The sequence below is a fragment of the Nyctereutes procyonoides genome, unplaced genomic scaffold (genome assembly GCF_905146905.1).
Source record: "Nyctereutes procyonoides isolate TBG_1078 unplaced genomic scaffold, NYPRO_anot_genome, whole genome shotgun sequence".
Lineage (NCBI taxonomy): Eukaryota > Metazoa > Chordata > Mammalia > Carnivora > Canidae > Nyctereutes > Nyctereutes procyonoides.
The window spans coordinates 20,935,346-21,454,908 of record NW_026575051.1 but is presented as its reverse complement, the minus strand read 5'-3'; the positions used below and the strand labels follow the sequence as shown (position 1 = coordinate 21,454,908).

The window sequence follows — 519,563 nt, the reverse complement described above, 5'->3', positions numbered from 1 at the left end:
CAGTCTTATTTCTATTCTTAGATTTAATAATATTCTCTCTCAGGCTTTCTCTATGGTATATAGTATATTTTAGTTGTCACAATGATATATAAATTTTAGATCTTAATAAAAGAATTATATTACTATAAAATTTTGAAAAACATTTTATATCAGCAAATAGAGCTCCAGCTAATGAATATGTCACATTTCACTAACCATCACCATGTTGTTGGGAACTTAGGTTGTTTCAAACAAATCTAAGAAAAGCATCTTGGTACACAGAAAGTTATCTCTCTATTTTGAATTATTTTATTCAAACTGCCTTCCAGATAATAGACTTTTCCAGACTAAGAAAAAAGTAAATACAAAACACTACAAATTCTTGACAGATAGTGGTAAATTTCTTTCCTAAAAGGTTATAGAAGTATGCCCTTCACATATCCTCACCAGCACAAAGTATATTTTAAAATTTGCCACACTGGGCACTTGATATAGATATAACATTTATTATTCTTTTTTTAAAAAGATTTTTTTTTGTTTGTCTTTGAAACAGAGAGAGAGAGTGCACAGGGGATGGTGGCAGAGAAGGAGAGAGAAGTAGAGGGAAAGGGAAAGAATCTCAAGCAGACTCTACACTGAGCCCAGAGCCCAGAAGCAGGGCTCAATCTCAGGACCCCAAGGTCATGACCTGAGTCTAAACCGAATTGGGCATTAACCAACTGAGCCATCCAGGTGTGCCACATTTACTGTTATTCTTAAGGCAATGTGAGTGCTAATATGATTTCTTCTATATGATTATTGATATACAATCACCACACATTGACCAATTAGCTAACCTCAAGCCTCCTTTGGTAGCAAGGATAAAAAATGCATTTCTTCCTTTATACCATCCTCCATCCATCCAGCAAACATTGACTGAGCACCTATTAACTTCTAAGCATTATACAAAACTTAGGAGATAAAAAAGATGGTGATATATAGTCCCTGTCTCTAAGGGGATTGTTAGGCAAAGGATGAGAGCAGGTATTTGACACAGACAAGTACCACCACATTCCACTCAGAATGGAGTGTCCTGCTTAGCTCTGGAACTTGTTCAGTGATACCACACCTAATAGGTCCTCTGGCCAGCTCAGGTCCAAACCTCCATTCCAGAAAAGCCCAAGGGATGGGAGTGAGTGGCTCTGAACACATTCCAGCTCCAAAGCCCAGGCCTATCTAGCACATTCTGGCTTAACTGAAAGAAGAATGCTCAAATATGAGCGCATGAGATGTCCCTGTGGCCCTTATCAAGACACATCAAAGTTGCAAGCCCAAGTATAACATGTGAAGCAGACAAAATCTACACCCAATAGTACATGCTCATGGTAGCATTCTCTCTCTCTCACTGACAATTTACTAATGTAAATATTGCTCCCAATGTAAGAAGCTCATCAAGTCATCATTTAGAATTAAGAAACTGAGGCAACAGTACACAGTTAACGCACTTCCCAAGTTAGGATGTTAATATCACCACATAAAACCCAGTCTTTGTGATTATCTGAGTACCAGCTGTGTGCTGATCAGAAACAGGAGAGGAATTTTGTTAATTATCATTACCCAGAGGAAAATAATTAGTTGCTTTGTAGGGAGAACAAAAAACAAATGTTGCTATTTCCATTTTAATTTCAACCATTGAGGTTGATAAAACTCAAAATTGTTCTATGTATTTTATGAAAATCATAAACTCGTTAACGCAGCATTAGCAGATTGCATGTTAATCTTCATGTCCATAAATTAATTGGCACACTATTCATTGGATGATTGATACATTGTTTTTAGGGGGCATGAGATAACTAACAAACCAGGAAGTGAAAAGAGTAAATCAAACCCCCTTGAAGAAGATAATGCAATCCAGCTTTCTCAAGATTTCAAAACATATAAGTCTCTTTTATCCCATTTCTCTTTCTTCAAACATGAGAAGTCGACTCTCATTCTCCTCCACACCTTGCAAATGAATTTCAAAACCATCACATCAGACTGCCATGGAGTATTTATTAGTCTAACTTAAGAATTCAAATCAATCATAACCTCCTCTTTTCAAGAGCCATCAAGCATAGGGACCCACCTTTCCACCTGGAAATCATACTGTGATAGGGATCCCTATTGTTTGGAACAGATCATAGTATCTGTGAAAAATTAAAGACAGATGGAGACTATTTGAGTAGGTCAAAGATGCTAGAACATATGAGGGAGACCAAGAAATTATTTTAAAACATTTTAAGAAGTCTATAGATTCCAAAGTGCAGGGAGACATAAATGACAAAAAAAAAAATTCATCTGAGGAACTTGGACCCTGAGGGGCAAATAAGCAGTCATGCCCTTGCCCCAGGATCTAGAACTCAGGCCTAGACTCGTAAATCCTGAATGATGCAAATCCATCTCTCTTCACATTTTCCTGCCACTAATTAAGATATTCATGTATGTCACCAAATGTCTCCCAACATATCACCTTTGCCACATATGTCAAATAAGAGCTTGGAACAGAGTGTTATTTGAGTCCAATTTATGTCTTTATAGCTTTAGTCATTTATTCATAATCCCAAACCTTAGTTTCTTATCAGAAAAATGGGAATAGCAACTCTCCCATAGTACTCTCTGAGGGATAAAATGTAAAAAAAAAAGGGGGGGGGATCACTACATATTAGTATTATCTTTGTGGAAACCACTTTTCCCCTAATTTTTCTAGGTTGTTAAAATATGAACATGCTACCTGAATAATTAATTTTAATGGGCAAGCATCCATGGATAGAACTTATTGCAAATGGATGACATATGTTTGTGGTGTAATATATTTAATGACTTGTGCCAGTGCCATTGTGCTACATTCTAATTATTAGGCATAAATAAGCTATGAATATAAGCATAATTAGTATTGCTTTTATAGTCAATCCCCTTTTTAAAATTTGTCTCCCCATTTTGTCTATTCTTCTATTTGAAATCAGCCTCAATGTCAACAATTTGTTTTAAGGTGGTTTCACTACCATCACTCACAAGAACAACCATCCATATTGAAAAACAGAGTGTTCCCAGGATGCTTGGGTGGCTCAGTCCATTGAACGTCTGACTCTTGATTTCAGCTCAGGTCATGATCTCAGGGTTGTGAGATCAAGACCCACATCAAGCTTATGTGCTTACGTGGAGCCTGCTTAGGATTGTCTCTCTTCCTCTCCCTCTGCACCCTAACCTTAAAAAAAAAAAAAAGGAGTGTTCCCTTATCCCTGATTCAGGCTGTCCCTACCCTAGTGCTCAGTGCTTCAATCCACACACTGGCCTTTCTGCTAATGTCATAGAGTTAGAGGCAGTGAAATACCTGGACAAGGAGGCCATCCCTTTCTTTTCCCAGAGGGCAGTAGAGGGCAGTAGAGGGCAGGTGGCAGAATGAAGAAGAAAGTCAATATTTGTGGACAACTTTGTGTTGACATCTCACACCAATTCCATAAGGCAGCTCTGACTATTATCTCCCTTCTATGAATTAGGAAGTTTTAGCTAATAAATGTAAAATAACTTGCCCAGAGCCTCAGCTCAAAAGGGGCAGGACAAGATATTGAATCAAGATCTGTTCCACCCCGACCCTAGCATTCTGTGTTAGAGTGGATCAGAGCAGAGGCCTCACACTGTGAAATATGCAGCTATGGATGAAGTATGCCCAGGATAGAAGGACGCAGAGGGATGAAGTTCTAAAATCCAAGAAGTGGGAGTTTTAAAAGAGAGAGGATGAGAATCAGGATTAATGAAGAAAGGGAGGGCTAGGTCAGTACATGATCATTTTCACTATAACAATTTTGTTGTGGGAAAGACAGCAGATGAACCCAGGAATGTATCAGTCCAGCTTTAGTTGAAGAAGTAGAGCCACTGTGAGGGTTACAGGGATAAGGAATTTACTATAAGAATTATAACTTACACAACTGTCAAAGGGGCAGAAAAAAAGGTCTAGAAGAGAGAGTTTGAAGACAGAAGAGTCATTAACCATCTCTCAGGCAGCACCGACCCTGGGAACAAGACAAAGCTTGCAGGAAGATCTGAGAAGCCAAGCTGTGCTAGCCTCTCAAGTAGGGCTGTGGAAAGACCTCATGGGGGTGTGAAAAGCAGTGTCCCGTGGGAATCATGGCCCCTATGGGTCCAGAGTCAGGCCTCTAATGGTAGGCCTGAGGCCATAGTTTGTCAACAAACACAGTAGTCAGGAAGTAAGAGGGCCACCAAGTGAAGTACTGTGAGGACAATCTGGGACAGCCAGGCACTTCTTTATCTATTTATCTCTGAAGCTGGTGGACTTCCATTTCTATATTTCCACCCAAATTTCTCTCTTGGTCAACCCTAAGGGAAACACAAGCAGAAGAAGATTCAGGAAATTTAGTTCCAAGCTTAACCAGGTTGCCAATTGGCAAAATCTAACACAAAGAGCAAATGCAGGAAAATCAGGAAACTATATTATAGAAGTCCATGGACGATATGACCACTGGAGGCAGAAAAAAAAAAATGATTGCAAAGACAGAAAATAAAATGAAGAGGACTTAACGATTCATTAAACAAATATAAAGAATTCATTTTTAGGAGTACCTGGGTGGCTCAGTTGGTTAAGTGTCAGCCTTCACCTCAGGTCATGATCCCAGAGTTCTGGGTTGGAGCTCCATGTCGGGCTCCCTGCTAAGTGCAGAGTCTGCTTCTTTCTCACCCTCTGCCTGCTGCTTCCCCTGCTTGTACTCTCTCTCTGTATCAAATATATAACTAAAATATTTGAAAAAAAGAATTCATTTTTAGAGTTAGCATTAGCTAATATTAAAATATAATCATTTATAAATATGTCATAATTTACAATAATAATCTATAAAAGCATAATTATAGTTTAATTCTAGCATTACCAAAGCCTACATATTGAGGGAGCCCTTTACCACTTATAGCAAAGTTTACTGTTTCTAACAAGAATACATTAAACTAACAATGTCACGTTGAATTATTTTAAAATTTTCAAATATGAAAATATTTTTCACTTGAAATGCTCCCACAACTTTTTAAAAGGAAAACAATACTTAGAGGGGATACACATCTTGAGCACTTCTAATAGGTTTCCTTGTCAGTGTGAAAATCATGCCAGATTTTTAATTGTAAAGATTATTTTTGTATTTGGAGGATGGAAGACCTATTACTTCAGCAGCCAGGAGTAAGACCTACCTGGAATTTTTGCTTTCCAGAAAATGTAAGGCAATTGAAAAATCCTACCCCTCTTTCCTCCAAACACTGAAAATCAAATCTCATCAGAATTCCTACTGATCCCCTAGTGCATCCAAGATGCACAACAACTTATTGAGGTTTCTCTATTTGACTCACAAGAAAAATGAGCCATAAAGGGCACAGAAAAGAAGGATCTACCTAGCTTCATCTAAAAATAGCAAAACCAACAGCTTTAAAGGGAAGCCCATGTAAGCATCAAGCACTTTCTCTTAAATGATACCTCAGGCCTAATGGAGGTGTCACTGGATTTGAGAGTCTAGGTGTCCAAAGCTTTTTGTCCTGTTTTGATACTAGTTACTTTATCCCACTGAAAACCAACTTGTTCACTAATAAAAGGAGGGAACTAGGCCAGATAATCTCCATCTCTTCTTTTTGTTGGGGAAGTCTAACACTGCTCACTGATAATAGGATCAATAAGTTCCATCTGCCCTCTGAGAAAAATATAATGCACAAAGTCTCCAAACCTTTGTTTACTGCCTATCTTCTATGGCCACAGCCCCTAAAGTCTCCATACATATAGAGTCTTACACTGTGGCATCCTGTTTTTCTTATTAGAAGTCACAGAGATGGGGATCCCAGGATGGCTCAGTGGTTTAACGCCTGCCTTTGGCCCAAGGCCTGATCCTGGAGACCCAAGATCGAGTCCCATGTCGGGCTCCCACATGGAGCCTGCTTCTCCCTCTGCCTGTGTCTCTGTCTGTGCCTCTGCCTCTCTCTCTCTCTCTCTCTCTCTCTCTCTCTCTCTGTCTTTCATAAATGAATAAAAAAAAGTCACAGAGGTTTAAAGTTTGTTTCTGATAGGATATTTTCTCAAGACCCCAAGACTAATAATGATGATAAACAATAGCCCCTTTCATCTGCAGGTCCTCAGTAGTTACCGACAATGTCCATGACATTGACACAGACTGTTTCACTTGAATATAGTGGTAACCTGTAGGTAATCAGCAGACAGAGCTGGTAGCATTATAGATATTTTCTAAAAGAAAATACTACAGGCCAAGGAGATGAAATAGGTTAGCAAAAGCCAACTAGACATCATGCCTCAAGACTCATGGCTTGGGATGCCTGGGTGGCTCAGTGGTTGAGCGTCTGCCTTCGGCTCAGGGCTTGATTCCGGGGTCTGGGATCAAGTCCTATCCCGCTCCCTGCATGGAACCTGCTTCTCCCTCTGCGTATGTCTCTGCCTCTCTTTCTCTGTATCTCTCATGAATAAATAAATAAAATCTTTTTTTAAAAAAGACTCATGGCTTTATTATATTCCTCCATAATACTTGTTGAGGGTTTTTTTTTTGGGGGGGGGGATTTTAATGTCTATCAGCAATAATTTTGCAAGGCAAAAAAATTGCATAGGATAATTAGAAACAAGATTCGTAATAACATCTTGGTATACCAAGATGTTTCATTGTTGTTCATTCAAGCAGGCCGGTGGCCAATGTAATCTCATTGACCAAGATGTTAGTGTCAGTGGAAACAGAATTATGTCCCTGTACCATGATAAGAATTGCTAGTGTAAAAGTTTACCAATACATGATATATGCACTATACTAGAGGTAGCAAAAATAAATGCCTTCAGGAACCAACCAACCTTAAATTACCCAAGTGGACATGTTGTAAAACAACAGGGAATGAGGACTCTGGTGAACTAGATGCTGCCAACCCTTACTTGACTGCAGGCTATTGTTGCTGTATGAGATCTTAGATCCACCATTTCCAGATCTTCTGAGTTTCCAGGGGAACTAGAGTCCTCTGTGAAATCTCCTGACTTTCAAATGTTGGGAACTAATTCAATTTTTTACACCATACAGGAAAAGAAAAAACATACAAACACACCACTAACCACATGTACACATCAGATTAAGCCAGCAGATCACCAATATGCAGGCTCTGTTGAATAGCAGTGTTAATATAAGAAAATATTTGACTTGCTGGCCCATAGGTTTCAGGATAGTAGAACCAAAACTGAGTTCTGTCAAAGCAAAGGACTATCACATAATTACCAAGCATAGGATGAAGACTGAAGTTCTGATGGAAGCATTTGCCTAAATTTCCATCCCTCATGCCTATGACTCACCCACAGAGAATTACTTGTAGTTCATGAGTAACAGATGTGCTCTGTCACTTCCAGGATTTTGCCCATGCTGGTCCTGATGCCTGGATACCCTCCATATGGTCCCCTCACTTTTATTGATTTCTTATCTTCACGCTCCATATCTCAAGCCAAATCCATCTGTTCCAGGTATCAGTAACTCCACACCAATCTAAGACTTTGCAGTGTTCCGCTCTATGGTTTGTACTGTATGGTTGTTTTCTTGCATTTCTTATGCAAGGTACTCAAAGACAAAAATCGTTTTATTAGAGTTTGTGGTCTCAACTTAAAAATACTATCTGGTTCATAGTTGGTGCATAGTATTTCTTAAATGAATTTATGCTAAATATAATAAAGATATATTTTATAGACTTTCAGATAACCAGTTTGAAAGACAAAATATTATCCAAATAGAAAAGTTACATTTCTAATTTTAGGTTACAGGTCCTTCTGAGAATAGTTTTACATCTATTCTTTAAATTACAAGCTAAAGGCACTACTTTCCTTTTCTTCCTACCTTGAAGGTAGATATGATGGCTGGATTGATGGCAGTCATCTTCTGACTGTGACGATAAGGCTAAGAGAATTGCAGAAGTATCAGACCTGACATCATTGAGTCATTGAACCAACTCTGCCATCCAATAATGTCTGGACTTCTTATCTGAAAAAAAATGCAGTTTTGTTTTGTTTTGTTTTAATTCTAAGCTAACACACTTTAAAGAATGGCAGCATTCACTGAAGGAAAGAACATTATTCTAAGAAGGGAGGGCTATTCTGGTCAAGGTGAATAAATGATTCCATATATAAATTCATAAATAACCTTAGAGGGGAAAACTACACATGATGAATTAAATTATTTTTACTTGTTTTCCTAATAAATGCATATTCACCCAAAGTTAGTCAATAAATTGAAAAGGGGGAACCCTGGGTGGCGCAGCGGTTTGGTGCCTGCCTTTGGCCCGGGGCGCAATCCTGGAGACCCGGGATCGAATCCCACGTCGGGCTCCCGGTGCATGGAGCCTGCCTCTCCCTCTGCCTGTGTCTCTGCCTCTCTCTCTCTCTCTCTCTGTGACTATCATAAAAAAAAATTAAAAAATAAATTGAAAAGGTATTTTATTCCAGGAGTATCTGAACAGACTTTAAGAAGCAGGCATTTGTATATAAAGCAAAGAATTAGCTACATGGGACTAAAAAATGAATAAATGATAAATCAAAAAAACAGTGGGGCAAAAGAGTAAAGTAAAAATCCATACAATAACTTTAACCACCTTTTTTCCAGTAGAACATAATGAATGAAAACACCTCCACTGTTAGCTTTAGAGTCACTGAACATGGAGTTTTTATAAAAGATACTTTCACTTGAATAAAATATACTCAAAAAGCAGGAAATTTTTATTATGCCAACTTTTTTATTTTATCAAGACTTTCTAAGTTATACAATTTTTAACTCAAATTTCAAATAATATTTGCAAAAGAAAGCTAATCCAAATGGAGTTGGATTTTCTTTGTTTTGTTTAAGACAGTTTCCAACAACTTGTTAAACTATGACTAAGGCAGTGTGACTCATGGATAAGATTAGAAAAATATAAGTGGCAAAAATATTAAATAGTTTTTCTAGGAGAGTAAAAAGCATTATATAAGCAGTGTGAAATGGGGAGGGCATCACCACTGTCTCCATCTTCCGTCTTGAAGTCACCTGCATCTTGAAATAACAGGATCCTCATCTGAAGTCAGAAGATGAGTCAAGGGATCCCTGGGTGGCGCAGTGGTTTAGCACCTGCCTTTGGCCCAGGGCGCGATCCTGGAGACCCGGGATCGAATCCCACGTCGGGCTCCCGGTGCATGGAGCCTGCTTCTCCCTCTGCCTATGTCTCTGCCTCTCTCTGTCTCTCTCTCTCTCTCTCTCTCTCTCTCACTGTGTGCCTATCATAAATAAATAAAAATTAAAAAAATAAAGATGAGTCAAGATGGGATGGCTGGGTGGCTCAGTGGTTGAGCGTCTGCCTTCTGTTTAGGTCATGATCCCGGGGTGCCAGGATCGAATCCCACATTGGGCTCCCTACATGGAGCCTGCTTCTCCCTCTGCCTGTGTCTCTGCCTCCCCACCCCCTTCTTTCTCTCTGTGTCTCTCATGAATATATAAATAAAATCTTAAAAAAAAAGAAAGAAAGATGAGTCAAGATAATCTGAGGTACCTTTGAGATAATCAGAAGTTGTTAATAAATGAAATGCAGAGATTTCAAAAGTAAGGAGGCTAAATGAAGAAAAATGAATCAAATGCCAGGAATCCCCATAGAAGATGAGTAATCAAATAAATGTAATCATCAATAGGATATGACTAAAGCATGAATAAAACAATAGGGGAAATATCTTAAGCAATGGAATGGAGAAAAAGGAGACAATGTATCCAACTAGGGTTAAAAATCCAATAAAAGGGTAGACTTCAAGATTGTCAGCCTAATTTTGAGATCTTATTAGTAATGTTTGACATGTGCCTTATTTTGTGTATCCTATGGTAGTAAGTGCTGATATCAAAAGGGTTCATTTGTGCATTAAAAGGCCACATTACAATTTGCATAAATTCTGATAAATTTAAGAGGGACCTCAAAATACTCAATGCAAAACATATTTTCCCTTTCAAAATATATTCTTTAACAGCCACTAACGTGGAATCACTTGCAAAGTGGCTTAATCAAAATCCCAAATGCAAAAAAAAAAAACCCAAATGCTAATTGATAAATGTGTTATCTGCAAGCATCATTTAGAAGGTATATTTTGCTTTGGTGAAATTAGTTTTTTGTTACAAAATACAGATGAGGATCAGGAAAGACCAGAGGGCAGATATTCACATCTTTGACAACAAGCTTATCTAATTTAGAGATCCTAGTCTGTTATATACTGCTATGACTCATAATAAAGAAGAAAACCCCCCATCCAGAATGCCACATTAACACAAAATTTTAAAACAGCATAGAATGAGGACCATAGCATCATATTGGGAATGAGGTCCCTGCACATTGAAATTTCACAATCTCACAGTAAAACATGCACATGTATACTCTGGTGCCTGAAATTTTATTCATAAAGAACATGTGTGACAGAGATTAGAACCACAACGGACTCTATTCTGTAAGACAAAGGAATGGAGGGATGAAAACAAATCTGGATGAGGAGATTTGGTGAACCAGCCTCAGAAAATGGAAGCAAGTGTTTCTTATACTTTCTAACAGGCAAATGGACAAACACACAAAATCAAAGCTTAGTAGAAAATTGTATCAATTATCATTTCCAGGCTCAACCATTTAGGTCCCTTGAAAGAACTACTAATTTTCCAGATGGTAGGAAGCAGTGTATGAAGCAATGTTAATGTTTCCATCATAAAATACATAATGTTAAACTATAACAAGTTTACTCATTTATTTAATCTCATTTCTAACCTCACAAAATCAGAGCAACCTTCCTATCATTGTAGCCCAAATAAAGCTTCACAAAAACAAGTCATGTGGAGAGTTCTGATTTTCCTAAATAATATGTATAACTAAAAAGGTCTGAAAATCATAGACCAAAGCTCATGGCCAGGCAAATGGGAATAAAACCTAAAGGATGAGAAGATAATAAAACATAGATTTACTTCACATTTACCACATTTACAACCTCAGTGGTAAACTTCTAGCTTTTTGAACAGCTCTCATGTAGTATGTAGTGGAAAGCCTGAATATCCTTTTGTCATTATCAGAATAATTTCATTATCACCTTCCACACATGTCACTACATTGGATACATGTCCCATGTAGGCTGTCCCTTTCCTCACAGCCTGTGCTTCTGAATGAAAGTGATTCAATGACCTCCTACCCTATCCACCCATGTATTAGGCAGTTGCTATATCAAGGCCCTAACCTCAACTTGCGTATAAGAATGTTAAGAGAAGAGCTCAGAAATGGCATTTTAACAAAGCTTGAGAACTGATATTCGGAACAAATAACCACTCTACTGCTTTAATTGTGGCACCTAATTCACTCTCCTACGGGTAATATCAAAATCTTTAAGTTGCCATTTTAATTTTAAAACTCCTCCTTACAGAGTATCCACTAACATAATTCTGAGGGCTTACTTAACCCAAATTGTTATTGCCATAGATATATAGAGCCTTTAAAAAAACGAAAGGATAGGGTTTAACCACACGTAGAAGCTAGTGCATGATACAGGCGGTATTGCAAATTATTGGAGCAGAGATGGCCTTTTTATAAATGATGCTGGACAACTGATTAGCCATTTGGAAAGAGAAAATTACATCCATTTCTCACACCATACACAAGAATAAACCCCAAATGAATCAGTGAATAGGAAAAAATGCCTCTTACTTACTGCCATCTACTCTCACACAACTACCACACTCACATCACTTCTGACACCAGATGTATGGGTTTTCCACACCAAGCAATTCTGACTCTAACTGCCTGGAGTTAATGCAGACTCCAGGGGTTAAGGACTCAGTCACACAGGACTGCCATCTGCTACTTCAGCTGCCAGCTATAAGCTGTAAGTAGTGGGTTGTCAGGTTACCCACAACTTCTGTCCGATTTGGCTGCAAATTAAGAGGTTCCCACACTCCCTCCTCAAGGCTCAGTCATTTGTTAGGGTGGCTCACAAAACTCAAGAAACAGTTTACTTACTGTTGTTGATTTTATCACAAAGGATATTTTAAAAGATACAGAAGAGCAACCAGATGAGGAGACACATAGAGCAAAGTGTGGGAGAGTCCTGAGCACAGGAGCTTCTGTTCCTGTGGAACTGGCAACACCTTCCCAAAATGTAGATGTGCTCACCAACCCAGAAGCTCTCCAAACCCAGTACTTTAGGGATTCTTCTGGTGGCCTCATCATAGAGGCATGATCATTTATTAATTCATTTTCCAGCCCTTTCTGGAGAATGGAGGTGTGGTGGGTTGAAAGCTCCAGGTTTCTAACCACGGCTTTGTCTTTCTAGTGACCAGCCCAATTTAGGAGCCCACGGAGAATCACCTCATTAGAATGAAAATGCTCCTATCACACAGGAAATTACAGGGGATTAAGAAGCTCTGTGTTAGGAACCAGAGTCAAAAACCAAATATTAGCAAGAACCAGAAAAGATATATGAGATATAATAGATATCTCATTATTTCACAATCAGAGATTTAATACAAGTACCAGGGGATATAAAAAAATGAGTAAATTCCTCTATAGTCCAGGTGTAGGAAAAGTCTTTTGAACTTTGATTAAAAATTCAGGGGCAATTAAACAGTAATAAAATTAATAAAATAAAAATTAATAAAAATTATGCAAGATACCCCAAAATAATACAGTTAAATAACCAAGTATAAACTAGGAGAAAATATGTGCAACATAAAAAAAACTTTTAAATATTGGGTGGCGGGAATGACAAAAATAGTGTAGATAAATGAGCAAAAAATATGAACAGGCAACTTACAAAAAAAGATCAAAATGTTTCTTAGCATACAAAAAGATGTTCAACTTCATTCATAATAAGATACAAACTAAAACCACAATGGTATCACTTCTTACACATCAGACTAGAAAAAATTTAAAAGCTGCACAATACAGTTACTGCTGAGGCCATGAGGAAATAGGCACTTTCACACATTGCTGTTAGAAACACAAAGTGGTACAAATCATATGGAAGAGAACTCGACAATATCTAACAAAACTGCATCCACATCTGCCCTTTAGCCCAGCAATCTCACCACAAATTCACTGTAGCATTACTTGTAATTGCAAAATATTGGAAACTTCCCAAATGTCCAAGCATAGGATATTGTTGAATAAACTCTAGCACAAACATACAATAAATACTACCTCTTTGTGGTATAAGAAGGAAGACATGCTCTACAAACTGATGTCCAAGAGATCTTGTGAACTGAAAAAACAACAACAAAAACAACAAAGCACAAAAATTATATCCAGTACTATTACCTTTGTGTAAGAAAAAAAAGAGGAAATAAGAGAACACATATATCTGCTTATCTTTTAAATCACAGGAGGGGAAAAAACAGAAACAATTTAGTTGATTAACCTGCAGGGAATGAAGGAGAAGGAAATGCAAAGGATGTGGGAGAGAGGAGCTCTTCTCTGAGTACACTTTTTCATGAGCTTTGACTTCTGGAAACATGTTAATATTTGACATTCATAAGAATTAAATCAGCTAGGACAGGAGGAGAGGAAAACTGAAACTGAAGGAAACTGAAGTAAATGAACCCAAGTGTATTTCAAACGAATACCACAACCACAACGCAGGGGAAACAAAACTTATTTGAATGATTGATCAGATCAGTGATGCTGACTACAAGCCCTGCATGCCCTCCATCACAGGCAGGGTGGGGAGATGGGAGAACTGGAAACTGGAGATTCTGAACTCTTTCTAGTAGCTTCTTTTGTAGTAGAAATGGGTGAAGGTATTTGAAACTATTTTAGATGTGCTGTGAGATTGAGCAAATGTGTTGATGTTTTTGGAAGCCAGGATCCCCACTGTGAAAGAAAGGACATATAAATACAGAAGAGAGGATATAGATATTATGATGTAGATTCATGATATATAATGTTTATATATGTATATACATGTGTATGTGTGCTTGTGTGTGTGCATGTGCACTTATGTGTGTCTGTATATACATATGTTTCCTGGCTCTGTCCACTAAAAAGGCTGAGAAATAGAGATATCCCTGGAGCAATGGGCACAGAAAGTACATGGATCTTGACTTCTTTTTTTTCTTTTTAAAGATTTATTTATAATAGACATAGAGAGAGAAAGAAAGAGAGAGAGAGAGAGGCAGAGACACAGGAGGAGGGAGAAGCAGGCTCCATGCCAGGAGCCTGACGCAGGACTCAATCCCGGGACTCCAGGATGGCGCCCTGGACCAAAGGCAGGCGCCAAATCGCTGAGCCACCCAGGGATCCCCCTGGATCTTGACTTCTAATACCATTCCCCACCAATAGGAACCAGAGGTCCTTGGAGAAATTGCTGAAAGCAATACTGGAGAAAAGTGAGCCTGGGTTTACAAGATGGGCCTGGAACATTTTGTTACATCAGCAGATAAGGATGTGCTGCAAAGAATAATGGAAATAGGACCTAGGCACAGTGAACCAGCTTGATGGGACTCTGGCCAAATCTGGAATACTCTGAGCTTGAAACTAAATAAGGCTGTTAATTATAGACCATTTGGGAAAGGGGGAAGTGAGGAACCAGGAATCCATGTATCTATACAAATGACATATGCATACATATACATACATGCAGGAGAAGGGGGGGTTCTTTTTTTAATATTTTATTTATTTATTCATGAGAGACCAGAGAGAGAGAGGCAGAGAAGAGAAGCAGGCTCCATGCAGGGAGCCCTATGTGGGACTCGATCCCTGGACCCCAGGATCACGCCCTGGGCCGAAGGCAGGCACTCACCCACTGAGCCACGCAGGCGTCCCACAGGAGCCTTCTTGGTTACAGTAGAATATCACATGCGGACTGGTAAACGTGCAGAGAGTGCTAAAGTGGATCACCATCAGTGTGTAACTATTGTAATAAAGTTCAGGCAAGAATCCTTCATAGATGTTCAAATCTCAAGGGAAATTCTAATGATGAGGAGGATATTTTCATGATCTTCAAGTGTCCACAAACTGTTTACTAGTCACAAGGGTAAAACAACAGCTGCAGAGAAGAGAAGCTGGATGGCACTTTCACCGTGTGATGAGAGTGGACATCCCTGATGAGGAGCAGATGGACATCACGTGCTCCAGACATGCCAGTGAGAAACACACAGCATCAAATGTGTTGTATTCTAGTAGGGAATGCATAACCAAGTCTAATCAAGAGGAAACATCACACAAACTCAAAATAAGGAGACTCCTGTGTTTAAAAAGTGGGAGGGCTCTATCCATCTTCAAAATTGCCAATGTCAAAAAAAAATTGCCAATGTCCTAAAAGACAAAGAAAGCATATGGAAATGTCTCAGAGATTAAAAAAGACTTAACATCTAAATGCAATACCTATACCTGACAGATTCTTGTATTAGGAGGGAAAGAAGCTATAAAGAACATTTCTGGGGCACTGGGAAAATTAAAATCCAAATTAGACAAAAGTATTAATATTACCAAAGTTGACAACTGCTCTGCGGTTATGTAAGAGAATATTTTTATTCTAAAACATACTGACCTATTTAGGGATAAAGGTCATGATGTGTGAAATGGATTCTTACATGCTTTAGGTAAAATAAACGAGCATATGTGTATATATACATTATTACATAAGTGTATATGTACATACACATATGTGTATGTGTGTATACACATTATGTATAGATGTGCATATGTGGAAACAGAAAGAAGAGAGAATGCACAAATGATCAAGCACATTGCATAAAATGTTAGCCATAGATGAAGAAAGGGTTAATTATTCATCATACTATTTTTTATGCAAGTAACTTTGCTCTAAATTAAAAATTCTTTCCAAATAAGTAAATATATATATACACACACATACACACACATATTCACACACACATATGTACACTCATACATATGTATATACCCGCACACCTTCAAGAAAAGTTTGATGCCTTCCCAGTGGATTTCATGATATGGATAAAAGAGAAAAATCAACAAATGGTAACAAACATTTATGTATGAAAAACATTAATATCTCAGTCAGGTCTAAAGGTAGATAAAATGAACAGAAGGAAAAGAGATTAGGATACTCACTTAGATTAGAAAATAAAGGTCCGATGACCAGAGGTGGTAAAATCACTCAGGGAAATGAACCATCCCACTGGCCCAGATGGAAGGAGAATGAAAATGCCTGTGTCTCTAGAGCATGGAAACTCTTCATTCAAACTCCAGAGGACCCAGTGGTCCAGTCATCTTCCCAATGTATTGCATTCAGTCATTCAATTTTGTTCTTCCATTTCAAATTCTGGACACTTAAGCCCCAGGCTAAGGCAGCAACTTTGGGACGTCAGGTGATAATCTCTTTCTTCGTGTCAAATTTTCCTGCTCTGAGGAATCACAAATACCTCTCATGAATGCATTCTAGAAGAGATGGCAAACACAGAGGACAGTTTATGACTGTTCTGGACATTGGGTGATTAGAGCTAAGAAAGAAAATTAAGAAACTTAACTCAAGTTTTTTGACAAAATGAGAACATCCTTGATGGAAACTCAAGACTTCTAAACATTCACTCAGAACATTAAAAAAAGAAGAAGGAAAAGAAAAGAAAAGAAGAAAAACAATAAGAAAGATTCCAAACTGCCCTGGATGTCCCCCAGGTGATCCAGTAAGAACATTTTTCTGTGATTTGGTAATTGCTAAATTTTTGTCATTTTTCTTCCTGCCCTACTATTTTTTTAGAGAACGTAATGCTGAACAATAACACGTTTTTAAGTAAAATACTGGCAGTTGAAATGTGGATTAAGTCCAATCAAGGCCTCTAAAAAGTGCCACTGGCACTTTTAAGTGAGCAGGAAAAGAAGTCTAAAGAAGTCTTTCCAGTAGACCAAAAAAAAAAAAAAATCATTTGCACAAAAAGGTCAATAAAGCCCAGAAATAATAGGAAGAAAGAGAGGCAAGACCAGTGGAGAGGAACACTAATGGCAACATAAAGGAAGAAAGCATAGGGTGCAGAGAGCTAAAAATGAACTAAGAATGGGGGGAAAAGTATTTGTTCTAGAGAGGCCAGTGGGAACTAAATGTTCTCTGATGTTTGTAGAATGGACCGAACAAAGAAGCCCAGCCAAGGCATGGTGGGAACCACTAATCTTGTCTAGGAGATGCTGTGAGAACCTAATGTCCAACAGACAAAACCCTGGAATTGCCAATTTGAGAAAACCTAAAGCAACACCTCTTAGTTTAAACATAACAATTTCCATTTTAGGGTTAAACATACTGGAAAACATACTGGATAACTTAAAACATAGAGTTCTGAGAAGATTCCATCAGTAGCATTGTGAGAAAATATTTTTGAATTGCTTTAAATTATCACTGAGAAAAGGACATTTTTATCTCTCTCTGCCTACGTCTCTGCCTCTTTCATGAATAAATAAATAAATAAATTTTTAAAAAAAGAAAAAAGGATTTTTATTTTGTGGAAGTAACTTGTTTTTCTTTTTCTTATTAGTTCAAATTTAAAAGAACCTGATAAATCAGAGCAAGCCAAATAGCTCTAACAACTTACTGAATAAAACCTAAACCACATTGCTATGATAGAATTATATTCATATGTTATGAAAATGGTTTAATCCCAGAAATGAAAACCAACTCTTCCTGGTCATCTGTCTTCTTTTTCTCTCTCTCTCTCTCTCTCTCTTTTTTTTTAAATATCTTTCTATCACAGAATTTTCCCAGATCTATATATGTGATTTTCCATCATTCTGCAATACTGAAAACTGGCTCATGTTTCAATCTCTTTTCATATAACTTGCTTTCTTCTAGGAAATGGTTCTAATAAGAATGCTTCCTGGAATATAGATAAGGATGATATGTTATCTTAGCCTTAACAAACACACAAAATCCAGCCCCCATGTGATCCAGCGTATCATCCGCCTGTATCATATCAAAAAGAGTTCTAAATCTGACTTGGGCTGAATTGTGGCTTTATGCCTCTGTACCTTTTCAATTATAAAATTTTCAAATTTCATGTAATACGATTTGTTGTGTACGTATATTACTTTTTAAATTACATCTAGCATGTGATCAACTCGAAAGTAAAATCACCAATACCATGAATCAGTTGCTCATGACTTCTGATCATTACCTGTGCCATACCTTCAAACTCATTCCCTTGGTCACTTATTCCTTCGGATTTTTTCTTTTCCTAACTCAGTGCATTAGATTTCAAACTACTCAATTAGTTAATTAAAGGGTCAAGCACAAATCCAGCAAGCTCTAGAAACAAAGTTACTAGGGCAATAGGGTCTCTCCGAGAGCCCAAGAGATACCTTCCCCCATCTTCTCCTGCTTCCCCGCCCTCTTTGCAGGAAATCACAAGGGAGGAAACATTGGCCCCACCCACCGATAAGAGTAAGGCTTTAGTATTTTGAAACGAGCTAGGAAGGTTGATGGAGCCACAGAGCACAAGTAGAAACATGTGAAATCACTTAGGGCAATTCATTAATAAAGAACCACGGGTGAAATCCTTCAGAGTGTGATATTTGGCGGCTTGCGAATCAAGAACAGAAAAACCTCCTCCCATTGTAAAAAAGTCCTTAAGTGGGCTGTGTTGAGAGTCCATTTATAACTGACTTTTTATAGTATTAGCACCAGATTTTTTTTTCCTTTTGAAGACTTTGTAAAGGCAATGCTTTCTTGTATTATGTAAATATTATTGAAAAGTTAAATTATCATAAAAAAGCTTTTAGGCATTCGCTGTATGGGGCCACAAGTTTACCAAGCTGAAAAGATAGGCTGGTTGTTGCAGATTGGTTTTCCCCCAAACAGATGCTGAGATGGATTTGGGATCAACACCTATAATGGGTAGGGGACAAAGCTGAATCAGGCAAAGGAAAAAGAGGAACTTCAATGCCCAACAAGCCTTGGCCAACCCAGCTGGGAGCTCTGGCAAGTAGAGCACATCCGAGGTGGCCTATGTTGGATGGGGATGTCTGGCTGGGCTTTCATCTCCCTCCCACCTCAGTGCCTGGAGCAGGGGGAGACAGAAGGCAAAGCAGCTCTCCGCAGCTCAGGTGGACACAGAAGAATAAGATGACTGTGGGCTGTCTACTCATTGCACTCCCCGCATCTGGCCAGCAAGCTCTTCCTTTAAGAGGAAGAGCTTTCTTCTTTGAAGATAGGTCCTGGCAATGCAGCTCCATGTCTACCAAGCTGGTATTCACTGGCTAGACCAGAAGAGTACTCTTTAGTCGCCTCTAGCAAAAGCACCAGCACTATCTGCTTTATAAAGCCAGGTCATTTAACAAAAATATTTCAGCAAAAACTATTTAACATTCATAAACCACTTTTAAAAACCCTGGCCAAGTAACTGTTAGGGAGGCCTGCCTTGAGCTTGTCCCCATGTTTGTTAAGCCTAGTTTCATTGGCCAACGCTGCCAAAACGTTCTCCTTTGGACAAACTACCATTAGCATCTGTTCCTCAGCCTAGAGCTCTGCAGTTTGCTCCAGTTCACTGAACCACATGGTAAGTGGCAGGGATTGGCCGGCAGATGTCCTTCACCTTCAGACACTTTCAGGAGCTTGCAAAAGTGAACCAGAGTGATTTCTGGCTTGCTAGTCAGTCCCCTGCCACAGACCAACACAGACCAACACAGACAAGTGCTTTCCGGTTGATTATGTAAACAACAATCTCCACAGGCGCATTGCAAACAGCACTGCTTCTGCTGCCGCCTAAGGAGAAGCAACTCTGCAAGCTGATGGGCACAACACCACCCCCTTCAATCAAGCTATCCCTAGGATTTCCTTCCTTCTCTAGCATAATCATCTTGATCATCCAGCTCCGGGCAGGCACTTTGCTACGTTGCTATGGGGATTACAGTGAAGATAATCACTTGTGAACAAGTGCAGGTTTTGACAGCCCTTTCCAGCCTGGTGTTCTTTTGCCCCCTCACTCCGAACATGGCAATGCTGTAGAGAGCAGAGCGTGAACTCCAGAAAATCCCAAGGTCAACAGTTATTGCCATTAGCTCCAGACTTGAATAATGGCTTATCATTCAAGCTTGTTGAAGACTCAGCTACTTTGGCTTTTGATTTTAGTACTAATGGCGATCCTCTTCCCCACAGCTGTTAGTCATTGAGCAAATCCTTTCTAGATCTCTGTTTTCTCGTCTGAAAATGGTGCTGGAGGGTGTGTGATCGGTGCAGGTGACAGAACTAAGTACAAAATTCCAGGTGCTAGGACACTGCCGTACTTATCCGAAAAACATGCTATCAGAGCTCTGTTCCTCTATCATGAATCAATCACCTGTCAAGAGAAAATAAAATCTAAATGATACTCAGATGCCCAGACAGTGAGATTGTATCTCAACCCGGTAGCTGTGTTTTTAAGGAGAGAACAATCAGTACACCATTTTGGGTACGTGGTGGTACAGGCCTGAGATGATCCACTTTGCCTTTAAACCAACTCATAGTTTGCTTAAAAACAAACAAGAACCTAACTTTGGTTCTTCAGTAGTTCATTCAAAAATAAGCAAGCTATCTTAAAGAAAAACCACAATGAAACCATTCTCAACTCTTCTACTGGGTGAGACTGCCACCTGCTGGCCTCCTTATGCAGCTGCACTTCAGAAAGAAAGCCTTTTTGTTTTGGTTTTTTTGCAAGATTCTCATACTATGTATGCACATGTATGTGATGTGGAATTGCAGAGTAATTGGGCAAGGAATGCACCAGTGCACTTAGGCAGGAGAGGTGCTGTGAGCAAGACATACGTGTATTTCAGTTTTACATTTAGGGATTAGGATAAGAACATAACATGTCCATAAATAAAATAAATAAATAAATAAATTTTGGTCAAACACAGACACACACAGAATAATGCAAAAAAATCTTAAAGGAAGCTGTTCTCAATTCCCCTCATTTTTTAAGGCAGACTGCCACGTGCAGCGCCTCATTTGGATGTGTCTGGAGTCTTGGAAGCTTGACTACCCTACGTTCTCCTACAAATGGACCTTGAGAGCTTGTTTGGAGGTTCTAGCAGGGGAGCGCAGCTACTCGTATACCCTTGACTGAATAATAGTCCTCCTGTACTGGGGAAGGTGATCCTCTTCGATGGAGCATGCAGCTTCGGGAGGGAGGCACATGGAGCCGTGAGGGAGGAAGGGGACACCCGCCTAGCCAGCCAGATCAGCCCAATCAACCCTGGCGATCAATGGGGTGACAGATGTCGCAGCCAGATCGCCCTCACATCCTCCCTCATCATTTTTAAGACCCTTTAATCTGTTAGTGATGTGACATGCTTATAGAACGTTAAGGTGACAATCAATGAGAAAAAAATAATACAATGAGAAATATAGAGAAAAAGAAAGAAATGAAGATAGGGAGCTGAGAGTGGATATAGAAAAAGAGGCAGATCCAAGCACGGAAAGACAAATACCAAAGCAGCCAGAGTCAGAGAAATCTTGCGTTAAGAAGCAAAAGGGAAAATCCTTCACTTTCCCCAAGCAAAAACTGCCCAATAAAGTAGAGCAGAATGATCCAGAATGTTTAAGCTGGTTGTTGGCTGACACATCTCACTTAGCTGGCGGGGCTCTTCAGCTGCCAATTTTCTCTTCGTGACATCCTGGGGCGAGAGTGTACCATTCCGCAGTCTCCCTACAAGGCAACTAACTGTTTTCTGTAGTGAAGAACACATTTTTGAAAGGCAACACTACTTCAAGAGTTTCATTTAGAAGGGGGATTACGACGTCCCTAAAACCATTATTTTCTCATAATCGATTTCCTAGCACTAGGGTAATTAGTTCTGCAGGGAGGGGATATGAATACAGTCAAGGCCACCAAGAGGTAGCTCTACCTAAATGAGCTTCAGACAGCAATAGATGAATTGCAACATCTGAACATAGTCAGCTGAAATAAAAATACATTAGAATTAATCTGGATATGTGTAGTGCTATAATAAAATATACTTCCTGTGCTATAATTTCTTCTTATCCTTGGGGTAGAAGTCAAAAGACCAATGCTCTCCTCCTGGCTCTGCTACTTATTAGAAGTCTTTTCACCTCCTGTAGGTACTGCTTCTCTATCCATAGAACTGGGACACCAACAACCTATTCTCTCTGCCTGGAAGGTTATGGGGGTCAATCAAATAAAATAATGTCTTTGAAAATGCTGGAAAATCTTCTGAGCCATACTAAAACATGTGGAATAAATTTTTTAAAAAAAATCTCCCTGGAGAAGTAGGAGTGAATAGCCTTGGTGAATGGGAAGATGTTGAACAAAGACTACCTGCAAACAGAGAAAGCATTCCCAAAGGAAGACAGTCCTGCCTGGCATCAGGATGAAAACTCTCAGAAGCCATGGTTACCAGGCCTAGACACATCGTTAGCAAATGGAAATATTAGACACATACAAGTTTCCTCTCTGGCTCAGTGTTGATTTAAATAAATGTCCTACCCACTCCTCATTTGAACAAGCTGTTCTCAGGGTTGTTTCAAATTACCATGGGAGAAAACGTGAATGTACCCTTCTATTCAACCTAATTGTGAATTAGAAGTGGTTTTATAGAAACTGCCAGAGATTAAGCAAATTAAGCTGTTCCTATGAGTTGGTTATATCTTGGTCCTACATGTGTCCCTTACTTTCCCAAGTTTTATATGCATATGACTCAGGCCACAGAACAGGGATCCTGGACAGAGATACATTTTTCCCACATCCCAGGCACCACCAGCTCTCAAGTGAACATGTGATTCCATGGAGAGAGAATGACACACAGACGGGCATGAATCAGAGTGACATAACTCGCTTATGCATTTTTCCAGTTATTTGGGATAACTCTACTCCCACACTTTATAGAGCAAGTTCCTTTAAAATCTAGAAATGTAGGAACTTTATAGATTCCATTTTCACATTAGAAATCATGTTGTAAGTGTGCCTAAAAATAAAAAACAAGAAGTGGGAAAAGAAGACTGAAAAGTTTCTTCCTGAATGACTAATACTGGGTTTTGGTTTTATTTACACAGCTATATGATAGGTGGATCTAAGTTTGTTGACCTCTACAGAGGAATAAAAGACACACAGTGTGTGCCCCCGAGTAGGAAAAAAGAAAAGATCAGAGCTTCAATTCGTATTTGTCTACCTCATCTTTTAAAAAAATGATAATTTTGTATATGTTTTAAGATATGCATAACAGAATATAATCACAACTAGTTTAAATAGCGTATGGATATACATATATGAATAAAATTATTCATTAATATCAGTGACTTACCTCCCAAAAAAATGTTCTCTACTGAATATTTAGAGAGTATGTTCTAATTCTGTCATGTAGAAATCACATGTTGCCTAGTGTGGCTGGTTACAAAGGCTCAGTTCTGTCCCAAACTTACTGTGTCATAGGCTAATGCTAAAATTCTACGACTTTATATTAAGTGATGCCAGTAAGACAGGGAAAAAATATTAACATCAACCAGTCATGACTAAAATCAGAACCAATGGAACTTGGTCTAGTGGCATTATAAACATTAGCCTCTAATATACATGTAACATACAAACAAAGCAATGAAAACACTAATGTCACATATACGGTGCTATGTTGGTATTTCTCAATAGAAGTCATAGCATTGCAACCTCATAAAGACAACCTGGAACTGGTTTTTCTTTAATCTGAAGACTGGGAAATTCAAGAATTTGATCTTCAAAATGGCACAAAGGCAAGAGAAGCCAACAGGGTGACTATGTCCTCATCAGAAAACTAAAGCTCTTTTGTTGGCCAAATCTAACATATTCTGCGGAATTACAGACAGAAAAGATGGTAAAACACTGGTTTAAATATAGCACCAAGGAGCCATCTCTCCTAGTCACAAGTGTAACTTACTGTTATTACATGATTCACCTTCCAGAATGAGGCACCCTTCCGAGCTGAGTCATCAGTAGAATCAGGTGAACTGGATTCTGAGCCACTGCCTGCCTGTGGGGCAAAAATTAACTCATTTAGTCCTTTTTTATTCTTGTTTTGGATTTTAAATAAATAAAAATCATCTACATGGTCCTTTACCCACTTCATGATGGCAAACTCCAATCCCCAAAGCCATGATGTTGACTTCCTCCAGCTGGTGAATACAGCTGAGATGACTGAACCCCCTGGGCGTGACTCAGTGAAGTCCTAGTGAGGAGGGTTATAAATTCAATTTCTCATGACTTCCAAGGACCAAAGCAAACAGAAAATGGGTTCCAAACGTGCAAAAGTTTTCAAAATTGCGCTTTAATTAAGTAATTAATATAAGGAATTTTAAGCAAGAAATGGTTGGGGCACCTGGGTGGCACAGTCAATTAAGTGGCCTAGTCTTGGTTTCAGCTCAGGTCATGATCTCAGGGTCCTGGGATCGAGCCCCCCAGTGGGCTCCACATGCCTCCTCACAGGCTGGGCTCTGAGCATAGAGCCTCCTTGGGACTCTCTCTCTCCCTCTGCCTCTCCCCCCTGCTAAAATAAATAAATAAAAATTTTAAAAATAAATTATTACTACATATCAACTTAGTTGTGTAACACTCTATTATTTACCCAGGTTTGTAGTTAAGAGTAAAATAGAGGGGCACCTGGGTGGCTCAGTTAAGCATCCGACTTTTGATTTCAGCTTAGATCATGATCTTGGGGTCCTGGGATCTATGGAGACAGGCATGGACTCTGCATCCAGCAGGGAGTCTGCTTGAGGATTCTCTCCCAGAGGGAGATAGAAATCCCCTCCTCCTGCTCTCTAAAGGAAAGAGAAGAAAGAAGAAAGAAAGAAAAGGAAGGAAGGAAGGAAGGAAGGAAGGAAGGAAGGAAGGAAGGAAGGAAGGAAGAAAGAAAGAAAGAAAGAAAGAAAGAAAGAAAGAAAGAAAGAAAGAAAGAAAGAAAGAAAGAAAAGAAAAGAAAAGAAAAAGAGACTTCACTGACCTAAGTCTTTAGCTTACTTTCTTCCCTAAATTCCACTCCTTACTTTGAAAAACAATGTCTACTCAAAATGCCTCCCAGCATAAAAGGAACAACTCAATCAATCTATCAAAAATATAATCCTAGCATGGACATTGGGAAAAGCCAGGTGTCAAATGTGCTACAGCATTCTTTTAATTGTTTTAAGATTTTATGTATTTATTCATGACAGACAGAGAAAGAGAGAGAGGCAGAGGGAGAAGCAGGCTCCACGCAAAGAGCCGGACGGAGAACTCTATCCCGGGAATCCGGGATCACACCCTGAGCTGAAGGCAGATGCCCAACTGCTGAGCCACCCAGGCATCCCCATTCTTTTAAATTAGGGGTTCTTCATGCCATACATTCACGGCTGATCTGCTTTAAAGTATTGCCACATGCATAATATTTTTTTAAAGACTCTTAAAGTAACCAGTGCCTTTAGGGATTCTACAGACATTACTTTCCTCTTGCCTTGGATGTTTGAAAATACTAGAAACTGAGTAGACTTCTCTTTCTCAAGAAAATTGCCAACCCCTGGGGACCAGACATTCCCAGGAGCTTATTAAGAGTACAGCTACCTGGTTCCATTACCTCCAACCCCATATATACTCCAAGGCTGCCCTTGCCCACTCCTTATTTCATTTTTTTTAGAGATTTTATTTATTTATTCATGATAGACACAGAGAGAGAGAGGCAGAGACACAGGCAGAGGGAGAAGCAGGCTCCATGCTGGGAGCCCGACGTGGGACCCGATCCCGGGACCCCAGGATCGCGCCCTGGGCCAAAGGCAGGCGCTAAACCGCTGCGCCACCCAGGGATTCCCCCCCTCCCCCACTCCCTATTTCAAAAAGCTTCATGCCCAAGAGCAAGACCTCAAGTCCAGACCACTTAATTCCAAAACCTAAGTGTCCTGCTTGCTAGCTTTGAGACCTTCACAAAATTTTAACTTCTCGGTGTCTCAGTTTCCTATTAAAAAGTATGTTCTGGGGATCCCTGGGTGGCGCAGCGGTTTAGCGCCTGCCTTTGGCCCAGGGTGCGATCCTGGAGACCCGGGATCGAATCCCACGTCGGGCTCCCGGTGCATGGAGCCTGCTTCTCCCTCTGCCTGTGTCTCTGCCTCTCTCTCTCTCTCTCTCTCTCTCTCTCTCTCTCTCTATCATAAAAAAATAAAAATTAAAAAAAATAAAAATAAAATAAAAAAACAAAAAGTATGTTCTGTATTGGTGTACAGACGAAGTGATTTAGTAAGTGTAAAGTATGCTCACTACTCAAAAATAATGACTGGTGGGGTGGGGGTGTGGAGAAGTGATGGAATTGTCCAGGATATCAGGCTATGACATGCGGAGGAAGCTAGTTTTTCCTCCCCTCCTTTTGGAGGAAGAGGCATTTTCAATTCCTGAATGAAATCAAGTGAGGGAGGCTTCAAGAGAATCTTTGGTAGAAACCGGGTACCTGGGGAAGGGGAGCTGGCACCTCTCACAGTTGGATGTCTGCTCAGCTACCCTGCAACTACCTAGATAGGAAAAAGTCCATTGGATAGAGATGCCAGGTGGGAAAGAGACAAGCAGCATGCATGTGGTTTGTCTAAACATGGATACTGGGTCTCCTCGGGTCAAGTGTACACTATGGGAGATAGCTGAGCTTGAGGATTCTTGCTGATTCTCTAACCAAAACAGCTGCCATCTGGGCAAAGGGACTGTGAGGTAGGCCTCTGAGGATGTGAGCCAAGGGGTGTTAGTAGAGCAAGAGGTAGAACCAGATTCCTGATGGGGAATTGGGCAGTGGGGAGGCCCCAGTCCCTCAGAGACCCTTCCAGAAGCACCCAAAGAGAGAGCTAGTATTTGTGTAACTGTCACACTGAGAGAGCAGCCAGAGGAGATTGTAGGAGACCAATTAAGAAAGGCACGTGCTCCTTCCACATCCTTCCTCCAGGCCTTAACACATCACAAAACTGAGAGGAACAAGGAGGGCTTCCAGAGGTGGGCACACACACATACACACCTGCCCCTGCTCTAAGACCCCTGACACCATCTTGGGCAGTGGACAGAGGAGGTATGAGCTTTAAATTTGATATGAAATGAGAATTTATGCAATTTTTAAAGTAATCTGTACGTGGGGTTTGAACTCACAACCCCAAAATCAAGAGTTGCATGCTCTACTGACTGAGCCAGCCACATGTCCCTTAATATAAAATTAGAATTTAGATTGTACTGAACTGAGGCTTTTAAGTGCCCTAAAAATATCTGCAAAGTTAGTACACCTGTCCAGAGAGCCATTAAGACACAGCATGTGAAATCTGAGGGAGTATGTGGTGGGAGACAGTGCTGGGAAAAAGAGAAGCCTGTATGGTGTCTGCATTGCAGTGCGTTAGGACTGATGAATAAACTGGTTAGAAGGGTACTACAGTGATCATGGATGTCACTAATCCTGAATCCAGCTCTTATCAATATCACATCCTACATGTCTTACAAAAAAATTGAATATTATACAAATGTAATTAATTACCAGAAATTGTCCCTCTCTAGATTTTTACCTGTTGGCATCTCTGCCTACCCCATGATCCTTGGTCTCTGAAATCTGTTCCCCACCCACAAAACACAGGGGTGGGTTTCATGTTTCTCTCCTGTGATCCAGCTTCTGCCTCAGCTCCTACAGGAAAAGTTCTATAAAATCAGGGGGGAAATGCAATTGTATTCTTCTAATAAAATCAGAATTTGGGGGACGCCCGGGTGGCTCAGTGGTTTGGCGCCTGCCTTCGGCCCAGGGCATGATCCTGGAGACCGGGGATCGAGTCCCACATTGGGGTCCCTGCATGGAGCCTGCTTCTCCCTCTGCCTGTGTCTCTGCCTCTCTCTCTCTCTCTCTCTCTCTCTCTCTCTCTCTCTCATGAATAGATAAATAAAATCTTAAAAAATAAAAAAACAAAAATCAGAATTTGGATTTTTTTAAGACTTTAAATTTTATTTATTTATTTGACAGAGAGAGAGAGATAGTAAGCAAGCACAAGCAGTGGGAGCAGCAGAGGGAGAGAGAGAAGCAGGCTCCCTGCTTAGCAGGGAGCCCAATACCAGGTCAGTTCCAAGACCCCAGGATCATAACCTGAGCTGAGGGCAGACACTGAGCCACCTACATCCCTCCCACATTTGGATTTTCTTAAAATCTCAATTCTACATATTTATCTGGCATGGGGCACCACCACTAATCTATTTATATCATTTATATCCATTATTTTGTTTGTGTTGTTTTGGGCATGGATGGAACTGGAGAGTGTTATGCTGAGTAAAACAAGTTAATAGGAGAAAGACAATGATTGTATGGTTTCACTCATATGTGGAATGTCTTGTTACTTTAAGAAAAAATTCAACCTCTTTGATTTTTAAACAACAAAATACATACCAGAAAAAAAAAATCCATAGTACTTTGGCCTGTTATTCTAACTCATTCACAGTTCTAATTTATTACACCCAATCTGTTTTAAAATGGAAAAATAGAAAAGATCTCCAACCAAACAAGTCTTGACCTTTTTTCATTTTAGTCTTTAATTTCAGTATTTTTAATAGGTTGACATGTAAATGCAGTGTATATTTCAATACCTATGTGTAGCATAATGTTTTGTTTCAGATTTTTGGTGTACTTCCATCTTGATAAAGATACAAATCATGAAGTTCCTGGGTGGCTCAGTCGGTTGAGTGTCTGCCTTCTGGTTAAGCCGTGATCCTGGGGTCCTGGTCCAGTCTGCTTAGTGGGGAGTCTACTTCTCCCTCTCTCTCTGCCTTCCCCCCACCCTGCTTGTGTGCACTCTCTCAAATGAAGAAATAAAATCTTTAAAGAAAATAAAATAAATATGCAACTCATGAAATAGACCAGAATCCTTCAAAGTAGGGTGCACACACCTCAGTGATATGCACACACATTAAAAAAAATCCATTAGTGTGCAGGAAAGCCATTAGAAGTTCAGTACAGTTTTCATCCTGGCTTTTTCTATTTCAATTTTTCTATATGTATGCCTTATAATTTACATAACGTATTAGTGAAGTATTAGATATATAACTTATAAATAAATAAACATACATATATCAGGTTTCCATGTTCAAAAATCATGAGAGTACTTTGAAAATTTTAGGCCACTGAAAATCAAGAAATTGCCCCTTTTCCTTGTCAGCCTGCTTTACAATCCTATAGCACAGTGCCATCTAGTGGTGTCTGAGATAATACATTTAGAATATTTGAGCAATTTTTCTAAGAAAAATCTTACTCAGAGAGCAAGACAAAGAAATAATAATGTCTTAAATAAGTTACACACAATTTTAACTATATCATGGGAAACTATGAAAATAGTATTTATATAGTTTCCTGTCATTTCTTCTAGGCTCCTTTTTCTCTGTCACTCTTAAAGGTAGATGCTTTCATAAAGCTTGCCAATCTTTCTTCTCTGCCTTGCGCATCCTTTGCTCTCTTGTATGCCGGCCTTCCCCTCCCCTTAGAACCTTTTCCTGAGCACACCAACAAAATCACTGCACCCCCCTCTATGCTTTCTACCCCCCTCCTTTAAAGTACTTGTCCCATTGACTTCTAATGATTTGCTTCCATGTCTGAGATAGTCTATTAATTTCCAAAGAAGTGGTGCCTGGTAGAAACATAATATGAGCCACAAATGTGAGCCACACATATAGTTTTAAATTTTCTAGTGACCACATTCTAAAAACTAAAAAGAAATGTAGGGTACCTGGGTGGCTCAGTCAGTTGAGCGTCTGACTCCTGATTTCGGTTCAATTCATGATCTCCAGGTTGTGAGATGGAGTCCCACATCAGGCTCTGTGCCAGGCATGGAGTCTGCTGGAGATTCCCTCTCCCTCTGCCCCTATCCCTCCTCTAAAAAAGGGAAGAAGAAACAGGTAAAATGTATCTTAATGTATCTAATTATGTTAATTATATTTTATCCAATGTATCCAAAATATTATCACTTCAACATGTAATCAATATAAAAAATTACTAATGAGATATTTTCCAGTTTTTTAAATATTAAGCCTTCAAAATCTGGAGTATGTTTTACATTTATAGCACATCTTAATTCAAACTAGCCCCTTTTTAAATACATAATAGCTACATGAGCCTAGTGGACCATATTGAATGGCACATTTCTAAAGGCAAGGTCTTGGTATCTCCTTGCACTCAGTAAATGTTCAATAAAAGCTGCAGAAATAACTTTAAGCTGATAATCCACTAGATGTTCTTTTGGAAAAATCTGTCCTTTGTATATCATGCATTAGGCCTCTGTAAGTAGATACCACAGAGAATCTACAAGTATCTCTCATAGAAGAAAACAAGAAGAGTATGGCAAATCGCATCAATTGCCAACTTTTGTTCTAAAAACTCCTTTTAGAGGTAAGTTTTATGCACATGTATTTCAGTGTATGTAAAAAGTTTTAAAACGTTGGGACACCTGGGTGGCTCAGCAGCTGAGCATCTACCTTTGGCTCAGCATGTGCTCCTGGAATTGCCAGATCGAGTCCCACATCGGACTCCCTGCAGGTAGCCTGCTTCTCCCTCTGCCTGTATCTCTGCCTCTCTCTCTCTCTTTCTCTCATGAATAAATAAATAAAATATTTTTTAAAAAGTCTTAAAATTAGCAATTGCCAGACTCCTAATTATCACCTACATATCTCTTTATAAAACTCAATACATTTTGAATCACTCTTTAAATGTCTTCCCACCCTGCCAGCACAGCACAACTTTTAAAGGCAAAAGCCACTCCGCCTTGTTCATTTCTGTACACTCAGGACCTATCTTTATGTCACTAGTAAGTATTCTAAAAATATATTTGTTGATTTGGAAAACTTGAGAATTGGGACCAATGTATCAATATGAAAGCTCATATAAGTGTTTCACTCTGGAATTGTGAATTTCATCTGTTTGTTTTTTTTTTTTTCATTCATTTCAAAAACATGGAGTTCAGGCCTATGTGCTACCTAAGTGTTTGAGGCAGAGAGGGTTACACAGTGTTGCTCCTCCCTTTAGCCTAATGCACAACAAAATTCAAAATTAATCCCAGTCCTTTCTAGACCACACTGACACACTGTGTTTATCACAAAGACTGGGCCTCACAAGCACATATAGTGTTGCTACCTATCATACACTCTGTTGCATTGTCTTGTGAGCTTCCTAACCATCCAAGGAAGAGGGCAGGCCTGGTGTTCTTTCTCCTTCCTAAACGCTTCAACAAGTTAACCCATGGAGGGTTAAAATATTAATAAGTAAAATATTCTGACTCACAGAACATGTTTCCATTTTTATGGCTTTACCTCTGACGTTTGAGAATGCATTTTCCCAATCATCTAATCTAACTGATTATTGTATTGTCTTTAAAATTAACTTCTGATTTTTGTTTTTCTTTAATTTATGTCTTCTATGGTTAGTACATGGGGATAAAAGTAAGACCATCTCCTGCAGAATTGTGGTAAACCAGTGATACAACACAGAATAAGTAAGATTGGAGATCTGCAAATATCATCTAGACATAGCGATCAGGGATGTCATGTGCTGATGTGCAAGCTGGGCACTGTGCAATGCTACAAAGTGCCAGCTGGGTGCACGACTTGCAAGCCACAACTGGCAGCCTTGGGGATGATTACCTCCCAGGTCAAGACAGGGACAATAATCCTGGAAACCAAATCTAGGTCTGATGGAGTATAATCAAAATCTGAATATTGTCAAAGGTGCTGAAATGTCTGAAAGGATGCGCAGCTGAAGAAGGTGGGCCTCAACCCCGCTGACCTTCACCACCAGAGGGTACATGCCTCCAGAGCAAGGACAGGCCAAGTTCTTTGTAGACCCAACACTGACCAATAGGTCTAGTTCATGACCCCAAATAAATATATTTCTTAAAAAAGGTGTGTATGTCTCTACAGGCTGCAAAAGGCACATTTTGTATGGGTTAATGATAATCTCAAAACAAGTACAAGTCATTCTTTTCACTTATAAACTATTTGAAAATACCAGCAAATGCTATTAAAACAGTCAGCATGTAATTTGGGACCTATATCCACTTTTTAAAAGTGAATGCCTTTTAAGAAAGGAAGCGTTACTCACTTTGCATAGCCTTATAAATAATTTAAAGTCATCTGGAAAAGCTTCTGAAGACATTTCATTCTAGGAAGAAAAATAAAATCAAAAGTCACAACTTGGGACACAGCTTTAAGCATGCAATACAATTCAACGGGTTAGAAGAAATATCTTTTCTGTCATACGTCTGGCTGGCTGTCTCTCCCTGCAATGCCAGGCATTTTTGTGGAATTTTTCTTAATCAGCTTGTCCGTGAGGGCCCCCTGAACACACACATAAATTTTTTCAAACCGTTCCTTCCACAACTCACATTTAGCTTCCAAAAAAAGGAAAAGAGTAATTGCATTTTCAATGATGGTCACTCAGCAGCAACTTCTAGAGTCAAGGCTGGTTAATTCTTATTTGCTGACAGGCAGGCCTTACCCAAGTTCACTTTCCACCCACTCCAAAGAACAGGGAGAGGCGTGCAAGCTCATTAAGCCCTCATTACTTTTCAGACTTTGACATGATGCAATTTGTGAAATGATCAGACCTCATTGAACCTAAGCAGTGAGGCCGGGACACTGGTTTACCCCTTGATTTTTTACCTTTCTTTTGGGTCATGACTGATCTGATTTTGAGACTATTTTTTTCAATTAATGAAAATTAGCTGTATCATCTCAGGCAGGAAAAAAGCCTCCATAAATCATTCAAGGCAGCCATTCAATATTCATTTAAGCACATAGCTTTCTGCTAGGTGTTTTGTGTTTTGTTTTGTTTTTTTCTGCTAGGTCTTTTGGAATATGCATACAAGTTATGGTCCCTGCCTTCAAGGGGCATGCAATCTAATTGGGAAGGCAACACACATAAATATGCACACACAGGGGCACCTGGATGCTCAGTCAGTTAAGTGTCTGACTTTTGATTTTGGCTTGGGTCATGATTGCAGGGTCCTGGGATTGAGCCTGGTATAAGGTTCCTTCCTCAGCTTGAGGATTCTCTCTTTCTTTCTCCCTCCACCTCTCTGCCTGCTCTCTCTTGCTGTCTCTAAAATAAGTAAGTCTTTTTAAAAAATGTACACACCAAAAAAGAGAGCATGAACCAGCAATCTAAGGCTGTACACATTGAGAGGCAGTAATGGGTGGGTAAGAAGGCAGATTCTGAGTTAAAGCAGTGTGAATTCAGATTCTAATTCTACAGTCCTGTGACTTTGGATAGTTACTAACCCATTTATGCCTGTTTTCTTACCTGAAAAATAAAGGTTATAACTGTACTTATTTCATCTGCTTGTGTGATGAATGAATGAATTAAGAATAGTTTAGGGGCACCTGGGTGGCTCGGTGGTTGAGTGTCTGCCTCCAGGTCAGGTCGTGATCCCCAGGATCCTATGATCCAGCCAGGCATTGGGCTTCCTGCAGGGAGCCTGCTTCTCTCTCTGCCTGTTTCTGCCTCTCTTTCTCTCTGTCTCTCATGAATAAATAAAATCTAAAAAAAAAAAATCTAAATCTGAAAAAAAAAATAGCTTAGAACAGTACTGGGCCCATAGTAGGGGCTTAGCTCAATAGAGAGTAATCCTTATTATATAATCAGGAGCCAAATACAAGGGATGGAAAGTGCTTTCAAAGTTCAAAAACAAGGGAAAAATCTTTGTGGGTTGGTTGATCAGAAAAGCCTTTGTAGAGAAAATATTAGCATCTGAAGTAAGACTTCAAGAGGAAGATGAAGGCCAGAGTAAAAAAGTCCAGAGGACCAAATGCAAGACAACTGAGTCAGAGTGATATTTTTTCTGCCATTGGAAAATGGGGAGAAAGGAAGTTTAAGGATGGATGGCCCATTTTGGCCCTAGGCACTAGCACAAGGATTGTGGATTTTGCCAGTTGGACAGTAAACCCCTGAAGAGACCATCAGTGTAAGAGTAGTGTCTTCACCAAGGTTCATTCTACAGTGCTTGAAAATAAGGTGTAGAGAGGAAGAGAGGAGGCTCAAGGAGGGCCATTGGTGAGACTATTAAAATATTCTAGGCGCAAGAAGATAAGAAATAGAAAAGGTCAAGAGTCAGCACAGATGTTTTCATAAAAAAACTATCAACTGACCTTAATTATAGATTAGAGATGAGAGAATTGGTTGGGTGACAGCATGAGTGACAAACAGCAGAGGGTCTCTTCTAGCTCGAAAATGCCACGATTCTGCTCATCCATAGCTGTGTTATTGTAGAGGACTTTAGTCATTCTTTTTGCATTATTTTTATTTTCCAACATTCCCACATAATAATGTTGAACTTTGAAAAAGTATTCTAAAAGTTTATAAGATGTTTGTCTCAGGGATAACAATTTTGACAATTTACAAGGGAAATGTAGATACTATAGATAATGTAGATAGATATTTATAGATATAGGTATATTCTATTTATGAGGAATTTGCCTACCATTTTTAAGGAGAAAAATCATGTGCATGTCAAGTATTTTTCATTTTTATTTTTAATATCTAAGATGCCAAAGGCAAAAAAATAACTTTTTTTTAAAAAAGGCCTAGATCCTTTCCATAAATTCTAAAAATACTCAGACACTTCATTTATTTAGTCAGCCAGCAAAGACTCAATGCATTGGGGAATACACAGGTAAGGAAAAATAAAAAATATGTACCTTCTCTACATAGATTAATGGCGGATTTTTTTTCCTTTGGCATTTTCTCCTCCCTTCCCTGCTGCACCACGCAAGTTGGCTGTGTATAACTGACTTCCATTGATGACTTGTGACTTGAGTGAGGGGATATTACAACATAGAAAACTTACAACAGAAAATCACACATCATTCTTAAGAGTTCTGTAGTCCTCCTGACTTCTTGGATATTTTCACCAATTCTGCTCCCCTCAGCCTCTAGGCCATGTGTCTAGGCTCCTTTTCTGTCTGCAAAACTCTCCCCCTTGTGCTGTCCCCTTCCCACCTCCCACCACCTGCCTTTCTCAAGGATAGTGACTTATTTTTTCCACCTACCAGTGCAAAGTTTAAAAGTTCTATTTCTTTATTACGCTGTGCCATTTAGTTCTCCAGATCCTTCCTAAACTTGTCTTAACTTGTATGCTCTCCATCTGTGGTTCTCAAATTTAAGTGTGTGTTAGCATCACCTGGAGGACTTGTTAAAACAGAGACTGCAGGGTCCCACCCTAAGAGTTTCGATTCAATAGAGCTGAGGTGGGGCCTGAGAATTTGCATTTGTATCTAACTCCCAGAAGATGCTGATGCTGGTGGTGATCCTCCACAGTATGAAAACCACTGCTTTAAAGGCTTTTAAACAAGTTTTCCTAACAACAGAATCACCTACAAACTCATAGCTTCCTCATTAGTCACACGAAGGGAGAAATGAACTTGTAAATAAAAGTTGCTCTGTCTTGGACCTGGGCAAGACCATCTCCCCTGGAAACACTTTCTGTAAACAGAAAGCCATCCTTAAGACATTTGTCCTGCCCTCTGTTCAGACCATTCCTGTAATGAGGGTTCTGACTCCATCTTTTGAAGTTTGACTGCTGGCAACCCCAGACTTATCCCTCCCTCTTCCCCTTGTGTCAGCATCTGAGCAAACTAATAAGAAAGCCTGAGTGCTCCCCACTTTGGTGCAGCTGGGAGATTCAAACCATGTAATCCTCTTCACAGGCAAGCTCTCAGCTAGCCCACCCACAACTATAATAAAAACCAGGCCAGTCTCCTTTCCTTACTGTCTCGAGTCATTTTGGATCTGTTTGAGAGGCCTGTGCTTCTGTCCCCTGGGAATCCCCATTATGTAAGTATAAACCTTTTCATACTCCTTTAGTGTGTGTATGAAACCGTCAGTTAACATCCAAACCAAACTGTGAGTGGGGGGGTCCCTCCTCCTTTTGCAATTCAATTCAATTGCAATAACAATTTCCTCAGAGTCTGGAGGTTTTTTCCTTTTCTTTTCACATTTAAAGAACGTATGAAAAATCACTCTATACAACCATCTAGGTAGAATTAAGTGAAAGTGTACATATGAACTTTGAGATACCACCTCCCAACCCCTAGCCTACTGGAAACTGAGTACAGACATTCTAGAAAGAAAATTAGAGGTAACTCCTCTGGAAATTCATACTAGTTCTATAGAAAAGTTCTAAACATACTGACATGACCAGATTGCCTTACAGGACAGATCATGGCAACCAGACCCACTCATAGGCACAGAGCTCCCAACTGGTATTTTAATGCCCCACTTAAAAATGAAAAGACAGATAAGAATTGCCAGACATTTGAGGAACATATCTCATATTAAGACAGAGGCCAGAGCAAATAGCAAGAAGAAAATATCTAAGGGGACATATATGATACAGAAAGAAAAAAATCATCAAAAAAATTATTAATATCCTCAATAAGATAACATATTGCATCCCTGAAGCAAGAACAAGACATTGTAAATAATAACAATAGTAATAATAATAATTTACAGAGAATAAAAAAGAACTCTGAAAAATAAAAGGAAATATGAAACAGAAATGAAGAAATAGTAGAAAGAAGATATCTTCCAGAAAGTAAAATAAAAAGATTGAAAATACAGAAAATTAGAAAAGTCCAGCAGGTCAAAGATCCAAACAATTAAAAATCCAGAAAGAGAGAACAGAAGAACAAGAGAGTAAATAACCAAGATAATAGCAATGATAAAAATTCTCATAATTGAAGGAAATTAATTTTCACACTGAAAGGTACACAAACTAATATAATAGATGAATATAGACATACTTGAAGTCATATCATTGTGAAATTTCAGAACAATAGGAACTTAAAGAAAATCCTAAGAGCTTCAATAATATTTACTTCTTAACAAAAGATCAAGAATTGAGGCTCCTGGGTGGCTTAATTTTAAATGTCCAATTTTAGATTTTGGCTCAAGGTCATGATATCAGTCCCCACTTTAGGCTCAGCTTGGAGTCTGCTTGAGATTCTCCCTCTGCCCCTCCCCCTGCTCACACACACACTCTCTCTCTTTTTCTCTAAAAGTAATTAATTAATTAATTAAGTCTTTTTTAAAATCAAGAATCAGAATGGCATTGGAATACCCAACAGAAATTCTGCAATCCAGCAGTCAAAATTATGAAGGAAAAAGATTTTCAACCTAGAACTATATATCCAAACTACGGATTCAAAGTTAGAATGAAATAAAAAAGAATATTTTCCAACATGTTAAGTAAAAAAAAAAAAAAAATTCTCAGATATACCTTCTTCAGAAAACTATCAAAGGGTGTATTCCACCAAAACAAGGAACTAAACCAACAGATGAGAAGACAAGGGAACCAGGACACAGGTAATACAAAATAAGAGTGAAAAAAATTGCTAGGAAGATGGTACAGTTTGCTGTTAGGTCTTGAGGGCAACTACTAGAGTTTAGAACAAGTTGGAAAGCACCAAAAGGGGTATCTTCAACAAGATGACTAGAGGGAACTTAATGTGGCTGATTAAATTTGGACAACTGACAAGAATTTGGGATTGAACTAGAGAGAAGCATATAAAATAAAATCAAGCAAGTGTTAACTCCAAGGAAAATAAAACATTTTATCTTTTTATAAACTAAGAGAGAAAAAGTAGCCATGGTATGCCACTTGTCTTATCTGTAAAATAGCACCTTTATTGTCTAAAGGGTAACATTGGATATCCATCTAAACAGAATTATGCAAGAGCTCTATGAGGAGGAGGCAGGAAGTAAACAGGTATGGTAGGTCAAAACCAAAAGTACCAAGCAGTGGTATCAGTCAATACATTATGACTAAAACTGCAAAAGTTTACTAACAATAAACTTGTAGCAAAAGAAGTACAATGTAAATATACTATTTAGAGAACCATGGAGCTCGAAAATTGTTTCTGACTCACAAGTCTGAGCTGATCTACTTTTCAAAAGTGAATCTATGTCCTTAATGTTCACATATCAGCTCTGCTTCTCCCTAAGGACAATGACACGAAATGGAGGCAGTTATTTTTCCTGTAAGCCTTAGGGTATTTTTAAAATATATACACGTAAGTGGCACGTCTGTGCTAATGCTATTGATCCCAGGTCAACTCCTAAATTGCAATGTCTGTGAATCTTTTCCTCTGAGATATAACCATTCTCACATCTTGTGTGCTTTTTGATTGTCGGAATTGTAAATGTAAAACCTGAGGCAACTGGCAAAGATTTACTTCTGTTTTTTTTTTTTTTAAATAGCATTCAAATTATCATTTGGTGCACTATTAGCTATTAATAGCGTTCCATGTTTTGTATTTCCTAACATTGCATTTATTAAACTAGAAACCTAATAAACTCTGCAAACAATCGACGTCATGAATTTGGATAAGCAAGCTCTCACATTCTGTTGGTTCTAAGTTGTTTTATTTTCTAATCCTTGTATTGTTCTTTATAAATACCTGGAAGGACATTCACCAAAATATTAGGGAACTTGTTTTCTTTGTGCAGAATAACATTTGTAAAATAAAGAGCAGATGGGAAGGGCATGGCAAGAGGCCCCAATGCCACTGAATGGTCAAGTGCATACTTGAATATTCATATCTGCGAGTTGTGGGAGAGGGTAGGACTGGAAATACACATTAGATGTCACCATCATAGAGGATGCATCTAAAGCCGAGGGAATATATAGTCATTGAGGAAAGAAAAGCCCAAAGACTGAGATCTAAAAAAACAGACGTTGATGTCAGGTAAAGAGAAGATGCCACCACCAGAGGGGCAGAAGGAAACAAAGAAACTGTGATGCCCAGAAGGCCAAAGGAGGGTCCAGGTGCTTTATGAAGAAAGGAATGTTGGTCCTTGGATTCAGCATGAGGAGGAATAGAAATTGTCATTAATTTGGTGTACACATAGAGAGCATTAATAAATAGCATCAGATGTTGGTAATCATCAACTTCTAGTCCTACTCTTTTGCCTGATGGTGTTTCTCTCTAACAAGTTTAGGTACAAGGAAAGACTAGACATCCTCGGGTTCCTTCAGTGTCAGTGTTTGCCAGATGAATAAGATAAAAGAGGGGCAGAAAAGAGGAACGAAGGTATTTGCAAGAGAATGATTATAACATGAGATGATGGAAAGAACAAAGTCAAAACATGGTTGTGGGTGGTGCTGACTGACAAGTCAATATAACCTAAGGAAAAAAAATCTTCTGATATAAATCTTTCCCCATTTTTTTAATAGTTTTTCCTTAGGATGGATTTCCAAAACTAGAATTCCTGGGTCAACTAGTAACGATTCTTTAAAAGATTTTATTTATTTAATTGAGAGAGAGAGATTAGGGGAAGGAGCAGAAGGAGAGGGACAAGCAGACTCCACACCGAGTGGGGAGCCTGATGTGGGGCTCCATCCTACAATACTGGGATTGTGACCTGAGTGGAAACAGAGAGTCAGAAGCTTTAACTAATTGAGCCACCCAGGTGCCCCCAAATAGTATGAATTTTTAAAGTTATTGATGTATGTTGCCAAACTGCTTTCCAAAAAGCTTATGCCACCTTAAGTTGATCAGCAAAGCTTAACACTGCATGTCTCAGAGAAAACTCCAGTTGCTTTCAGAATAATACACAAGAAGCGTTGATTGATATTAAAACTACCACTGTCATTTCTAAAACCCAGCAAATAGCTCCCACCCTTCCTTTAACCTCCTACTCAGTTATTCCTTTCTTTCGTGATTTCTTTGGTTTTCATCCAGTATAAATCCACCTTTTCCACAATGAGTAATTATGTTTCAATGTAAAATCCTTAAAGTAACTGTAAATAATTTATTCAAAAGAAAATTTGAACAGAACTTTTTAAAAAATTGTAATCAACTAAAAACCTTAGTTTCATTCTAGCAGCAAAATTATCCCTCTCCCCTCTCCCTCCTCCCCTCCGGACTTCCCCTTACTTCTCCCTCCCCCTTCTTCTCTCCCATCTCTGATCATTAAGAATTAAGTAGAGAAGTAACAAAAAGTTACTCTCTTTTCTTCTCTCCTTTGTAGTTGATTTAAATCAGCATTTTTCTAAAAGATCTAAAAATTTTGCTGAAGTTATATCCACAGCTTATTCTAAGAGACAAAAGAATCATAATAGAAATGAAGCAACCAAAAAAAAAATGAAGCAACCCTGTAAGTCAGCCCATGTGCAGATTTCTGAAAAGACTTTATAAAGCCATTAATATTATGACTTTTCTGTTTATATGTTGCTCCTCTAAATGATTGGCAGTCTTAGAGCTTGAGAAACTTGAGAGGAAGATTCTAGTTTCCTGCAGATTGGGTAATCATCTATGAAATTGGAGACCAAAAGAGGACTTAGACACCATATGGATCTAAATCTCTTAAAGGTTTAGAGGCTGAACTCCAGAGCAGTTAAGCCATCTACCATGGGACACATAGCCAGAGAGTAACAGATCTCAAAGACATAGCCACCAACTCCTGAGCCAGTTCTGCCTTTGTCATCTTCATTTTAGACAGATGCATGCAAAGTGATAGACAAGTAAATATACTTCTGTGTAGAAGTTGACATGAAACTCCAATAACCTCACTTCAGATGTTAAAAGTGCAAGATAAGCCTCTATATTATACTATCAGACTAGAAAATTTCATTTTTAAAGACTGAAAATAACTACTAGTTTCTAAATATGTGGGTTCAGAGAGTGTGTATTAAATTCACACACCACAGCACATGCATGTGTATGCATACATTCATCGATACCCAATGAAGCCTGGGGCACCTGGATGGCTCAGTGGTTGAGTGTCTGCCTTTGGCTCAGGCCATGATCCCAGGATCCTGGGATCCAGTCCCACATTACGCTCCCAACAGGGGGCCTGTTCTCCCTCTGCCTGTGTCTCTGCCTCTCTCTGTGTGTCTCTCCTGAATAAGTAAATAATAAAATATTTAAAATACCCAATGAAGCCATTTCCATCTACAATGATACTTCTAAGGAGCAAGACAGCAACATATTTCTGAATGGATTGCTTTGCCTATAAGGATTGCTATGTTTGCTCGTCACTTGTGGAATGTAAATAACCTTGAGTGTCTCCAGAGATGTGACTAGAACCTAATGCAAAGCTGTTAAAAGTACAAGTCAGAGAACAATCTTCTTCCTTGTGGTCACAACCAGAATCCTCCTTTTGCATGTAGCTTCTTCAATTTCTCATAACAAACTTTCTAGGGATTTCTTTGAGCACTGCTATAGACTCCCAGAGCCAAGACATTACCAACGTACTGGCTCCTGCTTTGAATTTTAAGGAGGAAAAATGATTAGGGTAGAGTTTCCAAAACAATGATAACACAGAGTGATAACACTCATCTAAAAATATGTTGTTCATCCTGTGGGTGAACAATATTCTAAGGCATAGAGAATATCTTCAGCAGATTATTTTCACTCTGCCATGTTTTATTCTTTCCCTTTCTTCATATATTCTAAAGTTGCCAGCAGTATAACCCTTACAAAGTGTCCTCTTTCCCATAACGTCACCCTGTGTTGAAGAGAGATGTGTGGGCAAAGCTATGTCTTTAGTACAAAGTTAAAGGTTTAACTAGGTCACTTAAAAAGTGTAGAATATAGAGGCAAATAAATAAGCAAACAAACTGCTTAGAGACAAAATTATTTCAGTAAGCCATTCAAAGAGATAGTGATTTGGGAGGATTTTGCTGACTCTGTAGTTATATAGTAGTATAATAATAATATTATATATAATATAATAATAATAATATATGTAGTTTACATAGATATAAAACTAGTTACCAAAATGAGACACAGTCTGCTAAAACAATCAGCAAGCAGTTTTAGAAGCTAGGCAATGTTGACAATAATCAATAATCATAACAAAAAATTCTATATTAAAACTAAACTAAAATTTAAAAATTTTAAATTAGGGATCCCTGGGTGGCGCAGCGGTTTGGCGCCTGCCTTTGGCCCAGGGCGCGATCCTGGAGACCCGGGATCGAATCCCACGTCGGGCTCCCGGTGCATGGAGCCTGCTTCTCCCTCTGCCTATGTCTCTGCCTCTCTCTCTCTCTCTCTGTGACTATCATAAATAAATAAAAAAATTAAAAAAAATAAAAATAAAAATTTTAAATTAATTTGATTTTTGATTTAAATATTAAAATCAAAAATTTATATTCTATTAATAGAATAGAAACATTTTTAAGTTACTACAAAGAAAGAATTTTTATTTGCAGAAGTGATGTCCTTTCAGAAACAGTATTATGTCAACTGACTGTATATGACATATACTGTATATGATATAGGATGGTCGTCTGCCTGAATCCTCTAAGGTGAAGTCCAGTCGTAGATCAAGGATTGGAAAGTCCAAACCAAACGTAAATGCATAAATAAATAAATAAATAAATAAATAAATAAATAAATAAATAAATAAATCTGAGGGGCGCACTGTGCCTGAAGAGTGTTTCATCAAGGGATTATTTTTAACACCTCCGCACACAAATATTTTCGCCATTATTTCACTGACATTCGTGGGATTTATTCAGCTAACTTGAGTAGTTAAATGATGTTGTTTCCCCTCCCCACTTCCTCTCTGATACCGAGAATAGAAAAAAGCCCATTAACAGCCCCATTGGCAGAGAAACCCTCTGGATGTTACCATGGCAACACGCTATCAAACGCAAAGGAGCCAGTCCAGAGAAAATGGAGAGAGCCATTTCACTTCAGATGTTAAGGGTGCAAGATAAGCCTCTATATTATACTATCAGACTAGAAAATTCCATTTTTAAAGACTGAAAATAACTACTGGTTTCTAAATATGTGCAGCCCACCACAAGCCAGGGGGCAAAGAACACAAAGTGACAGCTAGGCAATATTATCATCTTCGTGACACACTTTTCTGGACCAGAGCTAGATACACATTTCCTTCATTAATATTTAATTTTCTAGTGGCAAAGGGAAAGGTCTAAAACTATTTTTTTAAACCTAGTATATTCTATTTTTAAAAAAATATTCTCTTGTGTTCTCATGTGGGAGCTCTACCTCCTCAGCTTCCTGCTCTGGTCTGAGAGAGCTTGGACTCCGTTTTTTCATTAACTGAGCTGAGCTTGTCCCATAAAGGACCAGGAAATTTTCCCTTCCCTGTAATGAGGCCCAGTGGGAACTTGGCAGGTTAGCTCTTAGGAGATCTCCAAAGCCTCTTCCCCACATCCCAGGAGAAAAGGCAGGACCTGCTGATTGACTTCTTCACTAATTTCATTCTACGCAGAGCCAAGTGACAGCAGCCCCAGCTGAGGCTGGTGCCAGGACGAGTTAAGAACATCCCCAAGGAACGCCTATTAGAACGAAAGTAGAGATGTTCTAAAAGGGAACAAAAAGAAAACAAGGCATCCTGCCATTTTCTCAGAGGCCGTCTTCTAGAAAATCTCCTTCAAGGCCATTAATCACTTGAGCATACTTACAAAATACCAGAAACAATATTGTGCCACAGAGGAGCTAAATATGTCTTCGGAGACCTTAGAAGGGGCAAGGGCACACTTCTTCTCTAGACCTGGAGTTACTGAGCATTAATTGTGTGCAAAGTCCTGCCCAGAACTGGTGACACAGCAAATCGGGAAAATCGGGAAAATTATGCCCTGCGGTGTTTCCCACAACCCCATGTCAGGGCATTCTTTCGGGGGGTCATCCCTCTTTTACAGGACACATTGCAACCAGGACTCTGCTCAGGCGGAGTCCTGCCCACAGATTCATGGAGTTAACATCACACAGGTGAAGCCTGAACTTGAGCAACAGTAAGAGCAACCCAAACAACAGGCCCAGCGTCATCATTATGGTAAGAGCCTGCTGATGGAACTAGAAGCACCTTGCTGCTCACACTGAAGTGTCCCACACCCCAGAGACAGTGTGGAGTGGTGGTGCCACCACCAGCGTGCAGCGCTCCCTGTCTCCACCGGGCAACCCGCTCTATTTGCCCACATTCCTTCCAGCCTCTGACTGAGGCGCAGTCTGTGAGACATACCCCCTCACCGGCTCAGTGGTTTTTAAACCCAGTGCTTTTCATAGACCCCAACAGAACATGTTTTTGAGAGATCACAACTTTTTAAGAAATTTAAAGTTGCATTTTTATCCCAAAGGTAATTTAAGTGTTTTAGAATAAGTAAGTTCTGGAGAACCTAACAGCCTAATAACCCCGTATGCCTCAGGTTGTCCTATCCTTGCAATTATGATCATGTTGATGCCCAGAGAAGGCCACACAACCACACAGATGAAGGTTTCTCTTGCAGTTCAAGAGGGAAAAATGGTAGATGAGTTGGGGTGGCACATGACAGGTTAGGCTGAGCCTCTATAAAGTCAAAAGAACCCACAGAACATGTCCAGAATGTGTTCCTCAGATCATATATTTTTCATGCTACTTCTGCAAAAGTTCATTAACAGGTAGTTTAATAAATAAATATGCAATGGAGTGATTTTTCTTTTCTTTTTTTTTTTTTACTTTACTGAATTGTGTTTTGTGCTGCACTGTTACATTATCTCATCCAAATAACAGATATATATGATTAAAATACTAATCACTAAAGAAAGAAAATAATGACAAGAGTCATGATGGTGACTGGGGTGTTGATCCATCATTCTCTCAATTAAAAGAATCAAGTCAACACACATGTGTCTCTCCTGAGCTAAACCTACTATCTGCAAATTAATGTGAACTGATCAATGCCATCTGTCACTTTAATGTCGTTCATTGTTTTTCTGACAGGCAACTTAGCATAATTGTGAATTATGCATTCTCTGAAGCCAGACTTCCTGGGTTCAAAGTAATACTTCCAACATTTAACAGCTAAATGCACTTTGTGCCTCAGTTTCTTATCAGTATATCAGATGAGATCTGAACGATACCTACTTCTGTGATAATTAATGAGCTAAGTAGATATAAAGCACTTAGACTGGACCTTGCATATAGGAAAAGCTTTATAAGTACGGTTATGATCCCTTTTGCATAGTATTATTTATTTAATTTAGAAATTTGATGTAGGGGATCCCTGGGTGGCTCAGTGGTTTGGCGCCTGGAGTCCCGGGATCGGGTCCTGCATTGGGCTCCCTGCAGGGAGCCTGCATCTCTCTCTCTCTCTGCCTGTCTCTCTCTCTCTCTCTCTCTCTCTCTCTCTCTCTCTCTCATCAATAAATAAATAAAATATTTTAAAAAAAGAAAAAAGAAATTTGATTTAGTTTTATAGGCATGTAACATTTATAAACATAAGTTATGTGACAAGTTTTACTTTTTATATATTGATTCCATTTAAGTCAAAATATTGGTTAGTCAACATGGGTGAATGAGAATTTTTTTGAGAGTTGCATGCACTGCTCAGGTTTAGAAAATGCTTTCCTCGCTATAACTTATCCTACCCACCATGTTACGTCATGAGGACAACATATTCCAGTTTCTGGGAAAACGATGTGATTTCCCATGCTGATGGAAGAGAGCAAGGGATGAAGTTGATAACTTTAACCAGTTTCAACCCTGGGCACTTCCCAAATTAAACCAATGTGGACCAACCTACAATCCCACTGCAATTTTGAAATAAGATTCACTGAAAGGATCCACATAAGCTTCCAACAGGAAAGTTTCTAATGGAGATGGGTGGTCAGACCTCTGCTTGCCAGCTCTCTGGGAGGAAAAAAGTCACGGACAACACCATAGGTTTGTATCTTGGTCATTCTAAAAAAGCATATCTGCTGATCTCTGCATTTTTTTATTCCTAACTGGCCTAACTGGCCTAGCTTAGCTCCAACCAGAAGACTAGAACCTTGTGGGGGGGGGGGAGTTTCTCCTATTATAAAATCTCTTGATTGAGAGGATGGGAGGAAGTTCCCAGGAAAGGAAAGGGATAGGGAGGAGAGGGCTCACCCGCTATATTGGACTTTATACTTACTAAAGTCACACTGAAACAATATGATTACATAGTGAAGCAGCACAATGATAAAATAGGAAGACCAAAAACTAATAAGAAAAGTAAAACATCAAAACTAAAAATAGGGCAGCCCGGGTGGCTCAGCGGTTTAGCGCCTCCTTCTGCCCGGGGCATGATCCTGGAGACCTGGAATCGAGTCCCATATCCGGCTTCCTGCAGGAAGCCTGCTTCTCCCTCTGCCTGTGTCTCTGCCTCTCTCTCTCTCTCTCTCTCTCTCTCTCACTCTCTCTCTCTCTCTTTCTCTGTGTGTGTGTCTCTCATGAATAAATAAATAAAGTTAAAAAAAACTAAAAATACAGCCATTTAGAACATGGATAACAGCTTAAAGTGGTCTTAAAATTAGATACAAGGAAGAGAAAGAAGAGAGATGCTTCCCCCTTTCTATGTTATGGAAGACATACTTGTTCCCCTGGGAAACCAGCAAGCTACTTGAGGTTTTTCAAGAGTAATTTTAGTAGGTAAATAAGGTAAACAGAACAAAGCAATAAAAATACAAAATATTAAAATAATTGAATATACAGAAAGTAGCCAGTATTTCAAGCAAAAATGGGATGTGAGGCTGAATTTGTCTAGATAATGATAAAAGTTGTTTTGTTTTGTTTTGTTTTGTTTTTTTACAAAGAAAGCTCCAGGATCCAGGTTCCCAAAAGTCGTGATGCTTTTCTCTTTCCTTTTGATTTCCCTGACAGATAATCACAAACTAGATGTTAAAGCACATTTCAGTGTTAATGAAACTTGGCCTATTATTGTTTTCTAATTTCTGATTAAGTTTTTTCTCATCATTCTGGCCTCCTAAAATCCAGGGAAGAAATGCTCTCCCCTAGATTCCATTCCTTCATCTATAATGTGGAAATAATGCCTTCTACCACCCCCCTCCCCAGCTTAGAGGATTGCCAGGAGGATTAAAATGAGTGACATTCAAAAATGCTTAGGGCAAAACTTGACACATGCAAGCACTGAATGAATAGCTATACCTTTTATTAGGACATTCTGAGCTCATAACCCCAAATCTCATTTCTGGGGACTCTGGAGACTCCTGTTTCCTGTCCATTAGTTTTCTCTCTTTTATGGATTGGCTGTGCGTATAGAACACTGTATTGGTATATCTGCTGGCAAAGGAGAAGTAAGGCATTCAAAAAGAATTTATAGTGATGTTGGGACATACCCTTAGCTACTCTCCTCTCCCTCCTGGCCTCATGTCATTATGAAAATGTTGAAACATATTAGAAAGCTAAGGAATTATAAAATAGCCATTAAATACCCACCACCTAGATTTTCCAGTTGTTCATATTGTTTGGTTTGCTCTATAATGGAACTATCCATCTATCCTTTGCAATTCATGTGATTTCTTGGCTGTATTTCAAAGTAGGTTATAAACATCAGTACACTTCACCTTAAACATTTTCACATATATACTGTCTACTAGAATTCAATGTTTGCTATAGTATTTTTGTATCATTCACATACAGTGAAATTCACACATTGTAAGTTTACCATTTGGTCAGTTTTAGCATAAACACCCATGTAAAACCCCTGCTACTTTTTAAAAAACTGCTTTTAGCCACATGTGCAGTTGCCACCTTGCACCATGCCCAGTCATGTGCCCACAGCTATGTTCCCATGCCAGGCCCAGCTGCACCTGGCTTTAGACCCCCAGCCACTGCCAACCTGGCATAGGACTTGGGGGTATCCAGGATAGGACTAGCAGCCCAACACAAATTTTGCTAATACTGCTGCCCTGCTCCCAAGTTTCCTGGCAGGCAATATTAGACCCTTAGAACTGGCCTGCCTGGGTTCCATTAACAACACAGAGAGCAAGCACAGCCCGCAACAGGCAGAGTCAGTGCAGACGATTAAACTGAAAGGAAAAGTGACTCAGACACAACAGCAAGGCATAAGCAATATACACAGGATACTCTCCTGAAGTGCCAGCTTCTGGTAAATGAGGGACACTGCAATCCACGGCACTTCAGGACCTCTTCTTCATAAAGTCATTACTTTCAAGAGCAGAAGATACAGCTGACTTTCTTAACACAGAGAAATGGACACAGAGAGGCAGATAAAGTGTGGAGACAGAGAAACTTATTCCAAATGAAAGAACAGGACAAAGCTATGGCCAGAGATCTAAGAGAAACAGACACAGGTAACACATCTGACAAAGAATTTAAAGCAATGATCATAAGAACACTCACTGGATTTGAGAAAAGTAGAATACATGAGTGAGACCTTTAATACAGACATAAGGAACAATAGAGAAGAGATGAGGGCTCCATATATGATATGAGCAACACACTTGACAGAATAGACAGCAGAATGGAAGAAGCAGAGGAATGAATTAATGACCCAGAAGACAGAGTAATAGAAAGTAATCTAGGTGAACAAAATAGGGAAAACAGAATTATGTAAAATGAGAATAAACTTAGGGAACTCAGTGACTCCATCAAAAGTAATAACATTTCTATTATAGGAGTCACAGAAGAAAAGTTGAGAGAAAGCAGGACAGAAAATGTATTTGAAGAAATAATAGCTGGCAACTTCCCTAATTTGGAAAAAGAAACAGATGTCCAGATCCAGGGGGCACAGACAACTCCCATCAAAATCAACAAAAGTAGACCCACACCAAGAAATATTGTAATTAAACTTGCAAAATCTAGCATAAAAAAAAATTTAAAGCTGCAAGACAAAATAAGTCAGTAATCCATAAGGATACAAGAGTATTTTTTTCAACAGAAACTTTGCAAGCTAGAAGAAAGTGGTATGACACATTCAAAGAGTTGAGTGGGGAAAATGTGCAGCCAAGAATAATCTATCCAGCAAGGCTTTCATTCAGAATATGGAGAAATAAGTGTTTCCCAGACAAAAACTAACGGAGTTCTTGATCACTAAACCAGTCCTGTAAGAAATATTAAAAGTGATTTTGAATGGAAAGGAGTGATCAAAAATGACAATATAATGGTAAGAAACACAAAAGTAGTAAAAATGAATATTTCTGTTAAAAATCAGTCAAGGAAATCACAAAAAAGCATATAAAATACAATAACATATACCTAAAACAGGGGGAGGAGAGGAGAAAAGAATGGGTTCAGACTTAAATGACCATCAACTTAATATAGATTGCTACATGCCAAAGAGGTTATATATAAACCGAGTGATAACCAGATCTCAAAAACCACTAATAAGCATGCAAAGAAGAAAGAGAAAGCCAAATGAATCACTAAAGAAAATCAGCAAACTATGAGAGAAAGAAAAGAAAGGATCAGAAAATCTTTAGAAATAACCACAAAACAAGTAATAAAATGGCAATAAATATATATATATATATATATCAATAATTACTTTGAATATAAATGGATTAAATGTTCCAGTCAAAAGACAAAGAGTCACAGAATGGAAAAAAAAAAAACCAAGACCCACCTATATGTTGCCTACAAGAGACTCATTTTATTTTTTTTAATTTTTATTTATTTATGATAGCCACAGAGAGAGAGAGAGAGAGAGAGAGAGAGAGAGGCTGAGACACAGGCAGAGGGAGAAGCAGGCTCCATGCACCGGGAGCCCGATGTGGGATTCGATCCCGGGTCTCCAGGATCGCGCCCTGGGCCAAAGGCAGGCGCCAAACCGCTGCGCCACCCAGGGATCCCCAAGAGACTCATTTTAGAACTAAAGACACCTGCAGATTAAAAGTGAGGGGAATGAAAAACATCTACCACACAAATGGATGTCAAAAGAAAGCTGGAGTTGCAATACTTACAGATGACAAAACAGTCTTTAAAACAAAGACTATAAGAGACAAAGGACACTATAAAATAATAAAAGGGAAAATCCAACAAGAAAATATAACAACTTTAAATATTTATGCACCCAACATAGGAGCACCCAAATAATTTAACCAGTTAATAAAAAACATAAAGGAACTAATTGATAATACAACAATAGTAAGGGACTTTAACACCCCACTTGTATCAATGGACAGATAATATAAACAGAAACTCAACAAAGAAACAATGGCTTTGAATGACACACTGGGCCAGATGGATTTAATAGATATGTTCAGAACATTCCAACCTAAAACAGCAGAATATATATTATTTTCAAGGGCACACAGAACATTCTCCAGAATTGATCACATATTAGCCTATAAAACCAGCCTCAACAAATTTAAGAAGATTGAAGTCATACCACATATCTTTTCTGACTGTAATGCTCTGAAACTTGAAGTCAATTACTGGAAAAAATCTGAAAAGACCACAAATAGATGGAGGTTAAATAGCATGATACCAAACAATGAGTGAGTCAACCAGGAAGTAAAATAAAAAATAAAAATATCCAAGGAAACATGAAAATAAAAAGATCCAAAACTGAATCTAAGAGGTTCTAAGAGGGAAGTTTATAGCAATACAGGCCTGCATCAATAAGTAAGAAATATCTCAAACAACCTAACATTAAACATAAAGGAGCTACAAAAAGAATAAACAAAACCTGAAACCAGCAGATGGGAAGAAATAATAAAGATTAGAGAAGAAATAAATGATATAGAAGCTAAGAAAAAAAATAGTAGAACAGATCAATCAAACCGAGCTAGTTCTTTGAAAAAAATCAATAAAATTCGTAAACTTCTTATTTTCTTTTTTTTTAACTTCTTATTTTCTTGATAAGCCAGAAAGAGAATTCAAATAAGTAAAATCACAAATGAGAAAAAAAATTAAAAAACTCCTAACAACCAAAAGTCCAGGACCAGATGGTTTCACAGACAAATTCTACCAAACATTTAAAGAAGACTTAATATGTATTATTTTCAAACAATTCCAAAAAAAAATAGAAAAGGTAGGAAAACTTCCAAATTCATTCTATGAAGCCAGCATCATCTTTTTTTTTTAGCATCATCTTTTTTTTAACCAAAACTGCATAAGTACATCACTAAAAAAGAGAACTACACGCCAATATCCCTGAAAAACAATAGGTGCAAAAATCCTCAATAAAATACCACAAACTGAATTCAACAATACATTTTTTAAAAACCCTGATCAAATGGGGTTTATTCCTGGGTTGCAAGTATGATTCAATATTCACAAATCAATCAACATGATACATCACATCAATAAAAGAAAGGATAAAAATCATGATCATTCCCAAAGACACAGAACAAAGCATTTGACAAAGTACAATACCCATATTTATGATAAAAACTCTCAACAATATAGGTTTAGAGAGAACACACCTTAACATAATAAAGGCCATATATGAAAAACCCACAGGTAACATCATCCTCAATCGGGAAAAACTGAGAGCTTTTCCCCTAAGGTTAGAAACAAACCAAGAATGTCCACTCTCACCACTTTTTATTCAACATAGTACTGGAAGTCCTAGCCACGGCAATCAGACAAAAAAGAAAGAAAAGGTATCCAAATCAGTAAGGAAGAAGTAAAGCTTTCACTATTTGCAGATGACATGATACTATATAGAAAACCCTAAGAGTCCACAAAAAAACTAATAGAACTGATAAATGAATTCAGTAAAGTCACAGGATACAAAATCGATGTATAGAAGCCTGCTGCATTTCTATACACCAGTAATGAAGCAGCAGAAAGAGCAATTAAGGAAACAATCCCATTTACAATTGTACCAAACATAAGAAGATACCTAGGAATAAACCTACCCAAAGAAGCAAAAGACTCTATACTCTGAAAACAAACACTGATGAAAGAATTTGAAGAAGACACAAAGAAATGTAAAGACACTCCATGCTCATTGACTGGATGAACAAATATTGTTAAAATGTCTATAGTACCCAGAGCAATCTACACATTTAACGCAATCCTTAACAAAAGACCAACAGCATTTTTTACAGAGCTAGAACAATTCTAAAATTTGTATGGAACCACAAAAGATCTTGAATAGCCAAAGCAATCCTTAAAAAGAAAAGAAAAGCTGGAGCCACCACAATTCCAGACCTCAAGTTATATTACAAAGCTGTAGTGACCAACAGTGGGGTACTGGCCCAAAAATAGACACATAGATCAAAAGAACAGAATAGAAAACCCAGAAATAAACCCACAACTGTATGGTCAATTAATCTTTGATGAAACAGAAAAGAATATCCAATGAAAAAAGGACAGTTTCTTAAACAAATGGTATTGGGAAAATTGTAAAAGAATGAAACTAGACTGTTTTCTTACATCATACACAAAAATAAATTCAAAATGGATTAAAGATCTAAATGCAAGGCGTGAAACCATAAAAATCCTAGAAGAGAACCCAGGCTCTCTTTGACATCAGCAGTGGTGGTGTTTTTCTTGATATATCTCTTGAGGCCGGGGAAATAAAGCAAAAATAAACTTTTGGAACTCCATAAAAATAAAAGCTCCTGCATAGTGAAGAAAACTATCAACAACATTAAAAGGTAACCTAACAGAATGAAAGAATATATTTGCAAATGACATATCCAAGAAAGGATTAGTATCCAAAATATATGAAGAACTTATATTACTAAACACCAAAAGACCCCAATAATCTAATTAAAAAATGGGCAGAAGGCATGAACGGCATTTCTCCAAAGAAGACATCCAGATGGCCAACACACATGAAGATATTCATCATCACTTACCATCAGGGCAATACAAATCAAAACTATAATGAAATACAACCTCACACCTGGCAGGATGGCTAAAATCAACAACACAAGAAACGACAGATGAAAAAAAAAGAAAAGAAAAGAAACGACAGATGTTGGGGAAGGTGTGGAGAAAAAAGGAACTCTCGTGCACTGTTGTCGGGAATGCAAAGTGATGCAGCCACTTTTGAAAACAGTATGGAGTTTCCTCAAAAAGTTAAAAATAGAATGACTCTATGATCCAGCAATTACACTACTGGGGGTTTACCCAGAGAATACAAAAACACTAATTTAAAAGGATACATGCACCCCTAAGTTTATAGCAGCATTATTTACAATAGCCAAATTACAGAGGCAGCCCAAGTGTCCATTGCTGATGAATGGGTAAAGAAGTAGTAGTATGTATGCATGTACAATGGAATATTATTCAACCATCAAAAAGAATGAAATCTTTCCATTTACAGCAACATGGTTGGAGCTAGAGGGTATAATGCTAAGTGAATTAAGTCAGTAAGAGAAAGAAAATACCATATGATTTCACTTATATATGAAATTTAAGAAACAAAACAAATGAACAGAAGGAAAAAAGAGAGAGTGAGGCAAACAAAGATACAGACTCTTAACTATAGAGAACAAACTGATGGTTATCAGAGGGGAGGTGAGTGAGGGGATGTGCAATGAGGATTAAGGACTGCACTTGCTGTGATGAGCACTGGGTGTTATATGGAAGTGTTGAATCACTATATTGTACACCTGACACTAATATTACACTGTATGTTAACTAACTGGAATTAAAAAAAAAAAAACTAAAAAAGCAGTTGACAATTTGACCAAAAAAACTTATTTTCACACTTATATTGTGCAATGAATAAATAAGTTATTATTCATATAACTTGCATCTCAGCTTCTTTGGAGGACAAGAATTCAAAAAAAAAGTAATTAGGTTACTCTGTTATATTACAGGTTGGCCAATATGACTATATTCTTGCAGTTTCAAAGAGTGGAATACTTACAAGTCAATACCAAATCTTGAAGCTCCATAAACTCTTAACCATTATCAACTCAGAAACATGCTTCTCCAGTCTGAGAAAAAATTCTTTGGAGAATATTATAAAACTAATGAAAATATGCACAGCAAATAAAGAAAAGATCATACAGTTCAAGATATTTTTACCTAAATGATCAGAAAAACATTCCCCTAAGATTTGTACAGCTCCAGGCGCTGCTGAAGGCCAACAGCTATCCTCTTTTCTCTAATTCATCCACTGACAAATTCAGTGGAGATTCCTATGCCCTGGTCTATTACAAGTGCAATTATGGACACCTTAAAAATCAGTTATAACCAAAGGTCCATGTCCCTTAGGAGATGGATCATGCGCAAGAGGTCTGTAGTACTCCTAAAACTGTGTGTGCTGCCGCACATGCAGAATCTCTAAGGACCAAATGCACATCTACCTGGGGACTTTCTTAATGAGTAAATTATTTTAAAAATTAAAAACCTACACCCTAAAAGCAAATTTGGTTATTTTGTTGATGTGGGCTCAATGTCAGAAAACATAAAAAAAACAAAAGAAAACCACTGAATCCAAAAGATTCACTCAACCTTTTCATAAAGAGTTAAACATACTGAATTGAATTTTACTTCTTTCCTTTACTTCACTTATGATTGGCTATAGGTGTGTTACCATAAAGTATTATTACCATTATCAACAATAATTATATAGCATAAGCACAGATCTTGCAGGCAAGCAGGGCAGCTATTAGCATTATATTCTACTTGGCTATTTTTGCCTTGCCTCTTAGTAAACTGATAGGAGCCCCTGCAATCTTTTTATGAAGGTTGTTAGCTATAAGCTCATAGTCAAATGGGTTTGGATCTGGAATTCACACTACAGGTGGCCCTTGAATAGCATGGGGGTTAGAGCTGCTGACCTCCCATGCGGTTGAAAATCTGTGTATGACTTTTGACTCCCTAAAAACCTAAATACTAATAGCCTACTGCTAACCAGAAGCCTTACAGATAACATAAATCATCAGCTAACACATATTTTGTATGTTATACATATTATATACTATATTCTTGCACCAAAGTAAGCTAGAGAAAAGAAAATGCTATCAAGAAATTCATAAGGAAGATATAATTCATTAAAATACATTTATAATACTATATTGTATTTATTGAAAAACTCCACATATAAATGAACCTAAGCAGTTCATAGTCAACTGTATTTGTGTGATTCCTCCAAACCCCCAATGTAAAGATTTGCTTAAAGGGATTAAGTTTTTCGTCCAAGCACTCCAAACTCAGAATCTCAAAGATTCCCCACAGTTGAAGTTGTAAAGTATCAGACTTTACAGTAAAAAATCAGCAAATAAAAGGCAATTAGCTATCATGATGATAATAAACAACAAAATGGTAAATCACAGCAGACCCACAAATAATTGTTTTAAAAAATAATAAGCATGTTTAAGGTTTCAAAGAAATAAAAGATTGTTGAAATACGATGAAGAAATAAGAGTCTAACAAGGTTGATCAGATAATTCTGGAAAAGGACCACATAGAAATGAAACTCAATATGATGTTTCAATATGGCTTTAGATAGGGTTGATGAAAGAATTGATGAGATGGAATTTAGACCTGAAGAAATTATACAGAAGAAATCAGAGGGAAATGAAGTGATTTTTAAAAAATGGGGGGAAAGTGAGAAAGCAGAATATACGATCCAGAAGGAGGTCATTGAAAGAATGGGGAGTGTCAGTATTTAAGAGGTGATGGCTGACAACTTTCTCAGATTGATGAAAGACTCTAATCCTCAGATCAGGAAACCTAAGCAGAATAAATAAAAAGAAATAACACTTAGATACATCATCATGAAACTGCAAAACACAAGAAGAGGGAAAAGATCTTAAACACTATAGAACTTAACTCTGGGAAACGAACAAGGGGTAGTGGAAAGGGAGGTGGGTGGGGGGATGAGGTGACTGGGTGATAGGCACTGAGGGGGGCACTTGACGGGATGAGCACTGGGTGTTATGCTATATGTTGGCAAATCGAACTCCAATAAAAAATATACCAAAAAAAAAAAACACTGTAGAGAAAAAAAACAAATTATTGATACAAAATTGACAGTTTGACTAGTAGTTGATCTCTCACAGAATAATGAAACCAAAGAGTGTGATATATTATCTTCAAAGAGCTGGAAAAAAAATCCAAAAACATATATCCTGTAATCAGAGCTCATGCTTAGAACAGCTGTAACAGACATAAAAAATGTTTAAAGATTTACTTATTTACTTTAGAGAAAGGGAGAGAGTGTGAGCAGAGTGAGGGACAGAAGGAGAGACTCTCAGGCAAACTCCCTGTTGAGCACTAAGCACAGAACCCCAATGCGGGACTCAGTCTCACAGACTGAGATCAAGACCTGAGCTGAAATCAAGAGTTAAGACACTTAATTGACTGAACCAATCAGGCACCACAACAGACATTAAAATTTTTATAAACTTCCTCACTTGTTGGTAAAGCACTGATGCTTGGAATGCTACCCCCTGTCCAGGCATGCCTCTATTGACCCTGCCACCACTGACCCTGGGATATGTCCAGATCAAGCAATCGAATGTCAAGGTGTGGCGTACAGTGAGCTTCTAGGACCAGTATACCACCATTGGCTCTCCCCATGTTCCCACACCTCCCAGGGAGCCAATCTGTCCTTTCACCCAAGAGCCAGCCCTCCATGGCTCCCACTTATCACTCCCTGTCCTTTTCATTCCGCTTGAGCAGACCAAACCTATATCCCTTTGTGGAAAATCACTCCCTTGCAAAAGTGCTGGACCACATGCAATTGGCCAGCACCTGGCTGGTTTCTCCCATCTATGAAACTCTCTTTCAGAGTCACACATCTGTGGCCACTGGGGGGAGATGCAGCCTGTGTGGATTTTACCTCTGAAAATGCTGGAGAGGAACACAGGATAGCCAGGTAACGGGGGCCTGCCAGCAGCCAGACAGCTCAGGCTCTGCTAGCACAGCCTGCACTCCCTTGGCAGGAGTCTTTAATAATTTTAGATCCAGCCTATAAATTAAATCAATAGTTACAATCTCCCCACAAAGAACACACAAAACCCAGATGGCTGAGAAGTAAGCTCTCCTGAGTGTTCAAGGAACAGATAATTCTCAGCTTATCCTAGTTCCTTTAAAGAAAGGTCAACCGAAAACACTCCCAACTCATTTTCTGAGACTTAAATAAACTTGATACCCAAACCAGACATGAACATTATAAAAAAAAAAGTTAAGTTCCAGTTCTCTTAGGAGCATAAATGCAAAAATCCTAAATAAAACATTAGTAAACCAAATCAAGAAATATGTAAAAACAATAATGCATCACGATCAAGTTAGATTTATCCAAGGACACAAAATTGGTTCAATGTTAGAAAAATCTGGTATTCAATTCAATAACATATTTAAAGACAGAAACCATATGATCATCTTAATAGATTCAAAATCACCTCCAATAAAATTCAATAACCATTTCTCATTTTAAAAATTAAAAAAAAATTGTAGCAAACTAGAAATAAAGGGAACCTGTTTAATAAAGCTTATCTATAAAGAACTTGTGGCAAATATCTTGCTTACAAGTAAAACATTAAATGATTCCTAAAATCAGGAAGCATCTGTGATTTCCACTATTACTATTTTCTTTTCATTATATTGGAGGTACCTGCCAGTGCAAGAGAAGAAAAAAAAAAAAGAAATTCACATGGTTAAGACTGGAAAGTATCTGCAAATAACATGATTATCTATGTAGAAATCTAAAGAATACATAAAATGCTTGGATTAGTAAGAATTCAGCAAGTCTGTAGAATGTAAGATCAATACATAAAAACTATTTAACTTTGCAAGCTGGCTTCTGACAATGGCCAATGAGGTTCACTTGTCCTAACTGTCCTACTTAGGCTAACTTAAAATCTACACCAAGTCTACGTTTTGTAGCTCTGAGGGCATTAAAAGAGTAAAGGATTCTGGGAAAAGATATAAGAAGAGATGCCAAACCAAAGAGGTCAGCAGGCATAGGAATTCAGAAAAGCTGAAAATAAAAGGATGGAAGAAAGCTAGTGTGGTGCATGAAGATCAGGGAAAGTTGACTTTAAGGACCAAAAGGAAAAGCTTTGAGATATAAAAGGGACACTTTGTAATGATAAAATGTTTATTTCACCAGGAAGAGTGAAGGTTTGATAATAATGTGGCCTCACACTAGTTATAAATCAAGTATCCACTAAAGTCTACCTGGGGCATGAGTCCATCTAGATAAGGCTCTGAACCAGATCATATACAAATCCTCACAGAATTAGCAAAAGGACTAAGAAGGAAGAAAGGACAGGAGGGAGAGAGGAAGGGAAGGAGGGAGGGAGATTGTTATGAAGACCAGAATGATGATTATGTCTCAGGTGACAAAGGGGGGAATATGAACTTGGTGGGGCACTCAGCAAGCTTCAGGCAATATTCTATTTTTAGATCTAAGTAGTATTATTTGATTGTTTATAATAATTCATTAAGGTGAGAAAGTTTTATATGTGAATTTTATGTAATACGAAAGAAGTTTAAAAGATAGCATTTGGGGATCCCTGGGTGGCGCAGGAATTTGGCGCCTGCCTTTGGCCCAGGGTGCGATCCTGGAGACCCGGGATCGAGTCCCACGTCGGGCTCCCGGTGCATGGAGCCTGCTTCTCCCTCTGCCTGTGTCTCTGCCTCTCTCTCTGTGTGTGACTATCATAAATAAATTTTTAAAAAAATTTAAAAAAAAATATAGCATTTGTAATAACTACCAAAATAAGATTTTTACAGAGAATCATGCATCTTTAAAGAAATATATATATATATATATATATATATATATATATATGACTTAAAATAGGTGGAAAAATATGGATAGGAAGACTCAATTTTATGAAGGTATCAGTTCACCCAAATTAGCATACAGATTCACTGTGATGTAAATCAAAACCCAAGCATGTAATTTTGTGCAACTTGACAAGTCAATTTTGAAACTTGTTGGAAACAAAGAAGAGAAGAATAATATACAAGTCAAGGTTTGGAGAAGCAGAACTAGAATAAATAAATAAATAAATAAATAAATAAATAAATAAATAAATAACAGATAGATGAATAGATAGATAAGATAGATAGATAGATAGATAGATAGTAAATAAATAAATAAACCAGAATAAGTAAATAGTATATCTATTTTATATAAAGAGAAAGAGAGACAGACACAAATAGAGACAGCAAGAGACAGAGACATTTATTTTAAGGAATTGGCTTACATGATTATTGGTACTGGCTAAGTGAATTCAAAATCCACACAGGAGGCAGTCATAAGCATGATGGAACTCAGCAGGAACTGGCCAAAGCTGCCATCCACAGGTGGAATTTCTTCTATATCCTGGGGAAACTTTAGTCCTGCATTTAAGGCCTTCCAACAGGTTCAGTGAGGCCACCAGATAATCCGGGATAATCTTCTTAAAGTCAGCTGATTAAGGGCTTTAATTACATGTGCAACATTGCTTCACAGCAACAGCCAGGATTGCCTCACGGGGACTATGGCCTAACTAAGTTGACAGGTCAAAAAAACCATCACAAATTGACTGACCTTCCAGATATCAAGGCTTAGATATCAAGATAGCACTGCATTAATTAGGACTGTGGTAGTAGGCCCCACAGGCTGGTACTGGGACACACAGAGCTAATAAACAGACTCATGTGTATAGTGAAGGCTGGAAAGTGAAATCTAGCTGGCATTGCAGATCAGTGAGGAAAAGATGGGTTATTCAGCAAATGATGCTGGGAGAACACATTATCCAAACAGAAAATAATGAAAATAGATCCCCACTCATGCACACACATGCACACACACGTACACAGTCTGTGGGAAATTGACCTTGGGTCACCTTTTCTCTCCAGTTTCCCTTGAAACCTGATAGAGGTAGAATTTCAGCTGTGTGTCTAAGTAGCAATGCTTTGATAACAAATTACCCCTGATTGAATATATTTGTTCTGGAAGACTGTGAATGAACCATTAGTATCTTGTGGGAAGTTTCCCTGACACCACATAAGTTCTAACTAGGCATTTTCCTTGCCAGCACTAACTATGTCCTAATTAGAAGACTTATTGGTTCCTACAGAACCTAGAGATTCTAAGCCAGTGTGATACCTTCCCCGTATCTGTCCTGTTGCTAGGAGGCTAAAGAATGGCCGCTGGAGCGCTGGGTGGACTCTCACCGAAGACACGCGTGGCTGTGCTGTGCTTCCTCTTCTATATCCTACTGCCAGTATCCCTATACAGGTATGAAATATCTAACTGATCGAGCATAATACACACACACACACACACACACACACTCCACACAGATTAAGAAATTGAAATGTTAATGCTAAATTTTTGACGTTCAAAAGAGACTATGACCTCGGAGGAAGGATTTCTTAATACACACCATGAAGAAAGCATTGGTATATTTGACAACATCAAAATTTTAAAACTTCTGTTCATGCTGTTCATCAAAGCCATCACAAGAAAAAAATTAAAAAACAAACAAACAAAAAAAAACAAAAAAGCCATCACAAAGTGAGAGAAGAGAGGAGGCACAAACTGGGTGGCAGTATTTGCAATACACTTAAAAGATTCCAAATAAAGAACATCTATGACACAATAAAAAAAAAAAAAACACAGGAACAGGAATTTTACAAAAGAGGAAAAAAGAACATCTATAGTTCCTGAAAAGATGCCCAGTCTTATTAAGTTAGACATTGCACTAGCCAGAGAAATGCAAATTAGTATCATTAGGTACCACTTCACACCACCAGACTGATAAAGATGTAAAGTCTGACGGTACTAATGATAATCAAAGATGTGTCACAGTGGGAACTCTTATATACTGCCCGTGTGATTATAAACTGGAACAACTGCTTTGGAAAATATCTTGGTGTCACCTAGTAAAATTGCACGTGCTTACGTTTTACCATTTAGTGACATATTCCAAGGATTGTAACCTGCTCTGCAGAAGCCATGTTCGAGCGATCATAGTAGCCGTATTTATAAGAGAAAAAAAAATGTCAAGGTCTTGATCTCAATCAAGGATAGAACTCACATATAAAATTGATGTTTTCATACCACAGAGCCTTACACGATGAAAAGGAAGGAGTCAGTGGCAGGTAAGTGTTGGTTGCAAAGGGTGTGTGAAGGGTCGCCAGCCCCACCCAGTCGGCCCTGGCATGGGGGTCGTCGTGGGGTGACCACTGACTCCGGCGTCTCCGTGACAGCAGGTGCAGCCACCCTGGCCCCAGGAGGGCTCTGCAGCAGCCTGGCAAGTGCATGCTGGCACCCAGCCCTTTCCTTCCTGGATCTGGTGTCAATCAGTGAGGCTGAGCCCAACCCCCACTGCCCAGAGCCTTGGACCACTGCTCATGAGCCCATCAACGGAGGAACAAGAGCTCTGCAACCTCATCTGGTGGCCTCAGCTGCACAGCCCAGCAAGAGTGTCCATGAAGAGCTGGGTAAAAAATCCCAGAGATGGGGTGAAATGAACATCATGGTGATATATCCAGCTTTAGACAAAGACTGTGGTTTCATGAGAATAGATGAACCCATCCCTCCTTACCATAGATAGTATGGTGTGATGATGAAGATGACCCAGAAATCCCTGAAGGCTGACCTTAGGCAAGAAATTAGGTGCTGCTGCTGAATGCTGGCAGCCAAAGTATCTGGTTCATGAATAAGAGAGCAGTGAAGATGAGGATAGTGATGACCTCCCACCTGAAAAACAAGAAAAAAAAAAAAGCAAGTGTCAATTTGAAATGGAAGGAAGCTTCAGGGGCACCTGAGGGGCTCAGTGGTTGTGTCTGCCTTTGGGTCAGGTCGTGATCCCAAATCCTGGGATCGAGTCCTGTATCGGGTTCCCTGCAGCAAGCCTGCTTCTCCCTCTGCCTGTGTCTCCACCTCTCTCTGAGTCTCTCATGCATAAATAAATAAAGTCTTTTAAAAAAAGGAAAGGAAGGAAGCTTCACTGCAATGAAGGATGGAATATTAAATTAGCTAGACAATTAATTTCAAAGGACCTACGTGAGGAGAAGGAAGATGAAGGAATGTCAGAGACTGCAGCTGAAGAAAGCATGAACACCAGGATCTACTACAAGTGACCAAATGCAAAACTAATCACAGAGTTCATAGAAAAGATTCATTCAACACTGTAATCATTTGTCAGATACAAACCCTGTTACTATAATGTACTGCTTCTTATTCTCAATAATTCATGACTTCAGTACCAAAATGCATACCAATTATTATATATTGCCAAGAATTAAATGACTTCAGAGACAAAAAGAGAGAAAAAAAGAAGGAAAAAAGCAAGCTACACATATTGACACGGAAGAATCTCAAAAATATAATTACATGAAAGAACAAGGTACCAAAAAATACAGACCATAGTTTCATATATCTAAATCTCAGAAATAGACAAAGCTAAATAATACATTGATCAGTGATATGTGCATGTGTGGTAAAATTTAAAAGAGAGGTAAAGGCTTGATAAAAATTCTGGAGAGAGGTTCCTTCCGGAGTGTGGGGAGGGAAAGACCATGATCAATTAAGGGGAGGAATTCAAAAATGTTGGCAATGTTCTGTTTCTTAAACTGGCTGATATGTAAGGGTTGTCATTTTTAAAAATAATTTTTTAGTATAGTTGACACACAATGTTACATTAGTTTCACATGTACAACACAGTAATTCAACACATTTCTATACTACATGCTGTCCTCATTACAAGTGTAGATACCATCTCTATATCCATACAATGCTACTATAACACCACGGACGATATTCCCTTTGCTGTACCTTTTAATCCCATGATTTATTCATTCCGTAACTGGAAGCCTGTATCTCCCACGCCCCTTCACCCATTTTGCCCATCCATCCCCCTTGCCCTCTGGCAACCATCAATTTGTTCTCTGTATTTATAGGTCTGATTCTGCATTTTGTTTATTAATTTTTCTTTTGTTTTTAGATTCCACATTTATATGGAAATCATCTATTTGTCTTTTCCAGTCTGACTTATTTCATTTAACTTAATACCTTCTAGATCCATCCATGTTTTTGCAAATGGCAAGATCTCATTTTTTCATGACTGAATAATATTCCTCTCTCTCTCTCTCTCTCTCTCTCTCTCTCTCTCTGTATGTGTGTAGCACTATCCATTCATCATCAAAGGACACTTGTGTTGCTTTCATATCTTGGCTAGTGTAAATAATGCACCAATATCTTTTTGAATTAGTGTTTTCATTTTCTATAAGTAAACATGTAATAGAACCATGGATCATGCGATATTTCTATTTTTAATTTTTTGAGGAATCCCCATACTATTTTCCACAGTGGCTGCACCAATCCCATCAACAGTACATGAGAGTTCTTTTTTTCCCACATCTTCACCAGCACTTGTTTCTTGTGTTTTTGATTTTAGCCATTCTGACAGGTTGGGGGGGTGATATCTCATTAGGTGCTTAGTTGTCTAAGTTCTAAATTTTATAAATTAACCCCTCAAAGGATATATCACTTGTAAATATCTTCTCCCATTCAGTAAGTTGCCTTTTTCTTTTGATGATTTCCTTTATTGTACAACATCTTTTTATTTTGAAGTTGTCTCAATAGTTTATTTTTTTCTTTTGTTTGCTTTGCCTGAGGAGACATATCTTTTAAAAAATGTTACTATGTCTAGTGATAGAGAAACTACTGCCATGTTTTCTAATAGGAGGTTTATGATTTCAGGTCTCACATTTAGGTCTTTAATCCATTTAAGTTTATTTCTGAGAGACAGAGAAAGAAGTGGGGAGGGGAAGAGGGAAAGGGAGACACTCTCAAGCAGATTCCCTACTGATCACAAAGCCCGACATGGCGCTCGATTTCATGATCCTGAAATCATGACCAGATAAAATCAAGAGTCAGACACTTAACCAAGTGAGCCACCAGATGCCCCATTTTGCCCCATTTTTGCGTATGGTGTGAGAAAGGGATCACTCTTTTGCATATGGCTGTCCAGTGTTCCCAACACCATTTATTGAGGAGACTGTCTTTTCCCCATTGTACATTTTTTGCCTCCTTTGTCATAGATGAATGGACCTTCTAAATGTAGGTTTATATCTAGGCTGTCTGTTCCATTGATCTATATGTGTCTGTGTGTGGGGGGGGAGGTTCTTGTTTAATTTCTATTATTATTCTTTTGAATATACACACATATAAGCTCTTTTGTTTTACATATTAACATAAAAATAATTTTTGATGTAAAGAGTTTGCCTTATAAAGGGTGGAAATTGGTCAGTGACATCCTGGAGAGAAAAGAGTCCTCTTGCTGCATTCTCAGAGGCCAGTGGGCAGGGGCAGCCACAGTCATGGTACAAGTGGGCAGCCCTTTCCAGATGGAGTCCCTAAAATCAAAGTCCCTGAAACCAAGGCTTGCCCATTTTGATTTCCATAGCAATGGGAGTATTTATGCCACACATACCTGGTTGTGAAAGAAAGTCATTCTGCAAATGATTTGTGGCAAAATGAAGGTGATGTCACAGCCACCACAGTCACTGTCACTCCCACACCTATGGAGTCTGCAGACCTCACCCGTACTATTCCAGGTGCCAGTTTTCTTCCATTTGGCTCCTTTTAGCAGCCCAGCTATGGCAAACTCTGAAGATATTTTATCCTCTGTGGCATTTTGGCTTAAGAAGAATTTCAAATTAAGATACTCCCCTAAGGAGGACACAAAATTTAAAGCCAACCTTTTCAGGAGGTTTCAATCTTAAGTAGAATGTCTCCTGTATTTCCACAGGATTCCCCCAACTGAATAGATTCCAGTGATTCTGTTTGTTTTCCTCTCCAAAGGGCTGCAGAGCAAAAGTGGAAAATAACAGATTCCTAATCCCAGAGATAGCTGAACTGTGAAATATATTAGTTCAGTGTGTGGTGATGTAGTTAATGACAGAGTAAGCTCAATCTTTAATGTCCTTGTGTGATATTTCTTTACTTTTAGCAACTACACTCTCATTCTTCAATTTCAAAAGCCAATCATTTCACCTCTCAATTTTCTTTCCTTTAAGTTTGGCAAAAAAAAAATCACTGGAAATAATAACTATTGCACAGTCTTTGTAAGTTAAAAATATAAGTGGGAAAAATTTTAACTGATTTAATTAACAGGCCTGATGTGGGGGAAACACAGGCACCAAACAGGCTTTCCCCCATTTCTCCTCTGATTTTTCTGCTCATTCATAGCTAATGCAAACATCCTCAATCCAGAAACTGGAAACTCCAGGTCCCCATCAGAGTCCAAATGAGCATGAGATATGAAGACATGCCTGCTTACCTTTCTCCATTGAGGCCTGGCCCTGGGCAGGATACCAGCCCACAGAAGATAGGGCAGGTCAGCAGCCCTCCTCCTGCTCCTCTAACTCATCTCCTCCTCTGCCAGCCTGCTCACCTGTGCTGAAGCCCTCCACCACCCCTGCGGTGCTGGAACCACACCTGTAAGAGGAAGTCGGCAATGTGAGAAGGAGGGAAAGCTCTCCCCCTACTGGCACTATTGTAAGGTGGCTTCGTGCACTTTGGGCTCATGGTTGGTGACACCATTTTTGTCACTGGTGCTTTTGTGGGTGTTCTGGCAATCGGCCCATCAATGTGGACCTTCGCTGAAATTCTCTGGGGCTGGGCATATGAATCTCTACCTGGCTGACTGCTTGAAGCTCCTAGGACTCAGATGTCATCTTCAGCTTCTATGTGCTGAGCTGAAAGGGCTCTTCCAGATGTTCTGAGACAAGACCTGAGGTGAGCCCATGCTGCATCTGCCTCTTGCTTGCACCTGGATCTTGTCCAGGAGAAAAGTCAGGATAAACTCTAGAAGGTCAGGTCCACCTGGAGCCAAGAGCATCTCCTTCATCAGCTGCCTATCTGGTCTTAGGCCATTGGCTGTCTCAGGAGTGTGTCCCTCTTCAGTTGGTTCTGATGCTGTGACTCTAAGAGGTACATATCTAGCTCTCCGGGATGGTCTTGTTAAAGCCCCTCTTGCAGACTTTGAAGAGAAGGCAAGCACTCTCACCTTTCTCCTTGGAGGCTGATGGTGGGAGAAGGGGGCACTCGCTCTCACAACTCCTTCTGCAAGCAAGTCCCCTTTTTCTGCTCTTCCAGTACTTTTCATCCTTGGTGTGGGAACGAGGTTGGGAATTCATCATCCAGCTCCAAGCTGGATGCTCTCTTTCTTAACTGATTTACATGCTAGTCATCTTAGGTTCTCAGGCAAAAGTTTCACTTACTATTCCGCGTCACCAGGTCAGGAGCAAGGAAACTAGACAGGTGTCTGGGATCACTGAGAAAATGCAGGAACAGAAATGAAAGAGTAAGAGAATCCAAGCAGGACATGGTCTGGGTAGTACTGTTTCAAGGAAGAGTATTGCAGGTGTCAGTGCAAAACTGAGTCAATACATAGGAAGGAGTCTGTAAACACAGGTTGATTCAGAGGGCTAGGATTTCATGACAGGCAGGATATGAAAATGAATAAATAAAATATAAATAAACCTGGAGTAATACACTTAGTTTGTGGCCTTCATTTGGTTATTTCTAACTGAAGTGGTCTGTTCTGCTTTCTGATTTTATAAATGTTATCTGTTTTATAGGAAGAGAAGAGTTACTCACTCAGCCAAGCAGGCATAGAGGCTCTGCTGTGCTAGATCCTGAGGAATGGAAACAACAACATACGGTCTCTGCTCACAGGCAGTTCATTTCTTATTTGGGGGAGGTTAGCAGAGTTGGCTAGGAAAGGAGCCTCTAGGCCTAACCTGTGATAGGTGATTGCAGTGCACCAGAGGGAATGTGACAGAAAGGTCACTCCAGCCAGAGGGAGCTGTACCAACAAAAACTTCTCAGAAGGTTAAACAGTGCCTGGAGAAGAAGCTCAAGAGATGGGCAGGGCACAGCAGCTTCAGCATCTGACACAGTGGCTTAAGTCAGACAGATGTTCCTGTCTATCCCATAGTACAGTAAACATGCAGCAGACTACAGCCTGGGGGCCCAAGTAAAATGTTACCAAATCATACATCTCTCCTTCCCAATCCTTACAAGAATCCTGTGTAATAAGCACCATCACGTTCATGATGCAGATACAGAATTGAGACTTGTAGTCTTGAGGTAGTCAAGGAAATTCTTCATGTCTTATGTTGTCACCTAGTTAATAAAATCTTCTCCTCCCATATAGATCCTCCCATAACATGCTCTCTATCTCCCTTGCATCTTTTCTTCAATTAAATTCTTGCTAACAGTGGATCCCTTGGTTGCTCAGCAGTTTAGCGCCTGCCTTTGGCTCAGGGCATGATCCTGGGACTCCACATCGGGCTCCTGACATGGGGCCTGTTTCTCCCTCTACCTGTGTCTCTGCCTCTCTCTCTCTCTCTCTCTCTCTCTCTCTTTCTGTATTTCATGAATAAATAAATAAAATATTTTAAAAAATAAAAAAATAAATAAATTCTTGCTAACAGCATGATGCATAGGTTCCACAAGGGCATATTCACCATCACCTACAGTGTGCAGCAATGCCCAGCACATAGCAGAAACTCAGTAAACACAGGTTTACTGACTGGCAAACTTCAGCTGCACAGTGAGGAGCTAAGTCCTGATCCAAACCCAGGTTTGGATGGCTGGCTGGATGGCCTCACCTAGCAGATGGCTGCTGCTTCATTAACAGTATTTCCTCTCCTCTTGTAGCCAATACATCCCCTCACCATATAGACCCTCTCAAGTTCTTCTGTCCTTCCCTTCACATCCCTCCCTTTTCCTCATTCTTTTTCCTTGCTTCTGTAGACTTCTCTTGATATACTGCTTCATCTCCCCTTACTAACAGCCCAAAGTCAATTATAGGTCATGGGATTAGCACACACAAAAAAAGAAAGAAATATCAAAGTAAAATAAAACAGAAAAAGCACACCCTTTAAGATAGACCGATGCTTAACTTTGAGAGATGTATTCTTGAAGATTCATATAGTTCAAAACTCACATAATTCCAGTTTACTTTTTCCATAGAAATAAATTCAAATTATGGAGATGTGTTCCCAGAAAGTGTACACAGACAAGCATTGTAAACTCAGGGCCTCATTAGGATGGGATTCATATTTCAGCCATGTCTCCAACAGTTTTCCATTATCCTTTCTGGTTTATAAAGGTTTTTTTTTTTTTTTTTTTTTTTTTTTTTTTGCCAATCTAAAAGTGGATCTGTTTTACTGCTGCCTTATATTTTCTAAGTATCAGTACCAATATTTTGCAGAGAATTTTCTCCTCCATTACAAAGGCAGCTGTTGGCCTTCTTCACAATGTCTTATTATATCTTCTGTTCTGAATTTTGATTCAGGGGCATATTTCCTAGCACCATCACCAGCACCAGGACCAGCATGTAATAAATGCTTGCAAACATTGTTATAGGGTGTTTAAGAAATATGCCAAACTTTTCTTACAGGAAAAGTCCTTTTAGAAGTACTGATGCTCATAAACCATAGTATGATTCACGTGATTGTGATGAAGAGAGCAGCTATTTCTGTTTACAAGATAACTTTTGCCATGAAATGAAAATAGCACAAATTTAGTCTCCAATTTACTCTGCTGGCAAGCTTTCTTGGACGGGGCTAGGGGGTGATTAAAATTGTTCACTCTTTTATGTGTGGAAAATGAGACTTAATTTGATATGGTATTGTTTGAAATGCACACAAAATGTAACCATATATATTTGATGAAAATCAAAGGGGCCATGCCCTTTAAAACTTTTTAGTAGAGTGAAAAACAATCACTGCTTTATTTCTCCTAGTGTTATCTCTAGCTGAATGCTGAATTGTATACACTGATTTTTTTATTTTTTTAAGTTAATGATGGAAAAACAGAGACTGCAGGAAATCAAGGAAATATGAGATGGTGCAACAGTTTGCCATTTTTCAAATTTACTTTTTAAACATTCTCTAAGAAAAAATAAAAGAACCCAACCTCTTCAGCCCTTTGATTAACTTAACTGTTAGAACAAAATGTATCACCAGTGGCTTACTCCTGATTTAAGAGGTGGAAGATAGGGAAGGGTTTCACTGAATTAGAAATTAAGATATGCAACAATCAGAAAGGGGGGATTTATGTATAAATATTATATATATATATATATATAATGTACTCCAGGCTCAGAAGACAATTTAGGGTGTTTGGAGTCAGGATAGTACCTAATAAAGTCAATTATTCTTTTTTTTAAGGTTTTATTTATTTATTCATGAGAGAGACAGAGAGAGAGAGGCAGAGACACAGGCGGAGGCAGAAGCAGGCTCCATGCAGGGAGCCTGATGTGGGACTCGATCCTGGGACCCCAGGATCATGTCCTGGGTCGAAGGCAGGTGCTAAACTGCTGAGCCACCCAGGGATCCCCAAAGTCAATGATTCTTAATCTCTTCTCATGAGATATAATAAATACTAATAAAAAGTGAGTTAAAAATTAGTCCTAGAAGAGAAATTATTCAATATTTAATATTGTACAAATACTCAGAAAATACCCAGACCATTGGAGCACATCTGTAGTGGGTACTGCAGTATGCAGTACAGATGCCCCTCAGATTGCCCAGCTGTTGAGTGAGCATCTGCTGATTGCTCACCCCCGAGTCTACCCCCCGCCACCCCATCCCCAGGAGCTGATTTCCACTGATGAGAGCTGCCTTGCTCAAGCTTATGCATCCTTTCCAGAGGCAGCAGCACCTACTTACTGGTTGTGAGGTACAAAAGCCTACCTCTTGCTTCACTGGGGCTTCCAAACCCAGTTGGATGGGCTGAAGCCTCTGTTGCAACTGCATTGCTGCTCAGCTTCTCCCAAGGCCCCATCCTGTCTCCCTCACTCTCTTAGCAGGATTGCTGCTGAGAACATTCCCCAGTAAACCTCCTGTAAGCTCATCTCCATCTCAGAGTCAATTTTCAGGGGACTCACCATAGTAAACCAAACAGGAAAAGTCAAGTGATTTTTAGTACATTGTCATGTGGAAATTGGTTTTCCTACTTCCCCTTAAGAGTATAGGGAAGAGATTTCAGACAGCGGAAGGCAGAGTAACAAGCAGCCATAAGAACAGAAACAGTGCCTACAACATTCAGTTTTCAGAAGAAGGGATGAGCTGAGAGTCTAGAAAATTAACAGATGAATTGAGCTCAGCCATAGTTCTGGAAAATCCTCAATTTCTGCCTGACATGCTGTCAATGTGAGAAGCAGGCAGAGGTCCCCAGTGATTAACTTGACACAACATATAAATATAATAGCGAAACCTGGCCCAACAGGTTGTCACGAGGCAGGGAAAATAACCCTTCTCCACTGAAATGCCCCAGTTTGAGTAAGGCTTTTTCCCTGAATCTTTAAGAGGGAAGAGAAAACCCACATGTGATTCTTATTCCATGGTGACATATTCTCTCTCTTCCAAGAGGGCACGAATACTATGAAACACTACACACACTTGAAAAGTTACTTTACATAAATGTCCTGTCAGTTATACAGATTTATTTCCTCTTCTTTTGTAATCATCCTCTTTCCCTCCCGATGTGTCCTATTTTCAAACCCAGTCTCCTCTGGTCACCACTCCTTCCTCATCCAGTTAGCTCTCATGAACACTCACTACATCTCAATTTGCCCTCCCTTCCTTCCCTTCCTCCCACCCTCCCCCAGCACAGCTTCATAGCAGTTGACTATACCATAGGTGCTAAACAACCTGTAAGAAGCTTCCTGGGGGGCTTCATTTCCCATCAGCCATTTTCATCCCATTTTACTTCTCCCTCTGTCATCCCTGCCACAGTTAACTGAGCCAGGGGAGCCTAAGGGAACTAATCAGGAGGCTACACTGGACTGGAGCAGCTTGTACTTCCGTTTCTCAATCTCTCTACATCGCCTCCACCTCTGGCATTTGATCTGAAAAGTTTTGCAAATGGTGGGGCTGAGATTGCCTTGGGAAGTGACTATTGAAACAATCAAACCAGCCTGGTTCAAACATAAAAGCTGTCACTGTGAGCAAGTAAATTATCTGACTTATGCCTCAATTTCCTCATCGTTTAAATACGGATAATACCACGAAGCTCATAGTGTTGTGAGAATTATAACTGAATGGACTTGTGTGTATGCCCTGCAGCCTGGACAGTGCCTGACACATAACAGCAGTCACTCAGCAAAGGAGAGCTAGTATCTCTTCCTCTCATATTGATGATAAAGCCGGATGATTTCCCTTGAGTGTGGGCTGAGTCTAGTGACTCACTTCTAACAATAGAGTACAGAAAGAGAACACTGGGAAGAGTACATTGGAACTTTACAATGCAGAAAACTGGTTCTGTCTTAGATCCTTGCAGAAAACCCACCTGACTTTTTACTTTGGCTTTGCTCTTAGCTTTGTCCTAAATCAAATGCAGGTACATGAGTTTCAACATGATGACGAGTCTCCCCTTATTTTGACCCAGTATGGGTCCCTGGCAATGGAACCTGGGGCCAACATCATTTTCTGTAGGAGCACAGTGCTGAGGTTTCAGAATAGAGACAGATCTTTGGAGTCTGTGGCATGAATAGGAAGGATGGGATCCCCCGGGGAAATACATAAGTTAGGAAGAAAAAGCTGGAGGCAGAACACTGGGGAGTATCAAAAATTCTGGGGACCAAAGAGGGTGGTAAGAGATATATGAGGAGAAGCAGAGAAGAGTGTCAGGGGAACCAAAAGCATAAGGATTCAAGCCATTAGTGAGCCATGAAATCAGTTTTACTTAGTTGTAACTATAACTGAAAAAAAATGAAACTGGAAATATCAGAATTTATTGTGTACTATGTTGGGAAACTTTAGTTTCAGCTGCGTATATGCACGCATTTACTGGGTTGCTATACAGAAAGTTCCTTCTCAAACTGAGTTGCAGTCAAAGAAGTTGAAAAGCACTGAAGAGTTCCCCGGGGGAGGAGCTGTCCACAGACCCAAATGCAGTAGACAGGTCTAGAAAGGCAAGAGCTGAATCAAAGTGTCCATATGAGCTCATGCTACAGTGGTAATGATTTCACAATATATAAATGCATCAAATCAACACTTTGTACACCTTAAACGCACACTGTGCCATATGTCAGTTATATCTCAATGAAGCTGGGAGGGAAATGTCTACCAGATTGGCAACATGGAGACCAGGTCAGAGTAGTTTCCACGGTGCATTGGAGAAGGAGTGCCCCCAGCACCGGCAGAAGAGGTGTGTGGGAATTTAGAAGGGGAGAGAACAAGAATAGGTCTCCTCATCAAGAACCTTGGCAGAGAAAGGAAGAACCAGGCACCTATGAAGGGTACTGAAGATCAAGGTTTACATGGAGTAAAGCCTGAATTAACTCCATTCAGACAGTATCTAAATGTGCTATCTCATGGGGGGCCGGGTGGGGCTCAGTCAGTTAAGCATCCAACTCTTGGTTTTAGTTCAAGGCATGATCTCAGGGTCATGAGATTAAGCCTGTGTTCAGGCTCCATGTTTGGGATTTTCCCTCTTCCTCTTCCCTCCACCCCACACTCTCTCTGTCTCTCAAACAAATAAATCTTAAAAAATGTGTTATCTTAACAATTTTTATAATCTTGTAGTTCTTGGGGATACCTGGGTGGATCAGCGGTTTAGCACCTGCATTTGGCCCAGGGCGTGATCCTGGAGACCCGGGATTGAGTCCCACATCGGGCTCCCTGCATGGAGCCTGCTTCTCCCTCTGCCTGTGTCTCTGTGTCTTTCATGAATAAATAAATAAATAAAATCTTTTAAAAATATACTGTAGTTCTTCCTATGAGATGTTAAAGAATTTTAACTATGGAAACTACCAGTCATGTAATGATGCTGCTTAGCCAAGACTGGAATTGTAATGGGGCCCAGGATGAGTGCTGAGGGGCCCAGGATGGGTGCTTCAGCCCCCGAGCAGTCGAGAAGGGGTGGACCTAGGCATGTGTCACAGATCTCAGTGTGAGCAGAGCAAGAGGTGGGACAGGTTATGCTGTTGGCAGCAGGGACCAAGGTACAGCCTCTCTGAGTTCTGGCTCGTGGGAAGCCAGGGTGTCCAGACAGGCAGGTGTCTGGCTGTGATAAGCTGGTGGTACATCCAGCACCCTCTGGTGGCAAAAGGCATGAGGTGGGACCCATTGACTAGAAGCAGAAATCTCTGTAATCTTTTTTATAAAGGGCCAAATACTTAGTATTATTGGCTTCAAGGGCCATCTGGTTTCTTCTAAAGAAACGAGCATGGTCATGTGCCAACAGAATTTTCTTTACGAAAACAGGCAGTGAGCCATGGTTTAAGGACCTCTGCACTTGAATATTTTAATAGGAGTATTATCAAAACAGTTCAATATTGTTCCCAGAGGAAATCCTGGCTCAGCGGAGGCTATCATTTAGATAGTGATCATACATTGAATAAGGCCTAAAAATACACAACTTACCTGGAAATTATGTGATAAGTGATTGGCACTACCATTCAGATCTTTAGGATAATTGTTTTGTGGTAGAGATAATTTTGCTTTAGCCAACAAAAATGGATGTCATTTAAACTTTATGTACTGATTTGTACATTAATGTATATTTCCATACCAGCGATCCATTTTGAGGATCATTCTTGAGATGACAAGGAGGAGGATAATGGATTTGGAGAAAGTGGTGAAAACCTGGGACAGTTGAAATAGAGCAACTTGATTTCCATCTCCTAAGGACATTACAATGATCGTAGCAAGGCATGAAGAACACAAATGAAATTTGAGATCCTGAAATATTCAGAGATGTTGCATCTGGAAGATTTCTTGACAGCCCACATGCATCAGCAGATTGTGGGTTGGGAATTTTTGGCTGCAATGTCAAACACAGGCACAAATGAGTAAGACATGGTTCCTCTATCAGGCAAGTCAGGAAGTGCTAATAATCTCTAACCTTGTCTGACCATCAGCATTTCCAGGCGTCCCCTGGGGCACTCACCCACAGGTAAGTGTAGTTTCTACTTCTGTTAACATTTCCTCTACTCCCATTAGCTTGTATATGTTAATAAGAGGATCCTTAACATTCAGAACTCCACAAAAGAGGAGAGAGTGCTCTTCTGCCTCCATAGGGAACAACTGTGTGTTCCTTTCAGGACAGCAAAAAAAGCTAGTAATTACTCAAAGCCTACTCTGTGCTATTTTTGTCATCTAATTCTCTAAAACGTCTTGAAGTAGATATTATTCCCATTGTAGAGATAAATTGCCTGAGATTTGGGGAAATGAAGAAAACCCTTTGAAGTTCACAAACATTAAGTATATCATTAGATTTAAATCCAGCTCTGCTTAACCAAAGCTTCTGCTCATCCCCATACACCAAAGCAGTGGTTCTCTGTGTATAATCCTTGAACCACAACAACAGCACCTGAGAGTTTATTCAAAATGCAGTCTCTCATCCCCACCCAGACCTACCTACCGAATCAGAGATGCTGGCAGTGGGACCTGGCAATCAATCTGCTTTAACACCAGCCATCCAGGGGCTCTGACACGTGCTGAAGTTTGAAACCACTGCACATACTGCCTCCAAGGAAGAGGGGATACCGTAGTGGGTGCTGGGTTAGAGGACAGTGAGCAAGAATAGGCTTGGCACACTGAGCAGCCCTGAACAAAATGCTTAGGTGCTAAGGGAGGAGGCAGGGAAGCCAGGGTGCTGATTTTTCTGGCTACTTGATGTCCAGCTATTCAAAGAGCATGCACTCCTATCACGTATTGCTGTGAATAGAAGGGGGAAAAATACACGCAAGAGCTTCATCTTATTTTGTCAATATCATTTCTTCTAACAACCTATGTGCTGCATGGCACTGCTGTACTGGAGATGGGGAACTAGCTAGGCAAGGGGCCCAGGGCCAAATTACCACCAGTGACAAACCCTGAGCTTCCAAAGGGCAGCTTCAATCCAATCCTGGAGGCACACCACCTCCATTTGCTGGCTGACATCAGCTGGGGGTGGGGTGGGGAGGATGGGAGCGAAGGTGAGGGGAATGAAGACCTGCACTCATTAATGTGCAGGGAGTCAACATCAGGCAGGTATCTAACTGGTGATGTTTTTATGCTTGCACACCTTCCTTCCAGGTGTCCAGGTGAGAACACAATGCGGATGGAGGACTACAGCATGTCAGGGCTGTGTGAAGTACCTGCCCAGGTGCATCTGCCCTCGAGAAGGAGGCACAGCCAGAACATGAGAACTCCCAGAACCATCTATGGCAATGCTCTCTGACCCTCAGACGTTCCAAAATGATGAAAACCAAGAGTAACCCCAACCTAACAGACCCAACCCATAGCCTGTTCTCGAAACTTCCCAAACCAACGCCGAAACTCGCCCCACCCATCGTGCCTCCGGGCCAATGGGCAGGACAAAAACTCAGGAAGAACTTTCAATGCCCAGACAAGTAAGTGTGTTGTTTTGTTTTTCCAAGCAGTACTGATGGAGGTTTAAATAAACAAGCACTCACACCTCCCGCCAAGGAAGGGCGGGAAGCAGCAGTCAGGTGTGTGAACACGATGAACACAGGATGAGAGGGGTCCAGATAGGAACAGACCAGCCCCAGGAAAGCCCACTTCCTTTATATGCTGTCTGTGTTTTCCCATAGGGGTTCTTGGGGGCGGGCAACTCCATATGAGCAGTAAGAGCTCACTGAGGACTTACTTTGAAAAAAAAAGACCTAAAAAAGAAGCATTTGTAGACTCAATTTAACGTGGCATCGGGTATGCGGCGTCACTGCATTCTGCCCTGGTGCAAGCAGGCTTTCCTGCCGTGTAGAGCCTGTAAAGTCCTCTCTTTCTACAGCCAGGGTGGCAGAGACCGTTTCAAAGAAAATGAAACACTGATTAGTCACACAAGTTTTCCATTCTTCCTGTTTCTGCTTCTTTGATTAAATGATAGTTCCTAAATGGGAGTAATCATTATTTGTCAAATCTTTCACAACAATTCTTTTTTTAAAAGGAGGATCTTAAATAATAAATCATGAGTCACCTCTCTTATTTCCCCTAAATGGCATTAAGGTCAAGTTGCAGCACAATTGATTTCCACGTGTGTATCTGTCTTTTCTCCAAGGGTAGGCTATTAAAGGTAGTGAGGATAAAAATCATTCCTAACTAATTAGCTCACTCTAGAGCTAACTGCCAATTTTTGGAACATGGTAAAGCTCTCTCTCGGAGAGCTGGTTACCAAACTGTCACTTCAATCAATGGTAAAAAAACATACCAATTTTTTTTCTGGTCTCCCTCTAAGCAAATAATTTATCTCCCATCTCTTGAGAGTTGCACACAGTTTGAGATGGTAGGACAAAGATCCCATGAAAGTTTTCATGGCCCTTACCAAGGACAATATAATATGGAGTGGGAGGGGGGGCAGTGGTAATGGGAGGGTTGGAGGGTATAGAGTCCGTCACAGCACTGGCTACCCCCAGCTAATGAACACAAGTGAAGGCCCGGGTCTACATAAATGGTGGCTAAATTTCACTTGGTTCGGTGCCAGTCTTTGTCCATAATCTAGGCTTAAATAATCTCAAATTAGAACCATCACCACAATGAGAAATACAATTCTAAATATAATCACAGGTTCACTGTATTTTGACTTGGGGGGATGAAGCAAAAGATAGCAATAATCGAGACCATGGACTCCAGTCAACGGAGATGTGAATTTTAATTCCAACTTTGTCATGTGTGATTTGATCATGGAAAAGTCATTAAAACACTCTGAATCTTAATTCTCTCCTTTGTGAAATGGAAACGCCACCACTTTCCTCAGGGGGTTGTTCTGAGAAACAGACTGTGTTCAGTGAGCTTGTTGTGTGGCACACAGCTGAGTGCTCAGTAACCAGGGCCATCGTCACTACCACATCACTACACCAAGGGGCAGCTCATTATTGGCTTTAGAAATTAACTGTCGATGCCTCAGAAGGTCCTTGGAGGATCAACCGGGTCAGATTCCTACCCAGTCAGAACTCAAGAGCTTTGGCTTGTCACGCTGATTGCCCACTGTCCCAGTTTAAAATTACACTGTCCTTCTGGCAGTTTGTGAGGCTACAAAAGTCCTCCAACCTTCCGCACAACCTGCTGAACAAAAGTAACCAGATCAGGTCCTTCTGGTCGGTTTCCCTTTCCCGCCAGCTGTCAGCTTTTCAAAAGAAAAAGCTCCTGCAAGGTGGGAGTGTCCTCTACACTCCTCAATTCAGGCTGCATTTATTTTATCCAGGTTTTTCTCCATGGATGACCTACTTCTTAAACCCACCTGCCCCTCCTGCCTCAGAGGCCTCCCTTTGAGAGAAAGGAGACAGAAAAGGAGGAAGTAATGAAAATCAAAGTGAAATAAAGTAAGACATAAGACAGTAAATGAGCACAAGAGACCTGAACCCGAGGACATTGTGTAGAAACGCAGAGATCTTTTTTCTCAGTCAGATGTTCAATGCTTTCTAGTAGAAACTAGCGTTAACTTGAGGAGAGCTAGCTGGTAAGTCCAGTCACAATGGGGGCGGGGGGGGTGTCTCTGAGACCATTGTTAACCTCACCATTAAGTGAGCCAACATGACAATTTAAGATTTCCCTCCCCAGTTACATAACCGGAGGGGTCTCTATATAAGACCACAGGTGAGAAAGTTTTCTCTGCCAGAAAGCCAGCATGGTGTCCTCATTTCTGAGGAACATTCCCATCGTCATCACATACTGCTGGCTCCACGGGAGGGCCTGTGGGGCTGCTAACACTGCTGAATGACAGCGAGACCTGTAATAATAGCAGCCACCCACTTCCTGTTAGGTCTCCCACTTAATCTTCACTCTTAAGCCTGTGAGAGGTCTTGCTGCCCCATTTTAGAGATGAAGGACCTGAGGTGCCCAGTGACGTTAAGGTAGCTCATCCAGGGATCCCTGGGTGGCGCAGCGGTTTGGCGCCTGCCTTTGGCCCAGGGCGCGATCCTGGAGACCAGGGATCGAATCCCACGTCGGGCTCCCGGTGCATGGAGCCTGCTTCTCCCTCTGCCTGTGTCTCTGCCTCTCTCTCTCTCTCTCTCTCTCTCTGTGGCTATCATAAATAAATAAAAATTAAAAAAATAAAAATAAATAAAATTAAATCAAAAAAAAAAAAAAGGTAGCTCATCCAAAACCACGTGGCAGGTCTGGGATTCGAATCCGTATCTATATGATGCCAGTGCTGGGTTATGTTCTCAGAACCTTTAATTCCAAAGTGCTACTTTAAAGGGCATATCTGTGCCCTACCTGAAAGCTGAGTTTTTAAATTATTTCACTATGCAGTCCTCTTATGGATGTATTTTACTTATTTTTATAGATTTGAGAGAGTGAGCGAGAGAACAAAAGAGCACAGGCAGGGAGAGTGGCCGGCAGAGGGAGAGGGAGAAGCAGACTCCCCCTGAGCAGAGAGCCCAACATGGAGCTTGATCCCAGGACCCCGGGGTCATGACCTGAGCTGAAGGCAGATGCTTAACCGACTGAGCCTCCTAGGCCCCGTATGGATGTATTTTAAACCATAATTTGGTTCCTTGAGAACAGCTCAGTGTTGGTTTTGGGTTGTTAACTGTTGAAGCTGAGTGACAGGTATACGGGGATTCATCACATAATTCTCCTTTTGTGTGTTTTTGACTATCTGTAATAAAAAGTTTGGAGTTTTTTGTTTTTCTTTTCTTTTTGTAGTTTTTGAATTGGCTCTTTGGAAATTTGGGTGAGTTGGTACTAATTGCTGGAGCAATTTCATTTCAACTCTCCACAATGTCACTGGGCTACAATAACCTTGACTGCCATTTACGAATAAGTGGCTCCAGTGCTGTCCCTCATCAGTGTTTGTGCCACCTTGTCACTGCCGCCACCAGCGTGCCCACACCAGGGGTGTCAGTCACTTTTACAAGTGAGACCTGGCTGTTCAGAGGAACTTTCGGACGAGGGCAGACTTTTTCCCAGCCTCCACCCCACCCACCAAGCGTGTCTTCTTGGGTGTGGTAAATTTCCCAAGAGGATGCAGAGCTGCTGTGGAAGGTTGGGCCCGGCACCTCCACCTGTGCTTCCTTACCTGTGACAACTAAGAAGTTTTTAGATAGAAAGATTGGGTTGGCCAGGACCACGCCTTCAAACTTTCCAGAAAAAAAACCATGACATCCAGGCAAATAGTTCTAGTTTTCTTACCTGTACCACCTTTCCAACACCGACTGTCATTATTTCAACTTTTTTTTTTTTTACTATTTTAGCCACTTAGGCATAATTTCCTTGCTAAAAACAGGAAATAAGGGGCTACAAAAAAAAAGTGGGTGAACAGGTCATAATAATCTTTCCTGCTTTCACCTGTCACTCCCACAAGACAAACAGGCTGGTCGTACAGTGAACTCCTCCCTTTCCTGAGGGAAGGGCCAGCAGTGCTCCGCTAGGAAGAGGTCAGGAAATTCTGGCACTAGCCTCACCAGGGACAGGTATCCTCTCACATAATTATGTTTTCTTTCTAATAGCAAGCGAGGACTCATTGGAAAAGTCTGGCATGTTCTTGAGTTGGAACTCTGGTTGATGTTGTTTCCATGGTGAGGTCAGTCTGGTCTCCACACCCTGAAGGTAAAGGGCACAGTAGTGTCATAAACAAGTAAAACGACAGTAACTTTTCCCTTGTCCGGGAAGGGGGAGACAAAATACTAAAAACTGGAAACAAAACAACAAAGAAACAAAACAGGTGAATGCATAGTAAAGAAGGTAAGCCAAAGGAAACAGATAATTACCTACATAAAATTCCCTAGAAAGTTTAAACACACCCTATGTTCTGTCCACTACATTCCCCCAAGGCCAGGATAACTGAGTGGTGAAGGGTGGGCTTCAGATGAAAATGAACAAACACCATTCGAGTTCTATTTGTTCTTTAGCACCAAGATTCCTCTCCTTAAATAAAACCAATTTGCTTATCTATCAGTCCATGAGTTAGTGGCATTATCTTCACAGGCCTAAAGCAGAATATGCCAAAATCTTAAAATGGAAGAAAATCAAACGGGTACTCACCGACTGAGGAGCAAGGTGTCAAACTGACTAGCCAAAACCCACTTACTTGTCATGGTAGTGCCAACTCAATAAATTGATTAAACACACACACACACAACTTAAAAAGCAAAGTGAACCCAGTAAGTAAATGCATAGCAGGAATAAAAGTTGTCATATTTGGTTGGTTGAAAGCAGGTTTCTATGGAGTCCAATTGGCCAGGCGGCCACAACCCGAAGTCATTAACCAGAAAGGAAGGCACTTCTGGGGTCTGTGCTGTGTGGCAAAAGGGCAAGCAATTAACTCAAAACTGACCAGTAGTTTAGATATTTAATGGATGGGAGCGCATTGTCAAAGAATCAGCTAACTTGCCACCATCTGAACATACAAGGTGATAATTAATTTTAAAAAGTTTTATGGTTAATTCCAGGGTGATTTTATTTCACAGAGAGAAAACAAAAAACCAACAATATCATGATTTTCCTAGATACCACATAGTGACTGGCACTTTTCATTTCTCTTTTATGACATTATACAAAAAAAAAAAAAAAAAAGGAAAGAAATCAACAGAAACACCAAAACATACCCCCATGCCCCTTAAATTAGCAGATTTAAAATTAAAACTTGAAGCAAGGATTTGTTATACTTTGATTCAAACTCTATTTACAAATTAAATTGCACTTAACAAAGATAGCAAACATTTCTAATATGGTTATTTTGCTTTATTGTGGTTTTATATCAATATAAAACTTTTAAAGCTTTCTTCAATAAAAATCATACTTTCTTTTGCAGTATATAATTCATTTATCAATTGAATTTCTATACCAGTTTTCTCCTGTTGTGCTTTTCTGCTCTATTTTATTTTACAAATGGCATATACCTTCCAAGCAGGTACAATCAGACACTGCACTCATTATAAGAGACTCACTCATAAAAGAGTTAAAGTGTAAGAAATGAAGTATTAGCAGTCTAATCCTTTGGTTCATCCTTTTTTTCTTTTTTCTTTCTTTTTTTACAAAAAAAAATCAACTCATAAAATGTACAAATTGGTGATAACTCTTCTTTTTGGTTAAAAACAAATCCACCATGTACATTACTGGTTAAAATCCAACTCGCTTTAAAAGTTCCACACTCGTAGTTTCTCATCTCACTGCTCAAGGATGCCACTGTGTACAACTGGTTTGACATTACTCATGATACAGTAAGGCACAAGTGGATGGTACAAGGATAACAAATACTTTAGGACTGTTGCTTTTTTTTTTTTTGTCTGCACAAATACTAAAATATGTACCGTTTCCAAGATAAAATAACAAAAAAAGAAATACACATTTTTTTTTGCTATGAAATACCTATACAAAATTTTTAAATGTACACTATCTGAGCTGCCAAAAAGTTTTTTTTTTTAAAGAATCAATTTTTCCCCGTACATAAAACACTGTCTCATCAGTAGGTCCAAGAGAACTTGAGCTCAAAATGTCCCAGCACTTTATGGGGGTGGGGGAGGAGGTTAAACACATTTCCCCTTCCTGCGCTCCCTCACCCCAACATAAGACAGAAGCAAAGGTCAGCTGTTTTCAGTAGTGTATTCTACTCCGGACGAAGGACTGGAGGTCGGGGGACAAGGCGGCACCCAGCGGGCGGAGGGGCCCCATAAGGCACTTCCGTGGGTGAGCAGGGCCCAGCGCGCGGCCCGGCCCGGGGCAGCCACGCGCAGGTGCCCGCGTTCCGGGAAGGCCGAGGCCGCGCCAGGCTCGCGGCCGGGCCGGCGGACGGGGGCGTCTGGACAGCAGGGGGAGACACGGGAGGTAAAATTCGGAGGTGAGGTTCTATACAGAAGTGGTCACTCGGTCAATGGCGTGGTTGACCTCGTTTTTGTTCGAATCCAGTCCTTTAGCAGCATTCATGTCGTTCCGCAAATTCTCCACCGTCTTTTTCATGTTCTTCAGCTCTCCTGGGTGCGGGGTGGCCCTCCGCAGGAGCGTCCTCTGAAAACAAGCAGGGCGGTGAGTGTCTGGGTTTCGTGCAGGAACTCTTTCTAGCGAGCTCCAGGGCGGGGGACGCTCGGGGACAAAGGCTGCTTGGGGTGGGGGGTCGCAGGAGCTGGGAGTGGCCCGAGCGCAGCCCCTGCAGCTCTGCGCGCTTACCTGCTGCTCCCTGGCAGGTAACGGAACATGCAGCTGCCCTGCGTAACCTACCTACTCCGCACAGAGGGGTCACTTTCAGAATAAAGGAATGCTTCGTAAAATGTACGATTAGTGTAAGATAAAAATAAAGTTCCGTGAAGGACAAGGAAAAGAAGATTTTTATTAAAAACAGATTTTATTTATTTATGAGAGACAGAGAGAGAGAGAGAGAGACACACAGGCAGAGGGAGAAGCAGGCTCCATGCAGGGAGCCCGATGTGGGACTTGATCCTGGGGCTCCAAGATCACACCCTGGCCGGAAGACAGATGCTACACCGCTGAGCCACCCAGGGATCCCCAAGGAAAAGAAGATTTTTAAGATTGCTGAAGTGGGGTGTGGAGAAAGAAAATGATTGGGGGGTTGGGTATTCTAATCTAAAATCACTGCAATGGAGCAGCCCGGGGGGCTCAGTGGTTTAGCGCCACCTTCAGCCCAGGGCATGATCCTGGACATCCAGGATCGAGTTCCGCATCGGGCTCCCTGCATGGAGCCTGCTTCTCCCTCTGCCTGTGTCTCTGCCTCTATCCCTCTCTGTGTCTCTCACGAATAAATAAATAAAATCTTAAAAAATAAAATAAAAAATAAAATCACTACGATGGCCTACTACTACCCCAAGTGGTTCTGGCTTCCTTCAACCCTGGAGGCACGGCTCTGGAAGGAAAAGGGAAGCCAGAGAGAAGGGCTTCTTTTCTTACTTTGCTGCTGGGTGTGTTATTCATATTACCTACTGCACAGAGTTCACATTCTCTGCAGAGGCCACCGTGCTGGAAGTGAAGTGACAGGGTAGGGGCAATCTTCAAACAGCTGTATTATTTGACATGACACAAGCTCTCTGGCTCATAAGATGGCATTTATGTCTTGTAAATGGCCTGACCAGGAGATTCAGGAGGAGCTTCAGGTAGGTTAACATGACACTGCAAGGGCGCTTTTGAAGCACTGAAGGAACTGGTGAAATCCTCACCATCAGGCAAGCCACCTGGTAAGCACTGAGCACTCATTTCTCCTGAAGTCATTTTTCCTGCCTAACTCCTATTCTGCACTCCCCTACCGTAAACTGGGAAAATCCCACTGGGTGACAGCTGGAATCACAAAGACCATGGGCAATCATTTAAAAGCCTCTCTTTCCTTTGGGGGCTGCGGGTACTCCCTCTAAGCTCTGCTTATGAAAATTTCAATTAGTGCAAGGAGTTTAAGAAGCCAAAGTCAACTTGTAGTAAGATTTCAAGAGTTGTCACTGACTCCTGGAGACATCAGCAGTCCAAGAGGCATGTTTTAAAGTGTGGATGGAGTAAGGCTAAGTAGTACTTTCAAATCTATTCCTGATGTTTGGATGAAAACTTGTAACTGAACCTAGCTAACATCACAAGCACTCTGCCTGAGGGTGAAGAGAAGAATGATCCATGAAGGAAAGAGAGAAGTACAGCTCTGCAAAAGGCAAGCCAAGTCACACTGTGAAGTGTGAATGGAGTCAATGCCGTACACCTCTAAATGGAGGTGAGGAAGAGACTTCACTCACCTACAACAACAGAAACAGAACAAATTCCTAATCAGTTTACTGGAGGTGAGAAGGGCCACTATCACAAGTAAAGAACAAGAGTATAAACTATTCAAGCCAAAGAACCCAAAAGTTCCATTTGCTTTATATACATTTGGTGAATTAGTACCTAGACATACCTCGTTTTGTCTTCTAAAAAAAATTCCTACATGATGAAGGCAAAGCAGAAAACAGACAATTCAATATTAAAAGAAATCCATATTAGGTGCCACTCTCGATCTTGGAAGGCTTTTAAATTTTGAATTTCTAGGGAGGCCAACAATCTCCAATTCCATACCGTTTCATTGTCTTCATCATCTCTCTCATCTTCCAAAAATCGGATTGCACTGACTCTGTTCACCGCACGCTCATTCCAGGCCTCGTCGGGGACATCGCTCACCAAGCTCTCCAGTGCCCCACAGCGAGGCAGGTTCTCTGTCACGAAAAAGACCACAGCAGCTTGGAACTCGGGTTTGTGTGACTGGTACATACCCCTGCACCTTCACAGGTACTTTACCTAAGGTATTCACTTAAATGCTATCTAGTATTTCAAAAAATTTAAAACAAAAAGAAAGTCTGAGATGGGGTTAACCTTTCTTTTCAATGATTCTACTTGAGATCATATAAAATAGGTGTTAATGTTTAGTATTTCATTACAAAATGTCATCATAATTTATAGAATCCTTTTTCACAATTCTTTTCTATACACTAACTTTAAAAACTTTCTCATGAGGGGCACCTGGGTGGCTCAGTCGGCTGTGTCCGACTCGATCTCAGCTCAGGTCTTGATCTCAGGGTCATGAGTTCAAGCCCCACCTTGGGTGTGGAACCTACTTAAAAGACAAAACAAAAAAACCTTTCTCATGACACTGATGTGGCTGCACATATTGGACACTAGTACTTTCCTTGGTAACACATTCTGCTGTTTTTCCCTTGGGGTCTTAAAAGCTCCTCTAACAAAGCTGGGATTGGCAAAGGTTGCTGAGGGGGGCCCTTCCATGTAGGAGGCTCCTGTTCTCCCAGAACACTCTAGTTCTCTTTTAGCAAAACTGGCTCTCAGCAAATATTTCTAATAGCAATTTAATGTTAGTGTGAATATTTTTAAAAACCACACATAATTTACAAAACAAAGGTACAATGACTTAAAATAACAGATTGGCTTAAAAACTGTTTGTCAGTGGGGGTGCCTGGGTGGCTCAGTTGGTTAAGCATTGATTTTGGCTCAGGTCATGGTCTTAGGGTCATAAGATGGAGCCTCAGTTAGGCTCTGTGCTTAGTAGGGAGTCTGCTTGAGATTCTCTCTCCCTCTGCCCCTCCCATTCGTGCTTCTCTCTAAAATAAATCTTAAAAAAAAATTGTCAGTTGTGTTCAATATATTAATCAGTCATTTATCAAAATCTAAACCATCAGTTTGGATTTTATGGGACTCTGTCAACTTTTTATTTTTTTTATTTTTTTAAGGATTTTTTTTCTAATTTTTATTTATTTATGATAGTCAGAGAGAGAGAGAGAGAGAGGCAGAGACATAGGCAGAGGGAGAAGCAGGCTCCATGCACCAGGAGCCTGACGTGGGATTCGATCCCGGGTCTCCAGGATCGCGCCCTGGGCCAAAGGCAGGCGCTAAACCGCTGCACCACCCAGGGATCCCCTCTGTCAACTTTTTAAAGAGTACTTGTAATTCCAGCCTTAGCGATAACTCAAACCCAAAAGGCTGTTTAAGGAATTTCAGATATGATATGCATGTAGGTATGAGGGGTACTTTTTCTATGAAGGTGCAGAGGTACGTACCTTCCCAGAGGAGACCCACAATGACCTCACCCAGGCTGGCTGTAGGGGCACATTAGACAAATCACAGACACATGTGTGACCAAGCAGTCTTATGGATAGGTATTAGCTCCTACTAATTCTCATAGCCATGTAAGTATTGTTCTTAATTTCACCTTGGCAAGTGGGTTCAGAAGGCAGCTGAGGAAGTAAGACACAGGTCAAAATCTTCTCTCCAGTGGTATGGTCTGTGTCCGTCTGGAATGTGAGCAGAGGCTGGGACTGGTTGTCAGACAACCATAAAGCCTTCAGCTTCAAGGCAGTCAGGGATAAAGGGAGATGTAACAGCCTAATTTAAAACAAAAGGAGACATCAAGGTCTCAGATTTTACAATTATATCAAATCCTATCAATACAGACAGGAAAAAAAAAAAAGAATGACAAAGAACTTCCTGGGATTGGATTCAACATGGAACAAGATGCTGTGTTTATATATTTTTTTTTATTTTATTTATTTATGATAGTCACAGAGAGAGAGAGAGAGGCAGAGACACAGGCAGAGGGAGAAGCAGGCTCCATGCACCAGGAGCCCGACGTGGGATTCGATCCCGGGTCTCCAGGATCGCGCCCTGGGCCAAAGGCAGGCGCCAAACCGTTGCGCCACCCAGGGATCCCAGATGCTGTGTTTATAGTAAGATCCAAGGTGTAATCTTTGTGAGCAGACTCCTCAGTGGGTCACCATGCTTCCCTCTTCTGCTGTCAACTTTCTCATTAGCACCTCTGGCCACAGGGCAAAACATGAGGGCATTACAGAGCACATGATTCAGCCTTGCACTAGGAGGTTTCCATTTAAAGAAGAAAAAAAAAGCCAGTGTGACTGGGGAAGGACCTAGAAGTAGGTGTCCTTACTGAGTCAGTGGCAACAGCCTCACGGACGACGACGAGGACCTGTTTCCAACTGCACTTGGCAAATCAGGAAGAGCCGAAGGAGATGCCTGGGGTGCTAAAGCATTTCAGTGGCAGTGATAATAAAGATCAAAAAAATTTTCTTCATGCACTGCATTCTCTTTCTCTAAGGAGATTATTTTAGGTATCCATTTTAAACTTGTATCTTCTAGTTTCTAAAAGCTCCCACTTCCCCAGACTATGTGATAATTAATGTCCACACATTGTTTCAGTTTCAAATGAGATCATATATATATTAAAACACTTTAAAACTTGTAATGTGACACCTAAAGATTAATTTTATGTTTGCACACATTACAGATGGAGTGGCTGTACCCAGTTAACTCTAGTTAACAAAGACCAGTACTTGCCAAAGGTTATGTTAATGCTTCTGCCCTGAGCACATCTGACAACGTTGGTAGACATTTTTGGGAGGTGTTATTGGCATCTAGTGGGCAGAGACCAGGGAGGTTGCATAGGATAGCCCCCACCAAAGGATTACCTGGCCCAAAATGCTAACAGGTCTGGGGGGTGAAAAGACTTCTATAGCAAAACCCAACACTTTATACATGTCTACTCATGCACTACTCTGCGGATACCAGGAATTTAAGGTTTAATGAACCTAAGATTGTATTTTATCAAGTATGTTTACTCTAAGGATGGATGCATGCATTAAATTACAATCTCAGCAGTGACTTCACAAGTTAGACATCATGAGCCGACCACATTCCATGGAGCCACAAGATGAAGCACATTTTCTTAAAAGAAATCCCTGGCCTGTGACTTCCGTAAGAAAAAATCATATGGCAGCATGTGTTGCTGGGGCTCTTTCTTTTATGGACTTGCACACCTATCTCCAGTTTAACACATGCGGGAGACCTACCCATTCATCTTACCAAGAGATCAATACTGCATTATCAGACATAGATGCCATCCTGAATTGACAGGCTTATGAAAATCGATTCTAACTCTATGTAGGGAATACGAAGAGAAGTTGTACTCCAATGTTATTAAACTAATCTAAGTAAAATGTAAGCACAGAATGTTAAGTTACTTTAACAGATCAAGTAAGAATTATCAAAGAGTGCATGGAGAGTGTTAACAACAAATGCATTAACAAACTTTTCACAAGACAAATTAAAGTGTTTTACAAAATACTTCCAATATGCTAGTTATGGAGATGACAAAATATTTTCTTTTCCTAAAAATTAGCCCAGCAAAGACTGGCCCCTCCCACACATATGTCTGTGTGCAGTATTGAATCAGTAGAATTGTACCTTATAGGGGAGTTAGGTTCCAAAGTCAACGCATCCATGAGATCTGTATATGTTAAAGTACCCTTAAAAAGCCTCTGTGTATTGTATAGTACTTTGCAATTAGGGCCAAACCGAGTGAGAAATAAGTATTTTTAAATCCCAGAATCTACTGAGGACAGTGATGGGCTCACACCATGAAGGACGCCCAAGGGATGTGAGGAAGTAGAGGCTTTACAGCTCCCTTTCCTATTCTGAGGTGTTGGGTCTTTGAGAGAGATAGAAAGTGAAATCTCTTATGCTTATACAACAAATTATTCCTGCCTGCCTCTGCCCAAAGGCTGTCACACATTCACTCAAATGCAAGGAAGTTAAAGACACAGATGTGTATTTTCCAGGCCTGGTGAGAGGGATTTTTTGAAAGGATATCCTAACACACTGTGAAAGCTTCAAGTACTTTAAATTCTTTTTCATTTTATTGAACAAAATGATAATTCCCTTGAAATCTATTCCTATTTCTTTTTAAAATGTTTAAAGTTTCAGGGTCTTAGGCAAGAAATCTATAGTCAGTATCTCTGGATTTTTTAACCATGAGCGAAGAAAAAAATATTAAGATTTGAAAAGTGGCACAGAACACAAATACTCAAACACAATCATTGTACCTTCTCAGAAGAGTAACTGGCTTTGCAGCTAAGTGCTAAAGCAAAGGCATAAGTAAAAGGCTACACAGAGCATCAATAATAAATAACAGCTTCTAAGGATAACAAATCATATGGTAAAAGTTAAATTACTAGACTCTATGACAACAGATTTTATAAGCACATTCTATCAAGTCATATAAGATTAGTGACTTGTCTAGAACACCAGTTTCCCTATAAAGTGCCAGCTTGAACATAGCTGTTGCCAGCTGAGCACACACCATACAAGTTTGTTGACTAAGTGTCCCATGAAGGGGTGTTCCAATAGTGTCAAAGACAAAAAAGCAAAAAAAAAAAAAAAAAAAAAAAGCTCTGTTCCCTGCCCTGTCTGTACACAGAGATTCTGCAGGCTGAGCTAACCCTCTCACTGATTCACTGCTGCCTGGGGGGCAGAAAAGACACACATACTCCTCTGTTTCTCTTGAGTGAACCATCCCAGGTAAAAGTGTGTGTGTGTGTGTGTGTGTGTGTGTGTGTATTATACATATATATATATATTCCTGCTTTTCAGAAGAGTTAAGAATACATTTTCAGTTCATTTTGTTTGGTCCCTTCTGTACACTGCAGAATCAACACAAAAACCACAGCCCTATTTGTACATATCTTGCATCTCTATGTTTTATTTAGGACCACATCCCCTCAAAATAAAAAGCCTGCGGTTACTATTTACATCAGTGGTACAGGGACTACAGCAAATGAATAACCACACCATGAGCCGAGTGTCTCATTTCCAGTTAAATCCATGACCAACTACCCTGAAGTGACCTTCTCTACCTCCTGGACTACTTAGTGACTACACTGTCAAGTTTATTTAACAACTACATGTGGGGTTGTTACTGATGAATGTAATACTGACTTAACCTATAGTTGCATGTTTCTTACAACTGAATATTTCATCTTTTATCTCCTACTGGAATTTTTTAGTTTTAAACAAAGTTTTCAAAACTGTTTAAAGATATATAGAGAGAATATAATCAGTGGGGAAATTTAAGCAATACTTTGGTATTTTTAAAGGGAAAACCCCCTGTAACCTGAAGCTTCCACTCTTCCCTTAGGGGAATGATTATTAATGTTTTGTTGTACCATGTAGATATATTGTTTTAAAAGCAAAAATGAGGGGCAGCCTGGGTGGCTCAGTGGTTTAGCGTCGCCTGCAAGCCCAGGTTGTGATCCTGGAGACCTGGGATCGAGTCCCACGTCAGGCTCCTTGCATGGAGCCTGCTTCTCCCTCTGCCTGTGTCTCTGCCTCTCTCGCGCTCGCTCGCTCTCTCATGAATAAATAAGTAAAATCTTAAAAAAAAATAAAAACAAAAATGAAAATTAGAGTGTTATGTACTGCCCAACAGTTGCTCTTTTTACTCGGTACTATGGGCCTCCTGTGTCACTACACAGTAATGATCTTACTCTGTAACTGCTTACTATCCCACAGTATTAGCTACACTGCTATGTTGAGCTTTGTCTTTTAATAGTTTTTCTCAGTTTGAGCTATAACTTCCATGTAACACTGTATAACTCTAAGGTGTATCTGCGATGATTTGATATATTCATATATTCCCAAGTGACTACTATAGTAGAGTTAATACATCCATACAATCACATAATCACCATTTTGGGGGCATGTGTGTGTGTGTGTGTGTGTGTGTGTGTGTTGAGAACATTTAAGATCTATTCTTTCAACAACTTTCAAGAATATAAGGCAGTATTTCTACCTATAGTCACCATGCTATATATACATTAGGTGCCCAGAGCTTATTCATCTTATAACTGGAAATTTATACCCACTAAGCAATACCCTCCTCTTTCTTCTACTCCTAGCCCCTGGTGACCACCATTTTACTCTCTCTGTCTAGGAATTTGACTTTCCTGAATTTCACATATGAGATCATATAGGATGTGTCTTTTCCTGTCTGGCTTATTTCACTTTGCGTAATGCCCTCAACATTTTGTTATAAATAACATGATTTTCTTCTTTCTCGTGGCTGAATATTCCACTATATACATCACACCACATCTTCTTTATCCATTCATCTACTGATGATGTTTAGGCTCTTTCCAGATCTTGGCTACTGTGAAAAATGCTGTAGTGAACAAGGGAGTGCAGATCTCTCTCCAATATCCTGTTCTCACTTCCTTTGGCGATACACCAGAAGTGGGATCGCTACAGCATATGGTAGATTATATTTTTAATTTTTTGAGGAAACTCCACACTGTTTTCCCTAGTGGCTGCACCAATTTACATTTCTACCAGCAGGGCACAAGGTTGCCCTGTCTCCACATCCTTGCCAACACTTATTATCTCTCATCTTTTTGATAACAGCTACTCTAACAGCTATGAGGTAATATGTTTTAATATTTTTAAATTTAAATTTTTGGATTGTAAAATTCAAAAGTGCAAACTATTTCCACATTGACAGCCACTATTTCTAGGATTTGGTACTACTCTTCCTCAAAGATCCTCAAATACTAGATATTGTGTAGCTGGTGGATATTCCTGTGGGAAAGAGTTAAGAATTAAGGAAATGGATTCTGTGTCTAAGGGTAGCTGATAATAAAAGACATCTTCTCTGTTACTGTACCACAAGATTTGATAGTTTCCAAGTGGAATTTTCTAGCTACCCTATCAAACTTGTCAAAAAAAATTTGTGGAAACTAACATGTAGTCTTTCTGTGCCATTTGCTATTTTTATACGCTTGAGAGAAGAGGCAAAAACTTCTGTTGTATGTGGTATGATTTCCCATGGTGTACCACTTCTGCAAGCTAAAAAGCTGACATTATAGCCTTTTATTGGTTTCTACACTAATACTTTAAATAAGTAGTAATTAAATATTACTACTAAGTTTAAAATTTGGTTATGAATCTGTATATACATGGACTAAATGACACATATAACTGACTCAGATGACAGCTATGTGACTCTACTTTTTAATGGGTTTTTTTCCACCCCAGCCCAAGCATAATAAAAATTTAACTTTCCCTCCTGAGAACTAGAGAATAGAGGCTTCACTCATGTGAAAAACAGTTTTCAGGCATCAGAGCCATCTTTCTGCTCAAGAATTAGTGATATAAATTCATGCTCACCAGTGTGGCAAGAATCCAGAAAGGTTTGGAGTCACAGAGTTTTTACTGCTGGAGTTCAGGGTAGAACCATTCTTCCCAAGCCCTATGCTGCACATGAGACTCAGTCCAGCAGAAAGTCAACATTCAATACAAATTAATCCTGAGTTTCCAGTAGGTCTTAAAATATATCAAGGTCTTAAAAATCTATCAAGATGTCCTGAAACCCTTCACTTGAAAATGGTGAGCTTTTCCTGAGGCCTGCTGAGTCCTGCTATTTCTTAGCACCACTACCTACTATCCATTAGCCAGAATGAAAAATGGTGGCTTGTGCCTGACCTAAGTGACCAGCTAATCAGCACTTAGCCCACAATCCCCCAAACACTCTTCCCAACTGCTGCTAGCTCTCATTTAAAATCATTGATCATATTTAACTGTATAACACTCAAAAGCATTTTTTAAATTCCTTTTGCGATGTAGCCTGTGATATAAGGCATTTCGAAGTGGCCTACTGTTCACTCTGCAAAACTAACATTTTTAACATTGTCATTCAGGCCACAAATATTTACCAGGCTTTTATCATGTGCCAGGCACTCTGTGGGGATAAATGGTCCAGTGGCACAGATGCCACATCTGACTTCAGGCAACTTTAGATTTAGACAGTTACACACACATAAGCTGGCAATTATCATATGGTGCTTTGAGTGCTATGGTAGGGGTAATTCAAAAAAGCAGGCTCCACACAAAGAAGGCTCCCCACAGAAAATGAAAGCATGAGTGATGAGAGTTAAAAGCGGGAGCCAGAGAAGAGGGTCCCAGGTAGAAAAAATAGCTGGTCTGGGCTCAGGAGAAAGTACATATGCCATCTGAGGTGACAAAAAGTTCAGACTGGCTGAAACAGGTCTATTTTCTGCACAGGTGAAGAGAAGGCATATTCCAGAAAGCTAGGGGCAGTCCACCATTGCCTCTGACTTCAGAACTTGAGAAATGGCACCGCTATGACCTTGGCGGATACCATCGGGGGCTCTTCACTTTATTACAGATTATGATCACTTAGTGATTCTGACATTAGCTGGGGATCCCTGTGACAGAAAAGTGTCCCTGAATACAATTTTGTTTACAACTTCAAGTGGTTCCAAATCACCAGCAGAGCACATCAAGACCTCTGCTTAAAATCTAGTTCAAACTCGTTCAAGCTCATCCTTCAGATGAGGAAACTCAAAGGTTCAAGATGACTTATGAAAGCTAGCTATAAAAGCTAAGGTAAAACCCAGCTCTCAGGCAGCACTGTTTCTCTTACATCACTATACTGCTGTTCTGGGAAGCATTTCTGTAGAAGCATCTACTTCAAATGGCAAAGTGTCCTGCACTTAGGTCATTCCTAACCTCTTCCACTCCATCCAGATCCATCACTCCTGCTCTCAGATTAACAACTTCCTGGGCCCTTGCTCATTTGACTAATTGGTACATATTCTTTAAGATGGAACAAAGGCAAGATAGCAAAGACGCATGGCAAAGGTTGGGGTGAATGAACATTTGGTTTTTTCCCTCAAAGAAAGCAAACCCAAACATGCTTACCTGTTCCCTGCCACATCCAGGACATGAAGCTCTGTGGCCTGTGACACCTCCGCAGGTAGCCGAGTTAGTCTATTATCACGTACACAGAACACAGTGAGGCTGCAGCACCCACCAATCTACAATGAGAAAGAAAATATGTCCTTTTTCCAGGTTTTTGTGGAAGATGATGGTGGGACTGGAGTATCTTGTCAAATGGCATGAGAAGGACGCATAAAATGATATCATATGATTTTAAGTTGCACTAAGACCAACTATGGTTAATTTAAATCATACAAAACACTAAGTAGTCCAATAAGTTAACAAAAATCTCTGCAAAAAATTAAACGTAAATATTCTAAATTAAATCAAGAAAATAAATGGTAAGTCTAAAAATCTCATTCTGAAAAGCAAGTCATTTTTCACTGCTATCTAATGCAACTGTATCTTTTAAATATGTAAACTAAGCTAGCCAGGTCCAGACAAATGTTATTTGGCAATATGGTAGATTAAGAATTCTAAATTTCACAAATATGGCCAAGGATGATACACACACACCCCTGGGAAGACCTGCCCATTTATATTAAATCATGTTCCCAGGGTTCTAGTTCATTTCAAAAAACAAAAAACAGAAAAAAAAAAAAAAAAACAAACAGAAAAAAGAAGAAGAAAAAGAGTTACCAGATAGACAATATAGTACATTAATTTCCACCATACATCTTTTCATTGCTTTTGGTCATTCACAATCTAACTTGGTAAATTCATTATTCATTTTCCTTTGACAAATGCAAAATCAACAATATTTTAGTAAAAACTGAATTCAGTAAATACATACATCAATCTGGTAAAACTTATGCTGGTAGAAGCAAATCAATACCTGCATCCACACAAAATTTGATTACTATTTATTTATTTTTAAAGTAAATGATTCAAAGGTAATTAAGTTTTATATGAGCCTGGTCTTCAAAAAAGAACATAAACACAAAAGACCTGAATCATTCTCTTGAACAAACTGGCTACGGTTTCTATGGTCAGGAAAGCTGAACCAAGGGGGTGGAAAAAAATCACTCGATCTCAGACACAACATTCTGCAGGACTCCATACAGTACTACATTCTTCCAGTACTCACTATCCTGACCCAGAGTGACTGCAAAAAAAGGCTTATGAAGGAACCTATTGATGTCTCTCTGACACATGGAAAAATACTCCATAGCTTCCCACTTGAAGAGGGGCAGGAGACTTGTATCTTCCAATGATATCTGAATACATTTTATGCCCTTTTCTTTGTATACATGTGTTTAATATATGTATCTATATTAAAAAGCATATTTATGAAATTGCTACATAATTACCTTCATGTACAATATTATATTTTCCCTTAGGAGCTAATATAAAGACTTGAGATAATATATTTAACCCCAGTATTTAACCATAATTGATGTAAAAGAAAAATAAACATAGAAGAAAACACAAACTAACATTTGTCTAAAACGGAAAATCCAGATAGGTAGAAAGGCTTTTAGATTGTCCCCATTATTTCTTAGTATTCACATTTCCCATCCCAGCAGGTGCATTCATTGTCCTCTAAAATATAACATTTTGGTCCCACTGTGTCTTACTTCTTTTTTCTGTCCTTCTAAATCTTGTCAATTGTCCAAAATTACCTAAACATCCTTTATACCATCAAGTCTTCCTCATACCTCATACCCACTGATTCACTGCTCTCTGTGTTTCTTTCATAATTATGATTCATACAAACCCTGTGACAGATTGTTTTACTGAGTTTGTACATCTAACCAGGATGCACAGTAATAACAGTAACCATCCTCTCACCTACCAACTTTTCTCATTAGATGTTTATACACTTATGTTTACTTACTTACTAGTGAAAGGCTGCTCCTTGAAGTTAATATCTGCTTCTATGTGTAGCAATGAAAACCACAATATTCTTTTTTTTTTTCTATTAAGAATCACTACAGTGACCTCTCTTAGGTTTTATAAATATAGGGCCCAAGTAGCATGTCCTAAAAGAGATTTGCAACAGGATCTTTGAGGGCTTGGCTTTCTTCCCTCCCTTGAGGAAAGGAATCATAGTTTTACTCAGATGTCCAGAAATATCATGCAAGGAATCAAAACTTTGAATCTTTTGAGGATTGACATGATTAGATCTTCTCTGATAAACTGAGATGATCCCAACAAAGATCTTCTTCAAAGATCTTTCTTCATGGGAAGAAATCTCCAAGCATCTTATGGAGCGGAACTCCCTATGACCTATGTGAAGGGGTATCAGCACTGGGCTCTGGGTTCTGGGGAGGGGGGCGCTGTGTGCCATGTGAAAGGTCCTCCAGGTCAGCATGTGGCTAAGGCTGGACAGCTCCTTAACCTTACCAACCTGGCCTGGCTTTGAAGACATAAGGTTTATCTGTACTCCAGGAAGGTCAAAGTAGTGATTCACATACACAACCCTCACAATGGTAAAATAAGCTACTGGAGGGTGTTTATGAGCAGAGACTGCATCATAATTGTGGACACTTTGTCGTGAAGCTACCCCCTGCTCCAGCCACCTGTACCATATCTGTTTTGGGGCCTCAAGACTATACCATGTGAACATTTTCAATTTGATCATGTACATATATTATCATTAAAAAAATTAACCAACTAATTAAAATGGGTGACACCATTTGCTCTATGTTGCTCTAATAGCTGTTGGAGCAACATAAGTTCTGGTCAAGTAAACACCCCTTAAGTTTTGGGGGAGGGGGAAATAATGTGAACTCTCAAAGGGCTGTGTGGCTATCTACTGTGCTTACAGTCTAATTTACTTATTTTTTCTTTTTCCTTTACCATTCTAATCTTGAATCCATTTGAGATCTCAAGAGGTAGAAAGCAATTGCATTCAAGAGTCTCCTAGGCACTCTGGGCTCTGGGTTGTCACAGCAGGCCGAGTGACCTGCTGATCTCTATTGTCAAGGGTTTAGGAAAACAATGAAACAATGCCAACAAAGACCAAGTGTTATTGCCCAGTGTGCTGGGGATGCCTTCATCACCCTCAGAGGCATGCACTGTCCCAAGCAAAAAAAGTCGCAGAAACGTCTTTCCAAATTAGCCAGGAAGGCATGGCATGAGCCTTTGGCTTTAAGGAAAGATTATTAAGCATAAAAACCATAACTCAAAAGGCACAGTTCTTCATAGACACCAGAGAGGAATGTGGTGTCCTGGAGTGGATGCTCTGAGATCACAGAGACCTGGGCTGGAACTGAGGCTCGGTCGTGTTTTGTGGGTTTGAATAAGCTACTTTAACCTAAAGTAACAATCAAGATTAAATTAAATGAAACCACAAATACGATTTGTCACCTATCATAGAACCTGATAAATGTGGCTGGAAAACCAGTGTGAGTTACTGTCTTCTTTTCAAGAAGTGAAAGTCCCGGGTCCAAATGACAAGTGCAGTCAACACTTGTGTGCCTGCTGTGTTGTTGGAACTGTGCTGACATTGGTGAGCTCTTCCCACAACACACCTGAGCTTAAAAAATCTCTCCCTGCCAATGCATCACAGTGACAAAATGACAAAATATCACTGTGCTAAATACTAGGGATAAATACACTGTGACTTTACTGCTAGTGAAGCACTGGTATCAGTTCAGTTGTATATTTTACATATAGTTCATGTACATTTCTGCTTTCTCAGGTTCAGGAGGCAGAGTTTACAGGGTCCTTTAGTGATCATCAGGATAAAATGCCTGTATCACTTAGAAATTCTGGGAAGCAGAGTCACTGTTTAAATAACTTATTACCAGTTATGTAGGAAGCTGATATTTTTAAACTTCCTTAAACCACATAATAGCACCTTCCCAGAATACAAGGGGCTGGACTTGGAGAGCTACAGAATGTTAGCTGAGAATCTTTGTTTCACTGGGTTGTGTCTCTTCATTACAGATGATACCTTCCTTTCCTACTGTTTGGACCTGATTTAACCCATCTCAAGGTCACTGAGCAAATGTTAGGTCAGGTCAGCTGCACTAGGTATGAATTGCCTGCAGGTAACATTACTCTAGATGACATAAGCACATTCAGTGATCCAAAGAGAAAGCCTGTATTAGTCATCTTTGTCTACCTAGATTCCACTTTTTGAACGCCTGCTCCAAGTGTGAAGAAACTTTCATTCTCCTTCAGTATCTGCCTTTTAATATTCTATGTAACAGAATGAAACCCACATTTCGCTGTGGCAGAAAGGAAAATGTACAAGATGCAAAATCTGGTCAAAATAACAATTTGAGCTGTAATAATATGGTGCGTAATTTTAGAAACCAAAGACTTTTTGCATTTCCCATCATCATCATCTATGGTATATTATTCAAATGTTCCTATTTCATAAATATTTTGGAAATTATGTGGCTTGGGACTTCCTGAATTGTTGGGCCACTGACATTGAAATATCCATTAATTAGCTATGGCATTCTTCATCTCTAATTATAAAACAGTAAGTTACATTGACTGGAAAATAAAAACTATATATACACATGCATAAAAGCACAACGAAAAAAGTAACTCAGGCCAAATCCTACCGCAAAGGGATAATGGGTATTAACATTCTGAAGTACAATCTTTCAGTATTACTGCCATGCATTTGTGATTATACATGTACACTTCAATGAAATTAGGACCAACTCTATGATCTTTAGCACCTCTGCTTACATATAACATCAGGAACATCCTCCCATGTCATTGTTTCTAAAAGGACTTTTGTTGACCACATAACTATCACTTCACAAATCTCCCACATTACATGCTGCTGCTAATTGGTTCTGCCATTTCTTTCCTGTGTGATCTTGGGCAAGTTACTTCAGCTGAATCTGGGTTTCACGGTATCTTGGAAGTTGATAACGACTTATCTACACCTCACAGAACTGTTGCTAAGATGAGACACGAATATGCAGGAAAGCACACAGTGCCTGGCACGTGTTAGCTGCCCCAATCCATGTACTTGTTAGCTGCTCCTACATACACATGAAAAATATTCTTGTGCTTGGTTTTCATGTATACCACAACCGTGTTCCTAGGATGAAGGCCTAGAAGTGGCATTGCAGAATCCAAAGGGTATGAACACTTTCAAAGGTTTCAATATTTCCATGTTCTCTTTCAGAGAAGACGTAATAATTTATACTCCCATGATAATATGCATTTTCCCGTGCCCTCACCAACATCTGTTATCATTTTTTTTTATCTTGACAATTTGATAGGTCAAAAAGCTTCCTTAACATTTCTGTGAATACTGATGGAGCTAAATTTTCTTTACATCAATAGCCATTTCTATTTTTTTCTTCTCTGAATCACTTATTATTTATTGTGGTAGGTTCTTTGCTTTAATTTTTGTCTACTTCTGTCTAGTGGGAACATCTTTTTCTCAATGCCTTGGAAGGATTTCAGGTAGAGTAAGAAGAAACCTCTCTCATCTATAGTGTTGTGTCACCTGGTCCCCAGGCTTCTTGAAGATCAGAAATCTAATTTTTACACAGGCAAATCTATCAACTGTTTTTTCTTTTTTTCCAACTTATTTCCCCTCTCAAGTTTAGGAATGCCTTCTCCATTTTGAAATCCAACAGCCAACTATATTTTATTTTACTATTTTTAGGCTTTATTTGATCTCTTTTATTAATAATCCATTTTAAAATATGATGGAAGTTTACACTAAATTAAATTATAATAAGACTGAAAGCTATTGACAAAGCGAATTCTCTATCACCACAGACACTTTTGAAAATCACAATTATTATTTATGGGTAACTAACATTTACAGAGTGCCTCATTTAAAAAACAAAAACAAAAAGAAGCTTTGATGAATAATCTATAAATTTTATCTTATTCGACTGGATAGGTGGGATCACAGATGGTCATTTTGACTTAATGGAGACAAAAGACTGGCCTCTAAAGTTGAACACATGCTCAATTTCTTCCAGCCAGAATCTCTTTAGATGGTGCAGATTGTTTAAAGGTAATATTTGGCTGGGGAATATTACAAAGTTGATGCCTCCCTTTCATCACACCTACCACCACACATAAACCAACTCCCTGTCTGTCCACGTATCACACAATGCAGTCTCTTCTTAATTCTTCCCTCCACCAAAAACATGAGTTTTTTAGGGAGTCTTCTTTTCCCAGAAGCATACATACTTACACAACAGGATGAGAAATAAAAGACACAAATAAGTTGCTTGAAAAATCAGAAGCATGCCACGTGTAGCAAATAAAGCAAATCTAGCCTTTCCATTAGAGAATTGTGCTGACAAACCGGAATTTAGTGAAGACAGATGAGCTGCCATGTTATGCCTTTTGGAATTTCTGAATAACTTAAAATGTAATTCACAGAAAAGCATTCTTTTGAGAGAGAATAATCTGAACAAATCTGACAAACACATAACAAAATAAGGTTCCAGGCCATGCAGTCATTTAGAAAAAAAAAAAAAAAAAAAACAAAAACTGAGTTTAGAAGAGAAATGTCCAATATTTTACAATGAAGAACACACAAAGCAGTCAGGTGATTTGAAATCTTCATGCATTTAAGAAGCAAAATGGAAGTTAGAAATGCACTGTGATCTGAACAATACTTACAAGATAACAAGTTTACCTGACTTTTCTAAATTTCCAAGCAGCTAACAATTAAGAAAACAAGAGACATTCATTGATTTGCAAATGTTTACTATGAAGTAACACCACAAAACACAAACAATCTATATTGTGACCCACACAGTACAAACTTTCCCCCTCATTTGGAAGGGGGGAACAACAACAACAAATAAATACTGCCATCGACTAAGGAGATGTGCTCTAAAACTGATGATATACAATAGTATCAAATTAAAGAAAGACAAAAAAATAGGAAGAACTACATGGCACACCAAACCAATAGTAATTAATACAATTATGGATTTTTGGCATATATATTGAACTGGCCAGCATTTCAGCTTAGATGTGTCATGCATGCAACTTAATTACTCAAGAGAGAGAGTAGTAGAGTTTTCCAAGTGCAGAATCCAATCAAGGAAAAGTGCAGGATATGATCAAATGGTTTCAAGCTTGGAGGCAGAGCAAGTGCAGACACACATAGTTACTAGGCCCAGCCCCACTCCCCCAATTACACACACACACACGTACACGCACACATGGTCACAAGGCCTATCATACCCACTGCACAGAGACTCATGGCAGAGCAGTGGTGCGCAGACCAACAGGACACACTTGGAGGTCAGGAGGCCTGAGATGGTCGGCTGCTCAGCCCCAATGGTCACCAGCAAGCACTCCACCATTTCTACTGGGTCACCAAACTGTAACCCGCAGCAGAATTAGGGACATGTGCTCGGGGCATTTTCCCACTCTGGGAGGTAACGTGTGTGAGTGAAGGCGTGCTAGAAAATAGCCAGTTCCTAAAAACTTCAACATTCTCTGCTTCACCTCACAACTGAGAGAAAGGGCACAGACTTTATTCATTTACAAAACTCTATCTGCCACAAAACCAGTCACAATTTCACAGAGAACAGATGGCTAACTACGATGCTTTGATGCTAGAACTATTTACACACCATGTTCACTTTCCATGTTATGAAATACTGTTCTATTAAATATACACGAACACACAGCACGTGGTAAGCATAACCCTCTGAACCCTAAGGACAAGTTTCCTTCTCTTAAGATGTCAAGATGACAGACACTGAAATGATGGCAGTAATTTTACACAAATAAAATCTTAAAGTTGTGCCTAGAATGTATTCCTTTGCCAGAGACTCAGAAAGAGGGAAGGAAAGATGGGCTGAGTGGGGAAATGTACTGGGGACAGACACCCAACTTCCAAGCCCTCTCTTCAGTGCTAACCTTGAAAATGTTTCTAAAGTGTATTAATTTCCTAACATGTTCAAACCAGAGAGTTTGACCTCCTTTCTTTACCAACTCAAGGTCCTGACTTAACTCAGGGCCACACCTGAAAAGGCTGGACTGAGTCTCTGTGGCCTGAGTGGCTATGCTTTTCTTGGCCTATGGGAGAGCAGTGAGCAGGCTGTCTGGACACATCTCTGGGGTCCATCCTACTGACTGCTAGCTTTGTGAAGCCTGCTAAGGAAGGCTTTCCACTGGCCTCAGCTGCCTCATCTGGAAAATGGGGAAATCTCCCTTACGGCCTCAAAAAGTTGTCATGAGGGCTCAGTGAGTGCACAAACATGACAGTGCCGAGTACAGTATGTGGCATTGAGACAGAAACTAATAAATCCTTCCTACTTCTCTGTGCATGTGTCTATGTGTCCAGTCTGCTACCCATTCAACAAGAGTAACATCAATATTCAGGATATCAGCTGTTTTGGTTTATCACTGTGAGACCAGAACCGAAATGTTCTGATTAGCAGAATCTCTTACTTGTGCTCCCGTTTAGCAGAGGTGTACTGAAGTCTTTCTTCAGGGAACAGCTTTACTTAAGTGCCAGTGCTCAGAGTAACAGTAGGTCAGAACATGGCCATATTTATGACAAATACCCCCTCACCATGCTTCCCCTTGGGAATATTGGCAGTCTTGCCCAGGCAGAAAACTGGAACATGGAGGGTACAGCACCAAGATGAGGAAAAAGAGAGAGAAACCAGGCAAAGCTCAGACACTCTCAGAAGGGCCCTAGGAAAATAAGACCCCTCCCCACCATGTTCTGGATGGTGGGATGGTAGTTTGAAATTTATCCTAAGAGAGATGTAGGAAAGGGTCAAAACAGAGATAGGAGGACATTGCACCTAGCCAGAGACCATATCACATGATATCACACCTTCATGAGAAGCCTGGCAAAGGAGATAAGGGCTCAACAAGATTTGATGGAAGGAAGAAAGGCAGCTCATCTGAGTTTCAGGCTAATAGCTAACAAAAAAATCAACTACCCATCGCCCAGCCCAGTTCCAAATAGAAGGTAAGCCTTCTTTGTTAAACATCATGCTACAATATCACACATGCTTCCTTGTTTAATCTGCTCTGAGTTTCCTTTTTTGTTTTCAGCAATTCCCTCACCAGAACTGAAGTGTCTCTACATCTGCACAACTACTCCCCACAAAGCATGGTGATGGTCTCTTCTCCTGGTTAGACCACTGACAAAAAAAAAAAAAAAAAAAAATCCTCCGAATCTGGCTATCAGGGACACCTGACTGGCTCAGCGGTTAAGTGTCTGCCCATAGGCTCAGGGTGTGATCCTGGAGTCCCGGGATGGAGTCCCACACCCTAGATGGAGCCTGCTTCTCCCTCTGTCTATGCCTCAATCTCTCTCTGTGTCTCTCATGAATAAATAAAATCTCTCAAAAAAAAAAAAAATAATAATCTGGCTATTGCTTCCCATTCACTTTCCTTTATATGAATACCTTTGCAAAGAGTTCATTCACTACCCCCAGACACAAACACTGCCCACTATCAATCTCTGCCCACTAAAAGGGTTGCATCAAGATCCACTTTTATAATCCCAACGGCTTCAGAAATCATTTAATTTCACATTAAACTCAGTTAGACCCAATGTTTTCCACTTCCTCTGCCAAATTCCCAAATTACCTATTCCTGTCAATAGTTCTCTGTATGTCAAGCCAGAGATATCAAACTCTTTCTTTCTCCCACTTAAAATCCTATCAATTCACCTTACAATGCTCAGTCATCTGGACCCACCTACTGTCTTTAATGTTATTGATGGTCGTTCTTTGATCTAATTCCTCCAACCATCTCTATGCTCACAAATGAAAGTACATAACATTTAAAAAATACTGCATTAAGTCTTTTAAAACATATGACATTTTTAATCCCTTGTATGCTATTATTTCTTTATGATTATTATTGTTTTTTTAAAACACATACCTCTTTTGGTAAAGACACTAATTTATTTCTGTCTGCATTCAAGTTGCTCAACTTCTTAAGTTTTCCAATGCTCTTAGGTAAGGTCTGTTAAAATAACATTTTAATTATTATTTTAATACATTTTTTAAATATGACTCACAGTAAAACAGATCTTTTCAAGGATTTAAAGAATATCATCTCATCCAGGAAGAGATATAATAGTTCTTTCTGAATATCAGATAGGTCAAAGCTCACTTGGAAGATGCAGAATTAAATATTTTCCATTCCTGTTAAAACAAGAATGTTTCAATGAAATGAAATCAAAGGCACAGACCTGGAAACAGAAAAACACCCAGGAAAAAGGTAAAGGTAATATAATAATAATATATATATATATCTTCAATATAAGTAAGAATGTGCACCTCAAGATTCACCCCTTCATTGCCTACACTTTGAGAACCATCCTGGAAGAATGGCTTGGATGACTTGAAGCCAGAAGGCTGGGGGGTTGGAGAGGATCAGAATCCTGAGCAGGAGTGCTGTGAGGCCTGGGGACAGGAGCAAGGTGAGCAGGGCTAGGAGATGGGGTGCTCAGAGTACCCTAGGAACCAGGCAGGGCCCTTGTAGAGCGGATAGCTTCAACACCTGGCTGGAAGCCAGGGTTGAATGTTATGCTTACAATTGCTATGATTACTATCTGTAAGCCTAAAACTATAAACTAGGACCAGAAGATTTGAGCACTTCTACTACCAAAGGAGGCCACCCGAGCTGCCTGAGGAGAGAGGTGTTGAGCTCCCACACCAGCCCTGTGTCCAACCCATTCGTGCTGTCTTTTTCTGCTCTTTCCACCTCAAGAGCATTGCTTGTTCTTTTTATAAAGGAGGAGAAAAGAGAAGAGGAAAAAGGAGTAGGGAAAGTAGGGTACGAAATACAGTGACAAAATGAAAGAGAAAGTTAAGAAAGTAAGCTGAAGCAAACACAGCTGCTACAAGACACAAAGAGAGGAGGAGGAGAAGATGACATGATCAGTGAAGGCCTGATGCAAGCAGAGAAAGCAGGAAGGAAGGAGCAACAGAGATCTGCTGTCACCCTGCTCACCTGCACCACCCCCCCAGCAGGTGGTGGACGCCAAAGCCTTGCCCTCAGGAGGATGGGGAAGCCCGGCCCAAGCATGGCTGCAGCCACCTCGGTGTCCAATCTCTAGGGTGGGGTAGATCTCAGTTCCACGCCCAACCTCGCCAAGAGCACTCATCCCCACCCCTGAGTCTCACCAAGGCTTTTCGCGGCCAAACACCATTTTCTCCCCTTCTCTATTTGCTCGAAGAACCTTGAGAGAACATTTCCTCCAGTGGTTCTTGGACACCATGATTGAGGCATGGGCACAGCCACTGACAATGGCTCGCTCCTCCCTACCCCTCACTGGAGACCCCTGTGAGGGGAGCCTGACCACCATTCTCTTCACTCATGCAAGTAAAAAGCCAATCATCCTTTTGTCATGCATTTGCTCTGAAGTCCCTTTTTTAGACGTAACATAAGAACATGTCCATGTAGTCTACCCCAATTATGAGTAAGTAGAATCTACTCTAAAATGTCTTTATGATACGGAACCCCCACCCTACATATCCATTTGAATGCGCAGCCCACACTCACCAGGAGCTGGTTTTCTGTAAGAACTAACTCAGTGAGGCTTTCACAGTCCCCAACTGCTTCAGGCAACTGTGTGAGTCTGTTCTGATCCACCTTCAAGATCGACAGTTTCTTTAGTTTTCCTGTAAAAAGCATTATTTCAACTCATTAGTTACAACTGTCTTCCTAATCATCACTCTTTATCTCTCATCTGGCTGTTCTTTTTTGTGTTAAATAGTTATTCTTTTTTTTGCCCCTTCATCCAGCTTTTCACATGATGAAACCGCATATTTCTCATTTAGATCACTAGAGGTGGAGAGTTAATTTTATCAGAACATCAAAAACAGTCAGCAATTAGAAACAAATCATTTTAAAAGTCACTACATAAAAAAAAATCGTTATCAAAGCCAGAAACTTTATAGGAAAACAAACAGCTAGCTCTTGACAGATCTCTAAGAACAGGAAATGTTTCATGTACAAAGGAGAGAGACTTTCATCTTACTCCAAGAATCATCCCCAGTAAAAACAAAAAATAAAGTGTGGTTTATTTTATCACCTAGGAATGAAAGTGGCTTAGTGAAGGCTCCTGTAACGAAGTGGTTCTAGATACGCAGAATAAAATGGAACCTCTGAAATGCCACATTAGGAACTGAGTGTATTTCATTCAAGACAGGAAGAACGGACTTTCTGGTGATGCCCGCAGGCCACGAAAAAGAGGAATGGAGTGACCGCAGCTTCCTCAAGGTCCCCACTGAGTGAAGGAAATCCTAAATCTTTTGGATTTTCACTTTCAACTATAATTCAAGGGAATGAACCTACAAAGCAGATATCCTTTATTATCTACTGAGAGAGGCTGGCATGGTGACACCTTGTCCCCAGTTAAATCAGAAAAAAGTCTCCATCTTAGAGGAGATGTAAAGTTGAAGAAAAGGAAATACTGAAAAAATTAACTTGCCTTGTGTGTTGCCACGGAGTGGGGCAGGAAAATGAACAGATTTGTAAGCTCTTTATTTAGTATAATCAATAACCTACTAAAATGGTCGCCAGAGGGTTTCCACCTGTCCTCACTGGCAGGAGAGGCATTAGCCTTTTCCACAGGGCACACACTGGATCTCCCTCCAACTGAGGGGTCTCCTTAACAGTATTACTGGCAAGTGGTCTTGCCACCTCTCCTTGGATACTTCCAGTGACAGGGAGCTTATCCCTTCACTAAGCAGCCCAGACTAATTTGTAACCAATACTTCATTTATCATCTTCCACTGCAGCTGTCTGAACTGGAAGATGCAGTAACAAATTGGCATCTCTTCTATAGGATGGCCTCTCAAACCCTTGAAGTCAGCTATCCCATGCCTCCTATTTCTGATGCCAAGCAACAAAACATCCCCAGCTCCTACAGCTGTTTTCAGATGGCATGTATCATTCTCACTGAACATCTCTACCTGGAGTAAAAATCCCCACCAATTTTTCAACCAGTCTGAATCAAAGGCAACCTCTGTGTTCTTTCCCAGTGGCCAGGATCAGTTACTGCTTTCATCTTGACCAAATACCAGAAAGGAAGTAGTCTTGTCACACAGCTTCTCCAACTACTGAAAATCTTTCAGAAACCTCCTTTGATATTTTGAATAAATGTTAAAGGTCAAATACAGCAATCCTATGTTAACCCCATGGTTAAACATTGTTTAAAAAAAAAAAAAAACTATCTCTAAGCAGCTTTGCTATGGTGGAGCTCCCAGTCCATGTCTGTTTATATGCCTTCCCTGCATTTATTTTTCTCACACAGGATGGAATGCCTTTATGGTAAAGGAAATGTCTGGAGTAATTTATTTTAAAGGAAATGGCACAGAATGGTTAAAGAAAAAGATTATTCTTAGCCTACAAGAAACCGTTGAATTCAAACACACCATTCCCCTCTACATGATGTGGTAAGATTAGTCACTTTCTGATAAACTATTTAGGAGACTCACTTAGAAATTGCTTAGAGACTGCTCCCATGCCTAAATACATCTATTGTTTGGACTACTCCTTACTGAAATCACTGAGACAAGATGCAGATGAGAAAGAGGAGTCAGCACTTAGAAGTAATCATACCTACAACTGCTACCAAACCAGGGTGACAGAAACACCTGCCTATTTAAATGCATTGAATGGGGATCCCTGGGTGGCGCAGCGGTTTGGTGCCTGCCTTTGGCCCAGGGCGCGATCCTGGAGACCCGGGATCGAGTCCCACGTCGGGCTCCCAGTGCATGGAGCCTGCTTCTCCCTCTGTCTATGTCTCTGCCCCTCTCTCTCTCTCTCTCTCTCTCTCTCTCTCTATCATAAATAAATAAAAAATAATAATTAAAAAAATAAATGCATTGAATGTTCTTTGCATTCTTTCTTCAAGAATAAATACATGACATGGAGACTAAAGGAGCTACATCCCCAGCATCTGAGAGTAGTGACCAAAAGATCACAGTGAGCTCCAAATGCTCAAGACAATAGCAAGCATCTTCAGTAAATAGTTACTTTCCATACTTACCGATGCCATCCGGAATCATTTCTAGTAAGTTCTGGGAAATGACTAAATCTGTTAATGAAGTCAGGCCACTGATTTCTTCAGGAAGTCTTTCCAACCTGTTTTCAGAGACATCTAAGCACAGCAGGTTCTTCAGATTTCCTATTTCCTACATCAGTGATACAGAAAGAGACTCATGCTTAGACCTGCCACAGTATAGAGAAATTTCTTACAATGATTTTTCACACTCAAATCCCGAAGTTGCTCTGAGGATGTTTCTTTAGCGTTTATCTACATGCGAAGGCTGGAGTAAATTTCCAGACCCCTTTCCAATGCAAACGGGAAGCTGTAAAAATCAAAGACACGGAGCCGGGAGGGATGCCAAGCCCTCCAACTTCAGGCAGGCAAGGAATCATTCTCACTGAACAGATGAAGAGACTGGCACCAGGAGAGAACAAATGACTTTACAGTGACATAATTTAAAAAAAAAAAAAAAAAAAGGTGGGGAGTCTAGAATCCAGTTCTTCAAGTTTGTAATCAGTCACTTCCATAAGCAGCTTACACTCCAGGGTGACCCTGAGATTTTCTGTTAAGAAACCATCTACTTTACATCTCCCATGACCGGTAGTACTTGTTATAACCAACACCAATGCAACTGTACCCTAGCAACTTTGAAGCATCGGAACCCACTGACACCTTTGGCCTCAACAGAAGAGAGAAGCATACTGCTTTCAAAGGAAACAGACTATCCTAAAAGTACCTCAGCGAGTCTAACATTCTATTCAAGAGATATCTCACCTTCCACTCACAAAATGCATAGTTTCTCTCCTATACCTGCCTCCCCGTATCCATTCCCACTGCTACTATGTTTAATTCCTCCTGTCATTACACTCCTCTACCTGGACTGTGAACTCTAATCCTCACACTCACCGCCCAAGTCTGCTACAAACTCTTGTTTCCACATTTCCATCCTGGAAACAAGCTAGCTATAGGTATGTGACTAAAAACATTAAAATATCTAGTGGTTCCATGATATCTACATAAGGATGAATTCTTCAGTCTATACCTACTTTGGTCCCATCTATTCTTTCCAGCTTCTCTCTTACCCAATACACATCTTATGAACCTGCCTGTGACTCCTGTCTGTAGGAAACCAGACTGCTTTTCTACTGATTTTAGGCCTGACCTTTGAGGTTGTTCTACTTTTTCATTAGTTCCTTTTAACAATGCCCTTGTATATCATTTTCTTTCTGTCATCTGCTATGACAGGCCAGATCACTGGAATTATAATTTTTTTGTGTATTCAGGATGTGACATTTTGTACACAATCATTTTGGCACATCTGTGGCACATGTGTGCGCAAACACACACACGACACTTTCCCCATCATGTCCCAGACCTGGTGTATTACTCTCCTGATAATCTCCTGGTATTTTTATTCCTAAAAGTAACTAGAATTCTCTCAATCAGGATTTCTCATAATTTCCTAGAGAAATCTAGGTATTAGTCAAACTTTCACCCACATCAGTTGCTAATCTGTCTCTTTTCCCCAAATGCAGTCAAGATCTCAGAAACAGACTCCAATTAGTTCCTTACTTCCCTTAGTTATAAGTGAGGTCATCATACTTCCAGCACCATAACTAGAGTCATAATATATTACTGAGTACTTTCTCCTAGAGTCAGACTTCCTGGGTTCACATTCCTCACCTAAAGTGCATAGCACCATCACACCTGGCTCACTCGCTGAACAGAAACCTGAACATCTGATCTGCTTTGAAATATCAGCACCTAGAGACCATCATGAAATATACCTGGACTTTAAAGACTGGCTGTAAGATATATCAAAGAATAAAATTCAGTAACAGACAAAAACTAAGTGAGGTGGAAATGCTTGCTTTTTTATTGTTGTGTTTGTTGGCTTATGTTTCTTTCTCATCTAACCATAAGGCTTACTAGGCTCCACAAGATAAATATGTATGTAGAAGTCTACGTAGACTCTATTTCATTGGGAACATGGTTGTTACATTTAGTAATGTAGGAAAAACCTGAATACCATGACAAAACAGTTAAACCATAAGCAGTATTTGCAAAAAAAATTTGAAATAAAAGCTTTTAACCTTTCTTTTACATTAACTATTACAGAAGAGAATGTGGTCACAAGCATCCCAAAGCACTTGGCACATCATGAAGAGTGGCAAAAATGCGTACCATCTAAGAATCAGGAGTCCTGGTAATTTACAAATTTGCAGGGCTTGAAGCAAGCCACATGGGGAGCAAGCATGAAATAAAATACAGATTTCACAAACTAAAGGGTATATTTGCTATCTTTAGAAATGGTGGGTTAGGCTTTCAATTTTTCTATGGTAATGTAGCATGATGAATGCTCAATATATTTTATCAAATATGCTTTCTTTTTTTAAAGATTTTATTTATTTACTTATTTGAGAGAGAGAAAGTGAGAAAGATCACAGGGGAAGAAGCAGACTTTCCATTGAGCAGAGAACCCGATGTGGGGCTTGATCCCAGGACCCTGGGACCAAGACCTGAGCCAAAAGCAGATTTTTAACCAACTGGGCCATCCAGATGCTCCCCAAATGTGCTTCTTCAACCAATGTTTTTGGTTTTTAAGATCCCTCTTGTAGAAAATTTCACATAGAAGTAGGGAATACATGAATGATGGCTGTGGTTGTTTAATAATTTGGGGGAAACAATGTGAAACCACTGCTTACCTGAGGTAATTCTGACAGTTGATTTCCATCCAACCAGAGATCCTTTAGATGTAAGAGAGCTCCAATTGATTCTGGCTAAAACAAAAAAATAATGTTATGGTAACAAAGATCCAATGTTTAGTTTTCCACTAAGAAAGAATACCATTTCCACAGTGAATAAGTGGGTAACATAGAGGATGTTTGTTGGGACTTCTCCCATGCAAGTCTCCCAATGTTCTCCAAGAATGCCCGGGGGTTTCCACCTATGCCTGTCATCTCTAGTCCTGACCCTCCCCGCCCCCATATTAAAATTCTCAACCTGTGTGGACTGAAGCACATTATGTTTCTAATGTTGCCGAGCTGCAGCCCTACAGATCTCCCTTAAAATGTTTTGATCATACCTAAGGACAAAGTTAAACCTAAATCTCTCTTCAATGCAGACTTACCAAGTTATATATTTCATTGTTTCCTAAATCAAGTTCTTCTAGTCTCCGCAGCTGGGTAAGAGAGCTATTAAAAAAAAAAAAAAAAAGAAGGAGGAGGAACTCTTAGAGAGTACTTAGAAATGCTGAGCAACATGGTATTCCTCACTTGGACTCATTTCCAAAAATAAGATTCATTTGGACTACACAGCAGTAAATATTACCAAGGAAAAACTATTAAGGGAAGGCTGGCATCTCCCAAACTTTCCAAAAGACACTGAATCTCTTTTTGACAAAGTACTGTAGTACTTTTTTTTTTTTTAATACTTGAAGAAATTCATTTAGTACAAATTCCCCTCTCATTTCTCCCCAAAGACTCACTCAGGAAGATATGTAAGAAGATTCTCTCTCAGTTCCAGAGAAGCCAGGTTATAAAGACTAGAAATGAACAGAAGAAAAAAAAAAATATAAGGAAAACTCCTGAGATGATTCTTTCCATTCCCCCTCTTCACACTTACACTCCACAAATAGCAATTCTTAATAAAATCTTGTAGTCACCTCCTCCGAGAACAGTATCTATAACCACTACCCCTATCACCATTAAAAACAATATATTCTCTACCTCCCAAATTTTAATATTAAAGTAAAAAGAGGAGAAACATCAATGTGAGGCACCCTTATTTAAATACTTGCACAATTAATATGTGAAAATAACTCACAAGTCACTAAAGATGACCACTCCTGGGACCAAGATAGAAGCCAAATATGTGCTTCCAGACTTTAGAATGGCAAAAATGTGCTGTTACCATAAAAACCAGTAATGCCTTTAATCTCACAAAAGTCAGAGCTCTTTTTACAAGCATCAGTGAGAGACCATCCCTGTTGGAAAGTAGTGGTGGGGCACCGCAGTCCAGAAGGCCCACATACTCTACTTAAGATCACAAATTCACAGAGTACCTGGAAGTAACAGTATGGAAATGACAGCCACTTAAATGCATCAAGGGTAGAGTAGTTATACACCTCACATGGTGTCCAGAACACAAGACTGATTCAGTAAATGGGAGCTATAATAATGTTGCTTTTATTCCTATGAAACCGCACAATGGCACTCTTTCCTGTAGATTCTCCTGCCTCTCGGGTATAATCCATGCCTATCAAGAGCATGGTGAAAGGACACAGATGTGTTCCCTGGACATTGATTATCTGGGTCGAATCTTGGCAGGCAGATTCTGGTTTCTGCCTCACCAGAAACCTCACACACTCAGGGGAAGTCAGCACTGGGACACATTACTGATTCAAAAGATAACAGATTTGACTATTATTCCACCAGACTCTGTACTAAGCTCTACACCAATGGAAAACTCAAGCTTTTGCTCATATCACTATAGTAACATCCAGATTTGGAGGACTTTTGTGTGTGAGCGCACAGAACACAAGGAGTCAAACATTATCCCAACACTCTAATCAGCCTTAATCCTCCATTCTCCTTCCAATATAAAGGCCAGAATCATGGGTACTAACAAAGCTGTTTTTATAACATCAGAAAATGTAAATTTGATTTGCACAAACAGCATACATATACATATGTAAGGTTTATTTGCTTGAAAATGTACCTTAACTATATGATGAAATGCACAAATTCCATATATCCTCCAATTTTAGAAAACTGAACACTTTACACAATTAAAGTGGAAGAGAACTCTTCAGAATATATGTATTTTTTTTTAAAAAATCACAATCCCTGCTAGTAATTATCAATTTAATGCTGACATTCTTTGAAAAAAAAAAAAAAAACGCAGGCCAATGGGATGTTGTAGCAATGTAGTTCTACTTTCAGCAGGCCATGTGTTCCCACAGAAGAAATAAGAATGGGAAGGAGAGGGAGGTGAGCCACTCAATATCTATTTCCAAAAGCAGCCCATAGATGAGGGTGATAAGTAATATTCGTAAAGTGTAAAAGCAAACACTGAAAAACAAAGGGCTTTGCTTTCAGTTTTCATGTAATCCCTGGCCAGTATTATCTGGGAGACGGCAATCATTTGGCTATTTCCACATTTATATTTTAATAATCACTGATGCAATTGTCATTTTATCTATTCAGCATTCATTACTTTCACACCAATTTTGATGTATGAAAGACATATACTCATAAAAAAAGGAAGAAGTCCTGCTTTGCTTTACAAACTTTACTGGTAGGAATCACTGCACACTCACTGCCTCACCCCTGGTCCCTTGGCCTCATCTCAGACCTCCTGCCTGACTGGGACCATCCATCTGCCTGCTGTCTCTGGCAGGAGGCACAGCACACAGCTCCTCACACACGTCATCTCTTGATTAATAACAATCCAGCTCAGTGATGACATGCTGATGATACAATTAGGAATGTGGCCCTTTGTGTGAATTCCATTAGAAAGTGGTAGAGGCACCATTCAAGTCTGGTGGAAAGCCAAAACTCCCACCCTCACCCTACACCGCCTTGAGGTGTCTCAGGGGCCCTCTGTTCTCTGGACTCTCTTTATAATTTAAGTTCTCATCTATCATTATGGGGCATATAGGTCAGTCTTACCTTTTTAACCCCACCAAGGGCATTAGGATTTTTGTTGGTTTATGTCATTTTAAAAATAGAACACACATTTTTATATTATCTTTAAATTTTGTCTTGAGGATAAAAGGCACAGGCCACAGTTACTAAAATAAAATAATGCTCGAGCAAAAATACTGCAGAAATGCCAGCCAACTTCCAGATGAACAGAACTTGATAAAGCCGCGTTACAGTAAATGCACAGTTCCCACCACTACCATGCTAACACCCAAGTATAACATCTGGTTGAGAAAAAGGCTCTGATTCCAAAATTTCTTAAGTTTCCCTGTTTTTGGACAGTAGGGGAAATGGGAATGTATGGGTGCCACAACAAAAAATACCGTACTTCTGTAACTTTTCAAAATTTCAAATATTAATTTAAAATGATGTATAAAAAATAAAAGCCTTTCTGAGGTAATGCTTCCTCATAAGTTTAAACTATTTAAGATGAGGGAACTCGGACATTACCATCAGGTTCTATGGACCCAGTGATAAAAAGCCACTCTGCAAAGAGCATGTGAGGTCGGGGAGGTGGAAGTGCCAGGCCCCGGCTCCAATCCTGGCCTGTCCCTCACTAAGTAGCAGCTAGACTGCTCAGCTCAGGTGCTTCACCACTCTATCCTGACTTTCCCTAAAATAAATATAAATGTACCTACTACAGCGATGACAGCATACTACATTTTCCTGTCAAATCAAAAGAGCTAGTTTTGCCCCTTATTTCCTTCAGACAACCCCTATCCCTGTGCAGCCAGTTACCTTGCAAGGGGGCATGCCCTGAGTCTGGGTGTTCTGAAAGATTGCTACAGGATGCTATTAATCACAGGAGTCATCCCCCACTACAGAGGACTCCTTGAAGTGCAGGACCCACAGTTGGTGAGTGGCTGGCATGGCCAACTTTTAGAAAGATAAAAGTTGCACAGTCCCAGAGCAAGTACAGAATCACCAGCCCAAAAGGTGGTTCTCCAGACTGCTCTAGTAACAGCTGACATAAAATGATATCTGCCTGAAGGAAGATTTAGACCAGAGAAGTTAATACAAAACTGAATGGATACATGAACAAATGAATGATCTTCATTCTTAGTCTTTCAGAATACAGCATGCATCTTCAGTCCAGACTTCGGGATGGCGCCTTTGCCATCAAGGGAACCTATTCAGTGCAGCACAAACATCCCTGCTTCTCTTAAGAGCACCTAATATAAAAACATGCTGGCAAATGCTGATGTGGTGGGGAGTCAGACTCAGTTCTGTCCATGTCCGAGACCAGGCTCTTAATCACTAGGCCAAGAGAAAGAAGGAGACTCCAACTCCACATACCTTTATCAGCCACTTCAGTTAAAACATGATAGTATACAGACAAAAGCATCAGGTATTTCTAGTAGTTCTACAAATGTGAGAAAAGGAGACACTTGAGATGCAAAATGAGAATTACTGATCTTTAACATTCCTATTACTAATAATGGTAACAGCAACTTACCACATGATGGATAGTGTTATAAGTGCTTTATAAGAATCAGCTTTGTGGATGAGAAAACAAAGGCCCAGAGAAGGAAACTGAACAAGGTCTCACACAAACAATAAGGGACAAAGCCAGGATTTACTAGGAAATCTGCATTTTTATCCCTAGATTCTGCATTAAAAAAAAAATTATTTATTTGAGAGGGGGCAGAGGGAGAGGGAAAAAGAATCTTAAGCAGGTGCCATGCTGAGTGCACAGCCTGAGATCAAGACCCTGAGATCACAACCTGAGCCGAAACCAAGAGTCAGATTTACTGGGCTGTGCCACCCAGGTACCCCTGTCCTTCCTTCACTCTTAAGTCAGCTTTGTGAACATCTAATACATTGAAATACATCATGTAAATCAAAGTATTCAAAAGTAAGTTGTCCTTCCACCTTCCTCCCTCCCTTATCTATCCAGTTTCCCAGCACTGAGACCCTTCTCACTAAAAACCACCTTTTTTGTTATTTACTTATGTATTCATCCAGAGTTTTCTTTTATGCAAAGGCAGGCAAGTGCCCACCCCCTTTTTCACATGCAAGTTATCCCACATACATCTAGCACTTGGCTCTGCTCATGCAGATTTTGGTCCCATTTCTTATTTGTACATATCGGTACTTTTTTTTTTAATAATTGCATAGTCTCTCACTTCTACATACACCTTAATTTTTTAAACCATTCCCCTCACTAACAGATTTTTTTACCCTTCAATTTTAGTCTCTGGCAAATTAAATTTCTGTGTAATACTGTTAGAGTGACTTTATCCCCCTCCTCCAAAAAGCATTATTTTCTATTCTTCCTGTAACTCCCTCCCACCATTTCTACCACCAAATGGGGGAAAATAAAACAGTAACAACAAACAACTTAATGACTTCTTACAGAAAAAGAGTATGTTGAAGCATTTCTTCTCAACGCACTCATGCTTAATGTTTTACACAGTTCACGATAGCAGGAACAAAAATTGTAATGTAAGTCAGAATGTAGGCCATCTGTATTTTTAGGATTCTATTTCAGGGATTGGATGAGTGGTTACTTTAAAAAATTTACATCTGTTCTCTACTATACTTTAAAAATCCCCTTTTAATCCACTTGGATTTTTTTTTTCCATTTGGTGCCCAAAATCATTAAGAAAGTAAAGAATAAATTACATTGAGGTAGAACAGGCCAACAAATGGCAGTACACTATAAGACCATTAAAATATACAATCTATAAACATTTATAGCAATATTATTTGACTGGAGAAAACATTATTAGGAACAGGGAGCGTTGCTTATATATTCAAAAAATTTTCTGCTTTTTAAAACCCAATTAGCATTTAAGAAATCTCTGGTAACAAATTTCCTTATATGGTGGTTTTGCAGTAGAAACTCCTAAAAAAATCTTTATTTTTGTTTTTGAAACTAATATTTTATAGAGATTCCTAAGCCTCAAAAAAGAGAAGTGTGATAATGGTTTTCAAAAAGAAGATTTATTCCTCACAGGCAGCATACACTAATGCAATATAGGTATGCAGCCTAGTGCTAGGCCTTATTAGCAAGGGCCACATGGTCCACTCACTTCAAGCCCACTCAAATTGAAGTTACCATTCCCACAGGTAGCACACACAAAATCAGACCTGCATGCTCTACTTCAATCTGCCAGGGAACCCAGGGCCTATCTACTTGCTCTACTGCTATTAGCGAATTGCATAATTAAGTAGTTACTGATAATGACTACTTTGTGACTGACAGCTATGTTTTGGGTACTATGCCCGTCCAATATATATATAGTTGTTATATGTATATGTGTGTGTGTGTGTGTGTGTGTATATTCATATGTATATATATAACCTTCTCCTGTAAGAATGCTATTATTTGAGGAGAAATTTAAACAGAGTAGAGATATTTCGATACACTTAGACGTACTTTTTTTTTTGACAGTATGGTTTTTCAGAGGCCAAGGATAAGAAATCTCATGCAAACAGACAAAGTAAAGACAAATGCCCCCAGATAGAAACAGAGGCTTCCCAGATTCTCAAAATTTATTATGAGTTCCCACTGGGGTCTTATGGGACCTCTCAACCTCGCTCCCACTCCTCATTACCTGAAGGTCTTGGAGGCTCTGGCTATGTATACCTGCCTGGACACCATATCTGAGTAACTGAGTCAAAATGACCTCAGCACGTTACTCATAAGGCTACATCAGAGTCTATTTCCTGAAAGAATAAAATAGGTCAGTCTCCCAGGTACAGTCTCATCCTTCACCAATACCAGGTTCAAGTTGGCCTAAGGATCCATCACTACTACCTAATTCTAGAAAACTGTCATCAACCAAAAAAGAAACTTCACACCCATCAGAAGTTATTCCTTATCCTGGCCCTGCTATCCCCTCCCCTGCCCAACCCTCATCCCAGGCACTGGCAACCACTAATCTAATTTCTGTCCCTAGCATTTGCCCATACTGGATATTTCAGTTGAATGGAATCATACAATATGTGGCCTTTTCTATCTGGCTTCTTTTACTTAACATGGTTTTAAGGTTCATCCTGTCAGAGCATGTATCAGTACTCCAATACTTTTTTGGCTAAATATTTCATTAGATGAATATACCACATTTTGTTTATTAGTTCATTACTGATGGAAATTTGAGTTGTTTCCCCCTTTTGGCTATTATGAGTAAGAGCAGCTAGGTACATTCACACAAAAGTATTTGTGTCGGCACGTTTTTAATTCTCTTGGGTATATATAACAAGGAGTGGAATTGTTGGGTTATGTGGTAATTATGTTCAACTTTTTGAGGAAGGACCCTCTCCCTCCAGTGAGGGACATGCATCATTTGACATTCCCACCAGCAATGTATGAGAGTTTCAGTTTCTACATATTTCATCAACATCTGTTATTGTGGGTTTTATTATTATTATTACTAGAGTTAGTGGGTCTAAAGTGGTATTTCACCGTGGTTTAATTTGCATTTATCCAATAACTAAAATGATGTTGAGCGTCTTTTCATGAGATTACTGGTCATTTGTATACCTTTTTTTGGACAAATCTCTCTTCAAATCCTTTGCCCATTTTTATTTTTTATTGGGTTGTCTTCCATTGTTGAGTTTAGAGTTCGTTATATATTCTGGATACAAGCCTCTTATCAGGTAAATAATTTGCCAATATTTTCTTCCACCTGTATGTTTTCTTTTCAATTTGATAGTATATTTTGACGCACAAAAGTCTTTCATTTTGATGAAGTCCAAATTTATCCATTTTTTATTTTATTGTGTGGGCTTTTGTTGTCACATCTAAGAAACCACTGCCTAATCCAATGTCATGAAGATTTACCCCTATTTTCTTATAAAAGTCTTAGCTCTCACATTTAGGTCTCTGCTCCATTTACAGTTACTTTTTGCATGTGGTGTGAAGTAGGGGTGGGACTTCATTCTTTCACATATGGGATGGTCAGCTGTCCCAACAGCCTCTTGAAAAGACTATTTTTCCTCACCGAACTGTATTGGCACTTCTGTCAAAACCAGTTAATTATAAATGCAAGGGTTTATTTCTGAATTTACAATCCTATTCCAATGAACTGTATGTCTAGCATTATGCCAGTATCACACATCTTGATCAGTGAACCTTGCTAGTTAAGTTTTAAAACCAGGAAATGTGAATCCTTCAACTTTGTATGTCTTCTTTAAAGACTATTTTGGCTATTCTGGATCTCTTATATCTCCATTTGAATTTTAGGATCAACATGTCAATTTCTTGGGATCCCTGGGTGGCTCAGCGGTTTAGCGCCTGCCTTTGGCCCAGGGCGCGGTCCTGGAGTCCCGGGATTGAGTCCCGTGTTGGGCTCCCAGCATGGAGCCTGCTTCTCCCTCTGCCTGTGTCTCTGCCTCTCTATCATGAATAAATAAATCTTTAAAAAAAAAAAAGTCAATTTCTGGAAGAAAAAAAAAAAAGCCAGCTAGAATTTTGATGGAGATTGAGTTGAATCAAAAGATTAATTTGGGGCATATTGCTATCATAACCATACTAAGTCTTCTAATCCATAAATACAGGATGTCTTTCCCTGTATTTAGGTCATGTTTACCTTCTTTCAACAATGTTTTGTATTTTGCAGTTTGTGTGTCTTACATTTCTTCTGTTAAATGTATTCCTAAGCATTTCATTCTTCTTGGTGCTTAATAAAGGGAATTGTTTTCTTAATTTCATTTCTGGTTTGTTTAGTGCTAGTATATAGAAATAAAACTGATTTTTACATACTAATCTTGTATCCTGTAAGCTTGCTGAATTTATTTATCAGCTTTAATAGCTTTTTGTGGATTCCTTAGGATTCTCCATGTACAGGATGTCTGCAGGCTAACCCATTTTTGAAAAGTAAAAATTTCAGTGTGGGATTACTTGAGTAAAAATTGATACAACTGATCTCAAGAAAAATATTTTTTCGGGGATCCCTGGGTGGCTCAGAGGTTTAGCGCCTGCCTTTGGCCCAGGGCGCAATCCTGGAGTCCAGGGATCGATCCCACGTCGCTCCCGGCATGGAGTCTGCTTCTCCCTCCTCTTGTGTCTCTGCCTCTCTCTCTCTCTCTCTCTCTCATGAATAAATAAATCTTTAAAAAAATTTTTCATAGCATGCTTTTTGAAAGATAAATTCATTCACACTTTGTACCAACATTTAAAAACACCTTAAAACAAAAGTATCTCTCCTGGCTTTACCAGTAGAATCGTTCAAGAGGTATTAGTGAGAGTAAAGCAAAAAGTTATCATGCACTAAGCACTGTTTTCTTTTTCTTTTTTTTTAAGACTTTATTTATTCATGAGAGGGAGGGAGAGAGAGAGAGAGAGAGAGAGAGAGAGGGGCAGAGACACAGGCAGAGGGAGAAGCAGGCTCTATGCAGGGAGCCTGATGTGGGACTTGATCCTGGGTCTCCAGGATCACGCCCTGGGCCAAAGGTGGGCACTAAACCGCTGGGCCACCGGGGCTGCCCTAAGCACTGTTTTCAAGGGTGTATCTGAAAAGTCAATCTTATTCAACCAGTGTTCTTAAAGCATACCCAAGACTGGGAACTTTACAAAGACCCTACTGAATACTTCCCTCCTCAGATGCTGCCCTTCTATACTAACTGGCAACTTCAGTGATATGTAAAGTCATTTACTTAATTTTGCCCCAACATTTTCTAAAAAAGATATAAGATATCTTTATCAAGTACAAACATGTAAAAAATTTTCATGAAATAGAAAATGGATAGAAATAGCTTCTTCGTGGAAGAAATGAAGTTCCAATCCCAGATCTTCCACCCACCAGCAACACAAACCCGGGAAGACTACTTATCCCCATTTCACAGACAAAGGTAATGAAACTCAGGATGGTTAACAATGACCATGAGTAGGCATGCTATACAGACCACAGTGTATGTGCCTAACAAAGCACCCATCCACTTGTAAGTGTCAGCAACACTTAAAATTCCTTAGTTTTCTTTAGCACATGGATATTAATACAACTGCTCTATCTCAATGATCATCAGAATTAGCTATGAGCTTTCTGACAACAAGAGCAGAAAAGGAAATGTGATAAATATCAGAACTGATATTCAAAGCAAGAAGCTTGAGGCACCCAGGTGGCTCAGTTGGATAAGTGTCTGACTCTTGATTGTGGCTCAGGACACGATCTCAGGGCCCAGAGATCAAGCCCTGCATCCAGGGGTTCTACGCTCAGTGTAGAATCTGCTCAATATATCCTCCCTCTCTCTCTGTCTTCCCCACCCCCATCCTTCCATGCCCCCCCCCCAATGCTTCTACTCTAAACAAATACATACATACACATAAAAAATCTTAAAAGGAAGAAGCTTACCAGTTCTTCTGGTGAGGTTTTTTTCCCCTAAAAATACATATTTAAATCTTTCCCTAATGGGTCCTTTACCAGGGAAATTAAGCAATATTAATGGACAATAATTATTCTTCATTAGAAGGTTTCAGAGTAATGGAAATAGGTTTTGTGTTTCCACTGTTGTTTCTTTAATTAATCATATAGCATTAAGCCAGAAAAGTGACTGTATAGGAATAGGCCAATGTGGCCCTCACAAAGCTTTACTGGGTTTGCCTACAATGTCAGATTGGAAGCCAGCAGAATGAAGGAGATAACACTGTGTGCCTGGTCACACATACTCATTCTATAGGCCAGAGAAACACCAAGGTTGGTACAGACATGAAGAGAGTTTAACAACCAAAGACTCTCCCACTTTTGGGGTATAAATTGGGAGGTACAAACACTTGAACACTGAACAACTAAACTTCTGTGTACAGATAAAGGACTAACGCACTTATTGTGTGGGCAGTAAAATATCGGTCAGGGAACCTGTGCGTTGAGGATCTACTTCACTTCTTCTTGTCATTGGAGAAGGCTTGACAAAAGAGGTAGAATTTCAATCATTTAGTGAGGACAAACCTTGGTCAGTTGGTAAAGACAGGAGACAAAAAAAAAAAAATTAAAGTTCACTGTCATGAAAGGCTTTGAAGCTTTGCATTCAGTTTGAGTAGAGCTTGGTGGGTCTACATCATGGTAAAACCTCCACAGTGTGTACAATATAGTACTACTGAGCATCTGAAATAGTGGTCTCCAAACTTAACTTGAAAATTATTTGTTGCAGACTTTTTCTTTTTTTTTTTTTTTGCTACAGACTTTTTTAAAAGCAAATATTATATGCAACATCAATACAAAAAAATTAAAAAGCTAATAATAGATCTGTGCTGGCACAAACAAGGATCAGCAGAGACCACCCAATGGAGCACTGTTTCTCACTCTCCAGTCTTCACTGGAACCTCTAGGGACCTGAAAAAGCAGAATTTAAGAACCACTGGTCAGCTTAACTGACTACCAAACATTCTCTTCTAGAATGGTAGTCCTAACACACTTAAGAGTATACCTTTGTAATTGTCACGTTTATTTTTAAAATACACAGATGTATTTTACTTTTTAGAGATTTGTTTTTAAAATACACAGATATATTGTACTTTTTATTTTTTTATTTTTTTTAAGATTTTATTTATTTATCCATGAGAGACAAAGACAAAGACAGAGAGAGAAGCAAGCTCCTCACAGGGAGCCTGATGTGGGACTTGATGCCGGGATCAGGGATCACACCCTGAGCCAAAGGCAGACGCTCAACTGCTGAGCCACCCAGGCATCCCCGTAGACGTACTTTTTAATATTTTTAAGAAAATATAAAGCACTTAAAAATATTTTGTTAAAAATACAAAAATTTTCTGGGCTCTCAATAGTAAGATCACTGTATTATGTAGCAAATCCTTTGTTTTACATTTGGGGACAAAACAACTGATTCTAAATTGTTTTAATACTGGTATAATGGCTATAATAGGTGAAAAAAGTTCTTCACAAGTTGCACTGATTCAAGAACTATATTCTCAGTTGTATTTATTAAATTATCATACTAGTTTTTAAGAAGTTATACTATATGTTGGCAAATTGCACTCCACTAAAAAAATATGCAAAAAAAGGAGGAGGAGGAGAGCAAAGGAGAATTACAGAGAAAAGCCACCATGAGAGATGGAAGTCACTTACTGACAGCTTTCCACCTTCTGATTCCAGTTCCTTCCTGAGACCCAGATGCATTTCTGTCTTTGGGCAGAAACACCCTATATCTATACAATAAATTCCTCTTTGCTGCTATAAATGAAGGAAGGAAGGAAGGAAGGAAGGAAGGAAGGAAGGAAAAGAATTTCCTCTGCTTATGGTAAGCTCTTTGCTGAAATTCTGTTGATAAATCACCACCTTCCCTGACATCAATCACTTCTTTATGAAGACTCATCAGAAGTTGCTATGTTTTTGTATTTTTAACAAAAGAGTTCTAAAAACAAAATCTACTGAAGGTGAGTTAGTTTCTCACTCATTGTTAAATATCACCTTTACTTTGAAGGCCAAGGTATGTGCTGATGTGCCATCACAGAAAAGGGTGAGCAAATCTGGGACATTCTAACTTTTCTGTAAGAAAAAACTGTGTGATTTTGCATGAGGTAACCAGTATACTCCTCTGTGGTTCAAAAGATTTTCATGATTATTCCTCATCGCGTTGCAAAGTATTATGAGGATTCTATTTGAGAGACTCACTTTATTACAGTAACCATACTGATGGTACCTGGCGCGTAGCCATGTAGTGTAGGGTGTGAACTGAAGTGCTTTGCAACCCCTCAAAAGCATGACCACCTGTGTGATGCTGGCTTCCTCCCACACACCAGTGGCTGAAGCCCTGAACTCCCCAATACTCATAATAGTGCCCTCAGGGATTCAGGGGGACAACTGTTTATGGCTATTGTGCACTGAGCCACCCAGGGAAGCAGCAGTCAACTCACAGGAGCACCACAGAATACTCTACACTTGACAGAGACACAGCAGTCCTCAGCATCTGTTAGACACCATGTGAACTGCAAGCTCGGATCATTCGGTTTCTACACCAGACAGCATGACATTCCTTCAAGGACATCAAATCTTTGCAAAGCTGGGTTTTCAGTGACAAAAGGCAAGTAGCAAGTGAAAACTCAGTGGCAGTGTGTGGAGTAATGGAAACATGGGACTGGAACCAGAAGAGTCATGCTCCGGTTCCAACTTCACCACCAGCCATCAAACTCTTCCAGTTACCTGACCATTGACAAACCAAACACACTATGGGACAGATGCCCACTGGTGGTCCTGGCTTTGAGGCACTGCAGTTGGCTTGCCTTAGATAAGGCTTCACTCTCTCCTCCAGGCTGGACACTCCTGCCCATCATGAAGGGGCTCATGTCTTTGATGAATCCATAGCTTTCCTAGTTGATGCCAAGTACTGTGCTAGGTGCCGAAAAGAGAAATTGAGGTCCCATTTTCAAAAGGCAGACCCTGAGGTGGCTGAGTCATTTGACCAAATAAGCAGAGTTAATTTCTACAACAACTCCCACTTGAGAATCAACAAAGATAATAGTAAGTAGGATCATTCAGATAGCCATTTTGTGTTCTTTTCAAATGTTTTTGGAATATCAAATGTTTGTGCTCTATTTACAAAACCATACTATCTCTGAGTAGTTGTTTGGTTACTAAATATTTGGTTTGGTGCTCTAAAGAAACCATTTGGGAATCCTCTGGGAAAGTGAAAAATTGTTTTCATTAGGAAAGTTCATAAGTTTCAAATAATGATTTGCTTAAAATGTAGTATACTTATGCATATATGCTATTTCCTCAACAATTCACCACCATTTTAACTATTTCAATGGTTTTTCCAGCATGGTCTAGGAAACTAGAGGTGCCCCATACTTTCAAAGAGTCTGTTTTTTGTTTCTTTCTACTAAGTGAAAACTCGTTACTTTAGTGTGCATAAATCTTGAATTCAACAGGCAGAAATCAGAGGAAATCAGAGTCTTTTGGTTAAAAAAATAATAATCAGAACAGAAAACTCCCTACTTCCCATTTATTTTCATAAATGGACCTAATAGGAATCAGTTGATTCACTTATCTGCCCCATATTCTTATTTCCTGGGTGATGATACACCACAGGGTTCAAGTTCAGAGTGACAGTTTATTTTGGAAGCAATCATTATACGTAAGGCTATAATAGTAACACAAGATGATTCAGTCTAAAATCAAAACAAAACAGAACACTACCCTTATTACTGACAGAATATGCAGATACACAAGAAATCCTAAACATTGACAAAAACAGTTACAGGTACTAACAGAAAAAAATGGAATAAAAGATATGTAATTTATTCTAAAATGATTATTAAGTAACATTTTCCGTTAAAACAATGCAGTGGGGAGTGAGAGGGGCACTTTTGTTTAATAAGAATATACTTTCTCTCAAAGTATTCAGCTTTAAAAAAAAAAAACACATGAATCAGGGGATAGAAAGGGTGAACACATGGGCAGTGGTAGGCTGAGAAAGAATGGGAAGGAGGGTATCAAGGGAGTTAGATTCCAGAGACTCCTGAGAAGGAAGAGGAGAAAGGGGGTCAGTTTAGGTATTCAAATGGCTATTATATTCATTAGAAATATATGAATCCTGACACGGCAAAGGTGGTACATCATGAAATCCACAGTAAGACATTATTGTTCCTTCTGCAGTAGATACCAGAAACTCAGGGTGTACTGGGGGCTTCCTGTCTCCTTCCCCTCCTGAGACGCTAAGGACACAAATATGCATCAGCAAGTCTACTGGCAAAATGTTTAAACAGCTTGCATCTCAGAAAAGCATGAACTTGCCGGCTGTAATGGGTCAGCCGGTTGTCTTCCGCCTGCAGAGGAGGGGGAAAAGTTGTCTGTGAAAAATAGTCTACTTCCACAGACCCTCTGTGGAACAGACATGTGTCAGATACACTGCAGTTCTCAAAAAATGAAGTTTCTGTTTTGTCTTAGAACTCAGGCAGGACAGGTAAAAGCAAGGGAAATCTTTCATGATACTAGGGCACACCGGTCCACTAGCATTGGCTGACCATGTTGGGCTTTTGCTTTTACAAGCCATCAGCCTGACTTAACCCACTGTATGTTCTGGAGGTATGAAAAAGATCTGCTAAGATAATTCAATTAATTCATACGAGGGAATGAGTAAGAGAGCATTTTTATTTCTTGCCATGGCCATCCTCCCCGATCTCTAAGCCAGGAACGTGGAAATGTGCCCATCTCACCCCATCTGTCTCCCAATTCCACACCTGCTCTCCAGACACACCATTCCCACGCACTCTTCTCAGGTCTGTGATACACACACACTGGCAGACACCGTGGTTGTCCAGGGGTACTTACTCCAAGTTTTCAATAAAATCACTGAGAATGCTGCTTCCTAACAGTTTGTATGACCAGGGCTACTTTGTTTGCTTAAGTTAACTACTTTGGAATCCATAGGTCTAAAGAACACATCCAAACAAATTAGGTTTTTTACTTATAACAGGTAGCATTATCCTTTTTCACCATTAAAATGTAGGGGCAACTGAAAGCAAAAAATACTGGAGTCCAGCTAAGATCTTTCTTGAGGGTGAGGTTCAAGATTGGATAAAAGGCTTTCTGAGTAGAAAAATAAGAGCTGTAAAAGAGAGGGAGGCTAGAGTTGACACTCTTTCACTCTTTCACTCTGATATACACAAACCTCATCACATAAAAACTTACTTGCCAATATTTTCAGGCAGGGACTGCAGTGAGATGTCATTTACAGAAAGACATGTCAAATTCTGTAATTCAGGAAAGCTTTCTGGAAGTCTGAAACAGCAATGACAACAAAATGTCATTAACCGAAAAAGAAAAGCACACATACAGTGTATACTAGACATAAATATAATGATTTATCCCATATGCTAATTAAAATAACCTCCTAAAAATTACATTATAAAAGGCATGTTTGTCTTGTCAGCCTAGATAGAAGACATTGATAAGGAAAAAAACCAAGGCTCGGTTTCCCAGAAGTAGAGATACATGATAAATGCTTGTCAGGGTGATCCAGAAATAATTACAGAGGAAAGATACGGAAGCTCTCAGAATAAAGGAGAAAAGATGCTGTGGCACTGCCCAGTGCCTCATGGAAGAAAAAAAGACAAATAGTTGCTGTAGTTGCAAGTGTCTTTGAGTTAAAACACCTTATTGATCAGCAGAAAACAAAGAGAAAGTTTTGCCCACAAGATTATAATAAAACACAGGACAGAAACTTAATAATTTTTTTCTGTAGATTATAAGACCCAGGATAAAGCTATGGATTATTTAGAATTGATCAATTGACAGCAATTGCTACTTTCCCAATATTTTTCTTTTAACTTGATTTAAGATGCCAGTATATGTTTCACTATATTCTACATAAAAGGAAATTTTTTATACTTCCCTTAAACTCTACTGAAGAATGAGGTTTAAAAATAAAAGTATTCAAAAACTTACAAAGAAAGTTCATTTTCAATATTTTTATGGTTACCTTCAGTAACCGAAGGAAAAGGAAAACTAAAGTTAAAAAGATTTAATTGCATCTAAAATGCCAAAGATCTTTATACCTAAATCTGCTGATACAGATAACAGAACACATGACTCTTTTTTTTTGGTGGGGGGAGTGGAGAGTTCTTGCTTTAGTGATAGTCTCCACATTTGAATCTTTCATTTTTCCTCTTTCCAAATTCCTTTAAAAAATTATTTATTTATTCATGAGACACAGACAGAGATAGAAGCAGGCTCCCTACGGGGAGCCCCTTGTGGGACTCTATCCCAGGACCCTGGGATGGTGCCCTGAGCCAAAGGCAGACACTCAGCCACTGAGCTACCCAGGCATCCCTCTAAGTTCCTTTTTTTTTTTTTTAATTAATTAATTAATTTTAAGTTCCTTTTTTAAAAACCAAAATCTAGGTTACTGTTTGACATAAAATATAGGTAACTTCAAACTTCAAAAGCAAACCCAGGGCCTGTAAGATGAGAGTTTTAGGTAGGATTTTATTATCGCTGAAATACGTTTCGACCAAGTTGAAACCTCTTCCATAGTGTAACAGAGGTAAGATTTTTTTTATTTTATTTATACTCAAAAAGATGCAACTTTGTGTGTTGCCTGAGTTCACACCTTAAAGTACATACCACTTTATAATTTTAAAACTAGCTAAACTGGGATGCCTGGGCGGCTGAGCAGTTGAGCACCTGCCTTCAGCCTATGGTATGATCCTGGAGTCCCAGGATCGAGTCCCACATTGGCCTCCCTGCATGGAGTCTGCTTCTTTCTCTGCCTATGTGTCTGCCTCTCTCTCTCTCTCTGTCTCTCATGAATAAATAAAATCTTAAAAAAAAAAAACTAGCCTAACTGATCTTACATATAAGGAAAATGTATTTTTAAATGGCTGACTACCTTTTTTTTTTTTTTTTTTTTTTTAGCTATTATAGCATTAAGAGCCAAACTGGTGTGCATGAGGAGAAAGTGCAGACTTCAGGCTGGGAGAAGGGAATTTTATTCTGAGCTACTGCTCAGAGGTTGCATCATCTCAGGAGGTCATTTAATCTCTCAGTCTTGTTTCTTCAGTCGTAAAATAATTAGGTCAAACTCAATAATTTTTCAGGTCCTTTCAACTCACAGATAAGTCATCTTAATTCTTAAAAGGAATGCACCTGCCAAATCAAAATGGCTTTACCTGTAAGAAACCTCCCAAATATGAAGCCAGGGTAAAAACTGAGGAAAGCCTCCTACATTGTAGGTGTGTTCTGGTCCAGAGAGTTTTGAGATAATGCTAAAGTCATGTGTCAGCAGGCATTAGAAAAGGAAAACTAAAGAGGTAGAAAAAGAGATTAAGCAATTGAATGTCTAAAAAACAAAAAACAAAACACACACACGTAAAACCTCCAGGGCAGCATAATGAGTATTTCCCAGCTGCCTAACCCTACAAGCTGCCTTAAGGATAAATAGCTTAGTTCAGTTCAAAGAACACTTATAGAGTGCTTACTCCATTTCCAGAAATTAAGGTATAGCTGGAGATAAATACAGAGGAAGGTAAGTTAACTTTCCCAGTCTAATTGGGAAGTCTTGGTCAGAGTGATAACTTAAATGTAAATTTTAAGGCTTATAAGAAAAGTATGCATAGAACATCGGAAGCCTAGCAGGGGGGAATATGGGGAGTAAGTAAAGGCTTTCCAAAGAAAGCCTTTGGTATGTACTTTAAGAAAGCCCAGCTGAATGTACACCTGTACACAGGAGTGCAGAAAGAGCAGAGAGTAAAATAAATGATCTATGAGCACTTTATAACAGCAGGGCATGACATCTGACAAAGGCAACCAAGGGCAATGAACATGGAAAGACAGACCAAGTTCAGATACAGGGCATGGGAGGCTGCATAACACCTGGAGGAGCTAGGGCTTTATCTTAAGGAACAGGGAACTACGGAAAGGTTTGAAGAAGAGGGATAACTGTATGGACGATGGTTAAGAAAGAAAACAAGACATGAGGGCAGTGATGAGTTATAACTTACTAGAGTTACTATTTTTCATAAAAACGATGTTATTAGTAACATAGTTGCTGAAATTCAAAAGATGAAAATAAAAAAATATTTTATAAAACATATTTACAAAAAAAAAACATATTTACTTCTTAAAAATAGCAGATATGGGAAAACAATACTACATAAACATTCCCTAGCACTCCATACCCAGAAAGACCAAAGCAATGGGTGATATGTATCCTAAATTTTAACCTCATCTCAATTTTCCTATATGCTTTAAAAAAAAAAAAAAAGAACAGAAGGGAAGAGTACATTTCTTCTGAGGTTGCTTACAGAGCCTAGAAATCATAGATATGGACCCACCTGGCCTAGATATACCTCTGGAACTCTTCCCGAAGACTGTCTCTGCATTGCCAGGTGGGCAACAATTCAGCTAACCTGGCAACATAGGTACCTGGAAGCCAGTGATGAGTGGCCTCATGACTCAGTGAGGAGCCACCAGAAGAGGCTCACAACAGTGCCACTCAGCTATGCCCCCAGGCAGTGTGCTGTGTCATACTAGAAGGAGCAAGATTGGAACTAGTAGTAAAACAGTGATAGATGGCTTCTTTATGTGGAGGAATAATCCCAAAGAAATCCTCATAGCTATTGCTGTAAGGAAATAGTGGTGCCTGCAGAGTGTTTGTTTGTTTGTTTGTTTGTTTGTTTTAAAGGGAGAGTTGGAGGAGATCTGAGATAGTAAGTATGTTTCATTACTGGAGTGGAAAAAAATATCCCTTATTAGGACTTTTCCTTGGATAGCTAGAGGGTAAGCTCTCTGGGAGTTTAGAACTCAGTCTTATCCCATAAGACAAGATAATTGATAGCGGATTTATGAACCACTTCAATGCTTCCTACTGCTTCAGAAATGTACTCCTCATTCCTGTTTTATATAGTCCACCGTGCCTCCCCTCATTTGCTACCAATATCCTTTCAATGTTCCATCAATAGCACAGTATGTCTTTCATTGCACAGTGCAATTTATAAATAAATATCTGTGAAGGCCAATCATGATAAAGATAAAGATAGCCATCCCTCTAGGTACCTCCACGATGGGTGACCAGGTTGTGTTCACGGCTTGGTTCTTAAAAAGGATATCCTTAGTACTATAGACAGAAAAGCAAGCAGAAAGGTTACCTAGTCAGTGGGTTTCCGCTGAAGTCAGCTATCTGTAGTGCTTTACAGAATGAGATGCTTTCTGGAATTTCAGGAATATCTGTAGGAACAAAGAAAACATCTATCATTTACCACCATTGATTATAGTTTTTACCATCCTCAAGATGGACCAGTCACAAGAGATTATCTAGTAAGTACTACCTCTGTCCAAATGTGGCATAGATTTCTAAAGTATCTTTCTACATTTATTTTATATTTGCTTTCCTAATAGAAGATATCTTAGTAGAAGCACATTAAAGAAAAAAATATTAAAAACCCAACACACATGGATGGACCTTGAAGGCATTATACCAAGTGAAATAAGTCAGAAAGAGACAAACAACATATGCTGTGGAATCTTAAAAACAAACCCCTAAACAACACATGGGAAGAGGTCAGACTTGTGAGTACAAAACAGGGAAAAACTGGATGAAGGTAGTCAGAGGTATAAACTTCCAGTTTTAAGACAGGTAAGTATTAGGGATATAACATACAACATGATGCCTATAGCTAACATCGCTCTATAGTATATTTGAAAATTGGCAGAGGGATAAATCCTATGAGTTCTTATCACCAGGAGAAAATTTTTTTCATTTCTTTTATTGTATCTATATGAAATGAGAGATGTTAGCAGAGTCTCTTGTGGTGATCATTTCGTGATATATGCAAATCAAACATCATACTGCATACCTCCAACTTATATAATGATGAATGTCAATTATTTCTCAATAAAAGTGGGGAAGAAAAACTACCACTAGGTCTCATCATCCTATCAAAAAGTCACTGATGGCATTCTCATAATTCTCTTAATTCTCACTATTTTCACATAGTTGTATCAGGACACAGTATTCTAGAGTGTGCATTTTTAAATTGTGGACTTTCTTCTTCTGATTATAAATGTAACACTTTGGAAAGTACAAAAACTGCCAAGAAGAAAATAAAAACCACCAACATTTCCATCACCTAGACATAATGTTTTACTCTGATATATTTTTTTCATTGTCATCATACACGTGCACATACACAGTATATATAAATAGATTATATTTGAAAATACTAGATTCATGCTGATTTGGGGTTTTTCTCACTGTATATTATTTTACAAACTTTTCCCACCTTTAGTTGTCCAAATAGTTCACCGTTTTTAATGGCAGAAAACCCACTGCATACATTTTTATACTTCATTTAATCGATCCCTCATTGTTAGACATTTAGGTTGTTTCCAAGTTCTTGATGTTATATTTATATCCATTTCTGATTATTTCCTCAGGCTAAGCTCCCAGAATTGTAATTACTGTGTTGAAGGCATTAACCACTCTACAGTCCTCGATAAATACTATTAAATTACCTTAGAGGAAGGCAAGTTATACCTATTTATATTCCCATCAGCCATCACAAGGTACCTAATTCAACATCTCTCCTCCTTTCTTTTTCTTACTTTTAAAAACTGCCAATATTGGGGCACCTAGGTGGCTCAAGGTTAAGTGTCCGATTCTTGGTTTTGGCTCAAGTCATGATCTCGGAGTCATGAGATCAAGCCCAGCATCAGGCTCCAAGCTGGGAATGGAGCCTGCTTAACATTCTCCCTCTCTCTATGCCCCTCCCCCCAACCTGCACTCTCGCTTAAGAGAAAAATAGCCTGCTAATATTGTTGGTAAAAACAGTCTGGCAACATTTTTATATTCTTTTATTACTAATGAGACTGAATATTTTTCCCTAGGCTTACTGATCACTAAATATTGGGATTTTGAAATGACCAAAATTGTTATATTCTTCTTTCCCTTGGTAGGAAATGTGGGGTTACAGCTTTTAGGGCTTTAAAGGTTTATTTCATAGCATTTAATTTCAAGGACATATTTATTTTGGACATATTAAGGCCTAAAATAGAAAAAGTTCTCCTGGTCTCATTCTGTTTCTTCTATAGTTCTACAAATGCAAGCTGGGCCAAAACATACCCAATATTTCTCAACTGGGGGTGGCAGGAAGAAGGGAGAAATAAGGGGGAAAATGGATGCCCTGGTCTAGCAAACGCAAACCAATCAGAAGCTACTTTTAAAATGCTTTAAGTTCAAACTTAAAAGCCAAAATCATTTAAATTTGATTTAATTAACATTCTTGTTACACCATTTTCTGCCGTGCATGGTCATGTAAGACAAGAACAAACACAATGATCCTAGTTGCATAAATACAATAGCAATACACACACACACACACACACACACACACACACGAGTCTGGAATGGATTCTTAAAACACATAAGCATTTATAGGTCCTGAGGTACAAATACACTGGTGGGCCCTTTTAGATATATTATCTTATTTCACTTCAACATAAATTATTTTAACTTCTATTGTAAAAAAAAAAATGGACACTAACTCTCAGAGAAAGGAAATAACTTCCTCATCATTACAGGCCTATTCCACTGAGTGCCTGACCTTCCCATACTGAGATCACAGCACTGTCGTGCTTAAGAATGAATGAACATACATAAATCCATTATAGAACAAGCATGGCTATCTATCCAGGCAAGTGAGGCAATAACATGCCATGGCTTGCTTTGGTCTGAAAGGTGCTGGTTGTCCTGTGCATGCCATGACAGTCCCTCTTTTGCCACTTCTTCAGGTCTGGTAAGCAGTTTTGTTTTGTTTTAATATTTTATTTATTTATTCATGAAAGAAACACAGAGAAAGAGACATATGCAGGGAGAGAAGCAGGCTCCTTGTGGGGATCATGACCTGAACTGAAGGAACTCAACCACTGAGCCACCCAAGCATCCCTTGGTGAGCAGTTTTTATAAGATTGAGGAAAGAGGTGCACATATCATGCCAGTTGCCTCACAAGTGTCAAAGAAGATCAAGTCAGACACAGAAATAAATTTTACAGCAACATGCTGCTCTACCCAAAAAACAAACAAACAAAAAAAGCAAGGAAAAGAAAAATAAGAAAGGTATATCCATTTGTTACCCATCTTTAATATTTCTCAGAGCACTAGAAACATCACCAAAGCCTGGGAAGATGGGCCTGTCAAGGGAACATATGAAAAGTAGCTATGAGAAACTCTGGTCAGGGCTGGTCTGCAATCTGGAGATTTGAGAGGAACAAAAGCAACAGCCAGAGAATAACATGGCTGGACTCAGTCCACACAGAGCTGACTGTAAGGTCTGGTCCTATGTAAGGAAGGCATTCCCTCCTTAGGATAACCTGCTTGTATACACAGAGAAGCAGCAGATGAGCAAACAGAACACAGGTCTCCTGACTCCCAGGACCCATTTCTTTCCACCATATGCACACTCTGAACTTGGAAGAAAAAGAATGTATTTGCTTGTACAAATAGAAGCTACAGACAAGAGGAACACCTGGGTGGCTCAGCGGTCAAAGCACCTGCCTTCAGCTTGGGGCATGGTCCTGGAGTCCTGGGATGGAGTCCCACATAGGGCTCCCTGCTTGGAGCCTGCTTCTTTCTCCCTCTGCCTGTGTCGCTGTCTCTCTCTGTGTCTCTCATGAATAAATAAATAAAATATTTAAAAAAAAAAAGAAAGCTATAGACAAGGATGGCAATGGTGCGGTTTGAAGAGTCCTGAGTACTAATTTGCTTTAGGTTATTAAAAATATTAGAATAAAAAATTAAGGACAGAAAACATCTACTCAGTCTTAAATACCCAGCTGAAATGTCATATCCTCAGGGACACCTTCTATGGATCCCAAGATGAAGCTGGATTCCTCCATTCTCAGGCTTCACCTTTGTGAGATCTGTGACAGTTTTAACAATTGTTGGCAGTCCATCTCCCTTATAAAACTCTGTGCTCATTGGAAAGAAAGACCTTGTGGGTCTCATCTGTCAGTTTCCCTACAGCTGACACAGTAGTGAACTTAAGCAGTACACAGGTGACAAATGAATGGATGAGAAGCTACCATTACTAAGCCCCTGCAAGCACTCTCTCATTTGAGTCATGAAATATCCCCATCAAGTTAGTGTTATCTTCATTTTACCAGTAAGAAAACTGCTTAGTGCCAGATCTCTGACAACGGGAATATAAAGCATACAGGTTATTCCCAACTGAAATCCCCTTTGATCCTTAAATTTTTTGCTCAGGACAAATATGAGGTTTGAGAGTAAACATATAAAAAAAATACATATAAATAACACCTTCTCATGAAACCTAGGTTGACTATCAACTTCTTTAAAAAACTAATTTGAATCTTCACCACCACTCTTCATCACCAATTCTTACATTCAATTTTGAAATCCTTCTCATATTCTCTAATTACTGTTCCTGGCCATCTTTTTCTGTCTACATCTATTGTTTTCAACTTAGTTCAGGCTTCAATCATCTAGATGACTAGAATATCCTCTTAAATGGTCTCTACCTGTATTCAATTTGTCCTCTATCAAATCCAAACAGCTGTAAGAGCAATCTGCATCATTTTTGGGGGGGTTGGCAGGTTTGAGCCCTCAGGCAAACTACTTAACCTGCCTGTGCCTTAATTTCCTTATCTGTAAAATGGGTCACTAACAGACATATTTTTTTTAAAAAAAATTAATGCCAGCACATCATACCTTCGGTGTTGCACAAGTTCAGAGAAAATCAGACAAAGGACATTTACACTTTGAACCAACTAAATAAGAGGAGAAACCCAGGCACAAATGGCATGCTGAATGCAGTGAGAAGGTAAGCCCTGAGGAGAGACAGTACAGTATGAACTTCAGGATATCAACATGGGAGTAAACGGAGAGAAGGCTGAAGCAATCTCTTGATAACAGATTACCAAATGTCAGATTGAGCTATTTACAATTAATTTGCTAGACAAGGAGTTTCCTCTTCTATAAAGAGGGGATAATCACCTCCGGCTTAGGGCTGTCCTAAGGATAAAGCAGAGTAGCATGAATGGCCCTCTGACCTCTTTCATTAATATTTGAGTGCGATCAGTAGAGAGGACCACTGGTTTTCATTCAACCCCAAATAATCCGAAGAAGAGTAGCATTATTAATAGAGAAGAGAGGATTTAGAGGGCTTTTGCCATTGTTTTAACTATATGAGAAGTAGTAATGATTAGCTTCTGAAGAAACATGTATTTACATAAAAATATTAGAAATAAATTTTTTTTTATCTACTCATTAAGGAATATATCCCAAAACTTCTACTTGCCAGCATTCAGTTGAGTTAGAGCTTCTATAGAAGGCGAAACAAACAAAAAATTTTAATCATATTTTTCATTAATTCAAACTGGCTTTGTCTCTTCTATGTCTAAGAATAAGAGCATAAAATTTGATAATTTACAAAATGTCTGAGAATGATTATAAAATTAAGTAACCTTTTCCCTACAACTTTCTTAAGACAGCCTTTAATTTGGACCCACTCTAAGTAAGCCATCATTATTTCTGGATTAGAATTCCTTCAAATTAGTGAGATACAATTGTGCTTAAAAAGTAAAACTAGCTAATCTGTAGTTTACCAATATGACCATTACTACTGCCTGTATACAGGAAATGGATAATTACTCCTAAACTCTGTCAGTGCAAAATATCTTCAATACCACCAGGCATGCTGGCACCATTAGCCCCAGGGCTTCTGAGACAGAATATAGCTTTTACCACAGATATTATCACTTAAAAAGTGATTTAAAAAGACATCCCCTGCCCTTCCTGGCACTCATAGTCTTTTATGGACATCCATTTGTAATACGCCAAGCTGGGGATTCTAACTTCCCCATTTCCCTGCCCCCACAAATACAGAGGCTTAGTCCACATTCTTCTGTGGGGAATGAGGGCTCTCTTCCCACATGCCCAGAATCCTCATGGTGGACCACACCCTTTCCTGAAAAGCTATTGCCATTTTGGGACCCTCTTGTGATGGAGATAGATTGGACTGGTGGACATCTCCGGTTCCTTCTAAGCATGTGTGAGTTTGCAAACTTCCAGGGCATTTCCTTTCATGGAGGACTGCTCACAGACAACCTGTTTTGACGGTAGCCCTATACATTGCACAAGTTCTTTCAGGATAAATCAATTACTCACTGGCATTTCTTGTTCTATATAAATAGCATCTCTTTTCTTTCTGGGTTCAAGACCTATCTGATGTTAATAAGTTAGAATACTAGGTTCTCTTCACTGATGGCACCATAAAACACTAAACAAAACACAAGTCTTAGGTATTTTTGTGGCTATTCTCTAGGATTATCTAATTCATCTTGACAGCATTTAGATATATGAAGTTGAAGAAGAGTAGGAATGCTTAAAGAAATCAAATGATTACCCCCATCTATTAATTTGTCTTTTTGTAAAATTGCAAAGAATAACATTTTACACTTCTGGGGATATCATGAGGCAATTTAGTAAGTTGAAATTTTATTTTTGAAAATGGAGCAAGAGCTCTGCAAGCAATCATCTACACTTATTGCATCAGCACAACTAGCTCTACAGCAAGGTGGCTGTGTTGGCTTCGTTAGTACAAGGTGCTAACAAGGTCAGAGGACTGGATTCGCGCCAAGCGTGGAGCAGTTTCTTTCCCTGGTTCCAGGCGTGCTGCACTCTAAGGACCCTTTATGAAACTTGTGATTGAAAAACAGCCATAGCCGCTGAGCCTTTACTAAGCACTTAGAAGTGTCACACACACTCCTAAGCACTTTGCACAAAAAACTCCTGTAAGTCTTCCCGATAACCAGGAAGGTTCTCTGAAGGAGGAAGGGAGGCACCGCAGAGGTAAGGGCCTGGCCAAGTTTACACTTGGCCAGTAAGCAGAAGGGTCAGGTTCTGAACGTAGGCCTCGTCCCCCCAGAGCCGGTGCTCCTCGCCATAAGCTTGTCTTGTCTCTAAAAAAAACGTGTGAGGTCAAGAGAAACCGCAAAACTCCAACCCGACTGCCCTAGGGCCAAAAGCCGCCGATGAGCACGGCTTGCAGAAAGCCAAAGACAGCACTGCCTCTGAATCTTCAGAAACTCAATGGAAGGGAGCCAGGGGGGAAAGTGTACCAGCCCATCTGACAGCACATGACAGTTTCAAACATTCTGCTTACCAAATTCTTTGATTAAACAAAACCAAATAATCCATTTTCAAGATAACATAATAAAAAATATTGAAGTAACAAAGACACAGCTTTAAATCTAATCCTGTGGGGATCCCTGGGTGGTTCAGCAGTTTAGCACCTGCCTTCAGCCCAGAGCATGATCCTGGAGTCCCGGGATCGAGTCCCGCATCGGGATCCCTGTGTGGAGCCTGCTTCTCCCTCTGCCTGTGTCTTTGCCTCTCTCTCTCTCTCTCATGAATACATAAATAAAATCTTTTAAAAATAAATTAATTAACTAATTAATTTAATCCTGTGGTATGTCTAATCTTGAACAACTTTTGGCTATGATTGCAGTACCAAAACTAAGAACAGTATTTGATTACGTACACAGTATTAAAATTTTCTTCATTATGCCTTGCTTAATGTAGCTCCTACTAGGTAAGAGAAATAATTAACCAGCACCACAGACAAAAAGGCAATATAGTGTCACAAAATTTCTATTAAACCTTCCTTGAATCTCTTCAAGTAGACTTGAGCCTCTTGGGCCTCCCACAGTGCTCCATACTTCTCCCTGTAAGCACTTTGCTCAATGGCAATTAGCTATAAACACTTACTCAATACCTCGGTTCCCTAATAGATGTGTCCTCTGCTAACTAGCTCAGGGATCAGATCTACAATGTCCCCCACTGGCTCCCCAGCATTTACCACAATGTAGGTCTTTAACAGGAGGGCGTTCAACAATACTTCCTTATTCACCGCACTGGGCCTGGATCAGAAGGGAGATCCCAGGACCAGCATACTCACTTAACAAAGGTAAACATCCACTGCTCTGAGCCTTGGGTCCCTCAGAAAGGGGATGTTCAGATTACCTGCCTCATCCACCAACCAGGGCTACTGAGAGGTAAAATGAGATAATGTACAGGATAACTTGGTAAAGTACCAAAGTGGAGAGGACTAAAAGCAGGGAGGAAAAAGCAATTCTCAAGTGGCACTGACTGGTTTTGAGCAGGGGTCACTTTTTTTATATCAGCTTAAAGAGTCTGAGGCATGTGTTTTCTTGCCCTCCTTTCACCCCCAACATAAATTTCAGACTGGGGGGTGGGGAATGTCATCAAGAACTTTTGTCAAAAGAGAAAGAACTGAGTCTTTAAATAAGTCTTGTTATTCATATCCAATCTTAGACAAAGAATCGTGTAATTGCATCAGGAATCTGAAGACAGTACCTCAATACCACATCAACCAATGTTAAACCAAATCAGAGACAAAGAAAAAATAATGCAGCATAAACAAAAGGAACCATCACAGGGAAAGGCACCCTGTGAACTGCCCTGCAGAGAAATCCAGGACAGAGGCAACCCTAACAGGAACCCAGCAATTCACAAGCATCCACATGGACATCAGAGACAGCTAACCTTACCTAAACTCTGCACTGACATTTAATAATCCACTTCAAGACTTGTTCCAGATGAACAACTGCCCGTCAGAGTTTAAGTACATTTGTATTTCTAGTCTACAAAGGGAAAACTTAAAATGTATAAGACATGACCTACAGGTGAGTCCACCTGGGTTTTCCCTCTCATGGAAACTATCAACATTTATACTGAGCACCTGCTATATTTAACAATCTTAAATACTGAGGATGACACAAGAGAAAAATACAAAATTATAAGGAACTTGATCTTCCCATTCAACATGGTCTCCTCCTGTGAGAAAAGAATTAATTTAGTGGATTAATGGTCTTGCTCAGATACTGAATTTCCCAGACACTAAAGAATCTTGGTAAGAAAATGAGTGCCATGTTTTTTTTGATGGCTGAGTAATATTCCATTGTATGCATATGTGTGCATATATTTATTGCATCTTCTTTATCCTTTCATCTGTAATTTAAGAAACAAAACAGAGGATCATGAGGGAAGGGAGGGAAAAATAAGATGAAATCAGAGGAGACAAATCACTAGATTCTTAACTGAGGGTCGCTGGAGGGGAGATGAATGGGGGGATGGGGTAACTGGGGGATGAGCATTAAGGAGGGCGCTTGATGTAATGAACACTGGGTGTTATAGGCAACTGATGAATCACTAAACGCTAACTCTGAAATGAATAATACACTCTATGTTAATTAATTGAATTTAAATAAAATAAAGAAAATGAGGGCCATGGCTCATCCTGGCCAGTACCTAGCTGACATGCTCCAGCTGACCACCATAGCAGTGCATGTGTGTACATAGTACACATACACAGAGCCCTCCTTTCAACCATACAAACACTTTATATTTTATAGCACAATACCACTGCTTTAGATGAGGATTTGAAATTGTTACCTGACAGCCTGACTCAAGAAGCCTCTTTTGAACTTAGTTACCTTAACGGTTGTTGTCACTGCCACCTTAGCTAGCCACAAGTGAAAAGTCAAGCGTTCAGAGAAAAAGCAGAGGACAGGCTCAAGATCAGGAAAAGGGACAGGTATGTCTCTGAAAAAGAACTACTCCCCTCCAATCCTGCTATACCACATGACTGTCTACAAATAAGAAGAGCCACCATCTTTAGGGCCTCACATGTACCACATACGCAAACGGCACTTTGCATGCATCATCTCTAATCCTTACAACAAATACTGAGTTGGTAGTCCCATTAACAGATGCAGAAGCAGGCTTTGGAACATTAACTAAATTGTCCAAGATGACTCTGCTGATATGTAGAAGAGCAGAGCTTTGAAATTCTAGTCCATCTGCCTCGGGCTGAGGAAGACCTTGAAGTAGTTACTGAGGATCTAGACAGTCAGATCTGATCAGCTCCAAACACGCTAGAATAAGAGATGCCTGGGGAAACAAATATGGAGAGAAAGAGGAGGCAGAAACACAAGCCTGTGGTTCTGAGATATCACTTGGCAAGCATGTCACACAGGGGTGGGGGTGGATGCACAATCTGAGGAGAAAGCAAGCCAGAACCTTCTGTTATGGGGCAGAGGGGCACTCAACAGGCAGAGGGAAGAGAACTGTGGGAGCAGAGCCAAGAAGTCAGAGCAGAGTGTTACCAAAAGGGATGGTCCAAGTGACAACCAACAGATAAGGAAGAGGTGGATTTGGCGATTAGGAATTTGCTGTCACCTTCAAGAGGATACATACATTGTGGTTTTAGGGGAAGCCAAACCACTGGCTTCTGTGGAAAAAGAAAAGGGGAGTATAAAGCAGTAGGGACCAAATTCTAGTCAGAGACCTCATATTCCTAATTGGCAGACAAGGTAATTGGGGAGAAGGTGACAAGGATTTCTAATCATGAAGCCAAATTTATTTATTTAAAAGGACTGTTCTCTGTTAATCAGAGATTATATCCTGCCTGGAAGGTTGAAACCTCTTTGTCTTTTACTGAAAGACATTGATAGTTTTCCTTATCAAAATAAAAAGGCTAGCAATCCTGTGTCACTATCTCATTAAAATATATATATATATATATATCCATTAAAAATCTACAAGCCTGAGAACCTGGGGAAGTCTGCCTTCAAAAAGCCTGGCGGATATAAAAAGGGGTTTGTAGCCTGAGGGAAATACCAAGGTCAAGGGAAAAGTTCATCTTAATGTGTTTGGGTTAGATTTGGGTTGTTTGGAAAATTTGTGGAGTGAGCAGAGAGGCAGACAGGAGTGGAATGGGAGAAGGTTCTGGAAGTGCATTCCCATCTTTGCCCAGAAGGCAACAAGGAGGGCAGCGCAGGGGGTGATGAGGGGAGGCCTAGAGAGTGTGGACTTCAGAGCCCTGGCCAAGAGGAAGTGACAGAAGAGGAGCTGGGGAGAAAGGAGGCCCATAAATCAAGAGCAGACTCAATGGATGAGGGCCACTTATTCATAGCAGAGGAAATGACAAAACTCTGTGGTCCCAGGTCTTAAAAATGAAACAAGCTGTTAAAATATGAAGTACTCTCAGCAAAAAAAAAAAAAAACCACCACCAACAATAAACCACACATGTAGCAGACAATGATGCTGCATTAAGGGCAACAAGTACAATGGAAGGGCCATCCTGGCATGGAATGTAGAGTCCTTATCATGTATAAAAACTGTTGATTGAGACCTGGCCAAACACAGAATTCAAACACTGCAAGTTATAAACAACTCGTGGTGAACAGAACAAGCACGTAAAAAGAGATGCTGACAAGCTGTAGTAAAATACTGAATGTTGTGACTCTGGGCACACTTGGTACATCATATTGCTTCATTGAGAATTATTTACTACTTGGGTAAAACAAGGTCCTTGTGTGCCAAACAGTCTGGCTGATTAAGACAGTTTGAATACTGTAATTCTGGTTGCCTGACTAGATCCTGCTTAAAAATATCTGGGATTGTCAAACAAGACTAAATATGAACGCATGATTCAAGTCTGCATTTGCTGCCACAGCTGTTCCTCTGGGTGTACAGGAGGAAAAAAAAATGCTAAATGGAAATTTTTTTCAAAGGCATCATCCCGTTTATCCTATTATTCCAACCACCACAGACTCACCCGGGAGGTGGCCAGCCTTGTAGACAAAGGCATCATTCCTGCCTGAGCAGCCTTGCCCATGTTTGTGAAGTGAAGATGGACACAGACCTAACTCAGAACAGAAAGGTGGACAGCACAGTGCAGAGAGGCCCATGGAAGGTGCCACAGAGGGACCTTTGTCAAAGTTTTATTTTAGAGTCTTGGTAACTTGTGCTGCCAAAAAACTTTCTCAGCCCAGGAGGTTTTCACCTAATTCCAGCCACAATTACCAAAATAACCTTTATGCCTCAGCTTTTCCTCCCCAGCAGTTATTTAGCTAAGCAAACAAATATGTCTTGAGATACAAGATCCCAATTTGCAAATATAAATATAAATTGATCCCAAAAGTAACAAAGAATTACAGAATGGTGAATGTTAGGTTTCATATAGAATGGGAAGGGAAAAAAAAACATGTGGACAGTTTGGCATTCTTTTTACTCACTCTCCTCCCAGAGCAAAATTCGGAACGTCTACTTAAACCTCATAGTAACTGCAACTCAATACCTCATCGCTGACTTCAACATTCACTCAAAATGACAGCTTATTTTAGTTATTCCCATTTAATATGAACAAAATTACAACTACTGGTATTTGTGCATCAAAATTCTCTAGGGAGATTCTAACTCTTCCAATGGATGAATGGTCCTGATCCAAAAATTAAGTCTTTGGCTCTGCCCCAAGCCTCCCTCCCCTGAAGTACCAACCAGCACCTGTGGTAAGACCCATTCCAATGTATGAATTCTATGGGTTTGCTTCCTTGTCTCATGTTACCTTTTTAAATATACTTATTCTTTGCATGAGAATCTGTGACTCTTGTCAACTGAAATAAGCACCCTCCTAAACTTGGTGTTCTCTTCTCACACTCCCACATGCACAGTGTTTGTGAATTGACAGACTCAACCACAGGCTAGAATGAGTCATTCAGACTCCTAAAATCACTCTAGGTAACACACAGAATAGATGAGAAGGTGCAGGGCCAGAAGTGAACAATGCAATTCTCCAGAGGTACAGGAAGAAGCCATGTGGCCCGAATAAACTAGCCAAAACACTGACTCTCAACAATTGTCACCAGCTTTTTCCAATGTACATCCCGAACCCAAGTCTACTAAAACCACTGAATGCCCAAGAGGCTGGGGATTCTCAATTTCAGAGTAACCACGGGGAGCACTTATTTGTTGATAGGATTGGCCCCACTCCTAGCAACTGTTTCACTAAGTCTAAGTCTAGGGTCCAGGGAAGGAATCTGCATTTTTAACGCAATACTCCTGGAGATTCAGGTAAAGAGGCTCCTAGAGCTGCCTCTGAGAAACACTGAAGCATTTAATGTAATTGGTTCTCAGTCCTGACTGCATATCAGAACCACCTGGGGCCAATCATCACCTGAGATTCCAATAAATCCACCTGGAGTGGGATTAGGGCCATACTTTAAAAAGTGCTGAATCTAATAGGCAGCCATCTTAGGAACCACTAATGATGAGGCCCTGGTCATATGAGTGTATATCTGACAATTACTCATGGCTCCCATCCATAATTTACCTACAGAATAAAGCTGTTTCTGCTCTTAGACTGAAGCAGAGCCAACGTGTAAAGACTGCGTAAGCTGAAGGCTGTGTTAGGTTGCCTGGAATGGGAGGTAAAACAGCAATGCAACAAGAGGAATCCGTTTTGTTCCTCAGTTGAAGATGGGGAGAGGGTGGAAAGGGGGACTGTTTGAATCTAATTTAACCCACCTCCTTCCCATTTTTAAGTAGAATAAATTTTTAAGAAATCGCTCTACCTGTATAAGTACACCTTTCCAAAAGTAGCCCTTTAAAAAAACCAGGTTAGACTAGGAAACAGTGCAAAAGGATTTCTAAAAAGTGCTCAAAAACATGTTTATATGATTCAAAGAAATACTGTAGCAAAAGAGCTTAATGGCTTAAAAATTACAAACTGTCAACTGAGAGGGAAAAAGTTGTTATGCCTCTAACTTCCTAAAAAGAAACATATCAGAACTTATGTTAAACTTGGTATTATCCCCTTACAGTAGTCATCATATGAGGAATGCATATAAATTCTGGCATTGACACTTGCTAAATGTTTTGAAGTTCTTTCTTAGAGTTACAATGAGTTTCTCGTAACTCAGTGTTTTGAGAAAATCCTGCAGAACCAATGCTGTTTCTACGAACTATAGAAAATTCAGTCCTGTGAATGAGTATAAAATATACTCTGTGTTTCAGCTGAATGTCACTCTCAAGACGATCTAATATGGCAAGTGTAGTTCTATTCTCATATCCTAAAGCGAGCCTCACAGGCCACCCCCATCCAAATTTAGGACAAAAAGACTTAGAAAGAAGGGGAAATGTTTCCTTTTTTTTTTTTTTTTTTTTTTGCTGAAGGGTGATCTCAGTTCTTATGACAGACACTTGATTTTTGGACTGGTCAAAAATCATTTCCTGTACTTAAGCCCTTATTCTATGGATTTAACTGAAGGCAAGAAAGGTCAGATTGTAAAGACTAAATATTGTTCAGGATCTTGACCCCACCAAGAACTGTTTAGGTTGTTAGGCTCCTAGCTCCAATTTAAATTTATATGATTATATGAATTTTCCTGGGGATTAAAATGCAAACTCCAGGGATCCTGCTTTGGACATTCTGATTGTACAGTCTATAAGGTGGAAATATGCCATTTTAACAAGGATTCTAATGGAGGCAGTCTCAAGCCCACCTGGAGAAACACTGCTCCAAGTGAATGAAGACCATAATCTGAAGTCTAAATTTCCAGACAGAAGGAATATTTGCTCTCACCATTCCTAAAAGCCCCTTTTTCTGTGGTCTGATGATCAGCAGGGTATTCTGATTTTCCCTTTTAAACCTATAAATATGGTTTTGCCCACATAGTCTGAACATCTCTGGGGGTACACCGTGGCTTGTCATCTTCTGAACAGAATTATTCCTCCGTCTGCTATACATGTGATGCCACTCCACTGCCTGACACAGACAGAATGCACAGTAAAAGTTTCCAAACTGTTTGAACTTAATGCAGAAGTTCAGATGTACTCTTTTTTAAGAACCTAAAATGCATTATAAATATCTCACCTTCTAATTCCATGGAAGTGCTAAGCTTGTCACCTCTGCCAGTCATCTACCAGTTTCTGAATAGATTAATTTCATTCACATAATTGGAGAAATCTGCACCTCCAGGCTGGATAAAGAGACTACAAGCCCAGTCCCTTATCACACAGTACCATCCATATAATAAGCACTCCTACAAATCAAAAGGTGACAAGAATAGGTGCTTTCCTCTCTGTAATTTCAGAGAGAAATTACAATGAAGGGAATGAAAGCAATGCTCTTAAGGACTTAAACCTAAATAATTCACTCATTTGTTTGTTTGTTTGTTTATTTATTTATTTATTTATTCCCTTATTCATTTATTTAAGGAACCACCTATGTGGCAGAAAGTCAGGTAAGAAAGGTAGAGTCCTTGTGCACTGGGATCCATAATCTGGAACCGAGAGAGGTATCATAAAAATAAGCCAACATTGGCAACCTCAGCTGAGGCAGGAGAATCTGGAAGTAGAAAGTGCAGGTTGTTGACTTTTTCTTTACTTGCCTCCACTGAGTTTTTAAAATGACCCTATACTGCTTTTATAAAATTTTTTTAAAAATTGCAAGGTGAGGCAAACTTGGAAACACCAGTGGTACGTGCAATTATTAAAGGGTCTTGGAAAGGGATGCCTAGGTGGCTCAGTGGTTGAGAATCTGTCTTTGGCTCAGGTCGTGATCCTGGGGACCTGGGATCAAGTCTCACCTCGGGCTCCCCACAGGGAGCCTGCTTCTCCTTCTGCCTATGTCTCTGCTTCTTTTTGTGTGTCTTTCATGAATAAATGAATAAAATCTTATATAAATAAATAAATAGTCTTGGACAGAGAGAACTCTGTCCACGGTCTTCAATAGTTAGTATGGAATAACCAGGCTTAAAATGTCCTAGCCATAGCAGATGACCAGACTCCAGAAGAAGAATGTTGGTGGGTCTGCTTCTCTGGCAGCAGCAAAGCCTACATAGCTCATTCCCAAACATGTACACATGACACCCAGAGAGTTATGAAATTCCTCCATTAATTACATCACAGTTAGCTGTCCAAGACCTACAGCACCATCATGACCGCTCACATCCCCTAGAACTGGCAGATCCAGCAGGAAACAGTGACTGCTGCTGCTTCCTCCTGGAAATGGTGACTGTTGGTTTTTCAAGCCTTCCTCTGATCTCTTGGAGTCTGTGGAAAAGTATAAAACAACAAACAATGTGTGCTGTAAACCACTTTTGACATCGCTTTTGTTGTCATAGATGACCTCCCAGATGCCAAAACCAATGGAAACTTTTCAATCCACATTTATTGACTGTTCCACTCCGTTTTACATTGCAACCTTTCTGGATGTGCTTCCCTGCCTTTGGCTAAGCTCCTATGATGCTCTCGCTTCTCACCAGCCCTTCAATGAGCATGCTTGCAATGGTGCTGCCTTTCTACAGCCTGTGCCTATAGCTTCATCCATGACAACAGCCCTACCCATTAATCTACAAGCTTAACTCCATCCCATAAACTCAAACCCCTTTACGACATGTAATGTGATGGCACTGCCTGCCATTCTCCTGCTGCACCTTTTCTGTAACACCCAACATCAATATTGACAAATCTTCCTGCTGGCTGTTCCTTCTCAGATTCTCACAGGGGCCCCTCTTCCTCTGCTTTCCCTGAAACGGTAAAATTCTGCATGCTCATCTCCCACTACCAACACCGTATCCTCCCCTGCTCTGTGAGTGACCTCATTCATGCCCATGGCTTCAACCATCACCTACACATGAATGACCTCCAAAACCATTACCTCTTGTTCAAATTTCTCCCCCGAGCCTCAGACCTTTAAACTCAGCTGCCTACTGAACACCTTCATTTAGATATCCCAAAGCATTTCACCCTCCACATGTCCACAGATACACTCATCTTTCCTCTCCAGGCCTGATCTTTCTTTAATGTCTCCCATCTGCAGTGGGATAAGAGAGTTTATCCTCTCATTCACCCAACAGTCTTCTCACTTGTCACCCGCATGCCTGGTCTGGCATCTCCTTTTCTCCTGCTCCTTGATCCTTTCTCCAGTCTTTCCACCCCCATCATGGCCTTCTTGCATTCAGGCTGCCATCTACCAACTCCATATTCCTGTTAGTGCCAGGCTGAGATGCGAACCACTCCCCTCCTGTAAACCCTATCGTAGCTCCTCACAGCTTTCAAGAAAACATTCCTTAGCCATGTGTACAGAACCTTCATGACCTCACTGCCATGCACTCCAATACCTTGCATTTCCCAAATTCATCAGGCTATTTCAAACCTTCAGACACATACTCGTGCCATTTCGTCTGCCCAGAAATATCCTTCCCATACTTTACCTCTACCTGCTACTTGTTCCTCAAAGTTTGAAAGTCATCCTCCCCAGGAAGCCTTCGTAACACCCACTTCCTCAGGAATGTTCAAAACCTTCCCTCCTTAAACTCCTTCAGAGGCATCCTTCTGAGACAGGATTTTCCACACTGTCCTGGTATCACAGATGGACTTGGTCTCCCCACCCTTGTACCCTAAATCCCTTCAGAGCTATCACTAGACTGATTTGCTATCTCTAGCTCCCACATAACTTAAATACTGGGTGCTAGTTAAAAATTTAAAAAATGAATAAAACTTATTCTAAAATTCTGTTCTTGCTCCAACATACTGTATCTCAGTGTGAAACACATTCTATCCAAGACTGCTCTAGTGTTTTGTTGTGCTTTTCATAATGAAGCATGATGCCTTTATTTACAACATTTATCTCTTCCTATATGGATCCCAATGGAAGGTCAGAACAGTTGGTAACACAGAAAAGAGGGATTTTGGAGATAAGGTTAAATACAATTGGCAGCAGGAAAAGGCTCCAGAAGACCAAAGCACCTGCTCAGAAAATGCTAAGGAGCTATAGGGAGATCTCTTAGCCACGCTCCAATAGTCAAACCCAAAGGCTGACCATGACAAAAGCCAAAGGCAGGGACCTTGATATAAAAGAAGTGCAAGAGTTACCTTCTAACTGCCAATATGCAAAGCCCATGGACAGAGTGAAGATTTAAATGGTGTGTGGGGAGGCACAGGGCAAGGAGTGGCTTCTTGATGCAAAGGTGCTCGCTGAAATTGTGATAAAACACACATCCATGGCATTTGACTCAATTATGGATAACATTAGGCTGGCCCTGTGTGGTTCCTGAGGCTTAGAAGAGAGGCCACTATGCAAATATCACAGTAGGTCACCTGAGGAAAGGAGGGATTCCCTCCAGCAGTTTGCTGCCTCCTCCACTTAGCTTAGGCCTCCCCTTCAAGAGCTCAGTCTTCTCAGCCCTGTGGGGGTTAACTCAGGAATCCCTCCCAGTTCTAGGCTGCTTTTATTTATGTGTCAAGTTATTGGTGCTTGGTCCTCCCACTTCTAATTTGGTCAGACCCTCTTGTTCATCTTGACCTCCTGCTCATCAGCCCAGCTGGATGAAAGAAGGCCTATTCTTGAACACCTCACAACACCATTAAACGAAAGTGGAACGACAAAGTTAAATACTTCAGGACATCAAGTATTAATGTGTAATGGTACTTTCACCAAGAACCTTCACAGATGAAGTATATGTTAGGTAAATACGGAACAAACTGCTTCACAGTACATTAAAAGCAGTTGAGCACTTATGCTTGGTCTGCTTCTGCCCACGTTCTTTCAGTATGTACTCTGTAACTACATGGCCGTAGGGGATAAATGTGCCTCCCTGACTTCTTTCAACACAAAACTCCCAAATCAGGTAGAAACTTCTAACTGCTTATTCACCTCCTTCTTCACTCTGTCTGGTTGGCTCTGAACTTACCCACATCTGACTGGAAATTCCCCTGTCTTGTCAGTTATTTATCCAACACCAATCCTACCTTTGAAACCTACAGCTTCCTGTTGGTGTTAAAATTATAGATCTCTTCATATTTTCTCCAGAAAGATAAGAAGGTAGGCATTATTGATTAATCTGCCTTTTAAAACTCTTAAGTATCTAACAATGATGATATAGGAAATGCTCACAACTCATAGTAAGTGAATAGAAGACACCTGTGCAGCATAATCTTGATTTTGTAAAACTGGTACTTAAAAAAAAAAGACAAATAACATAAATTTTAAGAAAATTATTAATGATTATTTTTCAGTAGTAGGATACAAGATTTTTAAAAATATATATTTATTTATGATAGAGAGAAAGAGAAAGGCAGAGACACAGGAGGATGGAGAAGCAGGCTCCATGTCAGGAGCCCGATGTGGGACTCGATCCCGGGACTCCACGATCACGCCCCATGCCGAAGGCAGGCGCTAAACCACTGAGCCACCCAGGGATCCCCGGATACAAGATTTTTATGTAGAACGGTGATTTTGGAATCTAACAAACCTGTGATCAAATACCAGCTCTACTACTCACTAGCTGTGTGCCCAAGAAAAAGGTTTTAGTCTAAGACTCATTTTGTTTTGCCTGAAGTATAATTGATATAGAACCTTAAGTTTCAGGTGTGCAGCATGATGATTTAGTATTTGTACATACTGTGAAATGATCACCACAATAAGTCTAGTTAACGTCTGTCACAAGTCTTTTTTCTTGTGATAAGAACTTTTAAGATCTACTCTAAGCAACTCTTAAATACATAGTACAGGATTACTATCTATAGTAATTGTGCATATATAACATTCCCATGGCCTATTAACAAGACTCAGTTTTCTCATCTGTAACAAGAGGATACAAGTATACCTTCTGACAGATGATCTGAGGATTATATGAGATTATATGAGATAATACACAGGAAGTGCTCAGCCTCTTAGCTGATACAGAACAAGCACCCAGTGAATATTCTGATGATAGAGATTCATAGTTTCTTTCGGTTTTTCAATAATGTGTCTTTGTGTTTCACTATGATTAAGTCTTAATAATGAACATGTGCCTTAAAAAACATAAGCTGGAAAAGAAATGATCCTAATAATTAATTTCTCCACCTTCTCAAGGTATTCTTTTTTTTTCCTTCAAATTTTAATTTCTAGCCAGTTAACATATAGTGTAATATTGGTTTCAGGAACAAAATTTAGTGATTCATCACTTACATATAACACTCATCACTCATCATAGCAAGTCAAGGTGCTCTTCCTGGTCTTCTCAGAAATAGGTCAAGTATAATTCACTTTAACCCAGGGCAAAAAAAAAAAAAAAAAAAAAAAACAGAAAAAGAAGAAAGAAAGAAAGAAAGAAAGAAAGAAAGAAAGAAAGAAAGAAAGAAAGAAAGAAAGAAAGAAAGAAAGAAAGAAAGAAAAAGGAAAAGAAACAGAAGATCTGCTAAATTAGTGCTACTCTATGTTGCAAAGAATTTCAAATAGGGGAAGAGCCTCTTTGAAAAAAGCCTCACTGGCTGCTCAAGGTACAGCTTCATATAGTATAACACCAAACAGATGAGCCTCCATAACTTAATCAGGTAAGAGTCTTCCAATTGCCAGTTCAGTGACAGTTTATTGAGAAAAGATTCACTTTAATTCACTTTAATTCACTTTAACCAAGAGAAAAAAAAAGAAAAAAGAAAGAAAGAAAAAGGAAGAGAAACAGAAGACCTGCTAAATTAGTGTTACTCTATGTTGCAAAGAATTTCAAATAGGGGAAGAGCCTCTTTGAAAAAAGCCTCGCTGGCTGCTCAAGGTACAGCTTCATATAGTAAAACACCAAACAGATGAGCCTCCATGACTTACTCAGGTCAGAGTCTTCCGATTGCCAGTTCAGTGACAGTTTGTTGAGAAAAGATAAGGCTATGAAAACACGTGCCATGCTATGAAAATTCAGTGAGACCAAGTGAATGCTAATGGAACTAAGTACTAATGTCAACCGGTCAGCATATCACCTCTTTTCAGTGTTTATATCAGAGAATTCAACCCCCATGGCAGTGCTTAGTGAGTCTCTCTCTACCCTGAGAAAAAGACATGGGATGATCTTAACCTTCCCATGGATAAAAAATAGAGCTATCTATACCTGCTTTCAAGGGACATTCATGTTGTTTGCCCTCTTCTTTTCAAAGGTAAAATCCTATACAGTCTTGGTTTTTGGCTTTCCTTGTTCTATACTTATATACTTACAGCACAATCTTATGTGATTATGATCTTTTGCTAAAACAGCACAATTACCTTAGAAGTGTGATATCACAGATTATTGATAAAGCCCCACCCACATCATTAGATGATGTTCCATTTCTGGCCAAAGAAGATTTACAAAGCATCTCTTAAGGTGGGCCACTTCTACAGGCAATTGAATTCATTCGCTATGTAGATTTCTAGGAGTTTAAATGTCTTAGGATGATTTTTCCCTGTTTTTATCTCTAAATCGGAGTACTTCATCATAATATTGTCTACATTCCTTTCTCTAACATCGACTAAAACTAACAGCCCTATCTTGATCATCTTCAATATGCCCCCCAAATAATTAGCAGTGCCTCTCCTCTGGGCTCCTTACCCTAGCCCCACAATAAGTAGGAGTCTGATTTGGGGCACATCACAACTTCTTCAAGCCTTAGTTTGCTCATCATTCACCCTGAGGTGCTTCTACCCATCTCACAAGATAGCATGGGCATGAGACAAAAGACAGATGTGAAGGGGCACTACAATGCCTGGACATGGTACCCAATGTCTAGATAGTATCTCAGGCGGGAACCTCCCTCACCTGTATCACACCAGCCTTCAAATTTGACGTCTTCACCCCTGCCCTACAGGGGTGCAAGTTCAGATCTCCACAGCCCAACACAAAGATGATGATAGGATTAATTGCAGCAGCTAACATTGAGTGCTTGTTATACACATGGCACTGTTCTAAGCACTTTACATAGATAGCCTCTTTTAAGGGTGACAGCACTTCTATGAAGTCGGTGCTATTATAATCTCCATTTTACAGATGAAGAAACTGAGGCACAGAGGGGTTGGAGATGGCGATTCCTGGCTTGACAATCTTTAAGGATTTCATACTGCCTGGAACAAGTGCTTCAAACATTCCTCACATGTAAAATTCTAACTTTCAAAGTATATTTTAGTTTCTAAAACTTCAAATTAAAAAACATTATATATACACATATATAGATTTATTCTAATTATTAGCATTAGTAGTGGCTATCAATCATATTCATCTAAGCCTAGGTTTAAAAATTTTGTACAGACATGAGAAGGAGGGCTACGTCATCCTCTTTGAACATGTATCTAATTTCCTATAGATGTTTCACTCACTGGGAGATTGTGACAATGCAACAGAATTGTGTGTGTGTGTGTGTGTGTGTGTGTGTGTGTGTGTGTGTGTTTACTAGGGCAACATGTGATTAGTGACATAAAAATCATATAATTTCAACATTCAATTATTTGCCATTTCTGGCAGATGATGCTAGTGCTTACCAATAGTAAGGTTTCTCTTCCTGTACAAATACCTAACTGCATTCCCCAGCTCCTTTCAGTTAAGCTAGAGTCATAAAATTGACTAGAGAGCATGGATGGAAATGATGTACAGCACTTCTTGACGTGACCCATAAAAACTGCCCATGCAGGGGCGCCTAGGTGGTGTGCTTGGTTAAGTGTCTGACTCTTGATTTCAGCTCAGGTCATGATCCCAGGGTTGTGAGATGGAGCCTGGCATCAGGCTCCACACTCAGCAGGAAGTCTACGGGGGATTCTCTCTCCCCTTCTCCCTTTGCCTCTGCCACTCCTGCCTGGTGCTCACTTGCTCTCTCAAATAAATACATAAATCTTTTTTTTTTAATTGCCCATGCACAATCCCCCAGTTTCTCCCCCTCCCATGAAGGCCTTGGAGGCTACTAGTTGAGTGAAGATGTAGCATTACAAGAAGCCTGGATCCTTGATTGTATAGAGCCTCTCACTACCTACCTCCCTAGTCTCTGCCCACCCCTCCTTCCCCCTTACCCAACGCCGGACTATAAATTGAACAGTAAAAAAAAAGCTTCTCATTGTGATGAGCACTTGAGATTTTGGCTTTTTTTTTTCCTTTAGATCAATAGTCAGTCTATCTTGACTACTGCACAGAGCTTAGCATTTCACCCAGAACAAATCCTGTACAACACAGTAATAGCTATATAATAAAAAGAGAAAGAATCCCATGACAACTCATACAGTTTCAGTTCTTATTTTTATGCACTGGGTGCTTCTTTGATTTTTGATAAATCTTTTTTTTTTATTTATTTATGATAGTCACATAGAGAGAGAGAGAGAGAGAGGCAGAGACACAGGCAGAGGGATAAGCAGGCTCCATGCACCGGGAACCCAACGTGGGATCCGATCCCGGGTCTCCAGGATCGCGCCCCGGGCCAAAGGCAGGTGCTAAACCACTGTGCCACCCAGGGATCCCGATTTATCAAAAATCTGAGATATCAAATATCAAAAAGCACTGAGATATTTGCATTTTAATGATATTGTTATAAATTTATAAGAAACATTTGAAAAAATCTCCAACAATGACACTCAGCTGAGGAATCCACTCTAATGCCCTCCAAATTTACAACTAAACTATGAGAATTTTTAAAGACTGTCTGATTTCAACTTCAAACCAAAAAAGCCCCATTTTTCCTATAAGCCTCTTTCAAATCAGTTGCAATCACGGACACTCTCTGGCAGCCCCAGCACGTTATTTATGCAACTGTTTAAGAGCCGTTATGTGCAGTTTGTCACGTACATCTGTTGTACCTGTAGATTTACCTCCTTAAGGGATTGAAGAATAAGGCAAAGAGCCTTACACAAATGAAGTAAGTACTCAATAAATTTTACTTAAGGTAAAAAAAATATATTTTTATGGGCTATAGTTGATAACTGTAAGCACAGAAAGAGAGAGAGAGAGAGAGCAGGGTCCAAAGCTTTTTCACACTGAAAAATAATTCAGAATCATAATTCATTATTAACTTTGAGCAGATATATTAGGTTAAAGATTCAACACTTATAAAACTAATTTAAAAACCAAATCATTTCTATATATAATCCTCAAACTGCAGTTCTCAGTATTGCTCCTCAATCACTTTCTCCTTCTTGGATCCTTCATCCTTTCTAAATTGTGTCTTTTCCAGCTTAATAAGCTCAGAGCACCATTTGCATTCATGGAAGCACTTCTCTGTCACCATCCTGACAAAGAGACGCCATCCAGCCTTTAGCTGCCTAGAGGCTCAGCATCACTTGGCTCAAGGCAGTTTCACATGACAAAGTAGGTGACCTCAAAATCAAAATGAAGCAAGATGGCTGCTCACTTGCAATCACTTTCAGAGCTGGAAACTGTCAAAGTGATGCCCACATAAACTGTCTAATTAAAAAATGAACAGAAACTGTCATCCCACATATTGGAGTTTTGTTTTATTCCAGGAGAAGCCATTTTTTTTTGAAAAACAATTATTTTTGCTTCTCTAACTTTGCCTAACTTAGCTCTATGTAAATCCACCATTGTTTTTGGAAAATTTGGCATCTAACACAGAACATAGCACTTAGAAACCAAGTAAATGAATGAAATGGGCAGGAACAAAGGAGGGAGGCAGACAAAGAATTAAGAGAACCTCAAACTAACCGAAGAGCTTGTTGACCTAAAAAATATATTCGGAGGTGGTGTTCTCAAATTCAAAGGTTAACATCTCTATTACAAACCTGCTAATTTAAAAAAAAAAAAAAGCAAGAGAGAAAGTTATATAAACCTACAACTTAACCATGAGAGTCACAACTTTCCTGGTAACAGGGAATTAAGCCATATTACCATAATAAATAGCCATAGTTTAACCCTTCTATACACTCTGACAAGGCAAGTACAAGACGGGCATCCTAGGGAAACCCTTCTAGATGACAGAAAAAAAAGGATTCAGATATTTCAGAAAGGCTAAGAAAAAAAATGCAAAAAATGTCAAATATGTATAGTATCAAAGGATCTATAGTATCAAAGGTTTAATTTCTGTACATCACCTGAATATAAAAATACATAATATTCTGACTTTATTTCACTGGTAGAATCATTGTACAGCATATCTCCATAATGGTTTATATATAATGTATAAAGCAAGCTTAGATTTTTTTTTTTTTAAGGCAGCTAGTACTGAAAGAGAAATGTTAAAAATTTGTCTGCAGCTACACTGGATTCTTAGAAGATGTGTGGTCATGAAATTCTAAGCTCTGTCTTTGTATTCTAAAAACAGATATACTGGAAAATACATTTAAAGGTGTGCCTGCCCTTTGGTAGTTAATACAGGGTTTTCAGAGCTGTTTCCATTGATCAGAAGTTTTTTGGGACCCTTTTGAAATTGTTATCTGAAGCAGATTTGGAATAACGTAAGACTGTCAATGTCCTGCTTTATTTACCTAAGTTGGCATTAAAAAATGTTTGGCTGTTTTCAAAAAACCAATCCACTCTAAAAAGTGAAACTACTAATCTGAGGATATGCAAAATTATACATTACAAATTTTGAAAGCGTTCCAAAAATGTTTTGTGCAAAGACAATGTTCTAAGAATTTCCCTTCCGATTTAACAATTTATAACATTAAATTTTGATGGATTTTCAGTTTTATTTGCTAAAATATCATTGATGTTTCTTTACCATCCAAAAAGAGGAGGGAGGAACCTATTTTAAGGTTTATTTCAATTTTTTCAGTGTTTGAAATGGTTTCTACACATCTTCACATTTTAACAATGCTCCCTGGGGGAAAAAAAAAACTATTTGTAGCATGTAAAGCATGTGATTTAAAATATTACATAAAACTAATTTTTTACTTTCCATCTCTGCTTTAAAAATTACCATCTGAAATTAAAACATTAAGGAAAAGGCAATTTTATTCTTTTCTGTATCCTCCTTAACAAAAGGGAAGGTACAAGATAAGACAGAGAAGGGCGAAAGGGCTCATGGTAGGAAACTGGCAGTTCTTGCAAAGGTGAGACAACAAGCGCTGGGTTGGAAAGTTCCAGCTCTCCAGACACAAGGTAGAGTGGCCCATGTGCTTCCCTCCATGGGATGTCTCCTGCCATACTTTAATAGTGCCAGTGACAAGAAAACTCACCTACTATATGTATTATTAAGTCCAGCCACTGGAGCTAAACACAACACTCAATCCAGGCCTGAATTAGGCAGTGAGAAAGGAGAGAACAATGGCTTGACTGTGGCAAGTCTGAAGCCTGCATGGGTAGAAAGAAGCTGGCTTCTACCACACTTGTGGTATGGGTGTATGCAGTTATAACCAAAAAAAAAAAAAAAAAAAAAAAAAAGGCTAACTGTTCATAATTAAGTAGGAAGATTTTTAGGTACACTGGATTTATTGCTTGCCAGAAAGAGATTTTTCAGGCATACTCAGAAGCAAGAAGACTTGATGTTATACAAGGTCATTTCAGTAGGCTTCAAAACTGGCTTTGGATTTCATTAAACGAAGCCACAGACCACAGACACTGATCAGCATCTTGTGGCTGGACAGAGGACAACTAAGCCATGTTTTTAATCTAAATCTAACCTCTAGACTTTGTGGGACTATGACCCTGCCGGGAGACCAGCAGTCCATCCACTTACTCTGAAGTGTTATCTTGGTGCTTGTGATGATTTGTACTAAAACAATCCTAGAGTTTCTTGTTAACTCAAGTCTAAAATACTTAGCCAGGGTGTGTGGTCTCTGGCCATGTTTTTCTGTATGTGGTATTATTTACCCCAGACTGAAATAAATTCATAGGCTCTCTGGCATGAGACACTCATACTTATCAGCGAGATTTCTCAATGCCGGCCATCCAAGTCCTTCACAATGTTGGCCATATTGGTATAGCACCGATGTTCTTTAGTCTCTCTCATTCATTTAAATCTCCTCTTCAAATCTGAGATTTATTTTTTAAAAAGTAAGCAAATTTCTTTAAGTCACTAATATAATTAAAAACTACTACCACCAAATACAGAGATAAATGTAGAAATAAATATAATATAGTGTTATTAAGTTCTACAGAAGGTAAACCAAAAGGAATAATTTTTTTAATAGTAACTTTCTCGCTATGACTCAATATTAAAAACTGCTGTTTTGTAGCTCCATTTAAAATCATCTCTAGCGGTACCAGTGGTGTATGCCTTGCACTTTGGGAAAAACTGAACTAAATAAATGGATAATGATACAGTACTATGATGTAACTCAAATTACAGCATAGGCTATAAAATTCAAATTACTAACCCTTCAGGCAGGATGCATGATGCATTAACAAAGTCTGCCTGAGATTCTTGGATAGCAAGACAGTACTATGGGGTAATACCTTCTCTTACGTATCCAGAGGTCATTTCCCTCACCAGCTAAAAATCAGTGAGCAGAGAAAACTTACACAAAGTCCAGGCATTAAAGTACATCCATTTTACCACAGAATACTGCATTAGACCTTAATTCAGGGCCTTTTAACACTGTATTCTGAAACTAATTTTATACATTCCAATCAGTTCTTAATCTATGTTTATAGGAAACACCTTGTTTCTTTCATCCCAAGTTTATTTTAGCTATTTGCCTGATTTAAAAAAAATCAACCACTGTCAGAACATGAGAAATCTGTCACTTTCCTCACCTCTCACTGGGTTTGTCTGGAAGCAGTGCCCTGTCCCACTCCTTCCCAGGATATGGCCCAACACTGTCAGGAGAGGCCTGCCCATAGCTGGCCTTGGCCCGGTGCTGAGCAGCAGAGCCAGGGCTCCCATCCAGAGTCCTGCCAGCCAAGCACGTCCAGCCATTTTGGGGGCAAAACTGTTCATCCCAAGCCTCTCTCCTTTTACCCCAGAACAAGTCTCCATAGCCTATATACAACCAACAATCACCTCTCTCTTTCTTCCTAAACTCACTGTTCTCTTTAATACAACACACAATCCCCTTGACTTTGTGCCTGAAATATCAGAAAACAAAAGCCACAAAAGTCAGGGTTTGGAGGTCTTGGCAGTTCTTCTTGGCGTAGGACATGAGCCTGTAAAAACTTCTCTCCTCATTTATAGATTTTTTGGAAATAAACACAAAACTTGTCTTTTCTCCCTCACTTGAGCTAGGTAACATCAGGACAGGTCTAATTTTGCTTCTGGAATGAAAGCCAACTCGACTGTAGGTCAGTAATAGCATCTTACCCTTTAACCAATAATACCCTGAAGGTTTCCCACCCTTCCATGTAAAAAGGTGGAGGGCTGCTGGAAATCTGAGCAGCCATGCTCATAACCACACGACGCTGTTGAAGGAACATTAGTAGTGAGTTTGTGGGTAGTGAGGGCTCAGATCTTGCTACTCAGCATGTTTGATGGGATCAACAGGGTTGGCAGCCTCTGGGGGCTTCTTAGCAATGCAAAATCTCAAGCCCCTCTCCAGACCTACTGTGTCAGAATCTGTATTTTAACAAAATCCTATGGTAATTCATTGCATGTTAAGTTTTGACAAGCATTAGTTCAATGACTTGGGCAGTCTGGTATTAAGACCTTGTTTTCCTCAATGGTCCACAATGGAAAATCAGGAACTGAGGAAGCCAATAAAGATCCTTCCATGACAGAGACAGCCTGGTTGTGGATACGTTATAACTCAGGGACTGGGCAGGGTCTCAACAGAACAGCTCTCTGATCATGGAGGAACAGCCTCAGCAGGAGTCCCAGAACACTAAGAGCCTCCAACAGGCCTCCAGACTTAAGCCCAAGCCCTTACAAATGCCTGTTTCCATACAAAGAAGGGGTTTTCACATTGCCTCTCAGGCTAGAGACTTTGCAATTTTTTATTTACCTACTCAATTGCCTAGGAAATTCACATTAATGTGATTTTATCTGAAAAAAAAAGAGAGGGAACTGAGATTTGCCTGACCTGGAAATAGCTGAAAACTCAAGTTCTTGTTGACCTTGTTCTGCTCTGTCCACACACACATACAACACAATACACACACATACACCATATACATACTACACACACAACACACATCACATACACAACACACATACACACACACCACACACACACAGCACACATTCACAATACATACAACACCACATATACATACACACAGACCCATACTACTGAGCCAGAACAAGGCTCGCCAACATGGGAAGCATTTCTAAATGTGCCTGATAAGAAGATGACAGGATCTGCAGAATCCTTTGACAAAACTCCCAACACCTGCAGAAGGAAAAGAACTATCTTGTGTCCTGACACTGACTTCAGTGTGCTGGAAGGTATAAAGAGACACATAGGAGGATGCATATAGCCCTTCTTTCTAGCTAAGAGTGTTTGGAAAGAAACAGCTGATGGGAGAAGTGGTAAACCAGGCAGCTGCCAATGCCAACTTTCCACAGGGTGCCCTGTCACATCAGACTGGGCATTTTCACGCTCTATGTCTTCTCTTCTCACAAATAATTAAAGCCAGTACTTCTCCTCTTCTCAAGGATTTCCAGGCCCCTGCTTATTTTCCCTTCTAATGCCAATTTTAAAGTTGCTCTTTTATTTCTTCACACAATCTGTGTGATTTCGGTGACCATTTTCCTAAGTCACTGCTTCCTTGCAGAATTAACAGCCAGCTACTCTTTATAAGTGAGATAATTGCTAAGACAAGGGACAGCAGTTTCAATGATGTACACTTTAGATAAACGTGATATAGGATAGCCTTGGCGGCAGTTCTGGCCTACGATGCCTGTCCCATGCCACACTCTAGGTGTAAGGGAAGCCGCATCTGGACTGAGAGGCAGGACCAAGCTTTGCTCTGTTTGCCACCCCTACTCTAGGGCAGCCAATCCTTAGGGTGTCCAGGGACCTGGAGTTTATGGCTTCTATTTGGCTTAAAAATATGAGCGGGGTCAACCATTCCTCACTTAGAAATCTGTCACTGGCAAATAGATGCCACAGCAGAGGCAAAAGCCAAAAAGTACATGGAAAGAGGCCATTCTAAGAGAGGTTAGCAGAGAGGGAAGAACAGTGCACCGACCAACAGAAACAGGCACCCTGTAAGACAGAGACCATGAAACTCCTAAGATGGTGTCAGATGGCAGCTCCATGCCAATGCTTTTGTTAGCTCCACCCCAGGCCTTACAATCAAATACCCTTAACCTAAGCAGATTTGGGTCCTCTGCAACCAAATAAGCCACTCCAAAACACACTAAACAGATGAATTTATTTTTTATTTTAAAAAATAATATTTTTTCTTCACTTTTTCCATTACCTTCAAGCTAAGAAATAATTCTCAAGAAAAATAAAAGTAGACCCTATGTCAAAAACATACGGCCTGGCCTCAAGACTGTTTCCAATTCATGGGATCTGATAGATGACAGATATTTCACAGCTACTAAAAGTAGGGTATAAAATCATTTTTCCTTCATCACATTTTCAATCAAGTACTGATTATCACTGCTGTCTTATAACAAATGGCCCACCAAAATATTCCATATCTGAGCCTTGCAGTTTCTGTGGAAGACAAGCGAATAAAAGATCCAGACTTGAGGTTCACTGAGAAGAAACTTGTAGATTTTTGTAGGAAAGCAAAAACAAAACACAAAACAGGCATGTAATATGAGAGCAGGAAAAAGATCATCCTTTTTATAAATAATTCAGAATACACTACAGCCTCTCCTGAAGAACTTATACCAGAATCTTTGTGAGAACTACAACTCCATCTCAAAAGACAGGACCACTGAGAGCCCCTATTTTAACTTAAAGTAATTGATCATGTGTGCTATAACAGGCAGGGGTACCAGCCCACTCCACAAGTGCTGTTGGGGCTATAAAACATGAGGTTACACCAGGGTACCTATTCAAAAGTGAAAGGTTAAACAGGCTATAAATATCCTATTAGAATGTCTGATAAAAAAAAAAAAGGAAGCACTTCATCATTCTAGTGAAATCTGGAAATCAAAATAAACTCACAAATACACCATATAAACTCAAATGGGCAGAACCACCAGTGGCCTAATTAGAAATAATTAAACTGACAGAGATGCCCGGACGACAAGTTGCTCTGTTCCAATACAGGGAGGCAGATTCTCATAGCAGCATACTGGCAACTGAGAAACGGCTGGAGGAATCAACTTCCCCCAGTCCTCTGAGGACTGGACAAATGACCACACCAATAGCTCTCCATGTCACAATCAGTAAAACGAGGCAGCTGGGCTATATTATTTCCAGTCCACTCTCCGACTCTCTAAATCAGACTGATCCTACTTTGCAAAAATCATCACCTAAAAGCTGCATTATGAAATATTTTTGGTGAACACCTCCAAGCTGACTACACCATTCAATCATGGCATTAATTTTATCCCCAAATTTATACATAGCTTTCCCATATTCATCAGAAAAGTTACCTCCAGTGGCCTTCATCCAACTTTATTGACTAAAACACCGCCCCTAGCACCAGAAGAGACACATGAACAATTCAAGTGGAATCTTTCTCTTACCATTTCGAGAAACATCAAGTTCCACCAGCTGCATGAAGTTTGCTATTTCTGGAGGGAGCCGCTGAATTTCATTATCACTAAGTCCAAGCTTCCGTAATTTGACTAGCTGGAAAAATTGCTGAAAGACAAAAGAGTTCACGTGGGTCTCACATATATTTGCAATGTAAACCTTCTGCCCAATATGAAATGTAAAACACTATCTTTTAAAAACTAGCGAGGATTGTACTGATATCAATTTCCTCCCTTTGATATCTTAACAGTCATGTAAAGACACTGCCACTAGGATAAACTGGGCACAAAGGACATCTCTGTACTATTTTTGCAACTTCCTATCAATCTACAATTATCTCAAAAGTTTTTGAAAATGAATAAATAGCTCAATGAGAATGGTAATTATTCCTTTAAGCTATCCAATGGAAAAAAAAAAAGCTATCCAATGGGTAGTCACATTTTCTACTTATAGAAGCTGATATTAGATCTGCAGTATTAGGGGCACCTGGGTGGCTCAGTGGTTGAGCATCTGCCTTTGGCTCAGGTCATGATCCTGGGTCCTGGGATAGAGCCCTGCCTCCCTGCAGGGAGCCTGCATCTCCCTTTGCCTTTGTCTCTGCCTCTCTCTTTGTATCTCTCATGAATAAATGAATGAAATCTTAAAAAAAAAAATCTGCAGTGTTAAATAAACATATGTAAAAATTAGAAAATATTTTTAAAAGATATTTTAATAGGAATTACTGTGAATCAGAAAAATATATAAATACCCCACAGATGTGTAAAAGGGAAAAAATTGTTTTTGACCAATCTAAAACAAAGTCTGCGCTGGATACTTCCATGAACCATGGCACACTGGGCACATGCCTTTTTCCTCACACCTTTTAAAATTGTACTAAAATGACACTAAAAGAATTTATACAGAAACAGATATAAATACAGAAGTATGAAATAAATGCATGAAGACAATTAAAATTGAGAAGGGAGAAGCAGCACACTAGACATGCCACAAAATCCTTGAGGCCAGAAAACAGATGAACAAATGGGAACAAAAGAATCCAAACAAAACTGAAATCCAAGCTTGTGGAATGAGGAGTCAATAGGAAATTAGGACCAGGTGATCTTGGAAGGAGGGAGAACTGGTTGAAAATTTATATAAAGAACAGATAGGTCCCCATATATTTTTCTCTGCCCTGCAGAGCCAGGCAGGAGATCAGAAATTTCCTCTCTAAAAGAGTTGACTCTAAACACAGCTGAGGGCAAGGGGTGAGGCACCCTACTAAAAAGTGGGGGACTGAGTCAAAGCTTGATCAGTGAGATCCCACTCTCTTCCTCCAGTCAAGCTCCCACACATGAGAACAGACCCCACAGATGAGAATTACAGTATCAGAGAGGCCCCTGGTTATAAGCCCCACCCATGCACACACAGCTTGCAACCATCTCCCCCCCAGCCCCGCCCACACTGTCTCACCCCTCTCAAGTGTCAGGGTCTTTCATTTAAGCAAAAGCCAAGGTTCTCTAGACTTGAGGAAAGCCCCTAATATGTTTGAGAGTACCTGTGTGCCTGCACTTCAAATATGAAGCAAATATGATGTGGGGAGCAGAAAAGAATTTCATCAACCAAAAAATGTAATTAACACCCTCAGAGGAATAAGAGAAAATGAAGCAACATGATACTTTTTAAAAAGCAAGCTTCAGAAAAGAAATAAGCTTTTAGAATTTTTTTAAAGTGTAGTATTAATAAAAGAACCCGATAAAAGAGGTGGAAAAGTTAACAAAATCCCTCAGAAAGTAGAATAAAAAGACTATAAGACAAAGAAATGGGAGAGAAAAAAGGAAAATTCGAGGATCTGTCTACAAGGTACAACCAATTAACAGCTATTCCAAAAAGAGAACAGAGGGGACTTTCAGAATATGCATTTTTTGCTTTGGAAAAGTCCACTTCAAGGCCAATAAAATCAATGACAGAGACATGTCAGAATACCAAGAAAGAGAACATTTCAGAACTCCAGAAACAAGAAGATTCCAAAAGTAGGGGTGGGGGTCATAATGAAGAACCGGGAATCAGAAAGGTGCTGGACTCCAAAGCAGACTTGACAGTAAGAAGGCCATGGAGCAATGCCTTCAAAATTGCAACAAAACAATATTCTCGATCTAAAATTATATATCCAACCAAACCATCAATCAAGTATGATGACAAAATAAAGACATTTTTAGACATGCATGGTCTCAAAAAAATGTATCTTCCTTGCACCTCAGGATTCCATTAAATGTAAGCATAAATCTCAAAGGAAGAGGAATTGAGATCTAGCAATCAGAAAATCAACAAAAGAGAGAGACAAAATAAATTCCCAGGATAGAACAATCCAGAGACTTCCAAGATGTCAGCTGAGCAGCAGGCCCTGAGAGGGACCAGTCCACATTGCAGAGCCTCTGGGAGGCCCAGTGGAAAGATTTTGTGGGGGTAAACATGCATTTGTGAAATGATCTGATCAAGATTTGTTTGTTGATAAATTAGAAACAGAAAAAAACAAAGTAAGCAAAGAAGGGGGGAGTTATTAATTTCAGGAAAAATATAAAGTATGAGAAGATATATTCATAATATAAATTTAAGACTTGATTATGAATACTTAGTTTTAATATCTACATGTTGATAAAAACGAGATTTGTGTTATGTCAATATTTAGAGGATGGAGAAGAAACTATAAAGGCTAAAGTCTCATTCCATAGAAAGAAATCAAAAGATAACTACAAAATGAAAAAAAAAAAATCAAACTAAGAGCAAGCTTAGCAATTTAGGGGAATCCAGCATTAAAACAGCCAAGAGCTGGGGGTTCTTAAGAGCCAAAAACTGGAGTTGGGGAAGGCAAGAGGTTACTGTTCTTCACTGTCACACTATGAGGCTTGTTGGATTTTTTTAAAAAGCTATTTGCACATATTATTTTGCTAAAACAGAAATTGAATTTACCAAGGAAAAAGTCTCTACTAAGATTACGGGCTGCTCCAAATGATAATTTGAAAGATGCTAACACTTAATATATACTTCTATAATCAAAAAGAAGGTACTGTCATTTAGGAAGTAGTTGGGCAATACATAGAACATAAGTTTTCAAGTTCACTGATATAGTGACGATACTTTTGAGCATCTGTCCTTGTAATAAAATTGAAAATGAGAAACACAAGCTATAATGCACAATATATCTTTGCATTATTATCAGCAAAAATGAAAACCTGGAAAACATACATATCAAATAAGGAAAATGATAAGCATGTTATTAAAAAATTTAATATCAAGTAAGCAACAAAAATAATTACTATAAATACCATAGAACTTGAAAAAATTTATAATGCAAATTTTTAAAAAGAAAAAAATACAGGTATACGATGTACAAAAGCACATGTGCATGTTGTTGACAGGAAGGAAACAAAGTTATTTCAAGTGATAAGGAAAATGCATAAACAACTAAATTATTTTTTGACAAAAAAGAAAAACATTTTTAAATGAAATGATGGATCTCAACAAATGAATGCTACCAATTAGCTGTCTATAATAATGAAAGTGCTCAATGAAAGAACTAATCCTTTGGATTTCTTTAATCATACAGTTGAGATTTAATTTCTTAAGGAAAGGTATTGAAATTCCTTTATGCTGGTTGTACGAAAGCATTAGCTGACACAAAAGCCATTCAAAAGAGTCACATATCTGAATAATTGAGCTTATGCCAATTGTTCAAAGAGTCTGACAGTTTCATAATGCATCAATGTGTTTACTCGAGCATGAAAAGCTCACTTTATTTTCCAGGAAAGATATAATAGCAACGGCACAAAACCATCACCAATTCTATACATTCAGGAACCATTCAGAAATAATACAAGAGACCAAGTCACTAAGGTACTTAAATCTGCAGTGAATAATAAGTTAGCTTCACAACTGTGGAAACAACAGCATGCAAATCCCCACGTCTAGTAGAAATCATAACAGCAGGCAAATTTAAGTTTTGTTCTGCATGTTAAAAGCATCCTCAAAGAGACTGTCACCAACACTATTTTATTCAACCTGAGAAGCACATAATGCACGCATGTAAAAACAACCCTATCTAACAGGATCCCAAAATGAAAATAGTAATTCCTAAATCCTTCCCTCATTACCCTGATGAGATCTTAATTTAGCACCCAACCAAAATTAACAACTTTCTTATAAAATGGACATGATGCCACTAAGACTTTATTAAATACTCAAGTTTCCAACTTCCTCAAATAGGGGGGAAAAAACCAACAAGCTATATAAGCCCTTCTGCCTTCTCTTTGACATTAACCAGGGCACTTGAAGAACAATTCATGTAGCTGTCTTGGCAGGGCGCCGCGGAGAGGACTGGTCATGTGACACAACACACAGACACCATTCTTCAACTATACCATGTTTGATTACAGCACCCTGGCCCACTTTAGAGGACACTGTGTACAATTACATGCAAAGGAACCCAAAATGCCTTGGCTCGTTATGCCACACTACAGCCTTCTTATAGCCACCCTTGTTTTTAGTAGATGCAGAGCCTTTAATTTGGCTGTACAACTCGTTTCCTTTTCCCATTCACCATTTCTGACAAGATTCTTTTTCACTCTTTTTTGGTAGAATGTTAGTGACCCCCTTCTTAGAAAGGGACATTGGAGTATTCCTGGGCTACAGAGGTGGTTCAACATCCACAAATCAATCAATGTGATATACCACATTAATAAAAGAAAGGATAGGAACCATGTGATCCTCTCAATAGATGCAAAAAAAAAAGCATTTGACAAAGTACAGCATCCATTCTTGATAAAAACCCTCAACAAAGTAGGGCCAGAGGGAACATACCTCAACATTATAAAGGCTATATATGAAAGACTCAGAGCAAATATCATCCTCAATGGGGAAACCTGACAGCTTTTCCCCTAAGGTGACAGGGATGTCCACTGTCACCACTCTTGTTCAACATAGTATTAGAAGTACTATCCGATTGCCTCAGCAATCAGATAACAAAAAGATATAAAAGGCATCAAATCGGCAAAGAAGTCAAACTTTTACTCTTCGTAGACAACATGATACTCTACAAAAAAACCCAAAAGGCTCTGCCAAAAAATTGCTAGAACTCATAGGAATTCAGCAATGTGGTAGGATATAAAATCTTTGGTAGGATATAAAATCCATACATACACTAAAACTGAAGCTAAAGAAAGAGAAATCAAGAAGGTATCAATCCCATTTATGACTGCACCAAAAACCGTAAGATACCTAGGAATGAACCTAACCCAAGAGGTAAAGGATCTATATGGTGAAAACTATAGAACACTTATGAAAAAAACTGAGGAAGACACAAAGAAACGTAAAAGTATTCCATGCTCATGGACTGGAAGAACAAATGTTAAAATGTCTACGCTACCCAAAGCAATCTACACATTCAATGCAACCGCTTTCAAAATGCCATCGGTATTTTCAACAGAGCTGGAACAAACAATCCTAAAGTTTGTAGGGTGTCACTCAAATGGTACTGGCACAAAACAGACACATAGATCAATGGAACAGAATAAAGAGCCCAGAAATGGACTCTTAACTATATGGTCAACTAATCTTTGACAAAGCAGGAAAGAATAGCCAATGGAAAAAAGTCTCTTCAACAAATGGTGTTGACAAAATTGGAAAGAATGTAACTGGACCACTTTCTTACACTATACACAAAAATAAACTCATAATGGATGAAAGACCTAAACGTGAGACAGGAATCCATCGAAATCCCAGAGGAGAACCCAGACAGCAACCTCTGTGACCTCGGCCACAGCAATGTCTTGCTAGACACGTCTCCAAAACCTAGGGAAACAAAGGCAAAAATGCGCAATTGGGACTTCATCAGGATAAAAAGCTTTTGCACAGCAAAAGAAATAATCAACAAAACTAAAATGCAATCTACAGCATGGGAGAAGATACTCACAAATGACATATCAGATAAAGTGTTAATTTCCAAAATCTATAAAGAACTTGTCAAACTCGGGATCCCTGGGTGGCGCAGCGGTTTAGCGCCTGCCTTTGGCCCAGGACGCGATCCTGGAGACCCGGGATTGAATCCCACGTCAGGCTCCCGGTGCATGGAGCCTGCTTCTCCCTCTGCCTGTGTCTCTGCCTCTCTCTCTCTCTCTCTCTCTCTCTCTCTGTGACTATCATTAAAAAAAAAAAAATTTAAATTAAAAAAAAAAGAACTTGTCAAACTCAACACCCAAAAAACAAAAAATCCAGTCAAGAAATGGGCAGAAAACATGAACAGATATTTCTCCAAAGAAGACATACAAATAGCCAACAGACACATGAAAAAATGCTCAACATCATTTGGCCTCAGGGAAATACAAATCAAAACCACAATGAGATACCACCTCACACCTATCAGAATAGTTACATTACCAACTCAAGAAACAAAGGATGTTGGCAAGGATGAGAAGAAAAAGGAACCTTCTTACACTGTTGGTGGGAATGCAAACTGGTGCAGCCACTCTGCAAAACAGTTTGGAGGTTCCTCAAAAGTTAAAAATAGAGCTACCCTACAGCCCAGCAAATTGTACTTCCAAGTATTTATCCAGAAGATCCAAACACAGTGATTCCAAGGGTCACATGCACCCCAATGTCTATAGCAGCAATGTCCAAATAGCCAAAATGTGGAAAAAGCCCAGATGTCCATCAATAGACGACTAGATAAAGAAGATGTGGTGTGTGTGTGTGTGTGTGTGTGTGTGTGTATCTACACATACATACATACATATATACACAATGGAATAGTCCTCAATCAAAAAGAATGAAATCTTGCCATTTGCAATGACGTGGATGGAACTAGAGGGTACTATGCTAAGCAAAATAAGTGAGTCATAAAAAGATAAATACCATATGATTTCATTTCTATGTGGAATTTAAGAAGCAAAACAGATGAACATGGGAGAAGAGAAGGAAACATTTAAAAAAAAGTTTTTTAAAGGGAAGGATAAAAACAGAAGGCAAACCATAAGAGACTCTTAACTCTAGTAAACAAACTGGAGGGGAGGTGGGTGGGGAGACGGGGTCATTGCATGATGGGCAAGAAGGAGGGCACTTGATGTAATGAGTACTGGATGCTATATGCAACCGTGTGAATCAGTAAATTTTACCCCCGAAACTAATAATATACTATATGTTAACTAAATTGAATTAAATAAAAAATTTAAGAAAAAGAAAGGGACATAGGAGATCTTAGTCCTAAAAGAACTATGTTCTTTTTAATTACTACATGGCCAAGGATCAGTCAATTGTCTCCCCATTGCCCAAACTTCTCCTCCTCAGAGTAAACATAAATCATTGTTCTAGATTCATCTGGAAGACAATAGCATAAAGAATGTTATTAAACTCCTGAAAAACTGTTGGACTCCATCTAGAATGACACCAAATTGACTCACAATTTCCCTTCCTAGGCATTCTAATACTTCAACTAAATGGTGACCCTTTTCATTCTATGTTAACTCTCAACACATTCCTAACTCCTGTACCCTTTGACCTAAACTCTGTTTTTGGCCAACCTCCTTGATAAAGATATGGTAAACCAATGGTTCTAATCTTGAGGTAGGATGAACAATTGTTACATCAGTACAGATGACCCTTGAAAAACACAGGTTTGAACTTTTTCAATAAATACAGTACAGCACGATAAATGTATTTTCTCTCCCTTATGATTTTCTTAATAACATTTACTTTTCTCTAGTTTACTTTATTCTAAGAATATAGTATATAATACATATTAGCATCCAAAATTCATATCAATCTATTGTTTATGTCATATGTAAGTCTTCTGGTCAACAGTAGGCTATTAGTCAAGTTTTGAGGGAGGCAAAAGTTATATACAGATTTCTGACTGTCCTTGGGGATGAGGGGTGACACCCATGTTGTTCAATGGTCAACTGTATATCATTTGTGTCATCCAGCAGTGTTCTTTTCTGTGAGATTTTTAAAAAGTTACTGTAACTTTATTACCCAGAAATTTTATTCCTTGGTATATAACTTATTCTTTTATTTAATATAACTTATTCTTAAAAAAATTCTCACATTATTCCAGAATACATAAAAGAATGTGCTTGGCAAAATTATTTGTAATTGCCCAAAACTATAAATAACTCAAATATCCATCAGTAGATCTAACAGAGAGGGAATATACCTTATTCTACATAGCAATCAAAATAAAAGCTTACTATTAGTCATTATAGGAAGGAATCTTAGAAATAATATTAAGCAAATGAAACTTTCACAAAAGAAAGCATACTATATTATTCCACTTGAAAAATCACCAAAACTAAACTATTTTGTTTAGAGATGTACACAGAGGTGGTAAAAACTATAAAGAAAAGCAAAGAAGTGATTCCTATGAAATTGGGTTAGTGGCCACCTGTAGGTGTAAGGGAGAAGACTATGATCAGGAAGGGTATGAGATGGACTTCTGGAGTCCAAGCAATGTTTGTTTGTTTGTTTTAAGATTTTATTTATTCATGGGAGACAGAGAGGCAGAGATGCAGGCAGAGGGAGAAGCAGGCTCCTCACAGGAAGCCTGATGCAGGACTTGATCCCAGAACCCTGGGATCACACCCAGAGCAAAAGACAGATGCTCAACCGCTGAGCCACCCAGGTGTCCCTTTTTTGTTTGTTTTTGTTTTTGTTTTTTTAAGATTCAAGCAATGTTAAATATCTTAACCTGAGTGGTAGTTACAAGTATTCATTCTATAATTTGTTATAAACTGTACATTTATACCCTATGCATTTTGCTATGTATTTGTTTTATTTCACAATAAGAATAGTTTCTAAAGTTTTAAACTACTTACTAATCAGGAAGGAAAATACTAGACAATTAGCACCAAGGACATCAAATTCTTTAACTCATCATAGTTAATGGTAACAAAAAGCAATGACACTATACCTCGAGGAGAAATAAAATGACCATAGTGATCAAAAACACCATCAGTAAGGATAATGTTATCAGCAATATGATATAGCATTTAACATCTACTAAGGAATTCTCTGTGCTTGGCAGTAGGCTAAGAACTTTACAGGGGTTACACTCTTTAATCATCTCAACGTTGCCACCATGCTGATACCTACATGTATCAGTTAACTCTGGCTGCATAACGAACCATCACAAATTGTAAAACAACTTTTTTTTTTTTAAATTTTTCACATTCTGTGGGTTGGCTGGGCAGTTCCTCTGCTGCTTTCATCTGAGCTCACTCATGCAACTGTTAGAGTCAGCTAAAGGGTCAGAAAGGCTGGAAGATCCATCCTGGCCCTCTTCTTACAGTCTGGCAATTAGTGCCAGCTGTCAGCTAAGCACCTGTTTGCCACACAACCTCTGTCCTCTCCCTTATGATACAGCGGTTTCCCTACATGAGGCTCTCCAAACAGAATTCAACAGTGGCAAAAGAAGAGGCTGCAAGGACTTTTGGGGCCTAAGCCCTGAAATGTGCATGCTGTCATTTGTGCCACATTCAGGGGGTTGGAGAATTAGTCTGTACTAGTAGGTGGATGCAGCAGCAAAATTCACACTGAAAAGAGGCATGGGATGGGAGAAACCTGGTAGATTAAGTGGCCTACTACAAAGTAGGTAGGAACCTCAGTTATGCCACAGAAAAACATATATAAAACCTGGATAGATTATCCTAGAAAATTCTATGTTGGATCACAGAGCAATGACTTTTCTAAAGAAAATTCAAACAGAAAATAAAACAATTTATTGCACAAACTTTGGCTAAGATTTTTGATTCGTGAGAAAGATATAGGTAAAGGGAAATCCCCAAGAAGTATTCACAGAATAGTGATAGAATAGTGATAGAATCAGTTGTCTGTGACTTGCAGAGAATTCAAATAATCATATTTCACATCTAAGATCTGAATTTGAAAGAGTTCTAGCAAACACTCAAAAATGAGAACTACTGATGAAAGAAGTGTTAACATGACTTTTGTGTGTGTGTGTGTGTGTGTGTGTGCTTTGGTAAAGTGTTACACAATGGGAATGTCCCTAGGTGAATCACTTTGTACCCTTGTTAAAAAAAAAAAAAAAAAAATCAAATGATTGAAGGGCTCTTTTTAATTCCAAAACTTATAGGATTGCGTTTCCAAATACCCTCAGTGTACCTTAAGAAAAATGAAAATCCTATTAGCACACAATACAATAAGCATGAGGTTAAAAATGCATAAAATTACAGAAAGTAGATTAGTGGTTGCCTAGGAAATGGAAAATGATTGCTAATGGCTATGGGGTTTCTCTTGGGATGACAAGAATATTCTAAACTTCTATATACTAACAACCACGCGATCATGCACTTTAAATGGGTAAACTGTCTATATAGTATATGAGTCATATCCCAATAAGGATGCCAAACCAAGAACAGGATTGGCAGACACCAATGAAGAAGGAATCCCTTTTGGTAATAAAAAACTAAGTGAGGGACACCCAAACACCTTATGTAGTTGAATCCCAGTTTTTGATCTCTAGTTAACAGATAAGAAAACTGAGGCTTCCACCACATTTAGTGGCTTCCCTAACACTGCTGCCGGTTAATAACATTCTTTAAGGAAAATTCTAAAACATGATCACTTTGGAAAATCACAGAATAATAACACACTCAGGTAACTAACTGGAAAAAAAAATTTGGGAATGTATATTCTAATTAGCTAAATAAAATAAAGTCAGGGAAAGGGGGAGTTTTAGGCTCCAAAAGGGATAAGGAGTAAAACTGTGCCAATACGGTATTTCGTCTTGATTAATGAGTTGAAAGGGAAAGGAAAGGGCATGCTAATGAAACCAGCATGTAAGAGCACATAAGTAGTGTTGCTGCCTATTAGATCCAGGCCAAAAGAGTAGACATAAAAGGAAAGTAATCTAGACAGATAAGAAAATGAATCAACTTTTAGAGGATCATGGGCAGGGCGAGGAAATTCCAGATAAAGCCTTAGGCAAGGGGAAGGCTGACAAAGACAGGGAAAGCAGTAGACAGAAATCTGAAACAACTTTATAATATGATATAGCAAAAGAGCATATAAAGTAAAAAGGCTGGTCCAGTGTAGGGGCACAGGGGAAGGTATCACCCAGCACCAGGACAGTCCTGGTAAAATTAAAAAAAAAAAAATCAGTCTATTGAACTGGCAATTTTTTTTTAAACAATCTTCAGATAAACATAGAACTGTATTCAAAAGAAAGTCACAAATACTTAAGAATTTGAAACACTGACTTACAAAATTGAAAGCTTATATCCATGCACTATTGCATGGACCAGGTAACAGGTAATAAACATAAAAGGAGATAAAGGTTTAACTCCTCAATACAACTAACCACTTCCTCTATAGTCTGAAGCAGGAAGAAATATATTTCCTTGCCCATTTATTTAGCAAATAAATGAAACAGATCATAGGCAAAAAGTCTCCGGTTTTAAAATATAATTTTTTAAACCTGGTTCATGATTTAGCAGCACAGGTACCCCTTCTTTGTGCAACAAAGAAAAAAGTGTGGGCTCTTGTCCTTACATGGCCCTAAAAGGTCATAGGTAAATCAAATTTCAGAGAAGCAAATCAGTTTCCCACTGAGCACTGGTGTCTGTACTTCAGCATTTAGAATAAAAATGCTTACATTTACTTTGCTTAAAATATTTCCCTTTCCAATTTTCCTGTCTCTGGGCTCCACTAATAATTTTATCCTCTCTCATTTGTTAACATAGCTGCATGTTTTCAATGTGCTTTCATACATCATCAAGCTATAACCATTAATGGACCCTAACAAAGATATTAATGCCTTAAGGGTACTCCCCACCACCAACAATTAAAATAGCTCAGGAGTGAATCACTTTGAAAATCATGAAACCAGGAACATTTTATTTATTGTGCTGTGATCAGAAGAATAGGTGAGGCTGGTAGTGGTATTTGCAATGATTTAGAAAAGAAAAACCTTTGTTAAAATGAAGATTAATTATGTGCTTGCTTCAGTAGCACATACACTAAAAGCAGCATAAATCAGAACAGCATTACTTTACTGAGAACCTGAGTGGACAAGCCAAGGACATGGAAGGACATGCTAATGGCACAGATAGAGACTTGTCAAGACTTGGATTGAGCACAGAGAAGGGCCGAATATGACAAAGTAGGAAAAAAATATCAACCTGAAACACTATAGGGGAAGAATTAAACACAAGGTAATAAATTCAAGCACTGAACTATTACATGGCCACTAAAAATCTTGTTTCTCTATTAGGACTATATCAAAATAAAAAGCTTCTGCATAGCAAAGGAAATCAACAAAATAAACAGGCAACCTACTAAATGGAAAAAGACATTTGCAAAGATGCATCTGTACCTCCAACCTTTATAGATCCAAAATATATAAAGAACTTATACAACTCAACACTAAAACAAAACAAAACCTGATCTAAAAAATGGGCAGAGGACCTGCATCGACATTTTTCCAAAAAAGACATCCAGACGGCCAACAGTCACTTGAGAAGATGTTCACTCATTAATCAGGAAAATGTAAATCAAAACTACAAGACATCACTCCACACCAGTTAGAATGACTAATATCAAGAAGACAATAAACAAGTGTTGGTGAGGATGTGGGGAAAAAAGGAACTCTTGTGCAACACTGGTGGGAATGCAAACTGCCACAGCTTCTGTGGAAAACCACATGGAGTTTCCACAAAGAATTAAAAATATAAATACCACATGATGCAGTAATTCTAATACTGGATATTTACCCAAGGAAAATGAAAATACTAATTTGAAAAAATATATGTATCCCTATGTTTGTTTATTGCAGCATTATTTACAATATCCAAGATATGGAACCAACCTGAGTGTCTATTGGTAGATGAATGGATAAAGAAGATGTCACATTCACATGCGCGCATGTGTGCGCGCACACACACACAGGAATATTACTCAGCCACAAAAAAGAATGAGATCTTGTCATCTGCAACAACATGGATGGACCTAGAGGGTATAATGCTAAGTGAAATAAGAGAAAGACAATATTATATGATTTTACTTATATATGGAATCTAGAAAATAAAACATACAACAAAAAAATTAGGCTTTTAAATACAGAGAACAAACTGGTGATTGCCAGAGGGGACGTAGGTGGGGGCAGAGTGAAAGAGATAAAGGGGATTAAAAGATACAAACTTCCAGTTATAAAATAAATAAACCACAGGGATGAAAATTACAGCACAGGGAATAGAATTAATAATGTTGTATGGTTACAGATGGTGACTACACTTATTATGGTGAGTATCAAGTAATGCATGGAATTGTCAATTCAGTATGTTATACATATGAAACTAATATAATATTGTATGTAAATTATACTTCAATAAAAATGTAAAAGTCATGTTTCTGATGAGTATTTAATAATACAAATAAATACATGTATTCTAGGGTTCTCAAAAAAGAATCTAAATTTGTATACACAGTATAATCCCTACTTTGCTTATACATAATGGACTTTTAGGGAAAAACTTTTTTAAATTTATTTATTATAGTTTTAGGTGGTTAACATACAGTGCAATATTGGTTTCTGAGGGGAAAAAAACTACTTTTAAAAGGTAAATTTTCAGGCAGCCTGGGTGGCTCAGCGGTTTAGCGCCGTCTTCAGCCCAGGGCCTGATCCTGGAGACCCGGGATCAAGTCCCGCATCAGGCTCCCTGCATGGAGCCTGCTTCTCACTCTGCCTCTTTCTCTGTGTGTCTCTCTCATGAATAAATAAATAAAATCTTTAAAAAATGTGTCTTTAAATAAATAAATAAATAGTCAACTAGGCTGTTTTATGATCAGTCATGCTATACCAATAAGATCAAAGATTTCTATGAATCAGATTCCTATGAAAGGTTCCTATGAATCCATTCATAAGAATAGATTCTTCAGGGAAATTATGTTAGGAATATTGTTTCTGAATTTTCCCAGGAAATACACCAATCTTTGGATCAACAAACAGTTCCTCTGAAGTAACAAGCTCAGCTAAGAAAAGAGATGGGCCCTTGTCTTGAAAGTACAGAATATCTTAGACTGCCCATTAGTTAATGTTTCTCACTTCCTGAAGCAATAAATGGATACCCTCCCTAGTCAACGTTTGATCTTTCTGGATAGCAAGCAAGAAATGGAAGAATTCAGTCACTGACACAGCATTTCAAAAATTAATCTGAGTTACCAGCATACGATCATTCAAGAATGGCACATGATCTTCTAAGGCAACATTTAATGTCACTTTCAGCATGTACTAATTATAAGTAAAGGGGAAAGAGAAGAAGTGTGTCTCATAGTCGGTAATGCTCAAGATGACTAAATTGTTTTAAACCATTATCAAGAGACCTTGAAGGGTGGAGGGAAGGACCTCACTAACCACTGAGTACATATGGCATTTTGGCATATTGCAGCCATGAACCCGTCTCTAACAAACTGCTCCAGTGGGAGTCATAATGTTACTATATTTAGTTTGGAGAGTTGGTTTCAAGGAATTGCCAAGGTACTTTTCCAGAAGAGGCAGGAGTTCATCATCAAGTAGAATATAGCAGACACTAAAAGAACTAATAACCCAAGTATCAGATACATAACTACTGAAGTCTCACATGACTCCAAACAATTTAAATGTGCAACCTGATGTCTGCAGAGGCTAAGAAGTCAGTGTTAGGCCCTAACCACATTTCAGCCATTTAGAAATATAATGATCACTGTAGGGGATCCCTGGGTGGCTCAGCGGTTTAGCGCCTGCCTTCGGCCCAGGGCGTGGTCCTAGAGTCCTGGGATCAAGTCCCACATCAGGCTCCCGGCATGGAGCCTGCTTCTCCCTCTGCCTGTGTCTCTGCCTCTATGTCTATCATGAATAAATAAATAAAATCTTTAAAAAAAATAATAATGATCACTGCAGAATTTAATAGTGCAGAAGAGATTAACTTGTCCTAAAACATTTTCTACATATTCTAAATACACATGAGCTACAACATACATTTTGGCATTTCCACAATCACATTTTAAGATTAAAATTGTGTGATTTAGTAATTTGGGGAGAAGAGTGTCTCTCCACCTAGGTATGTTTGTGTTCCAAAGTATTTATAGCTCCTCTAAGAGAGCAGCCTTGCATCTTCAAACTAAGTCCTCCCTGATTTAAATTTCTCACACACACTAAATTCACACTGTTTCCTACTGGCTGACCAAAACAGTTGTGAAAAGCAAGATGAAATGGAAAAAAAAATGAGAGTAGACTCCCTAGCAACTCACAAACAGTTATTTAAAAACAAAACAGCTCATGCTGATTGCCACATTTTAGCCCCACAAAATGAACTAAATATTAAATTCTAATATTAATCCAGATGAAGAACCACAAACACAAGGCCTAATTTTGAAAACTTTCTGAATTGCCCTACTGTTTAAGGAACAAGAGAAACCATTAGTGTCCAACTGATTCTGCTCGACTCCCATGGTCTGCAGTTCCATCTGATTAAATGCTAAAGTCTAACAAGTCTGCTTTCTTTGTGGTGAGGAAAGGCAAAGCCCTCTCAGAGTCACATCTTTAAGCTGCTCCTTCTGACATTCTTTAAATTTTATTTTTACTGTTTACCAGAAACTTAGGTAAGAGGCCAAACTGACATTCCTAGGACTCATTTAATATAAGAATATACACCTCAATTAAGAAAAAAAAATGTACAGCAATAATGGATGGTGGCCTGTGGGCCACACAAAGAACCATTCCACTTACTAACCACAACATCTGTCTAAGGACATGGTTCGTTCATTGTGACAAAGATCTTCAAAAAAGTTCTGGCAGTGCGCTTGTATTGCTGATCTGCTGGTTCACCAGGATAAAGACTACAAACTAAGAACTCATTCATTCAGTACATCACCTCAAGAGTTCTCAGAGCCAGAAATCTCTTTGTGACATGAGATCAATAAGAACATTTGAGAAACATTCAAGAAAAAGGAAATGAGGGAATCCTAAAGGAAATGAACGAATCCCAAAATAAAGTATAAGAGACAACAGCATTCCTTCAGTTCCTGGACTTCCAGGAAATAAGCAACAGCTACCAAGTGTCCAGACAGAATGGCATGAACCATGCTGCATGCAATGTTCTGAGGTAGTTCTGTGTTCCCAAATTTCTGTGCTACTGCTCCAGCCTCCTAATCCCAGCTGAATGTAGCTTTCAACCCAGATATCTAGAATTCATTTATCTATATTGTGGCTCCCTGGAATCACCCTCCACAGCCTGGCAATCCTGAGGGATGACTCATCAAGGACTTCTTTGAGGAAAGAATATCTCTTATGTATAGGTTAAAGCAATTTAAAATTAAAATGCAAAAATAAAATAAAATAAAATAATTAAATTAAATTAAAATGCTACATTATATTACTCAGCCATTAGAAAGGATGAATACCTACCATTTGCTTCTATGTGGATGGAACTGGAGGGTATTATGCTGAGTGAAGTAAGTCAATTGGAGGACAATCATCATATGGTTTCAGTCATACGGGGAATATAAGAAATAGTGAAAAGGATTATAAGGGAAAGGAGAGAAAATGAGTGGTAAAAATTAGAGAGGGTGAAAAAACATGGGAGACTTCTAACTCTGGGAAACGAACAAAGGGTAGTGGAAGGGGAGAGGGGGCAGGGGCAATGGGGTGACTGGGTGATGGGCACTGAGGGGGACACATGATAGGATGAGCACTGGGCATTATACTATATGCTGGCAAATCAAACTTCAATAAAAAAAAAAGAAAAAAGAAAATGCTACATTATGAGAGTAGACTTTGAAAAGTCTAATTTCAAGAACTTTCTAACACTTTACTTTTAGTAAAAGCAGCTCTAAAATGCTTCTAATGTGAAATTAGAATTAATGGGAAATGCTTCTAATGTGCCAGGTGCTAGTCTAGGGACTCAGCATACATAATCTCATTTAATCCTGTAACTCTGAACCGGGCAACCACTTTAATTTCACACAAGTAATGAAATTGGAGCACAGAGAGTTTACATACCTGGACTCAGTTTACATGGGTGTGTCTACCTGTCCATTATAAACAGTAGGGCAAAAAAGCGCTGTGGAATCCAAGGTCTATAATTCCAATTCCCTAATCTACTGGCTGTCTGTGTGATCTCAAAGGAGTTGCTTCACGTCCATGCCTCGGCTTCCTCATCTGTAAAAGGGGGTAATAATAGCATCTATTTCTCACAGATCGGTAGTGATAATTATATGAGCGAATACAGGTAAAGTGTTTAGAACAGTGCCTGGCTGGCATGCGAGAAATGCTTAATTAATGTTAGCTATAATGACTCTTGCATAGCCACATAACACACCCTCCTACATATCCAAGTTAGTAAGACTCTTCAAATGTAAGACCTTTAGATCCAATGATAAATCCTGTTGCCTCTGGAGTATACAGGTAGGACAGAGCTCAATGCTGAACAGGAATGTCAATACATTTGAAGACTTCTTTCATTTTCAAAAGCAGAGAAGGACCACAAACAAAAAGGCATTATACACATAAATCAACAGATGGCTGGGGCCAAAAGTTTAAAGAGCCTCAGGAAAAGACCTAAGTATGAGCTAGCAAGTCCAGTAATCCACATTCTATCAAGTACTCGAGCTACTATCCAAACACAGCAAGTAAATTCAAAACAACTGTTTCATCAAATCATTAGAAACAAAATAGAGCAAAAAAGTAAACTGAAACTTACATGAAAGAGCTGTATTCGGGGAAGTTCAGTAACCTAGATAGTGTTTAGCTAGCTAATCAAGACTTAGGGTGGGTCTGACCTGGGCACAAAAGAAACACACAGTGGGAGGGGACCAGACGGCTGGAAGGTCTGACCTAGAGTAAAGGCTGAGTACAGCAGAGACCGCTGGGCAGCCCACAGCTCCCATGACAGACTGCCTGGCTCAGCACCACAGGGTGCTGCCCTGAGGCAGGACTCCTCTAGTTCTGGCCCTGCACAAGATGGCAAATGGACTCAACTAGATCCCTGAACTCCCTTCCAGTGCTAACAGTCGTTGATTCTAATTATGAAAAAGGAAGGGAAGAAAGCAGGTGACACAGATTACCCATGTTCTTTTCCTTGGCCTTTAAAATGAGAGCTTCCAACTCTCAAATGGGTTATGTTCCAAATTGCCATTTGTAGGTCACAGGTGGAAACTAAGAATGCACGCCCATATGCATAGGAACAACATTACTCGCCCCCAACCAGTATAAATGTGTCCTCTCAAAGCTTTCCAACGGCTATCCACTAGTTCCAGAATGAAGTAGAAACTCAATTTCATATTCAGGGAGCTCTTAACCTGGGTATCCTCTATACCATCAACATTTTTGTAGCTTTTGACAGCTTATAAAGTGCTTCCTTATATGTCATGCCACCAGAAGAACCACCCAGTGAGGAGTCAGTCATTGGGAATTTAACTTTAGAAAGGCAACATGGCACATAAAGCCACACCCATACCCAGCCTGTCTGGCTGCGAGTCCAGCATCCTGTCCTGTCTACCATTTGCCCCACAACTGCCCCAGTGGTCATTCTAAGTTCAGCTCCCACACCCACAGACCTATGCACCCCATGCTCCAGCCCCAGTGAATCACTTATCATGTATCATGCCTTTACTGTCCCAAACACCCTTTTCCACTACCAACATCTTAATCTCTATAACATTACAACCTCTCTCAAGCCTCTTTACCCAATTACCTAGGCAAAATTAAAACTGTTCCTCCAAAGCATTTTGTCTGTGCTCCTCCACTAGACGAATAAGCCCCTGTGGTAATAAACCATATCAACCACACCACTGTGTCTCTCGGAACACTTACCACAGTTCTACTACACAATAAATATCCAATGCACAGTTGTCCAGTGAAGTGGCCTAACACTATTTTGTCTGTTTTTTTATTAAAATATTTACTAGAAAATGAATGCTAAGTTCTAATTCAAGATATTTAGAGTATATCTATGGTCTGTAAGCTACACCAACCCCATACCCACAACCTCCAGTCAGGAAACAGGGAGGAGGGGTGCAGTTTTTGTGTCAGAATGGAGAGCACCAAACACTTCAAATTTTAAGAATTTCTGGGCAAATTGTTAAGTATATGGATTCCTAGGCCCCACCTCAGACTTGTGTGATCTGATAGTTTAACCAGTGCTCCCAGTTAATTCTTTTGATCAAGCAAGTTTTGGAAACACTGGCTTTGACTACTGGGTTTCGATCCTGGCTCCTATTAGAACCACAAAAGTATATCTTGCCGGAGATAAGGCCAGGGTTAAACCATACAATCATTGCGGGGGCAATATAGTCCCTAAGAGGATGAAAATTAATGGTTGGGTATTTTTAAAGTCTTGGCTATTATAATGGTCTGTGGTTCATAGCACATCTGTGGCATTAAAATTTTATGATGGAAGGTGCAATTAGGCAAAATATGTCTAAAGAGGCTCCTGTGAGGTGGGGAGGGGGATGGAAGCAAAGGAGGGCCAAGAGGCTGATAAAATAAGGTTGAGAAACACTAGCTTAAAGTGATGACAAATGTGAACAGCTCTTGAAATGTGCATACAGTAAGATTTTCCCTTTGCCCCACATGTTTGTCCTACAGGTGCTCTGAATTAAAGATCTGCTAACTGAGGGGCAAGTCAAACATGATGTGGGCTTGAATGTGGGAGCCTGCCGATATATGAGCACCTTCAGAACAATGCACCTTATCAAATACAAGCTTTTATGAATACAATGAAATACTACTCAGCCATCAAGAAAATGAAATCTTGCCATTTGCAACGACATGGATGGAACTGGAGGGTATCTTGCTAAGCAAAATAAGTCAGAGAAAGACAATTATCACATGACCTCACTCATATGACAAACCATAAGAGACTCAATCCTAAGGCACAAACTGAGGGCTGCTGGAGGGGAGGGGGCTGAGGAGATGGGGTAACGGGATGATGGACATTAAGGAGGGCATGTGATGTAATGAGCACTGGGTATTATATAAGACTGATGAATCGTTGAACTCTACCTCTGAAACTAACAATACATTATATGTTAATTGAATTTAAATAAAATATAAAAAATAAAGCTTTTAATATATTATCCATGGCAATTGTTGAGAATTTTTTATTCTCCTTTTTTTAAAAAAAGATTTTATTTATTTATTCATGAGAGACACACAGAGAGAGACAGAGACAGGCAGAGGGAGAAGTAGGGTCCATGCAGGAAGCCCAATGCAAGACTCGATCCCAGGACCCCAGGATCATACCTCAAGCTGAAATGAAAGCAGACACAACCACTATGCCACCCAGGCCTCCCCTTTATTTTCCTTTTGCAATCTTAGGCCAGAGTGTGGTTGGACATCCCTTCTCATTTCAAACTGGCTTATGTTTAGGGTATAGGAGCCCTATACCCTAAACATAAATCAAAATGAGGCTCTAGGCTGGGAGATGGTGTAGCTTCTTTAGGTTTAAATTTTTAAAAATCCAGATGCATTTCACAGCGGGTCCCTCCCAAGACACATGGTCTGGCCAGATGTAGTGATCAGGAGACCAAAAGAGGGATGAATGTACAACCCGGATGCTATACGAAGATCACACCTGAGCAAGTGTACATGTACATTTGCAGGCAGAATGTCAGCAGGAGGGGGTGGCAACCCCAGATGGAAAGAATAGTCATCACAGATGAGCAAGGAGAAGAAATGCAACTGTGATCATGCCCTTCCTCTGCTTGAAAAATCCTTCAGGACAGGTAGCCAGTAAGTTGCTCAAAGGGGTAGAAGCCAGCAACAACTAGACAAGGGGAGCACAAGAATGCAGGCAATAAAAAAGTATATGCCATAAAAAAAAACAGAAAGTAGATCAACAGAATATAAAAATCCTAATTTTAAAATAGCTTAAAGACGATCTAGTCTAAGATCCCAGAGGCTGGCCCGTCTCCTGCCCCCCACCCGCCCCTGCAAACCAGTTCTTAGTCTACTGCATAAGCCTCAGATTCCCAGACTCCACCCTCAGGGAGTTTGAGCTGGCAGTGGGCTGATGCACACTGGTTTATAAAGTTACCCAGGTGATTCTGATGAGCAGCCAAGTCCTGCTTTTATAAACAAAGAACCCAACTCCCATCCTATTTATAATGGTCTTCCATCTCCCTCAATGACTACTGCTCCATTTCAGAATACTCAGTACAATTTCTAACGCTATTTGGCCAAAAAAATTCTTTGTTTTTGAAGCCGCTATCAACTTACCCAGTTTCAATACCTCCAGAGACAGGTAGCATACCTATAATGTTTATAAGACTCCCTATTTCCCACACCAATGACTTGTCTGCCAATCCGCAGCGGTAATTTTCAAAACTGTGGCAGTACAGAGACCTCACTGAACAGCAGAGGTTGAGACTCACATGGCATCCACGCTCCTCAGCACTAAGAGGACTGACTGGCTGCCCAAATTAGCAGGCTCCTATATAAGCACATTTTTAAGGCAAGGCAGCCAAATTTTAGAACCTGGTTACTTTTCAAACATTTCCTCCTCCATGTAGACCCAGAAAACCCTACATTCAAACCCGACTATAGATTCAAGATTTGGAACCTACGGTCATTATGAAGCATTCCTAAAAACCACACAAACCAAATGTCTAAGGAAAACTTCATGCACCGTCTCCAACTTTTGCCAGGCAAAAGTTAGTACTTCCCAGGATACTAGAACATGCTCAGTACAGAATCACACAGCCTAATGGCAAAATTTGGTCACAACCCACAAAGAGCTGAAAGTGAGTCAGGAGAGAAGATGTGCAGGGAACATCAAGTCAAATGGCCTATGAATATTTGAAGGCTTGTCATATGGTCAAAGAATTGGACTTGCTTGGTATGGCCCGGGAGCAGGAAAAAAGGAAGAAAAATGTCCCTCTATATATTGAGCTAAAATGTGACAGAGTCCTCTGGGAATAGAGTGAACCCTCTGTGCAAATACAGGCCAGGTAACTACTTTGTATGGTTTTATGAAGGAAACTGATGAATCAGAAGGATGGTTCATCTAGAAAGTGCCTTCTTGACCCTAAGATTCTACAAGCACAATTTCCTTACATATTCTCCTCCTCCCACTCAAAATTTACAAAGGTTCTTAGATAACAGCTTGTGATATGCACTTTGGCCTATAATTAACTAGCACCAAGTACAGTATTTGCAAGAAACAGCAAAGCAATCTACAGGTTATCTGGGGTCAGAAGACAGCATCCAAAATTCAAGTTAGAACATGATGTCACATCCCCTGGAGAACTAGAAGAAAAAAGAGGAAGGCCTGAATATAAAAATAACAAAACAGTATTACTTTTCTTGAATACTGGAAGGAGGGAGAAAAGAGTGAGGCAAACAGTATCATCAACTTGGCTTTTTATGAGGATATATGCTGTAATACATTAAGTTCTTTATATCCTTCCTTGTGAGTTATAAAGAACTTTAAAATATGGAATTTTAATTGAGTCTTATCAATATTTTCCATGCTAATAAAAGCTCTTGTTCCATTTTTAAATTTAAAAAAAAAAGCCTTCTAGATGAGAACACTGTGAGCTGGAAAAGACATATCTGAGTGAAGTGAACCTCAGACAGAGAACAAATGACCATAGCTTAGCTCTGATCACACTGAGGATCAGGGAAGATGGAGAATTTGGGAAACCATAAAGTTTGAACCTGGGAGATGAATCTTAGCATCCAATCTATTTTTGTGTATTTGTGGTGGCTGAGCTGCAAGAGTGAAAGAATGCATCATACATCAGGTTTTGCTTAAACATCCCTCCCCCAGCACATGAAAGGCTCAGGCCCTAACTGGCCTCAGCCTTCCCTACTGATGGGAATGAGTTCATATCTCCCTGGAATACACATGTGGGTCAAAAGTCTGCAAGAACAAGATATCACAGGGAATGAATTCTCCATGAAGCCAATATTCCCTTGCATTATGAAGAAGCATATGCCACCAGGACCCAGAATGGAAAAAAAAAAAATAATGGAATGAGAGAGAATTCAGTTACAGTCAGTGAGATTTCAGAACTTTGCCAGCAACAGGGAGACCATTTGTCTGATAATCCTGAGTGAACCACAATCAAAATGTGAACTAACTGCTCCATTGTCCATGCATCTAGCAGGACCTGCCTACTAGCCCAGCAACCATACAATCACTGAAAACTTGCCCTCCCTGGCAACCTTTAGGAAGATACACTTTCACTGCTCTCAGTCACTTGCTTAGGAGGATAATGGGAATGCCAACAACATTCCAGGCTACAGAAAGATTGGTAGAATAAACCTCATCTTATTTTGCCCTGACCTCTTTCATTCCAAGGGTTTACTTGAATGAGTGAGCTTTCTCTGGCTTTTTGTGGGCCTTTATTTTGGTGTTTGAACACTCAAGAGGCGAGTTTTAACCACATTCTTTGGTCTCCCTCTGGCATCTGAGCCTTTGCTATTGCTGTATCCTCCCCAACTCCTCTGCAATTTTCCTCCCTCGATAGCTGTGTTCTTCTTGTCAAGGATCTGTACTCCTTACTGGCCACCTGACATTTTAACAGTCGATGAGCTATTCTTACAGGACCTAGAAATATACTGCTGGGGGAAGAACAAAGAGAAAGTGGTATTTCAATTCATGACAAGTGTAGTAATTATATTTCCTTTAACAAATTTATTTCAAAATAATCATTGACAAAGCCTAAACCCTTTTGACTGGCCCCATTCAAAAAGGGGGTGGGGACAATTTCACACTATATATTTTTTAGTTTTTAAAACAGCCTACCATAAAAAATAAAAAATAAAATAAAACAGCCTACCATGAGAAAGCAAAGCATTGACCTTGACATGTTTCCAAAGTCAATCTTGCAATGCAGCATCAATGACATGAGCCAGAGCAGTTAACTGGGGTGGTAAAAAAGCCTCCTTTCCAGACATCTGCACAGAATCTGGGAAAGGCTACTAAGGTGCAGTAACCTGAGAAGGAACAGAAAGAATGTATTAAAAACTTAAAGGCAATGATTACTTCTTAGATAGCCATCAAGACCATCCAGTGTTCTCAGAGTAAATGAGGATACAAAATGGAAATCCCGTGCACCTCAGAGTGCAGTGGGGGATCTCAATGATGGGCCCCATGGAGTCTGTGAGTCGGGTGACTCAGCCTTTAGGCATATGAAGCACAAGGCCAGGATACTTTGAGGGGCACTCAAAAAATGCTTTCATTTAAGGTCTAAAGAAAAGAAAATGAATATAATTAACAATGAATCCAGTCTGAATTTTGTCTATCACAGTCACAAAATATGACCAGTAATAATTTCATGGAAGAAAGGGCCCATGAAGGCAATGTGCCTATGCTAGGACCCAGGAGAGTGGTTACTCAGCTCTTTCTATAGAGAAAAAGCAGATGCCAGCGAGTTTCTCAGGGTCCAAGGCAGATGCGTGAGAATCTACAGGCATTCAAATGATGTACGCCATTAACACAAATGATTTTCCGCAGTGAAAGCTAAACACTGAACTCTATTATAAAATGCACAAAGTAAAGGGGAAAAAAATAACTTCTGCTTTCAATTGTTCAAAGAAAGCTTGGTACAAGTGACAGATTCTTAAGTGTTCTCTAAATGATAGAAAATAAGCTCTGACATCAGAAGAAAGAACAAATAAGTCAAAAGATCCTTAAGGAGACCCTTTTATGTAATAATAGTGTTGGCTTTCGAGGAGCCTGGATGGCTAAGTCAGTTAAAGTCTGCCTTCAGCTCCGGGTCGTGACTCTGAGGTCCTGAGATTGAGCCCAGCATCAGGCTCCCTGATCGTTGGGAAGTCTGCTTCTCTGTCTGCCCCTCTGCCTCACTTGTGCTCACACTCTCTCTCTCAAATAAATAAAATCTTTTTTAAAAAAATAGTGTTGACTTTATAGTGTGTTGTCTTATTCTTTTCTCCTGTGGTCACATCTACTTCACTTTAAAATAGTATTCTTGGGATCCCTGGGTGGCACAGCAGTTTGGCGCCTGCCTTTGGCCCAGGGCGCAATCCTGGAGACCTGGGATCAAATCCCACATCGGGCTCCCGGTGCGTGGAGCCTGCTTCTCCCTCTGCCTGTGTCTCTGCCTCTCTCTCTCTCTCTCTCTGTGTGACTATCATAAATAAATAAAAATAAAATAAATAAAATAAAATATTCTTGCCCAACTGTGATTTTACTATATGTACACTTCAATGTATTGCCCTTTCTTTGTATAATATGACATCATGAATAATTTCCTATATCCTTACATGGAGCACCTGGAATTCACCAAAGTCTACGACAATACCTCCTATGGCTTTCTGGACAAAATGGAGAGCCATAGCAGAAAAATAAAATAGAGGACTCAAAACTGTTCAAATAATCAAAGTCAACTCAAAGCATGCTCACCAGTGGGCTCATTATCTACCTGTTGGACCAACTATGGGGGTATGATCCAGGGCTTCACACTGTTCAGTGTTTTAACTAATGAATTTAAGACACTGATACTCATCAGCAGTGTGCCTACTATTTGCAAAACTCTGTATTACATGTTTTTCACATATGGACTCACTTTACCCTCATAATAAGCTTGTTGAGATAAAGATTTTCCCATTTTGTACGAAGGAAAGAGTATGGGGATGGAAGTTCAAGGAGCGTGAATGACTTCTGAAGGTCAAAATCAGCAAAGAGTGGAATAGAAGCCCCAGTTCCATTTCCAGCTCCTACCTTCTTTCCATTCAATGGCACTTTTATTCCATTTTCAGGGTTCCTGAAACTAGTCAGTAAGTTAAATAAAAATCAGATGGAAAAAGATCTCTTTATAGGCAGTTATCATAGAGCTAATATGCTAATCTAATGAGATTAAAGTATGATGTCTTACAATTGGATCCGAGAAAACTAAAATTCTGTACAGAATATTGGAGACTTGACACAAAACCAGCATGCGTGAACAAAGCTTGGGATGGGTTTACCTATAAAGCTCAACGTAAGTCTAAGAGTGGTTTACCAAAGGTATACACACTAACTAAACTATAAACTCATTATGAATCCAATAATAATGGAGTATGCATTTATATGCTTTAGGGCCACATTCATAAAAGTATTATGCCCAGAATGAAGGGATAGGATTTTGCTGGTATATCTCATTTGGGATATCACTTTTTAAAAAGTTTTGGCAAAAAATAACATCTCTATAAAGGCATAACCTGGAAAAATAAATGAACTAGAAATTTTTAATTGAATATGAGACTATATAGAAGTGGGGGTAAGTAGATTCAAGGACAGAGAGGATGGTGGCATACATTGCTTCAAACACACAGAGCCCCCTCTGCCCTCACCTTCCATAAGACTTTATATTTCTTTGGTCCATGCCCTGGGAGGTTTTGCACTCCTTTACAGAAGTATGAGCAGATACGGTGCCTTCTCAATCCAAGACTAAAAAAATTAGGATTCTGGTAATAGCAATTTAGCCTTCTCCCCCCGGAGCTTACTTTATACCCATTCAAGTCATCATTTAGGCACTTCTGTAAAGAGAGAGCGGGGACACCATTTCTTTAAGTACTTTTCAAGGCCCCATTGAATGGCATCTACCTCCCACTCCTTCCTGCCAGAAACATGAATCCAGGGAAGGATAAGAAGATAAATGTGACGGGCAACAAAGGAATGTGTTGAGACGTAAACCTGGAAAAGATATCTGAACATCATTTCTCCAAACTGTCTTTCCCTTATTAACCCTCAGCATCTCATCACTTCCACTGAACTCACTTTTCTGGCAAGATACTCCAGTTACTGTCTGACTCTCAACTGTCTCTCTTCCATAACTCTCAGCAATTCTGTTTTCTGATCTTACAGGGCTTTAACCCAGCCTCTGATCATTCCCCACATGGGTCACTACTGCCACTTCTCCAGCCTCTCCACCTGCAGTGCAGCTAACTGGGAAATCCTCCATGGTGCTGTTTGCTGCTACTGGCGGGTCGGCGCCCTCCCTGGCGGCTTCAAACCCCAGATGCATGGGCTGCACAAAGCATTTATCTGCCCTACATGAGTTCCGACGCTCTGCCTCAGATGACTCAGACCTCAGAAGATAAAAACCTTTACAAAATAAGATTAAGTCAGGATTGAAGTACCCAGGATTGAAGTATCCACTGCCACTTCGTAGAAGGAGTGAAAGGAAGTAGACCTGGAAAATCACTTCTTTGACCATGATACCTATTCCACCAGGAAAGATTCAAGGGTATATTCAAAAAAGGAGAAGAAGAAACAATTTAGAAAGTGTTTTTTACTTAATTCCTCCCTTCTCTCTCTTTCCGCATGTTTATCACATCACACATAAATATGCAGGCACATGGTCACACAGAGTTTATCACTGTTCTGGAAAAAGGAGATACTGTACAATGTAATCTGCATCTTTCTTCTCTTACAAAACGATATACCGAGAAAGTTCCTCCGTGACAACTAATTAATAAATTAGATCTAACCTCATCTTTGTAAGGATTGTACCACAGACATGGCACATATGCATCACAGTTTATTCAACCATTTCTCTGACAGCACTCATTTTATTTCCTTTCCTTTTTTTCCCCTTTGTTCATTTTCCTTTTTTTGTTTCTCTTTTGCCACCACCAGAATGCATTAATAAAAATCCTTCCATATATATTTTGGCACACTGGTATTTCTATTTTTAAAACAGAATGCCAGAACTGGAATTGCTGGGCTTGATTTTTCAATTTTAATAGATATTGCTGAACACGCCTTCCAAAAGGGCCATTTCACTCACATATCCACCATTACCCTACATCCCAGTTGCAGGTTTTTAAAAGATAATTTGTATTAATGCTTGTATATCCACAGACTGTCTCTGGAAAGATACAAAGTAATAGAAAAGCAGCTTTCCAGTCCAAAGAGGAGTGCAGGACAGGGAAACAGGGAAGGGACACCCACTTTCCACTACACATACTTTTTATACTGTCTTAATGTTTTATCGTGTCCATATATTACGGGTTCAAAATATAAAATGCTCTTTAAAATATTAGTAGATGTTTCAAAGAAAATATTGATCTTATGGCAATGGCTCTATGTAACTAAATGTTGTGAAGTTAAAATGCATGAAATTCATTTTAAATAATCCTTTTGGAGTACCTATGTTGCTCTAGATTTTAGGGATATAAAAATTACAGCAGCCCCTTACCTCAAGGAACTCAGAATCCAGTAAAGAAAAAGACCAGTATGCGACATCCACAATGCCAGGTGGCAACTAAGATGCTCAGGGTGAAAGATGCCTTTAGGTTTGTTCAGGAGCCAGGAACTGGCATGCAGGTGAGGCATTAGACAATCACTACCTCTGGTTTATGAGTGACTTTTTTTTTTTCTGCCTCTTTAAACATCTCTGTGTTTGTCAAGGTTTCAAAATGGGCATCAATATCACTCCCAAATTTGGGGCTAAAAAAAGTACAACCCCTCAAAATCAGTTGCCAAAATCAAAAATAGCAACCCAAATGAATTTTTTTAGCTTAAAAGTTGAAACACTAATTAAAATCCTGGCTATTTCTGTCTTAACTGATGTGCTATCATGTTTTTAAAGGTAGAAGATTGCTGGATTTTTAGAGGCTGTTCAGGCTGTTGCAGATTCACAAGAAGTAGTCAAAGAATCAGAAAAAAGAGGTGTCATTGTGTCTCTTATCTTTCCTTCTAGTCCACATGAGATTACTTACAAAGAAAACATTTAGTTTACAAAGTATCCTGGAAAATATTTTAAAATCTTATCCTTGGGAAGAAGGAACTGTAATAAGCTATTTATATAGTCTACCATAATAAAGCTATATTCAAAAGCAGTAGCTACAAGGTTAGCATTATTTTGATTTTGGTGACTCAAATGAACATAAAAAAGACTTTTCACAGATTTCTATAGTCCCTGAGCACTTAGAATTTCCATCTCTGATTTCTCTTTCCCCACGTGTTTCTTTTTATTAAGATTCAAGGGCCTGTAGGGAGAGGGATCATGGGGATCAATTCCTAAAACATAGCTATACATTCTGTCAGGTAACAAACACAGAAGCATTACCATATAATAAGAACATAAACCTAGCATCTATTTTGTAGTCCAAGGCTAAATTATCCCAATATAATTACCAAGCCAAGAATGAGGAAATATACCAAACAAAAAAAATGTGCCCTTTGGTACCATGCTCACCATAATTTGTATGCTAAAAATACCTAATAGCCCAGCGTCAAAGGCATTGAAGATTAAAGCTTCTTCTGCTTTAAAACTGCTTCGAAACTAGAATTACATTAGGCACACCTTCATGAATTTGCCAAGAGAGCTCATGTTATAAAAGCAGAACTTTCAATTAAAATTTTAAATGATTAGCAGAGAAGAATGTAAAGTTGTTCCACTTCAAAAGTTACAAAGGGAAGATGAAAACGAAAAGCAGCAACATGCTTGGGTACTCGTGAAACATGCTTATACCCTGGATACAGGAAGTGTTTTGTTTTGACAGCACTGTGGGCCAAAAAGCAGGGCATTATTTTTCAGTGCTAACATTAAAAACAAATAAGAATAAAACATTCTGTAAAAACTGGCCTGCCTGTCTTCCAGGAAGATTAAGATCATGTTGGCCAAGACAAAATGTTTCACAGGGGACCAATGACTATGCACAGTGCACCCAGTCTTCAGGTTCCTGTGGTCACAGGGGAAAGAGAACTTAACCTAGATCTGTCAATTGAAAACTGACACCCTAATTTCCCTATAGGTGCAATAAAGCAGAGGCCATCTTTATAGTATGGAGAGTCCCTGGGCCTTAGCAGGGCAGGTCTATAGGCCACTGTCACTACATTTCAGTGACCCGAGGGGACAGGATGAGACCAGAGCTAGGGCTCAAACACAGCTCCTGAGGACAAGCTCAGCTGCGTGTGTGTGGGTTGGGGGGGGTGGGTATGTATGTACATGCAAGTACATAAGAAGATGTCCTAAGGTACAGTGTAAGAGACAACAAGAGAGAGGCAAATCTCGTGTTATGAACTTGGAACTACAGGCTGTACCATAACCACCAGCATGAAGCAGAACATAGTGGCAGCCATCACCCATGTGCCCCACATAAGTCCTGGACTCTAAAACACAAGAAAAAAGTATTAAGTGGGATCCTTATCCTCAGGGGTTAGTTTAGTTATATACTCCCTCTGATGAATATGCCAGTTCAGAGTATCCTTTATTTCCAACAATAGGTAATTAACATAATATGTGCCTGACAGAGCTGGGCGCTTTATGTATTGTAACTGCATCCCACATAATACCCTCCCCCTTGGAGCTATCACCATTCTCATTCTCAAAGGATTAGAAAACCGAGGCTCACAGACGTTAAGTAACTTTGCAGTTTTTCCAAGATCACGTAATACTCAGTCTGTTCAATCTCAAAGCCCACTATACACTGGAGTTTCTCATACTGTGGACATGGGATTACCAACATCATTCAACTGGGTCACTTGCAAACATTATAGATTCTTGGGGTCCCACACTAACATAATGAATCTGAATCTATAGAGATGGAGCTCTAGAATCCATGTTTTAAAAGAACTCGTAGCTGCTTCTGATAAAGAACAAAAGCCACCGTAGTATCCCCACAAGTAATCAGCCAGCAAGATTAGCCTGGTTCAGATAGACAAGTTTAGCAACGAGCTGTGTATTTGTGTCTGTGTGTATATGTGTACATTCTTTAAAATCATCACTTAGCCTGGCTCAGTCAGTAGAGCATGCAACTCTTGAATCTCAGGGTTTTAAGTTCGAGCCCCACATTAAGTAATTTAAGTAGAGATTTAAAAATAAAATCTTAAAAAAAAAATCATCACTTAGGGAGCCCATCCCCCAGTGGTTCCTAAACTCGAGCTTCCAGAGTTCAGCACACCCACAATGACAATAATGCAGGTCCTAAAGGCTATTTTAGTATTTCAAAGGCCAAAAGAAATTGTACATTCATCTCTAAAAGACTAACTAAAGGCATTACTAAAATGTCTTTGGAAATGGGAAAATTAAACTGTTAAGCCACTTAAATACAGTGTATTTGGAAACAAAGTCTTAAAAACCATACTGAAAGGGGATAAATGGCAGAGACTCCAAGGAGGCAGCATTCTGCAAACATCTGTGCACCTTCCTATTTGGAGCTACCCCAGGGACTCACAGCTGAGCTTTACAACAGACACTGAGGCAGTACCTTGTGGTCACACCTTCCTTTGACACAGAACTACGCATCTCGCAGACCAACCCATAACCCAATTCTTAGCCCATCTCAAACATTAAACGTACCTTCAAAGGAACAAAAATCTGCAAATACAGGTGATGGCTAAAGCTATGTAAAGGTGGTGGCCTGAGGACAGTGTTTTGAAATTTGAGTAAAACCCACAAAGTGATTAATTTGAAGGGTTTAAAATATGCATTTGGATGCGAAATGCCTAAGTTTCACTATCTATAATCACAACTTGCTAATTCACAAGTTTTAAAAACTAAGAAAATAAAATTTTACTGAATACATAAAAAATAAAAAAATACTACCCATTACTTTAACCAACCAACTTGAGCTGAACCCTGTAAGAAAATGCATCTGGAGATAGAGGAAAGAAAAACAGAAAGAAGAGATGAGAAAAAAAGGACAAGAAAGAAAATGCCATGAACAAGCAAAAGAGGAGGTATGAATCAAGTACAAACTAAGAGTCAAAGGAGTAAGGATGCAGGAGTTTCAGAAGAAGCTAGAAATTTTTTTATCACAGTCTGTAGTTCACTTGAGCCACAGGCTTCAGATTACTATCACCTCCTATTAGCTCCCACTGAAAAACTAATTAGCTAGTTGGCTCTTTATCTTTAAAACGTCCATCCTAACAAACTGAATGAAATGACCAGGAAGGTTAGGCGTTTACTGAGACTCTGGGATTCAATTCACAAGCGCCTCCCACCCACCTCTTCTCTGCCACAGTGCTGGGAATGTCAAGGGAGGGGTTTGTACAGCAGAGGACACAAACAGCCCACACAGCCAAGTCCAATCTGTACACCTGACAAATTGAATGTTTTAAACTATTGAATAGGATGTCAACACTTAAAAATCAGGAGACTTCACATAAAAATTCTGATTTTCAGGAAAAAAAAATAAAAACAAAAAGCAAGCAAGCACTGAGTGAAGCAGTACATACACCCACCCACCCACCCACACATACACACACACACACACACACCAGGCCTGCATCCCCATGTGACAGGGTTAGGCTGAAGTAGTAATGACTGTCCTCTTCAGATGGGGCACACACATGCTCTCTCCTCTACAGGTTTGTCTGCAGCTAGACCTCCCTCAGCCTACAATGCCCATGTGCCCCTGCCACAAGAGGCTGGCCTTGTGGCTCCTGATGGAGGTGACTCCTCCAACAAGCAAGCCTAGAAGCTCCTGCAGACCTCCACCATCCACTGCACATCAAACTTCTCTCCCACATCCCCACCCTGGAAAACTGACCTCACCCAGAGCTGCTTCCTTTCCCCAGAGCTGCTTCCTTTCATATATCTTCAACGCCAGTATTCTAGATCTGGCCCCAATCTCTCCCATGACTTCATTCCCACTCTTTTCTTTCTGCCCATCAGCCTCTTGCGAAAAAAAATTCCCTTTTTTCTCTGCCTATGCAGCATCCCAATACCTTTTCCATCAGAAACATCAGTGGGCTCATTCCCTCCTATCCTACCACTTTCTTCTGCAGGTACAACATGCACCTATAATCTACCTTTCCTGATCCTGGGCAGATCCTCACCCTGGAGAAAAAAACAACAACAAAACACAATTCATGAAGGCTCCTGGCACCACCAGAAATTCACACCAATGCTAGGAATGCCCATCAGCCCCCTCTCTAGCTTCACCACCCACAGGCACTCCCCCCTGCCCAACCCCCACCTCTTTTATCTAGTGACTACCCTATCTCATCCTTCCCCAAGGAAACTAAAGCCACCAGACTTGATCTTTCATTTGTTCAAATGCATCCTTCCCCTCATTCCTCAAATCCTGTAGGGGATACCCAGTCACTCAAACTGAAAATTCAACTGTTACCCTTGACCCCTGCAAACCAAACTCTCCATTTCCAATTCAGTCAATCACCAAATCCTGCTCCTGTTTGTCTCCAAAGTGTTCTCCTGGTCTCCAATCTTGTCCTCTCAAAGCCATCCACAAGCTGCTACAGGCTGAGCCCTTTGAACTCAAGTCTGACAAGACACTCCTGGCCTTAAACTCTGGGTGACAACCTCCCTCACCCAGCATTCACAGTCACCCATGATGGGGCTCCTGACTACCCCTTGACACCTTTCACCCCACACCTCCCATGACATGTGACTGTGTTGTGCCCCCTGCCCTCCGCCACTAGGAAAATCTTTGCTGCCAGCTCCATAACCGAGGCTTCATCACAATCTGTTTGGGTGACTGATGCCATCACTAAACTCCAAAACCCAAAGGCAGGGACTGGCATTCACTTTTGCATCCCCTGGGCCTAATAACACAGTAGGCCTTTGATGCATGTTGGCTGTATGAAGATATCATGTCCACTACCTGACCAGCTCTTCCAAACTAGTATCTTGCATGAAAAATCAGCCTTTGAAGTCTGACAGACCTGGACTTAACCTCAGCCAGGTCACATGAGTGACCTTAGGCATGGGTGTGGCCTCAGTTTTCTCACCTGTAAAACAGAACTTTAACAACCCCCCCCCCCCATGTGGGGCACCTGGATGGCTCAGTGGTTGAGCATCTGCTCAGGTCATGATCCTGGGGTCCTGGGGTCCTGGAATCGAGTCCTGAAACAGACTCCCTGCAGGGAGCCTGCTTCTCCCTCTGCCTGTGTCTCTGCCTCTCTCTCTCTCATAAATAAATAAAATCTTTAAAAAAAATAAAATAAATTTTTAAAACCCATGTAAGGCTGACCCAAAGACTGAATAAATTCTAAGTGCCTACGAGTGCATCTGGAATGCTGTGAGCAGTCAGTGAAGAGCTGCCGTTCGCACTTTCCAAACCATAACTGAGGTTTCATTCCACTCCTCCAAGGCGAGGGCAGGTTATCCAGTGTGTGCAGTGTGTGGGCAGCCTGGCCCACAGCTTCAGAAACACTTCCTGCCTCTTGGCCATTTTGCTCCTCATTAACACCTCCGCTCAGAGGCAAGGGGGAGAGGACCGTCCTTCTGTCAACATGACTAATGATGTGTTATCTTTCTGTGCTACTGTTGACCCTCTGCCAACAGGACGTGCTGACTCAGCCCACACCGCCACCTTCCTCTCAGGTGGACAGCAAACAGACGTGACACGCCTGGCTGGCCCTTGCCGGCGGCAGAGACGTACTCACGGGCTGCCAGGCTCAGACCACAGAGATGAGGCTGCACCGTGGGCATCAGCAGCCCCTCAGAATAAGCCACTCCGTTGAGGCACCAGAAGGGAGTGGTGAGACACACCAGAAACGTCTGAGGATTTTGGTACCTAAACTATACCATAAAAAAAAAATTCTTTTTTTGTCAACGCAACAGACATTTTTGAGCATTTCTTCTGAATAAGGCACTGAACCCCCAAATGTCTGGGATAGAGATGCACAAAATAAGTCCCTGATGACAAACTGAGGGGAACATACGGATGCACAGCTAAGCCCAACCTGGACGAACAGCCTGAGGCAAGTAAACTGTGAATGGGTCAGGGGAACCCAGAGACACAGATGTGACTTGTAGAGCTGGGCAGACTTCATGACAGTGGTGGCATCTGCACTGAAGAGGAGCATTCTGAGCAGAGCCCTGACAAAGGCACAGAGATCAGGAAAATGTGAGACTATTCAGTCACAGATATTTAACACTTAAAAAGGTACATTAGAAAGTACTAGGAAGTACTTAGAATATGCATTCAAATTTAACAATTTAGGGGATCCCTGGGTGGCGCAGCGGTTGGCGCCTGCCTTTGGCCCGGGGCGCGATCCTGGAGACCCGGGATCGAATCCCACGTCGGGCTCCCGGTGCATGGAGCCTGCTTCTCCCTCTGCCTGTGTCTCTGCCTCTCTGTCTCTCTCTGTGTGACTATCATGAATAAATAAATAAAATCTTTAAAAAAAAAAAAACAAAAACAAAAAAAAAACAAATTTAACAATTTAGAAAACAAGCATATTTATAGTATCCTATTTACTTCTGTTTTTCTCTCACAAAATTTCACACATAGAATAAAATCTAGGGAAAATGTCTACACATAAAGTTTTTCTTTTTTTTAAAGAATACTTTGAAACAGAAATCACTCCTACTAGAGACTTTTCCTGAGCAGATGGTCCTTGCATTTCTGGCAGAAGATGTGGGGTTAAACTAGAGAGAGACATAACAAGGATCTACTACACGCTGGTGGGAAACAAGGGTGTCTGCAACAGTCATCCAGGATCACGCTGTCTTCCTGCCTTCCTCCTGCAGCAGACACTGCACCCCACACCCCTCCCTAAACTCCTTATTCCTATTCCTTGCCTACTTGCATCCCAATTAAGAGGAAACACAACAAAAGACCAGGGCCAGGCCTGTGACTCTATGTGTGCCTCTCCTTGAGATGCTGCCCTGAGAGCAGAAGCCACACGAGAGCTCTGCACTGCCAACCTGCTAAACCAATCCCACAACCATCGTCCTTCAGGCTTCCTTGTATTTGACACGGCTATAGGCCTCTATAAGGCATTTTAGGCTGCAAAGTTTGTTATTTGCAGTCAAGAGTATTCCAAATACAACTCCTGTGTCTCCAGGGCTGACCCTCTGTAAGGAGAAACCACCAGAGAACTGAAACCACAGGAGTTACCTGACACTTCTCTTGAGCCAGATTTACTTTGGCTCTAAACCTGAATTTTGAAATAAAACATTTAGAATATATAATTTTTTTAAAAAAGACTGTATAAACTATACCGCATCAGCAATAACCCTCTACTATAATTACCTTACAGAAAACATCTTTATATAGACTTTCTTTTCAAATGGTTAGTTACTAGGGAGAGGTGGTGAGGGGTGAGGTTGAAGAGTAGGGGTGGGATTAGCTTCTTTCGTCTCCTGGCTTCTACAGAACTCATTGAATCCCTAGTTACTAGAGAGGCAGGCCATACATAATATCATCTCCCACCTCTTCTTGCCATTTAAAATGAAGTTACTAAAAATCAAGGTGTGTAAATAACTGTGACATGCTATGCACTAAGACAAGTATACTATAAAGCACATATTTTCTATTAGCTTAATCTCAACGGCACCCATTTGTAGCAGTATTAGAATATGTACAGTTCCAAAAAGTACATTAGTACCTCTTGATTATATTAACCTTTATAGTCAAGACCAACAGCTGCCTCATAAGCTAATTAATCACTTGATATCATGTCTTGAAAACAGAGACAAATAGCATAATAGTTGAATTATTATAAGAATTATAATGAGGGCAATGCTATGATAAAACTGGTGATCATTAGGTTCAGTGAGACCCATTGTTTTTCCAAATGGATGTGCTTTTACTTCAAGAGTTTGCAAAGCTCCAGCTATAAGTTACTTGCTGAAGGAAAGAAATCCAGCACCAAAGAATGGGTGCCACTAATCTTCTTTTAAAGATTATGCTTGAATGAGCACATTAATATTTGGTGACCTGATTCTTAAAATGATATTTCAGCTCAGTACTCTTTTTCTTAGGAAGGCAAAAATAACTCAGGCGTCATGGGTGTCTCTGTTCCCTTTCCCAGAACAGACAAAGCTCCTGGCCCAACAGGTGGCTTTTTGTGCAGATGACATGGTCGCCCCATCAGAGTGGTGAGGAATACTGGCTCTCCAACCAGACTGCATCAGCTCAACCCCTGGCTCTGCTGCTTACTACTTGTATGACCTCACCAAGCTAATTCATCTGTGTCCCAGTGTCCTCAACAGCAAAATGAAGCTTTTTATGTAAAATGAAGTAATGTTTGTTATAAGGATTAAATGAGTTAATCATGGGAAGTATTTGGAACAATTCAAGGCACACTGCTCAAAAAACATGTACTGTCTTCCTCTCCTAAGTTCTAGATCCCATAAGAACTCTTGACATGTCCCAACTCAAGTACTCAAGTACTTACCAGTTGCTAGTTCCTACCCTGCTATATTCACTTTCCCGGTCCTTCCTAACACAGTAAATGGCTCTGCCATTCCCCAGTTAACAAAACCAAAACGCTGCATCCAGTACATCAGCAGGTCTTCAGGACTTGTTCCCCAAGACAGAGCTCACTACTCATTGCTACCACCCTGGTCCAACTCACCGTCAGCTCTTCTCTAGAACCTTCTAATAAAAAGCCTCCTCTCCCAGTCTCCTCAGTTCTCTGAACTCTTCTTCCCTGTAGTCTCTAACCAGCAGGCAGAGGGAACCTCTTAAAGCATTAAGTCAGTTATTCTATGGGTTTATGATCTACCATACTTCAAACACAAAAAAATAATAGTAATAATAATAAATCCAAACTCGCAGCAGGGTCTCAGAGTCCCTACCTACATGAACCCCACCAACACATTCATCTTGATTTTCTACTCCCTTCCCTGTCATACTGTGTTTCAGACTCACTGGCCCTCTTGCTGCTCACAAAATCACCAAAGCTCATCCCCAGGTCTTTGTGAGAACCTCTGGCATATTCACACAGCTGTCTTACTGTGTGAATATCACACACAAATATCGCCTCCTTAGAGAGGCCTCCTCCTGCCTATTGCTCCCTCTCACATTTCCCTGTTTTGTTTTCTTTACGGTTTTTATCATTATCTGAGATTCTTATTTGCTTTTCCATTTACTGGCTGTCTCCCTTACTTGGAATGGAAGCTCCTAAGAATAAGACAAGATACCTATCTTGCTAGATAGAACAATGCCTGAAGCACAGCTGACACAGTAAATATGCACAGTGAATAGGAGAAGGAGGGAGGGTGTGTCAGGATCCAGCAGAGATCTACCCCAGCACCCACTCCTGAAGGGAGCTGCCTGGGAAGCCAGATACCAGTATCTAGTAGAAAGCTGCCACCTTTGATCCCAGCACACTCTTTGAAAGTCACCTCAGTCTGATATTAATCCACCCAAAGAACCTATATTCTTCCTTTTTTTTTTTTTTTTCTTAAATGAGAGTGGATTTAGAATTGGGCTTCAAGCTAAAGCATGCCCAACCTGGGACCTAAACTCACAACCTGAGATTAACATCTGAGAGGAAATCAAGAGTTGTACACTTAACCAACTGAGCTACCCAGGCACCCCCAAAGAACACATATTCTTAATCATCAGTCCCCAAACTAAGTTTGCCTAAATACTGTCTCTCAGGTACTCAAATCAACGCAAAGTAAAGTTTCAAACAACCACCTCTGAAATGCTTCAGTTCATTTAATAAACAGACAAAAAGTCCCCAGCCTTGTTGCCCATTTTGCTTCATTTCTAAAAGCTGGGGAAATGCAAGTGACACAGAAGAAAAATCTGCGTTCAAAGGTTGTTGGGGGGGGGTGCCTGGGAGGGCAGGGGGTCGTATGGGTCTATGGAACGGTTGTTAGGTCTGCAGGGGAGGTGGGGGGGAAGGGGGAGTCTGTGAAAAAGGTATGGGTCTGCCAGGGGGGTATCTTTGGAGAGGGAGTGGGTCTATGGGGAGGGTGTGGATACGTCAGGGGAGAGGTAATGTTGGGGGCTGTGTGGCAATGGGCGGGGGTGGGGGCTGTGTTTTAACCAGAGAAAATCTGCTGATTTTTTCCCTTAATTGGTTCTGGGACTCAACAGCTGACCACAGGACGGTATTTGGAACAGCTTCTCCTTATCATCAAATCCTTGATTATAATTATTAAGCCTAGACTTGTGGTTCTACTAAACCTCACTAAGCAACCTCACAGAGTATGTGCAAAACTGTGGGACCACTCTACTAAAGTTAGCACTGTGGCATCAAGTCATAAAATTTCATAAAATTAGCATTCAAGGAGATCAGAACTCAAAGAGACCCTGCACATCACTGCCATCATCCCTTCACCACTCAGATACGGAAACTGAGACTCAAAAGATTATGTGATTTGCCCAAGGTCTTAATGCTAGTGCTGCTGAGAGCAAGGACAAAAATCAGAGTTGACTATCAAGCCAGTGCTAAGCTCACTCCATCGTGACGCTACCCATCCATGAAAAGACTGCAGAAAGCCCAGCTCTTCTTGTAATAATCATCAAGCTCTCACCTACAAGTCTAGTCCAAACTCGCTTCTAAATCCACTCCCCAACAGGGCTGAAAACTTTCCCAAGAATGCTGCTGAAATACATATTAAATGTCCACTCTGTGCCAACCACCCAGTTAAGTAGCAGGAATGCAAAGAAGAAAAGTGTGCAGCTTTAAGAAACTCACTTTGATGGGAGACAAAGATAATTACGAAGACGTATGAGTAATGACACAGGTGTCCCCAAGGGACCAGAGAGGCTTAAATAAGGGAAGGCTTCCTGGAAGAGTGTTCTTCCCAAGCTGTATCCCATGGGATGAAGAGCATGAACCAGGCAAAGAAGTAGAGAAAGAGTAACTCACGGTAGACAGAGTAATAAAAATTAAAATTAAAATTAAAATTAAAAAAAGGAAGACTCAGGAGCATGAAATGGTATGTGGGTAACCAAGGGCACCTAACTCTTGCAGAAACACAAGCTAGAAAGTTCAAGTTGGAAGGAGATGGGAGATAAGGTGGAAGGGATAGACAGAGAATGAAAACACTGCCAGGCTGTATCCTGCAGGTATGAGAAGCCACTGCAGCAGGAAGTAATTCATCATATTTGTGTTTTAGAAAGATCACTCACTCAGCCAAGTACCGAGAAAGGGCTTGAAAGAGAAAAGGCTGAAGGAGTTTGAGCCTCTGGGAGAAGCTGATGCACACAGCACACTAAGTTAGGATCCATGCTTCCTGTTTCCCAACATGCTTCCTCTCATCTTGACCCCTGCCCCAGAAGCAGAACCAGATAACCTAGAACAAAGACCAACCCATGGTCTCTGCTCCATGGCACAACACTGTGTCACCTCACAGAAGCTCCCTGCCTGCAATATCTGCCCACCCTTCCCAGCCCATCCAAACCTACCTTCAATGAAAACCAGAGTCCTGCTTTCCTGATGCCCCAATGAACTTCCTGCAAGGGTCCATAGCAACTCTTGGTTTACTGACCCATGTAACACTGAACCACATTAGGAATTCCATGATCCCAAACTTTTCTCCTCAACTAAGGAATGTTGACTCTTTGAAGGCAGGACTCGGATGTCAGTCTTCCAAAGACCTGGAACAAATATCTGATTAACTGACTAAAGCCCATTGAGGGCTTTTCCAGCCTATAGGAAAAGAGTCACAGTCAAAAATAAAAGGAGCAGAGATGATAGAACCAGTCTCTAGGCCCTTAGAAAGTCCACAGCACTTGGAGTCTAGAGTTGGAGATGTACAGCCCATATTTTCATTTTGCTTTAACATATCACTTTACCTCTCTAGATTTTCATTTTCTTAACTGTGCTAAGTGGGTAAGTTTTTATAATTTCTAGAAAGGTCTTCATTCTGTTATTGTTAAAAAAAAAAATCTTTGACAATCTAGCAACATCTAATAAAATTTAGAGTGTATACTCATTCATCTAACAATTATTAAAGATTTGCACAGGAATACAAAGTAATATGTACAAGATTATTTAACCCAGCATGGTTCATCAATGCAAAAAAATTAGAAATAATTTAAATGTCCAGCAATAGGAGAAAGGTTAAATCAATCAATTGTGGTATATCAATACAGTGAAATACTATAGCACCAGAATCAGTGCTAAAATACATCTATACGGAAGACGTCCGAGACAGTGCTAAGTAAAAAAGCAAGCAGCAAAGCAATTTATATAGTAAGAGTTCTTTCTGTTTTAACAAGAATAAATATGTTGGTGTATGAAGAGAAAACATTCTATAAGAATATATTCTGAAATTGTTAATGGCTGGCATGACTTCAAAGGAAGCAAGGAAAATGTCACTTTTATTCTTTGAATTCTTTTAAGCACCTAACCCATATTATTCCTTTAATGAGAGAATAACAAAGCCACATCCTGGTCCAGAGTCAGGCCAGGTGTGCTGATAGCATGAGCTCAGAGGTCTTAGCATCTCCCAAATCAAGTGAAGCAGATGCAGCCCACGTCACACACTCAGAGGTCCAGAACCCACTTTTTGGCCTTTGCACATGTTCATCTGACTGGAGCTCCTAGTTTCTACCACAGGTCAGCTAGCTGACCGCTTCTCCTGATGATCTTTTCCCAAGAAGTAGGTGTGGATTGTAGAAAGAAAGGTGACTAGAGTGGCCAGGGTAGACAGAGTCCTCTCCATCTGACCACACTACCCAGGAATCAGTTTGGAACATGCTATAATTAGGTGTAACACCTCCTTCCATCTACCACATGATAAACCCATTCATTGTGGTTTTTGGAAACTGAAATACCAAATCTCTTCCAACTGAGTCAAATTCTCTGGACCCTCGAGTTACAACCTACATAAGGAAACTCTTCAAAATAATAATGTGCAAAATTTTTTTTTCTTTTTTCTAAGCATTTCATCTTACTTCTAGGAGTTGTGAGTATTTTACTCTAGACGCACATACACACCATTAGCTCTTCCAAAATACCACATGCAATAGTAAATTACCATCCCTGTCCACTAAATAATACCTAAGAGAAAGTAAATGGACATCCAGAAGTTTCTCCTATGCATTTACTAAGATCTGGCCCATGATCTCATCACCCCTCATAACTATCAGATGAAGTAGAGGACAAACATTTCTGGTCCTCGTTCTGGGTAGAGTCCTAAAATAGGCAAAGTTTCCCTAGACTTCTGTGAACAAAGAGAAAAGTCTGTAGCACCACTAAGCTCTTCGTCTAAAAGAACCCAATGCCTCTGTTTGTTCCATGGCACAGCAAGATCATGGTTGAGATTTTTGTCATCACTGCTAAGAAATGTTTACCTTACTATTTCTAACCCTCTTGTATAAATATCAACCGTGCTTTACCCCCAGAATGTCAAGTTTGTGGTATAGAGTCCTTTTTAAGGAAATCCCAAGTACCTACTTATTGCAGTAGAGAAATTACAAATTCTGGCAGAGAGAATAATGCACTGGGCAGCTGTGAGGAAGGGATGAGTTGCCCCCCCTTTTCAACGGAAGAGGGGAGGAGGAACTGTGGAAACAAGCTTATTTTGCTCTTTTACCAGCATGCCTCAACTTTGTCAATTCCAGAAGTTTTATTAAATGAATTTTTACTTCCCCTCAAAAACTTGAGGTAATTTTTCTAAAAAGACATGTAACTTCCAAGTAACTCTAGAATAATAAAAATTCTCCAAGTATCAGTCTTTCGAAGCATCAACAGATGATGATGAAACTAATATCCATGGTATAGGACACACATACGATGCCTTTATATTACTCAGAAAAACAGAACCCAAAGGGCTGCCAATGTTACATTTTTATAAACTTGATGACCACATTTATCCGAAACCCAAAAATAATGAACTCTTGACATCCATAGCACATCTGGCTATTCTTTCCCCCAAGCCGGTGCCTCCATATGATGCTTGCCATATCTTACCAAGCAATTCACAAGCTGAATGCAGACACATGCCACAATCAAAGAAAATGTGGATGAGTAAATGCTTTTTACTTAGTGTTTCACAAGTATTAATGAAGTGCCTCACACAGTGCACCATGGAAAGTGGCACAGCAGAAAGAGCACTGGATCCAAGGGTAGAAAATGCCCAGTGTGAATGTCTTTGACAAAGCCGTCTCCCTTGGTCATCCCCACAGGTGTGTATCATTTTCTTTGGCCTAGACCACCCAATGGGCTCCTGGCTAGTGCCCCTGACTCTATACTCTGCCTGGAATCATCTTTCTAAAACAAAGATTTCTGCTTACACACAATCCACAGGCCTCTTCTCTCTACAGGACAAAGGACACCTCCTTGGAGAGGAGAAACTGTCAAGAGCCTCTCCTGATCTGGCCCCAGGCCCCTCTCTAGTCACTCCCTACCACTCAGGCCCCCCACATTCTAGCCACCCAGAAAGGACTAGTTTCTCAACATGTGACACACATCTTCCTTCCTTCCAGTCTAGTGTGAATGTCACCACCTCCAAAGCCTTCCCTCAGCTCCTCAGGGAATGTGAGACTGCTCCAGGCTGCCGAGAGCTTTCTGCACAGGCTCCCTCCTAAGCACTGACAGTGCCTCCTTGCTCCCAGGTGGGCTTTCAGGTGGTAAATGCACACATGGAGCTGGAATCAAATGCCAGCTCCAGAACTGACCTTGACCAACTTCCCTAAACAAGATTTTTTTTTTTTAAGATTGTATTTATTTGAGAGAGAGCGAGCACACACAAGTGGAATGAGAAGCAGAATGAGAAGCAGACTCCCTGCTGAGCAGGGAGCCCAACACTGGGCTCAATCCCAGGACCCCAGGATCATGACCTGAGCCAAAGGCAGACACTAAACCAACTGAGCCACTCAAACACACCCCCTAAATGAGAGTCTTAAATAATTTTCTTAAATTTAAGTCTCAATTCTTGCATTTGCAAAACTGAAATTATAATGGCTAACGTGTGTTGTTATTCAACTTAAGAGAAATAACTTATGGAAAGTACCTAATACTATGTCTGGAGGTCAGTAAAATCTAAGTGGTGGCTAACATACTTAATAGGTACCAGGTACTCACTCAATGTTTCTTGAGAGGAGAAATTGAAGAAATTGAAGAAATCTTTCTTCAGAGAGATCCTAACCCTCCACTAACCCAAAGCAAATTACAATTTCTCTAGTTCTCAGTTTCTTTACCTGTAAAGGGAGAGGAGGAACTGCAGGCAGGAAAGAAGTAGGGAGAAAGGGAGCTGGAGAACACATAAGAGAATCACAAACAATTGGGTGCCTGGGTGGCTCAGTCGGTTAAGTGTCTGCCTCCAGCTCAGGTCAGGATCTCAGGCCCTGGATCGAACCCCACACTGGGCTCCCTGGTCAGCGGGGAATCTGCTTCTCCCTCCATCTCCCTCTGCCTCTCCCCCCTGCTTGTGCTCTCTGGCACTCTGTCAAATAAATAAATTATTTTATTTTTAAAAAAGAGAGAGAGCAAGAGAATCACAAACAAGTGATAAACTGTATAACAGAATATCTGAAAAATAAGAACAATTCCCTTAACCTTGACAGATGCATGGATCATCACTTTAAGGGGAAACCCCTCTCTTGGGCTCCCTTCCTCTTAAGGTTTGACTTAAGTTATTTTTATTATGATGTTATATAAGTATGTATTAACACAAAACTAGGTATGTCCTCCTTGAGCTTTAGCTCTTATAAAACTATAAGGTGAACAAATTTAAAAATCTGACAAAAACCAATAAAAAAGAACTCAACATTAATGTAACATGACAGATGACAATTTTACAGTCATCGCATGGCTGCGCACAACGGTACAGCACTACCTCGGAGCAGGTTCCTCACAATTCTGCCTGCCTTCACCACCAAGGGCTCTGTGACCCCTTCAGCTACCCATCACTCTTCTCCAACAAATGCCCATGAAACCTTTGTTCATGTAACTCCCAGCTATCATCTGACCCAAACACATGATTTCTGCAATAAGCCCACATCTGTTGTTTCTCCCTTAGCTAAAGACAAGTAAGGGAGTGCTCAAACACAGATTATAACACTACTAAAACCTTATGGCACTACTCATTTGTGACTTGATCTAGATATATGGAATCTATGATTTTTAAAAAAATATTATTGAAAAGAATGTTAAAATTTTAATTCCTGCTTTAAAAAAATAATTTACAAACTTCCAGGAAAATGTCTTCCAATTCTAGGTTAAGAAACATGGTTTTATTTTTTTTAAGTGCCTTGCCACAGTATCTACAAAGATCTTAGACATTTCATATCCGAGTATAAACGCTTTGCATGCATTATCCCTATAGTCCTGAGAAAAACCCTAAAAAGTGGGTTCTAAAATAGCAAGTGAGGAAACCAAGTCTTGAAGAAAGCATCCAAGTAATGGAGCAGCATTTGAGCTATGTGACTGCAGCACCCCTGGTTTCTGCTCCTTCAAGACAAGCCCAAGGAGCCTTGGTCCAAGGACTTGTGTAGGAAGAAAGTTCCGTCAGAAATGGAACTGCAGGAGACAGACCTAAATTGTAACGTGGAAAGTTTAAGACAAAAGGGACTTATTCCAAGTTGGAATGGATATTCTCTTACCAGATAACAATTGGAGATGCTGAAATCATAATGAGAAATTATGTTTACAATGCATAAAAATTATTTCAAAAAGAGAAGACAAAGGTGCCCAGCACAGAAGAGATGGAGAACAAAGACTGTAAGATCAAGACTACTGAATTTACTTTATGCCATGACTAGTTTCAATAGATTGATGAACAGTAGATATGAGACTGTAGGAAGGGGGAATCACAATGGCTAAGAAACAGGGGCAGCCTAGCCATGACATTACATGGGAAGATCACTCATGCGATAAGCATGCTGAGTGCCCACTATATACCAGATACTGTTCTAGGTTCAGCCATGAACAAAAACATCCCTGCCCTCATGGAGCTGATGTTCTAGCTGGGGAGACAAAGAACAGTAAGCAAGTATATGGTCTAGAGTTAGTAATAGTGCTCTAGGGGTAGGGAAAAAAAATAAGCAAGATATGAGAAAGAATAATGGGAGGGGGTAGATATTTGAGATAATGTCATCTGGCAGTCATCAAAAGGTCAACTGAACTCCAATTAAGAGTAGGTGACAAGATGAAACTCAGTTTTATAAGCTGTCTGGGCTCAACAGCATTCATTCAAAATAACTGCTGCCTATTAGACTAAGCTCTGTATTGGAGCCAGAGAGATCACAGTAAAACACACATACATGAAGGTATTCAACAATCCATGCATCTTGGGAAAACTGAGGAAGTACAGAGTGGGGCATAGGACCTTGGAGAAGACAAAACAGCTTCACCCTATCAATGACCTTTAACTTCTGAAGTGGTTTCCAACTTGAAGCCACCAGACACTGTGCATCTAACCAGCTAGATAGTCCTGAAAAAAAAAAATCACTCCCAACTTGAATATTCTCTGACTACATTAGAAAAGGAGAGATGTCAGAGCAGTGATATGCTTAAGGTAAGAGAAAGAAGCAGAGAAGGAAGATTTGTAGCAGACAGGGCTAAATTCATTTGACAGATAAAGCAGTTTACTGAGCAGGACCTGGGTGCCCAACTCTGTGCTCACTCATAAGGATGAGCAAAAACATGCCAGCATCTCAAGGAGGTTAGAGTCAGACTATCTGTTAATACATATGCCAAGGGATCGAGCCAGGAGGAAGTGGGAAGGAAATGGGATGGTGAGACTATTATCTATCTGTGGTCAGGCTAATGATGACTGTTCCAAGCCCTCCCTGTGGAACAACAGCCCTGAGAGGCTAATCACAAGGCGGACCCACTACTGAAGAGATGGGAATGCAGGTTCAGCAAAAGGTTAACTTAGGTAAGTAGCTACCAAACTAACTGCAATGCCCCCTCCATCCCACCCCCACCACATCTGTATTAAAGTCATCTGTTTCCCTACAAAGCTGTGAGTAGCTCATAAGAATCATACCTTCTCTAATCTCTATATTCCCAGCAACGACAAAAGATGAAGGATCAATAAATGTTTGACAGAGGCCAGGTTTAATGACATTAGTAAAACAAGAGGGGCCAAATAACTGATGTTTTAATGGGTGTGAGAAGCTTAATAAGCCACATTCCTACTAGGTGTCCAAAACTGCTGACCAGGGGGTCAACCAGTGACTCTGCATCTAACCAGCTGGACAGCCTTGAAAAAGTCAACTTCAGGGATCCCTGGGTGGCGCAGCGGTTTGGCGCCTGCCTTTGGCCCAGGGCGCGATCCTGGAGATCCAGGATCGAATCCCACGTCACGCTCCCGGTGCATGGAGCCTGCTTCTCCCTCTGCCTGTGTCTCTGCCTCTCTCTCTCTCTCTCTGTGTGACTATCATAAATAAATTAAAAAAAGAAAAGAAAAAAAAAAGAAAAAGTCAACTTCAGTTCCGAGTTTCAATCTGCAAAACAGGGGACTCAAGCAAATCCAAGGTTACAAACCTTTCAGTGGAGAGACGCTTTTCATTATCCTGAAGCCTAGACAGTGGGTCTGTCTTTGCTGTTGGAGAAGGGGGTGCAGTCTTCCCCCGTGGTTTGTGCTTCCAAACAAATTACAGAAAAGAGAACAGATAGCCAGCATGACCACCACCACAAGAATCTAGGTCTGTCAGCAAAAGAGGCCCCCTGGTGATGGGGCAAGTAGAGAGACAGAGGTTGGAGGAGGGGGCAGGGGTAGCAGTGAGCAGTGCTAATGAGTAATACAGATCTCAAAGGCAAAACAACAGCCCAAGGAAAGACTGTAACTCTGAATGAAATATCTGTTCGTGTCTGGCTTATACACAACCAGGCGCCCAGACACAGTAAGTCATGAAGAAACAGGTTTTAACCTAGAAACTATAAAACTAATTTCAGAGCTGTAAGAGCAATAATTAGCCATAAGCAAGACCACTGTTAGCCTCTGAAAAGCTTGTTTGTTTACTGCATCTACAGAGTGCTATCAGACTATTTTGGGCTTCTGAGAAGTTTCCAGTTAGGATCAGTAAGAATACCTAACACTTCCAAAACCCATAATTTCCCCTTACGAAGCTGAATTCCCCAACATTACAGGAAAACCCACAAACTTTGCAGAAGGGAGTGAAAAGCCAATCCAGTCAAAGGAAATCTTCCAGTTCTACAAAAATAAACAAACAAACAAAAATACCAAAAAGGACACTGAAACATTTCTAGCTAAGCAGCTTTTCAGTCAACCTTTATAACTTCATTCTGACACACTCGAAAAGTATTAAATAACATATTCTGTCTTTCTGGCAACAGCAATGCCTAAAACTTATTTACAACTTAAGGCAGTAAGGGAGCTTATTATGACTTTCAAGTCAAATTTAAGGAAGCTAAAGGCCAGACAAAGCCGTGTGTTTGAAAATGCCTGCAAAATAATAAATGCCTGAGGGAATTGGATGGCTTTTCGGCTCCTAAGCTAAATAAAGCCTGGGGGGCTTTGCAAAGATCCTAGTGAGGATAATCTCCATGATTATACAGAGCAAACCATCCAATTCCACATGAACCAAGGAAAGTTAATCCAAGAAGAATAACACTTGAAATATTAAAAAAAAAAAAAAAGAAACACTGTTCTGCTTTTTAAAACACTCTGTCGGCACTGAAGAACGTATCAGACCATTTTAACAAACCAGAACGTTGACTAGCGAGTGTTTCTGCGACGGCGTCTGGGCCTGGTGTTAACTAAAGGACAAGAAAGATACTCGAGTTCCAACGCTCCAAGCCTCGGGTCCTCCCCCTAACTCCCAGCAGTCTAGTCTCCCTACTTCCTGCACACCTTTGGATTACTGCACACCGACTTCCTGCACACCCTGAGATTTGTGATACCTTCCTCCTTGAGGGTTACTCAAGCTAAATTCCCGAGGCCAACTCGAAGGTTAAAAGTTCGCAGCCGCAGACCCCCCCATTAAAGCTCAATCAGCATGCGGTGCTTAAGTTCAGCCTCAGCCCACTGATTAATTTACGTAAACAACTCTGAAGAGGTAACGCATCACTGCAAGGGCAGAAGTCAGCAGGCTGGAGGCACCCACTCGGAGAGAAGCGCCTGCAAGACTGGCCCGCCAGGCACAGCCTCTGCTGACGTTCACAGCGACTCCTCCTTCCACGCAACAGGTCCACGCAGGCCGGGTCCCAGCAGCGGGCACCTGGGCACCTGCGCACAGCCCCAAGGCATAGCTCTCCGCCTAGCCCGACCTCCTCCTGCCCACCCACCCCCCCACCCCACCCTCAGTTCTCGACAGGTCCCGGAGCCAAGGCCGGCCGGCCAAGCTACAGCACTTCCAAGCACTGCCCACCAGCGATAAGGCCCAGGGCACATTCCTCGGAAGATGCCGAGATACTGCGGCTCTCCCGAGCGCAGCCCACCTCCTCCGGACCGGCCGGAGCCAACAGGGGAAACGCGCCCCGGCCAGGGGTCCGGGAATGCACCGCAAGGAAAACTGCCCAGGGAGCGGATGCCACGCTCTCCGTCCTTTCACCCGGGAACAGCTCGAGCCACCTGGCCCCTCACCTGCCTGGCTTCAAGTACCAGTTGTTAGTACTTAGACGTGTGTCTAAACTACTTACCAAGCCCAGAACGTTCCCCTAGTCGCACAAGCCCTGGTGACCGCTTGGAAAACAGCAAGTCGCTCACTTTGTACAAAATGACAAGGAACTTTGCGGGCGGTTGGGGGGGGGGGGCGGTAAGGGAGGAAGAAACAGGTGAATACAGGTAGAGGTGGTTCTGCGGGACCTGCCTCACCGGATCTGGAGGCGGGAGAGGAGGGGGAGAGTGGGGAAGGGAGGAGACGGCGGGGGGGGGGGGGGGGCTGGCCAGGCTCGTCCGGTCCCCCCGGACACGGCGCGCAGGTGAGGCCGGCCACTCACCTCGGGCAGCTCGCGGAGCTGGTTGGCGTCCAGCAGCAGCTCCTCCAAGCTGCGGGCGTAGCGGTAGATCTCCTCGGGGACGTAGACCAGCGAGCAGTGGCGCTTGTCGATGGTCTCCACATGACGGTTGCACCGCCACAGGGGGATGCAGTGGAACATCGCCGCCCCCGCCGCGGGGTCCCGAGCCGAGCCGCGGAGACCCGGGCTCTGAGCCCGCTCCGCCCGCTGCCCACCCCGCGCTCGCCGGCTCCCGCGCTCGCTAGCTCCTCGCGCCGGGGTTCACGGTCCCAAACGCTCGCAGGAAGCTCCGGCGGGAGCCCCGGCAGAGTCCCAGCGCCCCCGCCCGCGCGCCCGCCCGCCCGCCGGCCGGGACGTCCCCTCCCACCCTCCAGTCGCGCCGCCGCGGCCGCCGCTGCCGCGCGGAGCTTCCTACTCGCGGCCGCCGCGGCGCGACTGAGCATGCGCGCCAGTGGGCGCGCGCGAGGGCGTTTCCCGGCCCGGGGATGCTCCGCTCCGGGTTTTCCTGGAGACCTGCCGCCGCCGAGGGTCGTAACCTGCGGCCCGGGCGCTCCCTGTCCCCCTCCTCCGGCCGGGACCCGGGGCGGCGGCGGGGAGCGGCGGGGGGAGGGTCCGGCCCTCCGAGGAAGCCTGACCCCAAGGGGGCTTGGGGTACAGATGAAGCAGAGGAGAGGCGGCCCGAGGGGAGCAGAGCAACTTTGGTTTTTAGTGACTCAACTCCCTCTCCCGTCTCCTCGCTCCCCTTCCCCAAAACAACTTTCTCTTCCGGGGTCAGGCAGGCCCGCCCCGACGCGGACCTTGCGCCCGCGGGTGCCGGGAGCTGCGGGGCTCGGGGCGGTCTCGAGGGGCTCCGGCCGCCCTCCGCCCCACAGGTGAGCGCCGGGGGCCCCGCCGTGCCCTCGGGTCCGCGGGCACCGCCTGCAGGCCGTGCAGCCTGGGCGCACGACTTCGGGAATCATTGTTGGCTCACAGAGCACTAGGAAGTCCCTCTCCCCGCACCCCCAGAAGCCTAGGGGTCGGAGAGTCCGTAAGATTCTCAGAGGCGTGGATGCACCCCATCAGGAGTCCAGGCGCAAAGGACGAGGTAGCCAAGGTGAGTCTCGGAGCCTGATCGAGCGCGGCCAGATGTTGGCCCCTGGCGACTAATTTGGGCTGGTGAGGAGGGGGGCGAGTGGGGGAGGTGGGGGCTGCCCGGTGAGCACCCTCCGTCCAGCGCGTGCGTTTCTGCGCCTACACCCGGTGTCTTGCAAAGGGAGATTGCAGCCCTAGAAGGGAGTTGCAGGGGAGGACTCGGGAGCCGTACTACTGAATACTAACGACCATTCATTCCCTAGCCCCTGATTCATTCCCACGGACTAGGACCAGAACCCTGAACGTCTCTTCTCCCTGTCTCCAGAGAACCAACTGGCTCCTTTACAAAGGGCTGCGGACCAGATCAAAATGGGTCACATTGATGGATTGTCCTTGGGGTCCTACTCTGACGCTCCTCCCAGCTGCCCCCTAGTCCTCACACCTGTGGCCTCTTTCAAGATTCCACCTGTGGCCTCCCGCCAGACACCACCAGCCTGTCCGGCCCCAAGTTGCCAAAGCTAAAATCTGGAGCCCCCCCCACACACACACACACACAAATCCACTTTTCTGCGGAAGACAAAGCTGAGCATGCCCAGTGACCAAGGGGATTTGGGGTCTGAAACTAGTTTATAGGAGACATACATGTCTACACAGACTCACAGTTCCAACTGTGCACAGGACACTTCGTCACTGCCAGCTCTAGGAAGAGGGCTTCTTTCTTCCCAATCAGTGAGGATGGATCTGAGTACCACTTTGGTTTTGAGCCCAGAATTATCAACTTAACTTTCTAACTCCAATCAATCCCTAAACTCTATTGCCATACCCACTTCTCTCTCTTTTGTTTGTCCTGGTGTGATTTCTTTATTCTCAGGGGAGGAAGGCCACCTCGACTTTGAACTTTAGCCACTCTTCCATCATTCTCACATTCCAGAAACCCATTTTGTGCCAGTTTTAGTGGGAAACTGTGGTTCCTGACTGAGAGACTGAGTCTGGAGCGATAAGCAAGTGAGAAACTTGTCTTTGCAAGTTTTCTAACTGCTTTGAAAAAACAACAAAAATAAAGAAGGCCTGGCTCCTTCATCCTAATCTTGACTTCCATAGATTATCACACTAGGTTATTATTTTAATAAACACCAAATATGTTTTAAAGATATGGCTGGTCTCTTAAAAAAAAAACAAAAACAAAAACAAAAACAAACCTCAGGACACCTGGGTGGCTCAGCAGTTGAGCATCTGCCTTCCACTCAAGGAGTGATCCCGGAGTCTAGGGATCAAATCCCGCATCAGTCTCCCCACAGGCTGCTTCTCCCTCTGCCTATGTCTCTGCCTCTCTCTGTGTGTCTCTTATGAATAAATAAAAATTTAAAAATCTTTAAAAAAAATTTAAACCTCAATTAGTAATCCCCATGTGTCTATGATACATTTGCATTATGATTATTTTTGTATCACCGTCATTCAAGAGGTCACAGGAGATTGTGACCTCTTGGAACCATAAGTGCTGTCTCACTACTAGATCCCTGCAGCAACCACAGAGCCACATGCACGTTAAATGATTGGTAAACTTCTGTTAACTGCAGAATCAGTAGCAGAATTATTTCTTTGTTGCCAAGGATCTACTTTGTTCTTCTTTATTTTTATCCACTGACTATAACACAGATAATCTGCTTTGAAATTCTCCAGTTTGGAGGCTATCAGAAGATGCTATTGTTAGGCCTGCCTCTTGGTTTGTTTTTGGTTTAAGCTAATTTTTTTCATTCATTTTAATTTTTTTCATCATTATAAGTGTACTCTGTAATCCCCATCCCCTATTTCTCCCATCCTCCCACCCACCCACCTCCCCTCTGGTAACCATCAGTTCGTTCTCTATAGGAAAGAGTTTGTTTCTTGGTTTGTCTCTCTCTCTCTCTCTTTTTTTTTTCCCCCTTTGTTCATTTGTTTTGTTTCTTAAATTCCACAGATGATTGAAATCATCTGGTATTTGCCTTTCTCTGGCTTATTTCACTTAGCCTTATACTGTCTATCTCTATCCATGTTGTTGCAAATTTAATCCTTTTTATGACTGAATAATATTCCATGGTATATATATATATATCACATCTTATTTATTCATTCAGTATTGATGGACACTTGGGCTGTTTCCATAGTTTGGCTATTGTAAATAATGCTGCAATAAACATAGAGTGCTTTTGTATTTTGTGGGGGTAAATACCTAGTAGCACAATTCCTGAATCATAGGGTAGTTATATTTTTAACTTTTTGAGGAAACTCCATACCGTTTTTCACAGTGGTTGCACCCCACTAAAAGTGCAAGAAGCTTCCTTTTTCTCCGTATCCTCACCAACATTTGTTGTTTCTTGTGTTTTTTATTTTAGCCATTCTGAGAGGTGTGGGGTGATAACTCGTTGTAGTTTTGATTTGCATTTCCCTGATGGTAAGTGATGAACATCTTTTCATGTGTCTGTTGGCCATCTGTGTGTCTTCTTTGAAGAAATGTTTGTCTTTTGCCCATTTTTTAAACTGGATTGTTTTGGGGGGTGTTGAGTTGTATCAGTCCTTTATATATTTTGTATACACAACTCTTATTAGATATGTCATCTGCAAATATCAAATTCTACAGGTTGCTTTTTAGTTTTGTTGATTGTTTCCTTTGCTGTCCAGAAGCTTTCTATTTTGATAAAGTCCCAATAGTTTATTTTTGCTTTTGCTTCCCTTGCTTCAGGAGACATGACTAAAAAATTTTGATACAGCTGATGTTCGAGAGATTACTCCCTGTACTGTCTTCAAGGATTTTCATGGTTTCAGGTCTCACATTTAGGTCTTAAATCCATGTTTAGTTTATTTTTGTATATGGTGAAAGAAAGTGGTCCAGTTTAATTCTTTTGCATCTGGTTGACCAGTTTTCCTAATACTATTTGTTGAAGAGTCTTTTTCCCATTGTTTGTTCATTCCTCCTTTGTTGAAGAGTAATTGATCATATAATCATGGGTTTAATCCTGGGTTTTTTCTTCTTTCCGTTGATCTATATGTCTATTTTTCTGCCAATACCATACTTTTTAATTACTACTGCTTTGTAATATAACTTGAAATCTGGAATTGTGATGCCTCCAGCCTTGTTCTTCTTTCGCAAGATTGCTATTGCTATTCCAGGTCTTTGTGGTTCCATACAAATTGTAGGATTGTTTGCACAAGTTCTGTAAAAAATGCTGTTGGTATTTTGATAGTAATTGTATTAAATGTGTAGATTTCTTTGGGTAGTATAGACATTTTAACAATATTCTTCCAATCCTTGAGCATAATTCTTCCATTCTTTATATCATCATTGGTGTTTTATAGTTTTCAGATTACAGGTTTTTCAACTCTTTGGTTAAGTTGATTCCTAGATATTTTATTGTTTTGGGGGCAATTATAAATGGGATTGTTTTCTTAATTTCACTTTTTTTTTTCCTTTGGAGCCTAATGTGAGGCTTGAACTCATGACCCTGAGATCAAGACCTAAACTGAGATCAAGAGTTGGGTGCAGGGGCACCTGAGTGGCTCACTTGGCTAAGCATCTGCCTTGGGCTCAGGTCATGATCCTGGAGTCCTGAGATTGAGCCCCATATCAAGTTGGGGGGGGGGGTCCCTGCTCAGTGGAGAGTCTGCTACTCTTCTGGTCATACTCTCACTCACTGTTTCTCTCTGAAATAAATAAATTAAATTACAAAAAAAGAGAGAGAGAGATGCATAACCAACTGAGCCACCCATGCAACCCTTTTAATTTCACTTTCTGCTGCTTCATTATTAGTGTATAGGAATGCAAAAGATTTCTGTAAATTGATTTTATATCCTACAACTTTACTGAATTCATTTGTCAATTCTGGTAGTTTTCTGATGGAGTCTTTAGGGTTTCCTATATACAGTACTGCCTAGAATTTGGGGTAATTAGTCTGGTAAGAGAGAAAAAAATGAAAACACCTTGTGAATTGGAGAATAGAGGACCAATAATTCTTTATCATGAAGAGTTTTTAGGCTTTCCTCATTGATATAATTTCTAGCATTGTTCCCCATATACAAATATCTTGATTGTGTTGGTGGTTGCATGGGTGTATACATTTATTAAGAACATCAAACTATACACTTAAAATGGAAACTTTTTATTATATAAAATTATTCATTAATAAAAGTAGTTTTTAAAGTTAGTAAATAATATACAGGTAAATGTATTTAAAAGGCAGTTGTAAATTACTTCTAGGACTAGGAATCACATTGTGTTATTTATTTAATGCCCACTGTTGTGCCAGGCCCTGGATTAATTTGCTGGGGAGACAAAGAGGAATGAGACAGAGCTTTCAGTTTTACTGAAAGAAAGGTAGTTATCAAGGGAATAATTACAATTTTCATACTATTTTTTTCTTAATCTAGGATATCTAATCTTTGTCCTGTAGAAAGTTACTTGAGCGGCCCTCCAAGTTATTTATATAGGCAAATTAAATCTTATTATATGGAATGCTGGATACTAGGAAGAAATTTGCAGTAAAATCCCAAAGGCCTCTTGAGAGAGGAAGCATTCAGACCCTAACCTCTGTTTTTTCACATTTGAATTTAAGGACATTTTCTAGAGATTATATATCCCCGATATAAGGGAAGGATACCCAAACCATATGATAAATATGAGAACCTACACAATCTCATGGGTAAATCATTTTAGAATTCAACAACCTATATGATCAGAAGTAAAATTGCCACTCTAATAGTTCTCTAATTTCCTCTTGCTACTAAATTAAAATTCTACCATCCCCCCATCCCTAGCTTTTTACTTGTAATCTTTAGCCCATTTAGATTTAATACAATTACAAGTTGACACTTGAATAATGCAGGGGTTAGGGGGTGCCAACCCCCACACAGTCAAAAATTCATGTGTAACTTTTGTCTCCCCAAAAACTTAACTAATAATACCCTACTGTTGACCAGAAGCCTTACTGATAAACATTCAATTAACACATATTTTCTATATGTATTATATACTGTATTCTTACAATAAAGTAAGCTAGAGAAAAGAATATGCTATTAAGGAAATCATAAGGAACAAAAAATGCATTGATAGTACTATACTGTAAAAAATCTACATATAACTGGAGTCACGTAGTTGAAACCCATGTTGTTCAAAGATCAACTGTTTTGCTATCGTTAGATTTAAGTCTACTATGTTTGATTTTCTTTCTCTCTGTGCCATTGATTTTTGATCCTCTGTTCTTCCTTTAACCATCTTTTGAATAAATAAATAATTTCATTTTGTCTATAGGCTTTCTAGCTGTTGTGGCTGCTCTAGGGATTACAATATACATCCTTAAATTTTCACAGTTTACCATGTATATACCAATTCATGTAAAACATAAGACTCTTGCAATTATCTAGGTCCATTTGCCACCTCTGTGCTCCTTTATGTTATCATTTGTATTTGTATATTTACATATGTTATAAGCTCCACAACAGAGTTTTATAATTTTTTAAATAATCATATATTCTTTTAAGGTTTTATTTATTTATTTGACAGAGACTGAAAAAGAAAGAGAGCACAAGCAGGCAGAGCAGCAGACAGAGAGAGGGGGAGAAACAGGCTCCCCGCCAAGCAGAGAACCCAATGTGGGGCTTGATCTCAGGACCCTGGGATCATGACCAGAGCCAAAAGCAGATGCTTAACTGACTGAGCCACCAAGGCACCCCAATTATCATAAGTATTTTAAAGAAATAAGAAAAAATAGTCCTTATATTTACTCATATGTTTACTATTTCCAGTGTTCTTTATTCGTATATGAGACCTCGTTTCTTTCACCTTTGGTGAAAGTTTATTCGCAGAAGATTCTCTTAGTTTTATTAAGAAATATCTTTATTTCACCCTAATTCTTTAAGAATATGTTCAGTGTAAATAAAATTCTGGGTTGATCATTTTTTTTTCCTTCAGCATTCTAAAAATTAACCATTTTCTTCTGATTTTCATTGTTTCTTATAAGAAGTCACCAATATTTCAAATTGATGCTAAGTTATATGTAATATGTCATTTTTTCTGTTTGCTTTCAAGATTTCTCTTTATCTTTGGATTTTAACAATTTGACTATGCATATCCATATTTATCCTAATGGGAGTTTACTAAATTTCTTGACTCTATAAACTTAGAACTTTCACCGAATTTAGGATATTTTCAACCATTGAGTCCTTAACTTTTTTTGGCCCAATTTCTAATTTTTTTCTTTTTGATATTCCAATCTTACAAATGAACTTTTTGGTAGATGCCCACAGGTACTTGAGGTTCTGCTCTTTCTCCCCATTGTTTTATTCTGCTTTCAAACTGGATAATATATATTTAGCTTCAAACTTACTGGTTCTTCTGTCATCACAACCTACTATTAAGCTCATATGAAAATACAACTTTAGGGATCCCTGGGTGGCGCAGCGGTTTGGCGCCTGCCTTTGGCCCAGGGCGCGATCCTGGAGACCCGGGATCGAATCCCACGTCGGGCTCCCGGTGCGTGGAGCCTACTTCTCCCTCTGCCTGTGCCTCTGCCTCTCTCTCTCTCTAGGACTATCATAAATAAATAAAAATTAAAAAAATATATTAAAAAAAAAAAAAAAGAAAATACAACTTTAGGTAGGGTATTTTGTAGTTCTGGAATATCTATTTCATTCTTTTTCTATGTATATCGTTTATATTTTTCTGATGACCTATTTGCTCATTCATTAAGATAATTTCTTTTATGTACTGAATAGAATTATAATCCCTGCTTTAAACTCCTTGTGTACTAATTCCAACATCTGGGTCATCTCATGATTAGTCTCCATTGAATGCCTTTTCTTTTAAGTGTGGGTCACATTTTCCTATCTCTTAACATGCCTAGTAATTTTTAGTTGTATCCTGGACATTATGAATGGTAGAATTTCTGCATTCTGTTATGTTACTTTAAAGAGCATTAATTTTTTATTTTGTTTTAGCACACAGCTTAGATTAAATCAAACTTCAAACTCTTATATCTTAGTCTCTTTGGGCTGCTATAGCAAAAATACCATATACTGGGTGACCTCTAAACATCAGAAATTTCTCTCTCATAGTTCTGGAAGCTGGAAGTCCACTATCAATGCACTACTACATTAGGACCTGCTTCCTGGTTTATAGATGTTTTTCTTCTCACTATGTCTCCATACATAGTGAGAAGATGTGGGATGAGGAAGCTCTCTGGAGCTTCCTTAATAAGGACATTAATCCCTTTCATGATGGCACCACTCATATGACCTAATCACCTTCCAGAGACCTTATTTCCACATTGGGAATTACATTTCAACAATGTGAATTTGAGGCAGGACACATATTTGGTCTATAGTATCTTATATTCTTTGTGGTGAATGGCAGCTGAAATTTTATATTCAGTTATTTTATTCTTAATGGTGCTGCTTCAAACAGAGCTACACATGCATAGTTAAGGGGTCAACCAGAGATATGGGTGGAGTTTATATGCAGAATTTGGAGCTTCTACTTTCACTCAATCCCTTCTGAAGTTTCCCTAAGTCACTTCCTAGATGCCATGGTCTCTCCAACTCTCATCTACAATACTTCAAGTCAGATTGCTATGAACATTGCCTGTTTAAGTTATTCTTTAAATTTTAGTGGTTTTATGTACTATGATGTCTACGCTTGTCAAAGCCACAGAAACAGAAAACTCGCTGTGTTATTCCCTTCTTCCAAGTATACAGTCCCTTTCAGTTCCTGCTTGCTTTTGGTCACTCTCTAGTATCTTCAGATAGGTGTTTTAAAATATTTTGTCAAGCATTATAACTATTATCTATTGGAAGCTTAGTCTGATAGTAACCACTCAGTCATTACTGAAAGAAAAACACCACTCCTTGCTTCTTATTAATTATACTTGTTTATTTATTCACAGATTGTAATAGTATGTGGAAATTCCAAAATTTCCTACAATATAGATTTTAATCTACTCCTCCATTCAGAGAAGTTACAAATGAGCAGCCTGAGTTTCATTTGCTTTTCCATTTTTCTCAGTCTCCTCATAAATGTGCTAATGATGAGTCAAATATTGAACAACATTTTGCCTTGGTGGAAATTGGCCAAACACTAATCTGTCACGTGGGGTGGTCTAAAGAACTCATGATTTTGCATCAAATTTTTGCATCTGCCACTACCAGGGCTTAGATCATAAGTGAATCATATTAACTCCAATATCCATTTCTTTATTTCCACAAAAGACATGAAAACTGCTACCCTCAAAAAGCTGTTGAAAAGACTGTGGATTAATATAATGGAAAGAGTTTTCTGTACTGCAGAAAACTATGCATTAGGCATTAGTCTTTGTCAATACTCTTTTCTCAGTTACCAGCTTAAGAGAAAGCCTACCATGTGAGTACTTTATTTGGAGAAGCAATATGGTGGATTAGTAGAAATGAGACTGAAAGGATTTCAACATGAATGAGAGTACACCAGGGGAGCTCAATCAAAATAAGCACCTGCCACTGAATCCATCTTTTTCCTGGCCTCTGCTTCATAGCCTCTTTCACCAATAACACTGAAAACTTGACGGATGAAGCCTAGAGGAGGCTTGCAAGCAGTCTTTACTCAGGTTGTGGCAATGCTTTACATTTGTATAATGTTTGACAATTCAAGTGAACTATCAATATGCATCATCTCAATATATCAAAATGCATTTTTTAGTTATTTAAATAAACACAGATGCCTCATTTGTTTTCCATGTTGATTTACATAGGATATTATAAGATCATACAGATCAGTCTTGTCAAGATCACCCTTATTTTATAGTTGCATTTCTTTCAATATAAATTAAGTCAATATGGGCACTAAATTTTCATCAAAGGCCAAGAACTGCTTTATGAAAATAAGAGAAAAAAATATCAACAAACAGAAGTGTGCCCTTTCTACTGAGCAGTGCCTTTAGACAATACAAATACCGCAATTAATAAACATTGATCAGTTAGCTAAAATAAACCTAAAGGACGTCACGTCTCTCCAGTTAAAATTGGATCCATAAAATTGTATTCTTTTTTTTTTAAGATTTATGTATTTATTCATGAGAGACGCAGACAGAGAGAGAGAGAGGCAGAGACACAGACAGAAGGAGAAGCAAACTCCTTACTGGGAGCCCGATGTGGGACTCGATCCCAGATCCCAGGACCATGACCTGAGCTGAAGGCAGGCACCCAACTGCTGAGCCACCCAGGTGTCCCTAAAATTGTATTCTAATAGGTGCGAATGTTACCTCGTTGTGGTTTTGATTTGTATTTCCCTGATGGTTAGTGATGTTTAACACCTTTTCATATATCTGTTGACCATTTGGATGTATTCTATAGTAAAATGTCTTTTCAGTTCCTCTGCCCATTTTTTAATCTTATTATTTGCTTTTTTATTATTGAATTGTACAAGTTCTTTATATATTTTAGATATTAATTCCTTATTGAATATATCACTTATGAGTAGCTTCTCCCATTCAGTAGGTTGCCATTCATCTTATTGATGGTTTTCCTCACTGTGCAAAAGCCTTTCATTTTGGTATAGTCCCAATAGTTTATTTTTGCTTTTGTTTCCCTTGCTTCAGGAGACATATCTAGAAAAATATTACTGAGGTCAATGTTAAAGAAGTTACTACTTGTGTTTTTTTTCTAGGAGTTCTATGGCTTCATGTCTTACATTTAGATCTTTAATCCATTTTGAGTTTATTTTTATGTATTGTAGAAGATAGTGGTTCAGTTACATCATTTTGCATGTTGTTATCCAGTTTTTCCAGCACCATTCTTTGAAGAAATTGTCCTTTCCCCATTGTATGTTTTAGGCTCCTTTGTTGTAATTTAATTGATCATATATGTGAGTTTATTTCTGGGCTCTCTATTTTGTTCTAATAATGTATGTCCCTGTTGCTATGCCAGTACTGTATTATTTTTATTACTGTAGCTGTGTAATATAGTTTGAAACAGGAGGTTTGATGCCTCTAGCCTTGTTCTTCTTTCTCAAGACTGCTTTGACCATTTGGGGTCTTTTATGGTTCCATACGTATTTTAGGATTGTCCTATTTCTGTAAAAAAATATCATTGGAGTTTTGATAGGGATTGCATTGAATCTGTAGATTACTTTGGTTAGTTTAGACATTTTAACAATATTAATTCTTTTAATCTATAAACAGAGAATATATTTCCATTTATTTGTGTCTTCTTAAATCAGTGTCATAGTTTTCATTGTATGGAGCTTTCACCACTTAGGTTCAATTTATTCCTAGGTATTTTATTCTTTTTGTTGCAATTGTAAATGGTATTGTTTTCTTAATTTCTCTTCCTGATGGTTATTAATGTATAGAAACATGACTAATGTAGTCTATTGATTTTTGTATCCTGCAACTTCACTGAATTTGTTAGTAATTCTAACAAGTTTTTTTTAATAGAATCACTAGGATTTTCTATATGTAGTAGTATGTTATCTGCAAATAAAAACAGTTTTATGTCTAATTTAGATGACTTTTATTTTATTATTATCATTATTTGTGTAATAGCTTTGGCTATATCTTTTGGTACTATATTTAATAAAAGTGGCAAGAGTGGCCATTCTAGTCTGGTTCCTGATCTTAAAGGAGAAGCTTTCACCTTTTCACCATTGAGTATCTGTGGGATCATGATGTGTGGACTTTATTATGTTGAGGTTTGTGCCCCCATACCCACTATGTTAAGAACTTTTATCAACAATGGATATTGAATTTTGTCAAATGCTTTTTTCTGTATCTATTGAGATGATTATATGACTTTTTTATCCTTCATTTTGTTAATATGGTATACTACATTGATTTGTTAGTATTGAACCATCCTTGCATCCCTAGAGTAAATCCCTCTTGATCATGGTGTATGGATGAATTTGGCTTACTAATACTTTGTTGAATTTTTTTTGCCTCTGTGTTCAAAAGGGAAATTGACTTGTAATTTCTTTTTCTTATGGTGTCCTTATCTGGTTTTGGTATCAGGGTAATGTTGGCCTCATAAAGTAAATTTGAAAATGTTCCCTCTTCTTCTAATTTTTGGAAGAGATTGAGAAGGATTGGTATTAATTCTTCATTAATAGTTTGGTCGAATCCACCACTGAAACATTCTAGTCCTGGACTTTTTTGTTGTTGTTGGAAGCTTTTTGATTACTGATGTGATCTCCTTACTAGCATTTGGTCTGTCCAAATTTTCTACTTTTTCATGATTCAGTCTTAGTAGGCTGTATGTTTCTAGGAATTTATCCATTTCTTCTAAGTTGTACAATCTGTTGACATATAATTGTTCATAGTAATCTCTTACTATCCTTTTAATTTTTGTGATATTAGTTGTAATGTTTCATCTTTCATTAATAATTTTAGTTGTTTGATTCCTCTCTCATTTTTTTCCTTGTAAATCTAGCTAAAGATTTCTCTATGTTGTTTCTTTTCAAAAAGCCAGCTCTTGGAGCACATCAGTGGCTCAATCAGTTAAGCATCCAACTCTTGATTTTGGCTCAGGTCATGATCTCAGGGTTGTGAATGGCAGGCTCCACACTCAGCAAGGACTATGCTTCTCTTCCTTTCTTCTCTCCCTTCTCCCCCTCTCCCTTGCCCCTCCTCCTTCCTCACATACACACACACTCTCTCAGTCAATCTCTTTAAAAACCAGCTCTTAGTTTCATTAATCTTTTCTATTGTGTTTTTAGTCTCTATATCTTTTATTTCTACTCTGATCTTTATTATTTCCTTCCATCTACTAAGCTGGGGTTTTGTTTGTTCTTCTTTTTCTAGTTCCTTGAAACATAAATTTAAGTTATTTGAGATCTTTTATTATCATAATGAACATCTTTCATAGAACTGCTTCTGCTGGATCCTGTTTTTGCATATTGTACTTCCATTTTTATTTGCCTCAAGTAATTTTTTATTTTCTTTTGATTTCTTCTTTCATTCATTATATGTTGAGGAGCATGTTGTTTAATCTCCATGTTTATGAATTTTTGTATTCTTTTTGTAATTGATTTCTAGTTTCATACCATTGTGGTCAGAAAGGTTGCTGCTATGATTTCAATCTTCTTAAATGTATTAATACTTGTTTTATTATTTAACATACCACAACTGGAGAATATTCCTTATTTACTTGGGAAGAATGTATAGTCTGCTACTCTTGGATGGAATTTTCTGTAAATGTCTGTAAGTTGATCTGATCTAACATGTAGTTTAAGTCCAGAGTTTTCTTATTGTTTGTCAGATAATTTATCCATTGTTAAATGTATTGAAGTCCTCCAACTATTTATACTATTGTTGTCTATTTCTTTCTTCAGAATGTTATCTAGATCTGTCTTCAGAGTTGCTTTACATATTTAGTGCTCTTATGCTGGATTCATAAATACTTATAACTCTTATATCATGTGAGATTGACCCCTTTATCATTATAGAATGACTTTCTTTGTCTCTTATTACAGTCTTTGACTTAAAGTCTTATTGTCTGATGTAAATATAGCTATCTCTGTTTTTTTTGGTTTCCATTTGCATTAAATATGTTTTTCCATCCTTTTGTTTTCAGTTTGCATGTGTCTTTGAAGTTGAAGCGAGTCTCTTTTAGGCAGCTTATGGTTGGGTCTTGTTTTCTTATTCATACAGCCACTTTATGTCCTTTGATTAGAGAATTAGTCCATTTACACTTAAAGTAATTGGTGATAGATACGGATTTACTATTGCCATTTTGTTAATTGTTTTCTAGGTGTTTACTAATTCCTTTGTTCCTTTCCTCTTGTTCTCTTTCTTTCTGAATTGATTATTGTTTGTAGTGATATGCTTAGATTTCTTTCTTTATCTTTTGTGTAACTGCTATAGGATTTTGCTCTGTGGTTTATCTTGAAGCTTACATAAAGCATCTTATATTCATAATAGTCTGTTTTTAGATGATAACTTAATTTCAAACACATTCTAAAGCTTTACATTTTTACTCTCCACTGCCCACATTTTTTTGTGTTTGGTGTCAAAATACAAGTCTTTTTATCTTGCATATCCCTTAACAAATTATTGTAATTATAGTTATTTTTAATACTTTTGTACTTTAACCTTCACACTAGATTTATACGTAATTGGCTACTATCATTACAATATTAGAGTATTTTAAATTTAATTATATGTTTATCATTACCAGTGAGATTTATACTTTCACATGTTTTCCCCTTACCGGTCAGTGCTCTTTCATTTCAGTATAAAGAAGCACTTTTAACATTTCTTTTAAGGCTGGTCTAATGGTGATGTACTCTGTTAGCTTTTGCTTGTCTGAAGTACTCTTTATACTCTTTATCTCTCCCTCATTTTTGAAAGACAACGTTGCTAGATAGAGTACTCCTGATTGCCAGATTTTTTTTTCTATCCATTTTTTTCAACATTTTTTTTTAATATATTGTGCCACTTTCTTCTGGCCTATAAAGTTTCTGCTGAAAATTCTGACGATAGCCATCTTATGAAGATTCCTTTGTACATAACAGGTTGTTTATCCCCTGCTACTTTTAAGAATATTTTCTTATCTGTAACTTTTTACAACTAAATTATACGTCTTGATGTGGATATTTTTGGATTAATCTTGTTTGAAGTACTCTGGGTTTCCTGGATTGGATGTCTATTTCCTTTGCCAAGTTAGAAACAAGTAGTTTTCTTTAGCTATTATTTCTTAAAATAAGTTTTCTGCCTGCCCCTTTCTCTCTTCTTTTTCTGGGATCCTTATAATGGGGAAAATTGATGTTTTCCCATAAGTCATTTAAGCTCTCCTCATTCTTTTTCTTTTTGCTCTTCTGATTGGATAAATTCCACTGCCTTGTCTTCAAGTGCTCTGATCCTTTTCTCTGCTTCGTCTCGTCTGTTGTTAAAACCCCTCTATTGAATTCATATACACATAGAATATAACTATAGTTCATTTGACAGACTTATTTCAGATTTTTAAATATCTTAAGTAATGTAGAAAGTGAGAAGTTTCACATTTATAAGTGAAAGCTTAAATCAGTTCTCTTCCAGATCATAAAGTACAATTATTAATAAAAGCTACTAAATTAAGAATTCAATGAATCTCAGCCCTGACTCTTCAACAAAATAATGTTGGACATCAAAATGTTTACCTCTTTCATCCCTGTTTCTCATCCTAACTGGAGCAGATGGGGTAAAAAAAAAAAAAAGTACATAAGGTCTCTGACAACTCTAAAAGGACTACAATTATACTTCTTCCTCAAAATGTTCTCATTAGTATACTTTTTAATAAAAGTAAATGGCACAAAGTCCATCATAAGTAAATGATCCTATTAGGTTTTCATTTTTATAAACATTTCTCTTTCATGATTCACAGTGAGCACACCTCAGTTTTTCCATTATCAGTTTTTCTCTCCCCCTCCCTAATGTAACTATCATCATCAAATCTATTTGCCACACAATATTTACCTGTTCATGACTTCTTATATTTCTTTCTTTAGTTCATTTGGCTCATTTCTGTCTACTTTCCTTAGAAAGCATATTTCAAAGGCAGAAATTGTTTATTTTAATAGACTTATTGGCAGTCATAGACAATCCAAATAATTAAACACTATCTCTAATAAAATATTAATTTATAGAAATGGAAGAATGAAAAATATCAAACTATTATTTTGAATCTGCCTTTTTACTATCCAAGCAGATAATATTTATGTAAAGGACATGTTTTAATACTTATACAATAAAGTTTTAATATTTATAATACTTATTTAATATTTTGGTATGTTTTACAAGTCACTTATACATAATTTTGTATTTATATAATCCTTTTAAACCTGAGAAAACAAATATCAAATTTGACCCATGTCAATCCCTCTTGGGAGGCCAGCACAATTAGGCAATGCTATGACTAAGAGCAGCCACCAAGAGAAAGGGGGAAAAGAAGCCAAGATCATCCCAAGGCAGGACATTTCACTTCAGGGAGGTAGCTGGACCTATGACTTAATTGGGAATAAAAAACAAGTTGCCCTCCAAATATGGGACTGGGAGTAATATTTATATTTCACCATGACTACCTACCTGATCTTTGCTACTGAGGAAGGAAGCTAGTGTATGTGTATGTGTGTGCATGCATGTATCTATAGACCAAAGAGGGGGGAGTGGAAAATGTACCAAGGAGACAGCCAAAGGGGAAATGGTTTTTAAGAAACAAACCAATTCAGGGGAAAAGGATAACTATGCATAGAGTGGGAAATGAAAGGTACAGATAGCATGAAAACTTAAAATACTATGAAAAGAAATAATCGTTATTATTTTTATGTTGTGGAGTATCTTGAAGCTTTATTACTGGTATGGCCAGTTATCTGCTTAGCAATGTATATGTTTTCAAAGTGTATAAGTGCCTTATGTAAACACAGGACTTTCTATTAAAACTTTTCTATAAAATCAGTGAAACAGTTGGGCACATAAGCTAGCTCTGTACAATATTTAAATTATGTAGCAGACAAATTCTCATATGGCTCTAATTAATTATCTCCACATCTTGATATTCATCTTTCCTTCCTCTTGAGTATTTGCTGGACTTATTGACTTACTTGTAATGAATGAAAAATACAGCAAAAGTCATTGGATATCACTCCTGATAGTGATTATAAGAAGGCTATGTATGGCTTCCATCTTGGGTGCTCTCTGTCATTCTCTTGGATTGCTTCCTCTTGGGAAAGCCAGCTGCCATGCCCTGAGAGCTCTGTGGAGCGGTCCACATGAGTAAGCTTGGAAGCAAATCTCCTGAAGCATGTAAATAGCCACTGGAGTGAGTTTGGAAGCAAATTCTCTCCCATTTGAGCCTTGAGATGACTGCAGGTCTAACTGACATCTTGGTTACAACCTCATGAGAGACTGAACCAGAACCACCAGCTAAGCTGTTTCCAGATCACTGACACAGAAACTTTGAGATAGTAAACGTTTATTGTGTTAAGCTGCTAAGTTTAGGGTAATTTGTTGCAAAGTAATAGATAACTAATACAAATCAAAACAGGTAACACATAACATAGCTGAAATGCTACATGAAATGCAACAGAAGTGTCAGATTCAAGGTAGGCAGAAGGTTGTACAGGACTGAGATGAAGAGTACTCACTAAGCACCTGTGTTGTTCTAGTAGGCACAATGCCAAGCACCATACAAACACATCTTAGGTTCTTCTCATTACACTGTAACACTGGCCTCATTATCCCCACATCACACATGACTAACCTGATATTCTGAGGGGTTAAATACTTTGCCTAACTTTATACTGCCAATAAGTGGTAGATGCTGAGTTTTGAACTTTCCCTATATTAGATAGATAGATAGATAGATAGATAGATAGATAGATAGATAGATAGATAGATAGATAGATAGATAAGATTAGATAATAGCTCCAAAGTTTCTGCTTTTATTACAACCCTAACTGCAATGAATAAGGCAAGCAAGTGCTTCATAACACTGACAATGAGTGAAAATGAACCCAGCTGAGCCTTTCGGACACAGACCCACCACATTTTATGTGATCACAGCTGAGGTAGTATGAGTAGAGCACTGCAGGAACATGAAGAGAGCAACTGCTTGTACTATGGATGAGTGTGGGAAGATGTAGGGAGAATCCTACAGAGGGGGTTATGTTAGGAATGAACAACACAACTTCTTTGTTACCCCAGCAGGGCCTGGGCTCTAGAATCAAACTAACATGGGTTCACACCAGTTTTTGGCTCTGTGACCTAGACAAGTTACTTCTTGCCACCATGGTTTCTTTATCTATACTGATTAAATGAGGCAATGCATTTAAATTGCTTGGCAGAGGTCCGGGTATATAGCAAACACTTAACAGATGTCCACAATTAATAATGCTATTGTTTTCTCTTCAAAAATGACTTTCTGGGCAGCACGGGTGGCTCAGTGGTTTAGTGCCACCTTCGGCCCAGGACATGATCTGGAGACCCGGAATCAAGTCCCATGTCAGGCTCCCTGCAGGGAGCCTGCTTCTCCCTCTGCCTGTGTCTCTGCCTCTCTCTCTCTCTCTGTGTCTCTCATGAATAAATAAATAAAATCTCTTTTAAAAAATGGACTTTCTTTTCATTGAGTGTCTTATTACTACTATCACTTTCTATACTTATCAGTCTGAGTGATTTTTTTAAGGGGGGAAAATATTTCCCTATGCTAATTGGACAAGAGTTGAAGAAATTAAAAAGAGAATATGAGAAGGAAAAGGTGAGTGAAAACAAAATGTATGTGATTGGGTGGTAATAATTGCATATAAGGCCAGTGACTGTCTCTGGGAATAGAGGCAGGGAGGGAGGCTGCCATGTGTACTCTCCCTGTGGGAAGTAAAGGCTGTGCATTTTTCATATTGTCACAATACCATCAGGTCCACAGTCATTCAAAGAGTATACAATGGACTCATTCATTCTTCAGCAAATACTATGGAAACTTCTTGTACACCATCAGGCTTCCATGAGGATAGCATCACAGAGCCTATATACTACTAAGGCAAGACAGGCAATCAACACATAACATACAAAATAAAACTGTATGCAGAAAGGATGAATACATTTAGAATATGACAACTGCTAGGGAGACATTAAAGCAGGAAAATAAGCTGAAAAGACAAAGGAGAGCATTGTGTTGTTTTAGCTAGGATGATCAGAAAACTCCTAAATGAAGCAAGAGATGCAGCTGACAGCAACACGCCCCCTTCAGTGCCCTGCGGTCAGAGCCTGTGACACACACAAGTACTGAATCAAGGGACAGGAAGGAATGAGAAGACTAGGTGTTGGTTAATTACCAAGTGTCTGTTAATTAACTTCTGAAGTGTAAAGCCTATGATTTCTTCTGCAAATAACTTTAAAAATATATTTAATAATCAGTTATAAGAAAGGAAAAGTATGATTTACTCATCTCCTAGAATTCCAAACATGTTGTTCTTCATATACTTTGATCTGCCAGTCTTCCCTGTTTTGTTTGCAAGGCTGTCCAGGACTACTATGGTGAAGCCAGTGGGGAGCTGAGGGTGCATTTGTATGATTCTGCAGGGGAGTGCCTTCTCAAATTTTGTATCCCAGGCTCCTCACTGGCCTCACCATAGTCCCAGCCTTGATTGTTTAATTGATTGGCTCTGATAATGGGCTGGGTTTTGCTTTTGCATAGTATTGACTTTTAAAAAAAAATTGATATGTACTTCTTATTAAAAATGTCAATCAATACAAAAAATTAAAGGGGGAAAGTAATAAAGCACCCCATATCCTTACTACCCAGAAATAACTAGTATTAATAATTGGTATACATTGTTATAAACTCTCTATGCATATATAGAGAAAGGAGGTTGGTAGATATATAAGCAATAGAATTAGTCAAAGAGATAAACAGGTATAAATAGAATTTATTTTATAAAGGGAAGATAATGCTATATATGATTTTTTAAGAAAAAAATTAAATCTGATTTTCTTTTAATTAAATTAAACTTAAATTACAGGAATGACTGAAGCTTAGGTAAATGTTTCTTTACCCAAAAGGCATTTTTTTCCCAAGAGGTTTTTCTAAAATTAAAGAAAAATAGTTATTGAAATTATTCAAGTGTGGAGAGTATTAGTGAGAATGACAAGGGTGAGGAGAAGAGCTAGATTTTTCCAATTCATTGTTGGTTTGCTCCATTTAGGAAAGATGAGATAATTAGTACACTCTTCCTCCAGATTTCTGATTTTTAAATTTCTTTTTATATTCTATTCTGAAACCATAATTGACCCAGTAATCTAGAGATAAATTCTGTAATTGATTCACATTAGTTTCCCTGTTTGGGCCCTTTGCCCCCTACAGAATAATCAGCTTTTCAACACCTCAGTTTTAAATATGAATGAACAATGAAAGGGCACTTTTGGGGATTCCTCCTATATTAAATAGAGGACCAAGATAATTTTTTTTTAAATTAAAAGACCCTTAGAGGAGATAAGAAAAGGTAATTAAGAGTTCTACTTTTAGTTTCTGATGTGAGAGTATAAAAGACTCCACAGACCTACTGCTCAGCAAAACTTGTGTTCAAAAACAAAATTATGTTCAAAATCAACTATTTAAAATCTCTGGACATTATCCTAAGGGCAAAGGGCAAATGAAGACACATTTATTTAAGAAAATCTGCTAAAACTTCACAAAAACAAGAGTCTGTGGTATTTGAACCAAGACCTACTCTTTTCCGTCCTTCTCAGCTCATAGAGATAGCAACTACATTCCAGCTCCCTGTGCCCCCACTTCCTAGTCAGAGGACCATATTCTCAGAAGGACATCACTTTCCAACGCATCTCTGACACCAGTGTTGCTCTGATACCAAAACCAAACAAAAACAACAGAAAATTACAACCAAATACCTCTTCTAAATATGGATATGAGAATTGTCAACAAAATGCTAAGAAACTTATGAAAAGGCATATAAAATAGAAACAAAAATTGTATATATATATATATATATAATTCTATATGTGAAATAAATTATACATTTAAATAAAAAGAATTGCACACCATGTCCCACTGGGATTTATCCCAGGAATTAGTACCCCAAAATCAACTAATGTAGTACACCATATCCATACAAAAAAAAAAAATCACATCATCTCAATAAACACAAGAAAAACATTTGCAAAATGCAACACCCTTTCATGATTAAACAATGGTAGAAAACTGGATGCTATCCCTGTAAGATCAGGAACAAGATAAGGACATCTATCCTTGCCACTTCTATTCACCAGTTCTAGCGAAGACAATTAGGCAAGAAAGCATCCAGATAGGAAAAAAAAGACATAAATATGACATAATCTTACATAGAGATAATCATGAAGATTCCACTAAAAAACTATTGGAACTAATAAACAAGTTCAGCAGGGTTACAAAATTCAAAACAATTATACAAAAATTGACTGTATTTCTAAACTCTTGCAACAAACTGAAAATTAAACAATGCCTAACAACAGAGCAATGCTTTCCAAACATCAAGGGATATAGTGTATTCAAATGTAATAAAAACATTGTCTGACATGCAGAGCCTCAGAAATAATTTATTTCCTATCTTAGGAAGTTTCCAGAAAATACACTATACAAAACAATAGAGTACAAAAGCATAGGACCAGAATTTAGGAGATCCTCAAGGGACATACCAGGATTTAGGAGATCCTCAATGGACATACCACAAAGGAGATCTAGAGGTCTACTAGTAGAAGTTGGAGCAATCACTGAAGGCTCTATGAGAATTTTACTGATAAATAAATAAATACATACATACATATACCAGATAACTATGGTGGTGCTTTTTTACTTGAAAAGATTTTATTTTACTGGGCATGGAGCCCAATGCAGGGCTGGAGCCCACAACTGAGAGATCATGAGCTGAGCTGAAACCAAGAGTCAAATGCTTAACTGACTGAGCTACCCAGGCGCCCCAATATGGTGGTGCTTTTAAAGAACAAGAAGGAACAAACAAAAAACACCAACATAAAGAAAGGATTATTGTAAGGAAAACGTTCCAAAAAGAAAGGAAATATGTTTAGAAGGACAAGGACAAAAGCATACAAGAAAGAAGTATATTCATAGGTTCTGCAATGACATTTTGGTTTTGCAATGACACTTTCATGCAATGATTTTTCATTAATTTAACGAAAAGTGATGCTATAACTATATGGGAGGACAGAGAGATGAGATGAGAGTATAAGAGAACTAAATATTCATTTGTCATAGTAGAAGGCCTCACACTGATAAACTGAAAAACTATAATAAGAGCACACTATTAAAAGACATGATAATACCTATTTTTAAAAATAGCCAAAGGAGTTAAAGTTGGCTGTTTCTGGGAGATGGGTAGTGACGGGTACAAAGGATGGTTGTCTTTTATTATAAGCTTTATATTATTTAATACATGTTTTTAACAAATAATATATTTTGATAAGGCCTTTCATTATGTAGAAGACAGAAAAAATAATCTGCAAAATGGTGATCATATATTTAAAGACATATGGTATTTTGGCCCGAGACTTTTTAGTGTAAGTGTTACATTCACCCATCAGACATTGCAGTAATGTAAATAATATGTTCTCTAATTTGGGGCAACACAGTGGCTAACTTTTTATTGTTACTTTATGACAACAACTTTGTTGGAAACCAGACTTACATCCTGGATCTATCTGACTCTCATCTTGGTGTTATTTTGTCTCCTTATCTCTTATATTTCCTATGAAAAGGAAATTAAGCATAAAGGCTTAAATGAATCCATACCTGAACACATAAGCACACTCATAGTTAATGCTGTGTACGTAATGTTAGAACTTGTCAGTGATGCCAAGTGTGGTGACTTGGTTAAGGTGGGGACCACCATTATAAGGACATATTTTACACAAAAACAAACCCAAAACATTTATCTCTTACTCCTTAAGTACATCACAGCTTGTAGATGCCTGCTCTGGCCCTCTGTCTCTATCCTATTCTTGAGGAATGGCCCACTTTTGTCCATTTTGGTAATCCAACAAGTTGTTCTAAAATAAACCAGCAGCTTGAGGTAGGAGTCAAAGCTGGACAGGGAATTCAAGGAAAATGCCACAGGACCATTTGTATCTTCACCAGAACTGCTTCTATAATTTTGCACATTGTGTTTTGCACACCTCAGGGAGGGGTGGGAGAATTGACATAGTACTCGTTGCAGACTTGTATAACTATTATGACAAATTTTTTAAGGTTTTATTCATTTATTGACAGAGCACAAGCAAAGGTGTGGCAGGCAGAGAGAGGGGGAGAAGCAGCCTCCCTGCTGAGCAAGGAGCTTGATATGGGGCTCCATCCCAGAACCCTGGGATCCTGACCTGAACTGAAGGCAGACACTTAACTGACTGAGCCACCCAAGTACTCTGATAATTTTCTGGAAGATAGAGAAAAGTGTTAAGGTGGGGCCTCTTTTCTAATTTAGACAGAGTTGTGTTTGGACTAGCGGCTGGGACATAGGTCCCCCCATCCCTGGCCTCTTAACCTTGGAACCTTGGAAATCAAGCATCTGGAAACCATTCCAGAGTCTAGTCTGGGTGCACCTATCCTGAAAACTCTATCCTATCAAATACATTTCCTCCATTCTTAGCTTCTTATCTACCATCTTTTATCATCTACTGATTGACAGCATGAAGGCAACACTAAGTAATTTGGGGTATTTTCTAGTGTGGAGGAAGAAAGGGAAGGTACCTGTTCTTCACTGACCCAGAACTTTCTGATGCTTCATATGCTCACCATGTTTCAGGATTTTCTCTCTTCTGTCCTATGTAGGAGTAAATCGTATCCACCGTTAATTTCTGTACCTCCTTATATTTTTAACAGATTATCATTCTACAAAGCTATACATTTTGCAATGCATTCATAGGCAACCAAGAGAAATTGCAAGACATCTTATGCAAAAACATTTGCATACCAAGTCAATGATCTTTTGTGAAGACACTCTATATCTAGTGCCCAGAGCAAGATGTCTTCTTCTGGGCTCATTACACATCTACAGGGTCACTGTATTCCTGGCTCACCTAGAGCAACTGTCTGCTTAAAAGCTGTCACATCCACCTCCTCTCTGGGCTCTGTGTTAGAGTAATTCACAGAGTGGTAGAAATTTTCCAGTTTTTTTCTCTTTCCCCCCTTGGCCCAGGGAACCTGTTGGCAATTATAGCCTTTGCTTGACAAGGTCCTTTGGACACAGCATGCTGATGGCAGTTGCCTCCAGGTGGGTTCAGCTGTTTTAGAAGCAGGGTGACAGTTATCTGCATCGACTTCTGCTGGCTACCACTTTTGTTGTTAAAACTTTTCCAGGACTTTTGAGGGTGGTTATTTCTTCTTGTACCATCATGACAATTGTCTTATCTCACCATGGGTGCTGTCATATATAATTAAACTCTGTGCTCCAAAATAAAGTCAGAAGTGGTGATTACATTACCATCAACTGAATGCCACTACTCTATGCCTGTGAAAGTTAGAGAAACTTCATATGGTGACTTTTAGCTTTGTTTGCTTCTAACAAAAACTAGTCTCAAAGCTAGAAGACAGGTTTGAACCATCCTGTCTGTATCTTGAAAACAGGATTTTTCCACCTAGGAACTATGAACATTTTGTATTAGATAACTCTTGGTTGGGGAAGGGGTGTCCTGTGAATTATTGTTTACCAGTATCCCTGCCTCTACTCACTAGATGCCAACAGCACCCTCTTCCACACTGTGACAACCAGAAATGTCTTCAGACATTACCAAATGTCTTGAGGGATGGTGGGGTGGGGTAGGGGGAGGGAACATCAAAATCAACTCTAGTTAAGAATCACTGTTCTAAATGATAAAGTATTGATATAGATTGTGTTCAGTTTGGCATACATTTTCTTCTTTTATTCTTTCTTTTAAAAGCCTCACAAAATCTCTACTTTGCCTAAGCATATACTAGAAATAGTTTTTAATCTTACTTATTTTTCTATAGTTATCCAAAGTGATTCCTAATGAGTTTAACCAATGAATGGGGAATGGGGAGGGGAATGCTTTTATTCTGTATAATAGGCTAAACAATGCCAATTTGTTCACCATGGGCAACTTTAAGAATACTAGAAACAAATTGTTTTATTTGAAAGACAAATACTGGTTTTCACTAAAATAATGATAGTATTTGTTAAAAGGTTGTGAATCCAGTCAAAGATCAGTGTAATTGGGGCACCTGGGTGGCTCAGTCAGTTGAGAGTTTGACTCTTGAATTCGGCTCAGGTCATAATCTCAGGGTCCTGAGAGCAAACTCAACATCTGGCTCCATGCTAGGCATGGAGCCTGCTTAAGAGTCTCTCAGAGCACCTGGGTGGCTCAGTCAGTTAAGTATCTGACTCTTGGTTTCAGCTCAGGTTGTAATCTCAGGGTCATGATATGGAGCCCTGTGTCAGGCTCCGCGCTCAGCATGGAGTCTGAGTTTCTCCCTCCCTCTCCCCCTCCCCCCACCCCGCACACGCTTTTTTTCTCTCTAAAATAAATAAATAAGTAAATCTTAAAAAGATCAATGTAAGAATGGTCACTTGATTAAAAAGGAACAGGGATAACAAGAAGTGATAATGCTACATAATAGCTGGCACTTACATAGCACTTACTCTGTGCCAGACACTGTGCTGATAAGTGCTGTGACCTCAGAACAGCCCAAGAGGTCAACACCATTGTCTCCATTTCAAAAATTGGGAAATTAAGACCAGATGCGGTTAAGTATCAGGCTTAAACTCACCAGCTAGGACGTGACAGAACCAGGTTAAGAATCCAGGTAATCTATCATCAGCCGCCATGCATTTAACCACTATCCTAAACTCTTCTCAAGGCCGAAAAGTTAACTGGTTGATTCAATTAGATCTGGCTTTGAATCCCAGCTCTGCTGGGTGAAAGCAGGCAAGTTATGTCACTGACCTCAGCTTCCTCATTTATAACAGGAATAAAAACACCTGCCTCACTGAGATACCACTGGCTTTAAAATAAATGACCTACAGTGCATAGTGGGTGCTCATTAAAAGTAGCTGTAATTAGGATAAACATTACTACCTGAGGTTGGGGAGGGTGGGCATATAGAGAATGACAACCACCTTGAGGCCCAATCAGGACAGGCAAGTTGAGATTCTTTCCCCAATTGAAGGAGCAGAGCTAGAATTGAGCAGGTATGTGCTGGAGACAGAGAAGTAGATCTCTCCCTATGCTGTGCAGAAGATGCGGCTTATGTCATGGACATTTTAGCCTCACTGAGGAAGATAGTAAAAGTGAGGAGGAAAGAACAGGCCAGAAGCTTCCGACTTGTCTGCATACTGACTGTGGGAAGAAGAGCCAACAAAAAAGCAAAGAAGGAGCAGGAAAGGCACCAGGGGATAGAGCATGATAGAAGAGAGTCTCAGCATGGAGGAAGTGGTAGAGGTGTCCAAGGGACCTCTCTGATTCCTGGGAAAGAGGCATTTCTACAGAAGTCAAATGGAAAAGGACTTAATGATCATTGCAGGTGTGGGAGCAGAAACTGAAGAAGGAATGAGGAAAAGAAGTGACACCTTAAATAGGGAAGCAAATGAAAAGCAGCCCCATTAGGAGACAAGAGATCTGGCTATATGAAGAAGTGGTGGGAGGAGACAGTGAACAGGCAGGTGAGGGAAGGACCACTGAGGAAAGCAGGAACAGACCTGCAAGTGTTATTTCCCAGAAGGAAGAGGGAGAAAAGAGGTAAATGACAATGCTGAGGGACTTGCTCACATGGAGAGGAAAGAAGTTGATTCTCTTAAGGAACAGTCTCCAGATTCATAGTAAAGGCACTATGTGGTTGCGTGGAAGAGTGAGTGCTGGAGCCTGAAGCAGGGAGGGTACTGCTCCAGGAAATGGAATGGGGGGCAGGGAGCACCTGGGTGGGTCAAGGGTTTGAGCGTTTGCCTTTGGCTCAGGTCGTGATCCCAGGGTTTGGGGATGGAGTCCTGCATCAGGCTCCCCACAGGGAGCCTGCTTCTCCCTCTTCCTGTGTCTCTGCCTTTCTCTCTGTGTCTCTCGTGAATAAATAAATGAAAATCTTAAAAAATAATAATAAAAAAGGAAATGGAGCAGGGAGTGGAGCAGAACTGATTCAAAGATGGCTGACTGCAGAGAGGCCTCACCCCAGACCACTGGAGATACTTTGTTTCAGGCTGCACCACTGAGTTTCTGCTTGGAGGAGATCACAGGCTGCTCTTCAGAAAACAGGCGGAATGTGAATTTCCATTACATCTTGTGGACTGCACTCTATCCATTCAGATGCTGGTGGCATGGCAGCTGGCTGTTCTAGACCTGCGCCTTGCTCATGCCCTGGCACTAAGTCTCAGGTATTTATGTGATCCCCAGAATGTTCCCTATGGACTCACTTAGCATCACTCTGGATCCACAGCCAAAGCTGGTGCCCACGTCCTGGCCTGATCCTCAAGAGGTCTGGCTACATCTTCATAAGTCTGGGTTCCTCTTTGCACATACCCAGCTGCATTTGCCTAGGACCCACCAACAATACCTATCCAGGCTCCCAAGTTAACACTCTAGGGGCTGAATAAATCCTCCAACTTCAAAAGGATTTACTCCCTATTGTAGTAAGATGTTATTTAGCAGTACCTGATGTTATTGGGCCAGACATACAAAATCAGATAAAAATTAAGGAGGACTGAGGATGGGAAAAGTGAGAACCCAAAAAAAAAAAAAAATGTGCCTGAGGTGGTTGATTTTGCGCAGCTATTTAGAACAGCAAGTAATTGAAATAAGTGAAGCCAGAATGCAAATTATACTCTAAAAGAAGAAGGAGTATCAAGATGAGATGAATATTTTTAGTAAAAGTCAGGAAACATGCTGGAAATAGCACAAGACTTGGAGTTTGTCCAACATGGGTTCAAATCCTAGCTGTGTGACCATGGATGATATTACTTCTCTGAACCTTAGACTTCCAGTACAAATAAATGTGGGGGCTCTGAGTTAACCAAAGCTCATTAAGTTGTGTGTTTTAAAAAATGAAATCAAAGTCTGGCTTGTATGGTTGCTGTGAAAATGAAAGGGAAATACATGTAAAACATCCAGGGTATGCCTGGCATGCAGCAGCTGCTCAACATTGGAGGATACTGACAGGGAAAGATAAGGGAGTTTGATTCGAGGAGGGGACTCTGAATGTCTTCGATCTTGATTAAAGTCAACTTGGACTTGATTGCATATAACTTCAATTTGAACAGTTCTCTGCACTGCAAAGTACACTTGCAGCCAAATCACATGTTCATGTGAACAGGAGACTGTAGCCGGGCCAGATGCATATTAACCCACTGACCTTGAAACAAAGGCCAAGGTGACACTTGCCCTGCCCCTCTCAGATCTGCTTGCTCCCTTGTTTCCCTGTTTTGGTGACTGGGACCACCCCTGGAGTCATTCATGGCACTACCCACCCCTCTTTCACCCTCCCTGTCACTGCGACCAGATGATTCTATGTTAGGTTCTTCACGTCCCCTCTTATTGTCCATTCCCTGCAGCCACTGCCCTGGCTCTAATCTCTCTATCTTGTTCTTGGGCTTCTAACTGCCCTCCTTTCTGTAAAGTCTTTCTCCTCTGTCAAAAGATAAACTGAGGCATATTAAACATGTTAAGAGTTTATTTGACCACACAGCATTTTGAATCAGGCAGTGCCATATCAGAAGTGGGTAGGAGTATTCCCCCAACAGAAGCCAAGGGAGACTTTATTATAGAGAAAATATAGAAGAAGGAAATTATTGATTGGCTAGAACCTAAAGCCTCTTTGGCCATTGGGGATTGGCTATCCGTAGCATTTTTATTTCATGACTTTGACATGTTTACAGGCTTAGATCTTGGTTTGCTTCTGTAGACCAGCCACAAGGCATTTAAGCCCACCTCTAAAAGACTCCTTGTCTGATTAATTTAACACCTCTAAGGTCCTTATACAGGACGTGGTAATTTTCCATGCAAAAACTGTTGTAAAAATAAGCTTGTATTAATTACTATGATGTACAGAATGGAGTTAAAGCTCTAGCCTATATTTAAAACTCAAAATCTGGGTCTTACTTAACTCTTCAACTTGTTTTCCCAGACTCTTCCAAAAAATCGAGGCTCAAAGTTCTCTAAACTAGCCTGCATGTTCCTACCTTCCTGCCGTGCTCTCATGATTCCTGAGCATCCTATTTATCCACATGTTGCCTTATCTCATAAGGCTGGGTTGCTTTTCCTTTGCCTCCCTATAATGCTGCCATAGAACAATGAATCTAGCCTAAAGTGATTCCTTCCTTCCCTAAATCCTCAGCATGTACCCTCTATGACAAAAGTGCCCCATTTTCTTGGACTGTTAAGAGATGTCACACAAAAACGTGTTCCATATTGAAATAAATGGGGACTTCTGGCCTAACAGAAGATGCATGGATTATTATCATGACAGGATCTTTAGTAGGCTTATATGCATGGACAACCTCCAAGGAAAGGACAGAATATGAGTGTTTCCCCAACTTAATGACCCCAAGACACTTTTCACAGAGCATCTTGTAGGACTAGTATCTCTTAGAAGAGTTTTCTGCATCATTCATGTGACTCTTAGCATGTGCCACCTTACATTTCCATCTTTGCATTTAATTTTGCCTTCCCTAAAGCATAAAAGAAACTTAAGGGGAAAATAAAATCCTAGCCATATACACAGGAAATGCTTTATAAATGTATTGATATAGGATTCCTGGATGGCTCAGTCAGTTAAGTGTCTGCCTTCAGCTGAGGTCATGATCCTGGAGTCCTGGGATCAAGCCCTGCATCGGGCTCCCTGATCAGCGAGGAGTCTGCTTCTCCTTCTGCCCCTCACCCTGCTTGTGCTCTCTCCTTCTCTCTCTATCGCTTTCCCTCTCTCTCTCAAATAAATAAATAAGATCTTTAAAAAATTTATATATAAAAACACAGTCTACCCCTGGATTTAAGGTCACCACAGCTGGTTGTGTAGATGGAGAGCACCACAACGTTAGGGGGCAACATTTGCCTGTATTACAGCATGAGTAGCACTTCCCAGAACAGTGAATGAACCCCCTGGGCACATACACCCAGAGGCTCCTGTCTTCCAGCCCCTGTGCCCAAGAGTGCTGTCCTGTTCTCTTTACGTCCCCTAGAATGTACTGATCTTCATATGCCCTTAAATGTTCCATTCATGCAAAACCATTAGTATCATGTATTTCACTCAGCATTTTATGGGAGAGATGGCAGAGGGAGTTAGCACCACACACACACCTGCAGTTAACTTTTAAAAAGTCACTCATTAGACGTGTCTAATTTTCCAAAGACCCTAGTTAGCGCTGCCATGACTACAATTTTTCCCCTCTGTCCTTCCCCCTAGAGGCACACTGACTTTCCTCCTTTTTTTTTTTTTAACTTGGACTTCTCTGAACCACTGTGCCAATGCCTAGAAAAAGGAAGCAAAAATGCTCAAGCCACCACAGAAAGTCTTTATTATGTCAAAGAACCACTGGTATGTGAGGGTTTTCAGGGATAAAGTGGGAATATCAGCAAAACAAATGAACATGAATAACATTTAATGAATCACTTATAAATATCTACACATAATCAATTGGCTCATCACAATGGGATAAGGTCTATACCATGTGATACAAGTGATTTCTGTGCTGAGCTGGTAAATACCACGGAGTCTGCAAGCCTGCCCTACCTGCCTGAAATCTTCAGCAGCTCATAGAATGCTACGAGGAGCATCTGTGTGCCCTGAGCAACTCCGGCAGGGAAAAATGGGGTTGTGCTGCCAGAACCTTGGAAAGGGCATCACTAAAGCTTGTCCCTTGGGGTTAGTCTTCAGGCAAGTGCACTTGTACCTGAGGTCAACTAGGGGTTGGGAGGTGGGGGTCCACGTGGGGCAGGATCAGCAGATTTCCCAGTCCCAAGAGTCCAGAAAGCAGTCTTCTCTTACCTCCAGCTTCTTGTAACTGATCTTAAAGGCTCCTAACCTTCTGGGAGGACAAGGCCCCAGCATAAGAAAAACCTCTTCCTTTTACTGAAACACTGAAACCTGGCACAGCCGACCCACCCTTCAGCTCTGAACTACTGAGAGGCTGGGGTCTTTGGGCCAGTCTTTGAAGTAGTTCTCAGTCGAACCTTAGAGCTTTCAAAACAAGTGAAGGACTATCCGTTGATTTACACCCAACTGCATGAAGTTCAACATTTGTTTCTCTGATGAAGTTACTTAGTGCAAAATAGAAAAGTCTGGTAAAATGTACTGTCTTGTTCTGATAAAGCCCTAAGCCAGTTAGTAGTGTAAATCTGGAGAAGTATTTTATTAGAAACCTTAGTTACCAACAAGTTACCTCTAGCTCCCATGCATACTCTCAGATGGCCCTCTCTTGCTCCCTTTCGTTGTGTCCACCTGCAGAGCAGGTAGCAGAGTCATGGCAAACCTGTCTAAAGAAGGAAGCAGTCATAGAATGACAAAGCTCTTTGACTCCCTTCCAAAGTGAGCCCATAAGGATTGTTAACCTTAAAAAATAAAGCTGCCAGGAGCACCCGGGTGGCTCAGTAGGTTAAGTGTCTCCCTACAACCCAGGTCATGATGGATCCTGGGATGGAGCCCTGCATCAAGCTCTCTGTTCAGCTGGGAGTCTGCTTCTCCTTCTCCCTCCACCCTTCCCCCTGCTAATGCTTGCTCACTGGCTCTCTCTGTCTTCTCTCAAATAAATAAAATGTTTTTTTTTAATTTTAAAAAAATTTTAAAAACCTGCCAGTTACTTTACTGGCAAAAAAAAAAAAAAAAAAGGTATTTATTTGGGAACAGCAGAGAACTGCAATCCAGAACAAAGAAGCTAAAGCACAACCATAGGCAAATCCATAGAACGAAGGAGAAAAAGGTTCTCTTACAGAGCAAAGGGGGATATTGGGAAGGCTGTTATAAACAAAATGTCCACTGGAGTAAACTGAGAGTTTGATGTACAGTGGCTTTTTATTGACCGAATTGTGACAGTCCCATTGACTGAGCTATTCCTGCTGAGAGAGGAGGAAAACTTTTCTTCCTCCCGCTAGTAAAGTAAAAACACATGCAAAGCCTGACTCTTCCTATTGGATTTGCAGTTGACTATAAGTGATAGAGCGTGAGAGCTCCTCCTTCCAGCTTCCAGGCTCCGTTCTATAGTTTGTTCGTTTGTTTGTTTATTTATTTATTTGGGACACAGAGAGAGAGGCAGAAACATAGGCAGAGGGAAAAGGAGTCTCCCTGCGGGGAGCCTGCTGTGGGACCCGATTCCAGGACTCCAGGATCACACTCTGAGCCAAAGGCAATGTTCAACCACTGAGCCACCCAGGTGCCCCCACACTCCATTCTAAAGGAGATTTCCTTTTATTAATTTTCACAAGCTGTCTTGCAAGGTTAGACCTACTGACAGGAATATTTAGAAATCTCAGTTCAGGAGAGCAAGGCTCTTGTGTGGGTTGTAGGGATTGGATGGGGGCCAGTGTGATGGGTGGTGAAAAAATTCACCCAAGGCAGAACAAAGGAGATAGAGGGAGCAGTGGACAAGACCTCAAAGGAGAGACTGTCTGCCGGGTTGGGGGGGTGATGGGAGGGGTCGTTGGTTATAGAGCAGAGTAAGGGAATGTGGGGACATATAGACTTTTCCCTTTTTTGGTACTCTTAGGAAATGTGCCTGGTTATAAGTACCCCATTGGTTGGTTAGGGCCTAGGACTCAATGAACTTGTTTGCATCAGCTTGGTGGTCACTGTGGGCCCTTTGCCTTGCTCAGGGTTCTATTTCTCAAGCCTGTTGCCTAAAAGCACCCCTCACATCTTGGTGTTTGAATGCAATTTGCTGGCCCCTTTTGAATCCTGCAATTCGTTCCAAAGATGCTGTCTGTATCCTTAGGATGTGTTCTTCAGTGCCCTGGGTTCTAGTCAGAGCTTCTCAATCCTGTATTTTTCTCTTGAGCTCTGTGGGTATCTGAAGGGCCAGCATTGCACATAAGACAGCGAAAGCGATAATGCTGTTAGTTACAAAAAGCATAAAATAATTTTTATTTCTGATTATGTAAGCAATGCTATCTAGAAGGTACATTTAGAAGGTACGGGAGTATTTTAAAATGTGTCTATATTTTTCATCACGCTAAGGTAATTCAGCCTTTTCCCTCATGGAATTTGTGATTAAGATATAAGCGATTGGAAGAGGGACAGAAACTAGATTCAGGGAGAGATTCAGGACAGGGACTTGAGTAACTCCCACACCAGAGGAAATTTAGATCTTCTCCACTTAAAGTTCAGTCTTTAGACCAACAGCAGTAGCATCACCACAAGCTTGTGGGAAATGTGAAAGCTCAGGCCAAATCCCAGATTTAAATCAGAATCTGCAATCTGACAAGGTTCCCAGGTGATTTGTCTACTAAAGTTTGGGAAACACTGCTTTAGATGACTGGAAGCTGCAACTGCATTAGATCCTGAAAAACCTTCATCCCCCTGCATTCATAAGGCCTAATGGTATGCATCCTGCTATATTCCCATGAATCCTGGTCCAAGTTCAAGAATGGAAGAGCTGGGACTCAGAGATCTGACTCCTTGATCAATCTGGGTAACTATAATAACTATAATATTGTTATTTCTAGTCCAGAAACACCCTACATTTTTCTATTTGTTTAAATCTTTTATTATATCTCAATAAAGTTTTATCACTTTTTTCATAAGGACCTATGATACTCTGATTTGTAATAAGATATATTTGGTCTTGGTCCACTGTTCCTGACACAGAGCTCCTAAAACCCTTGGAATTTCCTTAGTGATGAGAGCAAATAAGATGTTTTTTGTTAGGTTAATGAGGTAGCTTTTGGAGTGCACCTGAGGTGGAAGACTGGTTCCCAGGAGAACCAATCATGTGATTATAGAGTTGGAATTTCCAGTCCCATTTCCCGCTGACTTCTGGGAGGGGAGAGGGAACTGGAAGTTGAATAATAACCAGTTACAAATGATTCAACAATCATACCTCTGTAATAAAACCTCTATAAAACCCCAAAAAGACAGGGTTCAGAGAGTTCCAGATCAGTGACCATTGGAGGTGCTGGGAGGAGTGGTGTGTATAGAAAGGGGATGAAAGCTTTGTTCCCTTTCCTCATACTTCACTCAGTACATCTCTTCCATCTGGCTGTTCCTGAGTCATAGACACTTTTCTAAGAAACCAATAATCTAGAAAGTAAAATGTTTTTCTGAGTTCTGTGAGCAGCTCTAGCAAATTAATTAAACCCAAGATTGGGGTTGTTGGAACCTTCAGTCTATAGACAGCAGGTCAGAAGCCCAGGCTTTTAATTGGCATCTGAGGTTGTGGAGACAATCTTATGAGACTGAGTTCTAAACCTGTGAGACCTGATGCTATGTCCAGGTAGATCGTGTCAGAAGTGTGATGAGTTGTACACCCAGCTGGTGTCCAGGGAACTGCTCTTTGTTGGGGTAGAGGGGAGGAGGGTAACCCTGCCTCAACTTGGAAGTTGGGTCCAGAACCCATTTTTAAGATCCTATGTATTTTAGTAGGAAATATTCATTATCTATTTACGAAGCAGTTGTTAATTCTACTTTGAACTATTGTTCTTTGCCCATTTAAAGACTCTACTTACAATATCGAGTTTGTTACCCTAAATAACTAATTTCTTTTGATTTTGCTTGACTGTCAAGGTTGGCCTTTATCATAGAAAAAATTAAGTTAGGTCCTAGAAAAGGTTTCATTAAAAACTAGTAGAAAATGGATTGAGTTGAAAGCTTAAAAGATCCTTTCCTGTAGAAGGCTTACGGCTCAGGCAGATCAAATTTTCTATCATAATTTTGCTAATCACTTTTGGATGTTAGGAGCACAAATATAAGATGGTAGCTACTAGATCAGTGGTTCTGAAGCTCTGTTGCATATTGGGAATACCTGGAGAGCTTATCCAAATCCTGTGTTGCATGCTTACCAATTAAATCAGCATCTGGTGGGAAGGGGACCAGGCATCTGTATATTTTAAAGATTACTAGGTGATTCTAATGTGCAGAAAAGTATAGGCACCAATGTACTAAGTGATACATTCATTGTTACAGGTATTGCCTTGCTTTTTGAAAGTTTATGTTACACTATACCACCTTGCTTTTACAAAAGACCTATCTTAATGCCTGCTTTTGCTAACCAAAAGAAATCTGAAGAGAATTTTCACTTCTTTAAAAAAGATTTATTTATTTATTTATTAGAAAACACAAGAGTGCAAGAGAGTGGGGGCAGAGGGCAGGGGAGAATCTTAAGCAGACTTGGTGCTGAGCACAGAGCCTGATGGGGAGCTTGAGCTCATGACCCTGAGATCATGACCTGAGTCCAAAACTGAGTTGGATGTTCAACCAACTGCACCACACAGGCACCACACAGGCACCTCAAAAATTTTCACTTTTACAGAAAAAAAAAAGCAAAAATAGTATTCAGAGGGGTTTTTTTGCAGTGAGCTCTCATAGAGGCAGTGCCCTGAGCCGTCTCAGGGAAGTGTTTTGAAGAACGCTTAGGTTTTCTTACTTCTTTCTTTGCACTGGGAATTTCCTTAGAGGCTTTTTATGTTAACTTTAAATAGATATATTATCTACGCTGACCACGAACTATAATAGAACAAGAGAGCCATGCTGCATATTATTGCAAATAAAAATCATGCATATTATTGCAAATACCCTGACCTAGTCTAAAATAGATTGAGCAGTCTCTACAAGGGGAAAAAGGGTAAATCCACTTGCTTGAGCTCCACACTTAGGCAATTAGTTCTGTTATTGAGACATAAGGTAGGAAGGGGAAAACATACTGTCAAACGCACTGTGAATATATGTGTCTGAGAGTAAGAGTGGAAAAGACTCCTGAATGAGGTTTGCACCCACAAAGGCAATTTGATTGTGACTGACAAAAAAAAAAAAAATCTACAGTCTCCCTACTTGTGCTGATTTGAGTCACAGTCCATTTAACACTTAGTATTTGGTAAATAGTAGTTTTATTTTTTTACTTCTGTTTTATTCTACATAACATATAAAGTAGATTCTATAGATCTATATGCCATAGAAGAAAATAATTGTGAATAAAAGAGTGAAGGAAATAAGCCAAATGACAAATAAGTGGAAAGTGATAAAATGAAGGAGTAGTCAAAAATTGTACACACTAAGTTCTATGTATCTGAGGTATGAAAGCTGCTAATTACTAAGACAGAGGGCTACTAGTTGGACTCTAAAATGTATTGCATCAAAACAGAGTATTCACAATTTCCTAAAATTAATAGTTAATTATTTCTGTAACTGAGACTAGAGAAAAAAATACCTCTTGAATTGACCTTGTACAAAATTGAAAAAAAATCTTTATATATATAAATATATATATATATATTTATATATATATAGCCAAGAGGTTCATAGGATTATGGCATCCAGTCATTGAGATATAAATTTAAAGGAAGGGCAGACTGAATACAGGTTTGTTTATCCACTGCAAATGGCTATCTGAGCTTCCAAAACACTTTCCCTCCTGACCCTGACTCCTTTGGGACAGATTTTTGTGCACTTTAGTGAGGAGACATCTATTGGCCTATCATGCAGCCAGCCCATAGTGAAGGCATTGGGTATAAGGAGGCCACATGATGTGATGAGCACTGGTGTTAACACACAACTGATGAATTATTGCAAACTGCATCTGAAACTAATGATGTTGGCTAACTGAATTTAAATTTAAAAAAAAAAAGAACTACACACAACATTGTGTTACTTCTAACAAAATTTTCTGAAAGTCAATAAAAATGTAGAAAAGATTGGCAACAGAATAACTCTCAGCTCCCTGACCACTCCTTGGGTAGAACCTCAGTCTAAGAAACCCACATTGGCAACTTTTCAAGACAGAAAATGTCTAATAAACTAATAGAATTTTAATTTATGGGAGAGGAAAGGGTGTAATTTGTTTTAAAAGAAGTTCCACCAGAGAGGCCTCCCTTATAGTGCCAATAGGATATAATATGGACAAGGATTAGAGTAGGCCATCTTTGATCCAATCTGCTGGTGGGGAATCTCTCTAGGATGCATTGAGGCGGAAGTGGGATCTTGGTTTTGGTTTTAAATTAACAATGTTTCCCAGAATTTGTTAGAATGTCACTTTTATTTTTGCAACATTTACATACCATTTGTACTATTATTAATATTTTTCTTGAAATTGACTTTAAACTTTATTCATTCTAAGGAAAAATATTTGTGATTTCATGCTTGTGAAAGATATTTTTTTTCTAACCCACATTAAAGTAAATACAAAGTATTTAAAAATGTCTCCACCAACCGCCTCAAGCTGTCTCTCACATCTCACACTATAGAAATCACAACTTACAGAATATGAAGTCCCTCTGGAAGCAGGGTAGCATAGTGGTTTAAAACCATAGACTCTGGAAACAGACTTCCAGGGTTCAAATCCAAGCTCTGTTTCTTAGTAGCTTTGGGACATTGAGCAAGTCACTTGATATTTCTGTGTCTCAGTATCCTCCTCAGCAAAATGGAGTGATATTGCTAATACTGCTTCTTTTATTTATTTAGAGAAAGACTGTGAGCAGGGTCATGGCAGAGGGAGAGGAAGAGAATCCTCAAGCTGTCTCCTCTCTGAGGGCAGAGAATGACATGGAGCACCATCCAGGGCCCGATCCCAACACCCTGAGATCATGACCTGAGCCAAAATCAAAAGTCAGATGCCCCGTATTGTTAGTACTTCTGACATGAGACTAGTGTAAAAACTAAATGAGTTAATACATACAAAGTACTTCTAACAGGGCTTGGTGCATAGTAAGTGCTATATGCCTATTTACACAGTAAATAGCTTTTGTTATCCAGACTGGTGACTTGTAGAACTAGGAGAAAGTGAGTTTCAGGGATAGTGCCAAGAACTGATTCTTTCCCATGTCGTACACAATCCATCCCTCAGATGATTTGTGTTAGTAGTTTACCTTTTATATCGAATCTGATAGACAAATTCATGTCTTCATATATGGATCTCTTACACCTACATTTTCTGAGTTAATAAAACATAATGAGATTTAAAATTGTAATTTGGGAAAACTGTTTGTTATTTAGTGATGAATGGTGGATGTAAAGGGAAATGGGGTGGGGAGGTGCCAAAGAAGGACAGAAAGGAAGGATGGAGGTGGGAGGGAAAAGTGGGCCTGAGAACTTTGAGAAAATCTGGTCATCGGCTTCAAAAAACTGGGTTAAGATAAAATGTGAAAGTGCCCACGAATGAATGATAGGAAGAGTGAGTTTTATTTTCTTCTTTCTGCTCTTCAATTTCACTAAGTCTTCTATAATGAATGGATATTGCTTTTATAATGAGGAAAAAATGGAAAGTGTTTTTTAAATTAATCAAATGTGTGAAAACTCCACATAACAAAGTTGTTCAGGGAGTCAGGAATTCAAATTCATAATAATCGAATATACAGAGGGTAAGAAGCTATGGCAGGGTAAAAATTTTATGCTCATTTGCCGTAAAAGACCACCAAGAATTTGAAATGCATAATTCAGTAAGAGTATTAGCATCAAAACAGCTTTCTCACAGTTCTCTGGTTTGGGAGTTAACTTTGCTTGGAAAGTATATTTTTGTCATATGGAAAGAGCTAAAGGATTGGGAGGCTGGTGGCAGAGCCCACAAGTCCTCAGAAGCCCAGTTTCTAGCACCTCAGTGTGAGCTCTGGCCAGCAATGTTTCATTTCCTAGGGAGATCTTTCATGTGGAGCGACCCAAGGGCCTGGGGCCAGTGAGGACCTGCATGTGTGAACATAGGTGCCATGCACTATGCCCTGACTTTGAGAATTAGGTCCTCCCCGACTTTCAAAGTTGTCATATCCTAAAATGTGGTATTTTTCTGAACCCCCAAACCTATATTTCCATATAAACTATGTTATGATTATTTAGTAGGATTCCACGTTCCAGTTGGGTTTTCAAAGATATTTTGCATCCCTTTTTCTCATTTAAATCTGGTACAGACTCAATTTCTTTTTTTTTTTTTTTTTAATCTCAGCTTCAAAAGGAGAAATACTGAAATCTATCAGTTTCTGAGAGGGTATATAGTAAAATCTCCCAATATGCCTTAGGGTTTGCCATTCTCTCCCTGTGACATCTATTTTTTTCTTCACGAATCTATTTCATGTCTGTGGCGAGGTAGGTGTATGTTTGTTAGAGTTTCTTAGATTCTTTCTTTTTTTGTTTGTTTGTTTAAGCAAGCTCCAGGCCCACTGGGGGGCTAGAACTCGTGACCCTGAGATCAAGAGTTGCATGCTCTACTGACTGAGCCAGCCAGCGCTCCCTATTGGATTATTCCTATTATGACATGACATGCCTCTTCCTGAAGGTTTGATGTTTTACTTAGGAAGTGAGAGCCCAGGGCAGTGCAGGTGAAGAAGAAAGGAAGTGAGATAAGGAAAAATGCAAAGCCATGTAAAGCAATGTGTGACCCCACCGACCAGTACTTCCCACATACCTCAGAAAGCCCAGCACTTTCACCATTTGCCAGTAGGACTTTTTCCACCAGGATTACAAGAAGAGTAAGGATGTGGCTCCCTCTTCTTTCCCACTTACCCTTGATTGAGTATGATCCCACTGGGACCTGATTTCTCTATATTTCAGTGTTGTCATTTGGCCCTTCAGAAGAAGCTCCCAGGAAGCCAGCCTCAATGTCCTGAAACATGGCTTCCTACCCAAATCTAGAGTGAAGTGGAGTGTAGGCAGATGAGGCATTTGAGAGACTCCGAGAAGGTAAACAAGATTTATGTCTGGTACATCTTTGATAACAAATGTTCTCATGTAATAATTATATCTTGAGGTCAATTCAATAAAAGTAGACATCCCCCCCAAAAGACTGACAAACTCAAAATCAATTCAGTAAACATGTGCTGAGTACTTAGCATGTACAAGTCATTGTGCTAGGTACCCTGAGGGGAAAATGATGTGCCAGACTGATTCAGGGCCTCCTGGCAGATGAGCAATCTCTGGAAGAAAGATTTTGTGCTCAGACAGACCTAGATTCGAATTTCTGCTCTGCTCCTCAGTGCTTTGTGAATTTGAATAAAATATTTAACTTTCTAAGGCTTGGTTTCCTGAGGAGAATAACAGTTGTTGCCTTACAAGTTTGTTCTAAGACTGAAACGAAATAACAGTGTTCAAGTATTTGATCACTATTAAGTGTTATTTCCCTCTCAGGGGCTTAACCCAAGGGGTCAATTCAGATAACTATAAAAACATCCATTATATAGGCAAAGGTTGAACAAAGGACCTTGAAGCACAGAGAAAGGAGAGGAGAATTTAAGCCAAGGAAGCTCCGGGAAGGCTTCCAGGTCTGCAGGAAAAGAGAAAGAGAATCCCTTCTCCTTTCCCCATGCATGGTCATCCCTTGGCAAATGTTCCATTTTGGCAAAGTTGGTCTTTGGCACCCTGCTTTTCTTGTATACCTGTCTCCTGTGTTGTGTTTCCTCTGTCCTGTAGCTTTCTAGGTGGCGTGTAGCCCATCCACATTGCCTGACGGGGAGGAGCAGGCAGTGTGGGCCGTGCTCCCCCAACCCAACTCCCTTGCCTTGGGAGGTACTGCTGCTATTTGTTCAATAGCAAACGGATTACACTCACCCTAACCAAGTTGAGTGACTGGTGGTGGCCTTTACTCTCCTGATGTTTTGCACTTCTTCCTCATTGAAGCTCATTTCACAGTCAAGTCTAATCAGAATCACTGCCATGAGAGTCTACCCATTGAGACAGCTCTGTTGGCTTTTCAGGATCTTCCTTTAACCACTTGTAGATCCATGGGCTCTCTGGAAGCTGCCAGGTTTTCCACGGAAGCTTTCCTGGAGACATTCTGCCAGCTGAGCATCAGTGCTACCTTGTAGGTAGCAGGTATTTACCAGTTAAGGGCTGTTTGTTAACAAACCATAGAGGAGCTAGGTTTCCATACTGCTCCTCTACAGTTTTCAATCATGAAATGTCCTCTCATAAAAATCCTCTCTCAGAATTCTTCTTTTTTTCCTTAGCATATATTCCATGTATTAAATACCCCATTCTCATATCAATTTTTTGGTTAAGGAGAGGCCTAAAGAGCAGCAACGCTCTTAATTTACTGTTTAAAAAATCCTATTTTTCACATAAGAAACATGTGAAAACAAACTCCTTATTTGATCAGATAAAAGGGGTGAGGCTTATCAAGAATTATGACACACACTTCTCCTTCACTTAGTCATTTCTCCTATGCTCCCAGTTAGCCTGGGTATTTCTCTACAGTGAGCCCAATATGAAATGGCTCCTATCTTAACATCTATTCTTCTCACTTGATATTTCAAGAAATCTGCTAGGGAGTGAGAAGGCTGGCTTTGTAAACCTTAGGAGGTACTTTTTTATATAATAAATTTATTTTTTATTGGTGTTCAATTTGCCAACATACAGAATAACACCCAGTGCTCATCCCGTCAAGTGCCCCCCTCAGTGCCCGTCACCCATTCACCCCCACCCCCACCCTCCTCCCCTTCCACCACCCCTAGCTCATTTCCCAGAGCTAGGAGTCTTTATATTCTGTCTCCCTTTCTGATCTTTCCCACACACTTCTTTTCCCTTCCCCTATATTCCCCTTCACTATTATTCATATTCCCCAAATGAATGAGAACATACACTGTTTGTCCTTCTCCAATTGACTTACTTCACTCAGCATAATACCCTCCAGTTCCATCCACGTTGAAGCAAATGGTGGGTATTTGTCATTTCTATTGGCTGAGTAATATTCCATTGTATACATAAACCACATCTTCTTTATCCATTCATCTTTCGATGGACACCGAGGCTCCTTCCACAGTTTGGCTATTGTGGACATTGCTGCTAGAAACATCGGGGTGCAGGTGTCCCGGCATTTCATTGCATCTGTATCTTTGGGGTAAATCCCCAACAGTGCAATTGCTGGGTCGTAGGGCAGGTCTAACCTTAGGAGGTACTTTGAATTTAATTTAGCAAGGTCTACAAGAAATGCTATAGCTCATTGCTAAATTATCCTCCCACCCTGCTTTGTGGTGGTGGTGGGAGATATAGGAGTAGAGGCAGTGTGTCATAGGGGAAGAGCACTGGATTGACACTGAACCAGGTATTTGCTGAACCACTTAGTAGCTGTATAATATGACCAAGCTACTCAATCTTGTGGGGCCTCCTTTACTCACATTTAAAATGTCAGTGACAGGGCACCTTGGGTGGCTCAGTCAGTTAAGTGTCTGACTCCTGATTTCAGCTCAGGTCATGATCTCAAGGTTGTGAGATCACACCCTGCATTGGGTTCCGTGCTGGATGTGGAGCCTGTTTAAGATCCCCTCTCTCCCTCCCTCTCCCTCTGCCCTTCTTCCGTCCACTCTCTTTCTCTCAAAAAATAAATAATAAACACATAAATAAAATGAAATGCTAGTGACATAAAAAATAGTAATAAAATAAAATAAAATTGTCAGCAACAAGCCATACTCATGAGACAAAAAATAAATGAGATCATTTGACTCATACAGCATTTGAATACCTGTGTGCCAGACACTGTGCTAAGTGCTGGGGATATAGATTTGAGCAAGATAAAATTCCCACTCTCAAACAATGCAGAATCGAGTAGGAAAGCCAAATGTGTAAATAGGTATACCCAGTGTTGTAGATGTATATTCCACGATGTGGTTCACAAGATGGAAAATTATATCAGACACACATAGGGAGCTTTTCAAATTACACACAGCCACCCCCAGGGGAAAAGTGCTATACTGTCAGTAATTCTCACTTCTTTAGAACCGCTAGGACACCTATTTAGCAATGGAAGGTATGCAGTTCAAGTCAAGTCCCTGACATTTTCCATGTAACCCTTTCCTGTCCCAGATCTCTAGAACCTCTTGTGTTTGCAGTATCCTCAGGCATAAAAAAGTCACCACCTAACCTTCAACTTCTCCTTGCTTGCTAATGACTCTTAAATCTGCCAACAACTCTTAAATCTTCTGGATGATCCATGGGTTCCTCATTTGCAATAAAAGTGACACTTAACTCCAGGCCTTCTACCTTCTTCTAGTGGGCTTATTCTTCCTGTATCCCCCACTGTCCTGAGGGACAAACAGTTCATCCAAGCTAACTACCTTGGAGCCATCCTAGACTCCTTCCATCTTTGCATCATTTTTAGTCAGCCACCAAATCCTATACATGCTATCTCTGAAATGCATGATATGTATCCCCAACTCTCTATTCCCACTGCCCTGACTCTAAAGCCTGAAATAATCTATAATCATTTTTTTCTGAACTATCGCAATGACCTTCTTGTCTACTTTAGAATGTTATTCTCTCTAAACTGTAATGTTTCTTTCCCACAGGTAAATCTGGTGATGCCACCCCCAGCTAAAATTCATCCAATGATTTTTTTCCCCTCCTTCCTCTTAACCCCAACAACTGTATTTTAATCATTTTTGCTGCTTGATCAATTCTGGGACGGGATGGGGGACTGGTATGTGCTGGGGAAGGGAGATAAAGAAGTGAAGAATTATAGAAGAGATCATCTTGCATTGAAGTCACTTATAGTCTCATTTGGAAGACATTGGAAGAGTCAAATAGCATTAAGTTTATTCAATGATCACTTACTGAATATCGACGATTTGTTAGGCACCAAGCCCGCTGCTTAGCTGTAGTGATTAAAATGTATGGTCCCTTGAGCACTTGAGCGGTGAAAATTGCAACGTAAAAAGTTTTGCACCGTTACGTTTGTATAAAGTACTACCAGAGCATGGAGCTGGAGTTGTGACTTGAAAGTGGAGGCGGAAGCTGCCAGACTATGGTGGTCTGCATGGGAAGATAAGGGAGCCAGAAGTTACTGTGATAGGAAGCCCGGTATTAGGGAAATAGAAAGCTATTCATTGCCACAGGAGGGCAGGGTGCTCAGGGGAGGATGATCAAGGGGGCATGAGAGCCAAGGATTAGTCTGAAGCATGTGTTCATGTATTCACTTACTCATTCATATGTTCATCAACAAATATGTAACATCCTTTCCAGGGTTTCCTACTAGTGTCGGCCCCAGAGAGCTATGGCTGTTTCCTGGCTTAAGTCGAGAACCTGAGAGTCCCCTGCGAGTAGGTAAAAATTTGAAGTGAAATCACCATTGGTGTGTTGCTTCCCTCTCCACAGCCTCCTCTCTGTCTCCAAAAGAAGTCTTTAAACCCTTAAATATTTCTCTCTACTATTCCAGCCACAGACAGACTAGAGGTGACATCCTTGAAATGAATTAGAATGAAAGAAAACAAATCCATTTAAAGAGTAAGGGTTTTAACAGTTGCACAGAAAGCCCTTCACTACTATAAATATTTAGCACAGGAAGGCACATGGTTAAGTCCACACCAGGCCACAGCCAGTGTGTAGTTTTCATGTTTAAACTCTCCGTGTTCACTCATTACTCCCGTACTGGAAGTCTTTTCCTTTGTTGCTTGTGAGTTTCTCCTATTAAATAAGCCTCTCTGTTGGAAGAATGCTTATGGCAATGACTATAATTACAACCCCAGGCTGAGCTGGAAAATGCAGTGTGATGTGACAGCTTTTGTGATAGGAGGGGTAGAGAAAGAATGAAAGCTTATAATTTTCTTTGAGGTATCTTGAAATCTGACAGTAGCCCTTCCCTTATGATGTAAATGTTCAGTGACCTGGAGACTTAGGACAGAATAAGCCAGATAGACACGCCAAGTCCCTGCTACATGGTCTACTGGTCAAGCAAGAAAGACACCACACAGTGCTGAATGCTCTACGAGCTCTTTAAAGGCAATGTTCTAGAACAGTTGTTCCCCCCTATTTTGGAATAATGTCGAAACTTTTTGTCATACGAAATGAGATTTTCTTAATACATTATTTGAGAAAATACATGATGATACAAGCAACTACACATTTGTCATTACTTTGAAATAAATGTGTTTCATGAATCTCACTAGCACTTACAGATACCTGAAAAACAGAACATGTATGTTTAGAAAAAAAGGATTTATTCCATCTACTAACCAAGCTTGGCCCCTTATGTATTTGATGACATTTGCAGCAGTCCAGAAATCTGTGATTTCCTCCTCCCCCTCACTGCCCCTACTTCAAGGTCACAGACTTGGAATAGTGTGTTCCTAACACTCATGCCTTTATTTGTTTAATTGTATCTTGTCATAATAACAAAAAGCATAGAGGCCTACTATATTTTGGCCATCATGCTAGGGATCATAGATACAAAGTCAAATCCTACTCAGTACCTGCCCTTGAGGAGCTTAAATCCATTTGGGAGACAGATATATAAATCTGTAACAGTACCACAGGCACAAAAGAGGATGTGGTTGGTCAATTGTACTCATGGGAATTATTAGAAAAGCTTTCATAGAGGAGATCTATCCGTCAGCTATTGCCACAATAATGCTGCACAACAAATTAAAGACACAATGACTTAATAACTCTGAGGCTTATGGTCTGCAAGATGATGGCTAATTCCCTGGGCTGTACTTGATTCCATGCTTTGGGCCCCATTCTTGAAGTTGTAGGTCTGCTCTACCTGATTCTCATCCTCCTCAAACCAGATGTTCTCATAGCATGTCACTAACGAGCAAGAGGGCCAGACTGTGAAAACATTGCTCCAGTCTCTGCTCTTGCTGCAGTCATTAAAATTCCATTGGCCAGAGCAAGTAACCTGGCCAAGCCCGAAGTCAAGGAGTAGGGAAGTATGCTCTACCTTTCTATAATATGGATATGGATCCTACTATAGGAAAATGAAGAACTGGGATCAAAAGTAAACTTACCATAGGAGAGAAACCTTTGATCTACATTTTGAGAGATGATTATGAGTTTATCAGGTGGACCTAAAATTCTGAAATACAAATCAGGAGAAATAGAAGAATATTAGTGCACAGTATTTGGCCTGAAAGAAATGTTATCATGGATAGAAGCTGAGGCTTTTCTAGTGGATCTCTGCTTGATGTCTCGCATGGAATACACTGGGGCAATTAGTGAGTAGAGATGAGCACTGCCTATGCATGCAGAGCTAGATAGATCTAGAGAATATTTAATGAAAGACATCATCCTGCTGGTTCTAAACCCAGACCAACCACGAAAGGGCAGTGTCTCTGTTTTTTAACCCAATGTCTCTCATTGCATGACCATGAAATCGAAAAGAAGAAAAGCAGAACTCACATTCTCATAGCCTTCTGCAGTAATCCATTCTTCATGCTGTTGTCTTCAGAGTATTGAGGCTGTGGTTTGTACTGGTTTCCTATTGCTACTATAAACAAATTATTGCAAATGTCATAGTTTGAAAACAACACACATTTATTATTATTTGCTAGTTCTGAAATAGGTTTTATAGGCTAAAGTCAGGCTGTTGGCATGGCTGCATTCCTCCTGGAGACTCTAGGAAAGAATCTCTTTCCTTGCCTTTGCCAGCTTCTAGAAGCCACCAGGTTTGTGGTTCCTTCCTCCTTCCTCAAAGCTAGAAGCATAGCATCTTCAAAACTTTCTCTGATCTGAACGTCTTGATCACTTCCACCTTTCAAAGACCATCATGATGATATTGGGCCCACCTACTTAATCTAGGATGATCTCTTGATTTTAGGACTAGCTGGTTAGCAACCTTCACTCCACCTACAACTTTAATTCCTCCTTGTCATGCAACATCGGCAGGTGGATGAGTTTGAAAGGCTATTATTCTGCTTCCCACATGGTTCAGGGGAGAGGGGGTGATGAACAATGCCTCACATTGGTATTATGCTTTATGACATACCAAGACTTTCATATTTTTATGCTCTCACTTTTGAATCAGCAGAATAGAAAGCAGAGAACCATTTTGTAAGTGGAATAAATTGTAGCCCAGATGCATTAAATGGCAACACAGGATAGCATAATAGTTACTCACTGCTTGTTCAATTACCTCTAAGTCCTCTCAATGTATCTAAATTGGCCCCTGTCTTCCTCTCTTGCAATTATTTGTTACATGTCTGTCTCACCACCTCAAGGCAGACTTGGAGTCATTTAACACTCTGTGCCTCAGCAGTTAAGGATGGCAGACAAAAAGAGCATTGGTTAGATACTTACTGTGTCCATCATGTGCCAGGGACTCTTTTTGTGATTTGAAAGAGTAAACATGGACTCAAGGTCACACAGCTCTCAGCACGGAACAAGGCTGGAATTCACATGGAGATTTGCATGACTCCAAAGCCAGCATTCTTTCCCTGCTTCTTCTGAGCCAGAGGTCTCTCAACTGAGTTTTGAAGAAGAGACAGTGTGGACTACCTAGATTTAAATCTCTAAAATCAAGATTTCTAGACACATGGCTAGAAAGTGCAGAACCTGAGAATAAGCATTTAGAAACTTTAGGAGCAAATAAAAAAAAAAAAAGAAAGAAACTTTAGAAGCGAATCACCTGACCACCTGAGTACTTTGACGTCTACTGAACTAGTAACCAAAAAAAAAAAAAAAAAAATCAGGTTTGTATTTTATTAGTTTTTAAGGTTCGTTTGTTTTATGTTTTTACTGTATTTTACAAAAATATGGATCCTCAACAGGTTGGAATTTTAATACTTGGTTTTTCAGAGTTTTAGGATCTTGATACCTATAAGAGATGTGTGGCTTGTCAAATAGGTGCATTTTTAGCTCTATAAAGTGTTGACAAATTGCACTCCAGAATGGTCAAACCAATTTCCAGTCTCACCTGCAGTATATGAGTTTCCTCTTTTTCTCACTTGTGTTGTCAGAGTTAAAATCTTTGCCAATGTGGTATCTGTGGAAAAATAGTTCATCTTCACTATAACATTTATCTGATTAATAGTGGGGTTGGACATCTACATGTTTGTTAGGTTCCCATTTGGATGACTCTAATAAGGTAGATTTTCTCAGTTTACAATTGTGAGGAAAAGATGCCTATAACAAGCCACCTGTGGGAGGTAAAATATTGTAACAGGTATAACTGGTTTTGCCTAGGAAAAGCCTAGAATAGCTAGTTTTGACTTGATGAAGGACAGGAAAAGCTCGTTGTAGCAAATTAATGCAGTCATAGGTTCGTTAGTATCTTTCCTGGTATTTGGGGTTTTGAACAATGATTCAGTCATCACCATTAAAACACCTCAGTGGAGTGATTTTCACGGAGAATTCTGTACCTGTCATCCAGTTCTTAGCAGTGAGTTTCTGGTCCTAATGAGGCTGAAGACACAGAGTGAAACTGAATTCACCTGTGGACTTAGTTATTTTCTAGTGCCGTGACATGACCTCTCACTCGCTCTACCTTTGACGTGGGTGGAAGGACTGGGGAAAGGTATGGAGGTGGGCATACCGAACCAGGCATTCCCTTCCAATCACCCTGTAGTCAGCCTGCTTTTTTTATTTTTTGTCTGCCCATTCTTTTTACAACCTTTATTGAAAGAGATGTGTTAAAATCTCCCATAGTGATTATGAATTTATCTATATCTCCTTTTTAGTTCTGAAAATATTATTTCATATATTTTGAGGTTACATTCTTAAGTCGACACAAAAATAATTGTGATAATATTCCAAAGTACTACTCCAACAGGCAAGCCTGAGTATTTGATTATCCAGAAGAGATGGAAAGACCCCTGGCCTTGAGCACTCATATAGCTCATTTTTGCTGTTGCTTTTAGATATTAGTGGCCTCTTTGAGGTTTGGTACATGCTTAACGTGCTCCTGCCTTGGGGCCTGTGAATTTTCTACTCCTGCCCCTGGCACAGTCTTCTTGGTGTCCTCAAGGCTTGCATCAGTGATATGTAAAGCACACAGAATTATACCTGGCTCACAGTAGTTATTATAAGAGGAGGAAACGAATGCTATGAGTTCAAGTGTCAGGAGAGCTTCATGGATAGTCATTAGGATTCACCTAGAAAAAATTTGAATGCGGACATAGAAAAGCATAGTAAAGTAGTAAAAAAAAAAAATGAGTTGAATTACGAAGTAGAGGTCCATGAGGATTAGGCAAAGAATTTTGGACTTTGTATTATAATCCTCCTCCCACTCTTCACTTCCTTCCTAAGAATATCAGATTCCTGAGGACATACCCAGAAAGATGCCCTGTACATAAGAGGCAAACAATGTTCCATATACTGGTGATAAAGCACTTAGACCATGGGGTGAGGTTGTCTGGGTTCAAATCTTGTTCCATCCCTTCCTTACTGTATGGCCTTGGACCAGGTGCCTAAATGCTCTGTACTTCCATCTCTTGTTCTGTACAAAGTGGCTGAGGCACCAGGCTTACTGGGTAGTTGTCAGGATTAGCTGTTGTAGATAAAGCATTTACTATATGCTTATCACATAGTAAACATTAGCTGTTATTAATTCAGAAAATTCCTAAATTTTACATTACTTTCCCTTCATTCAAGACTCAAAATTCTGCCATAAGGGAAATATTTGTAAGTAGGGTTGGAGGAAGAGAACTTACACCAGCCCGCCCAACCTAGTAATTATACCCTATCCCACACCTCTTTCCAATTTCCTTGTGACAGATGTCTCTCTTTCCAAATTTTGTTCAATCAAGTGACAACATGGCAATGTCTGCTAGGATTTTGATCTGTTTCCATGACACCTAAAACTAAATAAATAAGGAAAGGATGGCCTTGTACAAGGATGCCTTGTATTCTGATCATCCCTTTGCTTCCAAGAGTAATTTTTCCTTGTTTCTCCCTCCTCCCAAAGCTTAGCTACTCAAGGGATGATTAGGAATCAACCGTGTACAATTCCATAACACTTGATTTTCACAACTGAGGTCTTTTGTAGCTGACTAGTGCAGAACAGAGTACCTTGCCATCAGAGACAAGAAGAGACTTACCTAGAGCAGATGAAGCAAAACCCAAAATGCAACATAGATGCAACAGAAAAGCTTTCCTGTTCCTGGTTTGTGTTCTAACATGTCTCGAAGGGGGCAGCCCTGGTGGCTCAGTGGTTTAGCGCCACCTTCAGCCCAGGGCCTGATCCTGGAGACAAGGGATAGAGTCCCGCATCGGGCTCCCCACATGGAGCCTGCTTCTCCCTCTGCCTGCGTCTCTGCCTCTCTCTGTCTCTAATGAATAAATAAATAAAATCTTAAAAAAAAAATAACTTGTCTCGAAGTGTGTACTGAAAGAGCTTGATGGGATGGGTGGACAGCACCAGCACCGAGAAAACACTGTCGCTGAGAAAAGTCACTTGATAAATCCTAATCTTGCAAACAGCCATGCCATTCATGACTCTGATGCTAAGATTAAATTACGACTGTGCCCCCAGGAAAGCAGAACTCTGCCAGGATACTCCTCCCACGGAGTGTTCTTCATGTCTGAACTTAGCGTTCTCAACACTCCTCTCGAGGTCTATTTTCAACTGCTGTACGAAGGATTAATGACAGTAACTCCTTCTAATGTGATTAATGTTTCAGAAATATATCCCATTGTGGAATTCATTGTAGAATATCCCGACTTCATAGAGAAAGGCCTTCAAAAATAAAGGAAATGAAATCACAGATGTCTGAGTATAAACAGATTTTCTCTTTTCATGTTCAATAACTAATCTTGGTCAATGAATGTTTGTTTCAAAAATAAACGCATGCGCAGCAGCCTTCCTACTAATGGTAGAAAATGACATCGCTATTTAAATATTAAATGAATGTAGGGCACCTGGGTAGTAGTGCAGTCAGTTGAACACTAACTCTTGTTTTGGCTCAGGTCACGATCTCAGGGTACTGGGATCCATCCCCAGGTCTGCCCTGCATGGAGCCCCCTTGTTGGGCTCTGTGCTCAGTGGAGACTCTACTTGAGGATTCTCTCTCTCCCCCTCTGTTCCTCTCTCCCAAACCCACCCATGTCCTCACACGCACACTCTCTCAAATAGTCTTTTAAAAAAATAAATGTTGAATTAATGCAAATTAAGTGGTAAATGTTGTTGTTCATGAAGTGTAGAGATGGACTACACATTTTACCCTTACTCTAGTCTCAGTAATATTTTCTGTTGAGCCATCATGACAAATCAGTCCTTTTGGGGGGACTCGGTTTTTGAATCATTGGAAAAGAAGGGGGATAAGACCACTGACCTCATGTCATCATTCTGAAAATAGAGAAAAATCAAGTAAACAATAGTTTTAAAACTATCAAGAGTATAGATTAATTAGTAATAGTATAAGAAAAGGAATACAATAAATTCCAGTCTTCTTTTATTTTAATATTATTTATTTATTTATTCATGAGAGACACAGAGAAAGAGGCAGAGACAGACAGAGGGAGAACCAGGCTCCCTGTAGGGAGCCCAATGTGGGACTTGATCCCAGGATCCCAGGATAATGACCTGAGCCAAAGGCAGACACTTAACCACTGAGCCACCCAGGTGACCCCTCTCCAGTCTTTTAATATGATCACATAAATACATGTATGCATGCATATATGGATGTGTATTTGTTCTTATTATTAGCCTGAAGCACACCTATGTAGATTTATACCTCACCAAGGTCTATGGGCATTTCACATTTAAAGCTAGAAATTTTTCTATCAACATATCAAGCACGTTCTTTGTTTTCTAAAACCATGATAGCAAATTTTATATTTATTATACCAAAACATAATTAGTGGTTATTCTTGTGAACACAGACAGAATCATATAAAAACAACAGGTGCAAGAACTCGTAGTCATTAATGGCAAAGGCCCTGAGGATTTGGAGCCAGAGTTACAAAATACCACAGAAGCAGGTGTTCTAGGTATTCCCGTGGCTCATGTGAGCACTTAGAAATATTTGATGTGGTGGATGGCAGCTTGCTTAATAATGAGGCTGAACAGGACAGCTGGCAAGAGGATTAGTGGCATGTGGAAGGCTGGGGATTGGAGAACAGAAAAGGAATGAACAAATTTGGCAGAGTTGGTTTCTGTGTTCCCAGGACCTCTGCTCTGGTGTCTCGCTCGGATTCCCTGTGCTCTTCACCAGCGGGACGGCACACTGTCTCCATACTGGAGAGCCCTTCCCTAGTTCTTCTCATGATTGGCTCCTTCTAATTGCTTAGGACTCACCTTGTGCTACTTCTTCAAGGACACCAACACCTCCCAGTCTCTCTAGTTCTCTGTAGCCGTATCACCATCTGCAACTGCTCTTTAATCATTTGTGTATTGTTCACAGTGTGTTGCTGCCCACCACACTGCCCACAGTGGGTTGAGCTTTATAAAAGCAAGAAGTACATCCCTGGCAATTTCTGGGTCATAGGAAATATACATCAAACATTTGATGAATAGGGGCACCTGGGTAGCTCAGTCAATTAAGCCTCGGACTCTTGATCTCCACTCAGGTCTTGACCTCAGGATCTTGAGTTCAAGCCCCACATTGGGCTCCACACTTAAAAAACAAAATGAACAAAAACCCTGATAAATGAATGAATACATTAATCCTCAAGGCTTCTTACAGCTCAACCATTTTCTCGCTGATTATCTCTTTCCTCAAAAAACATAAGCTTTATTCTTGATTCATGGCAGTCGCCCTTCCCAATTTATGAGGTAATAGTATGTTAACCATGGCTGATTCCCATTAGCACATCAGTCAGCAAATACAACCACCCTTTCACATAACAAAATGATGTAACTGAGTTAAAATTCCTTTTTGATCTAGTTCTTAAAGTACATATGGATGTCCATTTCTAACAATATAGAAAAACTTAGAACTTCCAGTTATAAAACACTTAGAAATGCTGAATGAATTATACCAAACATTCTTTTAAATGCAGAGCTGAATTAAAAGAAACTGTGGGAAAGTATGAAAAAGCAGCTAAAACTGAAAACCACAGCAGCACAGAGGATGTAAGTACATGGTTGTTTTGAAGAAGAAGCAGGAGAGAGAAGAAAATGTTCCCCCAGTAACCCAAAGCTTGGTGTATAAATATATACTTGGAGATAGGAGATGTGGTCCTGGCTCTATGCAAAGCTGAGAGTTGGATTGGAACCCAAATACTGTATTTTCAGAGCAAATATATAGCTTGCTGAAGAACCATGCCTCTAATCCAGGCCTCACAGGATCCTCACAGATAATGGCTCACTGGATATAAACTCACAATCTAAAATTCTAAAACACAGGCCACGATGAGCAAGAGTTAGAAGATACCACAAACAGCATGACTGGATGTCTAAGAGTTTAAATCATATAACAATAAGAATCAGGAGAGAGAAAAAAAACTGCAAAGATGGGGGGAAAAAAACAAACACAAGGGATGCCTGGGTGGCTCAGTGGCTGATCGTCTGCCTTTGGCTCAGGGTGTGATCCTAGAGTCCCAGAATCGAGTCCTACATCAGGCTGCTGCATGGACCCTGCTTCTCCCTCTGCCTGTGTCTCTGCCACTCTCTCTCTCTCTCTCTCTCTCTCTCTCTCTCTCTCTGTCTCTCATGAATAAATAAATAAAATCTCTTTAAAAACACACAAAAATACATTCGTGGACATTAAAAACTCAATACACTGGTTAGGAAGAGCTAAGAGAACATTGTCAAACCGGAGGATAGATGTGAGTCTGAATCACAGGGAGATTAAGAGATGAAAAATATGAAGAGAGATGAAGGGACACTGAGGACAAGATGAAAAGTTATCTAACAGGAGTTCCAGAAGGAAAAAAAAATTTTTTTTAAGGAAAGTACAATGACTAAGAATTTTCCAAAATTTATGAAACACATAAGTCATCTGATTCAGAAAGTTCACAAAGTCCTGACCCAGGATAAGTAAAAGTAAATCCACTCCTAACACACTGTAGTGAAACAGCAGAATATCGCAAAGATCTTTGCAGCAAAAGTCAGAATAATGCACCCAAAATATACAATAAATAGATTGATATGAGAAGTCTCAACAGCAACAGTGTACATCCGAAGACATTGCAGTAGTATCTTCAGGATGCTTAGACAAGATAGTCAGCAAGCTAAAATTCTATGCTAAACTATCATTAAAGTAATAATAATAATTGCCAGTGCAATTAACAAACCCTACTACTTCAGGAAGAACAAAATTTAACTCCAATGGAAGGAATGAGATGCAAAAAGGTATAATAAGCAAAGAAATTAATAAATATTTAGATGATTCTAAATAGTTCTTGATTATATTAGGCAACAGAATAATGATTGATTTGCGATTATAAAAATAAGATGGAATTGAGTGAAGATGGAGGAGATTTTGGCTGAGTGTTCTAAAGTCTTTCTATTAATTGGGAGGTGAGACATTTGTTAACCTTGAAAAAGTTGAAAGTCACATGCACATGATCAAATGTTCACTATCACCTCTAATAGAAATATATATTTTTTCAATATATAGTTTTCAAGTCAAATGAAGCTGTCAAAAAGCTTGTGTGTGGTCTAGCCCAGCTGAAAAACTTATTTCCTAGCACTAGAGCCGACGGTCTACCTGCTTTAGGAAAAGTCCTCCCCTCCTCCAAACAGACTTAGACGTTCATTCCTGTCTTCTTGTGTGCCATGGGCAAACCTCCTGTAGAGCAAGTTTTGTAATGGTGGTTTCTTGGGTCATTTTCCTGTGCTTTCTTCACCATTATATCCCAGCGCCTGGTGTTCTCATGTGTGTAGAATGAATGGATGCAACTTGCTCAAGGCTGCACAGTTACCTAGTGGCAGATAAGAACGAGAACTCAGATCTTTGCTCACCCAGTCTTGTTCCCTTTTGAAAAAAAAAAAATTGTTGTATCTGAGAAAATTGTCGTGTCCCATGAAAATAGTCGTTGCTTGATTAAAGTGATAAGAACTCCCTCTGAGATCAAAACGCCAATGATGAAAACAGAACAGTTCACGTCAGTAACTATTGCTAATCTGTTTAGAGAAAACCCACACTTTGCAGGTTTTGCTGGTTTTAGAGCAGAGTCCTAGAATGGGCTTTCAGAGAGCCTGACTTTTCAGGGAGAACTTAACCATCTCTCTCCCAAGGCAGCCTCTCCAGGAGCATGATTCCAGGGGATAGAGAGGATTCCCTACCCACCAGCTTGTCACTGCTGAGAATTAAGATGCCTTGTTAAAATGCCATGTGCCTTGAGACCCTGCTGGGGTCTAAAAGATGTAGAAGGTGGAAGGGCTGGGAACCAGCTGAGGATTTGCTGTTGGGAGGCTCTGCACTGAATCAGCAAGGAAGGAAGGGGAATTGAAGGAGGAGGGCAGACAGGAGGGAGGGGGGTGTGCAAGAAGCTAAAGGTGAAGGAAGATACCAAATACCTATTTCGTAATTTTGCTCAGGGTCAGCTCTGTTCATATTTCCAGCCCCAGCAACACACATGTTAAAAGGGAAAGTTCCACATTTGATCTCCATGATCTCCCCACAAAATTAAAGGGTGGGAAGGAAATTGAAGATCTTTTGAGATTCTTCAGTGGGTAGTGGGCACCTGCATGAGAGAGACTCTCGAAGCTATGTCTCCACGCAGCATTTTCTTATCAGTCAAGAGCCCAGAGGGGCAGATTATTCCAAAGGCTTTGCTTCAAGAGGAGGATGGTCACAGATAGCAGTAAGGGGAAGGGAAGACTGAGGGTGGACAGCCCTACGCAGGAGGGAAAAGAGGGCGCTGAGTATGAGGGCTCTAGTTTGGGTTCCCGTCTAAACTTACGGAGGTCGGAGGCCTGCTATGTCCAGGCATATAATACTTTGGCAAAAGGAGCCAAGTTCTTACATACAGCCTCTTCCCTCCACACAAGCCTTTCTCTCCTTAACCTGCCTCCACGGGAAGAAGCACCAGAAAGGAAACACACTCTCCAAAAAGGACAGGAAGAGGCATGTGTGTGTGCGGGTGTGTGTGTGTGTGTGTGTGTGTGTGCACGCATGTGTTTAATGTGTTATCAAGAATGGACAGAGGAATGCGGGCGGCAGAAATACCTCGCATTTTTGCCACACTGAAGTGACTAAGATTAATTTTCTACTCCATCTTTCACCTCGGAGGTACCAGATGAATCTCTTAGATATGTTTCATAGGATTGTGGAGCCTTATCAGAGAGGGATTTCAGAACTATGATAAAGTGGAACAAAGTAGAACCCTACAGGCTCCCAAGGAGATGCCCTACCCCCTACCCCCCCTACCCCCAATTACCATTTCAGTCAAAGCCTTAACTGGGCAAAAGGAAAGCATACTGTGGAACAAGAGCCCCTGAGGCAGCTGTTCCGCCTCTGGCTCTCTGAGCTCTGAAGGAGCCGATTGTCAGCTAGCATTGAAAACAAAACAGAGCTTTCTCTCTTGAGCCTCACTGTTTGTATTTGTTCAGAATGCATGGGCTAATACTCTGATCTGGGATCACTTGCTTGTTTCCAGAGACCTCACTTACACACATTTGTTGGGGGAAAAAAGAAAATCTCCATTTTCTCACAAGTGGATTTGAGGTGAGAAGAATCCAGTTAGCAGTAAAGGTTTCCCCAGGTAAACATTTCAGCGCATCAGGGTACACACCACCACCACCACCACCACCACCACATGAAGAGCTGTGATCAAGAAGCCCCTTGCAAAATGTTACCTGTGGAACTGCTTTAATGTCTTCCTTAACAGACGCTTGGCATTAGTGAATCAACCACTGGGTTAATTAGAACTCAGACTAGCAGCCTATTCTCAGCTCATAGAATAAACACTGTTTTCCTTTGGTCTAATTGCAAGATGTTCTTAAACATCATCATTTTGTGAAAGAAACTGACTACAAATTGCTTCATGAACCACATTGTTGGGACACAGAATGTGCCTGCGATCTGGAGAAGGTGTTTGCAGTTTGCCAACAAAATGCCATCCACGGAGGACAGCACTGCTCACAGGCAGTGGGCATATTCTCTTGGCACGGGACACCTGGGTGGCCCAGCGCTTGAGTCTCTGCCTTTGGTTCAGGTCCTGATCCTGCAGTCCCTTGGATCGAGTCCCACATTGGGCTCCCTGCAGAGAACCTGCTTCTCCCTCTGTCTCTGCCTCTCTCAGTGCATCTCTCATGAATAAGTAAATAAAATCTAAAAGTAAAAAAATAAGATATTCTCTGGGCAGATGCTATTTTCTTCCTCATATTCTTTCCTCATCTTCTACATAACCCCTATCTGAAAAAGGCCAGATCAGAATCAAAATGTCCTTCCCCCTTATCAACAAATTCTATGTGGTAGGTTCCACAAAGCTGCTGGCTTCAGTGATATTTTAGATTTCTTTTCCCAAACCCCAGCAACAGTCTGTATCATCATAATTGAATTAGAAAGCCAACAAACAAACACAAAATGACCACACCGCCAGCACTATCAACAAAAAAACTCAGAAACAAAGTGACTTTCAAGTCAGTGAGGCTTGATTAAACACCTGGGGGAGCATAACGGGTCAGCCATTCTGGAACACATTGGGTTGTTATTGTAGAATTTTGCTTGAGTATTTACCCTAAGGGATTATAATACCTGGAGTTTTACCAAACCTGATCTGCACAGGTGCCCCTATGCCATATGGGAAAATCCCCAGGCACAAAAGGGAGAAAACATTTGAAGGGGCCTCTTGGATGCCCCTGGGACCTCCAACATTTAGAGTGGTAAGCACTCTGATCTGAAACTCCCTTCCAAAGAGATCCTCCCGTGTGTATGACTACAGACCTTGACCAAAGAACTACAAGCCTCTTAAAAAAAAAAATGGGACTCCTGGGTGGATCAGTGGTTGAGCATCTGCCTTTGGCTCAGGTGGTGATCCCAGGGTCCTGGGATCATGTCCCACATCAGGCTCCTCAGAGGGAGCCTGCTTCTCCCTCCGTCTCCGTTTCTGCCTCTCTCTGTGTGTCTCTCATGAATAAATAAATAAAATCTTAAAAAAAAAAAAAAACAAAAAGCAGCAAGTGGAAGCTGAAGTAACAACTGTGTATTCAATACCATTCTGGAGAGCTTTTACATAGTAATAACTTGCAGGTGATCTTTGACGGTGTTCTGCCACTTGGCCACCACTAGAGGGCGGAGCAGACCACTTTCACACATTTCCTACCGCAGAAAGTTGAAAGTTCTGAGCCAAGGGACTGAATGCTGGGCAGACCTCTGCCCTGACAAGTCTCTTTCCACCCCTTAACTTCATCCAATGTGTGCATCACCTCTGAAGGTTAGGGCAGAAGAAAGAGCAGGCAAGCACATGAGTTGCATTGAAATTTAGTGTTTCACTGGAGAAGAGAATCTCGACTTTGGTCATTTGCATCTACTAAAATGTTTCAGCCCTTTCCATAGGTCAGAGACTGGGGGAATAAATCCAAGTAGCTGTTCTTTCCTTCTACAAGCTTACAGCTTGGGCAGCAAGGCTGACATAGGTGACATTGTCAAGACACTAAGTTTCTAAATGCAGTACAGCTGAGAGGAGGGGAAGCTAAGTCAGCTTTGGGTGCAGGTGAGCAGACATCATTACCCAAAGACTTAAGAAGTGAATGTGCAGGACACCTGGGTGGCCCAGGCCGTGATCCCACGGTGGGGGATCAAGTCACACATTGGGCTCCTGCTCCTGCATGGAGCCTGCTTCTCCCTCTGCCTGTGTCTCTGCCTCTCTCTCTCTCATGAATGAATAAATAAAATCTTAGAAGAAGAAGGAGAAGGGGAAGGAGAAGGAGAAGGAGAAACAGCAGCAGCAAATGTGCTGGAGGCTCAAAGACCAAATCAGAAATCACTGATTGAAGGAGAAAGACAAGCAGAAAGAGAGGGTCTTTTGAGAAAATACTTTCAGTATAACAGAATCTATGACAGGGGAAAAAAAAATACCCAAATGCAAAATAAGAGAGAAAAGTCAAAATTTAGGGCCGGGAAACCATTAGGATTTTTTTTTTTTTTTAATGATAGTCACACAGAGAGACAGAGAGAGAGAGAGGCAGAGACACAGGCAGAGGGAGAAGCAGGCTCCACAGCAGGCACCGGGAGCCCGATGTGGGATTCAATCCTGGGTCTCCAGGATCACGCCCTGGGCCAAAGGCAGGCGCCAAGCCGCTGCACCACCCAGGGATCCCGGTTTTGGTTTGTTTTTTAAACTATAAGCTTTTCTAGAATTCAGAAAGTTTGGGATAAAAGCAATTTAGAAAGAAAACAATAACATGACCACACTGCCCTGAAATTAATACACAGAGGGTAGAGAATGTTGCAAAATATTTTTACTGTTCTCATGAGTCTTTTTTCTTTTTTAAATTCATTTCTGAAGAGCCCTCCCACCCTGAAAGGGCATTTGAATATTATTCCTATTGTGTATGCAGGGGTGTGCCTGGGAACCCTACAGGCCAGTCTGGGGGTCATAGTGGAACCTGCCTCCACTTCCCTAAGGTGTCCACCTCACCCACCAAACGTGTACGAAGTGCAGATGCAGTGGTCTAGTCCTGCATTTGCACTTCGTATTAATGGCTACACCCCGTACACCTGGCTACACCAACATCACTCGGGGAGCTTCTAAAACAACAAATGTCCAGCCCCATCCCCCCTCCCAGTTGTGATTTAACTTTAGAAAATCTCTAGATTATTCTAATGTGAAGTCAGGGTGGAGGCCTATTGAGTTATACAACTGGTGACATTCCTCAGGAAAAACACAAAATTCCAATTAGGATATGGAATCTTCACTTTCTTTTTCTTGAACACCAGGAATGAACTGAATTTTCTATGTTGACTTTTTGTACCTTCAATGCCTGGAATGGATTATAGGGAAAATATGTTATCTTTGCCTTCTTTCTCTTGAGCACCAGAAATGAGTGGAATCTTCTATGTTAACGTTTTATACCTTCAGTTCCTGGAATGGTTCGTAGGGAAAATATGTTATCACAAAGAAAATAACATTAAAACTAAAATTAATACACAGAGGGTGGAGAACGTTGCAAAATATTTATTTTTACTGTTCTCATGAGTCTTTTTTTTTTTTTTTTTTTTTTTTTTTTTACATTTCTGAATAGCCCTCCCACCCTGAAAGGGCATCTGCAAGTTCCTCCCTTCAGGATGCTCTGGATACCACTCTGCCCTTCCCTGGGGCTTCCAGGCTCATCTCTGAACAGCAGAGTGAGATGCCTCAGCCTCTCAAGCTCCTTTTTGGCTTTATTCTGGACTTTGGGTGGCAGCGCCTCCTGTGCTTTCTTATGAAGTATGTGTGCTGATGGTTAGCAATTTTGAATTCTTTATGTTACAGCATCTATGAAACTGACATTGCTCCCATTTACCTCCTCTCATTATTATGCTAGCATATTACTTAGTTTTGTCATGTTACATTGTCTTTCAAATAATTCTTCCCTATGATGGTGAATTGTACATGTCAACCTGACTGGGCCATGAGATGTCCAGATAAACTGATTAAATATTATTTCTGTGTATCTGTAAGGGTGTTTCTAGGGGATATAAGCATTTGACTTGGTGAGCTGAGTGAAGTAGATTGCTGTCTCCATTGTGGGCATCATCCCACCTGCTGGGAACATGAATAAAACCAAAAAGCAGAGGAAGATTGAATATTTTCTCTCTGCTTGACCACTTGAGCTGTGACATGGGTCTTGTCCTGTCCTTGGACTAGGACTTACACTATTGGCACTCCTGAGTCTCAGGCCTTCAGACTCAGACTGGAATCATACTACCAGCTTTCCTGGGGTTCTAGCTCACAGACAGTAGATTATGCGACTTCTCAGCTTCTGTAATTGTGTAAACCAACTTCTTTATAATAAATCTCTAGATATATAAGTAGATAGATAGATGATAGATAGATAGATAGATAGATAGATAGATAGATAGATAGATAGATAGATTCCCATTGGTTCTGTTTTTCTAGAGAACCAGGACTGACTACTACATTCTCCATCAGGAGGGAGTATGAGAGGACAGAGAAAGATAAAGGTGATGATGAAGAGGGGACTCTGGCCCTGCCACATCTCTCACACCTTGCCGTCCTTCCTCCAGCTTGCTGAATTGAAGGCTCACATCAAAGGATCCCAGAGTAGTCACTCGAAAGTGGCATATTGTAAGTGTTGGGATGGCCTACTTTTCTTGGGCACTTTGACTCAAAGTACAGTCCAAGACAGCTGCTGTCCCTTAAAATCAATCCTCCTCTGGCAAGAAAGTTGCATCAAGCAAGCACTCTAGCAAGAGCTCTGTTACTGAGGAATTGCCAGGGCTGAAGGTCCATGGTTGGCAGCCTCCCGCAGCAGGAGGGAGAGGAGCCGCTGCTCTGACATCTTTATGCCTCTAGAGGGCAGGGCAGGGCAGCAGCACAAGCTGGGAGCTGGTAACTGAGCATTTCAGCAGCAGTGTAGGGTAGCTCCTAATAAAACAGGCACAGAATAAATAAGTATCCAGCAAAGAGGATTCCTTTGAAATTTTACTAGGAGAAGCATAGAAACTAAAGATAAGGGGCGCCTGGGTGGCTCAGTGGTTGAGCATCTACCTTTGGGTATGGTCGTGATCCCCGGGTCCTGGGATGAAGTCCTACATCAGGCTCCCTGCGGGGAGTCTGCTTCTTCCTCTGCCTATGTTTCTACCTCTCTCTGTGTGTCTCTCATGAATAAATAAATAAATGAACTCTTAAAAAAAACCTACAACTTCTGAAGGCTTACTATGTAATCATGCACTCATTACTTATACACATAATCTCATAGATGCTGGATGGGAGCATCCTATAATTTAAGTGCTTGTTTGTTCCATTTTGGCTTAGACAGATTAAGTTACTTTCCCAAGAATACATAACTGGCCAATTCTAGAGCTTGAATTGACCTATGGGAAGACTTACCTCCAAGATCTGTATCTGAACAATGAGAGAGACCAAGACTATTCTTTTGCACAAAAGCAATCCAAAACCCTTCTCTGAAAATGCTATATCCCTCTGAGCTTTTCAGGCAAGGCCAAAATACCATTCTGTGTAAGAGCCCTAAAGTTTCTATTCTCTTCTATTATAAAGCCATGATTTATAGTTAGAACTTCTCAGTAGCAAATTGTTTCTTATATACCATTAAATGAAAGAAGTTACAAACAACATAATGGCTTTTGTGCAAAAATGTGTATGTCTGCAAATAGATCTCTATTTTAGAAAATATGCTTTTTTAAGGTATCATTAACACATAGCATTATATTTGTTTCAGGCATACAAAATAACAGGGTATTTGTGTATATTGTGAAATGATCACTATGATAAGTCTAGTTACCATCTGTCACCACATAGTTATAAAAACAAAGTGTTTCTTGTGATTGAGACTTTTAAGATCTACTTTCTTAGCAACTTTTTTTAAAAGATTTTATTTATTTATTCATGAGAGACACAGAGACAGAGAGGCAGAGACATAGCAGAGGGAGAAGCAGGCTCCAGGCAGGAAGCCTGATGTGGCACTTGATCCCAGAACTCCAGGATCATGCCCTGAGCCAAAGGCAGATGCTCAACCACTGAGCCACTCAAGTGTCCCTCTTAGCAACTTTCAAATATGCAGTACAATATTATTAGCCAAAGTCACCATGCTAGCATATATGCATTTTGATCATGAAATACTGGATATAAAAAGAGGGTGAGATATTGGACAATCTTTTCACCTTTCATTTTGTACAGTTCTGTACAGATTATATGTGGGTGAAGTGGATGGAGAGGTCATGGTACCTATTTTGGTTCGTTTTTATACCTCCTTGGTTTGAAAATTGGAATTAATATTTATTATTTTCAAAAGTATCTTTTAGAAGTCACTCTTGAAACGTTTTTCTACAGGTAGCTTTTTCAGTAGCTATTTTTTTCCTCTTTTCTTTTTTTTCTTCTTTTTTCCTAGTAGCTATTTTAAGAAACGGTATAAAGAGTGAAAAAGATTTCATGATTAAATTTCCCTCTCATGATTCTGATAAACTCATTTAAATTAATAATTTAATTTAATAAGCAGGGAGCCTGCTTATCCCTCTGCCTATGTCTCTCCCTCTCTCTGTGTCTCTTAATAATAAATAAAAATCTTTTAAAAATTAATAAGTCTATATATTATCCTTCACCTGAAAACTTACTGAATGCTTCCAGACCACCCCAAACAAAGATTCTTGTACTTGAACCAAACCTATATGTATATGGAGACCAACTCATCTTGCTTTGAAAAGTCAGAAGCATGATTGATTATAGGACTGAGAGACAGTAAGACCCTAGCACACTTTGTGGATTTGGTAACTTTCTACCCTTTGTATCTGAAAGGAAGAGAGACTTCTTAACCCTATTTTCTTAAAAATGGACTTGCCAGTTTATAGAAGCATTTCACATAAAAACTTCAACTGAGTTTATGTTGGAACTTAGAAAATTTGAAGGTAGAGTACTTCACGTAAGAAAAATAATGTTTTCTGGATTTAAAAAAAAATACAGAACTCTAACTATTTAGTAGGGAGACATTTTACTAAACCACATCAGAAAATCAGTTTCACTTGTTAGTAGTCCTTAGCATATGCTGAATAATTTCTTTAAAAAAAAAGATTTATTTATCTGTTTTAGAAAGAGCAAGTGAGTGAGGGAGGCTCGATCCCAGGACCCTGAGATCATGATCTGAGCCGAAACCAAGAGTCAGTCACTCAACTGACTAAGCCACCCAGGCACCTTGATGAATACTTTCTAATAGCTATTCTGAATAAGAAGTTTGAAGTCTTATCAGTCAAAGGATACAATTTATAAGACACCCCTTGAGGCAGAAGTGGAGCTCAAATGTTGGGCTGTAAAACAAACAAAAAATAAACACAGATTCAACAAACATGTACTGCACTTCCAAAGGAGGAGAACTTTGATCTGAGTCCTGCAGGATGAGAAGCAGTTACGGAGGTGAAGGACAGAGATAATGGGAAGTGATGTGGATGGAGGAAGTGTTGTGTCTGAAGTTTCCAGCCAGGAGGCAAGACAGCAGTTCCACCAAAAACTGGAAGAAAACCATGAAGCAGATTGCTGACAGGACAATGGCTCCTGAAGAAGCCTATGAACACATGGCACTGTAGACCGTGCAAAATATTTTGGCCTCTATCCAGAAGCTAATGGGAAATTATTGAAAGGTGGTCAGTGTGTGCAGGAATGTTCTAAATGAATTGTCAAAAAGTCAGTGGCCTAATTTTGTTCCTTTGGAAGTAATCCTCTTTTCATCATGGCTGTTTTGGTGTACATTTTTAATATGCCATGTTTGGTGTGGATTAGTGTCCTTCACCAATTGTGGAAAATTGTCAGCTGTCATCTCCTTAAGTGTTTCCTCTTTCCCATTCTAACTTTCTTCTCTTCATTGAGAACTCTAATTTGACATGTTAGATTTATTTATTCTGTCTTACTCGTCTCTTAACCTCTAGGTCACATTTTTCCATCTCTTTTTCTCTCTATGCTGCATTCTGCAAAATTGCTTTGGAATGTTCTTCTAGCTCAATAATTCTTCCTTCCCTCTTTCTTTTTTATTTCTTTCTTCCTCTTTCTTTCCTTCTTCCTTTCTTCCTTTTCAGTTCTAGACATTCTACCAACTTTTTAGAAATCTACTTGTTCATGCTTTTAATAATTCTATTCACTGCTCATATTATCTAGTTTTTCCTGAAATTTTATTGAATTTTTTATTTTGTGATAATTGTAGATTCTCATGTAGTCGTGAGGAATAATACAGGGAGATCCCATGTATTGTTTACCCAGGTTCTTCCAAGGGTAACATCTTACAAAATTGTAGTGGGATGTCACACCCTGACCTTAGTTTAAAAAAGCAAAAACAAAAAAGCAAGCGTGTTATGTTGCCTTTTAATATTTGGTGTCTGAGAAGGCCAACAATAGAAACATCTTTGTAGGTCTTTTTTTTTTTTACAATTATTTTTTTAAATTTTTTAATTATTTTAGAGAGATTGAGAGAGAGAGCACACATGAACGGTGGGGAGGGGCACAGGCAGAGAATCTCGAGCAGATTTGCCACTGAGATGGAGCCTGTGAGGGGTCTTAATCTCAAGACCCTGAGATCATGACCTGAGCTGAAACCAAGGGTCAGAGACTTAACGGACTGAGCCACCCAGGCACCACCTCCCTTTTTTAGAATTAATTTTCTTATTTCCATTGGTTCTTGTTCATGGTGGCTTGCTTCCTTGTGTTGTGTATGATTTGTGACTGTGAACTGTTTTACTTGGTTCTGTGAGTAGGGGGATTGACTTAGTCCTTGGATTGAAGTTGTATTCCGTCAGATAGGACTTGTCTTAGATCCCGTCCAGCTCCTTGTGGCACGATCAGCCCAAGTCTCCTTTATGCTAAATTCCTGGCTGGAGGTATTTGAGGATGACCCAGACAGTATGAATTTCAGTTGTAAACCCACATGAAGGCTGTGTTGTGGCTGTTTAGAAAGGTAGTCTGCCGGAGATGGTGAGAGTTGTGCTCACATCTAGCTCACCCTAGTTCCACAAGGGGTTGCATAGGGCAGTGAGCTCAGAAGAGCTTCTTACTGGGATTGATGCTCTGCTGTTACTGTCTTAAAATTCCTAATAATTTTGGATGAGGTGCCCTGCATTTTTATTTTATGCTGGGTCCCATAAATTATGAAGCTGGTCACGAAAGGGATATGGCCATTTACAGAATCCAGCTTTCTAGGCTGATGTCTCCTATTTTATGGAGCTTTTTTTTTTTTTTCTTGTACTCTGTAACTTGCAAGTTCTTTAAAACGCAAAACTCACATTTACTAGTCGGGAAGAGTGGCTTCTATATTCTTATCACTCCATGTTCCTATTATAGCTTTTGTCCTGAATACCGTTTTACAGGTCATCAATGCTTTTGAGAAGATTGTTTAAAATTTTTTTTCTTCATTTCAGTGGGAGATTCAAACCAGATACTTAGTCTCAAATGCTGTTGGAGCAGAAGCCTGGGCAGTGCCCCAGTGCAGACCCCATTTCCCCTTGGAAAAGTCCCCCCAGGTGCACTCCTTCACTCATAGGATCACCAGCCTCCTTCCAGATCTGCTCCATCCCTTCCTCTTTCAAACTCCACATCTGGGCAATCCTAATTTGGTCCTCAGGGCCAGAACCAACTATTTCCTCTCCCATCCATTAGTTAAGGCACAGGTCCCATCCCCTGTTTCCTTTAGGGTTTAACTCTTTTGAATCTCAATAAGTCTTTCTTCTCTCAAAAGTCTGATTTTGCAAATCCAAAGCTCCTTCAAAAATCTCTGTAATGAAAATTTTAAATATGTTTACAAATTGAAAAGATAAACACTACTTTTTCTCTTTGCTTTCTTGTGGTAAAAATCCTGATCCATCCTTAGGGAAGGGCCCCCTCTGAACCAGTGGGGGTGCTGAGTGTGAGCACAAGGGAACAGCAAAGCAAACTTTGCTCTATGACTCTAGATTGTGTCTTACACCACACGTGGCTTGAGTGCTGGGGGTCTTTGAGATCAGTTCCACATTTGGACTTCCTAGTTATATGAGCAAATAAATGCAGATTTGAGATGTAAGAAGCTTGAGTTGAAACTTACTTTACAGATGAAAGACCCTCAACTAAGCCAGTGGTTAACCAGATGTTGGAAAGTTCTGAACCCTTTCTCAAGAAGTCAAGAGTGGAGTCCCAGCCTATTTATTTGGTGCAGAATAGTAACAGGCAAAGCCAGTTTGGGATACTTAAAGTGTGATTTTAGAGTTAGCTTTCCTTTCAAAAGAGTGGAAATGTCCAAAGGTCAAGCACTGGAAATACAAAAAAAAGTCCGTTATGCTTCCTGGAAAGCAGAGCAGAAACAAACATGGTCCACCAGTTGGTGGCAGCCTAGCTCTACATCAGGTATTTCAGGCTATTGTGGGATGCACCTAGTGATGGCTGAGATCTCTGGGAGCCAGGATGAGTTCATTAAAATGGGATGGGGTGTACTTCTTATTCCCGCTTTAAACTTGGATAAGCTATGTTTATCCATTTTATTAGAAGCATTATCTTAAGTACGAGTTAAAGGAAAAAGCATCAACAAAGCATTGGGGTTTTTTGGTCTTAAGATCCATGTAAATGCTCTGAGAATATTTTTCTAAATACTCAGAGCCTGTTGTTCCACCAGAATTCCTTCCCTCTTCTTTTTTCTTTAGCAGACTTGGGACAAAACATCATTTTAAAAAAATCTCCTTTTTCCTGACTTTCTGGATAGTCAACATAACTCCTTCCATTTTTTTTTTTTTTTAAAGATCTGCTTTCCTTTCATTTCTCTCTTTTATCTGCTCCAGAGTGAGACCTGCTCCCAGACTTTGAAGGATCCTTCTCATCCTCAGGGTGTTCTGGAGGTGGCTCTGCACCCCTCAAGATAATCTCCTCCACAGAAACAAAAGTTCCATGCTTCCACCTTATTTCCCTCGGAGGTGCATTTTCTTTTCATGTTGAATACAGACTCAGTGTCAAAAACAAGCATCCTAAAAGATGCTGTCAGAGAATCATTTGCCGTTGTAACCTGACACCAATACCACCACCTCAGAGGCTGGCTAATGGCTGCCTCAGGCCAGACACTTCAAGCTCATGATTGGTCCTTAGGGGACTGCCAGGTCACAGGAGAAAGCCACCACTGCTCCTGCACCAACATCTGTGGGGCCTGCACCAAAGCCACACATAGGGAGGATGGAAGCACTTTTACAATCAGAAACATTGTTTTTGAGGCTAAAAGAAAAATTGGCACAATAGCCCTCCTTTAACCAAGACCCCCAGGTGCTGGAAACAGCAGAAAGTACTGAACCCTATAGAGACTGTTTTTTCCTATACATACATCCATATGATAAAGTTTAACTTATAAATGAGGCACAGCAAGAGATGAATAATAAAATAGAACAAATATAACAATAGACTGTAATAAAAGCCATGTGAATGTAGTCTCTCTCTCTCTCTCAAAATATTTATTGTCCTCTACTCACCTTCTCTTTTTTTAAGATTTTATTTTTAAGTAATCTCTACACTCAATGTGGGGCTCGAACTTAAAACCCCAAGATCAAAAGTTGCACACTCCCCTGATTGAGCCAGCCAGGCGCCCACCCCTCACCCTTCTTCTGGTGTTGTTGTGAGAGGATTGCATGCCTATGGGACAGGACTAGATGAAATGAGGTGAATGACATGGGCACTGTAACATAGCCTATGACAATACATCAAGAGGAGGATCACCTACTTCTGGCCCACAGTTGACTGTGAGTGACTGAAACTGCAGAAGGCAAAACCATAAGTAAAGGGGCTATTATATACTTATTATGATTACTGATAAATTTGTATTTATTTCTGCCATCTTCTTTTGCGTTCTCTTTGGGTTTGTGGGGTTTTTTTAAGATCTTATTTATTTATTCATGAGAGACACAGAAAGAAAGGCAGAGAAATGGGCAAAGGGAGAAGCGGGCTCCCCATGGGGAGCCCGATGGGAGACTTCATCCCAGGACCGCAGGATCATGACCTGAGCCTAAGGCAGATGCTCAACCACTGCGCCAGCACCCAGATGATCCTGTGATCTCTTTGTTGTTTTTCATTTGTTTCTCTTTTTTTTCTCCTGATGTGTTTTAGACTACTCTCTATGTTACACTCTACTTTTATCCTCTTAGTAGTGACCTTTAAAATTGTATACGTAATTTAACAAAGCTCCAAGTAAAATAAAATACAGATTCTCCTTCCAAAAATACAGGAATCTTAAAATTTTATACCTCTAATCACTCCCTCTCAGTGGACCTACTCTTGTTGTCCAGTGTTTTGGTTCTATCTTCTTAATTGGAAAATTATTTTAAAATGTGATACGAAACATATGTAACATCTCTATTAGCATGTATTTCGTGGATAATCATTCTATCTTCTCTAGTAATTCCAATATCTGAAATCTTACCGGGATATAGAACTGTTTTTGTGTGTGCGTGTGTGTGTGTGTGTGCGTGTGTGCGTGTGTGTGTGTGTGTGTGTGGTTCTGGCAAATCTCAGTCATGATTATTGTTTCCTAAAACATCTGGTAATTGTTTTATTGTAAACTCAGATTTTGATAACCCTTGAGAGCTTGATAAGGGTATTTCTCTTCAGAGAGGATGTGCACGTGTACTAGGGCTGCCACTAAGGATCACTTCACTTCTAGGTTTCCCTTCTAGTGTCTCTGACTGAGCAGATACTGTGGATTGGTATCCCAGATCCTCAAAAGGGTAGGCCTCTGATTACAGATCCTTAGAAAAGAAATTGCTATTGTCATTTTATTCCCCACCAAGTTGTTTGTTGGTTTGTTTGTTTGTTTTGGGTGGTGCCTTCTGCAATGAGGCAGATTTTTTCCTAGCCTACCATTTCATTCCACTGAGAATGTGACATCTTCAGATATCTTGGTTGTATGGAGGACAGGGAAAGTCTCAGGTTTAACCCTGCTTCTATGCATTTCTAGTTTTTTATTTAAAAATTTTTACTTATTTTTTTAAGATTTATTTATTTATTTTAGAAAGCCAGGAAGGTGCAGAGGGAGAGAGAATCTTAAGCAGGCTCCAAACTCAGCTTGGATCCCACAACCCTGAGACCACAACCTGAGCCGAAACCAAGAGTCTGACATTTCACTGACTGCACCACCCAGGTGCCCCTCTGGTTTTTTATTTTTAAGATTTTTGCCCTTTGGGCTTGCCTTCAGATCTTAGAAGTTCAGCAAGAAATGGAAAGGTGTATTTGCTGGAATTTATCTTTCATGTGGACAGTTTGAATGGGATGGCATTTCAGAACATAGTCTTCTCCTCTCTTTCCTAGCTTTTCCGGCCTGCTGTGCTCTCCACATCCCCTGGGAGGGCTTTGGGCCTGGAAGCCAACACTGAGAGGCTGCATGAGTTCACTGAGAAGTATTTGGATGACAGCGACCTTGGAACGACCACAGAGCCAAAACCAAGATGATAAGGAGCACTGAAAAACAAAAAGATAAAAAAGAGAGAGAGAAAGCAAGAAATTCCTAGCCTAAAGGGCCAATGCTCCCCTGAGAAAGATAAAAGTGAAATGACACTTCAAAACATTTCAAAGATAATCTCATAGATCACATCACAACATCACCTTATACCACGTAATCATGAATATCGAATCATGGGTTTGGGTTTTTTTTCACTGTATCACATAGAAGCAAAGATCAGAATCAGATGAAACACTCACTGTGGGTTAGTTGAAGTAACAGCAGAAAGTGCTAAAAGGCTTCAGTGTAGCCACAGGACTCTAATACTGCCACCGGAGTCTGTAGTAAGCCTACCCCACAAAATCCACATCGACATATCATTCCCATCCTTCTAAAGCCTTCATTTTTCCACCCTCAAGGTGCATATGAATCATTGCTACCCCTGATGACAGGATGGCCAACACACACCTGACATTTTCCGCTAAAATAAATTGTTACAAATTAGTTGTTATGGCTTTAATAACAGTTTGCTTCCTAAAGACTGTTAACTATTGTTCCTATTCCAATTTTCAGGTTTACAAGGTAGAGCAAAAAGTCATAAGATGGCAGTCACATTTTACTGTGATCAGAATAATATTGACCTTATTCTAAGAAGTAACAATTCTGGTGTCTGGGATGCCTGGGTGGCTCAGTGGTTGAGTGTCTTGCCTTTGGCTTAGGCCATGATCCCGGGGTCTGGGGATCCCAGGCTCCTTGAAGCCTGCTTCTCCCTCTGCCTGTATTTCTGCCTCTCTCTCTCTGTGTCTCTCATGAATAAATAAATAAAATCTTAAAAAAAAAAATTCTGATGTCAAATGGCATTACTTCAAGTCCAAACAAGTAACTCCTGTTGGGCTTTCAGGATAATAAATGAAAGCCTATATAGGAGGAATTTATTCTGAAAGATTATTACCCTTGCCTAAAAGTACTCTGTTTTAAGATTAACGAAATACAAAAGCAACCACTTCCAATGAAGATTTCACCTAAAGTAACCTGTCAAATAAGAATCATGTGTCACATAGCATGTTAAGATTACAAATGACATTATATAATTTTTTAAAATAATGAATCATAAAGTAGTCTCTTTTACATGAGCTATGCAATGTCCTGAACACTTAGGCTGACACTCAAAAATAGTCTATGGATGCCTTGCTCATCAGTATCACTGGCATGGGAATAGAATGAGCCCCTCTGACAGTGAGCCTAATCCAGAGTCAGCAAGACACCAGAGAGATGAACAATACCTGGCCATTGGCTTCAGGCAGCCAGATGGTTCAGGCCAAGCCTGGGCTTGGCTCGCTTACTCAGGTGAGCACAAAAGATGTTCTCAGTCACAGAGACCTCAGGATGTAACCGGGCTCCTGGGACAGGGGGGAGCATATGCCTTCAGAGTTCAGTCTCTCTAAGATATATCTGGGCTTTGGGTGAAATCCAGGAACAACTGAAGCCCAATGGAGAGCCTGAACCCAAACTAGTGTCTTTCTATGCACTGCACACACGCACACACACACACACACACTCTGTCTCCCAGAGCTTGTTAAAGTTCCAATTCCAGTGCTATTATTTTATGTTTTCTTCACCTCCATCCTTGTCTGCCTCCTCTCTGTCTCCCAAGGCTGACCTTTAGATTGCCTTATCAGGGTCCCTTGCCTCTGGCTTCTTGGTTGGATTTGGCCAAGAAACACCTGTAGGCTTTCAGAGATCCGAAAGAGAAAGAGGAAAAGATATTTATTCTCTCTGCTTCTTTCCTGTGTTGCCATGGCTCTTCATTCTGTAGTCATAGCTCTGGGCAAGAGATCTGCCTTCCAAGGTTCCAAGCTCCTTTTAGACTCAATAACACAGTTATCTCCCTTGCCCCTTAAGGACAAGGAGTATAAAGGCTTCTCTCTCATGCCAGCCCAGTTGGTGCTTCACCTTCATTTCCTGGTTCCCTTAATTCTGCCCCCCGACCCTGCACCACCCCAATGTTTCTTCATTAAACTCTTGGTTAAATCCTGTGAGGGTGTTGGCTTTCCCTGTCAGTATCCTGACTGATATACATGCCTTCCCGAAGATTTGTATGGGCCCCAGAAAATTTTATGGTCACATGTTCACTGATGCCCAGGCATTCCTGCTTCTTTACTTTATAGATCTAAATAAGAAATAGCCTCCTTACTGGTTCTAAACAAAGTGAAATGTAAAACAAGTCATTCATGAGTATAGTACAGTTTACTAGAAAGTTGGGGGCAATGGGAAGTAGTCATATCACACACTATACAGTCAAGTTAAAAATCCACATTAGTCACATTTACCCAAGTGTTTTGGACCATAGACTCTGGAGTCAACTCTATTGACCAAAAGCCAAGCCATCTCTACCACTTTCTAGCTGTTTTGTGATCTTGGGTAAATTACCTAATTTCTCTGGACTCCAATTTCTTTCTTTCTTTTTCTTTCTTTCTTTCTTTCTTTCTTTCTTTCTTTCTTTCTTTCTTTCTTTCTCTCTCTCTTTCTTTCTTTCTTTCTTTCTTTCCTCCCTTCCCCCTCTTTTGTAAATTGCTGTAGTCATAGCTCCTACCTCCTAGGGTTCTTGTTAGGATTGAATAAGTTAGTATATACAAAAATTCTTAGACTCTTGGCCATAGACATTCCCCAGATTCCTTCTCAGCTGGGTTCCTTGGTTTCTCTCAGGGCTTTTATCAACTTCACACCTTTTTTTCCAACTTCCCATTCCCTTCTCCTTCCTTTCACTTGTTTTCTCTAGGCCACCGCAGAGTGGGGAGGTGGGAGAGGACAATATTTTCTGGCAGGGCCTTGTCTGTATAAACAATTTGAGTCACTCAGAATCAAAACATGAGCTGCATGCTGGCTGCCCAATCTCATGCAGTCCCATGTGAGAAATACTGAGTGAAATAGTGGAGATGATCCACTTGCCAAATCTCCCTTCTGGAACTGGGGCCCAGCCCCAGGGCCCCCAGGAGACCCCATAGGCACAAAGTGCCCCACACTCCTCAGGGCATCTAGTCAACCATATGTGGAGGATGGGGGTAGAGGATCAGATATCACCCCAAAGGGAGAAAAAGGAGCCAGAACCCATGGGGAACCTAGGACTCGATAAAAGTCTTAGTGGGCTCAGGGCACCCCACCAAGAAGATCCTGCCAACTCCATCAATCCCAGGAACTAGAGGATAACTTAGATGATTTTGAGGAAGTCAGTAGAAGGGGCCTCCTGAAGTGCTGGCCTGGTCTTCTCCTCTGTTCCTTCCCTCTGGCTGCCCCAGGGGGTCTTCTGCCTCTATGAGGCAGAGTCAGAGAGTATTCCATAGACTCACTCCCGGGGTTCTTTGGCCTCACTAATCAAGGTGCTCTGTGGATGAAGAGGACCTCCAGCTCACAGGACCTACTCTCCCTATAAAGCAGTTACAGTGATAAACCTTTGATAATGACAAATAAGAAAAAAGAAGAGAAAAATTCCCCCTGATTCTACTCCAAGATTGCCTGCCCAGATTTAGACATGTGGAAATGTGCAGCTATGGAAAAGTGCTTATAGTATATAAGACAGGATGCCCATGAAATATGAATGTCAGATCAACAATAGATCATTTTTTGGTATAAGTTTGTTTCATGCAATATCTGAGAAATATTTACACTAAAAAAATTCTTGTTGATTTGAAATTCACATTTAACAGGGTATCCTGTATTTTTATTTGCTAAATCTGACAACCTGAAATACATAATTAAGGGAAAAAAGCAAGTTGCCAGACCTGATGTTTAGAATGATCCCATAAATATAAAGAAAAATTAATCTATACATAAACAGCTCACCTAGACACAGGCAGACACTCATAGATAAAAAGCTCTGGAAGGCTATAATAGAGCTAGTATCTCTTGAGTATAGGAAATAAAAGGGAGGAGAGCTTTTACTTTTCACTTGACACACTTCTGTGCTATTTACATTTTTAAGCATGAGTGTATTTTGTGACAAACTAATTTAAAAGATGTACTGAGGTGTGTCTGGCTGGCTTAGAGGAATGTGCGACTCTTGGTCTTGGGGTCATGAGTTCAAGCCCCATGTTGGCAGTGGAGATTGCTTAAACAGATGAAGTTGAAAAAAAAAAAGATGCAATGAATGTAATATGGGTGAAAATACTTATGAAATAAGTAAACAAGCAAAATGTATAACTGGATATACAGTGTAATTAAATCTATAATTATTAAAAACCCTATGTAAGAACATACCCTAAAAAAAAGTTAATGATTCTAGACATGGTTCTAGGGGCTTCCATGTCCACTCAAATGGTAGGTATGTGACTCTGCTGTTTGATTTGCTTTCCCCTCATTTAGATCACTACCAGTTTACCCAGGGAGAAGGGAAAATTAAAAGTCCACAGAAATGACAGTTTCTCCTAGGCAAGGCTTTGAGCTATGAGTTCATGGAGAAAGCCCAGGGTGCCATTATGTGTTTGGTGAGTGCTCAGTTTGTACCATGGTAATACCAAGAGTTCCTGAGAGCTAAATATTCTCTGAAGAGTTGGAAAACTTGGAAGGCCCTTGATACCATTTTATTTTATTTTTTCATTAAGTTTTTTCTTTTAATTCCAGTATTGTTAAGGTATAATGTTATATTAGTTTCAGGTGTATAATACAGTGATTCAACAATTCTATACTTTTCTCAGTGCTCATCATGATAAATGTACTCTTAATCACCATCAGCTATTTCACACATACCCTCACCCACCTCCCCTCTGATAACCATCTGTTTGTTCTTCATAGTTAAGAGTCTGTTTCTTGGTTTCTCCCTCTTTTTTTCCTTCGCCCATTTCTTTTGCTTCTTAAATTCCACACATCATTGAAATCATATGGTATTTATCTTTCTCTGACTTATTTCTCTTACCGTTATACTTGTTCTATCCATGTTGTCGCAAATTTCATTCTCCTTTTTGGCTGAGTAAACTTCTTTATATATTCATCTACCAATGGACTTGTAGGCTGCTTCCATAGTTTGGCTATAGATTACCAAATTATAGGGTAGTTCTATTTTTAACTTTTTGAGGAATCTCCACACTGTTTTTCATAGTGGCTACACCAGTTTGCATTCCTTCCACCAATGCATAAGAGTTACTTTTTCTCAACATCCTCATCAATACTTATTGTTTCTCGTGTTTTTGATGTTAGCCATTCTGACAGGGGTGAGGTGTTATCTCAGTGTGGTTTTAATTGGCATTTCCCTGATGATGATGGATGCTGAGCATCTTTTCATGTCTGTTGGCCATTTGGATGTCTTCTTTAGAGAAACATTTGTTCATGACTTCTGCCCATTTTTAATGGGATTATTTGTTTATGGGATGTTGAGTTGTAGCAGTTTTTTTTAAATATAGTTTTGGTACCAACCCCATTATTGGATATATTATTTGCAAATAACTTCTCCCATCCAGGAGATTGCCTTTTTGCTTTGATGATTGTTTCCTTTGCTGTACAGAAGCTTTTTATTTTGATGTAGTCCCAATAGTTTATTTTTGTTTTTGTTTCCCTTGCCTCAGGAGGCATATCTAGAAAACTGTTATCATAGCCAATGTCAGAAAAATTACTGCCTGTGTACTCTTCTAGGATTTTTATGTTTTCAGGGCTCACATTTAGATCTTTCATCCATTTTGAATTTATTTTTGTAAATGGTTTAAGAAAGTGGTCCAGTTTTATTCTTTCATGTGTAGCTGACCAGTTTTTCCAACACCATTTGTTGAAGAGAGCTTGAAGAGAGCTTTTCAAATTGTATTTTCTTTCCTCTTTTGTCAAAGATCAGTTGATCATATAATTAATTATGGGTTTATTTCTGGGCTTTCTATTCTGTTCTATTGATCTATGTGTCTATTTTTTTTGCCAGTATCAAACTGTTTTAATTACTACAGCTTTGTACATCTTTGTAATGTCACTTGAAGTCTGGAATTGTAATAGCTCCAGTTTTGTTTTTCTTTTTCTTTATCAAGATTGCTTTGGTTCTTTGGGGTCTTCTCTGATTCCATACAAATTTTAGGATTGTTCACTCTAGCTCTGTGAAAAATGCTGTTGTATTTTGATAGAGATTGCATTAAATGCATAGATTACTTTGGGTAGTATACACACTTTAACAATATTTCTTCTTCCAACTCGGGAGCATAGAATATCTTTCCACTTTTTTGGTGTCATCTTCAATTTCTTTCATAAATGTTTTATAGTTTTCATAGTATAGGGCTTTGGTTAAATTTGTCCTAGTATTTTACTATTTTTGGTGCAATTGTAAATGGGATTGTTTTCTTAATTTCATTTTCTGCTGTTTCATTATTAGTGTATAGAAATGCAAGAGATTTCCATACATTCATTCTATGTCCTACAACTTTACTGAACTCATTTATAAGTTCTAGCAGTTTTTGATGGAGTCTTTAGGTTTTTTTCCCTTAACACCATTCCAAAGGCCTGTGGTTTACTATGAAAACTTTTTAAATTGTGTTCCTAAGATACCAAGGGCTTTATTATATATAGGAAGTATAGAAAGCATTGTGTAAAACCTGAAGACATTAGGCCGTATCTGATACTGGCAACTTCACATGTTTAACTTAATCTCTTTAGATGGCACATAGCTATGAACTTGACCAATTGAGCTTTTTTTTGGTAAAAGTCATGCCTTAAAATGTTTCCAATCTGTACGTTTCTCATCCTACTTGATAACATACTTTCATTTTTTTTAATCCTCCAACCTCCTGCCCCTCAAAATAGGTTGTCAGGCAGACCATTTGTTCCCTTTGATTCTATTTTTAGAGTAGCTTTCCTTTGGACAGGGTCATTAGAGCAGCTGCAAGAGCTGATGTCTGTTCATCTGTGGGAAAGAAAGAAAGAAAGAAAGAAAGAAAGAAAGAAAGAAAGAAAGAAAAAAACTTCATAAGTTAGGGGACACCAACACCCTCCCTGAACCACTCCCAGTGCAGCTCTATGCAGGCAAGCCCTGCTAGTCAAGAGATGTAGGGTCCTTTTCTCCTGAATTAGTTGGTGCTGGATTGAGGGGTATTTATAATAAGCATATGAGTATAAAAAAGGAAGAGAACTAATTTATAGCAGTTAACATTAAAAATTACTTTTTTAAGGATACATCATCAGAAAGTATTAAAGAATAGAAGGGGAAGAATTTATGTATGTTTTTGCTAGGTTGAATCAAGGAGGAGTCAAATATATTTTCTGCTCTTCAGGAGTTAATAGGTTAAAACACAGACCAGCAAGTAATGAATTTTATATTTAACACCTAATATTTTTACTGCCAACCATGGGCTGTCACTCTCCTAAGCACTTGAACCTATTTTAGCTCATCTTCTCAACCACTCTGTGAAATAGGTTGCTGGGAAAACACAAGAACTGCAAGAATCAAGCAATTACCAGTACAATAAGTGACGTTAAAAATGTGAAATTTCATTTCTTCATTCTTCCAAGTCATAGGACTATGTAAACTAATTTGAAACACCAGCTAGATGGAAGCTCAGGGGAAAGGAGGACATGTGGTCCACTTGCTGGGTATCCCGTAACCCAACCTGCTCCTTCCTCCTGCCAGCAGCAGCCCCAGCCGGCAGTCTGTGCCCCTGTGCTCTACCTACAGGATCCAAAACCAGTCCGGGCATTTCCCTCAAATGGCCATGAGCAGCGTGTCGGTTTACGTTTCTGAGATGAGGGACAGAAGTAAGGGGTCAGTCTGAAGCCAGGGAGGCAGGTAGCCAGTGAAGGTTGCTTCATAAAGACTAAAATGTTTAGCTCCAATTCAAAGTCAGTGTTAAGCTATTTTTACCCCTGGCTACCTTAAAGGAACCTTATTTCTTCCCAGAGAGTAACTCAGGCACAGAGAATCTGAGGCTCCCATAATGTGACCTCAGATTGTGTTAAAATGCTTTCAACTCATGAATGGCTTTAGGGCAGAGTTGTCAAATAATGAACCCATCCATATGCCTCCTCTCTCTGGTTGGTAGTATGTTTAGATTTTGCTTCTCATGTAAACCTGAGCAATAAATAGAGGCAGACACCCTGCCTCTGGTCCTCAGTATCCCCTAAAGCACATGGCAGTGCTGGGACCCATAATGCAAGTTCGATACATCTTGGCTGAATTTATCACTAAGATCTAAATGTTAATTCATTACGGTGTGTCTTCATGTCAGAAGGGGAATCAAAGACACCAGCATAGAGGATGTATTCCATTTCTCCTGGTTGGCAGGTTGGCGAGAGAGAGTGAAAATTTCCCTTTACACTCTCCCTTCACACTTTCCCCTCCCCCAGAGCCTGCCATCTGTTCTGGAATATCATCATTCATGCAGGGTTACCCCTAGTGAGCCTTTTTAGACAGTGTTTTGTCATGAACTATAAGTAGCAGTGATCCAAAAGAGAGATTAGAGATGAATTTACTCCTCATCCCATCCCTCGACACGAGGAGTACTGTACAGGAACACAGTGCTTGCTCATATAGCTGAAGAACACCCCCAAAGAATTGCTTTCTAAAGTCTTTCACCTAGCTTATGGACTTCACCCTCCAATGGCACAACACACATCATTCACTTAGGATCTGTTAAGCAGCCTGCATGGGCAAGCAATTATGGGAGGCACAGGAGTAAAATACAGTTATTTCCCCCATGGGACTTACAAATCAGCATGAGAAATAAAACACACAATTGTAATACAAAGCAGGAAGTGATAGAATGTTGAGAGAAAGATACATACACAGTGATATAGGATAGGATATAGGAGTTCTTGCAAGAGAACAGTCCCTATGTTTGGGGGTTGAGGGAAAGAATGGCTTAAAGGCACTTGAGCCAGGCTGAAGCAAAAGGTAGGATTTAGTCCTGTGCAGTCAGGACCTAGCAGGGAATAGCATAAGTCGAGGCACAAGGTGGGGATCAGGAACTATGTCAAATTACAGGCTACACAGTTAGACTTACTCCTGGGGCCAGATTTTTGGGCTTAGCAATGGCATTCAAGCTGTGTTTGAAGAAGTCTGAACCACTGCAGGCCCTTCTGGAAGGCAGATGTGGGAACCTACCTTTGGGTACTACTCTTATGAAGCCAGAGGGCAGAGTGGTAGAGCAACACCTGGTGGGGCACATGGATGATGTCCAGCCCAGCAGATCCTGTAGCCCAAAGTCACAGGTGAGCACATGGAGGCCTAAGAGACCATGATGTCTAAGGCCAAGTACACTGTTAACTACCAGAGGCTGGACTTGAACTCCGGTGCATCTGATTTCAAAGCTGGTATTCTTGAATTGTAGTAGCCCTGACACCACTGCCAGAAATGTGGACATCCATTTGACAACACAGACATGTAGTTTAATTCCCATGGCACCCACTCCATTTCAGCAACCAACCTTTGGGTCATGGTGGCAGGAGATCCAGAGTGTTGGAGAATGTTACTGTAAAATGATAGGCTGGGGCAGCCTAGGTGGCTCAGCAGTTTAGCGCTGCCTTCAGCCCAGGGCATGATCCTGGAGATCCGGGATCGAGTCCCACATCAGGCTCCCTGCATGGAGCCTGCTTCTCCCTCTGCCTGTGTCTCTGCCTCTCTCTGTGTGTGTCTCTCATAAATAAATAAATAAAATCTTTAAAAAAATAAATAAATAAAATGACAGGCTGGGTCCCAGACTTGGTAAAGAAAAAGAGAATCCAGAAAGGTGCCGGGTATCTATAAAAATGGTGAAGGATCCAGGGACTGGAAGATGAAAAAAGAAATAATAATTATAGGGATCCCTGGGTGGCGCAGCAGTTTGGCACCTGCCTTTGGCCCAGGGCGCGATCCTGGAGACCCGGGATCGAATCCCATGTCGGGCTCCTGGTGCATGGAGCCTGCTTCGCCCTCTGCCTATGTCTCTGCCTCCCTCTCTCTCTCTCTCTCTCTGTGTGACTATCATAAAAAATAAAAAAATAAAAAAGAAAGAAATAATAATTATAATAATAGCATTTTAGTAAGTGCTAGTCAATACTGAAACTCTTAATGTTATCTGCATTTTCACAGCAGCTCATTGAAATGGGTATAATTAATATCATCTTTGGTGCGAGAAGTTCACTAACTTACCTAAGCTCACACAGCCAAGAGAGTGGCAGAGGCAGGATACAAATCCAGGTATTTCCAACTTTAGGGCCTATGCACAGAAACTTTACAAACCATATCTTTGAAAGATGTCAAGTAACCATAAAGAAAAGACATAGATTCTCTAAATATGAAATAAGACTCCTTAGGATTTTGGAGGATTGACTTACTGCAAAATCATGTAGCCCATGGCTATCTAGAGATGGCTTTTTGCAAGGTCACCATTTATTCTTTATGTTGGGTCAAAGTTTGCTTCCTTTCAATTTGCCTCCACAAACATACCCCCATGGATGTCCCACTGGGACACTGTTGTTAGTTCTGGCCACTGCTCATACCTACATGCCTCCCAGGTCTGCCTCCTTCCTCTTGTTCCTAGAACCGAGCAGTTCAGCTCCTGGCACTTTGGGGCTAGCAGTAAAAAGACTGAGTTCCTTGAAGCAGGCATTTCAAGGGTACCCTTAGTCTTCAGTAATAGCCTTTTTTTCCCAGTGGATTCAAAACTTTGAATTTGGAGAATTTTGTCTCTTGTGGCATCTCTCAATTGTGGATAGGGATAGTTGACACTATTCAGGACATACCTGGCTCTTAGTTCTTTATTAGTTCATTTATCTCCATAAATAACCTGATGAGATGTTACTCTGTTATCTCCAATTTGCAGGTGAGGAAACGGTTCAGGGAAGTTAATTTATCTCTTGTTTCCTGGTCACATAAATGTTGGAAGCTGGCAGAGACTGTGTTCTCAACTCTTCAAGTAGGGTTAGGGCTCATTTACAATTTACTGGAGCCCTGTGAAGACCTATAGTGCTGAAAAGTAACATGATCATCGTATCTCTGCTGGGGGGATGGTTGGTAGTCCTCGTTCTTGATGACATTCCAAAATGCATAGAACCAACATTTTTTTTCTTTGTATTTTTTTATTGGAGTTCGATTTGCCAACATGTAGTATAATACCCAGTGCTCATCTCATCAAGTGTCCTCCTCAGTGCCCATAACCCAGTCACCCCATCCTCCCACCTACCTCCCCTTCCGCTACCCTTTGTTCATTTCCCAGAGTTAGGAGTCTCTCGTGTTCTGTCATCCTCACTGATATTTCCCACTCAATTTCTCTCCTTTTCCCTTTAATCCCTTTTACTATTTTTTATATTCCCCGTATGAGTGAAACCATTTAATGTTTGTCCTTCTCCAATTGACTTATTTCACTCAGCATAATACCCTCCAGTTCCATCCACATCAAAGCAAATGGTGGGTATTTGTCGTTTCTAATGGCTGAGTAATATTCCATCGTATACATAGACCACATCTTCTTTATCCATTCATCTTTCGATGGACACCGAGGCTTCTTCCACAGTTTGGCTACTGTGGACATTGCTGCTATAAACATTGGGGTGCAGGTGCCTCGGCTTTTCACTGCATCTGTATCTTTGGGGTAAATCCCCACCAGTGCAATTGCTGGGTCATAGGGTAGCTCTATTTTTAACTCTTGGAGAAACCTCCACACAGTTTTCCAGAATAGCTGCACCAGTTCACATTCCCACTAACAGTTCAAGAGGGTTCCCCTTTCTCCACATCCTCTCCAACATTTGTTGCTTCCTGTCTTGTTGTTTTCCCCATTCTCACTGGTGTGAGGTGGTATCTCATTGTGGTTTTGATTTGTATTTCCCTGAAGGCCAGTGATGCGGAGCATTTTCTTATGTGCTTGTTGGCCATGTCTATGCCTTCCTCTGTGAAATTTCTGTTCATGTCTTTTGCCCATTTCATGATTGGATTGTTTGTTTCTTTGCTGTTGAGTTTAATAAGTTCTTTATAGATCTTGGAAACTAGCCCTTTATCTGATATGTCATTTGCAAATATCTTCTCCCATTCTGTAGGTTGTCTTTTGGTTTTGTTGATTGTTTCTTTTGCTGTGCAAAAGCTTTTTTCCTGATGAAGTCCCAATAGTTCATTTTTGCTTTTGTTTTCCTTGCCTTCATAGATGTATCTTGCAAGGAGTTGCTGTGGCCAAGTTCAAAAAGGGTGTTGCCTGTGTTCTCCTCCAGGATTTTGATGGAATCTTGTCTCACATTTAGATCTTTCACCCATTTTGAGTTTATCTTTGTGTATGTAGACCAAGAGAGTGGTCTAGTTTCATTCTAATGCACGTGACTGTCCAATTTTCCCGCACCATTTATTGAAGAGACTACCCTTTTTCCAGTGGAGAGTCTTTCCTACTTTGTTGAATATTAGTTGACGATAGAGTTGAGGGTCCACTTCTGGATTCTCTATTCTGTTCCATTGATCTATGTGTCTGTTTTTGTGCCAGTACCACACTGTCTTGATGATCACAGCTTTGTGGTACAACTTGAAATCCAGCATTGTGATGCCCCTGGCTCTGGTTTTCTTTTTCAATATTCCCCTGGCTATTCGGGTTTTTTTCTGATTCCACACAAATTTTAAAATTATTTGTTCCAATTCTCTGAAGAAAGTCCATGGTACTTTGATAGGGATTGCATTGAACACATACATTGCCCTGGGTAGCACTGACATTTTCACAACATTAATTCTTCCAATCCATGAGCATGCAATATTTTTTCATCTCTTTGGTCTTCAATTTCTTTCAGAAGTGTTCTATAGTTTTTAGGGTATAGATCCTTTACCTCTTTGGTTAGGTTTATTCCTAGGTATCTTATGCTTTTGGGTGCAATTGTAAATGGAATTGATTCCTTAATTTCTCTTTCTTCAGTCTCATTGTTGGTACATAGTAATGCCAGTGACTTCTGGGCATTGATTTTGTATCCTGCCACATTGCTGAATTGCTGTATGAGTTCTAGCAATCTGGGGGTGGAGTCTTTTGGGTTTTCTATATACAGTATCATGTCATCTGCAAAGAGAGTTTGACTTCTTTGCCAATTTGAATGCCTTTTATTTCTTTTTGTTGGCTGACTGCTGTGGGTAGGACTTCAAGTACTATGTTGAATAGCAGTGGTGAGAGTGGACATCCCTATCATGTTCCTGATCTTAGGGGAAAGGCTGTCATTTTTTCCTCATTGAGAATCATATTTGCTGTGGGCTTTTCATAAATGGCTTTTAAGATGCTGAGGAATGTTCCCTCTATCCCTACACTCTGAAGAGTTTTGATCAGAAATGGATGCTGTATTTTGTCAAATGCTTTCTCTGCATCTGTTGAGAGGATTTTTCTCTTGTTGATGTGATCTTGTTTTTTCTCTTGTTGATGTGATCTAGCATGTTGATTGTTTTACGAGTGTTGAACCAACCTTGCATCCTGGGGATAAATCCCACTTGGTCATGGTGAATAATCTTCTTTTTTTTTTAAATTTTTTTATTTATTTATGATAGTCACAAAGAGAGAGAGAGAGAGAGAGAGAGAGAGAGAGGCAGAGACACAGGCAGAGGGAGAAGCAGGCTCCATGCACCGGGAGCCCGATGTGGGACTCGATCCTGGGTCTCCAGGATCGCGCCCTGGGCCAAAGGCAGGCGCCAAACCGCTGCGCCACCCAGGGATCCCTGAATAATCTTCTTAATGTACTGTGGGATCCTATTGGCTAGTATCTTGTTGAGAAGTTTTGCATCTGTGTCCATGAGGGATATTGGTCTGTAATTCTCCTTTTTGGTGGGATCTTTGTCTGGTTTTGGAATTAAGGTGATGCTGGCCTCATAGAAGAGTTTGGAAGTATTCTGTCCCTTTCTATCCTTCAGAACAGCATTAGTAGAATAGGTATTATTTCTTCTTTAAACATTTGATAGAATTTCCCTGGCAAGCCATCCGGCCCTAGCCTTTTGTGTCTTGGGAAGTTTTTGATGACTGCTTCAATTTCCTCCCTGGTTATTGGCCTGTTCAGGTTTTCTATTTCTTCCTGTTCCTGTTTTGGTAATTTATGGTTTTCCATTAATGCATCCATTTCTTCTAGATTGCCTAATTTATTGGCGTATAGCTGCTCATAATACGTTTTAAAAATCGTTTGTATTTCCTTGGTATTGGTTGTGATATATCCTCTTTCATTCATGATTTTATTAGTTTGAGTCTTTTTCTCTTTTGTTTTTAATTAGGCTGGCTAATGGTTTATCTATCTTATTAATTCTTTCAAAGAACCAACTCCTGGTTTTGTTGATCTGTTCTACAGTTCTTCGGGTCTCTATTTCATTGAGTTCTGCTTGAATCTTTATTAACTCTCTTCTTCTGCTTGGCGTAGGTTTTATTTGCTGCTCTTTCTCCAGTTCTTTTAGGTGCAAGGTTAGCTTGTGTATTTGAGTTTTTTCCAATTTTTTGAGGGATGCTTGTATTGGGATGTATTTCCCTCTTAGGACTGCTTTTGCTGTATCCCAAAGATTTCGAACAGTTGTATCTTCATTTTCATTAGTTTCCATGAATCTTTTTAAGCCTTCTCTAATTTCCTGGTTGACCCTTTCATCTTTTAGTAGAATGCTCTTTAACCTCCATGTGTTTGAGTTTCTTCCAAATTTCTTCTTGTGATTGGGTTCTAGTTTCAAAGCATTGTGGTCTGAAAATATGCAGGGGATAATCCCAATCTTTTGGTATTGGTTGAGACCTGATTGGTGACCCAGTATGTGGTCTATTCTGGAGAAAGTTCCATGTGCACTTGAGAAGAATGTGTATTCAGTTTCATTCGGATGGAAAGTTCTCTATATAACTGTGAAATCCATCTGGTCCAGTGTATCATTTAAAGCCCTTGTTTCTTTGGTAATGTTGTGCTTAGAATATCTGTCATTTGCAGAAAGTGCCATGTTGAAGTTTCCTACTATTAGTGTATTATTATGTAAGTATGTCTTTATTTTGGTTGTTAATTGATTGATATACTTGGCAGCTCCCACATTAGGGGCATAAATATTCATGATTGTTAAGTCTTCTTTTTGGATAGACCCTTTAGGTACAATATAATGTCCCTCTTCATCTCTTACTACAGTCTTTGGGATAAACTTTAATTTATCTGATATGAGGATTTCTACCCCAGCTTTCTTTTGAGGACCATTTGAAAGGTAAATGATTCTCCAACCTTTCATTTTCAGGCTATAGGTGTCCTTAGGTCTAAAATGAGTTTCTTGTAGACATCAAATAGATGGGTCCAAAACCTTTCTTTCTTTTTCTTTTCTTTTCTTTTTTCTTTATCTAGTCCAAAACCATGCATCTCTTGATGGGATCATTTAGCCCATTCATGTTTAGAGTAACTTGAAAGATATGAATTTAGTGTCATCATAATACCTATTCAGTCCCTGTTTTTGTGGACTATTTCTTTGGGCTTCCTCCTTTTTTATAGGGTCCCCCTTAATATTTCTTGCATAGCTGGTTTGGTGACCACATATTCTTTCAGTTTCTGGTTTCTGCCTATTTTTGAAGCTTTTTTTATCTCTCCTTCTATTCTGAATGAGAGCCTTGCTGATTATAGTATTCTTGGATGCATGTTCTTCTCATTTAGTACCCTGAATATCTCCTGCCAGCCCTTTCTGGCCTGCCATGTCTCTGTGGAGAGGTCTGCTGTTAATCTAATATTTCTCCCCATATAAGTTAGGAATTTCCTGTCTCTTGCTGCTTTAAGGATTTTCTCTTTATCTTTGGAATTTGCAAGTTTCACTATTAAATGTTGAGGTGTTGAATGGTTTTTATTGATTTTTGGTGGGGGAGGACCTCTGTATCTTCTGGATCTGAATGCCTGTTTCCCTCCCAAATTAGGGAAGTTCTCAGCTATGATTTTTTCAAATGTGTTTTCTGGCCCTCTGTCCCTCTCAGCATTTTCTGGAACTCCAATTATATGTAAATTCTTCTGTCTGAGGCTATCATTTATTTCCCTTAACCTTTCATCCTGGTCTTTTAATTGTTTTTTCTTTTTTCTTCAGCTTCCTTCCTTGCCATCAACTTGTCTTCTACGTTGCTCACTCTTTCTTCCATTTCATTAACCCTCATTGTTAGGACCTCCAGTTCGGATTGCATCTCATTTAATTGATTTTTTCATTTTGGCCTGATTAGATATAAATTCTGCAGTCATGAAGTCTCTTGAATCCTTTATGTTTTTGTTTTTGTTTTTCCAGAGCCACCAGTAGCTTTATAATTGTGCTTCTGAATTGGCTTTCTGACATTGAGTTGTAATCCATATTCTGTAACTCTGTGGCAGAGAGTACTGTTTCTGATTCTTTATTTTGTGGTGAGTTCTTCCTTCTAGTCATTTTGCTCAGTGCAGAGTGGCTGTATGAGTGGGCTGAGTCAAGAATATCAACCACAACCTAAGTAAATTTCACCTTAGATGATTCTGCCAAGATCAGAGACCCAAAAATGAAAACAAAGATCAGAATGAAATAAAACAAAAGGACCACTAAAGTGAAAAACAAATTTTTAAAACAAAGTAGTAAAAAATAAAAGGCCAAGAATCCCAAAGAAGAAGAAAAAAAAAAAAAGAAAAAGAGAAGAGAAAAAAGAACAAGTAGAGAGGAAAAAAAGGAAAAAAGGTGAAGGAAAAAAATGGGGGGAGGGACTGGGAGATGGTGGTAGTGACAAAGTTGTAGTAGAAGGAGAATGTCGTCTACCTGAGGGGTCCTAGAGGGTGATCCTCTTGGTTCTGAGTGTATTAAGTTGTATGTTAGAAGATGCTCAGTCCCAAATTTATATAAACTAGAAATACTTGTAGAAAACCCCAACATTGACCACCAAAACATAAATGCGATAAAAGAGGGGGGCAGAATGGGAATGAGGAATCTCACAGAATGAACCAGTATGATATACCACTTGGTTCTGGGTGCATGCTGGTTCATATTTTAGAAGGTATCAACTTCTGCCATTGTAGAACAAAATGAGGCAGAGAAAACAAAAAACAAAAAATCTCATATATCTTCCAAAAATTAAGTTGAGTATGTTGAAGGGAATCTAGAAGTGGAAAATATATCTAAGACATGTAATTCTAGAAATATGAAAGTCAAAAAGGAAGAATCTTAAAAATGAAAGGTGGTAAAATATTGTAGTTAAGGTGGGAAAAGAGAAAAAATATTGGAAGTTTTTAGTCTGATATAAAAACGAGTACTGGAAAAAAGGGGAAAAAAGAGGGGTACCCTCTAGTTCTATATACTGTAAATCCCTCCACTTCCCCTGGAGCTTTCCAGTGCTGCTGGGTCCAGAACCTGCTCTTCCCCTCTCCTTCCAGCTGATCTTCTGGGGGAGGGGCTGCTGTGCTGACTCTCAGGTGTATGCACGGGGGGGAGCTGCCCCTCCCCCCACTGGGTGCCAGGCTCAGTGGGAGCTGGTTACCCCGTGAGGCCCATGTCCTCTGGCTGCTCCCCCCCTCCCAGGCACAGAGTGACACCAGGAGGAACAACCCCATGGCGGCGGCCAGCCCTCCAGCCCTGGAGTCAGCTCCCGCAGTAACCACCGCAGCTCCCAGTCCGCAGGGGCCTGGATGCTCCAGGGCAGGGCGGGGGGCGCTGACCTGCACAGCTCAGGGGCGCCTGTGGCAGAAGCCTCCCCGCTGTCCTGGGCCCTCCCCGCCTCCGCCTGTCCCAGGGGAGCCCACGATCCCCGCTGTGTCCCCAACGCCCTGGGTCCGGGGCCTGCGCTGCTGGCATCGCTCCCAGGGCGGTGCACCCCGAAGGCAGCAGGGCGCAGCCCCCTCCGCCCGGAGCCCCCCCGACCCCCGGCTTCTCCCCGAGGCCCCGCCGGGCGCTCCAGCCCTTTACCGTCTCGGCCGCGGGGTGTGGGGCGCTCCCCCCGGGGCACCTCCTCTGTTAGTGACCCCGGGAGGCTGGGGGCCCCACCGCCCTCCTGCGGTCCTGCCCGGGTTCCCCGTTGACCGCCTTTCCCTCCGGGAAGAGTCCGGTGCCGATTGTTAAAGTTCCCGCTTCCCCGGGCGGCTCTCCTGTCCCCGGGCTCCCGCCCCCCGTAGCCCGGCTCCTCGCGGGGGCTCCTCCCCCACTGGATTCTTTTTTATTTTATTTTTCCTCCTTCCTATCTTGTTAGAAGCCCTTCTCTTTGTAGCGTTCCAGCTTCTTTCTTTAAACCTCAGGTCGAATCGTAGGTGTGCAGGATGGTTTGGAAGTTACCTAGTGAGGTGGTGCGGCAGGGGGAGCGGAGGCCCCTGCTCCTCCTCCTGCTTGCCCCGCCTCTAGAGCCACATTTAAATCACTATTCAAAGTCACAGTTGTAGACCTGAAGGCTTATAATCCATATACCAGCAGCACCATATTATAGGGGACAGGAAAATTGACCCATATCATTTGCAGGCATAAACAGCACAGCGTCCAGTCTGCCATGTTGCAAAGTCACATTATCTAAGACAGTAGCCACAGTGGGTGGTGGTTTGTGGCTTCTCAATGGTGCATTCAGTAGCAAGATCCCCAACACACCGTGTGGTTCAGATTTGTCTTTTTTAAAATCTCCACTTCTGGGACACCTGGGTGGCTCTCTCTCTGTCTCTTATGAATAAATAAATCTTAAAAAAAAACTTCACTCCTTAGCAAATGGCCTTATCATATTTGGAATCAACTAAGATATTGACCAAAATAACAATGTTATATTTTTTATTTTAACTGTGTTATGGACAGAGGCAGAGAAAAAAATCAGATAAATAAAACTGATTTGTATACTCAGAAAGAAAAATTAAGAGGAAAAGGAGTAACAAACTCCCATTCATGAAATTCTCCTTCATGCATAGTTGAATAACACTATCTTAGTTCTCTCATCTGATTATTTCTTTAGTATGAGTTCCTGGAAGTAGGGGTACCTGGGTGCCTCAATCAGTGAGTGTCTGCCTTTGGCTCAGGTCATGATCCCAGGGTCCTGGGATTGAGCCCTATGCAGGCCTCCCTGCTCAGCGGGGAGTCTACTTGTCCCCCTCCACCTGCCTCCTCCTTGCTGGTGCTTCTCTACCACTCTCTCCCTCTCTCAAATAAGTAAATAAAACTTTTTAAAAAAATTTCCTGGAAGTAGCATCAAAGGATATTATGGGAAGGCTTATACAGCTGACCATTGAACAATAGGTTTGTATCATGTGGGTTCACTTACATGCAGATTGTTTACAGTACAGTACTGAAAATATATTTTCTCTTCCTTACAATTTTATTAATAACACTTTCTTTTCTCTAGCTTACTTTATTATAAGGATACAGGATATAATACAGACAGCATACAGAATATGTGTTAACTGACTGTTTATCAGTAAGGCTTTTGGTAAGCAGTCGGCTACTAGTAATTAGGTTGTTGGGGCATCAAAAGTTATACTGGATTTTCTACAGTAGGAGTGGCAGCACTCTTAACTCCCCTCACCCGTGGGGTGCAAGGGTCAACTGTAATACATTTCGCCAAATGGTCCTCCAAAAAGGTGTCTCCCAGCGTTCCAGAAGAGCTCGTCTCACTCACCCAGGCTGGTATTACCCAGATGTTTTCGAATTTTGCCCCTGGAATATGTTCAAATTCTCTTGGTCTATTTTTCTTTACTCCCTGCAACTGCAATGCACATGGTCTAGCCCCACCTACCACTCTGATCCCATTTCACAGTCTAGCTCATCACCGGATCAGCTCTAACTACAGGGGTCTCCACACATTTCTTTTAATATCTTTTGCCTCCACACAGTCTTTGCACATGCTGCTCCCTCCTCCTAGAATCTCTCTCCTCAGGCTCTGCCTGGCAGACTTGTACTCTTCTTCAGTTCTGCATTTGAACATCTCTTTTTCAGGAAGGCCATCCCTCTTTCCCACATGAAGATCAGACCTGTGTGAAGTGCCCTTCAAAGACACCCAACAAATAATATTTGAATAAGTGAATTAACAAATATTAACAAATAAATAGAACTTACCTTCAAGCTGCTGTTACACAGGGAATATAAGTTAAAGCTCACTAAGTAGACAGCTTGATGAAATCCTGAGGAGTCTTCTTAGCTCTCAAAAGTTTTTTCATTTAAAGAGTTTTCTGGGGGCACCTGGGTGGCTCAGCGATTGAGCATCTGCCTTTGGCTCAGGTCGTGATCCCGGGATCCTGGGATCGAGTCCCATATCAGGCTCCCCCCACAGGGAGCCTACTTCTCTCTCTGCCTATATGTCTGTCTCTCTGTGTGTCTTTCATGAATAAATAAAATCTTTAAAAAAAAATAAAAATAGAAAGTTTGCCGTTTAATTACTAGAACTCTTCTGATTCCTCTCACTATATCCCTCCTTTGTTATTAATACCCACACCCCTTCCCCTGACTTTTTCCATTGCCCTTACTCTACAACCTAACCATGGACTTCCTTCCTAACACCATGACAAATTCTGGGATCCCACCCCAGTGACTGGGGATGACCTCTTTCCAGACTATTTGACCATCTTCCTGGCTCAGACATAATCTATCATAGCCAGAGTCCAAATGAAGAAAACAATGGTGTGTGTGTGTATGTGTGTGTTTGTGTGTGTGTGTGTGTGTGTGTGTGTGTGTAGACTGGTGAATACATAGCATTAGCCAACAAACCAACCCCCTCTTTTCTTCACCATCTCTTGAGTGATTTTCTACCTGGGTAGTCACTTATTTGTCAACTCCTGAGCATGGTTTCTGTAGAAAGAGAAGATGACTTAGATTTAGAAGCAACCCAATGGCTTTTTCTATCATTTCTCCCATCAGAGTAGGTCTGCTTGACCTGGACCATATTTCAAGTTCATTATATATTTGATATAGCCAGAGAACTAATCAGATTCAAGGGTTTATATCAGGGGACTCAAAATGACTCCCTCTAGGCCAAACCCAATCCCATACAAAGTTTATTTGTCCAGAACAGCGCATAAGTGTATGTCTGCAGGCAAGGCGTGCCCTCTCTAGCCTGCCGTGGTGCCTCCACATCAATGCTGCCCTACAGAGAAGCCAGCACCCAATTCCCATACACATCTCCCATCAAGGAGCCCCTGGGATAGAAGGCAGCAGATTATACTAATTTTTCCCAGTGCTGATAACAATGACTACTCTTCCCACACATATATTTTCCTTTATTTGTTATTGTGAGATCTTTTTACCTATCCCTATTATTTTAAGAGGTCTTATAATATTTTCTTTCCAGTCTTTCCTTCCACTCTTCATCATACATTCCTTTCCACTATTCACTTGGCCACAAATTCCAATTGCTTTGGAGCCTGGCCCTGTCCACAGTTTTTGTAGAGAGGGTGCCAGCTTGAATCATGAGATGTGACTTTATTCTGGACTCTGCCCTCGAAAAGCTATGCGATGTTGGGCAGGTCAGCTTGGAGCCCCAGCACCCACTCGTCCATCCCAAAGTGAAGAAATAGGAATAGATGACCCACTTCCCTATCAACTGTCACATGTTGCACTTCTGTGGTTTATTTATTTATTTATTTGATTACAATCCAAATAGAAGAAAATGTCAGAAGAAAAGTAACATTCACTTCATTTACTCAACGGTTATTAGTTGAACAATGAGTAAGTTCTGGGCTATAGCAGAAAGATGGATGACGTCACTGGCTCTGCTAGAGGGAGAGAGTAAGCAAATCAACAAAGATTATTATGTCAGGTTGCGATACACTCTATAAAGGAAAGGATGCGTGGTCACTTCATAGAGAGCCACTGAGTAATGACTGTTGTGGCCAGAGAGGGCATCTCTAAGAAGATGACATCTGAGCTGTGACCTGAGGCTGAACTTACTGACAGGCTGTGGAGATGCAGGTAGGCAGCAGGAATTCAGAATCACTCTTGGGTTTCTGGACAGAGGGGCTGAATGGACACCGTGTCACAGAGTTGTTGTAGTAGATCCTCAGTCATAAGCATCAAGTCCAACAGCCCTTATGGTCTTCTCCTAACATTGCCCTGCTCACCGTATAGACACAGTGTTGACAGCTCTGTTCTTCCATTCAGTATGTGTTTATTAATTGCCTACTATGGGCAACTTTTAAAGTAACATGGCTATTTGGTTAATTTTAGTATAGTTGGTTTAAACAGCTTAAATTGGAGTCCACTCCATCAGTAATCTAAGTGACTGATGAAATGAATTCTTTTCTTAGCATTGGCAGGCTATTTGCAACAAATGAAGATGCCTTAGTTTCATGCCAGCTGTGAGAAAATAATTTTGGTTCTCAATCTGTAATATTCTATAAATTCACAGTGATAAGGCTTGGGAATGTCTTGCCCTTGTCCAGCTGTACAGCTCAGCTCTTAACTGAAAATTTTGTTTGCTAGAGAGGAAAGGCACACATTCAGAGGGTTCCTCTGGTGTCTGTTAGTAAGGGATATACTCAGTCTGGTCAGCTCCTTAGAACTGAATGCAGGGACAGGTCTGAGTATGCTCTGCACAGTGTTTTTATTTTTTTAGTTTTTTAAAAATGTGTATTTATTTTAGAGAGAGAGAGAGGGAGGGAGAGAGAGAGAGAGAGCACACGAGCAGGGAGAGGGAGAGAGAATTCTCAAGCCGACTCCCCATTGAGCACGGAGCCTGACAGGAGACATAGAGGGGTAGGGGTGGGCTCAATCCTAGGACCCTGAGATCATGACCCAAGCTGAAATCAAGAGTCCACAGCTTAGCCCACTTAACCCAGGCACCCTATGCACAATGTTTTTAAATACTCAAACCTCCAGGGATGCCTGGTTCGCTCAGCGGTTGGGCATCTGCCTTCTGCTGAGGGCATGATCCCGGGTCAGGGATAGAGTCCCACATCAGGTTCCCTGTGAGGAGCCTGCTTCTCCCTCTGTCTGTGTCTCTGCCTCTCTCTCTGTGTCTCTCATGAATAAATAAATAAAATCTTTAAAAAAAATAAACAAATCAATAAATATTCAAACCTCCAGCTGAGATCACTATCTAGTAAGCCTCCAGTTGTATGGAATTATGCTAATGAATTATCTGAGATCCTTCATAACTGAGGCAAAAGAAAAGTGAAGCCTGTTTAGCTGGCTTGAAGGGGGAAAAAAATGAAATCTTGACCAACTCCTGACCAATGTGTGTCCTAAAACTCAAAAATTTGGTTCTTTTATTCCACTTATGAACCCTGATTTATTCAAGTGTATAAATATTTCTGCTCTTTTAGGATTATCATTTTAAGAGTCTTCAGATAAACAGGTGCAAAGTCATTTACTGAGTTTGGCTCACTTCCAAATAGCAAAAGCTTCATCTAGACTTTGAACATTTTCAGCTGCCATTTGTGGATAGTTCTGCTCATTTCTACAAGAGCAAGGGTGGAATCCCGAGCTCATGTCCCAAGTTCACTCCCAGCTTCAGTCACGTGAATGGTTGCAGCTGGAAAGTTGTACTGGAAAGTTATCTACTTTTCATGGCTTGAGTGGCTCACACTCCTCACACTCCAGATCCTCCTCACACTCCAGATCTCACCTCCCAAGACTCCTCAAATGATGGCTATTGTACCAGAGTAATAGGGTATCAGGTAGATGCCTTTTCCCATTGTAGGCAATTTTGCTGAGGCCCAAAGAAACTGGGAAAAGTCACTACCACACCCAGCAGCTGGACTCAGCCACCTCCCCCCAGGGTTGATGGAGATGCACCAATTTGAGAACTGAAAGTTCTGCTCCCTAACCTACCCACCTCTACCACCATTTGTTATGACAGTATAAGATGACCAGGTGTTCTCCTCTCCCCAAATTCTGGACAGGAAGGGAGTCTTGCCTCCCCTTTCCTCTGTTTAAATAGATCAGATCCACCCCAGACTGAACAAGGGAAAAGAATATGGAAGAGAGCTGGCAGGGCTGAGGTGGGTGGTAGAGGGGCACCCTATACACACACGATTTGGCATGAGTTTCCCTTGGAAGGAGGGTCATTAGGACTGGCTGCCTCTCTGACAGTCCTCCACAGAGCTAGCCACCTGCTGGTGGAGGGATTGCTGCTCCCTCTACTTGGAAAACTGTGTGATGCACAGCTCCTTCTGGTCATTCATTGCTCAGTTCAAACATCATCTCTTCAGAAAGGCTTCTGCCCTCTGGATCTTAAGCTCCAGAACAAGACTATTCGTTTAGTTAGGGGAAAATGTGGAGCATCTTGGAAAGGATCTAGGGTGTCCATTTTATTACCATGGGATAGTCCTCAATAGCATCCGTTTGAAGCCTAGAAAATATAGGCTTCGTCTCAGATGTCTGGGCAGTAGAAGAATAGAAAGTTACTAAAATAAAGGAAGTACTTATGGATATTTCAGTTTGAAGATTCAAGAAATTTAAATACTGAAGAAAGTAGAGAAGATTGTTAAACAATTTATAGGTCAGGACATCTCCATTCCCACCCCTCTTGGTTATGTGTGTGGGGAGGGACAAGTGATATTTGCTACCAAAAAAAAAATTGTTTTTCTTACTAAGAAGCTGAAATCACTTTTACCAAGATGAAATATTTCTTAATGCATGTAATTTTGTGTAGACAAGTAAAATATCTGGTGTTTTTTGTCTGACTCTTTAATGACACTCTTGAGGCTAAAATTTGTACTTTGAAGGTTAGCTTATCAGACCCAACCTTCCAGGTGACATTGGCTTTGTTTGGTGTTTGATGCCCATTAAAGATTAAGCAAATCCATTGAACACTTTTTTCCATAAACTTTATCATCTCTCAAGCACACATTGGTATTTTTATCATGTCACATGCTTACTGTCACATTGTTACTGCATTCCACAAATGCCAATCACATTAATACTTGGTTTCTGTGGACAATTTAAAATAGTTTGGATATTACTTGGACTGTTTTGTTTTGGAGGCAGAAAGACAAGCCATAGTCAGCATGTAAAAATCACAGGACTGTGCATGTATGGAAGAGTTTTATAGATTACATAGCTATAGAAGCAGATTCAGCATGTATGTGCAAATATAGTTTTGAAAATAATGCATACCAGCATATTCCATCGTGAACCTTTCATCTGCACTTTGTGCTGTGGGTCAATATGATGTTCATTTTCTGTGATGCCTGTTCTATAAGTAAATCACATTTGGTCTTTTTTTTTATTCATTAACTTTTGTCCCCCATATATTATTTTGTATAAACTAAAAAGTAATCATCAGTGATAAAGAACAGGTGCTTCATCAGTTGCATGGGAGACTTAGAAAAAGTGCCTAGACTTTTGAATGTGCCTACCTAAATTTTTCCATAACTGGTTTCTTGGTATGGCCCTTAATATACATTAATTCATAATTTAGGTTCTCTATTGAATGTGACAGTCAATTCCTCTACCGACCGGGTGGACCATTATTTCAACATTGGCATTTTTATTTCATTTGTAATACAAGGGAAGCCAAAAGAAGATTTGGGTAGTACACACATGACTAGTTTATTTAAAATATGTTCAGAATCTACCAGATTCTTCAAAAGGATTCTTAAGCTCATTGCAGATGAATGGGGGAAATGTTGAGTATCATACTTTTTGTTCCTTGCATGACAGCATGCAAACATTTTGGTACAATACAAACTACTAATTTGGCTGACATTCCATGTTAAACAAACTAGATTACTTGGTGCAGTCAACTCTCGGTCATATGCCTGGTTGAACCCTACCCTACCCTGTACTTCCTTATCCCTTTTTCTTCTGTTTTCTTTTTCTACGTAGCATTGACTACCATCTGGTATGTGATTCACATTTGTTTATTGCTTGTTATCTTTTTCTCTCCTGCATTCTCCCTGGGAAGGCAGAGACTTTTGCCTGTTTTATTCATTTTTTTTCTCCTGCTCCTAGGACAGTGCCTGGCACAGAGCATTGGAGACAACCAATAAATACTTGTTGAATTCATGAGAGAAAGAATGAACGTGGGCTTCATCACCAGGAGGGGTAGGTTTTTTTGTTTGTTTTTATTTTTTATTTATTCATGAGAGACAGAGAGAGGCAGAGACAGGCAGAGGGAGAAGCAGGCTCCCCGCAGGGAGCCCAATGTGGGACTTGATCCCAGGTCTCCAGGATCACGCCCTGGGCTGAAAGCAGCACTAAACTGCTGCACCACCCGGGCTGCCCTAGGAGGGGTAGGTTTAACACTGACTTACCCCACTTACTGGTTGCAACCTGGGAAAATTTCTTATTTTTAAATTATAAATAGATTTTTATTTTTCTGATCACACACACACACACACACGTGTGTGTATATATATTTATTTATATGCTCATGATGAAATATTCAGAAATACAGAAAAATATGGAAAATGGTAAAAAGAAAATAATAATCCCAACCCCCAAAAGTTAATATTCTCATATATAGCCTCTAACCACTGACCTTGGTTTCCATTCATGAGGAATTGCAAGCATAGCAGCCATTTGGTGGAACTGTGAGAGATAATGTGCACAGAACGACCGCCCCTCAATGGTATTCTTTATCTGGATGGAAGGTAAGCATGATATTCCTCCAGACACATAGGACACACTCTCTAATTTTGAGAGACAAGTTCAAGAAAATTTAGCTACAATTTCAAAGATTGATAAGAATTAATGTTATAGAAAATAGTCATCATCAGATAAAGCTAAAGTGGGAGGAAGAGGGTCCTCCTTTAAAAAACAAATACATAGGCAAATAAATTAAGTAAATATTTTAAGATGTATACTCTCTACCAGGCTTTCTGTTTATTGTTTTCAGGTACCTTTGCATTTTAGCTTCATTTTAACTATGTTACTATTATTATTCTCAGTTTAAGTATGAAACAGAGAAAGAAAGAGATTTAGGCAGTAACCTGTCCAGGTCATAGGGCTTGAAAGTGAGGAAACCAGACCATCAACCCTGGATGTGACTGCAGGGTCCTTATTTAGAGCATTTCAGAACACTAACCAGTAATGAACATGTTACAGACGTATGGAGGTCTACGTGCAATGAAGAAGGATGCAAAATAGGGATAGCATCCAGAGGATCCAGAGGATATGGGTCATGATCAATAGGCATGAGCATTCTCTTCCATTCTGCTATCAACTGGTGATACTCAGTTGACTTTTATTGATATGAATCTGCCCTTTAAGTCCTGATCAGAACTAGGTGAACTGATGAAAATATTGTTCCTTGGACTGCAACGTTCAGTTTCAGACCTTGGATTTAAAATGACTGTACTAAAGTCCAGGTCCCCGCTGAGGCCAAGACTGGGCAGCTGCCCTGTCTCAGCAGTGGCGTCATTGCCATTGATAAGACATTTCTATATTCCCCAGCTGGTTTTTGTTATGTGATAGGGAAATAAGAAAGATGATTGGAAAATATTTAGCTATGATCAAAACAGAATTTTATGCAGTGATTAGAATTTAATTCCTCATATGTCTGGTCACACTGATGACCAGTCTGATTAGAAGCTGAAGCATCCCAGGAGAGCTCTAAATGTTGTCTCCCCTGCTTCACAGCCCAAGCCTCAGGCTTTTTGAAGACACATTCTAATGATTGCTTGCTGCTTCACTAAGATTCCAGTATCATTTATAACATGAGTCCAGGACCCTGCCTTCCATTCTTCATGGCTCCCTTCACTTGAATGTTGCTATTAGTGTTCTTGACCTTGGGCCATACCTTGTTGTACATAAATTCAGAACTTGAACTCCTTTTTTTGACATTGCATATCCAGAGGGAAGAAATATTGTTGCAAGAAATAAAGGAACTTTGAGGTCAGGCTAACTTGGACTGTAATTCAAGCCTCACATTCTCTAGCCATGCAGACTTTGACTTGTCTTGAGAACCAATATTTTTTCCTCTGTGAAAGGGAAAATACCTCTGATCCTGCTCACTAGTTGGGACTAAATGAAATGCTGAGTGAGCAAAGCTCTGTGGCAGTGCTGAGACATTTTAGGCTCTCAGTAATCTTAGCCTTTTTTTCTCCAAGCTTTACTGATGATTTTCCAGACCAGCAAACTATTTCTGCGAAGGACCAAAGGGTAAATATTTTAGGCTTTTCCGTACAGACTCTGTCACAACTATTCAATCAGGTCAGTAAAGCTCATTAGCTATGTAAATTGGCACCAGGTTTGTACGTGAGCATTGCATTCCACAATCAAACTGCAACCCAATATTAGAATAACCATAATTCAGTCCCTAAGAAGTGCTCTAACTCTCTGTTTCTCTTATAAATCTCAGGTACAAATACAAATTAACAGTTCCTTTCTACCTTATTCTGCTTTTAATTTAGAGGAACATCTACAAATGGCTCTGGGATGGAATCAATTTTCCTGAAATCTATCCAGCTTTATAGTCTTAGGACTACATTGCTGGTATATAAGTTTCATTTTTAAAAAAGATTTTATTTATTTATTTATTTATTTATTTATTTATTTATTTATTTATTTATTTATTTGAGGGAGATAGCATAAGCAAGGGAGAAGGGCAGAAGGATAGGGAGAAGATTCCCAGCTGAGTGGGGAGCCTGACAAGGCTGACGCAGATCAATCCCAGAACCCTGAGATCATGACCTGAGCTGAAGGCAAAGGCTTAACCAACTGAGCCATCCAGGCACCCCTATAAGTTTTCTACTGACAGAATGACTCCTTTTCATGGCAACACAAAAGTTGGGGGGGCGGGAGCTACTTTAGGTGTATTTTAACCAAGAAGCCAAACTGGCCAGAAAAATAATCAGAGAAAGAAATGCATGTCTATATGCCTTATAAGATTTATACAAAGTTTTACAAAAAATAAATAAAGCACAAGAGCTCACAGAGGAGTGTAATTTGACTTTTCACATTTAAAGAGCCTGCACAGATGAAAGTCATGTTGTGCAATGCCTCCTTCTCCAGGGTCAGCTAAAAAAGTAACCCTAGCTGATATTGAGATCAACACCAACTACCACAGCATTTCTTTCTTCGTTCTTGGTTATACAATTAATTCATCACGGCTAGTGAATAGTCCTGGAGATATCACTATGGCAGAGAAAAAAGATGATGCCTTGGGCTTAATATAATGTTAAATAAGCAGGGCTAGCAGTGTCATAGAAAACATCTACCCAGCACCTTCTAGATGCCATTTCACCTCCAAAAGAGTCCTTCAAGATATTGTCCTCATTTTGCATTTAAAAATACTAGGGCTCAGAGAGTTTATACTCTTCTGCCCAAATTCACCTAAACGGTGGATATCAAGCTGGACTTGAAATCCTCAATTTCTCAGCTATAGATAACCATTCTGCTTGTACAACAATAAAGATGCCCTTTTCAAAGACTAGGAAAATAATTAAATAGCATAGTACCTTGGGAAATCCTACTGTCTCTTTGTTTTCTAATTAGAACTGATTTTACTTGATCATCAGTCTTCAAGGAAACAGTCTTTAATTCAATTGTGCCTAATACATTTCTGTTCAAATAACTGTTTCGGCTACATTGTAGGTCCTATAAGCTTTCCTGAACTAGTCTGAAAATCTATCTACCCTTTAAATTTATTGTCCCTATGATAAGTCCACCAAATTGCTGAGGCAACTCACTTATTAATACTCATTTAGAGTAATGTTCAATTACATGTTACGGATTTCCAATGTCAATCATCAAATATTGCCAGAGTGTCACACAAAGTATTAAAATTTCCACATTACAGTTATATCCATTCATTTTTATTAAACTTTTAGTAGTCCTGAATGGCTGTAGCTTATAAATAGTCAAGATGGGACCAAAAGTGAAGATTAATGTGAATCTCAGCGTTGACTGTATTGGGAACTACATGAGGAGCTTTTTTTTTTTTTAAGATTTATTTATTTATTTATTTATTTATTTATTTGAGAAGGGTGGGGAGAGAGGAGGGGCAATGGGAGAGGAAGAGGATCTCAAGCAAGACTCCACACTGAGTGCAGAGCTGGATGTAGGACTTGATCTTGAGACCCTGAGATCACAACCTTAGCTGAAACCAAGAGTCAAGCGCTTAACCAACTGAGCCACCCAGGTGCCCCAACACCAGGGGAGCTTTAAAATGCACAATGTCTGGATCTAATGCTTAAAGATTCTGATATAATTTGGGTTGAAGCCTTGGTATCAGATATCGAGCTTCCTGGGTAACTCTAAAAAGCAACCAAGATTAAAAAGAAATAATAAAAAAAAACAAATATTCTGTAGAAAAAAATAATACCCCATAAAAAGGACACTAGGAATGGACCCTAATGTAAACTACGAACTTCTAGTGCTTACCATTTGTCAGTGTAGGTCTATCAATTGTAGCAAATGCACCACTCTGCTGGGGGATGTTGATAAAAAAAGGTAGGCATATGTGAGGGCAGGGGACATAAAGAAAAATCTCTGTAACTTCCTCTCAGTGTTGTTATGAACCTAACTAAAACTGCTTTAAAAGAAAAGAAGCCTTTAATTTTAAAAAGGATACAAAATAAATATTTTGAAAGGATTTTTTTCTTTAACTTGGTTATAGGAAATGTAAATATATATAGAAATATGACTAGGAAAATATTTAGTCAAGATAATAATTTAAGCAGTTCTTTTAATTTTAAAGACTTTTTATGTGACACATGAAAGCATACTTTTAAAAAGTCATGCCTACATGTGCCAGAACTTGCTAAGTGTCCTACATCTGTATTTCATGTAACCAAATTATGCTTAAAGGAAAATGTATGGCTTGTAAGTGTATATATTAGAAAATAAGGAAAACAGAAAATAAATGAATCTAGCACAAAACTCAAGAAACCAAAAAATAACAAAGAAAATCAAAGAAAAAAGATAATGTAGGAAGGAAACAATGCAGATAAAGGCACAAACCATTCAAATGAGAGAAATCTAAAGAAAAAGTGAATAGCAATTAAAAATGAAAAGTTGAGGGATCCCTGGGTGGCTCAGTGGTTTAGCACCTGCTTTCGTCCTGGGGCGTGATCCTGGAGTTCCAGGATCGAGTCCCACATAGGGCTTCCTGCATGGAGCCTGCTTCTCCCTCTGCCTGTGTCTCTGCCACTGTGTGTGTGTGTGTGTGTGTGTGTGTGTCTCATAAATAAAATCTTTAAAAAAAAGGAAAAGAAAAAATGAGGGGCACTTGACTGTTCAGTCAGTAGGACATGCAGCTCTTGATCTTGGGGTTGGGCATACAGCCTACTTAAAATAGGTAAATAAATATCTTTTAAAAATTGAAAAGAGAAGTAAAATTACTAAATCTATGCTGGCAAACAATCACACCAAAAAAGAGAGATAATGTATAAGTGACATTAGGAATAAAATAGTTGATAGTTATAAATTAAGTAGGGAATAAAACAACTTGTAAACCATACAATAGTCAATAAACTTAAAAATCCATATAATTTTTCAGATAGTTTTCTAGAGACACATAAATTAAGATTAGTTCAAAAAGACTTAGGATACCTAACTAGAATAGTAACCATAGGAGAAAACAAAGAAGAAGCTAATCCTTTACCCTGAATAAGGACATCCTTTTCAAAATGAAAGGTACGTTGTGTTCTTTCCGTCCTAGAAAGGAGACTTCTTTTGTGTTGGTTTTTTTTTTAAGATTGTATTTATTTATTGTAGAGAGAGTACAAGTAGGTGGAGGGTCAGAGGGAGAGAGAATTTTCAAGGGGACTCCATGCTGAATACAGAGCCAAATGTGGGGTTCCATCTCATGACTCTGAGATCATGACCTGAGCCAAAACCAAGAGCTGGTTCCTTAAGGGACTGAGTCACCCAGGTGCCCCTAGGAAGGAGACTTCTTAGAACTCCCACACCCAACTTCTGCCATTCCATTAGCCAGAACTTGGTTCAGTGACCAAGAGAATTGAAAAAGGTAATCTTTACTTGGAAAAGAAAGGGTAGAACAGAAGGACAAAGAGTTATTGGAAGGTGGCTAGAAATCTCTACTAAATTAACTAGATAAGCAACAATTAACTAGATAAAATAAGGAGAAAGAGATATAGTTGGGGTTTTTTTAAGCCACAAAAAGTAACATGTCCAAGAAACACATAATCATTGTATAAGAAAAAAATCAAGTGCGTGCACCTACAGGCCCAAGGATGTCCAAGGTGGCTTTTGGGGAGGGAGTGTGGAAAGAGCTGGAGTAAGCTGACTGGTGGTTGGGCGGGGAAGGGGGATCACATGTGTGTACATGAAGCCCTGCTGGGCTTTTAAAATACTTGGACCTCCCTTCACACTCTCGCTCCAGCCCTGTATATGTTAAGGATGAATCTGACCAGGGGGATGAAAGTGAGGATTCCTATTTTATATAATTAGGACAAGGAAATCCTCGCTGTTAAGGGGAATGAGCAGAAAGCTGAGGGAATAAATGAGCAATCCCTATAGGTCACAAAATGCACAAGTGAGGAAATCAAATTTAAAGTAATACAGAAGGAGAAACAAATCAAGCCATCCGAAGCCAAACCACATATATGTTTATGTCAATAAGAGCTATGTGAGAAATAGTTCTTGAACAAATTCTTTAGAAATCCTTGATTATGTCATGACCTAGTCAGCTTTTCAAATGGAATTATAAATCCATAGTAAGAGGGAATCCAGCAGAGGCCTGAAATGGAGTGGCTGAGTGTATGGTGAGGTCAGCAGCTATGTGTGGTGCAAGGGACAGAGGGCTCCATGACGCTGAACTATAATTGGCTAGTATAAATGCCAGCAAGCCAGGCTGGCAGCGAAAGAAGGAACTGAACTCAATAATCTCAGTAGCAGAAGTTACATTAGCATTTCTGCCCATTAGTGAAAAGCACGTGGTTCTTTAGAAAACAAACTGCCAGCAAAACAGTTTTGGCATATTGAACACACTTATTCTTTTAGAAAGTACACCAGTTCATTAAACTGTGTAATTATAATTATGTGGCAGAAGCTATGCAAATAAAAAGAATGAAAATTGATACAAGTAAAATGATAATAGCTGTCCTCAATTGTTGGGGTGATTTTTTTCTACATTTCTAATTTTTTTTCTCTTGCATACTTAAAAATAAACTAACAAATGATCTGGTAAAATCAAATCTCCATAGCTCTAAAGACAGTCGATTAAATTTTTAAGTTTTATGAGGCTAGTTAAGATGGATAATTAGGACATAAGTGTATTTTTTTATTTGTTTTTAGGATATAAATATATTTAAATCAGTAGTTGTCCTATATTGTCAGTAATTATAATGATGATTTGGAAAGGGAAGTCACCATAAACATAGTTCACCCAGGAATAAACTGAACGAAAAATTGCAAGAGCTATTTTTGTGAAGAAAATACTATATATATATATATATATAATGTATTGATATATGTACATCAAAGGATAGACATACCTTGTTTCTGTGTGAGACATTAAGTACTCTAAAAATACCATATAAATCCACATTAGTGTATTAAAAGGCAATTTCAGTTTAAAAAAAAAATCCAAATAGGCTTTGCTTTAGAAAATGATGTGGGAATTCCAAATTCCTCTGGAAAAAGTAGAGAAGAAATTTATTTTAAAAAAGAAGAAAAACTAAAATAACAAGAAAAGATTTGTCTTTCTAAGCGTCCTATATAAAGCTGCAGAAATTATAACATCTTTGGGTAATCACAGAGAAAAAGAAAGAGATGTTAAGGAGGAGACCAGGTTGCATGTGTGGGATAGATTACATGATCCGGGGGTATTTCAAATCCAGGAGTGACAATGCTCCACAAAGAGTGCTGAGAATGGTATTTTGGAAGTAAAAGAAACCAAGTAAGAGTTGTATGTACTTCAAGTTGTAAGTAAAATACATATTTTTCATATTGACCAATGACCAGATGGATTAATGAATGACAAATCTATCCAAGTAAGTAGATGGAAAAAACAGAGATCTCTTTTATAATCTTGGGATGAGGAAATCTTTCTTAAACAAAAATAAATCTTGCAAGTCATGAAAGAAAATTATAGCATAAATAGTAGACAAAAGATTCATATAAAAAGGTAAGCAACCAAAGAGTTAAAGGGGTAAATCCAAAGAGAATACTTAAGTCTGATAAATATATTAACAGACACTCATCCTCGTGTATTCATCATGACATATAGACTAAAGCATTATTGAGAGCCATTTTTCAGACATTAGATTGGTTAATACTGAAAAGATTGATCATGCTCAGTAGTTGCAAGGTGGTGGGGAAAAGGCATTTCTACACAGGGGAATGTAATGTGATGAGCTTTGGGGAGGTCTATTTGAGAATAAATATTTAAAATAACCCAATAATTCCACATCTAGAAGTCCATCCCACAAAACAATCTGCACACATACCCATGGATTTGTGCCCAAAGTGTCATCTATAAAGCTGAAAAATTAGGGGCACCTGAGTGACTCAGTTGATTAAGCATCTGCCTTCAGCTCAGGTCATCATCCCGGGGTCCTGGAACTGAGCCCTCCTGCAGTTGGGTTCCCTGCTCAGAAGGGAGTCTGCTTCTCCCTTTCCCTCTGCCCCTCCTCGCTGCTCATGCTCTCTCTTTCTCTCTCTCTCTCTCAAATAAATAAATAAAATCTTAAAAAAAAAACCTGAAAAATTAGAATTGACCTAACACCTGTGAGAGATCAGTGAGATGAAGTCTAGTTTACCCATGCTAGAGGATACAATGCAGGATGAAATAGCTCTGCATGTACCGATGATGAAAGAAGCTGATGACATATTAATGTCAAAAAACTCTCGCATAAATGTGTGCAAGGATAGCTTAATTCAATTTAAAAAAATCTTTATATTATGTGGAGAATGGGGATTTTTCACTTTGATTTTATAAACTTTTACATTGTTTCAGATTTTATTACTCTTGTCTTTTTAAAACACTCAATTTGGCCGAGATATTCAAAATTAACTATCAGTCTATGTCTCCAACTCTCCTGCTCTCACTGGGGTCCAAGCTACTCATCGCCTCTACTCTGTATATAAAAGTTTCCTGGAAAGCTTTTAGGAAACAATGATGAATTGGTTCTATCTCAGTACAAGTAAGTCAGAATCTCTGGGGTAGAACTGCGGCACCCAGAGCGTGGACTGCAGACCAGCAGCGTCAACAGTATCTGAGAACTTGTTAGAAATGCAGACTCTCGGGCCCACCCCAGACCTACTCCATCAAAATATGCATCTTAAACCATATCCCCCAGCTGATTCATTTGCACATCACATAGAGATATGCCGACTATTCCATTTACTGACTCAGAGTAAATTACTTAATGTCCATAAAACTCCACTTTCCTCAACTGTAAAATAGAGGAAGATAGTATCTGTGAAAGCCAAATAAGCTGTGTATAACATGCTCAGGGGCCCAACAGGCACATAGCCAGGATTCATTAAATGGTAACTTTTTTAGTGCTGGTCACTTCCAGCGTTGCCCCTTGAAAGTGGATGGCTCACCCATAGACCTCTACTTACCAACTCACCAGAAAATCCTGTGCTTCTCCATTCTGTCTCTGAGATGTACAGATCCACGTCCGGGACACACAAGCTAGAGGCTACTCTCCAGCTCACCTGTGTGCTTCTGCTCCTACAGGTTCAACTGTGTGTTTACCAAGAGGCTGCTGGGTGTGTTCCCAAACCTGTTTATGCCAATAGTACTTGTTACTGAATTACATGATTTAATTAAATATTACGTAAACCAATGAAATATGAACCCAAAAAGAAAACTGTTTCTATGAAACACTAAATTGGAGGCTTTCAAAAGACCCAATAAATGCAAGTGTCTAAAAATGGGTGTGGGTGAGACAACTGTAGAAGACAAAAGAAATCACATACCTGTATAGGTAGATTCAAGTTGGTTTGCAAGGTTTGTAAAATGTTCAGTCCAAGTAAGGAAATCAAAATTGAATTCACAGCTGATATTTAGTGGGTTAGTTTAAGGAGGATCCATCCACCTGTGCTCACACAGAGGATTTGGCTAGGTCAACAGATTGGGGATGAGTATTTATTTATATGTTAAAACAAAGTGTTTCTGGTATGGATAGGCATCTCTCTGAAAGATTTCCCTTGTGGCCTAATCACAGAAGGCTTGGCACTCAGCAGGGCCCAAAGAAAAATTGTCTCTGCCACAGCCTCTCCTTTGTACTCACTGAGTCTGCTGATTCTTTCCCTATCCTTATATCAAGTCTCGAGCAGCTCTCCCAGTCTCTCTGGGTGTGAAGTGTCCTGAGGTCACCTTTGGTTTTAAGGAAACACTTGTTTTAGTAATTAAAATAATCAGTTTAGTGTAATCATAAAATTCTGATTTCCAACCCTCCCCCCTTCCCTGAGGCTTGATTTAGGCTAAGAATGAAATCTTGGGAGTCGGGGCACAGGGACCATTAGGGCAGGTGAATGTCTTTCCTCTTTCAATGCCTCCCCTTACTAGCTGTATTTTCATCCCCTCTAGGGTTGGGTCCAGGGCAAGTAGGTTAGAACAAAGGGCACAGGGGCACCTGGGTGACTCTGGTTGAGCGTCGCCTTTGGCTCAGGGAGTGATCCCAGTGTCCTGGGATCGAGTTCTGCAGCGGGCTCCCCAATCTGCTTCTCCCTCAGCCGATGTCTCTGCCCCTCTCTGCATCTCTCGTGAATACATAAATAAAATCTTTAAAAGGAAAAAAAAGAATAATCATTAAAGAGATGTCAGACCAAATATTTACTAATATGTGCCATGCTACAACTTTGAACTTTACCAAAAGATCATGGCCCTAAGCCCCGTAGGATGACACAGTGCTGAAGAAATGTAGTTGCTGGAGCCATGAGGAGGTGGCCTTCCACCACGTTTCCCAAAGCAGAGCACCAAGCTAGCATGGCCAGGTCCTGATGGATGTCACCCCACTCCCATGCTGCTCCAGAGCTAGCTTTCCTGGTATGAGTTCAAGCCAGGGGCCAGACCCCTACTTCCCTCCTGCTGAGTTCTTCTTTGGGCCCTTGTCCTGTTGGGTCAGCCTTGTATGTTACAGTTTTCAAGGTCAGTACTGCAAGAAGCAATTTTCCTTCAAACCCTTCTAGCTATGGAGAAACTGTGTGACTGTTATGCGGATAGTGATGTCTTGTTAATGACTCTGACGCCCAAAGACACTGCAGAGTAGAAGTCGCAAAATATATGTTTCGGTTTTGTTACCGTGGGCAATGTTGAAAAAAATTAGTGTCCAACATTTAGATATAAGGATATTTCATGTGAAAAGGTGGTAATTTTTTTTCTTGTCTTAAAATGAGAATCTCTCTCAACATACTGAATTCCTGCATGGCAACAGATAATTCATTGTTTTCTTGATACCCTGTGATTACAAACGCATTTGAAAATGTAAAATTGTAAAGCAGTGCCCAGTGGTAAGACGGGTCACACAGATAATCCAGGTTTGCTTAACGAACTTGAAAAAGATTATCCTAAAAGTAAAAGCTAAACTTGAAATTCTCTTTAAGGATTCATGACTCCATTGCCATCTCCTCCACCCACTGGAGAAACACATTCTAATGGAATCCTACCTGATTCACCTGGAAGGTACCTTCAAATCCTTCAGGACCATGCCAAATATTGTCTCCCATGCCAAAACGTCACCAGCTTCCTCGGACTCATTCCCTGTGTTTCCATTATATCTAATTCTAGTTAGTCTGTTTTTGATTACATAATCATCACATGTCCACAATTGGACTGTGAGCAGTTTGAAAAAAAAAAGGTAATCATTTACAGGGTATTCTAAGCATCGGAGCTTTAATAGCCAATTAATGCTTATATAATAGTTCAGGTCTCATATTAAATATCATTTCTATAAAGAAAGCATTCAACCTTTCCTGATTCAACTGACTTTACCAGACCCCTGTTATGCCTCTTGAAATCTGATGAACTTCTTGTTCAGAGCAGCTGTTATAATGGTAGCTCATTGTTTGGTGGGAATTACTATTTTTTTTTAAAGATTTTATTTATTTACTTGGGGGCGGGGAGAGAGTGAGAGAGTGCAAGAGAGCACAGCAAAGGGGAGGGGTAGAGGGAGAAGTCGAATCTCCGCTGGGAGCCCAATGCGGGACTCAGTCCCAGGACCCTGGGATCATGACCTGAGCTGAAGGCAGAAGCTTAACTGACTGAGCCACTCATGCATCCCCGGTGGGAACTTTTTGTTTGTGATGGCCTTCCTCACCATATTCATGAGGCTGGACCTATACCCTCTTGTTCCTCCATGTGTTCACCCATCTGTCTTGAACAGTGCCCAGCCACTATACCCAAGTGGTTGGATGGCTCATGCATAATCGTCCAGAGTCATGAGTATCCAGCATAACAGTTCCATAACAGTTCTGCAGCTGCCCCGATGCTCCTGTTTGCTCCCACCCATCTGTGTCTGTACATCCAAGGAGGAAGGGCCCATGCCTTCTTTGGCTTATTGTTGTCGCTCCAGCCCAATGCCTAGTTCAGTGCCTGTGTATATGGAGCTCACCTATTCTCACCTCCTGCTCCAGCCACTACCTCTGCCCCCAGTTCTGTGCTAGCATTCATCTACATGGTGCAGGAATAATCTATCAGTACCTCACTGGGCCCAACCCATATAGCTCTCTCTTCCTGCCCCAGTGTTTCTCCAGTCCAAAGTGTGGAATCCCAGAAGAACCCACTTGACCCACAAGAATACACAGTCCAGAGGCCATGGTGTTAATGCCTCTGGGACCACTCTTGGTCTGTGTGGACAGTTATGAGATCCACTTCAGAAAGCTTCTCAAGAGGTACAGGGGGCTGGGGCAACCAGCCACAGTGCTAGCCAACTTTTCAATGCATCCTTGTGCTGCTGTCTTTCCCTCTGTCTCTTTTCAGCCTCCTGGCTTCTCACTCCACCCTGGGATCACTTCCCAAATACACCTCCTGTCTCAGGCTCTGCTTTCAGGGAAATCCAGGCTAAGACATGATGCAACAATTTGTTGTTGAAAGAATGAATGAATGGCCAAGTGAATAAATAAAACCTTAACTATTTTGGAAACAAAAGCATTACTGGTTCACCAAAAATATCATGAATGATTATTTGCCTTCATTAGCTCCTGAGAACAGAATTCCCCCTGATAGGTAAAAGGTGTTACCCCAAAGAACATCTTTAAAAGAATACACTCATTAAAAAGCAAGAAGAGAATAATTGGTGGTTGCCAGGGACTGGAGGGAGAGAGGATAGGGAGTTATTTTTAACGGGTATAGGATTCCACTTTGGAAGATGAAAAATTTCTGGAGATGGAGGGTGGTGATGGTTGCCCAACAATATGAAGATACTTAGCCCCAAAACATTAATCTCCATATTTTAGCTAACATTAAATTCCAAGTACCAAAGGAGACTTACTAACTAGACTGCCTGTCTTTGGGGCACCTGGGTGGTTCAGTGGTTGAGTGTCTGCCTTTAGCTCAGGTTGTGATCCCGGTGTCCTGGGATAGAGTCCCACATCAGACTCCCTGCATGGAGCCTGCTTCTCCCTCTGCCCATGTCTCTGCCTCTCTCTCTGTGTCTCTCATGAATAAATAAATCAAATCTTAAAAAAAAAAGGCTACTTGTCTTTAATAATGATAATTTAATGATAATAGTGGGAAATTTTGTTTTCCTCCCTTTAATTTCTCATTTGTTAGGACTTAATTTTGACAGGAAGTAAAAATGAGACCATAACCATTGTATGGCTTGCTTTTATAATGGATATGCTTATAATATGTGTTACATATATTATAGTATTATGCAAAATAAGAACATCAGAGGAAGTCGTGCTTTCACTTTTTATGAAAATAAGGCTAAACCCCCATTAATTACCTCCTTAATCTCCTTATCACCTCCCATTTTTATCATTATGATGTATTTTGCTATCATTGATTCTCCCCAAACTTAGAGATCAGTATGCTTACTCCATATACATCCTGCTACTACTACTGATGACAGGATTCTGGGATTCCAACCCAGTTTCATCCCAGCCACAATTTCTGTATTTTGGAGCAAGTTGCAGTATCTTGTTTCCAATTGACTTTTCAGAAAGAGTAAAAGACAACATCATAAAATTTAGAAGACCTTAAGAATTCCTATATGCATTTTCTAAGGGTAGTTCCATGAAAATAGGTTTTGTGGTCAAATATATAGGAAAAAAGGCTACATGTTTATCCCCCTGATAGAGATCAACAATGCACAATAGTCTTTTAAGGGCTCTAAGACATCCTACACTAAAAAAAAAAGAAAAAGAAAAAGAAAGAAAAGAAAAGAAAAAAGGCAGCAAGTTATCTTTGCTGATAAAAGAATAAAATACTGACTACTAAAAATTTTCTTTTATGTGAAACCAATTTTTTAAAGATTTTTAAAAAGTATTTTATTTCTTTGGAGAGAGAGAGAGCATGAATGGGGGGGGTGGCAGAGGGAGAGAGTCAAGCAGACTCCCCACTAAGCAGGGAGCCTGATGTGGAGCTCAATCCCAGGACCCTGTGATCATGACCTGAGCTGAAGGCAGACGCTTAACCGACTGAGCCACCCATGCTCCTTTAAAGATCTTTTTTTTTTTTTGAGAGAGAGAGAGAGAGCTTATGAGACAGCATGAGTGGGGGAAGTAGATGAGCGAGAGAGACAAGCAGACTCCTAGCTGAGCAGGGAACCCCCAGGCAGGGCTTGATCCCAGGACCTAGAGATCATGACCTGAGGTAAAGGCAGACACTTAAACGATGGAACCACTCAGGTGCCCTGTAACACCAATTTTAACATCACTTGGAATGAAGGTTCTATAGAACATACTTTGGGCTTTTTTACAAATAAAAGTAGCTAATTCTAGGTGAGGGGAGAGGCAAGATCTTCTTGGTACAATGGAGAATTGCCTGTCACTATAAAAATGTAAATGGTTTGATAGTTAGAAAATGGACCATGGTATGAAGCTCTTCGTGGCAAATTCAGTTGTCTACAGTGACTAGGCAAAAATGAGAGATCCAGCCAGGATGGGTGCCAGGCAAACCACATGTGGGCAATGGAAGTGACCCACGGGGGACACGTGCCTTCTCTCCCAGGTACAATCACCTCTGAGCTTCAGCTCTTGTTCCCATGTATATGCACAGGCCCAGTACTGCCAGGCTATGTGATTGCTCATGAAACCACCTTTTGATGGAAATTGTCCTATGGAACAATATATCATTCTGTGGACACCCCTTTGTTTAAAAATATTAGCTCAATAAAATTAAAAAATGACACTGTAAAGGCCGAGCAAAACACTTGGGCAGGCCAAATTTGGTCCTCAGGACAATTGTCTTAAGTCCTCACAACGGTGCTCAGAAATGAGTGCCCCTACCCTCAATAATCTAGAATGGATGATTTGGGAATTCCTGTGCCAAGTTTTCAACAGTTGGCCTCTATCCTGATCAATCAGCCACCTCTCACTGTGCATGTCATCTGGAACTGACTTGATTGAAATATGTGACAAATGAATGAAAATGCATTGAGTGAGGATGTGAAGGGACCTCCTATGGGGGAAGAATAAGGAACTTATAATATCTGGGGTTTGATCATCTTATTCTTTCCATCTGTTTTCCACATGGCATGAAGTCACTGTGTTGCTGGAGAAGACCCAGGGATAGCCATCGAAATTTCAGAAGATAATTTTAATAAATTCTTCTATTCAGAAAAAACTTTTGCAATTTAAAGCTGTTTAAAGACAACATATAATTGATCCCAGCTTGCATAAACATAAGCCACTATGGTCTCAAGATTTTATGATTGCCAGTCTTTTTAAAAGGGGGGTGGAGGCAGGAATGAAAATGGTGAAACCAAAAAGACATCATATCCCTCCTTTCAATTTCTTTAAATCTTGCGTAATGATAGAGCTTCTGATCATGATGAGGCAGAAAAGAAGTATTTTAATGGAAGAGCTGGTTGGGTGAAAAAGGAGAGCACAGCAGGAAAGATAGAGCAAGGTCATCACTTATCTAGGGCATTGAGTGAAAGGGACTTTTAGTCTTTTAATTACCTTTTGAAGGTAATTTGACAATGCAACTAATGAGAAACTAATCTTTGGCATCTTGCTTAATCTTATTTAAATCTTCTTAATTCCAGAGTTAGTGGGTCATTAATGCAAGCAAATGGGTCATTCCTAGAGTGAGAAACTTTCTGAGCACTGACCATGTACCAGGCATCATACTGGGTATAGAGATTTTAAAAAAATAAAAAGACACTACAAGGACCTTGTCTTCCAAGATGTCCCAGGTCAAAGAGGAGAAAACCACATTATTATAATGTGGTAAATGCCATGAGAGACAGCTACAGCCATGGCATCACAGGAACATGGAAGGAGTCACCTAACATCGCCTGGAGGTAGGTAGGAGAAGAGGAAGTGGACGGGTCAGGGAAGGAGTCTACAAGAAGAAGGTAATTGATGGAGAAACACCATCCAACACTGTTAATAAAGAAACTTATACCATTTTAACTCAATATGGCCACAGGAACACCGTGGCCAGGAAAGCACTTTCCTGAATAAGAGGCTTCTACATTTTAGATGGGTTGACTCTGCAATAGTGCCACACCAGATGGGTGTTAGTCCTCAGCTTTCATATGTAGATTATTTTTATTATTTGATATCTAAAAACAACCCTCAGTGGCTGTACGCTTACAATCATTGGAGAAGCAGGCTGTGAGTTTTGAAAACTGTCGTATTTTTAGAAGTGCTTGCGATGAATTTATTTTTCTCTTTACAAGTGTGTCTTTATACCAAAACAGTACTGCCACCTTTAAAATGTCACAACAGAGCATGTGGCTTACAAATCTTCTCTTGCGTCAGGAACCTCTTAACTATTCTGAGCACCGTCTATGCACAGTTGGCATCTGTGGATGTTACTGGGATAGGCTGTACAAATTCATGAATTAGCTGCAGTTTCCATGAAAATGTTTACTTCATTGATTGGCCTCTTGTTTATTTTCCAAAAGGATGAAATTAATGGGACCTTTGAACACCTCTGTGCTGAACTTACCTAGTCAATGTTTTCTGCTTAAAACCTATGTGTTTAAAATCATGAACTATGGGGCATCTGGGTGGCTCAGTCGGTAAGCAGTTAAGAGTCGGCTCAGGTCACGATTTCAGGGTCCTGGAACAGACCCATGTGGGGCTCCCTGTTCAGCAGGCAGTCTGCTTCTCCCTTTCCCTCTGCCTCTGCCCCCCACTAATGTTCACCCCCTCTCTCTCTCAAATAAATAATATCTTCAAAAAAATAAAATCATGAACTAGATCCCTCTGTGTCACTTTGAAAAGACAATGCTTCATGTCTACTATCTGAAAATTCTTGGCATATGAACTCTACTAGCTCTGCTGTTCCATTTTTTTTAGAGAGTCTAACTAACAGCAACTCCATCAAAGATTACTATGCCCATAATAAAAATGAGAGACATCTGTCAGTTGACATCTCCAAACCTTTTTGATATTTAAATTAAATTGGCTTAACCTTTCTAAGTCACAGCCATTGAGAAGTTCCATGTCCTCGCCAGGATTTCAGGGAATAACCCAGAGCCCTAGGTTCAGGTTTGTCACCTCTGACTCCAAGTTACTGCTCTGTTGAGCTGTCCCTCACAGCTCATCTCCATAGCTCTCTTCCCATTTTTGTTCTGCCCCAACCTGGGTGGCATTTCATCAGTTTCCACTGAAAACGCCCACCCAGAATATTTATGTATTGCAGCCTTTACTGAAACTTTTGTGCCATGGAGAGTATTTATGGTGCAGAAATGCAAACTGCTGAAAACGGATCATTAGCCACCTTTGTTGTTACAGGTCCCTCAGCCACCCTGCCATCAGAAACAGCTCCATCCTCACTGGCTCCCCTGCCCCCCACCTGCAGACTGTAGCTCACATCTTTAACTCAGCCCCTCTCCCTCAAGACTCCCACCATCTCCCAGCTGGAAGCAAAAGTGTCCACATCACTTTCCAGTGCCTATTTGTCTCCTGGCGGTTTTGGCCCCAGCCAAAGACCTACAATACTGCCTTTACTATATACAAAGTGCAACTTTCTCCATCCTTGTCTTCTAGGAGGAACACATAAAGTATTGATTTTGTTCCCTAAACTTTCCTGTCTTCTGCCTGAAATCAAACTGCATACTTCAGGCAACCTAAATTTTAGAAGCATGAAGGCACATGCTCAAACCTTTCTCAGGCTACCGTTTAAGATGACAAGTCATGCTTTATTTTCCAGGTTCTATTCAAAGAAAAAATTTTAAGACAACTTTTTTCCCTAAAGTTCAGTTTTTGTTTTGAACAGTTTCCAGATCCCTAGGTTCAGGTGTGCAACAGAAGGAGTAATTGGGATAGGAGATACTCTGTTGACTCTCAAAGGCTATGTCTTTCTTCCAAATTTTCTTTCCACCTGCACTGCACGTATACTCACAGGGTCCAATACTAACTATTGGGCACTGGAAATAGGGCAAATCCAAATTTCAGCACTTGAAATGTAGCAGAAATATAAAAGACCAGATTTTGAAGACTTCATATTTACTTAGAATGTAAAATATCTCATAATTTTATAATGATTGATTGTCTATTGAAACATTATAGATCTGTTGAGTTCAGTAAAATATATTATTAAAATTAATCTTACCAGTTCCCTTTTTCCATTCTCTAATGCAACTCCTAGAAAATTTGAAGTTATATATGTGGCTTATATAAGGCTTATATTACACTCCTTTGCCCTCTGAAATACACTTAAATTTTTTTAATTTTATTTTAATTCCAGTATATTTAACATACAGTGTATTAGTTTCAGGTGTACAATATAGTGATTCAGCAATTCCATATATTACTTAGTTTCATCATGATAAGTGTACTCTTAATCCCCTTCACCTAGTTCAACCATTCTCCCACCCAACTGGTAACCATCTATTTGTTCTCTATAGTTAAGGGACTAGGTTTTTGGTTTTTTTTTTGTTGTTGGTGGTGGTTTGGGGTTTGTTTGGGTTTTTTGTTTTTGTTTTTGTGTGGGGTGTTTGTTTTTGTTTTTGTTTGTTTGGTTTTTTTTGTTTGTCTTTCTTTTCCCCTTTGTTCAGGTGTTTTATTTCTTAAATTTCACACATGAATGAAATCATCTGGTATTTGTCTTTCTCTTGACTGACTTATTTCATTTAGCATCATATTCTCTATGTTGTTTGCAAGGGGCAGGATTTCATTCTTTTTATGGCTGAATAATATTCCATTGTGAGTGTGTGTGTGTGTATGTATGTATATATAGTTGTATATACATACACACATATACCGCCTCTTCTTTATCCATTTATCTATCAGTGCACACTTGGGCTGCTTCCATAATTTGTTTATTGTAGATATTGCAATAAATGTAGGGGTACATGTATCCCTTTGAATTCGTGTTTTTGTGTTCTTTAGGTAAATACTCAGTAGTGAGATTGCTGGATCATATGATTATTCTATTTTTAATTTTTTGAGGATCCTCCAAACTGATTCCACAGTGGCTGCTCCAGTCTGCATTCCCACTAACAGTGTATGAGGGTTCCTTTTTCTCCACATCTTCATCAACACCTGCAGTTTCTTGTGTTTTTTATTTTAGCCATTCTGACAAGGGTAAGGTGATATCTCAGTGTGGTTTTGATTTGCATTTCTCTGATGATGGGTGATGTTGAGCATCTTTTCATATGTCATTGGCCATCTGGATGTCTTCTTTGAAGAAATGCCTGTTCATGTCTTCTATCCATTTTTTAATGGGACTATTTGTTTTTTGGGTGTTGAGTTGTATCAGTTATTTATATATTTTGGATACTAACCCTTGGATATGTCATTTGCAATCTCTTCTCCCATTCAGGAGATTGCCTCTTTGTTTTGTTATTTCCTGTGCTGTGCAGAAGTTTTCTATTTTGATATAGTCCCAATAGTTTATTATTGCTTTTATCTCTCTTGTCTCAGTAGACAGTCCTAGAAAAATGTTTTTATGGCCTATGTCAGATAACTTTCTGCCTGCTGTCCCTGCTGTGCATAGGATTTTTATGCTTTTAGGTCTCACATTTAGATCTTTAATCTATTATGAGTTTGTTTTTGTGTACAGTGTAAGTAAGTGGTCCAGTTTCATCATTTTGCATGTGGCTGCCCCGTTTTCCCAACACCATATTGTTCAAGAGATTGTCTTTTCCCCATTGTATATTCTTGCCTCCTTTTTTGAAGATTAATTAATTATATAATTGTGAGTTTCTTTCTAGGATTTCTATTCTGTTCCATTGATTTATGCATCTGTTTTTGTGCCAGTATCATACCGTTTTGATTACTACAACTTTGAAATCTAGGATTCTGATCCTTCTAGCTTTGTTTTTCTTTTTCAAGATTGCTTTGGCTATTCAGAGTCTTTTGTGGTTCCATACAAATTTTAGGATTGCTTGTCCTAGTTCTGCAAATATGCTATTGGTATGCATCTCTAATTTTCAGTCAGTTAGCATGTAGTCTGTTCTATTTCTGCATACCACAAAATGGGGGGAAAAAAGTCTTGAGACCAAAAAGACACAGTTATACTGAAAATACTCTTTTAAAATTCCTTTGCATGAACAAAAAATTTATTCAACATTCATTTAACAATTTTCTAAATTTAAGTCATCAATTAACCAATTATTGATCACTAATACATGTCAAACACTGTGTTGTTGATTGGGACTATGGTTACAAACAAATCAGGTACAGTCACTGCTTTGTGCAAAATGAAGTGGTTAAAAGCATAGACCTTTAAGCATGGATCCAAATTTTGGCTCCATCCCTTTGCAGCATGTGCTCTGAGAGAAGTCAAAAAGCCTTCAGTTTTCTTTAAAAAAAAAATATATATATATATATATTATTTATTTATTTATTTATTCATGAGAGACACAGAGCAAGAGGTAAAAACATAGAGAGAGAAACAGGCTCCCTGCAGGGAACCCAATGCGGAACTCGACCCTGGATCCCAGGATCATGCCCTGAGCCAAAGGCAGATGCTCAACTGCTAAGCCATCCGGGCATCCATTCTTCAGTTTTCTTACTTACAAAAGGTGAATCCTATATGATAAAAATATTGTATTATATTAGCTTAGACATGAAAAGCACATAGAAGAGTATTGTATTAGTTACCTATTACTGCATAAATTAGCAGCTTAAAGCAATATCCATTTATTATCTCACAGTTTCAGTAGATCAGGACCAAAGCAGAACTTAACGAGGGTCTTTCTTTCATGAAATCCAAGTACCACACAAAGTACTGCACAATTTGATTTCTGAGTCATTAGTTGATAAGCAAACCTCACAAGACAGCTTCATGTCAGCCAAAGCCACAAACACCATGTATGACACATTTGAACTGACAGATATTTGATGTGTTAAAAAGACAACATCAGTGCATGTTGGGGATCCATGGTGTCAGAAACAAGGGCGACAGTAGGGCAAAGCTAATCCTTAGTAGTTTTGTCCTCCTTGATTTTAACTGAAGCCCTCTCTTGAGCTTTGGCAAACAATACAGTGCTTGATCTCCAAGCCAATGGCTTGACCAGGGGTGACAGCACAGTGTTATCCACCTGCTGGTGCTTTGTCAGGATGTTCACCAGGGTTGAGGTCTCATCTGAACATTCATCTGAGGAAGGATCCACTTGCAAGTTCATGCATGGGTGGTTGGCAGGATCCCACAGGTTTGAGGGATGCTGGACTAAGGCCTTCATTTCCTAGCTGACTGTTTCTTGCCTGGGTATTTCAGGTGTGACACTGAACTTCATTAAATCCATCAAGGGAGAACATTTGCTCTTAGGGTGGAAGTTGGGATCTTTTGTAATCGAGTCATAGTAATCATATCCCTTCAATTTTAAGGTATTCTATTGTTTATAAGTAAGTTACTGAAAGTTAAGAGATTATTTACTGCTATGAATCCCAGGGGACAAAGATTATGTTGGAGTCATCTTAGAAGCTACCTACCACAGATACCTGATACAGAATAAGTACCTGCTAGCTTTTGATGTTTATGGTACTTAAGTTCAGTGAGAGGTTGTTGAATGTGAAGTGGAAAGGGAAATAGACAGCATCTTGGAAGCAAGTATGATGACTTTAAGGCAGGAAAGAGATTATTGTATATTTGAGTTACTTGGAGAGGGCTGGTTTTGCTGAAGCATGAAGATATCATAGAGGAAAACACAGATAAGGTGGCTGAAAGGCACAGTTATCCAGAAAAGGATTTAGGACTTTATCCTGAGGAAATGGAAAGCTATTGAATTTTCTGCAAGGAAGTTACATGGTGAGATTTGAAAATATCACTTTGGCTACATTGTGTGAAGAACGGGGTTGGAAAGAAGCCCGAGTAGACACAGGAAGAACATTTCAGGGGATTTCACAATGGTCCAGGTGAGAGGGAATCATAGCTGGGATCAGCATGGTAGCAGTGGGAAAGATATTACAGTTATGTAATCAAAGAACATGGTGAATGAGATTAGGAGACAGAGGTGCAGGGTGGTGAAGAAGAGGCAAATGATGATCCCAAGTTCGCCCTTTAAAAAACTACATGAGTGATGGCTTGTATACCACCGAAGGGAATATTGTAGAAAGAGCATATTTTAAGGGAAAAAATGACTTAAGCCTTGGAAATAATGAATTTTAAGTATCCTATGAGATACTTAAGGCTGTATGAGCTCATCTGCCAAATGCAGCTTTGAGAATTGAGGAGAGTCTAGGACAGCTCTGAAGTCCCTTATCCTTCAAGAGTTGCATAGAAAATCTTCTAGAAAAGGAGAATGAGAAGAAATAACCAGAGCAATTGGAGAAAAATAAAGACTAATAGGAAAAGAATAGTAGTAGAAGTGATTAGTCAACTGTGTGAAGTAATTCAGAAAGGTCAGGCACTGGCAAATGTCCAAAAAAACTAGGTGACTCAGGGTTATTTATGACTTTGACACAAACACTTCAGTAGAAGGGCAAACAAGGAAGCTTAGTTGGATTGATTTGAGGAGAAAATGGGAAGAAACAAGATAGAGGCTACAGATATAAATATAAACAATACATCTGAGAAGTTGCCTTTGAAGAAGTGGAGAGAAATACAGCATTACCTGAAGGGGAAGATGGACGAAACTGAAAACTTTGTTTTGTTGCACTTGTTTAAAATAAAAGAGTTTAAAAAAAATAAAATAAAATAAAATAAAAGAGTTTGTGTCCATCAAACAGAGGTAGAAATTGGCTAGCAGAGATGGGGGTGGGGGTAATGGGTAATAAGAGAGTAGGATGAACTGATACATCAAGGTTCCTGAACAGGTGGTTATGTCTGTAACCCAAAGTACCAGTACAGGGGCTGGGATTAGAAAGAGGGCTGTTCCATTTGAACAGGGCAAAGAAAGAAAGGTTGTAGCCTTCTTCCCAATAGAATTATAGATTTGGTATTAGAACGTTGAATGTGCTCTGAAAGAATGGATTTTATTGCCTTATTAAGAAACAGTTTCCCTTCAGGTGTTAGGTAGCCAAAGCATTTTAAATCCTTGCTCCTCCAGGTGTGGTCTTTAGACTAGCAATATCAGCATTACCTGTGAGCTTGTTAGAAAAGCAGAAACTCAGGCTCGACCCCAGACCTACCTTATAAAAATTGATTTTTAACAAGTTTCCCAGGTAATTTCTGCTTACTTCTTGAAGGACCTTTCCATAATCATATAATCATTATCATAAACACTGGTGTAAAGCTGATTTTTATCATTACTACTAACAAGAGAGTCTTGGTCCTTGACTGGAATCAAGGAGGTGGAAACACTCAGGATCACTTGGGAGTGGTCCTCTGTTAGGTTTGTGGAAACTATAGAATAAAGAACTTCTTTGATTTGCTTCTGACACATTTGAAGTTAGAGATCTATGGGTGAAAACGAAGAGTTTTTTTAAAAAAAATCAAAATAGCTTCCCCTGCTAAAAAGCTGAATGGAATTGTTTAAGTGGTAACTAAGATGCTAACCAGTGAGCTGAGAGGTGTGGGAGAACTAGAGGCCAATACATGTGGGATCATAGAGTCTCAGAGTTGGAAAGATATCAGAGATGATCCAGTGCAAGTGCCCAGCCAGTGGGAGAGTCCCTTCTACATCACCCAGTCCTATAGCTTCTTTTACCTCCTCACTTCCACTCATAAGGAACTGACTTCATCATTAGGACCCGTTTTCAACATTAAAACCCAGTTGTTATCAGAGTTTTCTTTCCTTATTTTTAATACATATTTCCCTGGAATTTCCACCCACTGGGCCCAATTTCGGCCATCATAAGCTATAAAATTTTTAACTGAATCTCCTTGTTGCACAACAACCCTGAATACGCTTTCCATGGGAGCTTCATCTATCCTAAGTCTTCTCTTGGTACTTTTCTTCAGAAAGTCCCAATATGCACAGCTTCTGAAGTGCTCTTCATTCCAGCATCTCCTTCAGGATGCAGAGTAATTTCCCAGTGTGCCAATGGGCAAAGCAATGCCTACCACATCATCTGACTAATGATGAATAATTAGAATATTAATTTTCCACGATCGATTTTTCTATTGCAGCTTAATATCACATGAACTCTTAGCAGCCATTGCACACCCTTGGTGTCTTTTGAAAACTTGTGATCAATTGAAATCCTCTGATTATTCTGTTTTCACATGAAGTGTTGCAAAAGTTGTTTCGAAAAAGATGTTTCAACCCCTGCATGTGTGCTAGAGTGTGTGTTAGTCTCAGACCTCCCTGTGGGTCACTGGAGAGTCAAGGAGTGGTCGCAAAACTCACTCTGTTAAACTATAGCATGACTCTTATTATTTTGATGCCACATGTGAGGTATCAAAGACAACACCTTGTCCTCCTAAACATGTGCTCCTCTTCTAAAGAACAGCCTATTTATAAACTGGATCTTTTCAGAGGACCTGAGGTGACCAGGCTATTTACCTTTTAGAAGCTAAGTTTTTAGTCACATCCTTCCCTTCTTCTTACGGAGTATGTACCCTGCAATCCCTACTTCCAACAATTAAATTCCTACCTAATTAATTTTCTTTCCTCACACTCAGGGTAACTCACTCTGGACTTTTTTTTTTTTTTTAAAACAACTGGGCATGTCAAGAAACCCAACCCTCTCCACCAACCAGAGCTCCGCCTCTTCCCCAAGAGACCTGGAGTTGAAGGCCAAAGAGGGAGAGCCTGCTCCGTGGCAGGCTCTGTTGCCTTATGCAGTTGGACGGCCAAGGGTCACTCTAAAAATTGCTGCTGCTGGGGACTCATCAGGTGGCTGCTGGTGGCTCCCCACTGCATTTTCCTTCTTCTCCCTCGCTGTCTCTCTCAACACAGATTGCTTCCCAAGAGGAGCCTCCTCCTGAAAACTCATCATCACACATCCAGACGCCACTTCACACGGGAGGGTAAGGAGCTGGGGCCATGTTCTCCAATTCCTGTCTTCTAGATTCTAGGGTGCATATGGGTCTGTGGGTGGGAGAGGGTGGAGGTGTCTGCGTGTTCATGGTAGTGGAACTGTATCACTGAGGCAGTCCATAGTGGGGCCACATTGCTCACATTCTGGATTTGAAATTGGGAGCCAGAATACATTTTCTTGAAATGTAAGGAATGCTATAGATCAGGAGAATATCATAGTAATAGAAATGCACAGGGGGATGCCTTCGAAAAGTAAAATAGTTTGTTATTTCCACGAATAATTTTAAGTCTCTAGAGCCTAATGTATGTCTTTCTTCCTCTATAGATAGAAGGAGGGACAAAGTAAAATTCGTAGGTTTTGTTCACAAGGTTTAGAATACCATCTTCATTTTTATCAGGAACCATGTCAAACATTTACTACCTGATACGTTTAGATGAAATACAATCAATCTCAACTCACTTGGTGGCACAAAAATCAGAGAACTCCTTGAGTTCCCAGAAATACTCCTATTGGTAAAATAGAACCTACCCCTAGAAAGAGAACACATTTTTTATTTACCCATAAAACGAGTTTTGGTTCTCAGTGTGCGCCCATGGCTATCCTGACCTACGTTTTACATTAGGAGTGAAAAGGTGCAGTGGAAAACCCCCCTCGACTTGGACTTAACTTAAAATGGCAAAGCAGCAGAAGCTGGAGTGTTTCTATTCCTGGCATCAGTGCTGATGAGCTGGGACAGATGCAGGGACTGGAATGTGACAGGATAGGGGGAGGGCGCAGCTGATTCACCCCTTTGGCAAGGACACATTCTGGGATCCCAGCTCATTCTGGCATAAGAGTGACAGTGACACTTTAGCACACATGGCTTTTCAGCTTGCCCTGTGTAGAGTCTCTCCCAGGAGGCAAGGGTGGAAGGCAGCAGAAAAGTGAATGTTCTCAAATATAAAGTGACAATTCTTTTCTATAATCAGCTGTAGGAGATTTTCATCTGAGCGCTGTGTCAGGCCAGGAGGAGCTTCCTTCCAGTGTAATTCTTTCACAGGGACTTGCCCGCTCCTCAAAGAGAGTAGAATTATGTCACCATTCCTTGTCTGCACCATTCTCAGCCCAATGATTCTGGGTTTATTTTGGGTCATGGGTCTTTCTCAGAACCTCATGGAAGCTCTAGGCCTGCTCTACGGGAAAATACACATAAACACACGCATAACATGTTCCATAATATTCTAGAGATTTCCATGAAATTCATGGACTCCCTTGAAACCCAACCCAGAGCAGGGCTGCCAGATAAAATACAGAACACCCAAGCTACATTTGAATTTCAGATAAAGCACAAACCAGTCTTTTGTATAAGTATGTCCCAAAATACTGCAGGAGATATACTTATTCTAAAATAGGATTCATGGTTGATCCGTTCAAATTTAACTGAACATCTTGTATTTTTATTGGCTAAATCTAGCAACCCAGACCCAGGTGCATGCCTCCCAGGTGAAGAATTCCCTGTCCCAGTGGGTGTATCTGTATCTGATACATTTGATTCTAGGATTCTAGAATAAAACCATAGTGAGGGGAGAAAAGATAAAGGACCAGACTTTGACAGTTCTGACACAAAGGTCAGCCGTTCATTCTTAACTCTGTGTAAAGTTTTAGAACTGAAAGGTACACATCTCCTCATCTGACAGATGGTTAAACTGAATTCCTAATTGATGTTTTGCCATAGGTCTATTCGATGGCTAAACCAAAAAGAACACAAAAACCCAATTTCCAGTTCTGTGACAACCAAAAAGACATTAACCTAAGAAACTGCATCTCTAACCACCTCTCTCTAAAACATAAACACACAAAAGAGTAAGAAGAGAAAGAGCTCTTTTCCTGAAATGTCAACAAAACCCAAACCAAAAATTTTAGCACTGGATCCTTGTGCCCTAGATCTAGTCTTGGTGAATGGAATTACAGTTAACTTTGTGTATAGTTTCTGTATACTTTACAGATAAAGGCCAGGCATAATCCTCTAGCTAAGTTGAATCATATGGAATATTTGTTTTGAAACAAAAATTGATAATTTCACATTCAACCCAATGCTTAAAAGGAAGCACATTATGTTCTGATTAACAAATTCATGCAGGATATCCTTGAACCTGTTTCTATTTTTGGCTTATCTCATTATTGGAGTTTTATATCTTTACTACCCATAACAGGATTAAGAACTCCAAAGGTTCTGTTCATCCTCAGATTTATTTTACACTCAAAAAATTTATTTCAGTGTTCGGACTTACAAAGAATCATTTGATGTTCTCTATATCCAAATTTTTAATCTACAACCTCAGGTCCACCTCACCCAGTCTCTATCTTCTCATGCTGGAAAGAGCTAACTTTTTAACCTGCTACAGATTTTAACCTACCCTGGGCTGAAGGGAAGTGATGATGGAGGTCAAGATTCAATCTGGGTTTGCGTCTTCGCTCTGGTACACATTGGACCCTTGCTTGACCTTGGATATGTCTTTAAACTCTCTCTGAACCTCGATTTCATTTGTAAAATGAACATACTATAACCTATCTTTTTGGATTTCAGTGATGCTTAAACTTAAACAAAAAATCATGTAAAGTACTTCACCCAGGGCTCAGCACACAGTAAGTTCTCATTTAGTACATGCTAGTTACATAATTATTATTTTAATTAGAAAGTAAGGTAACAGTTTATAGTTAATACATAATACAGATTCATACTTGGTGATTTATATTTAGGAATAATTATTAATGTACTTAGATTTTTTGGAAAATACAAAAGACGCTAAAAAATGTGATGGCTTACATGATTGCCCAGCTGTTTATCAGATGTCGAATACATGACACTGAGAGCCAAGATCTGTGGTGGGCAATGGGAGGAGAGTGTGGAGCTGCATCTCTGTTACCCTTCCACCTAGTTTTTAAAGGGCAGCTCTTCCAGGAATCCAAGAGGCTGTTCTGGGTAATCCTGCATGGAGCAGAGAGGGTAAGAGGCTGTGGTACCATGCCAGAGAAAGAATTTTCTTTCTGGGCTTTTCTGCACAGGGTGAAGATAGTTTGGAAGCATATAGAGCCTTTCATAACCCTCTGCACACTGTGCAAAGTCTTTTCTTTCACCCAAAAATGGAAGGGACAGGAAAGGATTTACAATGCCTCTAAATAGCAGCTCATCTCATTACACAACCTGCTTTGCTGTAGCTGGTCCTCTTTCCAGCGATTCCTGCTATGATCGGGGCTGTGTGAAAAAGACAGCTACAAGTTCTAGCTGTCTCAGGGAGTATGTATAGTTCTTCCTTTCTTTGATCCCCAGGTGGGAGGGCTCCCCCACCCTGCAGGTCACTAGAGCTGGGTAGGAAGGAAGAATCAAGCCTGACGTGCTTTAAGAAAATGAAGAAACAGTTTTGAAACTCCCAGCCATGGGCACCTCAGCAAGGCTGTTCCTCCCCACACCGACCATGACTGCAACCAAAGCCCTGCTTCAGGTATGGTAGCCACGGTGATTGCCCTGCTACCAAGCCTGGAGAATCCCTGAGCAGCTGGCCACAAGGCACTTACTCAGTTTAAAAAAGAAAAGAAAAAAGCTTGAAAAAAATAACAATAGCTAAAAACCATCATCCAACTCTGAACTAATATATAATTGAATCAATAAGGATGGGATGCTTTCAAAATTTATTAACTTCTAGGTTATACTCTAGATTACACATGAACATATATATGCAACCTATTTTTATTTTTTATTTATTTCTATTTTCAAAATTTTTTTCCAACTCATTTTTAAAACACCTGTTCCTCACAGCCATGTTGTGGCCTATCACTGTGACCATCATCAGCAATCACTTACAATACGACCCAGGGCACATAAGTGAACATTTGTACAATTGTAGAAGAAACAGTGAGAGTTCTTGGCTTTAACTACATGTTCACATATGACCTAGTGACAGAGTAGCATATTCTGTAAATATTCTATTCCTTCTCATCCCTCTTTGTTAGCCCATTCAATCAGCTCGAAGGCCCAGCACTATGACCAAATGAGTAAATCAAAGAGGATTAAACTATCCCACTTTATCTTCACATATCTGCTCCTTAAGGCCACCCTTTTGCAACTTTCTCCCTTTAAAGCTATCCTTGGTCTTCATTTAAATGTGATTGTGTAAGTACACTGGTTGGCCAGGTGGCATGGTGAATGTGTGTGGTGTGTGTGTGTGTGTGTGTGTGTGTGTAAGTGCTTGCACAGGCATGGATATGCTCAGTGTAACATGCCTGTGTCTGTATTCCTCAGGAAGACCCCAGTGTGAGGGCTATGAAGAGTTTGTTGAAGGCTTGTCAACCTGCCTGATAAGAATAGAGTCTCTTGGGGTTTGATCCTCCGTAATGAAGAAGCTAGTATTCTCTACAGTAAGGCTCTGAGTTGCTGCCCTTACCATTCTTACTGGCCTGTACTCCTCAAACTGAGAAAAACAGCGGCCAGAGCCCCATGCAGGGCTGACAAGGGAGCAGAGCATTTGTCAGCAGATAGCTCATGATCATCTCTACAGCCTAGAGAACAACATCAGAGCTTTGTCCAGCTTCGGAGGGGTGACTGATCCTCAGGCTCCTTGGAGGGGTTTGTGGTGTCCTGATTGGAGGAACAGGGCACAGACTAAGCCTCACCTCCAAGGTGCACACGTAGGAAAAAAATGTAGTGGCAGCTCTAGTCAAGAAAGATTGAATTTGCAACAATACCTGGGAAAATATGGCCACTAGGAAGTTGAACATAGGCTCTGGTTTCAGTGATCTCTTACATGGTCTCCTGACTGTTCTTCTCTTTCTTGCCTCCCATAGAGAGAGCTAAAGAAGCCAGTTACCTCTACAAAGTGATTTTGAGGGATCAAAAAGTTCTCTTATTTTAAAAATGTATATATTAAAATATTATTGAAAATATTAATTAATAGGGGCACCTGGCTGGCTCAGTTGGTAGAGCATGTGACTCTTGATCTCAGGGTTGTGAGCTCAAGCCCCACACTGAGTGTAGAGATTACTTTAAAATGAAATCTTTTAAAAATTAATTAATAATATTACAATCTAATTAATTAAATTAATTGATATTATTTACAATATCATTGAAAGAATAAAATAGTATATATATAATAAACAGCTTACTCTTCAACAACATGGGGTTTAGGGGCACCGACCTCCTGCATAACCAAAAATTTGTGTATAACTTTTGATTCCCCAAAAACTGAACTACTGCTATACACAATTTACTGGAGAGACAAACTCTTTATGCAGAGATGATTAAGGTCACACAGCATGTTAAGAGAATACTTCTTTTTTTTTTTTAAGAGAATACTTCTAACGAGCTCTTTGCAATAGCAACAAGAGGTGACTACAAAATTATTACACGGTATAGTATGGACTATAGTTACTTTTATGCAGTTATGACTTCATACTGTATCTTTACACTTGTTTACATTTCTCTAAACTACAAATGGTGTCGTGCATGGTCTATAAGTATATGGGTAAGTTTTGATAAATTCTAAATTTTTAAAATAGATTGGTATATATTATCATAGTAAATAATAGACTAGTATCTATGTACTTTTTATGCATTCATGACATACCAAAATTTTTCTTAACTTTTTCAATATTTCTAGACTACCTGGGTTTGTCTGTAAATTTTCTCAAATTATTGCAAATCTCCGAAAAAATTTCCAATATGTTTATTGAAAAAACCATGTGTGTAAGTGGACCCACACAGTTCAAACTTGCACTGTTCAAGAGTCAAGTGTGTGGTATATGTGTGTATATATTTATATATATATACATATATAAAAATTTTATATATACATATATATTTTTTCATATATATATATGTATATATATGAAATAAAAAGTGGCAACATGAAATAAAGAAGGCCTAGAAGAACTAATGATTTCACAAGGGCCTCAGGTTATCTTCTCCCTTCCTGGAGATTTCTTAATTCTTCTTGATCACATATGAATTTATTGAGTTCAAACCCTTTCCAGCATCCAACGTCCTGTATGTTTTGGCTTAATATGCCCTCCCACTGTCCCTCATGACTCAGCCATCTGAGTCTGCCCATACCATGCTGTGTCATGGCTCCCTGCTTCAGCATAAGGCATTTCCTCTACTTCTAATGACCTTATCCCTCCTATACACACTCCTGTTAAAATCCCTTTGTTTGGTACCAGAACCAATAAGACTCCTATTATCTGTGAACCTCCTCATCCCAACAACACTTCACCAAAATAACCCTTTAATTTTGCATTGCTTACATAACCTATAACCAAATGTCCCAAGTTTTCTAAACTCCCAAGGTTACCTTTGTCCTTCATATCAAAATAAAAATAATCTGTTCCTCATCCTGTATAATTGCACAAATTCGATTTTTCTCCCTAGTATTTTCAGAACCCCTGGAAAATGTTCCTATTTTCCAGAAACCACCCTTGACCCCCCATTGTTATTTGCCATTTCTCATTCTGGGTCACTGTGTAAGCTCGTCCCATCTTGTCTCCTGCTCCTCATGATTGCTTTTCTAAAATGTGGCAGCTTTCTGATTCCCTTCACCTCAAGGCATAAACAAGTCACTTTTATATTCCCAAAGAAACAGATAACAAGGGTGGTTGATTTTAATGAAAATGACTGAAATTTTTTGAACGCTAGCTTCTTGCTGAATACTCTGCCAAATGCTGTATAGGCATTTTCTCATTAAGTTTTCATGTTCAACCCTATAGGCAGGCACCATTACTATCTTTGCTTTAGAGATAAGTCAGTGGAGACTCTAAGAGGTTAGGTAATTGATGATATAAGTAGCAGAGCTGGTATTTATGTTGCATTTTATTATCATTCAGTTTGAAATATTATCTAATTTCCCATGTGATTTCTTCTTTGGAACATGGCTTATTTATAAGTATATTGTGTAGTTTCCAGATCTGTGGTTTTCATAGTTTATTGTTACTAATTTCTAACTTAATTCCAGTATGATCAGAGAACACACTCTGCATGACTTCAGTGCTTTTAAATTTATGGAGACATAATTTTGTAGTCCAGCATAGGTCCTGTGTTGGTGAGTGTACCATATACACTTGAACAGAATGTAGTCTGCAGTTGTTGGGTATAATGTTCTAGAAATATCAGTTAAGTCAGGGTGATTAATAATGTTCAGATAATCAATATCTTTATTGATTTTTGTTGTCTAGTAGTTTTGTCAGTGTCTGAGAGACGGTTATTAATATTTTCAAATATAATTGAGGAACTGCCTATTTCTCCCTTCATTCTGTCACACTGTTTTGCCACACATAATTTTGAAGGTCTGTTCTTTGCACATATACATTTATATTTGTTTTATCCTTGTGATGAGTTGACCTTCTTATCATTATGAAACTCCTTCTCCATCACTGGTAATTGTTTTTTTTCTTGAAATGTATTTCACTTCATATCCACACCAGTCTTCTTATGTCTACTATTTCCATGGTAAATCTTTTTGCACTCATTTTTTACCTATCTGTTCTTTATATTTATAGTGAGTCTTTTGTAGACAGCATATATTTGGGTCTTGCCTTTCTTATCCATTCTGAAAACCTGTGCCTTTTAATGACAATGTTTCACCCATTAACATTTAACATACTTGGTAATATAATTGGATTTAGGTTTACCATTAAATTATTTGGGCTATTTTTGGTCCCCTCTAATTTTTGTCCCTCTGTCTTAACTTCCCTGCCCTCTTTTGAATTTCATTTACATTTACCTATTGGTTTTTCAGCTATAATTTGCATTCATTAAGTGATTCTTTCAGGGTTCTGCTGTCCATTACCATAGTCATCAGTCACATGTGGCTATTAAACACTTGTTAGCTAGTCTAAAATGAGCCGTGCTGTAAGTATAGAATACACCTATGTTTTAAAGACTTAGGATTAAAAATAATAATAATAAAGAATTAGGATTAAAAAAGTAAAATATCACATTAATAATCTTATACCACTTACATGTTGAAATAATATTTTGTATATATTAGGTTGAATAAACTTTATTATTAAGATTAGTTTCACCTGTTTCTTTTTAACATTTTAATGTCACTACTGGAAACTTTTAATTGCATATGTGACTCTATTTCTATTGGACAGCAGTACTCTAAGATTACAATGTGCAAGGTTAAATTCTCACATGTACAGAGCTAATATTTACCACTTCACATAAAATATAGAAACCTTGCAACTGTATAGATTCACTTACCAACACCCCATCCTTTATGCTATAATTGTCATATGTGCTACATCTGGAAATGTTAGAAACCCCCTAAGACGGGGATCCCTGGGTGGCTCAGCGGTTTAGCACCTGCCTTTGGCCCAGGGTGCAATCCTGGAGTCCCGGGATCGAGTCCCGCATCAGGCTTCTGGCATGGAGCCTGCTTCTCCCTCTGCCTGTGTCTCTGCCTCTCTCTCTCTCTATGTCTATCATAAATAAATAAATAAATATTTAAAAAAAAAAAGAAACCCCTTAAGACAATGTTATCAGTTTTGCTTTGAAGAGTTATATGAATTTTAAAAAGGTTTAGAGGGGGAAAACATCTTTAATATGCATCCAGATATTTATTATTCCTGATGCTCTTCATTCCTTCCTGAAGATTTAAGGTTTCATTGAGTTTCCCCTTTCGGGATCTCTCTTTTCCAGAATTCCCAGCGCACTTTCCAGGGGATATAGTGGCCACAAACTGTCCTCTGATTCTTGGATGCAGTGACACTTTCTGGTGGAGTTGTAGCTGCCCTGTGAAGTACCAGTTGCAGTCTGTTCATAGGTGAAAAGCCCCCAACAAAACCGAAACCAAAACCCACCAAAAAACACTCCAAAATCTTGCAAGGATAGAGAGACTCATCCTGTGCTATTTCTTTTTTTCCGACTCTTGACTCCTCTTCAAAATTATCCTGCTTTTTATACTCCCTGCCATCCCTTGGTAGTTTCTTCTACTTCTGTCAACACCCCTCCAATCCACAGGCCCCAACTCTTACCCACTAGAGCTCTTTAAATTCAAACAGTCCTTCTTCAGAGGCTGGGTCTTCACAACAATACCATATGGTATTCCTAAAGTCAGAGAGTGAGCTAGTCCCAATTTATCAAACTTAATTAAGGATACTTGAGGATACCTTAATTAAGTGTGATATAAGAGAATAGCAATGTAGAAAAAGAAGATTTAAAATCATATATTATTGCTTCTACAGTCCACCTTTGGATTCTTTTGGAATCCCTTGCTGGCCCTTTATCTCCTTAGTCCCATCATATTGCTATGTTATTAAGGCCAGACTCTCTTTTCTCCAGAAACCTCACAATTTCACCCTGTCCCTGGGACAAGAATGATTTAGTACAGTATACCAATTACTAGAATAGTGAGACTGTTCTATACTGAGTTGGTAAATAGCCAAATAATCAGCCAAATAGTGGCTGCCCTGAGCTCCCCAAAAACCCTCCCACCCCACCATCCTTTCTGAAAAGACCCTGGGCCCCACTATTATCCAGCAGCTGAAGACTTACACAGAGTACTCCAGGGAAGCCCTTGGAACCCAGCTCTGGAACTGTGGCCTATGAATCCATACTACTTAGTAGGTGTCCTGCTTTATCAGTTGCTTAATATCTTTAATACCACGCCATATGCTACCAATGCAAAGAGTAGTTGCCCCTTATCCACAGGGGATACCTTCCAAACCCGCGCCTCATGATGTCTAAAACTGCAAATAGTACTGATGCTTATATATACTATGTTTTTCCTATGCATATATACCTGTGATAAAGTTTATTTTATAAATTAGACATAGTGAGAGATTAACAACAATAATGATAAAACAGAACAATTATAACAACACATTGTAATCAAAGCTATGTGAATGTGATATCTCTCTCAAAATATCTTATGGTGCTGTACTCACTCTTCTTCTTTTGGTAATGTGAGATAATAAAATGCCTACATGATGAGATGAAGTGGGGTGAATGACTGGGGCTTTGCGATGTAGTGTTAGGCTACTATTAACCTTCTGATGATATGTCAGAAGGAGGATCATCCACTTCCTGACCACGGGTTGACCATGGGTAAACTGAAACTGAGGACAGTGAAACCACAGATAAAAAGGGGGCTGCTGTAATCATTTAATGATAGATAAACAGAATATTTAACATTTCAATATAAAACAATCATGTTAGTCCTCAAGTTCAGGATTTCCTTCAAAATAATGAGTGGTTATGAGCCGTATATCTACATGAATAAAAACTTCTCCAAAGGGATTCTTCTAGGAAAAATAGACAAGGCTTTTCCCAAAGACACATCGGTGCTTCTACTCCGGATGGTAGAAACTGATATTTAAAAAAAAAAAATTTTTTTGCTGTGCTTGCCTAGTTACTTGTTACCATTTTGTACTTGTCATGTCTTGTTTGTCTTATATTACTTACATATTGTATTGCTCCATCATTCCCAGCACAGTCCCGCCCACACAGCAGTAGGTGTCTGATAACTGCTTGCTGAACAAACTCTTTAAAATTTTCCCCAGAAAAATCCATCACGGGGCCATTTACCACTAAGTCAAATGCATTTGAAGACTAAACTGATGGTGGGTTGAAAATCTATTTCACCAGGTAAGGATGCATCTGGCATTGGTTGCAAGAATGAGGGAGGACAGATGTGCTGTAGTTTGTAAGCAAGTATAAATATGAATATTACAATCTGAGCTTAATGAGGAAGACAAAAGTCCTGGCAAAGAGATAGATCTCTGTTTCCTACCTACTTGCTATGCTTCTTCCACATGGAAAGGAATAAGACAAACACAAGAACTGTTATGGAATTTTTAAAAATACATTCTGGTATTTAAATTGAAGGGTCTTTCAAGGGGAATCAAATCCAAGTTTTACCCTTCAGGATAAACTCAAGAGTGTGACTTAAAAGAGACACATACACACACCCCTCAAAAAACTATGAAATGCCTAACTACCTAAATGTCCATCAGCTGAAATCAAGAGTCAGATGCTTAACTGGCTGAGCTACCCCCAGGAGTTTTAAAATTACAAATTTAATTTCCCTAATACTTACAGGGCTATTCAAATTGTCTATTTTATATTCAGTGAGTTATAGTTTATATGGGTTTGTTTGTTTGGTTGGTTTTTTTGTTTTGTTTTGTTTTGTTTTGTTTTGTTTTGTTTTGAGAAATTGGTCCAGAAGAATGGCATAAGTTTTATACATCTTTAGTATGGGATGCTCTGCAACTATTGGGGAGAATGATGTAAATTTATGTGTGTACTGATATGGTAGGACATACATAAGTTACTGTTTGGTGAAAAAAGCGAACTGCTGAATAATAAAGCATAAACATGCTTTGATCTAAGTTCGCATAGAGTGGTATGCTGGAGCTGACTTGTACTGGTTCATGAGAGCCAACTGTTATGTTTTCAGGAATTTGACAGGCTGGTTGTTACGGGGTAAATAGTTTAAAATCAGCTATAATGAGTACATTTGCACCAAAGAAATTCACACCTGACAAATAAGGGCTCCCCTCCACTTAGCTGGTTTATCGGCACACCACTGCTCAAAAATGTGCTGATATGAGTTTGTATAAGAATATCCAATTATCTGGAATAATATATACCAAATTGTGAGTTGTTGATTTACACAGACTGATTTTGTAATCTAAAAAATGAGAAAAGATACAAGGGTAATCTCACAAAAAAAGTGAATGCTACCATGCTGTAAATAAAATCCACTGAAGTTTCCTCAATAAGTTAAAAACAGAGCAACCCTACCACCCAGCAATTGCACTATTGGGTATTTACCCCAAAGAATGAACAAAGGGGCGCCTGCACCCCAATGTTCATAGCAGCAATGTCCACAGTAGCCAAACTGTGGAAGGAGCCAAGACGTCCTTTGATAGATGAATGGATAGAAGATGTGGTATATATATATATATATATATATATATATATATATATATATATACACAATGGAATAGTACTCAGCCTTCAGAAGAGACAAATACCTACCATTTGCTTCAATGTGGATGGAACTGGAGGGTATTATGCTAAGTGAAATAAGTCAAGAAAGACAATTATCATATGGTTTCACTTATATGTGAAATATAAGAAATAGTGCAAGGGACCATAAGGGAAGGAGGGGAAACTGAATGAGGAAAGTCAGAAAGGAAGACAAATCATGAGAGACTCTTAACTCTGGGAAACAAACTGAGGGCTGCTGAAGGGGACGTGGGGGGGATGGGGTAACAGGGTGACAGGTGTTAAGGAGAGCATGTGATGTGATGAGCACTGAGCATTATATGCAACTGATGAATTATTGAAAACTACATCTGAAACTAATGATGTACTATATGTTGGCAAATTGAATTTAAATTTAAAAAAGAGGGAAAAAACAAAATAAATTCTATTTTTAAAGTCCAGTTATAATATCTTCTAATGACTATGCTCAATATTTTGAAAAAATCTAAAGCAGTTTAATCAATGATATTTTAAGGGCTAAACTTAATATATTTCAAGTCTGTTTAATACTAAAGCTGCTCAGAGCCACTTCACACAGGTTTAAAAACTGCTTCAACGATTGGGTGCCTGGGTGGCTCAGTTGGTTAAGCATCCAACTCTTGGTTTTGGCTCAGGTCATAATCTCAGAGTCCTGAGACTTAGCCCCATGTTGGTCTCCAAGTTAAGTATGGAATCTGCTTGAGATTCTCTCTCTCTCCATCCCTCTTCCCCTCCCCTGCTCCCTCACTCATGCTTGCTCTGTCTCTCTGTCTCAAAACAAACAAACAAACAAACAACTGGTTCAAATATTTATAGCATTGATAATGGAAAGTGGTTACTATCCATATAAATATATCTTTATGAGGATATATCTCTAGATTTAGATTTAATGTCAAAGCAAAGACTATCAATCATACTCCCATCAACGATGTATGGGAGTACTATCTGATATTGTGAATATCAAAAAATATTTTAACCATCTTAAGCAATGTGTCCACAAAGCAATAAAAAAGGATCTCTGTAGGGCAGCCCCGGTGGCTCAGCGGTTTAGCGCCGCCTTCAGCCCAGGGCATGATCCTGGAGACCTGGGTTCTAGTCCCACATCGGGCTTCCTGCATGAAGCCTGCTTCTCCCTCTGCCTGTGTCTGTGCCCACCCCCCCACCCCCGTGTCTCTCATGAATAAATAAATAAATATATTAAAAAAAAAGGATCTCTGTATTTCAGTTGACAGCTCTGTGACTATAATTAGTTTAAAGAAATGTGTTTGTCAACTATTTGTATTTATTTTTTGTGAACAACCTAGTTAACTAGTCACAGTCTTTGATAACTTTCAATTGGATTACCTTTCCCTTATTAATTAATTGTTGGAGCTCTTTAGACGTCATGTCTATTACCCTTTTATCTGTCAAGAATGTCACAAATATTTTTCACTATCAGTTGCTTCTCTTTTAAATAGTTGGTGTTGTTTTATAGAAGTTTTCTTTTTTTCTTTTCTTTTTTTTTATTCAGATATTTCTGTCTTTTTTTTTTCCCTAGGGCTTCTGGATTTTGGGTTATACTTAAGAGCACCTTTCCTACCCTAATTTTTTTTTAAGATTTTATTTATTTATGACACACACACATGCAGAGAGAGAGAGAGAGAGGCAGAGACACAGGCAGAGGGAGAAGCAGGCTACATGCAGGGAGCCCGATGTGGGACTCCATCCTGGGTCCCAGAATCAGGCCGTGGGCTGAAGGCGGCGCTAAACCACTGAGCCACCCAGGTTGCCCCCTACCCTAAAATTAAGACAAAAATCTACTTGTGTGTATGTGTGTGAGAGCATGATTTAGAGATTTCATCCATCTAGAAGTTATTTTAGTGACTATGTAGAATAGAAATCAGTTGAACCAAAGTATCATTACAAGTTCGTACCCACTGATTTTTAAATTACACATTTATCCTAATATGTATATTTTTTACATGGGTTCCTGAATTTTAGTATTTTTTTTTTTAGGAAAACTTCAAAGGGGTTATAATTCACCTTTTCAGGAGGGTAAACTAAGCCCCTTCGAATGATGCTTAACTTCTATTCTATAATTGCTGTACAGCTAGATCAGAGAATATTTGATCGTTTCTGCTATATAAAATTAGTTGGCAGTACAGCAATTGAGAGGTCTCATTTGATAATATAAATCTTTCTAGAATTGTCTTCAATGCTTGATGCTGAAGTAAACCATCCATAAAATGTGCATCTAGTTTAATGTGAGTCTTTAAAACCACTTTGAGGTTTAATCTACATTATGCCATTTAAAAACTATTATGAAAAAGAACAGTTTCTCAATGTAGCATTTCAAAGTCTAAAGTGCTGTCAAAATAAAACCATGCCTTCTTCTTTTTTTTTCTTTTTTTTTTAGCAAGACCTTGCCTGTGACAGTGTGTCTGCCAACATGGCCCCCAAAAAGAAGACTGTCAGAAAGAACAAAGGAGATATCAATGAGATGACCATTATCGTAGAAGACAGCCCCCTAAACAAACTAAATGCTTTGAATGGGCTCCTAGAAGGAGGCAATGGCCTTAACTGCATTTCTTCAGAATTAACAGATGTTTCTTATGGTCCCAACCTCTTGGAAGGCTTGAGTAAAATGAGGCAGGAGAACTTCCTTTGTGACCTAGTCATTGGCACCAAAACCAAATCCTTTGATGTTCACAAGTCAGTGATGGCTTCGTGCAGTGAATACTTTTACAACATCCTAAAAAAAGACCCATCTACCCAAAGGGTGGATCTCAATGATATCTCGCCGCCAGGCCTGGCTACTGTTATCGCCTATGCCTACACTGGAAAGCTGACTCTCTCCTTGTATACAATAGGAAGCATTATTTCAGCTGCTGTTTATCTTCAGATCCATACCCTTGTAAAGATGTGCAGTGATTTTCTGATACGAGAGATGAGTGTTGAGAATTGCATGTACGTTGTTAACATTGCTGAAACATATTCCCTGAAAAATGCAAAAGCAGCAGCCCAAAAGTTTATCCGGGATAACTTCCTGGAATTTGCGGAATCAGATCAGTTTTTGAAACTTACCTTTGAGCAAATTAATGAACTTCTTATAGATGATGACTTACAGTTGCCTTCTGAAATAGTAGCATTCCAGATTGCAATGAAATGGTTAGAATTTGACCAAAAGAGAGTGAAACACGCTGCAGATCTTCTGAGCAATATCCGCTTTGGTACCATCTCTGCACAGGACCTGGTCAATTACGTTCAGTCTGTACCAAGAATGATGCAAGATGCTGATTGTCACAAACTTCTTGTAGATGCAATGAACTACCACTTACTTCCGTATCATCAAAACACATTGCAGTCTCGGCGCACGAGAATCCGCGGGGGCTGTCGAGTCCTTGTCACTGTTGGGGGACGTCCAGGCCTTACTGAGAAGTCCCTTAGTAGAGACGTCCTGTACAGAGACCCTGAAAATGGATGGAGCAAGCTTACAGAAATGCCAGCCAAGAGTTTTAATCAGTGTGTGGCTGTGATGGACGGATTTCTTTATGTGGCTGGTGGCGAAGACCAGAATGATGCAAGAAATCAAGCCAAGCATGCAGTCAGCAATTTCTGCAGGTATTTGATCCTTTATTAGGAACTGAAATGGTTCAATATTATGAGGAAATTGCTCTGACATAGAAGTAAATGAGTCCTGCCTGTTAGCTTAGTTCACAGGCTCAGTGAATCAATAATAATAATAATAATAATAATGCCACATTACATATATACAACAGTTCACACTGCATAAAGTATATGTGTATATAAAAGGCACTCTAGACTTCTGAATAAGCCTATGAAATGAGCTCGGAAGATGTAGTTATTCTGATTTTACATGTGAGAAATCTCATGCCCATAGAAGTCATACCACAAGTGATACGCTAGTGAGGTGCCCTTCACAGTACACTGTTTTTCTGAAAAGAAACTGGATACAAACTTAGTTTTTAACACTAGGTGGTAAGAAAGATCAAAATAACACAAAATTTCTTTATAGTGACTGTTACTGATGACTGTCAGATTCGTAATTGGCAACTACAATGAGATCATTAAAAATGTGGCAGGTAATTAACTCTAAATATTTTTTTAAAGACTGGACACTATAAAAAATGTCAATATCTTTGATGCATGCAGAAACAGCAAAGGTATAATATATCCTTCAGAAAAATGGAATTCAAATGCCATGTCATTTGTGTTTATTTATAATAAAAACACTTTCATATATATGAAATGTCAGAAAGTCATGCTTATTATATCAGGGTAGAAGCACAAAGTCAAACATAACTAATGAGCAAAATCTGAAAATTTATAAAGTATATCATGAAAAATATTCTTTATTATTTCATTATTATGTCTATGTGTCATTTAAATGAATCCAAACAAGTGATTTTTGCCCTTTAATTATAAGTATAGTTAAGTTTCGATTTGGTGGTTAAATGGGACAAAAATGAAGGAACATCAAACTAATGCAGGGAGGTCTGTATTTACAATACTTTGGAACTAGGTAAACAGTTGAAACGGGTTTTTTTTTTTAAGATTTTATTTACTTATGCATGAGAGACAGAGAGAGGCAGAGACATAGGCAGAGGGAGAAGCAGGCTCCCTGCAGAGAGCCGTTTGTGGGGATGTGATCCCAGGACCCCCCGGGATAAGGACCCCAGCCAAAAGGAGGATGTTCAACCACAGATCCACCCAGGTGCCCCCTGAGATAGGTTTTCTATGACTGCTTATTTTCCTCCTGCTGATAACGCTGTTAAGTATTCAAGTCACTTTTTTGCAGTATTGTTTTCAGTGCTTATGGTTAATAACTGTCATGTAGGACACTGAAAAATATATCTCTCAACTACAAAATCTCAGCTACTAATAAGTGCCAGAAAATAGAGAAATATCAACAGTTAAGCCTCTGTGGATGCTTTTGGACATGAGTTCCACTGATGTCATTCTAAGCGGATGACAGGAGACTTGGTGGAGTGACTTAGCTTTCCTGTCACAGTGGCCAGGCCAAGTGTCTGAATGAGGAAGTGTTTGCAACAATTGGAGAAATCCAATTAGCCAACTCCTATCTTAATGAAGCGCTAAGAGTGAGCCAGGGATGGCTGGTGTCTGAAGTTATGTGGAACTGACTTAGGTGTGGCAGCGTTCCCTTTGTGATTGCCACAGATACCCCGCTGCCGGGCAGCCCGGGCGGCGCAGCAGTTTGGCGCCTGCCTTCAGCCCAGGGCGTGATCCTGGAGACCCGGGATCGAGTCCCACGTCGGGCTCCCTGCATGGAGCCTGCTTCTCCCTCCTCCTGTGTCTCTGCCTCTTTCTCTCCCTCCGTGTCTCTCATGTATGAATAAATAATATCAAAAAATAATAATAAAAAGTACGTGTAGGCTTTAAAAAGAGAGAGAGAGAGAGAGACCCAGCTGCCACCGCCTCCCCGACAAGCACATCTCAGAATTCCTCCCCGATGATGGAGAGTACGGAGTACGGAAAAAAGAGGGACTGGAAGGAAAGGTCGGTGTCTGCGGGGACCTCTCCGAGCGGCCCCATAAAGGCTCTATAGTTGGGAGGAGGTGGGGGGGGGTTCGCCCATGCCCGCGTTGCCCGTATCCAGGTATCACCCTGTCCCGGCCCAGGGAAACAGCAGCCTCCAGGTGAGGGTTCCCTGGCTGCCGCCCACAAGACTGTCACGCTTGCTCTGCCGTTTGCAGATTCGACCCCCGCTTCAACACCTGGATACACCTGGCCAGCATGAACCAGAAGCGCACGCACTTCAGCCTGAGCGCGTGCGACGGGCTCCTGTACGCCGCGGGCGGCCGCAACGCCGAAGGCAGCCTGGCCTCGCTGGAGTGCTACGTGCCCTCCAGCAACCAGTGGCTGCCCAAGGCGGCCCTGGAGGCGGCGCGCTGCTGCCACGCCAGCGCGGTGGCGGGCGGCCGGCTGCTGGTGACCGGCGGGTACGTGGGCAGCGCCTACTCGCGCTCCGTGTGCGCCTACGACCCGGCCGGCGACTCGTGGCAGGAGCTGGCGGGCCTGGGCACGCCGCGGGGCTGGCACTGCGCCGTGGCGCTGGGCGACCGCGTGTACGTGATGGGCGGCAGCCAGCTGGGGCCGCGCGGGGAGCGCGTGGACGTGCTGGCGGTGGAGCGCTACAGCCCCGCCACGGGCCAGTGGAGCTCGGCGGCGCCGCTGCCCGTGGGCGTGAGCACGGCGGGCGCCGCGGCGCTGCACGGCCGCGCCTACCTGCTGGGAGGCTGGAACGAGGGCGAGAAGAAGTACAAGAAGTGCATCCAGTGCTTCAGCCCGGAGCTCAACGAGTGGACGGAGGACGACGAGCTGCCCGAGGCCACCGTGGGCGTGTCCTGCTGCGCCCTGTGCATGCCCAGCGGCGCCAGCCGCGAATCCCGGGCCAGCTCGGTGTCCTCGGTGCCCGTCAGCATCTGAGGCCGGGCGGCCGCGGGGACGGCGGGCGGCGGGCGTGACCTACCTCGGCTGTGCCTGGCGGTTTTGTGGTTTTTTTATTTCTTTTTTTTTTTTTTTTTTTTTGAAGCCGGCTGCAGAGCCCTGGCAACAAAGGAAAGACCCTTTATTTCAGCGGCCACTGGGTGGCAGGCAGAATTCGCTGTGGGCCCCCGTTCCACCGGGCCTGTTCCCTTCCTGCACAGCGGTCACACCCACACTGGAGAGTTGTCATCTACCCGGTAGCACACGTGAAGCTTATGGAAGCAGCTTCATGCACAAAAGTTTATCTTCCTCCCTCTCCTTTTTTCTTTAGGACGTCCAAAAGTTCACTCGTAGCTTTTATTTGTTCAGGAGAGACGCAGAGACACGGGCAGGGGGAGAAGCAGGCTCCATGCAGGGAGCCCGACGCGGGACTCGAACCCCGGTCTCCGGGGCCACGCCCTGGGCTGAAGGCGGGCGCTAAACCGCCGAGCCACCCGGGCTGCCCGCTCAGAGCCTTTAAAGTAGAAGCCCATCTCTAGCCACAAAGACTTACCTCTATATTTAAGGGCAGTTTCTTTTCCTAGACGTGACCGAGTGAAGAACACCGAAAGGCGTCCCATGACCCATGATAAAGTCATAAAGCTTAAAACCAAGTTTGACTGGAAGGTAACAGGGATTCCCCGCCCTGGGACTGTCACACTGCTCCCTTTGATTTATCCCTTATTCTTTTCTTCCTCTGTGCCCCAGTCCCCAGGGTATTTGCTATCAAAAAAAGATGCTGCTCGCAGAGAAGAAACTAACCGCTAGTCATTTAGTGTATGGTGTAAATTTAGGTCATTTTGTTGTTTCTCCTAGAAGTATTTGGAATTTAACCTTTGTCCCCTGTTAAACAAACAGCAAGTATCACGGGAGGCTTACTCTGACCCTAAAAACTACACCAAGATGCAACCTTGACCCTAATGTAAGCCCCCACAGAAGAACACCAAATAAACCTATGGCCAAAAGGACCACCAGTGTAAAGCTTATACAGCCCGAAGTTTATACAACTGATAACAATAATTTGATTCCCCCCACTTTTTTTAATGCATGACAATGAAAGGAACATTTGGAATTCTTGGGTCTAGTAGTAACAGGATGAATGGCTTCTACTGTTGGTAAATGTCACTGTTTCCCACTTCATAGCAGTCCTCCTGATTTCTTAATTTACGCCAATACATTCATTTCACATGCAAATATGAAAATAATGTATGCCCGTTCTGTTCTATGTGTTTTAACTTCATCTGCTCCAATTAGCTTTGCAAATTAAAGTATATCCACTTGATGTCACTTTTCTTATATATTTGCCAAATTTTGGAGCAAGGCAATGATTGTAGTAAATATCACATATTTTCCTTTCTTATAATTTATCACTTTTTTCTTTGGTGGTTTATTTGTTTTGGAGACGTGGCCTATAAGTAAGTTATGGGTTATGTGCAATTGGGTTTTGGAAAATAAAACCATTTAAACGGTTAATCATGAATATATAGAAATTTAACTGGGTTTTCATTAATCCCCTCTCTCTTATCTTGCGTAGAGAGGTTATTGCTAGAGTTTCAATATTTATATTTAAAATATTTTATTTGAACTGTGAAAAGTGGTTCATATAGTACACTTTGTGGAACAATTTTATATCATTGCCTCTTATGAAAAGTTCAATAACTGCATATTTAATGCTAACACTTGGTAAAGCCTACAACACTGTAAGCCAAGAACAAGGCATTAGTCATATGAAAACACTGGGCTATTTCCTCACCCCACACAGAACATTAGGAGCTTCTCTGAGTATGAAGCAGATCTAAAGGCGCCTGCTCCCTTGACTCCTTCTCCGTCCAGGCTGGAAAATGAAGCTGTGTAAGAAACCAGTTTATGGAGAAAGTTAAATGAAGCAAGTTAAATCATTGAGCGCCTTAAGTTATCAGTGTACAAACTATAGATAACCTTTGTCCTTTATGGCATCATTGATAAAATAAACTTGTCATTTTTAATAAATTATCTCAGCCACAACTTACAAAACCTATGTGAGGGTGACTCTAACATCTTTTAATTGGGCATCAATGTATAAATATATTCTTGTACAATTGAGAAGCCTGTAGTGCATTATGAATTTTGAGAGAAATAAAGGTGACTTATTATGAATCACAGGTCATAAATGGGCAAATAGGCATAATTCCTGATGTACACTAGTAGATGTGTCTCCCATTGAGATCCTAGAAGTTTTGTCAAGTGGAGGACCTAAGCCTTGGAATGAAATAAGAATCAATCAACCGTAACATTTTATCTTGGAAGAATGAGGAGAGATTAAAAGCAGAGGATTATTCAGCCTTCAGAGCTTGGTGAGAGGTTGTACATGGACTTGGCAGTGGCTTTCTGGACATGAGACTGAAGACATGTTAGAGCTGGATAAATCATTTGAAATTACCACGTAATGTATTTTCTACATTGTTTATCTGAAGACTCAGAAAACACACTCGCCTGGGCTTACCAGGTTCCTGGGTGCATTGCTGTTTTGTCTTCCGTTTCAACAATCAGGTTAATAAATAAAGACCATTATGAACTTAGAGTACTGGAATTTCTGGCATATAGCAAATTGGTAGGGAGCATGGAACATACAGGTGGGTCAAAGTGTCATGTCCTGGAACAACTGAAAGACACGAAGGTATATAGAATCAAAGTAACCTGGGTCCCTTTTCATGTGTAAGTGAAGTCTACCCTTTAACCCCACTATTGGAGCAGTTGCTCCTAGAAAATGTGACGGTTTGTCCATGTTTCCCAACTGGAAAATGACTTCATTTTATTAAAAATGTTTTAAGCTTACATCCAATTACACTCCCAGTCTTAGGTTCCAACACTATACCTCCTTTTACTTTTCTGAAAGAAAAGGATGTATTATTTTTGTGATGCCTATTGTTCTTGTAACTGCAAAGTCCTGCGATTAAATAAACGCATCAGTTCAGTCAATCAGAGCAGTAGCAAGTTACCCAGGAGATGAACTAGTAAGCTCTCCTTTTCTGAATGGGCCAGAGACCTGCTGTGTGAGTCTCGAGGAAGCAAGACTTGAACGTAGTCTGTCTGTTTTTACTTAGACTCTTGGTGTCCCACTGTCATCCCTGATGCACCAGCTGCTTTCAGTGGCATTGGATGAGTTTTATGTTTACTTCCTCTGCTGCTGCTATCAGTTATGGATAGAAGGTCAGTGACGGTACAGATTAATATAATTCTAATCCATGATTCGATGGTAGTGGGGTGTTACGAGCGAAGAGCTATAACTAGGGTAAGAAGTAAGTGAGCATGTACTGAATGGATCTATGATTTAAGGCAGAGCAGCAGTTATAGTAAGTGTATTTTACAAACATGCATATAACTAGAGGCTTCCCTGGAAGTATGTAAGTGTTAAAAGGTTGATTTTTTGCTGGTTATCTTGGCCAAATATCTTCAGAATTTATCCAAGATACTAGATAAAAGAAATTAGAATCACTTCATTTAATTTTTTCCGAGTTACAAAGAAACAAGTTTATGTAATCTTCTTTGAATAACTCTTCTTGAATTCTTTTCTGAAGAATGTTCTCTGAAGGAGATATGTCCTCACCCCAGCCTCTGATGAATATGTTCTCTAGCACAAGGCAGCATTGCAAGGAATTATTTTTCAGTATGTCTTTTCATACCAGTAAAAACTATAGCATCATTTCCTAAACACTCCTCCATGGTAATTCTGAGAACTGAAGAATCTAAAGCATTAAAGATTTACCCTCCAGCACATTCAGAGGGTAAAGCCCATCGAAATTTCCCTCTCAGAGAATTTGAGATATAATACTGTCTCGGACACTCCTTTAAAAAAAAAAAAAAAAACCAACTTTGTATTTATTCAGCAAATTCTGGCAAAACAAATTCTTTGCTTAAAACATTCTGGTACCATATAAGGAACAACAAACTAAAATGTATGTGGTGTCTGTATCCTCATCACTATCAATAAAGCTGTATTCAGTAAGAGTTTAGTCAATTATCAAATGTGAGTAGTTTTGAAGTGTCCTTTGTGTGATGATTGGGGTGGTTTTTCCCTCTAGTTAGTTTTCATGATGATTCACCTCAACAAAACACAACAAGAAAAGAAATGACATAATTGAGGAGCTGTTCAAATAGCTTGAAGACTAGTAAAAGAAAATGTATAAAACATTAGTAGTGACTTGCTTTGTAGCTCAGACAAAGCCTGCATTTGATCTGTCTCAGCCCTGACCACTTAGAAATCATAGATTTCGTGTGGTGGTTTCTAGCCTCATTCCCACCCCGACCACAGCCAACCTGGCATGAACTCGGGGTCGTCATCATTTGCAATGAAACTACATTTTAGGAAATGAAATTGTATTGCTGTACCGGCAAACCCTTACTCTTCCACTTCGCCTTCCAAATGAGCAAATGAAATGTAACCAACATAAGATGCTCAATCCTTGATGTGACTTAGTACTTAAAGAATAACACTCAGGTGAGGTGGTCATTTCTAGAAAATTCTAAATGATAGCAATTACTTTTTCTTAAACTTCTCCAAGCTTTGTAACCATGAAAAGAGACTAGAATGGCCTGGAAACAGAAACAAGCTGGTGCCACCCTCCCAGTTTTGAGCATACCAGCAGGTGCCCTAGAGTTATCCTTGAGTAGTCTTTGAACTTGCATATTGGAACCCCAAGCTTCCCCACGGGTCTCCACCCTCTCCCATGTTCACATACCAATCTGTCTCCGATTCATAGCACACATGAAATTACTTAATGATATTAATGACATCTAAGGCATTCTAGGATGTATCAAAGGAATAACCATTTTGTGTTCAGCAGATTTGATAGGAAGACTAGAGACAAAAAGGTATTCAAACCCACCTCTAGGCTTTCCCTCGTGGTGGTGGTATGGAAGTACACTAGGAAGTCAACTTCAGGAAAGGGGTCAGGCCTTGAAGGAGAGAGGGAATCCAACCTATACCTTCTAGAAACATTTTACTTAGCCCCTCTGTTTTCCTTTCCAGCCACATTCACAAGTTGGGCTATGAACACAGGTGTGAGAAGAATTATTCCCTATGCCAACACCAATCTTCCACCCAGTTTTGGAAGATATGCTCCTTAGAGTGGTGAAGAAGAGAGGCACTTTTCCCCAACCTTTGGACAAACACAGTAGCCTCTAGTTAGCCTAAAAATCCTATATGACTTCTTTTCTTATCCCTTTTAGAGAAGCACCTTTTAAAGGCAGGCTGTCTCATCTTGGAGAAATGACCTTTCAGATTTGCCTCAATATTTTGTCATAGCTGTAGAAGTGATTGCAATCTTCAAAAAACACCTTTTAAAATTACTGTTTATCTCACCCAGATGTGGTGATATGTCAAAATGGAAGCAACAAGACCATGATTTTGCAACAAGCATTTCTCTCTACCCCAGTCCCACCCCCACTGTTGCAAAATGTACCCACAGGAGGGAAGTGTCCAGTGATGTGAATCGAGGACTCATGCCTTTGTATCTGGCTGGTTTTGGTTTGTGCTCACACTTAGGTTATCACCATAGGCTCTGCATTCAGAAATTCTTTTTCCATCTTGGAGACATCACTACCACCAATTAGAGGGGGAAACAGGATCCCATTTTTGGTGAGCCAGGTATGAAGCAACCTATGCCAACTCTGCCTACATCATTTTGGCAAGAACTAGACATATGGCCATAATCTAGCTGCAGGGGAGCTGGAGAAAAAGACTTCGAGTAAGCCTAAGAGGGAGAAGAAAGGATTTCATATAGTATCATCTCTGCACATTGAAAGATTACATTTTGGAAACCACTGCCCTCATCTTCCTCCCTGGTTGCCCACGGAGCAAACTGCTTACCAGGCAAACTGCCTTCCCTCAACCTGTGGATCTGCCCACAGCAGGGTTCTCTTCTTTTCCTTTCCTGGCTCATAAGACTTCATTCAGCTCCTCTATTTATCTTGCCTTTTCTGAAGGACAGGCCTAGACAACTCTTGCAGCCTTTTCTCAATTCAGGGCCCGTACAGGTCTACAACATACATTAAAGGTATTCAATAAGCCTAGAGTGTTGGTAGACAGCTGAGAATATGGTCATCTGTAAACCAGGAAGAGGGCCTCCACCCAGAATCCAACCACACAGGTGTCCTTATTTCAGACTTTTCAACCTCTAGAACTGTGAGAAATTAGGCTACTTGGTCTTTGGTATTTTGTTACAGCAGCCTCATCTCATGCCAACTAAGAGGTAGAGATGGGGAGATAAAGGGATAAGGACTGAGATGTAGACATATCTATATTTATATCTTACCATGTCTCTACATGTTTACAGTCTGAGATTTATAGCTGTTCTCATTCCATCACCTACTTCACATGAAAGCTAAATGAGTTCATGGGTAATGTTCATCTCTTTAAGTATTTCCTGAGGGCAGTCATGTTCCTGGCCCCATGGAGGAACCTACAGAATTTGGAGCCTACCCATTGACACCCAGAAACCTTCTTCCGATTCAGGAATAAGACATAGGTGGAGGGACTCTGGGGAGCAGGGCCCTTGCAGCCCAAACCCTGGTACCCTTCAGAACCCCCAGACTGGCTTCAATCAGTAGTTCTCTCAGTTCTTTCAAGGTGAGAGATGCTGAGGACAAAGCAGAGTCCTGGGTGATAGACAGTAAGGCTCTGGGCCCGAGTTGACCAGAGATAATAGGAGAGTGAGATGTTGTATTAAAAAGATAGAAAGTGGCAAATTCAGCGGAAAGGGGGATCTGCCTGTTATTCCTCAGAGACGAAACATGGAGGCACACTTCTGAAGGTGATGTGGTCGACTGGAAACCAACCTCAGGCAACCTTGAGAGCCACGCCCTGAAAGTGGCAGGGCCAGTGGAAGAGTCTCCCCATGGAATGCTTGGATGAAATGGGGATAAACTGGCTCCATCAAAAAGCCATGAACTATTAAGACATTGTCAGTTCCCCCTTGATTTCTCCTGAATTTCTCCATTTGAAATCCAGCTCAGTAAGTCAGTACCTTTGGTCAAGCCCTCTGCCCCTGCCTGCCTAGACCAAATGCAATAGAGAGAGGGAGGTCCTGTGATATCTGTGGGCAGACCAGAGTTCTGGGCTGCAGAAGGAAACTTTAAATCAGAAGAGTGAACCTTACCCAGGGATGGGGGATGTGAGTCCTCTGCCGTGGCCGTGCACCTCCATTAAGCCCTGACAGGCAGAGACTGGGTTCTGGAGCAGCACTGCTTTGATGCCTCCTAGGTTTGCTGCCCAAATTTTGCTGTAAGTTTGCAGGTAGAGCCTCGAGAGGCCAGTGCTCACAGGCTGGTCTTCTCTGGCTGCATCAGCCTTTTCCATTCTGTACCCTACCCCCTGCTGCACCCCAGTGCACCATACAAATAATTTCTTTGTGCACTTTTTCTTTCCCGGGGCAGAGCAAAGTTGGACAGCACCGTTTTTACAAAAGCTGGCCTCCCCCTCTCCCAGTCCCACCAATGGTGTGTCCTGGATTTAGGCAGTTGTTTGGGCTGGAGGTGGAACACTCCACAGGGTTCTGTGCCAGTGGTTGTGGCTCACAGGATACTGGTGACCAGAGGTGGCCCTGCGGTACCCTGGGGAGTGATGGAGGGCCTGCTGACTGCCACAACAATGACTTTCAACTTTCCAGCAGTCCTGAGTGGCTGTGCTGTGCCCTGCCAGGGTTGTCGGGAAGCTAAAAACAATGCCCAGTTCTCTCTGGGTCTCCTGGTGATTCTGGTATTTGCTTTTTGTAATAAAGAGCCCATGTACTTTAAAGAGGAGGAGAAGAGCTAGGCCAAAGGTTTTCTGCCCAGGGTGGAATAATATGGTAAAGGCAGTGAGGAGACTGGACTGCTTACCTCCCTGCCAGTGGAGGTAAGTCCTCCGACGTTACAAGGGCCATGATGGGCAGCACTTGACAAAAATCTGAACAAGTTCATCTCTTCACTGTAGGCTGCAGGAGACCTTCCTGACAAATAATAGAAAAGTGAGACACTTAAACTTTTATTTCATGTCACGGAGTAATAAAAGCTCATCTTCAAGGACAGACATGTGGCTACTTTGCAGATGAATCAAAATCCCTCAAATGCCTAAAAACTCGCATCAGAAAATGTCTTAAAGGCTCTTGATTTCATCTCAGTCATGATCTCAGGGTCCTGGGATCGACCCTTGCATCTGGCTCCATACTTAGCACAGAGTCTGCTTAGGTTTCTCTCTCCTTCTCCCTCTGTCCTTCCCACATTCGCATGCATGCATTCTCTCTCTCTCTCCCTCTCAATATTTCTAAAATGAATAAGTCTTTAAAAAAAAAAAGAACTGTAATAAAACTTTGCAGAAAATTGATCAAGGAGGTAATTTACCTTAGAGGTAAAGAAAAAAAACTTCTTAAAATGTAGGAAAGCATCAGCAGTGTAAACTAGAAGCACAATTCCCAACAGAAGATGGCTGGGGACCTGGGGAAAGAATTGCAACATGCAGCTTCCTTCTTTGAATACTGGTTTGATTATCTCCTATGGGGGAAAAAAAAAAGCTCAAAAAAGTTGTTTGGTAGCCTTACCAACTGAGGAAAAACGCAACCAACCAGGAACAGGAAATGGCAAAACATGCAATAGTCAGCTGAAGAAAGGTTTAAATTCTAGTTTTCCAAGTGGTCTTATAGCAGGCTGATTAATGTCCACACCGTAACGTCTGGATCCTGTGCGTGTGTTACATTACATGTCAAAAGGGACTTTACAGATGTAATTAAGGTTACAGATCTTGAGGTGAGGAGATGAGCCTGGATTAATCTAATCACCAGAGCCCTTAAAGCGAGAAATCTTTCCAGCAAAGTCAGGGAGCTTTCCAGTGTGAGGATTGGCTGCACTATTGCTGCCGCTGAGGTGTAGGTGTTCATGGGCAAAGATTGAAGAAAGGCCTCTAGAAGCTATAGCCAGCCCCCAGCAGGCAGGCAGCAAGGAGATGGGGCTCGCAGTCCTACAGCTACAAGGCACTGGATTTTGCCAACAACAACCTGAATGAGAGTGGAATGAGCCTCTCCATAAGAGCCCCTCCTGTCAATACCTCGATGACAAGCCTTGTGAAATCTGGAGCAGAGAAACCAGCCGAGTTAACCCACACTTCCAACATGCAGAACTGAAAGGCAATAGATGTGTTTTGCTTTAAGGCTCTAAGTTGGGGTGATTTGTCCAACAACAGTAGAAAACTAAAGCCCCTGCTGTTCAATGACCAGCCCTGGGCACAGGCTGGAGAAAATCAGGGCATCCCTTGGATGGTCAGGTCCCAGGAGAAGAGTAGGGTTAAGCTGTGAAGATTCTGGGATCTGGGGTCATATGCAGGTTTGATACAACTTTCAAAGCACCTGACCCCTATGTATACACAGCCACTGATGATTTGCCTGTGTTCTCTCTCTTTAAAAGTCATTTTGATATATTTCTTTTTAGTTTAACTAGTATTATTAAACCGATGCTACATTTGCTGTTAGTGAGGTCTGATAGAATGAATAATAATTCCTAAGGTGGTGTTTTTCAAATACAGATGGTTGTTCTATAATTCTTGTGCATACATCATTTCCACTTCAGTGGACCCTGTAGAATGTACATGACATTTTGTATTTTGCTCAAAGAAAAATGCTCATTATTACTTAAATTATCATTGAACTTTGACATGACCAAATGGAGACATTTCAGAAGAATAAACGCCATTTCTAAACTCTCCAAGCTGATTAGAAATCAGTAAAACTAAGTTAATATTACCACCAAATTTTTGTATTGGTTTTTAAAACAGCACATTCACACAACCCCAAATGGCAGCATCATCCCCAACTAAACTTAGCAACATTTTTATTATTATTAATTCATAGATTAGAGAATTCCACATTTTGCAACCATTTGTTTACTTTTCTATTTCTTGTTAATTTTATTTCATTTTTTAATATTCCTCACTGTTTAAATGTTTCCAAGTTTTATGCAGTCAAAATAAGTTTTCCTTTTATGAAAAAAATAAAGATCCTTCTTAAGCATTTGCTACCTATAGCAACCTGCTAGGTGCCAGAGACCCAAGATGCCAGCCCTTGTCTCATTGTCCTCTGGGGGATAGGAGGATGGTGGGAGGAGTCTAGGGAGGCAGACATGTACACAAATTGTTGCTGTATGACTGAATATATGTAATTACAGGGGTAGGTACACAGCTTCATGGGATTGCTGCATGAGTGGCAGATTCTATCCGGAGAAGTCAAAGCAAAAGAGGCAAACTTGGAGCTGAATTTTTAAAAATATTTAGAATTCAGTGCCACTGTGGATTATGTAGTATGTTCAAAGACCATTACCAAGTCTGTGCTCTTCTTGTTCTTGAATGTTTTTTTAATATTTTATTTATTTATTCATGAGAAACACAGAGAGAGAACGAGAGAGGCAGAGACACAGGCAGAGGGAGAAGCAGGCTCCATGCAGGGAGCCCAACGTGGGTCGATCCGGTCCAGGATCAGGCCCTGGACTGAAGGTGGCGCTAAACCACTGAGCCACCCGGGCTGCCCTGGTCTTGAATTTTGCCAAGAAATTTAGCACGGGTTGACCCAAAAATGCCTCTTCTTGGAAAGTAGTCTAAACTCAGAGTTGGAAGACTGGAATTTTATACCTAGACCCAGCATCTGCTAAACAAATGGTTTGGGTGTCAGTTTTTATAAAAATGGCAATTGATCATAACCATCCTGCTTACTTCATAGGATGATTATAAAGATTGAATTAGATCGTGTATGTGAAAACACCAAGTCACCCTACAGACTAATCAAGGTCATGCCAATTCTATCCTGAGTTGCCAGTGGCCAACATTAATTACTACTATGTATTTAAAAAGACATTAATCAGAGTAACAAAAATGTTTGATGCCCTAGAGTTTCATAGCACCTTTCCTCTGAGTCTTGGCACCTCTATTCCCTCCTCAGGCCTTCTAGTATCTTTCCAGGATAAGCTGGGGCCTGTGTCATTACCCCACACTTGAAGAAGAAGGGGGAATATGAAGTAGGAGCTCCAGCTCTTGCCTTCAAACCATTTCCTGGTCCACATAGTGCACAGAGCTCCAGGCAGGAATGACCACGGTGCCTTCTCACACATTATTTCAATAGTCACCCAGAATAGATACAGATATCTTTATTCTAATTATAGATGCTCAGCAGTGAAGTTCGTTCTCTTCAATATTCAATTGGAATTTTTTAAAAAAACTATATATGCCTTTAAAATTGAAGAAGAGAAAGCACTACCTGAGTCCCACTCCTCTCCGTCCTCCAGGCTCCACCCATTCCAGGCACAGAATACACTTCCCCATCTCCACCTGTGGAAATCCCCCATCCCTAAGCTCAGCTGCAATGCCATTCCCTGATCCCAGCTGCTGGAACATCTCCTTCTCTTGAAATCCCTGGGCTTAGACTCGTGGGTGAGAACCCAGGCTCCCGAGACAATCTGTCTGCATCTCTAACCCAACGCTGATACTTACTGGCAGCCTCTCTGCCTCTCGTCCCTTATCTGTCAGTGGGACACTGGTGGTGATGCTAAAAAATAAACAACAATAAAAGCATGGCCTTTACAGGGTTATTAAAAAAATTAACAAGGGGTGACTGAGTAGCAGAGTCAGTTAAGCATCCAACTCTTGATTTCAGCTTGGGTCATGGTCTCAGGGTCATGAGATCAAGCCCCACCTGGAGCTGTTGGGCTCTGCCCTGGGGGTAGAGCCTGCTAAGATTATCTGTCTCTTTCCCTCTGCCCTTCCCTGCCCCCCATCCCATGTGTGTGCACACATGTGCACGCACCCTCTCAAAAAAAAAATAGATGATGCATGTAAAGCATTAATGACACAATGGCAATAGCCAATAAATATTAAATGCCCAATTCTCACCTGTTCCTTTGTAGGTTTTTCATATGCACCAGGTAGCCAGTTCTCTGGGGATAGGAACTGATTCCATAGCATCCCTTGCCTAGTGCATAAGAGAACATCCCAGGTCTGCCATTTATGAGCTCTGCAGGCTTGGCCTGTCATTTAATTTCTGTGTCTCAATCCCTTATCTGTAAAATTGCGATAAGATGAACATTAAAGGCAATAATGTATATATATTTTAGCCATCATTTGGTGTTTAAGAGTCTACATTAAAAGTATATTAAAGAGTTAAGGCTCTGATGTCACCAGTGTTTCTCAGATCATATTTTCTGATGTATGTGGTTGAAATTACAGATCAAAATTTGAAGAGAGAAAAAAAATGCAACATGAGGATGCTCAGGACTGGAAAGACAGCTGCAGGCGGTCTCATGAGATATACTTTCCATAAGAGACAAGAAACCTGCCACTCTGCTATTGAAAGAGGGTCTCCATCTCCTCCCCTGATGAAGGGGAGAAGGAGGAGGAGATGGGGGAAAGCAGAGCAAGGAGGGGAGAAAGTAAAGGACCATGTAAGAAGGTAAGATGAACAAGAGTGGTGGCGGAGGGAAAGAGAAGAGGGAGAGACAGAGACAGGAGAGGAGAGATTTGTGAATAAGGAAGCCCTAGCCTAGTGGCCACCAGTGGGAGTGATACAACCCCTAAAAGAGTGAACATTTACGGGGGCGGTCATTGGTTCCAACAATTGAAGTTCAGTGATGGTAGATACCGTGGAATGCGTGAGATGGCCCCACAACTAAATAGTTCCACATCCTACTTAACTGTCAAAGTAATTCAAGTACGTGACAAATTCAGGACTCAAGTGTGTTTTCCACATTAACACAGTATTTTTTCAGGGCACCTGGGTGGTTCAGTGGTTGAGCATCTGCCTTTGGCTCAGGGGGTAGGATGATCCCGGGGTCCTGGGATTAAGTCCCACATCGGTCTCCCCTCAGGGCGCCTGCTTCTCCCTTTGCTTATGTCGCTGCCTCTCTCTCCGTGTCTCTCTCATGAATAAATAAATAAAGTATTTTTATTTAAAGTGTTTTTGCTTGATTTTGATATAGGCTGGATATCTCAGCAATGCCACTAAATTTGAAGGAAAATTGTATGTTGCTTTATTGATGACTTTTTTTTCTTTTTTTGTAACCAGGGGAAGATTATATGCTGTTTTATTAATAACTTAGATTACCCACCACCGGGAAAATCTTATCTCCTGAGGTAAGGCTACTTTTGGTATGTGAGTCACACTACGCGTTTGTGGTGTGCATACTTGTATTTGCATATACAGGTGGAAGCATTTGACTACATCATTATGACATTAGTATAGTTGGTCCTGAACAGTAATCATATTAATTTAATTTCTACTTACTTTCCTTTTGTTTCCTCTTTATGATTCAGCTGGGGCATTACACTGATTTTTAATTATGTATATAAGTAGATTGTATTATCCATGAAAGTCATTTTAAGATAAAAGAGTTTTAATTTAAAAAATTTCACAGGTTAGGGGGTGTTGGGGGCAATGGGATTAAACCTGTATCCTAGAAGCAATTCTGAACCATCCATTCCCTAATCCTTTCACCTCTTGACCACTTCAACATTAGGAGCTGCTGGACTGTAGGAGCCCCCCTAGGAGAGGCATTGGACTCTGGCCCTCTCTTTCCTGGGTCTCTGATATCTCACCCCAAATGTAAGTTGTGTATGGGGGTAAGTAGACTTGCAATCAATCACTATCACTTTCACTAATATTATCATATAATAACATGATACAAAAACAAAACCTTTAATTTGGAAACGTTGTGATATTTCCAGTTGGCAGGACTAGTTGGAGAAAATGTGACTGCTTAAAAATGGTGCCCATGTGGCCAAGATCATTCAAAGATCAAGAGACACCTGTAACATCATCCAATCGTGAACACGCTAGAGCTGGACTCCAGAGGCTCTCACTCAGTCCCCTTTCTGCAAGGATGATCCAGCAACCTCGGGCAAGTACAAAGTTCGCATTAGGTGAAAAGGACATAAAAACACTGATTTTCAGTGAGGAAAACATCCAGGACGGGAGTATTTCCCAGGTAGAAAAGAAACAGAGTAATGGTTAAAGAAAAAGACTTTGCAACCAGACAACCTGGGTTCATAATCAACCTCGGCCCTCACCAGCCCTGTGATCTTGGCTAAATATTACTTATCGCTGCCATAAATTGGTTCCTTCGCTGTAAAGGGATGAGCAATGGCACCTGCCCTTTGAGGTCCTAGTGAGAATAAAAACTTTGTCTGCTGTCAAGCATCTAGAGAAGTGTCTGACACAAGGGAATCACTCAAGAAATGTCAGCTCTTAGACTTCCTCTGCTTGAGAAATTTCCTTCCTGCATCGCAGAATGACTTTAGCCATGCTTACGTGCGATTCTGCTCTACCAGGTACGTGGTGTTCTTTATAACCATGTCATCAAGTACAGATCAAATTAGAGGGGAAAGCTCTACAGGGAAACAAAGACACCAGAGAATTCCTCTTTGACAGGCACGGACTAAGACAAAAGGAGTTATGTGATCACCAGCCATATATTCAGAAGAGTTTAGACAATACAGTGCTTTGTTATATTTCATGAGTTCATAGTACCCAAAGAAGCTAATACAGTAGAACAATAGCTGACATATCAGGTTTTTCAGTCATACTATCAGTTGCTGACAGTTTGCCCAATGGCCTTTGGCCTGGCTCTGAATTCACATCAGGAAAAGAGGGAAAGTATTAAAACGATCACTTCCATTTGACTTTGAAAGTCCCGAGTGATCTGAAAGACAAATCAAAATAAAATCAGAATGTAGCCTCTGCATACGATGAGAGAATTATAAGCTTACACCATCGCTGAGGTATCTAGATAGTGAGGAGGAGGAGGAGGACATGTAACAAACATGAGCAGAGGGGCGCGGGCAGCAGACTTTGAGTTATTTGACGTCAGCCCGTGGTTGGCTCATTAGTTTTCTAGACTGCCATAACAGATTACCACAAACTGGGCAGCTTAAAACAATAGAAATTTATGCTTTCACAGTTCTGGAGGCTAGAAGTCCAAAATGAAGGGGCCAGCAAGGCTGGTTCCTTCTGGAGGCCTCTGAGAGAGAGCCTATTCCATGCTCTTCTCCTGGCTTCTGAAAGTTGCCAGTCCTCCCTGATTTTTTTTTTTTTTTCTGTTTGCGGCTACCCCCGTCCAATTTCTGCTTCTATTGTCACGTGGCCATCTTCTCCCTGTGCATCTTCATGTGGCATTCCCCCCTGTGTGTGTCTCTGTGTCCAGATCTCCCTCTCCTTACAAAAACACCAGTCATACTGGATTAGGATCTACCCTAATGACTTCCACTTCACTTGATTAGACCTGCAAAGACCTTGTTTCCAAGTAAGGTGACATTCACAGGTCCCAGGGGTCAGTCAGCCTTTCACTAGGTCTTTGAGAAGACACAACCCAACTGAGAACAAGGGTCGAATTTGCTAATTGCTGAGGAGAATCTAGTGTTAATCAAGTGGTGCCCTGCCGTCTGAGCATTTTCATTCCTGAGATAAAGAGGGCAAATGCGTTTAACCTTTGGACTTTATTTGGGTCAGGATAACTCTCTTCTAGTAGTTTTTCACTCCTGTGTTTGGCATTTTTCTGCATTTTAGGAGAAATCGCATTTGCCTCCTCTTTAGACCTATTAACCCTTTACTTGGATGAGCCACTCCAAAGAAGGTACAATTACAAAGGCTATTTAGATGGTCATTGTTGCCAGTGAAATGGGAGAAAAAAAGAGTAGAGGCCGCTAAAGGGACGCTACTCAGCTCTTACCAGAGGATATTCTTTGTATAAATAGCAAGTGGGATTCCCCTCTTTAAAATAAAAAAAAAATTTAAAAACCTGAAATAACATATGCCAGCCCCTTCTGTATCTTAAAAGCAGGCAGGAAGTTTGGTATAAGGCCATTAGCTTCCAAAGTTACAAATGTAAGACAGAAGGTAAATGACAGCGACTTACAATTCAGTGACAGTGACTGACAATGCAGGCAAAATGGTTCCTCCTTCTCCCGTCCTTTAGGAAAAGACAATTAGAATACAACAGCTGTTCATGGAGAGTATAAAATGTATTTATTTGTTTGTCTGTTTATTTCTATCATGGGTTCGACCCACATGCCAAATCTGATTGCTTCCTGTTTTGTGCATAAAGTTTTATTGGAACACAGCTACACCTAATTTGTCTTACTATCTATCACAGATTCCCACCACAATGGCAGACCTGAATGTTGCTAGCAAAGCCTAAAGTATTTACTATCTGGCCCTTAACAGAAAAAGTTTGCCAACCCTTTATTCAGATTTAGGGGATTAGGAACTACAGAATACCACAAGACACCAAACAAGAATGGATTATGCATGGGTTACAGTAGTAGTTTGCAGCAAATCTCTTCACATTACCATTCCTTTGACAAGCCTATGGACTCAGCGGTAAAAGCTTGGCATTCATACCTATCGGTAAAAGCCAAGTAGGATTTAAACAACCAAAACCCTGAGTAATCATAATCATCCTCTTGCCAAAAGTCAGTATTATTAACAATCAGGATCCTAGACCTGATTGAAAAGAAGACTGAATCCCAGTCCAGGATAGCCCTTCTAGGGCTCACAGTAGGGTATAAAAATCCTCTTCTACTTTTTGTAACTACTTTTTAATATTGGGATGAAATCTGGCACAACTGCTCCCTGCTATTGTTATACTTTGTCTCTTCATTTGCCTGGGTCACCAAACCATAGGAGGGTATGCCCAAATAGTGCTGGAGACCCCACGGCCTTCTCAGGTTTCCCCGAGAGAAACCACATACCAGTTCTGTATGAAAAGCAACTACCGTTTTATCCCAGGGGCTGAGACTTCTCTCCAGGGCCCTGCACCCCTTCCTCTGGCCTCCTGCTTTGATCTGGTGCACCCACATTCTCAATCCAAACTCTTCCTCTCTGGCCAGCCCCTATGGATGAATGCTTCTGTCGAACTGTCTGCCTGGCTTCCCATCAGATCATCTCTGAATCCAGGCCTGCTGCAGAAGTGCCAGACCTGATCTCTCCCAGTCTGTTCTGACCTCATCGTTTTTCCCCTAAGGGCACAATGTCCAATCCCTGTCACTAAGCCACGGGGACTTCTACGTAACATATTGGCTGGTCCCTTTTTGCTGAATCTGTTTTTTCATGACAGTTTCTGGGTTAACTTGTCTTAGAACATACCAGAACCTGAAAGTTCTGCTAAGCCTCTATGCCCTAAAAGAATAAATAAGTGTATATATAGCATATTAGTGTATATAAATTGTGTGTGTGTGTGTGTGTGTCACTTAGAAGTGTGCCTCATTATGAAAAGCATCCAATATATGTTATCTTTTTAAGGTCTGAGCCAGCAATTGTAGTTTCTTCAGGGCTACACGGTATTCAGAGAGCTTCTGGAATCAAGCATTTACTTCTAAGATGCTGCATTTACTTCAGCATCTTTAGGATGCTGAAACTCTAGTCTACTTAGTGTCTTTTCACTATTTCTCAATTCCTGTTTTCAGGTGGAAAAGAAAGGCTTGGAAAATTTGCCTATAAGTAGAATGAGACTACCTGCATTTATTTCTCTGATTTTATTTCTACTCCACTGAAACATAGTTTGGCCAATAGATAGGTGATCCTTGAACCCTCATAAGCTTTGTTGAAAACAAATATTTTTTTTCATCTTCCTAACAGAATTAGGAAGACATTAACAGAATTAATTAACAGACATTAACAGAATGTCTTTTATACTTTTGTGTGAAGCAAGAAAATACTAGCACGGAAGGAACTGCTAAGAGTAGGAGGCAGTCTATTAATCCAGTATAACTTCACCAGGGCCATCTATTTTCATGTCTTGATAAATATTCCATGATAATGATGTGCTAAGTGTTTGCTCCTCATTCTTTAAGCTTCAAGTCCCTCCATGACTGGCTTCTTGCCCTTTGGCTCTTCTACCAGCTGGCCTGGAGAGACAGGGCTACCAGAAGGTGGAAGGTGTGTGATAGAAATCAGGAAGCAAAGGTGCTGGTTCCCCAGCAAAAGCCAGAGTGGAAATAGGCCTATTTCAAAGATCTATTGGGACACACCCATGAAATATTGTTCCTGATGCTACCTGTCTGCTGTCTGTTCCAGAAGTAGCAATGTGGGATGGATAATAATTAATGGGCCTGTAAGGACCAGACCAATAACTTGGTAGCCACTGGGAAGTTTCAGATGATGGGCATGGCTCCAGATATGAGATAATATGTTATCTTTAGACTCATTTAGCTAGAGCTGGAGCTGGGCCTATACAACCTTGCAGGTCAAGGACCTCCCAGGGACATTTTATCCAATGCAAAGCCAGAAGATTCCTTACATCTTTATTTGCTTTATTGTTGTCCTTATCACACAATATCATAAATATTTATATTCCTCATTTAAACTCTGAGCTCCTCAAGGGTTTTGATCACATGATTTTCATGTTTAAGTCCCCAGTGCCTACTGATCAATCAATCCATCAATCCAACAATCAAGTTTAGGTTAAAAAGGAATACTGTATTTGCACCATTCAATTAGACCAAACAGTTGGGATACTAATGAGGCTTGAGGAACTCCTCCAGGGTAGATTAAAAGTGGCATCTTCCTCTCCTCTGCCTCATTCTCTGAGGTCATTCACAAAGGGACTGGGAATACGGATCCCAATCTTGCCTTAAAACTAAAAGGCTCTGGATATGCGGCCCTGGAAGCACACCTAGGACTAACGAAATTTCTCCCACCCATCTGCCAAGGGGCATGAATTCCCTTCAAGCCTAGATGGAGGGATTCACCCAAATACTTGCTGCAATCTGTTGTATATCCTCACCTAGGACAGCAGAAAATTGCTCCCATATCTCTGTGTCTCTGAATGTCCTTTCTTTATCTAATCTGACCAAAGATCATCTCTTGATCTTTTAGTCTTGACAGCATTGATCATCCTAGTACTTTCAGTATTGCCCTGACCAAACACTCTGCAAGTGTGCAGGATTCATCAAGCCCCATCTTCTGGAGCTTACACTAGTATAAATACTACAGTAGGGTCACAGCTATAGCAATAGAGGTGGCCAACCTGTCATTTATCTGAGAACAAAGACTACTGCAAATTCTTTCCACTTTTTATCGCCCCTGAACACTCTATTTGTGTTATTTCTTTAAGTGAATCCAAATTTGCTTTTCTGTTCCTTAATCTTAGTCCTTTACTCTATATCAGTTTAGGTTCAGTGACCTTTATGTAGCTCCTTATAACCCTCTGGTTTACCATCTGAGTCAGGTCTGACTTTCTGGACTCTGACCTCTGGTCAAATATTTGATACAAAAATAAGGATTTTCAAACTTTCAAAGAATAAGAACCAGAACAGCACACCCAACCCTTACAGGTCTTCATGTATCTCAGAAGTAACTATTTGGATGTTAAAAGCCTAACAGAGATACCTTACACTCCATATCCCCCTGATTAAACTGACTAGGAGAAGGGGGTGGAAAACAGAAAAGAGAATGGTGGGGAACAAATTATGAGGTATGAGATATACTGGCTTGAAGCCACATGCCTTGCGGGGGAAACAGATTCTTTGACCACCCCCAACAATGACTCCTAACCTTTTTGGAATTTTGGCACCCTGTCATTATCTATTTGACCATCCAGTCTTGATATGACAAGTCTCCAAACCTGCACTTGCGTGAAAATTAAATGCAATTCATTTAATGTTTTTAAATGAACAAGAATTAACGAGACTTTTACTGCAAGCATTTTGCAGCATCCCTTGTAACAACTTGCAACACGTTGGGTAAGAGGAACACAACTTTTTAAAATAAAATTGAGCAGTTATGTAGCTGTTACAGCCTTGTAGTCATGTCACAAGGTGGGCCTTGCTACGACAGTCCTAGGAAATAGCAGGAGCAGTTGGAACCTCAACCAGGGAGACAGTGCAAGACAGAAAAGAGTTCCCAGGAGGTCCAGACATACTTCCTGCAAATGAACTCCAGGGCATAACCTCAGATCCTTCTGGTGAACCTTTCTTTACTTGAGCTACATTCAGTTACTTTCAATCCTTAGAAACAAATGATCCTTGCCCAAATCATGCTGAGTCTGGCAGGTAGAAAAGGATCTGTGGAGACCAGTAAAAACTCTTGGCAGCCCATGCAGTGCCTTGTGGGGAGTGGAAGGGGGGCAGAGAGGTTGCCTCAGCATCTGGAGCTACAGATGTGCTGCCCAGTTTTGCTATAACCAGATCCTGTGCTCTCCTACCTAACACAGCCATCTATCCATATATGAGCTTTTAACTCTGGATAAAAGGGAGCACTTTCCTTGGCTCCCTTGACTAGTATCTTTGGATAGACCAAGAGGAAAAAAGACATTAAACAATATGGAGAGGAAAAGTGAAAGATGGAGACCTGTGGCCAATATATTCCCACACAAACATGCACACTCCATTCTACAGAGCACCTAAGAGAGAAGGCCCTAGATTTAGAAAAGACTGTTTCATGAGAATAATACTTACTGGGCTTTTCAGCAAAAATATTTTGCCGTACACACTAGTCTAGCTGCCTCATTTCTGCTATAAAACAAGCTCCAACTTGGTCTGGCCTTAAGGGAGAAATGTGAAGTTTGAAAATTTTTTATTTCCCCAGATTCTTGCAGTGCCCTGCCTCCCACGTTATTGTAACTTCCTGACTTCCACCCCCCCACCCCCCCACCCCCCAAGTACCCACAACTGCCTTATTTCCCTCATGCTCATGGCCTGGTCAACACATCTCACAGTCAGCGGTCCCTTCCTCAAGGCTCTGCTTTCTGCCAGGTGACAGTAGGTGGTACTAGTTGACACAGGAAGTAGTAGTGTAGACAAGGCTTTGGATTACACAGGCTGACAGACACAACTAAGTAGCCCATGCCTTCTTTGGGCTCAATTTCCTAGTGTATAAGATGGAGATTTCTTTGACAGTAGATGTTGGCAAGGATGTGAAGCAAAAGGAACCCTCGTGCACTGTTGATGGGAAAGCAAGCTGGTGCAGCCACTGCGGAAAACAGTATGGAGGTTCCTCAAGAAGATAAAAATAGAACTGTCCTATGATTCGGTAATCGCACTACTGGTTATTTGCCCACAAAACACAAAGATATTCTAAGAGACACATGTACCTCTATGTTTATAGTGGCGTTATTTACAATAGTCAAATTATGGAAGCAGCCCAAGTGTCCACAGATAGATAAATGGATAAAGATGTGGTTTATACAGTCAATGGAATGTTATTCAGCCATAAAAAAGAATGAAATCTTGCCACTGGCAATGATGTGGATGGAGCTAGAGAGTATCATGCTGAGTGAAATCGGTCAGAGAAAGACGAATACCATATGATTTCACTCGTGTGGAATTTAAGAAACAAACAAAAAAAATGAGCAAAGGAAAAAAGAGAGATGCAAACCAAAAAACAGACTCTTAACTCTAGAAGACAAACTGATGGTTACCAGAGAGGGGCGGGGGTGGGGTGGGGGAGTGAAATAGGTGATTGGGATTAAAGAGTGTACCTGTCATGATGAGCACCAGCTGATATACGGAATTCTCGAATTATTAAGCCGTACACCTGCAACTAATATAATACCATATGTTAACGATACTGGAAGGTAACATTTTAAAAAATGGAAAATTTCTTACCCTCCTAGTGTTGCTGACAGGATGGAATGAGATAGCAAATACAAAGCTCCAGGCTGAAGGCAGGCACACAGGAGACTCTACACAATTTCCTGTGGGGATCCTGGCCTTCCCTCCTGAGATAATAAAGTATTCGCCTCCTTAGAGTTAGTAAGTGTATGGAGTTGAAAGGCAAGTTTACAAAGCAGTGAGCAGAGGATGGAGAACTTTCTCTGGATTGTCCAGTCCTCTGGAGTCCAACTTGTGGGCCGGCATGAGTGGAATATGCTTTCATATACCTCCTGCCGTCTCAGATGAAAACCTCAGGAAGCTGAGCAGTAGAACTCAGTACAATGCTGCATAAAGATTAAAACGGGGGGAAAAAAGATTAAAACTGGAACTCTGCAGATAAAATTTTATTGTGAAAGATAGATGTGAGTTGGGAATGACAATTTGATGACATTACATTAACTGACTTTTTTATGAACTAAGATGGAAAAAAAAGTTTGAAGTCATTCTTACAATTAAATGCCTAGCCAATTCAGAGTCCTTTGGGGGAAACAAAATGTCCCTTAACATGTTTTTAAAAAATTTTTTTAATTTTTTTAAAATTATTTTAGAGCCTTCATAAATGTCTTTGACTCTTGGTTGGCAAAGACTTTAAATCTATCACTCGGTGAAATTAATTTTGTTCATTAAATAACTTTTGATTCCAAGAAATTTCATGATTTCAGATTCTAAGCTTTAACCATGCAAGTGAAACATCCAACCCAAATAATGAATTTGAGTGAATTCAGCTGATGATGTGGCCGGGTATCTTAGACAATGAAGTCTATGGTTGTTAATGTGAGGATACATCATTGTGTCAATCTTTAGTTGGTTGTAGTTTTTAATTATTTTTTTAAGATTTTATTTATTTATTCATGAGAGACACAGAGAGAGGGGTAGAGACACAGACAGGGAGAAGCAGGCTTCCCACAGGCAACCTGATGCGGGACTCAATCCCCGGACTCTAGGATCATACCCTGAGCCGAAGGCAGATGCTCAGCCTCTGAGCCACCCAGGTGTCCCATTTTTAAATGTAACTAATCATTTAGTCATTTCCACATCATATTTCATAAAGAATAAAAGGTCACTTAGAAGATTTTATGACAGATAGCTTGGTAACTAAGTTATATAGAGGTGGCAACCAAAGGGGAAAACAAAGTTCCTGAAATAGAACTAGGAATGATTCCAAAAAAAGATTAAATGCTTACTATATGAAGCTATTTAGTGATTATGGTACCAACTTTTTAACCAGGTGAGGAAAAATATAGTTTGACTTCTTATAAATAGAAAATGATTAACTTTTTACTCTTTCCAGTTTAAAATTTACCTATTTGAAGGACATTCCAAAAATATTCCAGTATACATCTCAGAATCTTCTAGAGTCTGCCTAGAATCAAAATTGTATCTTCTTGTCAAATTAAATGACTTTTTTTCTACGTGACAGTTCAAAAATAAGGACTATTATTATATCACCAGAAAATCTTGCAAGAAAGCAAATCTTAGCAATAGTGTGAACTTCTGGGAAGTCATAGGATTATTTTTAGAGACTAATATAGAGATACACTTACATCTATATATTTTTTAAGAAAGAAATTTTATGTAATAATTGTTTGCAACTTTCTATTTATCGGCTTTGAAAACTTCACATACACACTACACCTGTACTTAATAAACTGTTCTTTTACTCAAAAGATTTTTCCAATAAGGCTTTTGTCTTGTCAGGTTTGGGTCCCAGCAGAGGCAGTCACCTTTCAAATTTTAGTAACATAGCCCCTAAGTGGATGCAGCATTCCCAACCTTAGATTTTCTATGTCCTACTTTCCAGTATTCTGTCCCATATCCTGTCCTACTGAATCATTACAATATCCCAGAAATTCTAGCATTCTGGCAAAGAAAAAAGAATATGTGTGTAGGTAGGGATGTATGTGTGTGTGTGTGTGTGTGTATCACATATTATACTATATGTAAACTATATCCTATACTTAATATATACCATATTAAGGTGTACTTGCAATTCTTTTTATTCCTCGGGTATATCCCAATAGGTTTATATGTTAAATTACTGTTTTTTAAAGCCAATTGAAATGATTTCTCTCTGTATAGTTAAGCTACTAACTCGACACAGTAAACTTTATTTTACTTACTGTTTTTAGGAATTACTTTTGAAAGTTAATTTGATTTTTATAATTATACAAAATATTTACATAGTTCCAAAATCAAATTCCCAAAACAAGGTATAATCCAAACTGTAGTTCTTAATCTGTGTTTCCTTCACCTTATTCCCAATATAGGTAACCAATTTTTTTTTAAATTATGTCCTTGTTGTATTGGTATGATTTCAAGTATAAGCAAATATGTTTTCATATCCCTGCCACATTTGGGGAGGTAATAGTGGAATATTACATATTTTCCTCCATTTTGTTTTTTTCAGGTAATAATCCATCCTACAGAGTATATACCAATAGCACCATATGGAGATGTCCCTTATTTACGCTGCATACTTCTTATCCATGGGTGTCTGAGTCCCCTTTTGGCAAACATTTGGGTTATTTCCAGCATCTATTGTTACAAATAGAGTTGCAATGAATATTCACCTAAAAATTATAAATGAACTTTGGAGTTCATTATGGAAAACAAATATCCTAAGACTATTTTGGAAATTGTTAGATAATTTGTGGATTGAAGAGCTTTGTTTGTTTAAACTTTTTCTTGGTATATGTTAATTAGGATTATATAAATATGTTTTCTACATTTTCTCATTTTTATTATATAGTGAAATTCCTTTTATGTCCAAGTATATGACCAGCTACTGCAAATGGTCCATGGATGCATGACAAAGGTATAGTCTCTGCTTGTAAAATACAAAGTTTGGTATCTACCTACTGATTCAATCTTGGGGTCAAGTTATATTTTTTAAGTACTCACATATTTTTATAGTAAGAACTTCAGATGAGTTGGAAGTTTTGACAATGATAACTAAATTCCATTATTCTGATATTTGTTTAAAAATTTTGAGAAAAAATTGTTGAGCAAACCAAGTTCTTCAAATAAAATTGGATTAATATACCATTGACTTTAAAATGGATAAATAACAACTCATCTATTATCCAATAAATGTAGTCTATTAAATTATTTTTTCTCATGTACTTTTTACTCCTTTCAACAGAAGTATATCCAATATGTGCCTTAAATTTGTCATCTTTTGAGGACTTTTATCTTTAAAACATTTTAAAGGACTCTTCTGACAAAACAGTCCACTCTATAGCTCAGAAGATATTCTCATCATTCTTGAAGACCATAAATTAAAACTCCTCCATCTTTCAAGTTGGAAAACTGGGTCTCCTATCACAGGAATTTTTTTCACTTTTTATCTTGAAATAATTTCAAATTTATAGAAAAGTTGCAAAAACAGGGGGAAAATCCTGTATAACATAAATTCATTTAATGTTAATGTTTTGCCACATTACTCTTCCAGTCACTTTCTTTTCACCTCACTATCTTTTCTCGTGTACACACACACACACACACACACACACACACACATGCAAGGATGTATACACATCCCCAGAACAAGAACATCCTCTTATATAACCACATTGCAATTATAAATTTAACAGTGATGCCATAATCACTATCTATCATTCAGTCTGTATTCAAAATCTTCCAATTTCCCAATAATGTCCTTTATGGCAACTTAGGATCCAACCCAGGATGCTGAGTTGCATTTAGCTGTTGTGCCACTTTTGTCTCCTTTCATCTGAAAGAGTTCCTCAGCCTTTCTTTGTCTGGATAACAATGGTTGTGAAGAGTGCAGTCATTAGAACAGGAACTAGTTTATACTCTTCTCAACCCCTTCTGGAGTTGGCTTTGCCTTAGCAAATGAAACTTGGTGTCTACACTTCTAACTTTCAGAATCTCTTCCTTAAGGGTGAATAAACTCAACAATTCATTTTCAGGAATCTTCATGTGTAGCACCTGAATCCGCATACACATACAAAGACTCAAAGGAAACCTAACGATAGTAGTAGTTGTGCCAGTGGTAGCTGGTACTACATAGAGCTCGCTCTGTTTCATATATTTACTCATTTGCTCCTTATGATAACTCCAGGAGTGTAATACAATTATTTTTATATCCTTTTTATAACAGGAAAGTGAGGCACAAAGAAGTAACTGGACAAAATTGCACAGCTAGAGTATGGCAAAACCTGAACTTCAACCCCAGCAGTCTGGCACTAGAAGCTTCCATGGGTTCCTTCTCTGGCAAATAAATCTCCTCACTACTTTTATAAGCATTCAGCCTGGTGAATGAGTACCTGGGCTTTATGATAGATTGCCATGTGATACAGGTAGTAAAATTCATAAGAACAATGTTCTGGTCTCCTTCATAAGCCCCATAATCTGCATCTGATCTAGGTCAAAAAAGAAGACCCAGAGAATCAATAAGTTAGCAACACAAAGCAGTTCCCTGAAAGCAGGAAATGGCAGTATCTGAACAAATTGTCTCTGAGTCATATTAAGTAAGTTAAACATTTACTTAGCTGGCAGGAGTAAATATTACTTTTTTAATTGTTATCCACTTTAACCAATAGTTAGCTCAGATCCACTGCATATGGAAGATTACATTATGCATTTTGGAAAGAACCCAAATAGAAGAAAGGGTCTCATGGAGCAATACCCATTCATGAAAAGACAAAAGCTTAAGAATATTTACTAAAAAGCACACGTTTTGATACATTAGTATTACATAAAGAAAACACAATTCCCACAAAACCAAAGGGAGCTGTTAGAGTAGGGAGAGCTTAAGAAGGTAAGTTCTTCCTTGAATGTATGAGCTGTGTTTTTTTTTTTTTTAAAGATTTTATTTATTTATTCATGAGACACACACAGAGAGAGAGGCAGAGACGGAGGCAGGGGTTGAGAAGCAGGCTCCCTGCAGGAAGCCCAATGCGAGACTGGATCCCGGGATTCCAGGATTGCACCCTGAGCCAAAGTCAAAGACTCAATCGCTGAGCCACCCAGGTGTCCCTGAGTGTATGAGTTTTTAAATGGGTTTAGAAAACCAAGGGGCTAAGTGGAGTTAAGTGTCCTGAGCAGGGTAAAGATGTGCAGCTGCAAGGAGATCACACGCAGGAGGGCCAAAGAGGGAGAGAGTCAGGGACTTACTTTGGAAAGCTAAAGGATGCGAACAGCAAGTGTGGCCAGCATTCACTTGTTCACCAGATGGGTTTAAAAAAACAAGCCAAAACAAATGAGCTCAAGGTCATACCTGTCAGGAAGAAAAGACTATTTCAAAGGAGAAAAGACTTTCGGTTGAAGAGGGATTTTTGTTTTCTTTTGTTTTTTTAATAACGTCAAACCAACTAAGCATGAAAGAGGAGTATGAAAACAGCCTGGTGGCTCAGGATCAGAGGAAAAGCACGGAGGCTTTCTAGAGAGTGATGTGTTCCAATGAACGGGGGAGCCAAAGTCAGGCAGCAGCTCACTGAGGTGAAAATGAGTAAGGTAGACATGTTGACTTCCCCACACTATACATTTTGTTACAGATATTTGTGAAAAGAAATGAAATAGTAACTGGACTCTGTAATGAGGTCAAGGGAGGGAGACTTTTTAAGTAAAGAGAGAACACTACATACTGGTTACAAACTCCTGTCTGAGGCTGTGTCTAACCAGTGCTATAGATACAAAATCAACTCCTGAGGACAGTTTTCATGACTCCAGTCATTGGGAGAATGTTCAGGGGAAAAAAAAAAAAACACACCAGGAAATTGAGAAATATAAACATTTGTGCAGAAAATAGTGGGGATAGTAGAAATAAAACTTCAAACTTTTGTGTAAAAGGCCATACTGGATATCTCTTAAATTAAAAGGAAGGAAACAGAGGGGTGCCTCTCTGGCTCAGTTGGTAAACCATGCAACTCTTAATCTCAGGATTGTGAGTTCAAGCCCTGCAATGGGTGTGGAGCCTACATAAAATAAAAATTGAGGGACACCTGGGTGGCTCAGTTGGTTAAGCATCTGCCTTGAGCTCAGATCATGATCCTGGGGGCCTGGGATTGAGATTCCCCCCACCGAGCAGGGAGCCTGCTTCTCTCCATCCCTCAGTTATTCCCCCTGCTTGTGCTCTCTCACACTCTCTCTCAAATAAATAAATAAATAAAATCTTTAAAAATAAATAAATAATTTAAAAATAACCCACAAAAAATAAAAAGAAGGAACCAGAGTAATGTGCTCATATGAAAATACAAAAGTCACTTAAAGTTTAACATATGAAGGTTCAAGGCAAACTTAGAAATAACAGTAATCATGGCAGGTATAATTAACACTCCTGTAGTGCTTACTCTGTATATGAGTATGTGAGTATAGAAGCAAAAGTCCTATGGCGACACTAATCTTTTCATCACATCTCAAGAGTTTTGGGAAAAAAAAGGTAGAAGATGGATTTTTAAAAATATTTTATTTATTTATTCATGAGAGACACAGAAAGAGAGACAGAGAGAGAAGCAGGCATCCCACGGGGAGCCCAATGTGGGACTCAATCCAGGACCCCGGAATCACACCCTGAGCCAAAGGCAGATGCTCAACCACTGAGCCACCCAGGCATCTCTAGAAGATGGATTTATTAACCAACTCAGTAAAAACATTTGCTGAACACTAGGGGCACAGAGATGAATTTAATGTGGCCCCTTTGGTCAAGGAGACCTCAGTCCAATGCAACTGGCAGAAACTATCATCCATTGCACTGGTAGCTACTAACTATGAGGGTAACAAACATAATGTTAATGAAAACTTGTTTTACTGAGGCATGGGGTTCCACTCGGTAAACTCCCAGAAACCCCCAGCCTTCTAGCCCCTCTTTTATCCCAAGAGGATCCTGGATCATTCATGATACTCTAGCATTCTTAGCATTGTCTTACTCTAAGACTTGACTCTAATACCACCCCTCGGCGTGCACACACGTTGGCTGAGGCAGGATGGTCTCAGTTGATTATTCTATTCCCATTGTCACTTTTATCATAACCAATCATGCGAGGTAAACCTTGCTGTTATTACCAAGAAAGCCTTCATCTCACCTATCTCTTACTGGTATTCTGAAAGTTTGGTTCCTAAAGATAATTTTTTTGTAATCTTCTCTCTAAAGCAACTTGAAGTATCACTACTCTGTTCAACCCTGGCTAAGTTTCTTAACTATCTAGTAGTGAGGTTAAGAAACACACACACACAAACACACACATTCCTTTGCTCATTAATCTAAATTTCAATGTTCTGATACCCAAGCATCATTCCCAACTCCTCCATTCCTGCCTAAAATTCCCAGGCAAATCCATTGAGTCTTTGAGGCAGCCAGGTGGACTCAATTTCCCCTCAATGTCAGCCAGGCCTACGCGGCCACCTACATACTTTGCTGTTTTATTATGTGAGGAAGAAGCACCTGAAATGAGAGCTGTAATGAATGAAAGATAATCATGTAACAGTGCCTCCAGCTTACTTCAGCAAAAGAAAGGAAGTGAAAGCCACACCCTCTATATATCCCTTTCTCTAGAGAATCACCAAATCACAGTGACTCAGCACATCATACTTTTTTGGCACTGGCACCTTTTACTATTCCATTATGACCCAAACATTGTTCCAAAAGTGTTGCTATATTAAATCTCACCAATGTTACTAGAAAACACATATTTGAAGCAGGAATATAGACTTGTTACATGAAAAGAAAAGAGATTGTGACAGAAGCAGGCAGTGATTTAGTACAGATCAAAGTTCTTTTTCAAAAGGATTTTGTCGTTGGTTCACGCTCTTAGATTTGAGCTTTTGTTGACTCATTGTACAGAACTCAAAGCTTCACTGAGCTAATGTTTAGAAATTCATTCAATATGGAAGCAAAGTCCAATATTAAATTCTTAAGAGCATGTGACTCGGTCTATTCATACCTGGCTATGCACTTACTCAGGAGTCTAGGTACACAGCCACCCACCCACACAAGAGCATGACTGTAGAAAAATGGAATGGCCCCTGGACATTGAAGGAAAGTCAATACAGGGTGACTTTTCATAAGAATAAGAAAGAATACTATAGACTGGCCACAACTTCCCTCTGCACTGACATTCATATGCATACACAGACATTCTCACATGAAAACTCCTTTATTAAAAGCTTTTAAGCTTTAAGGTTTTAACCTTAAAAAAATAAAATAAAATAAAATAAAAGCTTAAAACCAAATGAAGGAAAACAGTTACAACTTGAACTAAGACCAGTGAACAAGGTCTTGTTCACAGAATGTTACTATTTAGTTGTATCTATCAACTTCCTTGTTCCTCATTCAAATAATACACTAGAATACACTTTTTAAAACGTACTGGGAGTTGGGGCCACCTGGGTGGCTCAGTTGGTTAAGCGTCTGCCTTCAGCTCATATCATGATCCCAGGGTCCTGTGATGGAGCCCCACATCCGGCTCCCTACTAAGCAGGGAGTCTGCTCCCCCTCCTACTTTGCCCCTCCCTGCCAACTTGTGCATACACATGGACCCTCTTCTTTCTCTCTCAAATTAAAAACATCTTTTTAAAAAAAGTATTCAAGTATAACAGACCTACCATAAAGGGCACATAAATGTGAAGTGCGGCATTGCTAGATTCTCCCATATGTATTTAACTATGTAACCACCACCCAATTTAGGATAGAGGACATCTCTGTGCTCCTCTAAGAAGGCTGCCTCTTGCCCCTTCCCAGTAGACATCCCCCACACACAGAGGAAATACTATTCTGACCACTGTCACCACAATTTGTTTTGTCTGCTCTTGAGATTTATATAATTTAAATCTATAAGATAAATGCTTTAATTATATTTAATTTTTTAAAATGCAATACATTTGAAAAATGTTTCTCTCTCAACTCTGGCCTCCAGCCACTCAGCACCTCTACCCAAAGCAATCAATGGTACCAGTTTCCTATGCATCTCTACAGAAATATTTATTCATATACATGCAAATCCACAGGCATATACATAGTTTTTTCTCACACAAGTTCTAAAGAATTCTATACACACAGTGTCCTTTACCTTGCATTTTACACACACACACACACACACACACACACACAGATATCATGCATATTGTTCCTATTCAAGACTTTACTGATCTTTATTCTGCCGCAGAGTATTCCTTTAATGAACCAATTCCCTACTGATAAATTTTTATTTCTGAATGTTTTGCTATAATGAACCTTTTAGATATGTTATTCCACACACAGGGAAGTAGATCTATGGGAAAACATTCTTAAATGTTTTCAAGGACATATGCTCAAAGGACATAGCATTTGTAATTTTTATAGATTTATAAAATGACTCCAATGACAAAATTTTCCAGTTTAAGCTGTTTTCTGTTTTCTCACACATTTAAAAGGGTGCTATTAAATTTTTGGATCTTTGCCAATCTGACAAGAAAAAAACTTCCTCTTTGTAGATCTAATTTGCATTTCTCCATTGTGAATGTGGTTGAGCATATTTTCGTGGATATAAGGGCATTTGTACATACTTTTTTGTGTACTTTTTTATACTGTTTCTTCATGTTCCTATTTGTTGGATTTTTTTTGAAGATACTTCTTATATACTAGGAAATTTAGCCTTTGTGAAATGTCTTGCAAACATATTCCCCTAAATTCATGTTTATCTATTGTCTTTCCTATATTAGCATTTACCATACAGATTTTTCCTATATTAGCATTTACCATACAGGTAAGGAGTAGACAAAAGCTACCAATGAGAGAAGCATTGCATTGCAATTCTTCCTTGGAGACTGAAGGTAACCTTGAAAACCAACACAAGTTAAAGGTGTTTCTAATTGGTAAGGTAAGTAATAATGGATACAGACATAGTACAGTGTTATAATTATCATTCCAGGGAGTCCAGCTGGGCAGAGTCAATATATTGTATATAAAAAGAAATAAGGGAGGAAAAAAGTAGTGCTATCATGTAGCATTTAGGAGTGTGTTTAGCTACAAATAACAGAAACCCAGAAGCAGTAGCTTAAATAATATGCTTGCCCTGTGCAACAAGGAGTTTGGGGAAGTCCAACATTGCTCTGGAGGCTCAACAGGCTTTTCCTGTTTTTTACTTCCACCATCCTGAGCATGAGGCTTTTGTCTTCGTGCTTGTCACCTCTTAGTTGCAAGATAGCTGCTGTGCCCCCACATATCACATCTGCACCCAGGCAGAGAGAAGGGATGGGGAAGTAGGAAGGCTGGATGTGTGTGAGGAAAACAGAAGCTACCTCAGAAACTTTCTAGCTGCAAGACAGTCTGATGAAGCAAATATTTTTAATTTGGCACAGTGGATTAAATTAGGGTCTTTTAGAAAGAAAGAGGGGATGAAAATTGGCATCAGCAGATACAGGGTTACCCTCTGGCCTCAAGTAATATTGTGACTGTGGTTTGGGTTTTTGTTTTTTTTTTTTTCTATATTTTTTTTTTGGAGTTCGATTTGCCAACATATAGCATAACACCCAGTGCTCATCCCATCAAGTGCCCCCCTCTGTGCCCATCACCGAGTCACCCCATCCCCCCACTGTGACTGTGTTGAATAGCAAACATACAGAAAGTTATGGGCTATACCAACACATCTTAGTTTTGACAAACATTTATTCACATTCATTTTTGCTTAGTCCTTCCTATTTGTAGGCAAAGGTGAACTAAAGCAGTCCGAAAATTTCCCCTCATTTGTTATGACAAACTGGTCCATCTTTCTTTTAAAAAAAAAAAGATTTTATTATATTCATGAGAGACACACACACAGAATGAGAGAGAGAGAGAGAGAGAGAGAAGCAGGCTCCATGGAGGGAGCCTGACATGGGACTCGATTCCAGGTCTCCAGGGTCACACCCTAGGCTGAAGGTGGCGCTAAACCGCTGAGCCACCCGGGCTGCCCTGGTCCATCTTTCCTTATTCACAACTGCAAAATATAAAAGCAAGACAAACAAAAACTATGAAAACAGAAAAAATGTTGTAACCTATTTTGTGGCAAAAACTTTATCTGACCTGAGAAAAAGAATTTAAGGTCTTCATTCATATGAATTATTGTGACTATTTATTTCATATGTTGCAGAAATATTAATATTTGATTAAGGGGTGCTGCCCCAGGCTCTGCTTCGTATAGGACATAATAAATAGTATCATCTAAATTTGAAAAGTTCTGAATTCCCAAACACTTCTGTTCAATGATTTGAATAGGGAATTGTGGAACCACACTTAGAAAGATGACCTTGGGGATGCCTGGGTGGCTCAGTGATTGAGCCTCTGCCTTTGGCTCAGGTCGTGATCCTGGGGTCCTGGGATCAAGTCCTGCATCTGATTTACTGCAGGAAGCCTGCTTCTACCTCTGCCTATGTCTCTGCCTCTCTCTTTGTGTCTCTCATAAATAAATAAAATCTTAAAAAAAAAAAAAAGACCTCAATGCAAATACACAGTTTAGCAGAAAGTGTAGGGCAGTGGTATAAGTAACTATAATTAAAAAAAGAGAGATCATGGAATTTTGAGAGCCTCAAAAAAGGTCAAATTAATATGCTGCTTAGAATTGAGTACTTTAAACCATTTCTATAGTCATTTATGATGAGGGTATCAAGAATTATTTCTAAATTTTAAACATTACATACATTTGAATGCTAAACTAATCCTAGGGCTACCCCCAGAAATATCACTGACCAGTATGGTTTATTGTTAATATTTGCCCCCTGTATCCCCATAGGACAGCCACTGTAAAGGTTAAACTAACTGCATAAAAAGTCCTTGCTGTTGTTTGTTGCTCTGAGATGATCTACCTGAAAATTTCTAAGCAGAGACTTCTCAGCATTGCCATGCAAATGCTATCTAGTAATTCCCTATGAATACTTTGTGTGATTATCAAACTCCTACTGTAACACATTTATTTACATGGTAAGTAATAACCAAGGTATTCAATGTGTTTACCTTGCCCAATATCTGTATTATGTTGTACAAGACATTATACACGTATTGTATAAATAGTATTGTAAGGTACAAAAAGGCAATAAATTCACCTTTCTTGAGCTCTTTGCTGCCTTCAGCAGCTGGGGGCAGCTGAGCAGCAGCTAAGTGATTCAGCCAGGGGACAGCTAGCAGTGCTCCTCCATTTTCGGTGTGCACACAAATGAGGAGACAGAGGTTATGAAAATATGCATTCCAACTTAGTAGGCCTGGACTTGGGCCCTAGATCCTGCATTTCTCCAAAAATTCCAGGTGATGCAGATGCTGATTGGTGGACCACATTTTGAATAACAAAGCCCTAAAGCTTCTTCCAACCCCAAGTGATAATCCTCTCTAAAAGGATCCATATAATCTATCTGTGAAATGAACTACAAAATATTGAGTTATAATAGTTTACTAGTTAATCGCCTAGGAAGACAGTATACATCTCCGAATACACAAAGTCTTAGTGGAACTCCATGTGATTTAGCAATCTAGCTGGCTTGCCAAGAGGATAATGAAAAACATAATTGAGATGTGGGCGAAAACCTCCAAAGACTAAAAGCCTTTGCTCTGACATGCACCCTCAATATGGTTGTCCCCTTGCCAAGATTTTACTAAAAGGTAATTAAACCTAACCTTGAAAAAACATGTGCTCTCAAGAGTCTCTTGAACCCTCTCAGCCTCAAGTGGAGTTAGGCAATTCTGGAGGACACCATTAACATCTTAGGTCTATTACTTGCAAGGAACATTTAGACCCCATAAACAAATAATAAGATGTTAGTTAGATAATAGGCAATAAAAGAAGTAGGGCAAAGTGGAGAACCACAATAATCGAGGACAAAAAGGAATTCAGAGTGAGCCATTTCTACAAGGGCTATTATACTAGATTTAAACTGGTCTCTTTTTTTCTAGAAACTTTATACCAATTTATGTTTCTTACCATAGCCAAAGTCATCCTCTCCAAAGGGAATTTTTTACATGCTATTCTGCTGTGAAATCAAAGGCTCACAAAGAAAAAAAATTCTCACTCTTTTTTAGAGAAAAAGAAATGCTAACAATTCCATAGGTTTTCACAAAAGCATACAGTTGTATAATCACAATCACAGTCAAGATATTGAATACTACGAGGGCGTCTGGGTGGCTCAGTAGGTTAACCATATGCCTTTGGCTCAGGTCATGATCCTGGGTCCAGGGATCCAGCCCCTGCTTCAAGGTCCTTGCTGGGCTCCCTGCTCAGCAGGGAGTCTGCTTCTCCTTCTCCCTCTGCTCCTCCCCCTGTTCATGCTCTCTCTCTCTCTCTCTCCTCTCTCTCATACTCCCTCTGTCTCTCAAATAAATAAAATCTTTTTTAAAAAGATGCTGAACACTTCCATCAGCACCCAAATTCTTCCCTGTCCCTACACAGCGAGTCCTTTGTGCAATCCCAGGCCTTTGCAACCAGTGATCTGCTTTCCGTGCCTATAGTTTGTTCTATTCCCAAATATCCTAAGTGGAGTCATACATTTAGGGCCTTCGGAATTGGTTTCCCAACTTTGCGGAATACTTTAGAGATTCATTAATGCTGTGGTATGTGTCAGAAGTTCATTTCTGTTGCTGAGCAGTATGCCCATTGTGGTGCCCTGAGGAGCCAAAACAGAGCCTATGGCAAAGGAGAACTATGCACCCCTATCTATGTGTTGTTATGAATTTTATGGGTATTTTCTTTCTTGAACATTTAAGTAGCTAAAAAGTATTGAAAATTAGAAAATTAGGTGTATTTAAATCCACATTAAGTATAAAAATTTTATTTTATACCAAAGCAGAATTCATTGTAATTTTGCTTTCCTGGCTTTAATGGAAGCAAATTCATTATTAGTATTTTCAAAATTTACTTATTTGCTTATCTCATTTCCTTTTGCAGAAGATATTGTATGAAGATTAGTATTGTTTAAAAAAAATCTCAAGGTCACTTCAGGGGCGCCTATTTGGCTCAGTTGGTGGAACATGCAACTCTTGATCTCAGGGTTGTGAATTCTAGCCCCATATTAGATGAAGAGAGTACTTAAAAATAAAATCTTAAAAACTAGATCCCTTCCAAATTTGGACAAGATCACTCTAAGTAAAGTTTGTCAATCAGTTTTAGAAATCCAAACTCAATACTGATTTTACAAGTTGATAGTGTATATTGCTTAAAATTATGTCAGATGAAATTTCTTTAAGGACGTAAATTGTTGTACTATTTAGGAGCCAAATCAGTGGCTGGTTTTTGTAAATAGATGTAATCATAGAAAATAAGTTTTCTAGTTAAAAATTTTAAATCTGAAAATCCTTTAATTTTTCATATCTCCACCTCAAGTGTGAAATTAGGACATTTATACTCTCTATTGGTTTTGTTTGATGTGCATTTTTTCATAATAATTGATACTCTCATGCAGTGATTTGTAAATTTCTTACTTCTTAACTTTCCTTTTCATTTATTTTCAAATTCTGGAAGTATTCATATCTCTTGTTAAAGTTTTACATTCATCAAATATGCTTTAAAAGGAATTTGTTAAAAAAATAAAAGGAATTTGTTCGTTTGTTATAAGTAAATGGATAGGCCTTCTATTAAGTATGAAACTTTATGTATAGTCACATGTTTTTAATATACAGCTTTATTAACCTTTTTGTTGGTTTAAAACATCATTCTATACACATAAGTCTCATAAAAGTGTGTGAACTATTGCACCAAGATGTTTTCAGTTACAGCATATTGTATTTTGTCATTAGATATTATATTTGTTAATATTTGAGAGGTGTTTTTAATTTGAACATAAAGTGCCTTGATGCAATTGATCTTTATGCCTGTCAGGTGTTCTATAATATCATTCTTCAGGCAGGGATAATAATATTCCATCTGTCATTGAATTCACCAAAAAGGCATATGTGCTTTATAGCATACTAGAAACAGTTTACAGGACACCTGGGTGGCTCAATGGTTGAACAACTGCCTTCCCCAAAGGTCATGATCCCAGGGGTCCTGGGATTGAGTCCAACATTGGGCTTCCCGCAGGGAGCCTTCTTCTCCCTCTGCCTATGTCTCTGCCTCTCTGTGTCTCTCATAAATAAATAAATAAAATCTTTAAAATAATAATAAATAAAATAAATAAAAAGTTTATATTTTGATTCACAGAAGCAACATTTTTTCATGTTAATACTATGAGCCAAGTATTGCATAAATTTGGCATAATCAATTTTAGGAGGAAATACTGGCTTGTACACCCTTATATAGACCAGCCATGTTTGCTCCATTATCATATCTCTGGCCATGAGCATTTTTATGGTGATATAATCTTTTCCAATTTACTAAAATTTTACAAGCGAGACCATATCCAGTTTTCTTATTTCCGTAGTCAGTAGAACTTTCTTTTACTGATACCATTATTTGTAATGTGAATATACCTAATAATCTGACACACCTGTTCACAATGATATATATAAGGTATAGTCAAAATTATTTTGCTTCTTTTATTCTCAATAATTTTTCAGATTTACTGTATAATTTACTAGTAACATCACTATTTTACTTTGAATTTTATTAGACAAAAAAATAATGGATTCATGTATATGATCAGCCATGTGATTAGTTCTATTGACAGTAATGATCTATAAGTTCAACTAAATTTAGAAACATTCCAGCATCTAGACTTCCAATAATTTCTTGTCATTCTCTAAGAAGTAAATTATTTCTGCACTGAACATGGCATCTAAAATCACTTGCAAAATATCCCACAATTTTTGTTTCTCTAATTTTATTTCCTTCTGCAAAGCATTATCTATTAGTCTGAATAATTAAAAAAATACTTGCAGTTTAGAAAAGCATTATGATAAAATGTGACATTTTTTATGGCAAAAAAATGCTTAAATCTTCCAGTCTCTGAAACCTGTTTTTGAGTTGCAAATAAGAGTTTGTAGTATCACTGATAAAAAGCATGCATGAAAGAAACAATAAAGGCAGAGACTTTTTAGAATAAATGAGCCAGTCACAATTAATTAATTTGCCTTTAGAACATTTTTTTTTAAATAGTCTCTTGAAATCTTCAGCCAGTATGTGAAATAGATTCACTATAATATGGATCTTATCTTGGGTTAAGTCTATTAAAATCACTTTTTTTTTACTGAAAATTGGTAGCCACAATGGACCAATATGAAGATTTATTACAAATGGCATTTTCTTGGGGATCCCTGGGTGGCTCAGCAGTTTAGCACCTGCCTTTGGCCCAGGGCGTGATCCTGGAGTCCTGGGATCGAGTCCCACATCGGGCTCCCTGTGTGGAACCTGCTTCTCCCTCTGCCTGGGTCTCTGCCTCTGTGTCTCTCATGAATAAATAAATAAAAATTTTTTTAAAAAGGCATTTTCTTGCTCTCTTGCTTATACTTTTGTTTAGTAGTTTCTGAAATGTACATTTCCTTTTCTTTACTTTTTTATTCACAATTCGAAAATGATTATTTAGGTAACCCAGAATTTGCTGGTTCCATTCTAATAATATCAATATTAGGGACTTGATTATTTTTGGTGGTCAAAGCACTGTGTTTTCCAACCAAACCTGTAACTGTTCCACATAATTCTGATTCATTTCTACATGCATTCTTTCTCCTTTTCCAGAACATCATATCTATTATCAAATATGGCTTTTTAGAGGTTATATTTCTGAAAAATGAATTTTTAATATAAATTTGCAAAATATTTCTTTTTAATCCATGAGGCTCCACTAAATATTATAGTCAAGTAGAATTAGCTCAATTCATGTAGATTATATTTAACAATCAAATATATGTACATAAAAGTTTGTGTCAAAAATGTAAAAACTCCCTTGTGAACCGTTGGTAGAAATGCAAAATGGTGCGGCTGCTGTAGAAAACAGCATGGCAGTTCCTCAAAAACTCAAAATCAGAATTACCATAGGGCCAGTTATTCAATCTCTGGACCAAAGAATTGAAAGCAGGGTCTCAAAGAGACATTGTATAACCATATTCATAGCAGCATTATTTACAATAGCCCAAAGGTAGAAGCAGTCCATGTGTCCATTGACAGATTAATGGATAATTAAAATATGGTATACACTTGCAGTAGAATATATCCAACCTTAAAAATGAAGGAACTTTCAAAAGACACATGCTGCAACGTGGATGAATCTTGAGAACATGGATGCTAACTGAATAAGCCTGTCACGAAAGGAAAAATACTGTATGATTCCACTTATATGTGGTACCAAGAGTACTCAAATTCACAGAGACAGAAAGTAGAACCGTGGTTATCCAGGGCTGTGGAGATGGGGAAAAGTAAGGTTACTATTCAAAGGGCAGAGACTTTAAATTTTGCAGGATGAAAAAAAGTTCTGGATATTGGTTGCACAACAAAGTGAATATATATAACACTATTTAACTGTACACTTAAAAATGGTTTAGATGGTAAATTTATTATGTGTATTTTACCACGATTTTTTTTTAATTTTTATTTATTTATGATAGTCACACAGAGAGAGAGAGGCAGAGACACAGGCAGAGGGAGAAGCAGGCTCCACGCACCGGGAGCCCGATGTGGGATTTGATCCCAGGTCTCCAGGATCACGCCCTGGGCCAAAGGCAGGTGCCAAACCGCTGCGCCACCCAAGGATCCCATATTTTACCACGATTTAAAATTTAATTAAAATTTTAGTTTTAATTAAAAGCTACCAATTACAAATAGCAGAAAATTACATACCAGCTTTTTAGACAGGTTGGTAAAACAAAAAAGTAGTTTAAAAAAATCAGATTGCTATAAAGACATGAAACACAGTGAACTATTTATCATTGTTTTAAGTGAATAAAGTATAAAAGCATCCTGAGTTCCTGATTTTCTTGGTTAAAATTTTTTTCCTGGCTTGAAATTGATCAAGTTCTATTCCTGAAAAGTAAAACATATTATTAATGTATTTCAGAAATAAATATTACTTATTTATATGAAAAAAACTGTTTTTCTTACTTTTTAAATAAATATTTATTAAATAAAATCTGTATACCTTACATCAGAGCTCTTACTATTTTTAAAATCACACATGCATGTATTTGTAACAAAATAAAAATTTCCCATTTATCCTGAGGTACTATGGATTAAAGTTATAACAATGCAAAGAACTTGCTTCGTTTGGGAACAATTGTCATAACTGTTCAAAGAAAATGCTAATTGGATCATTTTTTACCTCCTTGCACTTTCACTCTCAGCTTGCTTAACTCTTAGGGTTGTCTATGTGCAGGATCAGGTTCTGTTTTAAATTTTTGTATTTTTTTCATTGTGTAGTTTTTACATCAGTTTTGTTTTTTAAATATTGCATTAATATTATTTATCTTGATCACTGAGTATTTTGGTGCTCCTAAATTTTGTGCCTGAGGCAAGTACATCATTTGCCTCATCCTGATCCTAGGCCTGCTCCCCTGTATGGATGTGCCACAGCTGGTTTTTCCAGCTGAATAATTTTTCATTGTTTCAAGTTTGGGACAACTGAATAAAGCACTATATATGTGTGTGTGTAGAGATTTTTATGAGAACATACATTTTCATTTCATTTGAGTAAATGTCTGGGCATGGAGTTTTTGCATATGAAGTGTACATTTACCTTTATAAGAGACTGGCAACGATTTTCCAAACTGGCAATAACACTTTGCATTCTCACCAACAATTTATGAGAGTTTCAGTTGCTCTGCACCCTTGTTAGCACTTGGTATTGTCAGGATTTTTTAGCTGAGTCATTCTAATAAGCATATAGTGGTATCTTGCTGTAGTTTTAATTGGATTTTCTCTAATGTTCATGACTTATCCATGTAATGATTTATGCCATGAACCTATTAAGAAAATGGCATATGTACATATTTTGAAAAAGATAGGTTTAAAAGGCAAGATGCAGGGATGCCTGGGTGGCCTAGTGGTTGAGCATCTGCCTTTTGCTCAGTTTGTGATCCTGGGGTCCTGGGATGGAGTTCTGCATCAGGGTCCCCATAGGGGACCTGCTTCTCCATCTGCCTTTGTCTGTGCCTCTCTCTCTGCGTCTCTCATGAATAAATAAATAACATATTAAAAGAAAAAAAGGCAAGATGCAGAATATCATGTACTATGATTTTTTTGTAAATAAATATATGTACACATAATTGAAAGAACACATAAGAAATGTTAACTTCTCTAGGGAGAGAAGAGAAAACTCTTACTTAATACCTTTGGGACAGCTTAAATATTTTTATAAGCATGTGTTACTTTGTTGGCTAAAGTACTGTTTAAAAAATTAATAAAATCCATGCCTCTTATGGGAAAATATAATTTAAAAATCATCCAAAAACCCAAAAGAACCTCAGAAGATTGCTCATTTCTAGAGCTCCAATCACTCACATTCTAATAATCTTAGGACCGCAGAGGGCACAGACAGGGAGGCCATGGGATATCAAGAAATCCTATGTCTACAATAAGTAGTTATCACTTCCAGAAGCTGCAACTTGTAGAGAACAGCTCCTCACACATGTGCCAAAGGAACCTCACCTGTGCTGAGACAGAAAGGACAAGGTGGAAGGGCCCTTACAACAAAATCTGCAATCATTTTTTAAAGATTTATTTATTTGAAAGAGAGAGGGAGAGTAGGGGGAGGGACAGAAGGAAAGAATCACCACATATTCCCCAGTGAGCTCAGAACCCATGAAATCATGACCTGAGCCAAAACCAAGAGTCATTAGACTATGCTACCCACACAGCTTTCTATCTAGAAAACCGGAAACTATTTCACCAGCCTCCCCTAGAAGACTTCTGCTTATAGCTTGTAGGATAAAACCAAGCCATGTGGAGGCACCTGGATGGCTCAGTGAATGAACCTTTGGCTCAGGTCATGATCCTAGAGTCCTGGGATCGAGTCCCACATTGGACTTCCTGCAAGGGAGCCTGCTTCTCCCTCTGCTTATGTCTCTGCCTCTCTCTGTGTATATCTCATGAATAAATAAATAAAATCTTAAAAAAAAAAAACAAAACAAGCCATGTGGCTGCCCATAGCTGCAAAGGAGACTGGACTTGCAGACAGCCATAGGGTCTGCCAACCAGCAGTCTCTGCACCAGGGTGGTACACATTACACATGCTGGAAAAAGTGGGTTTTGAGATGCTGTCCAAAAATACCTAAAATATGGCTTCTTGAATGACTATTTACAAATAACATTGTCAAACTAATAAGAAAAAGAAACAAGTGTGCCAAAGAAACACAGGGTGAAGAAAACACCTCTTCAGGAAAACAAGTGTGATTGTCCTTCTCAAAAAGTTTTTAAGAAAATAATATTGTATTCATAGTAATATTATAAATGTGTTGCTACCCCACACTGGACTTTCTCTCCTCCTGCTACTTTGTGAGAGAATGAGACCAGTAAATAGGCTTACCTGAAAATAAAACATCATAATTCTTAGACATGAGCAAAAGCCTGCTGTGTTCACATTGTGCTAAGCTCTGAGGAGCTTTCAATCCACCTGCAGAAAGAAGAGTTATATACGTTAAACAAATAGAGAAGTATGCCTTCTAATAATGAATCCTGTGCCAAACTGTGGGGTTCAAGTCACAGAAGGTTAGGATGTAAACAGTAGACAGCCACCATGGCTGTAGCTCCTCAGCCAATTCTCCTCACAGGGGAGTTTGAGCTTTTCCGATGGACTCCGTGTCACTTTCCTTACCTTTTTCTCACTTCTTCCCAGAACAATACTTGTCCCAATTCCACAAGGCAGAGAGAGTGACATTTTCAACTTCTTTCTGGCACCAGCTCCCCTACAAGAAAGCTACAAGTAAGTACTCTTCCAGGCACAAAAAGAGGAAAAAACTTCCTTCAACTATCCTTTTTTCTTTTGGAATGAAAAGAAAAAAAGAAGTATACTTCTCCTTAAAACAGAAGCTGGCCAAAAAAGTTTTGTCCAGGATTCTAAAAACGGGTGTGCATGGATGAATAGTTTTCAAATAATTTGTCCTGGAGAGGTGAGCCTTCTTTTGCCCTGGGTTAGTCACATGAGTGGCCTTTTTAGGCAAACAAACACAGAGCAAGAAAGCAGGCATTGTCCTGGGATTAGGATAGAACTCAAGCTTTTGTGTCTCAGTCAAGTCTGAGATCCTTGTTACATAAAATTCAACACTGGGGACACAGTGGATCAATTTGAGTGAGTCCAGGGTCTTCTGGGAGGCATGAAACTGGTTTAATCAAAGCCAATTTGCAATTGTGCAATTTTCAATGTGTGAAGACAGGAGCTATGGAGGTGGACCAGGATAGCTCTGAAATTAACTCCAGGGTCTCAGAGGTCTCAGTGAGTGAAGGAAGCTCAGGTCACAGGCTCCTGAGTGAATGGAGAAGGAATGCATTGAACGTGGATCCTGCTGAAGCTGGAATGCCTGCTGGCCAGAGAGTAGGACATGGTGCTTGTGATCCAAGAAACAAGAGCTGAGCACCAGCTTCTGATGCATCTGCATCAAGGCCCAGAATGGAGGGATGGGAATCCCACCCACCTCCAGGAGTTGAGCAGGAGGTATCATTTCAGAGGGGACTGTCATTCATCTGCAGATTGGTGAGGATTGTTTTCTCTATAACAGGCTGTGCCTGGTGGGGATGGGGGTGAGGAGGATGGCAACAGCTGATCTATCACTTAAAAGTTAGACAAAGGTCCTGTTTAGACATTAGAAATACCGTGGTGTTGGAGCGGGTGGGGAAAGACGAGGCGGGCAGTTATTTCAACAATTCATAGAAAGGAACCTGAAAGGGGGACTATGAGACTTCTCGTTAATCTGGCAACTGAGGTTCTTGAGCACTGTTACACGCAACATGAAAATCTAAAAGAATGTGATCAGTTGTACTCAAATTCATGAAGCAGGTAAATCCAATCACACATACAGCATAACCCTCATCCAGCTATTATCTGAAACAATTTTTTGAAGCCATATCAGAGGCACTAAAATTTAGTGATTGAAGGCAAAGGCTTTGAAACCAGAGAAGCTGAAACCAAGTTCTAGTTCTGCCACTTGTTTGGGAAGTAATCCCAGGAAACATCAGGCAGAGAGTAAGGAAATAAAACAAGAAAAGGAAGGAAACTAATAAAGGGTCTATTATCAACTCATCTGTCACGGGCACAGTTGGAGCACAATCCTGGCTGGGAAATCCTATCAGACAGAGCAGAGATTACCTCAGAGTTGTCCCAACCCAGGGCTAGGAAGCTGGGGTATTTATCTACCAATCTCTGTCCACCATTGCTTCAGAGCTGCTCCAGGAGGCATTAACTCTCTGGCACTCTGGCTCACCACAATGCTGCTAATATATTCCCAGGACCAGAACAAAGCCCTCGGGGTAGAGAATCTCAGGTGTTCATAGTAAGCAGGCTTGGGGAGGAGAACAGAAGAGTGGGCCATTGGCCATGTAAGCCACTCAAAGTAACAGGGCTCACCCTCATGTAGTTCAGAAAACATTTGCAGAGACATTACCACACTTTATCTTCACTACCAACCTGAAAGATTGTAAATTGTACTTTAAAGGATGGAAAACTGCCCATCAGAATAGCTGAGCCACCCACAGGCCGAGTAGCATGAGGGCTATGAAAGAATCCACCTGCCTGGAGGGCTGCTGAAGGAGAGTCCACAGTAGAACAAGAAGAGGAAGAAACTATTGAAAGTCTGGGCTGATATTATAAGTATGTTCTGTGACAAGAATTCTCACTCTGAATTCAAGAGGGAATCATAGAAGGGTTTTCGAAGTTGGGGTTGGAGGAGGAGGTGAGATAGAGGAGACCAAGCGAGAGTCCACAGAGTCTTGTGCAATTCTTAGACTTGCCTCCTCTCCTGCCCCTTTTAAATGCCACTCTCATCCTACTGACATCCTTGCTGTTCCTTGACCACTCCAATTCCCCTCCAGCACAGGGTCTTTGCACTGGCTGTTCCTCTGCCTGCAATGCTCTTCCTCAGATAGCCACTTGGCTGAACCTCTAACTTCCTTCAAGTCCTTGTTCAAATCATTCTTTTTCAGGAGGACCTAACTACCCTGGCTACTCTATCCAGGCCATATCATGTCCTCACCGTGCATTTAATCTCACACTCTGGATCCCCTGTCCTAATTTTTCTTTTTTCCCACAACACTTAACACTTTCTGACTTCCTAGATACTTATTTACTATATGTATGGTATGTCTCCTCTCCTTGCTAAAACATAAACTCCAGAAGGACATCTTTGTTTTGTTCCCTGATGTATCCCAAGCACCTAGAACAATATTTGGCCAGTGGTGAGTACTCAATGAACATTGAGAAACGAGTGAACGAATGCCAATGTTCCTAAGCCCACAAAGGAACAAGCAATGTACCATTCTATGCCTTCACCATAACTTAATGTCCCCAGCTTCCAAGGAGAGAAGAGACTCCATCTTCTCCCTTTCCTGTCCCTATCCCACTCTTCCACTACCCCCCCCCCAGGTCTCAATCTTTCCTTTCCTTCTTGACATAGCAACCAGAAGCTTCCTCCTAGTGTGAGTAGGCATTTTCTTTTCACTTTCCTTTTAAGTGTCAGTGCTTTTGTTTCCCATAGGAAACAGTTTATTTGGTAACTGCCTGTCTCCTTTCGTTGTTTTTTTTTTTTTTTTTGACACAGTAGAGCCCCTGAACCATATTTTGCTTTCAGTCATATTTGTCAAAAAAAAGGAAAGGAGGGTAGGACCTGTTAAATGGTCAGCATTAGGTTTGGGCACTGCCCTTACATTGTCAACACTATGTTTACCTTGACCTTACCTTGTTTTCAGTGTCTGAAAACATTTGCTCTAATTCCAACAGTCAAGGTTAAGAGATAAATATCTGTATGAGAGAAGAAGATGGAAACTGGCCCATGTGTCAAATGCAGGAGAAAGGACAGAGCTACAGGCTAGAGAGTAACAGGTCTTACTCCAGAATGAAATCAGCAGTTCTTTTAAAAAGCATTTAAATAATTCTAATATGGGAGTACCTGGGTGGCTCAGTCAGTTCAGCGTCTGCCTTTGGTTCAAGCCATGATCCCAGCGTCCTAGGATTGAACCCTGCATCCAGCTCTGTGCCCAGTGGGGAGACGACTTCTCCCTCCCCTCCTCACTGGTGCTCTCTCCCGCTATCTCTGTTGCTATCTCTCTCTCAAATAAATACATAAAATCTATAAATAAATAAATAAATAAATAAATAAATAAATAAATAAATAAAATAAATAATTCTAATATGTAAGCCAAGAACTAAAAATTGTACTTAAGTTCTTGGAGCAGCATTTCATATTCTGATGCACCCTCATGAGTGTTGTGTAGAATTTGCAATTTTGCTTGACTAATCAATAACTAGTCCCATTTCCTACATCTAAAAATCACAAGCAATTAAGTATATGAAGAACATAGAAAATACGCAATAGGGAAAAATCCCAAGTAACCTTCACTTTCAGTTTTAAAGAGAATAATCTGACATAGAGGGGTCAGAGGAAGAGAGACAACGATTCCGAAATAGTCCAGAAACTTCTATGAATGAAATACCAGTGTTATAGACAAGAAAATTGATGTCAGAAGCTTGCTCAGTGTCACCCACTGACAATGGTGGCAAGATTTTTTTTAACCTTTTTGCTCCTACATAATCTACAAAAATGGACAGAAGTCTCTATAGTGCTGCATTATTCTCAGAATGGTGACATAGAAGCCATTTGAAATGACTGAGTCAGAGCCTGTCTAGAGAGTACATAGCTGCCAGCCCCAGTGAGAAACATGGACACATGTGGAAGAGGTCAAAGTGACAAGTGCAGCTTTTACAAGAAAAATCTAATGATGTAAGAAAGTCAGTAGCCAGGATTGAACTTGCTTAATTTATGCTTAAAATTGTACTAGGTACTTTTCTACCAGACTCTAAAAGCAGTAAGGAAAGCAATATTACAATACTTCATCTAAGACATCCTCCTTATTTGGCGTTAATCTGGCAGTTCCTGGGAAATGGGAACTTGATCACTACTTTAGAAATGAACAATGAGCAAACTTCTTGCGCATTTGTAATAAAACCTAGATCCTTATTATGATGGACTCTCTGCCTTCATAGCATGACAGGGTTCTTCTTGACACCACCTCACTGACTGGTCTCTGGGTAGCTACTGTTCTTCCTGTTTCTGGACCACATAAAGTACTACCCCGATGGGGTGAGGGAGCCCTTCCAAATTCTGATCATCCCAAATGCCATTTCTCATTTGTGGCACTGCTGCCACTGGGGACCTAAAGCTTTTTTGCTGTGGGAGGCTGTCCTTTGCAATGTAGGAGGTTTAGCAGCATCTCTGGCCTCTACTCAATAGACACCATCAACACCACCAGCCCCTTACCTGCCTCCAACCACCACCACCACCACCCTGTACATGCTCACTTGTGACAAACAAAATATCTGCACATTGCCAAATGGCCCCCAGGGACAATATCACTCCCAGTGGAACATCATTGCTCTAGCTGGTTCTAGCTCACCTTTCAGGTTCCAACAAAAATGTTACCTCCCCTGAGAGGCCTTCCCTGGTTGCCTAATTTAAAGTAAGTCCTTTTATTACTCTCTCTCACATCACCCAAGTCCTTTCCTTGATAGACATCTGCACAATTTATGATTACATACTTATTATCTTATTTCCTTGTTCAATGTCTATCTAACACATTTCACTGGAAGCCCAATGAGGGCTGTGACCATGCTAATTTCATTTGATCATACACTCAGCAGCTGGCACAGTGCATGACACCCTGAAGATGATGTTTGGTTAAAACCAGCTAAGTATATTATACTAACATATCAGAGGATTGTGAGGTTAGATTTACTTTGCATTCAAAGTCCCTAGATAGACCCAATTCTATGCAGGATTATATCCCAGGATGTAGGATAAGTAACTGCCTTATGGTTATAGCATTTGTTAAATGCCCCTTATGGAAGGACCATTAGGTATAAAATTAAGTAGTTTTTAAATTTCGGGCTCAAAGAGACTTGGATCCAAAGCCCAGCTCTGCCACTTACCAACCCAGATTAATCACTTCATTGATCTAGTCGTCTGCTCTGGAAAATAGGGACAATAGTATTTGCTTCAGGGGTATCTGGGTGGATCAGTTGGTTAAGTATCTGCCTTCAGTTCAGGTCGTGATTCCAGGGTCCTGTGATCCAGCCCCGGGTCCTGGCCCCACTCTTTGCTCAGCAGAGAGTCTGCTTCTCTTCCCTCTGCCCCTCCCTCCAACTCATGCTCTTGTTCTCTCTCTATTGGATAAATAAATAAAATCTTTAAAAAAATAGTACCTGCTTAAATAGAGCTGTACTAAGGAGTAGGGATATTATTTATAAGTTGTCTGGCTCATAGCAATTGCTCAATAAAATGACAAATGTCATCAATAATTTTTGTAATAATAATACCAATAATAATTTAGTCTTGTTAATCCTGGGTCTTGCCAATCCAATCACACTCACAATTGCCATTCACCCTCCAACTGACAAGTTCAGTTCCAGCAGCCAACCCAAGGCTATTAGAGACCCTGCAAATAGGTAGGGTCTGCACCTCATGTTCCTACCTCTAGCCTGGTACGCATTGTGCCCCAACTAAGCCTAGAGCCCAACTAATGCAATCTGTCTCTAACTCCAATCATCTTTGTTCTTGGCTTTTGCAAATTTCTTGGCTTGTTCTCTATTTCCCTTTCCAGTACAAACTTTCCCGAGGCCCACCCATTTTATTAGGGCTCAAACATTATCCTAGTTGTTTCAAGCCTCCTCTCTATGCCAATAACCATAGTCTATCCAACAACATAGACCAATCCAAACCACAACAACCATTATAACAGCAACACTACCTAGAAACTCCCATGTGGCCCCCATCCAGTAACCAGACCAAATGCTGGCCAGGCTGGCATGATTTGAGTCAAAATGTCCTTCTGGAGAGTAGGCTACTGACTGCTGAAAGCACACTGCAAGCTGGAATAGACTTGAGGAAAAAGTATATGGATTATTTGAAGAGAGAAGGAGGAATAGGATATATGGCTGGAAATTGCTAAGTCAGAGCCCCATGCATATCTTCCTGCTTGGTCTCCACCCCTCAGGTACTGAGGTCCCAGATAATGAAAATATTTATGGAATACCTATTGCAAGGTCTTCAAAGTACACCCATAACCTTGAAAATAGCTAAACATAGCCATAACTATTCCTATATTTCTGAAAAATCCAGTTCTTATCAAGATTGAGATGAACTACCTCTGAGTGTCCTAACTTAGTGGTCTGGCACGATATTTTAGCAAATTCTTCCTTGCATTTAATATCACTAGGTGGGGCTGACATAAGCTAGTAAAAATTTAAACCCTTTTCTGATTGAGCAACATATTAGTGCCAGTGAAAGAGAACCTGTTGACACATATGGCTTACGAGGCTAGAGAGCAAAGAAAAAGAATCATTGTCCTTGGCTTCTAGTTAACTTTCTTTCCTCTGTAGCTGCAGGGTCAGAAAACTTTTTCTGTAAGGATCCAGTTAAATATTTTAAGCTTTGCTATTCACATATAATGTCTGTTCCTTCTTCTCCTTCTATTTTATCTCAAATCGTGTAAATATTTGAAAACCATTCTTAGCTCCTAGGACATACAGAAATAGTCTATGCTGTCCCACAGGCCATAGTTTATTGATCCCGCTCCAAACCAACAACTCACAGATATCTGAGTAGTGGCCTTCAAACTGACAATTTAAGACAAAGTCCATTTGTCTTATTTGGAATATTGTGCTCATTGGTAAAATTTCAGTTATCCTTGAATAAACTTCCTGGCACTTATAAAACTCCTAAGTTATTGGCAATCCATTGAGCTTATATTTACGATTTGTACATTTTACTATATGAAAGTTATATCTCAATTTTTAAGTTTTAAAACGTTATTAGTATATATTCATTTAATATCTGTCTCTGTGTTACTTTCCTTTTTAACTTTTTAAAAAAGTAATCACTAAAAAAAAAAAAAAAAGTAATCACTATACCCAACATGGGGCTCAAACTCCTGACCCCAAGATCAAGAGTCGGATGCTCCACTGACTGGGCCAGCCAGGTGCACCTCTATCTTGCTTAACTTTTTATTTTTGGAACCACATCCAACTTGAAGTAGGCACTGATTTATTGTGTATTATGGAGAGAAGAGAGACAGGAGGATGGATGGTGGTTGAGGGAGGTATAGAGGAACATTGTGAACACAATAACCCAGGACTGTAAACTAAGATGAGTCATAACTGAATGGCCAGATTGCTTGAAAAACACCTGTGACACAGACAAAATGAGGCACCTGTGGATGCCTGGTTCAAATAAATAAAATTGTTGTGTGAAAAATCAGAATTGTTAAGTCTGTGGTTACAAGGGCTCTTGCAAATCATCTAGTGCAGCATAATGGAAGAATCCCCAACAAATTTATTAGGAGTATGACTTCAGAAGTTATGACCAATTAGTCTACAAAACTAGGAGAGATTTCAAAAAATTCAATTGGATATTATTCCACTATGCACAATAGTTCTATGAGGTTCCATAAAATATGAAGTGTAACTAAGTTGTATGTAAAAGACTTTGTTCACAAATCTTAAGAGTCAAGAAAAGAGGGATGGTGGACTTCACTGCATAAAGAATTAGAAGTTTGAGGACTAAGTGACCTCTTGGCCTTGGAAATCACAGAGTAGATGACAAAGTTCCAAAATCAGACTCAGTGTGTGCCATCACTGTTGCCAAAAAGAATATATGGTAAGCCTCCTGGCTGAGATTTCCAGGCAGTAAGCAGTGTCAGGCAAGCTGAGACAGTAGCTCCCAAATTGTATGGGAAAATGAAATTGTTTCCATCATGAAGAAGGATCTTTTGACTCCAGGAAGATTCAGAATCAAGCATAAACATATTTAAGATAACCAAAGCCATATGTTGCTCTATTGAGACTAGAGTGTGTGTGCAAATTTAGTGTTTTCCATATTAGGAATATTTAGGAGAAATAAGTCTATCAGAGTGACAACCTTTTTAATTAGGATTTATATGTGTACTTGAGTAGTCAATATAGACTTCTAATTTTTGGTTAAAATCTTCTACATTGGGAAGAAATACTGGAACAGTATTTAAGTTTACTCTCCAGCTGAGTAGTTCTTTCTCACAGATAACCTGAGAACCAGGTGCAGAGGTGGGCCTGTGGCATCTTCTCAGAGCATGAGGATGTGGAAGGGGATTCTGAGGACCCCCACCTCAGACCAGAAAAGGAGGACAGGCCAGATGCAGCCTTCCCAAGTGCTCTGAGTAGGAGGACTGAGCTTCTGCACAGACTCTGGGAACAGCGCCTCCTGGAGTAGGTCTCCCAGACCTGAGCCTGGAGGAGGTAAGCAGAGGAGGAGGCTGTTGCTCAGTGTTTCTCCCAGAGGTCCCTACCCTTACCCCTTCCATAGGCATCTACCCTGCCATCACCCTGCTCCCACCAGCCCTGGAGCCCCTAGGGATTATCCAACACTCAGCTCCCCAGCCTCCTGCCATCATTCAAGAGCTACCTCAGCAGCCATTCATTTCAGATACTCCCTCTCCAAGCCTTCCTCACTCAAAGGTCAGGAAGTATTAAGGAAAGTCTCTCTCCTTGATTTCTAGTAATTCCTTATATATTCTAAGATGGGTCCTTTTTAATACACATACTGCAAGTGTCAAGTCTTCATGTGGCCTGCCTTTGACTCTCTTCATGGTGTCTTCAGATGAACACAAGTTCTTAATTTTAATCAAGTTTTGTTTTTCAGGATTTTTACTTTAAAAAAAAAGAGAGAATTTTAAATTTATTATAAGTTTAATGTGTCAGATTTACAGGAATTATTTAAGCACTTGGAAAGGTTTGTAGACCAAATAATTTTTAAAGCTATAGAACAGAGTAAATTATATAAATGCAGTGTAAAATGTTCAAAGATGCTTAATTAACAAATTCATAAATAGAACAAAATATTAGTCAAAGACTCTTACAAGTGATTGCAAAAATGTGCTTGGTTTATAAATAAAACAAGATTTATAAGCTGAACCTTAAACCTTAAAAATTTTGAATCTGTAACTCTGATAAATATATTAACTTCAAAAGCTTAAACAAGCCTCTGCATAGTCTTTTCTGCACTTAAAACAGTCTATAAAGTATGCTGAAAAATGAATACTTAACACTCATCATCATCCCTCACTTCTTTGATAGTTCCTCTTATAACATGATTTACACACATCTCAAAATTTCAGTTACCTCCTCTGAGCTGTGCCTATGGGCACTTCTAAAAATTCATATTGATACTTATCAATTTAACATCTATGAGGTGTCTAGTGACTTAAAAATCACCAAGATTTCTTGGTGCAATAACAGAAATTCTAAAATTGAGATAAAATGTAAAAGAACTGAAATTTTGAGAAAGCAGTCCAAATTAATCTGCTTAGAGCTGCTTATGGCACAGAAATTAAGCCATACATGTTGGCACTTTGCCCAATCAGCATAATGCATTACCTTCTAGAAAATAGCTTGCTTCCAATTCTCTGAAGTTGAAATTTAGGGACATTACCAGAAACACTCCACCCAGCACAATCTGACAAGGTGATGCAGCAATAAAATAACTAAATATACATGATATCTACAGATGGTTGGAAATCATTTTCTTCCAATTCTACAAATATTGTTTTAGCATAGGAAAATAGTGCTATTAGCTTTGAGTTATTTTCTATTAGGGTTGTTTTAAAGGATAAAATACATAATGGGTCAAAAGTAGAACATAGGGAATATAGTCAATAATATTGTAATAACTTTGTAGGGTTATGGATATTAACTACACTTATTGTGGTGACCATTTTGTAATATATGTAATTGTCTAATCAATGTGTTGTACACCCAAAACAAATATAATGTATGTCACCTAACTTTCAATTTAAAAATAAAATAAAATGTAAAAAAACACATAATGTTGTAATAGGTATGAACATTTCCTATGACTATAGAACAACATTGTATTCATAAAATCTTTATTCCTTTTCCCCAAATAAAAGCAAAGCATGTAAATAGAAGATGTCTCCAATTTTAAAGTAAAAGGACAGAGGGATAGCCCAATTAGCAAAAGAGAAAAATAGATGTTAGGTAGATTTAATTTAAGTTCTTACTCCTTTTCATCTAAGACTATGCTTTCCCTTATTGTAATTCAGAAATTCTTGGCTACTTTAGTCATAATTATATATGATTAAATTTAAGGATAAAAAATGAATAAAGAGCAACTTCCTGCCTTTCATCACCTTCAGAGTAAACAGTATCAGACTTGCCCTCCTGCCATAAACAACTATAAATGCCCAATAAATGAGGCAATTACTTTTGGACACTGGCAGCACAGGACTGAGGTCCTTAAGAGAAGGGAAGCCCATGAAATTAACAGCACATTCACCATATATTTTTGCCTACAGAAACCTTTCAAATTATAGGGGCCAAGAAGTGAAATTCTAGCAGGCACAGAAGTTTCCCTGAGCTGAAGAAGCAGAGAGTGAAATTCAGGGCTGCTGAAGGAATTTGTAGAGCATAGTACCAGAGAGAATGGAGCCATAAAGATGGGCTCCTAAAAGTCTGTGTGGGAGCTTCAGGCAGATCCATGGCTGAGGACAGAGCTGAACACATGCAGAGAAAAACTCTGTAAGGCTCAGCAGAGAGAAGCTGCTGCAGAGTTAAGTGCCAAATGAGGTAGCTCAGTGCTGGATGGCTTTGCAGTTCCAGCCTAGCCAGTGTGAGGGACCTTGCTAGGCTCTTTGACCACTTCCTGAGACCCCCAGAAAGGCCATGTGATAGAAGGAAGTATTATGTCCTCAAATCTGAGGCATTCTTTAGAGCAGAGGTTGACAAATTTTTTCTTATAAGGCCAAATAGAAAATGCTTTAGGCTTGCAACTCATATGTTTTCCTTCACAACCTCTCAATTCTATCATTGTAGTTAGAAAGCAGCCACAGACAACATGTAAATGAATGAGCATAGTTGCATTCTCATAAAGCTTAGTTTATAGACCTAAAGGTGACCTAAGTGTTAGGATGGGCAGACAAGGACACAAATGTAGCCATTATATGTCCTATATTTAAGGCCATAACAGAAAAGATAAACATAGTAAACAAATGAGAAATCTCAGCATAAAAATGGATATTTTAAAAAATAACCAGATGGAAGTTCTGTACTTGAAATTATATTACCCGATATAAAATATTCATGAAATAAGCATAACAGCAGACCAGAAATCACATTTAAAAAAAAGTTGGTGAGCTTGAAGACAAATCAAAAGAAATCATTCAATCTAAAGAACAAGAGAAAAAAATTGTTAATAAATAGAGCCTTGGTAATCTCTAGAAAGACACTAATTATCTCACATATGTAATGGGAGTACCAGAATGAAAACAGTAAGAGAACAAACCAGGAAAAATACATTTGAAGGAAGGATGGATTAAATGTTCCTAAATTTGGTTTTTAGAAAGTCTATTTACAGGTCCCAGAAACTGGGTGAAGCTCATACAGAATAAACACACACAAAGAAGAACACACTGAGATATTTCATGGTCAAATTGCAGAAAAATCAAAGATGGGGGGGAAAATCTCGACAGAAGCCAGAGAAAAGGTATATTATATCCAGACAAACTGTAAAACAAACAAACTGATATCTCAACAAAAATAGTGGTGACAAAAACCTAGAAAATGAACCTTTAAAAGGGGTGTAGGGGAAAAAAAAAACCAGAAACCAATATCAACTCAAACTACTATATCCAGCAAAATTATTATTGAAAGGAGAGTAAAATAAAAACATTTTCAAGTGCATGAAACCTGGAAGAATTCACTGTCAGCTGATTTATAAGAAATGCTAAGAAAGTTTTCAGACTGAAAGAAAAAATGAAACCACATGGAATCTTAGGTTTATACGAAGGCATGAGGAACATGGAAAATAATAAATATGCAGACATATTAAAAAGGCTATCTTTCTCTTCTCTTACATTCTTTAGACAATTGTCTAAAGAAAAAGTAGTAACACTGTCATGTATGGGGTTTATAAAGTCCATAGAAGTAACATACATGACAAGTTAGCATAAAGAATGGAGAAAAAGGAATTATACTGTTGAAAACTCCTTTCATTTTACATGAAGTGCTACAGTATCAATTTAAAATAGACTATGATTTTTAAAACAATAGGAAAAATAAGGAATGTTAAAAATTCAATTAAACAAAAAGAAAGAGGGAAAGGAGATGCAGAGGAACAAAGAACATGTGACAAACAGAAAACAAATACAAACTGATAGACCCTAATCCAACCATCTCAACAACTATGTAAAAGGTCAATGGACTGTATACCCCTGTTAAAGGGCAGATTGTCAGACTGAATTTAGAGAGCAAGACTGAATTATACACTCCCTATAAAAGGTGCAATTTAAATATAAAGACGCAAATATACTGAAGGAAAGAGATATATCATACAAATAATAAATGTAAGAAAGTGTGGGCATATTAGTATCAATCAAAATAGACTTCAAGGAAAGTGTATTTCATACGATAAAATTCATCAGGAAGACCTACTCCTAAATGTTAATGTTTCTAATATTAGAGCTTCAAAATGCATGAGTTGAAAATTAACAAAACAGAAGGGAGAAGTAGGTAAATCCACAGCCATAATTGGAAACTTTAGTGTCTTTCAACAATTGACAGACAATTTAAAATCAGCCTAGACAGCACCTAGCACATGAGCATTGCATCTGGTCGTCTTTCTCTTTTAGGCACATACTGTATCTCTATATACTCAGAATGGATTAGAAAAGTTAAAATAACTCAATATACTTTTTCCCATATTTTTATAAACTGCTCTTTTCTTATCACAACCTTCTTTTCTTTTCTTAAGATTTTATTTATTTAGAGAGAGAGAGAGCACGTATGCACATGCCAGCAGGCAGAAGGGCAGAGGGAGAGAGAGAATCCCAAGCTCAGAGTGGAGCCCCTCATAGGGCTCAATTTCACAACCCTGATATTATGACCTGAGCCGAAACCAGGAGTCAGTTGCTTAACCAGCTGAGCCACCTAGGTGCCCCATCACAAACTTATTTTCATAAAATTCTTGGAACTGCTGATTTAGCTCATCCAAAATATGGAGAATGTTATGGACTGAATTTTATTCCTCCCAAATTTGTATATAAAAGCCTTAACCCTCAGAATGTGACTGTATTTGGAGATAGGTCATTTAAAGACATGGGTAAGTTAAAATGGGGCTATTTGGATGGGCTTTAATCCAATCTGATTCGTGTCTTTATAAGAGGAAATCTGGACAAAGAGTCACCAGAGAGCCACACACATAGAGAAAGGACGAAGTGAGAACACAGTGAGAAGGTAATCATGTGTAAGCCAAGGACAGTGGCCTTAGAAGAAACTAAAGCTTCTAACACCTTAATCTTGGATTCATAGCACGACTGACTAGGAACTGTAGCTGTTATTTCCTGCCATTACAAGACAGTATCATACTGCATATCATTAGCTCAGGAAAATGCACAAGTTCAAAACTGGGAATACAGTTTCTACTAAATGCATATCACTTTTACACCTAATAAAGTAAAAAAAAAATCAGTACGCTAAACCATCATTGAGTCTGGAACAGTCTGTACTATATAGGAAATCAGAACATTGAAGATGGGCTAGAAGACTCTACGTTTAATGGTATTCCATGAATAGAAATATACAGGGAAAGACACATGACATGTTTGCCTTAACTAAAGAAGGCTTTGATACTTGAGGACAATACACCAAAGTAAGATTCAGAGCCAAGTGCTGGTTTGACTTTAGAATAAACAAACCAACAATGAAAAGGACAATTGAGAAAATAGGAAATGAAGATGCACTAATACTGACATCTTGACCCAGGTGTGTGCTTGGTTGACCCCAATTCTATGAGACACTCAGAATTTAGAGGAGGTGATGTGTCTAGCCCAATAGTCACATTTTATAAAAGTGGAAACTGGAACCCAGAGAAATTAAATGACTATCCAAGGCCACACAGCCAATGGCAGAAATGTGCCTTGAATTAAGTCCCTAGACACCCAGTCTTCACTTCACAGTGCCAAAAATGGAACAGTGAAGTCAATAGTGTGGTAATCATGTGTTATAAAAAGCAGATAACTATAGTATTCTCTAATACTAACTTGACTCCAGTAATGAAAACATTTAGGATCAAATGAAGAGCAAAGACATTTTAATAAATGACAATAATCTGATTATATTTTAATGTGGAAAGAAAAGAGTTTTTATTTAGTATTTTCTTTCATCTGTGAACAGCAGGCTATCTCTTAGAACAAAAATAGTATTCCTATTTAGCAATAAACAAATTATAGATCCTTTTTGGCATCACATGGTAGTACCTATAGAGTATTGACAGAGAAGACAGTGCAGTGAGGAGAAAACTCTGAGTCGTTCTGGGGGCTGAATAGGGGGAAGGCAAATCATAGCTGCCCTCTTCACCTGATTGGCACTATTGGGCTCTAAAAATTTTCAAAGATTCATCAAGCTTAAAATGGGACATAGGCAGGCAGGCCAAACCACCCAGACCAAGGGGTCAGAGTCGGCATAAACTTTTGGAAAGGTGGGACCATGATGGAGCCCAGATCAGGCTGATTGAGCTTAACAATCCTGCTGTCTAGATATATTAAAAGATAAAGTAGAAAGGAGTTCTCTCTAGAGTCAGCAGCTCAGGCTAAAACACTCACTGCCTGTCATTATGAGTCTAGACATCCATGTAAATGATTTTCTACAAAGGCCTATAAATTCATTTATATGATAATGGAGGTGAGACTTGAAAACAGAAATAATGATTTATATTTAGTAATTTAAATGTACTCAGTGCTTTATACTTTAAATATATTTTAAAGTGTAGTTACTTCTCTTTTATAAAGAGGACGCAGAACTCAGAAATATGAGGTGGTTATATGGCAAGTAAAGCACCCAAGACAAATGAGTCTCTTTAAGGTGGAATCTGAAGTGGGTGGTGTCAGAAGTTATGGTCAGCGCTGCTGCATACAGTTCGACACGCATGCGTAATGGTGCCTTTCCCAAAGGGCCTCAGACAATCAGTTGTTCTATCACATGGGACTCATTGACAAGTCTTATGAAATGTGTGTCAGAAAATTCCATGGAGGATTCTAGAGGGGGCAGTACACTTACTCTTTGACCCCTCTTCACATTGGTCTAGGATTGATTCATGGAGCATTATTAATTGCTCTCTTCTATCCCTTCTTGTCCCTTCTTCCCCACTCTTATCTCCACATTAATCTGGCTCGTGTGTATGCCAAGAAGGTTCCTATGAGTGTCCCCGTGAAAGGAATCACAAAAGCCCCCAAATAGGAAGTGAGAGGACTAGGATGTTAGGTGAGACATTATTCAGGGTAAACTGCATGAAAGTGGTTGATGCCTACACAGAACTGGTCACTACATCTGTGGCTGGAATAAAAGATGAGGCCAAGAGGATGTGAAACAACAAGTGTCCATTACAAAAGAGCACTTAGTCAAGAGGATTTGAGGGACTGACATTCGTCCTGCGCTGTTCTCCACATCATGTTTGCTAGTGTAGCCTGCAGCTACTTCTAAGAAGTAGCTTACTTCTCTTATTTATATAAAGATGCCATACAGGGTAGCAAAGGTGCTGGTTTTCCTCACCAGGTGCCACATATCAGACTAGAGTCATAATTCTAATGCTCAAAAATCTAAAATAAACAATTAAAAGCAATAAGGGCACCCAAACTGGAAAATAAGATTATAAATATAATTAAATTTAAAAAAAGAAAGAAAAGAAAAGAAAAGAAAAGAAAATTATCTCTGTTCAAGGATGACATGATCTTATACATGGAAAATTCTAAATACTACACATACATGTACAAACACACATGGAACTATTACAACTAATAAAAGAAATTAGCAAAGTTATAGAATTAAAAAATCAACACAAAAAAATTAGTTGCATTTCTATACACTACCAATGACCAGTCTAAAAAGAAAATTAAGAAAATAAACTCATTTACTATATCATCAAAAATAATAAAATACTTAGAAATAAAATTAACCAAGGAGGTAAAAAACTTGTACACTGAAAACTACAAAACATTGCTGGAAAAATCAAAGAAGATCCCTCCCACCACCACCACCCCCCCCCCAAAAAAAGGAAAGACATCCTTTGCTCACAGATTGGAAGACCTAATACTGTTAAAATATCCATACTACTCAAGATGATCTACAGGGTCAGTGCAATCTCTATCAAAATCACAAAGGCATATTTTGCAGAAAAAGGAAAAAAAGCCTAAAATTCATATGGAATTTTAAGGGACTCAGAATAGCCAAAACAATTTTGAAAAAGAACAAAGCCAGAAGCCTCATACTTCCTGAATTCAAAGCATACTACAAAGCAAGAGTCATTAAGATGTGGTACTGGTGTAAAGACACCTAGTTAGACCAATGAAACAGAATAAAAAGCCCAGAAGTAACCCCTTGCATATATATGCATATATATAATAATTTTCAATAAAACTACACAATGGAAAAAGAGTAGTTTCTTCAACAAATGATGTTGAGGAAACTGGATATCCACATGCAAAAAAAAAAAAGTTGAACACTTACTTTACAACAGATGCAAAAATTAACTCAAAATGGATTAACAGGGCAGCCTGGGTGGCTCAGTGGTTTAAGCACCTGCCTTCCGCCCAGGGTGTGATCCTGAAGTCCCAGTATCAAGTCCCACATCACACTCCCTGCATGGAGCCTGCTCCTCCCTCTGCCTGTTCTCTGCCTCTCTCTCTCTCTCTGTCTATCATGAATAAATAAATGAAATCTTTTAAAAAATGGATTAACAATCAAAAGACCTAAAACTACAAAACTCCTAAAAGATAACATGGGGGAAATCCTTAAACTTGGCAATGATTTCTTGGATATGACACCGAAAGCACAGAGAACAAAAGCAAAAATAGATAAATGGGATGACACCAAACTTAAAAAATTTCATTCATCAAAGGAAACAATCAACAGAATGAAAAGGGAATCTACGGAATGGGAGAAAATGTTTGCAAATCATATATATGACATACATAAGTTGATGTTCAGAAAAGAATATATATACAGAATTTCTACAACTCAACAATAACAACATGATTTTAAAATGGAGAAAGAACTTGAATAGATAATTACACACATATATGTGTGTATCCATATGTATATATGTATAAATTCAAAGCAAGATCTTAGAGAGATATCATACACATGGCAACACTGTTCACAATAGCTAAGAGGTGGAAGCAACCCAAATATCCATCAAAAGATGAATGAATATTTGCAATGACATGGATGGAGCTAGAAAGTATAATGCTAAGTGAAATTAGTCATTCAGAGAAAGACAAATCTATGATTTCACTCATATATGGGATTTAAGAAACAAAACAAATGAGCAAAGGGGAAAAGAGAGAGAAAGCAAGAAACAAACTCTTAACTATAGAGAACAAACTATTGATTACTGGATGGGAGGTGACAGGGGTTGAGTAAAACAGGTGATGGGGATTAAGGAGTGCACTTGTGTTGAGCACTGGTCTTGTACAGAATTATTGAATCACTATATTGTACACCTGAAACTAATACAACACTCTATGTTAACTCTACTGAAATTAAAAAAAATTTTTAAAGATGCATGGATAGAGAAAACGTGGTACATACTTATGATGGAATATTATGTGACCTTAAAAAATAATGAAATCCTGTGACATGCTTAAACTTTGGGAGAATCTTGAGGACATTGTGCTAAGTAAAATAAGTCAGTCACAAGGAACAAATACTGTATGTTTAGACATAGAACTTGTCCATATGATCTGTCTCTTTGTTCCTAAAATCCTTAGAGGTCTGAAGGGACTGGTTAGCATTCAGTCTGGTTTCTCTATATGACTCAAATTGCTTGTGCCACTCCATCATTTAGATACCTGCTTCTTGCTCTGGGGTCCTTAAGAGTGATTTCAAGGAGTTAGCTTTGCTTCTTAGCTTGTTCACAGAAGTTCTTTGAAGACTGAAGTTTTATCAGCTGATTACGATAAAGGGCTTTGCCCATTGTTGGCTGCAAAATTCCCATGTGGCTGTGGATTGCTGAGCTCTGTTGCTACATCTGTGAATATAGTCATGGTGTCCTTTCTGCAAATCACTCTGTATGCTCTAAGTGTGTGTTAAACCTGTTTTAGTTGTTAAGAATCACTTCCTACTCAGAGTGAAAGCTAGAAATAAACTCTCTGTTGACTATGTTACTATTAAACATTCCTCTCTCCTTGCTTCCCACCTTCTTGCCAACAGTTGCTTAGGAGTTGGAACAAAACTATTTCCTCATCCACTGTTTTGTGAGTTGCCACAAGTTGTCCAAAGTGATGCAGACAGCAATAGTTGAGAGGAGAACTAGAATCTAGGTTTTTCTAATTATACATAGGATTTTCTTTCAACTATACCTTCTGACTACAGTTACTGATTAGCAATTCCAATTTTCCAAGAGTTTTATGTTTAAAAGATTATTTTCATTAAGTTATTTGTAAATCCTAATGGTGAAAAAACTAACCAAAATAATAACACTCATTAACACAATCTTGTAAATGTAGGGAAGGAGAGGATAATTAACATTTATGGAGTATCTACTCTCTGATAGACCTGTCCATCCATACTTTATCTCATTCAAACCTCACTCCACTGGAAGGTATTTATTATTAGGTAGGAATTTTCTCTATACTTTATGGAGCAGGAGACTAAGGCTAAAAGAAATAATTAAAGTATACTTACTCATATTATACCCTGGTTTCCATTCCTTGTTGGTTAAAGATTGCTCCCTGGTTTTCTCTTGTACTTCCAGTTTGTGCATCTTTCGCCATGTCTCAGTGAGTTCCTAAAAACATCTTTCACAGCCAGAACAGAGGAGGAGCAGGCCAGTAAGAGAAACACAGTACAGCTGAGGCCAGCACTCCCAGGTTATACCCACACATCTGGTTGTTGATGCCAGATGATGCACAAGAGGTGTCCCATAAACCCACTAACTACAAACACATATCCATATAGTCCTTAATTTTCTTAATTGTAGCCCACATACAGCTCTCCTATCATACTGCCATCTTCTATGGGCCTACTGATTGCCACATGGTACTGATTGTCACACGGTAATAAATGTTTTAAAATACATGAAGAAGAATCTTTGGAGAAGATAGTCCCATAACCCATCTTTTTTCTCAGTCTGAAATATTAGTAACATCCACACAGGGAGATTTTCAAAAGTGGTCCTCTTGATTGTAATCATTTTTTGAGAAAAAACAAACAAAACTGTAAACAATGAGGAGTCACCAAACAGTTGAAAATGTGATCTCTTATTTTACAAAATTGTAATTTTAAGTGTACAGTAGACAGTGTGAGGGTGAAAAATCCCAAATGAATATGGAAATGAAAGATTCATGCAGACTGGAAAAATAATCTTTCAGGAATATCGAAGAAATTAGAAAAAGATCAGTAATATTTTTATTTGCTATAAAGTAGATACGGAGCTCTAGAAAAGAAATGGTGAACTTATTAAGCTATAGAAATTACTATAAATGTGGGTGGATGATATTTTTTAATAAACAGGGTTGCACATACATCCACTTACATTTTTATGCCCACTCCCTGCCCAGCCCTTCCAGTTAGTCACCCACACTTTTTTTTCCAGCTTCAGAGCAGGTACTATGTAGCAAAATGAGAATAACCATGAAGTCAAGGGTTTGGCATATCAGTTTCAAAAGACTGGGCCTTGGCTGCCACAGAGACATAGATCATTTGAGAATAGGTATTCTCTGAATTGGAGAGAGAAAACTGAAGAGACCGGGATTTGTTCCAGAACTACTGAGAGGGTAGATCTGACAGGATTTGTTCAGCAATTGAGGAAGACATCAAGGATAGTTTCTGAGACTTCTATCCTGGTAACCACATAGCTGGCACCCTGACACTGTAGTTGGGACCATACAAGAAGCTGGGGGCTGGGGTAGCTAAGAGCAGTGTGAGGCCAAGGGGGCAGGGTGGAGAAGGACTCAACCTTCAGTTTGGACATGTTGAGATTGAGGGGCCTGGGTGACATCTAAAAGGTGCTCAGTAGATGGCTTGATTTCTGATGCTCAGGAAAGAGATTTTAACTGGAGACATCACTTTGGAAAAGGTTAATACATAGGAGATAGGAAGATATGTCACCGATGAGATTGCCCAGGAAGTGTGTGGAATAGGGAGAGAAGGTGACCCAGGACATAACCTGAAGGAACATTAAGGAGATGGGAGATACAAAGGAGCCCTCAAAAAAGACTGCACAGTGTTCAGAGCCATAGGCAGAAAACCAGAAAACGGTGGTCACAGAAGTTATAGGAGGAACGTACTTCATGATGGGATTGGTCAGCAGTGTTGTCTGCTGCTGAGAGGCTATGATAGAAACTGAAGAATGTCCACTGGATTTAGCAATATGGAGTTCTTTGTGACCTCCATGAGAAGCACTTGGTTGGCATGGTGGAACGGACACCCAGTTATAGTGGCTGGAGGCAGAGCAGGTGACAAAGGCATCACAGAGACGACTGCTGCCTCTGCCGGGCTTACAGCCAAGCACTTGTAACATTGACTTCCCAGAATGTATCCCTTGGATCCATTGAATAGAGGAGTGGCTCAGTGATGAGTGGTCAGGGGGAATAACTCACCATGGTGATTTTTATATTTAAAACATAGCCTGTTGTTGAATTGAAAGGCAATAAATACTGATCGTTCACTAAGCAAACATTGACTCATAGTGCTGTTAGAGCCAGAACAAAAGCCCGGACAATCAGCTATTATTCTATTCATCTACTAGCTAGAAATCTTACCCCTAACCAATTTCAATTTCAGATCTTGTGCTAAAGAAAATTTAAACAAACAAACAAAACAACAGGGATACCTGGGTGGCTCAGTGTTGAGCATCTGCCTCTGGTTCAGGTGGTGATCCCGGGGTCCTGGTATGGAATCCCTTATCAGGCTCCCTGCAAGAAGCCTGCTTCTCCCTCTGCCTATGTCTCTGCCTCTCTCTGTGTGTCTCTCATGGATAAATAAATAAATTTAACAATAACAACAACAATGAAGACCTCTACCAATTCCCAAACACATCAAACTGTAAAATTAAATATCTGCAGCTTCTTGTCTGATAATCACATTTCAATATAGTGTTTAATGGACAGGCATCCTGGAAAAATGTTACAGGGTACCACTATATCCTTACTCTCTGACTTCATCCTAATCCTATCATTACATCAGGTTAATTGGATTTTTTTTTAATTTTTAAGATAATACTATTGTCATCAGTTAGCTTTACTGCATAACAGCACCCCAAAATATGGTGACCTTAAACAACAAACACTAGCACTTTCCACAATTTTGTGGGTTGGAAAAAATCCAGTGCATGCTTTTGAATGGACTGTTGTGGTCCAGGTGTGCTTAACTCATGTGTGCTGGCTCACTCCTACATCTCTAGGTAGTAGGCAGCTTAGCTGGAGTTGCATGGTCCAGAGAGCCTCAGTCATATCGGTCTGGTGCTTGGCATCTGTTAGCAGAGTGACACAGACATCAGACATGACCATGTGTCTTTCTTCCTTTGGGCAAAGTAGCTCAAGCTCATTCACATGGTTCTCCCAGGGTTTTAGGGGCAGCAAGACAGCAAGCTCTAAGGCACAAGCACTTTTCAAGTGTCTACCTGTGGTATATTTGTTAATGTCCTGTTGGCTAAGCAAGTCACATGATCAAGCCCAGATTACTTTGTGGAGAAATACAACTAACCTCTTAATGGGAATAGGAAAGTCACATTGCTAAAGGGCATGCATACAGGGATAAAATAATTTTATTTAATTAATTTTATTTAATTGTGGTTATTCTTGCAATCTGTCACAACTTCTTTTCTTAATCTACAAAATACTCCAAGAACTTCTTCCTCATTTAAGTTTAAAGGAATCATAAATATAATAGTATCCTGCTTTTTCTTTGCTTTAGAAGTGGTTCTAAAATACAATGAAGGAAGGGTATTCTGGGGACTTTGCATTCCTGAAGGGTCAAGTCTGTGTCTGCCTCTTTTTTGTATCCCTAACAGGGTAGTAACTTTATTTGAATGAATGAAATTTGTTACCTAAATTTACTAACATTGAAACAGCAAGAAAAAAGCTGCTGATTCTCACAGATCTTGATTTTCAAGACTTCCTAATAATAAAAAAAGGAAGAATTACATACAATTAGAATATACAAAGGCATACATTTTGGCTTACTTTTATTGGTTTCTAGGTTTTGGACTTTTTCTTCTATGTTGTTTATAAATATAGAAAAAAAAGAACTAAAGAAAAAACAAGCTAGTGCATTTTCTTTCAAATGCACTGCTTCTCCCTCTGCCTATGTCTCTGCCTCTCTCTCAGTGTGTCTCACGGATAAATAAATTTAACAATGACAACAACAATGAAGACCTCTACCAATTCCCAAACACATCAAACTGTAAAATTAAATATCTGCAGCTTCTTGTCTGGTAATCACATTTCAAAATAGTGTTTAGAAAGATATTTACTTGAAAGCCATGTTCATTATATGCTGATTACTTGTCAGTCCTTCACTGAAAGAGCTAAAGGGAACAGAACTTCGGAAGAAACCTGACCTTTATAGTATGTATTCCATTAGGGTTATTCAAATTCTAGCCCATCTTCTTTCAGCATGGCAATTCTTCCTTTTGTCACCTATGGGGCATCAGGTAACAGCATGCTTGTAAAAGATCCTTATTCATCACATACACATCTTTGGTATCGGTTGGTTTAATACAATCTCCCATGAGGGAGAAGGCAAGAGAGAGAATAAAATAAATCTAACTTTGTTGAAATATTGATTTGTTTCTGGTGATCTCTGGCTACTAGGTTTTATCGCAAGAAATGGTTCCCAAGAACAAACATTAAAAATGGATCCCCTCCAAAGAGAAAGAGAATGTACTCCCCCACAACAACTTAGAAAAGAGTATGTTAATGTATTCATTGAGCCACAAAATCATTCTTCTCTGGTCATAATCATCACGTGCCTTGGGCAGCCTGGGTGGCTCAGTGGTTTAGTGCCGCCTTCAGCCCAGGGCCTGATCCTGGGGTCCCAGCATGGAACCTGCTTCTCCCTCTGCCTGTGTCTCTGCCTCTCTGTCTCTCATGAATAAATAAATAAAATCGTAAAAAAAAAAAATCATCATGTGCCTTAATAGAGATCAGTGGACCAAAGAAACTCAAGCATATAGATGGCTTTTGGAAATGGGCTGTGACCTGACCCTTCTTCCCAGTCTCTTATTTTTCTTCTCTATGGTACGGAAGAGAACTTGGGAGGGAAGAGGAGAATTTTCCATCAACCTGTAAAGGAGTTGATTCAAACCACAGTGACAGTTTATTTCACTGTGTTCAGAGCTATCCCTCCAGTTTTTTTGCATCACTCTCCCTTCTAGGTTTCTGCACACCCTCCCTGCTCCTCTGATTTCTCTTTAATGCTACTAAAAAGTGAGCCTCGTCTTTAACCTTCTGGTTTCCTTTACCTCTTTCCCATAGCCGCCTGGGTCACATCTGTTCTTTCCCCTTAATCTTGCTCAGTTTTTCCCTTACTGGAGGCATCCATTGGCAGTCTCCTGAGAAGCACAGGCTATAATTTGAATCCCAGGCCCCGCCTTCCAGCTCAAACCCCTTGCTTAAACTGTATTTAACTGCTGATCTCAGCCCTCCTCTCCCCTCCTCCTCCCTTAGTAGACTGAGGTGAATACAGCTGTAGAAAAAGCAGTTACAGCCTTCTAATAGGACTGGGAGGGATGACCTACAGAAGCCAGTGAGTGTGTGGTCTCTGGATGGAAACTGAATAGTGACTTTAGGCTTTCATGAGGCACACAAAACAGGAGAGAGGCCAAAGAATGTGCCACTAATGGCCTCACTGTCTATCTCATTGCCTTTCTCCCTGGAAGGGAATCTGCTGGGCCTTTTTTCATTTGCATTCCAAATACATGATGCTTTCAGAACAAGAGTGCCCATGGGCCTCCAAAGTAGAACCATCTATCCACACAGGAGCTAGTAAAAATTACTTGACATTTCTGTCACGTGGACAATGCTGACTTGGATTCTCTCTATTCATGTAATTCATTTGATCATTTAGATGGGAATTTGGGAGATGAGAAACCAACAACAGTGTCTTGCTGAGAGAAACCAACAAGCTTTGCAAAAAACAGATTCAAGGGGCACCTGAATGGCTCGGTTACTGAGCCTCTGCCTTTGGCTCCAGACACAATCCCAGGGTCCTGGGATGAGTCCTGCATCAGGCAGGACTCCCACAGGGAGCCTGCTTCTCTCTCTGCCTATGTCTCTGCCTCTCTCTGTGTGCCTCTCATGAACAAATAACTAACATCTTAAAAAAAAAAAAAAAAAAAAAAAAAAACAGATTCACTTTCCATTTCTCAATCTCCCATAATCTAGCATTTGCCATGACATTTGTGTGACTTCATTTTAGCCTTGAGCTTTTTCAAACTCTCTGCCATATTTAACACACTGATAATCTATTCTTCATTTATTTATTCATTTAGGGAATGTTTATTGAGTGTTTCATACCAGGTGCTGTTCTAAGCACTAGGAATAGATCCAATCGCAAAAAAAAAAAAAAAAAAAAAAAAAGACAAAAATGTCCCCATCCTCATGAATTTTACATCTTTATGAAAAATGTCCCCATCCTCATGAATTTTACATCTTTATGAAATTTTTTTAATTCTTTGACATGTCAGCTCTCCTATTCTTTCTCCAAGCTTGCTAACTGCCACTTTTCCCTTTTGAAAATGACTCCTTTCTCAATCATATCCTCCGTTGGCCAAATTCATTCTCCTTTAGCCAAGTTCATCCACTTCCATGGCTCTACTGTCACCTCTAACCACTCCAAACTCCAACTTATCTGCTGGGACCCTGGACAACCTCTACAGTTCCCAAGAGAAGAGACTTAGCATGTTCTCCTGCTTCCTGGGAAAAGGGAGTGGTTATGATTTTCACCATCCCACATTATTGCTCTTTAGTCTCACTGAGGTGGGTGTTTTCCAGGATTCAAACTGAAATCTCTAAACTCATATTTCATACAATAAATAAACAGGGATATATACATTTATGTTTGCTCATATAGTATACAGTTTATGCTGTAAGTTTGATAAAGGAAATTATTCTCTTGGATTCAATATGTACTGAAAACCTGAAATGAGCAAAGCACTATATTCTGTCTGGGGACATACAGGCCTAGGGTAGGTTTAGTTTAAAGAAAAGCCATAGGAGTAGAAAGCAGTAAAGAATCAATAAATAATTTTGCACTGCTTTGAAGTAAGGCCCAAATAGGAACATCAGACAGATGGTGATATTGAAGGTTCAGGAAGTATCTAGGCAGAAGATAATCAAGCATAGATTAAGAAGAATGTTTTGAAGATGATGAAAAGAACCAAATTTAAAAATGGTTGTGCAAAAAAACAAGCAACAGGGTTTATAAAGCCCTAAATATGAGGGATAAAGGACTAACAGAAGTCAAAGCTTAGGAGATATGCTCCTTAGAAGTAACATTCCTCCCTTCACCAAAACATGAGATTATGACTGAGGGTTTTTGAGTTGGCTTTGGCTTTTTGTATGACTTTGTTTAAGTAAATCATAAAATATTTTTTTGGGTACAGAAAGTAGAACACCTAAACAATTCCTATACCTAACTAGGATCTAGGGAACATTTTAAAAAGCAGGGAGTCATTATCCTAAAAGAAAAAGGGCTTATGAAAGGGCTGTGTGTTTTTATTTGGATAGTAAAATATTTTAGGTAGTTTAATTATGCAACATATTTTCAAAATCAGCTGTGCTTCTTAATCTACTAAATTTCTGATATTTTTATTCATCTTCACTCAATCATTTTATAATTCCCAAAACTATAACTTATCACAACCGTTTTTAAAATTTACAATTCATCATTACTAACATGTCAACCTCACAGATATCATAAGTCAATTTAGCTTAATATCCTCCTCAGAGTTCAGGAGGGCATTGATGTGGTTTGAAGTGGTGGGGTCTGGAGTTGATGGCCAAGAAAGAACTCTGAGATGTCTTTGGTACAAAAAGGTGGTTTTATTAAAGCACTGGGACAGGACCCAGGGACAGAATAGAACTACACTGGGTTTGTGACAGGTGATTGATTATATACCTTCAAGGTGGGAGGGGGTTACGGACAGCCCAAGCCTTCAAGGTGTTTTGGAAACAAGGTTTTCAGGAGCTTGAAGCTAGCCCAGCTGTTGTGAGGAAAAGTCATTTATTACTGTTTAGTAAAAACTCAGTCATGAGACCCTTCAGATATATATCACCGGGTCACATGTTAGGGGGATGGTTGCCAACTTATATCTTGGGGGGCAGAGATGAAGTAAGTTTCCAAAAGAGTTTTTATATGTGAGAATAGACTTACAGGATCCTGGGGGTCGGGCTAAGATGACCTTTTGCCCTTAGCAAAGTATTAACATTGAGGCAGCTAAGTCCCCAGAGGAATGTCACTCTGCCTGTTTCAAGGACTTGTCAGTGGGCTGTAGGTAATAAGGAATATTTTTTCTTTTTGCCTTTGTTTCCCCACATCATTCCCTTCTGAACAATTTTGACCCTTAAATCTTTAAGATTGTTAAGGGTGGAAGGTGTCATCTTCTGTAACTTCTTCCTGCTGAACAGGAGTGTTGAGATCTCCCTACCTATGGGTCAACACTGGTCAGTTGGGGCTTATAAATATAGGAGTTATGAAAGGCAGAGACAGTTGAATCCAAAGGAGACTGCATGTGTGAATCTAAGGGGAAAGGATTATCTGTTGCCTTGAAGTTATGGCAATGAAGGAGTCTTGGCATCAGGTGGAGAGACATGGAAGGAAACAGGAAAACATGATTAGAATAAGAAAAAGAAAAAGAACCCAAATAGAGTTTTTTGAGAGTTGACAAAAATCCTCTTCCAGTCCAGGAGTTTAATCAATTGTTAAAGGAAAGAGAAGGATTGTTTAAAGTGCCAAGTAGAGTATTCATGTCAGTTAGAAACCCAAAAATATTTTGTGGTAATCTGGGATATATACACAGCATTCTGTTTTTATGACAGCACAAGTTCCACTCTAATTAAAACAGTGAAAACATCTAATGCCATTTTGTAAAACTGCTTTGTGCATTTGTGTTACTTCAGTAATTAATAGAAAGATGCTATTCTGAATGTCATTTAGGGCTTTGGGTACTTAAGAGCTTCCATGTGCCAAACAACATCCTCCAGTCCCAAAGAGGGAACAAAGGTGGATGCTAGGTGCTCATACCACTGAAACAAAGAACATGTTCACTGTTGTTTCAAATTTGGAAGGTTGGCTGGGTTGGTAATGATTTTGATAATGCATCCATGCATCCAAGCAAAACACAGAGTACTATGACCTATCCAAAGTGGGAGAAGCTATGGACACAAGTTAGAGATGCATAGCCATTGGGTCCTATTAGGAGCCAGTCATCTAATTCTGGGTCTCCTTGAGCCAGAGTCAGGATATCAAGGACTATTCAGTTTTGAAGGGCCATCTGAATTTGTGGGTGACTGCAAGTTAAGCTTAGTTATAGGTGGTCACTGTATGCTTGGCTAAAGCTTCTACTTGCAATTTTGTATCAATATAAGTGACTTCTAGAATAAATATGATTAAGGAATAAAACCATCAAGAAGCCCTCTTAAAAAAAAAAAAAGAAGAAGCCCTCTTTATTTGAGTTCTAGCCTTAACAATAATCTAATTACTGGGAATCACTGACAAGTGGGAGAAGAGTTGTCTCAGAAATAAGGGCATTCCCAAATGCATCACCTAATCTAATCATAAGGAAAGCAGGGTCATCCACTATCTCCACAAGTCCACTGTTAGTCCCATGGAGTGAGGTATGCTCTGGCTTTTAAGGAGTGATTTTGTCATCCCAGCCACACAGAATTGGTCAAGGTGCTAGCTGAGTTATACAATTGTTAGGGAATTAAACCAATTTTTCAGCTGTTCAAATAATCATATGCTCATGAGGTCCTGTTACTACCCCTACAGAATAACAAGCAAAAAAGGATTGTCTATACATGAATTATTGTGGAAATTTCTCTGAAGTTTACCTCAAGTTGTCTAGTTTAGGCAAGTAACATTTAAAGACAAATCAGAGGGATGCCTGGATGGTTCAGTGTTTGAGTGTCTACCTTCAGCTCAGGGCCTGATCCAGGGATCCTGGGATCAAGTCCCACATTAGGCTCCCCATGGGGAGCCTGCTTCTCCCTCTGCCTATGTCTCTGCCTCTCTCTCTCGCTCTGTGTCTCTCATGAATAAATAAATAAATAAAATCTTTTTTTTTTAAAGACAAAACAGAACTAAAATTTAACATCCACAAAGATGTGTTATTGAAACACATTTTTTTCCTCTAAATCACCCTTATTTCCAGAAACAGCCAAATTAAGACTAATTTGTTTGCAAAATGAGTCCAATTTTTAACAAACTTGGCCTAATTATTTACATAAGCTCAGCAAGAATAGTGATTAGCCATATAGATCTTTTAAAATCTGCTTTGCTGGAACTTTTCATAAGGAATCTAAACTGAATTTTTACTAGCCTCTCTAGGCCAGAAGCCAAGCCAAATATCTGCCATCTGACATGTCTGCAATACCTGTAGATTTAGGTGAATTCCTCTTCACAGGTTCCCATAGTATCTTGAGGTTCCTGCATCTGCCAGGAAGTGACATTCTTTACTTACCTGGCGAGGCTGCTGGAAACTCTATAAGCAAGATATCTGGCCAAAATTTCTAAGGGCTTTATGGCTCCAGGTTTCGTAAGTCAACCTCAATTTTTTAAAGTTGTCTGGTTATATCTGAGTCTATGCATGTCTCTATCAATTAGGACACTCCAGTCAAAACCTTGGTAAAATAATCAGTGTTTCCAAAGGTGTCCTGTTTTAAGAACAGATTCTTATTCAACTTATGCAAATGACTATGATTGCCATGGAAGAAAGAATACTTACTGAGACCTTTTGAATTTCAGAGGGTTCAGATAGAAAGAAAAGATAAAATCTTCAAATCGTTCACAAATTAATACTTTATCATATTTCTGTAAGTCCTAGCTATCTTACAAGAAAGTTTCCTTATTCTAGAAGAAAAAACATTAGAGAACCAACAATATTTCAAACAAGAGTCATGAAACTATAATAATTTTTTCTCAATTCATTTAATTCCATGTTCCTAATTCTTGTTCAGTTTGAATGAAGCTTTTTAGTTAGTTCTGAAAATTCTTACCCGTTTCAGTTTTGATCTTAAAAACATTGAATACCTATATTTGTTATAAAAGTCCTTTATATGAATCTCCTTGAAGACAAACCACATTTTTTTAAGAACACAAGAACAATTACAAATGACAAAAACTCAGAAATGGATATTGTTAATGATCTGAGAGGTCATTATAAGGCAATTGACATGGAAATTCAGTTATTTCTTACACAGAACACTTCAATAATCAGAATATCAAGTGATGACCCTATACCAGAATGTAACATATCAAATAAACAAACCTAATTAGTCAAAGAGACATTGTTTACAATTTAAATCTTGGGGAAGTTTGTTAAAACCTTAGCAAGCTTTAGCAGCACTTGGGTGGCACAGTTAGTTAAGTGTCTGGCTCTTGCTTTCCACTCAGGTTGTGATCTTAGGGTGGTGAGATAGAGCCCCTGAGTGGGGCTCCGTGCTGAACATGGAATCTGCTTAAGAGTCTCTCTCCCTCTCCCTCTGCCCTTCCCTCCTCTCATAAATAAATCAATGAATTAATTAATTAATTAATTTTAAAAACCTAAACCTTGGCAAGTAAAGCACATACCTAGATAGGATCTGGATGGTTAAAGACTTGATAAAGACAAAAGAGACAACAACTTTATTTATATTTTATTATGAAGAACAGACCAACAATTCAAAAAACTGTGTCTTTTTAACTGAGAGAAAGCAATATCAGTGTACTTTTAAAAATCTATTTGTTTCAATCTCAGTCTACTCTGACTACACATAAAATTTCTTTCCATTGGTTCCCTTCACAGACCCCTACAACTTTTTTTTTTTTTTTTTTTTGTATTCAGATTTTGGCTCAAGCCATTTATCTCCAAATGACCAGTCTCATGTAGGGCAAAATTACCTTCTTTTACCTTCAACAGAAATGTACTCCTATTCCTTAAATCTTTCTTACACATACAGAATTGTTTCCCTTATTTCCATCAGTCTCAATTACACTTAGCAGGATTTTAACCCTTAGAAACCTTAGTCTCCAGTGAAAACCAAGTAGTAACCAAATGTGAACTGTCACATCAGAATTCCTTAGATGGTAAATTCATGGGTTAGTTAAGCACAAGCATGTTTTCCAACAGACCCAAATATCTGTAGTTTTCATTGCAATAAGAAGTCAAAAGCACAAGCCTATGTTCAATAGTCATGCTTTAGCACTTCATTGGGTTTGGAAAAGACTCAGATGTCCAATGAATTCAATTTATTTTATCATCCAAGCAAAACTTTAAAGTTACCAAAGTTTAAAGTTACTAAAGACTTTGAAAGCTATCTTAACAATTACTGATGAAAACTTTGAGACAGATAAAATTAACTATCATTTTAAGTCACCTTTTTTTGGTAACAAATTGCAACAGAGATAACACGAGCTTATTTGACCTTTAGTAAATCTTGGTAGAATGAAAGTTCCATATTTAACACTGATAATTCTAAAGACCTGTCCATTTTAATTAAGGCAACAAAATTAAATTAGTTTAAATACTGAATTATGCTCTACCTGGGTCCGTGTAAAAGTCAATCAGCTTGTTCCCCATTGTCAATTTTTACCAGGAGTACCAGTAGGGAAATCTGAAGTGGGCAGTGTATACAGGCCATACCCAAGATGGTGCAGAAACAAGAGGAGAGGGAGGGGAAGGCAGATGAGGTGAAATGCTGTCAAAAGACAGAGAAAGAAGGTTCTCAGTTCTGACCTCATTAGCTCAGACTGATCAAGTGAGCAGACACCATGTTTTCTTTTCCACCAAATTGGGAATATGCAGTCCGTATCAGGCTGGAGAAGACAGAGAACTTCCTAGAAAGAAAGGGAGTTTCAGCAGCTGTTTGGGAATATTCCTTCAAGTCCTGTCCTGACTAAACACAGTTGGCTCTAGTTATAGCCATTAACCTAGGAAATGAATGAGGGAGAAGCCCCCCAACATGTATTAAGAGAAGGAACAATGAGAGAGTCAGAATCCTCTTCATACCAATGGCCTTTGTTTCCTCCAGCAACCTGGGTTCTATTAGGGGAGGAGGCCTATTTAGATTATTATCCCAGTATGTCAGGAGGGAGTTTACTGGCCTCAATACTGACCAAACACGTTCTGCAAGAGGTCCTTAGGGCTGGGCCCTGATTTGGAGCCCTGAAGGCCTGAACCTATGGTACTTTTGTCCATGTGCCCTGTTTCTGGCAGAAGAGATCTAAGATCCTACTGAGGTCATGCAGTGTTACAGAAGATCAGTCCTTTCCAAAATTTTGCAATCTGAACTGTTCCTAGTGGGTTAAAGGCATCCCAAGGGAGAGTCCTTGGGAACTGAAGGAGAGGTCCATTGCCAGGAAAATTCCCTCCCTTCCCCCCAACTCCCGGGTGGTGTCCCACACAGGATATGTCAGAGGTTCCTAGTGTCAAAGCGACCTGAGGCATCCCTTGAACAAAATCACTGTGATTACCATCTGCTGTTAAAAGCCTCAGTAGGAAGAATGCTAGTGTCCTCTCGACTTGCCCATCGCATTCTAGACTGCAAAATGGGTGCTGATGCATGAACCAAGGTACCCTACCTTGAAGGTCATGTCATAAAGGTCATGCATTATTTTACCTACCCTTGAAGAGCTCGCCATTTTTAACCTGTGGAAAACACAAGAAAGGTTTTATAAGGGGGATATTACCTGACAATTACTTTGTCAGTTAAGTCGTTAGTGGAGGACATTGAAAGCAAATAGTAAAGATAGAAATCCATCATGGTCTAAGGGACATTCCAATATAGGTAGCCTTTGCAGGCAACTTCTCTAGGAAATGGCTCCTTGTTGGGTTTTAATTCCATTGGGTACTGGTTTCAGCCAATTCCAAGTGGAGGTCCTGAGGCCAGAAGAGGCTTAGATCAGGAATATGAAGGAGTTCACATTAAACCAACAAGGAGAAAACCTCACACAGGAATCTTAAGATTGGCATCGGTGCTAGTCATTTACATGGTTGTCCCATGCCCAAGACAGACAACTTGGCATAAGGACAAGAATAAAGACAGGGCATCAAGTTCCTGGGTCTGTTGCCATTCTGGCATGGTACTAACTTCCTGCCAAAAGGCAGGCTTTCTCCTCCCCATAGAGAAGCCATGACTAGAGGACTGCAGCCTGAACAATTGACATGAAAGTGCTCCAATGAGACCATCCTCTCCGAAAAGTCCCTGGAACAAAAATAAAGGAAGAGAAGAGGAAGTACTCATCAAGTCTACACTGAGGTTCAGAGTCCAGATGAAAAGATTCGAAGCCCCATGTTGGAACACCAAATGATGCTGTTTGAAGTGGTGGGGTCTGGAGTTGATGGCCAAGAAAGAACTCTGAGATGTCTTTGGTACAAAAAGGTGGTTTTACTAAAGCACTGGGACAGGACCCAGGGACAGAATAGAACTACACTGGGTTTGTGACAGGTGATTGATTATATACCTTCAAGGTGGGAGGGGGTTACGGACAGCCCAAGCCTTCAAGGTATTTTGGAAACAAGGTTTTCAGGAGCTTGAAGCAAGCCCAGCTGTTGTGAGGAAAAGTCATTTATTACTGTTTAGTAAAAACTCAGTCATGAGACCCTTCAGATATATATCACCGGGTCACATGTTAGGGGGATGGTTGCCAACTTATATCTTGGGGGGCAGAGATGAAGTAAGTTTCCAAAAGAGTTTTTATATGTGAGAGTAGACTTACAGGATCTTGGGGGTCGGGCTAAGATGACCTTTTGCCCTTAGCAAAGTATTAACATTGAGGCAGCTAAGTCCCCAGAGGAATGTCACTCTGCCTGTTTCAAGGACTTGTCAGTGGGCTGTAGGTAATAAGGAAATTTAGTTTTCTTTTTTGCCTTTGCTTCCCACATCAAGCACCACACCACACCCTCCAAGAATACTTTACCTTCATTCTGTGGTATTTTACTATTGTCAAAGGACTTTCACACACAATACATGATTTCATCCTCACAATGACCCTGTGAGGAAAGGAAAACAGACGCACTATTCCCCATTTTACAGATAAAGAAATCAAGGCTTGGAAAAACTAAGCAAAGTGTCCCAAATCATGAGGCTATAAAGTCAAAAATCGTAACTCCGAGTTTTCTTCTAGACTTCTGCTGTTTTCACGGTCCCGATTTTCTGCTTTCTGTGCACCCAGTATCTGAACATGGGCCAGAATATGCATGGCTCGAAGAATAATTATCAGCTGTGCCCCAATCATACCCTTCATAGTACTCTCATTTCCCATCATCACCAGTCAAACTGTACCCAGACCTTATGCATACATAAAAACTATGAAAACAGAACTCTATCAGCCAGTGACACAGAGATACTAAAAAAATAGTCCAAAGTGTTCATAGATAAATTAGTCAACATCTCTCCTTGCAATATTCCTAAACTTACTTCCAGTGAGAATGATAACTCTGGGGAGAACTGAATTTCAGGATCACTGTGCATTGTTTTGTGTCCAGTCAAAAGATGGTAAGTAATTTCTGTTTCCACACATCTTTTAATGAAGAAGTAAAATAAATGGAAGGGACTGGCATGGGTCCCTACCTCCCTATCCTGTGTTCCATCTGCTCACCAGAATGTCTAAGGATATAAATATCTGTAAGATTCTTGATACCTGTTGTAGAATTGTGTTATCAATCATGCTTTATCAAAGCTGATTTCTCATATAAGGCCCATAATTTATTCAGAAGGCATCTGAAACTTTTTCACAGTAAAACTTGAATATCTAAGAAAACATAATGATAGTGTTACCTATCTCTAGCTTAAGGATTAAAATGTTAACAGTAAGAGTTGAGGTATCTGGGAAAGGCAATTTAGGGAGTCTAGGGCCATATGTTACCTACTTCAGGCCTCTGTGTAAAAAGTCCCAAAGAGAGTCTCCTTTTATAACAGATTATTTTTCCCTTAGAGAATTTGAGTTCCTTGAAGTAGGCTTTTGAATTTCATTATTTCACATAGTAGGTACACAAATGAAACATAAAGTTCATCAGATTCACTGCAAATAAGATTTAAAATAATGTGAGGTTTTTGGATTTTTTTTTGCTTCTTTATCAGCAACATGTACCCAGTTCTGTACCCATGCACAGTACTTTCCTCTAAAAAAGAATTAAATCCTATTCTGGGTAGGGTTCTTGTGATTATGAGTTAGGTAACTGAGTATGGGCTGGGACGATGGAAAACAGTAATTCACAAATGGTTAGCTCCTTGTGATGGCAAAGGCCCAAAACATAACAGTGACATTGGATGGGGAAATAGAGTGAAGGAGAGCTTATCGAAAACGAGATCAGAGTGAAATGCCAGAGTGCCAGATAGTCATCCTAGGGTGATGGTAGGGAACACAGCTGAAAGAAAGATTGAGAGCCAGGTGCCCAAAATGTAGTGAATGAGTAGAGAGAAGGAGATGAGTAGACATCAACATAAGAGGATAAGATGACATAGCCAGAGAGATTAACCTCAGAGGCACAGAAAATTTACACAAGGGTTGAGGAGTAAACATCTGGAAGTTGTAATGAGATGGGAAAGAGACTACAAACTAATGTCCAGACTCCCAGACTCAGGAAATGTGGGAAAGCTAGCAGCCTACGTTTGAAAGAGCTGCCAGGGAAGTACTGTCTTCAGAAATAAGCCAGTCTTCAGGTGGGCAAGGAAACAAAGGGAAAAGTACTAGAAAGCCTGAAAGTATAGATGAGATTGTTAGCAAAGAACTCCAGAGGAAGCAAAAGGACGATGAATCAGATGAAGGAATGGGGAAAAGAGAAAGGAGAGATTGAATCAGAGGAGAGAAATCATGGTTGAATTAGTAAAACTAGGGGAGAAGAAAAATAAGGACTTAGGTTTCGGTGGTGACCAGGACCAATGGGCAAACCAATTTAAGTAAAAATATCTATAATAACTTAATGTTGAAAGCTTGAATGGAAGTAGAATAGTGACTATACGAGTTCCTCTGGATGCCGGGTGGAGAATGAATATATGGCAGTGGTTCTCAGTGTGAAGGATGCCCTAGAATTTCCCAAAGAACTTTTATAAAACATAGATATCTAGACCCCACCCCCAACCAATTATATCAAAATCACTGAGAATAGACCTGAACACTGTTAGCTTTTGGCAACAGTATTCCTTTTTCTTTCTTTCTTTCTTTCTTTCTTTCTTTCTTTCTTTTTTTTTAAAGAGATTTTATTTTTAAGTAACCTCTACATGCAACACAGGGCTCAAATTCACAACCCTGAGATCTGGAGTCATGTGCTCTATTGACTGAGCCAGAGAGGTGCCCTGGCACTAGTATTCTTTTTAAGATCTCCAGCTACTATAACAGCCAGGGTTGAGAACCACTGATATATGACAGTGTTTTTTTGAAGTTGGTCGTGGGCTATCAGTATCACTGTAACCCAGGAACTTGTTAAAAATGCAAATTCTCAGGCATCACCCCAGACATACTAAATCAGAATTCTGGTGATTGGGCCCAGTAATTTATGTTTTAACAAGCTCTTTAGGTGATTGTGATGCATGCTGTTGTTTGAGAGGCACTGGTATATGGGATGGGGTGGGGGTGGGGCTCACCTGCTGCACAGAGGCCACTACACCTGTGTGTGTAAGTATCCTTCATGGTCAGCAGAGTTATATTCTCATCAGCATTGTATGAGAGTTCTCACTGCACAAATCTTTTTTTTTTTTAAGATTTTATTTAGTTATTCATGAAAGACAGAGAGAGAGAAAGAGAGAGCCAGAGACATAGGCAGGAGGAGAAGAAGGCTCCCCACAAGGAGCCTGATCCCAGGACCCCAGGATCATGACCTGAGCCAAAGGCAGACACTCAACCACTGAGCCACCCTGGTGCCCCTGCCCAAATCTTTGTACATATAATTTTTGGGCAGTTTTGATAGGCAAAACAAAACAAAACAAAAAACCCACAAAAAATTGTTAATCTGACTTAAGACTGAACATTTCTCATATGTTTATTGTTAACATAAATCTTGCATGCTGCAATTCAAACTAATTTATTTTGTTCTAAAATAAAAATAGAGACCAGCCAGTTACTACTGAGTGGAGGGGTAGGCACACTGAAACTTGCAAGGAGGTCTAGCCTGCCCTATGAAGAATTGTAGGATGAAGACAGTGTCTTAATCACTAACTTTCAACCTGAGAATATGAACATATACAATGACATCTGTTCAGAGTCTCTATTTTTTATGAAAAAAGAAAAGGAACCACTCTAAAAAATATTGATGGAAAGAAAACTAAGAAAGGAAATTCCTCAAATTAAACAAATCAAAATACTGGCAGTCAGTGCAGTAAAACACACAGAGAAATGTGGTAGAAATTTCCTGAAAATGTTAGCTGTTTGATGGAAGGATCATGTTTCTGTATTTTTCTTAAGTAAAACAGCATATCCAGGGTGGTCCATAAGTTTTAAATAATAACAATTTGCTCTTCAATCTGGCCTCATTTAGCTCCTTTTTTCACTGCAACATCTTGAATTTCTCCCAGGGCTTAGTTTGCAATTCACTAAAAAAAAACAAAAACAAAACAAAACAAAACCCTAAGAATAAACATATTTAGGTAGGTGATGGGGGTGGGGGGAGCAAAATAAAACAACAGCTTCTTCAAGTTTAGGCTCAACTAACAAATAAATCATTTACACAGGGGAAAATATGTCATTTCACTTCAACATACAGTTAATTCAAATCCTCATTACTGCTTACCTAGACTGGCAATTGCTTCCTTCCTCCTTTCACTTCACTTTGCTGCAAGAGTCATTTTCTTATAGCAAAATTCAAAAGCTCTCTATAACCCACCCCCTACTGATAATCCATGAAGTACAAACAAGATGTTTACCAGGCAAAGGCCATGGACACCAGCTCTGGGGAAACCACAGAAGAGACAGGAACGTATTGATCTTAAAAACTGAGAGATTCCTGGAGACTAAAGGCCATATAAACTTTGAGTGAAGAGGCATGCAGAGGTGGAGTGACACAGGTAAAGAGACCCCTGCTAGATTGCTCTGCCTCTCTCTCAGATTTCCTTTGGATCACTGCCCATCTCAGATCTGCTGTGAGTCAGAAGGCAGCAACAGCCCACAGAAGTAAGGGGCACTGACCAGTCGCCCTGAGCCCTCACTCCTCAGACCCCGTTGGCAAGCCTGCCTAAGGGATAGTAGATCACATATGAGATCATTGTCTTCTCCTTTCTAAAACTTTAGAGGAGACTCCTGGCCAGAGGAATGCCTGTTGGAGGGGCAACAGGTAGGTGGTTAACTGTACTCTGGTGTCTAGGATTCTCTGCCCTTGGGCTCATTTTCTAATATCTTAAAATCAAAAAGTGCCATAAGCTAAGGCTAAGCCCTGGTATCTCATCTTTGTACTTGATGACTCTAGAGGAACATTAGCTTGCAGCCTAAAAGTACTTAAGGTTAGAACTACTACAGAAGGGAAAACCATAAACTGAACGATATATATCGTACCAAGCAGAAATATTGGAACAAACAAATTGAGAATTGTAAAACTAGCACAACCAAAGTTGTCAATGAGATATTGGTAATACAAAGCAGGAAAAAAGTCAAATAGAGATCCAAATGAAAAGATTAAGTATCTATTCATCTATCTATGTATATAAAACTTGAAAGAAAGAATAGATGGAATAAATAGCAAGCTGAATATAGCCAAGGAATAAATAGTGAAATTGAAAGAGCAGACTGAGGAAATCTCCCAGAAAGCAGGGGAAAAAAGGAAACAAGCCAATATACTGAAAATAGGAATCCAAAAGGAGAGAAAAAGAATAGGAGGGAAAAATATTTAATGAAATAATAAAACTAATATCCCTAAATTAAAGAAAGGTAAAAGAACTCAGATGGAAAGAACTGAGTGCCCAATAAGAGAAATGAAGAACTCAGATACAGGATTGGAAAATTTAAGCATACCTTTTTTTTTTTTTTTAAGATTTTATTTATTTACTCATGAGAGACAGAGAGAGAGAGAGAGGCAGAGACACAGGCAGAGGGAGAAGCAGGCTCCCTGCAGGGAGCCCGATGTGATGTGGGACCCCATCGCGGGTCCCCAGAATCACACCCCCGGCTGAAGGCAGCACTAAGCCGCTAGGCCACCAGGGCTGCCCCAAAATTTAAGCATATCAAAGAGAAAAAGAAAATTCTAAGAATTTCCAGAGAAAAAAGAGCATATCTCCTACAAAGTTACAAGAATCAGACTGGCATCAGATTTTTTAAAATAGCAACACTGGGGCAGCCCCAGTGGCTCAGCGGTATGGCGCCGCCTTCCACCCAAGGGTGTGACCCTGGAGTCCAGGGATCAAGTCCCACGTCGGGCTCCCTGCATGGAGTCTGCTTTTCCCTCTGCCTGTGTCTCTGTGCCTCTCTCTCTCTGTGTCTCATGAATAAATAAATAAAATCTTTAAAAAATAAAAATAATTAAAAAATAAATAGCAACACTGGATCCAAATACCTAGGGATTTTCCAAATACCTTTCAGTTCCTGATTTCTAATTCAATTCCATTGTGGCCTGAAAACACACTTTGTATGACTTGAATCCTGTTAAATTTATGGAGATTTGCCTTATGGCTCAAAATACGGTCTATCTCAAGCAGACGCGTTAGCAAAGAAGATGTATAAATGACAAATAAGCACATGAAAAGATGCTTGGCACAATTAGTCATTAGGGATAAGCAAATTAAAACCATAAGAGATACTTCCACATACCAACCATACCAAGTGTTGCCAAGAATATACAGGCAGTAGAACTCTCCTGTGTTTCTGATTGTAATGTGAAATGGTTCAACGACTTTGAAAAATAGTTCGGCTATTTCTTAAGAATTAAACATATACATACCTTCTAGCCAGCCATTCCAACCCAATGTATTGCCCAGGGAAAAAGAAGTATATGGTCGTACAAAGACTTGTACGTGAAGAAGGGCAGGATAGGGTGGCAGAGCAGGATTACAAAAGAGCAAAAGAAAACTTTTGAGGGTGATAAATATGTTCATTATCTTAATCATGGTGATGGTTTCACAAGTATATGCACCTACTAAAATTTAGCAAATACGTGCAGTTTGTTGCATGTCAATGATACAAAGATAAAGTTGCTAATATGAAAAAAAGTTACCAAAAAAATAAAATAAAATCTTTGCCTGAAAAATATAGATGAAATGCTCCATTTTTTATGGAAAATATAAACAGAGAGGAAATAAAATATATAGATATATTTAATAAGGTAGAACTCAAACTCTAAATAATAACAACAAAGTGGTGGGGAGGGCAAGCTGGAGAGACAGGGAAGATGTGTATCAGTTGGAATCCAGTCGAGAGGCAGAAACAGCTATTGTGAACAGATAGAATTTAACATAACTTAGGAATTGCTAGCCAGGTTTTTCAAGAACTGAAAAATTAAAAAGGGAAACGTTACCAGCACACCAGTCCTCCTTTCTACCAGTAGTGGAATTTTGTTCCAATAGCAGAGTTGATTCCAGTTTGCCATGTTTCCAACATTCATACAGCCAGCCTCAACATACCCTCCAGAGAGTAATACCCTCCTCAAAAGGCTCAACCTTCCTCTGCAAGGCTCCTCCACCAAGTGTATAGGTTTTAATCTTTTCAATCTCCTTTAATATGCTACAGAAATATTGGGGAAATATGAACACCACTTATTTAAGAAATAATTAAGGAACTTTCTCTAAGTTTCAAAGTAGATAATATAGCATTCAAGTTATGTTTAACAGTCCTTATCTTTTAAAGATTCACACTGAGGGGCACTTGGGTGGCACCATCAGTTAAGTGTCTGACTCTTGGTTTTGGCTCCAGCCATGATCTTGGGATCATGAGATTGAGACCCACATTGGGCTCCACTCTCAGTAGTCTACTTAAGACTCTCTCTCCCTCTCCCTCTGTCTCTTCCTGCCTCCGCACTCACACAGTCTCTCTCTCTCTCTCTCTCTCTCTCTCTCTAATAAATAAATCTTAAAAAAAAAAGATTCATGCTGAAATATTTACAGAGAAAACCATATGATGTCTGTAATTTGCTTTAAAATAATCCGAGGGGAGGGACTGAAAAAGTAACTGGGGCTATAGATGAAGCAAGATTAGACATGAATTGAAAATTATTACAAGTGGATACATGGGAATTCATTATAACATTCTACTTTTTTATGTTTGAAATTTTCTGCTATAAAGAGGGTATTTTAAAGAACATGCACACAATATTTGTAAAAAAATGCACAAAGAAAATATAAATATCAAGGGCATTAGAATGGTTGCCATTGGTGGAGCTGTGGATAGAAATCAGAAGTGGAAATAAAAGGAAATAAAAATGAATGAATAAGTGAATGAATGAAACAGAAGAGTCCAGCACAGACCAATGGCCAATCTGCTATAAATTAAGGAGTGCAACTGACTTAGACTTCAGCACGTTAGAGGGGAAAAAAACCCTGAAAGTCTTCAGTATGTATGTATGTATGTATGTATGTATGTATGTATGTATTTATTTATTTATTTATTTATTTATTTATTTATTTATCTTCAGTCTTTAGATTAGCATTTTACATCTTCTGGGATATGATTTGACCTATTGCTTAAAACTTATTTATCATTCACCTTCAAAATCTAACATTCCATCAAAACAAAATACCATTGACTATGAACAGCTTCAATCTCTGATTCCATGATGTAGTTCTCATGGTCCTACTGCCTAAAACTCTATGTCCAGGTCCCATCTCTACGTAACAACTTTTCAACTATCTTTCAAATAGCCTATATACCACTTCTGCATTACTACCCAGCAATGCCCGGCTCTCCTACCTTCCAGGGGAGAGAAATTTATGTACAAGACAGTCAAATGAAATAGCACTTTATCAGAATTTTGCTTAAATATTCATCCTTATCTAATTTTCATTAGAAGTTTTTGTTTGGGGTTTTGTTTTTGTATTTATATTTATCTTCTGTTCTAAAGATCCAGTTCTTTGCAGTGTAGTATCCTAAGAAACATATCAGTTGCGTTCATCTCTATATCCCATAATGCTTAGCTTTTGTGTCTCAAATCTTGCAAGTGCTTCCTAAAATGATCAATGCAGGGGGGCAAGGAAAGAAGAAAGGAAATGCTGGACTGAGTGAATAAACTGAATTTCAATTTGTGGTTCTTTTAAGGGAGAAAACTGGTGAGAAAAGCATCCAAACTCACTTAAAACCATAAATATGACTTAGTAACAAAAGATATTATCAATTTTATAATTTTTTTTCTCAGCAATCTGGAGCTTCTTTCTTTTTTAAGCATCTAAGTGCATACATCAAACTGTATAAAAGAAACAAAAATACAAGATAAAAGCTGAAAATTCTGTTCAGAAGCCTTTTTGTTAGTGCACTGTGCTCTCATTATGCCTGCTCTGATGACAGCAGTAATGTGGGTGCTTCCACCCCTTGCTCTGTTTACCTCAGTTGCTATGCCCAGCAAGAAGGAAAAAAGGCCATGGGAGGCAGAAGAAACTCAGAACCTTTTATGGGAGGTGGCATAGCAGGCTTTGAAGAGGCAGTCCTGAGGACAAATCCTGTGAATACTTTTCATAAGTCAGTGACCTTGGGAAAGTCATTCAAGCTCTTATTTTCTCTGTTGAGTTTCCTAATCTAAAAATGGGGTAACAGGGATGCCTTGGTGCCTCAGTGGTTGAGTATCTGCCTTCAGCTCAGGGCTGATCTCAGAGTCCTGGGATCTAGTTCTGCATCGGGCTCCCTGCAGGGAGCCTGCTTCTCCCTCTGCCTATGTCTCTGCCTCTCTCTCTGTGTGTCTCTCATGAATAAATAAATAAAATCTTTAAAAAACTAAATTAAAAATAAAAATGGGTTACCAGCTAGCGTGGTCTGCTGCTGACTGCCTCCGTCTCAATTTTCCATTAACAGACTTGATGTTCTGGGGAAAAAAAGGGAGGCTGTTGCAGAGTTTTCTTGTTAAGAAGGTAATGGTTTGGAACCACCTGGACTTACTGTGGAGACTAGCATCTGGGAGGGAGGCCAACCAAAAAGAGGGTTAAAGGGTCCATAGAGGCAGTAAGATAAGGAGGTGCAGAAGCTTCCCAGAGAGACTCGGAGACCATCTGGCTCTGAATAGAGCTGCTTCCAGACCAAGGAGAGTTAAGAGCAGTTTGGCATTGAGTCCCAGCCCCTTCTGGCCTAAGCACACTGAAGCTATAGGGGTTAGGAAAGTTAATCAGTGCTGGGTGGGCAGCATCAGGGGACTCCGCTCTCTGTGCAGACCTAGAAAATCTAATGTGATTTTGCTTCTTGTCGCAGGAACCAGAGCAGGAAGGAGAGCATGTAGGTCCTTTGTGGTGACGCCAGAGGACCAGCTTATAATGCTGGTTAAGGTATCCCTTCCAGGACTCTCAGAAAAACCTAGCAGGTGTATGGAACAGTGGGGAGCTGAGGGGCAGGACTGAGATCAAATGATCACATTCTGGGCAGAGGAACCACAGTAAGTTGGGTATTAAAATATAATGGTATTTCATTTTATGCATACCTCACATGGATGAAGTCAAGACATGCTGTTGACAACGGTATGTACGTCATCCCGTATTTTGCCATTAGTTGTAAATTGCACCATGGATTTAAATAAGAGGGGGGTTTTGGAAAAATTTTTTTACCCTGCTCGTATCATAGATCATATGTTACTATAGAATAATAAAACATATTATATAGAGAGAATATATATATATATATAGAATAAAACATGTTAGAGAATAACAACATATGATCATATGTTACATGTTTATTATAGAATAAACCTTGAATTCAGATATAAACTACAGGAAGAATCAGAACCAAGGAAATATGATATTTATACTATTTAACAAACTTTCCTGTTATTCAGCAATTAAAAAATTAACAGTGCTTTTATTTTATTTTTATTTTTTAAGATTTTATTTATTTATTCATGAGAGACACAGAGAGAGAGAGAGGCATAGACAGGCAGAGAGAGAAGCAGGCTCCATGCAGGGAGCCCGACATGGGACTCCATCCCAGGTCTCCAGGATCACGCCCTGGGCTGCAGGCAGTGCTAAACCGCTGCACCACCGGGGCTGCCCTTAACAGTGCTTTTAATGCTTTGATGATAGTGAGATTCCTTACAAATGTTATTTACATTTTGAAATAGACATATATAGTTTACATAAAGTTTTTGCATAGTGGTAGGATGAAACGTAAAGGATTTTGATCAATATTATTTCCCACTAGTGAAGATGACTTCATTTTTTTAATGTAAGTTATTCAAACACTAACTTTCAGTAGAAAACAAAATGATAATTTATACCCTGCACAAAGGAAAGTACATATTTTATTAAATACTTTCTAAAAGCTTTTGAAGTGTTTCATTTGGTCACCACTAAAGGTTGCTAAAAGTTCATCAATTTATTCTCTATGAAAATGTAGGTGTATCCTAAATAAGTATTTAAGTAATGTTTTACTGGGCACAAAACACTATATGCTTACATAAGACTTGAAAATGTGATATAGCGCATACATTGTAGATATTCACATTAAAACAGACATTAAATAGTGAGAAGAGAATGTGTATGTATAGAAAGTATATATACGTATAGGTACGTGTGTGTGTGTGTATAGAAAGGAGTAGACTTTGGTTAGTTGGGAGATATAAGGAAAAAAGAAATCCCTTCACAACACAATAGTTATTTTATCTGAAAAAAAAAAGATGATTATCATGGTTTACTTCAGGAGATATGAAGGGAATAATAGTTTCTTAAAACATATAATTATAGCATATGTAGAAATACTAGCCTGTAGCTGCAACTTACTTTTAAAAGCTGTAGTAAAAGTATGCATGTGTAATAAAAATAAATATATTTCCCACTATTACATAGAACTTCATCAAAAGTTAATAATTTTATTATTCTAGAATCCTCAATAATACAAGTATTTCAGGATTCAAACTATTGATCAACACATTGTTTCAAACATCACTTTCCCAGAGAGGCCTTTCCTGAAACAGCCACCCCCTGTCCCATCTAAACTATGTCCTTATTCTTTTACTGTCAAAAGCATACCAATTTTAAATTATACATTAATTCATATGGATCTTTAACACCAGTATCTTCCTACCCAGCTTAGCTGTGAACTGTAAGAGAACTGCCAGGCCTTTTGCTCACTTTTTTGTCCCAGCATCAGCACATACCTAGCATTTAGTAGGCACTTAATAAATACGCATTAGATCTATTCATATTTCCCCAGTACCCTTACTTTACTCCTCTACCTGCCTTTCTTTATTGAACCCCCACCCTTCCCAGCTCCTCCATTAATGCCTGCAAAGTATTCACTGACTACTGAAACTAGAAGAACATCATGGAAAAGCTGGAGATGAAACAATCCAACCAGATGGAGAGCGGCTCTCCAAGATGGTGCCACCACCACATGAAGTGAGAAGGAAATGCCCATACTCACCAGAAGTGCTACAGAAAATAGGGAAAGGGCAAGGAAAGAAAGGTTACTGACCTCAATGTCCTCAGAGCCAACAGCTGACTTTGCAGGAGAGCCCTGGGCTCAGGACCTTTGTTCTCCTGTGGTATTGGGAAAGAGCAGGTGGCAGAGGGATGCCCCAAGAGCTGGAAGTAGAGAAGCAAGGTGGTGAACACCTGGATTTGAATTGAGATTCTATTTACTAGATATGTAACTTTACAATTAGGCTTAAATCCTCAAAAGGCTGCTTTATTCACCTGGCAAATGGAGATGTTGTTGCCCACCTTGTATTGTTGGGAATTAAATGAGAGGATGCTGAGTTTGAACACAGTGACAGACTCATACTCTGGCTTCATTTAATGGAACACAGTGTCTGTAATTATCTGATCCTGACCTTGTTTTATGTGGATGAATGAGATGAATCAGCCTCCTTGATCTTTTCCTGTTTTGTGGGGTGAATCAATTACCCAATTTCTTCCCAAACAACGAGATATCATATCTTAAATTGCAAAACTAGAGATTTTTAAAAATTTTACTATAGGCACTAATGAAAGAGAAATTGTTCTGTTCCTACTATACCCTCATACACCCATCTGGAGTATTGAACACTTTGCAAGTTTTCTCACTTGTTAAAGTGTTCATCCTACTGTCTATGTGATGGGGCCTGAGCCTCGCCTGGCGGCCACTTGCAATACCTCCAATACAGTTTTAAAATAGGTTGGCAAGTGGGCCTGTGCCTTTCTTTTTCTTTTTTTTTTTTATGCCTTTCTTGATAGTATCTATCGAGAACATTTTCTGTAGAGACTTTTTGCAAAGCACTTTCATATGTATCATGATGTTTAGTCCTCACAATGACTATGAGCCAGGGCTGGAATTAATTATCGTTCCCACCAGCTTCTTCTCTTACTTTTTTTTCTTAATCTTCACCCCACCCCCAAACTCAGGCTAAGACTGGGTCTTTAATATTAATTAAAATTAAATATCAAATTTAAATAAATGAATTTATTTGCCCAAAGTAATATCACCAGCACATGAATATTTGAAGGAATGAAGGAGTAGGTTATAATGAACTGGTAGGTCAGAAATCTAAAACAGTATTCCTATCTTCTTCCTTTCCTTCTTTTTATCCCTTTCTTCTTTCTTTCATTTTTCCCTCTGTTCTTCCTTCCTCTCTCCCATTTTCTGGGAACTTCTTATAATCTGCACCAGTTTCTATGTCCTTCTTCTGGCACTCTGGAATGCAATACTAATGCTATCCCTAAACTACAAGCCTCAGAGAAAACAAGACATAATAGCCATTGTTTATTTTATTATTTCAGCAGTGTGCTAAGTACAGTTACAAGAAATCCTGCTTTCATGAATCATGCAACAACACGTTAGCTGCACTGAACTGTTAACAGACGTTAAATGTTGAAGTAAATATTTGCCGACTTACGTTGGCATGTTTCTGCCTTTTAAATAAACTACCATATAATCATCTGTATATAAAACAAACAGCCTGAAACTGTCTAAACTAGCCATAACTTGAAAACCAAAACTTGGAAACCTCAAGACATATGACTTTAGTTAAAAAGTGATGACCCTAAGTCTCCTTTTTCACATCTAGAAATTTTTTTAATGATTCTTAAAAGTAATCTCTACACCCAACATGGGGCTCAAACATACAACCCTGAGATCAAGAGTCTGTCTTATGCTCTAACAACTCAGCTAGCCAGGCGCCCCCATCTAGAAAATTTTTAAATAGATAAGAGAGAAAATAGTGAAAGGGAATAAAGGGGAAAGGAGAGAAAATGAGTGAAAATATCAGTGAGGGTGACAAAACATGAGACACACGTAGCTCTGGGAAATGAACAAGGGGTAGTGGAAAGGGATGTGGGCAGGGGGTTGCGGTGACTGGGTGACAGACACTGAGGGGGGCACTTGGCGGGATGAGCACTGGGTGTTATGCTATATGTTGGCAAATTGAACTCCAATAAAAAAATAAAAATAAAATAGATAAGAGAGAGAAAACTTTTGTTGAGGATTCCATCTTCAAGAAGAATTTAGGTTATTTACTTACAAGGGGGAAAAAAGGATTTTTTTTTTTTTTTTTTTTTTTTTTTTTTTTATGATAGTCCCACAGAGAGAGAGAGAGAGAGGCAGAGACACAGGCGGAGGGAGAAGCAGGCTCCATGCACCGGGAGCCCGACGTGGGATTCGATCCCGGGTCTCCAGGATCGCGCCCTGGGCCAAAGGCAGGCGCTAAACCACTGCGCCACCCAGGGATCCCGAAAAAAGGATTTTTAAGCAACCCTGAGTGTAATGTAATGAGTATGGATCAGATTATTTACGTCTTACAAAACTGACATCATCAAATGTACCAAATTTCTGAAAAATGTGATTATTTGTACTTTTCCTCTCTATTTTTACATTCTAGATGCCTTCTACCATCTGTGGTAGGAACTTTTTATGAATATGGTCGGCGGGCAGAAGTACAGTGTAATGTTACCAAAGGCATGCTATTAATTAATGTTTTCATCCTAAGTAATGTTTGAAAATATAAAAACCTTAATCATGTAACAAGTCCAGTCAATTTAATTAACATCAAATCAAATATTCCTTGACATTTTGACACTATTTTGACTTACTGAATAAATTCCATAGTAAATCTCTTATAAACCCTTCAGGCTTTAGATACCGTTTAAATATTATGCTTCTAAGGTCTATAGATTCATAACAGAAACCAGAAACTATCAAAGGTAACTAAAGCATCTGTCTTTCAATAACATTTCCCACTGATTATCTCATTTTGAAGGAATCTGAGAAGGAAGCTATATGCCCTACCTGAAGATCAAGAAAGCAGAGGGGAATTCTTCAACTGATCTAATATCCAGGGGGACCAAAGAGAAATTCTCCAGAGCTAGTCCTTTTTTTCAGTGTGCAACATAACAGCACTGTAGCTAAATCATTAGCAAAACTAAGCAGAAGACAGTTTGACACACACAAATCATCACGATAATAGGTGCTATTATTTTCTTCAAAAATTAAGTTTATTTTCTTGTTCATTATCTACCTTCTCCCTCTAGAAGGAAAGCTCCATGGGAACAGAAATGTTGCCTTTCCCATTCACCCAGTATCTTCAGCACCAAGAACAGGACTCATGCAGAAAGGGTACCTCAAACATATTTGTTAAATAAACACAAATTTAATCCAACTGGCAAAGAAATTGTTTTAATCATAAAACTTTATATATTGTCCAGACTTCCAGACATTCTTTGTAGCCCAGATCAACACTGGTACTAATTTCACAGCTAGTTTATGGACATATTTAATCCATGTTCTTAAATATTAAAAGACATCTGTAAAAAAAATTTCTTAGTTATTTGTTTTGCATAGTGAAAACAAGAAGATAGTACCTAATTCTAACTTCAGTAATAATACTATTTCAAGGACAAATTCTCACATTCAAGTTTTTAGTTATTGTTATAACCATTGCAATCTAATTATGACTCAAAAAGCCTAGTGAATTTCCCTATCACTCATGTCCACAATCACAGGACTGTGCCCCTGACCTTACTGAGGGCAAGGGGGAATCCTGATTAATTCCCTGTACATTGAAGTGGTTCATAATCTTTCGCATAAGTTATGTTTGGGTTTCTGAACAGGAAAAAGGACTTTGATATGTGTTTGAGGTACATTTGTGGACAGAGATTTTTCATTTTCAATATCATGAATTTTAGTGAATAATATGATTATATGATACTAAAAAGATATACTGTCTTACATCCATGGATTTACTTTATGGGTCATCCTTAGGATTTTTCTTTAAAAAGAAACTATTTCTTGAGGGTCTTGTAGCTATCGTAGCTTCTATGGTACTCTCACCTCTCAAGGCTATTCTTTGAGTGATTGGTGATTCAACCCTTCACCCACTATTTGATTTTTCTCTATATCTTCCTCCATGAGCACAAGACATAGTTAATATTCTAAAACCCAAAAATTATGAAGAAGTTAAAGGGCATAAAAAGATAAATATAAATGTATAAAAACTTAAAATATCAAATTTAAGAGTTTATTTTGTACAGTCCCGACCCAGTAAAGGTGATGATATTTTGAAAATCTCTCTTGTATGAAACTCTTGGAGCAAGGTGGGTCCTGAATTTGCAGTCATAAGTCCTGGATTTAAGTACAGGTTCTAGCATTCAACTTTTCTTTAGGTCAGTTTTTTCATCTCTAAAATGAAATCTTATTAAAATTCTGTAAAGTGTGAAAATGGGACATATATATTAAGGCACCCTCTTATATATTACATTATATTCTATGTTAAATTAGGGCAGCCTACATAGTAAGATCTTTTGCAGGCAGGAGGTCAGATGAAGGTACTGTCAGGAAAGACTGGGTAGCCCAGGGGGCTCAGCGGTTTAGCGCTGCCTTTAGCCCAGGGCCTGATCCTGGAGATCCGGGATCAAGTCCCACATTGGGTTCCCTGTGTGGAGCCTGCTTCTCCCTCTGCCTGTGTCTCTCATGAATAAATAAATAAAATCTTTAAAAAAAAATTCAACTTTTGACTTCAGTTTGTGATGAAATATTCACTAATCAGTATCCATGGCCAAGTGCTGGCAGGGTTGGAACAATAATGATATGTTCTAATCCCAGCTTGGCCTCCAAATGGCCACTAGCTTGAGCACTACCAATATGACTTTTGGGCAAGACAAGTAACCTTTCAGCCTGTTTCCTCCCTTGTAAAACTGCCTTACTCCACTCAGATAAGAATCAAGATAAAATACATGCAAAATCTACACATCATACTTGTATATGACATATTAGTGTGCTCATTCTTTGAGTCCAGTTCTTAGAAGTAGTGAGGTGAGGTATAGAAAGAAAATTATGAAAGAGCAAATTAAATGTATAAAACACACCAAAGCTATCTGCTATAACTTTATGGCTTAGCAACTAAAACTGTTAAGAAGATTAAATAAGTCTGTTTATGTAAGATTAAATAAGTCTGTTTATGTAAAGCACAAAATTCAGTTGTAGCTATAAGGGAAATATTCATTCATTCACTCTTTAATTGCCTCTTTCTTCTGTCAAAGCACATCATAGGCCAAAAAGGCCCACTCAAAATTTAGGTATTACTGTTGATATGATTGTGTTTTGCTTTCAGCAATCAGTGGAAAGTAGAATGAATTTGGACTCTGAAGGCAAACAGACCTGGAATCAAACCCAAGTTCTGCTGTTTTCTTGCTATTTACAAGTATGGCCTTTGAGTGTACTTCCTAAAACCTGTGAGCTTCAGCTTCCTCCTCTGTAAAAATGGGCTAACAGCTCACAGAAATCATTCCCAACCTTTTGATCACATTATACATCTTGAAAATGAGAATATTTGTACCCAAAGGATGTTGCTGCCCACAGTGAGATGTGACCAAACCAAGAGGCTCTGGTCACCCAAATAAGGTTCTGCTTTGCCATCACAAGGACTGAGGAGAATGTCATTTTTGCATTTCATTACTCGTTAGAGCTCATTAGTATTGCGGGGCATACTCTTTGGGAAGCTCTGCCTTATTTGTTTTAAGGGGAGGAATAAATGTGAATCTTCCTGGTCATAATAAATAAATGATTTCTTAGTTCCCCTTCCTTCCCTAGATCAAGGACAAACAGAACAACCTGCTTAGCTAGGCCCATCGCCCTGGCTGCACACTCCTCTGAAGGTGATAGTTGGATCGGACCAGAGCAGAGCTGTCCACATCAAGTGATGCTTAATGGCCACCCTTCTTTCGTGAACTTACTGGCACACCCTTCCATATGAGCTGTGTTCAGCATGTTCCACATGTTCCTACCCAAAGCTCTGGAGATAGCTGGTGACCAGCAGGCTGTTCTCTACATTGTACAGGTGTCTACTGAGGAAAGGAGAAGATAGAAGAGCCAGTGAAGGTTCACCTGAACTACTCTTGAAGAGAAGACACTGGCAGTAGTCACAAAATATTAAAAATTAAAGTGGCAAAGAGGGTTTTAGTGGCCTGGAGAGAGCTTTTAAACCTGGTTTTTTACAGGTGCTGGGCTTTTGAGTAATAGGGGAGTCAGTGTCTTTCCAGGAAAGGCTAAAACATCTTACCATTGCAACAACAGAATATCCTTCCAACATCCATGGCAGGAAGATCTTTTCTGAGCTTACTGCTGCTTCAGTGTAGTAATGTTGGGTCTCCTAAAATTCCTACTTCACCTTAACTGATGCAAAAGAAGTATCATTCAGTGAGCTACCCCCCATATGTGTCAGATGCTCTACATGTTATTTCCAGTCTTTACAAGCAGTCAGCAAAGTATCAATTTCTCCCATTATACAGACGATGAACTTTTTTTTTTTTTTTTTTTTTAACCAGATGATGACTCTCAAGCCCAGGAGCTTGCCCAAGGTCTTAGAGCTAAAACGGGCCAGAGGTGGGTTTCCAAATCAGTTCTAACGCTCAAGCCAAGACTTTCCCAGTATGCCATGTTCTCTGCCCAGCAGTAACAGAGATTCTAAGAGATCTAACGAGTTTTCATTCTTTAAAATTGAATTCTTAAAAAAAACAAAACATAGGCAAGGAACTAAGAACTGCAGTTTAACATTAATATTGGTATAAGTATATAACTGGTCTCACATGGACAGGAAATAAGACTAGGAGAGTAGACCACAGCTGGATCGGTATTGTGGCCATGAGGAAAAGAAAGGATAAAGAAGGAGCCCTACTCCCTCTTATCATGGGCTCCATCAGCATACTGGAGACTAATAGTATACTTAATAGCTGAATGGATTTGTATACATGATGACTGCAAATAAAATGATACTAACCATTGTACATATTAGTACTTCTCAACTAGTCATTTTGATGACCTTAGAACCCCTTGCAGATATATTCCTGATATGTGTAGACCAAGGTTTCTTAATCTTCATGTTACTGATGTGAATAATTCTTTGTGTGGGGCTGTTCTGTGCATTATAGGATAGGTCTTCTTTAGATGAATTGATTTTTCCCCTCAAAATACCTATTGGATTTTAGCCTAAGTACTAAGCTAAGCAGCAGGGGTATTATGTGTGGAAAAATGCCCTTCAGAAGTAGAATTATACTATTCCTTTGTTTTTGTTTTTGCTTCTAGGGACTGGCCTTATTGAAGCAAAACTGCTTACTATCCAGTACCATTGCCTTTCTACATGATGTGATTATGATAAGTACTTTTTAACATTTTATCCTCCACAAATGATGGAGTGCTGTGTGCCAAAGTTCAATTATTTGGTGTTATCTAACCTAGAATAAAGTTTACATACATTTATGTGAACAAAGGTGAGTGAAATGGGAAGAAAAAGGTAGATAGTAAAATTTGGATCTTAAACAACATAAACACATGCCTTAAAGACCACACTCACATTTGACAGTGAGCCTATTTCGACAATAATAATTATCCCTGCCAGCCATTGTGAAACAGTTTATGCTACATGAGACAAGGATGGATTTTTAGTTTTGTTTTTAAATGCAAGGTCACATAATGTAGAGCAATAGCAAGAAAACTTGGAATAAAAACAACTGGATAACACCAACTGTCTCCAATTTCAGGACGAAGAAAAATTGATTTCCAGTAAGGGATTAGCCTATTGCTCACTCCTTTTCATTTTCTTGGATCATCCCTCATACTAATTGCTCAATCATCTTTTACATTCCTCACTTAGAGCTAATACCTAAGATCATACACCAGTGAAATTTGCTTTAAGTTACTGGGAGGGGGTGAATACCTGAAATGAGATTAGCCATGTGGTGATACTGAAGATGGGTAACAGTTACAGTGGGTACATTACATTATGCCCTCTGTACTTTTGTGTTTGTTTGGAAGTGTCTGTAATAAAAGGTTATGTTTCTTTAACCACACTCCAGTGAAATAAGAGAGTCTGCTAGACTCACCCATTACCTTTCCTGTCCCAATACATCAATTTTGGCATCCCCATCTTCTTCCCTAGCATCTTGTAAGAAGGCCACGATACTGTTATGAAAAGTGTTACCACTTGACATGTGTTCTGGACATGTGTTCTGGATTCTATCACGCCTCCTGAGAGATCTTGCTTCTAGAGACATCCTGTATCATTCTCACATCTTTAATCTTACACCGTTCACTCCTACCCATCTTCTTTATACACTCCAGCTTTTCGCATCTTAAAAAGGCCTTCACTCGACAGAGCAAACCTTCTGCAACCCTACATGAAAATAAGCACTTTTGTACTTTAGAAAAATCCCTTTGAACTAAAAGTTGGCTTTAAAAACCAAGTTGAGGGCAACCCGGGTGGCTCAGTGGTTTAGTGCTGCCTTCAGCCCAGGATGTGGTCCTGGGGACCTGGGATCGAGTCCCACATGCTCCCTGCATGGAGCCTGCTTCTTCCTCTGCCTGTGTCTCTGCCTCTCTCTCTCTCTCCTCTGTGTCTGTCATAAATAAATAAATAAAATCTTAAAAAAAATAAAAACCAAGTTGACAGTGCTCACTTCTGCAGCACATACACTAAAAACCAAGTTGACAGATGTTCTGTGTTTTGTTAACTTGGAATGACAATTGCACATCTCAGCAACATGTGTTAGAAATATTACATACTACAAGAAGATTTGCACTTTTCAACGAATTTAGTAGTAGTGACATCAGAGAATGTTTAGGTTGGAAGGAAAACTTCATTTGAACAAGTGTCCCTGATGATAAAGAACACAGCTTAGATTGGGCAGGTTATCCTGAGCTATGGTGAAGACTAGTCTTTGGGTACTATGCTTCTGTGATAAAGCCCTGGGGGTACTTCTTCAATGTAGTCAAATCAAATTCCAAGTTTAATGCAATGTAGGGAAAAAAATCCTGTATGCATCTTTTGTATTTTGTACTGTGTACACTTAAGTTAAGAAACAGCTGTTTGTTTCTACCAATTAATTAAAATACAAAGCAAGAAAATCTGAAACACCTCATTGTCTAAACAGAGGTCTTTTGGGGGAAAGGAGGTGTCAAAGGAGAAGAGGGCTCAGTGGAGGCAGTATCAAGAGCAAGTAAGAACCCCCAGAGGGAGGCCCTCAGCTTAACCCAGGCTGTGAGGTCTGGTAGAGAGGTGCATCAGGAGGGGCACCTGGGAGGCTCAGTGGTTGAACATCCGCCTTCAGCTCAGGTGGTGATCTCTGGGTTCTCGAGTCCTGGGGATCAAATCGCGCATCAGGCTTCCCCCTCTGCCTATGTCTCTACGTCTCTGTGAATAAATAAATCTTAAAAAAAAAAAAAAAAAAGTGCACGGGAGTTCAGATCCCTGGGTAGCCTCTACTTGCTATTTACTATTATTGGATCTTAGTTGCCCTATCTATAAAACGTGGCAACGACCAGGATTGTTCTATGGATTCTAGAACAAAGTGCTTGGCATAAAGCAGGTGCAACCTGAAGAGTGAATTATTGAAACCCGCCAGCCACCCCCCCCCCCAAGAGAGCACCTAGGGGGATGCTCAACCAAACACAACGGTAAGGGATGGGGCAGGTGACCACAGGGGCCTGAACCTGCAAAATACCTCCCTCAGAGACCCTTAGGCACAGCCCCTCTGCTTTCCTCCTTCCATCTCTGGGAGGCCAGCTCCGGGACCTCAGCGGAGCTGCTGACTCAAGGAAGACTGGAAGCGGCGTGACCACAGGGAAATGTATCTTTTCCTCCTTGCGGAGAGGCCTGAAAACCCTCGAGTCTGAAATGGCTGCTGCAACACTCTGAGCCGGAGGCGGGGCGGCGGCGGGGGAAGGTGTCAAGAGTGGACGGCGGGGACTTTGCCCCCAGCAGCATCCCCGGCTCTGACCTCCAGCACGGAACCCGCACGGAATGCTGAGTCACGGGGAGGCGGCACCGCGCGCCGGGAGGCGGGCCCGGCGCAGTCACGTGGCAGAGGCTGTATCACAACAACGCCGCGGCGTGCAGCGCCCGCGGCCCGCGCCGCTTCCTCCCGCGACTGAGCGGCTCTCGGAGCATGCTCAGCTCGGCCCCGCGGTGGCGCCGGGTCGCCAGCCTCCGGGCTCCGCGGCCCGGGTTTTCCGGGCGGTCGCGGGGGCGGGGCTCGAGGCTGCCCCCGGGTAGGAGGCGGGGAAGCGCTGGCGGGAGCGCCCCTGGCTGCGTGTGGTTCGGGCCGAGCGAGTCCCGGCTTTTTTCCGCGGAAGATGTGAGCGGGAATCCGCCTTTGGGCAAGGCTTGAAGAGCTGATTCTGCAGTCTCTGAGCGCCTTTTCCCTTTAACCATCATTAAAGCCCTAAGACAGCTGTCCAGAGCTACTCCCTGAAAACTTACTCGTAGAAGTACCGAATGAGACGTAAACCTAAAAAAAAAAAAAACAAACCCACAGCCAAATAAAGGGGATTGATTGTTGCTGAACATGACTTCTGTTGATCTGTGGTGGGTTCCCCATCCTCCCCTTGCAACAGCAATTGGTGAAGGCATAACTGCCAGTGCCACCAAGCTGCACCCAACTGGAGATTGAACAGAGCCCAGGGGCTCTCGGGTGCTGGTTCAGAAGTCGGGTAGGAGAGGCCCCCCTTTGTGTCAACCGGAACCCGGGGCTGACAGACTCAAATCACAGCGTTGGCTCTCAGAGCATTCAGTACCACGTGCAGCTTTGGCTAGACTTGAACTTAGCCTCTTACTGAACCACCCTTGTCCCTGTATTCTTCCTTAGAAGGAAACTGAGACTCTCCCAAGAGACCAGCTTCGGGAATTGTGAGGAAATCCAGCAGGTGTAGGAGAAGGCGTGTTCTTTGCACAGTGTAAATGTCTACACCTGCTGTGTTTCAATTAAGTGGAATACGAGCCACAGAGATCCTAAGTTTTCCCATTAACCATCTTTAAAAACTAAAAAGAAACAGGTGAATGAATTTAAGCACTATCCTGCATCTTAATGCACCCAAAATACTGTTACAGCCCCATGTGATCAATGTAAGATTAATGAAATGTTTACATTTTTATTTTTGTATTGTCTTTGCATCTAGTATGCGTACTATCTTCACACTACATCTCCTAGGTCACTAAAATTTCATTGGAAATACTTGGTCTGGGGATCCCTGGGTGGCGCAGCGGTTTGGCGCCTGTCTTTGGCCCGGGGCGCGATCCTGGAGACCCGGGATCGAGTCCCACATCGGGCTCCTGGTGCATGGAGCCTGCTTCTCCCTCTGCCTGTGTCTCTGCCTCTCTCTCTCTCTCTCTCTGTGACTATCATAAGTAAATAAAAAATAAAAAAATTAAAAAAAGGAAATACTTGGTCTGTATTTCCATTTCATAAAACTAAGACAAAAAAAGTAAATTCACCATTCCCGATCTGCTACAAATTTATGTAAAAGTTTTGCAGTAAGGAAATGGAATATCAAATTTGAAATTTATATTTAAGTGGATTAAAATAAAACAAATTCAGTTTTACAGTCAAATTAGCCATGTTTCAAATACTCAGTAGCCACATGTGATTGATGGCTATTGGGCTGAACAATGCAGGCCTATGCAAAAGTGAGATTTTGAGAATAAAAAATGATCTTTTAGATGCCTCACCTGCATGTGAAACATGAGCAACACTGCCAGCCTAGCTCCCCACACTCCCTGTTTTCCATAAGAAGCTAAGATTTATACATGCACTTTTCTTAAAAAAAAAAAAAAGATACAAAACGCATAAATCATCTCTATCCCACAGGAAGTCAGTACCATCGTGATATTTTTAAAATGATTCTACTGTAATGTAGAAATAGAGGCATGTACAAATGCAACCAAATTAAACAGGGGAATAACTGGGACTAGACGGATAAACAGGAATGTGTCAGGTGGAGAATTCTCACCACAAAAAAACAAGACAAAACAAAACAAAACAGTGGAAAGTTGGGACCAAACAAGCCTGGTGATGTTGGTGCAGAGGGTACAAGGAAGAGTAGGTGCAGGAGCTGAGGTTGCTGAGTCAGCCGGGAACATATTAGAATGAGGCTTGGTTTTTATTCTTGCTGTGTGCTGGGGACTGAAACATCCTCTTAGCTTCAAACACTCCCACAGTCCCATGTCCCCATCCACACCCCACACATATACACACATTCCACTGTGGAAATTACAGCCAGACCTTGGGTATCCATGTCCCCAGTGCCTGAGGGGCACATCCACTATGATGGGGTATGAAGAGACTCCCACTATCATATATCCATTCAGCAGTTAATGAGCGCTTACTAAATGTTGACTTTGTAGTTGATGGAAGTGGGCACAATAAATACACACTTTCTGGCCTCAGTGCACCCGTGGTCTAGTTGCTGTCACTTTTTCCCTCCTTGACACCTCATTATCAACACAGTTTTTGGGGTGAGGTACCTCCCTCCTTCTCTTTTTTACCAGCATAAGGTCATCCCCAGTTGTACCTAATATTTTCTACACCTTGGTAAGCTCACATGAACATCATTTTAGTCACATAATGAATATTAGGTTTGGATGAGGGATATACTTTGGAGATGATTCCTTCAAAAAAAAAAAATCCATCTGGAGATTTTGACAAGGTCCCTTCTGTTGTAATGATGGTATCTGGGCCATCCCAAGAATACATGACATAAATAAAGAATACACACACACAAAGAATACACACATACTTGTGATATATGCACATTGAATATACATAAAACCTGTAGACAAATTGATTCCTCTTAATAACCAAGTAATTTATTGGCTGCTGACTCTATGCATGTCCGCATTGTACACAGTGTTACAAAATCCATAAAAGATAGAATTAATTTTACACAGGTATGGAAACAATTTGCCCGAGATGTCACAGTCCGTAAACAGTGGGAACTAGAGCTGAACAGGTGTTTCATCTGACCCCCAAGCGATGGAGTCATTACCATACTGGGCTGCCCTCACACACTGTGAGAGGCCTTTGCTCACCCCAAAACGAATATAGTGAGTTGTTCACTAATTCAAATAACCGAATTTCTTCCCCAACCCAAAGTTTATCTCTTTGGATCAGAGAAAACAGGTTTTTACATTATCTCCCGTTTGCTTAAAGGCGGCCAGACCTCCCTTTCCCACCCCGCGCCCTCGGAGAGCTCCGCCCCCTGACTCCGCCCCGACCACGCCTGCGCACGCCTCCTCCGAGGCCTCCTTAGAGCGCTCGGCCACGCCCCCTTTCCTGCACCGCCTTCTTTCCCCGCCCCCGCCCGTAGTCTATAAAACCCGGAGCGACGGATCGCACCCTGGAACCGCGAGCGAGCAGATAGGAGGACTGGGCATGCTCGGTGGCGGCGCAGGTCTTGGTCACAAGTAGGAAGAAGCCAGTGCACGACACCGGTAAAGAGAAGCGAGAGCCGCTGCGGCAGCGCGGCTGCGGGGTCCTCCGCCGCCGCCGCCTCGGAGAGCCGGAGCGGGCGGGGGGCGAGGGGCGAGGCCGCGGGGCCGAGAGCCGCGCAGCCTGCCCTCCCGTCCTGTGCCTCTGTGTCCGCGCGGCGTGCGCGACCCCCGAGTCGGTCACCTGGGCGGCGAGGACCCCGCGCAGGGGAGCGGAGCGGAGCGGAGCGGACCCTCCCTCGGCCGGCCGCGGCCCAAGGGCGCCCCCGCGGGGCGGAGCAGCCGCCGCCGCCGCCGCCGCGGTCCTCTGCGGGCAGCCGAGGGGCCGGCTCGCGCCCCGCACCCTGAGCGAGCGGCCGCCGTCCACCCCGAGGAGGAGGAGGAGGAGGAGGAGGAGGAGGGGGCAGCCATGGGGCTGCTGTCCCAAGGCTCGCCGCTGAGCTGGGAGGAGACCAAGCGCCACGCCGACCACGTGCGGCGGCACGGGATCCTCCAGTTCCTGCACATCTACCACGCCGTCAAGGACCGGCACAAGGACGTGCTCAAGTGGGGCGACGAGGTGAGCGCCCGCGGCCTCCGCCCCCGCCGGGCGCCCCTGTCGGGCCACCCCGCGCCTCCTTTGTTCGGCGGTGCGCGTCCTGCGGTGCGCCCCGAGGTCCCCGCCCGGCGGGGGCCCTCCGGAGCCTGGGGCCCGGCCCGGCCCGGCCCCTCCCTGCCTCCCTCCCATTCATTCATTCTTAGGGTTTCCCCCTTGGTTCAGCCAATGGGTTAGGCGCTGGGAGGGCGCGATCGTGAGCAAGTGTGACACCTGGTGCCTCCCGGAGTTTGCAGGCTGGGATGTCGCGACCTGGCGTCTGGTGTCAAAAGGCGCTATTGGCATCGGTGAGAAGAGGACCCAGTTGGACCCGCTGGTCCCGGGAGGGCCGTTGCTGCTGGGAGTCCGGTCTTCAGCCCCACCTCGGGCAGGTTACTTTCCAGACCTCCAGCTGCTTCTCCTCCGCTCCCTCGCACCCTCTTCACCCACCCCTCCCCGCCCTCGCACCCCCCCCCCACACACACACACCATCACCACTTTATAGGCCTGGAACACGAATGACGGCTCAGTTTTCCCCCCAAAAAAGGGAAGAAACTTCCTGGTCCTGTTAAACTCTAGAAGAGGGGAAAGGGAAAACCAAAACTCTAAAGGGAACTCTTGAAGCTTCGCATTTGAGATTCGTGAGTTGGCTCCCCGTGGCCTGGATCCGACGTCTAGCCCCGACCTATCGCTGCTTCCACGTGTGTTCTGCCTAGAGCTGAAATGTCTTTGCATTTTCAGTATGTTGAACCGTTGTTTATTGGAAGGATCTGGAAAGACTTGCCCCCTTTTAGATGGAGTTTTCTTCTGCCAAAGCTTTCTGTGCTTCTCCCTTCAAGTCTTATACAGATACAATTCAGATCATTAAATGCTTTTTCGAAAAGCATGCATCTGTTTTTACCATTTGCCTTCCCTGGCTTGCTCAGGTGTAAATTTATTTTTTAGTCCGTGTTTTTTTTTTTTTTTTTTTTTAAGATTTTATTTATTCAGAGAGAGGCAGAGACAGACACAGGCAGAGGGAGAAGCAGGCTCCACGCAGGGAGCTTGATGTGGGACTCGATCCCTGGACTCCAGGATCACGCCCTGGGCCAAACGCAGGCACCCCAAGTCTGTGTTCTTAATGCTTGACCCAAGTGTCAGGGTGCTGCTACATCAATGCAGAATCACTGTCCTCCCAAAACTTCAGTTTATTTCTAAGATTGGAAAATAATTATTTTTACAGTTGAAATAATGAGAAAGGCATAATAGTAACTCACACTTCTACTAGAAGGGGTTTGTCCTACTTTGGTAATTCTTCAGTTTTATTCTAAAGCTCCTTGTTTCACAGCATCTGACATTCTGTATGTTCATTTTTGTATATTGTGTGCATTTAATGATCTATCCTCTGTCCCCCAGCCCCGATTTTTTTTTCTCTCCCACACTTCCTTTTGCTTCTTTTCCCCCTAAATCCACGTACTTTGAAGAGGATGAAGTAGAAAAGTTATATTAGATTTTAAAAAAAATGTTTCTCATTACTTTAAGTTCTATTTCAGTCACATGTTGGGGTGGGGTGTAGGATTTTCAAGAAGAGGAAAGTTCCTGCTGGCAAGTGTTGACAGTCCAGTTGGAAATAGGTAGCCTTGATGCAAGGGTCTTGAAGAATTGAGATTGTGAAGTGTAACAGATGGTTAAGGGGAGGGGGGAAGCCCCACTTTCCTTTCTACTCCTGAAAAGGCACTTCAGTGAAACCTTAGTCCTCCAGAATTGGTTCTCTGTCCCATCCCTGACCTGTGGTGTTGCAAGAACTCATTCTCCATTGTGGTATCTCTAGGACTGGGCAGGGAGAAGGTGAGGTTTTAGAGGAGGGTAGGAAAGCCTCACGCCTATTTGCTGAGGCCTCTAGTATCATGTCAAAGTAATCACTCTTTTGTGTTACAGAACATTATTTTTCAAACTGGTCATGATCCATTAGCGGGTTGAGAAATAAATTTCGGTTTCCCTAGGTGGTTTTTTTTTTTTTTTTTCCTCCTCCGAACTTTAAAAAAAAAAATTAGGATGAAGAGGATTACTTTGTTATAAATATAGCAAGAGTATCATGTCAAACTTTTGAGTGATTTGAGAGTGTGCATGAGCAGGTATGTCTTAAGTCATATGTAATTTATTTCTTAGGATGGTTGCCACTTAAAATGTGAGTCTGATTTTCAAACTCCTTGTCGTGGGAGGCTTCCTTGATGAGCTTTTGAAAAAGCAGGAGAGAAGTTAACTACTCCAATGTTACCACCATTCCTTGCACAAAGGATCTCAAGGATCATAACTGCTAAGTAGAAGTCTGCAGGCAAGGTCAGGTAGCAAGCAAGTGTGTTTGTAATCAGAAGCCTCGGGAAGTAACTGTGCAAAAGGCTGGGCAGATAAAAGTGGAGAAGGGTGTGGTGGCTGGTGTGGCCCTGGAGATGGACGATGGCCTTGCCAGACAGAAGATGGTGTTTGAGATGTGATATGTTGGACTGTGTTGGCGTGACACCAAGTTACTGCTTTTTGTGGGATGTTTTGAAATTCACCTGAAGGTAATCTTTAGACTGTTGAGTAAAGCGAAGGCTACCACCAGTTGCTGTGGGTAAAAATGTGTTGTATTCTAAAGATATGTGTATGCTGGCTTTTTTGGAAATCAAAAGTATTTTGTCGTGACAACCATATAAATGCGTAGATTCCCAGAGCAGCTTGGAGATGCTTTCACCTTTGGTGTAAAAGGTCCTGACCCTAGCCACCATTTATTCTGTTTCTGTAGGAGATAGAAGTTCTAACTCCTGGGTTGCCAGGAAAACAACTTCATTTTGCACCAGGATGAGGGCTGTGGGGGAGAGGTAAGATGGATGTTGCTGGGTGTTCTTTTGTCTGCTAAGCACTCTATGCAAAAAAAAAAAAAAAAGAAGAAGAAGAAAGCACTTACCTTTTCATAGCTGACGTGCAACTTTTCTGGTGCAGATTTTGTTTATTACTGGAGTGTGCCTGTTCAAAAACAAACTTAGGAAATGTATGCCGCAAATGTGGCAGTAAGTACAACTTTTGAATTCACTCTAGTGTTAGCTGCCCGACAGGCCTTTTCAGCTACTTAATGACAAGAGGCATTATCAGAATTGAAATCTGTCTGACTTCAGGTCCATTTCTTAAACAGGTAATACCAGGTTTTGGATTATTTACAATGTATGAGATTTCATCAAATCTCCTTTTACAGAGTTCCAACTGCAGGTTGTAAACATGTCAGAAAACATTTAGAAGCAAATGTGTAATTTTTCTAAGTTGTTTTTTTTTTAAACTCCGTGTAGTGGCTGTCAAAGTTAAGAAAACTGTCCTCTAGTTAGGAGAGAAGTGCATGTGAATTTAGGAAAATATCTTCAGGGATCCCTGGGTGGCGCAGCGGTTTGGCGCCTGCCTTTGGCCCAGGGCGTGATCCTGGAGACCCAGGATCGAATCCCACGTCGGGCTCCTGGTGCATGGAGCCTGCTTCTCCCTCTGCCTGTGTCTCTGCCTCTCTCTCTCTCTCACTGTGTGCCTATCATAAAAAAAAAATATATATATATATAAAGTCTACTAATTTAAAAAAAAAAAGGAAAATATCTTCAATATTTGAGTGTGTTCTTACCATGCATAAAGCCAGTAAAATTGGATGGGAAATATGAAGGCTGATATGTCATCATTGAGTTTGAAGGACCAATTTGCCTGTGTAGGTTAAGTCCCCAAATTTGCTTAAGTGACTATTTAGAAAATACATAGCTTATTAACAAGCTTATGATCCCATAAAATAACTGTGCTATAAATCTAGAGTTGTCAAAAGCATTTTCATTTGAGTGTAAATGAACATATAGCTGTGGGCAAAATGATCTCAGCCTCAATTTTTTATCTATAAAATGGGGATGATAATGTCTTATAGGGTTATTAATATTAAATGTAATAATATTGATGCAGTGGTTTACTAGTCAGTGCGTCACCTTTCAAGCAAAGACTTGTAAATGGTAACTTAAAATGTTCACTTGGAAATTTTATAATATCTGTTCTATCTCCTTTAAATATCTCCATGGTCAAACAGACTCAATGATAGAGAATAAACTCAGGGTTGCTGGGATGGGGTAGTTGGGAAGAGGGATGGGTTATACAGGTGATGGGGATTAAGGAGGGCACTTGTGATGAGCATGTGGCATTTGCATGTAAGGGAGTGTCACTAAATGCTACACCTGAAACTAATATTACTATTAACTGGAATTTCAATAAAAACTTGAAGAAAAGAAATAAAAAGATAGCCATGGTCATTAGAGAATGAGGCATTCTCCTTGTATGTGGGTTTTTTTTTTTTTAACTAGTTAACTTACATTTGTTTTTCCCAGATATATTTATATTCCATTAGTTTAGTTATTTTTGATATTGATGGTGTTTGAAGGTAAATCTAGTATTTCTAAACCGCATTTAAAAATCTGAATTGTGTCTTAAAAATGCATTGTTGGACACTGACTAGAAGTAGATACTGAGCACAAATGTTTCTTAATAGTAACTAGGAATGTTCAGGTTTCTTACATAGTTCATTGGGTATCTTGTCACCTATAAGCAAAGTTGTTTTCTTTCTGTCTCTGTTACTGGGGACATTGTTTTAGCAGTATTTATTCATAAACACAGTGGAAAAATCAAGGAAAAAACAAATTTGTGTTTCTGAACATTTTATATAGTCAAGGCATCTGAATGTGGTTAAATTTAGAAAACTATACTGATGTTGCTGGTACTGGACCATATTCTAATAAGCTTGCTAATATTCTCTGTTTATACATTGATGATTTAACCAAGTTGGGTGGGTTTTTTTTTTTTTCCCCTAAAGATTTTATTTATTTATTTATTCATGAGCGACCCATAGAGAGCAGGCTCCATGCAAGGAGCCTGATGTAGAACTTGATCCCGGGACCCCAGGATCACACCCTGGGCTGAAGGCTGAAGCTTAACCGCTGAGCCACCCAGGTGTCCCATTAGGTGAGTTTTTAAAAGCATATTAACACCTTTGTTTTGATATAGTTGACATCAATAAACTGCACATATTTAAAATGTACAGTTAAGTTTTGATATGTATGTACACATGTGAAACTATCCCCAGAATCAAAATCATGAACATGATGCACATTTCTAAAAATGTCCTTGTGATCCTTTTTAATTTCCCCTTCCCCTCCCCACTTCCACAGACCACCACTGATCTGCTTTCTGGCACTGTAGGAGTGTTTGCATTTCTTAGACTTTTATATCTAGGAAGTCATAAAACGTACTTTTTTGGTCTGGCTTTTTAAGCTGCTTATATATTTTGAGATTCATTCATTTTATTGAGTATCAATAGTTAATTCCTTTTAATTGCTGAGTAGTATTCCATTTTGTGGATTTACTACAATTTGTTTATCCATTACTTGGATTGTATCCAGTTTTTAGCTATTACAAACCTTGTGTGAACATTAACATATACGTTTTTGTATGGACTTATGCTTTTACTTACTTTGATTATTCCCTAGGAGTGATGTGTTTTAACTTTTTAAGGAAATCCCAATTTTTTAAAAGTGGTTGTACCATTTTACATTCCCAGCAGGAGTGTATATGTCCACATCCTTGTCTGCATTTGGCATAGTCAGTGTCTTTAATTTTAACGATTCTAATAGGTATGTAATATTATATTGTATTTTTTAATGTGCGTTTCCCTTAAGACCAGTGGTGATGAGTATCTTTTTCATGTGCTTATTTGCCATCTCTTTTTTGTGAAGTATGCTTAAAGCCATTTGCCTTGTTCTGTTTTCTTACTGTGAGAGTTCTGGATATAATTCTTAACAGATAATTTACATTGCACATATGTTCTCTCAGTCCATTTTCATCCTCTTAAGGGTGTCTTTTGGAGAACAGAAGTTGTTCATTTTAATAAAAGTCCAGTTTGTCCGCTTGTTCTTTTACAGATCATACTTTTGGTGTGATACCTAAGAAATCTCTCCTTAATCCAAGATCACAAAAGTTTTCTCCCATATTTTCTTCTAGAAGTTTTATAATCTTAGGCTTTACGGTTAGGTCTATGATCTATTTTGAGGTAGCTTAGTATGTGGTGTAAGGGATTTTTGATTTTGGTTGCCTTAGCACCATTTGTTGAAAAGATCATTCTTTCTCTACTGCCAGAGGTACACGGCCTTTGTAGCTTGTCTAATACCAGTTGTCTATCTGTGTGTGTGGCTTTATTTCTGGATTCTTTGTACTGTTCCATTGATCTATTTGTCTATCTTTATGCCTGTAATACACTCTTTATTGCTGTGGCTTTATAATACATTGTGAGATCAGGCAGTGTTAGCCCTCCAACTTTGTTCTTTTTCAGCTTGTTTTGACTTTTCTAGGTCTTTTGAATTTCCACATGAATTTTAGAACTAGCTTGGCAGTTACTACCAAAACAAATCCTTCTGGGGTTTTGACTGTAATCGTTTTGAATCTGTAGATCACGTTGGGAAGAATTGATACCTTAATGAGTCTTCTGACCCATGAAAAATTCTTTAATTTCTCTCATCTATGTTTTGTATTACATGTGTACGTTACATTTTGTTCATGTTTTGTGCTACAAAACGTAGTTTTTCCATATACAAGTCTAGCTAGCACATCTTTTGTTAGATATCACGGTTTCATATTTTTCTTCTGTTGTAAATGGTATTTATTACGTTTCAGTTTCTGAATGTTCATTACTAATATATTGAAATGAAATTGATTTTTGCATATTTATCTTCTGCAGCCTTACTAAACTCATTCTTGAACATGTGGGATACAGTTCTAACAACTGTTTTAATCTTTGCTAATTCTGTTATCTTTGTTATTTAAGTTCACTTTTATTCGTTTAAGATTTTATTTCAGAGGGAGCACAAGCAACAAGAGGGGGCAGAGGGAGAAGCATACTCCCCACTGAGCAGGAAGCCCAACCTGGGGCTCCATCCCAGGACCCTGCGATCATAACCTGAGCCCAGGGCAAAGGCTTAACCAACTGAACCACCCAATTTTATTCTTTTCTGAATGTTTCCCTGCATCTCTGCATGCCTGGTAATTTTTGATGGGATGCCAGATTTTACGAATTTTACCTTGTTGGGTGCTTGTTTTGTATATTCCTAACCATCTTCTTTAAGCTTTGTTCTACATTATAGTCATTGGGAGATAGTTTAATCTTTTGAGGTCTTGATTTTATAATTAGATCTGAAGGAGTCTCTAGGGCTAATCCTTCTACTGAGGCAGGACCTTTATGAGTACTTTCCTCAGTGCCCCAGAGTTAGGAGTTAATACTATTTTGGCTTGTTGGGAACACACTCAGGCCCAGTTTTGGGTACTTGCCTTGTGTATGGGTTGATTTACTACTGAATCCTTAAGGGTTAACCCTCTACAGATCTCCAGGGTTCTCTCTGCAGCGCTCTTCTCTATGGTACTTGGTCCTGTGAACTCTAATTGATTTGGTTTCCTCAGACCTTCAGCTTTATCTCTACAGTTCAGGGAGTACTCCAGGTTCTGCTTCACCTTCCTGCACATGATATACAGACTCTCTTCCAAGCAGTGAGCTGGGGCAATTGTAGGGCTCAGTTTTGCTTTTCTCCCCCATGTCTCAGGAATCTCTGCCTTTTGTTACCTATCATCTAGTGTCTTGAAAAAGCTACTCTTTCATACTCTTTTTGGCTGTTTTCAGGTGGGAAGGTAAAATTGGTTGCTTTTACTCTGTCTTGTGCAGAAATAGAAGTCTTTCCCATTTTTTCTGTTATTCTTTCAGCACTGTTCTCCTTTGTCTGTAAACTTCATCCAAAGGGTGACTGCCCTTGTGGTTATAAGATACCTCCAGCAACCAAGATGTAGCCAGGTTTTTATTTTTATTTATTTTTTAAAAATTACTTATTTTTAATCTCTAAACCCATCGTGGGGCTTGAACCCACAACCCCAAGATTAAGAGTTGCATGCTCTTGTAGCTAAGCCAGCCAGGTGTGCCCCTAGCCAATTCTTAAAGTCAGGATTTTCCTTGGCTTTGTTATGAGGTTCATCACTTAGTATCACTGTTTTCATCCTATGACTGGGTATTTGGTGAAAACACAATTACTTTAAAACTTTGCATACGTTTTATGAATAGAGTTTAATTTGAAGATGCAAGTCTAAGGCCCAAGCCTTCCCCCAAATGACTGTGTGATCTTAGATACAGAACTTAAATTCTTGAGACCATGATTTCCTGCTCTGTAAGACTAATTAAAAAAAAATATATCATTTAGTTTTGAACTGCGTGTTTACATCTTTAGTTTCTACGTGTATTTTTTTTGACAATTTAATTGCTTCAGAATACTTTAAATTCCATACAGCTTCTAAAAATCAGGAAATGCTTACAAGAAATGGTAGAATTTTTTTCCTTACCTTGTCACACTTTGGGTTTTAACATTGATCTCAGATCATACACTTCACTGGCCGACAAAGTAATGTAATTATAAAGCCATAGAGACTAGGTTTCTAGAATTTTTTTTTTAATATCTTAAGCCTTGTTGAGCCTCAAAACTTTTCTATTAAAGCAAGATGGTATTGCAAAAATATTTTCTTCAGAAAAGTTAATATTTAAGTTTTACTTGCATGTGATGACAAAACACCAAAGGCTTTATTTCCATGATGGATAATTTTTAAATTATGTAGGAAGTACACATCAAGGGCTTCCTGTGCTAGGTCATGGGGTTGAAGAGAGAAATCAAAAGTGAGAAGCTCTCTGCACTTGAATTCCAGTGGAAGGCAAGGGGGAGGGAGGCATTTGCTGTATACCTGGAGATCCTGGGAGTCTTATGGATGGAGGGTGGGGAATGAACCTTCTGGTAGGTCTCAAAGGAAGGAACAAGGAAAGGGTATGAAGAGATGCAAGGAAGAGTATGAACAGATGTGAAATTATGCTAGAGCAGTGGGTTGGGTTCAGGTATTGTTAGGTCCAAGACTGGTAAAAGGAGGTTTCTTCTAGGTCCCTTTGGTCATAGTGAAATAGAATGGGTTGGGAGGAATAACTGGAGATGAGGAACTCCTACTACAGAGGGACCTTTCACTGCTAGGAGAGAGGAGGAGTATAGCCCAGGGCTCTGGAGATAAAGATTTGTGTATATTAAAGAGATACTTTCGAAAAGTCCAAGGACCTAGCACATGAATGGTTAGGTTATGTCTCTCATACTGGTTCCTGGCATAGATGACCAAGTGAGTAAGAATCCCTGCAAGGATGGTTCCTTGGGGAGCTATCGGTTTGAATACTCTGGTTTCGAACCCTTTAAGGAGTGTCCTACTCCTTCAGTCGAAATACCAGGTAGATAATGAAGTGAAAGCTGGAGCAACATCTGAGCTGGCTGTGTGTATGGCAGGGAAGCCACATGCCTGAAGATGGTGGTTAAAACCAAAGTGGAGAGTGAGGTAGGGCAGAGAGAGGAAACAGGCTGTGCCTCAGAACCCTGATGAATACACATGGGATCCTGAAAGGAAACAGTGTGAGGGATAGTAGCACTGGCATGTGTGGGAAGGAGGATAGTATGCTTTTGAGAGCTGTGGAAGGATGGGAACTGAAGTGAAGCCACTGGATTTGCTGGTTAGGCAGGGACTGAAGGCTTTGGCGCAACAGATTATCTGGAACATATTAAGAATTTGGGGAAAACAAAAATTGGTTTCTGGCCAAAATAAATGGCACAAAGCCCATGGATGTTTTCACAGCTCGTAGGGTCCTTGAAATCTTGATTATAATTTGAGACAGAATTGAACTATTTCAGTTGAACTGGATGGCATGTGAGTTTGAATATCACTTAAGTAATACTGCCATGGCTATTCAGTTGTCTCCATAGTATATTGAAAATAATTGTAATGTATTGAGTATATTAGAATGATGACCCTGAATCTCCACTTAAAGATTATATTTCTTAGTCGTTAAGATGGAAACATGATTAAGCCGCAGGCTGCTAGCCAAAAGAGCTCATTTTGGATACATCTTGATAGGTATTCAGAAACCTTGGTTATCTGGATTGGTATATCCTTGGAGAATATATGGCTACTATTCTATGCCATTGGACACTTTCTGGAGAGCTTTCTGTATGCTTAGGTTTTTTTTTGTGTGTGTGTCTGTTATGGTCCGATCATTTGGGATTTGGTAGTTAAACTTAATTCCAGAACAAGATTACAAAAGAACCCCAAGCCAGATGTTCCTCATTACATAAATGTTCACACAGATCCACTGGTCTTGTCTCCCTTCCCCCGAGGTCCTTTTTTTAGTCTATTGGATTTGGTGAACGCTTTTTTTTTTTTTTTTTTTTTTAACTGGATGCTGATGTAGCAGAGTTAAAACAAAACTATTAGGCAAGAGACTCCATGACCCTTTTCCTGGAAGCTAATAAGAATCCAGGCTGTGACTTTGCCCCATTTGGATTACCTACAGAGGTCATGGGCTGGGGTACACAGGGCTTTAATATTTTAGTGCTCTGAAGAGAGAAAGATCTTGAAGTACCTGTAAAAAGCTGGCTGGCACTTCTTTGAAGACTTTTTAAGAGTTAGGATTTATAGCAGTGACCGTCAACCCTTTCTAGAAAGTTACCATTTTTAATTAAAAAAAAAAAAAAGCTTTGTTTGAAAAGGATATGCTCTGAGGACTTTAAACCTCAGACAAAACTGAAGAGAAGCTATTTAGGAGCATGTCCTTCATTTCCTTCTGGAAATGTTCACATATTTACACAAGTCGGGCATTTGGAAGGTACCTTTTTAGCATGATTTCAACAGCCCTGCCTGTGCTTAAGCACAGTAGTCCTCTCTCTTGGCCCCCCCCCCCCCCCCCCCGCCTTTCTCCAAGGCTGCCAGTTGCTGTATTAAATTGTACCTGGGGCCCTGATCCTAGGGGCTTTGGTACTCCGAGGATAAGGAAGTAAACAAAAGGTTTCTGAATACAAAGTTTATGCACTTTACTCCCAGAAGCATCTCAAGCCCTTACCCAGAGAACACTTTATACCCAATTTCTGCAAGCTTGGCATCTGGTTTCATAGCTCAGGATAGATTATAAACAAATCAATTGAGGCAGAACAAGAGAGACCAATACAGAGAGCAGCTGTGAAAAGCGCATCTAGATGTGGCAACCCAGTGTACCTCCAAGAACCTCGCTCTGGTGTGATTCTAGTTAAAGGAAATTGCTAATGAAGCCTGAAGCCGTAAAAGTGGAAGTGTGTGTTTAGGAACTTCCTATTGATAGCAGAAGAGGGCGTAATCAATTTTAGAAAGATTTCCACTGATACATACATAAACATTTTTAAGAGATCATATGCTTAAAAGGGGTAACAAGACCATGCATTTAAATAAAATTGCCATCCTGGCAATACAGAATGAGTAAGGTATTTGAGAGTGAAAGAAAAATGGGGGTCATATGCTTAGAATTTCTAGACGAGTTTAATAGACCTACAGAAATACAGATTCCCCCCCCCCAACAGAAAGTAGAGCGTCCTTATGAAACCTTGTAACCCAAAATGCTGTAAATCGAAGAAGCAATTACCATTAATATAGAAAAAATCTTGAGTGCTCTGAGACCCCAAAAATAACCTTAGATTTTTTTTTTTATACCTTTGGACATATCTTGCTATCGGATGCACAATAAAGCCCAGATGCTCACTGACACAGTTCAGAACTCTGCCTACTTGAGGCTGGGTGTGGTTCCCAGGGCAGGGACTTGGTGGCACCCTCTCACACTGCTTGGGTGCCCAACGTCTCTATAAGGGCTCTATAAAAGCATTATTTTTGCCTTTTTTCATTTTTTAGTTAGCAAAAACAAATACCCCACTTTCTGAAAGTTTTGCATTATGGCACTTTTCTTTTATGAAAGACCTACATTAGTTTGTATTTCGCTAACAGAAATCCAAAGAGGATTTTTGGTTTTATGGGGGGAAAAAGGCAGTTACATCCTAATGTAGGTCTTTGCAATAGGCCACTTGTTTTTACCAAACTTTTGGAAAACAGGGAACACTCTACACCAATTCCACTAATGAGAGATTTTAATAGGAGCACTGTGCTTTCAGATAACAGAGAAACCTATGCTAATGTAGGTCTTTCATACAAATAAAGTGGCTTGGCTCTAATTTTTAAAAAGAGGATAGCTGTATTGCTTTAAAGCTGGAAAGGACTTTTTCTCCTCCTATATTTCCAAATAATGAAACTAAAGCCCAGAGACAGATATTTCAAATGTCTGTATTATTTCTAAGAGGGAAAACTTAAGACTGTTCTAAAAAGGGTAGTGCCCCTTGGGAAGGGGGACAAGAAGGAGGTCATAAAGCTGGGGGGGGGTCAGCAAAGGTGTCTCTAAGAAGATAGCACTTGAGACCCACAGGAGCCAGCTATTTGAAGGGCTGAAGTAAAATCTGCCCAAGCCCAAGCCCAGAGAAGTACTTGTTGTCAAGGCCCTCTCTTGGTTGTTAAGAGAAATAAATGGAAGCATGGCCACAACATGGTGGGGAAAAGGGAGGTTTAAAAAGGAGACAGCATCGCTGAAGACGGACCCTAATGCTCTTGGTGACGGGTGTTGGATTTTTTTACTCAGTGTGAGCCACTTGAAAGTTTCAAGGAGGGGATTGAGTAGATCTGCTTGGTGCAGGAACCCAAGACCACTCAATGGCAGAATTAGGTAGTGGTCTGTCCTACAAGCTTTCACTTTTGACGGAGACCAATAGTACCTGGAACAAATGCCAAATGAAATATTTTGGTGAAATGCTACTGCCTTTCCCAGGAGTGACACATTCTGGTATTCTCTGTTTCAAAATTTTTAATGTAATGTTGATTACAGCCTACTTCAACCCACTACAGGGTTTGTAAGTAGCATTTGGAAAACACCTCAAAGACCCTATTCTGCCTCAGTAAACTTACTCCTGCCCACGGACTAGAAAACGATAGCCAAAAGCATCTGAGTGGTGCTGTGTACTTACTGTTTTAGGCAGTTGACATGTAGTTATATGTGCTCCTTCCCAGAAACTGATAGACTCCAAAGCCTGCGCCCCCCCGCCCCCCATGCACCGGCTCCCAGAAAAGCAGGAGGGAAAGCGCTCTGCAACAGTTTCCATGGGCTCCAGCCCAGGATGAGGTTGAAGGTGGAAAGAAAGAGGAAGATATGTTCATGATAAAGGAAGTAGGCTTTTTGTTTGAGTGGAAATATAAATGTCTCAGAGCCACAGATGCTTAAGTATTTATTGTTACCAGATGGCCTGTGATTCCCTTCTAGTTGAAATGCCAACATGCTTTCAAAACTAAAATACTGACTATGCTTGGTGAACTTCTCGGTCTGCAGGACACATGCTAACAGGTTTAGTAATGTGACCGCAGCCTTCCCAGCTAATCTTCTGCTGGCAGTGGAGCCCTGTGAAAAGGCAGACATGGATGAGCCCTTTCTATGAAAATCAGGCTGACCTCACTTGATAGTTATGCAGTCTATGCCAGGCTCGGCCCAGGGCAGCAGGTAGTGGGCCAGAATCCGGAGCTTTGACTTAACCTCTTTAACAGGAATTTCAAATATGGCAGGAAAGAGGTTTATATTAACAGGAGTCTCCCATCTTTCCACCTCCGGAATTAAGGTTAGAATTGCTCTTTCAGTGGGATCTGCCCAAACTCCAGGTGTCACTCCTAAGGAGGAGCCCTGATGCTACCTCTATGAGACCTGACTATGAAAGAGTATCTGCTCAGATTCTTTTGATGGTGGAATAGAACTTTAAACTAGAGGTGTTGAATCCCTGACCCCCATCCTGCCCCTGCCTTGTGGGAGGGAGGAACAGGGTGGCCTTCTGGGCACAGTAGTCATTGCTTTGGGAGTGGAATTTCTCTGTTTTAGCATTGCTCTCATTTAGTCTCTTTAGAAAGCATGATTTTTTAAAACCTCTTTGGTGGGTTAGTCTACCCCTAGTTCCTAAAAACTAAAATGCCAAATTTCTCCCTATTTCTCAGGCAGTCCTTGAATTTAGGCCAACCTAATTTATAAACATACATTAAAGGAATGTGCTTGTTCTCTTGCTTTCCCAGCTCTGAGTGCATTCAGGCAGAGCTATGTGTACCACCGTGGAGGGTGGGTGTTCTCTCCAGCAACGGCAGGCCCCCTGCTAACCCTAAACTCACTCACACCTAGTAGAAGCCACCTCTGAGGTTCTTGATGCAGACCTCCAACACTGAGCACTGCAGAGCAGTTGGTCCAAAGCAGCCTCTATCTGGATGGGGACCAGGATACTTCCTTTTTTGTCAGCCACATGGGGACCAGGACCCTGGCAGAGGAATATGTTCACAGAAAAGAGCCAAAGAATTCACTTGTCCTTAGAACCCAGAAGTGATAGAACTAAAGTACAGATGTTGTGAGGCAAATAAAAACTATATTTGCAATATTGTTTCTTCAGGAGGAATTGTGTTTTGGTTTAGGTTTAGGATGGTTTTAATTGCTGAATGCCTGTGTTAAATTGGTGGCCGTAGTTACCACTGGTAATTCTACTTGGTGGAACTACCTTTTGTGTGGTTAATTTATGTGAGAAGACTGGTTGGGTTCTGCTAGATTTGATTAGAAAGAAAGTAGGAATGCCTTAACATGGTCTTTATAACCATCAGAACATTAAAATTGACACGCTTAAAGTGTAGTGATATGGCTAAAGAAAAAAAATCTGAACGTAGATTCAGGGGCCCAAAAAATAGAGGTCTCATGCTATTAATAGCACGTGAAAGCAGATTTACTTTCAAGGATTTCCTATGTAATTAATATACCCAGGTACAATTCCAGCATTGTGGTTTCTTCTGGGTTTTAGTCCGGTGTGGTCCAACATACTCTCTGTAGTAATAGAAATATTTGCTCTACTTGGTAGGGTGTAGCCACTAATCCAAGTGCCTAGTGGGACTTGGGAACTGGATTTTTAATTTTAGTTAAATCTAAATCTGAATAGTCACATGTGATTAGTATCTACTAGAACAGACAATGTGAGGTTTTTTCTTTAGTGAAAGGTGTCATTGTTTCTCATTTTCCCTGTAGCTCCTATTTTCTTTCCAACTTTTAAAGTCTTAAATTTTTTCACTTAGGCTTCATATTACTAATCTTGGCATGTGAAAATTTTTTCTCTGTGTGGGCCAAGATCATGATTCAAGGAAGTTACTTCACAGAATCATACAGGAAATTAACTGATGTTATGTATTGTTAAAATTGAGATTAACATATTATAAATAAAAATCAGCCTGCTCTGTAAGCTGAAGTAACAGAAGACCAGGTCAGGGCAAGGCCACATTTATTTTGGTTTCTAAAAGTGTAAACTTCCCTAGAGCACTCCCTGTGTAATTCGGTGATATGAAATGACCTTTCATAGTAGGAGAGAAAGTCAAAATACATAAAATATTATAAGAATTTGATACAACTTTAGACTAAACTACTAAAGTATTTGGGGGAACATAGGAGAGTTTTATATATCAGCAGTTTTTTTTATAATTTTTAAATTTTTATTTATTTATGATAGGCACACAGTGAGAGAGAGAGGCAGAGACGTAGGCAGAGGGTGAAGCAGGCTCCATGCACCGGGAGCCCAACGTGGGATTCGATCCCGGGTCTCCAGGATCGCGCCCTGGGCCAAAGGCAGGCGCTAAACTGCTGCGCCACCCAGGGATCCCTATATCAGCAGTTTAAAACATCACCACATACATAGCTATACAAAAGCATGTGTGTTACAGTTTGTACTTCATAGTTAGTAGTCTACCAAAAGTGGTCAGACATTACCACATAAAACAGTGGTTTTGATGTTGGCAATGCCATTAGATGTGTCTAACCTGGGAGTCCACCTTAAATTCTGAGCCACATGAAGTTTCATTACGTTTGTATTAGAACTTCTTGTTCACGTTGACTCACTATCAAGCACAGCTCTTTTGGTCTCATCATTTGGGTCTTCCCTATTGAAGTACAGGTGTTTACAAAAATAAACATCACTGCAGTTAGCACCTCTTTGGGTGCTCTAAGTTTGGGTATCATGCTAGGTAAGGAAATGAATGCCATCCAGCTGGGTGGTTGACAGTGCTCAAAAATATTGGTCATTTTTATTTTGCCATGTAATAAAACAGTCTTCTGGACAGAAGGCATGGCCACTAGCTTTAAGACAGCTTCTAATCTAGAGAAGGACTGTTGTGGTGTGATCTCTATGGGGTGAGCTCAGTTTATCTGCATCTCTGACCAGCCAGACCTGTGATTATCCTGCAGTCAGAATGGTGGTTGGGGAAAGCACAGGAATCCTCTGAGGAGTTGAAACATAGTAGACACTTCCCATTGGCCTGTCCCTTTCCTCCAGAAAGACTTCTGATCCCCCTAGACTGGGTCACTTCCTCCTATTACATATGCACAGCTCCACTTGGTCATCTGGAGCACTCACCCAGATCATTTTGCTCTATTGTGTTGTTGGCAGTGGCTCTAACAGCTATGGAAGCTTGAGAACAGGAGCCACACCTGTCTGACTCTTCACCAGACTGCCAGCACCCACCCAACACTGGGCCTCACTGAGTGGATGAAAGGGCAGAGGAGTAAGGGCGGAGAGCAAGACCATGGGTTTTGGTACCGACTGGCCATGAACTCTAACTAGAACCTTAACCCTCAAAGTAACTGTAGACTTGTTTTAGAGTTAGTGTGAAGGGAAAAACTGGGTCTTTGAGAAGCAACAGGTCGTTCTAGCAGGAGTCAAGACTACTGCTTGGGCCACTGGAAAAACGCCAACAGTGGAGCAGAGGAGCTGGCCCAGAGCCCCAAATTTTGAATTTCGGTGAGATGGCTGGAAAGAAAAGAATTTCTCAAAGTATAATCTCTCTAAATAGAGAACTGCCTATAACTGCTTCTGAGCCTTATAGAACTATATTACTTGCCTAATTACCATTTTTACCTCCAGGTAGTAGAAATGTAAACATTCATTTGTGTTTTATAAAATGTCTAACCTTTCCTCAAATTCTTTTTTAAGATTTTATTTATTCATGAGAGATACAGAGAGAGAGGCAGAGACACAGGCAGAACCAGAAGCAGGCTCCTCACAAGGAGCCCGAAGTGGGAGAGTGGATCCTGGATCCTGGGATCACACCCTGAGCCAAAGGCAGGTGCTCAACCGCTGAGCCGCCCAGGTGTCCCACTTTCCTCAAATCTAAGCTCCTTGAAACTCTTACCTTCATGGGAGAGTATTTAAAAAAAAAAAAAAAAGTACAAAGGAAATTTTTCAACTAGTGGTAAATGCCATTTAGAGACAACATAAATCCTGAAAAATTTACTATTTTGACATTAATGGTTACTCTTGTTATCTTGAATTCTGATGCCATGAGTATTTCAGTCTACTATATATTCAGCATTGTCCTGAGTACTTACATCACCCTCAATTAAGATGCTTTACTTTTATTGGGCTAATTTCAGGTGAATGTAAAGTACCTCATGCTTGTGTAAACCTGCACTGAATGACTAGTAGATTGTGTTCAGGCCGTTCCTAGCAGCACTATATAACACATAGCCTACATAATAGTCTTTTGAATGGGCCTTTGTCTTTGATTCAACAGCTCCAAGATATTAGTGGCTTTTTACCCTAGTGGGATAGAATTAGATTTCATTGCTAATCAGGCTAAATTCTATTTCTGAATTACTTATAGAAAAAGTAGTGCACATTTTAAAATGAGAGTCTCTCACAGTGGCCAGTTATTTTTATTGTGTCTATTGTCTCCCCCCTCCCCCCAATTTAAAAAGATAACTGACGGGGGTACCATATAGCAGTATCCCTAAGTTACATTTAGGGAGTTGAAACCTATGTGCCAAGAAGAGAGCCCAGTGGCTATTTTTGCTACTTCCAAATACTATACTGATTATGCAAATTTGAAGTAGTCACTCTGCAGTCCGCTTATAATACCTTCAGGTTTGTGTGTGTGTGCAGCCTACATAGATGTGGCTGTAACTCTGAATACATGGCTCGCATACTATTTGAAGTTAGGAAGCTGGTATGGTTTAATCCTTGAAATCTGTTGTGTTCAGAAGGGCCTCTATATCCTGTTTTCTTTTTTTTTTTTTTTCCCCCTCTCGTTCTTTGGATGCAAAAAAGGAAGTTTAAGATGGGGAGAATATCCAGATATGATTTAAAAAAAAAATGTGGCTTTAGGTATTCTACATGGGGAAAGCATTGTCTTAATGTGTCACTTTATTATCACTTAGTAGCCAGTTCACTGAACCAAACACCATGTTGGCTCTAGCTTGGCCATGTTAGGAAAGATTGAGTTGATTTTTTTTTTATGCCTGTGTGATCTAGAATTAGAAATAAACATTAATGTATTGAGGCGGGTGGGGGGAAGGGTTTAAAAAGATAACAAAAAAGCCAAGAGCTAAAAGAATCATCCTGAGCACAGAGGCAGAAAAATCAGTGACTGTGAGGGATGATTACTTCAGAACACCTTACATTTGAGTCTGAAAAATGCTCAGGGAGGTTTTTTAATTTATTTATCATGAGAGAGACAGAGAGGCAAAGGCACAGGCAGAGGGAGAAGCAGGCTTCATGCAGGGAGCCTGACATGGGACTCAATCCCAAGTCCCCAGGATCACGCCCTGGGCTGAAGGCGGCGCTAAACCTCTGAGCCACCCAGGCTGCCTGCTCAGGGAGTTCTTAAGGCTTCTAACTGCACTTTCATTTTATCCAAAAGTAAGTTCCACATTTATGGTTTTTGTCTCTTTGGGTAAATATTCTGATGTTTGTTTCATTTGCTTAATGACGTCATGGGTGATTATTTTTTAATTAAGGAGAGTTTGGTTTATAAACACTTTAAATGTCATCCGTTTGGCTGATACTTAAAACTCAGGCTGAGTTTGAGCTTCTTCTGTCTGCCCTTCTCATGCTTCCAACGCGTGGCCTCAGAGTGACTTTGAAAACTAAGGGTTTCAATTATTTCGAAACTAGAAAACCAACCAGAGTTATTGCATTCTAATTTATATAAGTGGTAGAAGAAATCTTGCTCATTTTGATCAGATAAATGATGGGAACTGGTAAGCTAGGAAGTATCTCTGTCTTGCAGGAAACATGCTATCTGGTTAGTTAGGAAGATAATGCAGATAATTGATGATGCCCTGCAGATGTGTTGGGAGCTGGTGATCAGAGGAAATACTGAAGTAGAAAGATTGCTCCTGAGAAAGTTAGCAAGGCGTCATAGAACCAGAAGCTCTGTCCTGGGCCAAAGAGATAGGCTAAGACATCTGTTTATTTATTTTTAAGGCATCTGTTTAAATTTATAACTGTAACTGCTATGTCTCAGCTTCTATGATATAATGTCAGGTCCACTTCAATAAATGGAGGCATAATCAATTTGAGATTTTTCAGCCAGTATCATATCCTGTCCCTGCCTCATGTAGCTTATAATGATTTTTTTAAAAGCTTATCACACTACTAATGAAGATTGACATCCTCTAGCAGTGAGGTGTGCTGTGCCTTGAGGCCAGGCAGACTAGGCTCCCATCCTTGCCCTGACACTTGTGGCCTTGGGTAGCTTACTCAGCCTCTTGGAACAGCTTTGCACGTCTGTAAAATAGGTGATCGTGCCTACATCGAATGATGGATTTGAGAATTAGGATCCATATATTGAAAATTCACAGCATACCCTTTCTTATGCTTATTTAAAAGTAAACTTGTTTCTTAGGATATTTTTATATATCCATCCTGAGACTCAAAGTTTCCTTTTCCATCAGCTCTTGGCTATTCAGGAGTCTTAGCTCTGGATGGAGAAGCTATCTGAAAAACTGTAGTTAAATTTAGGAGCAATTCCAGATTCTACAGCCCACAGTTTTCAGGCATTTGACATTGAGTGATTGTACAAATGCACTACTATATCCCATTTCTGGTTCATGTAGCTAACCAAGTAGTCTTTACCTATTTCTTGAACTGAAAAATTCTAATAGAAGAGCAAGAGTGGGAACTTAAACTCATCAGTAAGACAGCTATCTAAGTTCAGTCTGCTATAACATATACCACAGACTAGGTGGCTTAAACAACAGACAACTAACTAGTCCTCATGGATCTGGAGGTTGGGAAGTTCAAGGTCAAAGGTGGTGAGATACTTATTTCCAGATAAGGGCCCTCTTCCTGGCTTAGAAACGGCTGCCTTCTTGCTGTGTCCTCACACGGTGGGAAGAGAGATCATCTTTTTCATTTCTTCTAGTAAGGGCACTAATCCCACCCTATTGGGGAATAAGAGCTTCAGCATACAAATTTGGGGGAGTGGGGCACAAACATTCAGTCCATAACAACTGATAAAAGTTAGTTGAAAGTTCCATTTTTGTTGTTTAAACCTAGCAGGCAATTTCCTATGGTTACTATTTTTAAATTTTTAAAAGTTCTGTCTTACAGAAAGTGAGCATAAGTGGGGGCTTGGGGGGAACGGCAGGCAGAGGGAGAAGCAGGCTCCCCCCAGAGCAGGGAGCCTGGTATGGGGCTCAATCTCAAGATGCTGGCATCGTGAACTGAGCCCCACCCAGGTGCCCCACTTTCCCCCTTTATAATCACATTTCTTAGCTAAGGTGCAAAACAGCCTCTTGTTGAACATTGTGTCTGTGTCTGGTAATGGATGGCTGACTGAAACGCCTTCCAAGACTAGGCAGGTACACATAAGTAAGAAATACGTCACTGCAGACCAGACCACTTCCCCTTAGAGGAGAGCAGCTCATATCCTACCCGGTAGGATTAGGCTTCTGGGTATTTGTTTATAAGGCTGGAAATCTGGATTTGCATGTAAAATGTCAGACAGATACTAGATGTGTGTGTGTGTGTTTTTGTTTTTGTTTTTTTTTAAGCCAAACAAAATACTTCTGCTAACTGATCTGCCTTATGGGGCACCGGGTTATCACCTTTCCTCTTCTGTCTCGGTATCTTCTCCGAAGGGTACTCTAAAGTGTTTGCCTGAATGATCTGAATCCATACCTTTTCACTTATGTATGGATGTTTTATTTCAGCCATAAATTGTGATTCATAGTCTTCATTATTTATACCAAGTATCATGATTTAAAGCATGTGATTTCAGGGAAAACAAAAAGCAGGCTCTATTTGTACTTTGTCCAGAAAAAGTCTTACTTTTGTATTTAACTCCTGATATTTATCAGAATTCCACCAGGTATTGTTACAAATGCACTAGTGCACCCAGCATTGTAAATTGTATATGGTTTCAGAGTGGGGAAGTTGTCTTAAGTTACTTTTGAAAAACCAAAACTAAATTGTTGAAACTCCTAAAATAACTTCTCCATACTGGTGTGTTTATGATTATGATTTAACTCTCCACCAGGGAGACTTTCAATGGGATTTAATACCCCACCAGTAAAAAATCAATAATCTATTATGACAATATTCCTAGTTAACCACTTTCATAAACTTACAGTAAGCCATTTGAGGAAATAAATTTTAAAGTGCAACTTCTTTTTCTAATTGTAGTGTACAGAATTTTAGCTTTGAACTTCAAAAGTATTTCAGTCAAAATAGGCATCTTGACTTTTCTTTGGGATATTAAGTGAGAGCAGGAGGAAAAAGTAATTAAGGAAAGAAGTTCTGGTCCTCAAACAGTGGCACTATTGACTGATCATTTTCTCCCGTATTTCCTGTTATGCAAAAGAACACTCATTGTGTGCCATGTAGTATGAGTAGATGTACTTTCTTGAGTTTTGTGGGTCCTTTCCAACCTTCACATTTCCCTGCCTTCTCTTGAATTTTGCACTGAACGTGGTCTGGAAGGTTAATCTTTCTTTTACTTTCAATAGGTGGAGTACATGTTGGTGTCTTTTGATCATGAAAATAAAAAAGTCCGGTTGGTCCTGTCCGGAGAGGAAGTTCTTGAAACTCTACAAGAAAAGGGGGAAAGGACAAACCCAAAGTAAGCTGCTATATCAGAGGGTTGTCTTAGTGTTTCTGAACCTGCTTGAACTACTGAAATAGAATCTTTGCTCAGATGTATAGGAGGCTGGATGGCATTGTGGCTGGGAGCACAGGCTCTGGTCCCCCTACTTCATAGCTGGGTATAACTGTGGGCAAGTTAGCTTCCCTGTGCCTGTTTTCTCATCTGTAAAATGGGGATAATAATGCCTCCAGTGTAGGATGTTGACATTTTAAATACACTAACGTATTTAAGCACTTAGAACTATAAACTCAGTATAAAGCCTGCTTACTATTAAATGTTTAAAAAAAAAAAAACATGGACAAAGTGTTATTGAGATCCCAAACCATGGTTGCAGATAAAACTTGCAGATGAGTTTGTTGGGCTAGCAGGATTTTTGAAAGATTTCTTTTAGACAATGAGGTAAAGGCACTTTCCAGTTCCATCTTTCTATTCCCTCAATTTTGGAAGGCAGCATTTGGATTTGGAGGCCCATGCCAGATCCATGCAAGAGCCCTTTTGGCCTCTTCTCACTTCTCACAAAGTGGACTAGCTTGTCTTGAACAATGAGTGCCCTGGGTGTGGTTTTCAGTTACTTACAAATATTTTGCACCCTGTACTCCTAACCCTCTCACAGTTGAAGAGCTCTGGAGAATTACCAGCCTTTGGGAACTGTAAAGGAGTTCTTAGCATCATTTATATGGAATGGGTGTTTAAATTTTTTGAAGTGACTTTTTAAAGACTTCTAAAAATTGAGTAGACAGCAGCAAAATATGATGGACTGGAATTGTTTCCTCCACTGTAGCCATCCTACCCTGTGGAGACCAGAGTATGGCAGTTACATGATTGAAGGCACACCTGGACAGCCGTACGGTGGAACCATGTCTGAGTTCAACACAGTCGAAGACAACATGAGGAAACGTCGGAAGGAAGCAACTTCTCTATTAGGAGAAAATCAGGCTCTCTGTACAATAACTTCATTTCCCAGGTTAGTTTCTATATTAACATGCCCCAGCAGATAGTTGAGAGCTTTGGGTTATAAAGAGCAGATCATGACCCAAGCATTTAGTTCTCATACTTCATGGACAGTTCATACTTTATGCTGTGTTGGATGGAATCTGTAACGTTAGAGCTGCAGACAGAAATCATGTGCCAGTTTCAGCAGGAGGTGGTGGGGGGCAGGATGGGGAACACTGTGGTGAGAGCATTCATCTGGCCTCAGTGGACAAGACCGTAAGGACCACCATGACTGCTAGCATTGTGGCAGCATCCACCCCAGCCTGGGGTGGAGGGAGCAGTGGATCTGCCAAGCATTTCTGACCCTGTAAGGAGGAGCTGAGTCTGATGATTATCAGGTGCTCTTCTCTCAGACTCTCACAGTTGCTTCCCCATTGCCTCTTTCCCCACTGGCGAATGGTGGTATTGGTAGCTGATTGGAGGGTCACGTGATAGAGGGCTGGTATCAGTGCTCCCAGTCTGTAACTGATACATCCTAACTATGAAGGGGGGCGGGGTGGGCGGTCATTAGGCCATGTTTGAGTCTTGGGTTGAAACGGAAATTTACAGTTTGTCATCAAAGCTAGTCATAGCTGAAAGTTTATAAAAGTAAATACAAGGTAAACCTAAATAGTGAAGCTATGCTCTTAGTTTAGAAAGAGGTACATAAATATTGTACAACTATACATTAGTAGCTCTGCAAACAAATGCAGTTCTACCAAATTGTAAATCTGCTTTATCTGTGCTAGATGTCTATCATTGTGGCAAAGTATGCTTACTTCCTCAAGGTTCAGAAGAGCTTTGGGGATTGATATTCATAGACTGAAACATTTAGAACTATTTTGCCCTATTTCTTTTCTGTTAAATGTCCATAATGAACACAGGCATTTAGAGTCCTATCGCTGGTTTTGGAAGGACACTTGGAATTTTCTTTTTAAAAATCTTCAGTGTAACATCTAAATAGTTGAAACCCTACTTAAACAACTCAAACATTTAGAGATAGAGCTCTTATTTTCTGTGATTCCTTCATTCCATTATGCAGGTCACTCTTCTCCCCTGCCAGAAGAAAAACCCCAGTTGGATGAGGGTGGACAGGTTTGCTTGGAAGAGAATTGGCATAGTCCTTTGCCCTAGTGTTTTAAGGAGGAGGTAAAAAGAAATCATGACTCTGCCATTCACTCAGTTACTGGAGTGCCTGCTCCATGCCAGATCCATGCAATGTGGGGACGCAGCCATGAATACAAACAGGCACCGTCTTTGCGTATGTGGAGACTGAGTGATTAGATACCCACAGATGCAGGGGATATAAAGTTGAGGAAGTGCTGTGAGGAAGAGATGGGGAGCAGAGAGTGGGACATGGTTGTCAGGTGGATTCTGCAAGGTGGGGAGGATGATTGAGGTACAGAGCCCTGGTAGGAATTGACTAAGAGGGAGGAGGAGAGGGACAGCTTACGGAGAGGAGACAGAGTGGCAGTCATTCCAGGATGAATGAGGAGAGTGTGGAGCCTCATGAGAACCGGAAGAAGACTGGCCAGTGGGACCAGGATGCTGAGAAGGAAACGGAGGCTGGGGAAGGGGACGCTGGGCAAGTAGTTGGTGGGCCAGATCATGTTAACCAAGAATTTAAGTTGCTATCCTAAAAGCAGTAGGAATTAATATAAAGGGTGAGTTGAGACAGAGGAGTAAATTTATTCTAAAAATTAAAAAAAATATATATATTTTTTGATGGGAGGGTATTTTTGGACTTGTAAACAAAATAATTCAGTTGGAGAAGCCTCACCTTCTAGCAGCAGTAAATGATAAGGAAAGTTTTGATTTGGGGTCAAGAGAGAAAGGAGTACTTGGTTTCTTAAGTATAAACTATAATTTATTTAGCCTCTATAAAGAGGCCAAACTATCATGGAGCTGTAATGCAAAACAGTGGCCAAGTGAATATCTAAATTAATCAAACTTAAATGGAAATTTTAGTTCCTCAGTCACTAGCCTGAATTCAAGTGCTCACTAGCCGCATGTATTGGACACACTCGTGTTGGACAGGGTAGACATGAAACATTCCCATTGTTGCAGAAGGTTTTGTTGGATGCTGCTGGTCTGGAAGATAAGCAGTACTGTAAAAATCTGAGGATCTGAGTTCTGATTACTTTGTCCTGCCGAACACCTTTTGTTTTTCCTTTTCCATTCAGCTTAATTCTGGATGGCTCAAAATTCCCAAGATCAAAGTTTGCCACTCTACAGGACTTCCCCTAAGTTTGCAGGCTCATAGTAAATAATGCACACAGCTGCAAGAATTCTTAGGAACCCTCATTATAGCTGGAAACTGTTTTCCAGATAAGATCAGCAAATTCCGTTGTTGTTCACAAGGCGGATATGGGCAGCCAATAGGCACTTTATTTTATAAAAGGTAGGGGCTGAACATAGGCATGAGTAGTCTTGGCTCTTAAGCCAAAAGTTTCCTACCACTGATCTAAAGCCCTGACAAGAGCCTCCCTTGTTTTGCATTCATGAACTTTGTAGGTCTTCGTCCTCTCTCACAGCACACTTAACAATGACTTTAAAATTCTTAATTTGAAGTGCTGGATGTGGAATTTGAGCTTTACATTTAAGGAAAAATACAGAGCTTCCTTTTTCTGTGTTGGAATTAAAGCTCATCATTTGGTCAAGTAAGATAATAGAGTTGGGTGTCGGACGTCAGAGGGAGATCTCGGGTAGACAGGAACACCTGTAGAGACAACATAATTGAAGGATTCCTGAGGTGACCTGTAAAGGCAAAAGGCAGGAGAGCCCTTCACTATATGAATAAAGCTTATCAACAGGTTGAGGGCAGTAGGGGTGTGCAGGGGTCAAAAGAGATGAAAGCTAGTAAAGGAAGACCATCAGATGTTGTGTAGGGGGAACCTGTAACCTATGACAATTGATGTGACCCAGCTGAGGGACTTCTGTGCTGTTGATCCTTGCTATTAAATCGAGATGGATAGGACATGAAGAAGCACTCTGAAGATCCCGAGTGGATGGAGGGTCTCTGATGGTCACTAATGGGCTGCAATCACAAAAGATGTTGGTGAGGAAGACCCAAGTACAAGGGGGAGTTTGTAAAGTACAGTATTTACACAGCAGTCATGGGCTAGATTCCCTGTAGGGGGGAAACCAGACAGGCATGGGTGGTTCTAAACAGGTGGAGTGATGGCAAGACATAATTAACTTTTGAAAATAAATCCTACCTACTTAGTTCTTCAATTTGTTGTAGATTAGGCTGTCCTGGGTTCACGCTGCCAGAATTCAAACCCAATCCAGTTGAAGGAGGAGCTTCCAAGTCCCTCTTCTTTCCTGATGAAGCCATAAACAAGCACCCCCGCTTCAGGTGAGTATGACTCTGCATTTAAATATAGATGTCCCTCACTCATAGCCCTGCCTGCTGAAAGTAAGGTACTCCTTCCCAGAATTCTTATTGAGCACTTACAGAATTTAGGCTTCTTTTGTAATTAACCAGAGAAGCCAGTAGGATATGTACATGTGACTGCTTGATTGGGGCTTCTTAGAGCCTAGCTCGACATGCCCATCTTACAAGTCATCTTAAAGTCATTGGTTTAGCTGCTGTTGTCTTTAGTGTATAGAATTTTCAGCCCTAGTTCTATAAACACCTATTTGGGGAAGTTTTCTCTTTGTCATTCCTACTTTTTCTCCCCTTCTCTAAGTGATCTCATCCCACTCAATAAACCTTCGTAATAAAACAAAATATGAAAAAAAAATATGTACATCTCTTTACCTTCTGTTCTATTGACTTCTAGTTCTGAGTTTGCGGTTTCATTCCTGGGTTTTAAAGTGGCTTCATGGCCCACACCAGTATGATCTTGCTTTTTGTATCTTGAGTCTTCTCTGTCATACTAAACCTAGGCTCCTGACCTGCAGGTGGAGACTTTGGGACTTGTCAGTGTTCATTCCTTTAACAGGTCTGCACACCTGCTAAATGCAGTTTTTGGAGGGAAACAGATTATAGGTGTAGTTCCCAACTTCAAATGTTATAATGTGTCAAGGGGGAAATAGATTCAGCTGTAAGAAAAGCTAAGATTATGCTGGATGCCAAAAATTAGATGCACCAGAGACCCTCTTTAGAGAAAGGATGCTTCTGACTGAGGGGATCCCAGCAGGCATGTGAAAGAGGTAGTCTGCTAGCTGAGTCTACATCACCATTATCCACTAGGAACATGTCACCCCCAGCTACAGTTTTAAATTTTCTAACAGTCTGGACTGTGGGCCGCCAGGGTCGGTGAAGGATCTCAAGATGGCTGGGCGAAAACTTGCTCTAAAAACCATTGACTGGGTAGCTTTGGGGGAGATCATACCCCAAAACCAGAAGGCCATTGCCAACTCCCTGAAGTCCTGGAATGAGATGCTTACCTCCAGGTTGGCTGCTCTTCCTGAGAAACCACCTATCGACTGGGCTTACTACGAGGCCAATGTGGCAAAAGCTGTCTTGGTAGATGACTTTGAGAAGAAGTTTAATGCCCTGAAGGTTCCTGTGCCAGAGGATAAATACACTGTCCAGGTGGATGCTAAGGAAAAAGAAGATGTGAAAAGCTGTGCTGAGTTTTTGTTCCTCTCAAAGGCCAGGATTGAAGAATATGAAAAAGAGCTGGAGAAGATGAAGAACATAATTCCATTTGATCAGATGACCATTGAGGACCTGAATGAAGTCTTCCCAGAAACCAAATTAGACAAGAAGTAGTATCCCTATTGGCCTCACAAGCCAATTGAAAATTTATAAACTTGAGTTGAGGAGAAACCCCCGGCCCTCATATTATAAACGTTGGACATTAAAAATAATGATACGGGAAAAAAAAAAAAATAAATAAACAAATTTTCTAACAGTCACATGAAAAAAGTAAAGATGGATTAAGGAACATATTACAAAATTTAAGTCCAATTTATCCAAAATTTTTTAAAATTAGTGATAGGGCATTTTTGTATTTTATAGCCTTCAAAATCTGGTGTATATATTATCCTCACAGCATATTTTAATTAGGATTAGCCCCATTTTAAGTGCACAGCAGCCACAGTGTGCCTGTTGGCTTCTGGATTAGACACTGGGTCTAGAGAATGGGTTTTAATGCTGCTGATTTAGGGGGACAGTAACAAGGTATTGGGGCTCCAGAGATGCCTAGGAAAAGGGAGTATTAAAGCTTGAAGTTTTTGAAGTAGACATGGGGAGTGTTAGAAATATATGGTGAGACCAGACCATGGCAGAAACTGGGATTTGATTTGAGAAGTTACAGGGAACTGGGGTATCCAAGGTTGAAAAGGGAAGAGAGGGGGTCCCTGGGTTGCTCAGTGGTTTAGCACCTGCCTTTGGCCCGGGGGGTGATCCTGGGGTCCCGGGGTCGAGTCCCACATTGGGCTCCCTGCATGGAGCCTGCTTCTCCCTCTGCCTGTGTTTCTGCCTCAATCTGTGTCTCTCGTGAATAAATAAAATCTTTAAAAAATAAAAAAATAAAAGAGAAGAGAATGGTAATCTGAAGCAAGCAGCAGAGGAAGTGGTAAAAATGCAAAGCCTTCTCACAGAAAATTGCCTCAGAATATCTTGATCCACATAAATACTCTGTAGGATTGCCTCGGAGAATTAGTTTGAGGTAGGATTTCATTCTATTTACTTGTATATAATCAAATTCTTTTACATGGCAATTCTTAAGTGACTGATTTATGACGTTTGGTTGTCTGTTTCAGTACCCTAACAAGAAATATCCGACATAGGAGAGGAGAAAAAGTTGTCATCAATGTACCAAGTAAGTCCACAGCAAGGTGGTAGAGTGGGAGAGGCACCTGGGGAATTGTTTAATCCTTAAATCTTACCCTTGTCTTTTTTTTTTTTTAATTTAATCCTACAGTATTTAAGGACAAGAATACACCATCTCCGTTTATAGAAACGTTTCCTGAGGATGAGGAGGCAGCCAAGGCTTCTAAGCCTGATCATATTTACATGGATGCCATGGGATTTGGGATGGGCAATTGCTGTCTTCAGGTATTGTTTCAATCACACACAGAGGCAGAGTACCCTCATCTATTTCTACTCGCTACTTTTCAAATAAACATGCATTTTTTACAATTACATTGTAATCAGGTTGAAATGAAAGCAAAGTGTGCCTTTCTGAAAACTGGTGATTTTAGTAAATTCATTGGTAACTATCTCTTGATAGAAAATTCACAGAATCTCCAGTTCAGTACAAAGATAAATGGTCACTAATTCACTTACAGTGTGAGATATTCCATGATCTCTCTCTGTTCTTTCTAGTGATGGACAGGCCTAGAACATGTAACATTCAGATCTGTTTCTGAAAGTGAACTCTGGGTGTGCTCTAGTGACTTTGTGATCCAAGGAAAGGATTGTTTGGACTTTAAGTTTTCATATTCAGGCAAGGCCATCTAGTGGTATGAAAAGAAATGTTCAGCAGCCCATATTTGCCTTGTCCCGGCTAAATCTCACACAGAAGGTAGTACAGCCTTTCTCTTTTCCTTGGTTAAAACTTTCTGTGGATCTAACCAGATGGCTGGTGCCCCTGGCAGGGACTGTGCCCAAGCTCACTTAGGATCTGGGTGGGCGGGCACAGGACCCACCTGGCAGCAGTGGGTAATGCGCTCAGGCTGCAGCTGTTCCTCCTCTGGGATTTGGGTAGCTCCCCTCAATTCTTTTTGTCTTGATTTTCTCCTTAGTTAACTGGAAGGTTTATACTAAGTTCCCATCTAGGTCTGATTCTAAGCCAACACGTACTTTGTTGTTTTTATCAACAGAAGTGCTTGTTTTAACCTTTCATTTGCTTAAAGTCATGTGAGAACAGGAGTATAAGTTGCACAAAGTATAAATTGAAAATTTCATATAAAAAGAGAGGCCACTTGTTATTGACCAAGGAGATTGTATCCAGTTCTGATTACTTCAGAAGATTAGAAATGGTGTCCTTTAGAGGCCTGGAGTGGTGTGAAGCCTGGCCCCCCACGTGAGTCCCTGGACCTCCCAACTACCTGCTCTCCAACCCAGAGGCCAAAAAACTCAGCATTTCCATCACCCCAGACAGCTACAGCATAGATACATGCCTTCTTGGGTGTAAAGCTCTGATGTGCTTGTTTTTACAACTATATAAAGTGAAAATTGAATGCCAGGGTCAGATTTTTCCATGCTAAAATGTGTTTACATAACCATAATTTTTTTTCTAGTTTTCCTGACTTACACAGGCAGTATAAAATGTGCGTCTTCCAAACAGGCCAGTAAGTTTTCTTACAAATGATCACATTTCATAAAAAAGTGACTTTTACCTGCATATCTGCTTTCTTATCTTAATTAGAAATGTTTCTAAAAAGAACCATCAAGCTCTAGAACTTACAGTGCATGGCTTTAAAATTGTATCAGTGCAATGGGAGTACTGATTGCCTTTTCTTGGTTTAATATTAAACTAGGGTACCTTGCCAGGGACAGCACAGTTACTTCATTCTGAAGGGGGATAGTCTTTCCCTTGTACAAATAAATGTGTTCTAACGGTGGGTAGTTAAAAATTATTACTTGTAGATAGTTTTTCATCCAAATTTAAGCTTTGTCATAGGTTTAGAATTAAGTTGTTTTTTGTCAGTAGCACGTCCAAGACCCTAATTTGAACATTCCACCTAAAAAATGATCCACACAGGGACGTCTGGGTGGCTCAATGGTTAAGCGTCTGCCTTTGACTGAGGGTGTGATTCCAGGATTGGTTCCCACATTGGACTCCTGGAGGGAGCCTGCTTTTCCCTCTGCCTGTGTCTCTGCCTGCCTGTCTGTCTCTCTCTCATGAATAAATCTTTAAAAAAACAATCCACACAGATCATGTAAAGTGTGTGGGAAATGAGATGAATTCTACACATCACCACAAAAACACCCTGTGTCTCTCAAGTGGAGAACTAGAAACTGCTTGTAAAAGTGAAGCAGAAAAAGTTTTAAAGTAATTTAAGTTAATGGAAAACTTAACTGTACAAAACAAGAAATGATGTAACTCCACTGAAATCTTGACTCTTGGGGCATTTTTTTAGGAATCATTTAGTAAGTTTGTTACCTTGTGATAGGTTTTCTCCAAGAAAATCAGGTGGCTTCAAACTGGATTCTAGGTAAATTTTAGATTAGACATTTAGATTTCTAACATCTATTTTTCATACTTCCTTTTTTTCCCCCTTCTGTTTCCTAGCAACGCAGTTTCTCTTATGAGATATACCCTAAAAGGACACCAGAATTTATATATTCATACTTTAAGGTATAGAAACTCCCCACCCCCCACACTGTCAGCCATTAACAACAGTCCTGTCCTATTTGGAGATATATTAGCTCTAGAACACTAAAGCCAGTTACTAAATATATTTAAAATAACTAAGTTACTTCACTGTTGTTACCTATGGAATTCCAGGTGTGAATTTTCATAAGCATACTTTTTTCCAGGATTTGCCTGTGAATTGTTGTATATCTTAGGCTATCTACGGGAAGCCAATCAAAAAAATTAAAAAGAGAAAACACTTAACATTGTATCTATTTAAAAACAACACACAGGCTAAAATGCCTAAGAGTATTAAAAAAAAAAAAAAACTCTAAGAGGTGCATGTTCAAAAGAATTCAGCAGTCAAAACACTTGGGGAACATTGAGATATTCTTAATCTATCTGATTTTGGCCTGTAGAATCACTGTTTTTCAAGTATCTCACCACCATTTTATAAAACTTATCTTTGCCCCTATGTTCTCTTCTTTAGCTCCCTCTCTCCAAGATATGCTAATTTATTTGATAAATATTTATTAAACACTAAGGCAGTGTCAGATACTCTCCACATTTGGAATAGAGCATAGCAAGATGGATTGCTGCCCTCCTGAAGCTTACATTTTAGGTTGGGGGGCGGGGGGGGGGGCGGTGTCCCAGCAGAGAATTGTGTAAGTACTTGGCTTAATGCTTTCCCCTCCCCCCACCCTCTTTCCTCTTTCCATTTTATCCTTACCCTTGCACAAGCGGATTTCTGAGTTCCCACCTCTTTGCAGAAACTGCCTTGTTTTGGTGAAGAATGTTAATATCTTATCTTAACCTTTGGTGTTCTTATTCCTTAAAGTATAAGATACAGTTTCTCTCTGTTGAATTAATTTGTAATGGCTAGTTAATTGCCAGTACATTTCAATTAAAATATAGCATTGAATCAGCAACAGAAATTATAGCAAGTTGTCTAAATAGTCTGTAGTTACCACACTGACATGAATATAATTCTGCAGGTAGATGGTGAGTCTCCCAACAGAAGTTCTCTGTTTAAAAAAGGAAACTTGAGGCCTGGCGAAAGCTACGGGAAATAACAGGTTGAGATTATAATACTAAACATTCGCTCAGCTACTCTTTCAGGGATTAAGCCCTTAAGTTATTTCCTGCACCAACACTAAGTTCAAAATGTCATTATTGAATAACAGAGGACATGAAAACTGTTCCCTGTTTGTGGTTAATACAATATGCTAACACAGCCAGGATTTGTGTTCCTAGTCCCTTCCATTGCCCCACCCCAAGGCAGGAAGCACTTTTTTGGTTTCTTTTGGGTAATTGTTTTTAGAACAGTTATAGTAAAGAATGATTTGATCTAACTCTACAATGTTCTACTTACCTTCTTGTGCAGGCTTCCCGGGTGATCCCGCCCATCTTCAGAATGTTGTCTGAGCCTACTCCCTAAATACTTTCCTATCTCAGACTTTTCCTTCTGAACTTCAGCCCTGGAGACCCAGCCACTTAAAGGGCTGCTTTATCTGCTCCTTTCCTTTGTACACTCATCGTGTCCTGGTGCCCCCACTCACTGCATGTCCCAGGAACACCCAAGCCAAACCCTAAGTCACACCTTCGTTCTCTATACCCTAGTCACCCCCAGTGGCTGCTGCTTTGACTTTAGTTTACCTCCTCCCACAGCCCTCCTGTGTTACATCCTTCTCATCTGCAGTATTTTAACTGTTATACCTTCCTCCAGTCTCACCCTGTCCCAAGCTATTCCTTATACTTGGCTACCAGTGAACTTTGGAACTCATCATAAGTATCTCTATCCTTCTGTACCAAAATTTGTCTCCCTCTTGAACTAACTGAAGAGCATGGGATGCTGTGGAGGGAAATGAGCCAGCAGAAGAGATGATGCCTTGCTGAACTATTTACTTAGTGCCTCCCTTGCCTTTCCTGATATTTCAGTTGTATTTAACTTTGGAAATGGTTGTTTACATTAGTTGTGAACACGATCAAACGCCATTTTTTGACAAAATTTGCCCAGGGCAACTTTTCAACAAAATTCCTGTGTTAAGCGTTAGCCGTGGAGTGACCATTGCACACCATGCCCTCTCTCCTCCCCAGCCATCCTCCTCCTTAGACTTTGCTCCTAGGGGAGGACGTTGATGATTTGTCATTAATCACTTGTTGTTCTTAAACAGGTAACGTTCCAAGCTTGCAGCATATCTGAGGCCAGATCCCTTTATGATCAGTTGGCCACTATCTGTCCAATTGTCGTAAGTAGAAATGACCTCTTATTTTAAAGACCTCTTTGTAGAGAGTGCTTGTGCCACATTTGCTGACTATGTGCTATTTCAGTCCAATTAGACTTTATTCAGAAATGAACATAAGTAGTATGTATTTAGAGGTGTAATGGACTAAAACTCAAAGCTGTAGAAGTTTACTGTTGCTAGTAAGAGATTTGCATGTTAACGTGTCAAGTTTGAGCGGAGCTGTTCCTCCCTTCTTCCATCGTTCCCATTCTCATGTGACAGAGGGGATGATTTAAATGAATCCCATCCAGGGAGTTGAGTCCCTTCTGGTGTCTTTCATTAGGAAAAAGCAGGCACAGTCAGAGGAGTAGAACTATAGGGCTTGCCCAAACAGATTCTAGACCAGAGATAACTGCAAGGTACTTTTCTCAGCATGTAAGTGACACTGAATCTGCAGGTGCTGACTCTTGTTTGTTTTTAGATGGCTTTGAGCGCTGCGTCTCCTTTTTACCGAGGCTATGTGTCAGACATTGATTGTCGCTGGGGAGTGATTTCTGCATCTGTAGATGATAGAACTCGGGAGGAGAGAGGACTGGAGGTGGGAGTGATTTTCCTTAATAACCTTTTTTTTAAATCGAGTTAAATGGGGTTATTGTAACTACTTACAATGTTGAAGTCTTTCTTAAATTTTTATCTGGAGTGAGTTAAGTCACATGTGGTAGGAAATTCACAAGTTATAAACCTATATTTGGTGTCATGGTGTTTGTTTTGGGGTGAATATGGGGAAAATGATTTGGTTTGGGTGAGGAGTTTTTATCTTGTTGAGATCTTTTTCATCATTTTCTAAAACTTAGTGGTGCTTCCCCCCCCCCCCAAATATTTTGGAAGGAAGTGCCGATGGGTTGTTGTTACCAAAAGGCTTTTCGTCACTATGTGAGTGCTTTGTATATGATGCTTTCTGCTGCAGAATCTGTTGTCAAAGATTATTTTGCCCCATGTAATGGTAAGCTTTGCCTAATAAGGATAGGTAGTGCCTCTTGTTTGCATGTTGAATGGTGACTGTACCATTCATACATTGATGTATCTCTCCAACCTGGAGTGTGCATCAAAACAACCTGTGGAAACATTTAAATGTAGACACCAAGGCCTATTTTAGATCTAATAAACAACTACCTCCAGAACTGGGACCTGGACGGGATTTTTAAATGAGCCCTTTCAAGTGCCTCTGATATTCTCAGCAGGGGCTGTACTACCACTGCTCTGGTCTTCATGTGAGTGTTCATAAATTGTTGGACATGTGGCCTAAGAAGAATTAAACTTTAAAGGAGAAATTATTTTAATGACTTTGTTGTACGTGAATTTTGTTTTCAACCTTGGCATTTATGTACCTAGCCTAGTAAGAATGAAGGCAATTTGCTTTTTTGTAAAAAAAATAAAATGAAACAAATCTAAATCCTATCAGAGAACAGCTACTTAAATTAGTTCCTTTTTTTTTTTTTTTTTAAGTTTTCCCAATTAACTTTTCTGGATCTTAAGGGTGAACATTTATATATGATTATTACATTAAAAAATAAAGGCATTTAATAGAGGTAGTTGGGGCATTATCTTATTTCCAGAGCATTTTATATGGCATTCATTTGTATTTTTTTTTCAATTTTAGCCACTGAAGAACAATAACTATAGGATCAGTAAATCCCGCTATGATTCGATAGACAGTTACTTATCTGAGTGTGGTGAGAAATACAATGACATTGACTTGACAATAGATAAAGAAATCTACGAACAACTGCTGCAGGAAGGTGAGCAGCCACTCCTTTTCTCTAAATTCGATTGTATGTCTGTAATTCTCCACTCTTTAGAACTTTCTGCTGACTTCTGGTCTTGTTTCTATTTTTAGTGTGAGGTCTCTTTTATATGAGAGTGCTTGTTCTAAAGTTTCAAATTCCAAGTAGTTGTGAGATCTGGACTTTTAGCAAAGGAACTTTCTTTGGAAGTCTGTCTCTAGGTCTACTCCAGTGTCCTGCCAGGCATTGTGTGAATAGCAAATAAACCCCTGGCACTTCCTCAGGGTCTGTAGGATAAAACCCTGGGTGACACATGGACACTGAACAAACCAGCCATTTCCTAAGCTTCTAGATGCCCTGTCTTCAAACTTGTGGAGCTTTCCTGTTTTCTTACTGGACTTCAGTGAAGCCTGCAGCTTTGATGTGAATCTGGTGTAACCTCTCAACAGGCATTGATCATCTCCTGGCCCAGCATGTTGCTCACCTGTTCATTAGAGACCCACTGACTTTGTTTGAAGAGAAAATACACTTGGATGATGCCAATGAATCTGACCATTTCGAGGTATCTTCTCTGTTTGAAATGCATTTCACTTCATTAACCAAGATGTTAGTGTACCTGTGAGCAGTTAGTGATAGGAGAACTCTCCTGTGCCTTTCATTGTCTGATGCAATAAAGAATTAAGAAATTTTAAATTGATTTAAAGTGCTTTTATTTTTATGATTCTAATTAGTTCTGTCTCTGATTCTGCATTTTTTCAGTATTTTCTCTTGCATGCATAAAGGTGAAAAATTCAAACATGCTGCATTTAAAAAAAAAAGCCTCAATTATTGCTGTGCTGCCAGCATATCACCCAACTTTTGTTAAATGCTTGTTTGTTTTCCCAGCAGGTCACACACCAAGGAAATCTTAAATTATACCTTTTTGCATTTGTAAACTCAAAAGTATTTGTTATCAACAGTGAATAACCTTCCCTTAGTAACTAAACAATCTTACTGTTTTCCTAGATGTGTGGAAAGTTGATTTTTCTGCTTTTTTACTCTAGAATATCCAGTCCACAAATTGGCAGACGATGAGATTTAAGCCCCCTCCTCCAAACTCTGATATTGGATGGAGAGTAGAATTCCGACCCATGGAGGTAAGATGCACATCAGCAGGAAATGATTCCAGCATGCCTGTCATCTGCCCATTACCCTTTTAATGCTCTTCTCAGAGGCTCTTTAAATACAGATCACATGTGTGTGTGATAAAAGCAAATCCAAAAGTGAAGGATTGATTTCTGAGAATTGACAGAGGGCTTCTGAGCCCCACATGGCAAAGTAGGAACTGACCTGGAAATGACATGATCCAAGGAGGGGACCTATTGGGGAAGACCATGTTATGTGATTGGTCCTTAACTTCTTTGGGCTCCTGCTTGTCTAGGTTCAGTTAACAGACTTTGAGAACTCTGCATATGTGGTGTTTGTGGTGCTGCTTACCAGAGTGATCCTTTCATACAAACTGGATTTTCTCATTCCACTATCAAAGGTAAGAATGTGTTTTGGTATAGCAATGGGTTTGGGTATCTACAGGTTACTAACTATTGCTTATTTACGTAAAGTATTTCAGATCTGACCTGATTGAGAATTTTTACCATTTAGAATAAAATGCTTTTCCCTCCACCCTACTCTTTTTCCTTTTAAACTAAGTTTATGCTGTAGATTTCTGTACTGTGTTAGTAGAGATTCCTGGCAAAGAAAAAGTGCTAACAGTAGCTCCTTAGCCTGTTTGAAAGAGATTTAGGATTGCTGTTGAATAACTACTTTATTTCTAGAAGCATTCAATTCAGGATAATGATGGGAGAGAATCCACAAATTGATTTCATCTTCCCCCAAGTGCCATTTTGGTTACGATATTAAGTTAAGAGGAGAGGGGTAACTGTAACTGCTGGGATGCAGGGAAGGGTTACTTCAGTGGAACCAAACTGTAGATGTGTCTGAAGAAGGTGGACTGGACTATCAGAAAAACAATGAATAGTTCATCAGCTCCAGCCCAACAAAAACCAAAAAAGGAGCTCTCTAGCAGCAATTTCCCAGCAGAGCCTTGGAACAATTCCAGACTGTGAGGCAGCAGCTAAATAACCAGAGACCTTTGATTCCAAGGCTAGTGGGTCCCAGCAAGGGGCTGGGAAAGGTTGCTCGACTAGGTTGAGGGGTCTGCTGAGGATTTAGTGCCAAAGAAAGGAAAGGTAGAGCAGCCCTGTCACAGCAAACACCAAAGGAAGAAATAAATGCCCACCTCACCATCTGCCCCCACCTCACTCTCTGCTGTCTCCATGAGGGGTATCTCCAGCCCACATCTGTCCCCACCCACACACCCTGAGGGAAGTTTGGCCATCAACCTGTGTGTGCCTGCTCTTAACACTCAGGCCAAAAGTAACCCATAGGGTTCTGCCGGCCATTGGCCTATGTGGGTGTACCTGCTAGGGGGATTAGCCCCTGTGAGGAAGAGTCCCTGGCAGCTACCCATCTAATAAGCCTTTGTTAACAAATAAGAATAGATGTCTAAAAGTCGATAGAAAATGGATAACTTTTAATAGCCTTAAGGGAAAAGCCCAGCTGGGCTTACAGAATGCATTCCCCTCAGTGAAATAGTTAATTCAAGAAACTGGAAAGAATTCTTAATTCTCATTAGTGCCCTTGAAAAAATTCTGAGAAAGGTCACAAACAGCACTATGGATGAGAGAGCATTTGGAAAAGTGTTCTTAGAAAAAGCTATGCTTTAAAAAAAAAAACAAAACAAACAAAAAAAAACTATGCTTTTAAAACTGTATGTTCACCAATAGAGCTGATGCTATTCAAGATCCAAGTTAATGATTTAGGGAACCAAACTGAAATTTATCTCAGGATGACAAGGAAATGGAAATCATGGAAAAACTGAAACTTGGAGAATTGCTCTGGAAAAGTTCAGTGTTTACAATAATCTAGAGAATGAGCTATATTAAAAAAATGAGATCCAGAAATCAGAGAAATAGAATTTTCCCAGGGTGAAAGAGAACCTTAAGGATGAGACAGAAATATTTAAACCCAAATCTAGGAATTTCTGAATCCTAAAGAGAAAAATAAGCCATCAGAATGGGAGAATTCAGATCAGATAGTTCCAAGAGGGGAAAAATAAAATGGTTATCCTTCCTCATCTCCAACATTAAATGCTGAGAGATGGAGAAAAATCTACAGAATCCTGAAGGGTAAAGAAGACGGAATTGCCTTCCTAAACTTTAAATTCCAGGTGATTCTAACAAAATTTAATAGATTATTAGGGCTAATAGAATGCCAGAACTCTTATGTACAAGGGGATAGAGGAAGACTAATAGTACAGAAATAAGATTTTTTTTTACTTCTAATCTGCTAGTTAAAAGGGAATGGGAAAAGAACAAAGAGAGCATTGCCAGTGCCACAAAAGATGGAGGCGGGGGTGGGGGTGGGGGAGGCAAGAGATTGGTACAATGATGATATAGCTCTGGTATAACTGGAGAATATAACATGGTGAGAATAAGATGAAAACAAATTTGTTTTTTTTTGTTTGTTTTTGTTTTAAGATTTATTTATTTATTTATTTATTCAGAGAGAGAGAGAGGCAGAGACACAGGCAGAGGGAGAAGCAGGCTCCATGCAGGGAGCCCGATATGGGACTCCATCCCAGGTCTCCAGGATCACAGCCCGGCTGCAGGCAGCGCTAAACCTCTATGCCACCAGGGCTGCCCCTGAAAACAAATTTGAATAGACTAAACTATCCTATTAAAAACCTGAAACAGATATAAAAAAAAAAAAACACATAATGATGTAGGGTGTTTGCATCCGTAAAACAAGGACAAGTATGGAAAGCAAAGAACTAGATATGACCTTTTAAAGAGCTACCAGAGATGACAAATGGGTAACACAAAAATGTGAGAATAAAGTATTAGATAAAGCAGTTTTCTGTATTCTTCTAAAATGATGTTAGAGCTGTGATTTTTGTTTTGTGCCTTAAAGTATAGTAGATGTTTCTCAGAAGCACGAAAGAATTTCAGGGCACTGCAGTGTGGTGGCTCTGATATGGCTGTTTTGTGACCATTAAATTCATAAAATGACCTGTACCCCTTACTGGCTTTTTACCCTGAACAAGGTATTTACCATCACAATGCCTCCATTTGCATGTGTAGAACTGAGGATAAGTGCACAGTTGTAAAAACCTATGGGATTCACCTAGCTGAGTGCCTTATCTGTTACTCAGTACTTGACAGGCCATATAACCAAAGGAGGAGAAGCCTGTTGGGGAATTAAATGGCATGGTTAATAAGCTAGGTTGTATAGTCTTTAAGATCACAAATCACCTACCACAGCACATGTTTTTTCAAGGGCTCTGAGGAAGATTTTAAAAAGTTAACAAATAAAAATCTTCACTCCTCAAAAGTAAACACCATACAGGATGGCATTCCTACCAAAATTCAACAAAAAGATGTTCAAGAGAAATTTAACTGTTGGAAATTTAAAATTGTTTTCCTGGTAGGTTTTAGGCGAACTCAAAACTAGGATGCTGGCAAAGCTAGTCTCTAAAGGGAAAATCCTAGCTTTAAATTCTTTAATTAGAGATTTGAAGTAAACCTTAGCAAACTGAGACTCTAAAGTGCAGTAGTAAAATACACTTTTAAAGAGAAACTTATAAAAACAAAATAGTGCTCTTTATGAACTTCAGTCCAGACCAAGAAAAAAATACTAGGTAGAAATGAAAACCTGTTCATAGCCTTGATGAAATTTTAGGCTGTTATTTGGATATGTGCCTAGTAGTGTAGATTATTCAGAAGGTTCTGTCTCTTTAAAATAAAACCATAACAATAGAAATTGAGTGGGGAGATAGGCTTTATTCAAAAACCTGGCACCATCCATCCTAGTTGAACATGACCCTTGAGTTTGTACATGTTAAGATGCTCCTGAGATTTCATTATGGGAAATAAGGGACTAAAAAGTTTCCAAAGCTCTGCTTTAAGGGTCTTAAAAACTCATGGGGGAAAAAAAGAATTCACAGTAAAGAGGAGTTTTTTTTGTCTGTGGAAGCAAGTGAAAATGAAAACCCAATGGTCCAAATTTGGGAGACAGAATGAAAAAGCAATTCCTAGGAGGGAAACTTAGTGATACAAGCCTACTTCAAGAAACAAGAAACGTTCCAAACAGCCTTATATCTAAAAGGACTAGAGAAAGGAGAACAAAGCCCAAAGTTAGTAGGAGGAAAGAAATACAAATCAGAACAGAAATAAGTGAAATGGACACTAAAAAATAGAAAAGATCAATGAAACCAAGAGCTGGTTCTTAGAAAAGATAAATTGAAACTCCTTTAGACTCCTTGAGTATAAAAAAGGATACAAGTAAAATCAGAAAAGAAGTAACAGCTGACACCACAGAAATACAAAGGATTATGAGCCTACTGAAGAAAATTCTGTGCCAACAATTTAGACAACCAAGAAGAAATGTGTAAATTCTTAGAAACAGAATCTTCTAAAACTGAATCAGGAAGAAATAGAAAAATCTGAACAGACAAAATACTAGTGGTGATGATGAATTGATAATCCAAAAACTCAAAAGTTCAGGATCAGATAGATTTATAGGTGAATTCTACCAAATCCTATTCTCCTCAAACTGTTACCAAAAAAAAAAAAAAAAAAAGAGGAAGAAGAGCTTCCAAATACATTCTGTGAGGCCAGCATTACCCTATTACAAAAACCACATGAAGATACTAGAGGTATCTTTGAAGATGAATATAGATGCAAAAATCTTCAAAATACTAGCAAACCATATTCAATAACACACTAAGAGGATCATTCACCACGATCAAGTGAGATTTATTCTGGGGATGCAAGGATGGTTCAGTATTTGCAAATCAGTCAGTGTAATATACCACATTAATGAAAGATAAAAATCATTTCAGTGGATGCAAAAAAAAAAAAAACCTTGGCAAAACTCAACATCCACTCATGAATACTCCCAACAAAGTGGACTTAAAGGGAACATATCTCAATTTAATAAAGGCCATATATGAAAAAGCCCAGTTTCGAATATGAGTAACATCATATTAATATGAACGACATGAATAATACCATATTCAGTGGTGAAAACTGAGAGCTTTTTCTTGGAGATCAGAAACAAGACAAGGATGTCTACTCTCACCACTTTTATTCAATGGAGTCCTGGAAAGCCCTCCTAGTCCCAGCAATCTGACAAGAAAAAAAAAAAGGCATCCAAATTGGTAAAGGATAAGTAAAACTCATCATTTGCAGATGACATGATACCATAGGGAAAAACTCTAAAGACTACACCAAAAAACTATTTGAATTAATGACTTAAGTAGAGCTGCAGGATATAAAAATGCACAGAAATCCATTGCATTTCTATATGCTAATAACAAAGCAGAAAGAAAACCATTTTATATACAGTTAGGCCAAAAGGAAAAAAAATACCTAGGAATAAACTTAAGGATTATAAAACCTGTACTCTGAAAACTATAAAACACACTGAAAGTGAAGATGACATTAACAAATGGAAGGACATACCATGCTGATGGACTGAAAGAAAATTGTTAAAATGTCCCTGCTACCCAAACCAACCTGTGAATTCAGTGCAATCTCTATCAAAATACTAATAGTATTTTTCATAGAACTAAAATAACCCTAAAATTTGTTTGGAACAACAACAAAAACCTCCCTAAAATAGCCAAAGCAGGGATCCCTGGGTGGCGCAGCAGTTTGGCGCCTGCCTTTGGCCTAGGGCGCGATCCTGGAGACCCGGGATCGAATCCCATATCGGGCTCCCGGTGCATGGAGCCTGCTTCTCCCTCTGCCTGTGTCTCTGCCTGCCTCTCTCTCTCTCTCTCTCTCTCTCTCTCTCTCTCTCTCTCTCTCTCTGACTATCATAAATAAATAAAAATTTAAAAAAATAGCCAAAGCAATCTTGAGTGTGATACCTCCAGCTTTGTTCTCTGTTCTTTAAGCCCCAGATATTAAAATGTATTACATGCAAAGCTATTGTAATGGAAGCAATAAGGTACTGGCCCAAAAATAGACACATTGGGCAATGGAACAGAATAGAGAGCCCTAAAATAAACCCATTTTTATTCGGTCAATCTGTGACAAAGGAGGCAAGAATATACAATGGGGAAAAGACTGTTTCTTCAAAATAAACAATGCTGGAGAAGAAACGGGACAGCTATATGCAAAAGAATGAAACCAGACCATTTTCTTACACCACACACAAAAATAAACTTAAATTGGGTTGAAGACCTAAATGTGAGACCTGAAACCATAAATTCATAAAGGAAAACATAAGTAGTAATCTTTGTGTACCTTAGCAATATTTTTCCAGGTACATCTCTGGCAGTGGAAGTGAACAAAAATCAACTACTGAAACCACATCAAATAAAAAGCTTTTGCACAGAAAGGAAACATCAGCAAAAAAGACAACATACTGAACAGGAGAAAACATCTGTAATTATATCTGATAAGGGTTAATATTCAAAATATATTTAAAAAGCTTCAACACGAACACAAAAAACAACCTTATTAAAAAATGTACAGAGGGATCCCTGGGTGGCGCAGCGGTTTGGCGCCTGCCTTTGGCCCGGGGCACGATCCTGGAGACCCGGGATCGAATCCCACATCAGCCTCCCGGTGCATGGAGCCTGCTTCTCCCTCTGCCTATGTCTCTGCATCTCTCTCTCTGTAACTATCATAAATAAATAAAATAAATAAATAAATAAATAAAAATAAAATAAAAAAAAATGTACAGAGGACCCAAATAGACATTTTTCCAAAGAAGACCTGCAGATGGCCAAGATGTAAGCATCCCTCACCATCAGGGAAATGCAAATCAGAACCACTATAAGATACCACCTTAGACCTGTCAAAATGGCTAGAATCAGTAACACAAGAAATAATATTGGTGAGAATGAGGAGAAAAAGGAATCCTTGTACACTGTTGGTAGGAATGTAAGTTAGTGCAGCCACTGTGAAAAACCGTATGGAGATTCCTCAAAAAATTAGAATTACCATGTGATTCAGTAATTCCACTACTGGCTATTACCCAAAGAAAATGAAAACATGAATTCAAAAATACATACACCCCTGCTATGTTTATTGCAACATTTACAGTAGCCAAGATGTGGAAGCAATCCAAGTGTCTATCAATAAATAGATGGAGAAAAAAGTTGTGGTATACATATACAATAGACTAGTACTCAGCCATAAAGAAGAATGAGATCTTGCCATTTGCAACAGCATGGATGGACCCAGAGAATATTATTCGAAGTCAGAGAAAGACAAATTCCTTATGATTTCACTTCTATGTGGAATCTAAAATAAGCAAAATGAACCAAAAACAGAATCAGACCCATAAATACAAAGAACAAACTGATGGGTGCCAGAGGGGAGGTGGTGAGGAAATGGGCAAAATGAGAAAGTGCTATTTTGTACACCAGAAACTGAAATAACATTGTGTATCAACAAAGCTTTGAATGAAATAAAGATACTGATAGCTGGGACCCATAAAACAGGCTCTGGTTTAACTGATCTGATGTGTGGCCTGGGCATACCACATGATCCAGCTGTCTTACTGCTGACTGTGTGTGTATATATATATCTGCATATATATACACACACACACATATATAAGGAAGGTTAGCCCTCTAAGAACAGAGGGTCCATATATATATATATATATTTTTTTTGAGTAGGCTCCTTGCCCACCATGGAGCCCAACGTGGGGCTTGAACTCATGGCCCTGAGGTCAAGAGCTGACCTGAGATCAAAAGTCAGATACTTAACCACCTGAGCCATCCAGGTGCTCATAGGTGTATATATATATATTTTTTGTTTTTTAAGTTTTTTGGACTCCTGTAAAGTTGGTATGGCCAGAACTACCAGATGGACCCTCTGTTCTTAGAGGGCTAACCTTCCTTATTCCATATCTGACAACCTATCACCTCTTTTCATCTCACCACAATGAGGCAGGAAAACCCCAGTAGTAGGGAGGGCACAGCACCGAACCAGAAGTTCTCTCTGGGTTGTCTACATTTGGTTACCCTGGCATCTTGGATGAGTCACTGTGCTGTGTGAAGAGAGAACCAAGCCCTTGCCCTCCTTCTTACCAGACTTAGTCACAAAGGTGCTTTGGAGTGCAGGCAGCCTATGTGAATGTTTTTGGTGTGTGTGTGTGGGTTTTAAGATAAGAACGGAGGAATTCTAAGTTTGTTAAAAAGCACATGCCAATCTGGTTGAATGACACAAGCTCACATAAAAGTGAAAAGTCTGGGATCCCTGGGTGGCACAGCGGTTTAGCGCCTGCCTTTGGCCCAGGGCGCGATCCTGGAGACCCGGGATCGAATCCCACGTCGGGCTTCCGGTGCATGGAGCCTGCTTCTCCCTCTGCCTGTGTCTCTGCCTCTCTCTCTCTCTCTCTCTCTCTCTCTCTCTCTTTGTGACTATCATAAATAAATAAAAATTTTTTTAAAAAAGTAAAAAGTCTGTTCCTCAACCAGAAATTGTTGAAGGGGAAAGCAGGATTCTTACAGGGTGAGTCTTAATTGTAAAAGTGAGGAGGGCACCACAACTTCTATGTTGGATCGAGAATGTTCTGATGTAGCCATGATTATCTTTTTCCCTTAGGTTGATGAAAATATGAAAGTTGCACAGAAACGAGATGCTGTCTTGCGGGGAATGTTTTATTTCAGGAAAGATATTTGCAAAGGTATTACATTCTCTTGGATTTCTAGGATCACTTACTTCAGGTTACAACAGGCTGCTCAGGTGCCTCTGTCCTCTCCTCTGGCAGGTGGCAACACTGTAGTAGATGGCTACGGCAAGGCCCAGAACAGCACAGAAGTGGCTGTAGAGGAGTATACCCTGATGAGCATAGACACCATCATCAACGGGAAGGTAAGGGCCCTGCTCGGCACACCTCACCACCTACACCCATGGCCAGAGTGCTAACGATGTGTCCTGCTTCTTGTAGGAAGGTGTGTTTCCTGGGCTGATCCCAATTCTGAACTCTTACCTTGAAAACATGGAAGTGGATGTGGACACCAGATGTAGTATTCTGAACTACCTAAAGCTAATTAAGAAGAGAGCATCTGGTATGGCATCTTTTGCTTTACTTTGCTTTTAAATTTTGATGTGGGTAGAACCTCACAATCTTAAAATATTCAGTTTCTTATGGTATACTTGAAAAGACTACATTATTTTATCTGTGCATTCTTTCACATTTGACGTCTCTGCAATGGGTTACACCTCATAATCGATGACTGTTTTTTCTCTTATTGGTTCATAAGGCAGTGCTGCATCTTAGACAATGACTAGAGTATGCAATTGCCTACTAGTCCTTTATGGGCAGCTATTTGTTATACATCATCATGGGCTCCCTCTTTAGGGCTAAGTAAGTCTAGGTTACAGGAGTGAGAGCTAGGACATCTGGTTCTTCAGCCTGCTTCCATACAGTGAGCACCCCAGAACCCCCATCTTTTTTGTCCACTTTGAGATCATGTTGATCATGCCTAACAAGGGCCTGGGACAAGGGAGCTGTCAGCATAACATTAATGTCCTCTATGTTTCCCTTGAGGCTTCCATAAACTTTCTGGAGTCATGGTGGCTCTACCCCGCAAAGGGCATGTCTGCCAGTCTCTCCATTCATTCATTCTACCTGTGCTTATTTTCACCACCTCTTTGGTAAATAAAATCTTAAAACAAACAAAAAAAAACCCCACAAAAATCGGAAATTTCTTCCTCATGCAAATGAAGAAATGAATTTTGCTCTCCCTGCTGCCCAAAAAAAGAGCAAACTGGACAGAGGAGAACAACCTATCAGAACCCTGATCTACTTGATTAGAGGAAACATCTTAGCATGGATATTATCCAGAAGTTTTCTCTCTTAAATTTTATGTAGTTCTAATGAATAGCTAAACGGGGTCTTTTATTTTTTTAATTTTTTATTATTTATTTTTACTTTGGAAGTTATTTTAACATTCACCTGGAAGAATGACCAAATGAAAATAACATGGATATCATGGATATTCTAAAGAGAAATGGAGAGCTAGCCCTATCAGATACTGTTAGGAACTATAGAGTCTGAAGTTTCCAGAACCATGTGTTAGCCCTAGGTCTGCAGCTTTTTGGTCAAATGGGAGGACACATGCTCCAGTATACCTGCCAGCTCCTGTTTTTGGATTTCTTTCCAGTTTTGTTGATGGATAATTGACATGCATCACAGTATAAGTGTAAGGCCTTACAGCATCATGGTTTGATTTTTATATATTGTGAAATGATTACCACTGTAGGCTCAGTTAAGATTTTCTTACATAGAATAAAAAGAAAGTTTCTCCTTGTGATGAGAACTCCTAAGATCCACTTACCAACTTCTATGTCACATGGCAGTATTAGCTATCGTCCTCACGTCCGTGACATCTTAGCGGCTCCTCGTTTCTGAATTGCTGGCAGTGTCCCTGTGTGAGTAACATCTAACCTTAGATGTGTGTTCTCGTTGCCTACCTGCAACCTAAAATTCTTTCCCAAGAGGAATTCTTCAAACGCCCTGGAAAACATTTTCCCCAGCCTCTGCCATGTGGGCACACCAAGGTCCTACTCATTTCTCTTCAGGATTGTGTTTATGCTGGTCACTAAATTGTCAACTTGCTTAAAAAAGACTCTTCTGTTAACTTATGTTGTCTTAATTTTTTTCCCCCAAGGTGAACTAATGACAGTTGCCAGGTGGATGAGAGAGTTTATTGCAAACCATCCTGACTACAAGCAAGACAGTGTGATAACTGATGAAATGAACTACAGCCTTATTTTAAAGTGTAACCAAATTGCAAATGAATTATGTGAATGTCCAGAGTTACTTGGACCAGCATTTAGGAAAGTAAAATATAGTGGAAGTAAAACTGACTCTTCCAACTAGACATTCTGCAGAAGGAAAAACTCATTACTAGTTTATTGAAGAACTGAATGCAGTACTCCTCAGCCCCTGTGTGTGGTATGAAGACCAAATTCTAGAATGGCACTGTTTGTTGGACCAGTGGCCAGAGACGGATTTAGAGGCTTTCCTTCAGTAGTTAAACCTAGAGTTTATACAGTGTACATGTACATAGTAAAATATTTTTATGATTAACAATGTATTTTAATAACATTGTATCTAAAGTCATTGTGAACTGGCTTGTACATTTTTCGATTCTTACTCTGGAATATACCTACTGTCTAAGCAGTTTTGTAAATGTAATGTACTGGTAACTGTACTATACCTGCATTCCAGAGTTTAAGATGTTTCCTGTAAATTTTTGGTTTTTTGAAAGACTTTACCTGGGACCTGATTCACTGAAATCTATCACTTCCCTTTAAAAACAGTCTTATTACTTTGAGTCCTCTCCACTGTTGTATACTTAAAGTCATTCTTGAATCCATTGAAATGCTTCACAGCGACCTTGGGTTTCTGGCACCTTGTCTATGATGTTTCTTTTGTAATTGGAATAGCTAACAGCTTGGTCATCCTGCCTCAAGCTTTCACCGCTAAATAAAATCCGTTGAACTGAAGGCTGTTATAAGAGGTACTTTTCTTCTTTTAAGTTTGCTTATTTAGGCATTAAGTTTAAAGAGAAATTTGTAGGAGGAGGAAAGAAGACTATTAACTCTGAGTTCCCCTTTGGTGATTAGGGGGGAATTTTTTTTTCTTAATTTTAAAAAGGGGCAGAATGGTTTCTCTTCCTGTGCATACCAAGAGTAATGTCAGAAATGGCACCAGCCCTTCTCTTGTGACCCTTGATTGCTCTTTATATACTTAAATCTTCAAATCAAATGCAGTTGCTAGAGTTCTTGTTTTGTTACTTTATCTCTCGTTTCCAGTAAGCATATTGACATTCTCCCAAAAACCATTCTAGGTTTTACCTGGGAACTATTCCACATAATGCTTGCTTTTCTCTATGAAAATCATCAGTGAATCATGATGTGCACTAAGTTTTGTGAATCCGGACCCTACATGTTTGTAAATAATTTAAGTTTACACAATCGTCGTTAGTGCTTTCTATTGGTTTTTTCCTCAGTTAGGTCCTACCTGCTGCCGAAATAACTGTGTATAGTAGATCATCCAACCCTTCACAGGCATAAATATTTAAACCATAATGCTAATTTTAACAAACTGCGCTAAAGCTGCTTCAGCTGAGCCTGTTAATACTAGGCTTTGTGCGATGTTTCATACATGTATTTGGAGAATTAAAGGATGCCTGTTTTTCATTTGCAGTTTGCTTGTGTAAATGAGGTTGTAAAAAAGCAGATGAACTAAAAATGTTTGTGGTATGAGGAAATAAAAGAATGGAATTAGCATTCTGACAGCTCTTGAATGTATGAGTTCCACAGCTAAATGGAGGGTGAGTGGGGATTGTTGTAATTAGCCCAGATCCTCCGTGTCCTTATTTCTTCATTGCAATCCTCAGATGTTTTTAGAAGCCTGGTCTCAAAACAGGTGCCTCCTCTCCCTTAGAAGCTGTCAACCCCCTTGCGGAGGGGAGGTACGTGCTGGATGAATAAAAGGACCACTGGAAGTGGATTTTTCTTTTACTCTAGACTGCTGCTGTATGAGTCAGTGGTTACAAGGGGGATACTGGGTAACTTGGGTGCTGTGTGTACTCTAACTAGAGATGAGATGTAGGATTGTGAATCAGCAAGCCCAGCCAAGAGCTATTGCCAACCCATGTCTTTGGCAGGAGGAAAGAGATGTTGATCCAGCCTCTTGTAACAACCGTCTTCTTCATTGGACAGTCCACTTTTCTCAGAGCTCTGACTTTATCTGAATGATTCTAGGACAGTTCTTGTCAAACTAACCTGCATCTAGATGTGTTGGCATCCTAAGATGTACACATTCTTACTGGTTCAGTGTGCCTGGAGTAGTGCCTATGTTCTCCACTTCTAGAAAGCTCCCAGGAGCTGCTGAGTCTACTGCTCTGGGCTACATTGAGTAACATGGACTCAGATCACACTCTGTCCTTCAATTACAGACAAGTCTTAACTGACACTTCTCTTTAGTTCTAAGATCTTTTAGCTATATTCTTCTCATCCTGAAAAACAGAACTCGGAAAGGAAGCACCACCTTTCCTGAGCTTTACCACCTGAGCACAACTGAGAATCCAGGATTTTAGGAACGGAACTATAAGCATAGAGAAGAGCAAAGGGCATTATCCCTGGTGGAAGCAGTTGCAGCTGAGCCCAGACTCACATTCTCACTTAGAATACAACTGGCTGTTACTTGATCCAAAGGCTAGTTTCCTACCCATCAGGTCTCATGGATGAGTAAGAAGTCAGCTTCTTGTCCTAGAATGCCTCTGCCATCTGGCTCATTCCTGAGGCTGTTCATAAGTCTTTCTGCTCAAGATGGAGAAAGCCTGCCTTGGCCACTTCTTTCTAAACCACCACTTACACAAACATGAACCATGAAATGTGTGGAAATCCAGGATATGATGTGGGCTTAGATAAGGGGCTCTTTCAGAGCTATAAATAGGCTGCTTAATGGCAAGGTTTTTGTAGGTGTCGCTAATAAGCTTTTCATTTAAGTTAAGGCTTCCTTCCCTTTTGTATAAGCCATCTGAGTTCTACCAACTGCTCTCTCTTCCATTATGCTTTTGGTAAATGTTTAGCATTACTTGTAAACACTTCTGAACTTACAGGCAGAGATTTAAAAAAGCATGAGTTAGAAGAGGAGCTGATGAGGACTGATTTAAAATGTGGAGACCTGGGTACACTCTGGTTTCTCTTCAGATCGCATAAATCTTTCGCATAAATGTGGAGACCTGGGTAGGCAACCTTGGCTGGGAGAAATACCATAAAAACATGAATAGTCTAAAGAGCATAAGTAAAGGTTGAAACTAGCTGGAAATTAGAAAAGCTGGGTGAGCTATCTGGATTGCAGGGATTGGTGAGCATCGCAGTTTACATTTGCCTTCCACCTCAATAGCATGGATGGGAACAGGCCCAGGGGTCGATCCTACCACCTCAGAGCCCCAGCCCATGCCAGATCCAGCCATTCCACCAAAGTGGCTCCAGAGTAGCACACAGCTCTAGCCATCTCACCAAGGTGACAGAGGCACAAAGCATGCTAAAATAGTCTGCACCATTTCAGCTCCCCATAACTTACCAGGGCACCTAACCTGCATTCATTTTGCCTCCAGCTGCCCTGCCAGGATACCCCATATGGAGTGCTCTGGTATCTTTCCAACCTGTGCCCTGCCTGAGCTTCAGCAACCCATGAAAATGAGAGGAACACCTGGAGACACCCAGCTTGCACCCACTTCAGCTATCCTGTTGGAGACACTGTACAGAGAGCCCTGAAACCGCCCAGCCTGTGCCCACTTCAGCTTTGGGCATACCACCAGGGCAGGCCCAACATAGAATGTCCTTAGACCCCCTGCTCATGCCAGCCACCATTCCTGCGATCCACACCTCCAGCCAGCCAGTCACCAAGCACACACAATCTACACAGGAGACAACCATGCACAAGACCGTTCCTTCAAGTTTAAAAGTTGCTGTTCCACCTAATTCACAGAAACACAAAAAGTCAAGTAAAATGAGACCTAAGAATATACTGCAAATGAAAGAACAAGACAAAAATCTCAGAACTAAATGAAACAGAGGAAACCAACCCACTTGGTAAGGAGTTCAAAGTAATCATCATAAAAATAGATGCTCACTGGACTGGAGAGAAGAGTAGATGAACTTAACAAGAGATAGAAAATAATTTTTAAAAGATTCAGCACTGAAGAAAATACAAGTAACTGAATAATATACTACAGGAATCAACATAGAACATGCAGAATGGGTCAGCAAACAAAGAATTTAAAAAGCACCCATGCTGAACACCAAAAAAAAATTGGGGCGGGGGGAACCTGGGTGGCTCAGTGGTGTAGTGTCTGCCTTTGGCTCAGGGCATGATCCTGGGGTCTAGGATTGAGTCTTGCATCAGGCTCCCTGCAGGGAGCCTACTTCCCCTCTGCCTATGTCTCTGTCTCTCTCTCTTCCTCATGAGTAAATAAAATCTTCAAAAAAAATTTTTTTTAATGAAGACAGGTTAAAGATCTCTTGAACATCAAACATTAACATTCGCATTTTAGGGGTGCAAGAACGAGGAGAGGAGGAAAGGGGCAGAAAATAATAGCTAGGGAATTCCTTAATCTGGGGAAGAAAATAAAAATCCAGGTTAAGCACAGAGAGTTCCAAACAAGATGAACCCAAACAGGTCCACACCACAACACATAATAATCAAAATGTCAGAGATTAAAGATAAAGAGAAAAAAGAGCAACAAGAGAAAAGCTATTGGTTATATATATAAGGAAATGCTTTAGGGCTATAAGCAGAGTTTTCAGCAGAAACTTTGCAATCCAGAAGAAAGTGGTACAATATATTTAAGGTGCTGAAGGAAAAAAATCTACAACCATGAATACTCCACCTGACAAGGTTATTCAGAATTGAAGGAGAGGATAAAGAGTTTCCCAGACCAAAAAAAAAAGTTTAAAAAGGTTCATAACTATGAAACAAGCCTTACAAGAAATATTAAAGGGATTTCTTTAAGTGGAAAAAAAGTCATGATTAGAAGAAAATTATGAAAGGAAAAAATTTCATAACTAAAAGCAAACATACAGTAAAGGTAGTAGACTAATCACTTATAAAGCTAGTATGAAGGTTAAAAGACAAAGTAGTGAAGTCAGTTATATCTAAAAATTAAGGGGATTTTAAGAAGATGTAAAATATGACAACATAAACATGGAAGAGGGGGAGTAAAAATTTAGTGATTTTTAAATATGTTTGAATTTAAGTAATAATCAACATAGACTGCTATATTCTTACGATGTTTTATATAAACATTATAACTACAAACCAAAAACCTAAATGGATAGACAAAAAATTATTTTAAGAATAAAAGCGTAACACTAACACTCATCAATCACAAGGAAAGAGCAAAGGAACAGAAAACTGCAAAAATAACCAGAAACAATGAGCAAAATGGCAGTAAGTACATGCCTACCACTTTAAATGTAAATGCCCTAAATGCTGCAATCAAAAGACACCGGATGACTGTGTGTCAAAAAAAAAAAAAAAAAAAAGACCCATTTATATGCTATCTATAAGAGACTCACTTCAGACCTAAGACAAATGCATGTGAAAGTGAAGGGATGAAAAATATTCCATGTAAATGGAAGAGAAAAGAAAGAAGCCAGTTAGCAATACATAGACAAAATAGACATAGACTTTTTAAGATTTTATGTATTTATTCATGAGAGACACAGAGAGAGAGGCAAAGACACAGGCAGAGGGAGAAGCAGGCTCCCTCTGGGGAGCCTGGTGTGGGACTCAATCCTACGACCCCAGGATCACAATCTGAGCCAAGGCAGACAACCACTGAACCACCCACGTGCCTGACAAAAGACTTTAAAACAATAATTGTAACAATAAAAAGAAGGGCATTACATAATGATATAGAAATCTCTCTCAGAGAAGAGGATAAAACGATTATAAATAACTATGCACCCAATATGGGAGTACCTAAATACAGAAACCAAATAATAGCAGATGTAAAGGGAGAAATTGACAGTAATACAATAACAATAGAGGACTTTAAACATGTCCCACTTACATCAGTGAATAGATCAGCCAGAAAATGAAGTGTTTTTGAACAACACATTAGACCAGAGGGACTTAACAGATATATACAGAACATTCCATCCAAAAATAATAATATACATTCTTTTCAAATGTACGTGGAATATTCTCCAGGAAAGATCACATGTTAGACCACAAAACAAGTCTTAATATATTTAACAAGATTAAAATCATATCAAACATCTTTTCATGGCACAATGATACAAAACAGAATCAATTACAAGAAAAAAAACTGGAAAAAAAAACCCCACAAAGATGTGGAGGCTAAACAACATGCTATTAAACAAAAAATCAACCAAGAAATCAAAGAGGAAATTAAAAATTTGTGAAGACAAAGGAAAATGAACACCTATCAGTCCAAAAATCTTTAGGATCCAGCAAAAACAGTTCTAAGAGGAAAATTTAGAGATAGGTACACCTTGAGAAACAAAAATCTCAAATAAACAATCTAACCTTACACATAAAGGGCCTAGAACAAGAACAAAGCCTAACGTTAGTAGAAGGAAATAATAAAGAACACAGTGGAAATAAATGATAGACTTTAAAAAGAAATAGAAAAAATTCCCAAGACCAAGGGCTACTTCTTTGAAAAGGTAAATAAAATTATTAAATCTTTAGCTAACTCATCAGGAAAAAAAAAAAAGAGGAAAGAATACTATGAAAAATTATATGCCACCAAGTAGGACTACCAAGAAGAAATGGATAAATTCCTAGAAACATACCATCTTCCAAAAGTGAGAAAGAAATAGAAAATTCAAACAAACCAATTATTACTACTAAAATTGGGATGGTAATCAAAAAACTCCCAACAACAAAAGTCCAGGACCAGATGGCTTTACAGGTGAATTCTATCAAACATTTAAAAAAGAATTAACACCTATTCATCCCAAAGTGTTCCAAAATAGAAGAGGAAGGAAAGTTTTTAAATACATTCTGTAGGCCAGCATTACCCTGATATAAAGACCAAAGACACTACAAAACAAACGAACAAACACATAGCCTATAGGCCAATATCTCTGATGAACATAGATGTAAAAACCCTCAACAAAATATCAGCAAACTGCATATAACAATACTTTAAAAGGATCATTTACCACAATCAAGTGGGGTTTATTTCAGGAATGCAAGAATGGTTCAATATTTGCAAATCAAAGTGATATACCACATTAACAAAACAAAGATTAAAAACCATGTGATTATCTCAATAGATGCTGAAAAAGCATTTGATAAAATTCAACAATGGTTCACGATGAAAACCCTTAACAAACAAGCTTAGAGGGAACATACCTCAACATCAAAAACACCATATATGAAAAACCCACAGCTAATATCATACTCAATGATGGATCTAGGATCAGGATCTTAGTGGAAAAGCTCTCAGTTTTTCCATCATTGAGAACAACCACTTTTATTCAACATAATACTGGAAGTCCTAGCCACAGCAATTAGACAAGAAAAGGAAATAGAAACCATAAAAATTGGTAAGGAAGAAGTAATACTGTCACTATTTGTAGATGATATATATTACACATAAAAAAGACTAAAGATTACATCCAAAAACTACTCAAAGTAATAAATGAATTCAATAAAGTTGCAGGATAAAAAAATTAATACCCAGGAATAGGTTGTATTTCTACAGAGTAATAATAAAGTAGCAGAAAGGGAAATCATCAAAAGTTTCATTTATAATTACATCAAAAATAATAAAACACCTAGGAATAAACTTAACCAAAGAGGTGAAATACCTGTACTCACTTTGAAAACTACAAAACACTGACGCAAGAAATTGAAGATAACACAAACAAATGCGAAAACATAGCACACTTATGGCTTGGAAGAATTAATATCATTAAATGTCCATACCACCCAAATAAATCTACAGATTCAATACAATCCCTATCAAAATACCAATAGCATTTTTCACAGAAATAGAACAAATAATACTAAAATTTGTGTGCAACTACAAAAGATACCAAATAACCAAAGCGATCTTAAGAAAGAACAAGCTCTAGGTATCACAATCACAGATTTCAAGATAAACTAGAAAGCTATAGTAATCAAAACGGTATGGTACAAAAACAGATATACAGGTCAATGAAACATAACAGAAAGTCCAGAAATAAACCTCCTCTTACATAGTTAATTAATCTATTACAAAGGAGGCAAGAATATACAATTGGGGAAAAAGACAGTTTCTTCAATAAATATGTGCTGGGAAAACTGGATACCTGCATGCAAATGATTGAAACTAGACCACTTTCTTACACCATACTCAAAAATAAATTCCAAATGGATTAAGGACCTCAGTGAGAGACCTGAAACCATAAAAATCCTAGAAGAAAATATAAGTAATAATCTCTTTACCATCAGCTTTGACAACATGTTTATGGATATGTCTCCTCAGGCAAGGGAAACAAAAGCAAAATAAACCACTGGGACTATACCAAAATAAAAAGTTCCACACAATGAAGGAAACCATTACCAAAACAAAAAGGCAACCTACTGAATGGGAGAAGATATTTGCAAGTGATATATTTGACAAGAGGTTAATATCCAAAATATATTAACTTATACAACTCAACACCAAAAACAACCAATCTGATTTTAAAAATGGACCTGAATAGACACTTTCCTAAAGAAGACATACAGGTGGCCAATAGACACAAGAAAGAGGCTCAATATCACTCATCATGAGGGAAATGCAAATCAAAACTGCAATGAGATATCACCTTACTCCTGTTGAAATGACTAGACTCAAAAAGACAATAAATAACAAGTGTTGGATTGCTTGGGTGGCTCAGCGGTTGAGCATCTGCCTTTCACTCAGGGTGTGATCCCAGGGTCTGGGATCGAGGTCCACATCAGGCTCCTTGCAGGGAGGCTGCTTCTCCCTCTGCTTATGTCTCTGCCATTCTCTCTCTCTCTCTCTCTCTCTCTCTCTCTTCTCATGAATAAATGAATAAAATCTTTTAAAAAAATAAATAACAAGTGTTAGTGAGAATGTGCAGAAAAGGAAACTCTGTGCACTATTAGTAGGAATGTAAATTGGTATAGCAACCATGAAAAACAGTATGGGTTTCCTCGAAAAATTAAAAATAGAAATGTGATCCAGTAATTCCACTGAGTATTTTACTCAAAGAAAATGAAAATATTAATTTGAAAAGATATATGCACCGCTATAGTTACTGCAGCATTATTTACAACAGCTAAGGTATGTAAAAGCAACCCATGCATCCACTGATACAGGAACAGACACATACATACACACTGAAATATTGCTCAGCCATCAAAAAGAATGAGATCTGACCATTTGCAACAACATGGATGGACCTAGAGGGTATTCTAAGTGAAATAAATCAGGCAAAGAAAGACAAATACCATATGATTTCATTTATATGTGGAATCTAACAAACAAGCAAGCCAATAAAGAAGCAGAAACAGACCCATAAATACAAAGAACTGCTAGTTGCCAGAGGAGAAGGAGTAGAGATGAGAAAAATGGATGAGGGAAGTGGGAGGTATGGGTTTCCAGTTATAGAATGAATAAATTATGGAATATATGGTATAGAGTAGAGAATATAATCATTTATATTGTAGTAACATAGTATGGTAACAGATAGTAGCTACATTTGTAGCCAGGCTGGCATACAGTAAGGAGTAGTCAAATCACTATGTTGTACATTTGAAACTAATGTAATATTGTGCATTAACTCCACATTTTGAAACTAATGTAATATTGTGCATTAACTCCATGAATAAATTATGGAATATATGGAATATGTTCTGAAGTTCCTAAGAAATTTACCAGGACTGGGTTCAGAGGGGATACAAGCACGTCTAGCATAAAGCAAGAGCATAGACTTGAGTTCAAATTCTTACATTTATATATATTAGCTGGGTGACCTTAGGCAGTTCATAACATCTTTGTTTCTATTTCATGTGTTAAAGGCAGGTGAAAATACCTTATAGAGTTGCTATGGGTTGGCAATGAGATAGTGCACATACAGGCAAAGTACATCAACTGTACAGTGTTTTTACTCCCTACTCTATACCCCTAGAGAGTCAGAGGAGACTGTTGTATTAAAGATGACACAGCCTGCATCTCCCTTCTACCAACATACATTCTTAATGATCTTTGAAATAATTTGCCTTTCCAAAAATGCAATGGAGAAGTCAGCAGAGGAAAAATAAATTGTATCTATAACTAGGAACTAAAATTTCTGGGGGAAAGGGAAACGTGAGAATGTCCTCATATGTTTTTGCATCCTTAGTTTCACCTGGCAAACACAGTCCTGGTGAGTTACCTAGAACCTTTTTTTCTCTTTCTAAAATAAAACCATATGTCCTGAATTTCATTGGCTCTCCTGTAAAGCAGAAGAGTTTGGCATTTTCAAGATTCTTGGTTGCAAGTGACAAAAAAACCCGGTACCAACTGGCTTTAAATAAAAAGGATTATATGGGCTTGCAGAACATCCAGGAGGTGGCACTAGTTTCAAGCACGGCTTATTGGGCGCTCAAATACCACCAGGTCTTGGTGTCTCCCTCCCTCTTTGCCTCTGCCTTCCCCACAGCAGCTGAGCAACTCCAGGCATACATCCCATCACTGGGAGATCCTAGGGGAAAAGAGCTCATTAGCATAAACCCATAGGAAAGTCTGGGTCTGTCTCTGATTTCACAAAGATATGTGCTGTAACAGTCAGGAGACTGGTTTCTAGTTCTGACGCTATTCCTAGAATTTGTACGATGTTGGGAAATCATTTGCTCACTCTACACCCTAACTGTCGCATTCTCGAAATAAGGAGATAAAATCTCAAAGCTTTCTCGGGTCTGTTCCAGAGCTAATCCTTCAGTTTTTCACAGGAAGGGCTTCTTCCTCTGGAGTTAGAGAATAGTGCCCTCTCATGGTCTATTCTATAGTTGCCTTTCTACTTAGTTTTCATTGGTTTACATTTTCCAACTCAAAGAGAAACGATCTGAACAAAATTGTTAAAAATGAAATTCCATACTGAAATCTATTTTATTTCCACTCCCATTTTAAATGGAAATGGGCTTGTGTTCTAGCATAAGCAGCTAAAGCTGCGGATTTCATATTTATTACTACTCCTTTAGCTGTATCCACACATTTTCTTTGGTGGTGTTTTCATTGTTCATATTTTTATCTCTTATGATTTCTTTTTTGAACAATGTGTTATTTAATGGCATGTTACTTAATTTCAAAATCTTTGGGAATTTTCTAGATTTCTTTTTTATTATTGATGTCTAACACTTTTTTTAAGATTTATTTCAGAGGGAGAATAAGCAGGGGGGAGGGGCAGAGGGAGACAGAATCAGGCCACGCTGAGCAGGGGCCTGACGTGGGGCTCTATCTCATGACCCTGAGATCATGACCAGAGCCAAATCCAAGAGTTGGATGCTTAATTGACTGATAGACCCAGGCACCTAACATCTAACAATTTCACTGTGGGCATACAATATTCTGTGTGATTTAAAGCTTTACATTTTAGGCTTGTCTCATTGCTCAACATATAATCTCTCTTGATAAATACCCCATGTTCCAGTGAAAAGTGTATTTGATATGTGCAGTGTATCATGTTCTTTATTATGTTGTGTTTTTTTAGAAAACTCTTTTGAATCATTTGTACTTCCTTTGTCTGCTTTACTGTCAATTACTGAGAGTGGAGTGTTGAATCTCAAAATATGATTGTGGATTTGTCATTTCTCTCTTTAGTTTTGTCAGTTTTTGCCACATATACTTTGAAGCTCTGTTAGTAGTCACTTTCATATTTAGGATAAGTAGGTCTCCTTAATGAATTGACCTACTTATAATAAAACGTCCCTTTTAATCTCTGGTAGTACTTCTTATTTTGAAGTTTACTGCATCTGATATTACTATAGCCACAACACCTTTCTAATAATTAATGCTAGTATGATAAACATTTTCTATCATTTTCCTTACAACCTATCTAGAATTTTATACTTAAGTGTGTCCCTTGTAAACACTTGAATAGTTGAGTCCTTAAAAATTTTGTTTTAAATTAAAGGTCATAGTCCACTATCATTTACTGTAATATAATAAACGATAAGGTTGGGTGTAAGTGTATCATGTTGGTATTCATTTCCTAGTTGTTTTAGCTGTACTTTGTTCCTTCAATCCTCCTTTCTTGCCATCTTTTGGTATTCCATCTTATCCTTCTGTTGACTTAATTAGATATCTTTTTAATTTTTTTAAATGATTCTTCTTTCTGCATCTTTTAAATGATTTCTATATGCATGTCTAACTTACCATGGTTTGGCATGGATTAAACTGCCAGTTCATATACAATGTTAAGAACCAGACCATGGCATACTTTCATTTACCTCCTCCCATTCTTTGTGCTCTATTGTCATGTATTTTACTAGTATGTACACTATGCTACTCATAATCCAATGTGGATGTTTTACTCTAAAAGTAAAATGTCTTATAAGGCCTCATATCTCAAATATGTAAAAACTATCAAAACTCAACAGTAAAAAGGAAATAATTCAATTATATAAAGGGCAAAATATATGAAGAGATATTTCAATAAAGAGGAGAGAGGCAGATGGCCAAAAAGCACATGAAAAGATATCCAACATCATTAGTCACTAGGGGCATGCAAATCAAAACCACAATGAGATATCACTTCACATCTATTAGGAAAGCTAAAATAAAAAATAGCGATAATACTAAATGCTGGTAAGGATGCCCCAAAACTGGATCACTGGCACATTGCTTTAAAGTAGTGCACTCTGGAAAACAGCTCAGCAATTTTTTATAAAACTAAACATGTAATTGCCATTCTTACTCAGGAGTTGCAGTCTTTGGCATTTAGCCAAGAGAAATGAAAACTTTCATTTACACAAAACCTGTACATGAATATTCATAGCAGCTTTATTTCTAGTAGCCAAATACAAGAAACAACCTAGACATCCTTTGAGGGGTGAATGGTTTAACAGTGGCACATCTGCCATCAAATATTATTCAGCAATAACAAAGGCACAAACCACGGTTATAAGCAACAATCCAGATGAGTCTCCATGAATTACGCAGAATGAGAAAAGCCCAACATCTATTAATAGTTGCCAGAGTTTAGGGATGGAGTGGAGAGAGGGCAGGAAAAAAGTGGGTATGGTTATAAAAGAATAGTAAAAGGGGTCTTTGTGGATGGTGGATCTATCCTGTTCCTAGACTGTGATATTATACACATGGACCTGCACACATGATACAATTATATAGAACTAAAAACACACATATAAATGAGTTATAAGTAAAACTGGGGAAATCTTAGTAAAATTGATGAATGATATCAATGTCAATATCTTAGTTGTGATACTATACTACAGTTCTGTGGACTGTTTTCACTGGAGAGTATTGGGTAATAGGTACAAGGGATCTCTCTGTTATGTCTTATGACTATGTATGAATCTATAATTATATCAAAATAGGGGCACCTGGGTCGCTCAGTTGGTTAAGCGTCTGCCTTCAGCTCAGGTCATGATCCCAGGATCCTGGGATTGAGCCCCACGTTGGGCTCCCTGCTCAGCAGGAGAGTCTGCTTCTCCCTCTGACCTTCCCCTTGCTTGTTCTCTCTCTCTCTCTATCACATTCTCTGTCTCTTTCTCAAATAAATAAAATCTTTTTTTTAAAAAAAGGTAATTGTCCCAGGTGCCCGGAGATATAAAGAGATAATAACTGTTTTTATTATCATGGAGACACAGAGTTAGGAATCCAATGGTTTTAGAGATGGCAAAGTCTAATTTGTCATGCCCAGGAAACAATTTAATTGTGAGAGGTGAACTTTGTTGTCTGATAATCATACTGGTTAACATTTATAGCACAGTTCTAAATACTTGATATGCAGTATCTGATATTTGATCTTTACTACAACCCTCTGAAGTAGGATATTGTTACTATGGCTATTTTGCAGATGAGGAAATTAACCATAGATTAAATAACTTTCCTGAGTTGTTAAAAAAAAGAAGGAAGGAGGGAAAGAAAAAGAGAAGAAAGAAAGAAAGAAAGAAAGAAGAAAGAAAGAAAGAAAGAAAGAAAGAAAGAAAGAAGGAAGGAAGGAAGGAAGGAAGGAAGGAAGGAAGGAAGGAAGGAAGGAAGAAAGAAAGAAAGAAAGAAAGAAAGAAAGAAAGAAAGAAAGAAAGAAAGAAAGAGGCACCTGGGTGGCTCAGTCAGTGAAGTGTCTGCCTTCAGTCCAGGTTGTGGTCCCAGGATCCTGGGATTGAGCCTGGGTCCGACTCTCTGTTCAGTGGGGAGCCTGCTTCTTCCTCTTTCTCTTCCCCCTGTTTGTGCTTTTTCTATCAAATGAAAAAATTATTTTATTATTTTTTTAAGATTTCATTTATTTATTCATGAGAGACAGAAAGAGGCAGAGACACAGTCAGAGGGAGAAGCAGGCTCTATGCAGGGAGCCCCATGCAGGACTTGATTTCGGGTCTCCAGGACCACACTCTGGGCCGAAGGTGGTGCTAAACCACTGGGCCACCAGGCTGCCCAAAATCTTAAAAAAAAAAAAAACAAAAAAACAGGACAATTCTGTTTAGCCAATCTTGAGTTATATTTCAGCATTATATAAAGAACACTAGGTTACTTGTCAAAATCTTGGATTCTAATGCCAGTATGCTACTCACTCGAATTTTAAGTTGAGAAGTGATTCAACAATTTGGTTACCCTAGTTGAAAAAACAAATCGGAGTACATTTCTAGAATCCTTACCACATGAGCATTCTATATTTTAATGATTCCCCGATTCTAGAATGAATAGTAAAAAAAAAAAAAAATGTTTTCCATCCCCATTCTGACAGTTAAAGTCATCTCCAGTGATGTCACTGCTTTCCCCTTTCTTCTCATTTAGGTGTTTATCAAAGATCCACTGTAGGCTGTGTGTTGAGTATTTGGTTATATGTGAGCTCCTGGATGCCCTCCTCCCCCACTTTCTGTACCTCTCTCTGCCACAGGCTTCCCTAATGCCTTCAGACATAGCAAATTTCAGATGATAACATAGCAATCATTTACTGAGTGCTTACCAAGTGCTAAAGATTAACACAGGTGATGTCATTTAGTCAACATGAAACCCAGTGAAATGGTAGTAACATCAGTTTTCTTATACTTGTGGCTTAGAAATTGTAAACGTCTGAGTTAAGGATAGTCACTGAGAGTGGAGGGTTGAGGCAGGTCCCAAACCCTAACCTACATAACTCAGACACACCTAGCAACATTGCCTATGCCCTGAAACCTTCCAGAAGGTCATTTTTTAGGAGGTGGATTACTCCATTATGATTTTTTTTTTAACTTTTCACTTTCCTCTCTGAAACTTTGCATTTCACAATCATTTTAACCAAGCCACCTTGAAATTCTAGCAGCTTCCTTAAGGTGGCAGTAGAAGTACGACCCATGTATGTGCAGCCTTCAGTCTCCACTTGCAAGTATCATACTTCAGAAAATCAGCTTTTGGTCACTTCTGGAATTATGTAAAATGTAAAATTAGGGCACTCTGAATGGGGGAAAAAAAGAGTTCTGAGCATCCAGGATATTGACTCCAGAGAAATTCAACCAACTTGCAAAACAAAGAAAATAACTTCCTGTGGGGACAAAACAAAGCACCTACTTGTTGCCGCCCACCCATTTGGTAACTGACCTTGATAGTCTTCCAGCCCCAAACACAATAGCCCTCACTATAGATGTTTTCCCGTTTCCTCTGCCCCCTTGAAACCAAGCATTTGAGAATAAACAGTCTATTTCTTCTTTCTTGATTTGTTCCAGTGACTTGTAAACAACGGAACCACTGGCATATGGAAATGACACATATTTTTCTTTAACCCATATGAATCCCTGCCTTGGGACTAAAGGAAAAACCAGAATGATTCATCCAAGGTTCTTAAAGTGTTTAGTCAGGACAAAAAACAATCAGGCAATAAACATTTATGGAGTTGCATCCAAGTATAACAAATCTCTTTGGGCTGTTTGCCCAGCACATGACTCTGTTTTAAAAGAAATGTCTCATTCATCCACAAAATTAGTTCACAGGAACCATGTTTCTACTTCAAGTCTCTGGGCCACAGCTGATTGGATTATAGGTAAACACCTGATTCCAGAGGATGGAATTCACTGTCTGGCCAGAAGTCAACTGCGTTCTTGCAGCTGTAGCCTTGGTTGTTCAACCTTCCTCAATCCTAGGTGGTACTCTGGGTTGTTTTTGGTTAAGCTTATTTTGAATGGGTTTCTGTTACATGCATTTCTTATGAAACATATCGAAGTCCTATGTAAAGTCTAGTGAGAATATAAGAAGGAACGTACGACTTGTTCTTTGCCCCCATGGGAATGGTAATCTTCCTTGCTAGAGAAGAGAATTGGGCTTCTGGAATCCTAAATTAATTTAGCTCTGAAACCCTGAGAATGTCCTTTGTTTTTCCTCAGAGCCTTAGTTTTGTTCTCAATAAACATGGAAATGATGACATTTGCCTAATAAAGTCATCTCCCGCAGGCGGTATCCATCTGGCTAGGTACTGTTGTGCCCAAGATTACGCATCCTAGAATCCACCAAGGAGCCAACACCGATGCAAACAGGTACCTGGCTCGCAGAAGATGCTCAATAAACGTCAACCTCCACTCTGTCTTATAAGCAGGTCCTTTGGCTGGTCTTCAAATGCAAGTCACACAAGCACTATGGAATTTTTAATAGGAAACAAATTTATCTTTCTTAAAAATATATGTATAGCCATAATAATGGCTGTTTAGCCAGGGATAGATTCTCTGTGTGGAGCCTGCTAGGGTAGAGGGTAGGGAGGGGACAAAGAGGAGGGTCTCTGCTCCAAAGAAATAGGCTTGTGGACAACAAGACTAAGGCCTGATTCTTGAAAGAAGAGGTGTGAGTAGTACCTTTGTTTTAAGCCAATGTTGAAGGTTGAGTAGAAAAGTCTGGAGGAACTCTTGAGCCCCCATGCTTGGGAATACTGGAGCAGGGAGAGTATAATCTTTCTAACTCAACAGCTTCCCCTTTCTGTTAATGGTCTCTCTTGTGAAGAAAATTTTCATATAATCAACTCATTCTCATGAAAGATCCCAATATGCGTACCCCTTCTCTAGGCATTTTTCAAAGAAGTTGGAATAACATAAACAGAAAAAATAATCTATTCATGGAATTTCAGGCATCAATGGGGAAACCTTTCTTCCTAGGGTGGCTTTAAGTCACCCATTATAGATGGACATTAGATCGATTATCTGCTGTGCCTAGAGAAAAGATTCCCAGGCCCTGGAGCTCCTGGAATGTTACTTAGGTTCTCACTGCCCTGTTACTGAGAAAACTGGCAATGCAGTGGTAAGTTGCATCTGGCAGCCAACAAATATTCATTGAGCATCCACTCAACATCAGGAACTATAAACTGGAAATGCAGCATGACCAAAACAGACAGTTCTTCTCCTCAAAAATCCTGCATGAATATACACCAAGTGTTATACACAGGGCTTTTGACTCAGATTTTTTCATAGTCCACCCTCCCTGGATTCATTTATGAGTTCTATGAAGAACACAGAAGAGTTGCTTCCTGAAAGCCATTTAAAACAGCGAGGCACTAATATCTCCCTACATTATTCTTTTTTAAAAAACTAAAATACAGAAAGCAGAGGACATTTTCACCCATTTTGCTGCTGAAGGTTGAATAGCGTTGCTACCCCAATGGTTCCAACATCAATAGACAGTGCTGTTACTTACCATATATTATATCCCTAGTTTGGCTCCATAGTCTGGTTGCCCAGGTTGGACAAGTATGGAGGTGACAGACTTGTTTGTGCGCCTGCATGAGACAGCCACTAGGAACATACGGAAATATTACTGGAACCTGCCATGAAGCAAGGTCAACATCATCTACACAATTGAACAGATAAAACCAACTTTTTCAAAATTAAAGGACTATGTGTAAGTAAGATTCCTTCTGGAAAAAATAAACAAGACATGAAATAAGGATCCAGGCTTGCTTGGTATCACAATGCTCACCAGAATGGGATCCAAAATATTTTAGTTGTTTTCTTCCTCTTTTTAAAATATGCCCCAAATATGCAAGACTGAGTTTGGTCAAGAGAGCTTAGGTTGCATTCTTTGATTGATGAAGAAGGGATGAATTTAACACACTGCTAAGCTTTAAAAAAAAAAAAAAAAAAAAAAACAAGAACAAAACTAAGGAGGATCCTCTCTTCTTATTTTTTGTCTCAAAAAAGCCCCTGGTAAGAGGAAGTTACTATTAGTGAAGTGAATGTTTAGTATGATCAGAGTCACTTACAATAAATCAGTGTTTGTGAAGAACATACCAGCTTAAGGAATCATTTACCTGAGAGTTATTGAAATAGTAATAATAATTCATTAACATACTTCATATATTATATGTACATACTGTATTCTTAATGTAAGCTAGAGAAAATAAAATGTTATTTTCTTTAATTAAAGTGTCATTGAGAAATTCATAAGGAAGAGAAAATACAGTTATAGTACTGTACATATTGAAAAAAATCCACATATAAATGAACCCATGCTGTTCAAACCTATGTGGTTCAAAGGTCAACTGTATAGACAAATATCAAACCATTATGTTGTACACTTGAAACTGATATAATGCTATATGTTCATTATATCTCAGCAACAAAAAAAAATAGCCTAAATGAAAAAAAATATTCAAAATACTATTATAAATTTTAACTTGATGTAAAACTTACTTCAAGCCATCATCAAAACAGTAGAAAGATGAATAACTGTGAAGAATATTTGTCACAGTATGACAAAAGGTAAATGTCCTTAATATATAAAGAGTTCATAAACATTGAAAACTAAAGATATTAAGACTGCCTAGAAATGGCAAAGGATATGAAAAATTATTCAAAAAAGAGATAAAGCTTAGAAAGACATACTGTGTTCATGAATTAGAAGACTTAATACTATAATTGTGTCAATACTACCCAAACTGATCTACAAATTAGCAAAATTCCTATCAAAGTCACAATGGTGTATTTTTTAGGAATAGAAAAATCCATCTTATAATTCACATGGAATCTCAAGGCACCCTGAATGGTCAAAAGAAATAAATTTGGAGGTCTTATACTTCATTATTTCAAAACTTATTACAAAGCTATAGTATCTAAAATGGCATGGTACTGGCATAAAGATCAATATATAGGCCAGTGGATAGAATAAAGATCCTGGGAATAATCCATCATATATATGGTCAAAGAATTTTTGATAAGGTGCCAAGACCATTCAAAGGACGAAGGACAGTTCTTTTAGCAAGTAGTGCTGGGAAAACTGTATATTCATGTGCAAGATAATGAAGTTGGACTCTTACCTTACACTATACACAAAAATCAACCCAAAATGAATCAAAGGCCTAAATATAAGACCTAAACAAAACTCTTAGAGGAAAATATAAAAGAAAATCTTCATGACATTTGGGTTTGGCAATTATATCACGGATACAAAACCAAAAAGTAAAGGCAACAAAAGCAAAACTGGTCAAATGGGACTATACCAAACTTAAAAACTTCTGTGCATCAAGCTGCAGGCAGGCATCATAGCCAACAATGCCAGGACTACCTCTGCTTACCAGAATGCCCACAGAAATCACACTGAAACTTGCAACAGCAAGGGACCTGGAGCCACCCTGCCAAACAGCATGCCTGAAGCAGTTGCAACCAGGTTTTGCAGTTGGCAGGGCTTTGCAGCCAGCTGTGTCATGGCCACCCCTGCCCACTTGTGCACCTGTAATAGTCCCAACCAGTTCACATGGCACTGTGCTCACAACACTTGAAGCTATGCTACAAGAGGGCACACATAGCCCACGCAGGGGAAATTCCTAGAACACCTGACTCTATTGGCTAGGAAAGATATTGCTCTTTGGCTCCATAGGACATCTTTATAAGGCCATGCTTTTAAGAAAAGGAGACATAGCTAAACTACCTAATATAGCTAGACAAACACAGAGAGTCAGGCAAAATGAAGAAACAGAATATTTTCTAAACCAAATAATAAGTGTGACTGATGAACATCATGATTTACTTCCTCTTCCCCTTGATAGCATAGTCAGGAATAAGGTCTAGATGCCCTAGCTGGCTCATTACCCCAAAGAGCCCCAGGCACCTACCCCACATACCACCCCCTGCCATCACCCCAAAGTGGCTCTGACATGCCACACAACTGGACAACCCTGGTCAGTTCTCACTATAGCTTCAGCTGTTATGACAAGATGATGCAGGTGCAGAGTACCCTGAACACTAATGACCCACATCACTTAAGCTCCAGATAGCTGGGTGCTAAGGCACTCTAGTCCAGAGTGCTCTAGGTCCTCCTGGCTCATGCCTGCTTCAGCTCTACTCACCCCACCCAAGGTGTCTCTTGTATGGAGTATCCCAGAAACTTCTAGTCCAGGCTCATCTCAGTTCCAGCCACCCTACCAAGGCACTTTTTTTTTTTTTTTTGCAGAAAAACGTTTTATTCTTTATACAGATTTTACTTTCATAGCCACCAGAAAGATTCATTTCCTCTGACAGACCCTGTCCACCTGTTATGTTGCCCTCCACATAGTGCTATAGTAACATACATAAATATCTATGGTACATTTATACACGCGTACATGCCTTCTAAAGCACTGCTAAGACACAGACTAGGCTTGCACACAATGGGGGCTTCTGAGGTGCCGCTTAAAGTGATCCCTGGTTTGTCTTACACAGGACTTTCAGTGAGCTTGGTCTGGCCATGAGTCCTAGTTGCCAGAGAGGAGTTAGGATGATGAAAAGAGACGGCATATTTAGAGTGAGGTCACCACACTTTGGAGATCATAAGAGAATGGAAATAGGAGGTGCCAGGCTAAGCAGGAGATGGCACGTGGGAAGCCACTGCTTTTACCAGGTGGATCAAAGCCCTCAGGTGCTGCAGTGTAGACTGATGCCCAGCCTGACAGTGTGGCCAGCTGACGTAGCCCCAGGTAAGGGTGGATCTGGGAGCAGTGCTGGCTGAGCCCCACTGGCCCCCAGGCACCTTTGTCACTTCCACAAGAGGGACACTGCACATAGCACCTCAGCCCCATCAGGTGAGAATTGTTAATTTCCTTATTTTGCAGATGAGAACACAGAGGCGCAGAGAAACCAAGCTCCTTGCCCAAGCTCACACAGCTAGTAAGTCACAGAGCTGGGATTCCAGCTGGGGTGGCCTGCCTTCGTGCACTGTTAGCCACTTTGCTGTATTGAAATAGAAGTTGATGTTGAATCAGAAGTATCCTTGGATGTTAGGTTAAGGAATTTGGACTTTATTCTCTTCAAAATGGAGGAGTCATGGGAGGCATTAAACATTTTAAAAAATTGTGACATTAAAGAAAATGTTAAAAACCATAAAAAAAAAAAACATACAACGTGTGTTGTATGAAGTGGCCAGGAACCCCCCTGGCCCACACCCTGTCTCAGATCCAGCTTCCCTACCATTGTGCATCCTATGTAGGGTACCCCATAACACTCCAGCCCACACCTGCCTCAGCTCCAATCGCCTTCAGGTCATCCCTTGCATTGAGCATCAAGCAATACCCAGCCCATACCCACTTTAGGGTCAGCTGTCTTGCCAGGGCATCCCCAGCATGGAGTGTCCTATACATGACCCCTTGCCCACAATAGCCACAGAACCAGCCAACCAAAGTCACCAAGCACACGCAGCCTACACAGGGGATGATCATATACTAGACAATTCCTTTGAATTTAGGAGGAGTAGCTGTTCCATCTAATTCATAGAAACAAATACAGAAACTCAGGTAAAATGAGTAGACAGAGGGTATGCTCCAAATGAAAGAACAAGACAAAACCACAGAAAAAGAACTAAGTGAAACAGAATAAGCAATATACCTAAAAAAGAGTTTAAAAGAATGATCATGGGTGCCTAGGTGTCTCAGTCAGTTAAGCATCTGCGGGATCAGGTCATGATCCCAAGGTCCTGAGATCAAGCCCCCACATAAGGCTCCCTGTTCAGTGGGGAGCCTGCTTCTCCCTCTCTCTCTGCCCCTCCCCGCCTATTCTCTCTCTCTGTCTCTCAAATAAATAAATAAAATATTTTAAAAAAATAAAAGAATGATCATACTCACCAGACTGGAAAGGAGTGAAATAACTCAATGTGAACTTCAACAAAGAGATAGAAAATTTTAAAAAAGAATCAATCAGGGATCCCTGGGTGGCGCAGCGGTTTGGCGCCTGCCTTTGGCCCAGGGCGTGATCCTGGAGACCCGGGATCGAGTCCCACGTCGGGCTCCCGGTGCATGGAGCCTGCTTCTCCCTCTGCCTGTGTCTCTGCCTCTCTCTCTCTCTCGTGTGTGTGACTATCATAAAAAAAAAAAAAGAATCAATCAGAGTTGAATGCAATAACTGAAATGGAAAACACACTAGAGGGTATCAACAGTGAACTAGAGGGTGTGGAAGAATGGATCAGTAAGCTGGGAGAAAAGGTAATGGAAAGCACCTGACCTGATCACCAAAAAGAAATTTCAAAAAATGAAGATAAATGGGGATCCCTGGGTGGCTCAACGGTTTGGCCCCTGCCTTCAGCCTAGGGTGTGATCCTGGAGTCCTGGGATCGAGTCCCACATTGGGCTCCTTGCGTGGAGCCTGCTTCTCCCTCTGCCTGCCTCTGCCTATCTCTGTGTCTCTCATGAATAAATGGATAAAATCTTTAAAAAAAAAGCTTAAAAAAATGAAGATAGATTAAGAGATTTCTAGAACAACATCAGGCACACAAATATTCACATTAGAAGGGTCCAAGAACAAGAAGAGAAAGAGAAAGAAAACTTACTTGAAAAAATAATAGTTGAAAAAAAAAAGAAAAAATAATAGTTGAAATTTTCCCTAATCTATGAAGGAAATAGACATTTAGGTTGAGGAATCACAGAGAGTTCCAACAAGGTGAACCCAATGAGGTCCACACCATGACATATATTAATTAAAATATCAAAGTTTAAAGACAAACAGAGAGTTTCAAATGCAGCAAAAGAGAAGTAAAGAGTTATGTATAAGGGTAACTCCATAAAGCCATCAGCTCATTTTTTCAGCAGACATTTAGTAGGATGGAAGAAGTGGCATGATATTCAAAGAGATGAAAGAAAAAAACCCTACAACCAAGTATATTCTAGCTCCCAGGGTTATCATTCAGAATGGAAAAAGAGATAAAAAAAGTTTCCCAGACAAACAAAAGTTAAAGGAGTTTATCATCACTAAACTGGCCTTACAAGAAATGTTAAAGGGATTTTGTTAAGTGGCAAAGAAAAGCCCATAGTTAGAAGTAAGAAAATTATGAATAAAAAGATGTAAAATATGACAACATATACATAAAGGCAGGGAGTAAAAAGGA

The 519,563-nt window shown here is 39.8% G+C and overlaps 4 protein-coding genes, 2 long non-coding RNA genes and 1 pseudogene across 10 annotated transcripts; 4 read left to right on the top strand and 3 right to left on the bottom strand.

Moving 5' to 3' along the window:
- Positions 1–60,641: 60,641 nt before the first annotated feature.
- On the top strand, positions 60,642–61,681 carry LOC129512359 (protein phosphatase inhibitor 2-like; annotated as a pseudogene).
- An 18,187-nt stretch (positions 61,682–79,868) lies between these two features.
- LRRC1 (leucine rich repeat containing 1) lies at positions 79,869–209,510 on the bottom strand. 3 transcript variants are annotated; one of them, XM_055330819.1, is made up of 14 exons: positions 209,204–209,510; positions 159,704–159,821; positions 128,717–128,795; positions 124,761–124,850; positions 109,953–110,009; positions 109,596–109,659; positions 109,171–109,245; positions 106,466–106,610; positions 103,972–104,090; positions 102,343–102,426; positions 92,512–92,627; positions 85,160–85,332; positions 83,518–83,654; positions 79,869–81,486 (listed from the first exon to the last, which is right to left on the bottom strand). In XM_055330819.1, exons 1-14 carry the CDS (start codon positions 209,360–209,362, stop codon positions 81,328–81,330), a joined length of 1,575 nt encoding a protein of 524 aa, XP_055186794.1. In that variant the 5' UTR covers positions 209,363–209,510; the 3' UTR covers positions 79,869–81,327. The 3 variants fall into 3 exon arrangements, with proteins under 3 accessions (XP_055186794.1, XP_055186795.1, XP_055186796.1); XM_055330820.1 differs by lacking the exon at positions 209,204–209,510 and adding an exon at positions 183,516–183,560; XM_055330821.1 differs by lacking the exon at positions 209,204–209,510 and adding an exon at positions 208,904–208,947 and having other exon boundaries at positions 79,870–81,486.
- Positions 209,511–209,840: 330 nt separating this feature from the next.
- On the top strand, positions 209,841–350,660 carry KLHL31 (kelch like family member 31). 3 transcript variants are annotated; one of them, XM_055330818.1, is made up of 5 exons: positions 209,841–210,314; positions 212,665–212,723; positions 304,219–304,311; positions 344,016–345,220; positions 347,335–350,660. In XM_055330818.1, exons 4-5 carry the CDS (start codon positions 344,049–344,051, stop codon positions 348,065–348,067), a joined length of 1,905 nt encoding a protein of 634 aa, XP_055186793.1. In that variant the 5' UTR covers positions 209,841–210,314; positions 212,665–212,723; positions 304,219–304,311; positions 344,016–344,048; the 3' UTR covers positions 348,068–350,660. The 3 variants fall into 3 exon arrangements, with proteins under 3 accessions (XP_055186793.1, XP_055186791.1, XP_055186792.1); XM_055330816.1 differs by lacking the exon at positions 304,219–304,311; XM_055330817.1 differs by lacking the exons at positions 209,841–210,314; positions 212,665–212,723; positions 304,219–304,311 and adding an exon at positions 329,344–329,608.
- A 36,781-nt stretch (positions 350,661–387,441) lies between these two features.
- Positions 387,442–390,482, bottom strand: LOC129513040 (uncharacterized). The gene is made up of 3 exons (XR_008665128.1): positions 390,378–390,482; positions 390,090–390,176; positions 387,442–387,592 (listed from the first exon to the last, which is right to left on the bottom strand). It is a non-coding gene; the product is annotated as an uncharacterized LOC129513040 (long non-coding RNA).
- Positions 390,483–448,698: 58,216 nt separating this feature from the next.
- GCLC (glutamate-cysteine ligase catalytic subunit) lies at positions 448,699–497,856 on the top strand. The gene is made up of 16 exons (XM_055329648.1): positions 448,699–449,335; positions 471,111–471,223; positions 472,029–472,211; positions 475,464–475,577; positions 477,938–477,996; positions 478,099–478,232; positions 482,652–482,726; positions 483,184–483,300; positions 484,363–484,501; positions 484,936–485,048; positions 485,530–485,622; positions 485,907–486,011; positions 494,152–494,233; positions 494,318–494,421; positions 494,498–494,618; positions 496,224–497,856. The coding sequence occupies exons 1-16, from the start codon at positions 449,186–449,188 to the stop codon at positions 496,433–496,435; spliced, it is 1,914 nt and encodes a 637-aa protein (XP_055185623.1). The 5' UTR covers positions 448,699–449,185; the 3' UTR covers positions 496,436–497,856.
- Positions 475,586–477,920, top strand: LOC129512446 (ATP synthase subunit d, mitochondrial-like). Its single transcript, XM_055329649.1, has one exon. The coding sequence runs from the start codon at positions 476,499–476,501 to the stop codon at positions 476,940–476,942; it is 444 nt and encodes a 147-aa protein (XP_055185624.1). The 5' UTR covers positions 475,586–476,498; the 3' UTR covers positions 476,943–477,920.
- On the bottom strand, positions 494,629–518,495 carry LOC129512447 (uncharacterized). Its single transcript, XR_008665036.1, has 4 exons — positions 518,308–518,495; positions 513,915–514,012; positions 510,364–510,502; positions 494,629–495,980 (listed from the first exon to the last, which is right to left on the bottom strand). It is a non-coding gene; the product is annotated as an uncharacterized LOC129512447 (long non-coding RNA).
- Positions 518,496–519,563: the final 1,068 nt, after the last annotated feature.

Coding starts and splice junctions, on each gene's coding strand:
- KLHL31 (XM_055330816.1), top strand. Junction 345,221..347,334: donor GCAGTCAGCAATTTCTGCAG/GTATTTGATCCT, acceptor TGCCGTTTGCAG/ATTCGACCCCCGCTTCAACA.
- LRRC1 (XM_055330819.1), bottom strand. CDS start 209,362: ATGTTCCACTGCATCCCCCTGTGGCGGTGCAACCGTCATGTGGAGACC. Junction 159,822..209,203: donor AGCTCCGCGAGCTGCCCGAG/GTGAGTGGCCGG, acceptor TTTGTCTTTCAG/CAATTTTTCCAGCTAGTCAA. Junction 106,611..109,170: donor AACTGTCAGAATTACCTCAG/GTAAGCAGTGGT, acceptor TCACTGATGTAG/GAAATAGGAAATCTGAAGAA.
- GCLC (XM_055329648.1), top strand. CDS start 449,186: ATGGGGCTGCTGTCCCAAGGCTCGCCGCTGAGCTGGGAGGAGACCAAG. Junction 471,224..472,028: donor GGGGAAAGGACAAACCCAAA/GTAAGCTGCTAT, acceptor CCTCCACTGTAG/CCATCCTACCCTGTGGAGAC. Junction 494,234..494,317: donor CAGGAAAGATATTTGCAAAG/GTATTACATTCT, acceptor CTCCTCTGGCAG/GTGGCAACACTGTAGTAGAT.
- LOC129512446 (XM_055329649.1), top strand. CDS start 476,499: ATGGCTGGGCGAAAACTTGCTCTAAAAACCATTGACTGGGTAGCTTTG.